The sequence below is a fragment of the Apteryx mantelli genome, chromosome 3 (genome assembly GCF_036417845.1).
Source record: "Apteryx mantelli isolate bAptMan1 chromosome 3, bAptMan1.hap1, whole genome shotgun sequence".
NCBI lineage: Eukaryota > Metazoa > Chordata > Aves > Apterygiformes > Apterygidae > Apteryx > Apteryx mantelli.
The window spans coordinates 97653701-98180750 of record NC_089980.1 but is presented as its reverse complement, the minus strand read 5'-3'; the positions used below and the strand labels follow the sequence as shown (position 1 = coordinate 98180750).

The 527050-nt window shown below is 40.1% G+C and overlaps 10 protein-coding genes across 29 annotated transcripts; 4 read left to right on the top strand and 6 right to left on the bottom strand.

Annotated features, from left to right (window-relative positions):
• The first annotated feature begins 29201 nt into the window (after positions 1–29201).
• On the top strand, positions 29202–48334 carry PM20D2 (peptidase M20 domain containing 2). 3 transcript variants are annotated; one of them, XR_010883797.1, is made up of 7 exons: positions 29202–29757; positions 29854–30002; positions 33881–34023; positions 37045–37199; positions 39840–39975; positions 41798–41933; positions 44434–44497. XR_010883797.1 is itself a non-coding variant. In XM_067294003.1 (7 exons), exons 1-7 carry the CDS (start codon positions 29287–29289, stop codon positions 45595–45597), a joined length of 1263 nt encoding a protein of 420 aa, XP_067150104.1. In that variant the 5' UTR covers positions 29202–29286; the 3' UTR covers positions 45598–48334. The 3 variants fall into 3 exon arrangements, 2 of the variants coding, with proteins under 2 accessions (XP_067150104.1, XP_067150103.1); XM_067294003.1 differs by lacking the exon at positions 41798–41933 and adding an exon at positions 45392–48334 and having other exon boundaries at positions 37150–37199; positions 44434–44541; XM_067294002.1 differs by lacking the exon at positions 41798–41933 and adding an exon at positions 45392–48334 and having other exon boundaries at positions 44434–44541.
• A 12091-nt stretch (positions 48335–60425) lies between these two features.
• On the bottom strand, positions 60426–94848 carry LOC106489632 (gamma-aminobutyric acid receptor subunit rho-1). The gene is made up of 10 exons (XM_013948826.2): positions 94727–94848; positions 79201–79254; positions 75022–75128; positions 73442–73509; positions 68086–68309; positions 65844–65926; positions 64479–64619; positions 63579–63731; positions 61597–61793; positions 60426–60713 (listed from the first exon to the last, which is right to left on the bottom strand). The coding sequence occupies exons 1-10, from the start codon at positions 94846–94848 to the stop codon at positions 60426–60428; spliced, it is 1437 nt and encodes a 478-aa protein (XP_013804280.2).
• A 23332-nt stretch (positions 94849–118180) lies between these two features.
• On the bottom strand, positions 118181–159699 carry LOC106489629 (gamma-aminobutyric acid receptor subunit rho-2). Its single transcript, XM_013948821.2, has 9 exons — positions 159452–159699; positions 148947–149053; positions 134145–134212; positions 130404–130627; positions 126728–126810; positions 124991–125131; positions 124582–124734; positions 122594–122790; positions 118181–118670 (listed from the first exon to the last, which is right to left on the bottom strand). The coding sequence occupies exons 1-9, from the start codon at positions 159637–159639 to the stop codon at positions 118362–118364; spliced, it is 1470 nt and encodes a 489-aa protein (XP_013804275.2). The 5' UTR covers positions 159640–159699; the 3' UTR covers positions 118181–118361.
• A 975-nt stretch (positions 159700–160674) lies between these two features.
• On the bottom strand, positions 160675–190078 carry UBE2J1 (ubiquitin conjugating enzyme E2 J1). Of its 3 annotated transcripts, none has more exons than XM_067294000.1 (8): positions 189950–190078; positions 179070–179143; positions 177203–177334; positions 176551–176635; positions 174375–174480; positions 173745–173874; positions 169615–169746; positions 160675–162743 (listed from the first exon to the last, which is right to left on the bottom strand). In XM_067294000.1, the coding sequence occupies exons 1-8, from the start codon at positions 189978–189980 to the stop codon at positions 162474–162476; spliced, it is 960 nt and encodes a 319-aa protein (XP_067150101.1). In that variant the 5' UTR covers positions 189981–190078; the 3' UTR covers positions 160675–162473. The 3 variants fall into 3 exon arrangements, with proteins under 3 accessions (XP_067150101.1, XP_067150102.1, XP_013804464.1); XM_067294001.1 differs by lacking the exon at positions 189950–190078 and adding an exon at positions 189565–189588; XM_013949010.2 differs by lacking the exon at positions 189950–190078 and adding an exon at positions 183970–183988.
• Positions 190079–203174: 13096 nt separating this feature from the next.
• RRAGD (Ras related GTP binding D) lies at positions 203175–226735 on the bottom strand. 2 transcript variants are annotated; one of them, XM_067293999.1, is made up of 7 exons: positions 226431–226735; positions 217028–217323; positions 216385–216584; positions 215259–215373; positions 207963–208105; positions 206012–206160; positions 203175–204086 (listed from the first exon to the last, which is right to left on the bottom strand). In XM_067293999.1, exons 1-7 carry the CDS (start codon positions 226576–226578, stop codon positions 203935–203937), a joined length of 1203 nt encoding a protein of 400 aa, XP_067150100.1. In that variant the 5' UTR covers positions 226579–226735; the 3' UTR covers positions 203175–203934. The 2 variants fall into 2 exon arrangements, with proteins under 2 accessions (XP_067150100.1, XP_013804409.1); XM_013948955.2 differs by lacking the exon at positions 226431–226735 and adding an exon at positions 225340–225431.
• A 5112-nt stretch (positions 226736–231847) lies between these two features.
• Positions 231848–366965, top strand: ANKRD6 (ankyrin repeat domain 6). 12 transcript variants are annotated; one of them, XM_067293989.1, is made up of 19 exons: positions 231848–231906; positions 239016–239102; positions 264773–265650; positions 308057–308195; positions 326111–326383; positions 337741–337839; positions 346621–346719; positions 347760–347858; positions 352046–352144; positions 353187–353285; positions 355053–355151; positions 355389–355466; positions 356256–356360; positions 356650–356787; positions 358095–358271; positions 360222–360374; positions 360945–361058; positions 362899–363226; positions 364527–366965. In XM_067293989.1, the coding sequence occupies exons 5-19, from the start codon at positions 326264–326266 to the stop codon at positions 365099–365101; spliced, it is 2382 nt and encodes a 793-aa protein (XP_067150090.1). In that variant the 5' UTR covers positions 231848–231906; positions 239016–239102; positions 264773–265650; positions 308057–308195; positions 326111–326263; the 3' UTR covers positions 365102–366965. The 12 variants fall into 12 exon arrangements, with proteins under 12 accessions (XP_067150090.1, XP_067150094.1, XP_067150095.1 ...); XM_067293990.1 differs by lacking the exon at positions 231848–231906 and adding an exon at positions 231920–231987; XM_067293991.1 differs by lacking the exon at positions 231848–231906 and adding an exon at positions 232570–232630.
• Positions 366966–370552: 3587 nt separating this feature from the next.
• Positions 370553–373707, bottom strand: LYRM2 (LYR motif containing 2). The gene is made up of 3 exons (XM_067293998.1): positions 373625–373707; positions 371919–372059; positions 370553–370974 (listed from the first exon to the last, which is right to left on the bottom strand). Exons 1-3 carry the CDS (start codon positions 373667–373669, stop codon positions 370894–370896), a joined length of 267 nt encoding a protein of 88 aa, XP_067150099.1. The 5' UTR covers positions 373670–373707; the 3' UTR covers positions 370553–370893.
• Positions 373708–375491: 1784 nt separating this feature from the next.
• On the bottom strand, positions 375492–484694 carry MDN1 (midasin AAA ATPase 1). 3 transcript variants are annotated; one of them, XM_067293986.1, is made up of 102 exons: positions 484567–484694; positions 476796–477022; positions 475906–476130; positions 474277–474384; positions 473999–474191; positions 471714–471926; positions 470458–470589; positions 468874–468977; positions 467344–467458; positions 465223–465416; positions 464007–464088; positions 462053–462148; positions 460780–460892; positions 460064–460212; positions 459923–459983; positions 459166–459377; positions 457622–457725; positions 456426–456570; positions 455414–455510; positions 453641–453754; positions 452842–452989; positions 452557–452667; positions 451568–451719; positions 450892–451070; positions 450305–450513; positions 449647–449793; positions 448565–448706; positions 448297–448431; positions 448082–448220; positions 446979–447117; positions 446755–446885; positions 445092–445236; positions 443830–443959; positions 442470–442703; positions 441407–441604; positions 439940–440148; positions 439203–439325; positions 437960–438157; positions 437761–437868; positions 434107–434295; positions 433652–433741; positions 433268–433528; positions 432850–433120; positions 431970–432129; positions 431544–431660; positions 430155–430363; positions 429375–429520; positions 428293–428495; positions 426917–427137; positions 425845–425958; positions 424951–425083; positions 424163–424272; positions 423378–423511; positions 422466–422626; positions 421980–422100; positions 420634–420850; positions 420259–420490; positions 419023–419149; positions 417942–418112; positions 417595–417809; positions 417114–417495; positions 416777–416886; positions 414909–415605; positions 414218–414379; positions 413071–413344; positions 411872–412107; positions 411139–411234; positions 410807–410901; positions 409874–409998; positions 408546–408692; positions 408162–408271; positions 407643–407716; positions 407217–407412; positions 405442–405601; positions 405115–405261; positions 403080–403206; positions 401939–402044; positions 400706–400821; positions 398961–399446; positions 398180–398406; positions 395770–395916; positions 395369–395544; positions 394830–394991; positions 394190–394327; positions 393039–393180; positions 392393–392562; positions 391362–391505; positions 390397–390535; positions 389445–389764; positions 389038–389199; positions 388577–388678; positions 388209–388410; positions 387380–387556; positions 385681–385838; positions 383826–383915; positions 382776–382891; positions 381969–382143; positions 381372–381445; positions 381152–381266; positions 379766–379829; positions 377863–378005; positions 375492–376455 (listed from the first exon to the last, which is right to left on the bottom strand). In XM_067293986.1, exons 1-102 carry the CDS (start codon positions 484663–484665, stop codon positions 376267–376269), a joined length of 16740 nt encoding a protein of 5579 aa, XP_067150087.1. In that variant the 5' UTR covers positions 484666–484694; the 3' UTR covers positions 375492–376266. The 3 variants fall into 3 exon arrangements, with proteins under 3 accessions (XP_067150087.1, XP_067150088.1, XP_067150089.1); XM_067293987.1 differs by lacking the exons at positions 375492–376455; positions 377863–378005; positions 379766–379829; ... (17 more) ...; positions 395369–395544; positions 395770–395916 and adding an exon at positions 396419–396656; XM_067293988.1 differs by lacking the exons at positions 375492–376455; positions 377863–378005; positions 379766–379829; ... (17 more) ...; positions 395369–395544; positions 395770–395916 and adding an exon at positions 396512–396577.
• Positions 484695–486237: 1543 nt separating this feature from the next.
• Positions 486238–509912, top strand: CASP8AP2 (caspase 8 associated protein 2). Of its 2 annotated transcripts, XM_067293984.1 has the most exons (10): positions 486238–486265; positions 487325–487400; positions 488557–488637; positions 490680–490780; positions 492247–492321; positions 493023–493138; positions 495431–497961; positions 500529–503496; positions 505386–505485; positions 506824–509912. In XM_067293984.1, the coding sequence occupies exons 2-10, from the start codon at positions 487352–487354 to the stop codon at positions 506878–506880; spliced, it is 6078 nt and encodes a 2025-aa protein (XP_067150085.1). In that variant the 5' UTR covers positions 486238–486265; positions 487325–487351; the 3' UTR covers positions 506881–509912. The 2 variants fall into 2 exon arrangements, with proteins under 2 accessions (XP_067150085.1, XP_067150086.1); XM_067293985.1 differs by lacking the exons at positions 486238–486265; positions 487325–487400 and adding an exon at positions 488141–488180.
• A 7828-nt stretch (positions 509913–517740) lies between these two features.
• Positions 517741–525615, top strand: GJA10 (gap junction protein alpha 10). The gene is made up of 2 exons (XM_067294812.1): positions 517741–519063; positions 525577–525615. Exons 1-2 carry the CDS (start codon positions 517741–517743, stop codon positions 525613–525615), a joined length of 1362 nt encoding a protein of 453 aa, XP_067150913.1.
• Positions 525616–527050: the final 1435 nt, after the last annotated feature.

Here is a 527050-nt window from a genome sequence, read left to right as displayed (position 1 = left end):
AATTTTGGAAATAACTTTGACATGAATTCTGCATATAAGATCCTTACACTTCTCTATCGTGTAGTCAAACACATCCTTTCCTTCCACAGCCTGTTGTATCCTGAATTTTGATTTCACAGTATGTTCTTTAATATTATATAAAATTATTTCAACTTTTAACATATGCCTAGCAGAACTATTTAAGGGGAATTATTTTCTGTTGTAATTTTTAAGAAGATTTTATGAATAGTCTGGTCCTTGTCCTTAAGAGGCTAGGAGGTAAGCAAGTAGGAAGAGATAAAGGTTGTAAACTGTTAATATTTAGTTTGAAAAATTCATGCTACCTTGTTGAACAGGAATCACTGTATTAATATTTTCAGTAACAGGAAATGTTTAGTTGCTGATTCAATAGAAGAGATTAAGGGAACACTTATAAATTAAGGAGAAATACATTATCTGATAAAAGGACCTTACTGTACTGGAGTTCAGCAACAGAATGTTATCAGCAGTGAAGAGGCTGTGAGCTGTTTGTTTTGCATTTAGAGTTTAGAAGAATGTTATCAGATCTAGGACAGGAAGGTCAAGAAATTCCGTTGATTTTGGGAAAAGCCCCTCAGGAATGAATTTTCATGGTGAACACGTCCTAACAGAAGTAGTTCTTCCTCTGTACTGAAGTCAACATTCAACTGCAACTTTATTTCTCCATGCAGATGATAAAATCTCACTTATTCCATGGCTGGTTTCCAGAAAATAGGCCTTGAGATGGTACTAAGCCATGACTGTATGAGAAGAGCTGTAATGATATTTTTGTTTTAAGTTAGTCTAGCGACATCACTGTAAGTTACATGCATTAGATTGTGTGCGGCAGATGCATTCATTTATTTTGAGTCTATAAATGCATGTCTTAATTGAGAATTACACTGGTTGTGTGTACTTGTGCTATAGGTTACACTGGTGAGTGAACTGGTGTGACTTCTGTAATTTATAAAAGAAGTATCTTGAGATCAAGGACATTTCTGAAAGCAGTTATATAGTTCAGTGTATGGTTACATGTATTTCAGGTAGTAGTGTAATATCATTACCATTTTGCTATTCTTCTTCAGAAGATTGTGAAGCACTAAGTTTTGAGGTGCTGTTTTTATGAGATGTCACTTCCTCCTTTAGTGAAGAGGTGTGCTTTCATCAGGCAGTTATATGAAGCTTAATTTGCAAATGTTCTTAGAGGGGGTGAGGGCAATGGCCACCAAAATATAATTTATTGATGTTTTTATGCCTTGATAGAACATGTAGAGCTACATTCAATAAAGACTTTAGGATATAGAGTCAGGCCTTCCTCTTCCTTTCTCTTACACTTGAATCTTGCATTCTTTATTGCCTGGTGACATAACTTTACCAGAAAGAATAGGTGTTCTCTTACCTAAAACAGTATATAGCTTGATATATGTAGTTTGCGTTATATATAGCATGAAGCTTGTGTAAATTGCATTCTTAGCATATCATCAGATTATACAGAAATTACATGTCATATTTAGAATATTGATCAGTCATTTCAGGAGTTTATGCAGTAGTAAATTGATAGGCCCTGTCAAAACTAGGCATGCTGTGTATGTAAGCACCAAAGAAGGTTCTGATACATTTTTGTGTCTTCTACTAGATGTGATAAACAAAGAAAAAATAATGGATGAGACAGGTACAAAACACACTGAAAAGCAAGGTCAACTAACCAGAGATAAGAAAGAAGCAGGACAGATGTCCCCATTGAATTATGTGGGAAAGAAAGATACTCTAGCAAAAATTATTTTTGGAAGTGTGTGATGTTATTGCAAATTTAGGGGATTTGAATGAATAGATGAAATGCAATTTCCTACCAGTTCTTGGCTGGGACCATCTGGAGAAAGACGATGTGAGCTGACAAGTCCTGCAGCTGATTTTTTATCTGTTTGATCAGTACGTATTATTCATGAGCAGAAACTGCATCTTCTGGCATGACGTTCTTAATGGCTAGCATGGCTTTAGATATCATAAAATGCTGTTTAAGTACTAACTACTCTCAGGTTTTCATGGTTTTGCAGATTAATTTCAGAGATGATCAGTTCAGCTGTTAACATGAAGGTTCTTGGATGGAGTGATCACATGCCATATTCTTTAAGGGGAAGGCACCACCTGGAAAAGCAGTGTGCGTTTATGTTATTTTGGCTCACGGCTCAAAGAAGCGAGGACTCAGCTCTTCAGTGTGATGTCCTTGAACTCATCAGTCTAACATAGCACAGCACACAACCACAAAATGACTCCACATACAACTTTTAACCTCTGTTTGTGATGGTTTAAGGGAAAGGGAAAGAGAGTGTTGATTTTTGGTTCATGTTTTCATTTTGATTGCCTAGTTATTTTAATAGGAAGAGGTGTGTCGGGTAGATATTTAGACCGCTGAGCTATCATGTAAGTTTACAGTTGATGTATGTATGTGGGTGATAGCAGCCTTCTTCTTTTACAGATGGAAAAACAGGCATAAAGATGTGAACTGGCTTGTTTAAGGTCACTCAACAGGCCATTCACAAGCCCAAGAATAGAACCACAGTTTCTGGAGCTCCAGTCAAATTTCATCTTTGCTAGGATACATGGTTGCTATGTGATTTGTAAGTATTCCTCATCCCACTATGCAGAATGTTAAAATGGAATGAAAATAATGTTCTACTTTGAAACGTTTGGCATATGTAGTTGTTGACAGAGCTGGTGAGATAATCAGGCTGGGTTTAGGTTTTAAAATAAAACTGTTGTGGACAGTTTTATTATGTGATAGGTCCAGTAATTTGCACATGAAAGATGACTGTTATATTTTCTCAACCTCTATTTTTGACCCTTCGGTACAATATATAATGCATACACATCACCGTCATTCTCAGTTTGTTCTCTTTCCTCTCCTCACAGCCAACAGTGGGAAGACTGATGATACATCAAAACCTGCTGCTTGTTGGCTGCTACTCTCCACTGCTGCATACACATACTGCAGGCAGCAGTGAGCTTAGAGGCCTACGGGCTTGTTTGGTTAGGCAGCCTGTGCTGTGCCCTGAGCGAGGCTCTGAGCCTGCTCTGCCCTTCCACGCTGGACTGCCTTTTGGCTGGGTTTTCTCCGTCAGGCTTCCATCACACTCTATCCGTTTCCCTCTAAACAACTTGGGTCTGCCAAATTTTGTCTCGCCCTCCTATTGTCATTGCATGCACAGTATCCCTGTAGTCGCTGAGTTTACCTTTGCATTATCTTTAGGCTCTTACAGATCCTGGAAAAGAGAAAGAGGCCCAGTCTTTCCAAAGGAGGGAATCTTCCTACAGGAGGACAGAATGTGAAGTTTACGAGTGAGCCAGCCTCTCTCTACAGTCAACCACTCCTTCTGAAGACCTTGAACCTTCCCATCACCTTCCTTGACTATCTGTTTTCTTTTACTCTTCACTGCAGCTGCAAGTTTCTCTTTTCTTCTATTTTCCCCCTAAACTCATTTCATAGTTCTTGGTTTCCCTTGCTTCCCTGCAGATGTTTACACATGTAATTTATTTCCTCTAAAAAGTCAATCTGAGAGTGTGCCACATTTATCTGCTGTATTGAGAGTGCATTTCTTCCAAAGAAGAATGTATTTTTTCTAAAGGACAGATTTTTTAAAGATGCAGTATTTCTCTCCAGATTTCTCCTATAAGCATGGTTTGAACTGACCTGGCAAGCACAAAGGTGAGGCTCAATAACCGTAGCATGCCCTACTTGATAAGAAACCGGTGTTGACTAGCCAGTCCACACAGACATCCTCTGCCAAACCCAACTTACAAAATCAAACAAACATATTTGAAGGATTGTTTTCGCAAAGATCAGGTGGTCTGAGAGGTCTGACCTAGTCTGTGTGCTATCTCAACAGAATGAGGTCATTCCAGGAAGATAAATGCAGGCTGCAAATACTAGCTCTGAGACGCATGAATTGTGCCTTTCATCTAATTTGCCAGGCCAGGTCTTCTGTTTAAGAGTCTATCATATGTACTGTGTGCTTGCTCCATGTGTCCAAAGTTCCTCTTCTCAGCCTCCCATATGTAGGATGGTGTCTCACATGTTCAGTAATTGTTCTGTGGTTAACTATATGTTTCTGATCTGTTTGTGTCTTACATGATTTAAAGTAAGGGCTTACACTCCTATTTTTACAGGACCTTACAGTTCATATTCCCTTTTTAATTCATTGCCAGGCACAACATTAGCTCAGCACCTACAAGGCCTGCCTTCTCTCAGGTACAATGGCAGACATGTATATTAGGACAAAAGCAATAAAGTATTATACAGCCATACGGGCTACATATGAACCAAACATACCTTTTTTTCTCACCAGTATCTACAGATCCAAAACCCTGCAATGTCTGTTCACAGCTGCAGGGTGATACTCTACACCCTTTGTATTATTTTCCACCCTTCATTTTTCAGCATCCTTTACCAATTTAATGATAAAGGACTTCTCTTGGAGGGAAAGGGTCCTTAAACTTACTTACACATATGGCAGTTTATTTAATAGTCATCCACCTTCCCATAATGTAGATCACAAATACAATTCTGTTTTCTTTAGTATGTTTTTATATCATCTGTCATATGTGGGTAAAATAGTCTTTTAGTCCCCATACTTTCAGAAAGACAGCTATCACAACCAACTTCCAAAGGGAAGCGTTTTGACCTTTTTGAGAGAAATCCCTATATATATATATATATACAGGGTAGGGGACCTGGATTCATCTAAAAGCCAGACACAGGTTAGACAAAAGGGTAAACCCTTCTACTTTTCACACCCTTGGCCCTAAAGTTGCTGCTTCCAGTGCCCCATCCCTTTGTATTCCTCTTGACATATGCCACCTATTTCTTTTGCTTTTCTCCATCCATAATCCTTATTTATGCCAGATTATAGTGCTTCTTTCCTCACTGAAGGGAGGGAACCATTCTCTCCTAATGCCTTATTATTCTGCTGCTTTTCTACCACTCATCTGTCTATATACATTTGATTCATGTCAGAAATATTTTCAACATCCTTTGAGCTATTGTACTGAAATTATTTTTTCTCTGCATACAAATGAAAATGAATATCCCAAAGGTTTTAGCAAAGAACCTGCAGAGGTTTTGTTTGTTTGTTTGTTATTTCCTCTCCCCATTTTGGCCAAGGGCAGGATTCAAATTGATAATAATAAGAGATTAAGTTCAACCGTTGCCATATGACTTCTTGAAGTATGTAAATTGACTTCCAGAAAGAGAAAATGGCAACACTTTATTTTGTCCACAGAGGTAAGCCCAATCACATAGCTATGCCTATGCACTGAACTCCTCTTTTCATGGCTTTCATTTTCACTCTCTATTTTTCAAAGGAGCAGTGACTACCATATGGTGTTTGGGATGAATATTGAAGTGTTGAAGAGCCATAGCTGGATACACAAGAATGAACAAATAACAGATGGATTAATTTTTTTTTTTTTTTTAGGAAATATTGGGGTGGAGGAAAGGGTCACGCAAGACCCCCTGATTCAGGTTGCACCCCATCTGGATTACTTAGTTATCACCCGCTGTAGTCTCCTGCAGCACACCAAATTTTTTGGCAATCTAAGCATATTTTTAGAGGGTTCAGAGAAGCCAGCCTTGCAACAGAAAGGGGTTTTCCCTTCACTGCAGCAGAACTAACACTCTTCTCAGGCTCTCAATGACAGGACGAAGTCCAGAGTTGAATAACCCTGAAATGAAACAGAAACTTCTGTACAGACAAGAAAGCCTGTTTTTATTCCTCCCCTCTGGCAACTCTGAAGAGCTAACCTGTATTGATACTATAACTGATTACTTGCACCCTTCCTGTTGCACTTTTACGTAATTTTTACTACAACCATGCCCTACATTTTAAATACAATGTGGATGCAATAGGAGGACATGGGGGAACGGCAAAAATTATTCGATGCAATCTTCATTCAAATGCCACCTTAGTCACAATTTGCTTAGGACTTTGCTTATTTTTAACATTATTGAGATAGCTATATGGACTAGTCCCTAAGGGAGGGTGAAGGGCAGTGCTTTTTCCACTGGAGAAGAGATACTGAAGAAGGTGAAGGAGCAGGAAGCTGATACATGATGACCAAGAACAACTGAGAAAAAAGGAGTTTCTTTGCTCACTTAGAAACCTTTCTCCATACTGTCTTATTCAATTACAGCAAGGCCTGCTAGTCTCACCTTTTAAGGTCATCTAGTCAAGTCTCCTCCCTTCCTTAATTTCCTTCTTTTTCTTTCTTGCCACTGTTCTACCCAGCCACTAGTAACCAGAAGCACATTCAGTTACGTTCTGGTTCACCTTCGAAGAATATTGACATCACTTAGACAAGGAATTGATGAGAAAAAGAAAAGAAAAAAAAATGAGAGAGAAATAGTTGAATAACTACACTAATGCTAATTCAGAAGATGAAATAAGTCATGTGCGTGTCTTGTTTTAAATGAACAAGCATGGAAAAAATTGCTGAAGTGTTATAGTGGTGGAGATATAAAAGAACACTAGCACATGCGGATGGAAAACTGTGGGAGGTGTATTTAGTAAGTATATGTGTATAGCCTTAAGTAACTTCAAGTAAATGTCCAGATGAAAACTAGGAGTACTACCAAATGTACAGTACAAAGGTCTGGTAAGATGCAGGCGTGAGTACCCTCTAGTGGCTTTCTGGCATTTCGCAGGGTTGGCCCTGAAAAGTGATGAACCATTTCTTCTTTCACACTCTGTAGTGCAGGGCAGCTGCCCATCATTCTTCATTATAGATTTGCCCAGAATCCATGTTTTTATTTGGCAGCTGGATGATAAAATCACACAATAATTCTCGGTGAGTGCCTAATTGCAACTTAAGTGAGTTATATAAACAGATTAAATGAATCCTTCCCTGTATTTATCTTTCATTAGTTAGCATGCACATGCAACCACCCTTAGAAGTTCACTATCCAGTTTAGCTCTGCTGCTACACTGAGCAAAGGTATATTGCTAATACTTGTCTATTGCTAGTAGCTGCACTAGGGGCAGGCTTTGTGAGATCCCAGTGACTTGGGATAATCTACGGTATGTCATTAGGCAGTTTTGGAGAAAGGCTCTGCAGATGGAAAAAAAACAGCCAAATAACTGGAATTATATCTGTAGCTCAGTTTAATGCATGGTTTTAAAATGACCATTATGCAGTTCTTTGTTAGGTCAAAACATTACTGTAAGGGCTAGTAAAATAATAATTCCTCTAGAGATTCTGTGGTTTTAAACAGGCAGGAATAGTAGGGTTACACTGCCATTGGTAGTGACACTGTCCTCCAGTGAATGCTGCGCTACCTGCTGACACCTCTCCCCTAGTACACACAGCAGCCTAGAGCACCTAATGAGCATGAGCACATAAGTCTTGTATATAGCCATGAGTGTATATAGATACACTATAAAATAATTCTTTTTATTTTCTAATATGTCTATTCTGAAATAGACAAGAAAGAACAGAAGTGCCGGTGTTAAAAATAAAAAAAAGTTTACGTTTTTGCTTCTCTTTAGCTCATGCTTTACTCCCCCCCCCCAAAAAAAAACCAAACCAAAAAAAAAAACAAAACAGGAAGATTAAGGCAATAGATTAGGCAGGAAGCCTCCATTTCTAAAAGAAAACATTCCGTGCACTTTTGGCAGATAGTATTAAGTATTTTGTAAAACACAAACTTATGATATATTAATTACTGTGTCCATGGTGTTTTAAAAATATAGAAAAACAGATTTTCTACTGTGATCTTATGAACTTATGAAGACATTGCAGTAACTAGTAGTAAAACCATACCTTGATGCTCTCTACCCTGTGTTGTATGTCTGTATTTTTATCATCAGATACATACTGTGGAATTTGCCCTAAATCAAGCACCTTAAAGTTAGACATCTATGTCTAACCTCAGCCTCTACCTACAGTCAGCAAACAGGAAGAGGCACCTTCATTTATGGCAACAATACACTATTTTTACAGGTTTGGAGGAAATCATAAATAGCTGTTTCTATGTATGAATTCTCACACTACTTAATCTAGGCTGGTATCTATCATTAACAGCACTAACATAGTCACAGAAAAGAAGAGATACCAGGTTATATCCCTCCTGAGAAATCTCCTCTAAGCTCTTAAAGACTGGTATAAAATCTGATTTTTTCAGATTTCATCTCTCCTTCAAACTCTTCTTTTTATATTTGTTGTAAAAAATTTCCTTAATTCTGGTATTCATACAAATGGAAAATCATAATTCTTTTCAGGTCTGCTGGGTTTTAGCTTTGGTTATATTTTGCAGCAGTAAATTCCATAGAATAGATGACCATTAAGTGACAAATTTGTTTTTAAAAAGATCAGCTGCTACATAAATGTACATAAAATATAGAGACAATCTAAAAAGTCATAAAGAAATCCATGACTCATTTGGCAAAAATATTTACAGAGAAAAGAAAAAGTCTTTTTAATAAAAAACATCCTAAGTGTTGAAATCAAATTACTTTTAACATACTGTCTAACTCTATATGAAGTTAAACTAACCAAGTTGTATTGTTGGACTGTGCCCATACCATATAACCAACACCATTTTGATCAATACGTTTTAACTAAAACTCCTACATTATCACACGTGAAAATCCTCCTTTACATAGAATAAAACGTAAATTATAACAACTTTTCACAGTGTCCTTAAAACATCTAACTTAAGAAGAGTCTAATGTTCTTTTTGTCTTTCCAAATAATTTTCCTACTTGTCAAAACTGTGGTGAAGTTAAGTTTCAAATCTGTTATTGGAACAAATTCTTTCCCAGTGTATAGATCTTTGACTTGTAACAAAACATAATTTCAACATACAGTTATAATAAAATCAAGATTTTTACTGTGAAATTCAAAGATTTCAGATGACACAGGCCTTTCCCCTTCCCCGCTCCAAAACCATTTAGCCATATGTGAAAGTTACCTATTTGGACAATTACAGGTTTTAATGTAACAAAATATGGTTTTATATACATAAACACACTTTTTACGTAGATGAAAAAGGGTTGTAGTGCTGTGGATTCCTTATCAAAAAATGAAAGCAATACACATACATATTTCAAGAGGCAGTGGCAATAAAAAATAACTTATTTTAATTCATTCTTACTTTTTAAACAAATTTTCTATAAGAGATGCAAGCCTCTCATTATGCCTGGTTTACCTTTTCATCTTCTACTATGCTTAACACAAGCTTTCTAACAAGCCCCTATGAAACTAGCCTGACTGTTCATCTGACCTGGATAGGCTAATTCCAGCTGAGAGCATGGATCATATTTTAGACTCACTCAACCTGGCCTTTGCTGTGTTAATTATTTTTGGAATTGGAAAAGTTTTTGGCAAGTTTTGCAGGAATTTACAGTTTAGCCTTAGCTCTGTTCTTGATGCATCTAGATTGCTGGATTGCTGGACTGCTTCAATGTCGTAGGCACTTCAACATCACCTTGAGACAGAACAACAGGAACTGAGGTCCTCCTTGTCCTCTACTTTCTCACATGAACAGTCATACTCATTTAATGGATTTCTTGTAGCATCACTGTCAGCAGGATCTGACCAAAGTTTCTCTTGATAGTGGAAAAATTTAAGTGCAAGTCCAAATTTAGAGTTCTGAGAAGAGGTTATCCCCTTCAAAAGAAGTACCAAACATCAGTGAGATTCTTCATGGTGTTTATTTCAAGACAGCAAATAGCTAACATATTCATTAGGTTATTCAGCCTTGAACAACTTTATAATCTATATTTGTTCTGTACTCCTGAGAATGTAACTATTTGAAATAAATGAACTGAGGCATCAGTCATATTGGCCAATGACAGAAACTCCAAGATCTAGAGAATAAGAGAGAATTTGAGTATTGTAATGTGTCTTTATATTGTGCTTTAGTTCAAACGTCAGTTTATCTCTGGGGAGATTTGGATGGAGATCTCATCATTAAAACAGAACGCTTTGGTGAGATCTTAATTTTATTTCTGAACTGGAAGACCTTTGTTTGAGCTTGACTCCGCTTTTTCCACATATCTTGATCTTTTATTTAACGTCTTGGACTGTGAATTTGTCCTTGATCAGCTTTTTGAGCTAGAACATCTTTGAAGTGATCTGGAATGGGACTTAGACTGGCTGTAAAAATGCAATCTATATCCTGACCTGCAAAACAGCTACAGTATTATTGCAGCACTTCTTCAATAAAACAACAGTATTTGCCATTACAGAAATTACATCTTAGACAGCATCCTTGAGCTATCTTCTGCATTCTCTAAACAGTATTCATATTTATTGCTTTCAATTTTGAAATTTATTGCAGTTTTTTAAGTAGCTTGGTCTCATATCAATGTACCACACAACACCATTTTTCATACTGAAGTTTCTCTGCATTCAGACTTCTGGAATCTGACAGCTCTGGATTTGTGCTGCAAAACTAGTCCCATGTGAGATTAAAAAAAAAATCTTGTGAGTAGGTGCTATCATCAGCTGAATAAATATAAGAAAACATTTATGAAATTGTATTACCGCTAAAATCTCCTCAGAATAAATTAGGTTCTGCTACATTTTTGTGAATCTAGGCCTTTGTTCTAAGTAGTATCATAGGAGTTATTTTATATCTTGTATGCAAACTGAATATTCTGTATTAACACAGAATCTGTAGAAGATAAAAGCAAAGGAGACATGTAGCAAATGAAAATTTAAGGCCATCTTAGCTATGAAGCTGAATAAAGCCTCATTAATGATTTAATCCCTTATAATACTGAATGAAATGAAGTGCCTTTTAGGGAACCAAGCTTGCAGTTCCTATTAGCAAAGGTAACATCTATGAGTATTTATTCTGGGAAATATTTTAAAGATACTGAAAGGAGGGATTCGACAAAAACCTGATTAGCATCATTACAACCAGATGTAAATTCCATAAAAGAGGGATTCCTCCAACAGTGGAAAATGTATCAGTACCTACTAATATTTACCTAGAGAATGCAAATACTGTCTAGCATAAGGAGAATGATTTTTCAGAAATGCTGCTGCTTAAGCCCTGTTTTAAGAGAGATTCCAAGACTGGACAGGCTTTATCTCAAGAAGGTGTTAACTTTCCACACTGTGGTTTGTTTTGAGCTATCACTTTTTGGAGTTTTTTGCATGGAATTAGATAGGTCATGCCTGATGCGGACAAGAGTCCCTCTTTATCTTTGAGCAAGATGCATCTGAAGCAACAGAAGGTGAGGCAGCTGTTCTTTGCATAGTTACAGACAATCTGTGGGCAAATACTATTTGGACAATGTTACTAACCCTTGGTCTTAACTGTTCTTATTATCTTCTCCTTATGATGCACCATTGGAAGAGAAAAAGAATTACATAGGGTTTTTTTTTTCTTTTTCTTTCCTAGTTAGAATTCTTCTGGAGACCTCCAGGTTTCTTTTTATTCTTCTTCTTGTCCTAAATATGGTTGAAAGAAGCTCTAGGAGCTCCCATCTTTCTTGGGATGTTAACCAGTCCTGGTTGTAACGGTGTACAAAGGAGTCAGGGGTGATGGCAATGCAGAAGCAGAATATCAGATTGCCAGAGAGCCAATGCTGAGTAAAATGTCGTGTTCTGCTAAGTGTTGGAATATTTTCTGAGGCAGGGAAGAGGGAGAAGGAAATAGGGACACCAATTTTTGGCTGAATATCAAGAGATGGCTAGAGGGTGCTGATTTTTTTAGATTTCTTTGTAGAAGACTAGACTGTATAGTGACCTTGTTATCTCTCAAGAAAGTAGGCAGCTGAAGGCTGCTCACCTACAGTAAGAACTTTCTGCCTTTGCTAGTCTGTGAAGAAAATACATCACAAACTGAACTGGGATACAATGTAAATCTCAAAGATATTCGCATGGTCATTTATCTCATGAATTAGAGCCAATCAAGATGTGAACCCTGCAGGATTTGAGCCATAACATAATGCTGAGGATAACTGGGTGAATATCCTGACAATCCCATATAATTAATGTAAGAAACTGAAGAAAAAAAAAAAAGAAAAAAAAAGCATTGACTGTCCTGGGAGCATGATTTCAGCAGAGCTGTGTGCATTCTGCAGTGACAGTGCAGGAACTGGGATGGCTGCAGGTGGAGAACAGCAGGAGTGGCTCTATACAGACAGTGGCAGAAACATCCTTCTAGCCAAAGAGCTAGATATAGTTCTTCTATGGAGTTTCATGGTTGGATACCAGATGTACCAAATGCCTTAAGTCTGAATGCAAAAAAACCTCAAAGATGCCTCTTCTAAGAGTGTCTGAAATTTCCCAAGTCTTATTTTATCAGAGGTTATATGCTGAGATTTAGGCAGCTTAGGAAAAATGTGACTGAGCTAAAATACCAGTGGTGCAAAACAACTCTCAGCATCATCAATCTCTGCAAGGATGACCACCTAAATCAATGGATATTAGTGCAGCCCTTCACTGCTCATCCTGTTCTGCTCTTACTCATTTTAAATTATATACTAAATCACTTCAAATGATAACAAGTTCAACATTTTATCAGAAAAATATACATTACAGTCTCTAACAGGTGATTGCTCAGATCTAAGTTCATATCCTAATTGACGCTGGCATCTACGACACTCAAAACTGTTCATTTGATTAATGAAGCATGACAGTAGATCTATTACTACATCTAAATGATCACATGAGTAAATATGTCCTGCCATTCACAGATCTGAGACCACAACCAAAATATGTAATTTAAAACTTTATTCGGCACATATTCAGCCCTCAAATGGCACATGATATTGAGAAAAAAGACTCACAGAATATATTAAAATAATCATAAATCATAAAAATAAACCCAAAATTTAGTTATTTCAGGTATTAAAAAAAAGTGGCAGTGAATACTGGTTCTGTGCCAAACCAAAAGAGCTGAGCCCATCTTCTTTCACTGTCTGCCTCCTTCCCATCACATGTCCCTCACACTGGGACATACACCACATGTCCAGGTCTGTCTCCCACTCTCCTGAACCAGGCCCTGCCACATCTGCCCACCTATCTACCCCAATCCTCCAGCCGACAAGCTGTAACTGTCTCTATGCAAACACTTCCCCCCCAAATCAGGCCTGTCGCCACACACATACTCACAGGTAGCACACAGGTAGCAGGTCCTATCTGCATGTAGGTGTTACCCAACCAGTGAATAAGGACACCCATCCAAGCAGGTGCTTGTATAGTGTAATTAAGTTTCTCCACATGTAGTCAGGAGCTGCCTCCATAGACCTCTTGAAAACAGCTCATCTACCATGCTTTGGGGAATCCTCTAAATGAAGACAGCCATTTTTACAAAAAATAATGAATTTTTTTGCCAAGTAATTGGGGGTTGTGGGAATCACTTTAAAAATGTACCAAAATCATAATACTGTTTTTCTGAATCTGTCTGAAGAAAAATTCATTCAACTTTTATCCATTTAAGCTTAACAGGGGTCTGGATCTCCTCTCCAGACAGCGAGACATCTGGAATACCCAAGAAAGGGTATTCAAAGGCACTTCTGAAAGAAAGTAAGTGCAAAAAATGCATAGCACATGTATTTAATCTCAGAAAATGTCACCATAAAGCCTAAGGCCTGACTCTGTAGACACTTTCACACATGCTTATTTTTTCTCCTAGTGAGTGGGCTTACTGATATGACAAATCACAGTAACAAAAAAAAGCACATATCAAACATGTCTGCACACTCAGCCTTACTGAAGATCCATGTGTGCTTGTTAACCATGGAGTTAGGACTAATTTCTTCATAAACTGTATGTGCACCTTCATCATTTTCATTGCCCCAAAGAAGGAGCTATAGTTTGGATCCCACAAGGGGCATGAGGGAAACAAACATCATTGGCAGTAACTGCATGGACTGGGGCAAGATCTGCCCTGTGAGAAAGGTGTTTTTCCTCCACCATCATCTCGAAGTGGTACACACTCACGCGCACAGCACAGAAAGGACTGTCCATGCAACACTTCAAGGCAGGAGGAAACATGTCAGGTGTTGCAGGCCCACTGCCACATGTATTTGTGAACTCTTCATGATTTCTACCCCTCCGTGGCCAGGGAGAGGGCAGCAGCACTGCCACCACGGGTGGGCCATGAGGATTCATGCCCTGCCTGATGGGAAGGTCCATGCGCCGGGGAGCCACAGCAGCAGTGCTGCTGTGGCTCCCCGGCATGGTAGCTGATGGTCAGATGTCTGTGGTAAGGGAAGGAGAAGACAGAGGGGTAATAGCCACTTAGAAAATGAGCCATACATTTTGAGAAAATCTACTTATGATCTATGAGTTACTCTAGGAAATTATTTTCCATTAGTGTTGGCACAGGTGCAAGGCCTCCTTCCCCTTCAAGGCAGGCGTGTGGCTCCAAGATGGGACAGCTGAAATGTTTTTGTGGATACTGAATACCCCAGCTACGAGAAGAGCTCTGTGTCTATTAGTTGGTCTTCATCCACAATATATGTGGAATGTTTGTGGGTTCAGAAATTACTTTGGATACTCAAGAAAAATCACTTTGCTAAGGCTCTCCATAATTAAGTCTAATGCAAATAGTAGTTCCAAATACCTAATCATAGGATAATTCAAGTGGGAAGGGACCTCAGGAGGTCTCCAGGCCAACCTCCTGCTCACAGCAGGGTCAGCTATGGGGTCAAACCAGGTAACTTCAGACTAAATCTGATCGTCTGATATGGAGCGCAGCAAGGGGTTGGATGACTGAGTTCCTTTAACCTCTTCCTGTCATGTATTTCTCCCTGTCAGAGTTTTAAAATGTTCCCATACTCTTAACGGTTTGTAAAAAGTTTTCAGACCCTTGTTTCATTCCTGATATTTGACCTCAATCTGTCACTTTTATCTGCATGTCAAGCTAAAAATGTCTGAAAGGTATACATTGTTTAAGAATGAGCAGGAAGGATTAAAGATCATGATGGATCTTGTGTAAAGTGTTTTAATTATACCCTATGCAATTATCATCTAAATATAAATGGATATTTAGCCTATTGTCCCTTCAGGGTGTTTGTTCCAGTGTGGGAGAAAGCAAATCCTTATGATACACACAAGCAGCCAAGTATATACACCGTAGTCATAACTGAATGCCAAATAAATCTGGCTAGGACAAGGGAACCTTGTTTAAATCTGTCTGTACAGATTTGAGCTGTAAAAGTTTGAACAGATGAGAGAAAATAAGTGATCCATACTGAATAATTACTTTCTTATATTGTTCTTACAAACAGGACACTCAGCAGGCTTCAGATAACTTGTTCCATTTGCCAGCTGTCAAATAGTAGCTTTGCATTAGTTGTCCATAAAATCAAGCAAATACATGCTAGTACTGTGAATTTCACAGCTGTGTTACTCAACAAGCAGAGCCCAGTAAAGTACTAAGGTACCTGTACATTCTATTTCACAGTTTTAAATTTTATCAAAGTTTAATTTTGCTTTATACATATGGAAATCTGGAAGGATTTGTATGCACTTTGTTTAGGGAAAGCTATGGGAAAGGTCAGATACCATAGTTAAAATAGGTGGAATTTACAAAGACTATTGGTATGGGGGGAGAGTGAGGACATTGATATTATAGGAATAAACAAATTTAGAGATTAACCCATTAAAATTAGCAGTAGTACTAATAGATGGTATGTACCCTAAAGCAACTATAAGAGGTGAATGGAAAAATCTGGCATTTTTATATGTATGCTGCTTGTGAAAGTACTAGATAATTTTTTTTTCTTTGGATAATGAAATCCTTCACTTCTTGTTAAGGATCTATTAAAAGTAAAAAGTGATATTGTAGAATCCCTGTACCAATCTGACTCCAGAAAACACATTGGTAGGGTTGGAAAATTAACTTTGCTCTTTTGACTCACTCAGACCTTGGACTTCCCGCCAACCTGCAAAGTAATCATGGTAGAGAGTCTTATGAGACACCTACGGAACCATATTAATATTACCAGCACATATTGCATAGGCGACAGGACAGCCAACACATACTAATGATGTTCCCACTGCCAATCAGCTGGCAACGTAGAGATACTCCATTGTCAGTGCCTGAGCACCACAGTCGCCTCAGCTTCCCCACACAGGCACTCGGTGCCAGAGCAACTTTAGCCTCTCTTTTTCCTGCCAAAGTAGGTCACTTTATGCCATCTGTTGACACTGAAGAGCCGCTGAATATTCTAGATTCCCTATGGTATCCTGCAGTTTAATATATATATTTTTTTCTTTAATTCCCTTTTGCTCTATCTAGCTATTGCACTAATTGGTAGTGTTCATTTGGATAATGATTTTTAGGAATTGAGTGCAGGTCATAAAGCTATACAACAGGGTTGAGTACCATTCAGTGGGGAGAGAATACAACAAGAAAGCCTGATTTTTTTGCTGATGGTGAATCCTGGGCAAGCAGTGCTATTCAGTGAAGTACTCTTGTCCTTCTACTTTCTTCTTCTCCAATAGCCCTGTCGAAGGCCAAGGGAAGTAATCAGGCCCAGATAGCTATATAGTGGGATCTGTCAGGCTCCAGAAACAATTGCTTTTCTCATTATCTGATAGTGAGTGTGTGAAATAAGGAATGTTTCATATCGACTGTTGTGTCTCTAGCTTCCTTTCACAGCACCCTAGGCTCTCTCCCATGTGTCTGTCCAGTGTGGATTACCCCCACACTGCAAGGATGATTTCTTTTTAATAGTACTCTTGATTTGAAGTTATCCACAGACAGATTTCTGGAAAGGCTCCTCTCTGCGTGGGTGGATAGGGGATACATCACTGGCACCACACACAAGTCCTAACCAGTACCTTGCAGACAGCTCTGGTGCGTGACAAAATAAGTGGGATTGATAAGGAATGGGGGGGGGGGGGGGGGAGGGCACATGCATGTAATACAAAACATACATAAAACATACTACAGAGCATTTGAATACCTGTTGGTGTATAAACATTGTGCATGAGAATGTGGGAAAGGAACATTTTAATTATAGGAACTGGGCTCTGGCCATCTTGCTACAAATGATTTGCTGCTGTGTAATACATAAACATCTTCCACCTGTTAATGTTGAGTCATCTCTGTCTCCTGTTTTATGACAAGATTAGGGACAGTAAAAGGAGAGTCAGACCTCTAAAAAGTATAAATGCACAGGCCAGATCTGAGATTTGTAATAAACCGTGGCAAGGTAATAAGGTTATGTAGTACATGAAGAAACTGCAACTCAGTCTCCAGGATGTGTTTAAAAACAAAAGAAATAGGTTAAGGGTAGGGAATAATTAACAGGCTCGAGTAACTAAAGGTCAAACTCTCTTGGACTAGAAACAATTAGAACTCATTATCTAAATCTACCAGATGTCATAATGCAATGCATGACTTCATCTAGAAACCATTCGCACTGACAGCTGAAACCAATACGGATTGGCTTATTATTGACTTATTTAAGTTTGTGATATCACGTAAATTAAGTAAACACTGAAAAAGTGTTGTGTGTTATAATGGTTATTGCCAGCATAAGAGTTATTTGGCTTTCTAGGTTCCCACTGTGAACAGATAAAGCTTGGTTATGCAAATATTTATTTTTAAATGAATCGTTTAACCAAATAATCTTTATTAATGAATGCCCACTAAGCTTGTTGTGTATGTATTTGCGTGATTGGTAGCAAATCTGTTCAGTAACAGGAGCAAAAATAATGACTCTATTTTCATGTAATCTCCCAAGGTATTATGGAAAATGTCAACTCTTAATACAAGTATTTTTATGATTATACAATCTATCATACCTCAGGTTTAAAAAACTAATAACAAAAAAGCTTTGGGGGTAAAAGGGTTTTACAATTAGACACAGTAAGCTGCTGGTTTTCTGTTTCAATAACCCCTTAGTACCACTAAATCCTCAATTAAGTACTTAATAGTAATACTGTGATGCCTAACAGAAATAATCAATTTTTCTGTGGATTGTATCATATTTCAATGTATCATATCACAATTTTGCTGTTTATCTGCAAAACAGTAGACTAATATGAGATAAACTAGAGGATTTCACATACAATTTTGATAATACCTGAGATAAAAATCTCCATCTGTATTTAAATTGAAATTAAAAAATAGAAAATTGTATGTCAAATTGTTCTGACTGAGCAATCATTTTCTCTTTTTTTTAAACCCATATATAGATACTTCCTATGAACAAACAGCTGTAATACTTCCAAGAGTCAATGGATCAAATACAAAAATCTGTAAGAGCTGCAAAATAATTTTTTCTACAAAGGACTAAAAGTGCTGGGGCCTGACTGCTGTTCTGTTCGAATCAGTAGCAGAATTTGACTTAATTTCCAACAGAAAAGGACCTCATTGTAAATAACTGGTGGCATACATATGTTAATAAAGGGGTATTTTAACATCAGCAAAGATCAGACCTTTCTTCACTACTTCAAAAAGTTCAGCACAGTCTAGAATTCATTTTTCGCTTACATTTGCATTGTCAGAAATATTAAAAATATGATTAACAACCTTTAAAATTCACAGAGGAGAAGAAAGAAAAGCAAATAAATGTGTGGAGATGTGTTTAACTTTTATTTTCTTTTTAGCTGTATAGAGATTTAACAGGGAAAACACTTGGTCTCGTGGAGATTGAATTAACAGTCTCTTGTACAGGAAGTGAGGGGAAGTTAATGAAGAAGCGGAAATGCCTGCAATTTTTGACCATTTTCGCCACCATCAGTCTGTTTTCTGTGTGATAGCCCACTGCGTTGTCCACAACACAAATGATCTCAGAGTAAGCAGGTGAATTTACAGCAGGAAAGTCAGTAGTAATTGTTCATGCGCATGCTCCTATCCTTCTTTAGGGTGAAGTTTGTTTCTCAGACTGTCGTTCATGTTACAGACGATTTGGCAGCAATACATACTCAAGCCATTTGGATGTTACGATCACTTGTTCCTTCCCCTCTGGACTGTTTGCATTTATAGAACAATTAATGACTCATGTTACGAAATGAATCACTAAATTTATCTGGCTTTAGAAAAGCAAAATCAGCCTTTTGCAGGTAGAGAGAAAACAGACATCTAAGAAATAATCAAATAACAAAGCTCCTAATATAACAAATAAAGGGGTGTAGAGTCAGTAATGGAACTGTTTTAGCATCAAGGGTCTTGATAGGACATACATATGTGAACAGGCTGTTTTGTTCACAAACCTTTTCAAGTTTTGACAATATGAGCATAATAACGCTGCTACTACAGAAAGGATATAAATGTAACACCTGACCTATAGAATAATATGAAATACCTGACCATATTATAGGTTAAAATAGATACGTAAATTTAAGAATGAAGAAACAAAATGGTATGTTTGAAGCAGGATTTTTTATTGGAGGAGAAGAAGGGTTCAAGGTGGTTTTCTCCAAGGTAAAATCTCTGACATTTGCCATTTTTCTTGCTTTTACAAAGCTAAAGAAGTTTGAATATGGAAGAGGGAACAAGCAGTCAGTAAGTTTTGCATGATAAGAGTACTGGATATCAATGATACCAGAGATTTAATTCTCTCCTTGTTTACATTCTGCTGTGCAAAACTTGTAGAGCCCAAAATAGCTGGAAAGTTTTATGTAACTCTTCAGAGAGAAAAAACAAAGAAAGAAATATGAGTTTATCTGGCCCTGTCTGTTTAACAGCTACCTGCCCAAATCGGCAATACTTAACTCAGCCAATTTTTGAACTGTTCTTGAAGTTTACTGATGTTTCTTGTTAAAAAAATCACACTCCAGATGGAAAAGAAAAATAGCAAAAATACAGAATACAACTAAGTACTGTCTGCATTCTTGCAGCTTTGAGAGTGCAAGTGAAAATCTGCACCAGATACAAAAGCACTGTTTCGTTAATCCAGTTTAAAACTCTTAAAGCTTAAACCTGGGTCTTTGTGGTAAATGGTGCGTGAAAGCGAGTGTTTTGAAGATAACTGTGTTGGTTTAAAATATTACTGCCTCTCTCCCAGAGGTATCACCCACACAGCAGAGTCATCAGAATGAAATCACAGATATTTCTAAGCTGCTTCAGGGTAAAGTCCAGTGATTTGAAGCATAAAATGACAATGGAGGCTAGCTTAAGATAAGCTGTTGGACTTTGCACTGAAACAGCTCAGAAACATTTGTGTTTTTCTTTCTGCCACCAGAACTAGGGCAGGTATCTTAAATAGCCAAAGCTGTCTTCTAAACGAATGTATCTGAGCATGGCTTTTAATTTGTCTTTTTGCATACAGGTTCACAGTCTTTGGATAAATGCTGAGGTCTTAACCATTGAGTCAAAGAGCTAATGCACAGATGCCTGGGAAAGGAAGATGGAAAAGGTCCTGAGGAATAAAAAAGGTCTGTGAGGAATTTCAGAGTTAATTCCAAGTTCTGTACAAGATGAAACCAAATCCGAGGGAAACATTAAGTTCATGTTTTCTAACTGAGTCTGGTTAGGACAATGAAAATTTGACTACACTATGATCAACTCTTAAGTGGTGGGAATGGTTTGGCTATAGAGAGAAGGCTTTGCTTTTCTGAATGCACCAATCCTGTATTTCTTTTCCTTTCAAAAGCAATGTGTCATACAAAATGGCTGCCTTGATCCATTAACAGTTAAATAAGACAATACACTTTGGCAATTCAAGGCATTTCTCAAGATCTTTAAAATTCTTCTGCTATACTGTAATTTTGACATTTTTGATCTGACCAAAGATCCTCTTATCATGCTTTCTTTTTAAACATATGATCCACTTTTATAAATTTTATGTCTTGATGAGTACTTTGTAATATAAAACTATTTGTAAAGCAGACTGGAGTGTTATTTTAGGCAAGTCAGTGTATTGTTCCTATACACAGCACCAGCTTACTTTTTTGTTTTTAATCCTTACTGTGCTATTATTTTTAAAGATTTGGATTTTGGCTTGAAATCCAGGCCACCTTGAATTTAATAGCAAAACTTTCACTGAGTTCAGTCAGATCTGGATTTCAATCTAAATGCCTAATGTTGCTAATGTGGGATGTGGTAAACTTGGTCATCAAGTTTTTTATGGCCACAACAGATGTTCCTTCTTTTAGACCAATGAAAAGCTACTGAACCTCATCCACCCTCTAAAACAAAAATACAAGCATTTGTTTACAGCTTGATTCCAGGAATATGAATTGAACTAGCAACTGCAAAGTTCGTTCTTGCATAATTACAAACAAATATAGGCATGATTACCTGCTTTTCCCAAAGAACCATGATGATATCTAGACTGTATTTCCTCTATATATTAATAGTATATTTAAAAGCCTAATACTGCATTATAATGTGTGTAGCACAATAGAAATATCAGCATAGTATTTTAATCTTTTTTTAAAAAAAAATACATCAACATATTTTTGTTTCTTATGCCTAGTAGAACACAACAACATGCTTTGGATTTATATATTTTGCATTTTGTAGATTTATTATTTAGATAGACTATAAAATAACATTCTCATCATCATAAACCAAGGCATAATTTGTAGAAACTGAAAATAGTAAATATAAATGTTTTCTTCCTACTGGTGCCATTTAGCAAATACATTCAATGAATTTTTAAACATGCCTAAAACACTGAAAGGCTGGTGCAAGCCTGCTAGACACAGATAAAATAGGAGAAAAACGTGAACTTTTCTAATATTAGGAGCAAAAAAATTATTGCTTGACTTGATAAGTACATCACACCTCTAGTACTGTAAATATCCAATAGTTTTTCCACATAAAAAATTAACACATGCTGAGGAAGAGTGACAATAGGAAGGCAAAGGCCTTAACAAATAAAAGCCTCATTTAAACTAATTTCCATTCAGCCAAGCTTGTGAGCTCAAAATATTTCATGACAAGATTTTTGCAGCAGATTGAAGGTGCAGGCATTAGCACATATACATTGCTGATGGATAAAAATATTTTACACCTTTTCACCTATCTTTCCTAAATTGATCTGATTTCAAGAGTCATATTAGTGAGGTGGATTGAGAACTGGCTGAATGGCAGAGCTGAGGGTTGTGATCAGTGGCACAGTCTAGTTGGAGGCCTGTAGCTAGTGGTGGCCCCAGGGGTCAGTACTGGGTCCAATCTTGTTCAACTTCTTCATCAATGACCTGGATGAAGGGACAGAGTGCAAGTTTGCTGATGATACAAATCTGGGAGGAATGACTGATACCCCAGAAGGCTGTGCTGCCATTCAGAGGGACCTCAACAGGCTGGAGAGATGGGCAGAGAGGAACCTCATGAAGTTCAATAAAGACAAGTGCAGAATCCTTCACCTAGGGAGGAATAACCCCCTGCACCAGTACAGGTTGGGGGTTGACCTGTTGGAAAGCAGCTCTGTGGAGAAGGACCTGAAAGTGCTGGTGGACAGCAAGCTGACCATGAGCCAGCAACGTGCCCTTGTGGCCAAGAAGGCCAATGGTACCTGGGGTGCATCAGGAAGAGTGTTGCCAGCAGGTCGAGGGAGGTGATCCTCCCCCTCTACTCAGCCCTGGGGAGGCCACATCTGCAGTACTGCGTCCAGTTCTGGGCTCCCCAGTACAAGAGGGATGTGGCACTACTGGAGCAAGTCCAGTGAAGGGCTACAAAGATGATTAGGGGACTGGAGCATCTCTCTTATGAGGAAAGACTGAGAGAGCTGGGCCTGTTTAGCCTAGAGAAGAGAAGGCTGAGAGGAGATCTTATCAACGTGTACAAGTATCTGAAGGGAGGGTGTCGAGAGGATGGAGCCAGACTCTTTTCAGTGGTGCCCAGTGATAGGACAAGAGACAACAGGCACAAACTGAAACACAGGCAGTTCCATCTGAACATGAGGAAAAAATTCTTCACTGTGAGGGTGACAGAGCACTGGAACAGGTTGCCCAGAGAGGTTGTGGAGTCTCCTTCTCTGGAGATATTCAAAACGCGCCTGGATGCAATCCTGTGCAATGTGCTCTAGGTGATCCTGCTTGAGCAGAGGGGTTGGACTAGATGATCTCCAGAGGTCCCTTCCAACCTCGACCATTCTGTGATCACTGTTCTTATTGCTACAGAGGAAAAAAAATCTTGTGACCTTAAGCAGTTCCTTTGCTTTGCTCACAGCCAAGACCCCTTCTCTGCTTTGACAATATGCTACAAATGCAAATGTCTTTAGTTTCTCTTCCTCCAGATAGTCTAGAGAGTGATGTTCCCAGTAGCTCTGCCAGGATTTAGAGTGTGGTTCCACCAGACAGGTTGAGCTGACTTAACAGTTTGCTGCTTCCAAAGAGGTAATCTCACTACAGTTTCCTTGCTGCCAATCATAGCAGCGAGTTCTCCCCCAACCTCAGCACTTATTGGACCTTCACCTGAGCAAATTTAACTCACTAAAACAGCAGGAAATTACCTGTCTTTGGGGTGAATTATTTTTCTGCCATTTTAGTGGACTACATTGACTCAGATAGAGGTCCAACAAATACCAAAGGCAGCATAGCATTTGGAAGGAGTGTTTGTCTGGGAGAGAGAAAATCATGGTAGAATTGGGGAAGACCCATTTGGAAGCAGTGAGCTATTATGTGTCTTGTGAAACCATATCCAGCTGAAAGATATCCACTTTCTTTTCTGAGTTGTTTTTTACTGACTTAATTAGCTCATTGAAGATCAGATGTTTGCCAGACCCACACAAGAGAAACAGCAGGAGTTCATTCCTAGGACTGAAGAGGTGTGGAGGGAGGCTGTCCCCTTTCAGTAACAGTCCCTCTCAAGGAACTGCACTCTCAGAAACACTCTTCTTTGCCCTTTTGTGTACTGTGGTCCTTGTAAAAAAAGAATAGTTTTTTTCTGGTAGTGGTGTGGTTTCCCTACTTTGAAGAATAGTCAAGTCCCTTCTTTGATTAATTGCTATGATGTGCAGATGCAGGCACATTTTATTTAAATTGCCTGTTGTATTCTTTGGATTTGTCCTTTGAATGTTTTCTGTCATCGCCTACCATTATTAACTGACATGCTGTGAAGGCAGTTTAACAGCCTGATATGCTTAAGATGCATCTGCAAAGAGTGTCTCTAGATCAGTATCGTATGTCAATTTATTGATGTGTCCTTGAAAAGTGAGCTCTTGTATTAAAAACCTACCATTAGTACTAAGTATATAATGGGAAAGACCTGAAATAAGGGGAAAAAGTGGGAGTAGGGCTCCATTCTCAGCAAGAGTTGCAAAAAAGCTGCTCGTTTTTATTTTTTCTTTGTGGGAACAGTGGCTTCCAGCTCCCATTGAGCTCCTGCAGGTGAAAGAGCCATTGCTCTACAAGGGCCAGAGCAGAATTCCTTCCCCTACCAAGCTGGATTCCTGCTGGAAGCCATGGGTGAATTTGACTGTTATGTCTGAGGACACAAGGGCATCTCATCCTAGTGGTCAGTTCTAGGATGCATGAAATGTCAAGTTGCTGACGGACAGTTTGGAAGGCAGGGGCCACACATCTTCCACTTATGCTTTGGTATTCTGCCTCTCTCAAGCTCAGAACTCAGTGGAAGCCAAAATCCTTTGCTAGATACTGCTGGTTGGCTGCACCCACAACTTGCAAAACCCTCCAGCTCCTTCTGGTACTTCAGTGCAGGTGGCCTCACACGTGCAAGGCAGTTGCACAAAAGGCAGTGCAAACCATTTGCCTAAGAAAATAGCCACTTGGTGCTGTTCCATACAGAGTAGCTGCTGAAGGACTTACTGCTTTGCCCAGCCTCACTTTGAACACTATCTTTGAGAGGCTGAGGCATACAGGAAGGCCACTGAGAGTCCTTGTATTTCTAAGGGATAGTCCATAGCCCTCTTTACTCCAACCTGATTATTTAGGAAATGCTAATGACGAGAAAATCAGCAACTGACCATGCTTTTTCTTTGTGAAACAAGGAAAACAAGTAGGGAAATATTACATAGTGATTTTTCCTCATTTACATGAGATAAATAAAAGAACGTCCTTTCTTTTGCCTACTCTATCCTGTACTGAACACCTCACACTTTTGCATCAGGAAAAAGAGATTCCACATCTCAAAGGGTCATTGTAAAAGATAAGCATTGCCAACATGGACACCTGCTGAATGTGTCATATTACTTAGATTCAGCATTTGTTAAAGTCTAACACATACACCACTGTAAAATATTGTAGCCAGAAAGATCAGTTACATACAGAAGGAAAATTGGGACCTGGCACAAATAGGCACACAATACTAACAACAGAAAATTACATTGCACATGGAGAATATAAATTATCTGGGATTGTGAAGTGGAATGTGTCAAAATAACATACACATTGTTATGTTATCTGATGTTATCACGAATAACAGCGGGTACTATCAGTTTTCAAATATACAGTTTGGAACTGTCAGGCTGACATAAACTGTGTAATGTTTAATTTTTAAAAATTATCAGAATTCTTGCTGATTCACATTTCACAAGTTCTCATAACAGACAAAGAGAATTTTAAGTACATTCTAAAAGTTAATTGCAAACGATTAAGACTGTGATCACGAGTAAGTTAACCTTGTGACAGTTTGAGATGTCTCAGTTTAAAAATAAAAAAAGCTGTAAGCAGATGACATAATCCTTAAAAGTAATTTAGCTGCTCCCCACAAGCAGTAAATTTTCCTAAGATGAGCCAGAGCTAAGTTTGTCTCATTTTCAGATGCCTGCATTCCTGTGCACACCCTGCTTTTCTTCAGCCCTTCAAATGGGCAGCCTGTTTGTCCGGAGGCAGCTGCCACAGTGCAATTTGCTGCATGTTCAAGCCTCGCCATTCCTGTGCCCACTAGCTCAGACTCAGCTGTGGCTCAGCACCTCAACATCCTAGGCTGAGGTGCCAAGGCAGCTAAAGCTGGTCCTAGACTGGATCCAGTCTTTGTACTGTCACAGTCACCCTGGCCATGCATTGGCCTCTCCTCTGCCCTGCACAGCACTGACCCTGCTCTCATCTGACCCTCTGTGGGGCTATTTCAGCACAATGACCCAGAAGAAAACTAACTCAGCCAAAAAGGAGTCTTCAATTCGCAAATCACAGGCTGTATCATGAAGGGAGATCTCTGCATCAAATGCAAAGGGAATAGACAGGGCAAAAAATACGAGAGGTAGGAATAAGAAGGAAAAGTAAAAGAACACACTTTGAAAGCTGGAAAGAAAATAGGATTTAGAGAGACTGGGATAGGAAACAAGGGGAGAGGAGACCTGTGATGCCTGCACAGCAAACCAACAGACCAGGAAAGCATGAGTAGGGAAAACTGGGATTGTCTTCAGCAAAGAGACTGAAACAGCTGGGAAGGCGAGACTGGTGCCTAGTGGAGGTTGTGGAGTCTCCATCCTTGGAGATATTCAAAAGCCATCTGGACCGGAGGGCAACCTGCTCTAAGTGACCCTGCTTGAGCAGGGGGGTTGGACTGGATGATTTCCAGAGGTTCTTTCCAACCTCAACCGTTCTGTGATTCTGTGAGTTTGTGAGGTAGGAACTGCAGCTAGAAAGAGTACTGGAGTCTAGGGGTAGTAAGGCAGTAGGCCAGAGGAAGAAACAGGACAGAAGAATTAGGATGCATTAGGTGAGAAGAGTAGGATTGGAAGCTCTGACTTGGAGCCTGGAGAGGTACTGTACTACTTTTGGGGCGATGCTGGAGAGTGAAGACTAGAACTGGCTGGCTGTGGAGAGTGGAGCTATAACAAGCACACAGGGATGGGACAAAGACAGACTGGGAGGGCATTGGGAGAAGAAGGTCATGGCTGGGGAAGGAGGGGGTGAATGAATTTGTGCTCCCAGGAGGACACACCTCTTTTGAGCTGAAATGGAGCCTGAGAGTCCTGATCTGACTCTTTACCTTTTCCCCACTGTCAGCAAATATCTATGAAACCTAATGCAGTGTTCCCCCTCTTGTACTATTCCATTTGGAAAATTATGATCTGCTATGTTGCTATTGCTTTGTTACATCAAATGGATGAGGACTATGCAGTAGATTTTAAAGAGTTCAATTCTGCTGAAGAATCACGTGCATGTCACTTAAATGTCACATCACAGAATTTTTATTTTTCCAGTTTACAGTTTTTAAAACTACTGAAAGCACCCGCCTATAAGTGCAGAACCATTGATCAGGTATATAAATTTATACAGTGTACACAATTCTGTTCAAAATCTGTTCTAAGGGTACAGCAGGGCTGAGAAGGACCCTGCATTTTTTTTGAAGAAATTTGAAGCTATGTAGTGAACAGCAGTGCCTCAAGGAACTGTGTACTCAGAAAGCAAAAAAAAAAAAGTGCTTTTTTCCCCCTCATTAAAACTTGAAGTAGGAGCCAGCTCTTTCCAGACATGGGCATGGGCATACCCTTCTCAGAACAGCAACTCAGCAACACAGAAACAAATGACCACAAAAACAACTGAGTTTGATCGATGTCTAGAATGACTGTTTTCAAAGAATGCTGCCACTAGATTCGGGAACACACAGTCCCTGCTCCAAACATTTTCCAGTCCTAGAAATCACTTAGCAAACAGGCCTGCATTATGCTACCCCTTGGCTGAGTATGTGTACACTCTGCTACTGATAAATGCTAATTCAGTGTAGTGATAGGGTAGCAGAAAGTTTAGCTTATGTTTTTGACTGGAGGACTTCATCTTACTTTGTACTGTAGTATTTGTGAGTGAAGGGACAAAAATAACCACAACCATGACACTTGCTGGAATCTGTTACAAGAGGAAAAACAACTCATGACAAATATTTGTGTAAGGTACATGAGAGACTTAATTCTGGAATGACCGAGGATATGTAAGGTTTGGGTGTCACTAGACAAAGGAACTCCCCTTTCTTCTGGAGAGAAGGGAAACCTCCAATTCAGGACATCAAAGCACTCCTAAAACAACAGAGAAGTTGTGGAGAAAGAGTACAGTGGATAAACCATGATTAGAACAAACAAACACTAAATTTCTGGTAATTCAATGAATACAGGAAAAACATCAGATATTGTCTTTTGGTTTGTGTTGACTTCACCCTTTTTCAGGTACAGATTAGACAGGCAAGGTCCCTGCTCTCTGACTTGTATCTAATATTAGCTCACGATGAGCTAATATTCAAGACCATTCTAACTACTGATAGAGCATAGTTAGTGATATGTGCATGATCGTCAGGATTTCATTAGGAAAGTCAGCAAAGCCAAGACTACTACTGTCTGGCATTTTACAAGAGCAATGCATGTACACGTGCCATGCAGCATGGGCCATACAGACGATTAGCCAACATGCTTTGCATTCAGTGCTGTGGACTGCACTGGGTTTATCACGCATAAGCAAAGCACCCATTCTGCATGTTGCTGTTGATTCAGGCGTGCACCTGTGCATTGCATGGGTCCCCAGCGTGCAGCGTGCAGCTTCCTTTGAGGAAGAGTTAGGTCCAGCACATACACAGTGGGGTTAGTGCAGTAATGTGATGCAGCGCATCTGGAGCTACCACTGCCCAGGCAGCTGCACTGCACTGAAACCCCGACTGATTTGGGGTCTGGAAATCCCCAAGAAAGGTAAAGGAAAAAAACTAATCCGGACAGGCAAGACTTCTAGTTGAAAAAATAAAGGAAATTAATCTGGGAAAACAAGGTATTAATTTTCAAGCACTGCAGAGTTATGACTAATCTTAAGCTTGAATGCAATCTCTTTGGGAAATGGTGCACAGAGAGTAGCTGAAAATAGTAGAAACGAGCCTGTTTTGATGGAAAATGTATAACCTGCTGAAAATGAAAACCTGGTGCCTGACAAAGGTGTGTGAGCACGGCACATGCTGAATCAGCAGCACGTTATAACAGTAAAAAGTCTAAAGTGAGACCTGCAGTAAGCCCATACATTTAACACAGGTTAAATCAGGTCTCGTGCTGGGTAGAGGGTGAGGACTCAAGCAGAACTCCTCTTGGCACTACCCATAAAGCCCAACAAGGCAACCCCCATCGCCCACGGCATCGAAACCGCCAGAAACAACCCCCGACATAACGAACGCAGTCCCGGCAAGGGGGGGGAGGGAAGGGGAGCCCCCCCCGCCCCTCCCCGCCCCTCCCCGCGCTGCGTGCACTGGGATGGGTAGTTCTGGCCGGGCGCCACCTATAGGCCGTGCCGGGGAGAAGAACTACATCTCCCAGCGTACCCCGCGGCGCCGAGGTGGTGATAAAAATGGGGTGACGGCAACACGTGTGGCTCTGAGGGTGGCAGGTGCGCGAGGGGCGGTGGTTGGGGACGGTTGGTGCGCGCGTGCGTTGGCAGGGGACGGTTGGTGCGCGCGTGCGTTGGCAGGTGCTTCTCGGGCCGCTTCGCCGCTCCCTCATGAGGCCGCAGGACCCGGCGCAGGGCGGCCCCGCCGCAATGGCCGCCGCCGTGCTGCCGCCACTGGCGCTGGAGAAGCTGAAGCAGCGGGCGTGCGAGAGCGTGGAGCTGAACGCGGCGCGGCTGGGCGCGCTGAGCCACGACATCTGGAGCCGGCCCGAGCTGGCCTACGAGGAGCACCAAGCGCACGACGCCATGACCCGCTTCTTCTCCAGCGGGGAGCTGCCGGGCGCCGCCTGGGCCGTGCAGCCCCGCTACAAGCTGGGCACAGCCTTCCGCGCCGAGTGGGGTGTGGCCGCCCCCCAGGGCCCACGCCCCCTTCGTGTCGCCTTCCTCTGCGAGTACGACGCCCTGCCCGGCATCGGCCATGCTTGTGGCCACAACCTCATCGCCGAGGTGGGCGCTGCCGCCGCACTGGGGCTGAAGGCCGCCCTGGAGAGCTTGCCCCAGCCATCACCTGCCACCGTCCAGGTGAGGCTTCTTCCAGGCCGGGGGCTTTTGTCCTCAGCCTGTGGCCCTGGCTTCTGTGTCTTGGTTGGCCCCTGACTCTGTGCATTTGTGCTGCAGATTACAGTGCTGGGGACACCTGCAGAAGAAGAAGGAGGAGGCAAAATAGACCTCATAAAAGCTGGAGCATTTGATGACCTGGATGTGGTTTTTATGGCACACCCGTCTCAAGAAAACGCATCCTATCTGCCCGACGTAGCGGAGCACGAGTGAGTGGGCAAGTCAGGATGGAAAGGGTTGGTTTGTTGTTATCCTTTTCAATAGGAAAGCTGCTTTGGAAGAAGCTGAACTTAGGGCCTGGGACCTTGCAGGTGTCCCTCAAACAAGGTATTTACAGTCAGCTAAGGTCACTATTCTGGGCACTCAAAGCAGTTATTCCAAAGCACAGTGTTCAGCTTGCAACAGCTTTTGTATAGTATGTTTTGTTTGTGGGAGTTCATTAGACTTGTATCTTTTTGTTTCATTTGTAAAATGTTAGTAGAGAGGAAGGATATCAAGGAAGACATTCAGCAGAACACCAAATTGCTTGTTATATTGTAGCATGGTGTGTATGCTAGAAAGTTCTTAAATGTTAATGTTGATGCTCTTCACACTTAAAACTTAGTGTTAAAGATCATTTACAGCTCTCAGTTAATCCTGCATGGGTCCCCATTTTCTCTTCTGATATATTTCTAAGCATTCCTTTTTACATATGCATGCCGTTGTCTTCTCTAAAAACAGTTTCCTTTGAAAAGCATCTGTTCTTTAAATTTTAGGACATGGAACTGGGAGCAATCTCACCGATCATAGTTCCTTGCTTTCTTGGACACTAAGTCATATACTCCTTTGTATAAATGTTCTAATCATTTTTGAAAGTGGTTCTGTTTCTCTCCCACTTCTGAAACAGCTAGTCAGCTGAACCTGGTTATTGTTAGGATCCTTATTAATTTCCAGCTTAAATTTAATGCTGGCCATTTTACATGTGCTAGCTCTCTCATCAGCTTTTTTGGTTCCATAACCATCATAACCATCCAAAACCATCAGCTTTTTGGTTCAAATTAATTTTTAGCTGTCCTTCATGTTTACCCCCAATATATGTACAGATGGCAGTCACATCCCCTCTAAGCCTTCATTTTGCCAGTTAGCTATATAACTCTTTGGAAACTAGGTCTTGAATTGGTCCTGTTGTTCCTTCTCTGCATTTGTTCATTGTTCGCACTTGTAGCGACTTGTCTTGAAATATTCCTTCCTGAATATGCGTAATCAGGATTGTACACAAAACTTCAGGTGGAATCTCATTAGGCTGTACTCAGCTAATACCGGGACCACTGTGTGTCCTTATTTCCTGGAAATTTAAACATATATGCATCTTAGGGTTGTTGCCTTTCAGGAAACTGGTACCTCATAATCATTCTGTAGATAGCTAGCATATGTGAGGGTTACTCTTCAGTCATTTTCAAGCCGTGGACTCTTACAGAAGAAATGCACAGTCTGTAAGTGCATGGCTTTTTTATATTTTTGAGTTTCAGCCTATTTCTGTGATGCCAGTCTGCAAGGTCATGCCATTCTTTCTTTGATATTATAAACCTCTTCTACTTTTATAATGTCCCAGCTGTAGGCTATCAGCAGTTTTCATTAGTGGATTTTATGCCACTCAGTTACTAATGTTTGATCCCAAGGACTTATTCTGCAGGGATACCATTAGTAACCTGCCTCCAATGCAACAGTTTTTTTGTGTAAGTATTACATGTGATTGTCTTTGACTAAATTTTCTAGTATTTAATTAAATGGGTATCCAACCATCTCTAACTTGAATGCACTGACTGCTATTTTTGTTTTGGTTGTACTACCTTCCAGCACCTTTTGCTTGCTTTTACTGGCCATTTTGCCTTTGTCTTCTTGTTCAGTGCTGTTCCTGGTGAATAATTTGCTTTCATGACTGCTAGTTTTAGGGTAGAAAGGAACAAGGTCAGTAAGGCCCGGTCTTCCTTGCATAGCTAGCCCTGTTACATTTCTTCTTCGTGTTTCTAAAGAATCTTAACTGTTTGTAATTTCTTTGTGAGGCTTAGCTCAGCTTGGCTTTTGGTTGCTGTCTGTTAAAGACTGAATTTTTAATCTTCAAAATGTAGCTTTCATTGATAGTTTTGTCTTTCTGTTGGTTCTTGACTCTTGTAATAGCCTTTTGAGATTTATACAGGAGGATTTGGAAACCTCCCTTCGGAGGTGGTCTATGGTAGGATACAAGTCCTAGATAGCCTTTAAACCTTGAGCATGGAGGAGTACTTTGTGAAACAGCTTGCTGCCTCCAAAAGCCAAATGTTTAACCTTTGTTATAGCTTATATAAGGATGAGGTATAAACATTTGTTCTTTTGGTTGTTTTCCAGGAATTTAAGGTCTACAGATCACTGAATTATTCGTATTGCTATGTCTGCAAACTCTGAAGCTATCTTGTGCCTGAAGTGTAAAAATAACTTACTGGGATGACTTGTGAAACCATGCAGCAGTTTGCTGTTACTTATTCTCACTTATCCTTCACCTCATCAGCTTGGGTGTTTTGTTAATCAAATAGGATATGTGTTCTTGTGCTGATATTCTTAAGGTTGTTTAGGATTGCATTGTTCACCAAGTCTATAGGCATATATATAAATAAGAAGCATGTGTCTCTTTTGGAAAAGATGTTTGCAGTATCGCTATTTGCTTTATTTTCCCTTCCCTCCTATCCTGAGAATAACTACCCAGTGATCTGTCCTGCCTTCTTTGTTGTTTTTTAAGGAGTTGTAGTCTAATGCTTGGGATGTTAATGGATTAGCTTCTTGATTCATATGTGATAATCTATTTTAAATAAAACTCCCTTTTCACAATGGGGGGTGTATGGTGGTCTTGAGGGTGAGAGAGGAAGAGAAAAGTATCATGATGGAATACTTCAGATTGCAGGCAGTAGCACAAGACATTTGCTCTGCTACAACAGTATGCTCCATTGTGCCCCTTTTTCCCATCCAGTATTTAGGTTCTGGTACTAACTTAACAGCCCTGGCATAGTCTGGGGCATGAGGGATTAGTACAGGGTAAGTGGTTAAGTTGACATCTGTGCAAGACAGAGGGTCAAGCAAGTTAGGCTGCCCCTAACAAAGTAAGGGGCTATGTGTATTTGAGGGAACTCTGAGCCTGAGGATGGAATATTATATTTAAAGTACTGGGTGTTGAGTCCCAACAGAAATTTTAGTTAAAATCTCTAGTATTGATAAAATTAGTATTTGTGTAGTTAATAAATAGTAATACCATATATAGTTGTCAATATTTATTGCCTCTTGAAAGGAATTTTCCTATAATTTGAAGTATTAAGTACATTATTTTGGTAGGCTAAGATAAATGGCCCCCATAAGATGAAGCCAAGCAATTTATATCAAATATAATGTTTAAGTACAGTATTATGTGATTTTTACAAAGATGGAGGATAACTTTTAAAGTAGGTTTCTTCATTTTTGCAAGCCCTTCTACCAGCTTTTTGAGGTGTGCAGGGAAAGGATATTCTTGCTGTGGCATAGTGATGTGTATTTTATACTGGGCTATGCCTTTACTACTGTTTTAAAGCTTGACATTTGATATTTAGAAATGGGTTGTATGTGATCCTATTAAATGTGCTTTTGCTGTCTTATATACAGCACAAATTTTATTTAAAAGTTTGACAAGAATTAGGACAATACATTCTGAGTTTGAATCAGAAAAGGGTGTATTATCCTCTATTTGAGAAGAATTTGTTAGGAACTTGAAGCCTCAGAGTGGTCAGGCAGGCATAAACAAGTATAGGAGAAATTTACTTACTATGTGAAAATTGCACTTTGCAGAAAAAGTCTGTGTAGTGGTATGTTAGCAGTAGCCCCTTTTCCTGATTTTTCTTGATATCACTTCATTTCATTGATCTAAAAATGTTCTCTGCGTTCAGAGATAGTTAAACTTTGCAACAGTGTAGTTAGTGCCTGGTAAATTGTTGCTTTGTGTTCTGCCAGGCAGAACATAAATAACTGCAACTGTGTGAACCAAAGAAAACTTTTTAGAGGTTTTTTTCAGTGAATGAAAAACAAATAAGCAATGCCTTTTATTTCCTAGTGTGACTGTGAAATACTATGGAAAAGCTTCTCATGCTGCTGCTTATCCTTGGGAAGGAGTTAATGCATTAGATGCTGCTGTTCTTGCATACAACAATCTGTCTGTTTTAAGACAGCAAATGAAACCAACCTGGAGAGTTCATGGTGAGAGCTTCATTAAATCTAATGTCCAGCAAGTAAGACTTTAGGCTGTTCAAATACTAACTTACAAAATGCCACAATTTAAAATACTGCATTATTAGACTATATTAGTATAGTCACTTCAAATATGAAATAGCAACATTTCATTTAAATATTTTTCTCTAACTTTTAAAATCATACTAGTGTCCAGAATTAACTGATGAAAATAGACTTACGGATCAGATTCAAAAGAGGACACTGGTACATAAATACAGGTTGACAAATTTTAAGTCTGTGCATCTGAAGTTGCAGTTCAGAAGGAAAAAAGCATAAGACCAAGTTTATTTTGGTACAAAGCCTTGAAATCCTTATTTGTTAATGTATGTGTTTTTGCAAAGGTGTAAGACTAAATGCTTCTAAAAAATGAAGTGTTGTTTTCTGCACATTTTTGTAGTAGACATTCCATTAATTAGATTGTATTTATATTGACATTTATTGAAAGGTGTGTTGACTAGAGTGACTCCGACTTATTTCCTGAGGTATGAAAAACAAGTGATGGCAGGAACCTACAGTTTTGTTTAGTAGATGAGTCAGCTAGATATGCACTGGAGTCTAGTATTTAAAATCTAGTAGATCTTGAAGTAGAAATATATTCCTTTTGCAGTAGAACATGTTACTATTAAACTTGACTCATGCTCCTGGAACATCTTGCATTTCTTTTTACACAGTGAGAAAGTTTCAGAAGTTGAAGTTGCCCCATAGCTATAATCTCAGATTTCCCTTATCCCACCCTCCACAATTTTTTCTAAATTGAAAATAAGAAATTTGGCCATTTCCACAGGACTTCTGAATGAGCCATTTATTTGGAACACTTGCTGTGAGCTATTACATTTCTAGAAATCCTGAACAAATGATCATTACATGTGTCTTGGCTGCTTGTGCTTAGGCGATCTTTGTACTGCATGTGCACATGTCTCTCCAGGAAGTCTTGATGGACATCTGCAAGTCCTAGGCCTTTGGGCTGTAGATGAAGATACATTTGCAGTTCTGCCATGTAGCCTACCTGAATGAATTTCAGACAGTGGGCATAGCCTTTTTTCCCAGCTAGCTTTAGCTGTCTATCCTGTTGCTCTATTAAGTGTAGGAAGCTACACTTAATTCTGAGTTTTAGTGTACAAAACTTGCATTGCAGGTTCAAAATTGGAGGTGCCCAAGTCTTTTATTGGACCTGAACCTAAACTAAACACAATGTGGGTAATGAATTAACTGTCTAAACAAACCTAAGGGGAAGTAACACTTTCTGAACTACAGTGATGCTTAAGTTACTGTATTAATGTAACAGCAATCGTAAAACTGTTTTTCAAACCAGAAATCTTTAAAATATGTTTGGGAAAGTGTAAGCAGTCAGGATGACATTTGATTTTAGAAATGTTTTGCTTACAAGTGTCTTGCAGGTTTTGTGTTGCAGGTTTGCAGTAACAGCAGTAGCTGTATTAAGCAACTGATCCTAATGTCTTTTTCTTAATCAACTAACAAGCATTGAAATAGCTTCCATCACTTAAAGTCTAGAATGCTCTAAATAACTGAACAATTTTGTTTTGAGTTTGTCTAGTATTTGATAGGTCTATTGTTCATCCCCATTTATGAGTGCAGTAAACACAATAGGAATGTTTTTTTTCTTAGATTATATCTGTTATGTTCAAGAAGTTATACTAAACAGGTTGTAAAAAATTAGAAGCTCCATCTACAAGCAGGGTAAACTAGGTGCTACAATTACTGTGCAAACCACCTACTTTCAAGCTAGGTATGTTGTCTACTCCATATTGCAGTTGCTTTGAAATTTAATTGTAAACATACTCTAAGACTCTATCCAGTTCTGTTTACAGATGCATTAAAAATAAGCAAAAGTGGTTTGCTCCATAAGCTGCTTGTTTTGAGCAAACATACTATGGTACGTACCGTGTAAATTTGCATGATTGCTTAGTTGCTGGTTCTTTTTCTGTGATGTCTGTCCCTCTCATCTGAACTGTTCCTTCTGTAATAGATTGGTACTGATCATTTGATTGAGCACTTTGTCCATTTGCATCCTGATAGTGTGGTCTTCTCAGGCTTAAGTGACACTGTCAGTAACTTTTTGTAGTATTTCCATTTAAAATAAGATAGTTTCTTGGATTCTACTCGAAACAAATCTGATCCCACATAAATAAATTCATGGTAGGAGGCCTGGAAACAAGGACAACCTGTTAAAAACAACTAGCTGTTGTTAATGCATTGAAAAAAATCTAACATAGTGTTGAGGTATACAATGTTTTATTGTTGAAATAACTAATTTTTTTTATGATACCATTTCTGATGCCATAATTGAAAACTATGTAGTTGTCATATATTTCCTTGAGGGAACACTTTCAATTCAAGCCTGACCCATGAATAAAATTGTGTGTGTGTACACGTGTGTGTGTGTGTATATATATATTACACACACACACTGGTATTTCCAAAGAATTAGTATGAAGAATTGACTGAACTTTCTATACACTGCAGGACATGCACATTGCTGTAAGTGAAGAATTTTAGCATTGCAGAAAAACATGAGTCAATAAAATTCTTTTCAAGCTGGCAAAATAAGTTGGAAACATGTCCTAGTGGAGGAAAACTTAAAAGGCTGGAATCCAAAGTAGCCTTTATAACAGATTTTTTCTTATTTCTCAGTGACAGCTGGATCATTTAACAGCTCCAATGCATTGAATTCCAGGGGATTAATTACAAATACTAGTTTGTTTTTTCTTTAGGTTAATAACAGATGTCTGACCAGGTGAATATGAGGAAAATCACACTGAAAAGCTTTTGCACATCCCATTTACTAATCTGACATGCTGTAGAAAAATGTTGTCTACGTACTATATTTTTGTCATCTGTATTTCATGCTCAGCTTATGCTTTGTTATTTTTGTTGATGATTTGGCTCTTAAGTGAAGAGATTCATGACAGGGCTGAAGATCAAGCAATTGTATGCAACATTGGTAACATGACCTTTCTCTCTCTATAGGTGTAATAAAAAATGGTGGCGTGAAACCTAACATCATTCCTTCTTACAGTGAACTAGAGTTTTACTTGCGTGCCCCTTCAGTGAAAGATCTTTTTGTTCTGACAGAGAAAGTTGAAAACTGCTTCAAAGCTGCAGCACTGGCCACAGGATGCAAAGTAAGAATGTCTTCATGGTCATGTATTTCTATTACGCTGGAGATAAGGTAGGCCAGAATACGAAACTGAGGCTTACAGCGTTTGTCTGCATGGTGCTTATCAGAAGTTAATTTAAATTTCTATGACACTATTTGCTATTCTATTGCTTTGTGTCCTGAAAGCAAGCTTTGGTTTATAAGTAGAATGCCACAAAATCACAGAATAATCTAGACTGGTTTGGAGGACACCTCCAGAGGTTGTCTGGTCCAGTGCCCCCTGCTCAGAGCAGGGCCGGCTAGACCAGTTTGTTTGGGGCCCTGTGAAGCTTTGAATATCTCCAGGGACAGAGATTCCACAACCTTTCTGGGCAGCCTATTCACAGTGTTTGATTCCCTTCTTTCCACCCCGCAATAAGATTTTCCTAATATTTATTTCTAACAGGAATGTTCTGTGTTGCAGCCTGTCTACTGCCTCTTGTTCTACCATTGGACATCTCTGAGAAGTCTGGTTCTGTCTTCTCTGTACCCTCCGATCTTGTAGTTGTAGGCAGCAGTAAGGTCTCCCCTTAACCTCCTATTCTGAAGGCAGAACAAACCCAGTTCTCTCAGCATCTCCTTGTATACCATATTCTCCAGTCCCCTAATCATCCTGGTGGCCCTTCCCTGGCCTCTCTCCAGTCTTGAGTTGAAGAGCCCAAAATTGGGCACAATATTCCAGATGTTGTCTCACAAGCATTGGGGAGAATCTCTTCCCTCAACCTGCTGGTTACAGTGTTACTAATACAGTTCAGTTTGTGTTTGGTCTCATTGCTGCAAGGGCAGACTGCTGACTCATTTTCAACTTGTCCACTAGGACCACTGGATCCTTCTCTGCAGAGCTGTTTCCTAGCCAGTCAGCCCCCAGCTTATCAACTGCTTTTTCCCACCCCCAACTTGGTACTGTCAACAAATTTGCTTAGAGTATGCTCTTAGCCGTTGTCTGGATTGGAGATATTAAAACAGTGATGGTGGCAATATTAGTGCTGAGGGATACCACAAGTTACAGACTGCCATTTGGATTTTTGTGCCACTGATCATAACACTTTGAGCCTGGTTGCCTAGTCAATTTTTCACTCACATTGTAGTCTGCTTATTCAGTCCATATCTCCTTAATTTGGCTATAAGGATACTGTAAGAGACCAGGTCAAAGACCTTGCTTAAGTGAAAGTAAACAACAGCCTCTACTCTTCCTTGTACACTGAGCTGAACATTTCATCATGAAAAGCTAAGGTTGGTCAGACACCATCTGCTCTTTGGTAAATCTGTGCTGGATGTTCACAATCGTCTTGTGATTCATGTGCCTGGATGTGGGTCCTAGGAGGATTTGGTCCATAGTCTTCTCAGCAGCTGAGGATAGACTGACCAGCCTGTAGTATCCCAGATCCTCCTCCTGGACCTTCTTCAAAATGGGTGTGATGTTTACCTCTTCTGTAATCAGCGGACCATCCCTCAATGTCAGTGACCTTTTGAAGATGATAGAATGGCATTGCAATCAGGGAGCTTGCTCAGCACCCTTGAATGCAAACCCATCTGCTCCCATGTACTTGTGTATGTCCAATTTGTTTAAGTGCCACCTAACTCTCTTCTGTGGGTGATGCTCCACTTCTACAGACTGTGCCAGTAGGCTTAGAGACCTGGGAGGCTTGAGAGTAAACCTTACCAGTAAGAACAGGCAAAACTCATTGAGTATTGTATCTTTTTTGTGTTCCTTGTTACTAGGTCCATTGCCTCATTGAGTAGCAGGCTTGTGTAACAATCCAACATAAAAAATGGCTAATTTCACTTAGCATTCTTCCCACTTCTTTGCTTTTAGTAAATAGCATCTCCTATAGCTGGTTCAAACTATATGATTACCTTGCAATGTAATGCTAAGATCAGTGGTTATGTTTGCTCTGTAGTTACAGGCTAGTGCTTTGGCTATCTGTGAGAAACACTTCTGTGAAAAGAATGTCACCAGAATAAATGGGTATATTGTATATGAACATGAGCTAGTGAGTTTTAAGGTCTATTTGAGTCATGCTGGTTTCCTAGTATGGTCTCTGCTCCAGCTAGAAGAGAGTTTCAAAAAGTTTTTTGTTTTGTTTTATTTTTTACTTTATTCTAAATGGAAGTTAAGGTCTCTTGAAACTTGACACTGATACTTTTTTTGCCTTTATTTTCAAACATTTTTCCTGTGTGAAGTCATTCCATAAACATTGATGGAGCTGGAGTTATTGGGACTGTTCTCAACCTAAAAATAGTAGAATAGAATTGATAAAAGACTAAGTGGCTTCCTACCTAGTTTAATAGTACCTGCACTGAAACCCATTAGAGGCCATTTTAGAAATGCCTTCTTACTGTTTTTAGTTAACGATGCTATACACATAATCCATGCTTCTGGAATTTGACAGTCTTGTGGAAGCTTGATAGAAACCCCAGCTGGGTTTTGATCAAGGATAGTATTTGGCTAAATGAAGAAAGTAAAAAGCTCATTAAAATTTTTGGAAAGGAGCTTAGCACTTAGGTCTGTTTTGATATGGCCCAAAAATGTGGACATATACTTAAATTTTCAGGTCATTAAACACAGTTTAGGATAAACTGGTTTAGGTTGGGGAATAATGTATGTAATGTTTTACTTGCTTAGGTGGAAATAAAAGGTGGTGAACAAGATTACTACAATGTGCTTCCAAATAAGAGCCTGGAGAATGTTTACAAGGAGAATGGAAAGAAGCTCGGAATAGAATTTATATCAGATGACTGTGTTTTGAATGGTTTGTCAGGTAACTCAAATCTGGCTTCTTTTTTTTTGTTATGACAAGCTTGGATTAATCAAATCTTAAGTGTATAAAATAATGGGCTAGAGGTAGGTTAAGCATACTCTGGTCGGAGGAAAAAAATCAAATTAGAAAATCGAAACTCCCTAAAGGGATCATTCCTCTGGCCTGTGTATTTGTTTGCTCTGGAAGCTGAGAAATTTCCCTGACAAATGGGAAAAGCGGTAATCATTTTCACTGAATATTTCATATAAGAAATATTTTGGTTGTGGGGAGGTGGAAGGAAAAGATCTGTCTTACCAAGAACATCAGTATGTGGAATGAACTGAGGCTCATCATACTGCTTTGAAATACAGAATCCTGGTATTATTCATAGGAATGGAGATGAGTTTTAGTGTTTAGGAACCTTATTTAATAATTTCATCTAAACCTACTGATAAACAGATCAACTAGCATCTAACTAATATTTTAGAGGGACTTTGATGTTTAAGTGGAAGCTTCTTTAAGTATCTCAGTAACCCTAATTTAAAAAAAAACCTTTCCATTATCAGGTAATTCTATGCTTCTTTCTTTAGTTCACAAATTCAACAGATTAGTTTTCCAAAGGATTCCATTCAACTAGGTGCTTGTTTCTGGGTCCTGACTCTCTGATCCAAAATGTCTCAAGCTATTAAACATTTTTGGTCTCTCAGGGCTATGGTAACAGGAGTGTGAATTCTTGAATGCTTAGGTGCGTTGCTGGTTACCCTTAACAGTTGTTTTTTAGAATCTTCCTACAGGAGCTCTCTTAAAATTTTCTCTAACTGCTGCTGCTGCTTCAGCATTCTTACTCAAAAGCATTAATCTTTGAAGGTATTTATGGCCTTCACTACTGGTCATATAAAAACATTTTTACTCCACTCCTGTAAAACGTATTTCTCTTTGGTTAGAAAGAAAAGATTTTGCTCATTCAAAAGTTTTTATTCTAAATGGTTTGATTGCAACACTAATCTTCTCTATATTAAACACAGATCATCTTTAAACAGTTGAGATCTAGGGAGTTTGGGGGTGCAGTTCTCCAAACTTCCAGTTGTGTTTTAGGTGGGAGAGACAGCATATCTAACTGCATTATGGTTGTTTTTCTCTATTGGTTACTTTCCTACCAAATTAAGGCAGCACTAGCATATTTTCTCTAATTGGCTGGTTTTCTTGTGTTTAGAAACAAATAATTATAACTAAAGAGAGATTTCTTTGTTGGTCTTTCGATATGGTGTAAGCAAGATTTACTGCTTTTTTCATTTGGTCTTAAAAAGGGGCTGAAGTAACTTGTTTTCCTGTCTTTAGAATGCTAACTGTAGTGAAATTTTCTGGAGCTCTGCTAGTTGCTTCCCTCTCAAACCATTGTTATTGAGTGTTTATAAGACCATGAATACTGGTGATCTTGCTGTTTCGGAGGCCGTTTGGATGAACTTGGTACAAACTTATTTGTAATACAGTAGTGCTTTCATATGTAAGTTATTACATAATGCATTAAGTGGTAAGTGTTAACTTGTTTAAACTGAAACTCCCCATATGCCTGTTCTTAGTTGTTTGTCAAATGTCAAAATATTCTCAAGCAATTGAGCTTTTATCTCACACTGCAGTTAGGCCTCATTGAATTTTCTTCCCCCCACAGTTTGTCCTGTGAATTATCGTGGTGGGGTTTCGGGAGTGCTAACTTAAGCACATCCTCTGGAGACACTGAATTTTGTATGCTGCCCTTTTTTGGGGGTTTGAGTGTTTTGTCTCATCTTTTTCAAGACCTCTATTTCTGTTCAGTTTTCATATGGTTTTCAATGTTTTCTTTTAGGATATCCCTTTCTTCTGTTGAAAGGGAAGGAAGATAGCTCAGTTGCTTCTCCATGTCTGTGCAGCAGAAAAGTCGTTAACAGATGAGCATACTCGCTGCCACCTCTACATGGGTATTAGTATCGGTCTGCTTACAGGTATCACTCTGGGCAGCTAAGTGTTTTTGAAGAATTCCTTTAGTCCATCAAATTATATTGCCCTGTGGAAGACTCCACTTATTTGGCACGCAGCCAGAGTGGTGTGAAAGAATGTGAATCTGAGTTGGCTTTGACCAAGTGCCATGACCTATTTCTCCTTCTGCTGTTAGGATAGTTCTACTACAGGATGTTGGTATCCTTCCAAAGCAAATGGCTTAGTTGAGCACATTCCAGGCCCCCACACTTGCGATAACTTATTTTGATATTTTTAACATTCATTGGCTCATGCACACAAGATTGGTATAGATGTTAAGAAGGAGCCAGTATGTTTTGAAAATACCACTTTTGAAGCTTAGGACTCTATATAAAGACTTCCTGAAATCTTTCCGTTTTTCCCTCCTTTCATGTTTGTGGCAATTCTGGCTTCCATTATGTGCTTAGTGAGTTGACTAGGTTGCAGTATCTGCTACAGGGCATTCCTCTGAGAGGCTGGAGCTCCTGATACCTTTCTGTTGAAGGTAGTGCACAAGTCTGTATGTTGCGCTGATAACTACCATTATTTATTCTTCCAGAAGCAAATCTGATCTGTACACCTCTATCAAGCGTATAGTTCCAGATTTTTGTATGGGAACTGTTGGAACAGCTGATGTTTTAAACATGTTGCTAGGTTATGACTAAGGGCTTAACATTTTTCTGATAGAAGGGGAAATGTGACCATCACAATTTTATCAAAAGCTGTCTGTATTTTGACTTAGCTCTAAATTTTACTAGAAAATGCCCAGTTAGATACCTTACATTCAGCAAAAAAAACTTGTAAGTTGGTAGAGGTTTGGATATGAATATCATTTCAAGTGGAACTATATGGTCGTGATCTGGGATGCACTGGAAATTTCTAATGCTTCATTTGCTGGGTGAAAGCAGGAAAAAAACCTACACAGTCTTTCCAGCAGTCTGTGTATTGGAGATTAGTAAGGCAAGTCTAGAACTCTTGGTGTAGTTCGGAGAAGGGAGAACTTCTAGACTTCCATTTTGTCTTTCTGGATTGATCAAAGAATGGATCAGCAATATAGACTATTGAAGATTAAAGTAACAAGCTGCTGTGCTAAGAGTTAGATTTTATTGAAATCTATACTGAATTTGTGGGAAAAGGTCATTGTTTGAACAAGTCTTTCTGTTTTATTTGTGTATAAGCAGAACAAATAGCAAGCTAGAGTCTTGTCCTCTTTGATCACAAAATGCAGATTCTGTGGACTTGCATAATAATAATAATCTTTCCATGTAAAAGCTGTACTCCTTAGTCAATTCTTTGCTAAGTCTTAAGGTCTAGGTAATACCCTCTCTCCAATAAGGTTACTTTGATAAGTCTACTTAATGAGCTAGAAATAATTTTAAGTTTTTGGAAGAGCCCTTTCATCTGCTAGCTCTAAAGAAAAATTTCTTGCAGCTCTGGCTGGCCTGAAAACAGCTAACTGAGATCTCTTAACTGAACATCCCTTTTCCCCCCCCACCATTGAGCAAGGTGATTTTATGCGTCCTCTAGTGCCTGAATTTCACAATAACCACATGTTGATTTCTCAAGTTTCTAAATATAATTTTCATAAATAGGGGAGAACTTGACACTGTATTTAGATACTGAGTGAATTGCTTGTTTAAGTAAAAAAAAAGAACTCAGAAGTAGTTGCAAACTCTTGGATGACTTGAATGAGGGATCTACTGCTTCTGGATGGTATCTTTAAATGGATAATGTAGTACTTTCAAGATGCTAGCTGTCACTAGCTAATGTATTGACAATGCTAGTCATGTATGAAAGCAGAATTGTCTTGTCATTTAAATTTGCAGTATTGCTATCAAGAATTCTCTGCAAACTATTAGCATCGTGTCTGGAGTTTATTTCTGATATCTTGTTTTTCACGAGTGCTTGAACTGTTAAGGTTTCTATAGCAGAATAATCAGAAAGTACAGAAAAAATAGTTGTCCTCGATCTATTTTTGTTTGAAGATAGTATTTCAAAGTATTCAGACTTCAGAGTCCCCCTCCCCACCCCCCATACTGAACATGTGCATGCTGGTGAAAAGTGGTAACTGTTGGGCCTGCAAAGTACCATCCTGGAGACATTGACTCTAGGAGCTGAGCTGTAGCTGGATTTGAAATAGATGCACAGCCCCAATCTCCAAGGTCTGGAGCTTCCATCTTTCTGAATTAGCAACTTACTGTCAGGAGACACTTCTTGCTTCATGAAAATTTAACAGTAAATGGGTATTGATCAAAAGTGCAGTGGAGAGCAGTGTCTGAGGATAGCTAGTCAGGGAAAACTCAGCTCAGTGGCAGGAGTATTTGTATGGATAGAGACTTCTTAGAAATGCTTATATTGTAGTACTTGAGACAAAAGATATTCTATTTTAGATATAGGCTGGAGGTAAAGTGTATATCATACATTTTCTTACAGCATTCAAAACTTTTTAACATGTGTTCATTGAGAAACTTTCCCCACTCTTTCTAGGTTCCACTGACTTTGGAAATGTTACATTTGTAGTTCCTGGGCTTCATCCTTATTTTTATATTGGCTCAGATGCATTGAATCATACTGAGCAGTACACGGAAGCTGCAGGTGAGTTGAAGTGAAAAGGGTCAGAAGTTCAAATTTAGAATCCTTATGCGTTGTAGGGACTGGTTGCTGACTCAACTACAGCAAATCTAGATATTATAAATATTTGGAATTACAGAAGATTAAAGCTTTCTCATGCTTCTATGGTATTCAGAGCTACTGTATAGTAATGCTATAAAAGCATGAGTACTAGATCTGAACATGGCTGTATTTCCTATGTAGCAGTGGAGTTAACTTCTTTAAGCATGATGGGATCTGAGCTGTATACTGACCCTGAAACAATTAACTTAGTTAATTGCAGAGTTGCAGAAAAAAGTTGATGATATCTAGAATATCTATTTTTGTATTTGTATATGAGAAAGTTTACCACTCATTGTAGTGGAACATTCTCTAAAGCCTAACTTCTTTTCAATATGCCATCCAGTAAGAAGAAATTACAAGGTTTAGTCCTACTAGCATATTCACAGAAGAATTTCTAAATATGAGCCTATTAAAGCCGAGATAAAAGTAAAAATTTTTGCTCTTAAAGCACAATGCTCTGAAAACATAATACAAATATGGTTTAAAACTCTCCATTTCTAAAAAAATGGAAATGCAAACACTTTCATTTTTCTGTTTTGTCTTGTTTGTTTAAAGCAGTAGCAGAAAGTTAAGTACTCGCATGTGAAGATTGTTTTGAGGCTTTGGGAAATAGGCATACTTCATTCAGGCAAGCAGAATTTTTGAAATTGTTCTTGCAATTTAAACTCCCAAGATATTATTTCATAAGCAAAATATGCTTTGTGCAATAATGTAGTGATTCTGTATTAAGTACTGTAATATTTAACCTGAAATTTCTCTTATTTTTTTATAGGGTCACAGAATGCTCAGTTCTATGCTTTGCGCACAGCAAAAGCTTTGGCAATGACAGCACTGGATGTAATTTTCAAGCCAGATCTGCTAGAAGAAGTCAGACAAGACTTTAGACAGATGAAACTAAGAGAGGAGGGGCAACTAAATCCAGTAGAACCAAGCAAAGAATCTGGCTTTGGCATAGGAGCTGCATGTGCATCACATTAAACTTTAAATGTCTGTTCTCCACCTTAGTGGGGATGACTTGATGAAGAAGCTGTATCTGAATTCCAGAAGAGTCTGGATAAACATAGCTGAAGAAATGATTTTTTTTTTTTGTACTTCAGGGGTAGAAAACCAGATATTAGGCATTTTTTGAATGATACTTTCATGTAGCTGTAATGTTTGCTGTATTAAATGATGATGATGAATTCAGAGATAGATCTCAAATACATTGTTTTTCAGTTGTAGTATTGAATAATTGATAGACTTTAGATCTCGTGTCAGTGATTTTTCTCTGTACTGCTATAGATATATCCCTTATATGGAAAATACAGCTTTTACATGGACATTTTTATTCTAAAATAAGCATTATTCACTCAGTGATCATAGGCTGAATCTGACCTACTAAGCATTTCCACCTGGCTAGTCGCCTCTCTTGAAACAAGACAGAGGTGAGCACTAGCAACAAAACTCCTTCTGGCATGTGTCCATATGCTTAAAACTTGAGCTGCCTCCATTGAGAGAAGGGTGTGTTTGAAGGCGTGCCTGTTTTTGACAACAGTAGCTCCTAGCAGTGGAATAGGAGGAACTGTATGTATAGAAGCAGAATTTGTCAAGGTTGGACTGTCCTGAAATGCATTGACTTTACTCCTAAAAAATTTTTGGAGGTGTTGTGGAAGAGACATTGATCAAAATAAATCAGTAAGCAACTAAATGTTTATTTGTTTAAATTAACATATTTAAAACAGTGCAGAAAAATGCATACATGCCACCTTTAGGTTCTACCCTAAGACAAAACAAATGTCCACACAAGGTTTTGCACCAGCCTAATTGAAGAATGTACATAAATTTATCTAAACAAGTGAGAATGTGTCATGCAAAGGACACAGACATTGTATCATGGAGTAGTGAACAAAAGTAACTTCAAACTGTCTTTGTGCAAATCCCTGCAGGAAGGTGTGGGAAGCTTGCACTGAGGATTGCTTATGCAGTAACTGCCGCCTTAAACCTGTTTGTGCCCATATCCTAAAAATCAGATCTGTTCTCTAAGTCTTGCCAGTCCTCCTTTCTATAAGATTGTCCTGTGGTTAGTCTGCCCCATCCTTGCTACTTGGCTTCCTAGTGGTTGAGGTTAGTGTTGCAAAATGTACCTAGATATAGTTCTGTTTGTCCAAATCTGTTAGGAAGTTTTTTTTAATTGGCTCATTAAAGGATCATGTGAACACATAGAGAAGGAACTAATCTTTTGGTTGGATGCAAATTGCTGAGATGAGGACAGACTGAGTGAAAAGCAGCTTACTGCTTAACATTTTCCTAAGCATAGGTATTAAGCTTCTGAAAAGACATCAAGCTAAATGTATTCCCTAATAGGAAGTCAGAGTACCTCAAATAATTTTTGAAGGATTATTTTTAACAGCATCAGTCTCTAAATGATAAACTTTAATAAAATAAATTCTAATTAGAACTTTAATAAAATTTTGGTATGATAAGACATTTTCCTGCTTTATTGTTAATCACTCTTCAAAAAGCCAGGATTATACTGTATAGTTAAAATTTAGCTTTAACATTTGCAAGAACACTGGTCATTGCACTGACTGAAATATTCTGTAGCAGAAACAAAACCTCTTTGGTCAAAGGGCAGGTTGGTTATCCATGGTATAGTTGTCTAATGAAAATGTAATTTAAAAAACAAAGATTTCTCATCTTGGTTTAATTATAGTCTCCCTGTGTGTGTGTGTGTGCGTGCGCATGCACTCTTTAACACAGACCTCCAGCTGCAAGTTAAGAACTGTCAAGAGACTCTTAGAAGCAAAATACATGACTGGGCTGGCTTCTGTTTGTATGATGTATGAGTTTGAAAGGTCTGTTATGTGCTTTTAACTCTGTAGTATCAAATATTTACTGTAAATACTTTAGTATTTTTTGTGAGATTTTTTGGCAAATTAACAAAGCATTCTCTTCACAGCTTTTCCATGTGTTCTTATAGCTTCATTTGACAATTTTTATGCTTTCTGATACTTCAGCCTCTGTACATCTACTAAGAGGACACACATGATCTGTGAGCATTTAATACATTAACAGTGCCTTTGGAAAAGGAAGTAACCACATCTGTAAATAAGAACTGGAGGCACAGATGAAGGGATTTGTTTTGTATTACAAGCCAGTTTGAAGAGCTGGAACATGATTGAAGGTCTTCCAGGTTGCAAGATGGTCCTTAGGTACACAAGCATTTTTGCTTTCATCAACAGACAGTTTTGACAGATGAATGCATGAATCCACAGTCAGATGAGGGTTGGACTCTGAGCTATGAATAGGTCCAGGATAAGTTGGATACTAAATCCAACTGAAATGTTAGATTAGATCATTTCTACTGGTGCTTGATAAACTTCATCTAAAGCACTTTCTCAATGTTTAATTTAAGCCCTGCCTTGCCAGATCTTGGTCACAGTTACTATTCAGAAATTTCTACTGGGTTAACAAGTTTGTGAACTTCCTTAGTATATTTGGCTTTTTGTTTCCTCCTGTATGAACTGCTTAACTTCTTTAGAAGGCTTTAGAACTTCTTTCTGAGAAGGCATTACAGCCTTCTCAGCTCTCTTCATCCAGATCATTTAATTAAACATCTCTGCAATAAAAGCACATCTTAATTTTGCTGTAATCATTGCTGGAATTGAAATGTGAATGTTTGAAGTGCTGATTAAAGATGAGTTGATATCAATAAAGCAATGTAGTTGTAACTCAATTTTCTTGTCCTTTGATTAATATTGGGAGGAATGTTCTGTCTTAAAAGTAGGTACGTCCAAGTGTACCTCCTGGATAGTCTTTGGATTAAATATCAATTCAGACATGTTACAAGAAAAAATTACATTATATTTCAGCTGAATATTTTAATATTTGAATTAAAAATTTTAAATTTGACTATTCTTTAGGACTTGCATCAGGGTAGATAACCCAAAGCAGAGGCAATTTCAAACATACTGAGTCATGTGTGGATGATTCCTTCTTCGTCTAGTGTTCTGCCAGAGGGTCTGTTCCTAGCATGCTGTCTGTCTGGATGAACCGTCCAAGTTGCTTTGCTGCTTTTACCACTGTTTCCCTGTATATACGATGGAGAATATTTTGTTTACTGCCCTTTAAAAACACTATACCAGACAATCAGGTTATTCTCCCTGTATGTTTACACAGGAGCTACTTGTCTTTGAACTTAAAATATTTGTATCCAGAATTAAAAAAGAACAAGTACTTTTGCTGAAGACTTGTGGTTCTCTTTCTCTAGCCTATAGATATGTTGTAACGCGTTAAACTTCTGAAATGACTGGTTATATTCTGTTAAAACATTGGTTTTAATTGATTGCAAATATAATGGTAAACTTTGGGATTAATTATATCCCTTACTGTGCTTTTCTGCAGCTCATTCCTTGGTGTGTCTCCCTTCTGGCACTGGTAACTGCTTAAGCTTTATGTTTCTCTACCTCAATCATGTTCATAAATAGGGAACCTGTTTCAGTTGGTGGCACTCTTCATTGCGCTACAAATTCATAATAGTGACCTTTTCTGCTGTTACATTGCTTCATGACTTCATTTGAACACCATGTTTGATTTTTCTAGTTTGATACGATTATGTAAGTAGCAGGCTTTTTTTAAGCTTTTCATTTGTAAAGGTTATATGAACTTTTTATGAGCTTCCTACTCTACAATAATAATGCACTAACTTTGAAATAATGTTTTTCAGGGCAAGTTCAACATGCAGATGGTTTGGGCCTTTCACATTTTTATAATCTGATCATAGAGCAAAGATGCTTAAGGACATCCAAAGTGGTTACTCTGAAAACTTGTTATTTGAGCCACTTCATTGCATTGCTGCCCAGACATCCTTGTATTTCGCATTATCACATGGCCTCAGTAGTAATGGGTGTAACTTCTTGATGAAGCGTAGATGTTACAAGGTAACTTCAAGCTCTTATGCTGTGACTTTTCTATGGTCTAAGCTGAATGTGTTGAAGGTAGGTAGAAAAAATGTAAAGTTGCCTGTACCCTATAGATGTGAGACAGAAAAAAGAAAAGTATTCCTCATTCAAATACTGCACATCTTTTATTTCCCTACAACAGCAAGGGTTCAGCAGGCCTTTCTTCAAACACTAAATGGGGAGTAGCCTTGTGTTCTAGGGAATCAATATTCTGTAATCATTTAGTCCTTGTTCAATAAATGTGTTGATGCATGAAGTTGTTGAAAACTTCAGTGTAAGAAGATTTGCTTGCTTAATGGTAGTGGCAGTTTGCAGTTATTTACTTTACTTGAAGATGCCTTAGGTACTATCTCAGGAAGTGGAGTGTCAGATATCCTGTTTCCTGTTCTTGCTTTGGCAGACCATGCGACTTTGACCAGATGAGTGTTGCAGCCCTTAGCTGCCTGTGTCATTATCCAGGGGCCTCGTGAGGAGAAGAGTTTTATTCAAGAAGTATCCTTCATAGCCTCCTGTGCATACATCTTGGGATGCTTGGAGCTGATGGACACAAAAAATAAAAACAAATGTTGTCTCTGTAGTTCACACAGTAAAGGGCTCTGTAAAAATATACTGCTAAGTACATCCCTCACTATGTAGTGGGGAGCCAGGGACAGGACGAGGTACAAAACAGCAGTGTGAAGACTATCTTGCTCTGAGGCATAACATAGTAGGACTTGTGTAGGGGCTCAGAACCAGACCCATGCTCTCCCTGTACTGATGCAGAGCCTAGCGGAGGAATTCATGCACTTTAATGTATCGATACATAAATACATGGACTGCCTTTGTCCTTACCAGGATTACAAAGAAGCCTTGTATTAGAAGACAGGTATACAGCCAAAGGAAAGACTACTTGCATAGTCATCTGGCTGAGTGTTTTTTAAAATTTAGGGTAATAACATTTCCCTTGGCAGTTTAATGGGAGGGAGGAACTGTGTACATTTCCTCCTTCCCCTCCTCCCCTCCACCAGTTAGTAGCAGGACATGGGGCCAGTGGCTCATGAGGAAGACACCTTTCTCTTCCAGGCATTCCCTCTTCCAGGGCATAAACGCTTCTACTCATTAACAGGCTTTGGAACCTAAGAGCCTCCTGCCACTTCATGAGGACACACCCTTCCCTGTAAACTGTAAGAAGGAAGGTCCTATTTAGTGACCTCAGTCCTTGGACTTTTTGTAGATCCATTTCTTAGGACTGGCAAAGATAGCAGGTGACCAGTGAGAATTAATTTATGAATTCTGATTACTGGCTGACTGAAGAATGCAATGTTGGGATGTAAGCAACTCCAAAGGCCTGCTAAGGATTACTGATGTTGAGTCTGCTATTAGAGCCTGAGTTGAACCAAGGCAGACAGGTCTAATATTGACATGTGTTTTCAGCTCCTATCAGTTTGTACATATGGGATAGTGTATAGGGGATCTGCTTTCAAACACCTCAAGTCTTACTTGGAGAAAGAAGAATTCTGTGCTCTTTCACTTTTTTTTTCTTCCTAGCCCTGGCTCTTCTTAGGATTCCTTGTTTAAGTAATATCCTGGATTGCTCACATTTGCAAGTTATGAAATCCTGTATCAGATCTCATTTCTAATCTCTCATTTGCCTGAGACTTCAGTTTTCTTCACAGCAGAGTGTCCAGGTGTGCATGGAGTACTTTGTGTAGATGTTCGTGTGCGTGTGTAGAATGGCACTTCACAATTATGAATCTGAAGGCATACAAAATGCTTAAGCATCCAGTGCTAGAAGTGTCCTGAGGACACTTTGTCTCCTTCACATCACTGGGTATGGACTGCAGGCTTTTTTAGAATAGACTTGCTCTGATTTGACACTAGTCATTCTACTGTTCTGGCAGTATGCTTCTGAGAATACAAAGTCAAGTTTTTGAAAGGAATTCATATCTTAACTTCTATCTAAAAACTACTCATAATAAGTATGGGTGTTAAATGCCTGTTAATCAGTTTAACTGACTTTAAGTTCCTGGAGTTTACTTATTTTTTCAGCTTCCTATGTGCTGAATCATACTAGGTAGAAAATTAAAGCTGCTAAGTCCTTTTGAAGAGAACAGAGTTTCAGCTCAGGTAAGATAGGAGCTGTTCCTTTAAATTAGAGATTTACAGGAATATACAATAGTCATTTTTCTTTAAAGTTATGGGAATTAGCTGGCTGTGTCTATACTAGTAGATTAATAAATTAAATATGGCTGGGTATTGAAGACATGGTCCAGAATGACTTGCATCCATGCCATTAAACACATCTACCTTTCCAGTCAGGATGGTGCATCTGAGCTGACTGTAGGGAATGGTGCATGGCTTGTGCTAATTCTATGCCTGGGAATTATTTAGGAGAGTGTTGGTTGTATTGGCCTGGCCAGAACTGTGCTAAAGATTGTTTTAGAATCTTAAAGTCAGTTAATTTACAGTGCCTGGGAACCTTCCCTGCCGTGCTTAATTTCCTAGTGTAGATCAAACAGCTATATACTTTCTGATACCATAGTGCTATAAGGATTACAGTGCCATTCAGTTTTTCAAACCCTATGCCCAGTTCTCATAGCAACTAATTAAACTAGCTAGATATAATTAAACATGCATACTCATTAGTAAGTGTTTTAATATAAAGGGTTCAGATGTGCTGCAGTTTCCCTCCTAGAACTTGCCCCAGTGCAGGATGTGTTGTAGACCTGTAAGCCACTTCCATGAGCAAGATGCCAGGTAGGATGGGTTTTGAGAGAAGGGGAATCTCTCCCAAAAGATGATATGTGACCTGTCTTACAACTTAATGCACCTCCTCCATGCAGGCAGCTGCTTTTGAACATTGTGAGCAAAGGTGCAGACACTATAACAAAACCTCCAAGTAGACTGGCTAGTGACACTGCCCCTGGAAGCCAGCAAAGCACAAAAGAAGGTGGCATGTGTTTTTGAAATATGCATAGCACAGATGAGTTCCAACATGCTTTTTTCATGCTTCTCCCATTACATTCAAGGGATTCATTTGCATCCTAAAGTCTTTAAGGTGACAAGTATGAGAGGAAGGAAATTGTCACCTCCCAATCTGTCTGCCTTTTTGAGATGCTGGAACAAATCCAAGGTGTTAGCCAGGTGTCTTGGCCTACTGAGCTGAAATAACTTGAGTAGTTAGGCTAATATTCAAAGTTCACAATTTGACCTTGTATATGTTACTAGGTAGTTGATACAGAAGTAACTTTATTAGACAAAGCACAACTAGACAATTGTTATGAAAAAAAACCATGCAACTTGCAAGAACAGCAGAACTAAACTTACACAAGAATATTTACCTGACAAATATTTGCCTACACCAGTTAGCGAGCAACAGCTTGGAGTGGTCCAACAATCAGTAAAGATCAAAGGATCCAGAAGATGTTTTCCATCTCATAAAGCTCATCCACCTCAGATTGAAGGGGGGATGGCATGACTCTACCTTTAGAGATGCCTGACTGTGAAGAGCCTCTGGGGATGCCTGGGACCAAGCTTGTGCAGCTGGAACCACCACACTCAACACCCTGCTCCTCCTGACTGCTGACAACCACTGCTCCCGGCAGCAAGCAAAGGGAAGTAGAGATAACCATGTTTTTATAATTTTGTATTGTTCTGTGCATTAATAATGCCTAGAACATTGCCTCCTTCATAGAGACAATAAGCATCCCAGCTCCTTCACATAAATCCAGTTATTGCGTAGTAATTCATGAGTGTGTTTAGTCTGTCCTGATGTAAACCATGACACCAGGCTGTTGCCTGAGAACAAGGTCCAGAACATCAGCATCACCCACAAGTATGATCTAGCAGTGGAGGAACATGTCTCTGAGGGACTGGAGGTCCCACTGAACAAGATGAAGGAAAAGAGGTGCCAACAAACATGAGGTTGGGAGCAGGTGGTATCAAAAATCAGAAAACAGTGCTAGTTCTTGGTAAGTTAATACAAAATTGCTAATAACTGTTTTTTGAAATATCTTTACAGTTGATGCCTTCAAAATTTACATGTTTGTAGGAGGGATGCATGCCTCAAAAATAAGAGATGAATATAAGTAAAGAATTATAAACGGTTTCTTAAGTTGTTTAAGACAGTGTCATATTCACCTTGTCTTTACTAATAACAAAGGCAAAGCAATAGTTGTAGAGAAGTTCAGAGCTTACTTTTTTTTTAAGATAGAGATATTTTGCAGCCCACAGGTTCTTTCACTACGCTGAAACACTGACAGCATTTCCTTAAAACTTTGATTTCCACAGAGCTTTATATACTAGTCCTGAGGCATGAATGTATACCTCAGATTCCCAAGCTGAGTTTTAATATCAAGAAACCCTCCTTTTTATCGAAGTGTGACAGTATCCATAAATAAAAGATTTCTTGTGAAATATAAATACTTGCCAAGGAAATGGTCACAGTGATGAAATTATTAGCTTTATAGCTGTTACAGATTAAGAAATAAACTATGAAAGAGTTTTTATGAATTGCCTTTTATCCAGAAGAGTTACAAGCCTTCTACACCAAATAAATGGGAATGGGCAGAAAGAGTTGTAGCCATTGACAGAGAACAATAGTTATTGCTGAATAACTATTACTTTGAATAACTTGCTAAATTTAGAGCTTGGCCTCTGCCACAAAGCCTCTGCTTTGTGACATGCAGACATCCTGCTCTCAGGAGAAAATATGAGCAATAGGGCTTTCTGCATCACTTTATCCAGGAATGCCAATGTTGAGGTTTTTCCATGAAATATTAAGTTGAAAGCCTTGGATCACCCAGCTTTCTGGGAAGTTGGTTTAGTAGAAATGAACTACTTGTGCAGCTGGACCAGTGTCCGAGAAGATACATACTCCTTTTAGCATCTTTCCAGAGGGTAAGAATAATACATTTTCCAGTGAGGTTATTATTCAGTCCCACAAGAATTTCTACTTCACATGGACACAATTATCGTGAGGAAGGCCACATCCTCTGAGGTGTACTTGATCAACAGTATGATAAATAGAAAAGTTAATCTGAAGATCACAGATACTGTTTGTTCATTGCCTGTTCCTGGGATCTGTACAATCCATAGTACAAAGCGCATAAATTCTCCTGTAATCCAGACATTACTAGAGAATAAAATTTTTTGTTCATACCCCCCGATGTCTGAGGTTCTGTACCCTTTTACATTGTAGTCATCAAGAGAAAGATTGTATGCTCCTCTTAATAAGTATCATTACATATTAGCTGCCGAAATAATCCTTTGTCTAGCATTCATTAAGCATGATCTTCTCATGACTGTAATGGCATCCCCAAGGCCAACTTTTTGTTCAAGCAAAGCATTTAGGATTAACTCATCTTAAAACAAACAAAAAAATCAGTCTACATGTTTGCCTGGCTTTCTCTAAGGCTTAACATTTCCTAGTCCTGAAAGTAGCAGTCCTCTGCAGAGTCTTTGTCTGCCAGCCTGCCTACTTCATTGCTGCTGGTACCCATGCCACTTTTTGATAGTGCTTTTTCCTCACCTCTACTCCCGAGCCTGGCAAGCCTGTCGTGTAGCAGTGTGCCACTGTCTCAGAACTGCTGTGCAAGATTTAGGTGGTTTTATGTAGGGAATAAAAGTGTGTCCCTCTTAAGAGCTCCTACCAAAATTCTCTACTAGGCCAAGGTTGGGTAAGACTGCTGCCGTGTTAGATTTCTTTAGGCACGTATAGAAGCCAAGAGTATCTGACAAACTGGTCAAGGTTTTTTCTCAGCCACAACTGTATGTGAACTTACTTATTTAAAAACAGTGAGAAGCAAGGAGTGAGAATAGCCTGTTTAACAGCCATATGTTATACACTGTTATGCAGTACTATCATTTATGATTGTTCTAGAGTACCTATACAAACTTATCCTTTCAGCTGTTTAGTCTCAAAGGTAACCAGCAAATGTAATAATGGATCAATCCACTTGATTGATAGATATCTGAGATCTCAAGATCTTATCAAAGGATAAAAAAAATCCACAAATGCAGTACATCTGTTCATCAGAATTAAGTTGCTGGAGTCTTATTTCACCATAACCATTCGATAGGTACTTAAAATTCATCAGTAGTTGTAATTTCCATAGTTTCACCTGTTTATATATACTTTCAGTTCTTGGAGACTGAAGCATTCCTCACAATCTACAATTTGTTCAGCTTCCACATTCAGTATCTGAACAGCCCTCATTCACTGTGTGGCCGCTGAACTGGTAATGTCCAATTGTGGAACATGCAATAGAGGTGGTCTCACAGGTGCTTTTCATTCCTCATTGCTTGTTCTTCAGTCCTCCATCAAACACCGTATTGCCATATGAGCAAGTGTAAGAGAAGGAAGTCCCAGGGATGTCTACCTGTTCCTCAGGGCTTGCAAGGAATTTGGATCTGTTTTGTATGGGGAGAATCACTTGCTCAGGCATGAAACAGGTAGAGAAAGGGATATCTAATGATATGATGGTTATGAGAATATCCTTTCAATGGGAAAAAGAGATCATCAGTCTTTCTTCCTGGCTTCTTATTCTACCTGCTTCTGACTGAATTTTCCTATTGACTCTCCTTACTACTTCATCTTATCAGTAATTATCATCATCATTAAAGACTATTAAAGGCTTCATTGTCCAGGGTTTTTAATCTAGGCATGTGATAGGTGTATCCCAGACACCCCTCTATTAGTGTGTCACAACATGCTGACAGTCAAAACTCATGAGTGTCTAACCATAACCCACAGAGACCTGCCAATACACTTCAGCCTCTAAAATCAAGAAAACAGGATTGTTATCATCATCCCAAATGGGGGTTTCAATAAGCCTCCAAGAATTTGGTCTTAATTATATCATGAAATATCATCCTAAACAAGAAAAATGAGGATTGGAACATATAAACAGTCTGGGGGAAAGAAGCTTAGTGTAGTCTTCCCTGTGATTTAGAATTTGCATGCAGGCTTCTTATCCGAGTCCTGCCTGTGAAACCTCAGAGCTCCCCATCCTATCTGGTGTAAGGATGTGTGCAATGCGAGAGTGTCTTCATGAATGAGGTTATCAGTTCAAGGACCATTTCAGTGCAAAGGGGACAATAAGGAAAGGAAGAAGCAATAAAGAAGACACACAGAGACACAAAACCTCGTAGGCAAGCAGTAATGAAGATGATGACAAAGAGAAAATCCTTGAGTCATTCATCGATGGTCCAGTACAAAACTGCAAATACAGCCAACCTGGACTCTGTAACGGATAAGAGCAGAGAAACAAGATGAACATGAGGATTTTTAGATAGGAGGGGGGCCTGTGGGACTATGTAAAACTTTCTAAGGAATATTTGGGGGAAGGGGTTGGGGAGGAACAAGGAGGGAGAATATATAGGAGGGGATATAAGAGGAGACGTTGAGTATAAGGAGCGCTGGTCAGCACGCTTGTCTGAGCAAGCCCTGCGCCTGATCACCTCAGTCTGTCCTATCTTCTCATTAAATCTTTTCTTAACCATCTTTCTGTGTCATCTCACTCTATGCCCCGAGTGCAAGTGCTGTAAGCACCAGGCACCAGCAACTGGAGAGACAGGAGTGAGGGAGTTCAGATGAACACCTGGAGCCAGACCGTGGGCGATGGTGGCCGTGTCTGTGGTGCCGGCAGCTGGCTGCGTGGGAGTCCTGGTGTTGGCAGCCAGTGCAGGCGAGGGTCTTGGTGTCAGCCGCAGGGGCCCAGGGCCAGGAACCTGCGTGGCCTGCAGACCACCCTGGAGGGCCAAGCAAGGGGGAGAGGGCCTCTGCACTGGCCACATGTGTCATCGTGCCCGTGGGCCCGGGCAGCAGCTGCAGGGGCCAGCAGCTGGGCAGGAGGAGTGCCCGCATCCTGGAGGCAGCAGTCCTTGTAGCATCCCTCAACAGCAGTGCCACAGAATTTAAGGACATCTGGTATTTGACAGGATCAGGTCATGAGCAAAAAGGTCTTATGTGCATTGAGAAACTCATGGAGATAATTCTTTTGAAGGTAGAGAACACACAGTGCTGTACAAATGTGAATTTTTATTGTGGTTTTGAGTGTTTCTAGAAAGAAGCCAAAACAAATAAATCACTCAGATTTATTGCAGAAATGAAAAGGAGTGGAATGTTAATGACTGGATACAAAACCATATGCTGGAAGCTTAAAATACCCCAAACTGTGTATGTAAGTATGTTTAATGATTACAGTCCTTGATAGCAAACACTGGCTGTATATGACATATCCTGTTGTTATAGAATACATGTATATACACATATATATAAGATTGAAAAGGCACTAGAGTTTTCAAAGTAAAACACAAAAATTAACACTGTAAATCCAAACATGGAGGCTGGGGAGTCCATTTAGGAAGACATATCAGAAGAAAAACTTTCAAAATCCTACAAGCAGTTAGAAACCAGTCTCCCATTGAAAGTCAGGGAACTTGAAAGTCCAGCTGCCAGTTGTATCTTCAAAATCTCCCTTAATATGCTAGTCAGAGGTCAAAGAATGTTTGTAATATAAAGTCAATGAGCCTATAAGGAAATGTTAAGTATTGATGCAGCAAACTACATAGCATTAGGCTTCTTACAATGCAGTTCACAAATGTAATATCTGGGCAGCTTATTACAAAGTCTGGCACTCCTGTTTGTGCTATTCTTATAATTGTGAAAGTGAATGTGTTCTTGTAATGCTGAGAACCTGAATACATTCCTATGCAAGCCATCCCCAAAAAATCTTGGAGCTATTTGTGGACTAAAACGTGCTTCAGATTGAGGGAGGGTGACCAAACCTCATGGTTAGCCTTTCATTTGCTTTTGCCAGTCATCTTCGTCTGACTGAAATGTTTATGGTTTAAGAAAATATATATATTTTCATCTCTTGGAAAAACTCACTAGAGAATGATACGATATGAAGGAAACTTGGTAAGACAAAGCTCAGATCATATGTGTATGTGAAAAAAAACTATGTAGAAATTAATAGTAAAATTATCTTATGGCTGAGTGTGTCTTTTAATGATTTTAACTTTTGTGATTTCATTGCCTTGCCTACGGATTGTAGGCTGTAAGTGCAGTATGCAGTGCAGTTACTTTTGCAGGTCATGATTTCAGTGGTTTTAAGAAATGCTGAGTGTTTTTACATTAAATTTATTTATATATGAAATTAAAGGAAGATTCAGCAGTGTTCAAACAATTTCAGTGTCTGTGCATTATGTCTAACACAATGCACAGAGTAGCAGATCAGTTGGTCCAGAGCAGATGCCATGTGAGAAGATTCATTTGCCTTTTGGAGATGCCACTTCTTTGATCTGATCCTTAGAGCAGCTACATGTGTAAAAGACAATAGCATCTGCTCTGCTGGAAATAATGTTGTTCCTGTGCATGTGAAGAATTTTACAATTATGTGCAAAGGTGTGCATGTGTTTAAAATTCTGCCACCCACCACCATCATTTAGCCATATGGATATGGACAGAGAACACATGATGGCAGACTGACTGAACAACCCAACTTTCTTTGAGAAATCTTCAGTTATGATGTTACTGTAAGGGCCCCTGACTCTATTCAGCAAATTCTTATTTTCCTGAAATTTATATGTTTACTACTTCTACATTACAGATTTTGCCTTTTCCATATAGAATAGTTAGGCTGGCTAGTTGTTCTGCAGAAACTGTGATGGAGAGTTGGGATTTAAGTAAATGCCAAGTGTCCTCAGTTTCCACTGTGTCTCCTTGCTTCTACCCGGGAAGCATGGGCATGGGGGGCAGTGGGGTGCTGGCATAGTGGATGCAGCATCAAAGCAGAGTTGGTCAGAGGCACCTGGGTCTGCAAATGGAAACTCCTTTTATTTCATTCCAAAGCTTTCAGCATTTAGTAACTCAGATATAAAGTCCTTACAACTGTTTTGTCACCTGTTGAGCATCATTCTATTATGTTTTTACTAAACACGGACTAGGTTCTTCCTGGAAGGGAGTGCAATTATCAATGGCTTTAGCAGGAACAAGAATTTACAACAAGCTGCAACTCTCTGTTACTAACCAGTATTCCTGTTTGTCTTCGGTGGAACATTTTGTAGAAAACCCTGTTCCCTCTCCCAGGAAACTCAACAGCAAAATTCCCACTGACCCAAGTAAGCAAATCCAAGGAGAGCTCCTGTGATTTGGTTATCATTGAGGAAAATCTGACTTTTGTCCAGCTCGAGTGGATTCCTTAGTAAGTGTACACTGTAAGTAATTTTAAAAGGATAGTCAAAACACCCTGGAAAGATTACTTTACTTTTAAGTGTGCTCAAGACAGAGCTCAGTTCTAAAATGTATTACCACTTGGACCTGTCAGTTCAGTACTGCTAGCACAGCATGTATTAAACAGTGGAAGCACGCTTCGACTATCAATAACCTTGCCAAAGTGTTTCCTGGTACTGGACAATTTGTGCTTCTGATAATCATTTCATCCTGCAAACAAATGTGCATTTGCATATTCTTTGTATATGCTGGTATTGAATGCGATAGGTCTGCTGAGTCCAGAAATGTATGCATGCACTCAAGTACTTTCAGGGTCATGAAATGGAGGATGCACTGTATATAAGCAACTGGCAATTACTGTCACTTGTTAAAATAGTTTACAGTGGCCTGTGAGGCACAAGAAGGAACATAGCACAGCTTTAAGTATAAAATGTTAGATTGTATATCCTATATTTAGCTCAAATGTGAAACTTGCACAGAGATATTTATACCACAGATGAGACATATGTAGTAAAAAAAAAATTAGAAATCCTGAAAACAATCATATTTTTCTTCAAATTAATACATTTACTATTTTCTTTCTGTTAGCCTGTGAGACTGTACTTTCATATAATGATGCAAAGCTCTGTGAATACAGAAGTTATGTATGTTTATGAAAAAATGGACCAGTATATCAAATTAAATAGAATGTATGCACCAGGAAATATTATCCTGGAGTATTTGTCAATGGCATGAGTGTCGATCCGCATGCTGACGTATCTCTGATTTTTCCTCCTGCCTGAGCCCCTTTCAGACCCCAGCGCCAGCTGCACCATCATTCTGTCTTGTTTGTCTCCATTCTCAGACATGCAGTGCCCCAATTCATTCACGTCACCATCGTTATAACTGCCATCCATCATCATGGGCCGCGGCTGAGGCAGGCTGCACGCACAAGGAAGCTGTGGACACAGTTGTGAATTATGTCCAGATATATATATACAGAGCCATGTTCTCCTTACAAAGGCAAAGGGAAGAAAAGCCTGTGGATTCAGGCTTCTGGGACACAAAAGGGAGAACGAGAACAGCGGTGAGGATGGAGCTGGGCAGCAGCTTTTTTCCTTCTCCAGTTTCACATCTGCAAGACAACTCAGAGCTGTGCAAAGAGCAGCTATGCTCTAGCACAGCTGTGACTAGCTGTGAAAAAGTTCATTTGGCTAAAGCACAGGTATTGAGATGTAAATGAAGGTTGAGCCAGTACCCTGAAGCTGAGAAAACCAGAAAAAAGGGCAGAGGGAACTGCAAGAAGGGATGCATTAGGCTTGCCCAACTTGAAGAGAAGAGCTGAGGCTGAGATTTTGGGGTGGTTATAATTTTATGTATATAATTTACCTAAAAGGCAAAAAGGGGGAACTCTGGACCATTATGTATAAGTCCAGGCACTGCCTGGGGAAAAAATGAGGAAATCTGCCATGTTATCTGACACCCAAAACACAATATCCATCTGTGCAATTCACAGGTTTGTATTTGCATCTTCAAAATAACAACATGTTTAAAGGTAAAATACTAAAACCTATTCCATTTACACAGGCAGTGGAGGGCTATATGTGGGGGGATGCCCCTGCCTTCACACACTGAAGAAACACAGGTGAGCTTGGGTGGCAGATGTCTGTAGCTAATCTTTATAACTAGCAATACTTTACTGATGACTTTTTGCAGGCATTGCATTCTCCCAAGGCAGCAGAAAGCAAAACACTGTAGTTGCAAACTTTAGATAGTTCTCAGACATTTGATGCACCTTTTCCCAGTGGCAAAAAGAACAGCACTGGAGACTGAAAACCTCACCTTGTCCCGGAATTTCCTCTCCTTCCGCTCTTGCACTGTAGTCAGGTAATTCACTGCCGCATATTCCAGCACCGAGAGGAAGACAAACACAAAACTGATCCATAGGTAGATGTCCACTGCTTTGATGTAGGAAACACGGGGCATGGAGGCGTTCACTCCTGTGATGATTGTAGACATGGTCAGCACGGTGGTGATCCCTGAGAATATACCAAGACAGAGAGCCCGTAAGGCATGTTCTAACCAGACCCTTTGTCACAAACACCAGAGGCAGATATAATTTCCTGACGTCTGAGTTTACCTGACTCCATTATTTTTCATATTTAAGTGAAGGGTTTCATTGCCTGAGAAGGGTCTAGACAGCCCTGATTTCTAACCGGGGTTTTCCTATCTTTTCTGTGAGGTTAATGCTAATTCTGATTTGAGTGTGTTCCTAAGCTGGTTCCTGTCCACTACCTCTCATTGCAAGGCAGCAGCGCTTTGCCCCTGCGCTAGCTGGGACCATCAGCAGGCACAGGGCAGTTCCCTGAGGGCTAAGAATATCTGAGCTTCTACTTCAATATTTCAGCGACATGGATGTGAGCAGAGCAAGTCCGCTGCTGCTACATCCGCCAGGTTCCCCAGGCCTGTATTTTCCAACCGCACCTTGCCTGGGGTGCCCCATCCCTGCAGCTGCGCTTCCACAGTACCCAGGCATCAGGTCACCTCCCTGGCAGCAGGAAGCCCAGCAGGCTCTCAGGGAGGAGCAAGCAGCTTCCCCCTCTGCAACCAGGTTGGGAAACCTCCAGGAGCCAGTGGAGAAGGAGACTTGCAGGCTAGGCTTTTGCCTCGGGGAAGACTAAATGCATACTAAATGCAAATGTAAGACCCAGCTGCCAGCCAGCTCCCTTGCAGAGGAGCTGCCTCTTCCCTGTGCACCTCCTTTGGTCCCTGCAGGCCATCTCTTGGCAGAGGGTCCCATACAGCATGCGCACTATGTGCAAGTGATCCTCCTAGCTATATCACAGCTCTCCTTAAGGGCACAATCCTTAAGTTCCTCTCTTATTACAGAAGGAACTAATGAGGCCCAGTGAGGGGAAATCCTGTCCCGCATTATCCCGTAGGTGAGTGTGACAAACACACCAACAAGGACAGGAGTCTCCATAGATCAGTGTTAGCCTGTCTCTGAGGGAGGCTGTCTGTGGCCCTCTTATTACAAAGACTAATTATTTCACATTAATAATCCATTCAAAAGTTGAAATGATGTATATATGCATAAAGGACTGAATTCACAGGAATATCTAAGTGACTAACTGCTTCTAAAGGCAGTGCCTATGTCTCTTGAAGCGCCTAGGCCCAGACATTTGTGCTCCTGTTCAATGACTTCTCAAGGCACTGGATACTGCTTCCAAACATGGACATGGACATTCCCCATTGCCATCTCCCTTAGGGCTGTATATATGCTCTCCCCTGAGGAACATAATTTTAACAGTAAATAAAGTCCTGAAATGTGTTCCCTGGAGTAAATGGAAGGAAGCTTGGGCTCAAAGTCTGTAGAAACACAAATAGTACTTCATTAAGGAAAAAGCATCCACTTTAAAAGAAGATTCACATCCATAGCACAGTTCTGCTCCTATGGCAAATCCTGTGATGTGTGGTTTCATCTGTTTGAAGGACAATGTAGAAGTGGAAGCTAAATCCCTCACACTGCAGTAAAATCTTATTTAACAATTTGAACAATGCAGGTCAGCTTACTGTGTTACCTCCACCCTCCCTCCTCTAGAAAAATTCAATAAACCGAAGGTTTGCTAGTGTTGCTAATATTGATTTTCACGTTCTTGCTCACTAAAGTTTCTGAAGGATATTGAGACTTCAGTTCTGTATGTGCTATGTATCTGTTAAAAGCAATAAAAGCAGAGTTTGGCATTTGCTCCCTGATTTGTCTTCATAGTCAGGGCCTTGCATGCACTGTCTCTTAGGTCTGCTGACTACAAGATCATTTTTACCTAAAGGGACTCTGGCAGGTACTGCTCGGCGATCGATCCAGAAAGAGACCCAGGACAGCATAACCATGAGAGTGGCAGGGAAGTAAGTTTGGAGCAAGAAGAAGAAGATGTGTCGGCGCAAGGTGAAGTTTATGTACAGGCGATTGTACCATCCTGTATAACAGAGAGAAGAAAACAGAGAAGTCACACCAAAGTCAAACTACTTTCAGACAAGGTGATGGTACATCAGTGAAACAGTGCCACATTTGGTTTTTGGAAAACACAAGCAGTGACCATAGATGTTGCAGTTTACAGAAAATCTTTATTGAACTGACTATGGTAGTCTAAATATCTCTCATGAGCAGATCTTCCAGAGAAGATAACATAACCCGTGCACCCAGGCCATTTAATTCACATTAAGGCCTAGTGTGATCTTGAGGAAGAATAGCCTTTCCAGATTTTCTAACTAGAGAGATTAAGTGCATTCAGAATAAGGCACTCCTCATTCCAGAAGAGGAACATCAAATTAATTGAAAATAGTCAGTCCGAAGCAACTTTCCCTTTTGGCAAGTGCTAGTCAACTTTTGCAAATCCTCTGTGCAAGTCAGTTCTTAGAGGACTTCAGGGTGCAAAGGTCTTAGAACATCAGGGTCCTGTTTTTGTATGCCTTTCTAAATAAAAATGCATCTGATAATTTTGTAACTATTAACATGGAAGGGACAGCACAGTGCAGGCAGCAGCACAGTGAGCAAATCATGAAGTCTGAGCTGGGGATAGCTGGTACCTTTTGCAGTGCCAAGATCAGTCTGATGGGCACCCCTGGGACCTCCCAGTGGGATAATCCTCTACAACGAAGGGCAAGAGGGCTGGGCCCAACTCCTTTCCTGTGGCCCACCCTCCGCCAGGCACTCCGTTACTCACCTGTGCTGCTGTAAAAGGCAAGCTTTGTGGTGGTGTGGAACTCCTGGATCAGGAACTGGGACAGAGATATCCTCTCGTCTGTTTTTAGGGAATCATTCCCTTTCTTCCAGTACAGCATGAGGTCATCCTCAGTGTAGGCATCTAGGGGAGCACAGCAAACCTTGGTGCAACGCACTGAAACAGCCATTATTGCACCTACAGCTCAGCACATGCCAATGCATATTCCAAGCTAAATGTAAGGTCCTGAGTAAAAGGGCCAAATGCCACCAGCTGGCTGACAGCCACGTAGGTGATGGGTACGGCTATGGAAAGGGAAGGGCCAGTTGATGGTCACAGCCCTCGGTCTTGACGACTGATATGTTTTGTAACCCTCTTTTTTTCCTCTAAGCATATTTTCACATGCATAATCTGTGCATCAGGTAGCCCACAGCACCAGAACTTGAAATAATGTCCCTCATAATCCACCTAAAATCAGAAGCAAAGGAAGGGAGACTTAGAAGAAAGAGGCTGCTTGGGGTAACAGGAGGAACAGACTATCAGTGGTTTGAGGCATGTGGGAGAACAAACTCTCAGACAAAGTTTCTGCCTGTGATGCACACATGAATGTTACATGTCTTGTATTTTTAATACATGTGAAAATATAGTAATGTTAATGCTTTCAGATGGGTTTAATAACAGCTATTTTTCAACAGAGAGAAAAAAATTGCACATAACTTTATTAAAATGGAATTAAGATTACAATTACTTATTGTAAACTTAAGAAAGATAAAAAGACCCTAAAAAGCTAAAAGTTTAAAATGTATCTGTATGAAATCCAGGAAATTCATATGTAAATCGTACTTTGGACAACACAGCTACATGAGGATATAAACTGAGTTTATCTCACATAGGTGTAAGAAATATAAGAGGCAAGGTGATTATGTTGCTGCTGCATCATGGTTTATATACCATGAATAAGCAGTGGATGCACGTGAAGGGATTAAGAACTTTTTTTTTATATGTTTAAGAGCTATTGGTGGGGGGAGGTACCTGGGGCAAATGGATGCTGCTGGGGACTGCTGACATGCAGGCAAACCGCCCTTGAACCTCTGGAGATGGGGCAGAAGCATGGGGCAGTCCAGCTGACTTTTGAGGGGGACACTGACAAGACAGCATTTGCAGATGGTGCTTAAAGTATATTTTCTTGTTGCAAACACCATCTAAAAGAATTCTAGCAAAAATATTTAAGGGCAAGGATTTTTTTCTCAGTTTTGAAGGTTGCTCACTTGGGTTAGACCTCCAGTTTGTTTACCATCTGCTTATTTTATAATTATAGGTGGTCGCAGTTTGAACTCCTTGGCTTACACACACCTCCCTTGTACTTACAGCTCTCAATCTCCAGGGAACACGTTTGTGTGTCCAGGGGAAAGCGACTGAAATCCATGTTGCACATTGCTGTTACTGTAACTCTAGGAATAATAAAAACCAGTGCATTAAAAACTAGACTTCTTATGTGATTGAAAAATAGTAAAGCTGCAAGTTTGTTTTGTTATTAAATAACTACCTGGCCAGTGACAGTTCACTGAAAAACCCCCTTCCATTGAGCTAAAGTCATTCCACTTAAGCTAAAGCCCTTTCTTCTTCTCAGCAAACTAGTGTTAGAATAGATGACTAGAAAGACCACCATAAACTCCTACTAAATGAAAAAAAAATTGGGGAAGAAAACGGGAAAGGGCAAAGAAGAAACTTTTTACCCTTTGTAGTTTTTTCTGCATTGCTTGAATACTCAGCTACTTATTCAAAACTTGGCAATCATGCTTGATATCAGCCACTAGAGGGCACGGACAGTACCTAGAGTTAGAACTGAAGCTGGTCCAAACCCACGACCACTGAAATGCTGAGCACTATAAAACAAAAAGTCTGGTCTTCCTCTAGTCTAATCGTCTCATTTTTAATAGTATAACTTTGTATTTGCACTGGGAGCATCCATAAATCTTGATCCAACTGGCTTGAGGATTGAGGAGAAGAGATGAGGCAAGTTCAGTTCATCCAGGACTCAGTGGGGAATTCAGGTGCCTAAGGTGCAAGCAGCAATCCTGAACAACTGCCCCCACCCACTGCCTCACACTTTGCAGCTCCCCTGACACTGACAGCTCAGCAATGCCTCTGTTTGCAGCACAGGCATCCCCAGGTGCCTGGTGTCTGGTCCTGCATGTTCCCGGTAGGGTCTCCACGCGGGCAGGACTGAGTGGTTCAGTTTACACCTAACACCCACCAGGTTTCACAGGCTGAGTCTGTCCTGCCTATTTCACATGGGGAGTTTGTGATGGTGAGGGTCTCAGAGGATGAGTGAGAGCAGTCTGTGGGAACCTCTACTTTTTTTTAATCACCTCCTTGCTTCTGACAGACCCCCCCACCTTGCCAGCTTGACTACTCAGTGATCAGAGAATTGCCATGCATTGGGGAACATGTGGATTTACACTCAGTTCCCTTCATAGCAGGCTCCACACCACATCACTCTGGAGAGTGCTCCCACAGCTGGATTATTCTGGATGGAAAAATATGTTTCTTTCAAAGATGTTCCACCAGGCAGAAAATAAGGGAGAAAGTCAGACAGGGTTAGCATCAACCCTTAAACGAGATGTCACAACTCTTACTTGTTCCCACACTCTCTTCAAGGAGCGTTCATGCATTTCACATGAAACGGATATCGCGCAAAAAGCACAAAGGGTCTAAAGTTAGTACAGTGTTTGAGCTGCTCTAGCTGTACATGTGAGTCACTAGGAGCTATATACCCTTGTTGGTGAAGCTTGTTACTTTGTGTGATTAAGGATGTTGTCTGTTTTCTTGCTTAACGTAAAGGTGAAGTTGTATTCAGTGTAAATTATATCTCTTCGTAATTACCTGTACAAACAGTAATTGTACATTTCACCAGACCCTGAGATTCTGTTATAAAGTAAAGTGGATAAATATAATTGCTTTGGACTTCTGTTTATTATAAGACATTGCCCTTTTCCTTAGATTGTGCCTTATCTCTTCTGCAATGCCTTGCAGTGATAACAACTTGCTTTTCCAAGGTGAGCTCCCTCTAGGAACTGCAGTCTGTGGCTGGTTAATCACGCATGCAAGGCAAAGAGGCATTGATGGCAGGAACCAGGAAAATCACTTCCTGCAAAGGGCACTTAATGAACTAGCATGGGTTACTGCCAGAGAGACCCAGATTTTCCTTCCCACTGGCCCTAGGCTAGTGAGGTTCAGCAGGCAATGGAAATATGGCGTGTTGGGGGCTGCAAAGGAGATAGAGAAGTTACACGGGGCAAGTGGTTAGGAAATCCTGCTCTCGAGGCAGGTGAGCTGGGGGGACAGAAACTGGCTGGAGGAAGGTGACACAAACTGTTTCCTATGAATGAAGTTTCAGTCCTGATTCTCATTCTATTTATATAATACTGGCCCAGATGGCCTCCCTGTACACTTGTGCATTTTTATTATGGTAAGGGAAGGGGACTTTTCCTTCTGATCGCAGTGGCTAGTCAGTACATTAAATTTAGTTAGCTAGTTATTTTTAGCATGAAGCCATGCTTTCTCTCTCATTTCACTAATAACTAGCACTGACTGAATGCAATTTTACCTGAGACTATAAAGTACCTTCCCATCTGGCTGGACTCGCAGCATGACATTATCAGTGGTGGTGTCGTGGATGAAGGAACGCTTGGAGTGGACGAAGAACATGTCGGGAACCCAGATCTTCTTCACGAGCCTGCCATCGAATGTCATGCTTTGGTTGTTGGTGCTCGGGAAGGACAGCCTTTCATCTTTCCAGTAGTGCCTCAGGTAAAGGGTCATGGTGAAGTCCTGAAAGAAACAGGTTTGTATTACAACTTACATCTTATTGCCATGGGCAAGTTTAGAGATCTTCTCCCCATCTGCCTGCAATGACTTCTCTCCCCTGGTACAAACAGCAAGTTATAAAGCACCGTTCCTGAAGACACATCCCAAGCTGCAGCAGTCAAGATCAGCTGTAGCTTGCTTGCTCCTCAGGTCAGAATGACTTGGTTCAGAAATTGGAGGCCCTCCAGATGTCAGATCAAACACTGTGTTTTCCTGTCTGCGAGCACCTCCAAGGACCAGAGGGCAGATATGCCAAGGCAGTGGTAGGTGCTGAGAGCTACCAACCACTTAATTTCCCAACCCTATGAAGATGCATTTCTGGAGCTGACAGTAAAGGAGCAAGCGTTTGCTACCTGAGCTGCCCCCACTGCCCCTCCAGCAACTGTCTTCACCTGGACAGCCAGAAGAAGTCACTGAAATGTGGGAGCTCTTCCTCCATCACAGCGACAACAAGGGCACAAGTCTATCAACGTAGGGTTATACAAAGAAACCATGGCATCTCAGCCAAGGTCCTAACAACGGGCATGAGACTTATGTGAGGATTTTCTAGGTGAGATTTGCACAGAGAGGAGCTGGTGTTTGAAGCCCACAGAAACCCAGAGCTTTCAGGCTCTCCTGGGACATGATTTTTCTCTCCTCTCATTTGAGGTTATCGTAGCTGGAGGCAGATCTCCACATGACATAAACTGGCAGAACTCTTTTGATCTGACTGATTTATAACAGGAGAGACCAGGCCCAAACTCTGTCATTTGTTAAATCTTTTTATTAATGCTTTATTTTTTTCCTTTTCTCTTGACCTAGGTAGGCTGTCTGTATTTGGCTGAAATTTGGGGAGTCTTTTTGCTCTTTCTCCCCACAAGTTGTACTGTTAGATCTGATGTATGTTCCTTCTCTTTTAGCTCCATTGTATTTTCCGGGTCTGACCCCAAAAGCACATATGCTTGTGTTTGCCTTCTTCCTCATTTCAAAGGATCCCCTCACGTAGCTGATGCATTAAGCTCATGCATAAGTGTCTATAAGCATGGGGTCTTACAGTGTAACATAATATACTGCCCATAAGCAGAGGGAAGTGTCTAAGACTGACCTGTCTGCCATGGTATCTGAGTCAGGGAAGTCAGATGGGTTTGGGCTATTTTTTTAAATTATTTGTCATTTTGATTTTTTCCACAACACTTTCCAGTCCCTTTGAAATATGTTTTTTTGCAGTTTGTTTGCAGAAGTGATTTATTAATCCCAGCTATGCTAGTATTACACTGGAGGCCAATATAATTCCTGGAAATGTTTTACACTGCATCCATCTGAAGCACCCCGAAGCCACCGACCATGTCATTTCTTTCTTTTCTTTGGGTCCATTCTATAGCATTCTTTAAGATTTTTATCCTGTATACAGGTTTAAAGAAAATCGTTCAGGAAAATCTTTTTCATTGACTCCTAATTGGTTAATATCTCCTTCAAACAGTAATAAATTAAGAGAAGCCCCACTTTCTTGCATAAACATTTGCATTTATGGTTGCTGTGGAAAAGTCAAGTATTTTCAGCTCTCACTAGAAATGTTATATCAATCCTGGTTTTCTGCTATTAAACTGGGAACCACAATATTTTATAATGTGTCATCTGAAATTCTCCCAACCAACAACTGAGTAAATTCTCATTCTTCTTTTGGTTCATTTCTCAGAGACACTATTTACTTTCCCATTATTTTTGCAAACAAACGTACAATGTTGGGGTAACAATTTGATTTTTTTTCTTCTTCTTATCTTTCCTCCAGATAAAACGGCTGCCCCGCACAGCCCACAAAAGCTGTTAATTTCAGAGTCAATTGCCCATAATAGATTGTTACAAATTTTAAAATGAATTGGACAAAAAATATCTGATTTTTGACATCCTAAGGAAGTTTTCAAATGTCATCTATTACTTTATCACTTTCTTGTGAATAGTCAGAAAGTAGGAGAAAAGGAAAACTTGATATATTTAACTCGGCAAACTGAAATTTAGTACACAGTGAAGAACTCTGTAATTGATGTATGTTCATTCAAAAAGCAAACAAGCAATGATCTTGCAAAGCACTATGGCCTTTTTATATAAAGCTGCATGAGTTAAAATGAATTCATTCTGACATTCAAAGTCTTTCTCATCGTTGTTTTGCTAACAGCCAAAATTGACTATGAATGTTTTTTTCCCTAAGGCTGTAAAGTACTTTTCCCATGTGACTGGGTGTTGTAGCATGATGTTATCTACAGCAGCAGCAGGGAGAAAGGTGTTTTAGGAATGTTGGCCATCTAGGTGGCACTGGCTGGCCATGCAGCAGCAGTCTGGTTGGGACAGATGGGAAAGGCTCATGTTTCCTCCTTTGAGCCACAGGAAGGGAGTGGGGGACACTGTGAGAAGCAGCGGCAGCATTCAAAAACCAGTGGAAATCCCTCAAAATCATAATGCTTGCTTAAAAACTGAGCTTTTTTTTTTAATTTTGAAATCATGAATGTTGAGTTCTTTCTGTTTGCCTTTGAGTGTTCAAGCCTTTTGGAGGCTCTCTGGCCACCTTCACAAACTTTCTCCGCAACCACCAGGGCTGGGAACACGCTAGGAGAGGCAAAAGCTGAGAGCTCCCATGTCTCAAGGTCAGGGCGCAAAGAGCACTAGAAACACAGGAGGTGGCTGGAGGCCTTCAAATGAGTTGGGGAAATATGTGCACACAGACAGACTCTGTGTAGCCTCCAGATGCATCCTGATGTGCCTCAGCTTTGTAACCCTACCGCACCTTGTGAGTGGTTGAAGTCCAAGCCGAATGCAAATATTCCAGCCCACACAAAAGCTAAAATTACATGGTGGAGGGACAGGGCCAGGGTTATAATCCCCCAGCAAAGTGTATGTTTGATGCTGGATAGACATGATGTAATATGATATCCTGTCTGTACAAGGATTTCTCGCCCATGGCAGGGCAAAGTCAGGTGGGTGAACCTGCACTGTTGTCAGTGCTGTAAGCTGTCCTGTTTGGTTCAGCCCTGAATGTGAGTAGGATGTGCGTGTGTGTGCGTGCTCGCACACACACACACACACACACACACACACACACACACACCCCAGCACAGAGCTGCCTCCTCTCAGTTACTGCCTCTCATCTGGGAAGGAGTTACTGATAATGGCTACTTGGCTACTTCTATGCCATATGGGGCAAGAATAAACATTCGCTGACCTTCAGCAGAGCCTGACTCACAAATTTTGAATCATATAGGTCAACAGCGCTGAGGCAGGAGTGTTTAGTTCAACCACATGGTAAGAGAAGTCAATTGGAAATAACTCAATATACTCAGAAGCCTCCCGTGAAGGATTAGAAACCTTGGTGGGTGAAACATTCCCACCAAATGGCTGAATGATTCTTTTTTTTTCTGTCAGACCAAGGGAGAGACAAAGGCTCTCTCTCACCTCACTGATCCCCCACTCATCCCACACACTGCACTTTTACGTCAGCTTTCTCAGAAATTGCTGGCATGGGACCAGCACTGAAACCACGGACATCAGTGGGACTCTGCTGTTGAGGTAAGAGGAGCTTGGCTGGCCACAGACCACAGAGCAGGGACACTACACCCAGTGAGCAACAACCTGGATGCAGTCAAATGAGAAACACTGACTGTGCTGCCACAAAACTGTATTCCTGGTTTAGACACGGGAAGAGGTCAGATGAGAGCTTTCTAGCCCTATAGTAGTCGTTAATTAAGAATACAGAGAAGTCTGGGCTTTCTGTGAAATCATCAGAACTGTTAATACATTTGTTGGAATAGCGAAAAATTTTGAAAAGTATTTTGTGTTGGGTTGTGAATTTTTTTTTCTTACAAAGCAAAAACTGAGACATTTTGAGACTCCAGAAATGATCTAACAGGGTCAGTCTGAAAAGCACTGGGTTTTGAAAGGATTTATAAAACTGGTGTAAATCTTGCAGTGTATATGGCAGGCCATCTCCCATTCTCCTTCTGTGTTCCTGCTCTCCTGCATGGCTGGTTATGTTATGCATGTATGCAAAATATTTCCAAGAAGAATCTCTTCCAGAAATCACACCCTACTTTCAGTGGTGTTTTGTGATGAAAAAAGCTTCTCAAGCAAAAATCATAAAGGCCAAAATCCACAGCACTTTCAGAGTATTTGAAAATTGGCAGTTTTCACATTCCTAATTGCATGGTGGATAGGAAATGAAGGAGAAAGACTCAGTAATGAATTTAGCCGGTGCAGAATGCCACCATCAGTCCTGTGTGCCCCTGAAATCCTTCTTTACCATCAGCACAAAGATTAAGGAAGGTCCTACAGAGCCTTATATTGGTCCTCTGTACGCAACAGGGGTGATACAACTGCTAATGAACTGAAGGCAGATTCTAGAGAAACTTCTGCCCTTAGAAAACTTTCAGCCTCTTGTGACCATGCACTTCCCAGTGGAATGAGTAATTTGACTGAAGAGAGAGCCTGTCTTTTGAGGTGACATTTAAATGGCAAACATTTCTGTTCTCACAGCAGTGCTGTCACATGACAGGTATGTTGTCACTGTTGTGTATAGGCTGTTGCTCATTCTAGCTGCCTTGCAGAGAGCAGGACTTACCAGTCTGAACCAGCGTTGCTCTAATGGTAGCTACATGGCTTCTGGTTTGGAGCTAGCTTGCCCCTGACCAGCTCAGTACACGGATGGACCAAGACTGCGCCTGCAATGTGTCACACAAAGTGTAATGAAACTAATACATTAATTGTTCCCCTCTCCTCAGACCTTTCAAATTTTACCACTTCTTAACAAAACATAAAACCCCAAATCCTTTGGGGCAGTTTTGGCAGTACTATATCATTTTGTCCTAGAGAAAATAGGTCAGATTAACTTTTCTTCCTTTTGCTTCGAGACATTTAGAGAGATAAAATGGTAGTTTAAGGTCAGTGGTTGGCAGATTCTGGTCAAACAGATTGCCCAGAGAGGTTGTGGAGTCTCCATCATTGGAGATATTCAAAATCTGACTGGACATGGTCCTGGGGAACCTGCTCTAGCTGACCCTGCTTGAGTAGGGGGGTTGGACTAGAGGATCTCTAGAGGTGCCTTCCCACCTCAACAATACTGTGATTCTTACCATATCCACTTCAGAAATACTATCCAGACTTTCAACTTGGACATCTACCCCAACAGGAATTGCAGGGCCTGGAGAAAAAGTTGAGAAAATATAAACTTGGTGAGACAAAGTAACCACCTGGTTTTCATATCTTAAAGATAAAAATTGGTGTACAGTCTAGAAAAGAAACAATAATAAACTAACTGATGGTAGCAGTGACTGGAATTCATAATAAAAACTTCTTAATAGCAATGAAAATCAGCAATTAGACTGACCTATTACTGACTTCCTCTCCACTATATTGCTTTTTACTGTTACGTTTTCTAACAATCAACATACACATTTCTTAGGCTATAATATGCTTTGCAATGCATTCAAAACGCAGAAAATCTTGGTGGAGCTGCAGCACTTGGGTCTACCTGCCTGATTCTCAGTATAGGATGTGACCTTCTTTCTACACCTGTCCTTTCAAAATTTAAAAATAATGTCTCTAGTGCTTAAGTCAAGGGCTGACAGTCCTCCAGCACATCCCACTCATACACAGAGCCATGGAGGAGCAGTTAAAAGGATGTGGGAGAATTAGTCATAATTTTCCCCTCACTTCCTCTGCTCTCCTCTCAGACTAATAAGATTCCTGAGAGCTACTCCAAGTATTTTGCTTTTACATCGTTCACTGTTTGGCTGTGGATGAGAAGGCATGAGGGCTGCCTATGAAGGAGAGGCCGTGTTACACGACACAGGCGTGTGCCACTGGGTCTGGGGTTCCTGAGGGGAAGGATCAGGCTATGATGGGACATAACAGGGCTTTTGCTTTTTCTTTCTCCTCCAGACTTTGACTAGCCCCTCCATACCTCTGGCAATTAGAGCACAGGAGATCTTTCAAGACAAATAATGTTCACATTAGTGGACTGCTATGAAACTGAAACCATTTTAAAATAATTGAACGTGCTGGTATTTTGTATATTGAGCATTTAGCAATAAAATCTTCTTCTATCAGAGAATATAATGGTATCCTGGATTTGAATGACCATCTGTCAGCCAGAAAGGGTAGATAAATTACAACATTCTTTAATCCGATAGGTTGAAGAAAGCATGTTCTCCTTAATCTATTTCTCTAAAAGCTTAGCTTGCTGTAGCACACAGCCACAAAACTGTGAGCAAAGTATCAACACACAGCAGTCAAAATATTTTCTTTTTTATTATAAATGAAATAGCCAGGTCTGTAAATATGGTACATCATTTGATTATGCACACACATTGTCATAGTAAGACAAAGTCCTAGAATTCCTGTCATCTAGGAATAAATGTAAGCTGTTCTAGTTGATTTTGTCAGAAGAAAGTGTTGCTGAATACCAGGAATATTAAATTGCCTCTATTCACATTTCCATGCCTTTGATAAAGATATTTGTTCAGGCAAGGAGGAAGGCTATTTCACTGCAACCCTATCCCTCCAAATGTGTCATGAATCCACAACACAAAATAACAGAAATTAGAGATAGAAAAGGCTCTGCTTTGTCGTTCTGCTTGTTGGTAAAACTTTGTGTTATAGTATTAAAAAGCTATGGTGAAGAATACCACTGACAAATAGGCATATTTCATACCTCCAAAACCTGGTCTCATGCTGAAGTCATGGTCATCTATTCGCAGCAGCTGCTCTGACTTTGTCAGCGGAGATTTGGTGATGTCGGGGCTTCGTTTTAGAATTGGGCTACCAGGAAAAGAGAAGCACAGCTATGAGCCCTGATCAGTGCCTGTAAGAAATATGCTGTTTCTCTGCAGTCCTAAAACTAGAGCCGATTCTTGCTCATTTGCCTCTTAAACCATGACTGTGTGATTGCTTGGAATAGTTGGTAGCATGTCACCAAAAAATAATTCCTGTATTCAAAATTCAGTGCTTACACAGCTATGATAAAGCTGACAGGCAGATAAAACATTTGTTTTGTGACTTCTGTCTCTGTAAAATTATCTGTGCGTCTAATACTGTTTGGATACAATCATTCAAACATGCGAGCTAGAAAAATAGTGTGCATGGGTAAGTGGGGAAGTGGAAATGGGGGGAGCTTTTCTGACAGTGATTTATGACAAGGCATGAGGACAGGAATTAGGGAAACAATATATCAAATAAGCTGTTGGCTGTAACCCAGGAACAAAATGGAGATAGGCTGGGAACCACGCCAGGAGGCAGGCCCCCCCATAGCTTGGGATAAAATGATTAGCTCCTGCCCCAGCTTTCTAATGAGAACAGAAAGGAGCATTAAAGACTGGAGAGTTTGGAATGGGTCCTTCCAGATGCTGGCAGAGTCACATCAAATGTTGGGCAGAGGATGGTCTGCTCATCCTCTGAATCTACCTCTGAAAGTGAAAATAATGTTCAGCTCTGTAGCACTGAGGCCTGGACTGTAGTTGCAGCAGCTCTTTTATAGCTCTGTAATTTAGTTAAACCTTTGTTGCACTCTGAGCTAGCCACATGACAGCTGATAAGATGACATGAGAGCTCAAAAAAGAGAGGAAAGATTTTGCTGTTTCTGAGTTTGAAAAAAGATGATATGCTCAGAAGGACACTTGCCTGAATATATAAAAAACAAGTCAGAAATAGGTCAAACAAAACCAGAGTAATAAAGAAACTTGATGGGGAATATTTTCCTGAGATAAAACTTTTCATAAATGAGATTGCTTAATCATGCTGTATTTCTCATAGGCTCATAGTCATACCACAAGAAACCAATACAATAATCTGCTTTGATGTCCTGTCCTACAGAAACTGGAAGTGTTAATAGTGACTCCTCTCTCAAGCCCATAGCTTTACCTGAACTACAGAGCATCTTAGAAAGGTAGTCAGTCTGAATTTAATGATTTCTAAGGGTGAAGAGTTCACTATATCCATCAGTGAGTTCTTCAAGTAATTAATTGTCCATATGGAATTTTAAAAGGTGCACCCTGCTTCTACTTTAGATTTACTTAATTCAGCCTCTGTCCCAGCATCTTGCCCCTATTTTGTTACATAGAAGTGACCTCACAAGCCAGATGTCTATAAGCCAAAACAAAACAGTTTCTAAACTCTATTTTTGCTACAAAAAATTCACTGCATTTCTTTCCTGTCTCAATGAAAAGCATGTGTCCCAGAAATTGAACCATTCTCACAGCTCTTATCAGAGTCTTTTCCTCTTTGTCAACATCTAGAAGGAAGTAGGTGAACTTGAGGAGTAAAGTAGCAGGCATAGGGTGCAGTTAAGTAATTCAAAAATGCACTTCCATGCCCCTGGTGTTTAATAACAAAATATTTGGCTATGAGCCACAGCTGTCTAGAAATGACAGAGAAGAAAGGGGGCCAGTGGAATATCAGAAAGAGACCTTCTGAGCTGTGAAAAGACTCATGTGGCTGTAGCGTGTATTAGGTAAGGTTTATATTCAGCTGAGACCCAGGAGTGCTTTTAGCCGGTCATTGGCTTGTTCTTAGAGATTTGTGAGTAGATTTGATCACTGATGAAAGCTCTCTCTGAAACAGGTAGAGGGAAGGATGAGCAGTGCAATGCAGAGCCTGAGATGGGAGAGGGGTTAGTTTAGCAAAAGGAAAGCTGAGAGGGAATGTGTCTGCTCATATGACATTGGGGTGAATGAAGGTAAAGTGAAAGGACTAGTCAAATGAAACAACGTTAGCACAAGAACAAACTAAACTGTACAAAGCAATAATGAATAAATCTAGGGTCAAAATTAAAATGTTTCTGTCTCAACAGAGCTGTGAGGTTCTGCTCTCCTAAACCAAGGTTTGGAGGGGATATTCCTTGTGTTTGTGTCAGAGAGATGGTCCATGCAGTCATCGGGGATGAAATCTGGAGACTCAGGGGGTCCCTTCCCTTCCTATGATTTTAGAGATTCAACATAGTTGCTCAAATATCATAGGCAGTGATATTTATACTTCCTTACTCACTGCTTTTGCTTGTTCTCATCTATGATGAATTTCATGGGTTAACTCCCTTCCAAAGTGTGGTCTCATCCTTTGGGACCTATGTGCCTTGCTCCTAATGACCTTGCATTTAGCCATCAAAATGCATGTTGTTCAAGCAACTTGGGATCTGGATTTCTTGGTAGGATTGACAAAAATCTGACAATTATTTGCCTCTCCATTAAGTTTTATGTTTCTTATAAACTTCACTAGCAATTGTTTCATGTGTTTTATCAGCTCATTACAAAAGATACTGAGTAGCCCTCAGCAGATAATAGATTTCTTCACATTCCTGTTGTAAACAATGTGCTTTAGTAACAATCCTCCATCTGCAACGAGCATCTGAGGTACCAGTTCACTGGTTTTTAATCTATTTACTATGGATACATTATCTATTTATATGATATTGTCTGGTACTAACTTTCACAGGTCTCCTAAGTCTAAATCAAATATTTCATGGACACCTAACTCTACCATATCAACACTCTGGCCTTTGTCTATCACTTTTGTAACCTCCTTAACAAAGAGTTTAGTTGAAAGTATACGGGGAGATGGGGGGAAGGGTTTAGAACTACATTTCTATTCTTAATTTTTTTTTTTTTAAGTCTTATCTTATAATCATAGAAATGGCATTGTTCAGGGCATATGATGAGAGGGCTTTTTCATTCTCAGTTGTTATTCAAATGTTTTGTGGTTGTGGTGATTTTTATTTATTTTGCCTGTCACAGAATGCAGCTGCTCAGTTTCAAACAATATCTGTGACAATAGGGATCATTTTTGCTTGCCTTAATTTTTGCCTGTTTTGAAATATCCTTATTACAGTGGCTAATTTTAAAAATAAAAAATATATATTATATGTATAAATGATACATAAAAACATAAAGATATTTAAAATGTATTTTTATCTTGAGTAGTGATTTTATTTATTAATTTCTGATAAAAATGGGAGAAGAAATAAATGCTTTTTTATTTTAAATAAAATCGTTAAAACAATAGTTTTTAATCTTTTTAAAGAACTGGTTAATTTTCTTTTTTCTCACTGACTCTCTTTAAAATTTTTCCATTTTGAAGCTGATGAAGAGGACAGAAATACGATCAGAATATAAAGAGTGAAATCAGTTCCGGCCTGCCGAAAGAAAATGTTTAAAGTGTTTTGCTTTTGGAAGATGAAAGCCATACAAAATTTTTTTTCCATTACAAATAAATAGGATTGTTTTCATTTTGCTTTTAAAGTCTTCATTGAATATTGAAAAGTAAAAATATCTTTCCAGTGAAACAACTGGATTTTTCACAAAACTGGTAAGCTAGTTTAAAAATAAGGTTTTGGGGGGTTTTTTTTGGACAGGACATTTTTTGTCTAAAGTGATGTAATTGAGAGCTTTTCACTTCTGCCTTTTGGACCACAAAAAGGGAAGTGTCCCAGCAGGAGCTACAGCATGGGGTGAGGCGGGGAGGTTTGGGATCCGCTGCCTTGGGGGAGGAAGAGGCTTTGCCTGCGCCGCCATCGCGCTTCCACGCCGACCGGCCCCCACTGAGCAGCCCTACGCTTGCGGCTCTCTAAATTCGGCTCCGCTTAATGCCGGTGCTGAGGAGACTGCGGTGGCAATAGAGAGGCAGGGCGCTGCGGGGCCCCTGCCGCAGGGGTGAGCTCCCTCACCCGCGCCGCTGCCAGCCCTCCTGCCGCCAGCCGCCAGCCGGTGGCTCTTCCCGTGCCGAGAGCAGCCGGCCTGAGCTCCCCTCTTATCCCTGCGAACACCGCCCGGCCACCTGTCCCCTCCAGCGCCGAAGTTTTAGGGGAGAGCGAGGGCCTGGCGCCATGGCGCAGGGCTTCGCCTACCTGCCTTGCTTGTGCGCCTCGCTGTGGGCTTCCCGCCTCTGCCTCTGCAGCCGGCTGCGCGGAGAGGAAAGGAAAGGGAAAAAAAGAGATGAGACAACGGTCACAGAGAGCAGTCACCTTTCCAGATTACGCCATTTAGCAATATCAGGAAGAAAAGACATGGCAGTGGCTGGGCGGGAAGCACAGACCACCTTGTCTTGTGTCACGTGTACCTGGAATCAGACATGGGTGATGCTGGCTAGTTTTCTATTTAAGGCCTATTCAGTCTTCAAGAGGAACGTATCCAGTGACAGACCTGATTTGCTTTGATTTCCTCAAAAACTTTTCTTTTGTCTACTTTCCAGATCCCAGGGAATTTCTGATTTTGCGGCAGCTACAAATGCAGCTATTAAGAAGTCCACCCACCTTAGACTAATACCTCCATAAAACATCGTGCCCCTGTGCACAGTCCATGCCATTCCTATGAGTCACACTTTAATAACACGCAGTCTTAGCCGACAGACACGTGGGAAACCGTGCATTGCAGCCAAGCTTCTGTAGTCTCCTGCATGGTAACTGTTGCTTAAAAGGGGATGCTATGGCAGGCTGGTTATCATAACCAGTATTTCAGCCACAAATTAGCCTTACTGCATTTGCCATATGGTTACTGTTGGCAGACTAACACATTGGACTTGCAAAAAACCCTTCTCTGCAATCCAGCAAAGGTCTCACCTGACCCTAGAGGCTCCATGACCTCTGTTCGTACCCCATCGAGGCCCCTGTGGGATCTCGGCAGATGGGGCTGTCTTTGCTTAGCCAATGGCCATCTTCTGCATCTTGCGCAGTCTCAGGATTGCTTGGTGTCAGAGATGCACCGTGCAACTCCTCTGACCCGGAGGAGCACGCAACCCTGTGTGATAATTTCAGACTCTGTCACAAGGTGTATGGTGGCATGCTTTAGTTGGCATTCTTGTGGGGACAAAACAAGCAACAAGCTCTTTAAGCATATAAATCCTGACTTGATGACTGACAAAAGAGCATAGCACTTCAGCAGCCTCAACTGGTAATCTTTTGCTTTTGCTCATGTAGGGAAAGCCTTATATAAATGTACACACACCAGCAAAGACAATACATTGTCAAAATAGAAATACAATGTACTCAAAGTGACAAAAGAATAGGAAAAAGTATATGTGAGCAGTTCTCTTTATAGCATTGAATCTATTCATTAGAGGTAATTCATTATTTTCATGAGAGGTAAATATTTTCAAAATACTCTGGGGAAAAAATAAGAGAAATTGTAGAAATATTTGTGTCTATTTTCATATTGTCTCTCAACTGGCTGTCAAGAAAGTTCCTGCCCTTCTCAGGTGTTTGGCCAATATTTTATTTAATCACTAAAGGAAAAAGTATTACTTTTACCAATGTAAGTATTAGCTTAAGAGTAAAAACAACATTTTAAACATTTAACACTTCTAAGCCACATTTAATTAAAAGTTTAAGAAATTAGCTTATCTCTGTAATAAACACTAACTCTAATCCACTCTACTAATGAGACTTTTTGCCTATTAGCATATATTTCAAATCGTGCTCTCGAGATTTACAGAGGGAAAATTTCTTTTGTAATAATGATTGTTACCATCCAAGCACCATCACTCCTTTGGTGAGTGGAGGCCAAACCTCAGGCCCTGCAGGATGGATTTCCCCTGGGCTGAGAACTCCTGAAACCAATAGGGAAAATTAATCTTTCTGGTGCTAAGGAGAAGTAGACAAACTCTGTATATGGCCAGACTAGGGGTGGGCACACTGAGCTGTACTGTTGACTCACCCTCAAATGAAGCATTTGCCAAATGGAATTGGTTTCTTTCCAGAATCCATTCTGTGTTTCCCTGAGGAGAGCTAGGAGTAAAATTGTATGCAGATGACTATTTTCCAGAGCTTTGGCCATGCAGCACCATTGCTATTCCCAGGAACAGATCCTTTGCACTGCTTCACCCCAGATACTATGCAGCAAAATGCTCTTGCCTTAATAATTGCTTGCAAACATTTCACCCTGCCCTCAAACCCTGAGTTTTGAAAGGTGTGAAAATTTGCAGATTTCTTACTCTTTTCCAACCTACATCATTTATCATTCCGGTGTAGCTGATTTTGCTTGACAGCTGTGATTTTGAGGCTGTTTTTCCAAAAAGAAAGGTGCTGCCGTTGAGCACTTACCATGCCAATTTAATCTAGAGCTTCTGCTTCCTAATGGCAGGTCTGTACTGCAGCTCTCAGCACTGCAGGGCCCCCTCACCCTTCCTAACAGCCTCCCTCCGACTCAGGATCACAAATCAGCAAACCTCCCTCTCTCCTGCCAGCCATCATTATACAGTCATTGCCTCCTCCTCCTCCTCCTCCTCCTCCTCCTCCTCCTCCTCTTCCTCCTCCTCCTCCTCCTCCTCCTCCTCCTCGCAGTCCCACACAGCTACCCGTAGAGGTGTGGGACTGCCACCCCGGTTCCTCCCATGAGGAGACTAACATGGGGCAATTAGGCTGCACAAAAGCCCCAAGACCTGCGGTCGAGATTGGAAACTGGAGTCTTCTGCCTTGCAGGTACACACTTGGGCTGCACTCTGACACGTCTCGCTCCTGCCCTCTTCTAATCACTCGGCCGTCAGGAAGCTTTTCACATGTTTTGAGTGTAAGCAGATTCTGGCAAAGATCTGACCTACTTACATGACTTCAAAGTGCCCTAGTAAACTTCTGGCTGTTTAGGAATAATGTTGGTATTCAAACAGGGAGAAAGGAGGCCACATTCTTGCTATTTCTGATTTCCATTTCTCTTTATAGAGCTTATCTAACACTTCACATTGGCCCTGAACCTATCCTGTCAAAGGAGCCATCAAGGCATGGCCTTATAATTCATGGCTGAATATTCTCCCTTCCTCTACACCTGGCGAACCCACATGGTACCTCTTGTTCCTTCTATGTGATTCTCCACTTCTTCTAAACTAAGCTTTATTCCTTATCGCAGATCAGCACAATATGACCATGCTCCAGCCACCGCAGGAGACTGCTCATTTGTGCTTTGATTCAGCACCTTCGCACCTTATTACCAATCTTATTCACCTTTTCATAGCTCTGAAGTCATTGCGCTTCCCCTGCTTTTCTACTTCCTTCTACAGCAACAAAATATTTTTACCTGTTGCCACTCATTTCTCTAGTTGCTGCGATTTGAAGCCCTGTCTCTGTCTGCTCAATAGCTTTTCTATTCCCCTTCCTGAAGAGTGCTCTGCTGGTTAAATGATCAATGGCAGCTACATTATGGGACCCAATTAGCCTGCCCGTTCTGGCTGTGAATCAGTCGCAGGTTGCTATGCCTTCCTCTCCACGCATTTGCTGTCCATAAGTGCTTGCACCAAACAGCCTGCAGTCAGGAGTTTCAGTCCGCAGATTGGTCACAGATTGCTTGTCAATGCAGTCATGCACCATGGCGGGATTGCTCCTGCCTCCATTTGGATAACAGGTTGTTTTTAAAACAAACCAATAACTCCTGAGGTAAAATTCAGTGAATAATGAACAACCCTTTTTTTCCGTGTCAATATTTAACTCCTAACAGTTACAGTGCCAAAAGGCATTTCATGGCTCATGAAGCTCACTGAGACACTTTATGAAAAAGCAACAAACATCACTGGAGCAAACTTGCATTTATTCGCAGTTCTCTCTGTGCATTGCTAGAGCAGCTCTCAGGCCCCTGATGACAGCTGGGGTGATGCACTCTCCAAAGCCATGTTTATTCCCTCTGATTCTCCCACTGCTTCAAGGGATCTTGTGTTATCACTGTCCCAAAGGCTGAGACTTACTGGTTGTAGGGGGCTAACCATAAATTATGATTACTATGAAAAAAACATTCACCCAAGACCAGATTTTCATAGAGCTGTATACACAAAGCAAAAGACATTTAATCCTTTTTTAAAGAAGTCTGAGATTTACTATGGCATTCATAGTCCCTCCAACTTAGCAGAGAGGGCTCTAGAGTTAGGATAACCATGTCTAATTTTTTAAAGAGACAGTCCAAACATAAAATCTGAAGGCCTCAGCAAGCATTTGTGAATGTTCAGCTACACAGGATGTGCGCCAGAGAAATGTCAGGTGCACATTTGAAATGTGTGCCAGAGAACTCAAAGCATTTTGAATGCAATCATGCAAGTATGAGACAGGTCACTACCCATTTTGGCATTTTGATTTACAGTTTATATTTCATATCTATAAATCATATTCTGTATTTTCTCTATGGAAGGAAATATACTGGTTATAGACTGTGGCCTATCTTACAATCTTATTAGGATAATCTTATGAGGATCTGAGAACATTTCTTCCCCAAAGAATGAAATCAAGATAGGAAAAACTAAGATTTGGGGTATTTTCCTGTAGAAAGGGGTGGATGTAAGTTGCTGAGATGTATTACAAGGGAGTAGAGAGGAGTGACCAGTGACTTGGCCACTAGCCTAGAGTGTGGGAGGGATTTCCTCTTCTGTTACAAACTTTCTATAGAATCAAGAATAATCTTTGTAATATCCACATGCCTTGGATAACGATGGCAACTGTGAAGTGGTTGTGGCACAAGGATGGCAGGGTGATGGGGGCAAAGCAAGTTCCTCAGGTACTTCTATGAAGGATGTCCCTGCTGCAGTGAAGATGTCTGAGCTGGCTCTGCACAGACCACCTTGGATTTGGAAGCAGTGGAGCCAGATTCACATGGCCTTTCCTGAGTCTGAAGGTGGATATCCTCAGGGAACAGTACAGACGGGTTTATCAGGTCAGGCTAGCACTAGCCTGGGAAACCAGGGGCTAGCCAGCACGTGGGGAGGAGCCTTCAGTGTGCGGACATGCCTTTGACATAGAGACTCACAGCTCCAGGACAACTTTTTGTCCATGTTGGGCAATGTGGGTTATGGACAATAAAAATCAGCTCGCTATTCAACAATTAGAAACAATCCAGCGTGGTATTATTATCAACCTCGCAAAATGCTTTGCGGTCTTTATACGTCAAACTCAAAGAGTGTCACTTGACAGATCATTAACAAAGTCTTTACAGATGATGTTTTCAGAAGGATTTGGTTCCACTGGTCTCCACATGGGAGACATGCAGCACTGCCCAAATCAATTAATACCTTTTATTAAAAAAAGGAAAATTACAGTAAATTTGGGGACACTCTGGCCTCCTCACCCTTTATGGTACTCTTACATCCGCTAAGAGGATGGCAGACCAGAGAAGAGATGTCAGATCCAATCCTGTCGCCCGAAATTTTGTTTATATGTGACAGTGACATGATTGCTGCCCCTCAGTCACTTGCGTCACTGCAACATTTTGGCCATGGACTAAGGGCAGCAACTGAACCTGAACCTGCTGCCTGGAGTGGAAGCACCCGCTGCCCTGGAAAGCCTGGCAGCCAGCACCTGGAAAAGAGAGACCCAGGATGCCTGTTCCCTCTGAAGCTTATCATCTCATGCATGGTTGATGCCCCCAGCCCTTCTCCAGTGCAGAAAGACTGTACACTCTCCCCAACCATCCTCTGACACCACCACGTACTTCATTTTGTCAGATATAAGCCTTCTACTATTATAAGCTGGTGTAGTAATTTCTGTAGCTCATACTGTGCTACGGGGCAGATGATCTGCAGCCTATCCTACCATTGATGCAAGGTAAGGGAGGATGTCGAGCTTGCTGAGCCCGCTTTTGCTGAAGTTAGTGGCCATTTTTTATTGGAAAGGGGTTTCTGAAGAAACTGATTAAGAAATGAATGAAATTAATGAAAATTCCCTCATCCCTGCCAGCCATGTTATCATGCTTGACTCCAGGCTCCCTGTCCCTCAGGGAGCAGCCAGTCCACGCTGCACAGACCACTGGTGGGCAGCTTGTGCAGTGCCTCAGATCCTGCACCCCTCTCATCGCACAGACCTTGTGCCACACCAGGTAGGGAGACCGCAGGAGCTGCCTACTTCTTAGTTTCCCTGTAAAACCACAGCTGGACAAGGCATTGAAGAAATATCTATGAGGCAGGAGCTCCAGGAGAGAGCAGAGGAGATAACCCAGCTTCCTGCAGAGGACAGAGCCTTGACGGGGAGGACATGCTAATGGCAAAGGCAGAGATGCAGAAGCAGATCCTTGTATAAAGGCCAAAATGTAATGTATTCCATGGTTTAAAAAAAAAATTATTTGCTGTGGAAGGCATTCTTATCCAGGGATAGGGGAAAAGATGGACCTTTCAGGACTGCCCCAGGCCAAACACATTGTTACGACAATGATGAATACAGTACTTACCCTTAAAAGTGATTATTGTTCAAGATTATTAACAGATTAAGTTAACTATTAATAAAGAGTTATGCTTAAATATTTGACTAGCTTTCATTTGCCCTCTGTTTTATCACTGGTTAATGACTTGGGTTCATGTATCAACATCATGCTAAGGCAGAAAGCACACTGGCTGGTGTCAAGCAAGGAAACAGAGAAGAGGTGGGAAGGAGCTTGGTGAGACGTGTTTTGTAGTTGTATTACACCAATATACAGAAGGTTTCTGCAGAGAAAAAGAGAGGAAGGGGCAAAGAGAGCTTGAGTCTGCAGAAGAGCCTATGAGCCAGGTGAAACTAAAGAGAAAGGAAGAGGCTGCATGGGGGAAATGGAGACGGAGAGAAACACTGGGTAACGCCAGAGAGGAAGTTGTCAAACTAGCAGAAAGGAGAGGTCAGGCTCAGATGGTGCCTCCTCATTGCACAGTGAAAGTCCTGTGGTACAGAGATACCCAGGCTGCTCTGGGTGAGTAGGGGTGCCTGCTCGTTGGAGAGTGGCGCGGGGCAGACGTGGCACTTGGCCCACGGACAAGTGACGTGTCACCCTGGGTCCTCGCTGGGCTATCGAGCACTCCCATGTGCAGGTGTGCGGGCTGCTGGCTGGGAATGAGTCCAGACTCTCTGCATTGCCTTGCACTGTGTGTGGCGGACGTAGCCAGGGAATGCTTTCCCCTTCTCTGCCCCAAATGAAGGAAAGGGGGTTGAGGACAGGGGGACCACAGAAAGTTGCCATGACATGTCCCTTTGATTTGCAAATGAATTAGGAAGACCTTAACAGCATGCAGGAGATGCCAGTGTGTAGGCAGTGCGATGGGTCTGAGTGAAGACTCGGAGGTAATCCAGAGTCTAAACAAGTGCTTTGAGGAAGGAGGAAAAGTGAGGTAGGGGAACAGGGAGAAAAAATATCCCATACCTGAGGGAGGATAGAACAAACTCACCGTGAGAGGAAGCTTTCCTTATTCAGCAGCATACACAGCAAGAGGTGGGATGCACTGTATAAAATACTAATTTCCAAGGATGGAAAGGATGGAAACTCACTAATTTGTACTTAAACTAGGAGACTTACAAGCTTGTGAGTTGTGAATGGCTTGTGAGCCATCCAAAACTGGGGAAAATTAATCACAGAATACACTTTATCTTGGCATTTGGCAAGTTCTTATTTGTTTCTAATTATGTCCAGTCATGTATGCTTATGCTTGGTAGGTTTAAAGCTGGTGAAGAAAGATCACCCCTTGCTACTGCAGGTGGTTAAATCTATGAAAAGAAATGGAGAGAGAGAGCTAGTTTCTGTATCCAGATTACAAAATCTGAGAAATAGTGAGATGAGAGCTGATCTACCATCTTATTTTTGAATGATACAGAAAATTCAATGAGAAGCCTATTTTAATCCAGTATTACTTAAACATAAAGCAATCTTAGAATGCAAAATAAGCTAAGGCAGGAGACATATATATGTAGTTTAAATCTTTACTTCCTTTGTTTTTTTATCTGGACATGAGCACTAACAAAAGAAAAACATTTAAACAAAGCTATATATATTGATTATTCACAGAAATGTAATGCCAGCTGAGATCTTGGTACTGTGCCCGAGGTTGTACAAATAAAAGCTCAGCCTTCCCATATGCGCTAGAAATTGCATCCAGAGGGTTCATGTTTGTTCAGTTTTGTGTTATATAAATTGAAAGGAAGGGACTGAGAGAGCTGAAGGAGCATTACTGAGGTCTCTTCTGCCAACTGGAGGAGTAAGCAGGTATGGTGTCAGGAGTGAAGTATGTAAATAGGAGAAACAGATGGATGAAGGGAAGGGCAGCAACTAACCAGCTAATGCAGAAAGTGCCGAAATGTTTAATGTCTGCCTCAGTCTTCAAAGAAAAGTTAAATTGTGACCAATTAAATGTGTCAGCACAGTGCAGATCAGGGAAAAACATCTTAAGGAGCAGTTAGAAAAATTGGATGTATTTAAATCAACAGAGCCTGATGACTCTTCCCCAAGAGCACCTAGCATACCAGCTGATACAATCTCTGAGCCATTAGCAATTACCTCTGAGAACTCGTCATAGATGGGTGATATCCCTGAGGAATGGTGAAGGCAAATATAGAACCTGGGTTTAAAAAGGGGACAAAAGAAGGCTCTTGGTGTTCTGATATTTGGAAAGAAACTGGACCAAAATTCATGATCCATTCGTAAGCATCCCCAGGAAAAACAAGATTATAAAGATCACTCAGTGTGAAACTTTGTAATAATTTATGTCAAACCAGTCTAACATCCTTTTTGACAGTGTAACTGTCTGCCTCAGTATAAGTAGGGGGAAAAGTAGATTTCATTGCTAAACTAGTGAAATACAGTTTAGATGAAACTGTGACAATGAGCATGGCTGAAAGGCTGTGATTAGAGTAACTGCCATTACTTTGCTGTCAGGCTGGGAAGACTTATTAAACCAGGTTTCACAGATTTCATCCTGAACTCACTACTAGTCAATATGTTCAATAGTGATGCAGATGACAGTACTATAAAACTTGTGAATAACAGCATGCTTGAAGGGGATACAGACACTTTGGGAAGTAGGATCAGAATTCAAAGCAACCTCAGCACATTAGAGAAATGGTCTGGTATCAATAAGATGGACTTCAGCAAAAAAGATAACAAACAACTACATGGAGTACAGAAAAATAGTTGTACAAATACAGAATAGGGAATAAATAGCTAATTAGAAGTAGTACACTTGTTTTAGTTCCTTCCTTATGGTAATGAAAACATTCTGTCTTTATAAGGGCAATCAAAAATATCAACAGTTAAGGAATTTACTTGCACTACCAAAAAATGCAGTATTGTAGCAATTCCACTCTTAGAGAGAAGCTAAGAAATACTAAGAAGAAGCTAAGAAGCTAAGAAATACTCATATTTGCAGAAGAATCTGCCTTGCAGTATTGTTGGATTTGCTCCTCATGCCAGCTCATAAACTTCACTGGAGTAATGGTAGGCTAGAAGACAATATGAAGTTTCTGATCCTAGGCAAGTTACGTGGTAGCAACATTGCCTGCTGATTTTATTATCAGTGGTACACTAATTTAATGGTACTTGGGTCTATGAACTTAGCTACAGAAGTAGAGGCAACCTTTTGACTTGAATCACTTGAAGAAAGATGGAAAACTACATGAAGAGTGTAGGCCCAAAGTAAGTTCTAGAAAGGATGAAAGGAGGCTAGTGATAATGAGGAAAGCAGAATATATCATTCTTACAGAAGCATCACTTGCAATGGCAATAAAAGCAAAGAGGGGAGATTTGTAATTGGGTTGTGAGAAAAGACACAGGATTTCTAAAGAATGTTATGCAGGATTAAAGTAACTTGAAAGAACAACAGGAATGGAAAGAAAAAATGAGAGAAATAACAAAAAACAAAAAGTAAGATAATGTATAATAGGATAAAGGATAGGAGCACTGCTGGAGAGAGGGAAAGGATTTCTGGCAAGTGGAAGAAGAGGTAAGACAGCCTGTAGAAATGACTGCTAGAGGAGAGGAGGAAGTTATGGAATAATATTGAGTAAGAAGCAGCAGAAGAAATCCTGACAGGGAAGCCTGGCTGTGTGACAGGAGAAATGGATGTGGCTGGGGGCAAATAAATGAGGCAGGTGAAGAGGAGGGCAGAGGAAGCCCTCAGGGACAAAAAGGAGAGCAAGCATGATGTAGAAGAGGAGGAAACTTGAAGGGGGGGAAGAAAAGGAGGAAAGGAGATGGAGGTGAAAGGAGACATGGAGGTGAAAGGAGGAAAGGAAAAAGCAAGTTACTGATAGAGGAGATGGAAACAACATAGTTTCACTGTCCTCAAGCCTACACTGGGCCTCTTACTGCTCTTGTGATAACCAGTGCTGCCAATGCACATGCTGATCTTAAAAAACAGTGGCTTGGGAGCTGTGGGTGCTCAGTGCCCCACTGGATCTGGCTTACTGCTGACAATGTTGCTCATATGGGCAATGCTTTTACGGGGCATTTCACAGGCTTATCTAGCACTCTGAAGATCTGCTCTAGAGACAGCTTGCATTAGTAAGTCTTCCTCATGCAAATAAATGCTTTCAGGATCAATCCTTAGCATAAGATACAAGAGCAAAACTCTAGGACTAGAGAACAAATAAAGGATTATTGGAAGGTAAAGGAAGAATTCCTCTTAGGGCTCTAGGATGAATTTATAAGGCCAGAGAAGGCATTTGAAAGGCAAGAAGTTACAACCTGCTCTACATGTAGGAGGCAGCTTCAGTGAAGGTACCAGAATAGCCATGTGTGATGTACAGACTGCAGACAGTTTGCAGAGAACATGGCCAGGTACAGATGACCTGATAATACAGAAGTCCTATCTGAATTTAACAAAAGCAAGGGAATCTAATTTTAATGTTGCAAAAGTTCAGCAGGATTCTGAGCCTTTGAGAAAGTACTGGGAAGGAACCAAGGCCATAATGACGCAGAGTAGCTCCCATCTGTTAGGAAGTGTGTCATTAATTGTAATAACATCTGAAAATGTTGTAAAGAGAAAGATCTTTTGCTATGAGAGAGACCTTCTGATACCAAGCCAAGAGCTTGTTGTAGAGGATGTCACTCAACTACTGTAAAAGATAGCTCTTACTGACAGAAACATGGACAGGGAACACTAGAGGAGCAGAAAATCAGCTGCTATTTGGAGAACAGATTGAGGTAAAATGATTATAACATGGGCAGAGAATGGTAGGGACATGACTTAAAACAAGAAGTGAGTCTCTTAGCTAAGATTAAACAAACAAGATCCATAAATCTTGTACAGTGAAACCTCTTCTATTGAGCGTTGTTTGTCTGAATAGTGGTTATAATGCTGGCTGGGGAGATCTCAGAGTTAAAAGAGAGTTTTTTTCCTCTTCACTTGGCTCTGGCAGAACAACCTGGGCTCAGCTCCAGGCGAGTTCTTTTCCTATTGCTCATCCTCTCTAGTGGTAATGATTCTGTAAGTCTAATTAGCAATACAGACTTTGGCCTTTTGATTGGTTGAAAGACTTGTGACCTTTAGACTACCCTTCTGCTGCCCCCTGGGCAGCCTGGTGGCTTTTCAAGAGATGGAACATTTGGGAAAGCAGCAGACAGCTGCCTTGCTGATGCCCTGTGTCTCAGCTCATTCCTGTATGAGTTTTGGCACTGTGGAGTTAGCAGGAGTAGAAAGCTTTGCAAACGCTGCATGATCTGTACTCAGCTGATTGCAGACTGTGAACAGGTCTGCCAGATGAGAAAGGTTTTATTTTTGTACTGCTCTTCTTTAAAGCGGAATTCCTTTGAGGTGACTAGTCCTGGAGATGAGCAAAACTCAGTAGCTGATTATTTGACTGGCACACAGACATTTTTAACAATGAATTACAATATTAGAGGGCTCTTTAGTAAGTCTTGTGCATTAAAGCTAGCTACATTGCCACTTTCACTGTGACTGTACACATACTCAGACCAACATTTATTTGCTATTGTCTGAATACACTTTGCATTGTGTTCCAAAGCCTCATTAGCCTTTAATTTAAGGAATTACTCAGGACCTTTTGCAAAATTTCTGTCATGCCAAACCAACCTCAAATGGCAATGTTGCATGTGTGAACTCTGGTGGGGTAAACCATGCCTCTCAGCCCATCCTTCTTCAAGGTCATTCTGTTTCATGCTAGAATAGCTACTTTGGGGTACCTGCAGTGCCAAAATTGTGGCAGAGATGGTGTCTGACCCTGCAGACCCCATTGACCCCCTCTATCAGCAGGGCTGTGAAGGCTGTGGGGTCAGTTGGATTTGGGCAGGTGAAGGGGCAAGCCCTGGGGATGAAAACTGCTGAGCAAATGGTGAGTTTTTATTTGAAAGCAGAGTTCAGAGCAATTGTGAGTCTTCTTGGAAGAACATAACACTAGTGGAATGGCACCATCAAAAGAAACAAGCTTAATGCCATTGTATTTCCTCCAACAGCTACACCACAAGAATCAGGAGCAAAGCTGGGCACGTCTCTTAAGGACAGATAGAAAATAGCAGCACAGCCAAGGCAGCAGGTATCTACAGCAGGTACCTGCACTGGTAGATGGCTTTGAGCTCTAGCAGTTGGGCAAGTGGATGGTCTCCTGTCCATAAAGGGTTTCTGGAGGCTAAAAAGGCCATGGGTGCAAACTAAGCCAGCCCTGAGCATGCTGCTGTGGTGTGGAGCCAGCCTGGCCAATATGTTTTCCACTTTGAATGGATTCTCCATATCAACCCATGTAGCTAATGTGCATGCAGGCCTCTCTGTGCCCCCAAGTGAGCCTTGTGGCTTCTTCAAACAGTTTTAGCCAACAGACAGAGGCTTCAGTAAAGGGATGGATTGGACCCTCTTGGTCCTTGCCTCAACCCTTATGGAATAAGAGATAATAGTGCTCAGGGAAGAGTAACACAGCAAATTATGGTAACTTCTGCAGAATGAATATTCAGGGCTGAGTCTTGAAGAAAGGAGATGTCAACATCAAAATATTCTGGAGCAGTCTTCACTACAAGCTTCTACTTCTGACGTTTTATAGGATCCCCCCTTGTCCTGTTTTTCTCCCAGGATCTAATTTTGCAATGGAAAAAGGCAAGATTGAAATTCAAAGGAACCCTGCCTACTTCAAAATTGTCTCATGTGATCAGCATCTTAATGCTGGTCCTACATGTGAAAGTCCTACATGTAAAAGCAAAGAGGATTGGCTGTACTTGTAGGATGAGGGCCCATGTCCTGCAGCACAGGGATGCCTGGTCATTCTGGGCAGACATGATCTCCCACTGCAGGGCTACAACGAAGACTATGAATGCAGTCCCAAGAGGCCAACAGGAGTTACTCTGTATACAGCACCTACATGAGTGCTATAGAAATAGTGTGCCCAGTTCTGCTGTTGACTGGGCAAATCAATGATGGGACTGAGGAAAAGAAGCAAAAGACTGAGTCAAAGAAAGGGATGTTTGGGAAACATTTTATAGTGAGAAATTTAAGAAGCTTGATCTTATGAATATATCTAAGAGAAGATGAAGAGGTGGCTTGATCCATCTACAAGCACTTGGATGGAGAAGAGACAATCTAGCAGAAAACAAGACCAAATAGATGGAAGCTGAAGTTAAACAAAAACACTTTCGATCCTATTCTGAATCTATCTGACATCGAGGATAATTGTCAGAAGTTAGCAGTACTGCGTGCAAATTATGTAGAAGACTGTTGCTTGTGTTAAGCAGGAAATCAGATAGATGTCCACAATGGTCCTTTTTGACCTTAAAAAGTTTAAGACTGGTAAAATTATTGGTCTGTCTTGGCCTATCACATCACAGGGTGAAGTGAGCACTAAAGCGGGCACCACACTGCTGGTGGACGATGCTACTGCTGGGCACCAGAGCTGCTCCTCTCTCTCCATCAGCCCTCCCGACTGTAGGTACTGCCTGCCACTAAGGCTGAAATAGGCCAGAAATGACCTCCCAGGCCAGCACATTGCACGGGAAGGGCAATGGACCTGGCTCCCCAGAGCCAGGATGCCTCAGGGCTGCCTGACAAGGTCATCTTCCTTTGCAGGAGTGGCTCTGAGCCATGGCCACCACAGTGTGCCTTGTTATTAGAGCAATTCTAACTGAGTCACCTAATATCTTTTATTTCCCATCTGCATATAGACGGACAGGATCACTGTAGGGTAGGATCTGAACACAGCTGCACAGGCTTCTGCACCTGGGTAGGTAGTTCCTATATGAATTGAATGATTTTTTTCCCCATTTTTGTATATTTTTAACACTTCCTTCTGCTGTGATTTATTATATTGCTACTTAATTGCACCAACACTTTAAAGTGTTTGGAGCAGGAGGAGTTTGTGTTGAAGATGCTAGATAAGAAAATGGCTGTGTGTATGTGTTCTTTTGTGCTGGAAACTTTCCAGTTTGAACTGTAGTACCTGCTCCTCACCCCTTAATTTTGATACAGTCCGCATATCACCTCCGCTGCCACTCTCATGAAACCTCAATGAAAATAAAAGTTTCGTGACTATCTCACAGCAATATCGTCTGTGGTAATGCATCCCCTGGGGGCTGATCACGAACAGAGCAACTGCATCCATTTAGCCAGTTATACCTCCACTAAGGTGGCGTCATTACTGAAGCCATTTCATACATGCAAGATGGCTCTTGAACCCCCAAGGGCTAACCGTGACACTGTAATTGCTCTATAATATAGCCTTGTCTTGCTTTTCTAAGCCATAGGTACAAAGGCTACTGGAAAATATATAGGCACCATGCTTTCCTCCCTACCACCTTTTGATTATTTTTCCTGAAGGCAAACACTCTTGTGTTTCTATTGCAGTGCACTTTACAGTGTTGATGTCGATTTGAAGTCATTAAATAACACAAACAGTAACTATAGCAAAGCAGAAACTACAGAGTTTCAGTCTGTGACAAGCAGAAGTAAACAGCATTTAAACAGTGATTCCATCTAAATATGCCAGCTTAAAAAAAAAGTTTTTCCTCCAGATAAACCTTGTGATGTCCCTGAATTTAAAAATCCTCATTTAAAATTCCAAATATTCTCCAAATAGAATATAAATAATCAAAACTCAACATGAAACAGTTCCTGCAGCAAAAAATCTTTCTCAAATCAAAACCTCCTAAAGTGGCTATCTGCAAGACAGTGGGAGGAAAATTTTCACATAGCCTTTTTGAGTGAGAGAGAGAGAGGGAAGGGAAGTATAGACTGAATATATGATCTTCATTCAGTACTCTGAATGCCCTTTTTCTGTTTCTTCTGCTAACCGACCATAGCCCTGAAGTTTACGGAAAGACTGACATTTTTCCTCTCAAAGCACTCTAAAACAACCAATATGGGAATAAGAAAACAAATTCTGAATCTTTTCATATCAGCTCCCCAGTCAATCTCAGTCAATACAACAATCCTTATTGACCTAAGCTTCCTATCCACTCTCATGTAAATACTCCACCACAATTTAACAATAAATATAATCCAATGCTTCTTTTTGCACCATTCCAAACTTTGAAAGACTTCACAAACCCAGACTTTGGGGGACAAATGGTTTTCACTCTAGAAAATGCATTAATACTTATTCATTGACAGAAACAGCAAAAGAAAATATTTTAGATCACAATCTGCACATGCAAACTCCAGCTTTCTCTTAGACATTATATGGTGACCTGAAACGTTACATTTGTCTAAATTGTCAAAACCTCATTGTAAAAAATGAGACTCACCTGCCTTTCTTGTATACCTCATGTATTTCCTTTCCTTGTTGGTGGTCTCTGCATTCAGTGCATAAAACCCATCCCCACAACAGCAAGATGATACTAAAATGCATTTTAGGGACAGTCAACATGACACTTTAAGACTCTGTATCCAGAAATAGTCCATACAGGAAGAAGAAAACCAAAACGTAGACTCTGTTTCTCTTTTTAAGACATTATTGGTCTGATCGTTATTGGAAGGATGTTTACTCATACCAAAAATCATCCTGCAGTATTTAATCTGGACAGTGGGGAAAGCAATTTCCACTAAACCTATAAATCCCTCTACGTCAGATGGCAGGGATTTTCTAGCAGGATTGGATTCATGTATTCTCAGAGAACAATTATTTTTTGTCCAAACAAGCTATTTTATAAATTGGTTTAAACTGAACCCTTTTCAAGTACCCGTGGAAAATGGCATATATATGTATTTATGTTTGGTTAACGAAAGTAGTGTAGTTGGTCAGACCGGTGTCATAAGTAGTTCTTTAATCGCTGAAATTATCTATATAGTAGTGACATTTGTCATAGGCAGTCCAATACATTAAAAAGTGTTAATAAGCACGTATCCACCAAAAAACCCCCATGTATCAGCTTCCACCAAAAAGTCATCATTTCTATTTAGATGTACAGGATAGTATTTTCATCTTCTGCATTTTTCTACATTACTTTAATACACAATAATACTGTGGCTGGAGTTCCTGGTGCTTTCAAGACTTGTGTCACATACCTTGCTGCTCTGCCGCACAGCTTGGCTGTGCACAAGGTCTGTGGAAAATATCCAGGAGAGCAAGGGGAGGACACAGAGGGATGAGCATGGGGGAGATATTTATCTTCACTGAATACAGCTGTCTAGAAGAGATCCTGCCAAAGCAGAGTAGTGTATGGTGGAGCCACAAGCTCTCTTTTGGAAAGACCTTTCTGAAGACTCTGGGGAGCAGATCTGTACCTGGTCCAGACAGCCTCAGCTTTATTGGCTTCAGTGAGCATTAACACTGCCTCAGGAGCCACAGAAACAACACATCAAGAGTCACTGAGATTTCATTCCATCTTCTGAGATCCAATTTAGTGATTTGCTGGGCTAAAACATTTCCTACACAAAGTTATGCAGGCTTCAGGACATGGCGAAGGCCTCAAGAAATGCCAAAACAGTCGCCCGCAATTTGTTCCAATGGTTAATTGCTATTACTGCTCAAACAAGTTCTACCAATCTTATCTTCCAAAATTATTGGTTTTGGTGTCCATTGTTTCACATGCCCTTCTCAAGGAGGATAAAAAGTACCTTAATAACTGGGTTTTTTTCACCTGTGATGATATGTGGATAAACTCAAATCAAATCTCTTCTTGGTCTTCTTTGCAATAATCTATAAAAAGTTTTATGAAGTCTTTCATCAAAAGGAACTTTTTCTTCTCTTTGGAATAGATTACTGCAACTTTGTATACATCTTTAAAACTTTCTGGTTCCTTGCTTCCGCACCAGGCTGCCTCCTGGGAGCAATGGGGATTGACAAGCAATGGATAAAGATGAACTCACTTAGCTTTCCAGTAAAAGCTGGTAGTCCCCTGTTACACATGAGAGAACAGAAACCTTCATTCTCCAATTAATAGAAGAATTGTACTCAGAGAAGATATTGAGAAGGCCAAAAAAATGTGTTCAATTCCCTTTTCTTTGCATCATTTTTCACAGAAAAGTTTGAATATGAGCAATTCATAGAAAAATTCTGGAACAAACCATTGGACAACTCCCAGAAGAAAACAACTGGATAAGGAATAGACAGCATGGACTCATCCAGGACAAACATGCTGAACAAATTTAATTTCTTTCCATGACAGGTTTAGTAGTTTGAGGAGAAACTGTATATTTAGATAAACTTTTAACTCCATCTCTCACCATGTTCTCATAAGCAAGCCGGGGAAGCATGGTCTTGATGAAACGTATAGGGTGTATGTAAACCTTTGGTGGCTTTAGCTTTGTTTATCTAGCTGTACCTCGAGAGCAGTTATCAGAGACTCACTGCCAGCATGCAAGAATGTATCATATTTCGCAAATGACGTACAAGGAAGCTGTGAACAAGCTGGATGCCTAATTCAAAGAGAAAAATTGGCAAGGGTAGAAATGGCACAGTATCTGTCTTCAGGTATGTAAAGGTTATTGCAAAGAGAAAAATTCTCTGTCTCAAGTGGCCATGGTACACAGAACAAAGAGTAATATGCTGAAAGTTTTGTAAGGGAAAAGTGAGTTTAGGTATCAAATTAGATGCTAGGAAAACTTTCTAACAATAAGGACAGCAATAGAAGCTTTGCCATAGATTATGTGGGAAGGATTTGTACTTGCCAGCACTAGAAGTCATTAAGACAGGTATAGTTGATCCTGTCTTAGAAAAAAGGGCTAGACTAAATTACTTCTCAGGGTCCCTTCCAGAATTATTTCTTTATGATTTTCCCAGAAGAAGAATGATGCGAAGTTGGTATCTTAAAATTAGAACAAAGGTGGAAAATTCAAACATCAGCAGAAAAGAGAGCAGCTGACTATGTGACTGATACAAGAAAAATGAAAGAAAAAAGAAAAATTGAACAAAATATATTTTTAAATATTGCCCTCAAATTCTGCTCAATCTTGATCTTACTAGTAGGTGAAGAGTTAATTTTGCCTGCTTTCACTATGAGGGGCATAAAACCACAACTAGCGATTAAAAGATATAGCACTATTTTCATTCAGTAGATAGAAAGCCCTGTGGACGCTGAAGAACAGAATGAGTAATTTGCAATGAACAGTGTATTCAACAAATTCATCTAATTTTACAGCTTGTAGATTAGCTGTGAGCAGATTGTGGTTTCCCCAAATTGCTGCATTACCTAAGTTTATGGACTGATACATTTTTGTTTTGTTTTGTTTTGTTTTGTTTCCTAGGAATTCATAACAAAATAGTGTAAATTTGAACAACTATTTAGTTTTACTTGGGTTGATAATCTCATGGCATTTTTTTCCTGTTCATCCATCAAACTAGTGGTCACAAATATGAAATTAAACATGCCATCTGCGTTCCAGATTCCACATTAGTAATAATTTAAGCACTTACATTCCACCCACATCTGACAACATTCACTGGATGATCTCAGAGCAAATTTTAAAATATAGTTGAAAGTTACAATACCCTTGAGTTTGATAACTATATCACCAATTCTCTGGATAGGAGATGGTCATCAGAGCCTGAAATGGTTGTGCCAGATCCCTCTTAGACAGTTAGTATCTGATCCAGGAACAGATCAGGAAGTCGGGATAGACTATAGACATGAATCGCTCAACCGAGCAATTTTGAGCTTCACAACAGGCAGGGCCATTTGTTTCCTTTTAAGGCTGAAGTTATCTTTCTTGAAACACTTTTGTGCTTCAAGTCAGATATCGTGCTTATCTGGGTTGCAGTGGGAGCTGAATATAAATGATAATCCACTAAAAAGGAAAGTATTTCAGGCAGCTGAAACAAATGAAAACTGAACATTAAAAGGTAAAACAGAACTCAAACAGAAATTAATACGTTTTCGATCTTTAGAGTAGGTTCCCAGCTACCTGGTTGCTCAGACAGTCTATAGGTAGACTGTTTTCAAAATAAGAGCATAGTCAGAACAAAAAAATTAAGTTTTTCTTTTTTGTCTTTAAGTCAGCTGTATAGTGAGATCCTGATCTTGTCAGAAGTAGAAATCCTGTCTGGAGAATGGTCATACAAGCCACCAGCAATTTTAAGGAACCAGGAGTACTGTCAGTGCCCAGGAAGCAAGGCACAACGTAGTGTGTCTGCCACAAAGCTAACTAGTCAAATCATGAACCTGGCTTTCTCTTGTTCAGGTAAGTACCCAAAGCTTTAAATATCACAATAATACGCAGTATACACAGTATAAATACACTCGGAGCTATAATGAGACTGCAGCAGCCACACATAAAAGACCCAGTAGTGTTTACATTTTCTATCCTCTTCCTTTTGAGTGTCAGCCTTTATCTGAAGGCTTTTAATGCAAACAAAGATGAATGTGTCACTGCATCTGTGCAGCGACTTAAGTTTGCAATAGCTGGAGGAGTACAAGGGTACCCGCCTGATTGATACAATGCTTTTTGGCTTCTGGAAAGTTATTTACCCTGTGCAGCTCTTTTTCTTTCAGAAACAGTTCTCTGTGCCTCTGGGGCACACTGTCAGAGTACTTGTTTTTTACTCCATTAGTGCTTTTGGTCAGGGCGTTGTTGGAGACTTTTAAAATCAGGCTTAATATAGAGTTAGTAGGGTTTCTGAATCTTGTGTCCCTTTTTAACAGGTGTACTTACCTTCTTTGGGAAGTTCATAGCCTCCAATACACTCTGTGTAAGCAAATACATCAGCTGGATACTTCATATTTTTTGTATACAGAACCATCTCCAAAGAGGTATTAACATGGATGCTACGTAAAATTTGAACAACCTGGGGATGAGTGGTAAATTCACTGAATTTCACTATGGTGGTGTCAGCAGTGCCGGTGACTGTTCATTCCCTTCGTAGCTCCGTTCTTTACATGCTTTAAAATCAAACTTTGCAGGGAGCTGAGTGGACAGAGTGAAGCACAGAAACATGCATTTGCATTGCAATGATTAAAACTAAAGGAGGCTAGACAGAAGGAGAAAGAATATTTCCTCTGCAGGCAGAAGAGGCAAATACAAATACAAATTCTCCGATCTGTAACCTGAGGTGCTACATTTGTGGGAGACCAAGAGCTGCTGGGAAAGGGCAGAGGGGGAATGTCCTAGCAGGAAGATTTTACTTTTAAGTGTTAAAAGTCAGTGTATGAACTGGCATTAGTGTGCACCTGCATGGGAATCATGTCACTTTATACTGGCCAGGGATTTCCCCCCACCACTTTATTATCATATTTTCCTTTATGCCTCTGCTCCTCTCTGGTCTCTCTTGCTTACACCATCACATCAGAGCAGGTCTGCATGGTCTTTGTGACAAACACTTGGACTTCTCCTGTGAGTGATGAGCACATCAGTGGACCTCAAGAAATCACAAACAAAAATGAATTAGATTTCTATTCAGCATGAATGGCAGAGGGGAGAGAAATGCCAAAGAATCTATAACCCCAAGCCTTCTTATCACAGAATAAAAACCAAATAGAGGCAAGGCACAGGACATGTGCCTCTAAGTCGCTATAAATCCCTAAATGGATTATACACTGTATAAAAGGAAGGGGAAATAGGCCAAGCCTGCAGTGGGCAGAAAGCTGAAAGGCTGTAGCTAACAATGTGCTTCAGTGAATTGCAGTGGTTCAGGACTAATGCGTTTGGATGCTATTCCTCATTGCTTAAATGAATAACAATGCTACAGCACCACAACAAGGCAAGTCTTTAATACCACTCCGGTTTTCATTAGAGCTCTTTTCTCAGTGGACAGCACTGAATGCTTCTATTCTCCCCACACAATGCGTTGCTGTGCCCAGGGAGACTTATTTGAGTTTGCAAGTGTCTTTAGGTAGTTTTACACTCTGTCTGAGAGATTATGTGCGTTGTGTGCTGAGCCATATCCTTTTGCTTCAGCCCGTTTCGCAATTTCCCAGCACTGTGTTAGCTGGATTAGGCGGTTTAGTGTGCACTCAGCAGTGAGGCACTAGACCTTTTGCACCAAGCCTCTGCTACTAAAACTGGAATAGAATATAACTACTCTTAACAGTTTTAAGAGGGTTAAAATATTGAAATATGCACACGTTAGTGCATACTGCAACCCTTTGGGAAGTATTTTTGTCTGTTATTAGCAAGTATACTAGAGAAGGAGGATGTGGGATGCTATGGGTGTTAAGGACTCCCCTGACATTCCCCATATGTCCTAATCCTTGAGCTGAGCACAATACGCTCCTTTACCAGGAGGGGCTGCTCCTTAAAGGGTGTGAGCTGAGCTGGAAGATCTGGAACTAAAAGGGATCAAAGCATCCACACAGGATTGAAATTATACTCTGCACATCCTGACTAGGCCCTAATTTTGCTCTGACTACTAGATTCTGTTTTTCATCCCTCCTATCGAGCCCACTCAATTCCCCCTTTTTGCAATATGCACATCTCCAGCCAAAAAGGGTCTCTCAGTTTCTTCTTCTCTTCTCAAGGGCCAGCATAACCCCAGTCGGGAATTTCATCAGTAACACACCAAATGTCCCTGCCTGTCTACTGAGGAAGAATTCAAAATGCTTTTAACAAGACAGCAACAAAATGCAGCAGAAGAGAGGGTCAACTATTCTTGCAACAGGAACACAGGAAACCCGACAGGGCCATCTCAAGGCAAAAGATGATGCAAGTATAAATAACAGTAACAGAATTGTCAATAGTAATTCAGAGAAGGTGGTGCTTTATAAGAGGGTTATTCTGCCAATATTTAGAGGGTAATTAAATGAACAACTGGAGTAATTACAGCCCTGTCAGCCTGACACTGATCCCAGGCAAACTACTAGAGTGGCTGATATGACACTCAATAAATAAAGAGTTAGAGGGTAATTTAATTAATGTTAATTAGCATGACTTTAAAGAAAATAGTTCTTTCCAAGCTAATCCTTTTTTGATTAATTTAAAATATGTTTGCTAGAGGAGATGAAGCTATGTAATGTAAGGCATTATGCCTTCTGTAAGGCATTTGGTGTTGCACCATGTGGCATTGTGATTAAGCAATTGCAAGAATACAATATGAAGATAAAATAATGAAAATATTTATAAACTGGATGGTAAATGCATCTCAGATTTGACTGTAAATGGTAAAACTTCATCAGGAGAATATGTTTCCAGCATATTTCCAAGAATATACCTCCCCAAGGAGATGGTTTTTTTCTCTTGTTCTGTTCTTGTCAATGAGCAAGGATAAAACAGAAACTGTTTCCTGACTAAGCCTACGGTGACATAAAGAAGATCAGGAAAGCTGAGGGATCACTGACAAGGAGCAAATGGAATAACATAGGGAAAAGTCCAGAAACTAGTAGCATCATTCGAATTTTTCTGATAACACACCTGGTTTGCAGAAGAGGAGGGCTGCATGATGAAACTCATCTAACCTCTCAAAGGACCTCAAAAGTGTGCAAATGGCAAGTGGTGCTTGATGAAACACAGCGGGTGGTAAGACTGTAGGGCATAACAGCCCTACCTGGACTAGATGCCCAGGTCTGTTCCCACTTATGGTCAGATCTGTCCAGTCACAGGTGATGTGCGCAGTGCTATCCACTCTGGGTACACCACCAGTGTGGGATTTGTGGTGTTGGGCAGCTTGCTCAGTGTTAGGAGGTGCCTCCTTCCCTGGCTTAGCTTCTTTTTCTTCTCTAAGTGTTACCCCCAGAGCCTGCATGGAGGCTGCTGAGATTTCTCAGGGACTGATTTGAGTCATGACTCAACGACTCATGACTTTTAATCCTGTCATTTCCCAGACTATGTGGCCAGAAGCTGCTATTAACTGTCAAGTCTTAGTGGTGTCACAGATTCATATTTTGAATAGAGCTTTTATTAATTTCAGTCTTCACATCATTTACAAACTTTTAATAGTGGAATTTTGACATTCCTTTTGCAGCGCAAATTATCATTTATCCATTGAGACTTTCTGAAGTATTTGATAGGCTCTTTTCACATCAATGTCATAAAACAACGGGGTTTGGACGTGAGATTGTCAGCCTCGGTATCTGGTTCCTTGCTATTTCAAGAGATGGTTTTGAGAGCTAGACTTTTTAATAACACAACCACTGTCTAAAGCTGATGTATTTATCCCATGACATGGTTTTAATTTCTTCCTTTGGTTTGCTAGGGTATTCGAACTTTTATACAAGTATAAACTGAGCTATAAGAGGAAGTTCAATGTTTGCATTTCTTTTCTGATCAGCATACAGTGAAGAAAATGTTTGTTTTCCTTTATGATCTACTAAAAAATCTTGACGATACTTTCTGCTCTTACACCTGGGATATCCAAATTAGACAGGGTTTCTCAGGGCCCTGTACAGCTGAATTTTGGATACCTCCAGGGATGAAGTTTCCATGGCTACTCCAGCTTTTTTCTTGTATCTAGTAGCAATTTCCCTTGCTACAACTTGTGACTGTTGCCTCTTGTCCTTTTGCCAAGCATCTCTGAGAAGACTCTGGCCACATCTTTTCCTTTAGACGCTGGTTAGGTATATCCCCCCTCACCTTCTCTTTTTGTGGCCGCACAATCCCAGCTTCTCTTCCACCAGTCCTTGCACCCAGCCACCACACATGCTCACCTGCATCATGCCAGCTCACCTCACGGCCCAGAGGCCAGACAGCCTTTACCTCCTGGCCTTGAAGCCAGAACTTCTCTTCCTGAGAGACCTCCAGTCCAGGAACAGCTTCCTTCTTTATCCACCAACTTTTTTCTTTTTTTTTTCGATAAGTTGGATAAACAGGTCCATCCCTCCCAGAAAGCATAAAAGCCTCACATAGGTGCTCTCAGCATTGCCATACTGCCCAGCCCCAGCTGCACCTGACATGGGGCCAGGGGAGGTCAGGGAGAAGATGGATGGTGACTTGGAAGCAGCTCGGGTGGAGCAGGCCTGAGGTATTCACATGTTGGCTGCCCTGGGCAACTTGTGGCAGTGGAGTGGAAAAGGGAAAGTGGCAGATAAGCAATGCAAACCTCCCTCACAAGGGAGGGGGGAGGTCATTTTTTCATGCAGAAACATGACTAGGAGACCCTTCTTTAGTAAGCTTGTGGCTTAAGAGGTTCTCTCTCATGTGATTTGGCATATTAGGCAAATTAACCCTAGCATGAAGGAGCAAATGTAACCCGATGTGTATTTGCATCTGGAAGGAAACAACACCTTCTGGGTACCCTCTAGGAAAGAGAGAGGATAAGAAAGGCCCATCCCTCAAGGCCCATAAAACTGCCCAGTGCAAGGCAATGAGAAAAAATTCAGGTTGCTACAGTCCCCCACCCATCCTAATATGTGGATAAACAGACTTCAGGGTAGCCAGTATAGCAGCTTCCATGTGCATTAAAATTCATAGAGAGATGTGAAAAAAAATCAAATCTTTCTTCCCTCCCCTCCTTCAAAAGATACCACTCCTTGCAGAAAGCCGCTTAACATTAATGTTTTTGTTTACAGGTTTGGTGTGAACAGGGTTTTCGCTGAACTCTTTCAAACCTGAAAATGGTCTCTAATTTCTTAGGCCAAGCTCTTTCCCTTCCCTTTCCCTGGCAAAAATGAATTTGTTATTGAAGTCTTGATACTAATAGCATTAGATTGCTATATCATTACAGGAAAATAATGTAATTATTTCAGAGAGAAACCCAGAGCAGACCTGCCTAATAGAAGAGGAGACAGTGGTTTGAGATGCTCTGGGCAAGAACCCAAAATGAAGACTATGGGCCTATATCATTGCAAGCTTGTGGCTTTGCAGCCCAGAAATAGTCAGGAACAGCAGAAATCTCCTCAGGAAATTCAGCCCTTGGTATGTAGGAATAGGATGGCTGAGTTTTGTGCTGAATATATGAAGCATAACATGCTTGGGAAAATAACATGCCTTTGCCAAAAGAAAGACGATTCTAAGAGCAGACTTGGGTTTTGATTTCAATGAGAAAGTTGAATTTCCATGACCAAAAATGGAAATATAACATGATTACACTCTTCCATGGATTATAAAACTGGAATCACTGTAGAAAATTAAGTTGTGGAGGGTTTTTTTTTTTCAAATATGTAATATTTCAAAGTGTGGCAAAGAGTCTTGGGATGTGCTTTCACTGTTTTGTTGGTCCTACCCACCTCAGTGCCTGAATACTGCCTTACCAAGGTACTCTGCTCCTCTGCGCATATGATTTCTGAGGATGCAGAGGCAGATGTGCTTCCTTCTGGACTCCCTAAAGGACAAACTGAGAGCTCCCTGTACACAGTGGAGCCTAGGTAGGATCACCATATTTCTGGCAGAGAAAAAAGTAGTGATAGACAAGTACATGAGAGCGCTGTGCAGAACACTAACTGCCCCGTGGGTCCATGATGCCCCAGTACGTAGATGGTGATCAGTTTGGCCACATGTGATTTCCTGCATTACCGCCTATAGCGGATCCATGAGGAGGCTGTATTTCTCAGCAATTTCACCTAAAGAGAGCAAAAAGCCCCAAACACCCAGAATCTTCTTCCACCCTGCATGAAAATAACTTCAGCAAACCTTGCAATTTTTTTTTTCCCTCCTTCCCCTCTCTTCCTTCATTCTTAGCTTCTTTTAATAGCAAAACTGAGCAAGGAAGTGAAATAAAAACAAAAAACTACAAAGTAAACATTTCTGAAACAGAGTGTTTTGAGACAGATATTGGTTTTTTTTAGAACCTGCTTATTTTGAAACACCCAAATCAGGAATGTATTGGCATTTCTTTGACATATTATCTGTTCTTTTTTGTCTTTCTCTAGTGCCAGAGCAAATAAAAAAATGATAGTCATTAACGCATGCCTGCTTTTTGTGAAGGCTTCCACAGCTATATCAGAAAGCTCCTCTCTCCAGTTGACATCCAGTACGTTGTCCAGTGTGCCAGGTGCAGAAAGGCAATTACCAGCCACCAGGCTGGCATCCTTTTAACAGCAACTTCTTTTCCAGGGCAGACAAAGCATTAGAAAACATATAAAGAGCAGTTCAGCATTTTTGAGAGATGATTAAGGTGATCTAATGGGTCTGTTCCATCTCTGATGTGACAGTCAAATGCTTTCATCTCATTACTCTATTTTACTGCAGCAACATTTTCTGATAGCTGTGAATGTGGCCTGTAATTCCTGTTGCAGCACAGGTAGCCTCAGCCATGAGCAAAAAGAAGTTGGGTTTGGCAATGTGCTGAGAAAGTGTGTGCCCCAGGGACGCCCATTGGCCGCAGGCTCTTTTCAGGTCCCAATAATACAAATAACTGGCAAAAATTTGAATGAATCGCTGGGGCGGAGATTTGTAGAAACACAAGGCGCCCACACGGATTAAATTACTTTCACAGTAATATATTTACACTTTGTTCTCATGCTTACATGTTTAATCTGTTTTCTGCAGCTTGATAGCATTGGAGGAAAGTGAGGTGAAACGGAAAAGAGAAGAAAGCAAACGCCAACGTCAACAAGATTCTGGCTGTCCCAGTCTTTTCTCATTTTCCCGGCTGAGACTCAGCAGCACTCAGGCTGCTGCCCAGCCCAGGGAAGCCTTGTTTGTCCTGTATATATGGTACAGCTTTGTGGGTTTTTTCCTGCTTTATGAGTATTTAGTTTGAGTAAATCAAGATACTGTAAAATCTAAAATGCTGAAATAAAATGGAATAATTCTTTCTTTAATCTATAATATTAAATTCTTTCCAAATGTTTTCTATGAGATCACCAGCAATTCAATAGGATGATTCCTATCAGGTTATCAGCAAAATTAAATAGTAATAAAAACCAATACTCACAAGTATAAGTCATGCTTGCTTTCCAGTATGTGAGTCAGTTTTATTATATCAATATTCTAGGCTCACGGGATAAACATAATGCTTTTTCTTCTTCACCAGTGATTATTATTGACATTTCTGTGGATTTGGCTTTCCAGTTAGTTTTGCTTTTGATCTCAGGCTTTTAGGAGAGTATCTCAGCCTCTTGGGCTGGGATACAGATGCCTCTGTAAGTCCTCACCTGAGAGGGGAGCCTGGAGAAGCAGTAAAACAAAGTATTTCCCCCCGCCAAGAGGAGCCCAGAAGTCAACTCCTAAAGCCACATCTCGAGGAATGTCTTAAGGGTGGACAAGGAAACTAAATGGGCCATTATTAAATGCAGTTGCTTTTGAGTGGAAAGAAAAGTACCAGGAGCCTCCTGACGGCTGTGAGAGTGAAAGCCTGTGTGTGTTACGCAGGGATTCGGAGAGGCAAATTTCAGTCATTTAGCTTGCTGTGTGTCCGGGATGGACTGCGGGACAGATCCTGCGGCTGGGATAAACTGACGTCGTCCAAGAGCCTGGACGCAGGGGCCCATGCAGTGCCTCACACGACCAGCCACTGGCTCCTCCGCAAAGCCCGCAGAGGAGCGGAGCACATCTGCATCACCAGGAGATGATTTAACATCTTGTACTCTTTAGGAAATAAATTCAGTCCTCTTGGAATTAGGATCTGACTTAGGCTGGCTGAATCATAACCTTTAAAAACAAGAGGATTTTTTTTTTTGGTCTATTTTTCCTGCAGAACAAAGCCGGATTTAAAGGTCTGCTGTGGGTGGATGATTGTAACCTTCGATCCACAGCCAAAAGCATTACATTACATAAAGAGGTCTTTTTCTTCATTAGGAATTAATCTGTGCTAACCAGCTGTCAACTGCTGGTAATGACAATTTATTAACATGCTGCCTTGCTGAACTAGGGGCATTTAACTGACTTACTACATTAGATGTGATATGAAAATGCACTTATATATATCCGAGATACACATGGGCTTGCGGCCTGTCCGCCCACATGTGTGCTGATCTAGGAGAGTGAGGGTGGACACAGAAGCACCCAGCTGGCCGGGGGCCCAGCCCTGCTCCCACCTCTCTTGCCTCACTTGCCTCCACTGGAAAGCAGAGCTGAGAAAACCCGCCTGTCTCTTGAAAACCCCACTTTGAAGTATACTGCGGGATTTGGCATTATTCGCCACCACAGCAGGAACTAAAGTTTGCTGCGATGCAGAAGGCGTGGAAGAACCCTTATAGGCATCTGTGGGATGCATGAATTTGCTTATGGTTAAGTCAGGTGAGGGGTTTATTCTGCCCTATAACGTTTTTGTAAACGTTCAAAAAGCAGACACTTTTGAGCTGCCAAAAAATCTTAGCAGGTTTTATGAAAAAGATGGGGTGTTGTTCCTGGAGGAGCTATCATCTCTAAGCAATATAATGACATTTAATGAAATGGATCAAAAACCAAATACACAAAAAAAAAATCAAATTCCAACCTCAACCTCAACCACTATTTCCAACTTTGTGCAGAGAGTTAGCCCTCTCTGTGAAGATGTCTTCTGCTCTGTGCAGGGAAGTGGGGTGAAAGAATAAATCTGTTCCCTTCACAGCTCCAGGAGAGTCTCTATAGGATCAGAAACCGGCCTGCTCACCACAGCAACCTCATCCTTTTTGCTAGTCATTGAGATTTAACACAAAAGAAGTGCACAGTCTCTCCTTTGCTGGTTATCATTCCCATCTGTGCTGGGTGCTGCTGCCTGTGGGCCGAAAGAAGAGTAACAGCACAGCAGAGGATGCCCGTGTCAGCACCGCTGGCTGTTATGAATGCACAGGGTACGTGGGCAGAGCTGTAGCTTATTTAGCAGAAAAGCAGATGGAGCTAGAGAAATGCACAAAGTTCTGTTAGACCAATCTAAGAAGCTGATACCCATCCCCAGACCCTGCCCTGCTACTTCTTGCATGGAAGGAAATGATGCAGGCTAGTTGAGGGCGCACAGCTTGATTGCAACAAGGCTTTTGCAGGGCCTTTCTATAAACAAGCTAGGGACACTTTGAAGAGGGATGCAGACAGAGAGGAGGCTGTTTGGTCCAGAGGAGGGAAAAACAACAGGAAACCTGACAGATATCTGCAGATGCATAAAAAGTATTAAAACTTTCCTTCATATCCACTGCAGGTTGGACAAGGAATAACAGGCCTGAGTTACAGCAAGGGAGATTTAGTTTGGCTCCCAGTAAACACTTTCTAATTTTAATGCTGGTTAACCACAAGTATAAACTGCCTGGGGAGGTTGTGGGATTGCAGGTTTTTAAGAACAGGCTGGACAAGTATCTGTCAGAAATGATTTAAGTACAGTCGATCCTGCCTTCAGGCAAGGGAACAGGCTAGCTGACCTCTCGACATCCCTGCCAAACTACTCTCTGTAAGATTGCTGTGGCAGAGCCCTGCACACCAGCCCGTTTCCCGTTGCAGGGCCACCTCCCTCATCTGCCCTTGCACTGGGCTGCAAGGCGTTGGTGTAGGAGCCCAGGCGAGCGCACAGCCTGGCTGGGCCTTGCTGCGCCACACCGTGCCAGTAGCAGCTGCCTCTTCCCTGCTCCCTCTGTCCTGCTTGTCTTTCCCTTCTCAACGGCTACCATTAGCCTGCTTGTGGGTCATTCCTGCTCTCCTTCACAACCCACTTGTACCTCATGGGAAGAAGAAACAAGGGGTAGACACTGACGGCAACATTTCCCTATGGAAAATGCAGCAGGGCCCAAACAGCACTGATCATGGTAGACACCAGAAGAGGGTTGGCTGCTCGACAGTAAATGCATGTGAAATTTTCGCTTCCAAGTTTGTTATCTGCTTTAATTAGAGTGGACAGAGGGGAAGGCTAGTCTGAGAACCAAAGGCAGTTTGGGCATCACAGCACTGAGCATAACTAGATAGCCAGCAGGCTGTAGCAGCCTGAATTCTCCCTATAAAACCCGTGGAGAGAGGAAGGCACATAAAACTGTGCCGACACCAGGTTCTGCTGCAGCATCCAAACCTTTGAGTTAGCTTTAGATTAGTTTGCTCCCCTCCACTCACGAATATGGGCTCAGAGCCTGAACTCTCTCTCTTCCCTTGCCCAGGTGAGTACCAGGCCATAGCAAAGTTCCCCCTTCTCTTTCTTCTTCTCCTCCCTCCTCTTCTTTCCTTGGCTTAATCTATATTAAATTGTTCTATGCAAACTGGAAAAGCTTTGGCAGGAGGCTTTCTTTTCTTTCCAGCACTGCAGAGCCTTGAATGTACAAGTAGCTCACATGTGGCCTTGCAACCTTCTCAAACACTGAAGAGGATTGAACCCAGGTTGCCCATTTCAGGAGAGACTGCTCTAACTATTGAGCCACATAGATTAAGATTTCTCCATCTCTGAGTGCTTCTTGCAGCCACCAGTTTGGCACGTGTTGGGAATGCATACTGGTCAAGTCTGCACGAGGCAAGGGAGATGGAAGCAAGTGTAGTCTGTGAATCCTGATATGGGATTTGCGTGAGATGGGTATTCAGCTCTGTCCAGGCTGAGCCAAGAGACCAGGGACATGTCTAGCAGCAACCATCAGGCTTCTGGGGAGCCTCAATACTGCAAACAGAGATGTCTTGGAGTAAGTGTGGGCTTTCTAGGGGCTGGGCAGCAGCTCAGTTGCAAGGCAAGGAGAAGCTGAGGAATGAAATTCTGGATTTAAACCGCCCCCTGGGTGGCTGCTGGCATCTTGATTACACTGCTGGGTCTAGCAGCAGAGGACAGCCTGCACCTGCAAGCACTCAAATACTGTTTGCAGCACAGGCAGGCTGCCACCCTGGCCTGAACCTGAGAGCCAGCTGGGCCAGGCCTCTCTTATGGCTTTTCCCTTGGTCAGTGGATGAAAAGCTCAGTAACTACCTGCCTAAATTCCTCATCAGCCCAGGAAAGATAGTCCAGCATCTGGCAATGCAGTATACCTTTATGATATTGCTTGATACCTTAAACTCACTTGAGTTTAAGCCTTAGACTTCATTCTGAGGCTGTTTCCTCCCTGTATGAAATCAAATAGAATATTTTTTCTATTCGTAACAGGCTGTTTTACCTCCTTCCAATTACCCTGTTACAGATTGTTAAACTAATTGGTTTATTGGATTCACACAGTAAGGGAATGGCCCTACAGACAAGGTTCATACCTGGAAAACAGCTGCAGTGCACCAGCACAAAGGTGTTTTGCATTGGAGCTCTTAGTCACAGATTTTGATGGCTTTTGTCACCAGCTGTGACGTGGGAAGAATATTGACAGGCTGTATTATTTACGTTAGCTCCCAGAGGACTAAGGAAGAGAAAGCACAAACATTATAGCTGTGAGTAAAGAAAAGCTAAAAAAGTGAGGAACAGCTAATGGCTTGGCAAAATATTGGTTTTGGCACCATTACAAAAATACTTACTTCCATTTGGTTGGGATTTTTTTCCTTGTCTTGCCTCTTTTCCTTTCCCTTTTTTTCTTTTTTTAAGGAATTTAATTAAAACACTTCTTTGCTGGGTTGTGTGGAGAGAATACAAAGGCTGCTCTTTCACATTTCAGTCTCAATCTGATTTTGTATGAATTTCAGGGAGGGCTCTGTGCAGCTCAGCAAGCTCCATTTCCATTTAACGGTTCAGTTAAAAATTCAGTTGCAGTTTTCATGTCCTCTGTCAGCTACAGTAAAGAGCACCTGAGAGCACAGGGCAGACCACCGGGCCCAAAGTAATGAGCAGGGCCCCCCCATTTCAATCCTTTCCTCTGCTTTCTTTGTCTCTATGCCAGCGCCTCTCCAAATGAGCCAACACTTTGAGCAAGGGCTGTTGTCCTCCTCCTCCTCCTCCAATGGACCATCTTTGGGAGGCCTGACATGGCAGATGTCTGACCGTAAAATCCTGCAAATGGCAGTCACTTCTGCAGACCAGGGCCCCGCTCTCTTTCATGGAGAAAAATCATACAGATAGGCCCCCCTAAGGAAGAGGAGTGTTCAGCGCAAAATGTTGATCAGATTAGAGAGCCCTTGGGGGCAGGCAGATACTGACCCAGAAAAGACTGTTCAGCCCCTGAGGTCCAAGCATGGAGGAAATGTCCATTGTCACCTTCCCCCAGGTGGCAGAGTGCATCAGCGTCACCAATGTGGCTGTGGGTTGACCACCCTGAGATGGTATGGTCTCCAGTAAGGAGTTTCCTTTCCTCTGCATACAGTCTTATAAAATCCTCCTCAGCCCCCATATGAGCACCTCTCAGTATGCATTAAATGCCAAGGCTAATCTCTGTTGCAAATGACATGACATTGTAATTGCAACACACACACAGCATCGAAGGTCTCTTTCCAATGGTACCATATAAAAATTTGGTCATTATGTACCTTACTGAAAAAGGTTTAAAATTTCTTGTTTGAAATGAATTTGGACCCTACTAAAAATCCAGATAAAATGGAAAGACCTAGGAGGCTAGAGAGTTTTACAACTTTAATGGTCGGTCCCATTTCCCAAAATATATTTGTTCAAGTAATTCAAACTGTTGTTACAATTAACTTGCCCTTTCATTTCCCTCCCTGAATTCCCTCTAAGCTAAACGTGCAATTTTCTTCTATAAATCTGTGTGACAAGTAGAGCAGTAAAATCTTTTTTCTTTTCCACATCATTTATATGCATTTTTCATGGACTGAGTTCTCAAGCACTTTTCCTAAGCTAATTTCTATGGTTCCAAGTGCACGGAACAACATTTGGAGCCCCCTAAAAGACCCAGGGGAGAGATTCAATTTGGAAAACTGGCCGAGACAAGTCTTCTGGATTTCCTCAAAGGCAGGAAATTTTAAGAATTGGTCTTCCAATAGTCTGTTAAGGACTTTGCTGCTTGCTCCGAGGAGCAGGGGTGTCCTGTTTCATGAATCTCTTGCAAAGGGAGGGTGGGGGATAGTCTTCGTGACCTGAAGACAATGTGGCCCTGCCTCTCCAGAGGCATGCAGGACATGCCAGGAGGCTGGAGGGAAACCTTGGGGCTGTCCAGGGCTCACTGTGCTTTCTGTCACTCCAGAGAGACTTCTCCCAGGGGTTTCTCCACCTGGGGCTCCAGCAGCTACAGCATGGCAGACCACGTCTCTGCAGCCTCCACCACTCTCCTGTGTGGGGTCCTCCAGGATGCCAGCAGCTCCTGCCTCAAACACTCACTAAAGGATAATTAACCACATGTTCGGCTGCACAGGGCCAGAAGTGATCCAAAACCTGTAGCCAAAACAGTGCCCGTGGCAGCTATTGTGGCCAGGCACAGTGGGCTTGCTTCCAGCCCAGATATTGCTCATTAGCTGCAATTCTGCACCCCAAGCTGGGGGTGACTTTGTTTTCACCCCAGTCTCGTTGCACTACGCAGCGCTTTGGGCTGCAGGACATGCTAGTGAGCGGCAGCTTACTTCAGGGAACAGCTCCCAGGGAGCCACTGCAGCGGAGCCAGGGCTGCCGTAGCATTGCTTACATGGTAAATAAATCTCCTTTTCTGCTTCACAGGCAGCCCAGCATGACAGGCATGAGGCCAGCTAAGCCCACGCAGCAGAGTCCCTCATGGCAGCCCAGCAAAACAGCGCTGCAAAAGCAAATTGTTCCTGGGGCAGAAGAGAGAGGCAGTGGAAGAGGTTACACACCTCAGCACTGTGCTGCCCCCATGGGCAACACTGGGCAGTGTGTGCAGCTCCCTGCATCTCTGCCAGTCACTTTCTACCCCAAAACTTCTGTCCTGCGACCTTTTAGACTCCCTCCTGCTTGGGCCAGCACGCTGGGGATGGGGATGGCTTTGAGGAAAGAAAACTGGGCTGTCTCTACCTCTCTGACTCCTAAAAGACTACCTCCAAGGAGCAGGACATGGTCCCAAGACGAGATGGGGAAGGGCTGCATTGCATTGGCCCAGCCTCAATTTACCAGCTGATGTACAAGGTCAAATGTAGCCTTTTTTTATGGGCACAATGCAGGTTACCAACAAAAGCTGGCGGCATGAGGGCACGGTTTATTTGAAGAAAATTGTGTGGGGGTCTGTCTGGGGGTGCAAATTGTGCCTGTCTTTCACAGTGCCTCTGCTTCAGGCCCCGGCAGGGCCCCAGCCCAGCTCCCACAGATGCTCACCTCAAAGCTGAGAGTCTTCTGGGAGCCAAGGGATGCTTCTGGAGGAATATATGGCCCTGGCCCTTGGTGGACTTGTGGAGCAGGGCCTGAGCAAAGGCAGCAAGCAAAGGCAAAACCTTGGGCAGAAATGTCCCAAAGGCACCCCAGCACTCACCCCAGCAGCGGCACCCACAGGATGTGCCAGAATTGCCCCAGCAACCTCACTGCAATCAGAAAAACGTAACCCTGGTCCCCTGAGCCTCAGCCCCCACGGCAAGCGCTGCTGAGCCCCGTGGTCACTCCTGCACCTCTGCAAAAGCTAGACGTAGAGAGCAGCACCCTGCCCTTCTCATGTGTGGCCTCTCTCTCCACCATCCTTGCTTCATCTGAAATGGTAACTCCTCTACCCAGGAAAGTACTGACTCTGATAGTGTATTTTAAATATCATTTTTGTAAAGGAATTTATCAGCTTAGTGTGAAACTGAATGATATTTTAATTTTAATAATGCTGAAGTCTTGTTATTTTTAAATTTTAGCAGGGCAGTATCTCACTTTGCTACACCATGCCTTACTGTAATCTTTTCATCATGGAAATCTGATAGACAAGAGCCATTATTCAGTAGTCCTGGTATCAATCTAGTCTGTGTGCATTTCTTTTTAGTCTTATTATCTGCTGTAGGCATAATAGCTAAGATCTGGCAGCTGGGATCTAAGAGCAGTTTTAGCTTCCATTAGTGATTGTGGAGACAATCTTTTCAGAGGCACAAAGGAGGAATTAAATGACCAGTTCTCATTTATAGTCAAACGGAGACTGAGAAATCTACCTGCCATTTGGGCTTTTGAAAATGTCCCCTTAAATCTGGAGTAATTATTAAAATTTCTTCCATTGTGGGTTGCTGTTTTTACAAAAGGTCTTTGCAGCTTACAGCTATAATTAATGGCTCAGTTTTGCCAAGGAGCCTGGCATACTTAAAAGTACTTGCATACCTCCACTGAATTTCTTCTGTCTTTTGAGACTGATTTTTATTTAAATTCAGTTAAAAATTATGTGTTTATTCAAATTCTTTACCAGTAGGCATTAACTCTAAGTTAACAGAGCTCCATGTAGAATTTAAGTCACGTGTTAAACTTCACACAATGTAATGGGCTCATTTCCACACCCTTTCCATTTGTTATTTTATAACCAAGATTGTACCAACCGTACAACCAATTTAGCATCAGCCTTCCTTGCACACTTCTCAACACAGCCTTCTTCAGAAGAAAAAGGTTAAGAGAACCCATAATTTTTAATTATGGAATAACTCGCCAGTGCCCCATTTCTTAGCCCTTGACTGGCCAGTTCAAAGCCTTTCTTCAGTCCAACATAGTCTGTAAGCTTTCCTGCACATAATAGATGGTAGTTTACATATAATATGTTACAATTTCTTGTATGTACACTATTTAACATAGGTACACATCCCAGTGTCTTCCTTTGTTATAAGTTATGTGCATGTACATTATACATATGCAAACATATATATAGTTGCTTTCTTTCAAGGACATGATTTGGTTAGACAGAAGTAAGTAAAAGTACTATCTGGCCAGATACAGAATGAGCTGGGCTGACATTTTCTCTCTTCACAGTTGGACTAGGTTATTCAGAGATGGTACATTCACCAATGGGCCAATACACCCAAATCCCTTACGCACTTCCGAAAATCCTGTCCTGTGGTAAGTTAATTGTCCAGATGCTCAGTGCTTCACCGAATTGGGCTGCATCCATCCGACAGTGTTCAGAGGCTAACTTAAGGCACTGTTTCTCAAAACATTGGTTGGATCTAGCAACTGGAAGTTAAACAGTGCTAATGAAGCCTCTTCTAACCCTGGAGAGATGAAAGGTGAAATGCGCGCTCAGTAATCACACTCCAGCTATTTGCTCTGGCTTCATGCCTAGCCAGTCTCCTCCTAGTAAGCAAGAAAATACAATTCATAAGCTATAGGATGAAGGCGTCTTTGCTGTATTTGCATCTATGCTTTTTATCTATTGTTTTAACCAACAATGAGCATAAGCAGTGCCCAAGATAGAGACTTCTTTTTCCCTTAAAAAAAAAACCAAAAACCCTCCTTGAGGATTTTATGGGCTGTGTAATTGTGTCTGGTAGAAACAAACACAGATATTTTGTTACACACCAACCTCTATCAGTTATGCATACATGCATATAAGAGTAAGGTAGCCTCTTCAAAACAGGTTTATTAAGTAGCATTCAAACTATAGGTAGCACTAGTGCAAAAGGTGATGATAGGATATAAGAAACTGTCTCTGTCACCACATAAATTTTAAGGGAAAAAGAGACATAATAAAAACAGATGGCAAAGTAAAGCACTACACCTTTTTTTGTATGGCAGAAGGCATTACTTATGGAAAATATTTATTTTTTGGTTGTTGGGCTATATTTAGATACCACTCCCTCCCCCCAAATTAAAAGTGACCTGTTTACTCTTCCAAATGGCTGATATAACTGAAACAATTTTATCTTGTGCATGTTTATATCTGATAAGATCTTTTTGATTTCTTCCAGCTGGACTGATTCAGAGGACACAACTGAAGAATTCACTGGTAACTGAGAGAAAATACTTCAGACTCCCACAAGGTTTCCTGTTCAGAAATCACAATCATTCTTCACACATATGTAAGTTAAGCTTCCTGACAACTCCTGAGGTAGGTAAGTATTATTGCTTCCCATTTCTCTGATGGAGAAGCTGAGGCACTGAGAGGCTAAATGGCATGCTGAGGGCAATGTAGAAATCCTGGCAAAATGAGACCAAGTTTCGTACTTCCTGTCTCAGTGATTTAACCATACTGTTGTGATACCTTCTTCCAGCTTACATCTGACAGCCTAAGAACAGTCCCCTCAGTTTGCTCCCTCTTGCTTTCTAAACATGGCAGTGTTTTTTTGTTTTAAAAGGGCTAATATTAAAGAAATGCATTTTGTTATGTAGGGGTTTTAACCTCTCAAAAGCTGAGTAGGCTATTTCTTTAATATTTCTTGCCTCGTTATAGTAGTTAATTTTTACCTCCACCGGTAAATGTGAGAGGTATCCAGGTTTCAGCTCTGAGAAGAGTAATGTGTGGTCAATACACTGGTCTGATGGCACGGGAAAGAAACAGCAGGCTGGCATATAGGACAAGCCTTCCTTCCAGATACTGTCTTTTCATGGCTTCCCTTCTGTTCTCTCTAGCAATTCCAGGCTGTACTTTTGTCTTTTATAACCACACAGAACTCTGTTTATGTCAGTTATTAACATGAGTGATGAAAGCGGGACACAGTTCTTGATTTTAGTTTCTCTAATCAATCAATTTTGTTTCCACTAAACCGGTATGACCATTGAAATAGACTTCAACTTAGGCAGCAATATTTGAGGCAATAAGTAAATTCTGGGTATTCTGGAGCTGACACTTCCAAGTCTGCTTCTAAATCCCCTTCAGATTTAAGATGTAAGTACTACTGCTACAGTCAGCAGAAGATTTAAAAGCCCGGTCAATAGTTACAGTTTTATTAGTATTTTTGTCTGCTTTTCTGGTAAAGGGGGTGTGGATGTTACATCTGGTATATGCAAGGGTATTGCTAGAGATTTAATGCCTGTACCATTACCCATGTGATTTATTTGAATCTCCCTGTCCAAAACACTAGTCAGATGATTTAAGCATATTGTTGAATTGGCTTCTAACTTCCATACTGGGTCTTCGCGCTTCAAGCTCTTCCCACACTGCTGAGTTTCAGCTTGATAACCAAATGTTTTGATAAACGTAATCTCCTCCACAGCCCACAAAACCATGGTGTTTATTTAAAAGTAAAGAGCACGCAAACCCAGCCATCATTGTCTTGCTGCTATCACGCAGGAACGTTTGTGTCTTGCTGTCAGCATCTTTAGCAAAGGAAGGGAAGATATCATGGGATGGAGAATGAAATGCCAAGCACAGAAGCTTGCTACAATATTCTCCAGCAGCTTCACAGGACTTATTTTGGCCTTCGAGCCAGAGGCTTGTGCGTGATTGAATCCCATAGTATTATTTTTGGCCACTTTCATTTCTGAAATGCCTATACTTCTGCAGAGAGAGGTTCTGGAAGGCATCTCTCCCTCCTGATCCAAAATGCCTAAACTGAAGGACAATGTGTATATTTGGAGAGGCATATCAGGATACACAGTTTCCCTGTGGGCTGCACTTTCCTCATAAGGATGAGGAAAGTCCTTGAAAGCTACTAGCGCTGCCCTCAACAACACTGGTTTCTGCTTTCAGCTGTGAAATGAGTAAGTGATGATCCCAGAGACACTGCCCATTCCTGTGCAATAACTGCATGCCACACACCAGTTTCCCCTCATTTTAGAGGGCAGGTGCTACATATCACATGCTGTGCTCCACTTAAAGGGAGAACACTAACTAAACCTGTCTAAACTTCCTTTTTTGATTATCCATGAACCCTGGAAGCCATTCTCTGCGAGTTCATGGTTTTCTCTGCTTTGCTTTATCATCACTCCCTACTTCTAATTTGGAAAAAAATGACCACAGACTCAAATATGTCACCTGCACTCTGTAACCAGCCCTGTTGATCCTGTCCAGTCAATAGTCCTATTGACATCAATGCAAGTCCTGTCCAGAGAGCAGAATTTGCATGCTGCAAAGAGGTCTTGTTCCTAAGCCAATGGAAAGACACATGATGTTCATAAACCAAGTCTAATCCATCAGGACAGCCCAGGTGAGCATTATCTGTAGTTTTGCATTGCACGGCAAGCACCAGCAGCATTGCCAGCTCCAAATGTATGTCCAGCATCTTTTGGGCAAACAGTGAGTGCATATGTTCAAGTATGAGAAACAGCATGTATCATAAAGCGAATTGGAGCTGGGGTGAGGGCTGGACAGCAACCAGCATGGCAGGTTTCTCCATGATGCCTGTGCATGGAGCCCACTGGAGGCTGTGTCTTCCACTCTACCTTTCAAAGAAGTAGCAAAATGATCAGTTTTCTAGCTTCCCATCCAAACTGGGTTTAAAAAGAACCAACAAAAGAGAGCTTTGTAAATGTTTTCTGCTTCAGTCACTGCTGCCACAGCATGCCTAGCTAAAGACAGACCAATATATCAAATTAAAAAATATATAGGTGCCTGGAAATATTAATCTTGAGTATTTATCAATTGCATGAGCATTCTGGATGATGCGCAGGCCCATATGGCCCTTCAGGCCTCTCTTCCTTGATGAATTAGATTCATTGCTCATAGTCAGGTGCACAACCATCTTTTCTTGTTTTTCTTCCTCTGGGACCATCTGGCTTCTCGTAGAACCTGCCAGGCTGTTGGCATCAGATTCACTGTAGTTTCCATCCAGCATCATAGTTTTTGAATGAGGTATCCCACACGTACATGGAAACTAGGAGCACAAACAAGAAATATAGCTGAACACTGGAAGAATACATTAGCAATAAAAATGATGCCTTCTTTTTACAGACAGCTTGTAAATAGTAGAACTTGAAATTTTAGCTGAGATTCAGTAAGTTTCTCTTTCAGCAAAACTCCCATTTTTATGCTCGTGTTCCAAAAGAAAGACATGTAGCTTAGCTACACTGCTTGGACAAGCTGATTTAGAACAAGTGATTATAAAAGTGCTTTAGTGGATATAAAAGCTAACCAAAAGGTTTTTTTTAGCTAGCTCTGTTCAGGATGGCTATTTTGAAATGCCTTGTTACGTATTCTTTGTTTCAAAAAATATACAAAGGCAAGATGCAGTTATATCTGTGGAAACAGCTTTTTCAGTAAATATTATGGAAAAAAGAGCCAGGTTCTGATTTCATAGATGTACATATTTCCTTTGTAAATCTGATTTTAAACCAAAGAAAGGACTAGTTAAAAGACCAACGTAAAATCCCAGCCCTTTTGAAGTCAATGTCAAAATTTGCATTAACTTCAGCAGCACCAGAATTCATTCCACAAGTCTAAGAAAAACACTGAATACAGTTAGAACTTCAAATTGCAAAAACTGTCTTTTCATCTTTAAAATCTGTAGGTGTTCTGTCTCAACAACATGGGTTATATAGTTGCACGCAAGGAAAATGGACTCCAAATCCTGCTTTCTCCTAGGAATTACTGCCTCTGATCCCTCACAGACTGCTTTCCTTACCCAATAGCACTTTGCCCCAAATTCCCCCTTCCACTGACTTCAGTGTTTTGATTATCCAAGGACTTGTTTTCAAGGATAACTTCAGCTAAAATAACAAAAGATATATACATGAAAATACAGTATATTAAGCATGCTACTCAGGAAACTATGGACACAAGGCTTTTTCCTCAAATTTTTTAACCAACCAATCACATTGCTTACTGATGACATGAAAATCAAATTATGAATTGTTTTCTGTGTTCTAGTCATAACCAAATGATTCAGCATCAGCAAATGATGTCAGGAAAAACATGACAAGATTGTAGCCCATTTTTTTTACTTGTTAGACCCATCACTCTGGGGATCTTTTAGAACACTCCATGGATGCAGCTGAACATAAACTGGGTTTTGAGACATATTTTATACTAAGCAAGTATACATAGAACTTGAGAGTATTTTATTGCATAAAGACACTTATTTTTGACTGTCTCTGAAGATAAACTATATCTCCTATTTCTTCCTTCTCCCCTGAAAAAATAAAAAAATCCAGGAGAGTTGCATCAGGATCCTTATCCATCAGCTGATAGGTCCAGGAGACAGTGGGTGGGTGAAGTGGTAAGCAGTTAGTGGCAATAAGCTAGTTGCTGCAGGACCCAACTGGAAGAAAAATTCAATAGTTTTACCCTTAGCCCCCAGGTGGAATCACAGTTTGGCTTGAGAGCATAGCGTTATTCCCTTTTGCTTAAAGTACTGTGTGCACTGACAGTCACCCAGACGGACAAGGGAGCCCAAGACACTAGAAAGCAATTTCCATGCAGTGTTAAATTGCATCTATCTTCACACAGACATATACACACAGAAGTTAGTTACATAATTTCACTCCACAATAATTTTAGGCTATGTCTACACCAGTAAATTAAATGCTGCCAGAGAACTTGACTGACTCATTTTTTTTCAGGCCAACTAGCACCCAAAATTTCCCATGCATGGCTCACGAATTAGCATCAACCACCAGCCTATTCCCCATAGGCAGTTCACAGGTGAGCGCTCTGGATTTGAGGCAAAGAAGCTTTAACAGTAGATACTCCATGCCAGTCGGACTTTTGCCTGGGCACATTTAATGTATTGGTGGAGACACCACACGGAGTCCATTTCTGGGCAGTCTGAAGTATTCAGATTCAGATTCTTTGGGTCTTTCACAGGGGAGTAGCACTGGCTGACAAGAGCTGCATTTACTGTGAGAACCATCTCTACTGCTTCTTCAGGAGTCCTTAACCTACATTTTATCACAATCCCTTCAATCGTGCTGCTTATTATCTTTGTTTCCATTACCAACATTGGTGGTAATCAATATTATCAAATTAATCAATCACAGAATCACAGAATTGCTGAGGTTGGAAGGGACCTCTGGAGATCATCTAGTCCAACCCCCCTGCTCAAGCAGGGTCACCTAGAGCACATTGCACAGGATCGCATCCAGGCACGTTTTGAATATCTCCAGAGAAGGAGACTCCACAACCTCTCTGGGCAACCTGTTCCAGTGCTCTGTCACCCTCACAGTGAAGAATTTTTTCCTCATGTTCAGATGGAACTGTCTGTGTTTCAGTTTGTGCCCGTTGCCTCACGTCCTGTCACTGGGCACCACTGAAAAGAGTCTGGCTCCATCCTCTTGACACCCTCCCTTCAGATACTTGTACACGTTGATAAGATCTCCTCTCAGCCTTCTCTTCTCCAGGCTGAACAGGCCCAGCTCTCTCAGTCTTTCCTCATAAGAGAGATGCTCCAGTCCCCTCATCATCTTTGTAGCCCTTCGCTGGACTTGCTCCAGTAGTGCCACATCCCTCTTGTACTGGGGAGCCCAGAACTGTCTCCTGGACCTATCAGCTGATGGATAAAGATCCTGATGCAACTCATCCTGGATTTTTTTATTTTTTCAGGGGAGAAGGAAGAAAGTTCTTGCACAGAACAACTCTATCTTGTGTTGCAGAGAACTGCTGTGCCCTGGGTGAGGACTAGGTTGATGTGGGCAGAGCTAAATCAAATATCCAGATGTACAGGCAGATTGGGATGACACTGGGCCTGTTTAAGTAGCTTTCCAGAGTCTCACTCTTGTTGAAAAGGCCTTGGACATAGGTAAAATTCTGTCACAAGAGTTTATTGAATTTATTGCAATCAATTTTTAAAATGTATCTGACAATTTTTGATGAGGTGTCAACTAGGAAAGGTACTGGGCTGGTAGGGGAGCTGTTCAATACTTCAAGGATGCCATAGAAGGAAGTAGAAGGGGAAGAGAAGGAAATGCAAAGTCAAAAGAGTGATTCAGATGTCGCGATCTAATCATCAGAAAGATGCTGTCTGCATTGGCATTTCTGAAAGACTGATACTATACCAATAACAGTTTCTCCAGGAACAAAAGGCGGTAGGTAACCAAGCTGTAGACTTAGATTCTAATGGGAAGAATGAAGTTGTATAATCTGGTGATGTTCTGGATGTGTTGGGGCTGAAGAAAAGGGTCCCAAACCTTAGTGCTCAAAGGATGATGGTGTTTTGCTTAAGAACAAAGAAGAAGGGGTTGGAAGGGACATCAGAAGGTCTCTCGTTCAACCACCTGCTCAAAGCAGGGCCAGCTATAGGGTCAGACCAAGTTGCTTGGGGCTTTATCCAATTGGGTCTTGAAAATCTCCAAGGATGCAGGATAAGACCTGTCATAGCACATAAAAAGTACAAACATAAAATTGGCTGAATGTTGTTTGCATGTGTTTGGTTTCAGGGAATAAGTCTACTATTACTTTCATTGAATCCTGTTTCCAGAGTGAAGCTGTCTATTGAGAGGGGACATTAATTCACTCTGAGTACTATCTTTACTTAAAAATATAACAGTTGTGGCATCTGCAGTGAAATATCAGATTTAATGTTTCCCCTGTTATCAACCCCATACAGTCCCAGGTTGCAGACTTCCCCAGTTCTGATCATGCTCTCCTCTCCTTTGCTGGTTCTACAAGGACCCATAAGTCCAACACATGTTTTTGTGGTATCAGTACTTCAGCATCAGGTTGAGCAGTGTAAACAAATTGAATTATACACACATGGATATCAATGTTTTCCTATTTACAGACACATGAAACAGCCAATATAGAGACAATTAGCTGGAAAAAAGAAAAGAATAAATGGATAAACAAAATAAAAGTTTCTTTCACCCTCTCCTGGAGTTTCCTCTTCTTCCGCTCTTGCACTGTAGTCAGGTAATTCACTGCTGCATATTCCAGCACCGAGAGGAAGACAAACACAAAACTGACCCACAGGTAAATGTCCACTGCTTTGATGTAGGAAACACGGGGCATGGAGGCATTCACTCCTGTGATGATTGTAGACATGGTCAGCACGGTGGTTATCCCTGGAAAGAAGCAAGAGGAATAAATGCCATTGGCTGATACAGTCCAGAAGACCACTAATGTAGAATTTTTGTCTCAAAAAGCCCCAAAATTATTCTCTACATTGGCTTACAGATATTCGATTTGATGCATTCAGTGATAAGTATCTCTCCAGCCAATATAGAACCACTCCACTGCCTGCACTTCTGTGCACATGATGGGTTCAGTTTTGAGGAACGATGGAGTAACCCTTGTTTCACTACGGTTAGCATTTATCTCCCTCCTTAACCTGCAGGGTTAGGATGCCTCATTCCTCTGAGGAAGTTGCTCTGATTTCCTTTAGACAAGTTTTTTTGCTTTAACACAGTGCTTAGAGCCAGGTCCACTAATACCAGTGGTGAAAAGGACTCTTGTTTTCTAGCTGTACCAATCTGTGCTACTGGGACCATCAGAAAGCAACCTAGTAGTTACTGACTTTTGGTCACAGCCAAAGAAGATTTGATGTAAATCACTGACCTCAAAAGGGACGAGCAGTGAAGATAAAATCTATACTGTGTGGCTGTAGAAATGTTTTGCATGAAACAGTGCAAAAGAAGGTATTATGTTTTTATCTCAAGGAATCTTGATAAACCTATAGTTCAAGGTATGGGAATCAAAAAGTTTCGAACAACAGTCATTATACTATATGTGTGTGTGTGCGCACACGTGTGTGTGTGTGTGTGTGTGTATGCATTCCTCTCTCTCTCTCCATATATATATGTGTGTGTGTGTGTGTGGATATATATATACTGCTGTATGTATATATATATTTATACAGATATAGATAAAATCATGCAAAATAATATATACTTTGTCTAGATAGTCATGCAAAGAAAAATGTTTACAAGTTTCCAAAGCCTCTTAAATATAGAAAACAGAACCAAAAAGCATTCATAGCTTCTTCAGCCATTTTAAACTAGTGACCACTGGAAGCACAGCTACTGTTCTACACTTTTAAACAGAATCTTTTTTTTTTTTTTAATAATATCCACTGTACACACTTCTTTCAGTGAAGTAGACTCTTGGCTGTCTCTTCTCATATGTGTGCTGCAGTGTACAGCTCTCTGACTGAGACAAACTGTAGGGCTAATATACTGGTTTTATCCTTTTATCAGAGGTGCTCTGATTGTCCCCAGAGGTATGATAGATTGAGGAACATCTAGGTTTGTAGATGTTAATAGGGTTTGATGCCCTGCTGCCTTTCTTCCCTAACTTTGTGAAGATATGCCAGGCTGACTCCCTCCAGGCAACCTGGAGCAGGCAACTGGCCACAGCACAGGTGCCGGCAGTTTGGGAAGACACGTACCTGTACTGGGGCACCCACTAGGGCAGCTGGGACACAGCAAGATCCTTTTCTGGATCTAATTCTAGGCACTCATGACAATCATAGCAGAAACCCATATCTCTCTGTCGGTGCCTAAACTCCTATAAAAATCCGCCATCACTGATGGCAATGTTTGTCTCAGGACTGCAGGATTGGACAATGGTGAGAAATCTTGATTCATTGACTCATAAATATTGAAATCTCTCTTTTCTGCTTGTCTTTCTTTTTAAAAAGAGAGCTCTTTGACATGAGTTAAATATCAGTCAGGAGGACTGCTTTGACAAAGGACTTAAGACAAACTGCAAGTTTTACATTATATTAATCATCAGATAAAACAGACATTTGCTTCTCCAATATCTTTAACCAACAAAGTGGAAAATTTCCTTTCCTGAAAAAAACGTTCACATTTAAAAATTTTAACACTTGTTTGGCTTGTTGTAGTTGCTCTCACCCAAAGAGACTCTGGCAGGTACTGCTCTGCGGTCAATCCAGAAAGACACCCAGGACAACATGACCATCAGAGTGGCAGGGAAGTAGGTTTGGAGCAAGAAGAAGAAGATGTGTCGGCGCAAGGTGAAGTTTATGTAGAGGCGATTGTACCAACCTTAGAGAGAGGAAAGCCAGAAGCAGTGAGAACAGCTTGCATGGTAAGACACCAGTCTTTTGATCTTTTATTTCTAAAGAGTAGAGAAAAGAGAAAACAATCTTTCATGGTATTTCTGATCATCATGTATTCTCCAGACAGTGGAGATCACATTTCAGTGCCATACCACAGAAGACAAGTGCAAACAAAGTCAGACGAGAGATCTCACACAAGTAGTTAATATAGAAATAGCATTTAAATTAGAAAAGGCCAGTACCCGTGCTACTGTAGAAAGCCAGTCTTGATGTAGTATGGAATTTTTGTATCAAAAACTGAGACAAAGAAATCTTCTCATCAGTTTTCAGAGATTCGTTCCCATTTTTCCAGTAAAGCATCAGATCTTCATCAGTGTAAGCATCTTAGGGAAAGAAGAAACACAATGTAGTGTGGCTTTAGCTTGGAGGAAAAAAATGGTTAACAGATCCAGAGAAAACTAAGAAACAGAAAGGCATCTTTGGCAGGTAGTAAAGCCGCCAAAAATTTTGAAAAAGACAGTGGTTTGAAGAGATCTTGCCATATGATGTGCCATAGCAACAAAAAGAAATCCAGACTATCCTGATTCAGGGAAACACATCCTCACTTTACTCCACATGGGTAAAAACACAGCTAGAATGGTGCCATTCTGAGCATCACATACCAAAAAATATAGACAAAGGATTGCTAACTGATTTGCAACATGGACTCATAACTCAGAAGAAGTAGCTATGAGTAAAATGGCTGAATTTAGAGAAAGACGGAAACACAGACAGCTTAAACTATCTTAAAATGATAAAAGCAAAAATGACAGGTATGTTTTGAAGCAACAATCTAGAAATATTTGAAGACTGTAAACGCAAAACTTGAAGAACTACCTAGCGTGATAGGAATGAGGAATGAAAAAGGGTAATTAAGATGGTTAGGGGCTGGAGCACATAAGAGGAGAGGAGCTGTTTGTTCAGCGTGAAGAGGGGTCTATGGTGGTATCCAGCTGCTGCCTTGTTGTAGAGAGGGTTATAGAGAACATGGAGCCAGACTCTTCTCAGACTCTTGTTAGAGATGGAGAGCAAAAGGACAACAGGCAATGGATGCAAACTCCAGCAAGGGATTTTCCAAACAGGTATAAGGAAACTTCTTCATGATGAGGGCAGTCAAAAATCTGAATAGGCTGCACAGAGAGTTTGTGGAGTCTCCATTACCATGGTGATAATCAAAACCTGATTGGACATGGCCCTGAGCACCCCACTCTAAATTTAAAGTTGTCCCTGCTTTGGGCAGGGAATTGGACCAGCTGATCTCCAGAGGTCCGCTCCAACCTAAACTATTCTATGTTCCTGTGATTCTGTTTTTTGGTAAAGGAAAATTTCAGTTAAATACCCGGGAGGACCTCAAAACAATTAGACATTAGTCTTGGAACACCCTGGAGAAAGTCTGCAGAAGATCTGTGGGAATCTTATTGTTCAAAGCATTTTTTCATCAGACAACTACTTCCCATTACAGAAGCTGAGCTCAGAAGGACAACTCAAACTGTTTGCAGGATCAGGATTATCATACATAAAGCCCATCAATGAGGAAATTTAGAGAAACCAAAAACAACTGTCTTGAAACTCAGCTTTTTACTGTGACATTTGAAAATATCACCTTCTAGCCAGAAGCAATGAACACCGCAAAAATTCACCCCAAAATTTCTCATCAGCAAGCTGTTGAGAAACAACTTATGTTGAACACTTCTGATGGAGGGGTTTTTTGTAAATGCCATCTACTATAATTCATACAAGAATACTTTCCTTGAAGATTCCCCTCTTTCTTGCACCCAAAGGGCCAGATATACCACCCAGAAAATCAATAGAAAGACTCCCAGTTACTTCAGTGAACATTTTTTCAGGCTCTAAAATAGACTATATTCTGAAACATGTTAGCCTATGTGTCTGCAGCTAGCTATGGAGTGCGTTTAGCTAGGAACAGGGATACAACATACAGCTTTCCAGCTCCAGAGAACACGTCTGAGAGTCCAGGGGGAAGCAACTGAAGTCCATGTTGCACATTGCTGTCACTGTGATCCTAGAAAACCAAACACAGAAAGGTTATTTTCTATGAGGATCAATGATGGGAGAATGTTAATATAGATAAATCATTTTGCAGCTTTAAAACCAGCAATTATGCATAATATTAGCATAAAACACCCAAGAAAATGCCTAGCAATTATTTAAGTCCAGGAGAGACGGACTATGCACAAAAACTCCGAAGGAAACTGTAAATTCAATAACTATCAAGGAATTAAAGCACTATCTTGGACATTACAGTAATACTAATGACAATACTGATACTTCTACTCTATGTTATATCCAAGTTTTTCCCTACAAGGCAACAATTTAAAAAAATAACTTTACCATTTACATTTGAAGGTTTCTCTATGTCTAGTTTGATTAAGGTTTCTTCATTTTCCCCTTTGCTCAGTTCCTGCCATAGTCACCCCAACAATGAAGCCTAAGCCATGAACCAGCCATATTGCAAGCCAGAAAATTCTTCCAATATATAAAGCATTAAGGCAAAAATGGCTTCTTTCAGTCCTGGATCAAATTCTTTTAATCTGGGAGGGTTTTTTATTACTGAGGGCAGGGGGTGTAAAATGGGTGCAGCTATTCTTCAAGGAGTCTCTGTTAAATTCAAGTCTTAGCTAAAGCTCTGCAAGATCTCCAGATTCAGTTTTTAAATCTGAGTCTAATTGCACATAAAATTATGTGACAAATTTTCCAGAGGATCAGTAAACTTTCTCTTGTGGACATATTTGCAATGGCGTTCCCAACTTAATAGGGGCAAATGAGCTGTGAGTCACCATTCCAAAGGCCCACTTATGTTGGCTGTGACCATTTTCTGAATTTACTGCAGATGTTGATAAAGAACTTTTCTTCTGTTCAAGGAATTGTGATCCAAATCCTACTCTGACCTATGTACTATCAGTGCTAAAAAGCACGTGGTATTGGCTTTGACTACAAAGTAGAGCAGAATTTTGCCATATGAGCTAAATTTAAATATGCTTTTGGGGAATATGTCCCAGAAGGGACATTGTAATTATGACTAGTAATGACTAGTTGTGTGTAGCATTTAAACATTGTACAACTTGGTGCTATTTTCCTTCTTCAGGGTCACCTAAATTGTAGCATAGTCTGTAGTCATTAACAATTCATTAGTCAGGAACAGAAATTCAGTTCATCAATAAAATATTCCTCGGTTAAAGTGTAGTATTCAAGTGGCCTTGAATGCACAAGGCCCCCACGAGGAATGAAACACCTCTCACTTCAGTCTGCTTACATTCACACTACCACATGACATATGGTAGATGCACATCCTGAGAGAACCCACATGTGCTGCAAAATGCTTTTAACAAAATGCTCTGAATGGCCATTTTAATCAGCAGAGATCAAATCAATACAATCAATAGGGCAGAGCCTAGAGAGCAAGTCTGTCTGTCCATCCCAGGGTGAGAAGATTCTAGTCCCACTGACTGCATTCACAAGGGGCTTGATTCAGCTGCCCACATGCAGACAATCTGGTACCTTTTGAAAGTATCTGCCTGGCCTCCAGCTCCCTCCAGAAGGGCACAGTTGCCTATGGGTCCTGTGTCATATCAGCTCAACCCCATGGGGACGTCTCAGACACTCAAGGACAGCCCAAATGGCACCAGGTGCTCACATATGGGCAACTGAATCAAGATGTAAGTCTCTGCTGACTACAGAAGAGTATACAGCATCTTGCACATCACTTAACACCCACATTTAGGTGACTTGATTTGGAGCTGAATGACACCCCAAAGGCTTCACTGAGTTGCTCACACCTAGGTGTCTCACAACACATCGAGGTATTTCATCTGACCTCCAGCTGCCACTCCAGAAGGCACATCAGGGAACATCATAACCCATAACGGGTGCCAACTCCATGCAGATTTCTCAGACACCTGAGTGCATTTCCATTACACATCTGTGCTTAGGCAGCTGGATCATGTTCTGAGTGTCCTAAACATTGCCAGGACCAAATATCACTCAGATTATTGTTCTCCTTGTTAAGTTGTTAAAATCACAGTAAGGAATCAAATTATCCATTTAACTCAAGTGCAGTCAGCTGAGGTTACTCACATCCTTCTCTCTCATGGGATAAGATTACAAAGTCACACTACCTGTTTGATCACTCACAGAGAACTGTGAAAGTAAATAAACTGCATCTGGGCAAATGAGCAGAACTGAATAGAGCCAATGTTCGTCATTAAAAATATTATCCTTCATTTTGGTTATTGAACACTGCTAATGAGCAATATGCTGCTGGCTTCAGTGCATGAGAATTGTAGGATGTTAGCAATGGAAATGGATGATTAGTTTCCCCGAGCAACATCTGCCAAAGTGGTCTCTAACCATCTCCTGCTCTTCCCTCCATACCGACCCAAGCTTTCATCTAATCTCTCTCTTAGGATTTTTCTGTATTTCTTGTCTCTGCTTCCCTGTGGTACCTTCTTTCTAATCCAACTCTAATAAAATGGATAGCATCTTTAGGTGCTCAGCTAAGGTGTGAGTAACTGGGTCTTTCACAAAATAAATGGATTTATTAAATGGGTTCAGAGCAGGGAAAGTGTACCTAAACATTTGATTGAGATGGGATTTTGTAAATCAGTAAGACTGGGCAAAATTAAGGGGTCAAATGGTGTATATTCACATTCTTACACACACACATTTCTTTTGTGGTTTTAACAATTTGTACATTTTTTTAATAAATTCAATAGAATTATACTTGGAATACAGAGCCAATGAACTTTAGAGCCCCCTGGTTCAGTGGGATATTGCCCTATCTAGGACAACATCATCCAGTATGTTTATTCTTCAAAGAGAAACAGTGTCTTAAATCAAACTTTATAAAAAAGCTTTCCTAGTTCTTGAGAATTATTTTATTGTGACTGAAGTGAATAATTTCCAGAGAGATACTAGAATAGAAACCCATGTGCTATAAAACGTTCAAAGGTCACTGTACTTTGTGAGAAAGTTTTCTGCCTTGGGAAAATGTCTTTTTGTCTGGGCTCTTGAGCTTTTCTCCTCTGGCAGTGTGTTATTCTCCACATCTCTTTTTGTATTCTTCTAAAGGAAATGAAATCTGCTGGGAAATGCCTCAGGATTCTTTCAGCCAACAAACATGTTAGAAAATCAGGGTGTTTTTAAAACAGCCCTTTCGGCTTCAATAAACTTAAACCTGTATATCAATGTGCACACTCCAACAAAAAAAAAAAAACAAAAAAAACAAGTTTTTCTAGACAAACAGGAAGCAAAATAGAATAATTCTAGAGGTCACCATCTGGTATATCAGCAGCTTCCGGTTTAATCACACACTGACCCTGGGACAAACACTCCTGACCGACTAAGCCCTCCTCGACTGCAGAGTTAGGAGTACACTTCCCTGGGGAGGAGATTATCCTGCTGCTGACCACAGCAGGGTTTCTTGCAGCTTCCTGTGAAGCATCTGGTCCCAGACAGGGCTGAAAACAGGGCTCTGGTTCAGCTGTGGTAGCAGCAGGGTTGGTAGTAAGTGTTCTTGCGGTCACCAAAACGATGTCAAGAGCAGTATTCGTGGGGAAGACCCAGGGGGGCTGGCAAGTCATGGGGCTGCATCTTTACCTCATGCTGTAGAGTACCTGACCGTCGGGGAACACTCGCAGCATGATGTTGTCCGTGGTCGTGTCATGAATGAACGACCTTTTGGAGTGCACGAAGAAGACATCTGGCACCCAGATCTTATTCACGAGCCTGCCGTCGAAGGTCATGCTCTTGTTGGTGGTGCTGGGGAACGAGAGACGCTCATCCTTCCAGTAGTGCCTTAAGTACAAAGTCATAGTAAAATCCTTCATGAAAAAGAAGAGAACCAGAAAGAGGGCTGTCAGTGCTGCATTTTACATCTATGACACACCAGAAAGAAAACTCACTGCTACCAGGTAGATGAAATCTACCCTGTCCCAACTGCTGTTTCTTTCTTGGACCAATACTCTTTGGGAACGGATTTTGCTGACAAAATAATTTCCAGACAAAACAAAATATACATCCACTCATATCAAGTTACACTGCAAGCCCTCTAGCAACAAGGAGGTGCTGGAACATTTCCCATCAGGCCCTGAAGGACCCTCATGCAATAGGGCAGCTTTGTAGCCTGAATTGCCTGTAAGGGATGAATTGCAGAAGCCAGTAATGTTCAGTCCTAAAAAGGACATGAATATGCCCCAAGAGAAGCACTGCACTACAGGAGAGATTCTTGAATCCTGGCAAAATTATGTTAAAGAACTGTAGGATCACTAGCAGGTTTGAAAGGAAATCCTTTCAAAATGAGCTTAATGATCAGGCTAAACACAAAGCAATTCATCCTAAAAAGGAACTAAATTATTGCAAACAGCAGCCAAGGGAGGGAACTGCTTTTCCTACTACACAAGAGTATAAATAAAGCTCTCTTTTAAGCTTGTTGGGGGGGCAGGAGCTTCAGTCACACAAAGGAAAACATCTGTTTGTTGATCCCAACCTGGCAGCTGCAGCTTTCAGAGCTGAAACTACTCTTTCATGGTGAGAGATCAAATACACTTTCTTCTTTATGCTCTCAGTTAAGCAAGTGGTTATGGCAGCTGCAGCTGCCAAGTCGGGGCAGGCAGCAACGCAGGCTAGGATCTCTTCCCTAGCGCTCAGCAACTGTTTTTTAAAATCATCACTGCAGCGTCTTCATTTTTGCTTTGATGATGACAAGCCATCTATTAATCTGACTTTCTGTTTTGGTTCTTTGCAGATGGGAAGGCTCCCTGGGCAAGGGGACAGGGATGTGTGCAGCATCGGTCAGGGACTCACAAATGAGCTATAGCTGCTGTCGGGGCATAGGGAGGGCATGGACCAATGCCAACAGCAGGCAATGACCCCGGCTCCCAGCTGGCCCCTTGCCTGGTCCCACTGGGCAGGAGCCCTCTCCTCTCACCTTCAGCACCTTTCCCTCCCCAAATGGGCCTCTGACAGCCAATGCACTGGCAATGCTGCAAGTAAACATCAAGCCAAAGTGGCAGCTGACAATGGCTTTTAAGTATAAAATCCAGTTTATGGATGCTTCCCCTCAGTGTGAGTCAAATAAAGCAGTTTGCAATCATTAACGGGTTGTTCCTTTCTGACCTGCACACACAGCTACAAATTGAGAAAAGGGTTTACTTCGCAATTTGTGGAAAGGAAACACCTTGGAAAACAGGTTATATACTCAGTCACAAGAATGAGAATATATGCCAGAGGCACAGCAAAGGAGTCAGCAGAAGTGCCTTGCATTGGAGTGCACATACCACTCTCCGGCATAGCTGGGAGCATGCTAAGGCCCTGATGGCACCCGCAACTGGCGCACACTGCCGCAGACCATCTGTGCCAGACAGGTACAGGTTTTTAATAGCACAGGCTTTAAATGTCCCCTGGCTGCTCTCATTCACACACTCCGTCTTACAGTATAGTGGGTCCCGAGCTGGTCTGGTTTCTTCTTTGGGGCAGGCAGGTGCCCTCAGAAGCAGCTATAGGCAAAGGCTGGCAGACTGAAGGTATGTGATTTTTAGGAGCACCAACCCCATGCAGTGATTCGAAGCAGCCCTGTGTTCCCGCAGCTGGCGAGGGGGAGCACTCCCTGGCGCAGGTGCAAGTGGCACGACTCCCGCTGGCTGGGCAGCCGGCTCTCCCCTCCACAAATAGGTCTCTACTTGCCACTCTAGCACGGACCATCAAAAAAACAAACTAACGTAACCCGGACTGACCAGTTCTTCCCCCACTGAATACAAGTCAGCAACTGCTTTGGAAATTACTTCTCCAGCGGTGGGAAAATAGGACTGTGGAGATATTTATAACTCCAGGAAAGAGAGCTGATCTCAAAACTTTCTGACAGACAAGATTTCTGCTGAAACCAGATGCTTCTGAGAGAAAGCGTGGCAAGTTACTCACTTGCACTAATTAGGCCTCTTTGCTGCTATGACATTATCTTGAAATATTAGAGCCCCAAATCTCCTTGCAACAGTCCTTTCCTGTGTTTAGAGCTCCCTCCCACCCACTTCATTGCATGCATCCCCCCAAAAACCTCTCTTTCAATATCCAGGCTGACAAGCTCCATCCTTGTAACAAAGATGCAATTTTACTCCAGCAAAACCCAATCAGCCTTTGAGTTACTACTAGAGAAAGACTATAAGCTGCTCCAAAGCTGGCAGAGCCCCTCTAACCCTTTTTTCTGCTTTTTAATCACCGTGGTACCAGTGTTTTTTTCTAATTCTCACTGTATTTTTTGAAGAAGAAACAACTGCAGGACAAAAGGGAGTTTCCCCCAAAAAAGTCTTATCACAGAAATTACCTGACAGTTCTAGAAACAATATGCATTACAAACTACAGATGCTCTGAAGCTAAAGGTCTTCCTTTAAATCTTCATGTTTTGCCTAGACACCTCCAGGGATGGTGCTCAAGAAGAACCAGGAAGAAAGGACAAAAGGAGAACGGAAACAAAAAGACTTCTCTTCTTCTCTATGTTCCCCTTTCCATTTCTCTTTCCAGTTTTTTTATTCCATTTACTATAGTCAAAAAAAAAAAAGGAAAATGCTTGCAAATGCACCTTTTACTGACAACTCCTTGAAACCTGTTGAGAGTTTACAGCTGCATCTGTGTTTCCTCCATTTTTTAAGAGTAAAAAATAAGGAAAATCACAGTTCAAGTTAGTGGAAATTTCTCGAACTGCATCAATGACTGAAAAATGGTTCCAAAATGGAAATGATTTCCCAGCAGAAACCAAATTCACCTTTGGCAGAGGTAGTTCAAGGCCACCCTGACTGTTCCCAGTTGTGTGCCTCAGCACTGAATTAGAGAGTTTACTTTTAGTGATGAAGGGGTAGGGAGCAGCTAATTCTCATTTATGATGCCAGCTTGTTTTGCTAAAGTACCTCCTTTAAGCATGCATTTAAACAAATGGACTCAATGGTTCCCTAAGGAAGAAAATGTGTGTAATAAGCAGCACTTCTATGAACTTCAATATACACCTTCAAACCTCCATAAGCAAACCAGTAAGGACTCCCTGAGAGATGTAATGAAAGACACGCGATTGTTCATGGTTTTGATTATAATGTATCCTTCATAACACTGATTATTCTCCCATTTCATTTTCAAGGTTTTTTTCCCCTTGAAGTTTTAAGTTTCTATATCTGAAGATGGAGAGATAACTCTTTGATCATCATCATGGTTAATTCAGTCTTCAAGTTAGTGCCTCTCTTAGTTTGCTGAATGTGGCCTTTATTTTCAAGACCAATCATTTGAAACCTATGGGTTTCAAATGGGAGAGATTTTTCATGACTAGCAATAATCAAGGCTTAAAAGAAGGTTACATACCATATCAACCTCAGAAATACTGTCCAAGCTTTCAACCTGCACATCCACCCCGACAGGAATTGCAGGGCCTGTAGAAGAATAACATTTAGACATGCAAACAACCATTCTTTTATACCATCTGCATTTTATTAGCGCTATTTCTGAGCTTATGTCATACTTTTCTGTCCATGATTCTTCAGGAAAGGGGCAGAGGAAAGAGTCAGCGAATAACCATCTAAGGCACCTTTTGAAACACTAAATTCTCTTCCCTTTTGCATGTGCTGTAGTGTTGGCAGTCTGTCTAGCAAATCCAAAGCTTTGATGAAACATTTGCATATGTTTTTAAAAGCTGAGCCATCCCACCATAAATTTTAGGTCATTATGGATGCATTTAACCCAAGGAACAGGGGCCTGAGTAGAAGAAACTGCAAGCAATAAGCTCTCACTTGTGGGTTTCTCATTCCTTATCAACAAGACAAGCTACATTAATCTCTCAAGAGCTCATCATCATTTTCATTCATATGACTCATTAGATGTTAATAGTTTTTCACAGCAGTTTTAAAATCAATAACCAGATAATTCACAAAGAGTAAATAAGCAGAAAACACTCCATAATGAATGCAAACTCCTACATTAACAGAAATTCTTTATCAAAATTTCACTGCAGGCAGTTGCTCTTAAATGACCAAGACCTACTCAAGTTATTCAAGTTCCATATGGCATATCTTCACACAGCCTTTTTCCAGGGAGGACAATCATTTCTCCTCTCCCTCTTTTTCCATCCTCTCCTCTGAATCTGAATATGAACTCAAAGAGATTGAATTCTGATTCAGAATTTCACAGCATTTGCATCCAAACTGGTTCAGAGGCTCTGTGCCTGGAGGGTGCTGTTGTTATCTGTTCACTTTATTTAGAGAACTGTGGAGCATGACAAAGCTGTATATCATAAACAGAACTGATTGTCGCAGTATACCTTGACTCTCGACGTATTCTGTGACCTCCAGGTATCCTGCCTCTCGGACTGGTGCATCGAGACACCTACGGAGTGTGCACACAAAGCACGAACCACAGAAGTTAGTCAGCAGGAAATGCTGGAGAACGGTCTAGGTTGATTCACCATTGCTTTGAACCCTCAGCCTCTGGCAGCAGGTCTCACAGGGCTTGCGCCAGTGCACGCACCCAGAGTGCACATCCAAGCCTGGGCACCACCAGTGAGGGGCCTGTGGCTAAAGGTACGGATCCAAGGAGCAACTCTGCAGAAGTGCAGGGGACTTGGCCAGCAGAAGTGAGCTATCTGAGGGCTTGTAGTGGCCTCCAAGGAGGTTTGAATGGATTTTTAGGACCTACATTTTGAACTTGATTAGCAGTTAGATGGCATTTAAGAGGCACTACAATCCTTTTCTGGACCTAAACCCATATCCGTGCAGTGCCCAGCACAGCAGCGTCTGCTGCTATGCCTGCTTTTAGTTACAGACTTATCTTCCTCCAGACTATTCCAGGCTCTCTATACACTGTACACCTAACAAGACAGCTGAAAAACTGCTGTTCTGAGAACACAATGCACTTTTGCAAGCTGTTCTCCATCCTGTTATTGTATCTGCTGCAGCATGCACAGACTCCCATGCATCTTCAGGGTTTTTGAACAAAACCTTACATTTGCCTCAGCTGGAAGAGAAGGAAGAGCCAACCTGGCTACAGTAGGGAAAGGGAAATCACAATACCCAGGAGACAAGCTGATTACTGTGACTGGCCCTGATGCAGATTTTGTCAGGGCTTTGATAAGCCGGCTTCAATGAATTACAGCAGAGCATGCTGACGGTGGCACCATCCCCCTTCTGCATGCACAGCTCTAGCCTGTTACATCTGTGCCATCCTTCAGTAGCTGTGCTGGGTTACAGGCGTCTTGAAGCAAGCAGCATGAAGCAGCACCGGGCTCCTCTGCACCATCAATTCTAATTTAAGTGACCAGTGCCCCCAGTAATGAAGCTGAAACATTGCTAACCGAGCACTTTTAGATGACTCCTAAAAGCAGACAAGTGCATACACGTCACATTCAGATGCACAGCTGCGCTGGCTGTGCACTTCAGGCTTAAAGAAATGCCAACAAATATTTGTTTGCCCTTATTCATGTCTTGCTGGAATTTGTCCAAGTGGAAGGAGGTTTGCCTGGAATATTTATTTTCCACAGTTCAAGACAGTAATAATTCAAGCTGGTCAAAAAATTTCTGATTGCCTGAGGGGGAAAAAAGCAATTCCAATTAATCAGAATTGGCATGTTTCTCAGAAGCACAGGGATTTCAGTAAGATTTTTCACTCCAAACAGACAAGCCGGTGTTGCTTCCTTCTCTCCATCTGCTCTGTAGGATCCACAGCTCCCCCACGCCGTGTCTGGCAACGCTTCCAGCTTCCCGTTGCTCGCTTTCACACCTTACCAGGGTGTCTGCTGAAGAGCCATAAACTGAAAAGCTGTTAAGCTTTCTGGCTCCTTCACAGCTTCCCTGGGAAGGTCAACAGAGACCTGAGAGCTGAAAGTCCCTGGAAGGCCATCTCCCAACCCAAGACGCTTTTGAATGTTTCCAGGTGTCTCTTGCTGCTGCTAAGGAGGCCCAGAAGAACAGGATCCAACTGCTTCCAGACCATGCTCCAGAACAGAATTGTTTTTATACTTTTCCCTCAGAATATTCTGTATATCCCACTTGGTGTTCCCATATGGCTCAACAGCTAGGTCAGTGACTTTGTTTCTAGTTGCTGCATTGTCTTGAAGATAGCTAGCAACTTTCTAAATTCCTTCTGGATGTTAATTTTTTCCATTAAGCAATGAATTTAATTGCTATGGGAATATTATACTATAAGGAGTCAGTGGATGTCTGAGGAAATTCTCTCAGTCTTAGTATTCAGTCCTCTTTATTAAGCATACCTGAAACTGGTATACCCACGAAGCCAGTCTGCACTGGCTGACAAAACACAAATCTGTTGTCACAACTGCTTCCAACAGTAAAGCTGAAAAATGTTTAAGATTTTTTCTTCATGCAAACAAGGCTTGAAGACATAGGTGTGCTTCTTTAATAGGTGAGAACAATTCTCAGCCCCCTCCCCAGATCACACTGGCAACAGCTTTCAGCAGGGGTAGAGTTACATAGATTAGTAGATTCATCTTGTGCTGGGGCCTTCCATAAGACTTTTCAGCTCACTAACCTGGCAGAAAATTAATCCATCTAAAAACAAAACCAAAAGTGGATTATTTTCTTCTGAACTGGTGACTTGAATCAGTTCAGGGAAAAATTTGTCAGGTGCATGAGCCAGCCACCAGGGCCAGAACAGATAGGCGTTAGAAGGATTAGTGAGACCTCTTCTTTTGGAGGGACTGACTTAGTTACTCATGAACCAGTCCCTTCCTACCGCATGAGAAACTGTGCTCAGCTCCTACTGATCCAGCTGCAGGATGTGCAGCCAGTGGATTCCTTTTCACACCATCGTAACTCATCAAAGAGAGGCAAATCCATGGCAAAATCAAATATATTTTCTCCTTGTCTTCCTTGTCATGCATTCTTCTTCTGACTTCCTCCTTGACCTTAGAGGAGATGCTGCTTACATCCCCTGCAGATGTATCATTCCTAACATGCAATCCGGTATCCATCCACCAGGCAGTGGTTTAAACACAGCCTTTGTATCACCGCCAAAGTACCTCCTGGTTTGGCCAGATGTAACAGAGGCTTGATTAAGTGCAATTATTGTGGCAACAACTTTGCAGTATTCTGCTCCCATTCTTCCTCTTCAGTTAAGCAGCTGTGGAATATGATAAGGTCTAACAAGCAAATTAACTTACAGAGGACTATTTTTAGGGAGTCAGTTTTTAACTTCCAGTTCTTTCAGTTGACCTAGTAAGTGATGCTACATCTCCCTACAAATCTTGCCTATCTTACATATAGCATTTTAATGCAATCCTTTGAATCTGAAATTGCTCTATGAGTTTATGTGGTGGTCACAGTCACAGTTCTTTCTACTCTCTGTGATTATTTAGATGACTGAGTAAACCAAAATTAATAACATTAAGACAAAGAATGTCTACATGACATTCTTCCTGCTCAGTTAAATGTGTGGGTTTTTTTCCTTTAAAAAAGTTAGACTTCAAACAGCAAAAAACATTGTATTTGTAATGATAACAGCCATTTTGACATGCAGTGTAACCAGTGGGGGAAAAAATGCAACTCTGCTGACAATGCCTTGTTAGTAAACATTTAGCCTTTCTTTGCTCAGATACATAGCAAAGTCATAAATGATGGTCAACGGGAGCCCTGTGCAGTGATTCAAATATTTATCTGTTATCTTCATGCCTTTAAATACCCAATGGCTATTCAGTGCAGCCATGGTTTTGATACATAACTTGGGCCTCTGTGACGGGGTCAATGCTCTGAGCAAGCCATTTGTCAGCTTCCTTCATTCCCTTGTGCTGATCCCCTTCCCTACTCTCAGAAAAGCACAGCATCTTGGAGTTCTGACGTGATCTGAAGCAGGCCCAATAATGTTATTACATCAGATGACCCAGCAGAAGGAGGAATATGGGATATTAAAACCACTGATGTCTGAGTCTCATAAGGGCTTAATCCAAACACTAGCAAGATGGCTTTCAATTAAATCTCTCAAGGACCAGCTCCATTGTATGTTCCTATGATTGATTGTTTTACAGCCCAATTCAGTTTCCTTCTCTCTCTCCAACCTGCCATGCTGTTGGGCTCTCAGAACTTGGCAGGAGCGTGGCAACATCCCTTCCTGGGGTCAGACAACCCCACGTACCATGGGCTGACTCAGAGAGGCTCCATGGGCCAGCACAGCCCACATCAGGGCAGGCACAAGGCTGCTGTCCGTGCTGCCTCTGGCTCATGCTCTGGAAAGCATCTAGAATTAATATCATTTGTTCTTATACGCTACTGCTGACATTGCAGTGGTGCCCAAGGGCTGCCATCCCAAATGGCAAATATAGTAGTAGGCATGGTGCTATCAAAAAAGACCCAGTCCCTGCCAGGAAGGATTTAAAATGTAATCACCTTGTGTTAGAAGAAGAAAGCAGTAGCAGCCTCAGTGCTTCTCCAACATTTGATCTCCCTTTGATCTCTCCTGTCAAGGAGCTGCACAGCAAACCCGGCAAATGCTGAGCAGCTGCCCCCGCAAATTCCACAGTGCAGGAGACTCTCTGCATACGAGTACTTAATTCAGGCTGTCACGTTGGAAATCACCATCATTCCAAAGCCTATTTACTGCTTCAGTCTCCACACTTGATTGAACACCAATCACAGATTAAAAAAAAAAAATGACAAGGAAGAATAAAACAAATTTACATTTTTTCCCTCTCTTTTATTTCTTCCTTTCCTTATCCGCCCTTGAAAATAAGATACTAGGTCCATGTTCTGAAAAGACATTTCTTATCTTTTTTAATGCTCCTGCACCAAAGGCTCAATTTGGCTCCCAGATAAATGGCAGTTACCTAATCACAAGGACAAAGCCTAAGGTTCAGTCTGGAGCTGCCATCAAGCTTTATTAAACCCAAAATGAAAGGAGTTCAGTGTAAGGTGTGATGGCCTGGAAAGCCCTTAGGAGGTCTGAAGTTGGCTTTGGTGTATTGTGCATAAGTGAAATTGCTTTTGCTTTTTTTTCTTCTCTGTAGTTAATTGTAAATTTGAGGGATGATAAAACAATGAGTGGAATAGAGAGAAGGAAAATCATTTGAACTGTAGGCTCAAATGCTAAGTTCTTAATTTAGATATTACTAAGATGAGTCTGTAAAACTTGCATATCAGTGGAAATATTTACTCTGCCTTTTTCAGGCAGATTCCTACAACAATCAACAGGGGCAATCGCTGCTTTTTTTGCTTCCTGCTCTTCGTTCAGCATGCAAAACAGTTCATGAGAAAACACACAAATGAGAACAAGGGCATCCTGAGACACTGAGACCCTTTGGTGAAGGGCTGGATGAGAAGTTAGGCTGGGCAAGGCAGAGATGGTGAGGGGCCAAGGGAGCTGGCCAAAACGTTACTGTCTGGGAGCTGGTGACAAGATTCAAAAGATAATTGAGTCTGTGCTCTAGGTAATAATCATAATTAATGATAATAATTAATGCAAATAAGGGTTATTAATACTAATTCCTGTTGGTATTACAACAGCTTTGATGAAACTTTGCTGTGACTCAGAGAAACCACTCTGCATAGTACCGTGGGACCCTAATTCACAGGAACAGAAACACTTTCACAGACTGGGAAACTGAGGCACAGAAGTGAGACACTTCTGTGAGATCCTGGGAAATAGAAACCAAGCTGGGAAACATCGAAAGGCCCCCGTGACTCAAGCCTCTCTCTGTAAACCATTTTGAGGCAATAGGAATACAGGAGGAAAAGAAGAAAACAACCTCCAAAACTATTTCTCGTCAAAGGAGGCCATTTGCCCAGGCAATTACACCAGCCCTGCCTGGGTCCCGCTGCTCAGGTTTCTTGGTCCCTGTGCTCTTGACAGCCCCGTGACACTGTCCACCTCTCCCCATTGGGTGCCACGTCCCAGCTATAGACATTGCCAAATCTCTCTCTTGGATCAAGCAGCCACGACCAGCTCACCACAGCATCTCCTGAGAACAGGACACTTGCTTTCTTTCCCATTTTTTTACTGTTATTTCTCCCCATTCCAGACTTTAAAAATACTGGGGTCAAATAGACAAGTAGGGCAATTTGTACTAAGAGCACAAGCACAGGAGTATTTGCCAAAATAGCAACGTAGCAAGTAACAGCTAGGACATCTTGTGGTTTCATTAATCTTTACATTGCTAATCTGAATTATTACATAGCATTAAATCCTCAGTTCTCCCAGTCAGATTCTGTCTGGCAGCTGAAGTCACATGAATTCCCCAGACTCCAATTTTAATCACTATTTTATTATAGCTTTTATGCCAAAATTTCAAATTCTGCATGTGAAACTTTTAAGGTGAAGCAAACACAGACATTGATAACTGAAACTGAGGGTGAGGTTTTTGCATATTCATTTGGCCCATCAGTCTTCAAAATTTCTATCAAAATACAGTTTTGCAGAGGCAGTGTATGTGAGCAACACTGTAATTGTGTACAGTGTCTGAAGCCAAACAGAAACCCTGTAAAGAAATGCTCTCTTTAAACCACAGAAACAAACCCTGGGTTTCCTTAAAGGTCATCTTGGCTACAGAACATACTGTTGAATTTAACAGCTGTTGATCAGTCACAGAAAGATGTCAAGAGATTTTTGGTCTCACTAATCCCTGGAGTCAGTAGGGAACTGCTGGATGTTTAATCCCATCTCTCTGTAAACTGAAGTGTTCAACCACGGGGGCTCCAGATGCTTCACCAAATTCCCCACCAAATGCCACTAAGGATGAGCAAACAAACAAAATCTCTTTATCAAAAGGGAGCAGAGGGATGAGAAAGGCATGAATGGGAAGGGAAAAGAACAGCTGAGATAGCAGGTAAACAAAGGACAAGCAATTTAGATTACAGGGGTAAAAGTAAAAATAACCCTCATCAACCAGCATTTACTTGCCATAAAAATATTTTATAAATATTCATATTCTCTTCAGAGAGAGAAAATACCACAGATTTGTGAGCTTTCCTGCACAGAAGGATCAGCTTGCAGAATTGCAGGTGGGCACAGACCTGAATACTGAGACACTGCAGAGACCTCAATGCTCAGCTCCTCTTTAGCCAGTTCATTGCTGAAAGGGAAGGAAAAAGGATCCCCTGTGAAAGCCATAGATTTGACCAAGAGGAGGAAGCAGCACTGCTTTATTCAAAGACTGCAGCCTAGCAAAGGTCTTCAGCCCATACTTTAAGGCCTCTGAAAAGCACCAGCCAAATTCATGGAGTTATTCAGATTAAACAAGGGCTCAAATATTTATAGATCAAGGTCTGGAGATAAATTGTATAACCTTAAACTGAAACATTTCTTCTAGAAAGAGAAAACATGTCAGTATCAATTATCTCTGTCACTGTCCACACCAACATCTTGCAGAACGCAAATCCTAATTCAGAAGGACTGATACAGCCAGAAAGTGAGCCATGGACTCTTAAGAAACTTCATAAATTCACAGACCTCTACTTACAATACAGAAATGAACCCATCAATAAATTATTCCCTTTGCATCTCAGGCACAGCACAACTGCAGCTTCCAAGCAAGCTAAAGACACTCACACAGTCATTAGGAAATTTGACAATATTAACATTGGAAGTGGAAAACAGCAGATTTTCCTTTTGAAGAAGATTTTTCATTTGCATGTTGAGAGGATATTTAAGTGGCCAGAAGCACAAAGCAAGGCTCCTGGGAGCACTCCTGCTCTCTCTCTTCTGTAGCTGGGCAGTAGTTGTCAGCCCCACAACTTCTGCATAAGATTTTCTTGTAATACAACAGAGCAGCATTATTGCATCTCACAGTAAACATACCCCCTTCCAAAACTGCTTCAGCAACACACGCTATCTTTTTCTGTAAATTCCTGCATATAAGTGCCTTTAGCCCACATCAAACTTGGGTGTTGAAGAGATACTTAGGGACCAGCCTGTCAAAGTCTCTGGCTTCACGTGTGTTTATTTCCTGGCCAGGTTCACAACCCAGTACCCTCAGAATCAGCTGAGAGCACGTTCCCTCGTTTCTCTTTCCTCCGCAGTAAGCTGCTCAGTTTTGTGACCTATTCTTTAGCAAAAGCCATTACACATTCAGCTCAGATGCGGCATATAGAAAAAATCCAGTACAGAAGACCTTTGGGGAGACTCATTTTGCATCTGCATTAAGCGGTTGGATCAGGACAACAGACTGAGCCTGAATTTTGGAAGGGTTTTGACAGCACATACTGTGGTTTGTTTCGACTTGCAAGAATTCCAGTTTGAATATTAAATTTTGTCCCATGTTGCCTGGCACATCCAGTCTAGGGCTAACCTTTCACAGAGGCCCATGAAGTTTCCATTAGTCCAGTCCAGGAATGACATGAGGAAATACTTTTTCACTGTGAGGGTGACAGAGCACTGGAACAGGTTGCCCAGAGAGGTTGTGGAGTCTCCTTCTCTGGAGATATTCGAAACACGCCTGGACGCAATCCTGTGCAATGTGCTCTAGGTGACCCTGCTTGAGCAGGGGGGTTGGACTAGATGATCTCCAGAGGTCCCTTCCAACCTCAGAGATTCTGTGATTCTGTGATTCAGAACGTGCCCAACATCAAAGCCTGTCACATCCCAGCATGTCTCATTACCTAAAACCACACGCTCTGAGGAGTGGCTTGAAAGGTGCAAAGGTCCAGTCAGTTCCCTGCATATCAGAGACATGCACTAGACACAAACTTTTTTTCTTTTTTTTTTTTCTTTTTTTTTTTTTTTTAACATTGCAGCAGGCTTTGGAAGATAGGGAGAAGTATCTTACCATGAAAATGCCTGGAGTCAGTTTTCATCCCCACTTCTGAGACTAAGACTTTGTGACATCTCTTTAATTTCTTTCTTTGGCAGTGATTTCAAAGGCTCATTGTTCCTCTTTGAGACAGTCTCCATGTCCCTTCATCATTCCTTGAAGGAGTGAGGGAGACATAGGCTCTAAGAATAAAAATATCTACATGTGAAACAAGCAGGTTTGAGACTTCTTTGCTGCTTGTGCACACCTACAGTCTTGTAAGTTTTCATAAGAGATCCAATGTCTGCAAGCGGCAAGATAGCAATCTTCAGCATATAAATACAACATTTGTATGTTATATGTTATAATTACATAACTCTAATGTATATAGTATGTATATATTTATATGTGTACATAAAAACTACCTTTTTGGAAGCAATAACCTTCTCATGTCACTAGTGGCACAGCCTCAAGGACCCTGCAGATTCTAGGTTTGTCCACAGGCTTGAGGGGCAGCTGAACCATCAGCGATCAGGACCTTTTAGGTGTGGGTGGCTTCCAGACAAACACAGCCCAGTATCTGCCACATCACTGCAGTGAGCTTCATTTCTTTGCATCTCTCACTGACAGATCGTCGTTGAGGGAGAAATGAGTTTTATTCCAGCCACTGACACAAAGCTATTGACGCTTTCATTCACCACCACCACCCCCCGTTCATCCATCCGGAGGAAAATACTACCCAGAAAGGCCAGCAAGGACTAGCTAATGTTAGGCTATGAAGAAATATAATAAAAGTACAGCATTAGGCTGTTCCTCAGCAAAGAAGATACAGCTATTTTAAGTATCAACTAAAGCTGCTTATTCACAGGCTCCCTGTAAAATATGAGATGTCATAGATGAAATGCTTAGAATGGGTGTTTAAGGAAGACAGCACAACAAACATTTACATAATCTTTAAATATTAATATTTGTAAATAATACCTGAACATCTGCTGGCTACAAGGTCACTGACATGGAGATAACTCCCCAAGGGTCAAAACAAATGCAGTCTATTTTAGGTTATGGAGGCTACTTTGAACATCAGCAAAGCAAAAATTTGTTTCATTAGCACTGTATCCGATAGCCTGTCTCTAATGGACTGATAGCAGGCAGTACAATCATGCCTTTTGGATTGTTAATAACACAATTTATATAACATTTCCTTGCTCACTTGCTCTTTCCAAAGATATCTTTTCCTGAAAAACCTTTCACATTCCTCTAATGTTCTTCTTCTGTTTCACCTTGCATAACCCCAGCATGTTCTTTCCAGTGGTCACAACTATGTTGTGCTAGCAGCTTGCTGATTGTCCTCTGCAGATGAGCAGAAGTCCCCATGGCCACCATAAATCACGTCCTCGTTTTAGTGTTTTCCATTAAAAGTTCAATGATGATGCTGTAGGGTGGTTCACCAAAAATGTTGAAGGTTAACAGCTGTCCATTATTCCACCAAGCTTTGGAACCACCACATTTACAGAACTGGACTTCATTATAGTCTAATATCACTCACAATTTCTTTATGATATTTATTTTTTTCAGAGATGACTTGCTCTTTTTCACTTGCAACATAACATTATGGGCCTGATGCAATACCATAAGGCTGGATTTTCAGTTAGACAATGGTCCCTTAGCAGCACTCAGAGAGCAGAAAGGGTCTTACAGCAGTGACCAAATACAGCCAACACCTGTCTCACAGGCTCTTCTACCATTCTTCAGCAGTAGAAAAGCCTGTATGTCACATGCCAGTCAGACTACATTAGTTTCACTGGCAGTGAAAAGCTGGAATAAATCACAGTGCCTAGCAAATCACAGTGACTGCATGATGAATAACATTATAAAAGAAAATATACGGATCACCTCTTAACAGGCTTTAGTTTTCTTACTTTTACATTCTTCCATCAAGCTCATTATCTGTCACTAAAAAGATACTACATAATTCTGTAGCTGTGCAAGAACCAGTAACATTCAAGCTACCTCCTTGCATATGTCATGCTTTCCAAGGCTGGAGTCTGAACCAAATTCTTGCCATATTTTGTTTTTTATCGCATGCACTGTAGCACAACTTTGCTGATACTCCATCTCTGTTCTGGGTAGCTCTGCGAGATGGGGTTGTTTTGAACAAAAATTACAGAAACCAGGTGCCTCCTTCATAAAAAGCCACCCTCTCATCAAAGCTATTAGGATATTTCTGAATTATATAAATTTTATAAATGCTACTCCAAGCTTCTAGGCTCTAGAGGTATCCTAATGCTTATACTGTGGAATGTAGCATAGAAAAACAAGAATACAGGGAGATTAAAATGCAGTTACATTAGAGCTGGAAGAGTAACCGTGCAACAATGCACGTGTCTGCTTGGTGTGAACTGTGCACAAAGATCATCTTCACGGGCTCCATGACACTGATAAAAATGGTAAATATTTGATCTATTTAGAGAATCATAGTGCAATGATGATAGTGCATGCCAAAACCTAAAACTAAAATTAAACCATCAGCACAACACATAACAAACCCTCTCAGCTTTCCCAGAAGCACAGCAATCCTGTCTCTGACATACATCCACCCAGGAAAAAACTCACTCTGGGTCCCAGCTATTTCCTACCAAGTCGAGGAAAGGAGCTCAAAGACGAGATCCTCTCCCAGAGCAGCCCTGACAGCCCACCCACTCCTACTCAAGCAGCCAGCAGGTCTTTTGCCTGGAATTGTGGCGGTTGTCCCAGGGAGAAAGCAGCGCTTCAATTCTGTCATCATCAGGCATTCAGAGGTCATAAGCCAAGCTCCAAAAACTGAGGTTGGCTTAAAAATCTAAAAACTCAACACACTACCCTAATCTTTTATGGTTTGGGTTTCTAAGATTTATGAGGCACACACTTTGAGGATTTTCTCCATTACCAAGACGACTAGAAACATTCCTTGTCTGTATCTTTCTTACAGTTTTTATTTTCTTTTTTTTTCTCCCCACAATGGAGGAGATCCTGCACAAACAAACAGCTCCAGGATCTGACACTAAAATAACTTTTAAAAGAAGATAAAGTGTCACAAGATTCAAGACCAAACCCATGAGAAGCACTGGCTTGGAAAGGTCAGACCACATTGCACAGATCAGATCAAAATGCGTACTTTCAGCTCTGGCCAGAAAGCACATGACAGTCAGTTCACATATGCCATTTGCTGCCATGAAATATCATGGTTAAGCAGGTGGCTGCTGCAATCTCTAGCCTCAGAGCAAAGCTGCAGCACCTGCTTACACAAAGGATACGCTTCTCCAGCAGGCTGTGAATCTCATCTCCTTACCTCAGCAAGAGAAATCATCTTTCACTGTTTTTCAGTCCTGTCAGCACTGCAGAGACAAGTCAGCTCCAGGAGAGCCTAAAATCCTGGTGTGACTCATCCAGTGTTGCCAGACCCAACCCCCTGATGAGCTGCAGGCTCATTCGTACATCCACAAGACACCCCAAATGACTGATGCCGATTTCTGCCTCCCAGAGACAAAGTCTGATCCCGTTCCCCCTGTGCAATCAGCAGAGTTTGCCACTGACTTCACTGGTAGCTGGTTCAAGGAAGGAGTTTTCCTTAGGCAAGAGCTAGAAAAACCATTTACTGCTAAAACTAACTCCATTAACCTGAAGTGACCAAGACAAATTGTGGTCCCATACTTGTACTCCTCCTCTGACCTGGTTATTTTTTCTGCTTGTCCTATTCCCTTTAGCTTGAATTTTAATATGATGCAGATGAACCATGGTTTGGATGGCCACCCTCAGTGAGACAAGTTAGTGGTTACTGCCATCTCATGATCTGGCAAAAGGCAAGCCTTTGGGAGTCCCCTCTTTCCCACTGCCATATTTTGCAGGCTGTGCATGGTCCTGTCCACCTGGGGCCTCCAACTGCATACAATACCTACTGTGTCCATGTTATGGGCATGTAGGTATACCTGCAGGTTCTGAATGCATCCCACTATGGGACTTTCAAATCTCAACCTATCTCTGAACTTTCCTTCTCCCCTCTCTTCTGCTCCAGGAGTGCCAGTGGAACAAGCACACTCGCCTTCCCCACATGAGAGTGGTGGGCCAGGAATGATGTTTAGCACCAGAAGCACCATCTTCTGAGGGGAAAGGAACAACTCTGGCATAGACACAAGCTTGTAATAAACAGTGAAAATGGTCATCAGAGGAAAATGTATTTGCAGCCAGCTTATTATATGGCAGTGCTTCCTATCTGAATGCAGGAGAAGAATAAAGCAAAGAGAAAGTTATTGCTCCAGAAGCAACCACAGAAGGACTCCACTTTCCCCTCTTTTAAGGCCTTGGAGAGGGAAGAGGAAAAAGACAGGGGATCTACAGAGATGGGGAATAGGAGGAACCATCTGAGCTTACAGCAGGACAGGGTATTCCTAGTACTTAAGGACATATTTAGGGATCTTAGCAAAGAAGTCACTCAAAAGAGCATGGGATCTCTTTCTTAGAGTCTAGTCTTCTTGTTAGGAAGGATGAGGCATATTTAATCAGCAATCCATCTTCATGTGTGCTTAACTGTCTATTTCTTACCTTCCTTCAGAAGAGAACATACGACATAGTGAGATAAGCCAATGATAAAGCACTGCCATGTTGAGCAAACCGTGTGGGATGCCATGTGATTGCCAATAGCGGTGACAGAGCAGCGTGCCAATTAAGCAAAGCCAGACTGAATGGAGCAGGTATCAAGCCAACACCTCACAGACCCAGGCTTTGCAGACAATACCTGCCCTACAAGATTTTATGTGGTCAGAGATGTGAGACATGCTTAAGAACAGAAGATGGGAGTAAAGAAGCCTAAAAGGTTAGGTAAGGAAATCAAAACCAATGGTGAGAAATGGGACATCGAGTCAAGAAGGCAGCTGGCTGGACAATCCTGACAGTGACCATCTCCTCCTGGAGCCAAGCAGATTTAGCCAGATCAGCCAGAGAAGCCAATCCCATGACTCATTGATGTTTTCGTCTTTGAAAGGTCACGTTCCTTCCTTAATCAACCTTGCAAAGTGATCCACCTAATAAGTTCTTTACTATGCAATTTGATTAAATCAACTGAGAAGCTCATTGCAACTTCACAACTACAAGAAAACGTTAAAACCTGCAGCTTGTTCTCTGTTCCTGTTTCACTCTGTTCCTCAACAGAGTGAAATATTTACCATGATGCTCAGTCCCAAGCTTTGGAGAAAACTAGCAAAAAGGATGCAACTTTAGCAACAGAAGGAACACAGTTGTACAGAGTGCAGGTGATGAGATAAGGATGAGGCCTGCTCTGAATTACCACAAAGTATCTACTGAAACCACCCAAGCCCTTTCCATCCCACTGGTGCAGGGAAGAGCCATCTGGCCAGATGCATTTTTTAAAACAGATGAGCATAAAATTAACAGAATCATATTATTCTCACCTCCAAAAGCTGGCCTCATGATGAAATCATGGTCATCAACTCTGAGAAGCTGCTCCATCTTTCCTTTCCAAGTTTTGGTCAAGTCATGATTCTTCTTATAGATGTGACTGCAAAAGATAGCAATAGGGTTGATCTGTTGTCTTTGTACTCCAAGCAGCACTCTGAAGCTGATTTCTGTCTTTGTTATTTCAGAGTCCCTGCTGAGATTTACAACATGAACGGTAATTTTGTGAGAGCAGTCGCCCATGCTGGAAGCGGGAGAGCAGCTACCACTGCAGAGCAGACCAGCGTGACAAGTCCTGAAGCTGTTTCTCCATAGTGTTAATTCAGATGAGGCCTTCCCTGTTGGCAGCCCTGCAAGTTCAGCCTGGCTCCAAGGCTGACACTCTGCTCTCTCTGCCTCAGACATCACAGCTCTCCAGAGAGGCACTAGGACAAAAGCACAGCTCCTCATGGAGGAGCCTGGATGCAGAGCAGATAGGAAGCACTTTTCTCCTGCAAATACAATGACCCAGAATAGGCAATAATAGAACATGCAGATTCTGAACCATACATTACCTTGCTGAAACTTTGCCTGGTACCATGGTGATATCATCATGAAAAAGCTTGCTCTTTCCAGTGATAGTCGGGCAATGTCATATGTTATTCTGAGAATATCTGCCCGGTACTCATGAACATCAGCCAAATAACAGCTGTTTGTGTGGGCAGAGGGACAGCACTTTGTCTTTTCATTTTAAACAACGACAAAACTACCCATTGCCCTCCATAGCATTGGGAAAACATGGTTTTATCCAAAGTAGTCAACAAGACCTGCAATCCTTCGCTTCACTGAACTTTAAGAAACAAAAGAAACTATCTTTTTTTATCAGAAGATCATAGATTGTATCAAAACATTACAATAAGCATGAGAACAAGCCCCTGAGAAAAGTGCAAGAAAGTCACTAAAATGGCATAAGTGGATGACTAAACAGTAGACAGACAGATACTGCATACACTTTCAGAAGAAAATCCAGATCAGCATTCCCTGCTGTTCCCCAGTGGTGCAGGAAGGAAGATGAGAACCATTAAGATTCCTCAACCCCTTTGCTCTGGACTTAAGATCTGATAAAGTTCTAAATGTTTCTGACAAATGGCTAATTACAGCAACTTACTAAAAATAACAATAGTAAATAAAAAGGACAAGATGCAGGAGGGTTAAGACCTGTTTGCTTGTGTGGGAGAAAGGTTACTGGCTGGTAAAGAACAAAGATCTCTGAAGAAAAAGAAATGGACTATTCTAATAGGTACAAAAATGAGAATAAATTAGGTGGAAACATCTCTGGTGAAAACTCAGAGTACAAAACAATCATCACAACACTTAGAAGCGTATGTGCCAGCCCAATCTTGTGTGCAGCATTACTCACATGAACAGCCTCATTGAAATCAAGAGAATCAAGCCCATGTGGACAAGCTGTGCAGCATGGAGGCTAATTGAACTGCATGCCTGTAAGTAAGTGCAAAATTTGGTCAATGTTTCCACCTGGCCGGCTGCACGCCCTAGTTGCACAAATATAAAACATTGCAACTGTCCAGCAATGGAGCTAAGAGACCCCTATAGTCAGGGACCATTTCCTGCAGCAATGCAAATTCATTTCAGTGCTGGGCCCCAAGGTTAGACTGCATGGAAATGTTACTGGAATTCACTTCTCCCTTCCTCTCATACATTCCCCTCTTGCTTTTCATGTTGAGTGTTTCTAAGTCCTCTCTCCTCTTTGAAGGGCTCCCCCGGTGAGCTTGTGCATAAGTTTCCCACAGGCTCCTCCAGAAGCACACCAACCTAATGAGGCTACCTTAGAAACACTCTCCATCGTATAGGGAACTACATTGCTCCTCTTCTCCCCTCCCCAAAAGCACAGAACACAGGGAAGGCCATGGAGGTGCTTAAAGGTCAATAAAATGCAAAACACAAAGAGTATGAGCAAAGGGAGCATAAATTGCAGATCGGGAAAACGTTTCCTTCAGAAGATTCAATTCAGAAGAGCAACAAGAAAACTAAGGGGCATTGACAACTGTTACACAGAATCACAGAATCACAGAATGGTTGAGGTAGGAAGGGACCTCTGGAGATCATCTAGTCCAACCCCCCTGCTCAAGCAGGGTCACCTAGAGCACATTGCACAGGATTGCATCCAGGTGCGTTTTGAATATCTCCAGAGAAGGAGACTCCACCACCTCTCTGGGCAACCTGGTCCAGTGCTCTGTCACCCTCACAGTGAAAAAGTTTTTCCTCATGTTCAGATGGAACTGTCTGTGTTTCAGTTTGTGCCCATTGCCTCTTGTCCTGTCGCTCGGCACCACTGAAAAGAGTCTGGCCCCATCCTCTTGACACCCTCCCTTCAGATACTTGTACACGTTGATAAGATCCCCTCTCAGCCTTCTCTTCTCCAGGCTAAACAGGCCCAGCTCTCTCAGTCTTTCCTCATAAGAGAGATGCTCCAGTCCCCTAATCATCTTCGTGGCCCTTCGCTGGACTTGCTCCAGCAGTGCCACATCCCTCTTGTACTGGGGAGCCCAGAACTGGACGCAGTACTCCAGATGGGGCCTCACCAGGGCTGAGTAGAGGGGGAGAATCACCTCCCTCGACCTGCTGGCAACACTCTTCCTGATGCACCCCAGGACACCATTGGCCTTCTTGGCCACAAGGGCACATTGCTGCCTCATGCTTAACTTGGTGTCCACCAGCACTCCCAGGTCCTTCTCTGCAGAGCTGCTTTCCAGCAGGTCAACCCCCAACCTGTACTGGTGCAGGGGGTTATTCCTCCCCAGGTGCAGGACCCTGCACTTGCCTTTGTTGAACTTCATGAGGTTCCTCTCTGCCCACCTCTCCAGCCTCTCCAGGTCTCTCTGAATGGCAGCACAGCCCTCTGGTGTATCCGCCACTCCTCCCAGTTTTGTATCGTCAGCAAACTTGCTGAGGGTGCACTCTGTGCCTTCATCCAGGTCATTGATGAAGAAGTTGAACAGGGCTGGACCCAGTACTGACCCCTGGGGGACACCACTAGCTACAGGCCTCCAACTAGACTCTGTGCCACTGATCACAACCCTCGGAGCTCTGCCATTCAGCCAGTTCTCAATCCACCTCACTGTCCACTCATCTAACCCACACTTCCTGAGCTTGTCTATGAGGATGCTATGGGAGACAGTGTCAAAAGCCTTGCTGAAGTCAAGGCAGACAACATCCACTGCTCTCCCCTCATCTACCCAGCCAGTCATTCCATCATAGAAGGCTATCAGATTGGTTAGGCATGATTTCCCCTTGGTGAAGCCATGCTGACTACTCCTGATCACCTTCTTTTCCTCCACATGCTTAGAGATGGCTTCCAGGATGAGCTGCTCCATCACCTTTCCACAGATGGAGGTGAGGCTGACTGGCCTGTAGTTCCCTGGGTCCTCCTTCTTGCCCTTCTTGAAGACTGGGGTGACATTGGCTTTCTTCCAGTCTTCAGGCACCTCTCCTGTTCTCCAGGACCTTTCAAAGATGATGGAGAGTGGCTTAGCAATAACATCCGCCAGCTCCCTCAGCACTCGTGGGTGCATCCCATCAGGGCCCATGGATTTGTGGGTGTCAAGTTTGCTTAAATGATCTCTAACCCACTCCTCCTCCACCAAGGGAAAGTCTTCCTCTCTCCAGACTTTCTCTCTTGCCTCCAGGGTCTGGGATTCCTGAGGGCTGGCCTGAGCAGTAAAGACTGAAGCAAAGAAGGCATTCAGTAACTCTGCCTTCTCTGCATCCTTCGTCACCAGGGCACCCACTCCATTCAGCAAAGGGCCCACATTTTCCCTAGTCTTCCTCTTGCTGCTGATGTATTTGAAGAAGCCCTTCTTGCTGTCCTTGACATGCCTTGCCAGATTTAATTCCAAACGGGCCTTAGCCTTCCTCGTCGCATCCCTGCATACTCTGACAACGTTCCTATATTCCTCCCAAGTGGTCTGTCCCCCTTTCCACTTTCTGTATACTTCCTTCTTCTGGTTGAGTTTTGCCAGGAGCTCCTTGCTCATCCATGCAGGTCTCCTGCCTCCTTTGCTTGACTTCCTACTCATAGGGATGCACCGCTCTTGAGCCTGGAGGAGTGGATGTTTGAATATTAACCAGCTCTCTTGAACACTCCTTCCTTCCAGGGCCCTCACCCATGGGATTCCTCCAAGCAGGTCCCTGAAGAGGCCAAAGTTTGCTCTCCTGAAGTCCAGGGTTGCGATCCTACTTGGTGCCCTGCTGCCTCCTCGCAGGATCCTCAACTCCACCATCTCATGGTCACTGCAGCCAAGGCAGCCCCCGACCTTCACATCTTCAACCAGTCCTTCTTTGTTTGTTAGTACCAGGTCCAGCAGCACACCTCTCCTTGTTGGCTCCTCCACCACCTGTGTCAAGAAGTTGTCACCAATGCTCTGCAGGAACCTCCAGGACTGTTTGTGCCTAGCTGTGTTGTCTTTCCAGCAGATATCGGGTTGATAACACTGATAACCTATTCACTTTAAAAAGGAGGTGAAAAAGAAGAAACAATAAAAATCATGCCAAAAACCATAACAAAAGTAAAACAGAATGGAGGAGATAGTTCAGGAACATCTTACTTGATATCCCAGAAACAAAGCACCTCTGGAGTCAAGGGCTCTAAAAACTTCAGAAAAGAATTTGACATTTCTGTGACTTATATTAAATGGGTGTTCTGAAGGAATATAAACCCTTGTGCTCCTGGGCACATGTCGCATAGGAAGCTTTGGATTCCTCTCACCCAGCTTTGTGCTCCTGTTTGAATCAGGGCCTAGGAGTTGTTCTCTCTCCCAGCTGGATGTAAAGGAGAACCAACTAGAGCAAGTGCAGTTCCAACTCAGGTGCATTAACAGTTGCCTAAAAGTAGGGGGATAAACCCAAGCATAGCAATTAACAGGAATGGTTTGGGAAACAAGTTCATCTCATAAGGCCTAGCTGCTGGAGGGAATTGGGTGTATTTCCTCTTTGCAAGCTAGGGCTGGTGACACCATTTCACTTGACAGTCCATAGTATGGCCTCAGACTCTGAAAAACTGGAAGCGGAGAAAAATGATATTACTGAGTCTGCTTGACTTTAATCATCAGGGGAAGAGCTGAGTACCTGTGAAACACTCTTCGGTGAAATCTCTCTACTCAAAGAATACTAAAAAAAAAAAAAAACACTGGATTTTAGGCCATATGAGGAGCAGTATGGAAAATAATGCCATCCTGTAAACCAGCGGTACAGCTTCACTGAAATACCAATTCATTTAAAAACACCCTACAGCAGACAGTGCACAGGGGAGACACTAAGAACAATTTTGTGCCTTGCAAAAACAAAAAAGGATTGCACACCTTCTCATTTGAAATTGGTGCAAGTCGTGTCCGTGTCAAAAGCAGCAAAAGTAAACCAGTATATTTAACTGCAAAGGTACAGCACTGTGACAATGCTTAGCTTTCCAGTATAAAAAGTCTGCTTGGTCAGCGAACACTGCAAAAAGCCAAATGATGACAACAGGTCTGGCTATGGGAGATAGCTGGTCTAGCAAAGGGAGCCAGGAGCCACTGTTATGTCGAATACAGAGCCAGGAGGCACTATTATTTAAGATACGGCACTGAATATATGCAGGCTGGTGAGGAAGAAGGGTCTATGCTCTAACATTTCACAGTCTAAACATACAACTATACAGCTAGAGCACAGTCAGAAGGAGCAAAGCTTGAACCTCCTGACTTTGCCAATGCCCTTAAGCAACGGACTTCACCTCGCAGTTTCCCGGCTGGACATGAAGCAGCCAAGACAGCACACAGAACAAGTAAGATTCAGCCTGCTTTGATTTAATCGTAAGTCTCAAGGGCCAAGCTAGGCTTTTTACATGCACCTCCTTTGGCCTCCACAGACTGAAAAAAGGAAACCACCCTGTATCAATACTGAATTTCCTCATTTACAGAGAATGCAAAAAGAACAGCTGCTACTTTAGCAACAGCAGAGGAACCAATGCTGCAGTGTTGTTGCAAAAATTTTGAGGCAACAGGCATTGTACAACTAGAGGTTGTGCAGTGCCCTGGAGTAATGGTTATGAACGTAGTTTGACTGAGCCACTTCCAAATTCAACATTTCTCAAAGACAGCAGGAGGGAGTCAGTAGGGGCCGGGATGTACCACAGGCCAGAAGACTTGCCTGGGGCACTTGGTTGAAAGCTGGGAGGAAAAAATGCAGCACTCCAAAGCAACCGAGGGGCTGTGCCACCCAGCAGCAGCCATTTCAGCAGACCATTTGTCACAGTGGACGGCTGTTTGAGAAATCGATCTACAGTACTGCATGTGCTAAGATTTGCACTGCCAAGCCCTCATCTGCAACTTAAAAGTCTCTTCTTTTCTTACTATTTGAACACTAATTCTAACACTAAGTAGCAGTGAATATTTCAGCTCCTAACACTCATTATGAAAGTTCATCTTTTTCTAACATGTTTCACTGTAACAAATTTTTTCAAGGAAAAAAAAAAAGAAAATGAAACTGAAGGTCAATTCTCCATACCAAGATGTATAAAGCCCGCAATAATCCAAAACTTTAAATGAATCTGTTTCTTCCTTCTGCCTCAGTTAAGCTTTCTTCATCTGAGCAATATGCTTTAGAACAAAGTTAGCATGCAGTTTTCACCAGGGAAAAAAAAAAATTTGAAAATTCACTCTTCAAATTTATAAATATTTCAAGCTAAGACCACTAATTTCAAAAGCCATCATTGCAGTGTACAGCAAGAGGCAAAAGACTTGCAGACATGCATAGTGACTTGAGATGCTTCTGCTTTTGGGTCTCAACCCAAAAGTTTGTATCTAGCATGCCCTGAAAATGACAAAATAGAACAACAAACAAAATACTTCAACAAAATGCTCCAAATCACTATCCACTTCCAAAAACCTTGGCATAAGCTCTTTAGCTAACAGAAGTTCAAAGCAACTTCTGTTTCAGAAGCACAGTGTTTTTCCTGGTTGACGCGTGAGGCTCCACACGCCTGTGATGAAAGATGAAAAGGCAGACTCAACATCAGACATGCAGAAAACACTGCAAGCGCAGTATTCCAGTCAAGGAGACAAGCGAATAGGGCTGGATGTCTCCCAAGCCCTCCCTTCTAGCACAATTTACACAAAGCAATAAACATTACCAGAAGCATTATCAGCATTTTTATAGAGCAATAAACATTAACAGAAGCATTATTTTTCACAGTTTCACTTTTTCTGTACAGAAGTTTTGTCCAGATGGGTAGTCCAGGAAGACTACCAGCATTTGTTTGTGATTCCTGATCTGTAGCCACTGCAGAGCTACTGAAGAGTACCCCAAACTGTTTCAAATCCACAGGGCTGGACGTACCAACAGCGCTTGCTTGGCACTTACAGTAAGGTTGACGCTTTGAGGAAGCTACAAACACACACACAGTACAGTTGATACTACACATGGCAAATCTGACATGCCCCAACAGCAGTAACCTAGACTGCGTACATCGCTCTCTCTGGAAAATCCAGGCTAGCAATATGGGAGCACTGACCACAGCCCATATCCTACATGTGCACTTGCACCTTTACACACTTTGCAGTCCCCTTCAGCACCAAAGTCTGCACGTCCTCTCCAGAAATTTATTCACAGTTTTGTATGTAAGACCGGGGCCGGTGTCCCCTGCCCAACAGTCACACCAGTGACTGACAGTTCTTCCTTTGCAGTTCATTTATCACTTGGTTTCTCAAAAACAGAATGAAATGCAAAATTTGTAATCAACAATTCTTCTGTTAGGTATAAGCCCTTATTCTACCTTCGCGGAGGAACTAAAGGATGGCTTTGTGCAGCATTCATGAGGCTTGTACATCAGCTAGAATGCACTCAATTTCACACACATAGGTGTCACTAAATCCCTTCAGGCAGTTTTGTAATGTAAATGATAGACTGTACCATTGGACAATGCAAAAAAACACCATCAAAATACAAAGTTAGGAGCTGCTACTCTATGACCACATACCAATTTTCTTAACAATGCCTGGGCCCTTCAGTGCATAAAGTGAAGCTTCTCCAGGCAATGATGATGGCAAATGTTATACAGAGATAGTTGCTTCTTTAAATTATGCCTCGTTTTGTGGAAACAGAGGTGTATTGTGAAGGAGGTGGTGGCTGCAGGAGTAAGGAAAAAAAAATACAAAGCAGCTACTCATTAAGCAAGCGTTAGCCATGTAGTATGCTGAACAAGGTACCGTTCTCACAGAAAAAATGTTATAGAGTTCAAGATTAACATAAAATAAAGGGAGTTAATTCAGGTTGCACGGGCAACCTTTGAACTGGTACTTCTTAATTTGGGTTCCTAACTTCACAGCTCTAATCTTGCTTTAGCATTTCTTTATCTGTTAAGGCACAGGCCCAAAACAGCGCACACTTAACAGACACCTGACACCTCAGATCCACCCCCCCCCCCCCCGAGCCTGAAGGACCTCCCTACAAGCTCCTAGGGACCCTTGGATAAGAACCTCTATAAAATGTACAAGTAATGAACTACAGAAAGTTCTGTACTTACACAACCCAAGCTAGCTTCTTGAAAATAATATAAAGATCTTTAGACTAGGTTGATGCATCATCTTAAAAGAAACAAAATATCAAATTCACTTCTCAAATGTAGATTTCCACTCATGGGAATAGATTTTCTTGGCTAATACATTTACTGTAAAATAAATATACTATATTCTTATGCTAAGTCAACAGGAGAAATACTAAGCAGAAAGTGTGATGCAATTATTAAAAGACACTTTGTTTTCATTTTTCTGTGTATGATTAAAAAGCCAACATAGGCACTGGTTTTCATTTGATTTTATTAGAACAGCTCACCATTTGTTGTTGGTTTAGAGATAATCTTTTTTTTCCTATAAAGAGACACAAATGGAAATTTAAAATATCAATGTCACTGCTCAATATGCTTTGCTTTTAATATTATGGAATTTATATAATTCACGTCATTTACATTTGACATTTCCAAATACTTTTATACACTTTTAAATAAATGCATTCACTGTGTAGGAAAAAACAAATGTAAACAGACAACAGCCCATTGTCTATTTTTGAAATTTATGCAGATAGAGATAAAATAATTTCCTTATATTTCAGGTATGTGGTACTTCAGGCTTTACCTGGCTGGAGAACTGTTTAATTAACTCATTATATGTCATTCTTTATTAAATTCACTTGTATTAACAACTTTAGCAATGTTTTAACTTCCACTCTATCACAACTCCCCAAAACAATGACATTGTAGTAGTTGTACATTATCTTGCAATATTTAAATAAAGTAAAAAATACTCAAATACCATTAACCCAGAGAATAGCACTACTTTTGAAAAAAGACCTGTTTAGAAAAAAAATTTATACTGTTTGTCCCTTCAAAGTAGAATATTTCTACGATACATAAATTGTTTGCAAGAAAGTGCTACTCCTGAATCCTTTACATGTAACAGAACATAGACTTGGGAAATTTTTTAGAATTAAAGATTTCATTCAATAATGTAGAGTCTGCTGAAATCAGTAGCAAAACTTCACTTGGCTTTAATATTTCAGGATCAAGCCCTAGCTGTTTCAGCTTAATGTCACAACATTTCTCTGTAAAACAGGCAAGTAACAACAATCCCTATGGATTAAAAAAGCATTTAGAGTGTTATGCCAAACACAACAAATAAAAAAGATGAAGTTTTACAGCCAGAGTAAAGCCATTTAATAAGATGGATTAACCCAATTGTATTTTTCAGCCTTTCGAAAAACAATCTTTTAAGATATAATTGTCACTGGATGACATAACTATACAGGAAAGGATAATGTACTCTGTCTGACAGGTTTGAAAGATTATCTTTTCTAATGTAAACCTCCCAAATATCAGTAACAGTAAATCTAACAAACTTTACTAAGACATTTAACTCTTTGCTGTGCATTCGCTTGACTTTATAAAATTAAAGTTTACACATAATTTTTCAAAATATACTTAGAATTTCAAAATCCCAGGTTAAGTTCCTATGCTAACTTCTTGTGTAATCAATATCATGCATGCTAGCCAACCCCTCCACCCACAGATTGTTAGACAGTAACACAGATTTTCAAGTGAATATAAGTAGCATGGACATTTCAACAACCAGAGTAAATAGATACTGGGATAATATGTAGATACGAACATACCTGTTAAGTATAAATTCTTTGAGTTCTCTCTGTAGTTATGCTATTCATGTGTATGTCTAAGAATATTTTTTACCATGATCCATGCTGAAGTGGTCAAGTTCTCTGCCAAAAACTGCCCAATTAACTGTATCCATTTACAGTTAAAGCTGAATACAGTACCAAAGACTGCCTAAAATTATTCAGAAAACATCATCTATAAAGCTGTTCTCACATACAACTAAAATGAATTTTCTATATGCAAACATACTGACAGAGCAGATTTTTATGCCTACATAATGATGTATTTATATTTTTTAATACCCCTTACCTTGCCTTCTGCACTTCCACCTGGCTTGTCCACCTCCTTCTTCTGTGCTTTCTGCTTTCCACAAGAAGAACCAAGTACAAGATTAATAAAAAGAGTTTTGCAAAATAAGGCATCTCGTAGAAAATAGCAGTTAGACACTCTGCACTCCAGTCACCTCCTGTAGTACAAGTCCCCCCGGGTTTAAACATTGAATCAACTCTAATTCCAGGGTCGCGTGTTTGTCAGTGATCATTGGTAGAAATGCTGCTTTTCTGATTTAATATTTTAGACAGGCTTTCAAGGGCTTCTCACTCAAAGCTTTCCCCTGATCATTGCTTAACGATTGGCCATTACCCACGAAGTTTGCCTCACCAAACATTTCCACTGGGTCCTAAAGGATATTTACTAAAGCCATTATATAAAAACTGCAAATCTGCATGCCAGCTTTCTGCTCAATCCCCTAATCTCAGAACAGTGCTATCCTTGCGCCAGACTGCATAAAACCATGCTGTCCCTTTTCATTAGGCTTTCCAGATTTTCTGTCCATTATCGGGGCATCTTTTTCAAGTAGAAAACATGATGGCACAGGCGATTTAAAATAAGTATATTTTACAATGATATATTTTTGGTGGTCTTATGGCAGTTGAGATTTTATTTTCCAGTTTAGTCAGTGTGGCTTTTTATGTTGTTGAACACAAAATATGAGCTATTTCCTCTGAAAATGATTATTTTATTCACTGTTAATTTTTAAAGGGAAATTAAAACACAGTTATCCTCAAAATATCTAGACATGCAATAGACTCTTCACATTGATCGACAGTCACCATTAATATTCACTTTTTCAAACAGGTCTTTGCAAAATCAGGTATTTTAACTTTTATAAGACTTTGAGGTAAGAATGAAAAGCCAAAAAACAGCTTTTTTTAAACAACAATTGTTTTCAGGGACCATTCAGTTTATTTTTCGACAGTACATTCAAAGGGCAATCTAGACTGCCTCTCTGCAGAGGACGTAACTGCTTTAGTAATAAAGAGTGTGCTGTACAGATACGGAAACAAAAGTCTGACATGCACAGCAGTGAGTCTCTAGGAATATCACAGCACGTTCAGAGCAAAACTTGAGAGGAGCAAGCAGGTTGAAACCCAGCAAAACTGCCTTTGGGATCAGACCTCTTTCAGAACTCTTTGCTGTGGGCCCAGGTGTGCAAGGCTTAACTAGAATGGGTATTCAAACAACATACCAACTAGGAAAAACAGCACTTTTATTTTAGAGCCTATGGGATCTAGAGAATTTTTAAACATTTCTAACAAAATAAATACACAAATCAGAAAAACACACATCACTTAATATAGGACACCAAATTGTTCTGCAGCAGAATGTGCAAGTAACTGGTGAATTACCTGAACAGGCTATATACTTTTGCCTGAACTGTTTAAGAAAATATTCAATTTTTTGATGTTTGTACTTGCAAACAAAAAGAGTGTCAACAATCTGCAAGTGCTAAAAAGAAAAGTACAATTAAGATTTTTTTTTAAGTTTCCAAACACATCCAGGGTCTCCTTCAGGCACATGATGGGCTTCATTTATTTTTAAAAGTTGTTATAGCTACTTTAATGTTTCAAAACACTCTAATACATACCATATTCAATAAAATTTAGGAGAGTTGTAGGTAGCTTAATAAATATTTGCTGAGAAAGAGGATGAGAATCTAGCTAAGTCACTGCTATCATATGTGACAATAGCAAAATGAAAATTAGCTAAACTCCATTGTCTTTTAAATAAACATATTAAAGTACATTGAAATCAGAACAATAATACAAGAGGAAAATTATGCCACTGATTGCTTTCTTCTACTTTACTGCAGTATTTCAAAAAATTCACAAACAAATCCTCTCGAAGCCCTAACAACTAACAATATATGATTTCCCTAACAATATATGATTTCACAGCATTCATGAATATGTCACCAATTATTCATTTTCATAAGCTAATAATACAGAAAGTCTCTGTGTCCATTACTGATTTTATATCAAAAAAAAAAAAATCACTGAAACAAAACAAAAACAAACACATGTGATATTTGAAACATAACTGAAGACTGGCTTGAAATAGTTTATTACTACCAAGGCTTTAATAAATATTTCTTAAGCATGTTCATGTATATGAGAGTTTAAGTATGATATGGTTTAAATTTCCTTTAGAAAATAAACCCAAATATGAAACATTCAGTTTAATGCATTATGTATATTTATGGTATAATTAAAAGACAATAGCTCTGGGTAAATAATTATATTACATATTTATAACTATTGCAAGAATAGACATGTTTTATATAATCTTCAAATTTAAAAAAAGCAAGATATACAATTGACAGTATTAGAAGAGGACATTCAAATCTTGCAAAAGATTATCTAATCTTACTTCCAAAAAATTAAAAAACAAAATAATGCAACTAGTTTTCTGGCCCCTTCTTTGCTCCCCTACCCCCTTTCCCCTTTCACACACAGAAAGCAAATTCTCAACCAACTTGTATGCATTTCCCCCCCAGAAATGTGTCATGGTAAATAAAAGTGGTTACAAAACATTATTCCCTGTAAATTATGAGCTCACTGAACACAAACACATAATAGTGTTTCATTTTAAAATCCCTTCACCAATGTTAAATCTTATACTAACTCAGATGGGGTCATTATTTGCATTCATGTTCCATAAAAAAGTGAATCAACCACTTTCTTTAAATTGTCTTTTTCTAGTTAATAAATTACTCACAAATTGAGTCCCCTCACACATGCCTAAACCTTTCCATTCTACTGCATTGTTTCTCCAACTATCTAGTGGGCACTCAATTAACACTTGTTATAGTTAAATGTCCAACTTTTTTTTTTTTTTTTTTTTTTTTACAAGTAATGTATTTGTAGGTACATTAACATTCATAAGGACTTAAGTGTAAATACAAAAAGTAATCTTTGTAAACAGTTCTCATATCACCCCCAAAACCTTGTTCAATGAAGCATTCAAATCACAGCTCTTGAGAGAAACAAACTTATAACTCAAATATATACTCATTAGCCATATATATTCTTCGAAATATAAGAGCTGCCAATGCAAAAGTCAGAAGGACGATCAGAACAGTTGATCCAGTGTGGTTCATGTTGACCCTTGGTTGCTGGACTCGATTAAAGTCAGTTGAAGATGGAGCCCTTCTCTGACTCTGTTGCTGGGCACGGCGCTGCCGAGGACTCATAGAGGTATTAGTGGACACAGGAGGAGTATGCTCTTGACTAGATGTTGCACTGCTGTTCTGAGTTTCGGACTAAAAAAGAAACAGGAATAGTTGTGAAGCAAGGCTGCATGAAATCAGCAATGCGTATCCCACATAAATAATGAGGACTAAAATGTACTCTTTAGGTAGTTTTTATTGAAAGCCTGAAGATAAATATGTTAGGAGATTCTATTATAGACCTCATTTTTGTCTTTATACTATCTTAAGAAGTAGTCTGCTTAAACCTGCAAATATAAATATTAAATATTTAAAAAAAAAAAACTGAAAAAACTGAAGAAAGTTTGTCAAACAACATTTGAATTCTAGATTATTTGAAATATCCTGATTTGAAACTGTCTTTGCCTAGGATTTGCTTAACTCCTTGCAGTTCAATAAAAGCTTTAATAATCCTTCAGATAACTAAGTCTCTGGTGATTTGTAATGTCACCTTTATCAAGGGGGAAATAAGTGGAGGACAGCAAGAAAGGAAAGAGAAGAGTCCAAAGACTTATAATTCAGCAATGTTCCACTGCTTCCTGTGGCTAGCTAGGTCCAAAATTCTGTTCTCATGACCATCAACAACACTGAAAAAAATAAAACTAAACACTCCCAAATGGTTCCAGAATAAATTATTGAGCACTGTACCTATACATGCACTGTACCTATACATGCACATACCTATTGCCCTCTACTGGTCAAAAGTTGGTCTACCATTATGCGTAGTAAAAAAATATATGTTGGCAACTGATGTTTAGCTCAGGAGAGTAAAGAAAATCATCTTTCAGTTTCTAACGTTGTAGCTATGGGTTCTAACAGCCCTCTGGCCTAATCCAGCTTGCAATGTTGAAAGGGTCAGACTTCCAATGTTTTAGTATTAAAAATAATGACACAGCACAGTTGCTAGAGTTAAAACAAACTTTTCAAAAAGGTTCAATTTTGAAGTGTTCAGAGAAAAAAGCAGCTCCAGCAAAAAGAAAAGTTACTTCTTTAAAGTTTTCTTTTCCCTTCTCAGAACAATGTGCAGAAGCATTTCCACACAAAATAATCTGCAAGTATTTCCACAGTTAGCTTTTTTCTTTTTTTTAGACTTCTAAAAGACTGATCATCATTAAAGCAGGTAAAACTAAGGTTTAGGGCACTATTTTTGTCTCCAAGCAAAGGCCTTTTTAAGGGACATACTAGCCACAGCCCTAAGCACTGGTTTGGCGCGTCAGCTATTATGCCTGAGAACGATGCAGAAGAAAAGAGAACTAACAGCCAAATACTCAGTCTCTTGTCTCCGGTGATATTCTCTCCACAGGTGCTGCAGAGAAAAACATCCTCAACTGTGCATGAAACTCAATGATCCACACTACAGCAGTACCAAGTCCTGTGACTCTCTGGCCACTTATTCTGCACCTGGGAGAAAAATCTCCAAACGTTTATCTTGTCAGTGATCTAACTAGCTCAGGGAAGAGATCTTCCATTCCTGTCTAATCTCCAGTACTATTTCCCACTGTTTATTATGAACAACAGCAATGAGGTATTACTTGCATTATTTGACAGCTTGCCTGTTTACTTAGGTTTCTTGCCCAAGCAAGCAAGCTCCTTGGGCAGCTTCAGAGAAATGAATGTTTTAAATAGACATATTTCCATTTTGGGTTTCATCAGCAGAAACAGCCAAGAACTCCACTAGCAACTGCCATGATTTCTATTACACCGCAGAAGAAAGTCATTCAGCTTTATACTGAACCTGCCTGAAAGCTCCCAAAACAGAGACTCACACTGATCCTTGATTTGCTATGTGGCAAATGGCCTCATGCCAAAGAAAATAAAGACTTAGGGAAGCTGAGCCTTTGAGAATGAAGTTTGTAGATTCATTTATACTCCCATCTTTCAGAAAGGGAAAGAGAGAGAAGTAAATCCAGAAAGTGAAACCTGCATATTCAGCAGGGGCGAAGAATTACTCTTCCCAAAGTCTCTCTCTCTCAAAAAAAAAAGTCTAGAAAATTTCCTGATCCTTCATAACAATTACTAAAAATTATTAATAATGGATGTCACACTGCTGGGTTTCTTCCTAAAACTGTAAATTTCATATTTAAAAATAAAACAGAAAGATCCTGTTCTGAATGAGACAAGGTGATACACACTGGCATGAGCTGAGCTGTAATTTCAGACACACCTCACTCACAATTGCAATGCTATAAATTAGCTTTGGGAAGAAATGATATGAATGGATCAGTGTAGCAGAGGATAGACTGCTCCATCCAAAGCTGAACTAACCCACTCCCTTGGGACTCCCCACATAAGCAATGTCCACCAAATATTAAGAGGACATGCAGGAGCAGGTCAGATCAGAAAGGGAGTGATCATTGCCCAATACAAAACTTGGGAACAGATGCTAGTGTATCTTAAATAACGTATACATGCTTGCAGATTACAAATCTTTTGCTTTAAAACTTAATTAACTGGGGGGGGGGGGAGTATGCTGAAAACAAAGTTAAATAAGAGCAAAACATTGTGACCTCCTTTATCCTTTCATCTTTATACTCGGTGAATATTCACTGCATGTGTCGTATTATTTCTGAAGCTTCTGAAATTTGTTAGGACTGGCAGAAAAACTTTGCTCCAAGGACATCCAAGCCTGATAAGTATGGCTAGTTTAGTAAAATGTACATATATTAGACTTAATGAAGGTTTCTGTCACGTAACGAAATGCAAGTAAGGAAATCTACACTGTGTTCAGTCTATTGAAGAATAGTAGCATTCACTGCATCATTTATATCTCCAGATCATTATTTTAAGTTTTATCAGAATGCTGAAAACATAATAATCTTGGAAGAGGATGTTTTTAAAAAATAGAAAACTCTAGAAACTCAGGGCCATATAAATCCTCTGGGTTACTGAAGCTTTTGTCTTTCAGTTAAACTAATGATCTCAGAAAGATATAGAAATAGGGAGATATAGAGATTGGTTAAATATTAGTTTGTGCATCTAACTCCCAAATGACGAACAACTAGAGCTTGACATGGCACTGCTTAAAAGCTAATAGGAAAAATGATTATTTTTAATGAATCAATGATAGTGTTGAGCAAGAACCCCTAATTACTGATGCTCATTTAAAACTATTGCTCTAGAATTAGGAAACTTAAGACACCTCTTAACAGCAATAGAAAGAAACATTTTTAAACAATAGATCCACCTTTCAGTACATATGATTAAAAATGAGAGCTTCTATAAAACCTCATGTTTCAGAACATGTCTCATTTTCTCACTGGAAACTCCCTCTCATCAGTTCAAGGTTAGTTGATTTCAGTTACACTATTTATTTCATCACTCTTCATTACACCCCTTAATCTGTCTGGTACGGTAGTACCAGACACTACTATAGTATCCTAGTTAATAACAGGTGTACTAAGATTTAATATTGCCAAATTGTCAAAAAAAGTTCTAGCAACAGTTTTTAACATAGCACTTTATAATTCTCATCAAATACCAATTGCATTCATTGACCATAAGCACCAAGGTGGGACTCCATTCCACTTCAAGACACTAAATGTAGGTTGCTGTAAGTGTGGGAGGAGTCCAGACTCCCATTATAGCCCATGGGGATTTAGCCACTGCAATCAGAGGGGCAGAATGAGCAATGCAGCTGAGCAGCCTCTACCTCTCAGTGAGCTGCACTGCTCCCTGCACTCCACTAACTATACTCCCATGGACTATGATGAGAGCTTTGGTGACTTAATCTAGACCTGAGTCCAACCTGAGTACTTATGATATATTCATTCAAAATATTCTTTTGCTCAAATGTGGAAGAATTTCATTTTCTTAATACTAATAGTATTTACTTTTAATCATGTCAACTTCCAGCAGTACTTCACTTGTGATTAGAATATTCAAACACAAATGATGTACCATTACTTCACCCTGAGCAGATATCAACAACTACTATAATTTTAAAAATGCTGTATGTACCTGTTCTGGAGTAGGCTAGTCAGAATTTTGTTTTTATAAGCCTGTTCTACTTTGCCTCCTGACTCCTCACAAGTACCGTGTTGTATGATGCCTTAGGTAGGCTAGTGTCTTAGCCTTAATACTTCTGAGGGCCTGCTATATGCAGCTTTGTCGCCCTTCACCCAAGTTGCTGTGGCACTGTTTTTCAGAGTCTCCATGCAGCATTTTTCCTTTTATTGTTCTCATGCTGTTCTGATATTGTTCTCATGGCCTTGCAGACCTCAATAGTACTGTTATGAAAAGTTCTTATGAGAAGCATATATATGTGAGAATCATCCCTCTAGCCTCTCTTCTCAAACAGTAGAGGTAAAACACACACACATGCACAGACACACACACACATCCCAATTATATCATATAATCAATATGGTGTAATTACATTATACCATATTTCACAGGCAAAAACTCTGTAAAACTAAAAGAAATACTGAACAACACAACAGTTCAACTAGGGTAGCATTGCTGTCAATATTACAATTGTCATTACTAAAACAGAACCCACCACAGCAAATTAAGTTTCAAAATCTAAAAAAAATACGCTGAACAGTGAACTATTATAATCATGAGTTTCTGTGCTTCTTTAGTAAGTGAGGTCTATATTCCTTTTTTCTAAGTGAAACAGAAGGGAAAGTTAATTCAAAATATCTCTGTTGATGGAATGAGAAATTCTTTCTTTATAAAGAAGGCCCTGCCTGCATGAAGTAGAGGGAGTGAACTCAAAGCTCTGCCAAGCTAGAGATCCGTTTTGGTGTTCTCTCACACAGGAATCTAGTTAAACCTTTCTCTGAAGGAGCATCCCTGTACTCATAATTGTCTGCCACTAACTCACTGCAAAAAAAAAACCCTGTCCTTTCAACGGCTTAAGGTAAAAATCATGGAATTTACAACTGTTCCTGAAAAAAACAAACTTATCCATAAAGAAGTAGTCTGTAGAAAAGTTTTTTCCTAGAGTGAAAGGTAGTCTAAAGATTCTCACCTCTTTACCTACAGTTAGAACCTTGCCTTAGCATCTATTTATCGTTACTTTTTTAATGAAGATTGGTTACAACTGGTCCAAGGGCGAGAAAAGATAATACTACATAGGCAACACTCCATTCTTTCTGCGTGATTACTACTATTTTATTCCCCTGAATTGTGTAGTGGGACATAAAGTCCTATGACTTTAGAGTTAGGCACATTAAATCTACTATCCCAAAATGAATTACACAAGCTAATATAAGGATTCAGCATTAGGTCAGCCTTGTTCTTTTTATTCTCCAAGCGCTGTGAATTTCAAGTTCACAACAGCAAATCTTCTATAAAATTTTTAACTAAACATTAGTTTCTATAGTAAGTGGTAAACATTTTATCCAGAAAGGGGGGAAAAAATAGTTTTGATGTTGCCCATATCTGACACTTACAATTTACTAAGGCAGAATTAGGTCTTCACACAGCAAGAACACAGCAAATTCTTTTAGGCTTAAATAATTTTACACATGTAGGTAGTCCAACTGAGTAGGAAGAAACTGAGGTTTGCATGGACACTCTTATGCTTATTAAACTGTGACCAGAGGCCTTGATCTGCTACTCTGAAAAGATTTCTGCTAGCTTTAGCATGAATAAGAACGCAAAAGTAGCACGCTCAAATTATTTAAAATAGTCTTTCATACCACACATCTTGTTCTTCCACTGTGTGTCTGTAAACTTTAAATCCCCAATGGTGGCAGAAAATTCCCAACTTCCAAAGCTTGGCAGTTCAGAAACACAGGTATTTTTTTCAAACTCAAAATAACAATGGTGACAGAGGGTGACATTCTGATCCCTTAAAACATTAATCCACTTTTCATAGTTACAGTCTATTTCATGTAAAAATGTTTATGTAATTTATATAATGTCTAAAGCTTTCATTTCATTCGGGCCCACTCTTCTAAAAATCCAATTAAACATCAGTTACAAAATCAGCATAACTGATTCTCAGAAATAGGGGTAATTAAAAACAATCTTTATGAAGTCTCTCTTTTTCCACAATAAAATGTTACCAGTGCCTTGGTATTTTGGTTAGCTCTACTATATTAGCCAGGATTTGTAATAAGAAGAATAGAATAAAATAAAATGGTTTATTAAATCCTATACAATCTGGAAAAATCCTTATTGTGGAAAAAAAATGTATGCTATTAGCATGTTTATATTTCTACATAGCTTGAAAATATGTTGCGAACATGCAACAGATGGTCTGATGTTATTTGACGTGTTTTTGGTTTTTTAAGCAATCTGCAGCCCCATCCTCTCTAAAAAAACCACAGCTTATCTGGGATTTGTCTGCAATTTATCAGTGAATTTAGATTGCATTTGCAGTCATAACAGCAGCTGCCTTGGCCCAATACCAGGCCTCAGTCACTTCCGAAATGATTATGTAAGTCCTGTACCTAGCAGTATTAAAATGCAAATGTCACGACATTTACGTCAAATGGTAAGAATAATTTAGTCAAATTTATTTAAGAGGTTATGAAAACAGGAAAATATTCTTTATTAATATTTAAAAGCAACAAATTACCACTGAAACATTTTTTTGCTTGTGGCTAAGAATTCTGCTGCAAGAACCTGTGATACACTATGTAGATAGTAAGTTGTAGTACTCAGACACCAAAACATTTTTATGAATTTGTAACCAATACATTAAAGGAATTATTGGGAATAGGAGCTATTACAAGAAAGTTATTTAAAGTCTGCTATTAAGGGACGGAAGTGAAAGTGGAGATCACTTTTTAAAAAACATGCTATTTGCCAAAGTTTACATGAAAAGATTCTTGTATAAAATTATGCACAAATACTAGGAGAAATGTATGGACTGCATACTCTTAATGAAGCTTCCTATAAGCTTAACAGTACAGATTTCATATTCAGACCATGCACGTATTTGCATCTGATAAAGCTCAGACACAGACCATACCATTGCACTTGCTGGATCCTGGAATGCTCTAGCTACACCATCCTGCTGGGGCTCAGGTAAAGCAGCAGAGTGGTTCAATCCTGATGTGTTTGAAGGTTCAGCATCAGACTTCCTGGATGAATTGACTTCTGCCTACAAGGAGGACATATGTACACTTCAGAGACGAGATCAAAATTGCTCCAGAAAGATTTGGCCTATTTTTGAACGTCCATTTTAATATATACAGGAGACTTACTGAAATGTAATCATCAGGTATGCCAATTGCACTCCAACTGCACACCAACAGATTTAAGAAATTCTAACTTGTAAGAAATAAGACTATAGATGAACAAGCATCAGTTTAAAAATACCAGTTCTGTTTTGGATTTTTTTAGTTCTATTTGTTTGCATATAATCATAGGTATAACAGCCCCAAAATGCATAAGATTGATGGAGCAAAAAAGAAAATTCTTCAGAAGACCCAGGACAAAATGATCCCAGAAATAGAACCATTTTTTAAACTTCTGTTTCTCAGGATCCTTAAGTAACTGACTACTTCTTACATGTGAACTAATATAGACTGTTTCTCAGCAGGGCTAACTAGCCTCAGAGAAATGTTATATTAATTTGGATATATTGGCTCTAGCACCAAAGTTGTATCACAGCCAGAGTGGGTATATGTGCATGGCACTACACTGTGTCAAGCAGGAATACCTCACTTTTCAGCATTTATATTTCAGCATAAACAGGGCAAAAGGAAAAAATAATACTGCTTTTATATGCCTTAATAGAATGTCTAACAAGCACCACTTCCCAATATTAATAATCTCTCACACTTTGAAAATCTGAGGCATTGACAGATCAGTAATGATATGCAGAGGATCATGAATGGACCTATATTATTAAAATAACATATATGCTAGCAATAATCCCTTGCAAATAGAAAAGGACACAGCATCATAGTCCTGAACTGAAACACTTTACAATGCATACGTATTAAAAAAAAAAAAAAAAAAAAAAAAAAAACAACCACAGGACCAAATCAATTTCATCAGCAAGTGGTGTCTCTCTATCCTCCCCAGGACTGTAGTGTTGTACCTCCCAAATCATGTATCTCGATCCCAGCTTATGGAAAAGACAACAATTCCAAATCTAATACTAGGTAAGCATCTGTCTTCAAATGCAGATAGAAGTAGTAGTAGTAAGAAATACAAACACTGTATTAGAAAACTACCCGTTATATAGATAACAAGCCGATAAGATCAGGAGGTAATAATTCAGCATTTTTCCATGTTACTATTGGACATGGGAGAATAAATTGTTTCTCAATACATAACATTTCAAGAGGATCAAAATATTATCTGTCACTGAAATGATCTGAAAATTAATTAATTTAAGATTTAAAAATATTTAAAACAATCTGACAATATTGCATTGCTTTTGCACTTGACTGCTCTGAACTCTAATATTAGACAGCACAAGTTATGACTCAAATATGGGCCAGCAATAAAACAACACAGAATCATAGAATAATTTAGGTTGGAAGGGACCTCCAGAAGTCTTCTGGCCCAGCTCCCTCCTCAAAGCAAGCCTGTGTCCAATCAAGTTTTGAGTATCTCCACAGATGGAGACTCCACAACCTCTCCAGGCAGCTGCTCCAGTGTTTGACCATTCTCATGGTGGCATTTTTTTCTCACGTCCAGTTGAATATCCTTTCCTGCAGCTTGTGACCACTGCTTTTTCCAAGAAAAGTTCATTTAATCTTTTCTATTAATTTCTAGAAAGTGTGCACACTATATAACGCATATTCATTTTAGCTTATGAAAATACTAAGTGGTCTTGAAACGTGTGACTGATCATTAAATTAGAAACATTCAGACTAGGATTCAAAACATTTACTCCAAAGTTCCCAAAACTGAAGCATCTTTCTCACCATTCAGTCTCTCTTTTCTCCAGCCCTTACCTTTGCTCCCAGAAAAGCTAGAGAGAACAGACTTCAAAGAAAGAAGATCAACATATTTAATGCAATAGCAAGGATGGGGGGAGAATTAATTCTACTGCAAAATATGCTTCAGGTTACGTGGCACAAAATGGCTACAGGCAGGTAGATGCATCATACTATTTTACATTAATGCATTTGCTGTTAGTTATAAATCTTTTCTTATTTTCCTTTTTTTTATTTGTAAGTGGAATGTAATTTATGGTATATAGCACCTAAAATCCACAAAATAATTTGTACATCAATGTAACTCTGATTAGAAAATTTAAATTTTCTATGAAAACAGAGAGGAAAGCAAAGGTGGAAGCTCACAGAAGTAGAAAAACTGTAATTTGGAAACTTTTTTCTGAATTTCATGTTCCTTTCTCAATACCAAACACAGGCAGTTATTAGAAAGTTATCATTTTGCTTAAGGAACTAAAAGAATTTCTTATAATCCCAGCATCACCTAGAAAAAGTTAAAGGAGTCTCTTACATGAGGATCAAGATAACACAGAGATTGCTAATACATTTTCTACTAGAGAAGCTCTCCCAAATTATATACTCACTTGACAATCTGTTGTTAATTCCCACCTCACAGGTTGACACAGAATAGCCACATGATTAAAAACTAGAGTGACTTTTGTACTTCTTGCCAGTAATTCATACTATTATTTTGGTACAGACACACAAATTGTATGCTTCGGCCTAACATCAAATAAAGAATAAAAAAGCCAAGCAAAGCAGAAACGTAGAAAGCTTAAAAAATATGATCAGTGAAACCTGATTTGAGAAAGGGAGGGAGGAAGCAACCAGAGAAGAGGACTGTTTTTTAGGGTGGAGGGGGAGGACTGCAAAAAACATTTTTAAAGGCTGTAAAAACCTGAGGTTTTGTTCATTTTTCCCTTGTTGAGTGCTTGTTCTTAAGAGGTGGCATTAAATACACAGATACACAGAATGCACTGATATTCTTAAGAGACTGATTTCCCTCTTTCATTTCAAAACTGAAAAAGTTATGAAATTAAGTTGTGAGTTCTTCCTAAAAAAAGTATATTCTAATATTTCTGATATCTCTGTGATAAAGATTAGCAGTTCTCAAGCAAAAACTAATCCTATGCATTTTAACCATTACATGCTGTAAAGAAGACAAAGAGTGGTCAGTCCTATTTACTTCTCTGGGTAGCTCAGCTTTAAAATTCTGTGCCTGTATTTCCTCAACTTTGTAAAATGTTTTGAGACCTTTTTATGATAAGTATTTTTACAAACAGACCCAATCATGTCAGCAACTAGATGCGAGATCACAAAGGAATACATAGGTCCTGCAAAACTGGCAGTGATGCTCAGTACGAAGCAATCTTCACTTTCATGGCACACAGAAACAGCGTTTAGGACAGCGTTAGGAGAACATTGGTGATACAAGGGAAAAAAATGGTTCCCCTGACCTCAGTGAGGATGTATTCTGCACCAATGACACATAGTCATAATATATTTCACTGCAGATCCCTGCCTTCATGCACAGCAGTCTTCCTTAGTGGCTTATTTACGAGTTTAGTGAAAAATCCAATGAAAAATAACACTGTGCATGCAAGACATGCAGTTTTCTATGGTACATATTTGGCTAAACAAACCTTATTCTCACTGAAACACAAGCTAGAGAACACATTTTTGGGGCAACAGCAATTTCCATACCAGAGTTCAACTTTCAGTATCTTCAGCTGCAGAGCAGTTCAAAAGAATTTGCAATCATTTTTCTGTGTGAATATGCTTTATTCCTTCCATAAGCCAAAAGAAAAAAAAAATCATAAAAGAAAATAAAAATTAATTAGCTTTGCCCAAACTTTCCTAAAATATTTATGATCATACCCAGTCTGGAGAATTTCACCAAGTTATTTTTGACTGAAAACACAGAACTAAAAGCAACATAGTTAGGTAGTTTTTAACCACAAGAGTCATCCACTGGCACTATAACCAATCAATCAGTGCTTGAGATGCACGGTTTATTAGTTGGCATGTTCTCAGAGACCCAGACCTATTTCCCTCCTTCAGTCTATCCCCCCAAAAATAGGTTCCCATGCACCGATTATGAATGTTTGTGAAATTAGAAACATTACTGCAATTTACATTTTTTTCAATTTCTGTACAAGAAACAGAGAAAAAAGTTCAGTTACTTCACCTTGAAGCTAATTTGTCTGGCAAGTTCTTTAGCCTCTTCGTCTGCCTGGCTTGACACACTTCCTGATGTTAGTGGTAAGAGGGCTGTCTTCATAGATGCGCCACATATTTCACAACAGAAGTCTTGTGACCTAGCCACAAACGACATAGCTCAGAATGGCATGTTCTCGTACTATTCCCATATGCTTGTTTAAGCAAACTATTAGCAAAACAATCCACAGAAAGACAAGTGGTGTCAAGACCAGGAACTTAAAAGTACTTCCCCTCGCCTCCAACTTGCACTGACGAGAGGCAACGGGCACAAAATGAAACACAGGAAGTTCCGTCTGAACATAACAAAAGCTTTTTTACTGTGAGGGTTGCAGAACACTGCAACAGGATGCCCAGAGAGGTTGTGGAGTCTCCTTCCTTGGAGATATGCAAAAGCCATCTGGACACAATCCTGGGCAACCTGCTCTAGGTGACCCTGCTTGACTGGGGCGTTGGACTAGATGATCTCCAGAGGTCCCTTCCAACCTCAACCATTCTGTGATATTTATATACACACACACACACACAAGCACTATAAAATACATGTGCTAAAAAAATCAGATCCAAATTTGTCACCTACATTAACAAACTTAATACTTACTTCTTTGCAAGAGCTCTTCTTTCTTCTGGCGTGTAATCTAGAGATCCTATGGCTCCTTCACCTTTGGTTGGCATAAATCCGATAATGGCTAGTAAAGCTGTTCTTACTAAAATTGGAAAACAGATACAAAATAGGTTGCAGAAACAACTGCTATTTCATCCGACTCTACATTCAATATAAAACCTATGGAGTTTTGCTTACAAAATGAAGTTTTATCCAAAGAAGTCTGAATTTCATGCAAGCAGCACTCGGTTTTTGTAACTGTTTTTTTGTTTGTTTTTTTTTAACTTCATATTATATGCAAAAGGTAAGGGCTTAATCTTCCATCAACCAACACAGAGAAGGAAAGCTAAGTTGTCACAAAAATGTTGTGTCAATGTAAAGATTAGCATATTTGATTAAAACAATGTTCTTAGAAATGCGAGCAATTAAAATCAATCTTTCATGAAGTCTCTCTTTTTCCTCAATAACATGCTAACAATGGCTTGGTATTTTGGTTAGCTCTCCTATATTAGCCAAGATTTGTAATGAGAAGAATAGAATAAAATGAAATAGTTTATTAAACCCTAAACAGCCCGGTAAAATCGAGACTTTAAAAATGGTCTCTGAAGAAAGATGGTATGGCAGAATAATATAAAAATAGGGAATGTGGAAGAGACAGATCCATAAGGCATTCTACATTCATAACAGAACTGTCAAATAAAACATCTCTTTTGACAACATCTATCCTTCAATTTTGCTTTACATACACTAATGAAATTTAAAAAGTCAAGGCACTTTACCAGTGGATTTGGTAAATAAATAGCAAGTGCAAATAAACATCACAAAATAGATACAGCATGTATACCCCTTCTCTTCAGAAGACAATATTATCTGCTCTTTAAAAATAAAAAAGCCTTTATGAAAGTTGAAAAGTGATCTACTCGAAGACTCTTACAGCTTCTCCAGCTACATGAAATATCTGTATCTCTCCTTCAGGAGAATATGATGATTTGTAAAGAACACCAATAGGAGTCTTGGTTTAGCATAATTCTCTGATCAAACTTTAATCTTATCAACATATTTAAAACATGCAACTGATATCCAAAGAGAATCCATGAACTAAAATCAGAATTGCATATACACACACAAGGAAATATTGCCTTGGCTACATCTTGCTGACTCTCCTAGTCTCTACAGGAATGGCACTTTACAAAAAAAAATAAAAAAAAAAAATCAGTTATTCTGAACTAGGACTGTGTTGTCTTTCGTTTTCAATGTTCACTTACTGTAGAGCACAGTGTCAGAATTAAAAGCTGACCACACTCAACACCATTGGTATTCAAAGCTAATTTTGCTGATTAGAATAAAAAAAGTAAAGTAACAGAATTTAGAAGTATTTTACATAAAAACAATTAAAACAAAACTAAGAAAATATTTAGTGGTTGCAGAATTCTCCTTATTGACTTGGGCATGCAATCATTAATAGCTTACCATCATCCCTTAGTTTCTCAAACCTTTCACCTTACCTTTATTTAATATCATCCCCAAATCCTCCTATGTCCCTCTTTCATTACTCTACAGTTCTCCAATTCTCCAGTATTTTTTGCTCCTTCAAAAACTATTTTCTTCTTCCCACTATAAGATCTCCAACTGTCTCTCACACATACCGCTCCTAACAGGAAAAATGTGCCGCTAAGAAAGCTTGCATGTTTGTGTGGGGTGGAACATCTACAACAGAAACTGAATTCCATATTTTTACTCAAAGTTAGGGTCTGCATAATGAATTATGATATAAATGCAATTTCCATTTATTCTTTTAACATCATAATAATCAAACATTTCTGATAATAGCATCATTAGCTTGTAATTCAGTTCGTCTTTGTTCTGTTTTCTTCTTTCAGCTTTTAAATAAAAGGAATTTCACTAAACATTTCAATTGAAGTTTACTGGAAATAAATTAATAGGAAGTTTAACCACTAACACATGCAAAACCATAAAAAAGTTCCTTCTTTCTGCTCACTTCTCAAAGGTTTCTTAGAGTTCAGGGAGACATAAGAGAAGTTTTGCTAAACATTAGTCTACTTATCAAGAAAAATATCAGTGAAGTAGTACTATAGCATTGCTTGTGAGATTTTTCAGTTTAAAGATCTACTTGCTTGGCGAGGATAATATTTTCTGAAAAACTGTTACTTACTACTCCATGAAGGCTGCCATGTTTCAGGATGATGCCCTGAGATGCTTAAACAAATTTTCTTCCCCACTTCAAACCTGCCATTGGCCTTTAAAGGAAGAAGGAAGATATAACAAAAAGTGCTTGAAGTTAACTCTTTTTGGTAGAGGGTATAAAAACTATGATAAAATAAATCAATATGCAAACAATATTTGATAATTAAATTTTAATTAAATTCTTTGATTGTTGTTCAGCCAGGTGGCTTCACTGTTGCTCCTGTAATCCACAAACAACACAGAGAGCCTGAAAAGCTGTAGCTCTATGAAACTACATAGAAATGTGGACCTTTCCCCCATGACCCAGGTCCGCCTTGTTACATGTGCCAACACAGAGACTGAAGAGGCCCATGGAGGGAAGAGAAAGATTAGACCACTGCATTCACATCAGCAATGTGCTTACTCCTGGGGAAAACTTCCACGTATAGGGGCAAAGCTTTATGTAACTACAGAGTACCAAAGTTATTTTGGAAGACTTCTCATATTAAATTAGCAGTATTAACTGTACTACGCCACCTTTATTACAAAAATAATGATACCTTATATGCCAGGAATCTCTCTCTCAGATACCTAACGTTAAACTGATCATATAAAAAAGAATAGCTGGTAAATATGCTTACCGTCAGCAAAATAATGCTTGGTGGTTTCATGGGATATTCCGGTGGTAGTACTATTCGCCCATGATAAATTCCTCCATCAAAATCTGAATCTGGAGGGCCTCTAACAGTAAAGTGCCATTCAAAAAGATTATCCTAAAATGCCCCCACAAAAAAAGAAGAGTGCGTCAAAGAAGTAGACACCTAATCACCACTTTCTTGGAGCAAGGACAGGCTAAAGAAACACCAAATAGAAAAAGTTTTAAAATGAAAAAAAAAAGATCAAATGGAGAACAGGACAATCAACACTGTACTAAGGTTCTGGCTAAAAGGATGAAATATCATAACTTCGGGTAATTTTCTCACAAAATGGCTTTGTTGGAAAAGTCAAATTTATCACTCAAGCTTTTCACAGGAGTTATATCAATTATGACAAGAGTTTTATTACCTGAAAGATGGAAAACTCAGAGTCAACTAAGGGAAAAGCTGGGTCTTTGCCCCAGTGAATAAGAATTTCTACAGAACTGGGAATAGACCCACCCCAAATAAGAACATGATTGACAGCCTCCCCTCCCCTCTATACCCAATGCAACACAGGGTTTTGACTATGGCCCCAGAGAATTCCTATTCTCTTTTGTTTCTCCATGAAGAATTTTGAAAAAACTACCTTGCCTTACTGCATAGTAGGCGCAGTTTGAAATTTGGAACATTTTCATTGGACATGTAATTAACTTGTCTTTAAGTATTATTTCTTTAAGATTCTGCATTTGGCTTTCTGTACCAGACTTCCTGACACCTACAACTCACAAACTCCTACTGTTATCACAGGAGTCCAACGAGGCTTGCTGTCAGTGAATGAGATCTCATGACTAATGCTGAATGTTGGCATTGCAGGGCTGTGACAACCCATCTAGTTAAATTTTTTTCAAGGACGGAAGGGAACTGTCAACATTTCCAGCCTGCCTTTTCATCTGTCTCTCACTGCTCTCTTCCCAGTGAGTCACTGTTCCTACCCTGAAATAAGACCTTCATGTAAATTACTATTAACTGACAGCATGAATTAAATGTTACATTTCACCTCAGGAAGAGGGGGGCAGGAAGAAAGCAAGATACAGACAAGAACTGGTCAAGAATAAATATATTTTATAGCACCTAGAAACACGCACCTTGCTCTAAGTATGTTGTGTGCTACACATTTCTACAAACAACTAAATTAAATCCCAAAAGCGAGTATCACAAGACATTACATTTTTAATATTCTAGCAGAATCAGAATAGGTTTCCTTTTAAACTTCTAGTCACGAGAATTTCACTGTTCTCTCAGCCCAGAAACTTAACTGACTATTTAGAAGACCTCAAGAAGTGCCTATCTGTGGTGGAAACTAAATGTTCTTTCTTACAAGTCAATGCATCCAGAGCAGACCTGCACTCATTTAAAGGTCTTTCATGCAGTTTTTTGTACACAAAATAGGGAGTCCATGTAGATCATCTAGTTTTAAGTGTTTTGTAGAGCAACTCAGTAACTGAACCAGAAATCATTTTGGGGCATATAAAGCTCAACTTAAAACAGAATATATTTATGTAGTCTCAGAGCCTCAGGGGGGTGAGAATAAACACATTACACCCATGTGACACAACTGCTCAGGTGCAATGTAAAACTGTTATTATTATGTACTTTCATAAGAACTTGGTTCCATAAAAACATTAGATGTGGAATTCTGCCACTGATTTCCATCACAGGAAAATATATCAAAAGAAAGGAATTAATTTTAAGAAGGTGTACTGGTACCTAAAAATACAAATAAGTTTTTAATGTATATGCACACAGAGAACTTGGACCATCTACTACACAGGCTAATGACAAGCTCCTGCAAACATACGGAGAAACAAACCTCCAAAGGTTGTGCATGGTAATGATCTGTAGGATCCTTCAGTTCTGCAGCTTCTTTCATTAAACGTTTGACAGCTGAAAAACAGAAAAATTTGGACAGGAAAATAAAGAAATAAATTAACACACGCTGCATAAAAAATAATAAGCATTCCTTGAAAGGCTCCTTTCAGCTAACACATCTTTTTCAGCACATCACAGCTTCTTCACATGAGTTAATAATCCAAGACACAAGATAAATTACTCACGCTGAATAAATGATTTAAATGAGTCATACAAACACAAAGTTATGGAAAATACTTTCCACGGCTACAGAGTTTCTCAAAAGAATGCCTGAACACTGGGATTAAAATGGTGTTAGATTATTAACTGCACCAAAGATATGAGGAAAACCATAAATGTCATTAACAGAGTTTCAGAGTTTAAATACAAGAGGTACAAGATCTATCCACCCTAACATTTAATTATAAAAGACATCCTGAGTATCTTTGAACAACTGCTGAAAAGCTTTATCCTGACACTTCATGGGAGTATTACCTGACTACTCCCTTACTTATCCCAAAGCAGGTCACAATAAGACTTGGGAAAAACCAATACACTGGGAAGTACAGGGAGATGCAGTATCCTTTGCACTAGATTATTTGAAAACACACATGCCCAGCCAGAAAAATTTACCCAGGCCTTTGCATTTTGAACTAACTACTAAGTGCAGACACACAGGCGTTTATCTATCTTAAAATTTAGGATGGGCTGTAGTTATCCTCTTCAATCTTCTTCCATTTCAGAACATGCAGTATCCTCTATATCTTCTGCATCTCCTTTCTCCTTCCCCTTCAGGAAGTTTTGTCCTATCATTTGTCCTGTCACTTTCCTTCATGCACACTAACTCCTAATAAAGCGTCAGCCAAACTGAAAAGAAGATTAAACCTACAAATCACAGACAAGAAATTCAAGGATGCCACCTCATGAATGAAGTTAGGTAGAAAGTCTTTACTCCCTCCTGCTTGCTGGGAAAAGTGAAAATACTGAAATTCCCTCCTTAAGATGCTCTATGGGAACAGGATGCCTTACTCCATCTTCCACCCTCAAATTCAAACTAAAATACTTGTGAAAGTCCCATTCACGTAATTGTCTAATTATGAAGAAGGAGAAACACTGTCCAAATTCCCTTTCACAATAGCTTAATGGTAACCCTGAAAGTGAAACATAATTCCTCAAATTTACAAAGCCTGGCATTACCGACAGACCATCACTTACTCAGCTGCACAACACTGTGAGGGAAGCTATTCTAAATCTTCCTGCAGAATAATTTTAATTTCAATCTACTGTGAGAAGTTCTCCTGACCTTTTCTTCCTTTGCAGTTCTTGAAAGCTCTAAACAACAGCAAAAGTTCAAAGACAGCACTTCTTACAAACCGAAAAGCAAGCAGACTACACCCAAATTTGCTACTGCTTAATTTTTTGCTAAATTTGCTTAATTCTGCTACTTCCAGAGCAAGGTGTCAATAAAACACGCTGCAGAACCCATGAGATCACCCAACAGATAGTAACATCCGAAATCCACTAAAAAATTATTCCTCTCTTCCATCTGCATTAAGGTTTACCTGTTCATTAGCAAGGAATAATAAGAAAACCTGCCTGAACCAGAAAAGGCTGCAGACCTGGAGCTGCTTCACAGCCAACAAATCTGGTTACTTTCCTTTCATGAAAAAAAGAGTGGAAGAAACCAGGACAAGCTAACTCAGGAGTCAGCACTCCATCCAGAGCAAAAGGCTAACCATGAAAAGACTGAAAACATATATAATGAAGCCTAAAAAGGGCAAGACAAAATAGTTCTGGATTACAAGGCAGACAACTCTGTTATTAAGGTTTCCTGGACCAGGGACCAACCTAGAAAACAAATACTTTTAGTAACATTATATGCAGTTATCTTTGTTAATTGAGGAAAAGCTAACTATACAGCCAAAAAAAAAGTCAAGACTGCTCTACAGAAGACTCCTGGCACTCTGGGAAAGGCTTGCACACAGCCTTTCTCATTTATTCCAAAAGGCACAGCCTTTTTGCTCCTCAGATACAGGGCTGAATGCCAGCAGCAAGAGTCAGAATTAGAAAAACCAAGAATTCGCACTGAGAAGGAACCAAGACAGCAGACAGGCAAGGAGCTCAGGCCGGAGGACTCCTGTTAAGTAGTAGTTAAAAATTAAGCAATTTAAAGCATGCTGTTTTAGATGTTTTTATATCTAATTAACATTGCTAGAGATATTGTATATATTTTCTTAAAGCACTATCTTATTATCAAGAAGCCAGACTAGAGGTACTTTATGCTAAGAAGTCAGAATAAAATACACTGGAAGAATATGTAATATTCCACTCAGAGCATGTAAAAAAATATACTAAAAAATATAATATAGCTCTTGTATACCACAGAGATAATTTGCCTATCAAAAATTTTCAATATTAAACAGCCTAGTATATCTTAAGAAAAAGAAGCATGTGTATTTCCATGTTGTTGAAAAATGCCAGCTAACAAGTTGCAAAGAACAGTCTTGTCCAATAAAGGTTTATAAGAAATCATAAGCCAGTGAAAAAGAGAGTTAAATTGTTTCTTCAAATATAGCTGCAGTATCCATAAACAAAGTCCCTCCTTTTGCTAGTGGAAATTGCAATAGAAGAAACAAAAATAATTTAGAAAGTCTGGCTGCACTAGTACACGACACTCTTATCAACTCATTAAAAAGTGAGTTTTGATACAAAATGTGGTACTTCAATCTACTTAAAAATCACACTGAGTCATCTGAATAATTGTTTGGCAATGTCTGAAGAATGAGAACATTTTGGACCTATTCAAAACAAAGAATTTCAGACTGTCAGTGAAGTCAAAAGCATCACTAACTCAACCGAAAGAAACTTCAAATCAAGATGTTAGATTTGCCTAAGATAGGTATTAAAGTCAAAATAAATCAAGATTTTTTTAATGTATGTCTGTCAACATGAAAAATAACTGTATTTTCACAGAAACAAGCTGCAACAATTTAAAATAATACTCCTTGAAATTAAATATTGAGGAAATCAAGTTTTCTGGTATAACTCTACAGAGCAAAGAAGAATCCCTTTCTGGCAGGAGAGGACAAGAAGGAGGAATAGCTCTGTGCTGTCCTGGGGAAGAAAGGAAAGAAAAGGCTCTACGGATCAAAAGCTCTGCTTGACAAACTGACTCTTCTTTTACACAAAACTTAAAGGATTTTTTTGAAAAGCAAAATGTGGATGTTAAAATACAAGAAATACACTTCAAATTGGAAGCCACCAAGTTACTTTGTTCCTGCCAGAAATGCATCCAGGCAGACAAATTTTGATCGTTATTTATGTTATTTCACAACAACAACATGGTTCCTGGTTAAATCCAATTTCTTGTTATTATGTCTAGGTTAAGCTATCCTGCAATTTCTATTCAATACAATTCCTTCTCTTGAACCTATCTTGAAGTCATGTTCAAGCATTTCTGCTGTTATGCCTATTTAGCACAGTCTGCACGTCACAGCAAAGGAAAACATTCTATATGCAGAAAATGGAAGTGCATAATCTTTACAAATGTAAATATTACTGCTTAAAGGGATGACAGGAGTTGAACATCAGTAGTGTTCACCTTACTACAGTATTATACTGCTATCGTCTGTTATCATGAAAATAAAAATAAAGCTTTAAAAGAAAGCAGTTATTTTTAGCCTTGCAGAAGTTTGTTTTATTAGTCTAAAGTATTAGCAAGGTGAGATTGTAGTTCATTTTTATAAATCTGTAAACTGTACACATGGCAATCAAATGAGCTGACCAGGGTTACCGGATTATACTAATGTAAACATAGCACGCCACAGGATTTATTTCAGTATAACAAAGTGGTGTGCCTTTTGAAAACAAGAACCCTGACACCGTTACAAGCTTCCTAAAGATCTGTTATACCATCTGCAAAAACCACTAGCAATCAGGCACAAGAACTCAACAAAAAGAAACAGATCTGGGTGAGGCGAGAGGTAAGGCTGAGTGGGGTGGCACTCCAGTCAAACTGAAGTTAAAAAGCACATGGATGCTTAGGCCTCAGTTCAGCAAGGCTTAACTCCTGCATGTAACAAGAAATCCTTGTGTGCGTGTAAAGGTGATTACAGGATCACCAGTGAAACAAATTTATATTTAAGTGATCAGGGTTCTGTGTGACAGTATCTTTCTCAATGGATAGCAACAATTTCATTCTATCAGTTTTCAGTTCTTCCCTTTGAAAAAAATACATAACAAAAATTAGCAAATAAAGGAGTCCAAAATAGTTGGAATAATGCTAAAGATCTTTTAATCTTTCAAGTTGACTTATCAGATCTAGAAAAGAAGGAATAAAACAAACTGACATCTTTTACTGCTGCAAATACTTTCTATTTTTTCTGCCTGCTATAAATAAAATGTTTCCATTTCAAAAAAGATTTAGAGATCTACTTAGAAGAAACACAGAAAAAGTAGTCATTTTTCTCATGACTCTGTTGACTAAGACAGCATAGCTAAAGATGCAGTTTACTTATCAAATCTGCCCAGGTTTTCCAATTAACTTAGATTAACATAGCATTTATATAATACTCTTCATCCCAGAGAATCTTTAACTACTTAGTCCACTTAACATATTAGAAAACATAGGTCCATCTTCATTACCTGCTTGCCTATCAATGAGACTACTATCTACAATTAGAAAAATAAAGAGAGTATCGTACTTCATTAAAATCTCACTATAAATTTTAGATAAAAATTAGGTCTCTTAAATCAGACTATACTCAATGTCATGGCTGACATTTTGGGAAAGTCCTTTTAAAACCAGCTGTGACCGATTAGGACCTCCTTTTTCTTTCTTTTTTCCCTCCTCTGCTCAGTACCTGACTGCTGAGCCAACAGTGCCTTGTGCCTGGCCGGTGTAACCACCAAGCGGCTTGAGAGCGCAGAGGAAGCAGTGCCACCTACTGAATCACCAGCAGCAATTTCCCCAGCAACCCCACACACCTTTGAGCCCACTTACTCAAACATTCTCTACCTGCATTCAAAAGAAAGCACAGGTTATTAAAGGCAAGGCAAAATTCATTTCGGGGGGTGGGGGGGGTGAACAACAGTAAAGTCGGTCAACCTTTTAATTGCATGAAGACTGAATCGCACCAAAAAAAGAGTCAGGATTAAATTTGTGTTTAAAGCACATAGGATTTCTCGTAAGACAACAACACTCAATGAGCTTCGACATCTTAAATCAAAAAAAATCACTTTAAGTGATGAGGTCACCAAACAAGCAAGTAAGAAAAAAATAGTTAGAGCAAAGAGTCTTATCAGATTGGATATTTATGCAATACTTTTACTATAGCTCTTTGAAATGGAGAATTATACCTCGTACATAGGTGCCATACTCTCTAGAGAATGGTTTGTTAAAACTAAACACAGAGAGACACTAACAGGTTCGCAGTCACCTGCATAGTGTCACTATCTGTGTGTCACCTACTCCAGTACAGATGAGATTTTCCCAGACAGCTTAAACTCCGTGAATGATACATGATCATTAGTGAATTAAACTACAATAGAGAAAAAGGGACTTGAGACAGAAAAGTACTATGAAATATAAGTTACAATCCTTTTACAGAATAGAGTATTAAATAGTATCCACTCTAGAAGTAAAACTAAGTAACCAGACTTTTATTTAAGCAAGCTCCACATTACTAATGCTTTTGCCCTTCCCCTTGCATTCCTTGTATTTATTTGTTTTTCACCACTTCTCTTTTCCCTTTTGAGTTCACGTCTGACTTTAATTAGATACATCAAATTCCTACATATATTTTTGTATGTTATTTTACAAAAATGTGATTACATTCTCAGAAAATAAATTTTTCCATCACTTATTCAGGCAGCTAAAATTTGCACAGCAGCTTATAGTCACTTCTTAATTTTGAATGACTACATTTAAATGAAGAGACTACGTTTAAAGTTTCATTAGGACTGAGAGACACAACCTTTCTTCGTAAGAAAAACGTGCATGTCCCAATCACATCCATCCAAAATAAAACCCCTGGAAGACAGATGAAACTTTCAGTTTAGCTAGTCCTTAAACCACTGACTAGGAGAATACATTATATATTCTGTTTTTATGCTCTTTTCCTAAGCATTCCCTACTGCTTCTGTCCATGACAGGATAGTGGACTGCATAAATCTTTGCTCTGAAAGCTCAGGAACAGAAGCCTGAAAGAACATAATTAAATCAGACCAAAGTTCATTTATATCCAAATTTTTAGTGTTCTGAAACTAGAAAGCCAGCAGGGAAAGCAACCCATAATACTAATGATCCTTCCCATACGGCCAGTGACCACCTTGTCCTACAACATTAGAGGAATGGGCAAAATGAAGAAGAAATTAAAACCAGTTTTATGTGAACAGCGTCACAGTTCCCATTTTATGCTGTTCTTCCACGAGACATGTAGACAAAAAAATTGCTCTTACAAAACAGAACTGTGTGATTACAGATCCATAAAAATTCTCCGGGGCAATCATAGGATGCAAAAATTTTGCTTTAAAATTCAATTTGACAGTTGCTTTAACTTCTGCTGCAAGAACAAATGGAAATACTACCAGGTCACCAAGAAACAGGCCAGGTGGAGCTAAGGAATAGCTGCTTTACATCTCCAGAGCCTCATGTATATCCTTTCCCAAGACCCATCAGCCTCCTCCATTCATGCAAAGTATTCCGAGAACTGTAAAAAACAGAATACTTTCAGTTAGTCTATTCTTTTTTCTCTCACACTTGGAAGTGATGGACCTTTACTCTTTGCTTCCCTCAGAATAAGAGGCAGTACAGGACTCTTCCATACTATCTGTAGTTACATTTCAAAACAAACACTGCTCAGTCAACTTAACACAGAGGGACAAAACTTACAGAATGTAAAGAGCTTGTTAACACACCACAATCAAATAATGTTCTCAGCTTTAACATCTATTCAACTTTGCATTTTAAAAAAATTCTATTTTAATTTAATACATGAGAGATACTAAATAGCTCAGTAGCTGTTGGCTATTTTCTATTAACTGATTTTTATTAACAAATAACTGAGGTATATTCATTGAAAAGGAATACTAGTCTTTTTAATTGCAAAAAATATTAAGTGGAAAGAAAAGTATAATTTGTAGGAAAAGCAGTTATTTATCCCGCAGTAAATTTGTTGAAGGCGACAGCTAAGAGGATCACAATCTAGGCACGTGTGCCTCAGGCACACAAGATCCAAAACCACTGTCTCCTGGGCAGCAAATGCAGGACTCGCACTCCATGTCTCCCTCCACCTGCCCTCCCCAGGCCAGCAGTGCGGCAGCCATCCTTCAGTGCCCTTACCAGCCAAATTCTAATAAGGAGGTCTCCTAAAAACAAACAAACAAAATAAGGACCCCCAAAAACTAGTGAAAGAAAACACACATGGTTGTTGTGGGCACCCTGTGAATCACTGTAAATAGCTGTTCATAATTCTTCAGATGTGTCTGTGCTAACAACCACTCAGAAGACTGGTAACACCTGACATAGGAGATGAGATGGATGAATCCTGTCACTACAAAACAGTGACTACAAGATTTGGTGTCTGATCTTGCAGCAGGCTAAGTGTCACAGCACTTGGAAAAAAAGTAGAGAGATTATTCCAAATAGCTGTCTTATAAATTTCAGAAATAGGGATGTTCCTGAAGCATGAAGAGGATGCAGCTTTAGTCAGCAGAGCTTTAATATTGATGGAAGAGGTTTCTCAGCCATATGGTAGCAGGCTGGTACACACTGACTAATCCATTTTGAAATCCTAAGAAAGAAAATACCTTGCCCTTTTAAAAGTGCCAAAATAGAAATAAAAATATGAAGCAACAGCTTGAAAGGTTTTGTCTCATAGAGGCAACATAGAAGTCTGAAGTGTACAGTGTGAAATTTCTTCCCTTACAAAGATTATTATTTCTTCCCCAAAAGATCATTAAAAAAAAGGCACATTCATAGATTGTTTGAGGAGACAGCTTCAGGTGAGTGTCCCTATAGTCCTTGTTCTCTTAGAAAATAAATGACAGAAGTGAGTAGCAGCTTAGCACACAACCCTTTTCAAGCCCAGAACCAGAGCATCTATGACATTTAACTATGCATAACTTTAAAAGACTGTAACTGTCCACAGCACAAAATAATAAATATGCCAGGGTGAACATTTAAAAGGCAATTAACACTATTAACACGAATCAGAGAACCTGCGATCAGGAAGATGAACATTCTGACTAGCAGCAATGAGCAGCACGACAAATCTGTGTAGCAATATTGCTACAAATGTGATCAAGAGCACAAAAAAAATGAATGGCACTAGTGAGCCTAGCTGAGCCTCATTCATGAATCCGATCTAGTACACCTACTCATAAAAGTGGGATTCACGTAGCCGCATGACAGAAGTGCTTCAGCATGTGTCATAGCTTTATAGTGGAATTTGGCTTAAGATGAAGATTAATTAGAAGTGCAGGTTTCTTTTAGCAAAAATTTCTTATTTAAAAGGTGTTTTTCTTTAAACTCATGTTCAGTCTTTAATATTTTAAGCTATTTTTGACAAAGCCTGAAGGTACTATAATCGTGAAAGAAAATTTGCACTAAAAATAATAAATAGTATTTACTCTCTTTAAAGCTACTGAACTGATGGAAGTCACCAGCCAAGCATCTGGAACCTGAGTTTGCTCAAGTCTGAAAGCAGCATTCAACAGCAGAAGCCTCTTATGCAAGTACAGAACGATTATTTTCTTCACTTTATCTTGAGCCAGTGCATTCAAAATTCCAAAACCTGACTGAGAACTAAAGGTTAGAACCCTTGTTTGTCCTCTATTGACATCAGAGCAACAACAACAAAAATAGGCATGAGGACAGCTACTACTTCTAAAAATCTTAAAGAGCTCAGTTACCAAAAACAATCTATTCAGTTTGCAGATGACAGATAACTATTTGAAATGGTAAATATGGTGTATTTGTTCTTATGCATTTCAGTATATTTACATAAGCTAAAACTACCTTAAAATTAGAAAATTCTACATTTCCATCTTAAATCTTTAGTCGAACGGCAAGTGTTAAACTAACATTGTTAAACTACACATTTAACCATAACAAGACAGAAATTCATAAAACATACACTGAAATATTAAATAGTTATATATGCCTATCTACCTGGTTAGCAAAAAGAAGTGCCAGACTAAGTGTAATGGCTCTTCTTAGTAGAAAAAAAAAAAGTCTTTTTAATGAATAACAACTGTTGAAGAAACAATCTTTCTTTAAAAAACACAGTCAAAAAGGGACAATTTAAATAAATATTTCATGCCTATTGATTTAAGTGACTGTTGAAATGAGTGATTTAAATCAAGCCAAACTTTTTATTAATATGCTATACAGCTTATTTAATTTGGGAAAGTAAAACAGACCCATTGAATTAATCATTTATTTTTGCCAAATAAGCTTTATTTTGCTATGGAACAGCACAGGTGCTGAAAACCAATTTCAGGAAAGATAATTTTCTCTTAAAAACATGCAGGGCTAGAAACAACAGACGGGAGGAACATTTCTAAATTAAACCATACATATTTGCCCTCTCCACCCAGATCTCATGGGCATTGTCATACAGAACACCACCATTATTTCCAGTGACGTGGCCAACCATAACCGGTGAACATGTTTGCGTGGCCTTGCAAGTTCACATGGGCAACATACCCAGCGTATCTACCTAAAAAAGTCTGCCTTCCTGATATTTTAAAACAGAGAGAGAAAAGGATCACAAAGCAAATCATGTACTATCTTTGTATTATGCAATTTGGGTGTGAAGGGGAGGAGGGAACAGAAAACATAACTTAGCAATAGATTCATCACCATATGAGGCATGTTTTGTAAATAAGCCTCTCATTTACATCTGCAGAGTACAGGTCATCATAATGTTAACTCCCTCCCCACCTCCTGTGTTGGAAATAGGACAGCATGGCTGAAGATTAAAGCCACTGCTTCAGCACAGTACAGCTGTTAATACCTACTTCCCAAGACAGGATTAGGGAGAGCAGGGCAGGGACCAAACCACAAACCCAACCAGCCCTTACACCTGTGGAATGGGATATTTGATGCCATTCTTGTTTCAGAAGCGATAGTACTCCTGTCGCACATGCAATTTCCAGAAGGTTTAAGCATGGCACTGTCAGCGAGAGGCCCTTGCGCCAGTAAAACCATATGGGATCGGGTCTATGTTCCACTTCCCTTCCTAGCACAGAGCTGCGTCTGGAGGCGCCTCTCACACCTCTGGAGACACCGCCCACTGCAGGAACTCCAGGGAACTTCTGTGTCCACCTCGATGGAGATTGCCATCAGCGTGCACGGTAACACAGGGCACAGCCAGCAACTCCAGCTCTGGGAGAACCGCCGCGCCACGCCGAGCAGCCGGGCCGTGGGGACCCGGCTCCCAGCACACATGTACCTGGAAAAGAGCCGACGCGCAGGGGAACCGCCACCTCCGCAGCCGCCTGCTCCAGGGCCGCCCGGGCGGCGTGGCTGCCAAACGCGGGATAACCTAGACTCTCCAGGACAGATTATAATTCGGGGACAGTTTTCAACTTCTTCGCGGCCTGAGGCAAAAGCAACCCAGGCCGCCACGGCCGCAGCAGGGCGCCGGCGGCCGGGCCCCGCACCTGCCCCGCTCCCCTCGCCCCGCCGCCGCGGCCCCCGCCGGGCCGGGCCGGGCCGGGCGAGGCACCGGCCGTGCCCGCGCCGCCCCCCCTCGCCCCGCAGCCGCGGCCCGGCCGCGAGGCCGGGCCGCCGGGGTCGGGCCCGGGGCCTCCCGGGCGCCGCTCCGCGCCACCTACCCGGGCTCTTGAGGTTGTAGCGGACCTCCATGGCGGCGGGCGCCTCCCTCTGCAACGTCTCCGCCACCGGCGCCCGCAGCCGCTCCCGGCAGCGGGGGGAGGGGGAGGAAGAGGAGGGGGAGGGGAAGGAGGAAGGCCCGGCCCGGGCCCGCCTCGCCTCGCCTCGCCTCGCTCGGGAGCCTCTCGTGACGTGGCAGCGGCGGCCCCGCCGGCCCCGCGCAGGGAGGCACCTGCCGCGCCGCGGCGGCCGCTGCCCTGGGGCCGCCCGGGAGGGCGGCGGCGGCGGCGGCGGCCCCGCGGCCCCGGAGCGCCCGAGCTGCGCGTCCTTCCCTGCCGCCGCGTGGCGGAGCGGGCCGGTCCCTCCCGGCCAGAGGCGGAACGCAGCCGCGGCCCCAGCGCGCGGGGCACTGGCAACGGTCCCGAAGCGACGAGGCCGCCGCTGCGGCAGCGCTGCGGACGGGCCTGGCGCCGCTCTGCCTGCGGGCAGGCCGGGCCCGCGCCCACCTCGGGCCGCGCCGTCCCCCGCGCCCGGCCTAAGCGGGGAAGCGCTGAGGCGCCCCGCGGGAGCCGCCCTGCGGGCCCGGGGGCTCCCTGAAAGGGAGGGCAGAGGGCCCGCGCGGGGTTGTCGCCGCACCTCGTCCCCGGCCCCGGCTGCGGGAGTCGCGGGGCGAGGTGCCGGGAGGAGGCCCCGCGGCCGGAGGAGAGCGGCTTGGAAACGGGGGGCTTCCAGGCCCCGCTCACCCAAAAGATCATCTGAAAGAGTTACCACTACCACGAGATTTGGAAGTGTCGTGTTTCTTTGCTTGCACGATCATGTGGGACTGAAATGGTACCCTCCACCAGCAGTTACTAGTTTGCGTGAGAATTACCAGCCAAAGCTTGGCTTGATGGACAGCTCCCCTTTCCCAGGTCACTTTTGCCAGAGGAATTTTTGTTTGCACCTAGTACTTTTGACAATTTGTAGCCAAGCAGATACATAACGTATTAAAGTGGCCGTATTTTCAGCAGTCTTACGTTCTCTTTTACTCATTACAAGCTGTAAGTGGGAAACATGGCTGATGTTCTTGTCTTCAACTGCATAAGCTTGAAACTCTTGTTCATGGCTCATGAATTCCCCTTAATTTTGTCTCAGTTACTTTTATATCCTTTTCTTCCTAATTGTCGTTATAATTTTTTTTTTTTCCTGTTTCCATTCACAGTCCTCTTCTATTTCCTTCTTTGGTCTAACAGCAATGAAAACAGTTGTAAAGAAAAGTTGAGTACTTACTCTTTTTTCACTGCCTCCTGTTCTCAGAATTGCAAAATAAGACTAACTCTTCCCTTTCCTGTTCTATTACATACTGATGTTGTGGTAACAACAATAAACAAACAAAGCAACTTTATTCCACCTTAAAAAGTGACTGAATTTTCCAAAGAGCAAAGTTATCCTCCTTTTTTACAGAACAAAACCGTGTGTACAACATACAGCATAAATAACATCTGCAGTAGAAGTGCAGGAATAGAGCCAGACCCTGGGATTCCCTCTGACACCAAAAGCACCCCGTAGTATATCTAATGGCCAGTAACTCATGATCATATTTCAGCAATTTTTCTTAACAATTTGCTGATCTGACAACTTGAGATGCTGAGCTGCCCATGAACTGTTTGGCTTATTCTTAACAGATATGTCCCATCTTTCCGTATTTGCCTGAGTCATCTTGCTGAGTAGTGGGAGAAGGGCTCCGGGACTACCCATGACTGAAGCTTGCCCTTCCCCAAAGTGGTGGAGCAGTTAGTACTTTGCCTTCAGGATGCAGGAATTCTCCATACAGAATCCTGGAATCTACTTTGATAGAAAATATTTCAAATAATGGTATGATAATGTGAATAATGGCATGATTCAAGAAGAGTGATATTCACTGTGAAGTGGTTGCAGTCATATGATACGAGTTCAGCTTTCTCTTCTGGGCTCCAATCTGTGAACCTGGCAGCCCTTATAATGTAATTTTATATAGTTCAAGGAGGAAGCACCTGTAGTTAATATGAAACTTTGTGTTTTAGCTAAAAAAAGAAATACACAGTCACTGTAACTACATGAAAGCTAAATACCATTGAAAATAAGCTAAATAGACTTAAATTTTAAATAACAGAAATTCACTGATAAGATTTAGAAGTTTTTTCCATTTAATTCAGCAACACCATGGCCTGTTTTGGTGCTATTTCACATTTCACCATGTGAAATACAGTGCAGGGCTACTGAGAAGAGACTGATTTTATTTTCCATCATATCATCCAGTTAGAAGTCAGGGCTCCAGGAGAGGAATGCTGACAGATGACAAAGTTTTGAAACCATTGATTCCTGGGAGGTAATCTTGTAACTCAGTGTGGGGTTAGAAATCTGGGGCTTAATTCCACAGCGCTACATGTCACCAGCTGCTTGTGACAGACTCAAACCAGACAGTTCTTGCAGTAGGAGCCATAGTCAGTGTTGCCAGGGTAAAAAATCAGCTTCCCTCCTCTTCTTTCATGTGATCAAAAATGCTCTAATCCTTTTGGATTTGTGTTTTCATTTGTCTTTTGTTTAGATTTCTGTACGCAGGGGCCATTTTGTTCTAGCAACTTGTTTTTTTAAAGCAAAATGCCAAATATAGTAGCAAAATTGCAGTCAAATCCCACATGTTGGCAGCACTTCATGTAGCTTGTGTATCCTGTCATATGATCTAACTTGTTGAAAAATTAAACATGCTCAGCTGAAGCATATAGAAACTGAAAGTTTCAGTCTGAACAATGCTATGATAATTGCATAAAAAAGGAATGATTTCCTTATTTAATGTCTCACAAAGTCCTTGCAGAAAGATTTTATTCAACTTCGCCAAATTGGTTGCAGCATTGGTTGCAGCAAGAATAGTCAATTTTGACAATTCCAAATATTAAAAATTGTTTGGCTTTAGTAAATGTTTTACATTGAAGTAAGGCTTCAGTTTGAAAAAAAAAATTGCTAATAATATTTTAAATAATCAAATTACTTTTTTTAATTTCCAGTTTCTGAGAAGATGATTTTGCTCATGTTTCTAAGTATTTTTCTGCAGTTGTGGCGCACTGAATTTCTCTTCTGTTGGATGAAAACAGAAATCCTGATCTGCCCACCTAGCTTCAGAGCAAAGGAGCATATAGGCCTCTCTATTGCAAAAAATATTACAACATTAATGACTGGATCATAAGCTCTGATAAAATGTGTAAGTCTTCAATTGCAGCTCTTTCTACTGAAATAAATGCCAGATCAGAGTAAATGTATGGGCAGAACTCCCCTGGCCAATTGTAGACTGTGGATATAGATACCTGAGCTGGTTACCAGAGGATCCCTTTATAGCTAATGGAGAGAAAGAGTCACTTTTACGGCACAGTTCATCTCATCTGAAATAGATCTTAAATATAGATGAGATGAATCACGCTTTAGAAGTTCCTGTTTCTCTCCATTAGCTATAAAGCGAGCTTAGGCTGACTAAGTCATCTATGTTACAGACAGTTATAGTTAGGTATTTCAGTAGACATGTAGACAGCTATATCAGATATCTATCTCTCTTTATCTGATACAAACACATCATGTATTTCTCCTCAGTTTAAAAGAATTACAAGCATAAGTCAATAGATAGATAGAGCCTCTTATTTTTAACAGTAGGACTTTTGTCATTGCTGAAGTAATGCTGAACAACCAAGAGGGGAGTTCAGCAAATAGGAATGGGAATCACAAAGTTCAGCATGCTGACCTGGGGGAACGAACTCCAAAAAGCCTCTGGCAGGAACCACTGAGGATGGAGTTACTTTTGAAATCTCTCCTTTCTCGTGGAGGCAGGACACTTGTGTGATACTGCAGTTCAACCATGTGGGTCCCCCCATCTTGAGGTGGCTCCTTGGTCTGCAGAAAAACAGCCAGTGGGGAAGTCAGTGACAGCCCCTAAAATGGCCTGGGCTAAAAGGAGTTGCCCAGAAAACCATACAGGAGTCAAAGCCCTTCTCAAAGCCCTTCAAATCCAACCTGCCCACCACTGTCAGCTGTGCTGCTGGTGAGAGCTATGCCACTTTGAGGCCAGGATTGAGACCAAGTGAGGCTGGAGAAGGAAGGGGCAAGGCTGTGTCATGTGGTGGCAGAAAGGGCCTCCTTCCCTGGGAGAAACTCTGTGCTCCAAAATCTGCTCCAGGGTTTTTATTGAGGACATCCTTGGATTTAGGCGCTTAAACTGTATCCAGGTTGCCCTGCCCATGGTCTTTTGGATCCAGCCCATTATTCCTGATAAGGAAAAAAGAAAATGTCAAGACTAATTCAATTTTTGCACTTGGGTTTGATGCATTACTGTATATTCTTGCAGATCTTGGGGAATTAAACTAAGTAAAATTAAATTATTTATTTCGTTGTGCAGGTCATATGATCGTATTAGCAGTTAAGATACATTTCAGAGGTGCACACAATGCTTAGGTGGTTACCTAAAGCCAGTTCAGAGTGTCTTTTTGTATGCTTTGATCTTGTAAATTCAGCTACAAGTCATTTCTTCTAAAGAAGGTTTGAGATCACAAAAGCTTATGACAGTAAGTCATACAGCAGTTCCTTATACAAAGCACTCATACCCTGCTAGCAGAGATTCACAAAAAGTAGGCCAGTTTGCTTCATTTGTAATGCTACTCTTTTGATACAGACAGCTGGTGACAGAATTAAACTCTAATGGAACTAAGGAATATAATATATATATCAAGGAATATAATATACCTATATTATCAGTGGTAATAGATATGACTCATCCGGAATAGAAATCATTGTTGTGTTCATTATATATGTTTAATAGTGTGGTCTTAGCTTTTAAAATCCTTTATGCGAAGTCAGACCTGGTAAATCTGGATTCACCAAGTGTGTCTCCTCCTTGCCAACAGAAGGAGCATAGCATCGTGTAACAAATGGCCCTGCAATAATGCCCCAGATGCATTGCACCTCTGCTCAGGGAAGAGATTACTGTCTTTCTGTTAAGCTTAATTCTAAAGCAAATGTCTCACAAAACTGTTGGCTTTGCCGACTGATTTTTAATTGGTGTTATTTCAGAAATGGAACAAAGGGAATGAGGAGAGAAGTTAAGAGGTGACTATAACTTCCCAAGCAAGCAAATGCCTGATGAGGATCACCGAGGCAGAGTTTGTGGAGTATCTTGCAGTAATTTGCATTGTGAGAAGTCAAAATGAAGATGTATTGTTTTCATCTTCTTTTTTTTTTTTTTTTCTGAGGAATGAGAAGAATCACATCAATTACTTCACTCACTTCCCCCGTGGCATCATAGTTGTAGTAGTTCAGATGGTTACCTTGCTCAGAATAAACCTGCAAAGCTATATCTCAAAGCTGCAAGCTACTGTTTGAATAACAGCTGTTCATGACTTGTGATTTCACTGATCTAGTTAGTATATCTTTAGCAGATACAGATAATGGCAAAAATTATCTCTGGCACACATTCTGTACCCTGCAAATTGCAAGGAGCAGTTAAGAACAGCTCCCATCTGAAATTAGTTTGCTCCTATACCACTGTTTAGGGAGAGAATGCCAGGTATAGCCTTTGACTCCTTCCACACAACCAGTTTTTTGTGATCCTCCCTCTTCAGGGCTTCAGGTCCAAGATTAAGCGGGGAGTTGCTTTTCTTTTGTTTTCCTTGTGTGAATTGTTCCCAATTCCCCTTCCCTTTAACTTGCTCTCATAAGCTTCCTTCTGCAAAGGGAACATCCGTCTTTACAATGACTCAGTAGCCAGAAGAAAAGCAGTCAGGAGTACATCCATTGCCATGAAGCAGTCTTTCCACCCTATCCATTCCAAAAAAGTTACTCAAGACTCAAAGGTGAACTACCTGCATGTAGCTACTTGCATACAGCCACTTGCATGCAACTACTACTGACTCAATAGTGTGATTAAAGGATTTATGATCAGGCTCTTATTTTAAAGCTCCTCAAAAGGTGTTTTACAGTCAATATAAAGATGCTTAAAACTACTGTGTCATTAACCAAGATATACTGAGTCATCAGTCATATCCACCAGCCCTGTGTAGATATCTTGGACACTCAGGAATTTCTCAGATGGTCAGTGGAAATCTAGGGCTTGATTCAAGTGCACACACATAGGCATCTTATGGCATTTGAGAGATCGTAAGGTATGCAAGACATCCATGTGGAGCAGAAAGGTATGGCATGGGAGAGCTAAGGGGCACCGGTGCCATTCTGAGCGAGGCAGTAGCAGAAGGCCAGGTGGAGTGCCTAAGGCATCTTAAATGGCACCACAGGTCAAATGGACTAAGGCCCTAATCACAACAGTCAAGAGAGCCTAGAGGGTGGCTCTGCTGACCAAAAGTGAGTGCCTACCTTCTGACGAATTCAATTGCTCTCTAGGCTCTAACTGACTGTGTTAACAAGATCTCCGCTGACTGTAACCTCCCTCTTTTCACTCTCCCACCTCAGTTTTGGCTGTCTGGGCTCCACAGCCCAGTCCTGAGACGGCCCAGCTGCATAACCTTGGTTCATACTGCCGAGGAAATTGCTGCACTGGGAGAAAGGGCTGTGAGAAAGTCCGTGCAGTAGAGCCAGACAAGATAAGAAAGGCAAAACCACAGTCAAAGGTAGGGTTATTGAGATGACATTGATGAGGAAAACATCAATGTGAAAAGTTATAAAATCCCAGAGGGAAACAGCAGGGCATCAGAAGATGACAGTGCGGCAACAGTGGGGATTTGTTGCAGGGAGCAGAGAAGGCCAGCCCTTCCTCTCTTGACAAACGATGGCCTGGCCAGCAAAGACTCATCTGGTGTCTTACAGCGGGAGACAAGCATGTTAATGCTTAGCCCAGTAGCCTGTTAGTCCTCTCTATCTGCATTAACCAATAAACAACCACTTTATACTTTTAAATTGCATATATCCTGCTTACAGAAACTCTTTGCACATGGTGAAAGGTGTCTAGCAAAGTGACCCTTGGTGGGGGGTTGTGGCCTGGCAGAGAAGGCAGACGGTGGAGGGACTTTGGACTGAGAGCAGAATAACAAAAACTGAAAACAAATGTGCTGTCTGGTGTTGTGGTAACTATTCAAATTTGAGATTTATAGCTTGAATTTTATGGGGGCTCTGTCTGTATTGCTGGTAGCAATATAAAGGTGGAATGAGCTCTTGCTGTGAGGTAGAGAAGGGAATGACCTTCTCCCATTGCCAGGAAATTCCAAGGATGGACCTTTCATGGGAATGGGAAGATTTCATGGGAGAAGATGCACTGAGAAAATCAGGAAAGGCATTTATAATCTGTCAGGAGAGCACTAAATTTAAAGCAAATATCCTGATTGCTGCATCATGGGCTTTGTGAAGAATTGTAGCACTTGGAATGGACTGCTGCCTTATAGAAGGAAAGCGGGATATGAAATATGAGATGGAGTTGCTGAAGGAACAGGTTTGGAAACAGTGCTGAGCAAAGGGACCAGGACTGGAGAGACTGAGCCAGTCAGCGTGCCTCTACTGCAGAGAGCTTGCATTTAGCATTTATGATGATGCGAGCCCCGACGGTGTGACAAATGCCATACTGAGTCGAAAGAAGCTCAACCAGCTGTGAGGGGAGTATTGAAAGAGAAGTGATTTGTGGATGAGACCATTCAGCTTGCCAGAGGATGATTCAGTCTTTGAAAAGGGCACTGCAGGAAAAGTAAAGGGAGTATGGTTGCAGCCCTCAGTGCAGGATTTAGAGAAGATGTTGGTCCCTGGGACTGGGTGAGGGAGGGATACGATCCAAATCCTTTTGATTTGGCTCTACTGATTTTCCCAGAAGGCACATTCCTGTTCTCTACATATGCTCTTTTGCAAAAAGGGTTGGAACAGATGACGTTTCCCACAGCTCAGATGGCTGTGGTTATTATCAAAGTAGTCCCCAAAACTGATGTGGATGAGCACGAGCTACATGGGCAAATTCAAGTAACAATTGATTTAACCCCAGAACTAGTACGAATTGTATCACAGGTCCTAGGACCCTTGAGTGATCCCAGTGCACAGTGGATGGTGAGGCTCCGAGAAACCCCAGGAATGCTGGGGAAGGATTATAACGTTATTGCTAGGGCATCCACAACTCCATCCGATCAGAAAGCTGTATCAGCAGCACTAGAGGAACCCCTTGCTCCCAGCATTGGGTGTGAAGGTCTTTGAAAGCGTTACTGGCTCCCCAACGGTTGGATGGTTGTTTTGTCTGGAAGAATAGAAAGCTGAGGAAGGACTAGAGCGATATACAGCAAAGAAGCAAGTCCTAGGTATGACATCAGGTTTTCTGTGGAAAGGAGCAAGGAGGCAGCCTAATTATAAGGATCAAGAACTTAAAGCTGCAGTGATGAATGGAATGATACTGGCTGGCTGGACCCCTACTTTAACATACAAACACCTAAATGCAGACAAGAATTCACCTGGATCTGAAAGCCACAATGCTGATGAGAAAGTGAGTTAGGACTATAGCACTCCCCAGTGCTTGCCCTCTCAGGGAACTGGCATGATCACAATTTATAATCCTTTTCATGGACAAACTGAGGTTCCTTTTGAAAGTAGTTAGGCTGTTCCCTCTCCCTAGCCTGAATAGAGGCTGTTCCAGAACACTACTACTCTCTTGGTTTAGAAATCCACTTCTTATTTCCAATCTAAATGTGTTCCTGCCCAATTTATTCTCTCTATATACTTGTACCAACACTGCCCTTTAGTTTAGCAGAGTCCAGAATGGTTTTTAGTTGACATCGAGTGAAGAGTAAAACCTATACAAAGGGTGAATCCTGCTGTAATAGCAAAGGCAACTCTGCTACGGTCCTATAACTTGCTGCTGGGGCACTACGATGTGGGCCTTTGAGGACCGTATGGTGCAACTGAGTTATGCAACTGAGCTCACCCAGACCACCTCCACATGGTTCACCATACAGATGTGCACCCTGTTGTGATTGGCCCATGGTCTTTTCTTGGCTTGTGTTTTGTGAAAGAAGGCAGCTTGAAATGCACTATGAAATGTCCCGGCCTGTATACTATAGCTTGGCCACGCCGTATTTTTCTTCTCTTTTGTGTCTGCACCCATCTATAAGGTGTTTATCAACTGTAATCCCAACCCTTCTTAGTTTCGGGTGGTGCATGCTTAGTAAAATATATATCTGTATATATATAAGAAATGAGACTTCAGTGGTTTTTCCTCTACCTTCTGGTACTCAGCAATTCAGAAACAAATAATCCTTTCTTCTGGTAGCAGCTCCTGGTATCAGCATTATTAAGGAAAGTACTCAGCAGGGTATTTCCTCCAACTAGTCTCTAGAAAATCTATTACCTTATCAAAGAAAGATACCATGTTAGTTTAATCCAAGAGACATTGCTGACAGACTGTTGCAGTATGTCAATTTTTCCCCTTGATGTCTTTAGCTATACTAAAGTATAGCTATAGCTATACTTTCTTTTTAATCCTTTCTTTTAAGATGTTCTGAAGCCTATAGAGAAATGCTTAAAATCTGATTGCCAGCATAAACTAACTTGAATATGAATACATACACGTGTGCTTATGTGTCAAGATAAGCATGTCATAACTTTAAACATTAGTAGCATTTAATGTATTTTATACCTGTATATAATTCAGATACTTTTCTACTTGAACAATATTTTTTTCAGTATTTTTTTGCTCAAGATCTAGTCTGTAGCTCATAATGCTTATAAGCCAGTGAGAACAGGCTGGCAGGGTCCAAGCAGACTGGGTAGCTGACCTACCTACAATGAAACATGCAAATCAGAGAATGGAAAATGAGAAATAAGGCAGAAAATATCAGGGAGGAAAACAAACAAACAGGAATAGTCTGTTAAAGTCTTTTTTTAACTACCATTTCCAAAAAGAACCCAGAAGCAAAAGCATTTAAATGTAGCCATTTGAAAGTAAGTATGTGACCTAATGTGCGGGATTATTAAAAAAAGTAGGAAATCAAGTAGGAATTCAACAAGATGCCACTATAAAGAAACAGAGGAATCTGAAAGAATTTCCCAACCAAAGTTCAGTTATTTCTAATTTCCCACAGAGCTGAAATGGGCAAAGTTGATTTGTCTGTCTGTAACTAAGAAAGTTCACATGCTGCTATCAATAAATATTTAGAATTTGCCTAAGAAATTCTGGTGTCAACTATTTAATTTCCCTATTGAACAGGACAGAGAGGAAGCAGCAGCAGCAGCAAAAATGACTATATAACAATGCCATGCATATCATTCAGTAGGGAAACAGAAACCCCGCAACAGTCAATTTAAGACAAAAATATTCTGCAGTAACTATTGCAAATGAAAGAGACAAGAAATGTATCATTAAAGCAAAAAGAGTCTACAATATGGTGACCTGGTTTGGGTTATTTGTTTTAACTCTTCAACTTAATCTGATGATGCATAAAAATGGAGGAGGTCTACAGGTCAGTAATTTTGGAAATACTGCACTATTCAGAAAATGTTAGCTCTGCATAATTAAAAAAGAAATCTCTGTAATCCTTTGGCAGAATCAGCTCCCTCAGCATAGAAGTTCATCACTGTAGTACAGTTTCACTTGCAAGAAGAGAAAACCCCAAATTTTTATGCTTTAATGAGAAAACATTTGTTCCACCACAGAAGATGAGCTCTCAAACAATGCATTTGATTTATGCTTCATCAGAGTAGTTTGCTCCTGCTGATTACACTTCAAAGTTCCTATGCTAATGCACAGTACTCGCACTGTACTCACAGGATTTTAGAAAGACATTCCAGCACTGTAATAGTTTCAATAGCCCCTGTCCCAGTGCCTGTTCACACATTTTAACTCCTCAAAGAATCCATGACATTAAGTACTCTGGGCAGCTGCCTACTGAATTACTTACAAAAACTTCCACCACTGCAGCAAGTTGCTAGAACCAGTGTTTTACAGCTATTCAGCTTCTGAGATTAGGACTTTAAAATGTCTACGGGACACTAAGTTGGTGTGGGTTTATTTGTTCAAAACAGAGTATTTTAAAGAGACATGGCTACTTCAGTAACTGTTCCTCCCATGTTTAGGCAAATCTGATGATACATAAAAATAGAGACTTACAGATCAGCCATTTAGGAAATATTACATGGTTCAGAAACTGTTTACTTCTTGCATGATTTCCAATTAAAAAATACATATCCCTACAGTGCTTTGTCAGAATTAAGTCCTGTAGCATAAGGGATGTTTCCTCCTTTGAAAATAAAAACTAGAACTTCAATAAAACTTAAAAGAAAGAACAAGAGACTGAAAATAAGATGTTCTTCAAGAAAAAAAAATCCCTTGCATGCCTCACTGCTCAATCACTTCAGCTAGTACATGAAAATCTGAAGTACTGACTAGAAAATGACTAGAAGTGAAACACACAAGTCATCACCTAAACTGGAAAATACCAAAATTAAGCAGTAAAAAATTTTAATATTCTGTAAGTTTTGTAATCAAATGTGTTTGAAGCATAAGTAAAGAGATCTTATAAAAACTATATTCACCCTAATAATATCCAATTAGAAGTTTTATATGTTAGCAAAAGTCAGCTGGTACCACTAAATTATGCAGTGTAGTATATGTCAAATTCTGGAGGGAACTATTAGAGATAACTTAATGGCAAATGAAAGGCTTAAATAAGGTGAAAGTCTCTCTAAATATGAGGGTATGCATGGTTATATAGATGTAAAATATGAATGCTCACACATAAGGCCAAACATACAGAAACCACATTCTTTGGTCATGATTCATACCATAGGCAGTATGAAAAGACACTGCTACTCTTTTAAGTGTCTGATCCAACAAATGATGCAGCCTGGTAGGTGCTTGTCTCATACTCACACATATCTGAAAGGAGGCAAGGGAGAAGACTGGGTCACAACGGTGGGTAAAAAAAAATTTATGGTGGGTAAAGAAAAATTATGGTGGGTAAAAAAAAAATTATGGCTGCCCTCCAGTGAAAGTACTGTGGAACAGTTGCCAAAAGGCAGCTACTCCCCATCATCAGTGTGGTGAACTCTGAAGAAAGCTCTACTTTAATGGAGAGGTTGGTCAGAAGAGCTGCCCTCTCCTAAGATGGGTGGCAACAGTACCAACAGGAATTTGAACTCTTTGTATTTTTGCAGTGTTCTGCTTTCGTTACAGCTACTGTCATTATCCTTCATGCTGGCACCAGGACCAACATTTCTGGCTATTTCTGCTGTTTCTCACCTTCCCAAGCACCCAAAACTGCATTATTTATCAAGCGAGACTAGTAGCCAAGCTCCATCTATTGACTAACCCCTTTTTCTAAGAACTCCACATATATTTGATAGACTCATGCCAAAAGAGCCAATTTGTTCCAGAAAGATAAATAAGCAAAGCCATTTGCATCAGGCAGCAGTAAAGGACTGGAAAACATGGTCTCTCTTTAGGCCGATGTTTGGGTGAAGAGAGCCTTTGCATCCAGTGCCAACTGGCTCTTCTAGTTCATGTATTCAGTGCTGTACCAGAGCCTGAAGATCTGTCAACATGCCGTATATAGCATACAGGAACTTTGCGTTTGCATTCAAACCACCGCTGAATTTAGACTTGTTTATCATAGGCTAAAACCCTCTTAATTTTCCAGAGAAGCTAGCAAACAGCAGGGACTCTTGAATCATAAATAAAGATGCAGCACTATGCTTTGCTTTAGCTAAAAATAAAAAAGCTTTCAAATTCAATCCTCGCTTCTGTCTCCACAGCTGTCTCAGCTAGGGGCAGATTAGCTGATGACTGGGCAAAGCATAGCTCCCCTCACCAGAGTTGTTCCTCCCACTAGGAACCAGAATTTTATATCATTAATTAAACAAAACCAGTGAATATGGAATTCAGAAGGTAAGTTTTACTTCTCTTTAAGTTTGAAAGGGCTCTGGTGTCCTGGTTGATCCTGTGGCAAATCCACACATGAACAATATTAAAATAAAAAGCAGTTATGTATGCCAATTACTACAGCAGGTAGATTCTCCAGTCCTCTTTTTAAAAATCTCTTTTGATTTCAATAGCAGATGTACCAGTGCAAACATCTTTAGGATTTCATATCAGCACATCTGAAGTTTTTGTACTGGCAGGATGAAAATACATACAGATTCTTCACTGCACCAACTGCAGATGCACAGACTCTCAAAACAAGTTTACCAATGTAAATTCAACCTTTCACATACACCACCCTCCTCCAGAGCCTTATAAAAATACCAATGCAACATAGAGCCATTTTACAAAACAATTATCTTTATAGAAAGGTATTTTAGTGGTATATGTTGAGGTAAAGAATAAAAATAGACCCAGCAGAGGGCATTACCAGTGTTATGGAGAACTCCGGGTAAAATTTGGCCAAAAGCCTGTTTTATAAAAGCTAATATTTACCTACCAGTTATGATCCCTGGCAAGGTGCTTATTGCTATCATACTTCAAAATAATTCTTCAGTTTACAAATTGAAAAATATATGAAATTAGATCTGTATGAATGTTCGGTATTAGCTGTCACAAATTTTAAAAGGCATTATACCAAGTTTTCTTGATTGTTTACTAACCAATTTGATTTTAGCAGGTAAATAAACTACAGCATACATTTTACCTGACACCATGCATCAAAATCACCATAAAAACTAAGTATATCAAAGTCCAACTCCACAAGGAAAACATGAAAAAGTGCAAATTATGTACCCAGTATTTCTGTCACAGCTGATTTTTCTTAATATGGCATGAAAAAAGTTTACAGCATATATTAAGAAAACTCTTACAAGTGTTCACCTCAATGCTTATATATACAACATTTTGCTCAAAGTGCTCACTATATGAAAAAAACTGATTGGATAAAAATATTTAAACAGTGCTTTCTGAAGGGTCAGGGAAAATTCATATAATACATTAGTCCCATTTGTTTTCCTCTTCACTCAGTGCAATGAGATGCAGAAGTCACATCAACTTGAAGAAAAGCTTTGCTCTCCACATGCTAGTAAGCCTCAGTTACAGTGGCATTCTTGGTGTCCCATTGGGGGTGGGTCTTTTATTTTTTCGCACATGGCTTTGATGTTTTCGAGATCTCACTACTTTCATTCGTACTTCAAATACTTCTTGTATGGCTTTTCGAAAACAATGGAAATTGTAGTCTATTAATCCTATAGAGACAGAAGTGTTTTCCATATTAATAAAGCTTTACACAAATTAAGTTAATAAAAAAATGGCTTATATTCTACATTTACTGAAATATCTCACTCACTCTCTAGAGGTCACAATCAGTGAATCTTCTAGGCAATTTTTTATATGCTATGCAGAAGCACATTTGATAAATACAAGTAATTCAGTGAGCATTAAATTTCATACTGTGTCCTGTATTAAATATACTTACTAGTCTTACAGAAAATGGACAGAAGAAGTACATTTGCAGATAAAGGTTCAACTTAATTAAGAGCTTTAGGGAAATACTCTGTATACTAAGATAAAATTAAACTCTTTCATAAATTATGTGTCATTTTATAACTGAAATAAAAGTGAGTAGGATATAGTAATCAAAGAATTTGGGTTTTTTGACATGTAAGCTTTGAAATGGATACCCAGTAGAAATATTACCAAGTAACAGCTTTTCATAACAGCCAGTTATACCTCATCTGACATTGTAATTAAAAAATAATACCTTAGACATGTTGTTAAATTACATATATGCATAATAGGCAAAGTTACCACGCGAGTGGGCTGAATGTGATCCCACAGAAAAGCTGTAAAGCCATATTGGTATTCAATCTGAAGACTTACTAAGTGCTACAAATTGTGTAATATTGCAATACAATTTTAGGATTTTAGTACTGAGCTGATGACCTCATTCAAGATTAATGCCATAAGCTCTCTTAACTCAAATACTGTAGTGTTTTTTCACTTTAATTTCCCTAACAGGAGATGATATATATTTTAAGTGTTTTAAATCTGCCACACTACTTCCCCCCCCTCCAGGAATTGTTTTTCCTCTCACTGGAGTTCAAACAAAATATTATTTGGAAGACACCAGGGACCAAAAATCAATCTGCACCATAATACCAGAGTTGTACAGTTAAAATGTACTAATTACAGCACCAAGTATCCCAAGTGACGTAGACACAAAAACCTGACAGTCACAGACAAAGCCTAGTGAGTGTTTATCCAACATGCTGTCTTCTCTCAAACAGTCTTGTTAGTAGGTATGTCAATGTAACACAGTTAAAAATGAAAGTGACAGCATCTAACATGCATAAATGATAACACTGGTACAGCTGTGAAAGAGAAATCTGAGCAACTTAAGTTCTATAAAATGAAAGCTAAATACTCTGTCAATCCACCAGCAGACATAGCATGAGTACTGCATTCACAAACACATCAACACTGCCTGGTGAATTAATAGCACAAGGAGGCGACACAAGCCAAGACGACAATGGCTCATTCTTCCACAGTTCAGTTCCAGTCTCAGGGCATTTGACTAAGACCAGTAACACAGTACCACAGTGCCATGCCAGTGTACAGAGTGATAATGAGCTAAGCCTTTAGCATTGACTTTGACCAAGGTCAGAGAGATTACCATGAAGTTTTATGTGCTTTACTTTCAAAATATAAAAGTTGCCCAGTTCATAAAGATGCTGCTTCTTAAAGCCTCCTTTTAGAGGCAAGAAAAGCAGAAACATATTTCTTTGTCTGCCAGCTTCAACAATTTTCCCTTAGCTATAGCATGCAAGCTGTTCCAAATGCATATGCTAGTGCCAATAAGTACAAAGCAATGTTAGCTAAGATAAAATGACACATTCTACTGTTGCAGATGGAAGCTCACTGTACTGGATGTAAACTGTATGCTTTGATATCAGAAATCTGTCAAATATATATATGATTTCATCTTATCTTAATGCCAGCACAAATACCCCATACCTTTAAACATAATGCTCCATAAGCTCTATCAAGGTGTTTTTACCTTTTTTATTTGTGATACAGCTAGAAACTGTATCAGCAAATGGCAACCACAGAGTTATTCATTAACTCGCAAATGTAAAGCAAAAGTAAGGCAATATTAGACAAGGAAAAATACCTTTTCTCTCAAAGCTTTCTTCTCTTACAAAGCAAACAAGAGCAAGGAATTTTGTCACTTCTTTCAAATAAAGGACAGTTGTATTGTTCAGTTTTATGATTGCCATTGATTCTTTGTCATAAGGAGTCCCGGTGCCATCATCTTTGAGCCTAAAGTGCAATATTAAAATAAAAATAATAATTAAAACACACACACACACACACAAACAAGGTAAGCCACCAGAGGAGCTAACAAAAGTATCCTGCTTTAGTTCTTTCATCAAATAATCTCAAACTTTTAAGAAATTTTCATTTCATCAACCTTTTAGGAAGACTTCTTTAAACCAGACAGTGTAAACTAAAATCCAAATCCACATCAAATCTGAGATCTGGGACTAGAAATCAGATCTCTTAACTGCCAAGTAGCTAAACTGGAGCCAAAATTTTTCTCTGTTATTTGTAAATCATATATCACAAAGTTGTCTGTCTTCTTATTAATGAACTATACTATGACTTCATCTACAATACAATGAAACAGTAATTCTGTACTGATGATTCCAAGTCCAGTAACCTGGCTTGGGCAGTGGCAGCTGACTGATAGTTCAAGCCATCATGAGACCTTCTACAGGAGATGTTTGCTTTTGCAACACTGCATCATGAAAAGAGATTTCTCCTTCACAGATGATATTCACCACACAAGCTTCGTACCTCGCAATTTTACCCTCACTGCTAAAAGCATGCACAGATTTTGTTTAATGTGTAGCTATCAGCTATCTCCAAGAACTATTGCATCGTTAATATATTAAGACAGTAAGTTCCACAGATGCTTCAGGAAAGCAGGAGAAGAAATGAATTGTTGTATCACATCTCTATATCTAAAAAACAGGACAAAAAGATTTCTGGTGACAAACACTAAACAGTTATGCAAAGACAGTGGCAGAGTGACATCTTGTGAAGAGAAAGCCCCACAAGTGCTGTACAAATAATAACTAAATGCATTATTTTTTGGACTAAACAGTAGCATCCTTTGCTGTACAAAAAAAAGGCCACAGAATCAGAATTCTTTATTGTATATCTCTGCAAAACAGTAGTTCTTGTACAGTTAGTGAAGTGACTGAATCCAAAATCTGACAGGTGTAGCAGAATACAAGAAGTTTTACAAAGATATTGAATGATTAGTCATGCTTTCAGAGTTCCAATGGTTATTGTGCTCTTCACCAGGGTTTTCCCTTGTAACTTCTCTAAGACTGCAAGAAACCTATAAATCAGTAAGAATTCCAGGCTACACTTTCTAATAACTATACTGCGGTTTAACCTAAAAGTCTATGCATCTTAATGCATTAGTTCTACCTTAATGTGCTCCTGCCATTCCCAGGAATAGCTGGCTTTCCGTTTGGCCAAAGGCCAAGCCATGTAAAACAGTAATACAATTTGCAAGGAGATGTACATGCTACTCCATAAGTACAACAGTTGCTAATGGAAAAGGATAGGAAGCTGAAAAAAATAAGGCCATGGAGGGAAAAGAGGACGAACAGATGATTGAAGCAAGAGTGAAGCAGCTCTTTGAGGCCACTAGAGGCCACTAGCTGTTAAAGTAAACAAAAGTAGTAAGTATGGCTCACCTTTTATTAAAATGGCAAGCATCCTTCTGTTAAATTTGGCCATGGGAACAAAAGATAATGTTAATATTTCCTTTTATTTAAGGATGGTTACTTCCCACTCCTTCCTCCAAATAAAGTTATTAGCATAGAAAGAGGAAGGTGTTCACAAAAGAGGCTGTGGCAGGGAACAGTGCTTCTTGCTGGCAGGGGAATCTGTACCTCAGAGAGCTGCTATTTCCTCCTTCGGCACAGCCCTGACTGTTGTGGCAAATTACTCATTCTTGTTATTGCTTATACCCACATCATTCTAATTTTGAGGTCATTCAGAATCTAGGTATACAGATCTGTGAAAAAGATTAACAATTTACTTACCCATATATACAAGAAATGTCAATCACAACATCTATCATATCACAGCAGAGCTCATAAGTCTGCATATCCACTGGAGTACTGTCCGTTGCAATATAGATTTTACTGACTACATCAAATAAAAATGCTTTTTCAATCCCAGAATTCTATTTAAAAAAAAGAAAGAAAAATAAAATGGAAACCATGTCTTCAAATTAATACCAAATTTTGTTCCCCTATTTGCCTCTCACATAAAAAGCTAGACTAAGTGAAAGTTATTTTGCAATCATGCTGATTTTGAAAGAACTGCACAGCACTCTCATATTTTTGTAGGAAACAGTGATGCTCACTGACTTTCTAACAAAGATAAAGGATCACTGCACTGACCTATACATCCCTGCTCAAAAAAGCTTGCCTTAACATTCACAAAGCAGAAAAGAACAAGCAATAGAAAAAAAGGCAGTTTCTGGATCTGAACAGACATAATGCCAAGTCAGACTCCTGAACTCCCCTTCTCTGGAAAACATCTGGAGAGCTTACATTTATTTTCTGTTGAAAATGTTTTAGAAAAATCTTTTGAGGTCAGGCTTGTGGGGTCTTGCTCCTGATTCTGACAGTGGACACAAGAAGAGGGCTGTAATTTAAGGTTATTCTAGCTGGACATATACGAAGGTGGAAACAAGAAAAGAAAAAGATATAATGGACAAGGAGGAACTGAAATTTTGAGAGCAGCAGGGACTAGGAATTAATTTCTTAAGGAAACTGAGAAATTGTCTCATCAGGGTCTGCAACTGTGGTACTGCTTGGCTTCTTAGAACATCTTTTAAGATCAAAGAAGAAAGACCAGAATTCTGGTGATGATCTTTCAGTGTTCAAGTAGTATTGGTGATCACAGCCATGTTGATACTGCTAAGGACGGCTAATGTGATGACAGCTACGTTCTTGTCATCCTGCCAAGCTGATTAAGACACTCTCTATACTGGAGATGTATCATATTTGCAGCTCTACGAGGCTAGCCAGGAAGGCTAGCTCAGTCCCAGCTCAAACTCTTTGTGTAGATAAGGTAAACTGCCAGAAGCCTGTTTCCTGAAAAAAAGAGGAGAAAATGTGTACTGTTTAACTGAAAACAGTAGCTTTGCTTGCTGATACCAAGGGATTGCAGCTGGGCAGCTGTCCCAGCACAAACACAAAGGGCAATTTTTCAGTATTGCTAAGGCTCAAGCTATCAAATATGCTTCAGAAACCAAATACACAGGAAGAGAGGAAACTTTCTGCTATCAAACCAAATTTTTTCTGTATATGGGCTTTCCTATTAATAGCTTGGGACTGTTGCCACAGCAGTTTTGTAATTCCTAAAAACACTCTGAAAACCCCTAACATGTTTTAGCAATTTTAGCTTGGTTTTCTTTTACATTTTTTCCTTTTTTTCGTTTTCTCTTCCTAAGTGAACCACTTAACAAGCAGTTAAGAGACTGAAGTGACCTTCCCACTTTCCCACACTTCCCCAATTCCCTGAAATAGGTGCAAAGATTTCAACCTGGGTATGCTACTGTACAATAGCCAAGAATATTTTGGACAGTTTCATTTTAAAGAGGTTTAATTCTTCCACCAACACGTAAGGAACTAAGACTGGAAACACCCATCAATAATGAAATAGTATGAGGTAAATTTCTTGTATTTCATTATGGAAAAGACTCCATGAACGGCACATTTCAGTAATTCATTGTTTTGAATAATATTTTTATTTAAGTGTACACTCTGGATACCTTATATACATGGATACATGAGCTGAAGCACATGATGTACAAGGGCTAAAGGGAGATCTCATTGCTGTTTACAACTACCCAATGGAAGTGCGCAGAGAAGAGAGCGCCAAACTCTTCTCAGAGCAGCAAAGTGGAAGGACAAGCGGCAGCAGACAAGCTGGAATTCTGACTTGATACAAGAAAAAGAAATAGTTTTTACTCTAAGAGTGGTCAAACACTGGAGCAGGCTGACCAGAGAGGTTGTGGAGTCCCCATCTTTGGAGCTGCTCAAAGCATCACTGGACACAACCCTGAGCAGCCTGTTCTAACCAGCCCGGCTCTGAGCAGCAGGTTGGCCTAGCTGACTTCTAGAGGGCCCTGACAACCTACATGGCTCTATGAGTCTATATTCTCTGACCACTAAGAACAAAAATGTATATACACTTATTTTGCTTATTCTGGTCACATGTGAGAGTTGTGCAATTTTACTTTTCAAATAATACATTAATTCTCACAGCACCTCAAACTTCAAAAGATACTGTCAAATAGCATTAATCACAGGATTCGGGATGTATAGTAATAGCTGTAGATATCATATAGACAGATACCTGTAATATATTGCCAAAAGACTTATTTAAAAGGAGAAGTAATTTCAGACAAAAGAGTTTGGAGGACAAACTCTGCAGCGTCACTCATGAGGAGCTGATTAGAAAATTTTCTATTATAAAAGGAGAGACATACAGCTATAAATTCAGCTGTACAGGCAAAATGTTCTTAAAATATTAAGATTTCAGTAGCAAATATAATAACCTTTAACAATGAGAAGCGTTTTTTCCATCTCAGAACTCTAGAAGTTGCAGTCTGTCTATTCTTGCAGTGACCGTTTAAAAGGTTTCCATCCTGAGATGTCTGCCACACCTGGTGGTAGGGGCAGCAGAAAATCTGAGTAGTGGCTATTCAGTTATTGCAGGTTGGAGCTTGGTATCTTAACTGAAACCACCATAATTTTCAGTTTAAACTAATATGTCATGCTATGACCTGCTGAGGAACAGGCACCCATATGTTTCTGCTGACCTTTGTATGGTGACAAAAACTTCTGCAAAGTGGTAGGATGGACTGCCAGGAGTAGTAAGCACTTAAACTGTATTGGCATGACTTGACAGATTTCATCTGCCAGTGTTTTTAGTGTGCCTTTAACTGACAAGAGAAAGGACTTACCACAGTGCTTATCAGGAAACAGCTCAGGAAAAAACAAACACCAGTACAAAAAATAATTACAAGGTCAGAAGAAGTCAGGAAACACTGGATATAAAAAACACTGTTCAAAGAGACATTATGTAACTAACGCTCAGTGACAGAAGATGATGGTAAGAAATCAACTATTTTTCTTACTAGAGCAAGAGGCACCTTGTTAGAGAACAAAAGCCAACAGCTGCCTTATTCAGCTGAATGCAATTCCGCCACTTGTGTCAATGAGAGCAGGGTCAGAATAAGCATTAATCATCTGTGGCATAGCCCCGCCAGACTGTAAGAAAACACAGTATGAGCAAGGAGCTCCTCTGTTCACTATGGAGTGTTTGACAGAAGTGTCCCACGGCTAATAAGAACACAGCAATTCATTGGGAAAAATCCTCTACCACGAATATATATGTAAAACTTCACTTTTGATTGGTCAAAAATATCAGGTAGCTGAAATTCAAACCATGTCCTTTAACTATAGTAGGTTTGATAAAGCAGAATGCAGTTTCTATTCTTTAAATGGGATGGCTTCAGTAAAATTGGTGGTATTACTCCCACTCCTAGGTTAGGTGAAGTGGCATATCCTTTTCCTTCTTGAAATTATGAACAGTAAGCCAGGATTTGGCCCTAAAAAGTCATTTTTCAAGGAACTTTGAGGATATCAGCAGTCATTTACAGATAGGCATGAATTTTGGACAGTATTTCACAGAATCACAGAATGGTTGAGGTTGGAATGGACCTCTGGAGATCATCTAGTCCAACCCCCCTGCTCAAGCAGGGTCACCTAGAGCACATTGCACAGGATTGCATCCAGGCATGTTTTGAATATCTCCAGAGGAGACTCCACAACCTCTCTGAGCAACCTGTTCCAGTGCTCTGTCACCCTCACAGTGAAGAAGTTTTTCCTCATGTTCAGATGGAACTGTCTGCGTTTCACTTTGTGCCCATTGCCTCTTGTCCTGTTGCTCGGCACCACTGAAAAGAGTCTGGCCCCATCCTCTTGACACCCTCCCTTCAGATACTTGTACACATTGATAAGATCCCCCTTCAGCCTTCTCTTCTCCAAGCTAAACAGACCCAGCTCTCTCAGTCTTTCCTCATAAGAGAGATGTTCCAGTCCCCTAATCATCTTTGTAGCCCTTCGCTGGACTTGCTCCCTCTTGTACTGGGGAGCCCAGAACTGGACGCAGTACTCCAGATGGGGCCTCACCAGGGCTGAGTAGAGGGGGAGAATCACCTCCCTCGACCTGCTGGCAACACTCTTCCTGATGCACCCCAGGACACCATTGGCCTTCTTGGCCACAAGGGCACATTGCTGCCTCATGCTTAACTTGGTGTCCACCAGCACTCCCAGGTCCTTCTCTGCAGAGCTGCTTTCCAGCAGGTCAACCCCCAACCTGTACTGGTGCAGGGGGTTATTCCTCCCCAGGTGCAGGACCCTGCACTTGCCTTTGTTGAACTTCATGAGGTTCCTCTCCGCCCACCTCTCCAGCCTGTCCAGGTCTCTCTGAATGGCAGCACAGCCCTCTGGGGTATCAGCCACTCCTCCCAGTTTTGTATCGTCAGCAAACTTGCTGAGGGTGCACTCTGTCCCTTCATCCAGGTCATTGATGAAGAAGTTGAACAGGGCTGGACCCAGTACTGACCCCTGGGGCACACCGCTAGCTACAGGCCTCCAACTAGACTCTGTGCCACTGATCACAACCCTCGGAGCTCTGCCATTCAGCCAGTTCTCAATCCACCTCACTGTCCACTCATCTAGCCCACACTTCCTGAGCTTGTCTATGAGGATGTTATGGGAGACAGTGTCAAAAGCAAAATTTAAACAGGCCTTGTGGCAAACAGAAGATTTAGTGAGTATTAAACACTGCATTTGGATTTACAGATTATGAAATTTAAATAATTAACAAAAAATACCTAATTTTACTTTCTCCATGATAATTCATTGATTGTTTTTAATGCACATTTTTCTAAACAACAACAAAAAAGCCCTAAAAGAAAAAAGGAAAATCTACATTCTCATGCCACATAACTTGATTACTCAGTATGGCCATGGTAGTTAAAAAGCAGATATCCTTCTACATGAAGCTTATACAGTGTTAGTGAAGATTTACATGGTTTTTGAATGCCAAACCAACAGTGTTATTTTATGCTTTACAGGCAGCTGGAGTAAAGAATGCAGAAGCTCACACACTGTGGCACTATAAAAAGTTATGCAAAAACCTAATATGAACTTAAAGTGACCACAGATCTATTTTCATAATCACCAGCTATTTGTGTTGGAAAGTTTTCATGGCATAAATTAAAGCATATCCTCAGTAATATTGCTCAATTGCAAAAACTAAACCAGAACACCAAACCCACACTCTGATATCCAACACACGGCTTCCTGAGGTAAGGCATGACCAAAATCCATGTCAGGATTCCCAACCTGATTTGTTCTCACTGAGTTGTTAAAGTGAAGAGGCCCCCACTATTCAATTCTGCCCTGGAGAATAATGTTTTCTCTTCCTATGGTTGCACAAAAATTCATTCCAAGTCTCCTACCTACAGTGCTCTTCCACAACAGAAGGCAAGCAAACTGAGGACACAGAATCACAGCAAGAGCAAGACATAGCTGCACATCATTAACGAACCATATTATACTCTATTTGGACTTAAAAAAAAAAAAAAAAAAAAACAGTTTGAGACTCTTTCCCCTACTGGGGAACATCTCTCAAGAACACTTTTTCGAAGTTCCCATTCATTTGGGAGAGTTGTTCTTCCTTACCAATTACATGTGATATTCTAGGTATTATTGAAGCTGCCTCCTGGGTGTCCAAAACACACAAAAAACTGCCCCCAGTCATTCAGGAAAGAGCCTATGATTGATTTATTTGGTGGTTCAGTACAGTCTCTCCACTAGTTTCAAGCAACAAGCAGACGCCATATAGAGAGCAGAGTCACAATCTGAGTGACTGGGATGACTGGTACCAGGAAAGCAACCATCTAGAAGAAAACAGCTCTAAGATTGAGTAGCATATTCAGCATAATATCTAATTGCTCCAGAACTGGATAATCATCACCCTTTCATTACCTTTCTACCCTATGTGGAGCTCAAGACTGGATGATAACTGGCAAGTAGTCCAGCAACTCTAGTAGAATTAGTTTACTGCAACAAACTGTTTATTATGAACCAGCATCATGTATTGCTTTACTATTAAGAGAACAGGCTTTTGAAGAAAGATCTTCTTGTAAACCCGGCCTTTCCTTTCAGCAACACATCCAACTTCTTTCTCTCTCTTCTCTCTCCAATTTCACACCCAGTACTAAAAGACTGTGAAGTCTAATTTTATCTTACCAGGCTGTTGAACAATATTAAATAATCCCAATACGTCAAAATCACAAAAGGGACAAGAGAATACCTTATTTGGAAATTGAAGCTTGACAAATTTGTGCTATATGCAAGGTGCAAAATTATAATACTGGGAAGAACAGTACAGTTTCACAACTCACAGTGACCTAACTACCACCAAAAGGGGGAGTTTCCCCTTTTCCCAGCCTACCCACTCTGTAACCTTTGCTCACGGCCACATGTTCGCCCATCTTATCTTGTGCCAAAACAAGAGCATTCTGGACTCCTCCATGAGCTGCTTTTAACTAAACAGTCAGAAGAACTGGACAATCTTTTGCCGCATTAGTGTGTATCAGAGTGATTCCATGAGGCAATAGGTGAGTGCCAGAACCAGTACAAGGAGGGGAGAGGACCACACAGACAGGAACAGTGGAACAAGCAATCACCCCTTCAGTGGTAACAAGTAACTAGATACACAAAGCTTCCCAGCTGGCCTTGGGCATAACTAGTAAACTTGAAATGGACTCTTATCTCTGGAAATTTTAAGACAAGTGAAGATTTTCTTAAGAGAGGTAAGCTTCAATAAAAAGTAGAAATAATTCTAGGAGGTGTTATAGACTGTTCTACATAGGAGGTCAGACTAGACAATGTTCCTTTAAGAATTTATTTACACAGATTCTAAGTACTACTTAAAAAACAAACAAATGCACAGCTTTGCAATATTCAAGTTAATGTATGAGTAGAGAAGTAATGACTGCTAATCCATTTTATGTGTTGTTTTCATTCAGTAGGTTACTGTGAATATCTCAGTAGCACAGCAAGACTGTTTAATAGACAGGAAGGTGGGGCCGAGTGTCATGTCACTACATTTCAACAAATTTTTGCTAATTTCTCTGGAAGCTCACATTGCTCACAATCTCTCAGAAGGTTCTCAACAGATATCTGAACATGAGTGTTGTACACAGCTGGATATAAACACAAAGTATGTAAACAAGTACTCACTGAAATAAAGATGTTAAGTAGATTTTCCAGTGTCGGAAGCTGTGGAATCAGTTTCTGTACGACTTTGCTAAAGGCTTCAAATATAGAATGATCATATATGCTTGTCAGATAAAAGCTGGAAAAAAATGTCACCATATTTTCTTTTTAGCCACATACTGTGAACATGATGTACTTTGCATATGAGTGAAATGAAATATCGTCAAAACACCAAGTGCCTAAAATCATGCAATTACGCCTTGTGATCAAAAGATACATGTTATAATTGAAACACAGGACTTCATACAGGAAACTGTATACTGTCATGATTATATTTGGCATGACAGTACATGTCTATAGGCAAAATCCTAGACACTGCAACCTAGCACTTCATGTAGAATTTTATGATGTAATTCTCATCTTGGTATTCTTAGGAAAGTATTTTTCATACTGCAAGAGAGCAATATTACTGAATCTATATGTTGCAATTTACATTTTGAAAGCTGTGGATTCATTTAACACAATGATGCAGTCAAGGTGTTAAAAGCTCTAAGAGTTGGCATGTTCATGAAACAGGTGTCTCTATTAATATATTTGTACTTGGCTTTAAATCCTAAGAATGACATGAAAACTTGATGTCTCCTAGTTCCTAGTCTGCAGTAATGCATTATTTTTTATTATTGGCTACAGTAATCTCCTTTTCCACAGACATAGCAGAGAGACACAGCATCTGTCTTCCCAAGCAGCTCTGAGCAGGCTGCAGCAGTAAGGACTAGTGGTTGGGAGGGGATTATGAGACAGAGGATGGCTTTCAAAGAAGGCAAAGGGATATGATTGGCAAATACAGTCTACTGGGGGCTGCCATTTTCCAAACTATTTTACTTCAAGACAGCAGCTGCAGCAAAAACTGGTAAGACTCAGGCTTATTCGTCGTCTGTTTGTAAGTACTTCCCATCTTTCTCTCCAAGACAGCACCCAGAAAAACAATCCTGTGTTGGGCTCAGGTCAAATGCAATGCCTGTGACTAACCTTTTCCTTTATACATCAAATTCTTGTTGCCTGCTACTTCAACAGAACAGAAAAGTATAACTTGTCAGATAAGCTGCTCTCATCTTTGACTTAAGATTCTTTGCACAGCAACTTCTCTCACCTGAGGTGAATTTTCTCCAATCCAGCATCTGCAAGGTCATCATTTGCTCTCTGGTGAATATCTCTTTGTGTTTCAATCTTGTGGTCATCAGATAAGCCATCCACTTTATGGATAAAGATTTCAAAGTTGATGTCTGGATTCACTTTATAGGCTCTGGTCACAGTAAGATGCAGCCGAGCTAATGCTTCCATATAATCATCCTAATGAAGGAAAAATAAAAGCTACAACTGTAGGAATGTTAAAAAAAAAATTATGATACTTAGTTTTAGATAATGCTACAGTTCAACAACAGCTTAAGTTTTTGTTTTTGTTTTCTGATATTGTAAGTAGAAGCCTGAGCCTACATCCAGCACGTGCACTGATCTCACGCTGTCAGCACTTGGAAGTCCGAGCAAAAAGCTTGAGATGTTAAAGCAAACTAGTTAACTGTTTTTGAACATCCTGAAGAGAGACATTAAAAATAACCAAACAGTTTTTCCAGTTTTAATGACTTTCTTTAAATGTGTTTGTAACCATAAGTTGTCATTTATTTGCTTTAGAAAATCTCTTTATGCTTTCCACTCCATTTCCCTATTGCTGAAGGAAGAAAAGAAAAAGTAGCTTAAAAGCCCTCCGCCTTTTTTTTTTTCCCTCCTTTTTTTACCTGAGAATCAATAACAAATATCAGTGCTCCAGTGCCTCTGAAAATCATCTCATAGTCAAATGTAGGGTCAAAGAAGTCAATTTGCCCAGGAAAATCCCATATCTGAAAGTTGACAAAGGAGCTGTTGGAAACATCCTCTCTGCAGATCTTGTTTGTGCTCTCCAAGAAGAGGGTCTCATTTGGTGACATTTTGTGAAAGACAACTTTCTGAATGGAAGACTTCCCACTTCTTCTCAATCCCATGAGTAGGATTCTTGGCTTAACTTCAGTACTGAAGGGATCATTGAAATCCAAAACTGAATGAAATAACACAAGAAGAAAAATAGTATACTATAGCAGTATAATATAATCACACACAGACACCCTAAAATATCTAATTTTACTCTCCATCATAATCAGCTGCAGGTTTTGAAAGTATATTTTTGTGTAGTAACTAATATCATTACCATCCAGTTAAAGAATATACTCTTAACTAAAAGACTAGCACCCTTTTACAACCCTTCAGCAATTCTCCCACAGCAGCCTGAAGACTGACTTTTCGATAGCTTTTTGCGCTAGGCACTTCATGACACACTGTAATTGGCAATGTAACAAAGTTGGTGGGTTAGACCAACCAAGGAAATGAGATCTGACTGCAAACTCTCAGCGAGGTAATCTCAATCTAGCGTCCTTTTAGTTTGCAAGACTTGACCCTGATGGAACATTTTCAGTTACATACACTAATATGGGAAGGGGAGGGAGAGTTGCAGTTCTTTTTTCCATAACGTAAACCAACAGTGTGAGATTAAGACAACAAAAAAGCAGGGTTTAAAAAAAAAATTCTTTACAGTACTTCTACAGCTTAAAGCCTAGACATGGTAATTTTGGAAATTCAGAAGCTACAAAAAAGCATTTTCCCTTCCCTACCCCAGTCTGGATTTTGGAGGAAAACTGATACATCTTTTCTACTGCAACTTAATATTCTTTGCTTCTTTAAGAATAGATGGAATAGATATAATTTGATTAACATGTAGAAAATCAGTGCAAGTATAAATAATTTACTTTTGAATATGGCAAATACACTCAATATTTGTGTAGTACATCCACCTGTATAACTTAACTGTATTTTTTTCTCCAAAACAGAAAAATAGCTGATTTGTTTTAAAAACATAGTTGTTGATTTGTAAATGAAATGGCACGTTATATCTGTGTTTATCTGAGCATAAGCAGGAGGTGGAAAAAGACCTCATGTTACAACGCTGATACAAAACAAACTCATGTTTCTAGACAAAAACCTTGAAAAATGAATGCTGTGGTTTTATACATACTTATTACTGTTTGGTCTGGAATTTATAAAAATACATAGATGGCATGCTGTCCTACAGTATCATGCAAAAACTGCTTTTTTTTTAAAATAACTTCACTGAAAACATTCAGTAGAAATAGAAAGCATCATGAAGGACAGATGTGAAGTACTACTAAGTACCATTTTCAAACTATTACTGGCCATTCTGAAAAAATATTTTAATAAAAAGTATGTCAGTTTTTGCCTACATTTCCAACTTTTACATAGAATGCTTTTGGCAAGGGAGAGAAATAACCTTACTTCTCTCCAAAGCAGAAAGGCTTTGATCTTTTTGTTTTGTTTTTTAAATCTTAACTGCAGCAAATTACTGGTCTGATACAGAAAAGTCTTCTTCACATTATTCTGCCCTACCAGTTATTTCTGAAATATGGTGCATCATGACTAATGCATTCTCCTTCCTGGAAATCTCTCTAAAACTGCTCAGAAAACTTATGTAAACTGTCCTTTCCACTATATTTTCTTTGAGGCCTTCCAATAGCTTTGTTTCCTTGACTGCAGTAGATACAGGCTCTCTCTGCCTTTCAGGTTCCCCACCAGTTAGGCCTGCCAAATCCCAGCATAAGATAAATCCCTGTCTGCTTCCTGCCAGGAATGCCAGGCTATGTCCTGAATTTATCTGTTCCCATTACATTTTCTCTCCTGTTTCCCATACCTTTGGGAAAGATCCCTCAATGATAGGCAGAAAGATAATTTCTTATGAAGAGCCACCTCTAACCTGATTAAGAGAGACCAATTATTTCCTGAATTCAACAGTTAGCAAGAGGCTATTATTGCTGGCCGACTTATTTTTATGAAACATTCTTATTTTACACATGTCCTATACTTGCTTCAAATTATGACCTTTTCAGGACTGTATCTTTTTTCAATGAGACTTAAATAGGCATTCTATAGAACTTAAAATCTCAGATGTGCATGATACCAAAGCTAGAGGTGCTCCTCATAACATAATTAGAGGAAGTAAACCAGAAGTGTGCAAGTTATTTTCCCACATTTTAGGATAAAAGTCTTCATTCTCACCAAACTTGTCTACCTTAGCAATAAAAAAAAAAAAGAGGAAAAAAAACAGCAAAATTGCCCAAACACAGAATAACTTATCTCTGTTAAATTGTCATTTTATGGATTAGTCTTTCTATCCATAATTTCGGTGTTTAGTAACTATCATAAAAAGTTGACACCAGTAGTAAGCTTCTTTTTGTATCGATAGGCTCTTGTTCAAGTAATTTACTTAAATCTGTTTATGAAAACAAAACCAGTAACATTTTCCTCCCCACCCATCTCTAAAAAATTTGCATGTGTGTACTTGTATGCGTTATCTGTTAACAGTAATAATCAAAAATAATAGTATGAACAGATTGGCGCAGGACTGATGTAGGTGGAAAAAGATTATCCCAATAGTAATGCAAAGAGAAGGGGGTTATCAGCCTGTAGGTTAGCCCTCATTTGGATCTTTCCAATTTCTATTTACAGAGGGAATGTTATAACCTTGACACTGATACAAAGGCTCAAGAAGTACTAGCCCAGTGTGCAAACTCAAATTTCAAAATATGTAATACATACCAGTACTAAAGTGATTCTAATAATAACAACACTATCCCACATAAATTTCTAACTCAGCTTTAAAACAATCTCATCCAATTACAAATACCCTTGACAACAGATAGTTACATCACACTGCTGGACAGGAGGAGTGAGTTTGTGTTAGTTAAATGTGTGAACTCCAAAAGCCACAGGAGGGCTTCTTTCCTTTAAGAAATTAAGACATCCCAGAAGCTATAGGAAGCAAGAGATCAACTCAGCAGACGTACACTTCTTCCGCAATAGGACTTACAAGATAGTACCGGGCTCATGAGGAGTCCATTTCTAAGGTGGTTAGGATTTCATGTGCTATTGAATAATTTGTCTTAAACTCTGTAAGAGGTTCTTCTCCAATAAATACAATTACAGCACACTCCCTGCCTATCTGCGAAACAAAGGCCTGGGAACACACTGATTTCTTATGCTACCTACCCTAGTTTGAAATGGGTGTCACTAAAACGGAACATTTTTTAGTGTCAATGCAGTTATATTAGCATAAAGGTATTTCTGTGAGTAAACTATACTGTTACATCCATAAGGACATAAATGTATAGCTATCCACACCTGGGGTATACCAGCTTAATAGTTTCAGGTATCTCTAATCAAAATAGCTAAAAATTGCTGCATTTAGAGTAGGCCTGTAACTTTGAAATGTCCTTTGATACCAAGCTGAAAATGGTACTGTATGCGAATGTAAAAAGCTTTCAAACACTCCTGTGATATCCTATCTGCAGTGTCAAACAAGCAACACAGAACTGAGATGCCAGCGCTAAACCTGCAGGATAAAGCTTACAGCACACAGTGGTCAGGTTTAAATCACTATCAGACAGCAGGCTAAACACACTAGCTGTCAGGCAGAACCAGACTTCTCTCACTAATTCCATAACAAACTATTCAACATCAATTCAGAGCACAAAACAATTACTTTTCCTTCTCCTTTTCTGACAAGATGAATTTTGAATCACAGAGAAGTGGCACAAACATCTGTTCATACACACGTCTTTCTTGCATATACCCCACATACGTAAGTGACCAATTTTATTCCAAAAGCACTAAAATACAAAAGAAGCAACTTCAGAAACAGAAATTTAAGTTTTGATCTTGTAGTTCTTGGACAGGCAAATACACTGAAGTTATCTGGAGTTCTTCTCAAGTTAAGACTGTTATTCAGGAAAAACTAAGTTGGGGAGAGATAATGAGCAAGACACCTAGAAGAAAACCTGACAAGGAAAAGAAGTTTATTAAGTCTTCTATCCCTTTTTTGTCACCTCCTCTACCCACCCCTAGTAGTAGTTTGTATTCACTTGAGAGTCAGTTATCTTTGTATTACTGATTTCTTATTAACCTAAACACTTTCATTTTTTAGATTAGAAATCGATTTGAACTAGATACCCTAAGGTTTTGATGATTTGGCCAATCACAAGTTTTAAAGTAATGGAATGATCTGAGTCCCAGCCTCATCTTTCAGCTTTAAGAGGAACAAGACAGCAGGAGTTAATTTTCCAGTTATGTGTTAAGAGAGTGATCAGGACCATTTCTAGACATTAATTATAATTAAGTATAACATGAGGAAAGACTACAGCTTAGCAACTCAGTGCAGCATTACCACTACAGAAGTTAAAGCTACACAACAGATGCTTCTATGTACTAATGTTACAGAAGAGATGTTTTATTCACAGTCAACATCTGGGCAGAGGGGACCCAGAAAAGAGCCTGCCCATTTATTACAAAACCCAATGAGCTGAAAAACAAGGAAAGCTTGAAGAAATCCTTTGCACAGGAGTGCATTTCACATCCAGAGGTGATGATCAAATCTGTACTCTGTTCTTCAAGCCTCATACACAGCTTTTGGAAACACAAGAGCAGGATGTGCATCAGGAACGTAAATTCTGGGTCATGTCTGTTTGTACCTCCCGAGTCTTAGTTACCCAAGAATTACAGCTTCACAAGTAAATGTCTTACAGTGTCAGCATAAACCATCCCTTTGGCAGCATCTACTGGCTCATGAGTGGTATGCCACTCAGTCTGAGTCCGTGTCACTACAGTGACTGATACAGTGTTGAGAACTCATTAACTACTAGGATCCTACGCATTTTAAATACATTTGAAAGGCCTTGACATGTATTACCACATACTGTGTTCTTGTCAATTATTATCTGTGAAACACTGTCAGGTTGGAGCAGTGCACAGATGAAACCCCTTCAAGAAAAATAGCTGCAGGAGGTGATGTTGGTAGCTCAGTAAGAAGCAGTCCATCCTCCTAATGAAGCACGCAAGCAACAATACCTACAAAGTAATAAGCTGCAGTCAACATACTGCTCTACTCTTCCTGTCAACCTGAACAGTAATAGCAGCATCTTTCTGTGACTGGAAAAAACACATGCCACAATACTTCCCACTTATAGAGGAATAATAAACCTTTGCGCTAGGATGATGCTACAGTACTTTCTATTTTGGTAGGTACTGTCTTGTCAATAAAACAAAACAAAGATCCAGGATTTAATAGTGTTTCTTTCACCCCAACCTGTTCTTTAATGCACAAGTTTTCTACAGATGCCAAATGTATAACCATGATTTCATTAATGTACATATATCCATACATCCTGCAATTTGTAAAGCATTTTGGCCATCAGAAGGGAAAACAACTTATTCAAAGCTTTACAAGAAGTAGTTTGAATAACGTGCTTTATAAAAGCCTTTAAAGAACAGCCTTCTGGCTGATACTTTACTGCATTTTTCAAAGAATTTAACTCCAACTCCCTTCTGCATGCAACAGAACTTACAAAGTCTAATTTGCTATGGATTTGTACTTTGTGTCCCCTTCCCGCCACAATAACCCCAACTTCCCCCATGTATCTTATGACACATCCTCCAAATAACAGATATAACATGCTGTGGCTGCTCTGGAGCTAAACACATCAGTTGGCTGGACAGTTCACACATGTGCTCTGGGCAAAGAGAACACATACATTTGCTCAGAGGCTTTCATTCGGGTCTCTCTCCTCCTCCCAGGACCAGTTTTCAGACTCGCAGGAACTTAATTATCTTTGAGACTTTTCTCCTTTCTTTCAAATTTGGTTGAAAGTGGTCAGCAGTTTCCAAAATTCTGATAGGTGATGAGAAAGGAATGGGAACACGGACAGGCTAGCTACATAATCCCCTTTTCTTAAAGAAATCTGGCCAACAACTCACATGTATCTAAAAAAAATACTTTAAATAACTTGGGGGTTTACATTGTTTTTATATTAAATTTTTTCAAGCTTGTACATTTTTATGAACTGGAATGCTTACTAACAAAGAACTGCTTTATACTACTGCTTTATACATACTGAAAAAAATACAGTTGCAAGTGAAATTAGATATTAATGAGTAGAATGAACATCAACTCTTTTGCTAGTCAGACTGTTATTTAGATTTTGAAATTCTGCCCATTCAAAGATAGGAAAATGTAAATGAATATCATCCAAACCTAAGACTAAATTGCAAGTGCTGTAGCACTTTCCTTTGAGAGAGAGTTAGAGATTACCTTATATGTAAAGGAACTGAAAATGATACACTGCCTGCCCACATTCTTTTGCAAAGTACATGACAACTCCTTCTTTAATTTGCCATGGAAATGCCAGTAGATGTATCACTGCAACTTCCCAGACGAGGTTACAGAGTGTGATTATAATATGAATAAAAGAAATACTAAACTATTATCTGGTCTGTAATGAGAAAGATAATTTTTCCTATTGTTAGCTGAAACACATTTCTTATTTCATTCATTTTTGCACAGAGCAAATGTCAAGTTTTAACCTTTATGTACAGGGGACATATCACTCCCAAACTTTCCACTTATGTACTTCCAAGCCTATTCATCTTATGCAATTTCCAATATTACTGTGACCGTATTATTTCCAACACATTAGAGTGCTGCCAAGACAATAGTCTTAGAAAACACATACACCGAACATCTTCAATGCTAACAGATGGCCTGAGCCTAAAGAGTTAACAGAAAAAGCTCATATGCAATCAAGAAAGCTGTTCAACTACTGTGGGTTTACAAACATTGCAGAAATGCCTGGTGGAAGGAAATTCTTGTGGCTAAAGAAAAGACTCAGAACCAGAAGACCTGGTTCTACTCTGCCACAAATGCTGCACTCCGCAAGCATATGACTTAAAGCTACTTCCTCAGACATTATGCAAAAGATCTTCCCACTTGTAAATACTTTTTAATTGCATATATCAAGAAGATGACTAGGCTTTACATAACTAAGTGCTTTAAGGTCTATTAATATGACCCCATGTGTAAAGTCAGAAGACCGAGGAGGACAAGAGCATTGGTTTCAGCATTCAAGTGGGAGATAAGAACCAGTATGAGCTAAGAGAGGACCAACAGCAAGTTTTGAAATCTCCCACGTGCCTACAAGCATAATTTATGTTTTTACTTTTACGCCTGGCTTCTTCCTTCCTTCAACAGTCATGCATGGAAGTCACTCTCCTTTTACTGCCCTTTCATTCTTTCTATATAGAAAAGTGGAGTCTGTGACACTGCATTTTACACTATTTTCTGCACAGATCCAGGAAGAGATGGAATAGAAACTGGGAAAAGAAAAGCCCCTTCCCCTGCAGCCCAGTAAGTGTTAAATACACAAAACTCAGATCCAGATCCTACCCCCCTTCCTCTTAAATATACTCTAGCCCTCATCCTCCAGAGACTTCAGAAGCAAATGGAAAGCCAGTGGCTCTGGACAGTTAAAATGACCCTTTGTTTTAATCCTGGATGGGAAGAGGTCTCTGCATGAACTATCTTGTCTTGCTCTTCTGGATATAAAGGTTTGTTTCAATTAAGTACAATATTCTGATGTTACTCTGAAGAAATTTTGAATTTTTTAGCAATTTAACAAGGTTCCTATTGAAAAATAGCCAAATAAGTTCCTCTGAGGACAGAATATGGATTACTTCCCTATAGAAAATACTAAATTACCTTAGCACGAAATAAACATGCTAAAACATATTCTCCTTGCATCAAAACAAAGGCAATTCCTTAGTAGTTTCAAACAAGAGTTTAGGTAGTCTCTGCTATAGCTTTACATCCTGGCATGCTGCATACCTAAACTTACACCATGAAGGAATAACATTCAAAACACCAAGGGGAATAACATTTTTTTCTCTCACCCCAAAGTTGTATTAGTCAATGTGATACCTCCCTTGGCAGCTTGTAGGACTGGGCCTCCAGGAGGAAGGGTTCTAGCACGCCAATAATTGAAGTAACCTTAAAACATGGCCTTTTATCATGCTCTTTTAAAAAAAGCAAAATTTTTTCACCCCTGATATATCCAAAGCTCCTTTGTGAAAAATATTTCAGAAGAACAAATTCATGTTCTGAATGGAAGCAACAGGCACTGACCTGGCATGCCTTTTTACTGAATGAGATTGCTTTTCCTGATAAATCTGTCCTTTGTAGCATCACCATCCATGTTGTCACGGACATGCCATGAGTAATATGGGTCCTTATATGCACAGACAACAGACATTTAACAGGCCCTACCACTGTGGGGACTGACATTCACAGCTGCAGAGCAGCCCTGGATACAGAGCTCTGCACGGTGCTGCCTTTTATAGCCTGACACCCGTCCCCCCCCCGCCTCCTTGGCATGCTCAAGTCACATCACCAGGCTGTGACTGCTCGTTTCTGTAACTAACTTGCACCCCAAAGAGGCGAAAAGAACTGAAAGATTTCTTCCCCTTTGTTTGTGTTTCTTTCACCTCCTTTTCTGCTCCCATGTTTCCTCATACCTGACATCCTTTGCTCTGCTCCTGTGTTAGAGCCTCCCCCACCCCACAGCAGAGCCGAACTGCCCCACAGTCCCTGTCCCCGTCCCCTCCACCGGTCACCCCGCAGCATCCCCTGCTCAGCCCCGGCCTCACAGCTGACCCCCTCCCACTGCCGCCCCCAATGCCCCCCAGGCCTGCTCTGACTCCAGGCTCCCATCTCCCCTCACCTCCGGTCTCCCTTCTCCCCACACCTCTGGTCCCCAGCTCCCTTCATGCCCTGCTCCCTGCCCCTTGCCCCAGACTCCCCAAGAACCCAGCCTTGCCTCTTCACTGACCCACACACACACGGGGCCCAGCCTGAGTCACCTACAGCCCCCCAGCTCGGCACTCAAACCTTCGCCTTCTCCAGGGGCGGCTTGATCTCACACCTCGACATCCACGCTTCAGCCCAGATCCCTGCCCTGCTTTACCCCACACCTGCCCCCAGGGCCAGACCCTGCCCCACAGCCCACACCTCAGACCCCTACACCTCACCCCACACCTGCCCCCAGCGCTGGCCCCCGCCCCACAGCCCACCCCAAGGCCAGTCCCCGCTCCCGCCGCGCCTCCCCCGGCCCATGCCGGCCCCACCGGCAGCAGCCCCCCGCCGGCCCCGGCCCCGCTGCCCGCGCCGGCAGGGCCGGTCCCGCCGAGGCGGCGCTGCCCGCCGCGGGTGGCACTCACACGTCTCGTCGCCGCCGCTCTCCGCGTCCCCGTCCGAGAAGGACTCGGCCCCGTCCCCGTAGCCCGCCAGCCCCACGATCTCCTCCTCCTCTTCCTCCTCCTCGTCCCCCTCCTCCTCCTCCTGCATCTTCCTCGGCACCTGGCTCATGCCGGCCGCGCTCCGGGCAGCTCCCCGCCGCTCCGAGGGCCCCTCTGCGTCCGGGGGGGCCCAGGTGCCGGGCTGGCGCCGTGCCGCGGCCGCCGCCGCCTCCCCTCCCCCGCGCGCCGCTCGCGGAGCGCGAGGCAGAGCCTCCCGCAGGGGAGGCGGAGGCGGGAGGCGGCTGCGTGACCCGCGTCACCTGACGCGGCCGGTCACTGGCACACAGGCGCTGCCGGGCGGCGCGCACAGGCCGCGCGCGCGCCACCACACCCCCACCCCCAACGACCCTCCCCAACAGCCCCACGCACACCCACACACCCCAGTGGCCCCCCAACGCCCCACCACAACCACCACCACCACCACCACCACACACACACGCCACCCGCAACGGCCCCACACACCCCCAACGACCACCACCACCACACACATGCCACCCCCAACGGCCCCACACGCCCCCAGCGATCACCACCACACACCGCCCCCAACAATGCCCCCCACACCCCCAACCACCACCACCACACACACACGCCACCCCCAACGGCCCCCCACACCCCCAATGACCACCACTACCACACACACACGCCCCCCCCAGCAGCCCCCCCCACATCCACACACCCCCAACAGCCCCAACCACCACACACATGCCACCCCCAACAGCCCCACAAACACCCCCAACGACCACCACCACCACACACACACCACCCCCGATGGCCCCCCACACACCCCCACAACCACCACACACACGCCACACCCAACGGCCCCCCACAAACACCCCCAACGACCACCACCACCACACACACGCCACCCCTGACAGTCCCATGCACACCCATACACCCCCAGCAACCCCCACTGCCACACACATGCCACCCCCAATGGCCCCCCACACACCCCCACACCCCCAGTGACCACCACCACCCACACACCACCCCCAATGGCCCCACACACCCCCAACGACGACGACCACCACACACATGCCACCCCCGATGCGTTCCCCCCCCTCCCCCGGCAAGGCTCTGCAACTCACACCCGGCCACTGACAGCCACCAGACCCTGTCACTCGGGCCCTGCGGTGTTTACACACAGCCTCCAAGGCCTGCTGTGCCCTGAAAACCCACTGTTTTACACACACACTCACACACACACCACACCCACGCAGACTCCTTCCGCTCTTCATCCACAGCCCCCTAAGTCCTGCCTCTTGCCTACACCACTTAAGCCTCTTGGCACTTGCCCATGCCCGGCTGCAGGGTAATGTCCTAAACCTAAAAATATCTGTGGAAATAATATGTGCGCAGTGCCCCGGTTTTGACACATGGGTGACTGGGGATGAATAAACGGAGGGATGACAGTGCTGGTGTATGCCAAGCTCCTCTGGCACGCAGTGCGAGCTGCTGTGCTGGAAAAGGCACACCTGTGTATTCACATGGGTGCTCAGACACACAGGCTCCGACGTGCACACGCTCATCAGGGGCACCGTAATTGTATTGGCATTTTTACTGCAGATATCCTTCCCAGAGGGTTTTGAAGTCAGTCAAATCCTGCATGCTCAGCCCATACAGAGCCTAAATGCAGGCTCCTGGGGCCTTGGCGTACCACCACCGTGTGTGCCTGCCTGCCTGGAGCCCATTGGAGACACGTGGGACTTTGGAGGAAAGTCTGGCGTCTGCCTCCCTCTGCCAAGCTCAGGAAATCCATCGCACCTGTTCCGGCACCTGCGTCCAGAAAACATCCACTGCATTTCGTGCTGTCTGCTGTCTCATCTGTCCTCTGTTGCGCTGGTGGCCAGGCCCCAGATGTTAAAGTAGGGACTAACGGTGGGTGCTAACGTATTTGCCATGTGGGTGAGAAAGATTATTTTAGAAATAATACTCTGGATGGTCTGGATGAAGACCATTGCGAGAGAATAAGGAAGACTAAAGGAAGTCGTAGTAGTAAAAGCTATTTTTGCAAATGGATGGGATTTTTAACAGCCTGACAAACTGAGATGCACTCAGCTGCTTCCACGTGATCTACAATGTGAAGATGGACCATTCTGCACCTCCCGTAAGGGCCCTCCTCAGGGGGTTTCAGTGGTGTTCTTGTCCTCTCACACCAGTTTAAACACTGGAGCATGCACGTTAACCTCCAGCCATCATCCTATGCTGCCCACTTTGGCAACTGCATTGGCTGCCGGAGAAGGCAGTGCTGGAGGGCAGTGCCAGAACTGCTGGCTTTAATACGGGGCATACAGTCTGCGACCTGCTGCTGCTGCTGGTCTTGCTCCTACATCTGTACTTGCATACAAGATACTCCAGCACCACATTATTCTCTCTGTTTCTGTTTCTCTCTTCTCTCTCTCTTCCTGTCCCATTCTCCTTTCTTGTGCATAAGGTAATCATTTGACTTGTGCTCAGAGGCACTGTGTTTGTCTTGCAGCTGATTACTTTCCCACCCCTACACTGCATGACAGTCTTATCAACAGGCCTTCCAGGCTGCATTAATCCATTTGAGATAATGGAGGAGCATTTTTGTCCAGGGCGGGGAAAAAAAAGGATCCTCCTTCTGTGTTCCACATCATGACAAATCTACCAATGTCTGGATTTATTGAAATGCATTTTTTTAATCTCAACATATCAACCTTCTGGGAAGTTTTGTTTGAACAGATTAACAATGTACCGAAAAAAATAGGTGAAATACTTCAAAGTTAAATCCACTGCAAAGAAGTAGGACCCATGGTAGAAGTTTGGAGCAGGAACTTTTATTGGTACTGTTTTTAGCATTCCGTCTTGGGATAGCCCTGGAAGACATTAATCTGCTGAAAATTCCTGACTGAAAGAGGAAGAAAGTTTCCAGGTCTTCAGAAAAAGACCATCTGTCTCACTGACTGATTGCATTTGCACAGAAAGGACTATTAAGCTTCAAGGCTGGCTATGAGAAGTGAGTCTTGCCCAGAAATTTCACTGACTGAATTAGGTTTCTCTTATACAAAGAGCTCTGAAATGTCATGAGACAGAGATAGGGAATAATTTGGAGAATATTATAATACTAAATTAGGGTGTAGAAGCTCAGTAATGATAGGACTTACTACAGTGCAGTTCTTCCCTCAACACTAATGTCGGCAACCTCCTACATGACTACAGCTTCAGGTTCAGAGCCACTTAGTCTCCAGAGCCATCTCCAAACATGTTTAGAGTATGGCTAAAGGCTTTCAGTCAACCCTTTGGCAATATAATCTGTTCTGGGCTCTACTTAAGTTTCAGGACTTGTGCCTCCTTGGTCCCTTTGCCACCCACTTGTTCTCTGTCCTCTCTGCACTTGGCTTTTTTTTTTTTTCTTTTGTCAGATCATTTAACTTCAAAGCCTGTTGTGCATAATGGTGAACGCCATTTGAAATAGTGCTAAGGCTTTAGTCACAGGTCTTGTAAGGGCAGATAGACAGGGGGTTGAGTCTTCAAATACATGACGCATAGAATATAAGATGTGATTGGCCTTTGCCAGAGCAGAGCTGCATTTCACAGGCATGACATATTTTCTGTTTCAGCCAGATGAGGGAATCCCTCAGGACTTTCTCCTTCCAACAGAAAAAAATTCACAGGAATAACAAAATTGGCTATCTGGATTAAAAAGGTTAACAATAATTAAGCACAGGAATAGTCTCATGGACACCCACACAATTAAGGGAGCCTGTCTGCACCTAGTTTTGCAGGATGATGGTATCTCACGCTGTTTGTATTAAAGGGGAACAACTCCCATTAAATAGATTGGTTGCAGATCAATGCCATAAAATCTTTTCTTCTGCAATGTGTTAACTTCTTCTTTGCCAATGATAATGATCGAACATAGCCAAAATAGTCCTGCAAACACTTACATACATGAAATGTACTGAACATATAGCTTAACTGTTACTGACATGAATAGTTCCATTCCTACATCAGAATTTTATACAATATCAAGTATAATAAAATTCCCATGAACTAGGTATATACTCAGTATGGAAATGAGCAAAAAATATATAGGATAAGGTATCACAACATATTTTTATGCATTTTAGCAATTGTATTCTAATTTCAGTAATGACACCAGACTTCAGACTAGTTCTGTAGCGTATCTGACAAAACTACAAAGCTTTGCTGAAATGAGACATCAGAACAAAAAATTCTATCAGCAAATCTTTCCTGCAAAATATCAAGATACAGAGTTTTGATGTGAATTGATGGTATGAATATTGGCACAGAATGATTAATACCATAGCAATTGTTTATAGTGAAAAAATATGGAAGGAGAATCACACACAGACACATTCAGAAGAATATATTCATCACATAACTAAGTAGATTTTAGTGCCTGTGACACTTCAATGTTTAGTTCATTTAAGGTATTATCCTGAGAATGCCTTAAAGCCAGAGGAGCAGGCCTTTGAAACTGATGTACCTGCAGGACTGGGCATTATATTAAGAACAGAATTATTCTTTTTGTGTTCTCTCTCCTCTTTAGATCCCTTTTATTATTTTACTTAGCCTACTCATGCTAATTCTTTTCTCCTGTACTGGTGTCTACAGGTGTTCCCGTCTAACTTGTCTTTCTAGCAGTTTGTGAATTACCGATTTACACATTTAATTGCCCTCACATACACACGACTGCAGTGAACCACAGGTCCCAGGGACATCGTGGTAACTCGAGGGGTGGGTAACACAGGGATCAGGCACAGCAGGCTTAGAAGTGAGCTGTCTCTGATCCTTAGTGCAGACTTCAAAGCTTGCTGGCTGCCTCCCTGCTTAGGGGAAGGCACCTGGCCTCTCTGAAATCGGGTTTGTGGCACTTCTGCTCCTACGTGTATTATTGTGAGCGCCCACAAGCTTGTTGCAGAAAAGCCCCGGTTCGGAGGGGCGTCTTCGGCTCCTCAGGAGCATCGCTCCAGCCAGACCACGGGGTTCCTGTCCAGCAGCCAGATAACATGGTCCAAGTCCCGACGAGCCGGTTACCAGGCCCTGCCTCCCCCGCGTGGGTGTCAACCCACCCTCGCCCCCCGCCCGGCTGCACCGCCCGCGCCGGGCTGCGCGCCGCGAGGCGGCCCCGGCGCGGCCGCTGCCCCCGGCGCGGCCCGGCTGAGCGTCGCCGCTTCCCCGCGGAACGAGGCGAGGCGGCGGCGCGGAGGCCCCGGGCGCGACGCCCGGCTGTCAACCGCCAGGGGCCGGGCCTGGGGGCGAGGCGAGGCGAGGCGCGGCGCGGCGCGGCGCAGGACAGGGCCGCGGCCGCTGGGTGTCGCCCTCGCAGCGGGCAGGGCGGCGGCGGGCGCCACCTCAGAGCCGGGGGCCGCCGGCCCGCGGAGCCCAGCGCGGCGCTTGGTGGGCGCATACGGTAGGGCTTTCCCCTGCCCCTGCTCCCGGCGCGGCCCCATCGCGGGGAGAGGCGGCGGCCGTGGGGCGGGAGGAGGCGCAGGTGAGCGGGGCGGCGGTCCGGCTGCGGGGCGGGCGGCGGAGCCGCGCCGAGGCGCTGCGCACCCGGCGGTGCCCTCCGCGCCCTCGCGAAATGGCCGCTCGCGGGCGGGTGGCGGCGGCGGCGGGGCGAGGCCCCGCGCAGCAGGTGGGTGCGGGCCACGCCGCCGCAGCCCGGCGGGCCGAGGCGCTCGCACCTTCCTCAATAGCCCCTGCCCCCAAATCCAGGCGGGTTTGTGTGCGGGTCCGGGGAGGCTCCCCGGCTCCCCCGAGGTCGCCGGGGTGCCGCATCGGTCCGGGAGCCCGCCCGCAAGGTTTTAACTGCGCGTTTGGGGTGTAAACCGCGGGCCTTAACGCGCGCGTCCCAACTTTTAAGGCAGCGTCTGAGGAGGCACGGGAATCTGGCTGAAAGTCATCCTTCCTGTTGTTGACATCACCTGAAAACTCGGCGGAAAACATTTCCGCTAGTTTCTTGCAAGCGTCGGCTGCCCCCGAGGACGGAGCGCCTTGCGAGCGGCCGCTGCGCTGCAGGCAGAGCCGCCTCTTTCTAGAAGCGCGCGGCCGGAGCGGGCAGCTGCTCTGCAGCGTGCTCCTGGTGCAAGCGCTAGCACGGGGCAGCGCTCGCCGCGCGCGTTATTGCGTAAACGGTAGGCAGCATAACCAATATCTTCTTACTTTTCTAATTATTTGTGCATTGATTATGTGGATTTATGTGTGGTATTTCCAGAATATACATGCCTGAAAAGACATATTGTTCGCTACAGAATTCCTTTCATTCTTAGGGAAAACGTTGAAAGGTGTAGACAGCCAAATGAGTTAAATAAGCGTCCTATTGGCAGGTGGATCAGTGAATCTTACCCGCGTGAGCTTTTAAAATGAAGACAGCTTTTAAAATGAAGCTCAAAAGACCTACCAAATTTTAAACCTACTTCTACTGTGAAGATCTGTGAGTCAGTCTCTGTTCAAAGAAGGAAAAATGCATCAAAGACTAAATTCTTATGCAGCGTTAGACGTTGTCCAGATCCTTCAGTAGGATTGTTTGAGTGTATGCTTTGCCCTTGAGGAGCACGGTATTTGCTTAAGCTGTTGCTTTCAACAGGATATGTCCAGGTGTGCAGATAGTTCTATAGCAAGTTATTTGGGCAGTCTCAAGTTCCAGGTATTGCCTAATCTTTATTCTCTAGATATTTGGAAAACAAAGTGTTTCTGGGGATGTACGATTATGTGTTAGATCCTTTGGTTGTGATGCAGACAGCAGGAAAGGACATAGCCTAATGAGATTAATTCAAAGTTTAATAATCTTAATTTCTGAGCTGAAAATATTAGTTACAGTCACTGAACATAGCACAAGTATTGTTTACTAGCTACATAAGTTACTAGGTACCTATCTTCAGTAGATTTCAGTGAGAGCTTAAGGTATATATAAATCCGATTTATCTAGATGCTTAGTATTTAGCTGATGTATACCTGTGTGTGTCAGTCTGTCAATTTGAGGAGAGTGAATGGGAATTCACGGTAACAGTGGTGCTCTCGTTCCTTCTCTCCTCCATTTGTTTGTTTGAAAAGAAACTTTAATCAAATTCAAAAGTAGCTCAGTAATAGGACCCAATGGGACCCTACTTCTTGGTATCTACCCAGCTTGTCAACCTCGAATGTGAGACTGACTTTGAACACCCGAAGTGAAATTATCAGTAAATGATCACAGAATCACAGAATGGTTGAGGTTGGAAGGGACCTCTGGAGATCATCTAGTCCAAGCTCCCTGCTGAGGCAGGGTCACCTACCCCGCGTGTCGCAGCAAAAGTAAAATGATCAGCCTCCTGATTATCCAGGTACTTTTTGTTAGGCTTTTCCAAAGATCTTTTCTTTCTTGGGGCAAAGAAACTGTGTGAAACTGGCTCCATAAATGTAGCTCCATTGTATGGTGATATAATGTAGTTGTAGCACCTGGTTTGGGATCATGGTCTGCTACAGATGGCAGATTCTGGAATTTGCATTATCAAACTTATGATGTCCTTGGACTTGGTGAGATCTTAATAAGTCAGGTACTTGTAGGGTATGGTAATGGATGATTAAGTCTTGAGCTGTATTCCCCCATTTATCTTCAGCTTCTTCTTTGCTTGACTTTGCCAGTGAGTCATTTTGTGATGTAAGAAAAAACCCTGCTGCCCTTTACTTTCTAAATTTGCATAATAGGACTAACAGTATTTATCTGTTTGGATAGATGGTGTAGCAACAAATGTTTGTAAAGCACTTTTAGGTTCTAAATTTAAGTATACCACCTGACAACTATGTTTTATTTGTTTATTCTCGTTAGTTTCAGATTTGCAATTGTTCTTTTTCCATCCATAATTAGGACTTCAGATGAACTTCCAGGCAACTCAGTCCTATCTTTCCTTAGAAATACATCAGTGTAACATGTCACTAGAGAAAGTATTTTATTTAAAACCACAAATGAGGTACCATATTTCACAAGCGAGGTTGGCCTAGGGAGATATTTATAAGAGACATAAATGAATTATAATTGCTTTGGGCAAATAAAAAATGGAAATAAGTCATTTTAGTTCTTTTTGTTTGTTAAGGAATGAAATATGTGACTTCTTTAAAAATTGCCCAGCCAGAAATAGAAGTCAGAACTGCACTTTGGAAGAAGCTCAGTCAGTAACAGTATAGCAAGGGGCTAACTCCTTTCTCCTGCAATTCTTCAAGTTTGTTCAGCTTCCTTCAAAATATCTTGGGCATTAGTGATACCAGACAAAAGGAGTGCTTGCAAAAGTGTCTCTTTTTACTACTTTGGTGTTCAAAGGCTTATAGTATTTCTAATGAATAGCAGAGACAGAAATTATTAATAGTGGAAAACCCACTAATGGCAGGACATTATAGTGCATTATGTTCTGAGTGCCTTCGCAGGTTGCCCTCCAAAAGTATAACACTTTGGGGAAAAAAATACACTTTTTCAGCCACCGGTTAAATGAGGAATATGTTTTTTAAGGCAACTATGATTTTAGCATCTCACCGAGAAAGTTAATCTAGATATTTGGGTGAAATTGGACCAAACACATCCTAACACGTTAAGCAAAAAATACCTTGATTTCTACCTATTCGAGTTCATACAAATAATTATGTGTGGGCCAGTTGCCATAGGCCTTACAATGTTGATGGAATGTCTTTAAAATTCTTGTTCAAGTTAAAATGTATTCATTACAGGAATTAAAATTTTATGTATTATGCAATGATATGTAGTGGGAAGGAAAATAAGCATGAACTTTGACTCTAGCTTTATTTTCTACATATTGTAAACAAAACCGTTTTTGATGTATAGCTAAAATAATGTGTTTCTTGGTACACAGTATGATTAGTTAGGAGGAATTCAAACAAGAGGTGAATTTTGGTTTAAACTGTAGTTCATCAGATTTCATTAGTCCCAAAGCATTATTTCAACCTGAGAGCTTCTAGCTCTGGTAATATCATGAGACAACCCTTGATCCTGGCTCTGAGTTCCTGCACTTAAATTGTCTAAGTTTTGTACATTTTTTAGATGGATTGATGAAAAGGGCTAATTAAATGACAGTATTATTGTTGCCATCTATGCTTACCCAGTCCTGAATTATGAGTATAGCTTGTAAATGTTTCAATTTAAGCACTGATTCTTAAACCGATTTTAAATTTAAAAATCCATTTTTCCAGATTATTTTCTCATTAACAATGGCAGGGGAAAGCTTCTTCTGCGCCTTGCTGTGACCTTTCACTGAGTTATATGTGGCTTCTTTTTCTACTTCTCTTCTTATTGTATTTGGTTTATTTCATGATATCCAAAAGAATATTAGACTTGGAAAGATAGGTTTTCAAAAATTAGAAAGAGCCAGAGTGAACAGGTGTGAATTCCTGCCTTATTCATTGTATAACTTTCAGTTTCTGCAGAAATGCAGTTGTTAGGATGATCTCAGTGCATTGCTTCCTGGGAGGATGTGGCTGTGTATGCCACAGCGATGCTCTGCATCCTGGGTGATAGTAGTCTGGCCATACATAGATTTTCACCAGGAGGCCTGGCCTTGTGTGTTCCTTGTTTTCTTGAGGTCTAACATGAGCTTGTGAGGTCTGATTGCAGCTGTGCAGGTACTTACAGTGGTGCAGGGGAGGTTAATGTTGGTATGCAATGGTTTGATACCAGGGTGAAGAATGCTCTCAAAAAAAAAAAAATCAGTGAATAAATTAATAATGATCTCTATTTAGGACATATTTTTGAGAAGTGTGTGATAAATGAAGCATAAGGCTACACATCATTTTCTAGATTAAAATAAATTTAGCCCAGTGCTGCTAATCATCGATCCTGGGTGCTGAATGAAGATGATGTCCCATGGAAACAATCCCGTATTCATCAATGAATATATGTTGGGTGGCCTAATTACCACACCAACAACTGGAATTCTTACCTTGCCCAGCTGTGGAGGGGTTGCCTTGGTAGCCTTGGTGATGCACTTTTAATGCAGCGTTGTGCACGTGACCAGAGACTAGCATCACGCTGTGGTGCCGGGTTGTAGTTTGTTGTCTTGTTCTTGCACCGTTTTACTTTTTTCCTTTAGGTCTTCACCAGTGATCCTGCCTTGTATTGCATGAAATTCGGGGTCCTTGTAATCACCACCCCAGCATAGCTGTGCTAGTCATTGCATGACTGAGCTGCTGGGGAGCAGCTCTCTGTCACTGGGGAGATTTGGGCTGAAGGGTCTCGAATTGGAGACGGGCTCTGTAACCCTGCTGGGGAAACGGGGGTGCAATTTGGGCATACCCATGGGAAGTGGGGGATGAAGCAGAGAGTGGCAGTTGTTGTGGTGCTGGGCTCGGGGCAGAACATGCTGGGGCTGTGGAACAGCTGGGGTGTGATGTGCTGAACGGGGGCACCCGAATGGCTCTGCCCTAATCATGAAGAAAAACGTATTTGGTACTAAGCCAAGAAAGCCTAGGCTTTTTGCTCTCTGTTGTGATCAAAAGTATAGCTGGAGTACTCTTCAAATCGTCAAATCACAATCCTTCAAATTGTGATTTTAAACAAGCTTCTTCTAAGAGTTTGTTCCTCGCTTCCCTTTTCTCTCTCATGACTTGCTTTCTTCCCCATCTGAAAAACATCTGTTGTTTTGTTTTGTTTTGTTTTTTTGAAATGAGCCACTGAAGATAAAATTTTTGTGTCAATGATCTGGCATGGAGATAGACAAATGCCTTTTCATCTGCATTACAGAAAATGCATTTGGATTTGATGGAAGTGAATTCCATAAGGGTGTACATCATTGTGTCTGCATTGCAGCGGGATCATTTTCTTTTCCAGTTTGAGATGCCGATTCCTTTGAGTCAGGATCAAGAATATCTTCTGGTACAGTGTTGAAAATAATTTAGTTTTATCAGCATCTGCAGTGTGACAGCTAAGCAAGACTTGTTACTAGTGTGTTTATATTGTGCTCACCACTTTGAGACAAAATCCCTTAAATTGTCGCAGATGGGTCAGTTTCTAAGGAAAGTGCCAGCTTTGTAAAAAGCACTGTAAATGTATGGTAGTTATATATCACTTAATGTTTGAGTGATTTTTTTTTTTTAATAGTAATCTCAGTGAATCATTTTAGGTATGTTTTACTTTACTGAGAGTTTGATGTCTATACATGTGGCACAGTTGCAGAAATTGCTCTGAATTCTGAATAAGCTGCACAGCATGATCTTTTTACCATATCACTGCTCTCTAATATCAGTGGGCCAGCCATTGCACTAGTATCTGCAAGCATACCCATTACTTAAGTCCGTTCATTAGTGTATTGTAGAGCCTATATATGAGTAATTTTACTTAATTTTCTTTCTGACCATTTTTATTATTAGGCTGTGACAGGCTGAAGTGTTCTGAGAGGATTTAGGAATGGGGGGGTTAGGGATTGTCTTTCTTCTGGCTGTGGAATTATCAGCCTGCCATCTGCAGTTTTTTGTTGATGTTATCTCCCTGTTTTAAATCCCAATTTTGAAAGTACAGCACTTGTTTATAGTTTTGCCTTTTCCAGACCATACAGCAGCCTCTGTATTTTTACATGTGTATTTTTTTTATAGCTTTTCGCAGCTTCTATATGAAGTAGGGCTGTGTGCTCTCTCTCTCCTTTTAATATCAGTGATATTGATCTTAAATCTTTCCATTCTTCCTCTTTCATTAATACTGTGATATAGATTCAGTCTTTGACTAGCCCCTAAGATCTAAAATTTGCTTGTATGAAAGCACAAGCAGTTCAGCTTGATTTCTGTTGGCAACAATACTGCTGGAGTGGAGAATAGAGCTGTCTTTAATGGTATGTTTTTCACTGAACAGTACCTGACGATTGGGTTGCAGGCAGATGTTATAGCAGCTGTTTCCAACCAGCTCTTTTTTTTTTCATTTCAGAGTTTGAAGGTGGTTATGAAACAGAAGAATAAATGCTATTCTTTAACATGTAGTGTTGTTACCATTTTTGTATGTGGTCATATGGTGCCCTTCAGGTAAATGTGAAACGGTCTCTGCCCCAAAAAATTGTATAGTATGGTAAAAGCTCAGAGGCAAGAAGTAGTCAGAATGTTTTTTCCCTCCCACCCTGGTGTGAGACTGCCTGTATAACTGGCTCTTTCACAGATTCAGATTCTCTTAGACATGCGAAAATTCAGTCTCTGCACGTGGTGGGGGAATATCCATTGTTATGTCAGATGCTCTCCAGGAAACAGGTTGTGGAGGATCACATGTCACAGCCTTGGAAGAGATAAACTCGCTTCAACACAGGAAACTGTACCCCAATTTGAATGTATGGTGCTTTCTTCCAGGGGTGTGCTAGTTTCTTCCACAAACAGCTGTTTAGTATGGATGATTGCCCTGCTTCCTCAGCTGCAATAGTGTAACTATGGCTTAAATCTATCAATAGGAAAGGGAGACACTTAAAAATGTAGTATGGAGTAAGTTGAATTGTGAAATTAAAGTTTAGTATTTTATTACTGAATAATTTTGTGTTGGATACTTTTGTTTCACTTACTCCTATGCAGTTTGAAGAAACACAGATATAAGAAATTCTGACCTGGCATGCACTGGGTGATGTTTGATCCACTTCACTTTCTCTGATGACTTGATGGGTAAGTTAAGATGTCTCTGTATGCTGAAAGGTTTAGTTATGTGCTGAAAGGTTTAGTTATGTGAAGGCCAAATCCTGCCTGGGCAGGACTGGATTTGGAGTGGGTGAGTGCAGCTCAGTCAGAAGAGGTGGCTGATGTCAACTGCCTTAGTTATTACATAGCCTCAAAATAAGCAGGACCAAATCTAATTTGTTTAGATTGCTAATAAAATAGCCTCCCAAAACTTACCTAGCAATACAGAAGCTTTTGACATAGCTTAGAAAAACAGACTGCCTAAATGCTAGCTACTTCTCTGGATGGTTGTCTTTGTGAATTGGTTATATTGAATATTTCAGTCAATTTGAAGGTAGGAGGAGAACTACATCTCTTGTTTACCAGTAGGACAGGACTGTCCTGTCTCCTGAAATTTCTTTCAATTCTTCCTGTCCCATGGCCAGCAGCTTAGCAGGTCACCTGCCTGCAGATATTGTGAATCTGTGTGAGTTTTAGGTGGATAGTTCAGTGATTTGTCTGGCTAATACTCTGCTGTGTCATGTGTCTGTATTTCGTTTGCAGGGAAGGGTGACATATATCCTCCTTAATTCCATGTCCTCTTTTGAGGCATTCACATCTGTGAATCTCTCAAGCTGAGGAGGGAACGTGAGTGAGTAGGAAATAGGTTAAGAAAAAAGAGGAGAAGGGTCATCTTCTCACTCCCTTATTACTTGTCTTGACACAAATATTTGCCAAATGTGTGGGTAAAGGGCAACTTTCATACATAGTTTAGTCCAGATAGAGTTTGCTCTAACTTCTTTTGACAGAAAATGATGGGAATCCAGCAGGAGAAGAGAGAATGGCTGTGCTGGGTATGATGCAAACAAATTATTCAGGCCAGGCTATATGGGGTTGTCCAGCCCCTTCCCAGAAGGAGAGGAAGCAGGCAGGACTGGAAAAGAACTGGCTTCAAGGTATGCTGCTCACCATTAGCCCAGTTTCCTGCAGGCACCTCCTTCGCCTGTCCTTCCTTATGGTTCTCAAGCAGAGAGCACAGGATGCATCGTGGGTCCTGGGGAACGTGAGGTGGATGGATGCATTCGGTGTCCTGCTGCTGTGTCTGTAACAGTCCTCCTGGCTTTCCTCATGCCTGAAATCAGTGCTCAAAGAAATCGCAAACTTTTCATTAACATGCACTCATGAATGGCAGAGCTTTTGGATGCCCACCATCAAGCTTTAGTCCAGTAGCTTTCATGAGAGACCAGAGAAGGAGATGGGTGAAAAGGACATGGCTAAGACTAGAATAAGAATACCTGTGTGAGGTGAGAGCAAAGGTCTTTATACAGGTGAGGACTCTTTCTGTTATCCCATGGCTGTCTAGTTTTATAATATTGAATACTGGATACTTATCTTCAGAGACTGCAGTGGATCTTTCAACCTTTGGTGCTTGGCTCCCCTCCTCATCCTCTTAGAGAACAGCACAGTTGCAAGAAGAGAAGAGTAAGCCATGAGTCAGGTGAATTTCTGTAAGAATGTGGAGAGGTGCTTGAAAGGGAATTGGACCATGTCTCTTGGGGGTGCTCTTAGCATGTGTACGTGGGGCTTGGACATGAGTTACTGTGACTCGAGGAGAACATATACATCAGCTAAGTTGTGGTAACAGACTACATGCAAACCCACTGCAACTGTGAAGTAATTAGCTTAATTTAAACCTCTTCCATGTGTCCAAAAAATCAACATTCGTCTGTGACTAGTCTACTTTACAAGCACATCTTAGCTTACTACCTAAAATTTGGTTTCAGTGTGCTGTTTTGGGATTTAGCTTTGGTCAAGGAGTGCCCTGACCGAATTAGTCTGACAGATCTCAAAAATAAGCTGTTTAGACTAAATCATTTCTAATCCGTGTTCTTCTTACTACTTTTCAGACCAGGTTGACCATTTCTACATTTAGGCCTCCTTTGCTTGCTCAGAAGGTATCCATTCCTTTTCTCAATGAGAATTTTACACTTTATTTGGAAGCAAGATGGGACCTGGGGTGAAAAGCGATTGGCAGAATTAAAAGATCAGTATGCCTACTTGCATCACATAGCATACTGCATCAGTAAATCAAAGAAGAATTGGCAGGTATAAACTCAGACATACACTCTTTGGCAGAGTTTCTTAATTTTGTAAAAAAACAGTATTTTTGAAAATGATTCCCAAATTTGAGAATGATTATGTGCCTACAGGAGTAACTGAAGTCAAAAAAACAAAACCCAACTTTTTTCTGCCTCTCTTCTATTCCCCCTTATTCCTGCCCCCAACACATACATTTGAAGTTTAAAATCAGATTTCTGGCTTCCACACTCCATTACTCTTTCCCAGAATCTAGCCTTTAATGTCTAGTAACTGTGCAGACATACAAATGAGGATGCTGTTGCTTCGGTAATTAGAATCATGTAGGTTTTTTCCTCCTCTTTTTGTTTTTAATCCTCAAAGGGGAAAACTTGACATAGAAGCTAGAAGCATATTTTATTCTAAATCTAGCATCCAGAACTAAGACATATGTATTTCTAGCTTTTAAGAATAATTCTTTTTGAAATACTGTATTAGTATGAATTTGCTTATGTATCATATGTGGTTTTGTTCACCCAGCACTTGCTGGGTGTGCACTTGTTCTGGATGTAATTGCATGGAATGAGCTGGTTTTGAGATTACGCAGGCAAATCAGGAAAACGGATACTGGTGCATAAAAGTGCTGTGTAACAGTTTTACTGAAAAAATAACATTCTAAATGTTTATTTGTCCTTCTCCTCATAATTTGAAATGAAAATCTCTCCTTAGCTGAAGCAAGTGTTGAGTGAATCATTAGGCTACAGCGCAAAGCTAGTTTTATCTGGGATCTGGTCTCTGTGTGTTCCACAGCTAGAACAAAAAGTATTAGTGAAATGGAAATCCTGCTCTGTCTTTCAAGCCTCTGTAGCTCTTGTGAAACATGTAGTTACTCTTACTTGATAAAAACCTAAATGTACAGTACTCTTCAAGTCAGCCAAGCCAGAGAGGGTCAGCAAAGTATAGTGTTACTACGAAGGAATTTCTCGTCACATAATTAAAATGAGTGAGACAGTGTTTCATGTTAAGGCGGCTGTTTTGCATATCATTCTATGGAGCTATATTCTGTCATCCTCTCCAAATTACTAAGTTTTTGAAATGCATTAACCATACATCTAATGTCTTGGTCTGATTGTTTTTAATAACGTAGCATTTTTAATTTTAACGTGGTGGACAAGCATCTGTGGCATCTGTGCTTTTTACCATACTTAAAGAAAAAGCCCTCAGCTGATTAGTTCTCGTGCTTCAGATTTTGAAGCAATGTACATGACTCTTCGCTCCTCTTTGCTAACAGACAAGTTTTTCCTGGTCTGTGTATCTCATATCTTAAACTTACTAGTTCTCCAGACATACATGGTCTGTCAGGAAAAACAAGATAAGGTAAAATAGTTTCTAATGCAAAAGTTAGAAGATTTCACCAACCATTAAAAAAGAAACTCCTCTTATGCTCCCTAAATGGAATTTTGAGGCCTTGCTTAATTAAAAAGCAAGAACAAAATAATATTAAAATAATATTCTTTTAACAAAATGTTACTGGTTTATACATGAATAACAGTATTGTCTATAGACAGGTAATTATCCACAACTTGTGTCTAGTAAAATTATAATTAGTTTACAGTATTAAACCTCAAAAGGGTAGACCAGAAAAACAAAACTTTCAGCTAGCCTTTGCTTTATTAGGTAGTTCAGAGATGGGTGCCTATTATGTTGTGTTTTTTTTTAATGAATTTTTATGCTGTGTTCTGTAACATTAATGCTGGATCAGAACCTGATTTCCCTACTTGTGTGACTGATCTAACTTCATTCAATAAACCTGTTTACATGAATAAAGACTCAAAGAATTTGGCTTCGTATGAAAAGCATCCTCCCAGAAGGAGATATAGTAAGGTTACATTTAACATAAAAAAAACACAAAAAAAACCCAAGGAAACCAAGGCTTGTGTTTCCTTGTTTCATTGTATAATGAAGTGAAGTCTCATATTCCCTGAAATTAAATCTGTAGCAAAGATGATCTGATATTGCCCAATTTTTATAATTCAGCATGCAGGTCTGTGCTGTTGAAACAATGGACCGAGTGTTTTAAGGTGCAGATAGCCTGACTAAAATAATGTGTTGCAAATGAAGTTGATGTTCTTTGTCAGTGGAGAATGTTCAAAAGAGAAATATTTGTAAACTCTGTATAATATGTTACAAGTATTTGAAAGGATTAAAGAAGCCCTCAGCTTTATTTTTCTTTACAAATTTGGGCCTGTGATGGGATTGGAAAATTAGAATATAAATATATAATAGACTTTTCCTTCTCTTTTTTTCCCCTTGTTTCTTTCTCCTTGTGTTGAGCCAGAGAGAAGTGGGCAGACTAATCGCATGAAGGAAAAATGGCTCTAGAGTATGTCCTCCTTTTCCTTCTTTTCCTTAGTTTTCTCTCTCAGTATTATACATTACTGACAACTGATGGTTATGTGGCAGTACAGCACCCTAGATAAGGTTTGGTTCAGTCCTGTAGCACTGATACATTAAAACTGTGCTGTAATTCTTCCTTAATCCCATTATAGTAGCCAAAAGTCCAAGGACTGATTGGCATAGTTCAGGAATGTAATTTGATCGTGTCTGCACTGAAATGCCAAAGGGTGTTTTAGCCATATTAGGCCACTGTTGTGGTTTTAGGGTAAGAAAGATGTTCTCAAGCATTTCTTTGCTACTATCTCATTTTTCCATGCAAAATTTCTCTTCATTTTTTGCCGCTTCCAAGAGTTTCTAGTCATTGCTTCTCACCTTTGTCTTCTCCCCTCTCTTGTCCTAGACTCTCTTATCCTTGATCTAAGAATTCTGTTTTTTTTTGTTCTGTTCCCTTTCCTTTACAAATCTCCTGTTGTTCTACTAGTTGCCATGTTCTTCATAGCAGTTAATGACAGTGCTGAGCAGAGCTTTGAACACATTGGGTAGTTTAACAAACCTTTATAACCTTTAAGAAAGAGTTTGTGAGAGATCAAAAAAGGATCTGTGCTCTTCCAAATGCCCTTTAAGAGAATAGTGGTTATAATCATAAACTGAGGCTTTTTAAAAGCTAGCTGTCTCTATGTTAGGGATTTCCTTCCTCATCCTCCTCCTCCTCCTTCTCCTCCTCCTCCTCCTCCCTTCCTGCCTTAAGACTTTACCTTTCTCGATTTGTGATCTAGTTGTTTTTTCTGCCTTTGCTGCCATCTTTGTCTCTTTGGGTCTTGGGGCACATTTTTCTGTCTCTGACTCCTTTTAGCTTTGTCTGCTGCAACATCAACAGTTCTCGGGATGCAGTTTCAGCTTTGTTAGGCTTGCAGTCCTAGCACTACAGTGCTGTTTTGATAATGGTGCTCTACTGTCTGCTTTGGTAGGAGTGATGGGGGAAGGAATCTCTGTTCTCATCCTATATGACAGGAACTGCCTCCTTCTTTATTTTCTTTCTTTTTTTTCTCCCCCATTAGCTCTATGAATGAAAATGGAATCTGTCCAGAAGGAGTCTCCTGGAATATAAGAGATACTGGGGTGCTGAGCTTCATGAGGGTAGGGAAGCAGAATGCTAGAAGGAAAATCTGCCTATTCCTGGGAGCACAGTCCAGGAACATGATGCCACTGTAATCATGGGCCTGCCCTTTTCCATATTCCATCATTCTTGTTCTTCACTTCATATTTCTGTTCAGCAACTGGGCAGTTTTTGTGGGCAGATAATGTGGATGTTCTCCATGGGATGACACTTTGCACAAGCTGGCTCCTCATCACAGTACAAATGAGAGTCAGATAGGCTGAAATTTCAAAATGTTTACTAACTATAAAGCAGATGTACTGAATCGTATGGTCCTTTTTAGTGCTCATAATAGGGCAGAAACATCCATTCTTGGCTGTAGACAAATTAGAAATGTATGGAGATTGTAATGGGTGAAAAAGTAGTGTCACACTCCACAGTTCCTGCCTGTGGCTGACCAAGGAGGTACTTGCAGTAAGAGAACCTGACTTTACAAAGTTACAGTAGTCTGGCCTGTGTAGTGAAGCTTTTCCATATTTTACTTTCTTCCAGGCTGTGGGGAAAACACCACAAGCAGTAAGAAGCTGAATCTCTTTAAACCCAGCTTCAGTTCCCAGAGAGAGGCCTTCCAGGCCAGGGATAGTCAGGAGAGGTCTTAGTCCCTGGGTTCCTGCTGAAGCCTGTGTGTGTGCTGGGAAAGGGGAAAAAGGGAGCAGCGGGGATGAAGTGGGGCATCGTGTACCCTTAGCGTTCTTGGCTCCTTGAGAGCTGAAGCTTGTGGCGGCTGGATTTGTGTCCATTCCAAAGCACTTTCTTCTCAATAAGAAAGAAAGGGGAGTGGGGGGAGTGTCACAAGTACATTTCTACAAGTCATTTCTAGTTTCTGTCCAGTTGATGAACCTGTGACTTCTTGTGCAGAGCCATTAGGACAGTCTTCAATGGGAGCTGAGATGCTATCCTGTTAGGAGGAGCAGCTTCCAAGAGAATCAGTGTCTGTGCTAAAGACTCTCTTAATCACCTAAAATGCTTGCTTATTAGTGAAGTTACTTTTATCTGTGCTAAGAACTTGCTTGTACAGGAGATTTTTATTTTACCTGATCAGGTATCACATTTCAGTGCAGCAGATGGCATGTGTCTGACAAATGCCCTTTAGTAAGAGAATAAACATTGTGAAAATGCACACTAACCCATCAGAATTTTCTTTGGTCCTTTGTAACATCACCTGAAATGCACCCTTATGCAATGCTCAGTATAGTCACCTGATGCAAGACCCAAGCTTTTGTGACACCTACTTTCTTCTGTTGTTCATATACTTGTACAGCTGGTGAGATTAAGAGATACATGGAAGAGCATGTGGATTTTGAGGTAAGTTGTGTTTAGTTGAGCTGTAACCTCCATTGAGAGGTTACATAAGATTAACTTCAGTTACTTTGTCTGAAAGTACCTTCTATCAACACGCAGCTTTTTAAAATTATTTAATTGAGATGCTAGTTTTCACTATAAGTAATCTTCCAGAGAACCAGAACATGTGATTTATTTTGAGCTTGGTGTAGAGGCATTCCTGATTAGTCAAATGCTGAACTGAAGGTAGCAGACTGTTGCTCTGCGCTGCCTTATCCTGCCAGAGCAACTGAGGAAGCACATTTTGGAAAGTGGGCTAGTTGATAGGTTGGAACAAAAGAGCTCTGGGGCGGGGAGACGTGAGTCATGCTCTTGTCACCTGCCTGTGATTCCTACTGCTGCTTGCCAGCATGATGTGGGGAGTAGTTTTCTGCAGAACTTCCAGAGAATTTAGCAAGTATTGAAGAGAGCATAGAGGGTGCCCACAGAGAGCTCCTTCAACTCCGTCTGCCATGGGATCAGTCAAGGGGATCAGGATTTCCAAAGCACTGTGTGTCATGACTGCCTACAGACTACCCACAAGCCTCACCTATAGAGATACTGTTGTGGAAGGCAGCTTGACCATTCATCAGCCTGAGAAGTCCTGAGAAAAGAGCTCTGCTGCTGAACATGAGCTGTTTTATAGCATTACAGCTTCACAGGAGGATTTAGACTACTTTTTACAGGAATTGTTTCTTATGATAGTCTTCCTTCTGTGAGGAGCTTAGAGCATGTCTTGGTATCTAACTCATTCCGTCCCTGACCATTTGCTGATAATGGTAGAGCATTACTTCAGACATGTGTTGTCCACTTATATTCTTTAATTATCTGGGGTAAAGTTAAGCTGTTCCTTTCTGTTGTTTGAAGCATCCAGAGAGAAAGGCTTCAGAAAACCTTCAGGCTGTGAAGAACAGGCATATATTCCTTCTCTGTAGTTTACAAGTCTTGTCCGTGTGCTTTGTCAGACTTTCTGAAAGTCCATGTTTCTCCTTGTTCATGCAACCACCCTGATGGGTGATTTGCTACACCAGTGCAATCTATCCACCAACTCTTCAAAAATAGTGAACTGGTATTTCAGGTAGTAATGGCAGTTAATCTCTGTGCAGAGAATAATTCTCATGGTGGTGTTCTGCTTCTGCAGCTTTAGGTTAAGCTCTGTTTGCTCCATTCTTTTGCTTCTTTGCATTAGCTGTGTTATCTTTTTGTTTAAATAACAGAAACCTTAGGAATTACAGATCCAAATCTAACCCTGTGCACTGCAATAAGGGTATGTGCAATACCCTTTTGTACTTACTGTGGTTACGGCACCCACTCTTAAGTCGTTTAGGCTGACACATTGTAAACCTCACTGACAAAATTAATGGATAAGAGGAGCAGATTCAAGGAGTTTTAGACTATTGCCCCTGTTTTAGGCTACCTGGAGTTTTTATTTTATATCTTGTTAAGTATCAATAAGAAAATCCTGTGACATAAATCTGAGCATCAGATCATTGCATCCTCAGATGTGAACAAAACAGTTCACAAGGAAAGTACTTCTAGCAGGTGTATTAAAGTAGGATGGATTCAGTTTTTTGCTGCAGAGAAATTGCCATACTCTAGGTAGAGCTGGGTATTTTCAGATGTGTTTGGAAGAGAACATTCCTGCTCCCAATCTGCATATTTCCACTCCTTTGTCGGAAGTTTTTTCCCTCAGTTCAAGCAGTGGAAGGGCACTTGACTGTGCTCCCTAATCTGCTGCAGTGCAAAATCAACTAAGTTTGCTTAAACACTCCTTCATCCATGGCTTCAGACAGCCATGTTTTTACTGACATGGTTGAGGAGTCCAGATGTCAAAGGGCAACTTGAATATGGCAGTGTTTGAAATTCAGGCCATCGCTTGCCCAGCTCAGCCACATGGCCAGACCCAAGTGGGAGCACCTGCATGTTCTCTTCCCCTGGCTCCATCTGAGAATAACAGCCAAGAAACAATAATACTTAAAACGGTTGCAGCCATTTTCAGAGAAGAATGTCTTTCGGCCCTATGATAAACAAACTTACCAGTGCCACCTCCTCATGTCAACATACCAATAAATGTGCAAGTACCAGATTACAAACCTTTAATGACTGCTTAGTTAATAAGTAGGCAATGTTTTACAGTGGACCAGACAAAAGAACTTTATACAAAATATGTAATTAAGTGTCTTTTCTCATTTTGTACTGTTTCTCCTTCAATAGTTAAACAAGCCAGACTGAATTAAGGGAGTGGAGTAGTTCAGGTTATTTATATGGAACACTTTGGTCTGGTACTTGTTTATCTGATGACTGTGTCTTTGTTTTGTCATGAGAATAAATGGTTGAATACATCTTTTCCAGTCTCTGATTTCTAAGATGGCTACTCAGCTTATTCATCTTTATGCATAACTGAAAATCATAAATCTATATTGTATAAGTCACTGTGAATATATTTTAGATGGATACCTAGTTTCTTTTGAATTTTTTATGTTAATGCATTGTATATATCTACATTTGAATGCTCTGTATCTTAAAAGGAGTTAATGTACCCATACCTTAATGCTCTGTAGTGCCTGAAAAGGATATTCTACCTCATTTTTTGGTTGAAAAATCATTGCAGCTTTAGCAATCCACAGTGCTCCATTAGGCAAGATCATATTTAGGCTGTACAGTCCATAAAACTGCAGATAATGGGTACACAGATGGCTTGATTTAAAACTGGTTTCCTAGGTATGCCAAAAAGATGAAAAGCAAGGGGCTGAAGGGGGGGTGGGAGAGAGATTTGTCCCAAAATAATTCTACAGACAATATATGTTTTTGTGGTTTAGAACATTACATAATATTTGGTATCTAAAGTATTTGAAGATTATGGAGTTGGAAAGGACTGAGGTCTTGGCAAACAATATCAGCTTTGCTGATCCCATGTAGAGAGTGCAGCAAGAGTGGACATGGTGTGGGGCAGGTCAGTGCAGCCTAAGGCCTTTTACAGATAGTTCTTCAAACCTCTGTCAGCAAGATTATTCACCCATATATTGGGACTGTCTTCAGAAACAAACATGTATTGCATAAACGAAATTTATTCCTGGAGTCTCAGATTGTAACATATGAGTCAGCAAATATTTCCTATTAATATATTCAGCCTAGTACATTTTGATGAAGCAAAAGTCTTGCACCAGAGAACTACTTATTGTGTGATCTATCCCAGCCTACAACTTTCTCAGGCATAACGCCCCCTTCCCCCCAAAATCTGCAATTGTAAAAATTCTGCTGTCATGTTGCGGCATGTCTTCAGAAAACCTGAGGGGCATTTTTAATGAGAATTGCTTTAGAATTCCTGGCTTGATTTATGAAGAAAAGAAAGATCTTGGAGGCAGTATCCTCCTACCTATTAAAATGCTTACATTCTACTTAATGATGATATCTGCCTAACTTTTGTAGATGCAAATGGAATAATCAAATGCTTACCTGTTTTCCACGTAGAAGTATAGACTCTTGCTCTGCTTAAATGCAGTACAATTCTGTAGAGAGAGAAGTGGAAAAAGGTAGAGAAGTAGAGATTTTTGTTCTAAATTTTATCGTAAATAAACACTGCAGACTTCAGCACTGGGTGTAACTCGTCTGTGAGAAATAAAACTGAAAATATTTTTTTAGCAGTTTGCTCTACTGTCCTTAGGATGTTTTTATAATTTTTACAGTAATGAGCTGAACAAGACAATACGTCTTTGCTTTTAGTTCCCATTAATCAACCCAACTGTGTTAATGTATGCATTTCATTTTTGTGTTTGTTTTTGAGCACGGCTGTATGTTACAGCCACAGGAAAAAAAGACAAGCGTAATCTTTCTGCAGTTTACGGTATAGAAAACCTCTCCAGCCTGTGCTGAGAATAGCTATTACAACAGGTGCCCTAAGTCAAAGTGCCAAACCTGTTCTCATTTATGCTGGACCCAGCCACTAGACATCATTTCTCACCATTCAAGAGCGCCACCCTCTCTCCTTGCCCTTCCCTCCCTCCCTCTCCCCCACCCCCAAAAGCTCAACACCCAACATTCCTCTCATGTCTTGCTAATGTTTGTGTAAGTCCTTGGCAAGAAGCTTACTGTGTTCCTCCCCATTGGCCCATCCACTTCTGCTATCTTCTATACCCGTTTCCTCTGTCACTTACTCCTGTAGTTCAAGTAATGGAAGAGGTGTGTACTGTGGTTTTAAATATACTGAACACAAATCCTGTGGATTATTAGCATAGGCAAGTAGTACGAGAGAATGTGGAGGCACAGATTGATGCTGCTTATTCAGTTTTCTGTGGCTTTTATTTAAAAAATAAATTAAATATGAAAAACTTTAAAAAAAGAACACTATGGTGTAAATTTTAAAGACATGATGGTGTATGTGTTGCTCTGTGGGAGACCTGCCTTGTCTGGTGTTCAGGATAAGCAGGGAATGAGGTAGAGCTCTTGAGAGGTAAGAATGTGCTTTTGTGCTGAAGCCATGAACTGGAACCCAAGAGCAAGCTTGTACCACCAGGAATAATGGTTGACTAATTCTGGTAGTTCCTGACTTCTGTATGATTTGCTTTTTGACCTTAGTGTTGTGTTAACTCCTTCAGGAGCAAACATTTTCCTTAGTTTTCTTGTTGCAATTCTAAGCTAACAAATTTGTCAAAAATAGGATGACTTTCTCTACGTCCATTTCTTTTACTATATTTTGTTGCATGAATTTAATTGCATGTAAATCTGGAAAATATCTGTTTCAGGATTTTTTTTTCCTCTCATTTTAATACCTACCACTATACTACTGTACAGAAGTCAAATCTCTGAGAAGGTTTCTTTGTGATATATTAATGAAGGTCAGTTCATATCAGTTTAGATTAGGAGAATTGAGTAATAACCAAGGATTTTGTCCCTTGTCTGGTACTGAGCAGAAGTACTCTCTGGAAGTGCCCTGCTTTGCAGAGAAGGTATTATTTGGACAGTGGCATTCTGTTGCAAAGGAGCCCAGATGCCAAGTCCAAGTCAAATATTTGATTAAGAAACTTGTTACTCACTTTTGTTTCTATAGACTTTATTTCAATCTCTTAATTGATTTTTTTTTTTTTTGGTGAGCTTGGAATCAGAGCAAGAAAGAGCAACATTCCCTTCTTAATTATGATGGTAAAATCTTATGCTTCTGAAACTTCTGAAGCAAATTCCTTTGTATCATCATCCTAAAAGGTACGTTGTTAAATCAACATGCAGTCTAGCAAGGAGGAAGGATCTTTCCAAGTAGGATTTTTCCGAAGATGAGGAAAATATGAATTTGTAGGTCTTAGTTTTCAAATCTGTTTAAGCAAATCTACAAATGAGATACTCCAAGTACTCTACTACTATAAGAGCAGAGCCAGAAGGCTGCTGGCTTAAAATCACAAATATCTTCCTCTTCTGTAAATAATTTGTCAATATTACTGTATGTAGCAAAGTTTGTAGAAAAGGAAAACTTTGTGTTCACTAAGGATACAGTCCTGCTCTGCTTGCTAATTCTGGCAGAAATTCTGTATTTTAAGATGGCAGCAGGTTTGATTTCAGATTCTTAATTTCTTTTGCCTTTGCTGCTTCCTGCTGAACTATCTTTTTTTTTTTTTTGTAGCCTGAAACACATAACACATTCCAGAAATGTCTGTGTGAGAGAGAAGAAGAAGAATGCCAAGTCTGCTGATGAATAAAAAACTTTGTGATGAATCTTGTAAAATTGGACCTTTTCATTCAGAGAGTAAATCTCCATTACTGAGTCTTTTGTTGCTGTCTTTCGAACTGGAGGAAGAGGAGGAGATGTTAATTGTTGTCCTGTGACACTTGCCTCTCTCCTACCTGAATTACCAGAAGGATTAGGTGTTTTGACTGTGGGAGGACAATGCGAAGGAAGTTAATGCAAATGTAGTAGGATTCACTCTGTATTTTTAAATCTGAAGATGCAGACGTCTCCCCAGACGTCTTCCTGCTTTTTGTTGCCTGCCGATCTGTGTGCCTGGCAGTCACTCTCACCTGGGGGAGCTTTTTAGTATATTCTAATCCTTATTTCACATTAAAATCTTTTGGGCAAGAAGTCTAACTTGGGAATTAGGCTGCCTCTCTTCATGGTAAGTCCAAGTCCTGTGTTTGACTTCATTAAAATGTATGAGAGAGTTGGCTGGGACGATTGTCCCTTAGTGCTGTTTCTGAACACTTGCAGCAGCTGGCATCCCTTTAGATTTCAGGGGGAGAACTAGTAAAGCAGTGGCAAACACTTTTTTTTTTTTTTTTCAGTCTGAGGGGGAGCTCTCCCTAGCATTACAAAAGACTTGTTGGGAAACTTAGGCCTGTGGCTTGGCTGGATGGGACCTCCTTTCCTCCTTTTTCTCCCTTTCCAAGGGAGAAAGGAGAGAAACTAGAATTAATGCAAATGGATTCAAAGGCGACCAGCTTCTGCACCCATTGTCTGCAAGGGTAGAGGCACCCTGTAGCCCGCACCACCAGCTACACGTCCTAATGAAGAGATGAACTGACTCCTCTGTTTTGCCTGTAGGTGGAGGGAGTCGGATGCACTCTCTGCCCCTCTCAGTGTTTTTGTTGTGGTAGGGGATCTTAGGACTTACTTCCTCTGAAGAACCTTCCTCTTACCCTGTGTAGATATACAGGGCTAATGTAGGTCTGCCAGGATCACACATCCCAGATGAGCTAAGTTTTACTGTAGAATGTGCTTTTAGTTTGCTGGTCAGATCATCTGATCTGAGCAGAGGCTGAGAGAGCTGAGACTGTCTAGTCTAGAAAAGAGAAGGCTCGGGGAATCCAATCAATGTGTATAAATACCTGATGGGAGGATGTAAAGATGATGGGGCCAGACTTCTCAGTGGTGCTCAGTGAGAGGGCGAGAGGCAATGGGCACAGACTGAAACACACAAAATTCCACTTGAGCAGAAGAAAACGCTTCTTTACTACGAAGGTGGTTGAGCACTGGAGCAGGTTGCCCAGAGACGTTGTTGAGTCTCCATCCTTGGAGTTACTCAAAACCTGGCTGGACACGGTGCTGGGCAGCCTGCTGTAGCTGACCCTGCTTGAGCTGGGGGATTGGACCAGACGATCTCCAGAGGTCCTTTCCAATCCCAGCTGCTCTGTGATTCTGTATTCTTGCCATTTCCATTTTACTTTCTTTTTTTACACAAAGTGAACTTGCGTTGGTTACAGTGTTGGCTTTTCTGATGATAGACAAATAAAGCAGGACTGATCTATTCATTTCATAACTGCCTCTTGGAAGACATCACTTTGTTGACACGTTCAGTGATCAGAACATATCTTCATTTTTGAAAATGTAGATCATCCAACAGTTGTTCTTTGGAAGTAAAGTGAATTTTAATGCATTGTAAAAGTTTCTGACAAGGTGAACATGTATAGTCTACAGGGAGAAACAGTTTCACTCTCTTTAAAGATTGGTTTTAGCTTGGAACTTCTCTCCCAAAAATATGATTAAAATATGACACTGCCAGTAGTTACTTTGGACAGTTGAGCCATTAAGGCTTTCAGCATTTGAAAAGCTTTCTTAAGAATTAGTTAGCAGCAATATTAGCCTGCCATTCTCTCAGAGAAAGACATCTTTTCTTTTTTTTTTCTTTTCTTTTTTTTTTTTCTTCTCTGTCAAATGGTGTATAGGTATTTTACAAAGGCTTATTCTAAATATTCCCTTGTTGAAGAAAGATTTCACCATCTTTGGATATAATTGTATTCCTTTGTGAAACCATCCTTTGACACATTAGTATCTTTTATTTCTTCTGGTAAGAAGATTAAATACAGCATAAGCATTGGAATTGAATTCTTGCTTGTACAAATTAATTAATTTAACGGATTTTTATATCTACCGGTATATATACTTATTAATATCTTTAACTGCATTTATTTCACAGAATCACAGAATAGCTGAGGTTGGAAGGGATATCTGGAGATGTGTGGAAGCTGCACGCCTTGCCTATTAGAACAGTGCTTTAAATACCTGAAGGGAACTAAATCCACGTACACACTGTGTTATTCTGTGGCTGATCAAAGGTGAAACCACTTTCAGCTCAGAAACTTTCAAATGAATTGCTGGTCTCCAAACAGTAATAACCCAATACTGAGTGTTTCTCTAGCAATTATTTTAGAGTTATCCTCATGTCATTGCCGTATTTTTGTCCTTCACCCTTGCTTGACCTTGTTGAGCAGTGAGCATCTGGTGAGGGTGATGATGATGAAAATGTAACCATCAGAAAGAGGCAGCAAGAGTGTTTGCACTAAAAAGTTTACATTGGGTATTGAGTTTCATAGCTGAAGCAGTGAGATCTTTCAGGATGGCTCTTGTTCCAACAGCAACTGGAAAAAGTCAACAGGCCATTGCAAGGGTTGATCTCATGTTATGAAGAGAGATTGTGCTGATCAAAATCTCAAGCCCGTAAGCAGTCATTTCTTGATTTTTATTTTAAAAAATAGCATCTCTAGCTGCCAGAAAGCTAGCCTCTGAAAAGCCAACATCATCTCTGTCTTTTCTGTCATAACTAGATGTTGAGTTGGCAGTTGGCAACCATGAGGATCCTGCTTTTGCATTTTCTTTCTCCATGGCAAACTCACTGTGTGTACTTAAAATTGGCTGTAGTTTTCAAGTCTCTGCACGCATTCCCTCCTCTCTTATGTTAATTGCTTTGCTATCTGTCAAATCACTAATGGTCGTACTTTTAAGAAATGCACCCTCTATGGATTGTAGCTTATGCCTCTGTTGATGTGGCTTGTCAGTCAGGAACTGATTATTCTAATTTTGGAAGGTATGGGTGGAGTTTTAGGAGACATATTTCCGTGGTGTCAAAGATAGGTTCTGCTGCCATGCAGTTAGAATTGTAATGGATGACCTGTGTCTTTACTATTTATGGAAAAGAGATTTTTTCATATAAGCATAGTCAGTTTTCTCAGTTTCCATTCATATACTGGAAAGAAGGGAAGATTTTATTTCCTAATATTCTTAACGAAAAAATAAAAGGGAGAGTGAAGTGGGCCGTTAGTCAGTCATAGAAATCTGGGGAGAGGAGTAGTATGACCAAGGGTGCCCACCGCGTTTAGACACCAAGACTTTTTGCATAAGTGTTTTTGACATTGTTTGTATGTTTTATTTCATGAGTTTTGAATGTCAGCAGCTTGACTAGAAAACGTGTTTGAACTCCCTCAAACTAGAAGGGGAGTAAATTTAGGATTTCCATTTCCTGCCCTTTAAAGGAAAAGGTAGTCATGGCTTTCCAGAATGGACAAGGAGAGGGTGGCTCCTAGTTATGAGCTCATGTAGGCAGCTCCTTGCTCCCCGTGTGTGGAGAAGTGTGGGATTTCAGGCATACCTCTCTCTCCAAGTTTCCGAATGACTGCCTCAGCCCTGCTTGGCATGCTTGCTCTCATGGCTCTTTTTGTGAAGCGTGTAACTCTTCCTGTTGATAGGCACCAAACTTCCTGCGCAAACTCCGGCATGTACGTTCCTCCCCCGAGTGCCAGAAAGTTAGTTGCACTTCGCAAAATCTATCTTGCTTGGGACTAGCACAAGGTCCAATCTCGTTTGCAAAAAATGGCGTTCCTGTATACATCTGTGCTCATTCGTGTACCACATCAGGGGATTTTAAGCGGAGAGAGATAGTTGCTTTCTATTAATTATATATTTAGGTAATTGTTACTTCATTAATGATTTTACACTGTGTCCTGTGTGTCTTTTTACCTACTGTATTCTAAGGTCATTTGGATCCAGCTGTTGTTGTAATAAAAGGCTATTTTGCCATCTATGTTCATCTACCTATAAAGCTGCTACTGAGCAGAGAAATACTTTGAATCCATCTGACAAGAGAGCTGTTTGCTCCCATGGTTATCGTCACTGTGGGCATATGAGAACTGAAATAGTAATTGTAATAGTTTGGTTTCTTTTACAGTCCCTGAAGGCAGGAGCTTATGATTATTTGCTGTTAGGTATAAATAAGAAACAATATGTGAATTAGGATTTGGGAACTATTGCATTAACCTTTTTTTTGGGGGGGGAGGGAGGGGTAAGTTCCTGTGTGCTAAGGGAAATTCTTGCAGTATTGTTTGCCTTCTTCTCTGGTATCGATATGATGAGGTATTCAAAATAAATTCTTCTAGCAAACACATTTCTGGATTTCTGTATTTAGTGGGTGAATCAGAACAGTATTACTCTCTCCTAAAATTTCTGCTCCAGTGTCCTACAAAGTACTTTTTTTTTTTCTGTTCTTGTTTTATTGCCATCATTCTGTTAGGTAGTGGAAAGTGCAGGAGGAAGGAGGGTCACCGCATGTTGTGAAACCTTTCATCTACCCCTAATTAACAGGCCTTTTTCTCCGGCATTTATAATACATGCTGGCTGCTCCTTTTGGCGTGTTTGCACAAGGATCATTTGTACTATGCATTTGTCCTTAGTCCATGCTACAGCTGAATTAGATCCACACAAACCCGTACGTAAAGCTTTTCCCTTGTTAGATTGACCTTGGGAGTAAACCAGTTCTCTGGGACTATTTTTGATTATATGTATGTGTTGGGTCATGTGTTGTATGTGTTGGGTGTTAACTGCTAGTCAATGTTCCTAGCTAGTTCACGGTTTATTAAAAGCAAAGCAAACTAACTAACGCTGAACAGACTGTCTGAAGCTGTTTGTAGCGTTCTGTTTCCTGCTGCACTCAGGAATCTGACCTCTTTTCTCTTACCAGTGCTTTTGTGTACCAAAAGCTTAACTTGGCTTTATAACCTCACTTGTCTGTAAAAGCAGCTGTGATCTGAAATACGAAAGCCCATCTCACCTGCTAGAGAAAAATACTTTTGCACCCTATTTTATGAAAGATAACAGTACAGTATAGAAGTGCAACCTGTGTACGCTACAGAAATGAGTAGGTCAACTCTGAAACTGTTAGAGATGCGGTTTATTCAACCTTAGTGACTTTTCTCATATCCTGAAGACAGGTCCCATAGGCAGTTTGGGACCTGTCCAGGGGACATTAAAGGCCAGTATCGAAGCTGCATTGCTGTGTAGTCCTAGGCAGCTCAGCCACCTCAGCGGGCAAGGAGGGGACTGTGTCCCAGTTTTAGGGCTCCTCTTACACCACGGAGGTGACAGCTCCTTCTAGCTCAGGGTCCTGAGCAACAATAGTTGCAAGTTATTTCCAGCTTTGCCTCTTCCCTCCTGTTTGGAAGTGGTGGTACTGTCTTATCTAAGAGAAGGATGGTGGGTTGGAAGAATTCCCTGTGGATGCATCTGGTTCATAACTCCTTTTGTACCTTAAGTGGGACATATGTTTTTATGACTGCTCTGCTCTGTTTTTGTGACAGTTTTCTTTACTATGCTAGAAAATATCTCAATGAAAATTTCCATCCTTTTCTGGCTTTCTCAAGATAAGATAAATATCACCTATAAGATAATAAATAACAGTCATAAATGAAAAGTTTGAAATGTTGATGTTTTATTGCTTTTTAATTTTTATATTAATTTCACAGTGTTTAATTAAGGTAAATTACAAATTAACTGCATAAAAGAATATATGATAAGGTCATACCAGTTAGCAGTATAACCTCGTTGTGTATGATATGGGAACTTCAAAACAGAATAAGAGGTTTCAGGCATCTTAGAATGCTAATTTATTAGCAGCAAGCAGAATAACAGACTGGTATTTGTTAGGTTCAGCAAGATCCTGTATACAAACCTGTGGATGATTTGATCGTGTGTATTGCACCACAGTTTCCTTGCCAGACCAAAAAAATGCCACATGGAGACAAAACACAAGGTATACTTCCATATATATGTCTGCATCCACAATGAGTAAGTACCCTCTGCTTGTTTTAATTTAAGTGGTCAGCTTGCTGGCTGGAGATTTGCTGCTAGTTTCAGCATCAGGAGGCTGGGATATTGGCAACACTATTTATCTTTTTGAACAGAAAAACTAAATTTTAGGGTTTCAGTAGCTATGGTAATTATTCTTGTAAAGTATTTTACAACATTTTCTGAAATCAGAGCACCAGGCCCTAAATAGCTGAGCTTCTATAAGGAAATGAAGTGAACAAAAAGAGGCATCTGCCAGAAAAACCGAGGACAGTGTAAAAATAGAGGCATATGTTACTACCGAGAGCATTACTCATTTCTGATATTATTTTATGTATGAACCTCTGCCTCATTCGAAGTAGAAGACTGAGCCAACAAAGCCAGTTTTAAGGGCATTCACACAGTGTTCCTCCATTCCTGAAAATTAGTGTCTGAAGCTTGGGGAAACTGGAGATGCCTTATGGCCAGAAGAAATCTTTGCCACAAGGACAATTTGATATGTATCCTAAATTAATCTTCTAAAAGCAAACTGGGAACTTTTGTGCTGGCCTTAGTTTATTTAATTTTTTTCCTCAAGATGTTGTTTCACTGAAACATGTGTCCTGATTCATTATGATCAGTCAATATGGCGATCCTGTAAAATATAACTTAAATACACTCTCTCACTCTCTTCATTTACTTTTAGAGCCTGTACAGAGGTGGTAGCTTGCTTTGACCTGGGTTTTAGATTTTTTGCCCTAGGCTATAACATTACTTATACCAAATAGAAAACTGTATTTCAGAAACAGCATTAATATTTGTTCACACTTTTAATCTTGAGTTAAAGAGTCAATTTCAAACTTCTGTCCTTAACTCTCTGTTTCTTCTTTCTGTTCCTCTCCTTTTTGTCCTTTTCCTCCCTCACTCTTACTTTCTCCTAGTCTACATTTTCGTCTTTTATAGTAAAGAGGATGTTCCTGACGCCCTCGGCTGTCTTCCTTTGTTCTCTTCAAAGCGGCATTACATGTCACAGTAAAGCTGGAATCAACATTTTCATAGCTTGTAAAACACTAGCATAGAGAAATTCAATGACTTTCTTAACAGCACAGAGAAAGTCACTGTCAAAACTGGGACTGGAATATAGGTCTTCTGGTCACATCACTGGATCCCACTTTCTGTATATCTAATTACTGCTTTATTTGTCTGTCTGACCTTTTCGGTGTTTTGTTCTCATTCTCTTATTTTCCATCATGGTTATGACACAGGCAAAATACCATTTTTCTAATAGCATAAATGTGCTCAGTAATAATACGATGGGATTTGTTTTCAAATTATGGATGAATTACTTGTTAAGGAGGACTGCAGAACATACCTATTTTGTTACCCATGGAGAACAGAAATTTCAAGATTATTTCCTATTATATAATTACGTGCACCATTTATCTGAGAGACGTTTGGAGAATGAATGTTTCTTGAAGTTAAGAGAACATTTTTGGCAGCTGGTGGAAAATTCCCTCATATGTCACTGACTACATGGTACAACGAAGAATACAGCTCACAGAAATCTGGTGTAGTGAGCCAGGGATATTTTAGATGTGAAAGAAGCATTTTGCTTTAATAATCAAACCACAAGAGTAGTGTACTTTAATAAGGGAAGGCTGTTGATGATTTGCTACAGGGACATTTTCATAACTTAAGATTTTAATAAAGTAATAAATACAGTAATCATGTATGCTGAATGCTTCTAATTGTGAAATGAAGCCTGCACCAGAAGCAGTTTTTTTATGCCAAGATGATCAACATTTCACTCCAAAATCAAACACCTGTCAAGCTATTTAGAAAGTGGTGAGACCTATGCAGTCTTGGCCTAGACACAGGAGAGGTTCAGTGCTTGTCTCAAACTGTTTTTCTTCACTCCGTTTCCAAAGTTTTTGACAGTGAATTCAGACTTCATATTTCTCCATTTTGAAATTCAACTCTTACCTTTCTTCAAGAACATACTGACATCTTGGGTGTTTTAACCATGTACTTGCAAAAGGAACAGTTGCATCCCCACGTGGTGCATGATAGTGCAGGTTACCTTTACCCTCAGGTAACTTTTACCAAGCTACCTTGCCTTTTTCAGCCCGAGGAGTGGCTCCTATGCTTATTAATTTTGCTGACTGAGTTGATGTTTCCTCATCTGGGAGGGGTGGGAGGTAATTTATCAGTTATGAAAATAAACCAGCCTTGGAGAGGTGTAAGTTAAAGGTAATTACTTCTCCACATTTATATTCCTTTTTTGACCACATCTTAATTCCCAATGACTGATGCCACTGCCTAATAACTACAGTTACAGGTAAAATATAAATGACCTACTAAGTTTTGCCACTTCTGATTTCCTGTTGAATGTGCCCTGGGCTCCTTCCATCTGCAGACCTGAACTCGAGAAAATTTATCTTCTTAAGGATTGACTCTGGCATAATTTCTTTTCCAACATGTCCCTCCCAGTTTCTTAATCTCTTGTGTATTTTAGACTAAAATCTTGAATCCCAGCTGCGATGTTACGCCCTTCCTAACCTACACGTGTGGGGGTGTATACTTCTGTGATTCAGAATATTTGAATGGCCCGGCTTGCCCTGCCCCCTTGCATCTGGTTTCAGCTTTGCGTATAGTGGAACTGTACAAAGATGACAGAAAATAAGGTGTATTTCTTTCAGAAGTTAACATGAAGTGGTCCTTGTACGTGTTAGGTTAACGGGCACCGATAAGGTGCTCGTGATGTGGTTCAGTATCTGCATTTGGTACGTTACTGAGAATACTTTGGTATTCTGGCATGAGCTCTGGTATTTAACAGCTGATGAGCGTGGCATCCTGGCTTGCAGCTCGGTGCTGTATTGGCAGGAGCTTCTGTTTGCTGCTGCAGCAGTTGGTGTTTATGAAAGTAATCTCGTTATCCAAACTGATTTGTGTTTTATGTGTACTTGTCACATTTACAGCGGAGCCAGCATAGACAGGTGCGTGAGAAAAACATTCCTTTTTCAGGCTGGACTGTTGATGTCAGATTTTTACATTTATGTTAACAAACGTTCTCTGTTCCCACGTTTTAAGTTGTGATATCTGCTGTAGTACCCCCTTTACAGAGAGCGTAAGGGATTTGAAAAGCAGCTGCAAACACTCAGCTTTTAAAGTGTATTTTTAAAGTTATTTGGTTAGCAAAAATGGGATGATGTAGTAATTACTTCTCTCAAAGAGGAAACACACTGGTGAGGTTTACCATAATTTAATATTGTCTAGTGATCACATGCAAAAAGATTTAAATTAAAAAATATATATCAGTGTTCATATACTTCACTTTGTCCCTTGCTGAGGTGGAGGGACCTGGAGGAACATGAGTAGTTTGGATAAATAGCCTAAGATTTCTTCATCAAGCTATGCTAAAGTGGATTAAACAGGGCTTACTTTACAATAGCATCTCTTTATTTTTTTGCATCAGTTTCACTAAGTTGGTTTTAAATCACAGACAAAGTCACATTGGGGTATCTTGCATTTTTTTCATTTGCCTATGAAAATCCACCATTCTCTAGCCATTGCTAACATGTCCCAGCCTGAGAGGTATCTTTTATCCTTGAGTATTAGAATCTTTATTTGCATTTAGTTTGTGATTCACTGTGTGTGACAGGTGGTTTCCTCCAGTACTGCTGCTTAGTCAGTTAGTTCCTATTTTAGCATTTGTACAGTTGATTATTCATATCTAAATATGGTACTTTGCATTTTATTTATTGCATTCCCTTTATTTCAGGCCATTCCTGCAATTTAAAATTGCTTCGAATTGTGTATCCTGTCTCTCTGTAAAGGACTTGCAGCTTTACCCATCCTGATATCATGTGCATATTTTATAAGTGTAATCTCTATTCCCTTGGTCACAATTGGAACTATTGAACAAAACAGAAATGTTAGAAATGACCTGACCGTTTGATAAGGAAACATTGATAACCGTTCTTTGAGTAGATTTTCTAAACCGCTTGGGCACCTATCTTGCAGTGTTGCCTATAGATTGTATTTCATTAGTTTGTGTGTCAATGTCAAAAGCTTTACTGAAGTCAGGATATGGACACTGCTTTTCTTTTTGCCTACTAACAGATTACCCTGTCAAAAGAGTATGTTACAGGAAACAATTTTTTGTCAACTCTTGTGCTGTTTGTTTTTTATTACCTGATTGTCATTTCTGTACTCACATATTGTCTGTCTAGCAATTTGTTTCTGGGTGCTAAAGTTAGGATGGCAGTCTGTAAATCTTTTAGACTTCCCTTATTCACTTTTCCAGTGTCAGTGTTAACCTTCCTTTTTAGACTTCTGTGTCTTCTGACTTTTCTCTGAGTTGCTGTGAGTAATAACTAATGATTTGGATATTGTTTTGGTTATTTTGTAAGCGTATTAAATTGACAACTTGGTAGCATCTAGCATATTCTTAAGCCTGTTCTTTATTTACACTGGCCTGTATGGCTAGTTCTTACTTGAATTAATTTTGTTAAGTGTCTGGTCACAATTAATTTTCTAAAAATGATAACAAAGCATTAAATTATATATTCTTGCTTGCGTCATCTGTTGTTCTTTTTTCTTGAAGTAGTTGACATGTGCTTTACTTTTTCTTCCTTGTACTTCTAAAATAGTTATTGGAAACTTTTATTTTTGAGCTCTTTCTGAATTTTGTCCCTTTCTGATTTTTATCCCCACATGACTGTATTTTGCTTCCTTGTGATCAGATTTTAGTTGTATGTCCTTGTCTTTGTATTTCTTACATTTTGATGTGTCCTGAAAGTTCATTCGTGTTTCATGCCTTTTGTATATGTAGGGATAGCTTTGATAATACGTTTAATAAACATAGCTACCTTCAGATACTGCTGAATTTTTTTCTCTCCTTTTACATGTAAAATCAGTGGTGTTCAACCACTCTCGTAGAGTACGCCACATACTTTTCTCCTAAGGGCTGGCAAGGGCTGTTGCATGACCAGAGTTACAGGAGGAGCACAGTACAGTCATGCTGCCTTTCCAGCAGAGGATCTCCTGAAGCAGTGGTCCTACCACTGGAGTCATCCTGAGGCAGGTGCATCTTCTGGTTGTCACAAACAGAATTAGGGCCATTGGTTGAGTGTTTTACTTTAGATTATCTCCCAAAATGTCTGAACCTCCCTGGGTTTTTCTGACATGTACTTTCTTGGCTACAGCAAGACAAGGCAAGAAAATGAATGGCTGTACTGGATCGATTGGACCAAAAGCTTCTCTCTTATCTTGTCTCGGTGAGCAGAAGTGGATGGCTAGGAAAGGGAAAGAAAAAAGAAAAACAAGCATATGTGTTACTTCATCTTAATGCTCTCCAGCCTACTATCAGCTCAGGGACTTTCTGAGCCAGATGTCGTTCTGTGTATTTTTTGTCCCTCAGTAGATTTCTCTTCTGTATTTTTGTTCTCCCTCAAACCCATATAACCTTTCAGCATCTACAACATCCTTTGGCAAGGAGTCCTAGAGGTCTCGCCCTCTTGCCCGAGAGCCTCCCTCCTCCAGTTTGTTCTTAAACTGGCTTCTCCCAGCTTCCTTTGATGTTCTTCAGGCTTTGCCTTCAGGAAAGGACAGTGAGCTGTTCATCTGTTTTCACTTACGTCGTGCACCCCTGTGTCGTATCCCTGCTGAGTTTTTTCTCCTCTATTCTGAAGGGTCCTGGCTTATTTAGACAAATCTTGTAAGGGATCTGGTATCTCCTGTTTGGGTGAGGAGATCGGAACTGCATTGCAGTATTTGAGATAAAGATTTTGTTTTATGGATCATAGATTTATTCAGTGGCATTTTGAGGAACTCTTATTTTTTCTGTAATAGCTCCTGAACTTTGGTTCAGTTAATTCCCAAGATGTTGACCACTGTTGATTATGGAGCCAATGTTTTCACTGACCTTTTTGTCATAATCCCAAGATCCTGAATGTCAGGGATCAGTTCTGCGTCATTTCACATGTGAAATCCAGCTCACCAGTCCTACAAGAGAAGGGCTGGTTCCTCCTTTCGCCTCCTGCTCCTGGCTGCTCAGTCCCATCACTTCCTCTGCTGTGGCCCTTGCCAGGTCCCTCAGCTTGTTTAACTCCTACTCCACCAGAAAAGCGCTTCCCTTCTCCCTCCCCACTTGGCTTTGCGCCAGTTCAGTGGGTTGAATCAGCTCACCCAGGAGTCAGATGAGAGAAATGTCAGGAGCACGTGGCCATGTGCACGGCAAAGAGCATAAATGCCCCGTTTTCGGCAGGGGCGTGCTGTTAGATCACCTTAGCTGTGTCCGTAAACTGCATGCTTGGAATCGACTTGCAGCGTTTGGCTGTTATTTTGCTTTCTAGGGTTAATGAATTCTGTCATTTTATTATCACTGTCACTCAGCTTACTTTTACTCTGCTCTAGATTTCCTGAAATACTTGTGCCCCATTTACTAGAAGGACGTCTGAAACAGCGCCCGTGAGCCCCCCCTGGGCAGAGCTGAGCCCTTCCAGTGAAGGCTGGCTATATCCGCCTTCAGAGCCGTCTGCACTGGTCCTTTTGTGCGCTTTGGAGATTAAGACACTTGGCAACTGAAATTGATGGCAGTTTGGTTAAACACATTTGCACCTCAAGGACCTCTGCCAAGGAGGCTTTTCATCATTACATATTACTTTTCTGTCCTCTACACAAAGCCCCTTGGAGACACGTCCTGCTCTCTCCCCTAGCCCTCCTCCCTCCCCATCAGCAACTGCTCTTCCACATGCAGCCTCTTTCTCACTCTGGTCTTCCCCAGCGTACGGCACCACTGCATTCATACCTTGTTGCCATTTCATCAAAATTATGTTTTGTTTTGTTTTGTTTTACTTTTGAGCCTGTACTGAAGAAGAAATGTCACCCTTTCAGTTCTCTGTGTATTGGCATCTAAATGTATTTATTTTTCAGGCAGACACTCGCATGGTGTAGGCCAGCAGCCCGCAAACTAGGGACTAAGAAGAGACATGGAGCTGAGCAGCGGTTGGCTGTGTGTCGCGGTGGTGCCTGTAGGGATGGAGCAGGGAGTGCAGCCAGGCTGGGAGCTGGAGCGGGCAGCGGATGGCCCCTCTGTCGCAGGTGTCCCTATGCAAATACCTGCCTGCCAAATCTCCTCTGGGCACCTCCCTCCCCACGCGGCCTCCATGAGGGCACCCCTGGCACCAGTTGAGAACTGCAGGGATGAAGTGGAATAGTGCAAAACACTGCGATGGGAGCCCTGGCCAAAAAACTGCTCTGTAGATGCATTGTTAACAAAAACTGGAAATATTTCCAAATTTCCTAAGCACTTCTTAGGCGCAAAACTTCTAGCTGTCCTTGTTCCTGAAGGCTTAACACAGTGCCGAAGCTGCTCAGCATGCCTTGCTTGACCTTACTGACCGTCCAGGCCTGAAGTCATGAGCCTGGAGGACCCCGGAGATGCAGCCATTCACATGTAAATGGACCGGACTGGGCGAACGCGCACTGGGGCCTTGGCGCCGGCCGACCCCGTGGTGTCATTCGCATCATGCAGAGGCTCCAGCACCACCTTTTGCAAACATGCCTTGCTGGGAGGGATTCAATTCTCCTCTAGCTTTCCGGGTTTCAGTACGTGTCTGTGAGTAGCATGTTATGATGCAGGGTTTTGTCTGTACAGTGTAGCATAAAAGCTCCTGTTTTTCCTATGTACAGCTAAAACTGTGATACATCTGTTTGGGTGTTTGAAATACTTCCTCTTTCTTGCTTCAGGAAGAACCACTGGAAAATTCAGAACTGAAGGTTTGTTTACTCCTCAAACTGGCCCATAATAGGTTAGTTATGTCCTGTCTCTAGATTTATATTGGAATAATTCACAGCATGCTAATGGCCCAGTCTTCAAGTGCTGAATTTCATAAACAAATGTCTCTGTTAATTTCTTAAGGGGAAAGGGTTCTTTTGCTGCAGAGTAGTTGCTGCTGAATATTTTATCAGACTATATGCACATAATATTTTTTTCTGTCTTCAGAAGAACTTTCTTGTAATTTTTCTTGGTATTAGCCTATCACTGCTGTAGATGCAGATAGCATTTTTTATCATAAACCATGGCATTACTTCTGGAAGTGTATCTGACCTAGAGAGCTTAGACAAATATTTATATATTGTATGTGAATTAAGTGACAGCAATGTTATTTTTGGTATGTAAATACAGTTGATGTAAAAGTTTTATCTAAAATGGTTGAAAACCCTTGTTTGTATTTTAAATGAGCTGTAGTTAGTAGCCTGCTTTTAGGGAAGACTGATGAAAGCAGGATGTCGGATTCAGATGAAACAGAGGAAGGAGAGAAATGCAAGGTGCAGTACGCACACACGTTCAGGACAATGGAGTGAACAAACCGAAGTCGTGGGGCTTTGAGCTGAGGAGAGCTGTAAATTCGTTTACGTCTTAAAGATAAGTCTTTGAGATTTAAAAGTCAGTGTTTCTTTTGTGTTTTTTACAAATCAGGTGAAACTGATGACTGGAAAAGTTGGGGACTGAAAAGTACTGAACAGCTTTAGGAATCATCACACTTTATTTGCTTAGAGTTATCTGTGAAAGGAGAAAACACATACATATTTATTTATTTCAGTGATGCATGCAGTAAGGCTAAAAGGCTCTGATATTTCTCCTGGCTGCTTCACTTTTCACCTTAACAGTGTTTTAAATGCCAGAACTTGTCTTTTCTAACTGCGCTGGAGGTTGGTGTGGTTGGGATAGGAGTTTACCCAGCCCTAAACTGAAAATTTGGGTAATGCAGGAAGTGCTTTGACAACTGTAGCAAAGTGACGCTTCTTCCTGAATGCTGTCTGAAAACAATCAAATAACAGGAAGGATTTTTTCTGTTCCTTTGGCGTTTTTGCAGTGGTGCTTATTACTTTAATGCCTCTGACATAGCATTGCCAGTCCTTCACGAAGCATCCCAAGAAAGCCGAGAGGCAAGACCTGAATTTCTAATACAAATAATAAGCAGAATATTAGAGGCACCAGATAGTTTTTCTGTGGCAGGCCATTTTGTGCCTTTCACACAATTTTTGTCCTGAAACACTTCACTGACTTAAATTATACCGTTACCGAAATAATTCAGACAGAGAGAAATTAACACGCTAAGGCAAGAGTGACAAGGGCCGTTTTCACCAGGGACTCGAAATGACTTGGAAAGCTGCTGAGGCAGAGATGCCCAGCAGCTGTCCCAGGTGCAGGAGCAGCAAAGAGAAGGATTTTGCGCAGACAGTGAAGGCGTTATTTTGGAAGGGTGAAGAAGAGGCCTGCAGCGTTTGAGTCAATAAATAACGTTTATGGAAGAAACTCGGGCAGAATCCAAGAGTGAGGAAAGAAATACTGAGCTGAGCCCTGAAGGGAAAATGCTGTGGGGAAGCGTTTGAGGGGCTGTCGGTGTGGTCGCAAGTCTAGGCAGTGCGAGGAGGAGTGTGGATAAGCACCCTGCAGGCTTCCTCAAGGAGCTGTGGCAGGGTATCTCACTTCCAAATCTGTGTAATACTGCTTGTTTTCTCTATGCTCTGTCTCCACCATGAGCAGATACTGCCAGTTATGTAGAGAACAGTGCCAAAATGAAACACTGTAGATAAATGTTCACTGGGGGCTAAGATAAAGCTGTTAAACTTACTTCTGTACGTGGGTGCATGCGATTTGCTCAAAGATGAAGAACAAGTGCATTGGTCCATCGTGTTATTTAGTCTCCTTAAATGTGTTAGTGCATAATGATGCAAAAATTTAGCAAAAACTCTTATTTCTTCCAGCTTCCCTCTGTATTGAGACTGCTGTCTGTATTGTTTCCTCTTTTTCTTTCTGTTCTTCCTTCTGTAATACTCACCAAACGTTTGAGATAATAGAGTTTTTCACTTTAACAGCAAATGGAACACCTGCCATGTGAAATCTCTCTTTCTCTCTTGAGTGAAAGCTTTAACTGACACTTCTGCTAGACTGAGATTAAAGTGTTGGTAGAGCTGTCTTGGGTGGACGTGTGGTTAATACAAGGTCTCTTTATTGTGACTCTGCCTTTCTGCTCTTCCTCATTAGAAATCAGTGACTCTTCACCAATTCATTCATGCCCCTGAGAAAAGAATGCTTAATAGTGTAGCAGTTTACATAGATAAATAAAACATATAGCATGCCTTCGGCTAGTAAAATGAGCTATTTTCCCATGCGAAGAGGGGATTAAGCAGGGTGTGCATTTGCCTTCTGTAGCTGCTGGAGGAAGCCCCTGACAGACATCAGTGGTACACGCATATGTGTGTGTGTGTGTGTATGTATATGTGTGTGTGTGTAAAATAACAGCACAGTCACTTTTCGTGTGTGTGCGCGTGTATTTTAATTTATTTTTTACATTTTGATGAAGTAACATCGGGGGGTTGGAATTCTTTCCCCCCCCCCAGTAGATTTGAGATATTTTTCCTTTTTAGAGCTACCAAGTATTTCCTTTACCAGGTTGACAGCATGATGTCAGCAGGGAGAATATTTATTTGCTGTGGTTTGTTCAGGAAAGAACTGCAAGAAAGTGTGGGGGTGTGTGTTTTGGCCATAGTGCAATGCCCTTGAGACAGAATCCTTGCTTAATTGAATAATTTATTGAGTTAGGAATGGGTAAGGTGATAGTTTGCTGTAACCCTTTTAGCAATTATGTCATCCAGAGCTTTTTTGGATTTTAGTGATGCAGTTCTTCCCTCAACAGACTATGTGAATATGCGCAGCAGAGCACCTGGGGTTGGATTTAAAGAGCACAGTCCTGTTGTTTGTCCCGAACGGAGGTGCTGGGGTGCCGACCACACAGTGGGCTGCGCTTTGGGACTTGCTGCAGGTCCCTTGAGCTGAGGCGCACCTTGTCGGTGGGAGCCCAGGCATGGGGGGTAGGGTGTGAAGCCCATGCGGACAAGCTCTGCTGAACATGTGCTGATCCCATGCAGGGGCCACTTTGATGAACTTCTGGTGCGAAAAGAGGCTGGAGTAGCTCAGATAAGAGACATCTCAGGTCCAGCACTTACAGAAAGGGAATTTGGTGTGCAGTGGTGACTGTGTGGCTGGGGAGCAGAAGCTCTTTTCTGCAGTGGTGGGATAGCTATGTATTGTGCTTGTGATATCCAACATCTGTATGGCCAAGGTTAGCCTTAGCCCAGGACAAAGGGGGCAGAGTGTGGGGGTGAGGAATGGGCTTTCCCAGTGTTATAGGTAAACGCGACAAATTGACAACCACTCGGGCTGGGTTGCATAAATTCCAATTTAATAGAATAATTAAGCAAGTCACAAGTAAGCAAAACAGCGCTGGGCGGCCGGGGAGTCTCCTGCTCCACCAACGGCGCGCGCAATCCCCCGCTCACAGTCCCCTTATATGCCTGTAACTTCTGTGGTTGCGCCGGCTGTTGCTGGGGGGGTTTGGGATGAAAGCTGGCGTCTTCCTCTGCGTTGTACGTGGTGCCTTTCAGGTCACGCGCATACATTTCACAATACGATATCGCTCTGCTGACTCAGTACAATCATTGTGGTGATAGCCGGTACTTAGCGCCTAGTTTCATGATAAAATCACTTCACGAGTTGATGTAACAAATTATTACCTATCACAATCCCCCCTTTTTGTTTTGGTCCTTTTTAATTTGTTCATCAAATCGAACAACAGCCTCCTGTGCCAGGAGGAGCATAGGGTTATGCTTACTCTCATATTCATTCAGTTGTTCATATTGACTTCTTATCAACAGTAGGTGGGCAGCTTCGAGACTGCTTTTAGCTAAGTTAATTATTCTATTTACTATACACGGTCCAAAGGTCAACACAAGTACTAATAAAGCCAATGGACCTGCGATTGTAGACAACAGGGTTGTTAGCCAGGGAGAATGACTGAACCATGATTCATACCACCCTTGCTGGGCTTCTCTTTCCTTTTTACATCTTTCAAGGCCCTCTCTCAGTTTCGCCATAGTATCCCTGACAACTCCTGTATGATCTGCATAAAAGCAACATTCTTCTCCTAGGGCTGCACACAATCCTCCCTGTCGTAAAAATAAAAGGTCCATCCCTCTTCTGTTCTGTAACACCACTTCTGATAGTGATGTTAACGACTTTTCTAAGGCGGTGATGGATTTTTCTATTCGTTCTAAGTCCTCGTCCACAGCCGCCCGTAGGGTGCTAAGGCTCTGCTATCACTAAGGAGGAAATTCTGGTTCCCGCTCCCACTGCCCCGAGGCCCAGTAAGGTGGCTATAGTAATCGCGGTGATTGGTTCCCTCTTTACTCGGACCGGATGAGGGGTGTCCCAATGATCGTACATCACTTTTTCCGGATGGTACAAGATCCTGGGGACTACTTCTACTTGTATACAATATTCTCGGGACTCATTAAGCACCCTTAAGGAGACACAAGGAGTCAGGCCGGTTTTTGAGCATATCCATCTAGTTCCTTTGGTGGGAATAGCCCATCCATTTTTAGGGATGTGGTTTTGCAATGATATAGATCCACGCAGCTTTTTCTTTGATTTTGGCACTTTGCCAATACACATTCCTATTCCTGTAACTTGCTCCATAGTCAATCCCTTCTTCTTATCTTCCCATTGACACTGTGAAGCTGGATCATTGCTTAAGGTATATGTCATATTTACTCCTATTGCTTCATAAAAAGGGGGTCTTATGTCGTAGCATAACCAGCAATGGGTAGTTATACTAGGGGTTGTAGCATTTAATACTTTGTAGGTTGCTTGCACAACCTTCCACAGAGGATTGTCTATCCTCTCTGTGGCTTTACTTTCTGAGATTACAACAGTATCTTTCGAGGTGGGGTGATTTCATAGGAATACTTGTCAAATTCATGATCGCGCCCGTTGGTTGGATTCTTGATTCTACTCCCTTAACAACTAAATTCGGCCCTATTGCTTGAGGAGTAGGTCGCACACTTTCTTTCTTTATGAAAATTAATCCACCCCTATCGGTCCCGGTCTCCCAGTACCGGACTCCCCAGGTCTTTCCCAAGAACCATCCCGGATCTTCCGGACGGGTGATATTTATCATTAAATATTTACAAGTTCCCAGGGGGGTATAGTGGGGACTTCCCCGATACCCCAGCTGGAAATCCTCTTTAGGGGGGATACACCCAGAAGGCCCCCATTTTACTGATAAAAACTTATCTGATCCTGCTCCTGGAGTCCAATCAGAGGCTATAGTTTCACATCCCCAATAAGCACAATAATAAGAGTTTACAGTATCCTTGCCCAGGATTAGAACTAGGACAAAAGTAAAACCCCATATGATCTAGACATGGTTCAATAGGCACCAACTCACATAAAGTAGCTGTGAATGTAGGACTCCCGGGTACACTTCGTACTTGGATCACTGTTTGATCCTCCCACCTTATTAATGACCACTTAAGGGGTTGGTGTATATTATGTTCCCCCTTTGATTCGTCTTCCTAATAAGCCTAGCACAATCATCTTCCAGAGGAGTAGTGGACCCATGGCTGGGCTAACGGATATTTTACGAACCCTTAATGCCTTGGAGGGGCGATCCGTGATGCCAAGTGTCTCTGGGACTTTAAAGAGTCTGGGCCTTACAATTTTGGGTATCCCTGCTTAGGAGGTGGCTTGTCGGCCTCGATCCCCACAGTTTCTATACGTCTCTGTCTCCTCTGCCTACTCTTTTGCTCAGAGCAGCAGGGTGCACCGTCTTCTCGACAGCAGCCGTATTCTTCAGGGGAACCTCCTGTATGAGCTTTTTGGATTTTTAAAGGCTTCCCAGTTCTCCAGAGTGACACTCAACATACGGCACGGTCCACCTACAATTGGTGTTTTCAATTTTGGCCTTATGTGATCGGGGTGGTTGGCGTAGGTACAACCTTTCTCTGGTTGTACCCCTTTAGCAAAAGCTTCCCACCATTCCACCGATCTTTTCTTGAGATCCCTTTTTAATGTCAAATGGGTCAATTTGCCATAACAAAGGCGACAACTGCCACTAGGGAGGTACCCGTGCTACCAATGAGTCCACTACTTCTCTTTACAAATCCTATATTCATAACACACAAAGGGATAACAAATACAATGTGAGGTTTTACAAAATGTGGTCTTACTTATCGAGGTTTCTAGGTTTCTTCTTAAAGGTTACTTTTAAATTGTCCGGGTTTCCAAAGGCTTCCCACGATGATTCTGAGATCGGCCCTTTAATTCTGCTGGCATGTGTCCATCCTCGCTCTGCGGTGCGAATAGCAGTGTCTGTGGTAAGCAAGACAAGGAAAGGTCCCTCCCAGTGGGGAGTCAAGGATGAGTCTTTCCAGGTTTTAATTAAAACCTTGTCTCCAGGGTTAACTCGGTGAATGGCTACATCTAATGGAGGTCTCTGTACTATTAGTCCTTTCTTTATCAATTCTTGTCTTCTCTTCATAAGCTCTGTAATATATTTCTGTAATAATCTCTCTTCTGCTTTAGGATGTTCTTTTGGTATTTCTAAATCATATGGCATCCCATATAACATTTCAAAAGGGGAGACTCCTGTGTCAGTTCTGGGCTGAGTTCGTATATTCAACAAGGCTAAGGGTAAACACTTGATCCAATTCATCTGGGTTTCCATCATTAGCTTCGTTAACTGTTTTTTTTATTTCCCCATTCATCCTTTCTACCTTTCCCGAACTTTGAGGATGCCAAGGAGTGTGATGCTCCCACTTGATCCCTAAAGGATCTAATGTTTCTTTAATGACTTTGGATGTAAAATGTGGCCCCCTGTCTGAGTCTATGACCGATACATTCCCATACCGGGGTATGATGTTTTCTAGCAATATCTTGGCTACCGATTTCGCAGTAGCTCGGGCTACGGGAAAGGCTTCTATAAAGTAAGTTAAATGATCTACTATAACTAATAGGTATTTATACCTGCCCACTTTCGGGAGTTCTGTAAAGTCAACCTGTATTTTCTCAAATGGCCTCTTGGCTATTGATCGTCCCCCTGGGACTTTTTCTCTGAGGTGCTGCTTGTTAACCTTCTGACAGGTCAAACATTCTCCCACTAGTCTTTTTGCTATGTCATATATTCCAATGCACATATACGTGGTTCCAAACTGGTCTACTAATGCTTGCACTCCCCAATGAGTCTGTCGGTGGAATTCTTTCATGATTCTCCAAGCCACACCTTTGGATACAATTTCTCTATCATCGGGCAACACCCATTTACCTTCTTTTTCTAGGGCTCCTATCTGTCGTAATTTATCTGTTTCCTGTTTAGTAAAACTCATCCTGGTATCTAGCTTATCTTGGCCCTCTTTTCCTTCAGACAATAGGTGTAAAGCTGCCTTTCTTGCCTCTTCATCTGCTAGATTATTTCCCCTTATGTGGTAAGATGTGCCCTTTTGATGGCCCCTAACGTGTACTACCGCGATTCTCCAAGGTCCCCTCAGAGCTTCTAAAGTTTTTCTAATTAATTTTTCGTGCACTAAATTCTTCCCTTGCGAATTAATCAGTCCTCTTTCTTCCCATATTTTCCCAAATGTATGTACTACTCCATAAGCGTATTTAGAGTCGGTGTATATAGTCCCTATTTTGCCTTTTAAAATTTCTAAGGCTCTAAAAACCGCATACAACTCACAAGCCTGGGCCGACCAAGTTTTGTCTAGGGGCCCTGATTCTATTAACTCTAGAGACTTCCCATCTACAATAGCGTACCCTGATCTGCGTTTTCCTTCAACTACGCGGGAGGATCCGTCCACAAAGAATTTAGTCCCCTCTGGTAACTCTTCTTCTTCTAAATCTTCTCTTATTTTAGTTTGGTATTCTATTAGACGCATGCAATCATGTCTTAATTGACCACTGGGTTCCCCATACAGGAACTGGGCTGGATTCTGCAAGCTTGTAGTCTCAATTTCCAACTTTGGAGAATGGATTAAAATGCCCTCATATTTTGATAGCCTGGCATCGGTTATCCATTTTTCAGCTTTTTGTTGTAGTACTCCTCGTATATTATGAGGGGTATATACTTTTAATTCTCCTCCAAAGGTTATCTTTTTAGCCTCTTCTACTAATAAGGCTGTAGCTACAATGGCTTGTAAGCAAGTGGGCCATCCCCGACTGACGGGGTCTAACAATTTTGAAAGATACCCTATAGGTTTCTTTTTCCCTGCCCATTCCTGTGTTAGGACTCCAAAGGCTGTCCCTTCCTGTGTATTGATAAACATGTAGAATGGTCTCTTAATATCTGGTAAACTCAAAACAGGCGCATTCACCAAGTCGGCCTTCAAATTTTCGAGGCCTGTTTAGCTTGGAGAAGAGAAGGCTGAGAGGAGATCTTATCAATGTGTACAAGTATCTGAAGGGAGGGTGTCGAGAGGATGGGGCCAGACTCTTTTCAGTGGTGTCAAGCGACAGGACGCGAGGCAATGGGCACAAACTGAAACACAGACACTTCCATCTTAACATGAGGAAAAACTTTTTCACTGTGAGGGTGACAGAGCACTGGAACAGGTTGCCCCGAGAGGTGGTGGAGTCTCCTTCTCTGGAGATATTCAAAAGCCGCCTGGATGCAATCCTGTGCAATGTGCTCTAGGTGACGCTGCTTGAGCAGGGGGTTGGACTAGATGATCTCCAGAGGTCCCTTCCAACCTCAGTGATTCTGTGATTCTGTGATTCTGATCATCGGTTTGAGTCCATTTTATCAGCCCATCTACTATTAGTTTTTGATATAAAAATTTTACTTTATTGCTATAATTTTCAATCCATTGTCTGCAATACCCCAATAACCCCAGCAGTTGTCGGACCTGTCTTTTGCTCTTCGGGGGTCTTATTGACAGTATACCATTTACCCTTTCAGGGTCCAATTTTTTTGTGCCCTTGCTAAGCCAATGTCCCAAATACTTCACCTCTTCTTCTGTAAATTGCAACTTTGATTTTGATACTTTCAGTCCCTTTAAACTTAGGAAATTTAACAACTTAATACTCTCATGTCTAACTTCCTCCTGGGTTTTTCCTGCTAAAAGCAAATCATCCACATATTGTGTTAAAGTAATTTGAGGATTAGTCTCGTAAGTACTTAGGACCTGCTCCAGGGCTTGCCCAAACAAATTAGGGGATTCTGTAAATCCTTGTGGCAAAACGGTCCCTCGGAGTTGCTGTTTCCTATGGGTATCTGGGTCCTCCCACTCGAAGGCAAAAAAGTCTCTACATTCTTCTTTAAGGGGGCATGCCCAAAATGCATCTTTCAGGTCTATAACCGTATACCATTTAGCCTCAGGTGACAGCTGACTAAGTATGGTATAGGGGTTAGCTACAATTGGGAACCTGGCAATTGTTCTTTTGTTTATTTCTCTTAAATCTTGTACCAATCTATAAGTACCGTCTGATTTCTTTACGGGTATTATGGGGGTATTATGGGGAGACATACAAGGCTCCAGTAACTTTTGATTTATCAGCCTCTGGATTACTGGTCGGAGTCCTTGCCTCCCTTCCTGTGACATTGGATATTGCTTGACTCTAACAGGGATTTCTGGATTCTGTATATTCACTTCAAAAGGAGCAATATTTAGTTTCCCTACTGACTCTGGGCTATACCACACTTCAGGATTGATTTTGGCCTCATCTTCAATAGTAAGGGAGCATAATTTTATAACTAATTCTTGATTCTCTACTTCTAAATTGACTCCTAATTCAACCATCATATCTTGGCCCAGTAAATTATATTCAGCTTCGGGAACTAATAAAAAGGATCCAACACTTAATCGAGAGTCTGATTCTATTTCCACATTTTTAATTACTGGGACCTTAAAGGGTTCTCCCTTAGCTCCTATCACTTGCAGTTTCTCTGAGGATGGTTTACACCCCCAGGGTACCGTTTGGACAGTAGATCTTTCTGCCCCAGAATCTACAAGGAATTCTACTTCTTGTCGCTGGGGACCCAATTTCAATTTTATCAAGGGCTCGGTTCCTTTATGAGTCCCCAGCAGATAGAGCCCCTGACCCCCCTAATCTTCTTGGAACATTTGCTCATCCTGCATTCGCTTCCTGCAATTCCTCTTCAGATGCCCTTTCTTCTGGCAATAAAAACACTCAACCTTCCTCAAGTCCCTCGTCACAGCTTCTCTGGGTTGTCCTTCTTGGTGAGGTGGCTTTCTTTTAGGTCTGTTATACGACCTAGGGGGTTGCGCCTGGGTCCCTCTCTGTCCTTCTCGGACTGCTGCCACCAGAATCTTTGCCTGCCGCCGATGAGTTTCCTCTTCCCTTCGCGCATGCACTTTCTGAGCTTCCCTCAGCAATTCGTCCAGTCCTCTATCTTGCCAATCATCTAACTTCTCTAACTTCCTTCTGATATCTGGAAAGGCCTTTGCTACAAACTGTGTTTTCAATAGAGCCTGTCCCACAGGGGTACTGGGGTCTACCCCGGAATAAAGTTGCAGGTTTTTCCTAAGTCTCTCGAGCCATTCTGTTGGTGTCTCATCCCTTTTTTGTTGTTCCATGAAGGCCTTATTAATATTTTGCCCCCTGGGAACAGATTCCCTGATTCCCTGAACTATTATGGTTCTTAGATCGGACATATGTGTCCGATGCTCAGCATTCTGATTGTCCCCGTCCGGCCGTTGGGTGGGCCATTTGATATCTGCTGCGGGACCTTGTTGGTGCTGTTGATCCCAAATCCGCATCCCAGCCCTACGGATCATTTCCCTTTCTTCCACTGTAAATAATATGCTCAGGATGGATTGTAATTCCTCCCATGTATAAAGGCTAGGACCTAAGAACTGATCTAATTTTTCAGCTACCCCTAAAGGGTCTTCTAATAAATTCCCCATTTCTTTCTTGAAATCCCGTACGTCCCCTGAACTCAGGGGCATGGACACAAAACCCATCCCTGGTTGCGGTCCTCCCATGGGGAGTTCTCGCAAGGGGTACAGCTGATCAGGTCACCCACCTCCCCTCGTTTGACTCCTTGTGACCCTTCGGGTTTCTTCTGGGGAACTAGGAGGGTCTAGATCCCAGTCTGGGGTCGTTGGGGGGAGGCTGTGAGGAGGGATTGGTATTGGGTTTTGAGCTGGAGCTGAGGGAATATAGGGGGGAGGAGAAACGGGAAGTTCCTCCAATATTTTGCTTTTCTTCCTCGAACCCTTCTCTTTCAGGGTAAATATCATGGTCCGAGTATCTGGTCTTATCCATAAACTAGCATACTCACTTTCTTCTAAACTAAAGGGCTCCTTTGAATTCACATGTATATTTAGGGCCTGACATATCCAATTTTCAAAAGACCCGTATATTGGCCAATAAAGGGGGTCTCTTCTAATCTGCTTCCCACCCCATACTTGCATGCAGTAATGTACCATTTTCTCTTGACTTTTGCCTTTTCGGGAGGGCCAATCGTTCCAATACTTAACCATTAATCCTAAAGGGCTATCGGGCGGTATATCTGGTAACCGTACTGTAAAGCCCTCTATGGGATCAGAAGACTTGCTCTTTTTCTGTCCCATCTTCCGGAGCACACACACACACACGCTCAATCGCTCCCCTAGGTCGTGGCCCACGCCCTCACGGACAATGGGAACCGCACTACTGTAGGGTCCGCACTCGCTTCGTCCCTTGGGGACGTCTCATTCAGACGTGCTCCGGGGATCCCACCCCAACCGAACGGAACCACTTACCAATGCTTTTCTCAATCCTGAGTCTTCGTTCGGATCTTCGTGCACAAAATTTACGGGATACTGTAGTTCTTTTGCTTACTTGTCCGATTTAGGGTTCGGATGTACAGGTTGTGGTAGGGGAACTACCCACTCAAGGGCCATCCGAAGATGGGGCGCCTCCCCTGAGTCAGAGTCCCGAAACCAGGGAAGCCTGCATCCGAGTCACAGCACCAAATTGTTATAGGTAAACGCGACAAATTGACAACCACTCGGGCTGGGTTGCATAAATTCCAATTTAATAGAATAATTGAGCAAGTCACAAGTAAGCAAAACAGCGCTGGGCGGCCGGGGAGTCTCCTGCTCCACCAACGGCGCGCGCAATCCCCCACTCACAGTCCCCTTATATGCCTGTAACTTCTGTGGTTGCGCCGGCTGTTGCTGGGGGGGGTCGGGATGAAAGCTGGCGTCTTCCTCTGCGTTGTACGTGGTGCCTTTCAGGTCACGCGCATACATTTCACAATACAATATCGCTCTGCTGACTCAGTACAATCATTGTGGTGATAGCCGGTACTTAGCGCCTAGTTTCATGATAAAATCACTTCACGAGTTGATGTAACAAATTATTACCTATCACACCAGGAAAAGCTCTTGTGGCTCTTGCAGGGGTCAGGAGGGCTGCAGGTGCAGCTACTGAGTGGGCAGTGAAGGGGTGCAGCCCTTTCTGAGAGCTGATGTTCAGAGCTCGGGTCTGGAGCAGGTTAGAGCATGGCTATAAATGTGTGTGTCAAAGCTGCTGGGAAAAGGGTTAGCTGGCCCAGTATGGTAGGTGGTATTACAGAAAAGAGAAAGGGAAGGGACATCTTAGAAGTTTATAAGCCATAATGTGGAGTGTTAAAAGGTGCCTGACTGAGAATGTGTATATATGCTTCTTTCAGAATAAATTCAGCTTTAGGAAAGACTTGAATGTTACATTGAGGTGACAGCAAAGTGGGGAAAAAATTCTAGCTCTAGGCAGCATGAAGGAAGAAGCTGTGAACAAAGGAGCAGTAAGGCTGGCAGGAAAGGGTCAGAGATTTCCTAATTACTAAATAAATTTAAATGACTGTGGGTCAGAAAAGAAAACTAGTTAAGGGAAGGCATTTGGGGGGCAGTACTGGGATGTATTTGACATAAAGTAGCTCAAATTTGGATCTTTCTTTGTAATCTTGGGCCAGTTGGGTAAACTCTTTTGATGTTCTTAGGACATCTGTAAAAAGGAAAAATAAACCCTGACTTTATATAACAGTGCCTTAAAATTGTCTGGGGGAAATTCTAGAGAAGTGTGAAACATTTTCATTCCAGACAAACCATCCAACTGTTGTAGAAGATTTTGTTTCCTCTCATCTTCCAATAGAAACACAGCACAACCAGTTCTTGGAGCTCTCACCTGGCTTCATTTAGCTTGTTTTGCTTCCAGCCTGTGCTTAAAAGCCCTATTTCAGAAAGTCATTTGAACGTGATTGCAATGCAGCTTGCAGCAGGAGAAAGTGGAGTGCTTTGTTTTAATGTTCATGTTGTGTATGTTCCTAGGGTGTAGCAGCAGGGCTGACACTCGCTTCTCTTCTTTACTGCTCTCTTTTGCTAAAGTGCTGTTCTACTTGCTAAAAGGCTTTTTTACCATTCAGAAGGAATTCTTGTGAAACCATTACTGGTTTTGTTATGTTTTGTCAAGGTATATTGCAAGGTGCATTGCCTTTGCAGAGAGTGATTGGGAACATTCGTCGGAGATGTCACCTCCTTTCAGGAGCTTCATCTCTGTTGCTCCCTGGCACAGGAGAACTTTTTCATCTGAATACCCAGGTCCAAGCCAGTTTTGCAAACCTTTTGTTCTGTGTTCCTTCTCATGCGTGGCTATTTATTTTTTGCCTTACTTTTCTTTATTTCACTCAGTCTTTTGCAAAATACTGAGATTCCCTGTTGATCTGTGGAGAAGGTGCTTAGTGGGAGCAGAGGTTTCACCAGGCAGCGCTTGCTGTGTTTTGTTCTTTACTTGTAGCTGTTCACTGTAGCTTTCCTCATCGACAGTAAGTGTGATCACAAATTTAAGGCATCTTCTTTTGGATCTGGAGGCATGAATTCAAACCTCTCTTCAGTTCATGCACAAGATTATCCATAGCCAGCCCATCTATAAAATTAATAGTGATTATTCAGGCTTAAAATTGTAAGGCAGCTGGCTGTGATAGTAGTTACAGTGGGTGATGTTGGCTGCAGAAACCAATGTACTTTACATGACAGTTAGTGGACCATTTTAGCTAGGACAGACCTGTGATTTTTATCTATTTACAGAAACAAATCATGGCACTGCGTCCAAACATCCCTGCTAAACTGTATGTGTGAAACTTCCAGGAAAAAAAGAGAGTGGTTTTCACAGCCCAACCAGTTCAGCGTGAGCACCAGCTTTTCGTTATAAACAAGAGACAGCAAAATACACCTGCTCAGACTAATTATTATATTGGTCCCTTGGTGAACATGTAGCTACACTGTGGAAATTTGCAACTTTTTATGGTTTGAGTTTATTCCTGAAAAATGTAAAATAAAATATTCTTAAGGAACATACAGAATATTGTAGGCTTACGTGTACCTCATTGCTCTGAACAGATGTCACGCACTTTATGTTCAGAGTCTTGTGAAACGTGGTTGGAGATCACTCCTGTTGAATGTGCATTGCATGTGTCACTGCTAGAGGTGTGTAACTTAACTCTTCTGCTCACTGTGGTTCTGCATTTCCTTCTTGCTGAACTTTGACAGTCTTGTGCTTTTGTGGATAAAATATCTGAGAGAAATAAGGATCAAGAAAAAAATCTTCTGGCTCAAGATCAGTTCAGGTGAAATGAGGAATCATTTCATGGAGGGGAAATGCACTTGAATTGGTACTATGTGACTGCTTTCTCAATGAAATGGGCTTGTTTGTGCACTGCCTTGGCAGTGCGCTGCCTCCAAAATTTATTGGATTCACCCCAAATCATAAGGCGGCAGTGGCCTTAAATGCCGTCCTTAATCTTTCAATTGGTCTTACTTCTGTATCTTCTGTATTCAATATTTTAGCATAGTGATGTGAGCTTTTTTTCATCCCAACACTTCATGGAGAAGGTTATGCTGCTGTGTGAACTAGTCTGGTTAACAGTCCATTTCAAGACCCTTTCCTTTTTTTTTTTTTTTTTTTTAAACAAAAAACAAAAACCCTCTGTGACTACCTGAAACTGGAAGCTTTTGATCACACTTGTGCTATGGATCAAGAAACCAAAGCCTGACCTCAGAAACAGGGCATGTGCAGGAGTGCCTGTTCACTTCATTTATGGAGGTAGGCCTCCAGCAGAGGCTGAGCTTATTTCTTGCAGCTTTGGCAAATGAGCTGTGACATGCTCTTAGTCAGGATGATACTGAAAATAATCAGCTAGAGGTTACTTTCCTAACTGAAATAAATTTAATATCCAGAGAAGGAGAGGACTCTGGTTTATTTAGATTTTTTTTTCCCCATGATACTTGCATACTGCAGTATGTAATTTGAGCAACCATGGGCAATTTTTTTTCTATATATAACACCATAAATCAAGAGAGGGGTAAAAATGTGCTTTTAGCGATGTTGCCTTCTCCTTTAAAGAGCTCAGGAGGGGCTTGGATCCAGACTTTTCAAATGCAAGTGTTGTTATTTTTGTGTCAAATATTGCAATGAAACCATCATCATCTGGATATAATAAGCATTTAGAAACAGCCTTCTCTGTTTTTTGTCCTTGTTCTCACCTCAGTGTTAAAGAAATAGTTATAAAACTATTAGAGGTTTTGATAAACATTTTTCTATAGGTAGTGATTAAGGAATGATTAAGATTAAGTGAAGATTAAGGAGTGATTCAGATACAATAATTTGTTTGAGATAGTCTTGAAAGCAAAAGCACTTTATAGCCTAACACTATATTACACATTGCAGAACAGCTCTATTTTTGTTCTCCTTACTAAAGCAGTTATAAGTTATGGTGTTTTACAGTACAACCTCCGTCCCTTTTCTTGTGTTCAACTTTACTTACATTGACAACATGAAAATGAATTTGACAAAAATGTCAGTAATCACTAAGAATTCTGTATTAAAAATGTATGAATGTGAATTCTGGGGACAAAGGTATTTGAAGGAATAGAACATAAGCTTCGTCTGTAATCTGTGTGTCACAGGCTCCAATGAAACCAGTTTAAATAATCTGAGGCATTTGGAAGGAAATTAAGCAGTGACTGAAGAATTTGATTTTACTTGTTTCCCAGCTTGTGTGTGCATGTGTACATGTGTACTTGTTTTTCAAATGATCGTGACATAGTAATAACACTTTTTATTTGGCACTAGAACAGTTCGCTAAGAATGTAATAGTTGTTTCATCCCAGCATCTGGTGAGATCAAGTGTTAGTGCTGCTGTTTACTGAACACTTTGTGGATGTGAATGAATATCTCAGGTTGTTTTTGTTTCTTCTGGTTTGTAGCCAACAAAGCCTTCGGGAAGAACAAAGCAGCCTGGACTGCCCACTATATAGATTAATTTACAGCTGCCAGTTTATTTTAGTAGTTCTATTCATTCTGCTTGAGTGCGTTTGCCAAAAAGAATATTTTTTTAGTCAACTGTCTTGCAAAGGGAACAGAATTAAAGAAATACAAAGCAAACAAATTCTAGCTAATTAGGCAAGCTTTTGGCAACTGAGTTGCTTTTCCCTTTTCTGATAATTTTATGTTACATGACAGGATTTGAGTTAGAAAACAAAATTTAAGCTGAGGTTTGGATTTTGTCTTTAACCTGCTCCGTTGCGCTTTGGTCACGCCAGGACTCTGTGAATAACAGCACCCGTCACTCAGGCTGTTTTAAAACCAGACTAGACAAAGTGCGAGGAAGTGTTGCGGAGGGAACAGTCCTGTCTTGGTAGGAGCAGACGGGACGATCTAATAGGGCTCTTCCATCTCCGGTTCCTGCGAGCTCTTGGAAGTGTGGGAAGCCGTAAGGGACGCCTGGCCGGGGGATTCCCGCTCTAACTGAATCTCTCCTCTCTTCGTTCAAAAGCCTGGCTGTGCCGAAGCTTTTGATAGATGGAGCAGCGGCCGTCTCACGGAACCACGGAAGGCTGTTCCAAGGGTTGCGTGTGAATAGTCTCATTCTCCAGCAGCACATGGGGAAGGGGTTTCTGTATTGCTTCCTTGTTTCAATTTAAAAAAAAAACCAACAAGGATGATTCTTGCTTTAGCTGCACTTAAACTGCTTCCTTCTGCAGACGTATTTTCTCCCGGGGCGATGAAGCGTGCTGTGCTTGGCTTGTGCAGTGTGGCTGGGCGCTGGGGAGGGGGCGCGGCGGAGGCGAACCCCCCGCCTCATTTAATCCCCCCAGGAACACGACCCCCGAGTGCCGGGAGAGCTTTCCGGGGGGCAGGGGATGTGCAGCGGCGTGGGGCCTGCGCTCGGTGCCCTTTGCAGCGCGTCGTGGCCGCGCACGGAGATGTCGCGAGGCGGCTGTGGGCTTGACGGATCCATGCGCGAGCCCTGTGCTGTGGGGGAAACCCACTGCAGTCCCTGCACCTTGGAAGTCTGAGGGCACAGGTGTCAGGGCAGGAGCAGCCAGCTTTTCCTTTGCCTTCCTCCCCCTGGAGCCTTACCAGAGCCTGGCGGGGTCCTTGCCCCTCTCCAACGTAATCGCTTTGAAGCACAGCAGTAGTTCAGAGGGGGATTAGCTGGTTTGCTCGTGGCAGAATCAGACTCACTGGGAGATGCTGCCGTCTCGCCCTCCCCCAGCAGAGCTCATGCTCTTTGTTGCCCAAATTGCTGAGAATGGGAACAACCCGGGGCTTCCAGGGCTAAATCCTGCAAAGAGGGTTCCTCCCCCCCCGGATTTCAGGGTGGTGAATAATGTAGACATTATGAGCTTGCCTGGAAAGCTAATGAAAGGTAGTAAGATATTAAATATCCCAGATTTTAAGAACAGACCTTGCACTGATACAAACAGCTGCTCTCAGGTTCCCAGCAGATGAGAAGAGCCTGCTGGATGGGCAGGAGAGAGTCCGCCCTGTCCAGGGCTGTCCCGCACACCTCGCCTTTGCCTGGAGTTGGCAGTCGTGAGGCAGTGCAACGGAGGAACATCGCTGTGGCTTTGGGAAATAATTTTGTTGCTGCTCATTGTAACAAATGCTTCCTTCTGTAGCTCACTCAAACTTTGGTAGGTAGCAGTTACAAAATCTCAGGTATTTTGATACAAGTATATAATGAGGGAGATGTACACATCCATAGATACATACATATATATATATATATATATATATATGCATATGCATGCATGTATTTTTTTTTCTTGGTGTGAAGTGTTTTTGCTCCATAGTAGGTAATTAGTAGAGGGCATGATATCCGTGCTCTGATGGCTGCATTTTCTGCCTCTGTTGGACTTTGACTGTCGGTTGGAGCTTGCAGGTGTCTGTCTCTGGTGCAGGTGTTTGCTATGTGACGTGCAGCTTCATTTGAGAAGTATTTTCTGCTCCTTTTTTAGTCTTTGTTCATTTGAAGGTCTTTTAATTAATTTTGTAATACCCACTAAATACATGTCTTTTAACTGTTTCATGGCAAATGTTAGAAGTATGCATTTGCTGCATTTGGTAAGAACGTTATTTTTAGAGTATGTCAAAAGTGACTTGTTTCGTAGTATGTGAAATATTTCAAAACCTTATAAGCTAGTCTTGTGTTTTTAAGACCTTGTGGTAAAAAGAAGCTGGGACTGGGCTTCTTCAATGTGATGTTTGACCTACAGTGGGATAATTTCAGTTAAAAAAAAAAAAAAAACAACTTCAAAGCCCCCCACTGCTTTTGGCTATTTTTTCTATTAGTTGTTCTGAGGTTTCCAGTGCAGGCAAAAATAAAGGTCTTCATTAGTCAGGATATTGAAGATTTCAGTGGTCAGTTTGTATTTATGCTTTTATTTTGTTTTTTGTTTTTTAAATAAATAGATATTGTGGGATTCAGTTGACATTGGCCTTAATCAGCCATGACGTCACATGTGCTTGTGCAGCACTTGTGACAGTGTCTCTCATCCTGAGTGAGACTCCGTCATGAAATACGCACTAGGAAAAAAAAGTGGACATCCTTCAAAGAGTAGATAAAACTTACTTATTAAAAGCCAGTGCTTTTAAAATGTAAGTAGCAATTTCAGAAAAATAAATGTAGGTAAATACGAAATTGGCAACGTATTCTAAACCTACGTCTCCTGTAATTTGAAAACAGCAATTTGTATGAAAATGTTGAAGCAATGCCTAATTGCTGCTGAAGTTTTAAAGAAACTAAGGCCATGACCTGGGGAAGAGATTACAAATGTGGGTGTAGATTTTGTAGAAGTCATAAGCTTCAGGGGACTGGATACTTTCTTGTAGATACAGCGAGGAACCCTTTGTTTTAAATTTCTTTAGCTTAGGTCAGGTTCTTATCCAAATAATTTAGTGTGGAGAAATTAATTCTAAGTATCTTTTTCCTTCTCCAGTCCAGGAATAAAAACAAAATGCAAGAGTCTGAGGTCTGCTACTTTAAAAACTTTGAAGGATATCTCACTGGAAATAGTTAGTGAACTATTAAAAAGGAAAAGATGTATGTGGGTTTTTTTTTCTTATGTAGTCAATGTTTAAGGTGGGGTTCTTGAAATAATTAAGAAAACTATTGTAAAACACTTTTCTAAATTTTAATTGAATTCTAATTTCTTTCTAAAAGCAGCTTTGCACCATCTTGTGAAGTAATGATCGTGTTGTTTCAACAAAGCCCATCCAACAATTCACTATTTTCAGTGCTTTTCTTTATACTAAATACACCCTTATGAAAAGACAGTATCTGCCTGGTTAAGAAACAGAAATTTCAATTTTTACTGTGAAGTGTATATTCTGTTGCAAATCATTGTGCCTTTATCCTCACCAGGCAGTGAGACTTCATCTTTCTTGTATCATATATAAAATTAGTTCTTTAAGTTAAATGAACCCCTCCCAACACCTAACTTTGGTGAGTTTGCTACTCCAAACTCCAGGGAATTCTCTCTTGGGACTTAAAAGCCCAGTGTGTGTTGGGTTTCCTTCAGAAAGTCTGAAGCAGAGTGAAATGCAGTTGTATCAGCTGCAGTTGTGGAAGTTTTTATTCTTGGATATCAAGAAGGATTACAAAATGAAGGAGGAGATATACTTTTTTTTTGGATGCTTTGGAAATATACAGCCTCTTGTATTGCCTCCCACATTGAATTTAATAATAGTATGTTCCCAACTGAGTCAAAAAGGTATAACACAGTGAGCACGATTACTGTTCTAGTTCCAGGGACTTAGTAAATATGAAAGAACGGGTTTTCTCAGGGGTAGTGACATGTGGGAAGTCTTTGGAAATAGCCCATTTAGAATATAATATGCTGAGGAGGATTATTGCTGTATATGTTTATATACCATGGGTGATGTCTAGCCTGAACAGTTCACTACCTGGAAAAGTGTTTTACATAGTTTCTTCTAAGTTATTTGATGTGTGAACAGCTCCTAGACATAGGTAATAAAGCTAAAACTGTTCAGGAGGCTTCCCAAATGTTTAGGCACTGCAGAAGTTCTCCTTAAAATAAAAGAAGCCCACAAAGACCTGTGACCCGTATAAATTCAGGCAGTGTCTTTTTGTAGGTTGCAGTGTAGCTATTGGGCAAGTTGGACAAAATGTGGTTTTTGCCTGTTATTAAATAACTATTTTGGTTTTACAGAATCACTTTCAGAAATTCCCTACTGTTATCTTTTGCCAAGGAAATCTTAGTTATTACTTGATACCTTATTCATTGTTTTATGTTTCAGCTGAATAATCAGATTTCTTAATTAACTACAGTATGTCCTTGCAATTATCAGATTTCGGAAAACCTTAAGATCTGATTCGATGGCAGAGAACTCAAGTACTTATCAGTACCTGGCATATTTAATCCATGTAGTTTTTTTCTATGCTCTATTTTTGTATACCTCTAAAATCATTATGCTTATTTTTATTGTTAGCAGTGAATAGACAGGTCTTATAAATAACTGCAGAGGTATTTAATTTTCTTCTTTCCCTTTCATTCTGCAAAAACATATATCCAAGTGATTATCTAAATCAATAGAGGCTTGATCCTCATCTGCATGCTAAAGGGAAATCTCCCTGGCTTGTAGATAAACAGAGTACAGGAACTAGTCATTATGTCACTTAAGCTTACTTAAACATTCTTTAGGAATGAATCCTTTGATGACTTCTGTGGTTGAAAAGCTCCACGTCAAATGGTGGTATGGGTTTGCTGATAAGAACCTGTATTCTCTTTCATGTGTACAAATCACTTAACAAAAATAATGACAGTTGGCTATATTACAGAAATATATATTCAGAGTATATATAAGTAATATGTAAAATAATCTCTGTATAAAAATGCAAGAAAAAGACTTGAAATTGTGTTTATATATATTTCTTTAGAATGTTTTCTTTTCAGGTCTTGACTTTTTTTCTTTCTTCTGGTGTTTTTATTGGAGCTGCTTATTGTTTCAAAAAGCAAGCAAACCTTTTTGTACACCGTTTTCCTCATTGCTTATATTCTTTTTACCAGGATCTGATGGGCTAACTTCAAAATAGTTTCTTTATTAGTTACTCTCAAGAGAACGAATAAAACAGAAAATCTTTGGGATTTTTTTTTTGGTTTTGTTTTGCGAGTGTTCCAAAATAGTAGCTATTAAAAGCTGCATTACCTGGTTTTGAATTTTCTCCTCCTGTTATTCCTGCTTCAGATCAGAAGCAGGCAATGTGCTGAGCAGGTGTGCACTCACGAGCATGGCAAGTGTGCTTTCATACAGCTCTGCTGGGGTGTCCAGATGCCTCTGTGCATCTTCTCAGATCTGAGTCTCTCGTGGGAAGCCTGGAGGTGAGTCGGTAGTCGCAGTGTGATGTGAGCCAGCACTGAGCTGAACAAGCTCATCGTCACCTTGTCTGAACTCCCATCTGAGTCTCAATCCAGAACAGAAATTGGACTGATCTCGCACCCTGACATAACTGCATAAAGAGTATGCCTTTTAGGTTTGGATATCCAGACTAGGAAAAAATAGTTGCTAACATACTTTAAACAGCCTGATTTTGAATGAATGTGAGAAAAGTAAGCATGTAATTTCCCGAAATCTTTTGGGTGTTATTGGAACGGGAGGCTAGTCAGGTCTGGATACTTCACTCTTAGCCAACCTGTCTCCCTTGGCCTCTGTTCTAGCGAAGGGAAAGAGAGATACTTCCTCCAGAGGGCCATTCAAAGTCTCTAAATTAAGTGTCTGATCTGGGTGGCCTTCTGAAGGAACCTCTGTGTTTGCCTCCGTAAGATTTCTGTACAGACAGTGAAGAGAATCAGGCTAAGATACCTGTGGCTGGGTGGTGTGAATATACTTCCCCTGTCCCTTGTTTATCCTCTGGTTATCCTCTGGGGGTTTTGTTTTTTTTTTTGTTTCTTTGTGGGGGTCTTTTTTTTGTGTTTTGTTTTGTTTCCAGTATGGTCATGAAGGAAAGAAGTGGGGCAGTGAATATCAGATCCTTGAGTTGTGGGACATAGTTTAGGGAGGAAATTTGACAACTTGTTGATTTGTTAAGTAGATTTCTATACCTGCTGCTCCTAAACTCCCCATATTTTTGAGAGATCTGAAAAAGTGACATTTTGTGAGTTAGCCATTCTGTTGTTATCTAAAGAATTATTCTGTTTTAATGTGGAGGGCACCTCATTCCCACGGTCATACTACTCTGTAGCCTTTTGTTCATCTTCGCCTCTCTCTTTTTGCCCCTTTTGGATGGAGGGGCATAAATCTGAAACAACTAGCTAAAATGTCAGAGTACTTAATAAAACAGTGACACAGCTGGTTACGTTTATCACTAAGAATTTAAAGACAGAAGAATGAAACAAAGTTCATAAATATAGAGGCATGTTTTCCTGTAAGAATAGTAACAGTTCTTTAGTGTCTATGTATTGTATTTTGTTACAGTGTATGGTTTTAACATTTATGCTGTACAGTAAAAGTACAGTTATCAGAATTAATGTTCCTTTGGCAGCCATATCTTTGAATTGTCTACCTTTTATGTGCTTATACTTCTTACATAGTATTTATCTTTTTACTCATTTTCTTTCCTTCTGAAAAGGAGTGAAAAGAGAGGGAAGGAAGACACTCTGGAGAGATGCCATAATTCAGTTAAATACATATTTGAATTGAGAATAACTATTCTTTTTTAAATTTGCATTTTGGAGTTTTATTGTTGCCTGGCAATCCTGTTGACTTGAAAGAATATGTACAGTTTTTAAAAAGCTGACATTAGACCCAGCAGAAAGATTTCTTAAGTTGACTTCCTCAGATGCTGTGTTACAGGTAGCTGGTGATGAAGAAAGTTCAAGAATAACTATTCTAAGATCCCCAAAAGATCCTCTTTAGGATCAGAAAGCTCTTTCCAAATACAAATGATAAGCCTACAGCTGTTTGAATATCAGCAGCTGGGGTGAAATCCAAGCCCCATCAAAGTTAACAGCAAATTCCCAATGAGTTAATAGGGTCAAGAATCATACTTCTTTTCTACTTTAAGTTTTGCATCTATAAGATTAGCTATACTCAAAGTGGCACAAGGAATGTGTTTGTTGCTTAAAGATCCTAAATGACAGATAAATGAACAGTGATTATAAGGTATGTACCAGATGCTGGGAATCGCACAGCCCACGGGTATGGGCTCAGGGCTGCAATTACAGCCTGTCTGCTGTTTAGCAGACAGTCTACAAACCATTTCTAGCTGTTTCTGTAAGAAGGCGGAAGCCTTGCGATAGCAAAGTGCTCTTTTTAATGGTTGGCCTATCATTATGTGTGGCATTCACACTATCTTAGAAGAGGTGAGTAAAAGTTAGAAATCAAGTTTAGGCTAGTTAGTCTAGGCTCCCTTTGAGATCAGGGGATGGGGCCAGAAAGAACTTGGGATGCTCCTCCTGGGACTGTGTTTCCATTCATCTTTCTCCATTGATTGTAGAAAGGACTTAGGCTAGTCTAGACTGACTCTTTTATAAGGTTGAAGTTAGGTGAGGTATATCCAGTACTGTGACTATTGTGAGGTTTTGAGAGAGACCGTTTCATATAACACACTGCCATTAACTTCTGCTCAGTTTATGGCATTTCCTCATGTTCATTCACTAATGTCTTGCATGGAAATAGTGTAAAATTAAAATATAATGAGTGGAGGAGAAAAGGGAACTCCGAGGAGTTGGCCAAAGGCTCCAGGGTGGTGTGTTTTCCCTTACCCCTTATTCCTGAGTGGATCAGTAGAATCTGAGAGCAGTTGAGGAATGACTCTTTCACCAGCACTCTGTGATGTTAGTTTGACGTATGTAATTTAGTTGGAAAAGCTTAAGTAGCCTTAATAGCAGAAAGTCCTAGCAAAGTTGACACTAATTGTCACCCCTGTTGTCAGTCTCAACACAGAGATTAAGAACTGAATGAACACAGAGACCAAATTAGCATCTCCCCCCTCTGGGTGTTGCCGCATAAAGCCAGGTATGAGCTGTGACCATGGGTCTTTGTGCAGCATCTCCTTCTCTGCAATTCCCTGGCTTGGGAGAGGATTTTGTCAGTGCTCTCAGTTTAGTGCCGTTGTTGAGGACTGCTGTAACTTCACCTCGCCCTGTTTTTTTACACAAAAATAGTTAGGCGAGTCCAATCATCTTGGAAGAAATTCCGATGGTAATGCATATTACTGAATAGTCTTCAGATACTAACCATCCAGTACACTTTCTTAGACCTAGACCAGGCAAGTCTACCATACATCCAGTCTTTCCCAGGCAGATCTTCTCAGTGGTGAAACTCTGCAGGGTATGCACAGAGAACCTGACATATCCTGAGCACATTGGATTGAATTTGCAAAAATATTTCAAAGAAATTCGAGTATCTGTTTCTGCTTTCACACGGAGGATTGAGAAACTCAGTAAATAATATAAGCACTGTCCGTGAATGGCTCCACAGTTTAATTTCTGAATGCTGTCTCTTGAATATAAAGTACGATGCCAGTGCTCTTCTGCCTTTCTTCTCTAGGAGATGCACGTACAATAAATCCAACAGTTAAAAAAGCATTGCTGCTGCATGTGCTATACAGTATGCACACACACACAATATTTTCTGTCTGGGTTTTTGTGGCTGTTGTGTGGGAACCTTTAATGGTGACTCACCTCTCTGTAAGTGGGTAATCTTTGTTCCTGTGTGTTGCTCGCTTTCCCCTGCTCCTGCACAGCAGACCAAAAATCTCTGACCATCAGAAACTAGGATTTAGAGTGCTCCAAGGTGGTTTTAGGTAGGCTTTACCAACACATAACTTTATCTAAGGGGATGATTGTTTTTGAAAAGTAGACATTCTACCTTACTCACTTTCTGTACTGAGGATATGCAGATCACCTTTCTGTGAAGAGCTGATTTTCTAAGATACTTGTTGTTAAACACGTAACAAACATGTATGTCCTAGGATTAGGAGAGGAAAATTAAATAAGAGTTACAGCATCAGTATCAACATTTTCTAACCTTAGCAGTCTTTATTTCATGACTCATTTTATTTTTCAACATCAGTTATGATATTTTGTACACCAGGTGAATGGTGGAGTTTAAGACATTTATATTACAAGGTAGTGAAATTGATTCTTTGCATTTTGTTAACTGATTCTAGGTATACAAGTGATTTAATTGATGGTTCTACAAAGGAACAATCCTGTTCTCTTAGAATGTAATTACTAATTTTTATGTTGTTAAAATATAGTTAGGATGTATCACAAGTAATGAGTTTGGCTAGAAATGAATACATAAATCTTAGTTTGTATGCTTTTGTATGTTTACGCAGTACAAATGAACTCTGTGTACATCAGCTATCTTTAATCACAAGCAAAATGCATCACACAGTGGTAGCAGCAATTCAAACATGCGGCTAGCTTTATTACTGTTTTGAAGTCATGTTTTCTTAAATTCAAACTCTTGTCCTAATGTGGTAAATGAAAGTTTTGCTGTTCATCTCCAGAGATTAGAATTTGCTCCCTTATATATCACAGTTTGGGGTTTTTTTTATTAATTAGTGCATGCATCAAAGATGAGAAGGTTTTCTTAGATGAAGATGACCTGATATTAAAAGATGCATAATTTCTGAGTCTTTAAGGACAAAGTTCTGTCTTCTGGAAAACAAAACAAAAGAGACTTTGTAATGTGTTCTTGGGAACGCATTCAGAGATGAAATTTTGTAATTAGCCAGCCCACAAATATTGTTTATTTATCACTTTTGAATCATTCAAAGCTCCTGTGGGAGCAGAAACAGATAGGTCTATTCCTTTGAAATAATTTTGTAAATTGGTACGCATCTATGAATGTTTTTAACTTTGCAGTGGAAGGTTACTTATAGCGTGAAAACTCATTTTCGCTCCATCGGTGCGGTGTGCTCAAAAAGCCCAGGAGACAGGGCACCGCCCCGGCCGCGTGCCCTCTTGTTGGCTTGGGCAGGTACTGCAGCACTTCGAGAAAGGGGAAAAGGTGACCTTGCCTGGTTCCTGTTACCTGTGGCTATTCCTTTCCCTCGGCCAAAGAAGTCTGTTTTCCCCGTGTGCTGGTAAATGGGTTTTGGAGGTGGTGGTGGCAAGCGACCAGAATTGCGGGGAAGTGGCGGTCCCCCCCCTACTGCCTTGGCACCCTGCCGGCCGGGGGGCCTGGGCGCTGTGGGGGGAGCAGGGCCGCAGCGAGCCCCCTGCTCCGGCTCGCCGGCCGCTTCCTGAACCCCATGCCGCTCGCGCGTCTCCTCGGGACCTCGACAGAGCCGCTCGGCCGCTCACGAGCCAGGCTGAGCGCGGGAAGGCGCTGCGCCCTCGCTCTGCCGCCTTGCGGAGCACCCGGCCCCGCAGGGCTCCCAGCGGCCCTTCGACAAAAAACAGACAAGTTGGTGGATTTTCTGTACTATTTATTGAAGAAAAAACAACCCCCCAAAAAACTCCGTGGAAAAACGTCCCTGCCTGCTAAATTTAATGTTTCAAAATTCATTTATGTGAAAGGAGGCAGGCAGAGTGTAACAAGTACAAAGTTGCTCTACCATCTGCTGTGATGTTAGATCATATTTTCAAGCATCTTTTCAAGCAAAGTTACTTATTTTTAAAAGTAAATCAAAAGTGAGCCTCTACTCCAAAAAAAGTTTTTGGCATTTTGGTGCACAGGAATTACTTGGAAGTCTGCTTATAGTGCAAGATGCAAACTGTTTCCCTATTTTAATATTAAAAAAAAGAAAAGAGAAAGAAAAAGAGTGTGATTAAACTTCCTTAAAGAATACCTGCATAACTAAGGCAAAAGACAGCAGGATGTAATCGCCTTTTTCCCTGCTAAACAAAATTAGAAATACCTCCTCCTAAATGGGCTTCCATGCATTTTTCAAATTTGGGAAACATCTGCATGTTTCCTGAATCATCTGCATTAAGTAAATCTGACAGTTTTTATACAGATGTAATAATTTATTATAAATATTTATTTAAGTATGGCCCATATTGTTTTATGATGGCAAATGCAGTGACCAGTAGGCTAAACAATTTGATGTTACAAGTTCAGGAAACATTGCACTATATCTTTTATTTTGTCTGGCTGGTTATTGTCTTGTCTAACTTTCTAAGGAAGGAAAAACACTGTAAATATAAGCAAAACTTCAATGTTGCAAAAGAGAGATTTGGTCACACTATAAAGGAGGGATTTTTTTTTTCTTCCCAAGGAAAGAATATGATAGGCCTGCAAGACATTTTTCTCTGAACTAAACTTACTCTATGCAATTTAAATCGTATCTGGAAATTTCTCAATAATCATCGATTTTCAGACCTTTCTAATCTCTCTCATTACTACTTAGAGTAACTATAGTCTTTTATTTAAAGCCGTGAACATGGGAAAAAAAGGGAAACTTCTGAACAGCTAATCTAATATGGCAGTCTGCCAAATAATTCTTGCATCTTTTAGTTCTCATTATGTGGGATAAATCTTTGTCAAGTGAAATGTTCGGGTTTCCCAGAGAGCCTTAATGCAGGAAATACATAACTTAAAAATGGAAATTTCTTAACAATTTAAGATTAAGCGCACACCAAAATAACATAATTCATACAAATTAACACTTTGGGGTGTGTTTGCTTCTTTATTATATACCAAGCATCGTTCTGGTATTTTAAGGGCCTAAAATATTTAAAGCATATATTTTTTTCCTAATGCATCTTCTATCTTGTTGTTGAAATAATGCAAGAATCTGCTCTGACACCTCTGCGGGGTCCTCCAAGGCTGGCTTCGTGCTGCATGGACGGCTGCTGATGCACAGCTCAATGACAGGCTGGTTTCCCGTGGTCCTGGTAGATTCATAATTGTGCAGCCCCTTCAGCTTAACAGCAGTCCATGTCCACAGCCCCGGGTGACTTTTTGCCACTTGGGTTTGTCTCTCAGGGGTTCCCTTCTTCCTCCCTCCAGTTTCCTGTCTGCAAAGGAACTCACTAATTTCTTTGCAGAGCAAATTGGCAAAAGAAGTGTTTTTCCATTGTTTGTATTTTCTCTTGCTTTCTTAAAAGCCTGTCTTTCTTCAGCACAGGCAGAAGTCCTTTGTCTGCCCTCTTTTGCTAACCCCTCCATTTGCCATACTGGTCACATGCTATCTCAGTTATTTTGTTGCATTTTCATTCCTTCTCTTAGTACTAGCCCTCACCTCTTCCTTCTGTTTTACTAGCAACATAAGCTCATCTGAATCCCTCCCAGCCTGAAAAGAGATCAGTCCTTCACTGATTCCATTTGCACCTCTTCGTGCCCTCTGCAACTCTTTTTTCTCTCTCATTACTTATCATACTGTTAATAGCTGCTGGTTGAGCACCTTTTTCCTGTGCCTTTTCCAGTCCAGCTTCCCACACCTCGTTCTGGCCAGTGTCTCTACTGACCTCTTTCTAATCAGAGTTGATAACATGCCCTGCCTCCTCATCCTCTCTTGAACTGTCAGCTGTCTTCAGTTCAGTCACCTGTGTTGTTCTTGGACTCCTGCCCACACTGGTGTTCTCTGATCTTGTCCTCTCTGGCTTCTTCTGCCACCTCAGCAGTTTGCTTGGAGAATCCTGCCCTGTCCAGCTTTTTGGTAATTGTTCTATATGGTTGTGCCCTTGTTCTTTATCATCTTTTTCTACGCCTTGTGGAGATTACCTTGAGATAAACACTAAATCAGTTACTGTCTCTGTGCTGAAGACTCTTGTATTGCTGTGTGCCTGACTTGTCTTCTGCATGAGCCAGAAATATCTGTCTTTTCTTTCCAACATACTCTTGTGGACACGAAGATGTCAGCTGATATTTTTCTATCCCTTAACCTCTGAATTTTTCCACTTTCCCAGACTCTCATCAGCAATTCCATATTTTTGAGCACTTGGACAACGCTATCATCCTTCTTGCCACTTGAATTCATAATAAGAATATCTTTAATACAGGCATCCTTTAGGTGATTGTGTCCACGCTGTACCTAAAACTTGCTGAGTCCTTTTGCATATATCTCAGACATGTGTGCTGTTAAAACTGTGTCCAGGATTTCTGTCTCATAATTTGTGCATCTGTTACTGATTTTGGTAATGTTAAGATTTTACCATGCTGCTACTCTGCAAAGATTTTTTCCTTTTGTTGGGAACCACCTTCCTCCTTATGACAATTTCCCTTTTCCCTACCATAACAAACATAAGGTGGCTGCAGTCTTTTTGGGGGGCCTCTTGTAACTTGTCGTCCTTTCTTCAGTGTTAGGAGCTTGCCTTGCATCCCTGGCTGATGGCCAGCCACTTCTGTCCCTACTTGGCACATCTTGACATGAACACCGGGATGGTTTCTCCTAGGCTGTCGCTTGTGCTGAGGAGGAACTACCTGAAAATGTTGGGGATGCTACCTTGGCAGCCACATTCAGAGCCTCCTGCTTGCTTTGCTGTGATACCCACAAAAAGGTGGTAACAAAGAAGTTTCCAGGATGTGTGTATTTTTAAACTGATCATAGGGTAATTTCTGAATCTCTCCAATCTGTGTTTGTCCGTTCATTTGTTGCCTTTTGTTTTTCTCTCAAATCTTGGGCAAGGATCGTTTTATGTTCTGTGTTTGTATAGTCACTGCAGAGTGGTGAGGGCTGCTGTGTGCTACATGAATACAGTTCAGTGGTGGTTATAAAAAATGATCAGCTGTCTTGGTAATAACATCAAACTTGACAGTTGTGTGCAGGGTTGGGGGAGTAGGGATAATTAAACCTTGGTTTTCTTTTTTTGCCTTCCGGATGCCCTCCTTGCAGTTCTGTTACTGGTTTTAGCGGTTTCTGTATAAAAAATGAGGATGTGTGTTTGTCTTTCATAGTCAGTAAACCTGCTTTACAGATTGCAATCATGTGATGCTTCTGTCCTTTCATATTTCTGTAACATAAATGAGCTTGTAAATCTGTTGGCTTCATTTCACCTAGGAGCTATCTGTATTTGTTCTCAGGTATGCTCTAAGTTCTGTTGGTTGCTGTTGATTTGGAGAAGATGTCAAAACAGAAAACAAGGGAAAAAGCGATGGAGCAATAGAAAAAGGGCAGAAAGATACAAGATTTCAGAGAAAGATTCTGGAAGTGCTGGGATGAAGGCAGCTGAAGATGACACCAAATATTAGCTTTCTGTTAATAAAGGGCATCTTTTTATTTCAGGCTAATTATAATTTTCTGAAATTGAATAGCAGCCTGATTCAGACTGATCTGTGCAGGAAAATAAATATTTTGATGATAATTATAAAAAGTAGAAGGGCTTAATCCAACGGTACCACTAACTTAGGTTTTTCAACACACAGCTAATGATCTGGACCTAAGTTAAAATACTTTAGTTTGTTTCTTTAAAATACACACTCTTACAACTTTTCTTTTGCCATTTTTTTGATTTTTTTGATTTGTGTTTTCAAACTGTCTTCCACCGGTAGTAGGTAGGGAACTGGTGTTTTCCCCTCTGGCAGCACACAAGTTCCAACCGTGTTTCATTAAAGATTCCAGAGTAAATTCATTTAGATCAGTAGTTTCTAGGGACCACTTGTAGGTGCATGATATATTAATTGTACATTTAAAGTGTATTTTGTAATATGTAAATGAAATGATAAAAGAGGAAAATATCTTGTTTGATCTTTTGAATTAAAGTTAAGTTCTGTGCAGGAAATAAAAAGCGTTGATCAGAATCTCTACAACGAAGGGGGAGACTGTGAGAAGCTTAGGGGATGCGGCACAAAGGAAGGAAGGTAAAGTATTGTATTAGCAAGCAGATTTAACACCAGTGACTGACAGGAGACTGGATTTGAGATGGAGGCCTGAAAAGATAGAAGCAGAACAGAAAGAAGAAAAAGAACATCCCAAAGAGATAGTAGGGTCACTTAAAAATGGCAAATGAGATCCTTTACTATTCAGTTTTTTTGATGTTTTTAATTATTTTTTAATCTTTGATTTATTCTTAATACCTCAGTTTGTAATGTGGGGAAAAAATGGATATACTATGTCTGCCTCCTCAAATGTTATGTAATATTCATGCTGAAAACAGCCTTGCATATAAAGATCAAACTGTATTTATTCAAATGTAAAGGAAGTACCTTACAGTAAGAAAATTAGTCTTACCATGGTTGCCCAAAACTCTATTACAGTGGAAGATGAGGTATGAATAAAAGCCAATTCAATTCATGGTCTCCCAGGTGAAATTCATGTTCGTGGAAGAGAGAGGCTGAATGTGTTTTCTTCTCTATGGAAGTCTGTTTTCTGACAGCTTGCAAGGATGGAAACTGGGGAGCAATTCCAAAACAAATTTTTGAAGATAAGTAGTCCAGATGAGTGTATTTTGAAGGAAATTAAAAGGCTACTAAAGAAAAGCAAGTTTTCTCCTCGAGTCACTCTCACTCTGCAATGTGAAGTACTACAGTATTATTCTGCCATACTTCAGCCATCTGATTTGTGACCAGGGCTGTTTTGCTCGAACTTCCAGTTTTGGATACTTAATTGTTCACAGATGGTCAGGTAAAGATTGCAGTTTTGATAGGGACTGAAGAAGTTTGAAAACACTGACCTGAATTTCGAAGTCATCCTTGCTTTTCATTTGATGATTGATGCAGCAAGCAATGGTACTGGAAGCCCATGTGAATAGTGCCTGTCCTTCAGCTGCCTCTTCTTTATGCAAGGTACTGGGAGGTGTAGTACTACTCAGTACTGTCTCCCGTGTCGTTTCAAATGGTAAGCAACAAGTGCAGTATGGCAGTTTTTACCCTTTTTCAGTTTAAACAGCAAGTAAAGGTACCTGATCATTTGTGCCTTTTCAGCCCCACTGCAGTGTCTCAAAATCATTTGTAAGTATTCCAGCAAACCTGGGGACTCCAGGTGGTGCCAGGCTGCTTCAGTCTCACCTCCACAATAGCCTTCCTCAAACCAGAGGTTAGTGGCACAGAAGTGGTTGCCAAGACTATCAACATTAAGAAATGATTTACTGAGCAAATGGCCTAGCAATTACTTAAGAGTTACAGGTACTTTTCCCATCCTTAGGAAAGGCATTAACAGTCTCTACCAATACTAGTTCCATTATTTCTCTGCTGGATTTATCTAGCAATAAAGGGCATATATATCTGGAGCAGAACTTCCTTGTGCAAACTACGTACGTGCTTAAAGGGGCAGAATAGAAAACTGTCCATGTAGGAGTCAGATTCAAATGTGATTTGTAAAATAACAGATAACATATTCTATGTATATGAAAGTGTTCCTTAGGAATCATTAAGATATTAACTACCAGCTATGTTTTAATTTTCTGTGTACCGATGTAGGCTTGCAGTGTGAGTTTAATACAATTTGGAAAGTTTTTTGTGATCTGTTTGACTGGACTTGAGAGGAGGAGCTGTTGTGAATTTATGGTAAACTGCTTTTTGTACCTGGGAAAAATGATATATTACACCTACTTTTAGTAGCAGGGTTTTACCTGGTACTTGGGGGCTAAATAAGTGGAATTGTTTAGCATTTTAGCTTTGTTTACTGTGCTGAGAAAATATTCATTCTTTCAAACCCTGGTGGTCATGGATAAATGCTGTGAGAGAAATACGGATTCTTTCTGAGGCTGCCTTGTAAGCTGGTAACACTGAGGGACCATTATATGCAGCTAAGAGCTCACATCTTACTGATATTGTGTATTATTCACTTTTAATCAAGGTGTCTGTTTCCAACGCTTTGTTCAATAGTTATCTCTGAAGAACTGAGAAGATTAAGTACCATCCTTCTTATGGTGCAGAACTGATGTCTCTTTTGTTTTAGAGTCATACTTTGCTTTACTGACAGAAATAAATATAACTCTGTACTCTTACTAACTATGAGAAAGTACTCGAGAAACTGTCCTGGAATATGCAGTTGTAGCATATTTGTTAGTGGACCTGCAATTGTGACCACAAGCTTTTCAGCAAAGGCACTGAAAAAGCAGAGATGATAGTGGCAGAATGAAGGGGAAAAAGTTGACCTCTGCATTCCAGCTGCATTTGCAGTTCAGAAAGCTGTTAGAAAAGCCATTATTTTATTTTTACATTGAGCAGGTTTAAAATAGACTCATTGAGACTGATGGTACTTTCTGAACTATTTTCATGGAACCAAATTTCAGATTGTAGGTAGCCTTTAACAAATAATATGTAAGTTAGCAGCATGTTATGGTAATATGGTAAACTGTAGTTTGCATTCTAGATATTAATTGCCATCTGAACTATTCATGTAGGTGTAAAATTAGTTCTGTTAGTTCAGGTGGGAAGTATACAGTTTCCAAGGAGTAGAGATAAGAAATAATCTACCCAAGTGAAATCATGTTAATTGTGTTCCTGATGAATCTGGTGGGATGAATGGGATGGCATAGCTAATAAAAATACAATTTAATTAGGCTTTCATTCTACAACACTAATGTTTCTGGTTTGCTTGTTATTTTTTAACAAGGAACCTACTGTTTTTCCGGTTCCCAAATGCATTTGGAACAGCATGTAGCCTGTGCTCCTTTGTAGAGTCTCTGAGATATTCTGGGAATCTGTTTTCAGGGTACGGCAATTGTGCCTGAGTAGAAATAATGTGTTTATTCGTCCAAGGAGGAACAACAAAAAATGGAAACGAATTGAGCATTGGTATCTTCTAATGGTGTTCAAAACTTGGGGGTTACCAGAAGGAGGAATCTGCCTCATTTGATGAAATAACTGTGTGGTGATGGAAGTATTCTGATTGCTTTTATGGGGACAGCTGCTCTTATCATACCTACACACCTGGAAGTAAGTAGAGCAAGGAGAGAATTATGTGAATTCAGTAATAACATGAACCTACATGATCACTGTTACATCCCCTGTAGTCTAGCTTTTCCTAATACTTGTGCACTGACTTTGTAGAATATCAAGTCTTAACAAGACGGTAAAAAAATTGTAGGAAATAAATGTCAGGTTAAATATTTCTGATAGATATGGGATGCTAATTATATTTGGTACCTTTAAAAATTAAAATGTATTTGAATTTAAGAGGCAGAATACTTGTGCTTGTATTTTGTAATAATGTCTGTTTCTATGTGCTTGTGTCATCATTAGGGTTAGGTGGCTTAATCTACAGTAGACTTATAGGATGTTGGTTGGCAGCGACTTCTTGAGTACTTGTGCTTCTTTTCCCTTATTATATCATCTTCCACTACTGCGAAGAGTCTGGCATTGCTGTCTTTATAACCACCCAAGTTACCTCTCAAGCAGTTGTAGGTTGCTTTTATATCAGCCCTTACCCTCTTCTTTGCTAGATTAAACAAGACCTGCTTGCTCAACCTCTCCTTGCAGGTCATATACTCTAGGTCCATGACCCCTGGATCCCTTCCAGTTTCTCAACTTCCTTCTTGAACTGGGGGCCCAAAACAGGGCACAGTATCCCAGGTATGGCCTCAGAAGCAATGAATAAATAACTTACCTTGATCTGCTGGTTGTGTTCCTACTAATGTAGTGCAGTATGCAGTTTGCCTTATTCACAGTGGAACTAAATTGTTGGCTTGTATCAAGCAGGTTGTCCACTGTTGCCCCTAGGTCCATTAGGAGGGCTGTTGCTCAGCCAGTCAGTTCCCCACCTGTCCAGGTGCGTGGACTATTCTGCCCCAGTACAGAACTTCACGCTTCTCCTTGTTAAGCTTCATGAAATTTCCATTGGCTCAGTTCTCAAGTTTCTCATCGGCACTGTGCTTTTTAACAAGTCAGCCATTCCCCCAATTTAGTAGCATTCACAGCTATGCCAACGGCACATTTTGTGCCATCATCAGGGTCTTGTATATTAAACAATATGGGCTGCCCTGGTATTGACCCCTGCATACTTTGCTCATTACTGGCCCCCAGCTGGACAGTGGTTCATTAGTTACTAACCTCTGAGCCCAGCTGTACAGACCATTTGAATCTATCTATCAGGCTGTTCATCCAACCCATGCTTCCTTAGCTTCCCAGCGAGAATGCTGTGGGAGAAGTGGTTGAAGCTTTACTAAAGCCAAGGTATGTTACGTACACCACTCACCCCTGTGCACCCCCAAGGCCTCTCAGTCTGTTGTAGAAGGCAGTCTAGTTGGTCAAGCATGGATTGTCTTTGGTAAATTTGGGTTGGCTGTTCTTGATTTACCTTCTTGTCCTTCACATGCTTGGACATGGTTTCCAAGAGGATGTGGTCTGTGATCTTTCCAGGGACTGAGGTAACCTAACAGGCCTATAGTCACCTGGGTCTGTTACCCCTGTCTCTAGACAGGTGGGAACATTAGCCTTTATTCAGTTATGATGGACTTCTTCCACATTGCCTTGATTTTCTGTAATGATAAATGGTCAAACAGCTCTTTCAGTACCCTTAAGTGAACCCCACCCCATCCATGGATCTGAATATATCCAGCTTATCTAAGTAGTCCTTAACTCTGTTGCTGGTTGGTTACTGCTGTCCTTCCCAGACTGTGCTGGTTCACACAAGGGCCTGGGAGCAGGTTTTGCCTGCAAAGACTGAAGTAAAAAAGAATTTGAATATGTCAAGCTGTCAGTAGGCTGAATCATCTGTCAGTAGGTTGTCTTCTCCTTTCATTAACCGACTAACAATTTCCCTGCACTTACTTTTGCTACTAATACACAAAACTGCTGTTCTGAGAGGAGCAGCAGTTTAGCAGGGCTTATGAGCAAACAGACTCACTCAGAGAGTCTCAGAGTAGCGACTACAATTTTCTAAACTGGATACCAAAAATCAGACACCCAAATTTGTAATTTAGGGACTTGAACTATTTGATTTTTATTTTCAGCATGCTAACTACCAGCATCAGCTCCTGTTAAGCTAAAATATGGAGCTCTAGAGACGTGTTGTACTATAAAGCAGCTAGAATAAATGAATAACAGCAAATAATTCTTTTTACGTGATTTGTGAAAACAGCCTGTATTTTGATTTCCCTCACTTAGCCCAGTGACAATAAGAGATATTTATAGTGTGGTAAAGGAACCAAAACACAATTTAAAACTTGAAGCATTATATAAACAGGAGCTTGAACAGCCAACATTCATATAGTTGCAAGAACTTCTTAAAAGTGTGACTAATTAGTAATGACTTAAGTTATACAACAAGGATAAAAGGAGTTGAACTAGGGTCTTGTTAAATTAATCTCTTCTTGCAGACTGTGAATTGAATTACAGTTTAGGTTCACCCTTGTTCCATTTTGAATTGTCAACAGTTCATGTGTGGGTGGATCATACTGGAAAAGAAAGTCTAGATTTATGCTGCGAAGAGAAAAAGTCAATTTGAAGTATTTTTATTAAATGCTAGTCTGAATAGGATCGGTATGATAGTTGGATTAAAAGCCAAAACCAAATTCCCCAATTTTGTTTTGTTGCAACTTGTTCAGCTGAACTTGGTTTTCCTCAGAAATGCTGTAGGTCTGCACTGACCAGGTCACCTCATGCAGTGCAGGCTGCTGCGCCCAGCAGCCAACTGAGGTAATGGGAGAATATGTGGGATAAAATGTTTGGGTTTCGACCTGTCAAGCCTTGTTAACTGGACATGAAACTCCCAACCCTTGGTTCCCTTTCTGATTTCCTTCATACCAAGAGACATACCCGCTCGCTTGCTGTGAGTTACACTGCCTGTACCCCTCCTTGGGGCTCTGCCAGGCACAATTGTGTCTTTTATTCTTCCAACCTGCTGTGCTTGGTCTGTAGGGTCATCTGGCTGGAGGGATGCCTGGCGTTGAGCCGTTCAACAGGGAGAAATGCCATAAAGCAAGATCCTGCTTAGGCGACTTCCTGCCCCAGCACGATCAAGGCCTGTAGCCTTCCTCTCTGTGGTGGTGGTATTGGCTTTTTCCCGGCTGCATGAGCTCTCCTGTCAAGCACTTTGCTGTGTTGAGACTTGATGCATCAAAGCAGAAGCAGCTTGAGAGGTTGGTGCTTACTCTAAGCGCATCTGGGCCCAGCAAACCCATCTACTGCTGCTTTAATTGAGTTGTGGTTATCTTCTGTATCGAAACAACCACCCTTCATGTTTATATGAGGCCTCTAGGAAATGAACTATGGTTTCATGCCTGTTCATGACTGCATAGATTGCAGTCACAATCTTTAGAAGGGGAAAATTATTTTAAGCACAAAGGTTGTGTCTGCTCAGTATAGCTATTGTGGTTCTGCTATTTTCTGCCTTTTACTTGCTATCAATAGCTAGTATTTTTTGTACTTATTTATGTGATTGCTAGAGGGTCAAATTCCACATTTTGAATTGGTTACAGAATTGTAAGTTGAACAAGAAACTTGGACTAAAGATTTAAAGAGTAGTATCTAAACTCCCTATTGACACTTTAAGGAGCTGCTGGGACTTCACTCCATCTTAACAAAAAGAAATAAAGTCAGGCTTCTACCTGAGTTTGTTAATGGTAAGAAAGGTTCTTGGTAGTCACAGAGGTCTTTTAGCAATTTCTTATAGGACAGTAAATGCCCAACAAGCAACTTGAACAGTGCTGTGAAAAATTCTGTGTCCAAGAGGGGGATGTGAGGAAGGAGAGCTGCATAGCTATTTTATTCTACTTTAGCTAATACTGATAAGGGCTTTTTTTCCTAATTTTCCTGGTAAGGGATAAATTTCCTAATAAGGGATGAATTACCTTATGGTTGCTGTGTTTTATGAGTTTTTCTTTCCTGCCCAAATATTCCCAGTCCTCGTTACTTCAGTGTCCAGCTTCAGCTTCCTATATAGGAGGTGAACTAGGAGGAAGATGAGAGCAAGCTGCCCTTCAGGCCCTTGTTAGGGTGTGTGTAGATGCTCAAAATGTAGATGATGTGGGTGCACACACTCCATGCAATGAACATTATATATAAACAGTATTCCTGAGAGAACTGCAGGGACCCCTAAGTGACTGTTTCTTATTGACTGCTGCTGATGTGCACATAATATCTTTCTGAGACTGGCAGAGCACTTCTTGAATCCCAGAGGTTCCTCATCACCTTGTTTCAGTTCCAGCATTACAGCCTTACCGCAAAAAAAGGTGCTTGCGTTTTTTCCATAAGTCTGCAATAACTTTCAACAATGGGAAATGCTTGTCAGCCTTACCAACAAGATTAATGCTCGAATATAGGTCTTTATAATCAATATATCTAGATAACAAATTGGTTTACTTACAGAGGTTTAGCTCTGGCTGCTTCAGTATCCTGCAGATGAGAATATGTTGTTTTCCTTACAAGATTTTATGAAGCACAGACTTTGGTCAGGACTAAATGTAATAATTTTCCTCTGTTGGGAGCTACCAAGTCCTCAAAATCTTCTTCCATATATTCTAGTGTTTTCAGTGTTTGTCTTAGAATTCCAAGCGACTCCAACGGAGCCTCTTCCTTCCATAAACTGCAGGAGTTAATCGTCATACTTCTTCCCCCCCCCCGGTTACAGAAGTGTTGTATGTGATTGGTAAACAACTAACTTCACCTGGGACTGACACTTACGGCAGTGAAAATAAAAAAACCTGGGGAAGCGACTTTCCTTCTTGATTCACTGCTGCTGCGGGCAGCTGTAACCGTGGCCAACTGCTGTGCCCCTGCCAGATGGGCTGCAGCCTCCTGCTGCTTGGGGTGGGCTGCACCAGGATGCTGCAATAGGTCTCTGCCTGCTAGAAAACAGAAGGTTGACTTAAGTAGAGCCCTCATCTTTTAGAGTCTCCTCTAAGTTACATCAAAACAGAGACCGTGTTTGAATATGCAATATAACTGGACTTGACCACAGTACTTTACTTTGACATCTCTGCCATGCAGGTGGTTTGTAGCTCTGCAAAAGGTGTTGTGGAAATCAAGGTAATGCAAAAAATGAAAAATTTTTATAACTGGTGTTCGAGCTGCAGACATGTTCTGTAACAATAGATATTGCACTTGGCAATCAGCCCAGCTGTAAACCAACTAGCGTCAGGTGGAGAATGCTCTATTAATTCTTAATTTCAATTTATTAGGAGGCATAACAGTTCCTGCTACTTGTTGAACTGCCACAGATTTTTCTGTAACTTACTGTGAAATAAGGCAGAATTCAGACTTCTCTCAAATTTTATTCTGATCTGTTGGGTTTTTTTCCCTTGCTCTCTTCTTAAAGAAAATACATTGAGAGGAAATGGTGTCAAATTCAGAGACTCTTGAAATAGCTCTATCCAGTTGTAATACCAACACTGAATCTGATCTCCTGTTGGGTGCTCTGTTTGATTGCTTCCTTTCCTGAAGCGAGATGAAGAAACATTCCAGGGAACTGGCAGCACTGAAGATTTGTTTACTTAAAACTCTATTTCTTGAACTCACCCAGGTATATAAGATAGGAGGTTAGCCTTGCCAACTGACAGGTATTTCCATGAGGAGTGACCAATAGGAAAAAGAAGATGTAAAGTTCTTTTTTCTTACCCTTGAATCACTGCAGTCCCACTGACAGCACAAGGTTGTATTTGGCTGAGCACTGTAACCTGTCATTAGAAGAAACCATTGCATATCTGCTGAGCCCTGCCCAGTACTTCTCATACTTGTGCTGTCTTCTCCAGCTGTTTGTTCAGCTTCATGATGAACCAGCTCTGGGACTTTGATTAGTGTTAAAATCTTAACTGTTTTATTTCCTCTGCCAGGTTATTTTTTTAGCAAAATCAGTTTCCCTATCCAGTTTATATAGTCACACAAATACAAATGCTTGTTTAAAACAGCAGTGCAAGTGTTGGTACTCCCTTACCCTTGGGGAAGAGGGGCATAGAAGACAGCCCAGCCCTACAGCACAGCAGCCAGCGGGAGGATGCCATCAGTAAAAGGACCTCGGTACCTTTAGTGCAAAGGTAGCAACCGCTTCCCTCATTGCCATTTGAATCATTAGGCACTATCCAGGCGAAATGCTGCTGCCTCCAAAGATTCTGGAGTGCTACCTGCATGTGCCCCAAACCCCAAGTACCAAGTGTGTTGCGTGGTACATTCTGCTGCAGCGTAGCTTACTGTGTGCATTCCCTCTTGCAGAGTTCTGTAAGGCTACTCACCTAGTGTTGCTGCAGTGTTTTGTACTGGGGGGTTAAGTAACTGTGGAGGTATTTTCTACTTGCATGAGGAAGTGGGAATAGCTTTAATTTCAGTGACTACATGACAACTCTAGGTCTCGCTCTGTACAGCTTTGTAGCCTGACTTGGGTTCTTTGATTCATTCTTTTCTGTAGCTGTTTTGTTTTACACACGTGTGCAAATGTTTGTGCAATTTAAACAGTCCTTTCACCAAATCATGGGAAGCAGTGTAGTAGAAGCTGCATTAATTTACACCAGCTACAGGGGTCAGCTACATGTTTAAGTATTTTCTTTGAATTTGTGATGTCAGAAATTGAAGAAGATTTGAACATATATTTTGTGTGAATAAGACAGTGCTCTATCTTCGTGGTTATAATATAACATAGATTACTTCTCTGTCACCTTCCTGCCCCGCCCCCAAGTATAAAAAGTCTTAATTCCTACTCTTCTAAAGTTACAAAATGTTTTACCTGTGAAATGTTCGTTCTCTTTGCTGGGTGTAGGAGGTGGGGTAGGAAACGTGTGATCCTCAAACTATGTTTCCGTAGCATGAGGATAGGCTTCAGAAAGAGAAAGGAGTCACTTTTCTCCCCGGTGTGGCCATTGCAGTTTAGAGGTGATAGCTGAGCAGACTGTATACTTTTATGGCTTGCTGTTTTAACGGCAGCCCTGTCTCTGGCGAGTCCTTGCCTCTGCATCAGGGATTTTAGGCAGGGAGCAACAGTCCCTTGACTTGCTGGAGTGGCAGCTCGTCCCTGCTCTTTCTCCCTTTGTGCCTTAGGGAGGCTTCTGTGACTTGCTTCGCCCCTTCGCGGAGCTGCCATGTAGCAAGGCGCTGCTCAGCCTCTTTACATTTGAAAAGGAAACCACAGTGGAGACGCTCCTCATTCCTCCCCTGAGTGCCTGCAGTGCTGGGGAGAAAGGGAGCAAGGCTTTGCCCAGGGAAGCAGGAGGATCCAGCAGAGGAGTGAGCAGTGCCTGTTCCTCGTGGATGGAAAGCCGGCAGCCTTTTGCTGGTAGGTTTCTCTGTAAATTATAGAGAAAGAGCAAGTTTCGCTTGGCATAAGAAGTAGAAGGAATGGGTGTAAGCGAAGTCACAGAGCATCAGTGCTAGAAGAAAGGGGGGGCTGCTGGGTTGGCTTCCTCCCCCATCCCGAGACAATTTGGCGTGTGTGCTGTGGGCATGTGTGCGTGTGTCCTCGTGAAAGAAAGGGAGCGTGTGTACAGACGGGTCTGCCTTGACGTTCCTGGAGAGTTTGGATGATTTCACAAGCTGTTCACTGATGGCGTTTGAGGTGTGCAAGGCTCAAGAATTGAACTTGTGACCCAGAGACTGTAGACACCTGCTTGTCTTGGCAGTACCGGCCTGTTGGGCTTCTCACCTGTTCTTTCTTCTGCCGGCTTGCAAATACTTCTAAGTGGTAGCTATGTAGCTTTCCATGTAGTATAAAGATGGTCTGGAGTTGAGAATGGATCTGCTGGCTTCAGAAAGGACGTAGCAGTGACAGAGCAACACAGAAAACGCAACGAAGGGGAGCTAGTAAAAGTGTTTGTGCAAAGAGAATAAGAGAAGAATCACAGGCTGAAAATGAACTTCAGAGAATACTCCTGAGTTCTTGTAGCTAGTGAAAAATTTACTCGCCTAAGTTTGTTTAGGTGCCATGACTGATACTGAGTATCTGGAACTAGGGTGATAGCATAATGTAACAGATACTAGAGGGAGAGGCAGAATGGCTTTTTTTCTGATTTTATTAATTTGTCATGTGATTTCTGGGAAGTTGCAAAGGTCTTTGTCTCATTTTTCCTTGTTTGTATAATTGCGCAGCTCTCATTGCTTTGTGCTTTCAGAGATCAGTTAGCGGGAACCAAACTGGATAGCCATAGTTGTAAATTTGTTTCGTTTGTAGTGGGAAGTGGCTGCGAAAACTTCAGGAGAAAATGACTGGTTTTGCCCAGGTGTATTCAGGAAGTTGTATGTTGCAAAAGTGTTGGTGTTAAGTTTCTTTACTCCTCAGTCTACTTTGATGCTCCTCCATTTATTCTGTGTTTCTCCTCACACAGATGCAGCGTTCCATACTTGCTGTTGCTGCCAGTCTGGAAAGAGACTGAAGTTGGTATCCCGTTTGTCCCCAGCCAGCGGTTGCTCTGCAAGACATAACTTATAAAATGTTCATCAGAAGAAACTGATAGATCCTTAAGAGTGAGTAAAAAAGGAAATTTGCTTTTTTTCCCTTTTTTCTAAAATGCATAAAAATAATGCCACGAAGAAACTTATTTGGAAATGTATTAAAGTTTCTAGGTAAATACAGAGTGGGAGTGGCTGAGGTTTTACATGAGGAGCCAAGTTATAGTATTTACATCACACTGCTACATCCTTTGCAACATGTAGTTCCTTGCCTCCTTTGCTATCCATTTATACCCCTGTTGAACTCTATTTCTAAGGGCTAGTGGCACAAGGCTAAGGAATTAGAGCGTCAAGTAAAGCATTGCATTGGAGTGGGAATTCCCTAAGAGGTTGGCTCCTAAGAAGGAAAACTGGTTTGTCAGGGAAAAGATCACCTAGGAGGGACCAACTGCTGGGGCTGATATGAAGACACCATGGGAAAAAAAGCATATGTCAGGAAAGGAGATGTTCTGTTTTGTGGGCCATGTTCACCAGCTCAAGCAGGGGAGCTACTGCAGAAATGAGAAGTGTGTCCTGGCCTGTCTTCTCCAGGACACAGCCAGACAACCAGAGTTTCTAATGGAAGTATGAGGCAGAGACAGAAAAAGTGTTCAGGGTGTTTGCTGTTTTCTTGGTGATTTTTTTTAATTGTCTTTTAATTTTGAATTGTGAATGACTGTGTTGAGAAGCCTTCTGCAAAGCACATTCTTGTGTGTATTATATACTGCAGCTACCTCTTAGCCTTCAAGAGGTGAACTTGTAGAACTAAAGGATTACATGACCAGTGGGATGTTACAGAATAGGAAAAAGCTGCTGAGGTGGCTCAAGGGGGATGGCTGTAGTTTCCAGGCCTTGCCTAAGTATTTGAACCAGGATACCCCTCCTGCCTTTCCACAGCTGAAGGGGCTCTGCCTATGGAGTCCAGCCCTTCAGGCTCAGTCACCTATGCTCTGCCCAGCTCAGCCAGGAAAAAACATGAGATTCAGTGCCTGTTTTCCCTCACAGCAGTGTGGGGAGTTTCCTATCTTGGAGTGCTTGACCAGCTGGGCTATTTGCCTAAGGTACATATATATTTTAGGATATTAAGTTTTCATGTGAGATGCAGCAGTACTATTTCCTGAACCTTGTGAAAGCAAGCTACATATCGTCTGAGGCTATCTTAACTGCAAATATCTTATAATGAAATAATTTTCCTTGATATATCAAGCCACCTACAATTCTGGTATACCTGAACAAAGAAGTAAAAAAACCAACCTTTGCAAAAATCCCCACAATATTAAAGCAATGCTGGACTGAGCGATATGTTGTTAGAAACCTATATTGCAACTATTTATTTTATATATTCCATTCTTCACTTAAAAAGGAATCACAGCTACATGAATGCTTAAGCAGAATAAACACTGAGGCACAGGAATGCATTGTGATATACTGAATTTTTAGATAGATGGACCCTGCAATGCTTTCTATTGCTGTAGAAGACTGTGTTCTTGACAATTTATGTGGGTTTGCATACAATGCTCACCATTTCTGTGGTATACAAGCCAGGACTGCAGTGCTGGAAGGAAAGGAAGAAGACGAAGGACTGACACCTGAAGAAATAGTTCCTTCAAATTTTTAGACTGTAGAGTTCTCAATGTAAAAAGCCCAAACACTTTGTTAAGAAAGTACGATTTCCTTAAAAATGAGATCTGTATTTATACATGCTTGTGTATTTGTGTCCATATGTAGGTATGTATATGTAAAATGATATTTTTGTCCTCTCAGCTACATGTAGATAGTGTATGTGAGAGAATAGGGAAGGGAAAAAGCATTTTCTTTGAGCCAGAATAACTGAAGAATGTAATTCTGTACTATTCGTTAACTGATAAATTGCTGATGGATATAGAAATGAGCTGCAGGTCTGTCACATATATATACATGCATGCATACACATGTAAATGTGATATACGCAGAGAGAAATAACCTACCTTTCTCCAATTAGCTTATTTCACATGAGAGAAAGTTGCATGTAGGGACTCTAGGAGGATTTTGAATAAGGTACATGTGTGATGTGATATAATACATTCTTTCCTGAGCTGGTCATATGAAGCATCTTGCTGTGCACTGTGTACTGGCTGGAATGAGATTCGTGATGATTCTTGGATCTTTCAAGAGTTAGTCTGAGATTAGCTCTCTAGAAAACCCTGTCCTCTGCACAAGGAAGGACTTTCCGGGTGGTAAACAGTTTTATTGTTTCTGAGAAGTAAGGCCCTTGCAAGGTAGTCCTGATGCTGGAGGATGTCTGGGCTTGTGGAATCATAGCCAGAAGCTGCTTAGGGCTTAGAAAATAATATCTGAGAATACAGTGTTATAGCTGAAATCCATTCAGAAGACAAGTCATTACTGAAATTTGCTGTTATATTCTGGACCGGTTGATTTTTGCATTTTTTCCCAGTCTGAGTGTTCTAATTCTAAATGAATCACAATGATGTGATGTTGATGGGAGATGTCAGGGTGAAACTGGGCAGAGGCAGTCCTCTAGCAAATTGCAGAAAGCAGAGTGTTTCTCACACATACCATGGATAGGATTCATTTAATCTAATTTCAGGTGTTTATAGTGCAGTATCTGAGATGAAGTTTAATGATGTAAGTAGTTTTGGAATGTGATTCATCTGACATAGTTGAACTGTATTTTAGGATGATGTGAATTGTGTCCTTTGACAAAAAAGGAGTCTAGCCAAGTAAGTCAGTGGTGGATGCCTACACTGCCCACTGGACCCTTTTCTTTACATCTGGTGTCATCGTGGTATCCAGAGAACCCCTGAGTTCTGGATGGTCTTGAAAATTTGTGTTCAATCATCCATGGTCAGAAGGGGCAGGTAGTACTAAACAGTTCATCACAATTGCTTTCTTTTGCTCTCATAAATCTGAGATTCAGCTTCAGTCATCTATTAATGTTTTGTGAGGAAAATTATTTAATATAATGGAAGTAATAACTTTTGAACTATGTTATCCACAAATCTTAGCTCTGTGGTGAAACTTGCACATGAGCAAGAGTCTTAAAAAGTGTTAAAGTCTCCGAAAGACTTAAGAGGCTTAGAAGTGTTGTCCTTGCCACACAACCTCTGTAAGAATTCATGAAAATACAGGTCTGGTTTTTGCATGGATGACTGAGGGATCTGAATGAAAAAGATTTTTAATCTTTTTCTGAAGATGTTTTAGTCTAGTGTTAAATGTCATTGAAGTTGAAGTGAACCTGATTTTTTCTTACATTTATTTGGAAAGAGCTTCTCTTATAGAAGAGATGGTGAAAAGTACATGTGAGAGTCTTCCAAATGTGCATCATATAGGGCTAATCACAGACTAATTATGAGGGCAGCACTTGGTCAAGATGTTGGTTTCAAAGCTCTGTGCATGTGAAAAGAAGCAGAAGACAACAAAAAAGGTAGCAAGGAAACAGTAGGCAAGAATGCTGGTAATCTTGAGAAGAAACACGTGTGCCCTCTGGAGTAGTATACTGCAGAAGGGTGCTCATAGTGGAGATGTTTTGCTACTGTTTGAGTCTCACTATGTGAAAATCTCTGCCTTTCCATCTCATCCCAAGAGAAACCATTTAGAGTACAAGTATGATGAATTAGTCTTTTCTGTGGAAACTAATCTATGTTTAGAGCATAGCTTGCTGTTTTATATACTTTCATTTCCTCTGGATGAAGAAAAAATTTCCTTTTCTTATGATGTAAACCTTCACCCAATAACCATGTGTGCGATTTTAAGCATGTGGTTTATTTCATTGGCTTCAAGTGAGTACAGGAGTAAAATTTACATGTGCTTCATTATTTTGAGTGGATCAAATTCTTAGAATAGCTTTCCCCATCATGTGGTGTTGGGGAAAACATCTGTGAGTTGTGTTTTCTCTCCCTTTTATCACCAAAGCACAAATTCTCCTTTGTTTGTATGTGAGTATGGAAGTCAGCAGTCTGCAGCCAGTATCAAACTGAGCAAGATGAGAACCAGGACTGAAATTCTCAAAAGGTGGTAAAGGCGTCATGTTTTGAGGGGCATCTGTATCTGGAAATGAGCTGAAGTTAACCTCAAGGAAGCTGTTTTATAAATGCAACTTGTAAAACATTTTAGAGAAAAGGGTTTGGATCTCTGTAAATGGGCCACAGATATTCACTGGTTACTACAGGTTATTCAGGACAGGGCTGACTGTCCCTCACTAACTGTTGCCAGCCTTCTTGGTAATGATTGGAAGGCTGTACTGAGTTTCTGGCAAGGGTACTGAATGTCTGCTCAATAGCAGGCCCCCAGAAAACACTGAAAATGTGGCTGCATACTTATGAAATTAATATTACCCTGGTGACACTTTTGTGTTTCCGTGTTGGGTCAGATGGCAAAGATGGTTAAAACTGCCTTTGATAGATTGTGTATGTAGTCAGGGCACCTGATTCATGAATGTGTAATGGCCCTCCTTACACTCATTGTCAGTGAAGCAGAGCAGATATGTTAGATCTGTTACATTTACTGCAACAGGAATAATACAGTACTCACTGGCATCAATGTCTTATATGAAAAATTACTTGTGCAGTTAAGCTGTTATTTTAAAATGTGTTTCTTCTTGGTGGTGAAAGTCTTCATCTTTTAATGCTACAATTCCATTACCATGTTTGTTACTGAAATTTATAGGGGGTTTTGATTGCCAGACTTTGCAAAGCAGTATGTAGCCAAGGCGAGCCTAGAGATTCTGAAGGTGCTTCCTAGAGTGGAAGTAGTGGTGTTTTTAAGAGATATTGATAATTATTCAGTTTTCTAGACCTCTCCAAGAGACTGCCTAACCATTCAAAAGAATAGCATCAACCTTCTTCAGTGCAGCCCATCTGGGTTTAGCAACTGAATGAGAAAGCAAGACACCTGCAGAAAGCTTCTGAACTGATTTATGATCCTCTTTGAGGAAAGTGTATTTAGCCTACAGTGGTTGACTTTTTACAATTCACAAAGAGATTTATGAAGCAAATAATCCTTAAGTATCCTTCACCATTTGTTATGTATATATTGTCCTTGATGGATGTTATACTTAGCAGGGCCAAATCCTGCAGATATTTAATACTAGTTTTAATGCCTGCTAACGTAAATGTTAAAATCAGGTATACTATATATGGTTATGGGCAAGATGATACCTGCCTGAATAGACAAATCTTTTCTGTGTTCTCCCACTACACAAATACATTTGTTGGTGTCTGAAAATATGCAAAGTACCTTGGTTTCCTTCCCCAGCAGAGGAAGATTTCTCATAATAAGTTACAGAACTTTTCTCAAATGTTAACTTGAGAGCAAGTGTTACCTGGCAATAAGAGGTGCCTGGAGAGGGACCCCGACCCAGAAGCTGCAGTCTCACGTGATTGGTGCATTACAGAGAGCAGACTTCTAGTTAGCCTGGTGCCTTGTGAACTACAGAGCTGGTGGGAAGACGTAATTAGGGAAGACTGGTTAAAAGGAGTTGTGGGAGCCAGTCAATGCACTTTTGGTCTACAAAAGATATGCCTTCATAACTAGGAAGAAAGTGTCCCCTGAGGTTGTTTTAAAAGAAAAAAAGTAAAACCTATTTGTAATACAAGTTCATTTTGGGAGGAGGAGGGAATAGGGTGAAACCTCAGTAGATACATTTCATTGCAGCACTTTGGTCTTGCCCTCCTCAGCTTAAGAATTATGATTGAGACCTTTGATCCAAGGCCTGTGCCTGTGTTATTGGGGAAGAAATATTAACTGTCAATATTTAAGAAAAATGAGGGTCTTTTTTCCTAGTAAAGCATGCATCAATCACATGCTACCACCAGTGCAATTCCTTGTCTTGCTACAGAGTTTGAGCAGAGATTTTCCCCTATTCACACTGGCCAGAGTCTCTGCACCGGCTGCCTCCTATCCTTTGCAAGCTGACATGGAAACAAGATTGTTGATGCCACTTGGGTTAATAGCACCGTACTGTAAAGCAGCATAAACCTTGCGTGGTGCATTTAACCCTTTACAAACTGCATTATTTAAAATACTTTTTTTTTTTTTAAAAACCACCTTTGTTGTTTGTATTTGACTTGTATGTTATCTGGATGTTTGGGATTGATGGGCAGTAGTGGGGTACTACTAACAAAAGTAGATTAGTTTAATCATGAGAGGACTGCAGCATGCTGTAAAATAGGAAATAACACTCCCTTTCCTCCTCCTCCCTCCCCCCCAAAAAAAGAAATTTCCATGTAGAGAGTCTCTCTTTTACCATACAGAATGGAAAGAATGATGTTTATGGTTTTTGGCTTTGCAGGTTATTACTGCTTCTGTCCCTGCTGCTTGTGTAACTACCCAAAGCAACTCGTAAGTGGGCCTGTCAGGCTCCTCATGCTTAAATGTGTTTTTCTATTTTTCCTATTTCTGAAAAATAGAAACAATGTTTAACTGTTATTTCACAAATTGGGTGATGGAACAGCAATTACCCTTAAAGCTCTGCAGAAGGATGGAGTAGAGAGGAGATACATGTACTTTTGAAGGAGAGGAGATCAAAAAGGATTTGATTTTGGTTGTTCCTAAATGAACAGGGTCAAATTCTACAAAGATACTCATCTTTGTAGATGCCAAGTGCAGTTGCTCAGTTGTAAAAACTGATCTCTACTTCCTACAAGATAGGGAATGACTGATGAGGCTGCAGTGGAGGATCTGGGAGTGGTCTGGAAAGTGAGTTTGGTCTGTGTGATGCAGCTGCGAAAAAAGGCAAATGTGGCTCTGGGATGCAGTAAGAGTGCTGGGAAAGCAGTGAGAGAGAATTATTAACTGGAGGGTTGTCTGCAAATACTGTGCCTTGTTTTGAACACCAAACTTCAAAACAAGCATTGTAGAGAATGAGCAATCAGCACGCTGGGAAAGATGATCTAGAAGGGACAAAAGAACTTAAGTGTGGTTTAGTCTAGAATAGGAAGCAATGAGGGAAATGAGAGGAGAAGGGAAGGGGGACAGGGAAAAGGTTATGATAGCATTGGATATCTAAAATATTGCTGTAAAGAAAGCAGTGAAGAATTTTTCTCTGTGAACTCTGGGAGTAGGGTAAAAAGTAATCAGCTTAATTAGTAGCAATGCAAATTGAAGTAAATCTCAAAAAAAGCCTTTCTACTTGCAGGATATTGAAGCACTGGAACATGTTGCTTGAGGATGTTTGTAGTGCTCCCTTCAGTGGTGGCTTTAGGAACAAGTTAGGCAAATATTTCAGGCAAGATCGTCTAGATGAAATTAATCCTGCCTCAAGCCTCAGCCAGCCTCTTGGAAGCCCTTTGAGTGTTTTGTGCCGGTTCTGCTGCAAACTGCAGCCTTAAACATGAATGAACCAGCGTAGCTTTGCACTTTGTTGCTAGTTCTTTAACATGCAGGCTGTGTGGGTTGTGTGTAAAACCTGTATAAAAAGTAAAAGATGTTTACTTGAATTTTGAGGAATTAAAATATTTTATAAATAATGAAGAATGAAAGGTTTCACAACTTGGATAAGGAAACCTGGGTGCAACACAGCCCCTTTTAGGCTTGACTGCAGTCAAGTGCAAGTGGTTGGGGATGGGAAAGAAAAGTCAGGAGGAAGGGTAAGTGTGCAGAGAAATCATGCCACCACTGACAGGAATGCCAAAATGTCCCCAAGAAGCTAGTTCCAGTGCTTCAGTATGTCAAAGAAAGAGCGTGACTACCCAAAGTTGTAACTGCTTGAGCTTCATTACTCTGATATGAGCTGTTTAGAGAATAGTTCTGGAAATGAAAAAATGAGGTAGAAATTAGAATTTGCTTTATGGTGCAAATAAAAAAAAAAAAACTCATGGATTTAGCTTTCCAGCATCAGGAACTTCTGGCAGTGAAATAAACTCCCAGGCCAGAGTCTGTACACTGAGCCTCCCCTGGGCACTGATGAGGAATGAGCAGCTGCCAAATGAAAGACATTAGGGTAATGCAGAGAGGCAGCTCCTGTGTTTGCTGTTGTCTGAACATTAAGCGGCTACTGCCGTGCTACCAGAGATCTCCAACCTATAAGGGCACAAAAATGTGATTGACAGTCAGGGAGAAAGAATCTCAGGAGTATAATTAAAAGCTGTAAAGACCTTTTGCTGTAAGCTCTTCCAAGATTTCAGATAATTATAAAGTTACATCTCAACAATTCTAAAATACTGTTTTTAAGAAAAATTTTATTTGCTGACAAGTATTGTAGTAACTGTGAATGACAAGCCAAAAGGATCATCGTACTGCTTGTTACAAAGGCATTGCATGTTGCTTGCTCCACTGACACCAAAAGACACTTCAGAGAAAGGTGGAAGGCTGTATATTTGGCAGCAGCTACTAGTATTATTGTTAATAACTGGTGCACAACTTAGTTAAGCTGCAGCCAGTATTTCAAGTACACATTAGTGATCTGAGTAAATGTTAATTCTTGGGAAAATTAGATTAAAATATTGCCAACAAAATGGAAACTTAAGAAAAATGCAGAGTTAAGAGAGCTATGCAGAGTTAAGAGAGCTATCCTTGAACACTCAGAGTTTTGTCTAAGGCACTGCATATTCTTCAGTGTGCATTGGAAGAGAAAGCTAATATATTAATTCATGGATCTAAGCTATGAGAAATGTGATCCAAATTATGGAAAATGAAAATAAAACAAAGTTAGTGTGAAGCTAATGCAGAAAGATCTTTTAAATTGCTAGATCGAGTCCTTTTGGAAAGGTTCACAAGGGGTTTACAGATTTGAGAATGTTTTTCAGTTAATGTGCATTGTGGACATGCTGCCTCGATGATAATTTAGGGATAAATAGCTGGCAGTGAGGTGGGCTTCCAGCTTCCTGTTGTTTGCATGATCAGCACCTTTTGTTATGCACTTGCTACTTATTGTACACAGCGTTATGCATCTGTAGATGTGTGTGGGATTCAATGGGATCACCATCCATGAGCAAAGATCTTCCATGCTTCATTAATGTGAACAGTAATACATTAATAAATATGTTAGAGAAAGTTTAGAGGTCATTCTGGTGAAATTTTATGGGGAAAAAAATTAGGTGAATGTATAATTGTCTGGAGTGAAACACTTGACAGAATTGCAGCCTTCAACTGCCTGCTTATTGCCCTCGTTTCCATGCCATTATACCTTTACGTCTAAGAAATTATGTGAAAGCCCAGTCTATTTGCCAGGACAGCTAACAAATGTGTAAGTTAACACTTGTTGCAACTTTTTGTTTTGTCGTCTTTATGAACATCTTTGTGCTAGAATCTGGAGACCTTCCGTTTTTATCACATAGGATCCTGAGCAGTCCTGCAAGGACAGCTTTGGCTAATTAACTCTTAATAGCTGTTAACGTGGCGTAGAATTGAGCTGGTGATCCAAGGAGTGAAGCTTCATCCCCTTCATGTGCTGCAGGATAACCAAAAATGCTGAGCACCATGAGAACTGAGCAACATGGAGACTTCATTCACAAAAATGAGTGATGCCTGTTGAGATCATTTGCTACTTTTGGTCTAAACTCACAGATAGGATAGAATTGGATCTTTCAAAAACTATACTTTTTAAGCAGACTTTGTAGTCACTAAAGAATGGACTCTGTCCTTTCTAGGATCCAATCAGAGATGCTTTTAAGACACTGCCCAGTATTTGGAGACTGTTTTCAGGCTGCATTCATAGTCCACTTAGGCCAGAGGAACTCCTTTTATCTGAAGCAGGTTTTGGATCTAGCCCTAATACAGTTCTGCATTTGAATTGTGTCCACTTAGTTTTAGCCCATGCATAATGTTTTTGTGTGGGTATTACAGACAGCTTTTCAATGGAGGTGTTGGTGGATCTGTTTAGAAAGTGAAAATTATTGTCAGAGCTGTGCTGACTCAGAACATTACACTGCTGCCTCCACAGCAGTGTGTGACCTCTGCATTCACTTCCCCACAGACATTTCGTTGCTCTCACTTACGCATTTTCCAGGGTGTGCCAGATCCCTGGATTTCTGTACTTCCTCCTGTTGTTAGGGTACCGTGTGATGGAACACAACTGGAAGAGTTCTCCTCCATCGACTGTACCAGCGTGAGCCATATGGAGGAAGAACACTGCTCTGTAATTTCCAGGGGGATGCTCAGCATTCCCGCCTACACGCTTGTCTGAATGTCTCTCTCCCAACCCAGATCTCTCCCCCTGCCTCATTTCAACCACTGACTTTCAATCTGAGCTGGCCATTAACATTTTAATTGACACACTACCTGTCAGACTCTTATCCTCATGCCAGATGCCTAGCAATAGTGGGGAATTGTGATAATATAAATAACATCTCAGGTACTCGTGGTGTCTCTGGTTCACTGCTGAGCTGGGGCCCCCTGATCCAGGTAATTCATTGTGTATTCCAGTGCGCTCCCTAGATGTCAACTGTGACTGTGCATGAGGAACTGTGTCATCACTGTTTGCAACTCTTAAGTGATGCTTTTCTTGAAGAACTGCAATAGGAAGTGCGTCTCCGATGCTCTTTTGTTAGCTGGAAAATCCTTTACAGCTGGCAGATGTGTGTTTTTCCTTTCCTGCTCTGTCAGTCAAAGCATTTGCTGATGCTGCCTGGCTGTACCTGTTCACTCCTGTTTTTAAAAGTTGGGCCTAGCTCAAAGAGAGGTTTTTGGCTTGGTGCCAGCATGGACTAGCTTGTCATAGAGGTGCCTTCTGGCCTTAAAAATCTATAAATGTAAGAATTACCTTACTCCTAACATTTTCCAGCATGTCTTTGCTTTTCTTGGTCTTCGGCAAAATTTCCCTGGGTTGCCATTATGTACTGGCCAAGAGAGCGCAGGGGTAGGCAACCATGTGCTGGCAGGGAGGAGGAGGAGAAGACTTCCGAGCTGTCATGCAGGTCCTGGAGTAGTATTCTGCTTCCAGTTAGAGTCAAGAGAAGTTTTACAGTCAGCTTTGGTGGGATTTCTGTGGAGTTTTAATTGATTGGCAGGTGACTCCTGTGCAGAAGATGATGGTAAGGGATCCCAGGGATCCCAGAAATCCCACTGTGCATGAATGCAATGTAAAACTGTGCTCTCCCATGAGCACAACTGGGTGTCTGCTTAGTTCCCAAGGTTTGGACTCAACACTTCTGTTAAACAGCAGTGAGCTGGAAAGACCTTCTAACTGTTTTTATGCAAACAGGACCGAGACATCTCATGCACGTGTGTTTGCACACATACAGTGTTTCCTATTAAACAGTAGATATTTTGTTATGTAAATACTGTTTAACTGAAGAATGCTTGCTGAGATTTGAACTTGCTTTACTGAATGTTTTTGACATGTTTGTGCATGCATGTACTGAGGGAGAAGTCGAGAAGAATAATAATATTCTGAAGCTTTAATGAGATAAACGAAATAAAAAACAGTGGTGTTAAGTACTATGAAAAACGTTAAGTATATAACCTGTGTATTGGATAATGAGGGTCAGGATTATAGGGAAAAAAGAAAAGTAGGAGGGGAAGAAAAATAATTGTCTTTGTACAAGGAGATTAGTGGTATTTAACTGATGACTTGAAACTTTGATCTTCACCATCCATCTCCATGTGTCTATGTCTCTTTCTGAAAGCGTTCTGCGTGGCAGGTGCAACTTTGCAGGTTCTTTTTGGTTGTAAGAGGGCATCATTTGAGATCTGCCAGTCAACTAAGAATTTAAATTCAGTGAAGCTGACATTGAAGGTAGGGCGACAGAGCCTCATTTGGTGGAGTTTCATTAGAGTTAGAGAAGCCGTAGTGGCTGTCTCCCCATGTTTGCAGCCTGTGGGACTAACTGTTGGTCAAGACGCAAGCAGTTGCCAGCTGTGACATGAATCAGTCTGATTGATTACTTCTCGCAGGAAGCATGATGAGCAGCTGTCATGCAGATTCTCCTCTGTTAAACAGTGATTATTGAAGTAATTAATAGCAACAAGTGAAAAAAGAAACAAACAAAACAGAAAATGTTCCCAGTTTGTCCCAGTTCCCCATGGCCCAGTCTGTGCTGATTCTTAAGCAGATGATGAATCACACAACTGTGCGTAAGAAGACTGGAGAGCTTCACTTGATATAATAACATTTCAAAATATGTAATGAAAACCCTAGGAAAAAATAGCAGAAGCTAACACTGTAATCTGCCAGACTGTTTTATGTAGGTGTCCAGTTTTAAAATGTTGATAAAAACTAGCTCAAAAATAATATTGGTGTGATTGTAAAGAAAAGTAGGAGTCGAATGCATAGTGCTCTTCAGTCAATGGTGCTTTACTGTTTTTCGGATATTGCTGCTGCTATTGTGTTTTTCACAGTGACACCTTTGACTGGTTTTTATCTGTCTCTTGGGGCAGGAAGGAGTTGGAAGCAGAGTCCTCCCTTTAGCAAAATACATTCACTTTTCCTGAGTAGTTTCTACTGGATACATGAGGGAATGGGGAAAAAAAATGCTTAAAGGAAAGCAGTGCTGTAGGTCTTGGAAAAAAAACTTTAAAAGTCAGCTGAGAGAAGTGAAGGATATTTGTATCTAGCAGTAAATAATACAATAGGTTAGATACCTGGAAACATTCACATTCTTTCTAACACAATCCACTCCCCTAAAAAAAAAATACCCTATTATTCTAAAATGAGTACAATACTTTTGATTATGTCATATTTTAAATATGACAAACTTCACAGTGAGGGGTAGACAAGAGAAAGAACATTTTATATATTTTAATATACTATTACGTACTAACAAGAGAAGAAACTCATTTTGCTTTGAGAGCAGAGCAAAGAAGAGATGAGCAGTATTAGATATAAGAAGTGTTCTTTAAAAAGATTTTTGATTATTGTAAAATAGTAATTATTATGTACCTTCCCGTAACAAAATGTTCCAACTCCGTAACTTACATTGGGGTATTCTAAAATAATTCAGAATAATTTTATTACATTATTTATATTGCATAGAAAGAAATTCTAGGTGATAAGCATTTTTCTTGGAATATTCAGCATCATTTCTGGTGATAAACTACAATTTGGGGTGCCTTGCAGAAAAAGAAGTGAATCTTTTTATTCTCTCTCTTTTTTTATTTATTTTATCTTGTGCCTTGTTACCATGGTAATGGGCACACACAGAAGTGTTTTGTTAGCTCTGTAATCATTCTTTTATTTGGATATTAATTTAACTTGGTGGTCTTATTAATTGAGAATGACCTGTGTTCTGGCATTGTATCCCTTCCACTTTACTTTATTTAGTGCAGGGTTTTTTATAAAGTTGATTAGCTTCTATCTGTTAAAATGTTGGGGAGTTTTCAGCTTTCTTCTGTTCCCTCAGAAGGGAAACAGTGATATTTGTCCTTTTTTATGAACTTAGGAGAATAGTGTCATTACCAGCTGCCTTCTAGCCTTTCAGTATCCCTGATACCTGATGTGTCCTGGACTATCCTGTGGTCTTTAAAATCATCATTGCTATACTTTTTTTGTTATGGGCACGTAGGTGAAGCAGCCTTGTGATGGTTTGGAGGGGAGGGAGCTGCTAAGGGGGAAGGCACGTGCAGATTCTGCAGTTTTTTGCCTGCTCTTTCGGTTACACATGAGAGAAGCTGGAGCTGAAGAGCTTAAAGACTTTGTCGCGCGGCGCAGTCAGCTGCCCACCCACTTTGTTTTGTTCAGCTCAGATGCAAACATTTCCTAGGGCGGCTGTGGCGCTTGGTGACTCATCGAGTTGCTAAAATCCGTGGAGATACTGCTGGATCTCAATATCTGGAGACATTGCCTCGTTGCTGTTGGTCTGAAATGCTAATCCGTGATGGCAGGAGGACTGTCCCTTTTCACGCTCCACCGCTTTAGCGAGCATGTTGTTCTCAGAAGTGATTGCTCGGGGGAGCCAAGTTGCTGCTCCTGAACCTGTGGGCATCACACCTGGCTGACTTCCCCCGAGAGGTTCAGCAGTTAGGTACTGGCTTTCCCAGCCTGCCCCAGGTAAGTAATCTGATCTTTGCTACAGACAAACAGTGAGGGCCGTTTCTTATTTTAAAATATATTAAAGCAAAATCTTTTTTTTTTTTTCTTGAGTTCTTAACAGGATGTGTTGGGATAGTCTCATGCTCTGTGCTTCCCAAAAGCAAAAGGAGCTGGAGGGCAACAGCAGTATCAACACTGGATCCCTGGCACAGAAAAAACTGTGATCTGTTGTTTCAAACAAGTTACTGGGAGGCAGAGCTCCCAGATTTTGGGCTGTTATGAGGGATTTGATTATGGACGTTGGCAGCGGCAGCAGGGAACTGGGGCAAAACCTGTAATCATATTTATTGTAGAGTTCTTTTTGCACCATCTGGGTGCGAAAGGGCAGCCGAGCTGTTACTGGTAGCACTTGGGCATCCGTTATCTTCTTACCTGAGCTGTGTGTACAAGCATATTAAAGAAAAGAGGCTCTGTCTAAGGCATGTAGATAGTTAAAGCTGTAGGGGAATGATACCTCCCTGCTCGAGTGTGGTAACTCCCTGCCAGGGATATGCAAAGGTGGAGTTTGTGTCTGGTGTACTGAGAAAGGGTTGTTTGTCAGAAGGAGAGTGAGAAAGTTGTTCCCCTTCCTAATGCCACCAGTCACCTATCTCTGTTTTTTACTGTCCCAGAAGAAGAGGGAAGTTGGTTTCTCTGTCATCTGGGCTTCCTATTCCGATCAAGCGTGCTTTTCTGAGCTGCAGATAATCCAAAGGGCATGCAAGTAAGGAAATGTAAAAGATCCGAGATCGGGAATTCATTATGTGAATACCCTTCTGTAAAGGACAACACTGACTTTAGGAAACTTAGACAACATAGTAGAAAGCCATAAAAGACTGTAGGCTGAATCAGTTCCTTAATATGCTTTTATACATGATTCAGTCAGCGGAAGAGGCAAGAAGGAAAAATACATTATAACAGCAGTGCTATGACTGTAAATCACTCAGAATCACAGGGCGTGACAGGTTGAGGAAGCTAATGATCTCTCTTGAGAGAATTTACTGCAGTAATCAGAAAGGAGCAAGACAGAGGGAGAAAGATCAAACCAGAAAGTGAGTGCAGTTCCTAACATTTAACTTGTGTAGGTACATACCTGTGAACTTGACTTTTTCCCAGCAGCGCTAAACTTCTGCACCGTCACAAATCATTTGGGTATTAGTGTATGTTTCTGAGGTTTCTAACTGCGCAGCTCAGACATGTTGAGCACCTATAGTTTCTGTGAATTTTCTCAGAAATGTCAGCATGTCAGGAAAATACTGAGATTTTTGCAGTGAAGGTGGAAAATCTCTCAGAATGTCAATGATGTTAGAGATTTTTTAAAATTAAAGGAATAAGAAAACTAAACAGGGTCTGATCCATAGGTTTTAAGATGCACAGAGCTTGTTATCAGTGTATTGTGCATCTATCGAATGTATGAGCAGCCAGGTTGGGTGTCAGGATGGAGATAAACAAGGGATTGTGCAATTCATTTGGAAACTGCCATTACACAGACAAGTGCCGGCACAGAAACAAGTAACAGCTCATGGAGGAAGATCCCTGTTGGAAGGCTTGCCCTGCACTGTGTAATGGCCATGAAGGGCAAGGAATGAGAAACGCTCTTGGGTTACGGAGATGCTGATTTGGATTTGAACGGAGGGTTGTGGGGGCTGTAGGAACAGAACAGTTGGACTCTGGTGGTTCAGTTTGTTTTAGTAATGTTAATCACAGAAAAGCAAATGCTTATGGAAGTGAGATGTAAACTCATGTTACTTTTCATAGATCAACTTATTAATTACAGGCCATCTTTATTTCTTGACTTTTTTATGTGGTTTGTACTGTACCACTGTGCAGCAGCAGCCAGAACGTGGCACAGGGCTGACCTTCGTGCTGGAAGAACAGTGTATGGATGTGTACAGTTATGGTGAAGTACCTGAGGAGTTTTGCTTCTCTTCCATCTTTCGCCTGTCAGGGTGTCCAAACTGCATCCATCACACTGAGAGCGTGGGCAGGATCAGTCCAGCTGCACAGTGTGCAGTGCTGTTTTTCCCTCGTGCCTTGTTGGGCTGCTTTTGAATCCCACAGAGTTTTTGTTCATCTGTTTGTTTCTCTGAATACATGTGCAGGTATTTCAGTGTTGCTCCAAACGTGTTGTTGTCTAGAAAGCAAGAGGATGGTATTGAAAAGCTAACCTGAATCTTCTGCCTGGAGATAGTATTGCCTAATGCTTATATCTAGGAATCAAGAGTCAGTTACCTGGAGTCATTTCCTGGCTTTGACATAACTTTTCTAATAGCCTTGGAAAAATTAGTAACTTTCCTGTGCTTTAAATAGCCCTTTTCCAAAATGGATGTAATATTCATGAGCATAATATTCATGTAGTCCTCAAAAGTTTTTATAAGAATTAATGCTCATAAAACATTTTAAGACTCATTAATATAAATTACCATAGGAGTGCAAAGTGAATTCTGCTACTCTCATCTGCTACTACAGATTAACCAGCAGGGTTTTAATATAGGCAAGCTTGTGATCAAAAATATTTAGTGCAGGTTAGTGATCTTGCAATGTCAGAGGCCTTTGGATACCACTTTGGTGACACAGAATACCACAATATCCTGTTACCTGTTCAGTTAATCTAGGTTGCGGCACCTTTTTGTTGTTGAGGTGTTTAGTGGATATGATCTTGTAACATTGGAGTGGTGTACATTAGAAGGCCTTGCTTACAGTATTTAGAAAATGGGGAGTTAATATGCCACAACAACCCTTACATTTTCTTTTTGTTCCTGGGATTGTCTTCCCAGTATGAAGCTGGAAATTAAGTCTTTTCTTCTGTTCAGGTGACCTTCCCACTGAAACTGTTAGCAAAAATACTGGTACTCTGAGGGTGGGATGATGATGTGGAGGTTTTTGCACTATTAGCTAGACTGAGACAACCAAATCAATTCACGGGGCCATCAGAGACATTAAGTAGTAATAGCGTGCAGTTGTTGCTGTTCTGAGATGGCTTCAAACAGATAGCATAAGGCATTCTATTCCATTATCAATCTCCAAGATCATCTAGTTCCTATACTTATTACCCTTAGACCATGCAAAATCTGTAATACTAGTCTCTGATAAAGAACAGTGCATTGTTATTTCGGGAGAGAGAGAGAAAGATGTAATCTGCATACACACTGGCTATCTTAAAAGATGTTTTGCTGTACTGAGACAAATTAATGTTAAGGTATGAAATCTTGCCAAAGCACAGATAAAGCTGTAGTCATCCCCAAAGTGTAGGTTCTGAACCCTAAAACTCAGTGATCTTCAAATAAGCTTTCTGGAAGTATGTCAGAAATCTCTTTTCAGTTCTGGTAGTTCACTGGGCAAGACCCTGGAGCCAGGGAAGAACTTGCTCACAAGCCATTTGCCTGGTTTGCATGAACAGTGCCAAGTCTGGACTGTTCCTGGGGTCAGTTTGGCATGATGTGAGCGCCTATATGGGAACATAATTTTCTTGATGACAGCACAGATCAGTGTTTCCCAGCTGCAGGTTGCAGTCCCTCCCAAAGATGTCCTTGGGATGGTTCAGAGGAGGCTGTGAAACATTTTATACTAGTCAGGGAACAGTCAGCTGCCTTTAATTGCTCGCTGTACTCAGTCCTTGCAGTGCAGAGGTTTGTGTATTTATACCTGCAGCCAGTAACTATAAACTATTCTTATTCCCTTGGCCGAAACAGACAGAGGTACTATTTGCAATGAAGGAGAAGAAGAAAATGAAAGGCCACAAAAAGACAAATTAGCCCAAAAGTGTGTTATGCTTTCAGATTTTTGTCCCAAATTAGATGAATGAGGTTACAATGAAAGTGTACTTTTGTCTACAGCCCCTCTGCACTGCACGTGGAAATGCAATGATTCCATACGCAGGAGACCCAGAGTTATTTTCTGTGGTGCCCTCCCAAACTGATGAAAAGACAAACACGCAGGGAGGAGCTGTGGCAGTGCTTTGGTCTCTGAAATGTTGCTGATGGCAGTGTTGTTTTCTGATCCACAGGTCCAGAAGATGGCATAGTAATAAAGTCACCTTCCAGGGAGCTGGGGTCCTTTTTCGTCTCCGTGTGTGCTGCTTGAACTGATCTGAAACCTTTGTTTTTGGACTGAAGAAACCTGCCCACTGCTTGCCCTGAAAACCTTTCTCTCCTAATTCATGAGCCAGCAGGATGCAGTCGCTGTGCTTTCAGAACGCCTTCTTATAGCTGCATACAAAGGCCAAGTGGATAATGTGGTGCAGCTTATCAACAAGGGTGCCAAGGTAGCAGTTACCAAGGTAACGAGAGAAAAACGCTTTACAAAATCCCTGGGAACTAACATAACTCCTAAGCCATTGTCTGTGAAAATGCCCTTGTAGCTTTACAATTTTGAATGTAATTGAGGTTAGTCATGGTGTTTAGATTCTCCGAAAGTTTATACTTATTAGCTCATGTAAATGTATAAAATAGTGCATATCTGGTATTATACGCTCCCCAGTGGACACACGCATGCCTGTAGTGAATGCTGAGTCCTTAAAAACGTACTGTGCTGGGTGGAGGTGCAGTGACATTTTTCAAAATGTGCACTGACTTTTGAACAATGTGCAAAATGATGAATGGAGTAATTCATCACCATCAAGGGAAAGCGGTCTACAAGGCAGATCTTTCTGCATGAGGGGATGGGGGAAAGCCACCTGTTGTGGTGAGGTAAAGGTACACAGAAAGTGTTTCTTAATCTTTTGATACAACAGACTAATTTCTGGCCTCACTTGTATCTGACATCTTCATTGATTTATGCTGTGTAGTCCCTATCAGTTCCAAACTTGGGGTTTGCAAACTTTATTCCCTGTACCTTAAACATAACGTCAGCATCAAAGGATTTCTGCTATGATTTTAAGAGAGTCCAAATTGATATTCACCCATTCCTAACTTTCAACATGTTATAAATAATAATAGCAAATAAAAGATGAGCTAGAAGTAGCTGTTGTAGAGAAGGTTCACTCAGCAAAAAGCCCTAAAAAGAATTAGGTAAGTTAGATCTGATAGAGCTGTAAGGTAAAATTTGGGACTTCCTGTTTTGACATATTATTGTTCTCCATCATGCCTAGTCTTATTGGTATTTCCATACTGATTTTGAACACTATAGATGTATGGAAGTTAATATTCACAGACAGAAAGCAAATGTGAATACATTTGATAAGTAATCTGTTTTTTCCTCTTTTTATCTGTCAGTGACAGTTGTTTTCAAACCCTTTGCAGTGTTTGGGTTGTAGGTAGTATTTATTTTGAAAGCTGGAGTGATCCAAAGGTAAACAGTTTTTATAAATTTTACTTGCCAAAACTAAGTGGCCTCTTGTTGTTAGATACAGTGCACCGATGTAATAAATGTGAATGGTCCCCTGAAGATACCCATTTGGCTCTGTTGTTGATGAACAGCTATTGAAGGTGGTCGGTAATAGATCAGGAAGTGCTCATTTACAGATGTCTGAATGGTAGCCTGGGTTTTTTTAAGATGTTCAGCTCTGAGGTTACCGAAGGACCTACCTGAAAATAGAGAAGGTAGTAAAAGGGGTGCCATGCTCTGTATAAATTTGTACATTACTGTAATTTTGAATCCAGGTCCCACACTCCTTGAAGCATAAAATGTGGCATCTTTTGTAATGGTCTAAACTAATCGTGGCACTGATTAAACTGTTTCATGGAATTAGTTGACATAATCCACAATTGTAGTGCGAGACTGGCACTTTGTTAGCGTCGTTTATTGTGCAGTTATCAATGCCTTCTGTTAGTTACAGCAAGAATAGTTAAGGCCAACTGTGAGCTGAACCTCTGTGTCTAGATGTGACTTACTAAACAAGAAAACAAATGTTTTATAAACCTGCGTTTTCAAACACAAACTCAGTTAATTTGGTTAAAATACAGATTTGCTGGAGTTCATGTACATCTTTCTTTGCTATCTGATGCAGGCAGCTTCCGGCTTCTTGCACTTGCTTTGTTGTTTAGCCTTTGTGTGGCAAATCAAAGCAAAGCTCATCTGGCGGTGGGTGATGCTGCCCACAGGCGCACAGTGTTTGTGTTTTTGTTGGAGAGCCATGTGGAGACCCAGACTCTCTGGTGAGCTCTGAGGCCATCCCTTTCGGTGGCCTGGTGCTATCAGATTGTAGCTATTGTTTTGTGGAGACAAAAGCTCACCCTCTTGTAATTCTGGGTGCGTCCGGTCACATCAGCAGACAGCACAAATGAGATACTTGGGTAGCTCTGGGCCACCCCATTCAGAAAAGATGAAATCAGGTCGGCAAAACTGTGGAGGAAGGCTCGAGGGTGCTCAGGAGAACGGAGCACAGGGGGCTTAATGAACAGATTACTTATCAAATGTATTCACATTTGCTTTCTGTCTGTGAATATTAACTTCCATACATCTATAGTGTTCAAAATCAGTATGGAAATACAAATAAGACTAGGCATGATGGAGAACAATAATATGTCAAAACAGGAAGTCCCAAATTTTACCTTACAGCTCTATCAGATCTAACTTACTTAATTCTTTTTAGGGCTTTTTGCTGAGTGAACCTTCTCTACAACAGCTACTTCTAGCTCATCTTTTATTTGCTATTATTATTTATAACATGTTGAAAGTTAGGAATGGGTGAATATCAATTTGGACTCTCTTAAAATCATAGCAGAAATCCTTTGATGCTGACGTTATGTTTAAGGTACAGGGAATAAAGTTTGCAAACCCCAAGTTTGGAACTGATAGGGACTACACAGCATAAATCAATGAAGATGTCAGATACAAGTGAGGCCAGAAATTAGTCTGTTGTATCAAAAGATTAAGAAACTGAGGGGCTCCTCAGGGGCATGGTGGAGGTTTTGTGCATCGGATATTTTGGAGACTCTCCCAAATTTACTCCACCCACGTTGTGAACCGGGCAGAGATGAGCTCAATGTGAAGTGAAAGGTGCGAGACCAAGCTGCTGCCCTCATCAAAGCCCGTCAATTCAGGCTCAGTAATGTACAGTCCATGTCTACAGAGCATCCAGTTTGCATCTGTCTCTCCCTCAGCCAGCTAGCTGCCTAGGGAGAGCATGTGCGTATTTGCCTACCAAAGGCTGTATAAACATACCCCTGGAAGAGCTTGGCTTGCTAATCTAGTGAAACAAAGGCTGGAAGGAGAAAGAGCCATTTAAAGTCAAGGACAAAGCTGACACAGGAGCAAGCATGTATAAATTAGCCTCAACTATGTTTAAACTGGAAATTTGGAGGGATTTTACATCCATCAGAGTGGCCAGGTTCTTGTGCAGTCTCTCAATAAGTGGAGCAAGGACAAAATGACAACTACCACTACTGGGTAATAATTGACCCAATACTGAGTACTACTACTACTACTACTACTATCATAACTACTGCTATTACTAACTACTGTTTTAGGGTGGAATTTGTTAATTTGTGAATGGGATTTAGATGACATGCTTGTCACAGCAAGGGAATTATTGATCAGGCTTTCAGATAAACTGAAAACAAAAGCCCTCTCCACTCCCCAAGATAAAACTGATTACAAAATGAAGCATAATTTTATTCACATGTATGCTTTAGTCCTCTTTTACCTTTATATTTTCTGCTCTTGTTCATAGTCTTCTTTTTTTTTTCCTGTCAAATTAATTTTAAATTCTCTGGATTTGCTCTGAAGAAAAAGGATTTTTTTACTTCTCTGCCAAAATACCTGCTTAATTCTATCTGAGTTTTATTGGAGTAAGACATGCAGAGACAAAACTCTTTCCAGGGAGAGTAAAAGTTCCCTCATCACTTTAGGCCAAAATGAATTTCTGATATGCATCTGCAAGTGCAGACCAATCTTTTTAAAAAACACCATGGAGAACCACAGCTTGAAGTGGCTGAGCTCTAGAGCAGGATTTGGTTTATAAACTCTTGCTAAACACTAAAGAATTCTTTATTCTGACTAGACTAATTGAGCATGGCTTAAGAAAAATGAGGCATATTTTCCTCAACAAACCAAGTGCTTTTAAATGCTGGGTAGCTGGCAAGCAGGTCCAGCTCTATTCTTATGTTACATATGAAAGGTCATATTATGTGGTTAATTGCTGCTTCAGTAAATAATAATTTAGCTGCAAGATATTCTTTCATTTTTGTCACCTCTGTGTACAGTGCCATTCACATTAACTAGGTGATCTGAGAAAAAGAATAATACTAAAGAATCAAAAGTCAATGGGGAGTTGATGCATTTAAGTGCTCACTTCAGTGTTTGCTCCAGGGTGCATTTGGTTTGTGCTGATCTCAGTAACAGTCACCTGTCCAGCTGAGCCCCGCATTTCCAGGGGAAGTCAATGCAAAAGTGAAAACCCTGGCACCTTCCCTGACGCCAGGAAGAGCGAGAGACACTGGGACTCTTTCCAGATTGGGAACCTTAAAAAATATGTAATTTTCCTTTATCTCTAATCTGCAGAGTTCTTTTTCCTTTTGCTGTGGTTTTTCAGCTGGACGGAGGGGCAGAGAATGAGGTTGCTTTGCCACTTCTGCTACAGGAGAGGTGGAAGCCCAGCCTGGCCTGTGGTATGCTATAAAATCATGGGGTTGTACCAGACTTACTCAGGTCAAACAGTGGGTGAGAGGGCAGGATGCTGCTGGGAAATGAGTTTTCTGGTGGCTGCAACATGCTCTGTGCCACCTCTCCCCCACGCCAGGACTCCTATGCCGGGACCTGGTGATCAGTGGGGTCATGGTGCTGGGACACCAGGGTGGGAGAGTGGTGGTGGCACTGTGTTGGAAATGCGTGTAGAGCGCTCACGATGGTACTGTGATCTCTGCTGTGACACCATGCAAGGCAGAGACCAAAAAACAGACTTACAGTCAATGTGTGATGCTTTACGGCTTGGCCTGAGGCATCTTGTGGGCCAGGGTGCTCTGTTGCTGCTTTACCTGGTAGGAACAGAGAAATAATTTCCATCTTTGTGCCTTTCAGTCTGACAGGTGTGAAATTTATATCTGTTTTCTTTATGAAAATGGCAGAAAATATCCCAAACAACTGATGATTTGAATTGGCTGGTTCAGCAAGCAGAATCCTTTAGAGAGTATTTTGGTGAACATGCTGCCAAAGCTAGAAGATTCAAAACTAAGCCTGATAGGATTAAGTCTTTTCTTCCAAGCTGGAAAGCGGGTCACATTTTTTAGTTCTTTTGGAGTGGAACTTTCTTTCAGTAAAGTTATTGAAAGTTGCATCTTTGAAATTTAAGTTACGTTTCTTTTTACCAGATATGAGCAAATTAAGCTTTGATTTGCCTGGTGTTCTGTAGTCACAGAGCTCATAACTATGGGTGAGTTGTGTAACAGTAGGAGCATTTCTTTAGAAGAACGCTTTTGCCTATAATACTTTACTAATGTTGGTTGGGCAGCAAGGAGCAAATGAAGCTTAGAGGTGTAGGGGCTTCGGCTTTGGAGCTGGCTGTGTCATGCCACCCTCCTGCTCTTCCAGCAGCAATTTAAAGGAAGAGATTCTGCACCCAAAAGGACAGAACAAGCCCCTGAGCAGAGGTGGGGGGGGGGGCGCTTGCATGGCTGTTTTCTGGCAGTGCCAGGGTTGTGGGTTCAATGTCCAACTCTAACAGCAGTTGCCAGTGGAAGGAGCAGTCCCACCTTTCCCTCCACCAGCCCTGCTCCCCAGCCTCCCTATGAGGGCCTTCCCCTCTTTGGCGTTAGCTCGCTGGGACCTTTGCTGAGCTGCTGTGTCCTGCTACCCTTCCCGAATGTTGTTTGAGTAATTTTTCTTTAGATGTTGTGAGATGAGATAGGTGAGGGAGAGGTCTGAGGAGCACCAGAAGTGGTGTAAGAGAAATGATGGTAGGGACACGTTAGATCAGCTCAGCTGTTCTGTTGAACCTGTCCCCACTTAGGTGCCCAGAGGAGGGAGGGAAGTGCGATTTCATCTCCTGCACTTGAGTTTTTGGTGTGTCCTGGCTGAAATCCCCTTGTCACTCAGGGCTGACTAGCAGAGCTTGCTCTGCCCAGTCACTGCATGGAGATCTGCCCTCCCTGATGGGATCTTGCTCCGTGCCCAGAGACAAAATTCCAGATCTGAACCCGCATGTAAGAGCTCATGAAAACAAAATGTTACTTAATGTTGGGTTTCGTTGTGACGTTAGAGTATGTCATGTAGAATTGAATGGTGAGAATTAATATGGCCAAGAAAAGCTATGTTTTACCAAGCACATACAGAGAAGGGTTCCACTTGTCAAACATGACAGAGATTTGCTAGAGGAAGTAATAATGTAGTACAGACAGTTTCAACATAGTTTGCACAGCACCATGGGTTTTATGAATATTTTTTCAAAGTGAAGTAGAATATAGCTTTTCTGCAAACCATAGTGTTAAGATCATAGCTATAAAATTGAATTCCGCAAAGAAATGATGATCATTTGGAAAAGCCATGGAAATGCAAAAGCTTTTCTTCTGACTCAGTAATGCTATTTATTTATCTATTTATGTAAGTATTTAAAAATTTTTTTTTTTGAAACTGATATGGACCTGCTATATGGCAACACTTCAAAATGCTGTGGTAGTTATAGAGTTGTCATCAAGATTTAGCTTCAGAGAGTGCTGAGATCTTGAAAACAGTCTTTTTTCCTTCCTTTTTAAATTATCAGCACAAAAAAAGAAATACATTTCAATGCTTTCACATTTTTGTGTTCCTTCAGTTTGAAAAACTACTTATTGTCTTAAGTGTCTGTTTTAAACAATAAATCAAAAATGAATGAAAGTAAAATAGCAAACATTTAGGGACTTACTCAATGCCCATGGAGGTCAATGAGAAACTTTCTGCTGACTTGAGTGAGCAGGTTATTCATGGTGAACAGTCTAACAAATCATCAGTGAACAATGTGACAAGACTTTGTTTTTGTTTTCTCTTCAAGGTTTCTAATAAAATGTGGATAGGCATGTTTTTGTATAAATGCAGAATGGATGACTAAATAACAGTGCTTGTGCAGCACAACATGAGAGTGAAGTGGAGAACTGAATGTGCTTGCATAAAAGAATGCAGGAATATATAAACACAAGGAAAGATCCTGCAGCTTGTGGTGCTAAGACCTGCCTGTATGAATTTGGTTGTAGAAAGCACACCTAGGGTAGCTTGACAGTTACTCTAACAAAAATCTGCTTTTAAATCTGCTTATGGACAGTTGCCTGCCAATGTTTGGAAGGCAGAATACAAATTAAGTACAAATAAAAATGGTGCCCTTGTGTTTTACCGCTGAAATTCATGTGGGTGTTTACTGTACTTGGCTGCAACTTGATATACCCCATAGCTATAGCACTATGTCACAGCTGGAAATTGCAGCCTTAGTGCAATAGACCCCATCTATTTGTCAAGAAGCTGGTGACAAGGGAGGATTTATATGATTTGTGGTCTGCTGAAGCAATTATTTGCATTCGAATAAATGTCTTAATTGCATATTTTTTATATGAGTGAATGCTTTATTGATTCATTAATTCAAGACTAGTAAAAGTCTCTCATTAATATTTCTCTAGTAGCTGATAATAACCCTGAAATCATTACAGTTAATATTTGGAAATCATAAGAAGCTTTTAAGCCAATAATCTGCATGTTAAGCAGTCTGGTTTTAGTGGTGTCTCCCTGTAATGAACATCTAAGAGACACTCCTGTTTGTATATGTTTCCTCTGCCATTAGGGCCTATTGTGTATTCAGAAATGCCCCTTTGGTAGTACTGCAGTGGTGAATATGAAATGTCTTTACAGAGGAGACACAGAGGGAAATTTGTCTTCTGCCCTCCTCTCTCTTCCTCCTAGATATTTTGGTAGGATGCTTTGTTTTGAAAGAAAAAATTTCACAAAAAAACAGTCCTGTCAACCCATCAGCAATCTCCTTCACAGCCAGCGTAAAGGGCCATTCCTCTGGCTCGCAGTCATGATGGACAAGATCAAAGCCAGGCAAGAACAACTCTAGCGGTCGCTGCCAGGGCGCCCAGCCATGCCACAGACCCTTTGACCATTTCTCTCCAAAGCTTGCAGCACTCTCATTTTGTCACTGCAGTGTGAGGGCTGCTGAGCAGCACCCAAATTGCCTGGTCTCTCCCTCGCAGTTTGTTGGGGGTTGGTGCATGCATACATACATACCTATAGGTATTGCGAGGGGGAGTTTTTCCAGTGTTTGTGCTGTCTGCACTGGAACACTGCCCAGTTGTACCACCTATCTCTAGTTCCATTTTTAATGTCATTAAGTGGAAAAAGAATATATGGCATTGCCAGCTTTACAATGTTATGATTAATCTTGACATAACCGGTGCTTTTCCAAAAGCCTGAGCCTCTAATCAGTTTAATGTGCTAGAATCGCTCCTCCTTCCCACTCTCCCATCTTAGTGTTAGGGTCATTATTTTCCTAGTCTCCCTCTATAGTCAATGGGAAGAGATGAGAACTGTATGCAGTAGCTCTGGGCTCTGAAGGTCTCTCTCTAGGTGTCTCCAGTAGGTTGGATGCATCTGGACGTACATTTTTGGGTAGAGAATCTTGAACCCATAAACCCTGTGGAATCAAAGGCCAAAATACAATTAATAATCTCCTAGTCTTTCATTTTAATATCTCAAGATTTTTAAAACAAAGACATGAGTTTTGGGGACCTGGCTGAAATTTTTGAATGCTTGCGGATGACAGTAGTGGGAATGCAGAGCTTTGTGACCTGTATGTTCTCTAAGGGCCAGGAGCAGCCAAGCAAAGTTCCCTTCAGTGTGCTCCTTTTCCCTGCAGCGCTGAGGACATGATGATGCTTGTTTTTGCTTGTCGAAGAGACAGGAGTGGAGTGGATTTGTCTGCCAACCTCTGCTCTTTCCTTCCTTTCAGTGTCTAGCATTTTTGCTCTCTGCCAGCCAATCCAATACGTTCCCCTCGCTCTGATTTCCACTGAAAGTGCAGCTCTAACAGGCCCCGCAGGAGGAGAGCCGAGGGCGATGCCAGGGGCTCCCCTTCGCGCCGCAGAGGGCAGCCTCCGTGCGCCAGCGCTGCCAGGGAAAGGGCCGTCTTGTCAAGATAAGCCTTCTCTCTGGGGCCGCTGCGTTTCACGTGCCTTCAGGCACTGCATCAGCAGGTGAATGGTCGTGTGGCACACGTGATTTGAATCTGTTGTGCTTTGCAACCTTCGTGTGAAACATGACTTGTATGTGTGCCTAAGGGGGGGCTTTACCTGCTGCTGCGCAAGCTGCCTGTAGTGTTTGCCTAGGAAGGTATGTTGGGTGAGGAAAACGTTCCTCACGGTCAAATAAACTCACACTTCTCTTTCATAGTTTATTTTTAACCGAATACCGTTGGCTGCACCTCAGCATTTTTTCAGTGGTTAGAGATAGTTATCTTACAAGAAAGTTCCCTGCTGGAATATATTCATGTAGTTGACACTGTTCTCCTTTTAAAGTCCATGAGCTGGCTTCAAGTTGGATTAGTTTTGCTTTTCCCGCTCCGTGCACAGATTACAATAAATTGTTGCTGTGATATATTAGAAACCTGCTGGGAAGTGAGACACCCAATTAGGTGATTTATTGCAATTAAGCAATGTAGAAAGTTAGAGCCTATAAGTCTGAACGTGCTTGAGCACGTAGTCCTAATCCAAACATACTGTTTGTAGCAGGGAATGATTTGTCAATCTGCCTGTTTTTTTTTTTTTTTTTTTTTAATGTTGCCTAGAGACTTTTAACCCTCCTGCTCTCAGGTTATCTGAAACTGCAGCCAAGCCCTGGATCTCCTCCAGGCCATTACAAAAGGGAATGTGCCCCGTGTGGCTGGGCCAGGCGTTTACTGGGGCAGCGGAGGTTTATAGCCGTGTTTCTGGATCCCATCGGTCGTGCAAGCAGCGGGCTGGCTACCGAGCGAGGAAGCAGAAGCGCAGGCTCGCTGCTCGTCCAGGTGCTGCCGCTGACCTTCTCCCGGCTGCACCCGTTTGCCCGCTCAGCGTCGCCCTTCTTGCGGGTGCATTCAGGGGCTGACGGTGAAAGCAGAAACAAGCCATTTTCAAAACACCGGAGAAGCTGAAATGAGACTTTCCCTCGTAGGAATGAGTTCCTCCCTCCTGTTTTGAAAGGGTAATGGGAGAAAAGGGTTGCATTTTGAGAGACCTGAGTTGCAGAATGGGGGTGGATTTTTCCATTAGATCTGATCCTTCAGGTCAATAATCAATAACATAGTATAACTAATCAACATTTAATGTTTGCAAAGCCCTGCACAACTATTAAGTAATTTATAGACTTTTTTTTCCATTAATTCTGTGGATTTCAACACTATTTTTCTTTTTGTTCTGAAGAGACTGAATTCCCAAGGCTGTACCAGCTGCTTAGGATATAGGAACTGCTGTATGAAAACAGCCTGTCTTGAGCTTGGTTTTTATTTACTCGAAGTAACTTTCCCAGTGGGGAATTTCCTTAAAATATCAGAGAACTAATGATTGTCTTCTATTTACATAAGGCCACTAGTAGTCAGCTCTTCAGGTTTTTCTTCTGTAGCTAATCTTCTAGGGCAGTTCATTTTCCTGTTCAGGGTAAAACAAACTTCCTGGATCCTTGGGAGGAAGAATAGACAGTGGCAACATCAATGATGAAGAAATCTTTAGCTTATACAGGCTCAATTTTTAGGGAATTGCTTATTCTAATTCTTTTCTGTTGTCCAGACTACTACTTAGAATCTCTTCACCGTTTGAGCTTTTTTTAACACAGATTGTTATACCTCCTTTAGGAGAAGCAGCCTATTCCCCTTTTCCTGAAATGTCTCATTTTAAATTCTGCCAAAGGATGATCAGAACTCAGTTACAATTAAATATTGTTTTCCTCTTGCCATTTCACTTAGATTTTTGTAACCCATTTGTTGGGGAGACACTATTTTTCTTATTTAAATTTTGATTTTTACAGTTAAATTTCAATTTTTTTCCTCCTAAAACTATATATCATTTAATTAAACCTTTTCTGTCCTTCTGTCCGTTAGGAAACTGTCCTTAATTATACTGTAGATTGATTTTTCTTGTGACTATTTTTTTACCCTGTTTTTATATGGGTTAGGGCTTGGTAATCTTTAAAAATATGTTGCTTAAAAAACCTGACAGATTTTTGCCAAAACAAGGTTGGTTGTCGTATACATTAAGTCACTTGGGGTGACTACAAATTTTCCATTCTTTTTAAGGGGAGCTTCAGTCATACACAAAAATCTTGTAACTCTTACTTCTATTGCAAAGATTATACTGATTACAATATAAGAATTAGACTGTGATAGCAACTTTGTGGTACAGAGTGGAATTGAAAGTGGTGGGCAGTTCTAGGTTCCAGAGGGACAGAAACAAAAAAGTCATGAATTCTGTTTCAGCATGGACAAAAAGAAGGATCTGAGTTTTTAAAGAAGTAACCTTACATGAGTAGAATATCCCTTTTGTAGAGTATCGTTAGGGTAAACTGAAATGTTGCAGAAGGGGGAGGAGGAGTTTTCAGCATGCACAAAATAAGGTAAAGCCTTTTGTACACTAATATCTGTCAGTTGCTGCTATTGCAGACTTCAGAGAAGTATAAACAGAAGAAGGAGGAAAAGAGGATAAAATTCTGGTCAACTACTATGTATAAAAAGTTGGTCTTAAGGTATTATTATTTACTTCTCATTCATAGCATGGCCGGACTCCTCTGCATCTTGCTGCCCACAAGGGTCATCTCCATGTTGTCCAGATTTTGTTGAAAGCAGGTTGTGACCTGGATATTCAGGATGATGTAAGTAGATACAACCATCCTTGCTTGGGGTGGAGGGGGAAAAGCTGTTGTTTCATCAGTAATTTGCAAATAAGAATAGAATTTAGCTTCTTTGAAGTGGGATTAAATGAAAACAAAATCTGTCTCCTGTATTTTTTTCATTTGGAGATGTAACCTGTAATTTGGAGATGCAGAACTGCACAGGGGACAAAGTAAAACTGGGTGGTTTTCAGTGAGTAACTTAGTACTCATATTCAAGCTCCAGAGCTTTATAAGAGCTCTTGTTACGTCTGGCTGATGTGAGTAGCAATGAGAGCTGTTGTCTGCCATTTGATACAGAAGTGAAATAGAGTCATTGTAGTGTGCGGGAAGCCACTGAAACGCTTCAGGTAGGGCACATGATCTGTTGTGATGTTTGCTTAAGCGGGAGATGCTTTTGTGCAGATCTGTGTTGCAGCATGCAGAATATCGAACAGCTGCCCAAAGCAGTATATGGGGTCGCAGAGAAATTGTCCCATTGTCAGTAGTGCAGGATGGGTGGGTTATCACACCTGTCAGACTTTTGGGTGGTAAATCTTCGGCATAATGTAATCAGCTTTGAATTTAGCAAAGGGTAGTTTGTCGTCATTAAGTAAAACATGTAAGTTGTTGGTATTTCTCAGTTTTCCGTAGAAATAGTTATAATATTGGACCTGGCTTTAGGGGACATTGGAGTGATCAGTAACTTTGTTTTAGTTATCTCACTCTGATGAGCAACGACATAGGCTGAAATGTGCAACAGCAGTTAAATAACCATGACTCCCTTCAGATTCATTGCTGATTTCTGGCTATAATATTGGCCCTGATTTGTTCTGAAATGCCTGCACTCAGAGCAGGAACTTCTCACAACATTTAATGATGGGTCAAGCCCTTTTGCAATGCTCTTGCAAAGTGATAAGCAAATCCATGTATTATAATTCTGAGAGCATACTGGAACAAATTTGAGAAGGGTTGCTTTTGTTCCCTCTGTAATAAATAAGGTTTAGGTTCTTAAAAGATCCTAGACATCCAAAGATGGCTAGTAGAGGCACCTATATGACTATTGAAAGGACACAGGAAGCCTCTAGGTGCCTTTTGAGAATCCCCTTAGGCATTTGTTTGCATCCAGAGGGTCTTAAATATCTTTAAAAATTGGAAAACTGGTTTCCTTTTCCACATGAGTAGTTGCCTCCCTATGAGAATCTGTAGCTGGTAAGCCTAGAACAGTGTTATTCATGCAGCTTTATACTGAGAAACTTGTTCTTCTAGAAAGAAGTGTTTTCTGCACTCTTTTTTCTTTCACTGTGCCCATCTGTGAAATGGGGCTGATTTGCAAGTGTGGTGGGAGTGTCAGTTTATTTGGATAGGGAGTTCATTTTTAGACCTCTCCCAGGAAAAAAGGTACATCAGGGATTTAAGACAAAATTATAGCTACTTTACAAGTACAGTCAGTTTTCCTGAAAAGTGCAAGTTGCTGTTCTAAGACTGTAAGGGCTACCAACGATTTACTCTTAAATTGGGTTTCTGTGAAAATTGTGTCGTTTTTTCAATCCCGTAGTCATAAAATCTAAGCTATTTATATGTAAACCTGATGTGTTAGGCATCGTGGAAAAACAGTAAATCTGTGTTTAGCATCAATTCAATTCAGGAAAGAATCTTGCACTGCAGAAATATTCAGCTCATAGAAGACCTTATTTCACTTGTCTTGTGAACTTCTCAGGAGCTTTGTTCATGAAAATTGGATACCACTTCTAAATGCGGTGACTAATCTGAACAACTGTGTACATGCTTGATTTACAGGTACAAGTTTTAAAAAATGTGTTTTGATTTTGGCTCTGTATTGAGTATTAGTTATCTGGTTGGGGTTAAGGACAGCCTCAAGAGTTGCTGCATGGTTTGAGAGTGTGTGTTTGGATTTGTCTCAGAGGAGGAGGAAGATTCAAACTCCCAAGTGAGGATTTTTGCTTGTGAAAGTTATTAACAAAAATATGTCTGCTTTCCTTTTACACAGGTCTTAAAAAGGTTCTCTGTCTATGTTTCCTCGTTGTATAATTCATTTTTACAATTTATTTATACCATACAGAGGTGTTCATTTTCTCTTTTAATTGCAATCTATTGTTTATGCTGTCCATCACTTTTACTGTGTGTTTATTGGCAGTGAAGGAATTTTAGCATCAAATAAAGTGTTGATTAACATCCATATATTTTATTGCTGTTTTTCAGGACTACACATTTAGGTTCAGAAATGAAATTGCTCATGAGAGCAGAGAGTATTCCATACTTCATTAAAAAGTAAATACTTAAGTTGATATTGGTCTGCAGAATTGTGATAACACAAAGAAAATCTTCCTTTAGGTTCTAAAAAGCTGAAATATATATTTTTAAATGATATGAGAAATCTAAAAACATTTTATTTTGGAGTTGACTATCTTTAGCTAATAAACAAATGAAAGGCTAACTTTTCATCTGCCAGATGATAAACAGAAACTTAAAAGTTGCTAAGTATTGTGGAGAGATTAAAACACTGACTTCATGTTCTACAGATATGTTCCTTAAAACACAGTAAGAGCCGTAAGAATTAGTTGAAGAATGACCTCCAGTGGCCTGGAGTGGGATTATTATGAATTTCAACCCGTGGAGTCCAGCTCTGTAGAATACGCAACCCCGGGAGCTAATTCTTTCCTTCTCCCTGCCAATATTGAAAACTCTTACTGGGATCCCAGTGCAATCTCTGAGTGGTCAATGAGTATTCATACAGCACACACCTCAGAAATAGTCAAGGAGAAAGTTGTCCCGGTGAAGGAAATCAAGGATGAAAAAGATAAGAAAAAACAGAAGAGAAAGGCTAGAAAGGAACCTAGAAGATCAGAAAGAGAGAAGGAGGTTAGAAATCTTGCATCAGTCTTGCCTTGAGCTTCACTCTTCCGTGGCTGCATGCTGTAAAATCTTGGATTGGCAGTATGGCATGATAGAGCTCTTCTGAGGTGCATGACTGCATGGCGAGCTTTGCTCTGGGTGCTTGGCATAAAGTTTCCTGCACCATACATGCTTTCTGAGAATCTACCTGGAAAAAAATGTCACTTTAAAGCAAAAGCCTGAGCCCTGAAACTTCTCTCTGGAAGCCCCTGTTTAAAAAACAGAAAATTAATTTCACATGGAACAATAATCCAGAGTTCATATTCATTTCTAGCTGAATGTAAATAAGCAAAGTAGCTTATTTCTGCAGTCCCATTAAGTCTCATTTATGCTGTAATTTTTTTCATTCAAGTTTATTTTTCTGTGTCTAGATGACTTCTGCTGGTCATGCATCATCATTTATTGTTCAGAGTGAAATACTTCTTACATTATGTTCATGATGATTGTCTTTGTTTAGGAAAGAAGGGGGAGAGAAGCATGCTGACATTGAGAAACACTAGGGCACACGGCGTTGCCATTGTATACAACTGCTTCAGAATATTCAAATATTCTTGTATGCTCCTGAGAGTACTTTATGCTTGATCATATTTTCACTTTACAAGTGTTCTAAACCTTCTACCATCAATTTAGTGATTTGATATCAAAGCATAAGACTTTACAACTGCTGTCTGACACTTTGTATAAGATGTTAAAGGCACAAGTTTTTGCTGTTGGTTTTGGTGCAGTTCTTCTGTAGCAAGAGTTTGTTTGGTCATTTCTGCAAACCTGGAAAGACAGTAAGGAGGCAAAGCATGTTTCTGGAAAGAGACTTTAAAGGAGATGATAGAGCTGATGGAGGCAGTAAAAAAAAGGAAAGTGTAGGAAAAAAATGTGGGTGTTATAATATTTTTTAAATCAGAGCAAGAAAAAAAAGTAGCATATCACAAACTGGTGTAAACCAACTCTCGTTAGGTTGGGGATTAGAGTCTTTAATAAAGACTCTGTAACTATGTGCTATTCCTATACCCTACTAGAGGTGGGAGAGTTAGGAGATGTACTAATATCTACCTGGAACTCTTTCATAAGTTGCTTGTGTTATTTCCTTTCCCTTGGGGTGAGTTTCAGATATAAAATAGATGCCAATCCAGTGCTTAGGTGTCTGGCCCCTGTGGTTGCATCCACTGCTTTAAGTTAGTCAGCATATGAAGAAGCTCTAGGAGCCGAGAAGGTAACTGCAAACACCAGGACACTGAGTGAATGCCACCTGTCTAGCCAAAATGCTAAAGGAAAGGGTAATGCCAGAATCCATGGAGAAGGTCAAGATTTACATGTTTGCCTTTCTTCAGGGTTCACAGCCTGGAGCCCTCTCCTGAAAGTAGGTATTTAAGCTCGCTGTGAAGAGCATGGGTTCCCCCTTTGGAAACACACCTCCTGGTACTAGGCCTTTTTGTACAATAGCCCTCTTATATGTAGAACACGCAGGATGTGCAAACGTTCATCTGCTGCATGAGGGGATTCAAACTTGCATTCCCAATCTCCCAGCAGCATCCCCCTCTCACCCAGTGAATCTCGATGTTTTTCTTAAATGTGGATTGCTTTCAACAAGGAAGTGCTCTCATTGCAAGATAAGCTGGACTGGGCGAGTACCATAACCTCTGAGCTGTTGCATAAAAGCTGTCTGCCACCTCCTCCTCTGGCCTTGTTTCAAAAGGTGGGGGACATGTCTGCAATTTGTGTGGAGCTCGTTCCAACAAGTGTGCTTAGAGGATGCTCACAGGGTGAGAGATAGGAGAGAAAATGCCTAAGTTATGGGTTCTGGCAAGGCTTAATATAAGTGCCAACCTGTTGAGTTTGATGAAGACTATGGTGCCTCTTGGCAGCATGCAGATTGAGATGTCTGGAAAATTTGAATGAAACAGCTGGATTTTAGTTGCTTTTAGGGGTAGGCGGCAGCTAAGCAGGGAGTTTTAAGAAGTAAACTTAAGCGCCTTACTTCTATCAAGTCTCACTTATGTACTTAAGTGTCTTTTTGGCTTCAGGCCTACATTTGTCTTCAAGCAAATTCAATTCTGTCATTTCTGTCAAGGTCACATTTCTGTGACACCGCACTGGAGTTATCCCTCTTCATTGCTACTGATTTGCAGTCTCTTCCTAAGACATAAATCACTTACAAATAGGATCATAAATTGTTTCCAACGTAATAGTCTGGGCAATTAATATGCATTTACAGGTGAAATTTTTCTCTGAGTCCCTAGAACAGTCCTCTCATGCCTAGCTAAAGGCAGAACTCCAAGAAGTGCATTTTGAGATAGTTATTTTAGCAACTAATAAAAAAGATACATGAGTCAGTGATTACACTGTCTGAAAGTTCATGCTCTGAAAAAAAATGCAGCTCACTATCTGACTCCATAAAAGGCAAGATATTGTTTTCCTCCTCCTCTATTAATGGGGAGGAAAGTATGTTAAAAAAATAGTGGTATATTCAATATTATCAATACCTGGGTTTCTGAGTAACTCAAAGTAGTGAGAATCAGTCTTTTAAGTTCAGCTTCCACAGAACCTTAAGTACTTGAAGTTTAACGTGTATGCTGAAGTCCAAAGGAATGGTTGGCAAAATCCTGCCCTGTTGACTTAGGAACCTGAAAGTTTTGTGGGGGTCTTCACCAGAAAAATTATATAGGAACCTGAAGTTCCACTACTGCCTGTGCCCAGAGGCATTGCTGTGGTAAGGCTAAGGATCTTGATGCTTATCTCCTGCCTACGCTCTTAAGGGTTCATAAATTAAGTGTCTTGGCACTTCACTCCTAAAGAGTGAGCCTAGTGATGTGGCCATACATCTAGGGGTAAAGAGGGTCACTGTTCCTGACAGCATTGATGGATTTTATCCATTAATGTCGTAGTGTAAACCAGACAGTCATAGGAGAGCTGAGCAGCACCCGGAGCCTGGGCCTTCTCCAGAGAGGGGGAGCAGCTCCGACATGCCCCTATGCCCCGGCCTCAGACCCGTTTCCAGTGGGACTGACCTTTGCTGTCGGATAGGAGTCAGCGATGTCCTGAAGAAGGACGGAGCGGGCTCATCATCTGTGCTCCCTGCACAGTTCAGCCGTCTGAGCTAGGGGAAAAAGAGGATTTTAAATTGGTTTCTACCTCGTCTTTACTAGGACGGAGGTCCAGGAAAGGCAAGATTTGAGAGGTCCTTTGACATTCCCTGTTATATGGATTAGGTATTTACCCTGTCAGTGTGCTGGTTGGACCTTATTCTTAGATGCTTGGCTCTCCCCTTGAATGTGTAGGAAATGTATCAGCATCAAATTTCACTTCTTAAGCAGGACGGCTACAAATCAGGTGTGGTGAAACTGGCTTCCCTGACAATTGGGGCCCTCACCGCAATGACTTTAATAGGGTTGGGTTAACAGCAAGAACAACATTGACTTAAATTGGCCCAGCAAGAAGATCCTTAATTACAAATTAAATCCATTCCAATCCGTTTGTTCCCATGAATCTGATCTCCTCCATAATCAGTTTTTCAGACTGTAAAGGAGCAGTAACCAACCATTCATTGTTAAAGCCACTGCTAAAGGTCCATCCATCACAGTGGCAGATGCCATTTTGTTTTACTCTTTATTATAGTGTCTTCCATAGTTTTGCTGTTGCAGCAATATCTTTTTAGAAGTGATAGACTGATGGATTGCTTTCCACTTTGTGGCAGGATAAAATGACCTTTGCTCTGTCCCCATTATCCATTGCTGCATTAGCAGTAGCTGTGTCAGTCTTCAGTACCATGGGGGTATTGAACAGGGCGCTAAGTTCTTTCCTGGCATGTTAGCCAGCACATTTCTGTGCAGTAACAGTTACTGGAAAGTATTTGACAATTGCACTTGTGAGATAGTATGTTTTGGACGTGTTTTCCATAAAATTTTGGTTATTTTTTAATTTAGGGATAAATATACAAATTCAGAGAATCTGCAGTGCTTTGCAATACTTTGTGTTTTTCTAAAAGTCCCAGCTCCTGGAACCATTATTGTCTTTGTTTAAATTCTCCTAAAATAAATTTCCAGTCTTAATAGGAACAAGGACAAAATTATGAAAAGCTAAACTAAAGACAAAGCACAGATAGTGAATTAGGAAAAACCCTCAACAAATATTTAAAAAAAAATCAACTTCATGATTATAAGCCAATTTAATGATTTACTTGTGATGAGAGTTGGCATTACAGGGGTTACTGAAAGGTTGTAGTTGGCAGTACTCATTTTACCCTTATGGATTAATAACTATTTTGATGTCATGATTATAAAAGAACCACACTGAAAGTAATTTATAAGTCACCTGCTAATTGCCTCTGAGAACAAATTGTTCAAATTATCCAGTTATGTAAATACTTGTAGTCTGTATGACACAAAAAAAGGGAAATCCCTCCAGTTTTAGTATTTAGTATAATCTGATATTATCTGATAAAGAATTGTAGCAGGGAAATTTTGTATCTATTTAGGATTAGCTTCCTCTGCAAGCTTTTTTCCTTGGGTACATTGCATCTCTCTCATTCATGTGTTTTTGGTGAACATTATCTAGATAAGCAAAAATGGATTGGATTCCCAGTCTGTTGTTTGTCATCCAGAAGAAGGCTCTGTGCAGCTTTGAAACTAAGTCTTTGTGCCTGGGCTTATGGGCTGTGTTTCAGCATTGCAGGTTCAAAGTAACTACAATGGAAAGCCAAGACAGGTTGTTTGGAAGCAGTGGAACTAATGCAGCTCAGTTTCCTGTAGATTTGTGTCTTACTGCATAAATCCTACTATTCCCTCTCTTTTATCACAATTTCACACACCTGCAATATGCTTAGTTCCCTTCCACACATCTCCTTATTTCTCGCATCCCCTGCACAAACACGTACATTAAAAAAAAAAAAAATCACCAGATGTCCCCCATGCGCAGGGCAGGGCAAGAGGCAGCGTGTGCTGTGGCATGGCGGGGAGCTGTTGATGGACGGGGCAGTGCGCCTGAGCTGTAGCTGTAGGCCAAATGGTGCAGGTAACTGTGTAGCTCCCTTGTTAAAGCCCGTAAATTGATTCTCCCTAGTCTTTCATTTCTAGAAGGCTTGCAGAAAATCAATCTTGGTATCTCTAGCTCAGCAAATGAGTTAAACAGTTATTAGAGGAAAAACTGATGGGCAGTCAGACAAGATGACCACATCAGCATCACTGAGCCGTAAAAGAAATACATCGATGCAGGAAACTCACTCTCCGCTGCTATGTGGCAGGTCAATGAGAAATGAAAGTCTTCTGGACCTTAAGACTGCTCAGGTGCTTTAACAAAATAAGTTGATAGTCTCACAGTTGGGGTCCTCGTCATAAAATTGCCTCCACTCTTAGCACTAATTGGTAAATTCATCAGAGATGCTGAAGAGACTGATCTCATCTCACGCTCCTTATCTGAGCAGGATTGAGGGAGCAGTCAGAGCCAAAACAGTAGCACCTCATCCAGTTAGTGTAAGTACTGGAGGATCATTATGATGAATTACAACAGCCTATAATTTCCTTTAGTTTCCCATAGATACTGTTGCTTATTAGATGTGTGAAGCCAAGTGTATTAGATTCACTGCCTTCTAATACTACAGTATTTTTAGAACACTTCAGTGCCATATATTGTGCCAGGATTGTGATGAGTTGAAAGGTCTTGTAAACAATTGGTCTGTAACTCTCTGATACATACAATAACTTCATTAATCTTGGAAACTTTAATGATTGTTGTTTACTGGGACTGTTTTCAAAGGCAGCTTGGATTTAAACAGTATGTGTGTGGAAGATGTAGCCTCTGTGTGTGTGTTGTATGCATTTGTGTTAAGTCAAAATGAGGTGAAAAGCATATGGATTAAAAAATTGCTTCTTTTTGCAGGGTGATCAGACAGCATTGCACCGGGCTGCTGTCGTAGGGAACACCGATGTCATAGCAACTCTCATTCAAGAGGGGTGTACTTTGGACAGACAAGACAAGGTAACAAGCAAAAGCAGAGCTCTGTGGCATGGCAGCCTTGCTAGCCAGTAATACTAAGGTCACGTAGAGTAAGTTATGATTTATACTCCTGAGTTAGGTATCTAATGCTTTGAAAGTATTTGAAACAGTTGCACTGGAAAAAAAGACATACCATATCTTCAGTATAAACTTCAGATTTACTTACCTTTTGACCAAGGTGATCATTTTTTAATTAATTTGCCCTACTGAAAACACTGCACAATTTCCCTTGCTTATACCAGAAACTGAGAATCCCAGACTGTAAAGTTAGTTTGGAAATAAACATAACTAATTTCAAGTTCTAAACAAAATCTTCAGAGCCATTCTGTCTGCTTGCTAGGAGATGTAGGGAGAAGTAGAAGGTAAAGATAGGAAGAGGTAGAAGGCAGAAAGAAAAAAGTTCTGTAGGGTTCCAAGACATCTCCAGATGACATTGGGGTATCTCTTTTACCTGCTAATCCTATTTTTGGCTTTCAGTCTGATGGTGTAAATGTATGTTCTGTGATGAGAACTTATGATGTGTCTTAGTTATACACAAAGAAAAAACATACCTATAGAGAATTCCCACCACAGGCCCCCTTTGAGCTGTGTGGAGTAGAATCATAATCAAAACCAGCATGATATTCTCTCCCAAATACCCGGCCGTGACTTTTGAACTAAAGGAGAATTATTGAGTAGCCATCAGGAGTTCAGAAGTTACAGTTTTTATGGGAAGGCTGTGGGAGAAGGAGGTGATAAACACCAGGTTTCACTCCAGCCAATACAGAGCAGTGGAGCACAGCTGGTACTCACAAGGCACTGTGGCATTACACTTGGGTGGGAACTGAAGCATCACTGAAGCAGAGGTTCGAGAGGGATGAAAGTACACAGGGTGTTTGTGGAAGTTATTTTAAGTCTGGTGTATTTCTGTTTCTGCTAAAAATAAAATAGAAAATTAGACAGTAGGAAAGGAAGATTCATTTTTTAAATGTGCGTGTGCACACAATACACTAAACTACTCCTCTTGTGTGTGTGTTCTCCAGGATGGGAATACTGCTCTTCATGAAGTTTGTTGGCATGGATTCAGTCAGTCTGCCAAACTGCTCGTTAAAGCAGGAGCTAATGTTCTCGCCAAGAACAAGGTGAGGCGCATATAGAAGGAGCTTTCAGTGCTGATGTAACACAGCTGATTCTCATCCCTGGAGATTTCTGGTCATGACATTTCTCAACAGGTGGAGGAGCAGCTCATAGTGAGATTTCTTATTCTTTTTGCATTAATCATGCCTAGATGATTCTTCCACAGGTACTAGGAAATTCATATTTTGACAGCTGCCACAGGAGGAACTCAATAGCACTTTAAATGATACATTAGTTATGGCTGAGGAACACTGGAATTCCTATGGAAATATCCACAGTACTCTAATTTATACAGAGTGGATTCATTGTGATTGGTGTAATATAAAATGAACATGAATTGTACTAATAAGAGAATGGCATTCAAAATCCATTTTTTGAGGAATTAGCCAATGAATGTAAGTTACAGAGGAAAAAAATAGCGATTCTTTTGTTAGAAAGTTCTTCTTAGTATGCTGGTGTAGGCACTTATTGAAACTTATAAAGAACCTGAAGTATCTTTCTTTTGGTATTTATAAAATCTTGAGAGCAGTTCTGAGGAAAGGATAAAACAATAAGGAGTTTTACATTCCATGCTTAACTGTCGTATTTGTGGGAGACTTGTCTTCAATTCACTAATCCAGAAGTTAATGAAATAATCTAAGAAATAGCAATAGCAGCATATGGGATGAGCTGAATTGGGGTTTGGCGTGCTCTGCCGATGGGTCAGTCAAACTACATAGCTGGCACTGTGTCCTTCCTTAGAGGCGAGAGGAGTTTGGAATGGCTGTAAGGGATCTCTGAGCATTTTTTTAACAGAAGAATGACAAGATATTTTGGTAACATATCTCTAAAACTACAAATGAAAGGAGCTAAGGAAGCAAGGGGAGAAAGGAGACAAGCAGCCAAAAGGGAGTCCCAAGATTTTGAATAAAAACACACATTGCCTAGGCATAGGGTGTGTTTCTGTACGTGCACGTGTATATGTGTATGTTTGTACAGTTGTTGTCACTTTGCAGCCAGTAATTACATTGTCTTTGGTATTATTTTATGTGTATTCCTTCTTTTATGTTGCTCCTACTTCCAGTTTTTATTTTCTGTATTTATTTTTGCTGTAATGTTCATCTAGATTTGTATTAAAGAGACTTTAGACAGCTTCCCGTGCTTACGCATTACACATAACAGACACTAGTGCTTGACTGTACAGCTTTTTGAACAATTGTGCCCCTATCTGTAGACATGTTTGTGTCTATGCGTATACTTAGGAACACAGGTGTGTGCTTAAGATGCAAGTCCTGGAGGCTTGGATGCCTCAGGGTATTAGAAGATTTAGTTTACAATGCAGCATAGGTCAAATGTTTTGAGACAACCTCTTTTAAAAAGGATGTGCACAGAATAGCCTGGCAGTGCTGATGGCTGAAATATGACTGACTGGCATTAACACTGTGTGAGCAGCTCCTGTGCTGGTCTTTTGTGTTTTGCCCATGTGATCCTCTCCCTTTGTATTTCAGTGTTTGGGATTTTTTTTAATGGACAAGACTTTTTCTCCGGGGTTATTGAAAAATGAAGGGAGTGAACATACTTGCACACAGGCACACTTTCAGCCCTTCTGCTTTCAAGAAAAACGATGAGCTTAATTCTGTTTAATCCTCAAACGGTTTCTCTGAAAAGCTCTCAACTTCTTACATTACTGACAGCAAGGCACAATTGTTCCACCAGCTTTTCTGGCAGCCAGGACAAAGTGTCGTGTGCAGGAGCACCCCACAGGCTCTTGGCTTACGCCTGGAGATCTTGGAGGTTCGGACTGAGTGACTCTCACTGCCCAGTTCATGGGACAGAAGAGGCTTCTAGAGCTGCCAAACTCTGCTAAGCAGCAGAAAGCTGGAGAGGTTTGACTCTGTAGCCTGCTATTTTATGTAATTCCTAGTTACTTCTTCTAGGACTACTTGGGGAAAACTTGTATATATGCACCTCTTACAGCACAGCATCTTGAGCACAGTGTGTAAAAAAGTAATGCCGTTGAAGAGAATTTCTATTTTAAATCTCTGAGCAGAGTCTGGACAGGATACCCCATATTTTAAAGGCAAGCCAGGCAGGAAAAGGGATATGTGGAATAACCTCCTAGAATCCAAAGAGTCCATAGCTGTATGTGTCCTGTCTAGCAATCACACTGGAAATCCAGTTTATTTTCAGACAAGTTGGTGTAATAAAAATTCTTCCAGTGTGACAGGATCATCCCATGGAGTGAGTTCTTTTTAGATCCTTGACCAGTGTGTACATTTTGGTGAAGACTGGTACGCCTTGGATCCCCTACCCCTCTTGTAGAAGTCAATGCAAGGTTTGTCATGCCATGGGAGAGGGGCCAGGCCGGCTCTGCGAGCTCAGTGACTCCCGTGAGCAGCTCTTCACGCACTGCATGCTGGGCAGGACCTCTGTGCCTTCCCACCAATGCTGGCACTTCAAATGGCTATTAATAAAGCATCACAGAGGCTTTTCAGGGATTGCTCAGAAAGAAAAGAATTGTTGTGTCTGCCACAATTTAGAAACTATGTTCAGACCTGAAATTCTCTGTAATGTGGAATCAAAGACTGAAGACCACATCTAAGAGTTGTCCCTTTTAATTCAAATCCTGCGACTTTGATCAGTGTCTTGAAAATTAGAGGGACAAATTAAAGACGATGATCAAGGTGAAGCAAGCAGTCAGTCTAGAGCGAGCAGTCAGTCTAGTAAGTCTGTGAAACCTTTTCACCCGAGCTGATTTCATTTCAGGTTCTCAGGGACCAAAACTCAAACATTTTCAGGCCAAGAAAAGCCCAGTACTGTCAGAAAAGTTGTCAGACCAATAAAACTCCTCACTGTATTAGAAAAACAATACACAGGCAAACTCTCTTTTTAGATTTCTCCCAGTAAAAACTGCATGTTTGCTTCTTTCTGGAAACTTAACATGTGATTCTCCAGGAGCTTGGGAGTTTCCGTTTTCCTTCTATTTTCCTTTTCTTCTCTTGCCTGAAGACTTTCATGCTTTGTGAGCATCCAAGCTCTCCTCTATGGCCTAAAATCTGCACCCTGTCCTGTGTGATCACATACAGACACCCAGCCAGACTTGGATCTGGGTTATGATGGAGCTGCATTATGATCATAAGCAAACAGAAATCGGTCTGAAGCATGTCTGTCTTACACCCTGCAGCAATCATGGCAGGCTTTGCTCAGGATCAAAGCTGCAATGCCATGACAGCGTGTTTCTTTGTGGGAGGGGAAAAACCCTAAGCACAAGAATTAGATTTCTGTGGTAGAAGCTTCCATGTGAGTATGCTCTTGTCCTTCAGCACGCAAAAATACACACGCACTCTAAGGTGAAGGAGCAGACCATCTAGTGAGGAATGGGAAACGCAGCTCCCCTTTGCTTTGCTAGGCGGTGGGATGGGGTAGCCAGTGGGGCTTGCCCCAGGGTGAAGCTGCTTTCCCAGGCTTGGCAGGGCACGGGGTGGGTGCTCCTGGGGAGACGGCTGCTCTGAGTGTGAACGCTGTAGGTTCCTCCTTCGCCTCCCTCCCACCTTTCTTTTCCACTTACATGTGCTAATTTTTAGATGTTTGCAGCAGATTAGGCGCAGACAGACAAGTAGGGAAGGAAAATGTTACATAAATAATAGGATTGAAAGCCAAACTGTCCTGAGGAGTATCAAGACATGGGAAGTTTTATTTCTTTAAATTAAGTTCTTGATAATGCTGTTTGTTTTTAATGGCTCAGAAAGTTTCTAGATTCTTTGCTTCCTGTAAACAGACTTGAGCAATGCAGATTTCCTTAAACTGTCCAATTCCCACCTTTACGATATCCCAGGTAAATGATTTCATGCTGAAGAGGGTATTTCAGTCTCCAGGTTCATTCAGTTCATAGCTTTGTTGAAATAACAGCAACAGTTTCCCACTGCTGAGTGGGAGACGCTTCTCTCCTTGTGGGGAGAAACGTGCGATTTTATTTTTTAATGCTTTTTTAATCACAAAATCACAGAATCGCTGAGGTTGGAAGGGACCTCTGGAGATCATCTAGTCCAATCCCCCTGCTCAAGCAGGGTCACCTAGAGCACATTGCACAGGATTGCGTCCAGGCGTGTTTTGAATATCTCCAGAGATAATGATATAATGTTATATGATATGATATAGTGATATATGTCCAGTTTCTAAAGATGGCTTTTATATTTTCCTGTATTTCTCTAAGGCAGGTAACACGCCTCTTCACCTGGCTTGCCAGAATAGCCATTCCCAGAGTACTCGCGTTTTGTTACTTGGAGGATCTCGGGCAGACCTCAAAAATAATGTGAGTTTTAACAAGGACATGTGTTAACTTTTGTGTGCCTTTGTATTAACTATATTATTCTAACACGGGGAAATGCTCAGAAGTGTTTAAACTGTGATTTTTCTTATAAACACTGTAGAAAAAACACTAATAAACTGAGTATATGTAGTGTGCGTGAATGCTTGTGATAGGATGGAGCAAAGTGTTGCTTGCACCGGTCCCTTGAGGGGGTGGAAGCAGAGGGGTTTTGCTGTCAGACCAGCGCTGCTGGGCCGTGTGCTGCTTTGGACCGAGGGACACCAGTCAAGTTCTGCAAAGGGGCCTCCATTCTCAAAAAGGTGGCAAGTCTTAAAGGTGTTTTGTGCCAGATCAGTGAAAGCCCCCGACACCTGCTCTCCCTGCGACAGATTATATCCTGTGTGTCGGTCTGTACAGTGGGGTAGATGCAGAGTGACTTCAATTCCAGACAGCTTTCCTCCTCTATAATGCATCTGGCATGATAAAAGATGAAAATCTACAAAAGGAAGCCAGATATTTTTGTCCCTCCTTGATACCAAGGTTGGCAGAAGCACATGGTAATAACATAAATACATCGGGCTCTGCTCCCGGCCTGTGCTGAGGGACCCAGGCTGAGCAGGGCCTGCCCCACAGTCACTCTGCTCTGGGCCACTCCTGTCACCTGTGCAGTATGTGCGACACTGAGTGGAGGTGGTAAATCACATTGGTTTGGGGCTCAGGAGAACAGATATGATGTAAAAATGTAAAGCAGCTTTTGTAGTGCCAGGCTACCTAAGAGTGACATAATACTTTACTTAAGAAACCAGTATTTCCCATCAGTGGTTATAAAATTCATATCCCCCCACGCCACCTCCCAGCTATTGCTAAAACTGCCCAGTCGTGACAGTGGCTTTTGTACCGAAGAGAAGACAGCATTGCTGCTCATAGGAGGAGTGTGTCATTTACTACTCTTTTGTTTTAATAGGATTATTTCATCTGGACCACCATGACAAGTGCAAGCTTTCTTACTGCAATTACATGCTTAGAGCTTTGTTTCTGTTTGCAGGCAGGAGATACCTGTCTGCATGTGGCTGCTCGTTATAATCACTTGCCCATCGTTAGGGTGCTGCTCAGTGCTTTCTGTTCAGTCCATGAAAAGAACCAGGTCAGTGCATGAACCTCATTGCGACTGTGCACCCTTTGCATACAGCTAGTCATTGGAAAGAGGGATTCCTACCCAAGTAATCCCACTTTAATATGTCTTTCACTGCAATATTGACTGCCTGAGCTTCTAAGAGTAGCCTTGAAGTAACGGCCTACCAGTGGTTTATTATTTTGCCATCATATTTGCATCATTTCTTTAAAACATTTCCTATTTATGAGATTCTTTACAAACACATGATTGTATAGAAGGGGATTACGGGCTAGGGGTAGGGCACAAGCCTAGGGTTAGGGGTTGGGATTCCTCAGTCCTTGCTCTGCTAGTCCTGTGCAGCATGGAACTGCGCGAGAGATTTGGCCTTTTTATGCCTCTGTTTTCTCCTGTATAACTAATAATAATACTGCCATTACAGAGATACTGTGAAGCAGAACTCACCACTATTCAGATGCTACAAAACCGCAAATTTCTTTGGAAAAATTTTTTTTTGTTATTGTGCGTTATGAAATAGTGGGAATTAAAAATGTAGCAAAGTGAAGAAAAAGACTGCTTTAAATTCAAAGTAATGATCAGTATAACCTAGGATTAATCATCCATATTTTTTTTATATGGGAAGTAATTTAATGTTGTCCCTGTGGCATAGCCTAATTGGGTGGTAGAAGGGAATGGATTTAGTGCATTAAAAATGCATTAAAGCTGCTAAATAAATAACGTATGTGGTATTTTACCACATCATCTCATGTTCCAGGGAAACTTTTCATGTATAGTCCAGGATCATAAAGATACTTTCTGATTTATATGTTTCTTAGATAGGAGGTATTATAGCAAATTAAATGAGTTTTGGCATGTTAAATTTGCGATGTAATTTTATTTGGATATGAGATTTTTAATTTGTAAAATGAGCTACTGAATGTTAAGATTATCTGGAATGAACTGGTATAGAGAAACACCACTTTCCTTCATTCCCCCTCCCCCCCCCATTGCTGAAGCTGTTTGATAATACTTTACCATATTTGCACATGTAATAGTTTTATTTGTGAACATGCCTCACCCAAGTTAGTAACAAGCAATAGATTTCCAGTAATCTTAAGCAGATGTGCCCTTATCATGTTCTGAAGACAAAATGCAGGGCAAGGGGGACAGGAGGGCATTATATGTGCAAATGCAGTCTCTCTTAAACAGCCGCTGGCTCTGTTACCAGTGCGTGAATCTGATCACAGCAGTCTTCACTTCAGTACACAGGAACAAGTGCAGGGCTGTGTTTCAGGGCTGCACTCATACAGCGTCTTGGCTTTATTCCAAAAGCTGCTTTTCTTGAGGGATCACATCAAGAGAAAACCTCCTATCTTGCTGCTAATTATCTGATTATTTTTGAGAAATGTGATACATGACCACCTGCTCACCAACTGATCAAACCTGCAAAAAAGAAAAGGTTGCAGTGGGAAAACCAGTTCTACCCTCAGATGTCGTATCCATTTGCTGGAGGTGGTACGGGGCCGTCTCTGAGCTGTGTCATGTGTCACTTGTAGTGCAAACAGATCACCAGAGTCCCGGCTATGTTCCTCCAAACAAGGCTCCGGGAGCTCTTTGCCCCTCCTGCCCACTTCCTCCCCAGTCTGCTTTTTTCTTGACCAAATCTTAGTTAAGCTTAGTTGTTACATCAGTATCTGTAGGTCCTTTGAAGTAGGAGCAGCCTTTAGGAGGCTCAGATTTCTTCATGGTGAGACCCAAAGATGTGTGTTACATGGTTGTGTTTTGCTTTGTAATTTTCAGGCAGGAGATACTGCGCTCCATGTAGCTGCTGCTCTGAATCACAAAAAGGTGGTTAAGCTCTTGCTGGAGGCAGGGGCTGATACATCAGTTGTCAACAACGTAAGTAGAACATGGAGTTTCTTTGATATTTTGTATTAACTCAGACTCTCTTCAAGCAAGTTTTTCTAGCGTTGGTAGAAAATATTTGGGTATGAGGGCTAAATTAAATCTGGGTGAATTAAAACAGTTAGTCATTTTGCTCTTGTGCACAGAGCACTTGCTAACCTTATGGGGAGAAATCCTACGTTTCCAGTAATTCGTGTTTTGAAGGAAATTATGTTCTCTTTTTCCTCTTAGGCAGGTCAGACCCCTCTAGAGGTTGCCAGGCAGCACAATAACCCTGAGGTTGCGCTTCTCCTCACTAAAGCATCACAGGTACGTTACAGATGTCTTTTCTTGGCAATAAACTCTGAGTGGCCCTGACACACACGTGTGCATGGAGCTGAGGCCAGACTCTAGTCCGCAAGGATATGCATGGTCACTGTGGTCCTGAGAGCCTGCACTGAGCTGCACTGAGGAGCTACCTGCCCCCAGTCCTTAAGCTTCTGTCGTTGAAGGCACCTACGTTTTTGCAGCGCATCATGTGTTGTCCTCAGGTCTAGCTGAGGTGGAGCCCTTGGAGCCCAGTGAGTTGCACAGGTTAGGCCTCTGCGGTCTGCGGTAGTCAACATTTTTGGAGTGCTGGCAGAGGTCACACCTGGCCCGAGTGGCAGAGGATGGTGCAGTGGAAACACTTGTTACATGTGGTAGCCTGGTGGTTCGTGGTCAGGGTTCGTGAGAGTTCCCTGTTTGTGTCCCTGTCTGACTGACACCTTTCTTCTCAGCTCACTGGCTTTTGTGGTACTTCCATGTATTTTACAAAGAGTTTGTGTGCCCACTTTGGAGGCAAGGATCTCATGGGGAGCAGAGTACTTAATTAAGCATTACAATCTTCTGTACAGCAGATTGCTGACAGCAAAATGTCCCTGATGATTTAGCTTGGTGGTGGTGTGTTTTCACAGCCATAAATGCCTATGTTACTTGGCCCATCAGACTACACCTGGGAGTGCATTCTCCTTTAGGTATTGCCTTTTAGTAGATGTGTAAACCAGTCTGCTTTATTACTTAGCTTCTGTGGCAGGAAAGAGCACAGCATCACTGAGTAACAGTGTTGTCTGTCTTCAGGTCTCACGCTTTAATCGTGGAAGAAGCCTGAGAAAGAAGAGGGAGAGACTGAAGGAGGAAAGACGGGCTCAGTCTGTACCTCGAGATGAAGTGGTACAGAGCAAGGTACAGTCCAGCATCACCAGCTATATATGTTGTGAGGAGGGAGTGTGGATAAAACCCATCAGGGCTAAAAATATTTGGATGTGTCCATTTTGTGTGACTGCAGCAGCTGTCTGCGTGGCCCATCCAAGAGAAGTCCTGGGGGCCAGGGAAGTGTATCGTGCTTTGCTGGTAAAGCCTCTCTGTTGCCCGTTCATGCATGCAGACTAGCTTAACATTGAAAATTTGAAGAAAAGCCACCTTTTCCCCATCTCTGCAACTGCTGTGAACTCCCTGTCTTTCCTTCAAATAGGGCAGTGTCTCAGCTGCTGACGACACTCAGAGCAGCGACCAGCCACCCCAGAGGAAAAGCGAGCTGAAAGATGAACCCCGGTCAGCTTCACCAGATCACAAAGGGAAGAAGGGCAAAAAGAAAAAGCCAAAAGAGAAGGTATCAGTAGATTTAAAACGGCCGAGAGAGAAGGGCTAACTGTTGACTAATAGCATGGGTGTCCCTTCTGCTTGCCAGTGAGCAGGATGTCATCTCTGTCATGCTCTCTAGCCTGCTGTGGAGTAGGAGTAGTCTTCAGACAGGACCAATTTCTGGTGGGGAAATTCTTTTGCTGGGGGTCATGCAAACTGGATTTGGGCAGAAATCTGGTTATTGTGTTGATAAATCACAGAATGGTTGAGGTTGGAAGGGACCTCTGGAGATCATCTAGTCCAACCCCCCTGCTCAAGCAGGGTCACCTAGAGCACGTTGCACAGGATTGCGTCCAGGCAGCTTTTGATATCTCCAGAGAAGGAGACTCCACAACCTCTCTGGGCAACCTGTTCCAGTGCTCTGTCACCCTCACAGTGAAGAAGTTTTTCCTCATGTTCAGATGGAAGCGCCTGTGTTTCAGTTTCTGCCCATTGCCTCGCGTCCTGTCACTGGGCACCACTGAAAAGAGTCTGGCTCCATCCTCTCGACACCCTCCCTTCAGATACTTGTACACATTGATAAGATCTCCTCTCAGCCTTCTCTTCTCCAGGCTGAACAGGCCCAGCTCTCTCAGTCTTTCCTCATAAGAGAGATGCTCCAGTCCCCTAATCATCTTTGTGGCCCTTCGCTGGACTTGCTCCAGTAGTGCCACATCCCTCTTGTACTGGGGAGCCCAGAACTGGACGCAGTACTGCAGATGGGGCCTCACCAGGGCTGAGTAGAGGGGGAGGATCACCTCCCTCGACCTGCTGGCAACACTCTTCCTGATGCACCCCAGGACACCATTGGCCTTCTTGGCCACAAGGGCACATTGCTGCCTCATGCTTAACTTGGTGTCCACCAGCACTCCCAGGTCCTTCTCCAAAGAGCTGCTTTCCAGCAGGTCAACCCCCAACCTGTACTGGTGCAGGGGGTTATTCCTCCCCAGGTGCAGGACCCTGCACTTGCCTTTGTTGAACTTCATGAGGTTCCTCTCCACCCAGCTCTCCAGCCTGTCCAGGTCTCTCTGAATGGCAGCACAGCCCTCTGGGGTATCAGCCACTCCTCCCAGTTTTGTATCGTTGGCAAACTTGCTGAGGGTGCACTCTGTCCCTTCATCCAGGTCATTGATGAAGAAGTTGAACAATGGCAGGTTGTGGCCAGTCACAGCAGCTGGATTTATGTTTTAGTCAGGTTTTTGCGGTAATTACCACAATGGATCTGTCTAGTTCCCACCAGGAATAGTTTACTAGAGGGCCCGTAAATAGGGAAAATGTTGTACATATTTTATGCAGGTTTCAGCACTCTCAGACCCCATTTCCCCAGCTGATCAGCAGACTCTCCCTCGGCCCCAGCAAAACTTGCCTAAACGCAGAAGTAAACATCGCTGCTCCTCTCCGCCGCCTCCCCACGAGGTCCGAGCCTACCAGTTGTACACGCTCTATCGGGGAAAAGATGGGAAAGTAATGCAGGTGAGCAAGCTGCTGCCGTTGGGGAGGGAGACGCACTGAGGAGCACGTGGAGTTGGGGCACAGTGAGCTCATCAGACAGAAAATGCACTTGATATTGATTGATTAACTGCACTTTCAAGGGTATGTAATTACAACTGTGGATTTATGTTCTTTGCCTGGGCTTCAGCTCTGTTTTGGCATGAAGTCTGGTAAACAATAAGCTGGTTTTATTAGTGCTAAGGAATGCATACTTAACTAGTTTTGATCTATTATTTCCTTTTCGTAGATAAGATGTGAACAGTGTTTGGAAATGACACTGGTGCTTTTATGATACACTTTGGAATATTAAGTTTTCTAATCAGAAATGTAAGAGCTTTTCCAATGGAAAAAAATAAAAGCACTGTGTGAGCATTGAACCTTATTACCTAAACCAAGAACTTGAGTATGTTCAGTACATTTTGTTTCAGTTCTTTCTGTTTATTGCAGTTTATTGTCTTTTGGGATTCTAAGATTACTAGAGGCAGGAGCTTTACAGATATTGGCTCACAAATAAACCAGGAGTACCAGCTCATGTGCATTCATTCCAGTTCAGAGATTAATATTTTACTCCACCCATTTTATTTTATTCTGCAAATATTTACCAGGACACATTTATAAAACAGCATGAAAATAGTCAACAAATTACCGTGTAGACACTGTAAACTTCTGTACTGCTGCTTTTCTTAAGCAGCACCCTGTGCCTCTGGGAGAACAGTCCTTTAGCTTCACTAGCTTCTCACATCCATCCACCAGCTATCCTTGTTCCTTTGCTGTACTTTGGAATTCAAAAGATTATAAAGATCACTAAAGTCAGACCTCAAAGACTTTATTGGCCATGTTTTCCAAGATCTCACTGTATAAACAGTGGGAAGTTTCCAGACACAGGCATTATGGGATTTTCCTGAGAGGGGGCAGATGAGCCAAAGCCATAATTATCATCAGTCATTTTGTGGTAGTACTTGGGAAGGATGGAGGACCTTTCAGACATTAAAACGAGTACATTCCTGTCCCTAGGAACTGACAGTAGGAGAATGCCAAGTAGGAAAGATTTAGGGAGCAGGAAGAAAGGTTTAGAGAGCAGATAGGATTTGTATACAAAACTAATCTATTCACAAAGATTAGCTTAATACAGGCAGACTCCTTTTTTAGCAATTCCTGAAATACATGACACTCCTCTCTCCCCTTCTTTTTGGCTCATCTGTCTGATGCCCTCAGGCCCTGAACAGCAAACAGAATTTCTTAAGTACATTTATTTCTGATGCTTTCTCTAGCGCTCTGCAAACCACCCACCTTCCCCTGCTGTGGGAGTAAGTCCTAATTTGTGAAACAGTACTGTATGGCCAAAGGAGAGAGGGAGGCTCCCTCAGGGACAGGCTCAGAGCAACCTTGTTAGGCTCCTGACTCACCCCCTGAAGGAGCCGATTTCTGTCTGCAGACTGCAGAGGAAGCCTACGGGGATGAGCTGCCTTCGCCTGAGGGAAGCTTTTGTGACCGTCTCCCTGAGAGATTTAAATGGGGTTGGCGCAGATCCCCTCACAGGGAGCTTCGGGACTCTGTCATGTGAGGCAAAGGAGGGCAGCATCAAGACACAAAGTGCAGCCCTGTAACGTGTGGTGCCCCCTCATATGGCACATGGTACCACAATGTACATGATCCGACCTCATTTGTACTTGTAGTCAGTGAAATCAGCAATGCTGTGTGTTAGGATTTGTCCACAGAGATCAATCCTTTTCTAGGCTGTGCTTCTCCAAACAATATACTGTTGGGGCACCTTTCTGTCCTCTGCTGAGCTGTGAGATGATAGTCTCAGGAGGGTGAGATACAGTACATGGTACAGAAGAGCACAACACTGACCCAGAGGAGCTGTGATAATGTTCCAAGTGCACAAAGAGGAAAGAGGGATATAGCAAGCAAATGTATTACTCCTTTCAGGCACCAATAAATGGATGTCGTTGTGAGCCTCTGATAAATAAACTGGAGAATCAGCTGGAGGCAACTGTGGAAGAGATAAAAGCTGAGTTTGGGACAGTACAAGATAAGATGAATATTAAGCTGGGCCAAATGGAAAGCAAGACTCAACATCAAGTAAGAAAATGACTCAGGTCTACTTGTCCACATGATTATTAGAAACGCATCCTAAGCCTAATGAATATTTTCATTGTCACTGTTTGTTTATTGCTTCTTGTGTTATAAGAAAAGAACCTGAAATCTAATATTCAAGACCAGGGAACTGTGACATTCTACAGGGATCTAATGTTGCAAAGTAGGGTCTTGAGAAAAAACACATTTAATGTGTAAGCAGCTTTAGGCACTTGTTTAGACAATAAATCTAACTGCTTGAGGCCCTAAGAGGGAAACTAAAGACAGAATGCAATCCTACAGCTGATAGTTTTATAATAGCAAAATCCCTTTTGTTGAACTCTCTTTGCACTGATATTCAAAATCCTTTAAATTATTTATTTTTAATGCTATTTTTATTCATCAGATAATTTTGTGATTGCAGCTTTTAGCAGGATGTATCTAACTGCAGTTGGCATCATGCCTAGAAATGAAGACTGGAAGAGAGAATGTGCTTTGACTTATAAGGTTCAAAAATTGTTTTTTTTGTTTGTTTTTTAACATGATCATTTCAGCTCAATTTTGTTTTTCCCACAGCTTCGTGTTTTAGATAAGCTCATGGCTGAGCGGCTGTCTGCAGAGAGAACAGAGTGCCTTCATCGCCTTCAGCAGCACACTGAGCTAGAAAAAAATGAGGGGGAGAAACGGCAGGTAGGACTTCAAACAGCTGAGTTAGCTGAGATGGGTCAGTTCAAGAGTTTTGTTCCAGCAGGCAGAGAGAACATTGGAGATTTATCTATCTCATCTGATGAATCAGGCAAAGGAACTTTGAAGAACAAATTATTCCCATCTCCCACCTTAATCTCTAAACCAAATTTACAAAGCCTTTGCTTTAGAAATGAGGAATGTAAAATCCAGTCTGACCATCATAATTTAATTTTGTAGGACTGAAGTATGGGATCTTTAACAAAGATATCTTTTTCCTAATATAATGCTTTGCAAAAATTGCTATGGCTAGATTTTTAACAATTGTTCTTTCAGCTTTCACTAAGTTAATTCTTGCAGTGTAATTAGCACCATGTCATTTATTTTCCTGCCACAAAATATCTCAAGATAGCGGGGGCCTGAAAATATAACCTTCAGAAGAGAAAAACGTTCAGAATACGTCTGAAGGATTTTTGTAGGAATATCAGCAAATAGTAAAAAAGGCATAAGACCCATTTTGTTCCTTTTATTCTCATCCATTTGGTTGTGTGCCCTGAGAATCTCTTCCTTCTCCTCCTCAGTCCAATCCATGCATTAAAAGGCTTCAGCTCTTCCCTCTGACTTTGGCAACAGTATACCGTCTCCATGCTGTGTATTACTGCCAATAAGCAAGTTATTTTTATACACTTCTTTAACCAGCATTAGAATAATTGTTCCACTAGAGATCCAGCTCTGGCCTATCTCGCTTCTGTACAAACTCACTGTTAAAACATGCTAAGAAAATTGTATTTCTCCTGTCATGTACAGACAGTAAACTTAAAATGTAATTTATTTTCTCATTATTGGTATTCTTTTAAGACTGAAGAAATACATTTTGTGCTAACCTTAGTGAAAAACCTTAGTAAAAAGTCATGACTCTTTGTAAGACAGTTCCAAATCCATGTAAAAAGGCTGCTGTGATAAATCCCAACGCGAACTAATGATCAAGCTACTTTGTCTAACATCTGCAAAACAGTTTTCTCCAAAGAAACTAAGGCAGCTTTAGTTTTTATTTTGTAGTAAGGGACATAAGTATTATATTGGCTTCTTAATGTCCAGGCTTCTGCTCTATCTCCTTGTAGTTTAAGAAAGGAGACCCAGGAATGATATATCAGGTGAATCAAAATTACTGTTAAGAGATATCATCTGTTCTCATTCTGTTAGGTCTAATTGAAAACCACTGTAAAGACTGACTTGGCCTTTATTAAATGCTTTTGTCCATGCGCATAGGAGTTCCTGACCTAAATTCACAATGCCATTTGAAACAGGGAAAAGAGCTAATTTTGTAAATGGCTATTGGCAAATGCCTCTGCAACTGTTAAGTACCTCTGTAATTTGAAAGCTGCTAGTTATTTCTAATTTAGTGCTGGACTTATCTTGTATCACCAAATTAAGAGGAGAGCAAAAGTTGGTAATGGTATAAAGCTGCGTTCCCCGAAGTGTCCAACTGGAATTTCACTCTTAACAAATGGCAGCTTCAACCACATGTGTTGTTCCTTGCACTTAGAAAGTTCCCTTGACTGCATGATTAAACAAGTCTGCCCTGATCAGAGGACTTACAGTTGCACTTGAAGTAGCACATTCAAATCTAAAGTCTGTTGGTCTAGAGGTGCCTTTCATTAACAAATTCGTAATTCTTCATCTTTTCTGATCTGGAGCCCTTTAAATATTCCCAATGGCAGCATGCATATCCCTACACTGAGTCTAAGCCCACTGACACCAGGCTTGCTTCTCATCGTCCCCGCCACGCATCCTTGGCAGTCCAGGCCAAAAATGTCTTGTCTAATTTATATCCTCTTTCTTTTAGTTTTCCCTGGTCGATGAGCTGAAGACTTGGTGCATGTTAAAGATTCAGAATCTGGAGCTCAAGCTTTCTGGTGATTCCAGGTCATCGAGACCAAAATCAACTCTGTCCACTTGTGAGTCTCTCACTGAAACCCTGGACACCGAGAACAATGCCCACAGCACCAAGGACTGTAAAGCCCAGCAGGCCACGCTGCAGGCAGAGGGCTCCCACCAGCATTCCTATATCACGCTTCCAAATAGCCTCTCAGAAGATGGGACAAGGAGTGGAGTCCAGATGTCAGAGCAGAGCTTTGGACAGCATTTTCGTGTTCAGCAAGATGGTGCATCAGGTACAACCTTGTCAGATACTTAGATGTAGTAGTCAAAGGCCAGCTAATTAACTAATTAACTAATTAACTTGTGTTAATACCACAGATAATAATTCTGGCTGTGTGCTTTTCTCCATCCGTATGCACAATGTCTTGGGCTTAGGAAACACTTCAATATTCCACTGGGAATATTTGAAGACACAGCTGGGTGTGTTCCACTGTCTCTTCCTGCTGCTTCTATGTTACTATGTCTTTGAAGCCAAGTCCTTTGATGCTCTACATAAACATATTTTTTGAAGTTTCTCCAGCCTTCTGGACAGAACTGTTCCCACCCTGCTGTTTGTCAGGAAGGTGCATGGATTATCCAAAGCCCACTGAAGAAAATATATTGCATTTAGTGCTTTTCAGATGTATGAATCCCATAATGGTAGGGAGCGAGGATCCAAACCTTAGATGTTGATTTCCCTTGTTAATGTCCAAACTACAGGCCTATAGAATAAGCCTCTTACTTTTTTCCACTTTCCTTGAGCCAAGGAATATTTAAGTATTAGTTCATTATGGAACTGACAAGAAAAATAATGGCTGAGAACACTCAAGCCCATTCAGAGATCAAGGCCACTCTGAGGATATGGAAGACCTTAGTTAAAGCCTCTCCTCTGTGCTTGGCCAGGGAAGCTTTTGAGGAAAAAAGAAACAGGCAGAATGCAATCCCAGCCTGGGTCTCCACATTCAAGGAGAGCCCTATCAAAGCATTGAGGCTTCTGTAAAATGGATTGTATGTGCCCCTGAAACATGACCCCACTGAGAGAACAGACATGGACAAGGACACCCCATGAGACTAGACAGGCAGGAAAAGACCATACATGAGAATTCTGCTGCAGCATGAGTGTCACTAGTTTGCTGAACAGTTCAGAAGTGCCAAGATTTTGGTGTCTTTGCAGAATTAGTGGAGCTTCAAGTTTGTAGAAGTAGGGGGTCCGTAAATATCAACAAGCATAAACTGTTTTGGGAATCTCACCTGATCTGTTTTATATATCCTCCTCCTAAAGACTCTTGATTGATTGCTGGTAGTCTGTAGTCCCATAACTGCAATGCAGTGCATCTCTGCCTGAGCCAGCTTTTCTTTTTTAATGACTCTTTGTTAATCATCTGACTGTGAAGATGTGATAAAGTAATTTAAGCCTCTGCAATATGCACACAGCATGGTACATGGCAAACCACATTGTTCATCAGACTTCAGAACACCAAGAATTCCTGAACATTAAAAGAAGTGCCCAGAGTTAAATTTTTCTAAATATATATATATTTTTTTATTCTACAGGTGCAGAGCAACAGTTAATTGCTGCTGGACCAGCCTCTTCTGCAGCCCCTGCCCAGGATGTCAGGCCAAAGGACAAAGCTGCTAGTGCCAGCACTTTCCACAGGTTTCAGCAGGAATTGCCTTCCTCCGAGCTTTTGGGGTCCAAAATAAGACATGTTAAGGTTCTACCTGCTGTGCAGCCCTTGACTGAACCAGCAAAGACTGAACCACAGAGCAGCTACTTCATTGACAAAGGAACCCAGACAAAGAAATCCAGCAAAAGCGGGCAGTTACGGCACAAAGCTCTGCACCACGCAGGGGCCCATCAGAGCCAGCAGCAGCAGCCCTCCACTGTGCCTGTGGGGCAGCAGCCTACCCCTCCACTCAGAGACACCTCCCAGGCACTGGAGATAACACAGTACTTTTTTGAGGCTGTTTCCACTCAGATGGAGAAGTGGTATGAGCGGAAGATTGAAGAAGCCCGGTGCCAAGCTAATCAAAAAGCGCAGCAAGACAAAGCTGCGCTTGAAGAACATATTAAAAGTTTAGAAGAAGAGCTCAGTAAATTAAGGACTAAGGTGCAGAAGGAGAGCTAGCATCCACAAACGAGGTAAAGACAAGCAGTGGCGCTCATTTTGGAACCTACTGTATAGGAATCTGGAATATCGATAAATATATATGTAGTGCCTGTTACAATACAAACAAAAAAAGCGCTCTTTTTCAGGACTAGAAGTAACTTCAGAAGCTCCAGAACCAAGCACGAGAAATACACAGACTCTTTGTATTGATGACAATGATATGCTGCAAATTAGATCCTTTCTTTGTTATTTCCAGGAGTCCATTAATTATTGCACTCACAATTTCCAGGTGCTGCTTGAAAACAAACTGCATTAAAAACCAAAACTGCTTTCTGAAAAGGGAATTTTCTTATTTCCACATAGGTCATATGTGGCTAGAGGGTTCCACTGTATGTTAAATGTTAACATGTGATGATACCGATACTGAAATAAATTGGGGATGTTGGAGACCTTTTGACAGAAATTCCTCAGTGATAAAGGGCTATTGATACTATTTTAGCTACTCGCCATGGCCTCTCTGTAGTCAAGGGAGAGAAGCTACAGAAGCCAACTGAAATCATGAGCCTAACATAGGTGAAGGATGCAGGCTCCCAGCTGGGAGAGAGCAGGCTCCCACCTACCTGAAGGAGATGCTAAGGTGAGTCATCCCACTGGGTACAGAGGCTTCTGTTGCCGCTTTACTTTGCCTTTGGTTTATATTATTAAAACAAATGCTACTTTAAACTTGTTTTTAGTGGTTTCCTAGTTGCACAGCTCCTTGTACTTACACAGTTGTTGGGACTATACTCAAGTAATCTGACTGAAAAATTTCTTTTAGGGCATGGATGGTAAATATTTTACTAAATTCATGCTATACTGGTTGTCATGTATAATTTTTATATAAATCTCTCTTCCTTCAAGCAGCAAATGGCTAAATTCTCTACTAGTACTGAAGGAGCATAAGAAAGTCCTACATCTAAAAAAGTGAAAGCTTGGTTCCCTGTACTTATGTTTGTTTTTCTGCAGGCTCAGGGTTCTCCCCTGGACACCTTGTCCAGACTGTCTTCCTTAGTTCTTCTGAATAATTCCTCTCTGGTTTTTCTCTTTTATCTACAAGAAGAGCAATCAAGCCCTTGCAAGTCTGCAAGACTTAGGACTGATTTCACAAATAGTTCCACAAAATAGAACTCAACAACATTTTTAAAAAATGTTTCGGACATGTTTTGCTATAAAATTAAAACTTGCAATAATCAATGTTTGCCAGGCTGACAGACTCCAAATTGCAGCTCACAGGTCATTTTCAATTCTGTGCTACAACAGTAACACCTAAATTACTCAGCTGCGTTTGGGCCCTGGTGGACTATATACTGCATAAACTAGAGGCACCATCCCTTTCAGGTTTCCTCTGTACACCTCTGAGAAGACTCCATCAGATTATATTAATAAAAGTAACATTACTTAACAGATAATGATAAAACAGCTGTTCAAAAACAATCCAAATACAAAATGGTACAGTTATGCCTAGGAGAAGGATGATTTTTTTCTGTACTGTGGAACCCTAAACAGAAGACAACACACTTAACAGTACTGAAGACACCATTAACTGATTAGTAATTAAGCTTTTGTCTTCTTAGCAGATGTATAAAACAAATAAAATTGTATTATATTACAATATTTTTTAAATTGCCATTAATGCACTGTCAAAACAAATACAGTATATCTGTAGTTATGGAAACACTAGTTTCGTTGCTCTGACTTCTGTAGTCAAATACAGACACTTTCATGTGTTTACAGTTTTGTTTAAGCTACTGTAGGAATGCAGCAGCATGCTATTTAATTTTTGTATCATCATCTCGATAAAGTGAATGTTTTGCCAAGCAAGTAAACTAAGTGTTGTTCAGAAGTCTGTGTTGTAATGTTTTGTATCCAGGGAAAATTGAGAAAATCCCCTCACTTACATCAGGCGGGGCAGCGGAAAACTGGACTTCAGATTCTAGGCTTGTGTTTGGCACAGCCTTGGCTAAATCAGTGTATGTTTGTAACTAAAAGACAGGGAAACCAGGTCTACCAGCTATCCCAGAGGAAGGCTGTAGGGACTGACTGGGATTTGCTAGCTGATGCAATCACCTGGCATTTAAGAAGTTATCCCCATGCTGACCATGCACATGCTCCTGCTCTAGCACAAATGCAAGGGAACCATAAAGGATATGGTTTAAGCTAATCTACCTCACATGCGAATTGTATTATTACCAGTGTAGCCACTGACAGATCAGCTTCCATATCCTAGCTGAGAAGCAGGAGTTTAAGACAGGAACTTGGCTGCAGAGTACTGATTTTAGAACTTTTATGGAGGCAACAGGTAATTTTCTGTAAAATAAGGGGAGGCATTTTCTGATACTTCCTTTTTACTCCTCGTAGCCCTCCCTCCTTCAAAACTACTGGAGTTGAAGGAGTTCTTTACAAAATACCCATCTTATCTGCCTTTCTCTCAAGTACGCACTTGCAGTAAATTTACTTTGCCCTAGCAGAGCGTACATGGACTCCTAAAGGTTTCTGGCAGGTAACTTTATCTTGGCAAGGGAGGAGCCCACAAATCACTGAGAAATCACAGACAGCAAAGCTAAGAAGCACAACTGATTGACAGGGTACTGCCTGTCAAGACCTATTCTTGGAGCATATGGATAATAGGCAACACAACCTAACTATGTACAAGCTGGAGTCAAAGGAGTAGCGCAGACTTAGGTTTCTAAATGGAAAGAACCATGATTAGGCGGCAGTGTGAAGTCATCTTATACAGGAACAGAAATTAAACCACTTGCTGAAGGGAAAGAGATGGTTACATGTGAGAACAACCAGACATTGATGACAACTTTATTCAGTCAAAATTCCTTTCTAAAGAGTATTTTATCAGAACACAGAAGGAATCCAGTAACTTGCTGAAAGAAGGAAATTAAATTATTTTTATACATCCCAGAGCTGCATGATTACAGATGTCACCACTTTCTGGGGCTCCAGAATCTACCAGCATCGCCACCTCCTGGTGTTGTCTGGAGCCCAGACCACACTATCACACCAACACCTGGGACAAGAATCTGACACTAGTTATATTACTTTACTCATTTTTATTTATTTTTTGCCTTTTAGCTACTGTCAGTGTAGTTCCCTTATCAATTTAAATATGTGCTTCTGACAAAAAAGGATCGTTATTTTTTCCTCACCCACAGATGCTCACTCGTGCCCTTCCTTTGCTCAGACTGGTGTAAGTGTTCATACCAGTGCCTGGTTTACATGGATCAGCTCCCATACAGCTCACCCCAGATGATACAAACATCTGGGGCGAGGACTGCTCCTCTCTGCGGCAATGCTAGCTTACGCCGGTTTGAAGTGTTTGAGGATCCGCATAATGCAGGCACCTCAGTTACCAAGACAGGACAAGCCCTTGCAATACAGCTGTGAGTCTGTGCTAGCACAGTTAAAAAAATAAATACAATTCTGGAATCTGATTTCTAAAGCTTTAATTACTTGAACTCATACTATGAAATTTCAGAGAGACTGGTAAGACTGTGGCATGCACTAGTGATTTTCTTGTAATAGAAACATGCCTTACAGAAGTTACTTGTTATCATCTTCACTGTTCTCTTCTATGTCCCACAGCCTTTTATTTGTTGAAAACCAACATTAAAACAATATTCCCTCAAAGGCAGCTAGTCGCTACTGGCTCTTCCAGCACAGGCTTTTATATAATACCATTTGAAACAATAACAAACAAGGACTATTCATTTTTAAAAGGATTTTTTTTTTCTGAATAAAACTTCAGGTGTGTTAATAAATGGTGGCAGTGATTTTGTGAATTATTTCAGAGGGAGCAGAGCAGCACAGAAGTAAGCGTCAAGGCATAACTAATGGTCTAAAACAGCCTCAGAAGGGCTTCCTACCCTCTAATATCTCAGCAAAGTTGCAGTATTAATGACAAGGACTGCAGGAGCCTGGCTAACAGGAGTGCAGAACACCACCTCCACAAAGAAAACATATACTTCTACTGAAAGCTGCCTTCCCTCACTATCAGCTCAGAGAACCAAAACTAAAACTTGATTTTCCCCCAGTTAACTTACTTTTACCTTATTTCCATTACTTTGAATTCACTGTCTTGCAGAATTGAGGTGCCAGGGCTTTGCTGGTCTGCATGAACACAGAGCAAGACTGTCATCAGCCCTGGTCAAGGACTACTTTAGTATAAGGCAAACTATGGCAGGTGATCAGAGCCCACCAGCGGTGGGAGCCAAAGGACGCAAGCCCACATGGGTCAGCATTTGGCTTCAGGAACCGACTCTGCAGCAGGAGCAGCATGCCTGGGGAGAAGAGAGCTTGGGCCCAGCCTGAGGGGGGACACTGCATGAGAATGCCAAAATCCCTTGGAGCATTAAACCCAAGACTGAGTAGAACAATGAAAATATGAAAATAAATCTGCAACACGGATTTCTTTACTGTGCCAGAATAGTTGTTAGAGCAGTCTACCAGAAAACATTTAAAAAAAAACTAATAAAAAAAAAACATATTCAGGAAAGGATTCTACAGTAACCTAAGGAAATAAAAAGGAAGCATTAAAAAAAGGACATTCGTTTTTGGCAACAAGCAGGTTGTTTGCAAAACTTGCTGAAGTATGTAGCTGTAGCTTTGAAGACACTTTGTTCAGTGCCAGCAAGAAACATACCTCCTGCTCCTGAAAGTTGTGTCTTTCTTACTCCTTGCAGGCTGGACGGGGGGACACTGCCCTGTTCCTTCCTTTGCTCTGGTGGTGGCACTTACCAGAGCTGCTGTGAGCCAATTCAGCTCACTAATTCAGCAGAAAACACTTGGTGACAGGAGGCAGCTGGATACGTGAACTGTCTTAGCATAAAGGGAGAGGGAAGGATTCCTGCATCTCTTTAAACTACAGTCTAAATTGCATGCAGCTATTGGAGAGTTAGGTATCTACTGTTGTCTAGCTATTTCTATTTAAGCTGAGAAAATCCCAGACTTCCTTTTGCTTTTTAATTTGTAAATTAAATGAAAAAGATGTACTGTGATTTATGAGGCAGTAAGAACACTTCCAAGCTAGAGGAATTAGAGGTGGAGTAATAAGACACTGGGAAAAAAAGACCACAACATTAGCAGTTAATATTTTCTACTTGTAATTCTACTTCGTATTGACTTTTAAATACTAACTTGAAGGTACTTCCTGTTAACTTGGTAATAACCATTTCTGGGCTGAAATCATTTTCATATATAAAGACCTCCCTTTTAACATTTATTCAGCTATTATTAAAGATCATCATCTAACATTTACTTAGTATTTTATCATGTTTATTTGTTTTGGACCCATTTATTTATCCCAAATGCTTCTGCTCTATGTTAATTTAAAAAAAAAAGAAACCTTTGGCACAGTACGGAAAGGGCTGTTACCATATGAATGTTACCACTTAGATGTACCACAACAGAAAACAGACAAAATAATCTAGTTTATATTTATTTTCCATTTTCCTGGCAAAACACTGCTGTTGTAATTTTTGGTGCATTCTGCTTTTACCTCAGCACATGCTACATCATCCATTCAGTGCTTTAAACCATTCAGTTCTTTAAGGTCATTTGTGTCCAACTGATTTCCAAATAGGAGGGTAACCCAACCAAGAAGAGGAGGGGAAAAAAACACCAAACCAAAACCCCACTGTGGTAGATTCCATCTTCAAACATTACCAGAATGTCATCAAAGACTGCTGGTATAACCATATTCTGGAAAAAAGTACTATGCTTCTTTGCAGTGGATGAAAGTTCAGCTGTCAACAAAATCAAGGTCAGGATTTTGCCAGCTTAAGTGTTCTTTGAAGTTCCTGAAGTTGCATGTTGCCTTGAGTAATCATCATCCTAATTGCATCCTGTAAAACCAAATGGAATCTACTGAATTAAATGTATGGACACAGGTTTCACACAAGCACACTGGTTTTAACACATTAAAATATATACAGCTTCTTATCAGAGCTGTTGCGATAATTATGTCTTTGTGTGAAGCAACACTATAGTCATCAAGATGGTTAAAAAAACAGGTGAACCAATGAATTCATTTTCTCCAATTTCTTAATTATGTGTTTGGGGGTTGGTTATATCTTTGTTTTAAAACTGTTTTAAAATGGATTGGATTCAGATTCCAATTAATATTTTCTTTATGCCTATCTACTGCTTTTGTGAGTACCTAGTGACAACTGCACATGAGTGTTGTGACGACAAATGTTTTACAGAAAAAGTGGATGCTTTTCTCAACATTGTTTTTATCTAAGTACTGTAATGCTTTGCCTGCATAATTCAGTCAGCAGTTCCTCGAGCACTGGCTAGAGAAAGGCGCAAATGAGAAAGCAGAGGAGGGGAGACATATAAGAAATGTCAAGTTTTCCTCATTTCATCCATGCTTCCTATACACAACCTTCCAATTTGGTTTTGTTCAGCTTGAATGAACAAATACCAGTTGAAATTAAAGATGAAAAACTATTAAAAAGCCTGAGCATTAAAAGTTTATATTAATTATCATGTTACTCAATACAATTTTTCTGATTCTTAGTGTAAGTAAGCAGGATTTGTTTCTTTTCAAATTTGTAATTCCAGATTTTTCATCTGGTAATCAGAGAAACTACCACCATCAAGAAACAGGAGTGCTAATATTCAGAGAGACTGAATTTTTCATATGAATGCTCCTTAAGAAAAATTAGTAATAGCAGGTTTCTTAGAAGTCTTGATGTGGCAGTTGCAAAACAAAACCCCAAGACAAACTCCACTAAAGACCATTCTAAAGGGCAGGTGCCTGGGATTGCTGCTTCCCATCCCTCACCTCTTCTCTAGCCTCTTTATTTCTTCTGAATTCTTCCCTTGCCCAGTCCTTTAAATAGCGGCGATCCACTTCAGCAGGCACTTCGCGGATCGCCCGCAGAATTTTTCTGTATAACTGAAGAACCTGCTGCCTTCTCAGGAACTGCGAGGGTGAGAGAAAAGGCTCTTATCTGCTGTCCCAGTGTTACCAAAAGGCCCAGACAAGAAAGAGTCTCAAAGGAGGGGGGAATAGGGGAACTGTTACCAGCTCGGACAAGAAGGAGTCTCAACAGGAGCCTCAGACAAACATACCCAAGGACACTGGTGCAGCTGGGACTGATACATCCTGAGAAAGTACAGATAAACCAGCAGAAGCCAGTTGGAGCCAAGATTAGGACTGAAACAGTTTTTCCTCAAACAAGGAAGCAGGCCAAGTTAAGACCATGTATGGAAAAGTAGAGCAAAGTTCATGGCAAGACGCTGAGTGACACCTCTTCTGACACCACTAAGGACCACCGGAGATCCCCACAGAAGACCCCCAGAGACTCAGACCACATGCGTAATGATTATGTAATTGTAGTAATTAGTTCTAGGAAATAGAATGAATATGTATAATCATTCCTGGAAATTTAATGCATATGCATATGATAGAGCAATATAAACTTTAGATGATGCGACACACGGTGTGCATGTTGGGTAGAGCTATCCCCCGTGTACCTGGCGCTGTAATAAAGAGAATGCCTGCTTCTTATTGCTACATTGGTGTTAAGGAGTTTTTCTCCCGATTTCGGTGACACCAGGACATGCTGCTGCTAGCTGTACCATCAACATCTTTGTGCTATTTTTGTTACTTGAGAGAAATTTAAAGAAATACAGCACTCCCCATTGCCTTCACTGAAGGGTGTAGTATTGCCTTAGTTCCCGGTCCAAAAAACTTAAATTTCATATGAACAAATGAGCCAACATTAAATTAATACATTAATACATCAGATTAACAAACTGGTTTTAAACACAAAATGCCCAATTATATTATTACTTTGTCTCATTAAGAGACATACATCTATTTGAATATGTAATTAACTCTTAGAAGTATGAAATACAGCACACCAAGGGTTACGTCACCGAAATCCTAACAGTTACACCAGTCAGATTAAAACAACTCAAGTTTTGTGTCTCCCCCGGCAGCCGCCGGCCGCGGGGTACTAAGGCCAGAGCTGACAGCTGCAGGCGGTGCGGGAGCCCATCTCCGGGTTGGGGGCACCCACCACCCTAACTCTGCTGGATAGCAGAAAGTGTCACAAGCAACCAGCTGAGAGATGCCAAACAGTCAAAACAAAACAAAACAAAACAAAACAAAACAAAACCACACAAGAAAAAGGGCAAGATCCTAGACGGCCGTACTAGCCCGGAGCGCGGCCAACCGCCCTCCTGAGGCAGCAGGGCGGGGAGAGGACGCCCGCTCAAGGGCTCCCCACTGCGGCTGTGGCACGATGGGAAATGGCGGCGGGGCCCTGGGACCCCTGCGGCGGCGCGCGGCTGCCCTGGGTCGGGGCGGCTGCCGCCAGGTTTCTCCTCAGGGGCGGGTTCAGCGCAGTGACTCGGCCCCGCGCGGGACCCAAGAGGCGGCTGCCGCCCGTGAGGGGAGCGCGGCGCCGGCGCCTCCCGCCCGGGCACGGCGAGCCTCGCCCGCCCCGCAGCCGGCGGGAGCGTAGGGCTGCCCGCTCCTACCTGCTTCAGGGTGAGAGCGCCGGGCGGCAGGCGGCTGGCGGCCATGACGCGGCGGCCCCGCCTCCCCGCAGCGGGCGGGCAGCGCGCAGCCCTCCCCCGCACGGGCCGGGCCGGGCGGGGGCAGCGGCGGCCATTTCCTGGGCCGAGGCGCGGTCGCCTGCGCCACACGCAGCCGGGCGGGTTTTCTCCGCGTGGCTTTAAGCGTTTGCCGCCGAGACGGCTCCCCGTTTGGGGCTGTAAACCATGGCCCCCCTCAGCCCCGCAGAGCCCCCCTTTCCCAGCGGTGGGGAGGGGACGCAGGCCTGGCTGGCGCTGGCGATGCCGCGCAGGGAGGCCACCCTTAACGTGGCCGGGCCCGCTGAGCCCCGAGGTGGCTGCCTCGGCCCCTCAGCCTGTGCTCCCAAGAGCCAGAGGGGAGGAAAGGTGCTTGCTCACTCCCCACGGCAACCGTTGAGCTAAAACCACAGCGGGAGGTACCTCACAGGGGTAAAAAGCTCCACGAATTACTGCAATAAGGGGGGTGAGGGGGAATAGGGGTCCGTCTCCTGTTTTCTCTCTTCTAAAATTGCAAGCAAATTCTAAACAAAAAAACAGTGCAACAAGAGCGAGATGGCATCCGAGCAATTACAAGATACTAGTTACCTTCTGCTGCTTTTTAAGTACTTACAGATGAGCCCAGAGCTGTAACTGCTGCTCACAGTGCAGGGCACTAACATTTTCTTTAGCACAGATGTGCTAGTGAATGTCAAAGAGCTGGTTTGCAGGGGGGGAAAAGAAAAAGCTCAAAACAGTTAACTAACACATTTCCTTTATGTCTCATTTACGCAGTGCTTGCTTGCACCAAATACAATGCAAGCCCTTGTTAATGCTAGCTAGAGACAACACTTGGTTTGTATAAGCATTTTACTGCAGTCAGTACTGCTCATAAGAGTGTCTCAGGCTGCAAAGGTATCCTTACATCATACAGTATAAGCCCTTGCAACATAATGTAGAACTCATGTTGCAAGTGCATCCTTGCAATCTTAAGCTACGTATATCTCATTTCGTAAATATTTTCCCCAAGTTTTTCATTTGCTCTTTGATGACTTAAGAGCCTTTTTCACCTACTCCTGCTATTCAATAGAAGTTTGAAATAGGAAATTCTCCGGGATGCATTTCTAAGAATGCCCGATTCCACAGTTAAATTTCCCAAAGCATGCAGATATTTGTATACATGTGTGAGAGTTAAATAATCTGGGAAGCATACTGTATAGTACCGACATTTAAATTCTGATGAGATAGAGTTCCCTTGTTAAGTTTTCAGTTCTGCAGTTTGCTTATCATGAATTAACTGCAGCAAACCTCAGGTATCAGTCACAAAAGTATCATGAGAAACATCCTTGCTGTCCATTTCACCTCTGGGTTTTGCCACAACTGCATCTCGCAACAGCTCAAGATACCTCAGTTACGATTTTTCCATCCAGAATCCAAGACAATAAGCACGTCTTTGAGAATACACCCATGTTCCAGCCATTCTCTGACAAACCCACGCACCACACTTCAAATGAGACACCTTCAATTTCTGTATGCAAAGAAAATCTTCAAAAAGAGGGTTTAGACTAAGGATGTTTAAACTGCAGCTTAATGTTCCTGCAGATTTTCACTGTCTGAGCAGAATGGAAAGGAGCCAAAGGAGTAGACCAGTAATAAAAACTCCAGGCTGGTGTATCCTCATAAAAGGAGGATAGGTTTTGAAATTACACAAACCAGAATATATTTGATATAAAAAAAATCATGTTTGTGCAGTGTCAGGTATTGCACAGCATTTCCATGAGGCAAATTTGTTTTAATTTAGTCACACTTTGATCAAGTGAAAGAACAGACATAATTACAAACAGTGGTACCTCTTTTTATTAGTACAGACAATACAAGATGCATAGCTTTGCAATAAAAAAATCATGTCCAGCTTTAAGACACCTGGTTAATGAAACGGTTCTGAATGTCTGCCTTGGACAGAGGGGCAAACTTCACAGTGTCAACTGATAATACAGGGAAGATGACATCATGGCATTTTTTGTAAGACTCCCTGTTGACATTATCAGAAAAAATTTGCCATAATTAAAGAGGATGTGTTTAACTGTAGAACAGTTTCAAGTATTCAAGTACTTATTTTTTGGTTGGGTAAAACTCTCTGCTTTCCCCGTTCCCCTCTCCTTCCCACAGAGGCATCAGCCACATGGGTGAAGCTAAAAAATGCTTCTGCAAGACAGCTCAAGTCCTTCTAATACAGAAACACCTTTCCAGAAGCAAGACTGATTTTTGTTATTGCAATAGACAGTGGTAGGAATAATTTTACCTCTGTGAATGTTACAAATACATTTTTTTTTAAGTAATAAATTATTACAAGAGAAATTGAAGAAAGTTTTACATTTTTTATGGGAATAGGCAATCAAAGAAGACAGTCTCACGATTACCTAATCTCCTCTGAGAAACAGAGGAGTGCACCAAAACCATTTTGTTCTTAGGCTGGCTCACTGCCAGAAGGCAGCTTCTGCACATTAATCCTAGTTTAGAAAGAGACTTTGTGAGCTCACCAACAAAACGCCATTTCATCTATTTCAGCAATTTAGCAGCAATCAGGTATTTACTTGTGTCTACAAAGTCTACAAAGTATCTGAGGCAGTCACCAGTTCAAACCACTGTCTGAGCGCATCACTGAGAGTTTCCGGAAGAGCATTCACATCTCTAAGGATCATGTAGAATGGGAATGGGAATTCTTCCATGTAAGATCTGATTTCAGGCAATTCTCCAGGTCCTTTGAATATAGGAACTTTAATGTCCAAGATGGAATCCTGTTAAAGAAAAAAAATTGCTGGGACTACTAAAATACATGCATCCTTTACTGGCCTTTGGTATCATTTATCCTATTTTTTCAAATACTTGAAATTCCTCCTTTGTTAAAACTCTTTATTAACCCTTAATTTAAGATTAAAAACATATGGATTCAATTGCAGGTCAAATCAGATATCAAAAGCTGAACACAAAGCTGTTAAATGCTTTTGCCCTTCTATCTAGAAGTGCTCTAAACAAAGAACTATAGATTAGAAGAGACCAAACTTAAGCTTTTGCAATATGAAGTTCTATAAATAAATTGTCTTTCCTTAGTATTTTATGATTTGAGTTTACTGTTACTATTTTACTTGTATACATTTGATGCCTTCTGCTGACACTTCCTTCCTGTCATCTGTAAGCTCTTTAGGGCTAAAAGTTTTTAACTTATGTTTGTGCAGTGACTGAATACAATAGGGTTCTTTACCAAATTATTTTATAGTATTTCAACAAATACTACAAATGACAAAACCAGATTAAACCCCAACTGTACTTCTTGTAAAGTAACTTCCTAATTGATCAGTGTAGCACCTCAGAAAATTAAAAACCCTTGTGAAAAGTGCATTTCACTGCTCAGAATTTTAGTTTGACATTATAGCTAGATTTACTCAGAACTTTATAAGTTTGTCAACTAGAGAACTGTTAATTTTTCAACAATAAATATTCGGTACCGTGCAGTTGAGTTTTCTTATGCAAAATAAATCATGATAATAAATATGATAGGAATAAAACATGAACTACACAGTTAGATTCTTCCTTACCAGGTTTCACCACATACTTCAAAGCAAAGCTCAAGTTTGCCCTCTTACTGCACTATAACAGCTGAAAAGCTCCAGATAGTTCAGCTTCCTAACCTATGAAATCTGACACAATGTTCTTTTCCAGCTACCAAATACACTATCCAACTTCCCTAATTCAGACACTAAATAACTCATATAGTCCTTTCTGTCTGATGCTTAATCTCATATTGGCTCCAGCTGTCTGGTCAAATGGAGACTGCTGTCAGAAGAGATCATTTAGAATTAAAATTGAGAAGGAACAAAGCAGCTCTCAAACTTTCAATTTGTCAGCCTGCCAGCTACCTCTCTGGTGGCCAAATTTACAGTCATTACATTAGAAGAAAGGAGTTCTTATTCAGGATATTTGTAGCATGGGAGCTGATTTTTTTTTGAACACAAAAGAGGATAAACATCACAGTAGGAAGAAATTGTAGAAGATCTGACATTGTGGAAAAACCGAAATTGGGCTAAATATCTTTGACCTCTGCAAAAGATGCAAGATAGCTGTCAAGAGCTACAAAGACAAGGAAAAGATTTGTATTAGTTCTCATTCACTGCACTTGAACACTTTTCCATTGTTCATGCACTTACCCGGGAATTGGGATTGTCCAACACTACGAAAATGACAAAGATATTGGCATTCTGAGCTGCATGAACTGCTGCTGTCACTCGTTCCTTGCCTTCCAAGAAAAGGCCTCTTCCATCAGATACAATCAAGAGCAGCCGTGCTGTTTCTAAGCACAAAGAACATTTTAAATTCCAGAAAGTTAGAGTAATCCATTTAAAAGGTGAATACAATATTTTGTTGTTACTCCTGTAGGTATAATGGAAAAACCCTTAGAGTTTTTGGAAGAAGTTGAGTCTTTATCAAATAGAATTCTGTGACTCAACATTGTAACTGCAGTTTAAGTAGGTCAAGAAAGATTGTTGTGGAACCACTGAGGACAACCTGAGAAAAAGTCATCCATCAGTACCATAAGCAATGATGAAAGGCATGGAAAATATCTAAAGGAACTGAGTCATGGCCTTGTCCTTCTCGCCCGGTAAGCGCCTAGGAGTTAAATGTTCGTTAAATTTTAAGAGTCCAACCCCACTAATCACTAGCTTTGCAGAGCAGTGGCTGCTGCACTGAAACAGACCATATCCAGTTCTCCTAAAGCAGGTACCTATGGGTCCACCTATGTTAGCATTTCACTTTGGACTAGGATTATGCTTTTGAAGTGCGTTTCCCTGTTGTCTCCTTTTTAATGGGCTTTGGCTTCCATCACAGAACAAACTTGGAGTGCACAAAATGGATTACTTTTGGATGAAACTAAACTGGAAGATAGGTTCCAGAGGCACATTCAAGACAGTCCAACCATGAAAGGGCATTCAGGTCTTAGGACCAGATGAGCTAGTCTGAAGTAAAACTCCTGAAACATAGACAGCACAGATGCTGGGTCCTCAGTACCAACTATTTTGCTGCGGCCAAGTTCCCCCTTGCCCCAACTTGTCCAAGTTGCCCATAGTCAGCAGGCATGCCCCTCTAAAGGGCCATCCATTCCAGCTAAGCTAGGTTATCTGTTCCCTTTTTTAACTACAAGGGAGTCAACTCAGCAGGAAATGCAAGTCCTGCCCTCAACGGCTAGGGATGCAGACTGCTTACTCCTTTTCTGCAGACAGGCCCCGAATGTGGCAGGGCTTGGTCTTTTTACAAAAGGGTGGTGATGTCTCCTACTGCCTGCTCTCTTGCTAGCTCCATGCTGCTGGGGCTTGTTACTACATGCTGACCTAATTCAACAGGAGAAGACATCTCACACTCTGAATACTCCAATAGCCTGGGCACTCTGCTGCAAAGCAGAAGCAATGGATTCTGAAACCTGGGTTACCTACTTCTGGAGTGCTTTAACCACAGGACTGTAACTGAAAATGTAGGTACCACCATGACAAGCTTCTAACAAACACAAAGCAGCCTAAAAGAGGCTACCTGTGGCTCAGACCTGAGATAACTAGCCTTCCAGCTTTCCTGGGAAATCTGAGCAGCTCATGACCTAAATCTGCACCACAGTGAAAGGCAGGTAGGAAGCAAACACTCTTCTCCTCAGAACAGGGTGCTTCTGGATACATATGCAAGTCAAACTCAAGTGCTTAGCACATTACAGTTGGTAGGAAGCTGGATGATGCTCAGAAGTAGGCAGTGTCTAAGACTTCAAGTTCTCAATTCCAGTTAGGTAAACATGACCCAGGATTTTTTTTCCAAAGAGAGGCAAGTAAGTCATGCTCTTTTTAAAAAGCACTGAACAGAATTTCAGTGAACTACTGATAAATATAAAGTAGATATCTTCTGGGTTTTGAGCTAAATTTCAAACAAATGTTCCTTTTGAGAATGCAATACCCAAAGCCTAAGGCAAGTGACGTCTCAGTGGAAGGAGTCTTTTTGATAAGATGTTGCTTTGGGACCACAGCGATAATTCAGTTGCCACGGCAACAAGAATATTAACATAAAAAAGCTTACCTGGATTAATATTTTGAGATAATTGCTGTGCTGCAGCAAACATATTTGCTGAAGATTCTAGAAACTGCAGAGGAAGCAAATAAGGTGGTCAGATAATTTTATTATAAAATAATAAACTAACAATGGTAGTATTTATAAAGAACACACTTCTGTATTTTAAATGCCAAGACAGTTTAGTCTGACCACTTACACAGATAAAGATCATAGCACTTTCCTGCATTAACTCCTGCTTCAATTTTAATAACTATTTTTGAACTACAGAATCTTCAAAAAAAGCTTTCAGTCTGGATTTCAAGTTTTCCAGTGCTAATGAAGCCATCAAAACCTCAGCAAACTGTTCAAATAATTAACCTCATTGTTAAAAATATACACCCTATTTCTAGGCTGAGCTTTTCAGCTTCCACTTGCAACCAGGATATCTAGTTACATTTTTATCATTACAGTTAAGGAGATATAAATTGTCAATTGCTCCCTATTTTAGCATTCATAAGATCACAATCAAGCTGCGCGGGTCTCCTGCTTTTACATTTAATACTGACAGAACATTACTTGCCTTCCAGTCCTCTGCAAAGTCCCAGCTGTTCCAAAACTTAATGAAAACCAACTTTAACAGTGGAGAGCACTTGTCAGTTTGCTCACTGAGATAAACACCCGAATGTGCCAATTTTAAATGTCTAATTTTAGCAGCAGGTGCTAATATTAAATCTTTACAGTGGGAAAAAATAAATAGTTTTCTAACAGAGAAAATTAACATTTGTTGAACTCTCTGCCTTTTCTATGTTATTTGGCAAGGATAAGTAATGCCACATATATTGCATAGAAGTTGCTGCTGACTGGGACTGTATTCCAAGGCTGCAGTCCTTATTAATAGCTGAAGTTATTTATTCAAGTCTGGAAAGGTAAGAGTGCAAAAAAACTTCCTAAAAGAAGAAAATTTCACAGATGTCCAGAAAGTATTACTACAGAAAGTTATTTTCTTCAGGAACCAGTCAAGTGATGCCTGACAAACTGGAAGTTCTTCCTGCTTCTCCTATGCTCAAATCCATGGCATGAATGCCTCCTGAACTCCCGCAAACTTTGATGGCATTTGGCACTGGGGCACAGACAAGAGCAGGACTGATCGCTTTACTTAAAATACAGCTTAAGACCCAATACAAACAGAGAAAGTTGAATCTTTTGAAGTGACATACATCAGAATTAAAAGTGAGGAAAAAACCCTTAGTTTTACAAGATACTGACCTGTCTCATCGCTATCTAATCAGCAGTCAAACGCTCAAATATAAACAACCAGGTCAAGTTACCAAGTGACCATGAAACCAGGAAGCTGTTGATATCTTGTCTGCAAAAGATTTGCAAACCTGTTGCCCAAGAGGCATTCTTGCGTACCTGAGCTATCTTTGTTTTCTTTTGCTGAAATTTGCAAAGGCGCAATATCCGTGTCCCTGACTGGTCACTGAACGGTTCATGGAATGGGTGCAGTAGCTGAACAGTTTCTCCAAAGCTTAAAAAAAAAAAAAAAAAAAAAAAAAAAAGGTAGTATGAAACTGGTACTAATAATCTGTTCTGAAATCTTGAAAAAAAGAGTCCACATTTAAAATAAACTCACCTATACACAGCAATTCGTCCCACTTCTAGAAGAGTCAATGCATTTCCAATAACTGCCAGGGATTCATATGCAAGCTATTAAAGAAAAAAAACTAAATGAAGATAAAATAATATTTTCCAGGTTTTACTTGTTCAATATTCAGTATGCAAAATGTTATTGAATTTATTTTTCACCTTCTAGTAAAATAAATGAAGAGACTGCCTATCTGGTTTGCTAGTATAGTTATGCGAGATAGTCATTGCAATAAAAATACGCTACTTGAGGACTTCAGCTTATCAATTTAGGTAGACACACCACTTTAGAGGCTAGTGAGTTAAAATGCTGAAATAAGTATTTAGAGGGAAACACATTTTTAGTATAAAGCCTGCAAGAGAGCTATGATGAACTAGTATTTAATGCTCCCATGAACTGTATAACTAAGCAAATTTCAGCCTTTTGTAGAGTTCAAGCCCATGAACCAGAAAAATAACTGCTCTAGAATCACCAGCGTCAGGCTTTCTAACTACCACCGCTTCTGTGTGAAACAGGTCAACAGCTGATATAATATTCATCAACAAGGGGTAGGTTTTTTTTCTACTTTCCTATTTTATTTTTTACCTGTTTAGAGTGATTGTCTATCATACTAGAGGAATCATCAATAGCCAAGCAAATCTGGTACTGTCGTTTGCTAGGCTTGGTCCTTCGCAACCAGATCTTATCTTTTCGGAACTGACTGGCGATATATGGAATCACTTTGCGCATGTTCAATCTTTTCCCTGTTCTGTAATCTCCTCTGAAAGTTAAGAGGGAAAGAGATGAAGTTAAGGGGATTATTGATAAATACTTAATTCTGAAAATCCTGACCTATGCAGCATACGCAGCAAAATACACAAATTCTTATAAAATATTGTGGACACAGCTATTTGTAATATTTATATTTAGGTATAGATCAAAAAAAAATAAAATCACACCTATTTCTATTCAAAGATAGATGTATAGCGCTTCTAAGAGAAGATCTTAATTCTATGTGCCTAAAATGGAAAGAAGACCTTAAGTTTAGATGCCTCCAGTTTGAGTCTAGAACTTTTCAAAATCACTATTGTTAAAAAGAACATAAAACATTTTGATATTTAACATCATCTTTGACTCAATAGCATTTCACAAGTTTCAGTCAGTTTGATCACCAGGTACACAAAAGTGAAAAAAAGGGAGCCAATATCCTCAGAATAGGTAAAGCATACCACTCTTTACAACTACATCACATTTGCATTTCTTAAACTAATTAGTATTTTGATACAGGAGTAAAATGAATGCATTTGCAAACAGGAACAACTGTTAAAAAGCAAAAATAACACAGAGCTGCCATTGTAAAGATGTTAAATAGGAGTTTAACAGAATCAGAAGCCTCAGAGAGACCCAACTTACTTCAGCTTGGCTGCCTGAGTGGGTTCCAATACGAGTCGTAGCTGTTCACAAAGCTGCTGTGATAGAGGAGCGGTCAGTGCCAAATACCTCTGCCACAATTGTGCTGCTTCCTTTTCCTAAAATGTCATACATCAAGGAAAGAAACAAATGTGAATTATGCAAAAACAAAACACTGGGAAGCACTGCCTGAAAGAAGAAAATAAACCTCAGTGTACAAAGGGGAAAGTATTAAGTAATTATCAGGTGAAACTACGAGGGAGTTTTGTGAGTGCTCCATAAAACGATGACAACATGCATTAGACTTAAAGCATTGCTTTTGCTGCCACAGAGCTGCAACATGCAATGATCATTTCTCTAGGAGCAGATGAAGCAACTTCAGCATTGCTGCCAATACAGGAAAATCTAGTAATGATCCCCATCTCATAGTTAGTATTACAGCAAGGCAAGCCATAAAATCTGCAAGGTTCTCCATCAGGCATCAAAACCAATGTTACTTACGTTAATTATATTTCAGCAAAATGAGTCTCTACCCTGTCCATTTCATTTAGGAATGATTTCCAAATATGTTTTATGAGTCATGGCTAGGACAGTCAGAGCCAATATCTAACATCAGATTCTGGTTCTGATGTTAGTTAACTCAAACTCCATCACTGCAACTGAAGGAGGCACCTTCTCTCAATTGCCATTTTGTGAAAGTGGTATCTGGACACTGTTTACTCAGAATGGAAGGAACTTGGCAGGGCTAAGAAAAATATTTCTAACTATGCAAGTTTTGGAGATCATTATCAGAATGAGTGCAGAGTAACCTTCTGCAGATTGCACAGAGCATGTTGAAAGTAAAATCTAAAGCACTGCCCAGCTTTAAGAACAGCATAATTTTTTTCCAGAAGTTAAACATAAAAAAAAGAAGACAAATTCAAATCATACAATTTTGAATATTTAGATTTCAGTCTGCTCAGCTTCCTCAATGCTTCAGCAGGAAAACAAGATGAAATAATGCACACTGAAGATTCTTAAGACAGAGTTTTATATTAAAATGAGGTCACTAACCTCGTCTGGATTTCCAGACTGTTGTGTCTGCCAAGCTTCCAGCTGCCTTTCAAGTTCCTTTCTCAGCTCTTCAGGATCTCTAACAATGTGCTGAAAGTGTATTTATGAGACAGTAAAATAAGTTCACACATCTCGTGATTCCCAAACCTTAGCAGACTATAAAAAAAGTAAAAAGGCAGTGTTCTCATTCTTTCAGACATAAAAACACCTGAAAAACCTAAAGGAAGATTTCATTCTAAATCTCCATTTTTGAATAATGTCCATGTACAGGAAGGGTGAATACGTCCCCCCAAATAACTACGTCTGTGACACAATAAGCACAGAAACAAAGCTAAGAATTTCTATGATACAGACACTGAAAATAATCAAATACAGAACTTCAGGATAATTCAAATTATCTTGACATAAACATCAGATTTTAATGACAATCAAACTACTTACTACTACTTATTTATCTAGTATCTGCCAAAATAAAATGTGTTTCAATTAATTATATATATATTTCAAAGCCTCACCTAAACACTTAAAGAATCAAATGCCACCTTCCTCTTTACCTGCCAGCAAATACCTTTTGATAAGATTGTCTGGTAAAAGGACACCCAAGGTATATTACAATTCTTCAGCTTTTATTATGCTCTCAGTGACAACTTATGTTCCTGACTTGCAAGACCATAATTTAGTGAAACAGTAGTGTGTAGTCTGCATAACTTGCAGGTTTACTATGTTAAGCAAAATAATCCTATGAACGTAAATTAAACAGTACCAATAACTTCCCATTCCTCAAGAAGCAGCAGCAGAACTCCAAACACCTGCTGCAGGTGTAAGAAAGGGAGGCCCGATTACTTGCTGTACGTGGAGAGGGCTGCTTCTCTCTCGCTGAAAGATGAGAACTCACACTTTTCTCCTTAGCAATGTTTTCTCCCCTCCTCTTTAGCTGCTGCTGCAAGGGCTCCCCCTCCCGTTTAATTTAATGCTAACTACTGGAACTGGTCAGTGCCTCCCCTGGTTTTTCATGTCAGCTGTAAAAAAGCACTCGGCTATTCTCACTATAGTAATAGAACATCCCCTCATTTAACAGACCTTTCCTCATTAAGAGGGAAGCAGCAGATACCTGGCACATACTTTCTGTGGTGTGCACAGAGAGTAAAATCTCTCCCTCAAAATAAGTACTCAGGACACAATAAACATGAAATCTGCATATTTCTAAAACACAGACACTGGAAATACTTATTCTCATTTCATCAACTGGTTATTCACCATCACCAGAAATGCTTATGACAAAATGTGCTTTTTCACAGCTCTCTAACAGTTCGTACTGAACAACTATGAGTGTTACTTGAAGTGCTAAGATTTTCTAAGCTATGACAACTATTTTTGTTTGACAAGGTTCATAATTCACCGCAGCGTATTGTGGTGTATTAACTGAGGTGAATTCTCTGTCCACGGTGGTATTTTAAGGTCACTGCTGCATAGCTATCACACCACTGTGAATCCTTTTTTATCTTCAGGCCACACTCCTGCCCATTGCTTTCCCCTCTGCCTGGACATTTGACCAGTAGATTCATCTGAGCAAAACAGTTCTTGACAGTTAGCAAAACAAAAGGTATTTTTAAGGGGCAAAGATGGGGACCTTCCCACATAGAATCAATGGTGAGGTATTTCCATTTTAAAAGGTATCATTCAGCAGTATACACCTTTGTTTTTGTGTTACTTTTCATACTGCTATTAAAGAACAGCAAGCTACTGAATTGTCTAATGAAAGTAATTCTAAACATTACAGTTCAGTTTCATGAACTCAGGTCAATTAAAATAGAGTGTTCCTATTACTGTAATTGTGAGAAGCAACTCCCCATACCTGGGGAAGGTCCACCAGAAACTGATGGGCTGTATGTATGGTAGAGTCCTTGTTTCTCTCTGGCTTCTCTTCTGTCACTTTTGGGGGGTTTTCAGTAGTAGAGTCATTGACATCCTCAGATTCAAAAGTCTGGATTTCCAACTCTGTTTCACCTGATCCTAGAATCACAAAATTCTTTACTAACCTCATGGTCACATAAATACATATATACGTATACACACACATGCATATGCATATTAAAAAAAAAAGAAAAAAAGAGAGAGAACCAGTATTATATCTTGACTCTTTTACACCAACTCATATGCTTTGTAATGCAACCTGGAAATTATTTTGGAAGACAAAGAGTGCATACATTCTAAAATAATCAACTGTAGGAATAAATTCTAAAACAACTTTAGGAACAGGTGAATATAAGAACCTGCAACTCATTAGAACAGATATGCATTTCCTTAGGCAAACTGTTTTTCTCTTTTGCAGCCTTATTGCATAATGAACAAAGGTGTTAGTGAACAAATCTAATACTTGAAAATTCCATCTGTGAAATACATTTTTCAAGCCACTTAGACTCTCTAATAAAGTAACATAAGGTATATGTCAATCTGAGAACATTCAGAAAATCATCATTTAAAAAATAATGTCAATCTTTTCTTTTCTCCTGAATGAGAAGAATCTACTTCTGTTATGGAATGGCTTCCTGTAAATCAGAATTAATTTAGAAACAAATGAGTGGACTAGAAATTTTATTTTAGCAGTGTTTCTACTACTGCACTCAACTCATTTTTTAAGAATTATTCTAAGGAAAAAAAAAAAGTATGACATTGGAGGATATATTTCAAAGGCACAGGTTTTTCAGTACATGCTGTTAGAAAATCTTGTGGAAAAACAAATACTGTAAGATTGATTACATGCATGCCTGTACCATAAAGCCAATAAACTCAGCAAGAGATTTAAGTGAAGAGATCAAACCTGAAGGGAATGGGAGAGCAGAAGGTGAATTCAGGCTGGAAAAGCTCTCTCCTGTCTCCTCTCTTCAGGCACATTTTACGTTGTTTGATAAGAAAAACCATTCAAAATTCCAGCCTACAGTTTCATTAGTTCAGATTCACTCAAATGAAACACTGCTGTTGCAATTGTCAAAAGATTATTTATACCTAGCTTATTTTGTTTATGTGGGCTGTGTGGCTGACAAGTCAGATCTGTCTTCTTCTCAGCTGCCAACCATTCACACCTGGTACACATTTTTTCTGAGGCAGCTCACTTTTGTTTACTTCCATTCCCACTTAGGCAAGAAAGTGGCAAGACAGTGACACTTTGGTGCTGCTGCTGCTGCACCTGATGTCATTCAGATCAGCTCCTCAACCTCCTGATGCTTTGTCAAGTTACATATAAAAGTTCAGTTATGTGCTGCTGCTGGTGAGACTGGAATGCATTGCTGTATGCCAGTTATTGGCATTGTGCCTAACAGTGGGAAAATGTTTGTTTTTTACTTCTTCAAAGAAACAAATAAAGATAAGAGACCATTAACTTGAAAGAAAGCAGCAAGTCACACTGCTACTCAATCAATTTAGCAAGAACAATTAAGAGCAGATACTTCAGTCTTAGAAAATGTATATACACACATTATAAGTGATTATAAACACCTACATACACATTTAGACACACTTTTGAGTATGCACTTAGAATTTTAAAATAAGTGTACCAGAATTTTTAGTGGCTGTAGACTTCCTTGTTTCTGGCTTCAACTCTTCTGCATCTACTGCTTTGAGATCCTCATCATTCTGCATTTCTGCTTCCATAGGTACATCTTCAGGATCTCCCTCTTCCTTTTCTTCTTCAAGAGGCATAATAGGTTTTTCCTGATCCTTGCTAGCGACATCTGTACAAAGGGAAGGAGATTGATTAAGGGGAAAAAGAAAGGAAAAGTAGTAATGTTACAGATAACACTGCATTCTGAGGCCACTGTATATCAGCTTCAGTGAACCTCAGAAGAGATCATCTGAGCCACTGTGTCAATCATCAATTTTATCTTTTGCTGTGTTGTGCCATGTTGTGTCAGTGAGTTATTGCTCTGAAAACCTTATGAGTAAAACAGACAAATTACTTTAATGCACTCAATCTAGAAATGAATTTAATTAAATTTAAAATAAGAGGAATAGTTTTAAAGAACCATCAATTTGTTAGACACAGAATTAAGAACCTTTTATATTAACCTAAATATTTTGCATGTGTGGTAGCAATTTTGTCTTCAAAGTAAATGAAGTGAGATTAGGAGGGAAAAGATTTTAAATAGGTTTAATAGACTAAAATCCCATCTTTATGGGCAAATTCAATATTTTTGAAAATCAAATCCTATCATTAGTTTGAACCTAATTATTGAAGAGTAGTATTTACTGTATGAAATGGTGCCGCATCTTAAACCAAAGCAAGAATGTTAAACAACTAAAAAAAAATGGTACTGGGAAAAACTATGGAGTTTTGGGACTTGATTCTGCCATGACAACTCCTTACACCCAGAAACACCATCATACCATAGGTCTGTGCATCACAGCATTTGGAGCCTTGTTTAATGTGTTCAAATGCATCAGCCTCCTCCACATTTTGTTTAGGTTGAGTTGTATTCTGCTTGGCTTCACTACTGGATTCTATGGTTCTCAGTCGCTTATGGACACGTTCGTTGTGATCTCCCATTGAACGCTCATTGTCTGCCTGACCAGGTTTCCTCTTGAAACTCTGAAAATGAACAAATCAACACCATGAACTTCTCAGGTGAGCTGCAACCGAACACTGATAAGAACAAGAGTTCTAACAGGGTATACAAATCCTACCCATTTGCTGCTTAATATTAAGTCATTCAAATTTTGTACTAAGCTTAAGAAATTGAAGAAGAGAGCCAAACCTGGGTACTTTTTCTGCTTTGCTTCTGAGAAGCCATCCGGGCCATGCGTGTGGATTCATGGCCTTCTGACTGATTTGCACTTGCAGCTCCGCTTCCATATTCCTGAGAGACCAAAAGAATTGTAACTATAATTGAAAGAGGGATTTCGCAACCGTGTACACAAATTTCAGAAATTAAACTGAAATGCTTTGTTGACTTCCAATCTGAATGAGAAATGGCTCACAACTGCAAGCATTATTCTTGTGGAAGGCAGACAAGAAATTCTGCAGCTTAAGAATTAGCCTAAACTCATACTGTTCACTACTAGGAAGATATCTACATGATCTTCAATTTTTTAGTGAATTTAAGATTCAATTTTTAAAACATCAATCAGTTTTTAAAATATGGCAGCAGTTTCTTGATTGTAATTTGAAAGCATACTCCCAAGGTCTAGCATTTCTAAGACACTTTACGTAGTTTACCTCTTTAGACTGGTCTCTCTCTGAAGCTTCTCCAGCCAGCTCAACAGCACTGTCACTCTGCAGGTTTTCTTGCCCAGTCTGCCCTTGTGTTTCATGCTCCATTCTTTCCTCAGGCTCAGGGACCTGCTCATCCTTCTCTGAATTATCTTTATCCTCTTTTTCCTGAAATATCATGAGTTTATGTTAACATTCTAAAAAGTATGGGGAAGAAGGGCAAGGAGGTGGCAGGAATATGGATGACAAACACACCAGTTTAATAGTAAGCAGATCTCTGTTATCCGATGGAGATTCTCACTAACATCCTACAAATCTAGTGTCAAATTTGTCTCAAACTGTTATAGACCACGTCCATTTCTTAAGCCTCTTATAAGGAAAAATAATACAGGCTTTTATTTATTATTCTCTACCTGAGGTTGAAGGCCTTGGTTAGCAGTGGGAATTCCCTTCTCTTTCTCCTCTTCAGCAGATTCATTTTTTTCCTCAGCAGGTGGTTGCGACTCTTCCTCTTCGGCTTCCTCAGTGTTTTCCATATTTCCATCTTGATTATCATCATCTTTCTCCCCTCCATCTTCCTTTTCCTCTTTATCTTCAGAAATGCCTTCTTCAGTTGGCTCTGCATCTTGATCATCTCTACCTGTATCACCACTATCCTCTCCATTCTGATCTTCTGTATTCTCCGCCTCATTTAAATCAGGAAGTTTCTCATCTATTTCAAAAGCATTCTCTTCTGAATTCAAGAATCAGAAATGTATACAAAACTTTCAGTATAGTATAGAGACAGTGAATATTACAGATACCTGGAATAAAACAGCCCTGCCCTTCTCCCCTTCCCCCCCCCCAAAAAAAAAAACCTTACAGAGAAAATAGAGGATTCTATACATATAATCTGGTTTTCTACAGCAGGTATTTTCTTTAAGAGTCACAATTGGTTCATATCTAACAATACAGCAAGATGTATTCCTGTTAATTTCCTTTTATCTAATTTTCTTGATATTCAGTTGATTTTAAGTACAAATGTTTGTAAATATCATAGAAAAAATATTAAAAATGAAAAAGGAACTGGAGAATGAAGCAACAAGCTTCTAGCATAAGTTAGGGTGCATCACCTGGATGCCATAAGAAAGCCTGCTCCACAGTGCGCATGAAAGGAAGGTAAGGGGTCAGATAAGACCTCAACATCATCTTTTGATATCGAATGCCAAAATATAGAAATTAAATTGCAGCTTTTTGTCATACAGAATTCCACCACCACCACCTTTTTCTTATTATTTTAATAAAAAGGAGCTCATTCTCTGACTGTTCCCCCCTGTTTCTATCTGGCTTTCCACTGGGAATCTGTAGAGAGATTTGCAGCTGTACCTTCACCCTCTTTTTCCTCCTCATCACTCTTCTCATCATTCTCCAGGTTGAAATCATCAGGAAGGTCCAAAGGTTCAACTTCAGGCTGCTTTTCTTGCTGGCCATGATAAGGATCTACTTCATTCTCATCATACTCACGCTGTAAGCAAGAGAATGAGGAAAAAGAATAGCACAGGCAAGTAAGAAGTGGGAAGAAAGTAGGAGGAAGAAGAGAAATAAGATACTTCTCAATTCTCTCGGACACAGAGGTATTGGATAACATTACATTCTGATCAGTTGAAGAATTTCCTACAGTGCACATCCTCACGAATAGCAAAAAAGATTAATTTGGAAATTGCTTTTAAATAAACTGTACTTCTTCAAAACAAGATGTTTTGTGTTTTGAATAGAGTTTTCAGAACTTGAAGTCTCTGAACAGGATCTGCCACCCATCAGAATGCATACACATTGTCTAGCCTATGGTTCTGGAAGATTTTTCAAAAAGCCTTGCTTAGGGACAGACAAGGCCCCAATTTTATAAGTATGCAATGTTATGTGTTTAAGCAGGTACATGTATTTAATTTTCTTCTTTGAAGTCTTTGCATAAATGTGCTCTTCCAAACATTTAAGCATACTATATACAGATTTTGGGATGAGTCCTACTGGCCTGAGATAACTGCTAAAGACAACAGAACAAGAACCTCCTGGCTGTGTTCATCAAAACATCAATTCAGTGCCAAGCCAGTTCTGGCAGTCATTACTAATTTAAGTTAATGCAAACAAAAATTCTTTCTGAATTTTGTATCAGTGAAATATATCTATAATATATTGGATACAACATGGTTAACTTTTGGCTCTGAAATGAACTAACTTTTCTGAACATGCTTTGGTATTAGTTAAAGAGCCCTTCAAATTCTGAGAAAGGCATGAAGTAAGCAACAGGATATGGTTTAAAAGCAAGCTACTTTATTCCAAATCATTTTTACCTCATCAATTTGTTCATGGATTTTCTCTTCGTTTCCACTGTCCTCTGTTTGTTTCTCTTTTTCTTCATCCTTGGGAAACTGTTTTTTATCATCCTTGTTTCCTGCACCCAAATTATCATCTTTTGCAACGAGCTCTGAATCCTCCTATGAACCAACAAATCCAAAAGAAACTCGATTACACTACATGCTTCTCAAAGTATGAATAGTAAGATAGCATCTCCTACAGAAAACAAACCTAAATAACTTAGGATATACAAAAATTATCCCATTCCAAGACCAAAGAACCTGCTATGCAAGGGAGTACCCTCTTTGAGCAATCTATAATTAGCAGAGTCAATACAGAGACCTACACAAACTTATAATCTACTAGCCTAGACACACCTGGCAAACTGAGATACAACTTGCATCTGAAGCAAGCAAATGATTCAGATGGGAAACCTAGCATTCTGATTTCCATGCCAAGCCGCAGCTCACCACAGCACATATAAATTATAGTTGCTCTCCTGTAAGTAGTTGAGAGCTGAAGCTCTTGAAGACTAACTGTAGAACAGTTAATCTGATTGCACTGAGTTAGTCCAACTCTGCTTTCATGATATGCAGCTGACAGTGCAATTAATCCCTCTTAGACAGGGATTTCAAGAGATGCAGTTACGCAGTCCAGTGGCTCACTGCCGTTCAAAGGAGGAAGTCTTGCTCTACCCTTGCCCTGCTTGTTTTCTCCCTTTCCTTTCCTGATATTTACACTGTCTCAGCTCTGATGCATGCTAAACTCTTCTGCAAGCCGATGACCCAATGATCAAAACTAGTCTAGGAGATAGAGTTGTTTCATTATTAGACTGTGTAGTGAGCAAAACTGGCTCACAGAATGGCAAAGGCAGAGGAAAAGGCACACAACCAAGCACAGAGTTCCCTCTCAAAACCAGCAAGCCATCAAAACCACAACCTACATCCAGACTCACAGTCCAGGTCATATCAAGTTGATGGAGTTTATTTCCTTTGATATCGTTCTCCCCACCCCTCTTTCTCTTTACCTCATCCATTCCAGGTCCAGTTTCTTCTGTTTTACTACTGGCATCTTCATTATCATCCTCTTCGTCTTCATCCCCCCAGAGCCTCTCATCCAGTTTATCATCAGCTTCAGCATTATCAAGATTTCCCATCTGGTTATCCAGCTCCTCTTCATCTGATTTTTCATCATTTTCTGTTTACAACACCACAGCTTAGAATGTGCCTCAGTACAGAAGAAATAAAGCTTTCTTTTTTTGGTTAACTTCAGAAACAAATAAGCAGCCATGTTCCTTAACATCTTAAATTAAACTCATCACCCTATGCAGTCAATAGAAAGAGGGGGAAAGACACACACATGCACCCAGAAAAACATGGGCCTAATTATATGATTCAAACTGTTCTCTTGGACATACCAATACATACAACATTCTCTCCCTCAAGCTAACAGATGTCAGGTGCCAAACTTGGATGACTTAAACTCTCCATTCCTTACCCTTCCCCCTCCTCCATTTTCAAAATGTTTTGGCATTATTGGGAGGGGAAAAGCAAAGGTCCATTCCACTTATCTATTTATTAGTTTTGGAATATCTCTCTTCTTGTGCAGATGAATTTAGGAATGGATTGATTTATTACATTTCTTGTGAGTCTGCCCTAGTGGAAGGGCCAAACCTTTTTTCTCCTGTTCTCCGTCATGCATTTTTCCTTCGAAGTCTTCTGACATTTCAATTGCATTGTCTTCTCCTTCAATGTCTGGTTTGGAATCTGGATCCTCTTTTTCCTTCTCTTTGCCCTTTTGAAAAGCGTCTTCTACCTGAATTATTGATAAAGCCAAAAGTTACAATGCACCTTGCCTAGATATTAAAGATTAAAGTATCACAAATCTATTTATAACCTCGGGTGCAAAGATAAAAGCCAACCTAAACTGGAGACTGAAAGCAACTTCATGCTGCCTTTACCTGAACACATCCAATGTATCAGAACATGGATTTCAAATTTAAGTCAAGCTTTGTTTTGATAAAGTTGGGTTAAAGTAAATACTATCACACCTGTTCAAGAGTAGGAACTGTCTTATCAGTCAGAATCCCTTAAAAATACAAATCGGTAGCCCAACTATAACCTATAGTACAGTTATCTGAATGCTGCCTTCGGGCCGTTTTAGGGACAGCTCTTCGTTCCTTGTATGCAAATGCTGGTATTGAAAATAAAGCATAACGCATGTGCAAATAACTGAACCAAGTGTTTAGAGGCCAGCTCAGAGCTGGATCAACTGTCTTGGGTCTTGCATTAGCTTTCTCAATTCAGCATAGCTCCACGTAAGTCACTGCAGGTATCTTTACGCTGTCATTACTAGAGCTTCCTAGTCCTGAAGGTCTAGACGAACTCATGTGAACTCCACTATACTGCTTCTGCACATGAGCTGTTCCTCTACCCAAATGTTTCGTTTCCAACAAACCCTGCTAAACCAGCTAAATCCTGATACTTTCCATTACTTTACATATTCCTCCTTAAAATCAGACCTTCAGTAATATGTTCACCCTTTTAAATGACTAAACTGACCTCCGAAATTGACTCAAAGCCAGCATAAGTTACTTTTGACTGTGGAACAGTTAAAGTTGTTGCTCAAGTAAGAAACTCTAGTGAAATAATAGTTTCCAACAATATAGCTAAAAATCACTGCACTTATAATCACAAACACCAGGATACAAACCACTAATGCCAGTGATCAAAATATTATTTCTAAGTAACAAGAAGCAACTTTTCCTTGGCATGTAATTTATTTAGTCTCAGTTTTACTTGAATTAAACCAAAAATACACTTACCTGGTCTTCACTTTCTATTTTGTCACTCACATCCTTCTTGCCTTCCCCATCTCCAATACCACCTTCCTCGTAATCATGAAACTGTGTTGCTCCCTCTCCCGCTTCATCTTCAAGTAATTCTTTCGGCAGACAAAATCCCTAAAGGCAAACAGGCTTTCAAAGTCAATGCCAGGAAAAATAAATACCTTATTGATGATCGAAAACATTCTAAAAGGTGTTATTACACTGAAAATCCTCTTCTCCCATTTTAAAAACACTGGGCTTGTTTCTGTAATATCTCTCCCTAGAAAGGCTGAAATTTGCACAAGCTTTAACGCTACCTAGAGAGGCATCAGTTCTAAAGAAGAATGAAAAAAAAAGAAAGAATTAAAAAAGTACATCAGAACTTTCAAAAGTAGTCATATCTTGCACTGGTGCCCCACAACATGGTTTCCCACAGCACACTTTCTAACTACATGAGCTACTGATTATGCTACTGAAAGAGGCAACCAAAAAGTGACAAAAACATTTTTACATTTCAGTATTTACTAACTCTCTGTAGTAGAGCAAGTACATCTTTTAGCTTAGTTTCTACTTAAGACTTTTGTATAAATTATATACATGCTTACCATCTATCCACTGTTATGCCCTGATAACTTACCTTTTGGGCAAGCTCTGTAAATATGCTAGTTATAACAGAAAGCAATTTTCCAGTACTCCTGTGTGATGCCAGTGAAACTGTGAGGTAGAAGAGGATAAGGTCTGAATACTTGCACAGCATGGGTTTTAGACGCACCAGTAAATAGCAGGACTGGTTGAAGAACTGCAGTTAAAACCAAAGAAAAGCTGTCAAACATAATTATGTGCATACTGATATGTGTCAGAGGGTGATAACAGAGATTGAAAACAATTGTTCAAACCAGAAGTATTGGTAGGCACATTTAATTATAATTTTCAAAGTTCCCAAAGCTTTTTCTAGCTTTCACATTTCACAAAAATGAAACCTTTTCCCTCTTTCTAATAGTATATCCGTTTTTTCACTAAAGAATATCATCTACATTTGGCAACGATTTCTTACATCCTTGTAGTTCTAAGGTATCATATAGGAAAGGAGAGGCACTGCATGGTTAACTGCCTAAGTTCACAGTTACAAATATTTGAGACTCCAAAGCCAAAAACTTTTAGGAAGGGCAATTTTACCTTATGTTTATCTGAGGTGTAATCTTCCCTGTAAGATTTCAGGTTCTCCAAGAGTTCTGAAACAGCTGAAATTATTTTCTGCACATGCAAAGAATCCAAATCAGCAGAGAGATCTTCATCCAAAAGCTTAGTTAAGTGCCCTGCTTTAAGCCTGTCAAATGAGGCTGCATCATCTTCTATTACAACACAGAAAAACAAAAAATACAGGAATCAAATTAGATGTTCTAAAAAGAGGTTAAAGCAAGAAATCTATAAATTTCCATCCTGTCTGTTTACATGGGCAACTTCTATTAAAATGGCAATCTTCTTGAGTATTGGTACTTCTACTAGACAGTACAAGGTGTTCTTAGGTGTGCATAGTTTAAACTCTCACTTCCCCTTGACTAAATTCACAAACTTACCATTTTCCTCTGGAGATTTTTCTTCACCTTTTCCATCTTCCTGTTTTCTCTCTACCAAACACTGGATGGCATACAGAACAACACGGATAACAGTTTCCGCTTGTGCTGAGAAGCGCTCCACAAACTCTTCATCCGACTCTTGATTTCCTTTTGAAACATAACACAACCGATTTTACAAAGAAACATTGTTACAGGCCACTATGTTTCCCCCATGTAACAAACATTGCTTTGCATGCTAAACTGACTAACCTCATAAATGTGTTCAACCACATGGCTTTCAGAGACACATGATATATATTACAGAAACTCAGAAAGTTTCATTAAACATGAAGAATCCTCACACATGGCTTTCAAATTTGCTCCTGAAACACCCATACTATGATTTAGCTATTCTATCACCAGTGTTCAGTTTAATGTTCTGGAATCCAACGTGCCCTGACACAGAGTCTGGAGAGATTTTAAACAGAATTATTTAGCCTGAATTTAACAAAAAGTGATACGGGAATCTTCAGCTAAAATTTTAGCCAAGTATGCTCATTTTTCAGTAGCTCTGTGCTGAAGATTGGTCCCTCAATGGAAATAAATTTGTAAAAATTAAAAAAAAAAAAAAATTAATTAAACACCACCCCTCATATGTACCTACTAAATGTGAGCTCCAGGGCAAAAAAAGTCATTTGCAGCATGAGCACAAATGGATATGACCAGACGAGATGCACCCGAGGGCACTGAGGGAGCTGGTTGATGTCACTGTGATGCTGCTTTCTACAGTCTTGGAAAGGTCATGGTGCTTGAAGGAGGTTCCTGATGACTGGAAAAAGGCAAATGCTGTGGTACCTTCAAGAGCACAAGGAGGAGGATGCAGAGGCTGGCTGGCCTCACTTCAGGTCCTGAAAAAATTGCGTAGCGAAGCTTCCTTGAAGCCATTTCCTTGAAGGACATGCTGGACAAGCATGAAGGACAAGCTGGCAACTGGGACAGCAAGCAATAATTTGCTGAGGGCAAAACATGCTTGACTAATCTGACTGTTTTCTATGATGAGAGAACTAGCTGCATGTATAATGGGAGAGCAGCTGATGCTGAGTTGAGCAAGACCTTTGACATCGTCTCCCATAGTATCCTTATAGTCACATCGGTAAGATATGGACTGTACAAGTGGATGATAAGATAGACCATTGGACTTGAAGGCTGTTTAACATTTTTTCTGGATGACTGAATGGAGTGTGCTCTCAGCAAGTTTGCAGAGAGCACCATATTGAGGGGAGTGGTCAGTAGCCTGGAGAGCAGGCTGCTACTCAGAGGGACCTTAACAGACTGGAGACTTTCTGAACAGAAACCTCATGAAATTCACAGGCAAATGCAGAGTCTTGCATGTGGGATGGAATAACCCCATACAACATTACAGGCTGGGGGCCAACTGGATAGAAATCAGCTTTGCAGAAAAGGATTTCGGGGTCCTGGTGGACAACAGCCTGAACAGGAGCCAACAGCACACAGGACTGTATTAGCAAGAGGGAAGCGATTATTCCCCTCTATTTGGCACCTGGGAGGCGCACCTGGAGTACTGTGCCTGGTTTTAGGATCCCTGTTACAAGAAAGACTTGAGTATACTGGAGAGAGCTCTGCAGAGGGCTGCCAAGATGGTTGGGAAAGGGAACACATGTTGTACAAGAAGAGGTAGAGAGAACTGGGTTTGTTCATCTTCAAGAAAAGGCATGGGTGGGAGGACACACACTCTCACTGCTGTCTGCCAAACAGAAGGGTGCAGAGAAGATGGAGCCAAACTTGCCTTGGAGGTGAAGAGTGGAAGAATGAGAAACAGACAAGTTAGAACAAGAGAAATTCCAGCTTGTTTGTTGGTCAAATACTGGACCAAGCTGCCAAGAGAAGCTGTGGTTGGAGTTATTCAAAACTCAGCTGGGCACAGTCATGAGCAATCTGCTCTAACTGACCCAACTCTGAGCAGGGAGGAGGTCACACTAACACGACCTCTCAAAGTCCTTTTCTAACCTGCATGGTTCTCCGATCGTGACAATTAACAGGGTCTTGATAATACTTATCAACCAATAATACTCAACTTTTAAGTATTTTCTCCAGCGTTAGTACTCAATGAGAGAAGATATCCACAATACAGACAAGCACTGTGTAATTTTTGCTACACAGTTCTACTAAAGTGCCCTTGCTAATCCTGACTTACAACTACGGTCTAAGATCTGTCATGAACAGTGACTAAAGGGGAAAAATATTATTGCACGACTTAAGTTTGGACTAAACTTGCCAAAATTTGAATTTCATCTCAAGTGTTTTTGGACATCTGATTTAATATGGAGCGTATCTTCTGCACTAAACAAGCTAATGAATTCTTTACATTCTTATTTAAATTAAAAAATTGGAAGAGAAGAATTGTCCTTACCACCACAATTTGACATAGAACCAAGAAGCTGTGTTCTCCAGGCTGTGAAGTCTGCAGATGTATTATTAACTTCCTCTTGGATATACTTTAGGCTCTTGATTAGTGCCATCTGATTTGCAGCTTGCCTGCCTTCCCCATTTGGAAGAAATAAAGACTCTATGCCCTGTAACTGAGTTGATACTTCCAGCAAACAACTCAAAGCTGATGTGCAAACCTCAAAATCCCTCCTGTAACAAGAAATACCATGATACTGAGAGAAGAAAGTACACTTCAACTTAAGATCTTCATCTGGAACTTATCAAATACAAGCTTTACAATAAGCACAAGTGTCACTTTCAGTCAGCTTCAAACAGTGAGAGTGTTAAGTGAAAAGGGGCACGTACTTTTTGGACTTTACAAGCTACAGTCCTAAAAAAAAAAAAAAAAAAAAAAAAGCCACACGCCCTAGGATTTTTACATTTGAAATTCTCATCGCTATCTAACTAAATAAATAAGGAGCTACAGGGATGAAATCCCTGTTCAGGAGAGAAAAAACAAAAATTGAGAAGCTAAAATGGGCCAATTTTTGTCTGACTTGTCAGTGGGGTGGGGGAAGAGACAATGCATTTGTCTGAAAAGCCAGACTGCATTTTGAAAGGAAAACAAACAAAAACAAGTTTTAAGAGCATCTGAACAATATCTTTTATGATACACATAGGCAAACATTTTCAAGATAACTTTACACATCTCAAATGAACATACAGTGTACAGAAATTCAGTTTTACACATGGACAGAACTCACCAGGAATAAAATAAGGTCTCACATGACTGTTGTCTTATTTTGTCCACATCTGCTTTCGTTGCCTTCACATTGGCCAGCATTGCAGTGAATTTTGTAGCTAGCTGCAGCCATAACTGATCTTTATGTTGCATCCTGCATCCAGGAGGCAGTTGCTCTGTTGTTACTGGAGATGGGTATTTTAGCTCTGAGGGAATTAGGTCAGGTATTCCCATAAGAATATTTCCCAAGGTCTGCTCAGGTCCTGTACTCTGAAGAATGTTTGTTTTGTCATCTGTCCTTTCATTATCACTACACTTCATTGACTGTTCTTTTGGGCAGCATTGTAGAAACCAAGAGAGCTCCTCAAGAACCATCACACACTGCATGGAGAGTTGCTGCAGTCTGTCAGTCCACTGTTGAAAATTGTCTTGAGGAGGAAATGCTACACTGTGTTCTCTGTCAGCAGTCAACCTAGAATCTATCTCTTGTATACAACTCAGGAGGTTCCTGGTTAGGAACAAAGAAGGAAAAAAGTTACATAAATCCAATTGAGATTTACATTACACTTCCCTTTTAAAAGCGCAACCTTGAGAGTAAGTCCATAAAAACTCTTGATTATATGAACTCAGTGGAAGTCAAACTTTTTCTGGAAAAGCCAGCACATAAGACATTGGAATAGCTTTTTTTTTTTTTTTTTTTTTTTAAGAGGAGAAGGTTTTATCTAATTATTGAACTTTTCTCTCCATTGCATAAGTTTGAGACATCCTGAGAACCGGATTTAGTAATATTTCTCAGAATCAACACAATCCTTTCAAATAATCCTTAGACTCCTGGTCTGATATTCAAATACTGTTCATTTTCCTCCATTATACAAACAAATTGGATTCTAAGAGACAATCAATTTCCAAATGCTGTATAACAGACAGTTTATGACAAACAATTGGATGAATCTGATGCGCAATAAGTTATAGCAATGCAATTAAGTGTCTTAGCACTTCTAATATTCCTGCAACTGTAAGGATTTTTTTTTTAAAAAACATTCCTGTTATAATATAAGTTTTTTGTTCTAATACAAATTTTACACCATAAATCTCCAGTTGAGATCAAACACTGTATGAAGGGAATAGTCCCTGATACAACCTCAATAAGTTTTATGGTTTACTTCAGCAAGAGCACAAATATTCAGCAGAACAGTGGAGCTGACAGCGAAACAGATAAGCAACAGAATGAAAAATCACATCAAGTAAGAAAGATTTATTGTATACTTTTCCTGTTCAATACAAGTTTAATGTGTCTCTACAGTTAATAAATAAATAAATAAACAAACAAACCTCAAACCCTTTCAGAATTTTTCTTCATAAACTGTTGAGGTTTCTTATTTTGACTTAAAGTGCCAACCACGTCATCTATTTGCTCCAAACCAAACCAAACTTGAACGAAGCCAAAATTAACTTATATAACATAGCTCTCCCAATACCAAATGGGAGAGATCTGAAAGTCTAAAGGTTTAACTGTGTAATTAATTAGAGTAATTATTTCACGGTCTTCAGATGTGCCTAACTCATTTTTCCCCCATTATTTTGATTCCAGAATGCTGGCTGCAATGACAGGATAAATGACATCTAAAAACAATTTTTTCTTTTCTATTGAGGGGATGGGATTTGAATTCCTTCTACTTTATCATTTTCCAACTTTCTTAAACTGAATTGCTTACTGCCAAACTCCCTTCCAACATCTAAGACTGTAATAATGAAATGCAAAAATACCTCAGTATGATCCATTGTTCTGTCAAGGCAGCAAGAGATCTTCTCTGCCTGACAAGCATCTTCATGAGGTATGCAGTGAATCCCTTGCATCGTTCAATGCTACCTAGTCCAATGTCCTGAAGAAACAAATACGGAGAAAGGGAAGGGAACAATTAAATGACATAAGCAGACCAAGTGATGTCAATGTTCTTTATGTCTCCATTTCATTTCACTGAGCAGACTAGAAGGTTCTGGTTTAACTGAGCAAGTCTTAAAGTGTAGACAAAAAGTACAGTTGTAATTTCCACTGCCTTCATTTCTCTGCATCCTCTATCTTTCAAATAAATTGCACACAAATTTGATTTTCAAGTAGCTTCTGTGACAATTGTATTAAATTGCACCTCAATGCAGCAATCCTTTTTGTAAATTTAGTTCCAAGAAATAAAGCTATCTTACAAAATGATAATTGAAAACCAAAGAGGATACGTTAGCTTAAGTTTTCACACATATGACTACTGCTAAAAATCTCTTCCACAATTCATTTTTCTAGATTTATTGAAAATTACTTTCATGCCTTTTTGTTGAAAGGATCCTGAACTAAAACTTAGAACACACGTTCACAGCAGTTAACAAAACTGATCACATCTGTGTCCAATGATTTATGCTGTTATCAGCTGTGGCATCCGTCAGCATCATGTTGTTAAAAAAAAAAAAAAAACAGTCAAGTGTGGTGAGAGGAAGATCATCTGGAAGAGATCCTTGTTTTCCTAGAGTACTGAAAAAGTAATAGTGATTTGTCAGAATTCATTTGCTCCCCTTACTGATTTTAGACCAATTTTCAAGTATGGAATTATCAGTATTTTTCCTGTTGAACTTAGGCTCCAGCTGTGTTCAATTATAACTCACAAAGGATTTTCCATGAGTCTGAACTAATCCAGATTTTGATTGTCTAACATTTATCTATTCAGCATTTTATGGGTTTCCTTCACACACAAAATAAAGCAGTAATTTGGGATCTGTTGAGATGAAACACATTAGTCATTGCACAAATTATTAACTGAACTCCCCAAATTAAAATGCTAAAATGACAGGTTTTGAACTGCTGCACTTAAAGAGTTGTCCCCAAAATATTTTGTCTTATGTTACGGAAAACAGTGTTCTCATGTTACCCTTCTACTTCTGGAAAATCCCAATTCAAAGTGATAAAATAAAAGTAATGTAAGTAGGATTTCTGGCTTTAGCTTGATGTTTTACCTTGGCAGGTGCCAACAGTGCTGTCTGAAGCCTAGAGTGGCGTGCAAGCGACCGATAGAAGTACTTCTGGCATCCATCCCAGGCAGATGAGATCTCTGTCAGCAACCTGACAAAGTTCGATATTAGAAAGGTACATAACTTGAGTATCTCAGAACACAGGAAACACCAGGCTAGCTCTTCAGCCTCTGAGAAATTTGCTATAATTTTTTTATTTTGCAGACACAATGGTCTTGTAATTCTTCATTTTCCCTAGAGTACTAGACAAGTATTCTAGTCATAAGAAAACACTTAATTTTTTTTAATAAACCCAATGGAAACTTAGAGCAGCAACAGTACCAGAATTTTTAACATCTAATATCATTTAGCACTTGAGTAGTAAATTTTTTATGCAGCTAAATCCACTCTGATAGGGAAGCCTTTGTTTCGGGCTTGATGAAGAGACAAGCTAAACCCTTACATCTGAAAAGGTCAGTAATCAGCTTGTCTCAATGATATAAGATTACCTACTGCCTGAAAAACACTACAGAAAAATTTGAAAAAAACATCTTTGCAATATGCAGGTTATTCCATAAATACCTACTTTGAAGTCTACTATGAATTTCTCCTGAAATATTCCATTAGCCAATGATGAAGATAGAAACACAGACTAAATAATCCCTGTAAATTACAGCTCATCTTTAATGAAATTTTTAACAGTCTACATTCTAATATAATGTTAGCAAAGCTTCCCAGGCAGAGTTGGGCGTTCTCACAGAGTTGTCAAAAGTGCAATTAAAAAAAAAAAAAATCTATTCTATATAATAGATATTAATCAGCTGTGTGCCAGTACAGTATGTACTAGATTTCCAAACTGAGAAGTAATCTTAAAAAAAAAACAAAAAAACTGCTTAACCCCCTAAAACCATCCAAACTCAACCCTCCCAACCCAAAACCCTCCAAAACCCCCAAACCCCAAATCCCCCAAACCCACGAGCTCCCAAGACCACCCCAAACAGGCAAAGCACCCCAAACCCTACAGATATCTTTAAAATCCTAAAGGACTTAAAGTCCAGAAACACCAATCTAAATCCACATGCAATTAATTCTGAGAATTATAGCTGCAGTTTATACAATCTGAAGGTTAGAAATGCTATGTACATACGTGGCATCCACTTCATGTGTACAATTTACTACAGTTAATGCACTACGCAAATCCAGTGGAAGCAGGCAGAGTATTTCATGATAGTCTTTTGAACGGGACCAAGACAGACCTTTCCGGTATGACAAACCTGGAACGACATTTGAACACACATCTTTTTATGTCCTCATTCTTTTGTATGAAAAATGACACCAATAACTGGTATTAAGATATGAAAGCTGCCAGTGTTTCTGATCTTGACAACCACTTGAACATTTCATAATTTCCTAATGGAAGAACACATAATACACAACTGAAATAAGACAAATAAACAGACATGTGGGGATAAAAGAGGTGGGTGGTAGCAGCAGAAAAAAACCCAAAAGCCTGAACCCAAAAGGCAAATGCTACCGAAATAAAACCAAAAAGAAAGTTACAGCTATATACTTTTTAAACTCAGTCCTCAGGCTATTATCTTAGCTATTTTCAAAATTGAATTAAATGTGGTGATTTCTCCCAAGCCAATTAAAATGCTCATTTCAAAGTATCCTGAAGGAAAGTGGAGAACGTAATAAACACTCATTAGTTATCTATGTTGTCTATCTATCATATCTATATATGTTGCCGTTTCTCCCAAACGGAATGGAGAATGAGTCTTAAGAGTAACCCTTTTCCATTCATTATCCTGGTCTCTTATGAAAGCTGGATTAAGGGATCATCACCCCATTTTTAGATATGAAATGGCTGATGAACGAGGAAGCTAAAGGTGTCACTTGAAATCAATGGCAGAGCCCGATAAAGAATTCAAGACCAATGTCTAATTAAATCATTGCAGTATATCCTCCCTCCAGCATAAACTTCACGGGGTAGCAATCCTTGTCAGAAATCCTTTTTCACCAGTGGGTGTAAAAATGCAACCACTACCAAACACAGGAAAAGTATGTGTGCTGGAAACCTCTCACTTATATCCACCTGTGTTTGCAGTCTAAATTAGAAGCAGCTTAATATTCCAGAAACTACTTACTCAGTACATGTCAACTGTTTAGTAATACAAACCATATACGCTCAAAATGACAATTTAAAACTCTCTCCCACAAAGCATTTGGAATTATTTTATTTTAATTATTTCTCAAGTGCCATGATACAACCCATTTGAGTTAATTTGCTATTAAAATCATGCCTTCTTGGAACCCTTAAGTTCATGTTTTCAACCTCTTTATGCAACCATGAGAGAGAGAAATGCAATTTAAACAACGTTTTTCTTTCATTTTTTTGAGGTTCTCAGAATCACTTGAGGCCAGAAGCTGTGGCTTCAAAGAGAAGCACCAAAATGACAATTAAAAAAAACCCCAGCAGAGTTATGTTTAGCTTCTGCTTCTGGCTATGACTTGGCAGAGCTCTGTCAGAAAGCTATTTATATATATAGCGATTGCATACTTTTTCTCATTTCTGAACTGTTCAATGACTAATCAGTTGATGAATAATTTAACATAACAACAAAGGAAAAGAAAACTAATAGCTTGGGTAGATCCTTCATCTTAGGACTAGCAAGGGCAGCAAGGTAGATTGTACTGCTGACCAGCATGCCTCCAACAATTCCCATCAACAGGCCACTCAGTCTCTATGGCTCAATAGCATCTCCACCAATTCGAACTCTGCCAATTTGCCAACTGAGGGATGGGCTCTCAAGCAAAGGAGCAGATTTCATTTCAGTTCTGGACTGGGGAATGGGTGCAAGATAATCAGCTTCCCTCATGTTTCTCAAAGTTGCACAGTGACTTCTGACTGGAGATACTATAAGATTCCTGCTTCAGAAGAGCAACTGTTTTACATATAATGCAGTGCAAGAGGAAGAGAAGGTATTTGGAAAGGCAAACATGTCAGGTCTCATAGTCAATAGAGGAAAGGAAAGAGAGACTTAAGTACTACTCTGTATTGATGGCTCAATGACTTCAAGAACATAACTAATATTATGGTATATTTACATGTATTAGCAAAAATGTAAAATGCTTAAGATCTTTGTATTTTTAAACTAAGCACATTTTAATTAAAAACTCACCTGTTTTAGCAAGGCTTTTAAAGAGATCTGACAAAGCCCGTTGCTTCTGCATCTGAATATGCTTGGCCTCTGACTTCTGCTTCTCCTTATCTGCTGCCTGATTAAATGTTAAATTCTGCAGTTCAGCTACAGAAACAATGATATCACCTGTATGGAGGAAAGGGAAAGGCAAGAGATGTGAAACTTCAGCACACACAAACCAGCCATGGAAAGATGGTCTGTGAAGGGATCTGTATGTCTATATGTAAACTTCCTCCTTATCCATTATCCATTTTAATTCGCGTTACAGAGGTCAATTATGGTATGGAAATCACAAGAATGCTCAACCTGTGAACTGGTCAAGACTTTCCAGCAGACTTAAAAATGAATTATTTTCCATAACTGTTGCACACATTTTCTTCATTTTTTTTGTAAGTTTAGGCAGACGATACTGAAGAGATTCTGCATGAAATATAATCCCATCCTGACATTCTTCTGGGAGAGCCCTCTGAGAAAAATTAAAGAAACAGTCTGATTATATACACATACATGCATAATGAACAGATAAGACAGCCTCAGTTAAGCCAACAGTAATTGCTACAAGAACAAGAGCAAAATTCTGCATTCGTCTGAAACCTAAAAACATATTCGTGTGCTCCTCAGCACAGTTCAGCACCAACACTGGAGGAAAAAATCACAGTCTATGCTCATCAGGTATAGGTTAATTCTGAAAACAGCCAAATAAATGGAAGATGCTACGGTCCTACTCTCTTAGCTGTTTGTCATGACCTCTTTCACAGAGGTTATCACTGCTTCAGATCAGCTTCTTCAACCTTCCCAGTCCAAAGACAGTTACACTAACATAAATCACTAATGCCCCCAGGGTGTAAGATAAGAACACCACTAACTCCCTATTAGACACAAATTTAATTGCCCTGCTAAAGAACAATGAAAAAGGTATGCAAATAGAAATGATTAAATGACAGAAATGATCCTCTGGCATGTCTGAAGTTATTCAGTAGGGACTGTCCAATTCTAACTTTTTTTTTATGTCTTCTTGTAGTTTCATAATGTCTTTGTTCATTAAACAAGGGAAATGAGCAACTGTGTTAATTATCAGTAACAGGTTTCGGGGCGGGGGGGAGGGAGGGAAGAAGCTGCCAAGTTAAAATAAATAAATAAATAAATAAATTACTGCCAGATTTCCACCTCCTTACTCTGTCCTCATGACTGTCACAGGCCAAGAGCAAGACCAACCACCCTCCCGGTATGAAGAAAGTGAACAAAGCCCTGGAATCTGCCAGATAGGAGTAACTGAGCATCCCACCCCCAACAAAATCCTGAGGAGTTCTGACCGGCTTCTCACTTCTTACTGACAAAACCTGATGGGTGTGAACATGTGGGATGGGTGTGAATCAATTTCAGGAATAAAAATAACTAACTTCCTCTCCGAGCTGGACAACTTTATTACAGACACACCAAACAAGGCACCGTGCAGCAAGAGTTATCACATATCAGCTAATAAAGCAACTGTTCACATACATATGCTTTCAGCCCACAGCAAATGTGTGACAAAGCAATGTATTTTCCTTTAAGAATTTAAGCTCAAAGTATTTTATATTTACTCAGTGCTTACATATGCACAAATATTACAGATATATGATCATTTGTCTGAGTCCCTGTTTAAAGAATCTGTAGCTGAAATCAAAGATGCTCAAGATTATCATTTTGGGTCAAAATTCTCCCTTAATGGCAGAGAACATTTCTTTAAGTAAAAAAGGCAAAATTTAGTTCTACTCCTAGTCATTATCTCTGCACTAGTTGGAAACTGGCAAGTTGTTGCAGACAATACTCGAGTAACTTGGAGACAAAATATGTAACTGCTACCATCCCTATATTAGAGGGTAGATATTGTGACACAGTGATACTGAACATTTGTCTTTCTATATTGCACATCCACCCTCTTGTGGCGTTTCATAGCACTGAACACAAAAAAGATCAAAAAGTTGACAATCAGACTTGACGTTTATATGAAGTTTTTCTGCATAAATCAGTGAAAAGCAACATATACATGAAAATAGAGAAAACATCCTTCCTACATTTAAAATAAAGAATAAAGTCACCTTGTCAGCATCTGTTCTAGCACACAGAGTTTTTCTTATTGTGTTGTTTAGCCTCTGAACTTTGGTCTCTGTGTTCAGAGATTCTTCCTGCTTCTGCAAGAAGTCCAGCTGCCCTTCCTTACCACTTTCCACCAAGGCAGGCTGACATGGCTCACTCAGAACAACTTCAAACTTCTTCATGAATTTAAAGAGGGTCCTAATTACCAAAGAAAAGCAAAACAGTTATCAAGCATTCTAATCTTCGAAATCTCCCAGTTGCTCAAAATAAATATGGTTCCACTGTCTGATGGGTATAAGAAATATTCCAGCATTTTAAATTTAACATTATAGAGAAATCATCTAGCAGGAAGGTAGAAATTGGTCACACACAAATATGGCTATTTATCAGTCCCCAAATGGCACCTTACTTCCAAGCTTTTGAGTTACCTGTGTGTTTTTTCAACTGATTGTTTTATGGCCCAGAAGCTGACATCATTCCACTTTGAAATTTTCACAAATTCCTATTAAGGAAAGAAATAATCCAATTACTTATACAAACACAATGAGGTATTTGCATATAAAATATTATCTTTAAAGCTGATGACCTATGATGATCCGATTGCCTTAAAATGTAAGACCTTCAATTAGTTAGAGAGGAAATGATTGCATAAGTCACCTTTTTCTATTAATAATGTGTTTATATGTGTTAAAATATGTTTGTGCTCAAGCTGCTGCACAGCCAAATGTTGTGAAATCCAAATGGGCTTCACTATATGGTAGAAACCTCCTTGGCTGAATGGAACTGATGGAATATTAAAGGCTTCTACCCAACCTCAAAAACAATTCTTTGCCAAGGAAAATGTGAAGTACCACAGGGATTTCAGGGTATCTACAAATTCAAACACTCACTGCTCCACTGTTCGTCAGATCAGTTCAATACACTGTCTGAGTAAAATTGTCTTTTACCTTAAGTTCCTTTTCTATAGGTTGACGCAGTTCAGTGATTCTGGCCTCAACACACTCTGAAAACTGCTTATAGTAATTGTGTAGGTTCCACAGGATGCTGCACAGGACATCTGGAAGGGACAGACAATAACAAGCTTCTTTCAAAACAGGATATTCTTCAGTATCAACAACAGAAATACAACCAGTCTGCTTGTGGTCATAAAGCTTAGCTGTATCGACGGACGGGGCAAACAAACCAATAGTATTCTTGAAGGAAACAGTGAAAGCAGCAATATAAGCTTAGATGGCACTTATGAGCTCTTAATGATGTGCTTGTAAAGTCTGGAATGTCTGATGGCCAGGTCTTGTAAAGAAGACTTAACACATGTAATGGCAATGACTTACCCTTTCCTGCTACCTGAGGCATCAGCAGGACATGGCAGTGGAAAACCAGCAGTGCCTGAAGCCGTGCCTGAAACTCTCCCAGCGTAGATCCTTCAATGAAAGCCTGTAGTGTGCTGACCAGCATTTTTAGACTCATCTGCTCAGCTTCTGAACATTTCACCAAAAATTTAAAAGGAAAGAAGGGAGGAAAAAACAAAACAAAATTCCACATGAAAATTGTTGACTGTTATAACCTTTATAAACTTCCAGCTCAATATGACGTCTCTATTAAGCAAGGTTCAAAAGAAACTAAGAAACTTCCTATAGAAAGAAGAAGGGGGAATTCTAATTTTAAAATAAGGAGTAAAGACAGCAAACAACATACTGAGAAAAAGAAGAGAGGACGAGAGGCAGTAACAAGATGCTGCCTGAGGCCAGCTACATGCACAACTTGACAGTGCATCAAGCATTCAAGAATATTTGCTATTTTCTATGAGTGAATGGCTTTTTCAGCCATGATGAGCACAAATTATTCACTGCCAGTTGCTTAATTCCTCATAATCATTCAGGAAGAAATAGATCTTGGAAGAATCTGGTAGGGAAGATAGTGTCTTTAGAGCTTACCTATAGGAGGAAGACATGCTCCTCTACTTGGAGATGTAAAAAACCCCCAAGAATCAGAGGCTTGACAAGTTAAGTACATTCAATTATTATTCATGAGATTGGAAGAGCTCTGCCTCCTCCCAGAGGACCATTTTTTCATCTCTACAATTTTACAAAATTTTGGGGGCCAGGTATGGAGAACATTTTTTTTTCCCCCCTTAAAACTGTAACTTGAACAGCTGCAGACAGATTTGCTAGGCAAGGTAGATACCAAAAACATACGTACTGTAAGGATTGTTTATGCCTTATTCAGAATGCTGAAAACAGTTCAGCTAGGATGTGAACTCTGCTGCATGCAATAAGAAAAAGGTAAGGTGCCTTTTCCAGCTGTAGACAGAGGCCTCCTCCCTTTCAAATCTCAGTTTAAAATATGTATCTATGCGCATGAGGCACAGTAACCAGTTCTTCCTTTCAGGTGCCTTTTACAGGCATCTTCCTTTCTTTACACTACCTACAATGTTAGCCCTAGGAGACAAATATATGGTTTCAGAAATAAATACCAAATAAAGTACACACTGTCTAGAAGATCTTATACTATCATGGAATTTATCATAGGGCTTTCACAAAAGGGACAAGAACTACACCTGTAAATGTATCCTTTAACTCCAGCATTTTTAAGTGCTTAACCGTGCATCCTTAGAAATTGCTGGAACTGTATCACAGGTTTATAGGAGGACAATACTTACCTTCTTCGTTTCCCTCTGTTTGTTCTTGCACATACTTCTCAATCATCTGATAGATTGAGAACCAGTGCTTTGTGGATTTCTCTACATGCTGCTTCCTAATATTGTCCAGACTTACTGACCAGCAACTGGAAGCAAGGCAGGGACAAAAAAACAAACAAAACAAACAGAAATCAAAATTGTTGGCAGTTTGGGCTTGAAAACAACACCAACTTTATTCTCAGTTTCTACTGAACTGAAAGAAAATTTTGCAGGATGAAACCATGTATACATATGCTTAATATACACAATCAACTATTGAAGATCACCGCTTTGCCACTATCATATATAGGGGAAGAAATACACAAACTAGGGGCTGTCAAACAAAACCAGAGAGAGACAAGTTTAAAGCAAGCAAAAACAGTCTCTTTTCACAAAATGTGAGGTTCTCCTTTCACAAAATGTGAGGTAGACTTGTGGAATTCCTGATCAAGGTATACTGTGGATATGAATATTTTACATGGTCTTGACAGGAGACCGGGCAACCATTTTTAAGGGAAATCTAATGGGGGTTATTAAACAGACAAACCACTACAGGCTTACAAAACCCCAAGATGAAAACAGGAGAAGGCTGGGAAAATATTAGGGTGAAGTACTGTAGCCATTTGTCCTGCTTCTACTCCTTCTGAGGCATCCACATATGGTCACCAGGAAAGACAATACTAGAATGGGCATGCTTATTCTGAGCGGGTGCAGGTATTCCTTTAGGTTTGGGGTTTTTTTTTTTCTCCCTTCTCCCCCCTCTGCCCCCCCCCCCACCAGGATAGGTATCCACACAAAGGAAACATTTTCCACAATTAAGGCAATACAGGCAAAAAAGGCGTTGGAATGCGTCTCTGTACGGAAACAGAAGCCTACTGCTATTTCTTAGATACTGTAGGGAAGGACAGTTCTTACTTCAACTCCAGTCTGTGCCACTGGATAATCAGCTGTGTGACCAAATCAAGATGTTTCTTCAAGGACAAAGCTCGACTAGCGTTTTCCTCCCAGGCCTGGCGGGGGGGGGGGAAAAAAAAGTTCTCCCTTATAAAGAAATTAATCTTTACATGACAAGACTCATTTAGGTCTCTGGAGCATTTTCCTATTACTTAAACTTACAGCATGAAGCAAGTTCACTTCCTCAGATCCTTGCACACAGACATCTTTCAGTTGTTTTTAATCATGGTACCAATACAAATAAGGAAGCATAGAAGAGAAACTAAAACAGTTTCCCTTAGCCCTCTTCATACCTGTGCCTTCGCAAGAAGAATTTCTAAGCCATTCAGGAACTTCGAGAGAGGACTAGAGAGTGGAAAACTCCAGATTCTGTCCATCACAACTAACAGCTACAGAATGAAAAATAAAAATGCAAAAGTTAAGATTATTTAGATTCATATATAACCTTCCTCTGCAAGATTTTTTTTTTTTTTTTAACAGCTTCCTGGTTTTAGCATTTAGCTCAACTAGGAGTTCAGTAAAGGCCAGTGCTCTGGACCAAAGAGCACAAACAACCTAATGCTGAGTTCCAGCTGATTCTGGGTTTATGCATTAGTCTAAGAAATACAGAGCAGGAGAGTTCAACTAAGTGGTACCAAAGACATCCACTTTTAAAGCACTATCAAAAACAAACAAATAAAAAAAAAAAACCATCGCATTCTGGAAAAAAAAGGAGCCCACACAGGAAAAGACCTCAAGAATCTTTAAGGTATGGCAGATTGACTGAAGCGATAAGATCAGAGTAGTCAACGAATATCATTTAGCATTTCATAACTAAATCAAACTGCTGATAATACCTAATATATCTGAAGAAGTAGGCATCACTTCAAAACATCTGTGTAATTAATACACAGATTTATGTCTCAGTGAATATATGCATGCATGTGTGCATGTATTTATACATACATTTACACACATACACACAACTCTAAAATACTTGCTTGCACACAACTGTTTTCTCCCAAACATTTGTTGAGATATCTTTACCTGCAGAAGTACTGGATGCTCAGGCCATTCCTGCAGTAACCTGTTTACTTCTTTAGCAAAATTATCAAGTACAGGTTGGCACTGACGGACTTGCTGAATATTAGGATGCTGGTAAAAGTCATATGGGCCATCTTGCTGTAGCACAAGATCTGAAGTCAATTCCTCAAAAAAGGTATTGTGAAGAAGAGTGCTAACTAGCAGTTGGCTTCCCAGAAGACTATCATTCATTTCAGCACCTAAGAAGCCAAAAACGACAGACATGCTATTCATTCTTTTTTAGTTGAATAGGAAAAGTTCATTTTTTCCTGCATCCTGCTAGCATTATCCCAAACCTTATCATGGTGTGTATTATGAAGATATAAGAATATGCCACACACAGCAATGAGATAGAAGCAATGAGTATAGAAGAAGAGGCATACTTAAGCTTTACATCCTCTATTTTACCAACTTTTTGTACAAAAAATAAAATCAGGATCCAACTGTGGTTCCTCTATGCATAAATTCACATCAAGGAGATTTACTACAAAAGCATTACCAAGGTTCTGTGAAAAAGTAATCCAATATAAAAAAAAATATATCGCATACATTACACCTGGAGTATGGACACACAAATAAGTTACGGTAGAAACAGCAGGCCTGGCACATTATACACTCCTTCTTAACTGCCTACACACACATTTACTAGATTAGAGCTGAAATACTGCTCTGCTTTGAGAAACGATGAAAAATATTAATCCGGAGATCTCGCACATTATTATGGTTTTCACACCAAATGTGCCAAAGTTTAATGTAAAAACAAAGTGCCTGTTATTTTTTAAAAACTATAGAAGCTCCATTAAAATTAATTTCTTTATGAACCTAATTGAAAATTTTATCTCTGGGAAACTTCTGCAAATCCATTGTCTCCAACAGGATTATGCAGATGAAAATGTTCAAAATTTTGGATGAGGAAGCAGATTCAGTTTACTCTTAAACTATGTTGGTTAAGTATTAAAAATTGAATAAAAATAAAATAACCCTTAAAGACCAAAACATCCCAAGAGAATTCTGAACATGGAACAAGTTCTTTGGAAAACAACAGCAGTGTTTTTGTACATTTCCTCCATAGCATATAAACATTTAATGACTTGCAGTACAATTAATTTGGAACTAATCATCACAAAGCTAGAACTAAACATCTGAAATGTTAGCAACCTTACCAATTAAAGGATAGAAGTGTGACACCAGACATGCACCAGTCTGATAGCAGGAAAGAAATGTACTCAAATAATGTTTAGCTTGATGTGAAGGCAGACTCTGTTGATACCACAGGGATCGTGCAAAGTTTAAGCACAACTGTTGATGAACCATCATTACTGTTTGCATAGAGCTCTTGGACAGAAGAGCTCTATCAACTTCCAGCTGGTCTTCCAACTCATCTACAGTTTCCATTTTTTCTTCTAAACTTGCCTGAGCTGTGATATCTTCAAAGTCCTACAAATCACATTATAAACAACAGTCAATTATAACTCCTTTCTTTAATGCCTTTTGGTGGTGGGACACATGTGGGGAGGAGGTGGGTATTGAGACAATGTGCTAATGATTTGGAATTGCCTCTATATAAACACACTACCCACCTCACAGTTTAGATGTCAATCTGAAACAGAATATAAGTGAATGGAACAATTATGTTAAGGGCATAACCACAGCAGGCAAGAGAGTGCAGTACAGAGAGCCCTGTGCTGCTGCCCACTAAACCTCTTCCAGAACAGGCAGCAGCACAGTCATAGCTGCCGATAAACAGCCTTAACGCTGTTCGACTGCTTCCAGAGCTTTACTATTACATCTCTACCTCCCCACAACCCACGGATCCACAGAAGCAGCTCATGGATTTCTATACTGCACGTCACTGCTTGGGGAAGATATGTAGTAACGCAGGCCAGTTAAACATGAAATTTGGCATCTCGAGCCATTTATTCAGTTAAGGAGAGTAGTGCTCTTTACAGATAATACAACCTCAGCAGACCTTACTTGCTAAATGAATCAAACTTCAGAATTCTACCATAAATAACTAATGACATCGTCATTCAGTTACGTAACTTAGGGTTACATAGCAAAACCACAGTAGAATTTAAATCCAGAAGTTAAATCCAAAACTTTCGACAGCCAGAAGGGAAAATGAACAAGAAGGAACTATCATTCCAACACATGGCTAATACCCTTTTATATCAAGATCTACCCTACATTTTCCTTTTGGCTGAAGAAAAAAAAAAGTTTCATCTATCATTATGTTTTATTTATAACGTGTATTCTCAGGAGCTATTTTACGCATAATCTTTGTGTTTCTTTGCAGAGTACTATTGTTACCTTTTCATGAAGAGGAAATCTCCTCCTAAATTCTTTTTCTTCCTCCTCTTCTTCACTCTGTCCTTTTCCATGGCTTTTACTCCTGTATCTGTACAGACTGTTTTCCATTGCCTCCCGCTCTTGAGCACGGCGTTCCTGTTCATCCCATTCATTTATAATTGCCTGAGGAAACACAAAGCAGCATACTTTTACACAAATTAATACTTAAAATCACATTATACCTCATCGCTGTGACAGCATCTATCTTGTTTGGCTTTTTTTTCTTTTTAATCCCTGCTTTGGGTCTGCAACAGTAAAAATCAAAGCCATTTAACTTGAATGAAGATTAAGTTGCCCCTGCAACAAACCAACGAGGAAAGAGCATAGGCAACAGTATGCAATAGAGAATCCTGCTCCAAGTTCTAGTCCTCTTTCTTAACTCTTTCTAGTGAGTTTCTCTATAAAAGTTCTTAAAAAAAAAAAAAATCTTTGACAACCATTAGAGGCTTTGATTTTATGCTTTGATAAATCTGAAGTAGTTAACATAATATGCTTAATAATCTTTTATTAAATCTGTGAGGGGAGTAGGGGTGGGAGACAACTTTAAGAACTTTTTACTGATGTTTATCCAGGTAGTTCAGTTTAAGAATCCTACAAAAGCAATCAAAATGCTACTCTAATTATTTTCTGGCCATTACAGTTCAGATGTTACCTGACACAGATGCCTAAAAAGCTGCAGAGATTTCTGGTCCATCTCTCCTTTAGATAGTACATGGCATCGAAGATGCAACAAAGCATTCACTAGCAGCTGTTCCAGAGTTGGGCAAGGCTTCTGTAGTCCCTCAGATTCTCCTTCAGAGTGCTTCAGAGAAAACTTTTTAAGTCCATTAAGGACCTCAGCTGAATTCACTGAGCATAAAATTTCTGCATGAGCAAAATAAGTGGGGAAGGTGGGGCCAACAGAAGGAAATGCCAACAAAGAAGTGAGGAGGTTGGCAAGATCAGCAGGACAGACAAAACTGTTGAGCATTGCATAAGCTTCAGAAGCCACTAGTCTCATGCCATGTTGCAACTGTAAGATGGCAGTTTGCAGTGGAATGATGGCATCGGGGAATAGAGCATATTCCTCTGCCAAGTGTCTCCTAAACCGGTGGTGTGACTGCTGCCACGACGCTTCTTCATTTAACAGGTTTTGTATTGCCTGGAGTGACTTAGGTCTTTCCCCACGGAGGAACTGCAGAAGGCGAGCTAAAAGATCTTGGACTGCAGAAACCTGTGCAATACTGTTGATGTACTGATGAACTTCCTGGTATAAGCAGTCATAGGGTGGGGATGGAGGCCTGAATGCTTTTTTTCTGGAAAGATTGCTTATCTGCTCCTTCAACCTCTGCATTCTTTCAGGCAACAGTCTGTTAAGAAATAACATTGACCAGTTTAGAAGCATATTGTAATAAATGTAAGTATTTCATAGGCTACACAGTAACACAATGGAAGATACATCACCAGTATTTTCCCGATTTGTAAGAGACAGCAAATTAGGAAAAAAACAAAACAGAAAGGTGGCACCAGTATAGCATGCATACACCCTTCCCTCCCTCACTTCTCATTTTTTTTCCACACTTTTCCATTAAATGTCAATTACGCTTTTTTTGCTTGTGACCCGACAGCTCTATGAGCATTAATGGAAATGCAATATTACTGGAAACAATCAGGAATTCTGAACTGGCTTTCAATGACTATCTTTCTTTTTAAGCAATAGCATAGAACTACCAGACCAATCTACATGTATAATACTAATGAGACTGGAAACTTCCATTAATTGTGGAAAATTAAAAATAATACCCACTTCTTATCTCCATGCACAAGGAATACCTGAAAACCTGTACAAAATTCCCATTCATTTAAAATTTCTTACTCTGGTTCCTCAGATTAAAAACCAATACCTACAAATTCTAAGCATCAACAGTGTATTCCAATCAGTAAGATATTTAATTCGGTAACAGCACCATAGGCAAAAGCTGATGCTAAGTTACACACTTGCAGACTTCTACTAAATACAGATTGGTCTAAGAATTCAGTAATTTAGCACTGGTTTCTGCTGAGGCCTTTAAGAGTTACAATCATAGATAATCCATCTCATTTCAGTTTGTTAACAACCTTATCACAGTTCAGTGGAAAGTACCAGAATTATGTTAGACGTGTGACTTTATTTTCACCTCTGAGCATAGCTTCAGTTTTATCAAGATAGGAGGTCCACATACACAGACATGGCTTTCAGGTGAAAAGCATTTACATACCCCCATTTTGTGGGCTTGTATCATATCAGTCGGTGTATTTACAGCAGTAGAAAGTGTGTATGGACAATTCCTCAGTTACTGCAAGTAAACCTCTACAGAATAGCTTCTGTATTTTTCTTTATCATCTTTTTACCAGCAATTTACTACTTCCAAATCAACAAGCCTTAACTTATTTTGACAGATTAACATAAGCATTTGTAAGGCTATGGAGAAAATCCACCCTGAGCATCTGTCGATGTAATTTCCAATCTAAACAAAAAGAATCAAGTGCCTGGGATATTACCTGAGATGGGGATGAATGAAGTTGTTGATTGCTTCATCTTCAATACTTTTCCCTGTATGTAGCTGGGATGACAAATCGTTTGTTTTCCATTCACACTCCAGCTGATGCAACTAAAAAGGAAAGAATAAACCCTTCTCTGAAGTTCTGGTTTTGATAACCCAGCAGGTGCATCATCTTCATGGACATTAAAAGAAGTTATAACTGTATAGTTTAAAAATCATGCTTTAAATATCAAGTTTGTATCTTCACAGGATTTACCCAAGAATATCCAAAACAAACTCCATTTCACTGATGTTATATATAAGAGAGGTAGAAGCCAACCCAACTCCACACTCACCTCTTCTTTGGCATACTTGAGTTTGTATTCTCTTTTCACAGCTGGATCAAACCTAGTCTGTGGAAGCCACACCTGGATCTGCACCAAACCAATATTCACCCAGAGGCTTCCTCGCCAAGCTGTCTCTGGTAGCTCCTTAAGCCCTTCCCCAAAGAACTGCCGCAAGCAAGTGAGCAGGAGAAAAAGGACTTCTTTAGGAAGTAATTCCTGATCAGTGATGCTTCTAAGCATCTTGAGAAGGTAGTCGTATGCAACAGGATCCTTGAGTGAGAGTTTCTTGCAATACTCCAAAAATGTGTCTTGCAGATCTATTGGAACCAGATCTACTAGGGCAGAGAGTTGTCTACCCAGCATTATTCCTTGTAGTCTGGAATCTGTGTATCTGAAGGCACAGAAATGAAAAAAAGTTTACCTCTGGTAAACAAGCTTCTATAACATGCCTGGTTTAAATAGCATATATGTGGAAGGAAGGTCTTTATACCTAAATTCTGCTATTGAAGAGACAGCCAGGTTGGTCCACAATGCTGTGTTGACTTCATGAAGCTGTTGCGCTCTCTCCATCCATTCTCCCAGTGTCACATGGGATGATGACAGAACAGGAAGTCCACTCACATCCCACTGGCTTGTCTTGCTGCTGCTAGTTAGAATTTCAAAGAAGCACTTTGAGAAAACTGCTCGGGTCAAAATCCCTGGGCCCTAAATTAAGAGATTAAGAATTAGATTTTTCAGATGCAACTTGCACTGACTATGCTAGAGTTTAATGTATGTTGAATTGTTTAGCAAAACAGTCTTCAGCCTAGCTACTTGATTAGGTCAGAATAGACAAACCTTCATAGGACAGTTCATATGGGATTTAGGAAAGTTCTTTTCCTCTGTTGTAGGTAGCGGTCTCCAGGTCAACCAATAGTCTGGATCTGTGGTGAAAGTACTGCTCCAAAAGGATGCTAGTGCAGCACTAACTAGTTGACATGACAGAACAGACATTTCTTCAGGGGATATCTAAGGAGACAGAAAAAAAACAAGAACCAGGGGGGTAATACATAGACAGCAAATGAGAATCAGCAGGAATAAAAGAGCATGATACTATTTTGCAATAGAGATAGTACAAGATTCCCCTTAAAGTCTTTTTCAATTTCACATAGCATTTGCTTGCATCTCTTCTCAACAAGAACACAAGTTCACTTCCTAATGCCTGCACTGGCTCACCTTCCTTCTCTGTCTGTGGAACAAGCAATGAGTTTACAGTGCAAGTTTTCAGCATACAGTCTCTATTCTGCAATTATGCAACCTCATATTATGCTAACAAGAATTTAAAATATACACAAAACCAAAAAAGACACTCCACATTCTGCTCAAAAGAAGCTGAGGAGAACTTGCTGGTTTATTGAACTTCATGGGAGCACAACTGCCACCATACCATAGCTAAATATTAACTGACCAGAATTTCTGATGCATTAAACTGCTCTAAAGGAAATACATCAAATAATCAAATAAAAACTGTACCAGTCTGTCTATTTTGCAACATAGACCTAAACAATTTAGAGACATAGGAACAGAGACAAATATTTTAAATTCTTCCGCATAAAATTATTTTGAATAAATAGATATAACCAAGCTGGTACCTGTCATTCAATCAATTTTCTGTTTTCTATTAATTCATGGATGGATGAATGGAACAACAATATCCAACTATGTTCATAAGTTTATACAGAACTATGTGATTTTAGACTTTTAAATGTTTAGCATTGTGGTTTTTTGCATGCTCATAGTTAATAACATTTTCCATTCTCATTAAAAAAAAAAAAGAATTGGAACAATAATTGTCAGGCATAGAAAGTCAGTACCTTACAGAAATATATGTATTTTGAAAACTCTGAAAAAATCTGCAAGAACTAAAGCTTATTCTTACTTCAGTAAGGTGTAACAAGTGCCATAGTCCAGACAGCTGGTGAGAAGCAGCCGGTGTTAATTTCAGGGCAAAAGCTATAAGCTGAGTTAGATCTGAACATATATGTAGTTCTTGACTGCAGTTCTCCCTGTAGCAGAAAAGAAAAATACAGTTTAAGTAATGCTTAAGCCAGACAACTACAATAAATCATTTGGATAATAAAACAAATTAAGAAGGACAGGAGAGTCACAAGAACAGTGAAGACTGGTTAGAAGGTTAAAATGACAATATTTTAAACACTGGAGAAGAGGAGGCACTCTAACAATACTCAAAAAACTTGCATCCTTCAAAGTTGGCAAAATCTAAATTCACAGCTGAAGGGTGAAGAAACAGAATCTTCTCTAGCTATAAGGTACATGTTCAAAAAAAACAGACAAAACATTCAGAGACAAATTGCCTTCCAGCTTTACAGTTCCTCTTGTGAAAATCAGAACTTTGCTGAATTTGAGAAGCTACATCAAGTGATTTTAAGAGTCTCATTGTATAAAAAAAATACTTTCACTGAAGTTTCTAAATGAACAGCTTTTTTCTTTAAGAAATAGCAGATCAGTCAAAAACACAGACACACTTGGCCCCTGGAAGCAACACCAGCACTTCTTAAATTAATAATGTTAATTTGAACTAGATGCATGTAGTTTACTTGGCTTTTTCTGTTACACACAAAAGGAAGCATGCATGCTAGGGTACTTTCTTCATCATCAGGTCTAATTCAGTCTTTCTGCAACAGCCCAGCAACATGGCCATAAACATCTTTATGTTAATTCCTAATATGAAGGACCGCTGTTTCATTAAAAGGAAAATATTACCAGTAAGACAAAAAAGGTTTTAGGCTTCCTTCAACTATAATCCGTTCTACAGTTCAAGCTATTTCTGGAGTCTAGCATTTTTATTCCAAGGGGCTTGGACATCAACATTCCTATATTTGGATCAATAAAAATCAGTTTAATGGAAGAAAACTAAACAACTCTTTTGGTGAAACATTTTATAACTGCCCAAGTGCAATTCTGCATGCAGACAAGGAATGTTTGGGCAATTATATACATATATATGTGTGTGCATGCAAACACGTGTATATAGACACAAACACATATCCATACATCTGTGCACACAGACATGCACATGACTTTACATAATTTTTAGCTAGGGACTCTGAATCTTGTGAAAGGAAGATGGGATTTCTCTTTTCAACCTTGTTACCTTCTTGCACAAGCCTTAGCCATATAATCTGCTGTCAGCTTGTACTGCCAGAGTGTGCCCAAGAATTCCATTGCCGGCCACAGCTGAACCCTACTGCAGAGCTGGATTAATAAGGCAGGGTCTAAAGGGTTGGAGATGGTATCTTCAGTAATCATTTCTTCTGAATGAGTATGTATAACTCCTTCTGCTGTCAGCTGTGAATGTATGGCTTTCAAAAAATTCTTTAGTTCACCTGTTTGACAGGATGCAAAAGGCACATAAATGCATGTACTATACTTTTTGTCAGCAAACATTTCACATCTGTTTCATTTTTATATGAAAAGGATGGAGACCACAGAAATCATCCTCTTCGGCTCTTCAAAGAAAGTTACCTACCCAGACTAACATCTTCTAAATGATTAGCTCTGAGTATCAGGCCCTCAGCTTGCAGCAATGCTTTCTTTATCTTCCATCCAGTGGCAGCGGTTTTCAGACAACACATTTTTTCCTGCCACCTACTGCTTCCAAAGGCCAATCTTGGCTCCAAGATGTTGGCTCCAAGTGGTTTGCTGAGAACTTTTAACTGAGAAAAACATTCCACGCCCAGTTTATCCTGGAAACATGAAAAGGACATTTGAACAAGTGGCAAATTATTTCAATAGTGCTAACAACAAATGAAATCTGTGACTGCAGTCAAAACTTTCAGGGAAAATTTCAAATTCACATGCCCCACTAAAGTGTAGGCACGCATAAACCAATCTGCAATGACATTCACAACTTCACAACAATTCAATTTAGTCCTACTCAACACAGTAGGAAGACAGAAATTGAAATAACTGGCTGCAATTCCTCCATATTGAATTTTCTTCTTCTTCACAAGGGAGCTACACAGGTTATACAGACAAACAATAGATCAACATGACAACTTACCTAAACTAAGGGCAATAAATACATAAATAAATTCAAAATGACAGAAACAATATATTATCACTTAAAAAACCTGGCACTTCAGACCTGCAATGTAAATGCATTTGGATGCCTAGAAAAACCTCCCATAGTCCTCAGTAAGCACTGAATGTTTTGGAAAGTCTCATGAAGTTTTTAAAAAAAAAAAAAAAAAAAAAAAAAAAAACCACAGCTGAACATCTTTAAGAGATCAGGCCTAGATGAGCAACCTACATGTCTACTTGTGACCTGCTTTTGAAAAAGGGACTTATGCTCTTCAGAAAGCTTTACTGTAAGATTTTTTTTATTGAATAAACCAACTGCTGAAATAACTTTAAGAAAAACTTGTCAAAGTTAAGAGGCCTAACCTTTAAAATCTACCTTGGTTTGGTAAGTCATAAAGCAACCTCATCCTACGTGGTGTAAAAGGAAGTACAGAGTCTATTCTACATACCCATATGTTCACTAAATAAACAAACGGAATACTGATATTTACAAGTCCCCAGCACAGAACAAGTAGTAATATTTTTATACTTGTGCATCACTTGATATCAAGTAACTGCTATTTGTACTAATCATAATTAATAATAGAAATGCTATCTGGATAGCTGATGTATTTCACAAAAAAGATGTACATTAACATAGGCTGAAATTTCTTTTTTAATCAGTCTAACAAGTCCAGAAGGAATGTCTTTTTGCTAACCCAGACAGCAAGTGCTGCAAATCTTTAAGAATGTCTTAAGGTATATTTGGACAACACTGGAAGCACAAGTCTTTTGCAAACTGAGTAGCAATACCTTAAAAGGAAGCGGTCTTCCTAGAGACTTCTGTAGTATCTTCATACTGGCAGAAACACCGGCAGGATTGGCCAAGCAGTTCTGAATGTGCTGTGAAACAGACTGAATTTCTTTCGAAACCCTTGAGGGAGAGAAAGAGAAAGGGGGGAGGGGGGAGGGGAAGACAGTTAGCCCAAAAGTTTGAGGGGAAAAAAAAGGCAAAAAATTGCACCAGAAAGGAAAGTTCCTTCTCCTTCCATTAAAAAGGCAACCTAATTTTAAGGAAGAAACAATGGGTAAAGATTCTAGATGGAAAAATATGCCAAAGGGAAGCCCTACACTAAGAAATCCAGGTTTTAAAAACAATCAACTATTTAATACATTGTACTTGCAAAACTAATGAAATACAACTTGGACATTAAAGCAAATTACACTAATCAGCTAGAAAGCTAATAAAAAGGTAACTTGTGCAACCATTTAACATAACCACAAATCAAAGCCACTTACTTGTGCTGTTCTGATCCAATAAGCATCTGAGGAATTCTGTCAATCAAATGTTTCATAACCCAGTGCCAATGCAGTGACAGAAGTGACAATCCCGGTGAATCCACTATCAGTGTGTCAGAGACTGCCCAGAACCGATCACGCCACAGCAAGCAATATAAAATCTAACAACAAGCCAAAAAGGTTACAGTTTTCCTATTGTTGAGCCCTGCATGTTGCATAATACTTTGTACTTCAAGCAAGAGGAAACACAACACTGTCAGTTCCATCAGCTTCAGAATCAGCAACGCTTTACACTCAGAGGTACACAACTAGCACTCAACTACATGTCCTCTAAAAATACTGGTTGGGTCTGGTGGCAGTGGAACCACACATGTCAAAAAAGTGAAATCCATGGACCCAGGCTACAATGTCATTGTTAAGTTTCAGCAAAGTGATCTTGATGGTCTGAGAAGGGAGAGGGAGAAATGAACTACCTCTGCAATCTGAATGTCACCTGTCCAGTTTTAAATGTTCACATCTGAGATGGATGTGGAAACTCCCTTTACCATTAGTGTAGAGAAGCAGGCACTTCTAAGACACAATTAAAACATCCTAAACAGGTAGAGAAGATTAGATGATAAAGCTCAGCAATGGACACCTATATCCCAGGTGCTTACATTTAGGTATGGTAATTCCCACCCAAAGGCTTACTCTACATTCCACAGAGAAGGAAGTAGGAATTAGCAAAAATAGGAGGTACAGCACAAATACAGCCACTGAAACAGAGTACCACACGATCATCTTCCTGGTGTCAAGCACATTCCGAATATTAACAGAAGCACTGCTGTTTATTTTATGGCCCCTGAAACTAGAAGAGTTCTGCAGACTAACTTCCAATAATCCCTGCAAATGTAATACGAAAAGTCTGCTCACATCGTGCGTGTCATCATCACTTAAGGCCACTTGAGTAGACTTCACCCAGTGAAGCATAAAGGCATCCCAAATTTCAAAGAAAGCAGCAAGGTTGACCACAATTGCATGAGGAAGGGAGTTGTAACTTCCTGGATCTGGAGTTTGGGGAGGAAGGAAAAAAGAAGGGAAAAGACTGAATATTCCAGCCATATATAATGACAATGAAAGGCTTCTTTCTGACCACTAGATCCTCTCAGTGGTTGGGGCAAAACTGAAAAGATCCAAGACTCAAAGTAACAAAATATTCCTTCACTATTTGCACAATTCTCTATGTATTTAATATAAAAAAGGGAAACATTGGACAGCTCCTTCTATGAACATACTAATTTCATCAGTAAGTTTTTTTCCCTTTGTCTTAAAAGTAAACATCCTACTTATATAATAAAACAACAGAAAGAACTAGAACAAAAGGATTTCTGAAGAACTTTGCTATTTTTATCAGCCAATGACAGAATGTAATTTCAGCTTCTCTCTACCATCTTCTGAAAGTTTAGATAATCACAAAGAAATGATATGCACACATGACCTAGTAGAGGCTGGATATATATGCTGTAGCATAAGATATATCTAATTTAGGAATAATATGTTATGTACCATTTTAGTCCTCATCTGACTGCTTTACATTCACACAATCTTCACACATTCAGGACACACAATGTCTAAAGCGGCAGATTTCATAACAGTGCAATTCAACCATATTTAAATTTGACGATAGCACTAACAGAAGCAGTGAGAATCAATCCCACCTTTATGGAAATCTAGAGACATTCTTAAGGCACTAGTTCTTGGCTTCTTGCTGGCAATCAAGTTCTTCTCAGTGTAGCTCCTTTTTTCTCGGTCAAGAAATAATACTGCTCTGAATTAAAAATAAATAATAAAGACATTAAAAATCCATCAGTTAACTTAAAACCTCTGCCTCATTGGAATGGTGAACTATGAAGTGACATGTGACATTCAGTGTATTAGAAAATAAGAATCAAGTGCAGCACAACTAAATGCCTGAATACAGTCTGCAGAAGTAAGTATCACAAAAGCAGATTCCTGACTTCAACAATCACAAAAAAGGGAGAAGTAGTGGGCTACTAAGCAGTGCAATACAACTGCTTGTGGGATATGTGAGCATTACCTGCATTTTACTTTAATTTCAGAATTCATGTGCCAGTACTTTTTCCTCTTATTTGGAAAAGCAGTCCAAATCCCTTCTTCCAAAACAGGACAACTATATGAAGTTTGTTGTCAGTGCTTCCCCTCTGTTATGCTTTATCCCACAGTTCAGGTTAGTGCTGGAAGTACTCTAGCTTATGTGAAATGCCAGGAGCATCGTTTCCTATATTATTAATAAACTGATAGTTTTTAGTTTGCATCTACAGAAAGCAGAAGCAAAGAATTTAAGAATTTTTGTGTAAAACCTCTGTCTAGTATTTTAGATCACATCTAACAACATTTAAAAACATACTTGGCAGAAACCACAACAATTTAAGCACCATTGATTACAGTCATAGGGCAGCCTTCACAAGCCACTTTTGGAACTTACCGGTTTGCTACAGACTTCAAAAGGATGAGAAGCTGATCTGTGTGTTCCGTTTCTGTGTCGAAGTTCATCGAATTTCTAATTATATCCAAAAACTGCATATTCCATCTTGGGTCCAGAGGCATCACATGTTCATCTGGGAAGGCAAAACATGACCAGACAGGACAGCAATGGAGACATCATTCAGTAAAAGACTTTCTCAATCCCCCCCAACTATGCAAGAACATTAGAGAAAGAGGGAGGAAGGAAGAGTCCTAAGCTCCCTCACTCCAGATATCCAAACAGAAGAGAAGTAAGTTGACTGCAGTTTAAATTAACAAGTGGTCAGGATACTCAAAAAGAGAGCCTGGAAACTCGAGTCCAATTCCTGTTCCTCCACAGGCCAGGCAAGAGATCTAGCACTGTCCAGAAAGGGTCTAGTCTCACCATATTTAGCTTTCATGCACCTAACAAGCTTAGAAAGGAAACAATGGGCCTGAGCTCCCTGTAAAACACAGGAGGAAAATTAAATGCCTCAGCACAGGTTTCAGATCAGTCAAAACAATAATTGCTGGGAGATACTGGGATGCTTAAACTATTCAGTCAGAAGTGCAGCAGAGAGATGCATCACTCTTCAGAACACAGCTTAACTCTGGGCTGTAGGAATACACCTGGGTCAGTTAGGCACAGGCTGGATTCACAGTCACAGCACTCATGTAGAGTCAAGCACTCTAATTTGCATAGGATGAATACATTCAATTGCCTCATTTCCATTTCCAGAAAGCAAGAATGCTTTCTTTGAACTAGGTGTAGTCAGAATACAGCCTTTATTTAGTTATGCACATTTCTCAAGAAGGGTTGCAGTGTGTTCAGAGAACACAAAACACTGAGGTCTTGCATCAAGTTCTTCAGAAGTACCTGTCATACTTGGCTGTAGCAACTTGATCATGTTACCAATTCCAGGTGAGAGGGGACTGGCATAGAAACTACCAAGGGCTACAGCACCCGCTTCCAACTGAATCTGCACTAGACCTGTAGGTGAAGGGGAGGGAAGGGGGGAAGAGAGCGTAAGTATACCAAAAAAACAAAACAGTGTTTAGTACAAATAAATAAAATTAACATAAACTGAGCTAGCACAAACAGCCTTAATCTCATCTGTGCATGCACCCCGGACACATTCTGGTTGCTCTTATTTTATATTAGCTCCAAGAGACCTTAAAAGCGGTCAAAATATCATGGCCAAAGAGAGAAATCCAGTAAAGAGTTCTAGGTAAACTGTCGATACTTCACATATGCCAACTATTAGGAACATGGCTTGCAAAAATCCATTAGAGTTTATACCTTCAACTCTTCCTCTTAGTATGTCTGGTTTTTTTAAATTTAGTTATATAGACACATCTGCCTGGAAATAGACAGCAAGATCAAGCGTGAGCAATCCCCTTCATCTGGTGATAAGACAGTCCGAGATCGCAAGGATAACTTCTCCACAAGTTTAATATGATTAATGTAATTAAGCAATGAAGACCGTATCTCAGTTGATATCCTGAATGTTCAGGCAACACAGCTTCAGTAAACTTCAGCTCTGCAATCCCCTGGTTTTCTAACTATTCATATTTTAGAATTAAATAAATGGAAGGCATTTTACTGTTTTTATTACTGCTACCAAAAAAAAATAACGATGAGAATGGCATATTTTCCTACATAAGCCAACAGGTATCTATAAAAATAACTACAATTCAGAAGCAGTACAAGTTATGTGCATGCTCAAATAAAAAATGGCAAAGTTTAGCTCAAAGTCATCTCTTCACCCTAATCTACACAACCTGTTTTCCTTTCTCCATGGAGCCTTATACCCTTGATTTATTGCAGGTAACAGAATTTGCATAGCAGTCCATTTGAACAGGCTGAATGTACTCACATATGACTCATGATCTGTGAAAATACAATAAATCATCCTGGAGGCAAAAGAGAAAGTTAAATAATTACCTACCAAGACTTTGTGGCAGATTTTTCGCTAAGTGGTTAAGCCATTTAACTCTCAATGTCCAATCCTGATTGGTTGCCTTTTCTATGAACAATTTAATTGAAGCCTGGAGGACTTCCATTTCATCCATCCAGTCAGCATCTATCTCAACAGCGTTGAACTGGAGACTCTCAGGATTAGTGGACTGCATGATTTTCTGAAGATCTTGCAGAGTCAGCGGCAGTGTCCTGAAATGCAAAGGGAACTGAGGATCACCAAATAAGGACTCAAACTGCCAGTTCCAGAAAAGAATCCATTCTGCAAGTCAAGTTATTCACCATGCAACTGTTTTTAGGCAAGAAGATAGCAATCCAGCAATCTCTTTTCTTTATTTAGCTTTAAAGTCAACTTCTAACTTTAAATCAGTCCAAGGTGTCTACTGTTAGGAACTCACTATTACCAAAAATTCGTGCAGTGTCAGAGATGACACAGCATTTCACTGAGAAATTATAATTCAATCTGTGCACCAGAATGAGGTGTAAAAATAGGTTACAAAAGACAAAAAAGCAGCACTGAAAAACAGTATTTTTTGCAGTTTTACAGTTTCAATGTTAAATCTTAGTATCAACTTCTATAGCGTGTTCAGTCACTGGACAAGCAAATCACAGTACCTGTCCACAGTAGCTCACTAGACAAAGCAAATAGGAAGTGAGATTTTGCACCAGTGTTGTGAAAACAATTTTAATATTAGACAAGAAAATTGACAAGAAAAAGGAGTTCTTGCATTTGGCCCCTTCACATGGGACTTCTTTCAGAAAGCTTTGTTTGAAAAAAATTTTTTTTTTGAAGATACTGGCCTTTAAATACATCAAGAATAAATGTTTGAAAACATTGCGATTATTTTTTGCCAGGTCAAAGGGAGAACAAAAACATTTCCTCATAAGTACTAGTGCTACCTGCACATGGAAGCAAAAAGTACAAAGGCTCGTGAATATACTCAAAACTAAATACTCACTTTTATCTCCAAAGGAAACTGGATTAGGAGAGTTTTGGGGCTCCTGTCAGCTTGTAAAGCCAGTGTTTACATTCAGATTTTCTGCTAAGTGCCCAGCCCTAAGTCAGTTCAAAATGGATCAAATACATTTATTAATTTGAAGATTGAACAAGTGTCAAAATTTTGGACTGAGGAGTAACACAGTAAAGAATTAAACCTGTATTTCCAGTGGTGAGTGGAAAGGTAACAGCAGCTTCAAATTCAGTCTGCAACTACCACAGTCTACCCATAATATTGGCTCAAGAACAAAGTTTTGTGGGGAGTGATAACACACCACCAATATTTCACACTCTAGCTATATGTTGTTTCTTACTTATTTATTAGACAAAAAAGTTGTCCTCTTGCCTACCTGCAGTTTTTAATGTTCAGTCTATTCAGACAATACATTAGGACCTGTCCATCATTCCGGACTGTTGAAAGAAGCGAGTCTTCTGCTGCAAACAGGCCCATAGGTAGGGAGTCTGGCCACAATCCCATTGCTAGCAGGGAGTCACCCCAAATTTCATGGGAAGTTAGAGATGAAACATGCTTCGTAACTAAATCTAATACAAGCTACAACAGACAACCAAAAAGCAATTCAGAATCACATTCAAACATGTGTTCAAGTACAATAGCTCAGGAAGGTCTTCAATTACACATATATTATTATAAACCAAAGGATATACAAGCACGATATAATCTACACCACAAAGTACCAAAACACTTCAACCATAAGTGAAATAACAATCATATTGGACAGTTCAAAAATAGGAAGTGAATATTGCTGTTTCCAGATGACAGCGTGCACAGCTTTTCAGGTTACGGTTTAATTGAAATTAATACCCCTAAGTCTGAGCTGAAGCTGCTAAAAAACAAGTACGCCTCAGACTTCAACTGGGATATGCTCTGGCTCCCTTACACTGCAAAAGGGTGAGCCACTGACTACAGAAGAGGCTACAAACCATATTTATCCCCCGGGAAAGATCTCAATATGCACATTTCAGATTGAGAGTTTTCATGTAACTCACTCATCTGACCTCTCTCTCTAGTAATATGCCACTAGGCTCAGAAAATACGTCAAGAAAGCAGAGGAAATAACTGAAATTCACCATTCTTCACCATTCTACACTGAAAAAGGACCTCTGGAGCAGCAACTATCTGTAAGAGCAAGCTACATGCAGTACTGTTGCTGCTTACACTGGAGCCAAGAAAGTCACAGAATCTAAGAAATACAGAAAATATCTCAATGACACTTAGACCCGCCTCTTCATCGCCTGACAGATGCCTGAGACAGCATTCAAAATGGTTCAGTTCATCTCTTCAAGAGCACTATCTTCACTAACCCCTTGCTCAGGCATTTAAGAAACAGGATCTCAAACATTAACTTCCTGATATGGTACTTTCTGCATATCTAGATGATGTAAGAAGAACTTCTAAATACAGAATTTTTACCTTTTGGTTAATTTGTAATTGTTGTGAGCGGCCATAAACTTCCCAACAAGCTCTGTAAAAAGACTTTGCTAATCCAAGGCCTCTTTGTAGCTGCTGCAGAATTAATGCAGCAGCATGAAGCAAAGGTGACAAAGATGACACAGAACCTGAAAGAGATTCAGCATTCAGGATGATATGAATGTTTAGTAACCATCAGCACTTTCACCCTCTGAGGATGAACATCACTTTTGTAGTGCTTGAAGATGATCTGATTGGAATGAATCATACTGGGTCTTGAGATTTGAATAGGTTCTTCAAGGTTAATAAGAAAACCTGACAAAACTATAAAATAACAGGTGACCAGCTCAAAATAAAATATCAAGCAGCAGAGATGAATGAAATTCACATCTTCAGGCTCCCAGGTCTTCTTTCAGTGTAATCTTGTTCAAAAAAACCCCCCAAAACGCATGAATGGCCAAGACCAGGCCTTGTGCAAACTTTATACCTGGCTGATTTTCACTTAGAATATATTGCCTGCCCTACAGCTATGGACCACTGTACATATCATGCCAGTGTCTGATGTCTCCTCACAAAGCACCCCAGTTCCCACCTTTTATATGATTTGGGCCTATTTCTTGAGAATGCAAAAGAAAAGAAAAGAAAACTTCACTATACTTGGATGACTTTACTTACAGCTGCATATAACAACAAGACAATCAAGTTTAATATTAAAGAGTTAATGCAAATATTTGTAATGAGCCCAAGCTGTTGTTACCACAGAACTGAGCAAACTTTTCTTACCTGCTATTGCTTCCTTAGTTTCTGAATGCACAGCCATAAGTGCGCCACAGATGCTATCTCCCACTAACCCCATACCATGCAGCAGTAACTTCACATCCAGACTGTCCAGTGCATTTCCATCATTCTCCCCAGGAATGTAAATTTCAATCCCACGATTCCGCATGGCTCTGGATATTTCTCCATGGATAGGATCCATGGAAAGGAAAAGCCTGTCAAATATTCATAAGACATTACTTAGAGCTTTAAACTATCACTCTGGAACCACCAAATGTGCTCTTCCAGGAATGCTATAGAAAATAAATCTATCTTCATAAAAAACAGGAAACTAAGATCTAGAATGTCAGAGACACCACCTGAATTGAGAAATGTGTATGTATAATTATACGTTGAACTTGGCCACAGATACATTGCATGATTTTTTCTCAGCTATGTTTTCCTCAGCGATATCTATTTTCCATTTGCCAACTTAAAAACATAAAAGTTAAATCTGCACCTCTGAGCTCTTTTCTACCGAGAAGACTTCTAGAAGTCTTAACAACAGCTTCAGATAAATCTATACCTAAAAAATAAAAACCAAAGCACCCAACATCCAAGTACTTAATACTACCTGTGAGCAACTCTTAAAAATAAGGAGAGCAAATTCTGAGATAGGGTGCAGTGAAACAGGTTTCTGAAAAGTCAGAAATCTTGTCTCTAATTCAGATGAACCAGAGCATATCAGTTCCTATATTTATTGCATAAATGTAAAAAAGTGGCAGGAATTATATAGAATACTCTGCATGTTCTTCTCCCATCTCCCACAGAGACTACCTCAGGTCTGAACTAATATGGATCCATTAAAGACAGACTGTATAGTATTTTTTTAAATTTGTGTCACTGCAAAAAACTGAAATTTGGTGATGGGATGGAAAAAGCAGGCATAAAACATCCGTGTGTTCGCATGCTGCCTTTCATCACCAGAATATCTGAGTATCTCAGCATGTTTACTGTATGTATCCTCTATTCCATTACAGTGAGATACAGAAGTGCTGAAATCCTAAATTAGAAATAAACAATCAAGACAGAGGGACACTGCTATGAGTTTTCCAATGTAATAGTCTGTGGCAGAAGAGGCATATAAAGCCAAGCCTCTTAAGCACTAAACCAAATGTTAATCATACTGCTGTCTTCTTCCTTGCCATACAGACAGCACCACTGCAGTCTACAGGAAACCAAACAGCATTTAAAATACCAAAAGCCTGGCTCACTGCTGACACTTTTTTCTAAATCCGATATGTATTCAGTGTGTGTGTGTGCTCACATGTGTGTATGTATATATACACTTACACAAATATAAATTATCTATCTATATCTATCTCTATGTAAATAAATGGCAGAAAAGCAAAGCACCTGAAATTTGGATGAGGTGCTACTGTAGGAGTTGTGCCATCTATCACACCTCTCTCACTCATGGTAAGAACACCTCCTGGTTCAAGTAAAGCATTCAAGCGGTCCAGCACAGAAGGGCTATATTAAAAAAAAAAAAGAAGTTACAAAAAGGTAACAATCCCACTCCTCTACTAATATGAAATCAAAATGGTACCAACCATAAGCAAAAAGTCAAAAAGCTAATTAAACCATATGGTAACAGGAAACTATTGTCTGCTAAGCTGTTTAAGAAGGAAGATACTATTCAAGGGAAGGAAAGAAAGTTACCCTTCCCATGTATTGCTATCAAATGCAAAGTGTCCAGTTGTAAACTGTTCATGAAAGGCTAAATAAATTAGAGAGGTTAAAGGATTTATTCAATGAAACAAGGTGACTATAATCTCTTACTTGCAAAAGTTAACATTGTCCATCAAAAGCCAGTCTCCAGACTGCAGGGCTTGAACCAACATCCCATCCACCCACTCAAAAGTGCCATGGCTGTTACGGTCAGTAGCCTGGACCTGCTGCAGTTTGAAATGCCGAAACTCCTCTACTAGGCGAGCAAACTCTGAAAGGGAGTATATCTCATATCAAAATTAACATAACTGAGGTAGTTACTGCTCCACTCAAAAAAATAAATAAATAAATAAATAAAATTATTTTACTAATAACTGTTTCTGCTTTGCAGAGGAATATACAGCACAGGCTTTGACTCTGCAAGTAGTTGTCCACAGGCAAAATCCATAGGGACACAGGGGTTTTGTCAGTACAGAGAAGTATGAACTAGACAGACATTTTTCTCCATCCCTTCCTCCAATTAGATAAAGACTGCTGCATATTAATGTTGTATTTCAGTCAATGCTTTAAAAACAAAACAAAACAAAACAAACACTTGACATGACATGCAACACACATTGCCCTGCTGAAATTTGTAAAGCTGGTCTGCTTAATAATCTTTCAGAGACCAAATGTAAGAATAAAATATCTAAATTCCCTTTCTTAGGGATACAAGATAGAAATTGTATTGCTTCACATGTTTAGCAGTTCAGTCCAGTGTGGACTACTGATCGCTATCAAGTATAATTGCACAAAAAATAAACCTGAAGAACCATCACTAATGTAACTTCTTCAGAAGCTCAGTTGTCTTACACAAGCAGCATGAAGCAACAATACTGATAATACAAAATAGACTCAAAGTTTTCTGAAGATTTCACTGCAGATTTATATGTGTTTCTTATTTTCTTCAGAGCAACATACAGTCTTATTTCCAGTCACCCACAATACATACCTGCCTTTGAGTAAGAATTTATTTTGTTGTTTAGTCGCTGGATAAGTACAAGTATTCCCTCCAGTTTGCTCACTAGTTCAGCTGTAACGCTTCTGCCTCCTTCACCCAGAGATTTGGGTTTGTAATTCAGGATGAAATTGCTCCAAGCTCTAAGCACAAGTTCTGCATCATCCGCACAAATTTCTGTCAGGAGAAGACTGTCCCTTACTAGCGTGTTCACAGAATTCTCCACCTTTTCCAACAGGCGCTGCCACGATCTAGTGATGTCAACCTGCAAACATGCCATTACAGGGTTAGTTCATCCAGAAGACCATGTGGCCTAAGGCTCCATTTGGGGATTAAACACTGAGATCACAGTGGACTGGCCACTGTTTGGTAGGAACAAGAAATATTCCCTTATTACCCAAACTGTACTTACCTGTTCAAATCCACCCAGGAGTTCAGTTGTATCCATCGCACTGTTCATTGCCATGATTTTTAGTCGATGACCGGTCAGATGTGCCAGCAGCTCAACAAGACTGGTCTTGCCAACAGCTGCAGGGCCCACTAGGATTACCATCCAGCTCATGTGCACACATTTCATAATAGACTCAAGGGACTGTAGTGAATGATGCAGAAGTGAGAGATTTCTGCCAGGACGAGGAATATAGTTGCCACGAGAAAGAACTGAATAACCAATCTAGAAGGGATGAATGCCACACAGGTGAGTACACTGAGAGAGAGGAAAATTGGGGCTCAGATGTAAAAGTACAAGACACCTCCCTTCTCTCTCCCCTCCCAAAACATCTTCTCCACAGCTTACCTGAACATTATAGGGAGTGATGTGAAACACTCTGGTTCCTATATATACATCAGCCTCCTGGCCAAAAACGTCTCTAAACGTAGATACAACCTAAAATATTTGAAAGAGCAAAAGGGACTTATCAGTCTTTAGTTATCCATTGTTCTAAAGCCTTACTTCTGAAGTTTGACCAGAAAAAGATTACATACGTACATATACACACACACATATGTGTGTGTGTATAAATATATATATATAAATGCACACACAAATATATAATATATATATGTGTGTATTTTTATATGTGTGTGTGTGTGTATATATATATATTCATGTATGTGTGTAATTTTATTTTTTTTCCTCTCTAAGAGGTAATATCTATGAATGAGTTTCAGGGTACCTTCAAATTTACACTTGGATTTCTGTAAATACTTCCTGACTATCTAAAGAGCAAGGAATGAGAACACACAGCTCACCTTTTCTTTGTCATCCTTGGTTCTCATTCTTTCTCCATATACCAAAAATACATGCTGGCCCGGATCATAGCATCCTGGTGACTGGTCAACAAGCATAAGCTGGCACCAGCGGAAAAGATCACGTAAGTTGAACTCCCAGGGTCCTCCTTTCTGTCCCCACTTTTTTTCAACCATTACTTCTTTGTCAATCTGCAAAAAATAACAATTCAAAAATCTCTTACTCCACCCCCATACTGGTCTTCAAACATGTTAAAATTCCAACTAAACCTCTGCCTTTGGCACTACTTGCAAGACAGAAGACACTAGAAAGAGCAAGCTGTATTAACTTTTCTGAATATGTAATGAATTAAAGTTTGATTCTGTTTGTCTCATCTACTGTATTCTAAAAACAGGAGCTTTCGATAAGATGTTACCACAAAATATTCTATGTAAGGTCACAGAACACTACAGACATACCTCGGAGATATTGCGGGTTCAGTTCCAGATCACCGCAATAAAGCAAGACACACAAATATTTTGGTTTCCCAGTGCATATAAAAGTTATGTTTACACTATACTGTAGTCTATTAAGTGTGCAACAGCATTATGTCTAAAAAAACCAATGTACATAGCTTAATTAAAAAATACTTTATTGCTAAAAAAATGCTAACCATCATCTGAGCCTTCAGCAAGTTGTAATCTTTTTGCTGATGGAGGGTCTTGCCTTGATGTTGAAGGCTGCTGACTGATCAGGGTGGTGGTTGCTGAAGGCTGGGGTGGCTGTGGCAATTTCTTAAAATAAGACAGCAATGAAGTTTGCCCCATTGATTGACTCTTCTTTTCATGAAGAATTTCTCTGTAGCATGCAATGCTGTTTGATAGCATTTTACCCACAACAGAACTTCTTTCAAAATTGGAGTCAGTCCTCTCAAACCCTGCTGTTGTTTTAACAACTAACTTCATGTAATATTTTAAATCCTTTGTTGTCATTTCAACAATGTTCACAGCATCTTCACCAGGAGTAGATTCCATCTCAAGAAACCACTTTCTTTGCTCATCCATAAGAAGCCACTCCTCACCCATTAAAGTTTTCTCATGAGATTGCAGCAATTCAGTCACATCTTCAGGCTCCACTTCTAATTCTACTTCTCTTGTTATTTCCACCACATCTGCAGTTACTTCCTCTACTGAAGTCTTGAACCCCTCAAAGTCATCCATGAGGGCTGGAATCAACTTCTTCCAAACTCCTGTTAATGTTGATATTTTGACCTCCCATGAATCACGGATGTTCTTAATGGCATCTAGAACAGTGAATCCTTTCCAGAAGGTTTTCAATTTACTTTGCCCAGATCCATCAGAGGAATCACTATCTATGGCAGCTATAGCCTTATAAAAGGTATTTCTTAAATAATAAGACTTTAAATTTGAAATTAATCCTTGATCCATGGGCTGCAGAATGGATGTTGTGTTAGCAGGCATGAAAACAACATTAATCTCGTACACCTCTCCATCAGAGCTCTTGGGTGACCAGGTGCCTTGTCAATGAGCAGTAATATTTTGAAGGGAAACTTTTTTTCTGAGCAGTAGGTCTCAACAGTGGGCTTAAAATATTCAGTAAACCATGCTGTAAACAGATGTGCTGTCATCCAGGCTTTGTTGTTCCATTTACAGAGCACAGGCAGGGTAGATTTAGCATAATTCTTAAGGGCCCTAGGATTTTCAGAATGGTAAATGAGCACTGGCTTCAACTTAAGGTCACCAGCTGCAATAGCCCCGAACAAGAGAGTCAGGCTGTCCTTTGAAGCTTTGAAGCCAGGCATTGACTTCTCCTCTCCAGCTAGGAAAGTCCTAGATGGCATCTCCTTCCAGTATAAGGCTGTTTTGTCTGCACTGAAAATCTGTTGTTTAGTATAGCCACCTCCATCAATCATCTTAGCTAGATCCTCTGGATAACTTGCTACAGCTTCTACATCAGCACTTGCTGCTTCACCTTGCACTTTTCTGTTATGGAGACTGCTTCTTTCCTCAAACCTCATGAACCAACCTCTGCTAGCTTCAAACTTCTCTTCTGCAGCTTCCTCACCTCTCTCAGCCTTCACAGAACTGAAGAGAGTGTGGGCCTTGCTCTGCATTAGGCTTTGGCTTAAGGGAATGTTGTGGCTGGTTTGATCTTCTAGCCAGACCACTACAACTTTCTCCATATCAGCAATAAAGCTGTTTTGCTTTCTTGTCATTCATGTGTTCCCTGGAGTAGCCCTTTTAATTTCCTTCAAGACCTTTTCCTTTGCCTTCACAGCTTGGCTAACTGCTTGGCGCAAGAGGCCGAGCTTTCAGCCTATCTCGGCTTTCGACATGCCTTCCTCACTAAGCTTAATCATCTCTAGCTTTTGATTTAAAGTGAGAGATGTGCAACTCTTCCTTTCACTTGAACACTTAGAGGCCATTGTAGGGTTATTAATTGCCCTAATTTCAATATTATTGTGTCTCAGGGAATAGGGAGGCCCGAGGAGAGGGAGAGAGACGGGGGAACGGCCGGTTGGTGGAGCAGTCAGAACACACACAACACTTAATCGATTAAGTTCACCATCCTGTACAGGCGCAGTTTGTGGTACCCCAAAACAATTACAATAGTAACATCAAAGATCACTGATCACAGATCACCATAACAGATACAATAACAACGAAAAGTTTGAAATATTGCAAGAATTACCAAAATGTGACACAGAGCCACGAAGTGAGCACATGCTGTTGGAAAAATGGTGCTGACAGACTTGCTCGACACAGGGTTGCCACAAACCTTCAATTTGTAAAAAACGCAATATCTGCAAAGCGCAGTAAAATGCAGTATGTCTGTATTCTTTATCTCAATATTACTACATCTTTTTCCAGTTGAAGATAAATCTATTTTTCTCATGTCATGAGTCCGAAGTGCAACTTCAGAAGCATGACCATACATAAATTCTTACTGTGAATTTTAAATCCTGCACTTTGCACAAAACAGCAATATTTAAAGCCACAAAATAGCAAACAAGTAGTTGCCTGCAATTAATATTTGTTGAAAATCTTTTATATTTACACAATTTTGGATCTGAGCATCTCTGAATTCTTTGCCATAGACAGATCTTGTCAGAAAAGATTTTTCTTTTACCACTCTCGCAATGTTCTGGAAGTACTTTCCACATCCTTAAAAACTTCTAACTTTGAAAAGGTCAAATGATGCTTTCACTTGATCCTATCACTCTAACAACATTCCACAGTAAAAAGCAAATGAGAAATTAAGACCAGAAACAAAAATACACATTTCAGTTCTTGTTAAAATATAGCTCTTTTTGTTAATGCTTGAAGAATAACTTGCACATATGGAAAATCATTATTTTCTCAACTCATTTCTCCAAGTTTTCAAACTTCCATAGAACTAAGTCTTTTCTTAAAATTTTATCTTTTATGAAAAATAATGTCCCTCCAGAGTAATTCTGTAGGTAATTACAGTTGTAAATGCATTCAGGTGGCATTTAATGATGCTCTTTTTTTTTTTTTTTTGCATATATTTCCAGTCCTCTTTTCCACCCACATACTTCTCTATAAAAGTCATAGAAAATAACACACTAGGTTTTACTTTTAATCCTACTGCATTATGCCTACTTCTATACAAAAGAAGCGAAACTATATATTTACCTTGTTATTGAAAGCAACCATTTTAGCAATAATACTTTTATCAATGGCAGGAAACAGAGTATTCCCAATAAACTCCATATCTGCAGCTGACAGTAGATCAACATACACCTATAGAATCAAGAAAACATTGTGTGTTGATATAGTCAGAAAAATACAAAACAGGATCACAATGTAGCTTAAACCAAACAAATAAGCTTGCCTGTGTAAATCTGTTAAGAAAGGATTTGGGCAGACCCTTTCTTCCACCTCCTTGTCTGTACGGATTCTGGCATCCAAAAATCTTTGTCTTCTTGTGCTGTACATGAAAATTCATCCCCAGTTCGGGAACGTAAATCTCTGCTCTGTGGTCAAAACATGCATTTAGTCCTTCTAACACAGACTGAGAAGCCAGATTTAACTGAGAAAAGAAACAGAGGCAATATATTAATGGTCCACAAAATGCTTTCTCATAATTTCTAGTTTAGTAGACTAGTAGTATAGTATATACTGAAGGTAAAATTCAGTTTCCTTGCTGTCCCAGCATTGTTATATGTTACTACCTCCAACTAGACTGTTCTTATACTGGAGCAACAAAGCTATAACTAACACTTTTCCCTGTTTGCACTTACTATTTCTACTGTGTTCTTACCAGGATAACAAAACACTTCTTTCATTGCAAAACCTGCATTTTCAAGATGTTGTTTCTTCTGGACTTATCTTCATACATTTGTGACATTCACACGAAGTATTTTTTTGTTGTTGGTGGTGGTGTTTTTTGTTTTTTTTCTAAATGAAGGCAGTCTGGATTATTTAAACATCATGGTTGTTTAAAGTAGTATTTTTCACAACAGAAAAAAGGTATACAAACAGCTAAAAAATTTAAGATTTTGCACTCAGCAATAATTAAAACACATGCCGTCATAAGGAAATGAGCTCTATACATGCATGTGGTTGAAAGCATTTACTACTTTGATACACCAACAAACCTCTGGTGGCAGTGTAGTTTAACTCTTATTGATCTTGATTAAACCAGTACCCAAAAGAGCCCCAGCAAAATTACTTTTATTTCAGTGAAATTACATCCACAAGAGTATGTATGCCAAAACTTATGTTGATTCCCTTCCCAGAAAGCTTTCAAGCGTAAATCTCAGGTTGGTTTACTGCAGTAACTTAGGCTGGGATCCATGCCTCGTTCTGCTGTCTGAAAGTCAGAGATTTAGTGAAAGCTAGTCTTTTACACTCCCTCTGTAGAGCAGGAATGGACAAAGGGACTTCTAGAGGAAGATTCATCTCCCTGTAAATGGAACGATTACCTTCAACTGGGCACCTAGAATCAGATGACTAAAGTTAAGCAAAATTAAGTTCAGTCACAAGCTCTTGAGGGTATTTATCCTACATACCAAACCATCACTTTTGCTCTTTCAAAACATTCCATTTTACTTGTGTTCAAAATTTGAATTTACCTCATCTAATACAATCCAGTGTCCAGCCTTTAATGCTGCTAGTAGAGGTCCATCACGCCATGCAAATTCTCCTCCCTTCCCACCTTCAACAGGCAAATCTGTCCCAAACAAGTCTGTCACATCCTTTGGGAGGAGAAAGAAAGTGCAAAACTTCTGTGTAAAAATGTGTGAAATTTCATGAACAACCTTTGTTAACTTTATCTCACATTTTCTCCCTCCCCTTTAAATATAGCTAAAATGTAAGTATTAAAAAAATTTTTTTTTCAAAAAAAAAAAATCAGTAATTTCAAGATGCTAAAAGCTTTTTCACAATAGGACTCCAGTGACTAGCTGCTACATTTAACAACAGAGAACCAAACAAAACAACATAACCCCAAAAATCTAGGAACAAAAAACCTAGAAAGCCTTAAAGTTGCTTTCAAGTAACTTTGCAGAAGCCAAGAAAAACACAGTAGACAATTATGCATGTCTTCACTTGAAAAGAACACAAAAATCTGGAAATTGGCACTCCTCTCTCACAGAAACTCACTGCTCTTTCTGGTTTCCCGTTCCCACTTAGCTTTATTTTGAGACCAAGAAGGAAATAACTGGCATCTCAGACACAGTGCCAAAGCTTTTTTTTTTTTTTTTTTTTTTTTAAGGCAAACAAACAAAAATCGTGCTTTTAATTTAGGGAAAAAACTCTCTCCCCTCTTCCCCCAACAACACTAAGTTACAAGGATAATATTTTATTCTACCGTTTGCTCAGACAGGTTGATTCGAACAAGACAGTTTCCTGAAGCCTTTGCCAGGGCGGCAACTAGACTGGTCTTGCCCACACCTGGTGATCCCTCCAGCAGAACAGGTTTGGGAAGCTGTAAGGCTCTTAACAGCCTTTGTGCATTCACTGCAGTAGTCCCTGCATTTAGAGCATAATCTGTAATGCTGTTCCTCTGAAGAACAGGGCCTGAAACAAAGGAAAAGCAAACCAGAAAACAATTAAACCAAAATGTTAATACTGGAGCCGTTGACAATGTGCTTCTAAAAGAGATCGTTCAATCTGTTAACTGCTGAGTTCACTGCAACAAGTAATGGAGATCAAGCTTATATCCCATTTTCAGAGATCAGGTACATACTTTCTATTTAATCTACAGTTGTCTCAGCCAATCTCCATTCATGAGTAAATTTGCAAAAAGCGTATGAATGTACAATGGATTCTGGCATAAAACTTTAACAATGTAGAGTGTTCATGAGCCAAACTAGAGATCTGTCACTGCAAAATTATAATTCTCTTCTAGAGTTTCAAAAACATGTGGATACAAAATTAAAAGCAGCTTCTGAAAATTTGGCCCTGAAGGATACAATTCAGACATGTTATAGAACAACATACTGACCTTCTTTCTGTGATCTAATTTCCCAGAGGGAAGCTAAGCAACTCATGAAAAGCTTAACCTTGCACAATTTTATGCATGGCTAAAACCAATCCACGAGCACCAAAATGTTCAAAAATGAATGATGAACGTAGCATTAGGAATGTGCTCTACATAGTTCCCTGACACTCAAAATTAATTAGATGAATTAGAACTAGAATGAATGATGAGTTTGAAATAGATGAATTAGAAAGTTCACAGTCTAACTGCTATCACTTTTTGATCCCCTCACTATATTTTAAAGGTGGAAAGCAAAATGTGGGTAGTTCCAATCGCAATAAAAATTTGACAGAGATACAGAGACTAAATAACACTGCAAAAATCACTGGGAATCTTTGGCTATAGCAAGGCAGGGCATTAGACTCTATTGCGTTTAGCACTGCACCCATGATCCCTGCTTCCCATGCTTTACACAAGAGCTGGAAGGAGCTCTAACTTTTGGCTGAAGTTAATGGATATTCTGACCGTGTAAAGTGAGAGGAAATTACAGCTCAAAATTCAAGAAGCTTCATTTCACCAAAAGTCTCCTAAAATTAGGCTATTAACCAGTCATTTACAAAATCATCAAAATACACAAGTAACAGATACGTTCTTAAGAAACTAACGTTAATAAAGGTGACAGGAGCCGCAATGAAGATACTTGGGAGCCAGAAGAATTTGTTCTAGTCTTTAGAACAAATTATAAATTGTTCTCTAACAGTTCAGGTATTTTACCTAGATCTAGCAAATAACAGAATTATTACAAATAAAAAGCAGATAATAAATATCCACCCACTCCCACACACAGTCTCTTGCCTCTGGGAATAAAAAATGGGTGGATTCCCATGAAGTTGTCCATCCACACAAACTCTTTCTCCTTTGTTCTGTCATAAATCTTTAGCTGATTCTTCTGATAGTCAGTTAGCTCAAGGAATTGACCAATTTTCTCACATAAGAATGCCAGGCATTTTTCACGAGCTGATAAAGCGGTATCAGCTGAGCAGGATGTTGTACCTATAATTAAGAAAGTTAAGTGTGCTTCATAACCATAGCTAAACATGTTCATTCAATGTCTAAGAAACAGAATTGTTTTCACAGATGCCAATTTTGTGCAGTATTCTGCTTCAGGCTGATATTTAGTGTTGGTGCTGTTGCTTGCCAGTTTTAATAGTTTCAAGGAAAAACATAGGGATCGCACACCGGATGAAATGGTGATGACCTGGATTCTACATTCTTATTTCCAGTACTGCTTAATGTAAAGAAATTGTTCGGTGAGCAGCAGAATTAAGGACACCTTGTTTCCAAAAGCTTCTCTTCTACCATCACTATCATCCTGACCCCTGGTCATAGCTCCCAAGCCTTCTTTCCCTGCATTACTTACAGATTTTCACTTTTCTCCTGTTCCCAGGTTTCCTACTAATCAGCAGGGCCAGTGGCCAGACATGCTAAGATGCTTCCGAGCTATGTACATGTTATGGGCTAGCATGTACACATGCTGACTTGAGGTGTGGGGGAAGAAGGACAGTATGTGAGCATGTAATTAAATACCATATCATAATATATCAGCTCAGAATACTTGACAGAAAACTACATGCTTTCTTAATTTGTGTGTTCAGCCTTGTAATATTATTATTATGTGCAATTTACTTAAGCTTGCTGCATTATTCAAACACTTGCTACTGAAGCATGAAAACAAAAGCATGTAAAGTACAAGATATTGTTAAATGGAATTGAAAATTTCTCCCATAAGCATTCCATACTGCTCCAAAGTATCTGTCTGCATTCTGTGTACATATTCAATGTATATTCTATGTATATAAAACAAATACAAATATATACCTCTCTATTTTCCTCTGTCAAATGAGCACTGAAGACGTACCTGATCCTATTCCATCAATGTATACCAAACATGCAGCATGGATAAAAGACATCACCGGAGAAGTGTAAAGACGACTACATTCCTTGGCAGAATGTGACTCTTCATCCTCTACCATGACATTCATAAAATTAACCCATGATAAGACATCTCGTACGCTGAGAATACACTGGCGACCAAACTCTTGATTAGTTAGCCATTCAATGAAGTCCATCATGAGCTCTGCAATGTCTGACCCTGTAAAAACATTCAAAATTAATGAATTATAAAATGAATTTCATCAGTGACATCTATTACACTGTTGTAGAATAATCATCATTGTAATGGAAGGAGAAGAAAAAAATATATTTTGTAAAGTATTTGCATTGAAGTACAGTGCTTTTAAACTCAAACAAGTTTAACGGAAAGAAAAGAGGAAATGAACAGAATTAAGATACCCCTGAACATACTTCAAACATTAATATTGATATAAAAATAGCACATTCACAAGAGAATGTCAGGCTGACACATCTATAACTAAAGATATTTCAGTTCCTGGAATCAAGACTTCTTCTGTCATACCAAGCTATCTTCTTTAAGAATGCTCGCATATCTAGATCCGGAAACAATGGTTAAATTAATAAATTCTTCAGAGAAGCTTCATCCCTCAAAAGTATTAGTAACACGACAGAGAATAAGGAGTAATTCTAGCCTCTGAGTGGTAACAAAGTTTTCCCTCCAAGAACAGGAAGGAAAAAAGAGGAACGGCTTCCCGTCACAAAGCACATTGCCACAGGAGCCATAGCTTGCTTACACATCCTCCCAGCTCTAATCTTCCCTTTCACACAAATGAAAACAACTCCTTTTTGCTCAATTAGAGCAAGGCAAGATGCAAGCTGAAACAGCACAGGGAGAAGCAGTAGTGCATGAACAGTGTGGATGGGTACTCTATATCCTAACAGACAGGATAACTGAAGAGTAAGGAAGGAAGTCAGCACCTGTGCTGCCATTATAGATCCTTTTAAATTCAAGTGCCAAGACAGAGTCGAGTGATCAATACTAATAGCAAAGCTGCTGCCAGAACAGGAATTGGCAGTTCTTTCAACACATTACAGTGGAACTAAGATTGGGCACTGAAGAGATGGGGATAATTTGACTACCTGATTGGGGGGGATGAATGCTGCCTTGGTCTTACTCCTGGCTAGTCATATAACATAAACTATGAAGGAAGAGCAGAGGCCAAAATATTTTGTATTTGTCCCCAGAGAGAGATGCACTTAAAAGAAAAAGGGACACACCAGCACAAATCCTTGGGAAAATGTAACAGTCTCCAAACTGTTTTTCTCCTAAACAATGTTTGAAATTCAAACAGAGGAATACCCACCTTGATAGTTTATTCCACCCAGAGACAATCCTGGATGAAGATTGTGTTTTACAATCTGTATTAAATCATCACGGCCATTGCTTTGTGGACACCATATCTCTGTAAATCTGTTACGCAGTGCAGGAGAAAGCTGCAGACAAAAAGAACCATATAGCAATTCGGTTCAGGCTACACCACATTACTTAAGGTTTCAGTTAACCTTGTTAGCCTTGTAGCCACAATATATGTGAGCAATATATAAAGCAAACAAATCAGACCTTCCCTTCCAATTTTGATGAGGTCACTTTACAACAAAATCTTTGAAGAAAATGTGGATTAAGATTTCCACTAGTAGCATCTACAGAAGAAACAGCTGAACATGAGAAAGTCTGAAAGAATATGGGAAGAAACTAAGCTGGTTTGCAAGCACCAAAGCCCCATTTCATTCTAGGATATCATGCATCAAACAACAGCTACATAACTTCCCTTGTCCCTTTGCTTTCAAAGGCAAACTATCACACAGAAATTTGCCTTCAGTTACATCTCCTTTCCGTAATTCCTCTTACTCTGGCTGAATTGGTGAAGCAAAATCAATTAGCGTGAATGCAATGCCAAAATAAATCTCCTTTAAACACAGGGCTCTATAATGAGTTGTTTTGTACAGTAAAAAGCATTTTAAAATGAGTACCCATCTTCTTGCAGGTAAAAAAAAAAAAAAGCTTATACCTCTTAGTCCTAGCTCAAATGTTCCTTAAAGGTTTTTTACTTGTCTTTTAAACAACTTGAAGCAGAACTTCAGAAACAAGAGTTTTTTCCACTTAATGAGAAAGGCATTTTAGGATGTCATGTTTACATTCACTGAGAATGACAAGATGACTTCTAGCTGTCACTTTCTGAACAGTATTAAGGAGAATAAACTGTTATGCAGCTTCATACGACTCCATCCAGACTCATATGCTAGAGCTGGATTTACTTCCTTCATGAGCCACATTTTCTGTACCTGAAGCATTCTGCATCTCAAGCCTACCTGAAGTGTTTAGAGGCCTGAATTTTTCTTTGATATTCTGCTGAATATTAACTTAAATTTGTGAAAATGACAGCACACAGAAGTGATGGAAAACAGACACATTCTAATCCTCCTTTAAAGCTATGAGGCAGACTCCCATTAGAAAGCAGCGGATGCCAGAACTGGCATGATACATTTTAGTATTGCACCTCTACTCACTAAACGACTAATATGACCAGAAGACGTAAGCTGTTTTTCCAGTGGCTTTGGCATTTACCTCTTTTTTCCCAAAGTCTCCTCCTGGGTTCATGGTTGCTACGATACGAAATTTCTTTCCTGCAACCAACAGTTCTACTTCATTATCGTCATCCTCTTGACCACCTTTTTCTGCAAGTACCAATGTCTTTTCAGCTTCAAGAACACTAAAGAGAAGGGTTAAAAAAAGAAAAAAAACACAAAAACTAATCATTTTATTTAAATTTCATTTCACACTTCAGAAGGCCACTTACAAAATGAATATGACATGAATTGGCCTTGAACAAGTTTCACTGCCCCAGAATTTGTATTATTTCTTAAAAAGAATAGTAAATTCTGTTCATCCTTCCTAAATGAGAACATTTCCAGTTTTGTTCAGAAGGAAACTCAACCCAGCCTTGTCATTAAGGTTCAGTTCAAATATATGTCAAAAAACCTTAGCTAATTCGGGAATACATCTCACAGCTCTCTTTTCAGAAAAGCAATGGGAAAAGTTACATTCATAGCAGCTAGCTAAAGAAATCAGCACAATGAACCAGTCCTCAGGCTGACACTATACATCTGAGAAGCATCCTATTAAGTATTTTTATTAGCTACATTTCAGTGTACACTAAAGAGGTGTAAAAGTTTGACCTGTTACCTGTTAGAAAGACACTGTTTAGTATCGCTAGCAAAACAATGAAGTCAATTGAGCTTCAAGAAAGAATAATAGCTTCAATGGTATAATGAAAAAAACCCAGCTTGGAACAGAGAGAGTTTGGATATGATGGATAAAATAGCTGCTACTCATCTCAATATATTGGGTAACGGAAAAGACTAAAATGAGGGATACAAGCAAATATTGAAGGGTAATGTAAGTTTAAAAAAAACTCTAAACAAAAAAACAGAGTGAAGTAACTAGATTTTGTTTCTGGTATTTGACAAGACATATCATTTTCCAAGAATTCACTGACAGGCTGAAAAAATTAATATCGCAGATGGTGAATTGTAGATTTTACTTGAAGCTTTTATTTTCCAGCTTGACTCACACTGTAAACTGCCTTTATATACTGTTTAAACTAAACAAGGTTTTATGCCTGTAATTTCTTTATTCAATAGCTAATACCCCTGGCTAAAGTGAATCCTCTCATCTTCTCATTTTCAGCCATGAAACACAAATAGAGCAATTTGAGTGCAGCCTGTAGCATCACTACAAAGCCAAATGCAAGGTAGTGGTTTTCACTGCAAAAGCGTTCAAAAAAACCCCGCAAGCAGTGTATCAACACATCAAGCAAATGTACACACATCTACTTTTCAGTCAAAGTATTGCTTCATTTTTCCAAGTATGTTAAGACATCAAGACTTAGGCAAGATGAGGCAGTTTCGTCTTGCCTCATCTTACTATCTTTCACTGTACATAATTGTTATTAGAATTTCAAAACCTAAAAATTGTCAAAAAATTACTGCGATTACCACTAGCACCTCTGCCAGATGGCAATTAGCAAAACAAACTGGCACAGAAGTTGAACCATGAACAAGCCGAGAGTTATTTAGAGTCATTCTTCCTTTTAGCAAGAACTGCATGAAGAGCAGCTCACTGGACCAAAAACCAAACATGCCTAAAAAAGCTAAATTTACCCTACTAATGTTTATATGATGAATAGCCTCATAATTGACACTTAACACTAAACACATTTAAAACATACCTGTTAAGTCTCTCTAGAACAGAATCATCAGCTAAAGAAATCTCATCAAGGAGAAAAAAACCCTCCTGCTTCATTGCTAAAACTAGGGGTCCATCACACCACTCAAAGAGTCTAGAAACATCAGATTCCTCCTAAAAAACATAAAAGGAAGTGAAAAGGCATTAATAATTGCTACTTTTTCCTTCTTTGGTCATACTATCAAGTACTATTGATGTGAGACAAACCTGGTCTTTTGACCTCTGTCTGACCGGTCGCAGTCCTCCCAAAAAATCTGAAGTCTCCATATGCAAGTGGCAGTTTATTGAGTACAGTTTCTGATTTGTTAATGCTGCAAAGATCTGACAAATGGTAGTTTTACCACACCTGGAAAGTCAATGAATTGAAAGGGCAAGAATAAAAAAATAATAATAATATATTAAAAAAAACCCCACTCACTTTGGATAGGATTCACACTTTACTTAAAGATCTACAAGGCAAGGGCTTCAACATGCAAATTTCCTTCTGCTCCCTTTCCTTGAAATAAATACATGCAAAGAGAAGCCATTTTTGGCTTAACAACTGTTGATAACTTGCATAAGATGCCTTTAATTACATTTAAATCCATATATGCATTGATGGATTTCTGAAGGTTCAAAAGCAAACTTATTTCAGCATGCCTGTACAGCTACTGAACTAATCTAACTTTCTGTTAAACTGGAGATGCTGCATGTCTGGACCATGCCAAGTCTGAGGGAATAAACTGCTGAGTATCTAGAGGTCTCTTTTAGTACCTAATTAATTTTACTTCTCCCTTTCCTTGTGGTTCCACTCCCACCTACCCAAAAACTTTCACTCTCAGTATTTGTAACCAGCACAGGAACAGACAGCCTCTGCTTTCATGATCTCTTATCGCATGCAGGAAAAAAGTCACCAGGGCTATATTCTCTTAAGCCCTTAAAACATGTAAGTGAACGTGTTCTCAAAGAGCAAACTGCCCCAATTCCCAAATGAAACCTCCCAAAGAGGCACGGTAAGATTTAACAGGGCAACTCATGAAAGAAGGGAAGAGAAGTCAGCCCTCTTCAGTTTTACTACTTTCTGTATAATTTCTGTATAGCTGTACATAATGCAGATAAAGCAGAACACAAATGTAAAACAATTCTATTAAAAGACTTGCACTGAAAGGGATGTAATTCCTTCCCCACAGATGTGAATTGTGAAAAACAGCAGCTACAAGTCTGCCATGAGGGAGGCTTATAAGGTCCCAAATCAGAGAAGCACTGAAGCCCACTCGATCATTAGGTGTCTGGCTCAGGCGTTGCTACAGAACTATAAAAAGCAAGGTTACCCTGTGTCTCCAACCAGCAGTACTGGTTCACCAAATTCCAGGGCTCTTCCCACCAAAACGGCAAGCCTCCTCATCCCTTGAGTCCAGACAATATGGTTAAAATCTCTGTCCATCACTGACATCTGCGTGGAGGATTTAGCTGCACAACACAAAGCAACTTGTCAGCTTCAGCAGCCTCTAGAGAACTACCAATGTGGTCCTTTTAGGAAACTCACCCAACAGCTTTCTGACACTCTCCTCTGAGAAGAGGGTCTGAGGATACAGTTTTTTCTTGAAGTGCTTTTCAAGGACACTCTGAATAACATCCACCTCCTCTTGTTTCCTGACTCTGCCTGCCAGAAGCATAAAACCTATCAAACAGAGGAAGAGAAAAATCAATTACAGTTGGTCAATCAGCAAAAAAGATTTATACTTAAAAATTCGGGTTAAAAATCAATTCTCCAGACACTCTTTGAAAAAATGAAGAAAAGTTGGAGGGCTCACCATCATTTGCTAAGTGCTGAAGCCAGTCGTAATCCTTCTCCAGCTGTTCTGCCAATCTGTACCTTTCAGCCCAGCGAAACAGATCCCGCAGGGTAATGAACCCATGTTTCCCAGCAAACACTGTTGAACCTCTGCGGTAAGACTGCCATAAGAACAAGATGTGATAGTCATTTTTTTCATGAACCAGTCTGAATACTTAAAGCAAAGTATCTCAGTGCTCTCCAATATGACATTCATTTGAACAAAATCACTGTAGCAAAAAAAAAAAAAAAAAAAAACACAGAACAAAACAAACAAAAAACCCCACACTAATACAGTCACATTTCCCAAACTTAAATTATCTACAAGTGAGTAATTTGACAGGTACCTGTAATAAAATAATATAGGTAATAACAAGTAAAAATAATAAATAAATATAGGTACCCAGAATAAAACAAAAATCCAAACAAAAGATGAGGTTCTACACCAAAACCATACATTAGTATTTTAAGTTTATTTTACTCCAATACAGTAAAAAAGCTAACTACACTTAGTCTAGAAAGCTATAAGAAAAAAGTACTCTGATTTGTGCTGCTGCAATTGTTTTTAAATATGAGACAGTTTTAGCTACTTACTAAAAACTGAATGTCTGTTAAATGAAGGGGAATCAGAGCACATCTGAAATTATTGATTACAAATAATAATAATAGAAGTTAGCATGATCCGAAGACTGCTACAGATCTATTATGGCACTTTGGATCCAGAGCAAGGGACAATGTTTAAAAGCCTTTTAAATAAAAATGTGAGTATTTTGGACACTGGTGGGAAATGCTCAAAATTTTACCCATCAAACCATAAGGCCTTCACTTACTAATTTTTTGCTGGCCTTCTCTCAAATCTGACACCACTTTTCCTAAGGTGATGTTAAACTAAGCATTTTAGTGGTGGGTTCTCTTCCATCAATTGTGTTACTTTTAGACATCTGATAGTTCACAACACTTCCCCTGACCCCAACACTTCCCCTGACCTCAAAAGGGATTTCTTCTACTCAGTGCTGAATTATGCCTGCATGGTTTTCTACAATAAAAGAAAGACTCTCATACTTGCAGGTCTAACATGACTTTGACAAGTTTGCTGCAGTAAGAAGGTGGCAAACTGCATCGCTTGTGCAGGATTGTTTCCAGTTCAGCACTTGGCAGTTCATCAAAATGCAGTTCCACAAAACGATTTCTGAAGGCTCTGGACAAAACCTAGAATATGAGAATAGGGCTGTCTGAACTCATTCCTTCAATATTCCTTGTGTTATATATCTTTCCCTATACAGCCAAAGGAAATATGGCTAGCTTCATGATATACAAATTAGCATATATACATAAATGTACAAAGAGAGCATAGAGAGCCTGGATGATGCCAAAAGCTTTAAAATGGATATTAATTACCTAAGAGAAGTCTCTCCTCCAGTGCTCTTTAACAAGACATGGCAAGTCAATCATAACATACATAAGCTCCAATTCAGTAAAGCACTCAAATTTCATTACTCAAAGTGAATTAGAAATTTGTTATCTGTGAACAAAGCAACCAACCTATACAGAACCCAGCTGAGGTGCTGAAAGCCAGCACAATCACCTCTTCTCTCTACCACTTAACAGTTTCCTATTAAGTCTACACTATGCATCAGAAAGTTTTCCCAACACAGCTCTATGTACCACAGAGATTCATTTCCTAGAGTCATAGTTACTCAAAGGAAGAGATTATACGGACCTTCCTGCCACCATAGAGTCCTGGAGGATTCTGTGTGGCAAACAGCATGAAGTGAGGATGAGCTTTGACGACTTCCTGAGTCTCAGTAATGAACAGTTCTCTATTATCATCCAACAATCTATTGAGGGCCTCCAGAACATCAGTGGGAGCCAAATTCAACTCATCGAGAACAATCCAGTAGCCCTTTCTCATAGCATCAATGAGGATGCCTTGGAGAGAACAAAAAAAGTTCTCATTAAAATCTAACAAAATTCACAGAAGTGTACATTCAAATAAAAGCTTTTAGCAATCAGTTTTCACACTGTATAAATGCTCATCCAGAGTGCAAAGTGACAGTAATGTTTAAACTGTTGATTCTTTTATCCTATTGGACAAAGAGTGGAGAAGAAAAAGTAAACAATAAAGGAGATAAACACAAACTCTTAAGAATTCAGTAGAATTCACACAAATTACATTATAATCGGTCGGGCAAAGACTAAGTTTATGGAAGGTCACCTCTGCATTGTAAACAGACAAGTTAGGCAGGGAAGAAAAAAAACAGTAAAGTGAGAAAGGAAATTTAAAGTAAATGTAATATGCTCACCCACCTTCCTTAAATATCAGCTTCCCAGAAGCATCTGATGTATAACAGCCAATATATTCCTGGATGTCAGTATGTTCATGGTTGTTAATCCTTACACAGTGGTTGCCAGTAGCAGCAGCCAACCAGTGAATTAAACTGGTTTTACCAACAGAAGTCTCTCCTTGAATCAGTACTGGGTGAGTCCTAAAAGGAAAAAACAAAATAGTGTTTAGAAGCATCAGTCATACATCCTTTTCATGTACAATGTATCAGCATATCATCATCATTTGAAATTTTGACAGATACTTTTACAACTATTACCAAAATATCACTATTTAACCCCTTCTGAGCAACATATCTAAGATCACGCAGTAATGAAGAAATATAAATAATTTCACCCCCAAATGCAAACTGCTACCCATGAAGTTATTACATGGCAGTGTGAAATGAGCAGGTTATTCAAACTGCAAATCTCTGGATTATCATTTAAAAAAACTGGGTATAGCAGTAAAGTGTTTTAAAGAGACAAGAAATAGAAGTATAAATTCAAGTCAATGTATAATGAAAAATTACCATAAAATAGGAAGAAAACAGACACTACTCATGCCAAAAAATAACAACTAGATGGACACCAATGCTTAAGACCCAAATAAATACATTTTACTTAGTTTTTCTAATGGAAAAAAAAAAAAAAAACATACCCTGCAGACACAACTCTGACAATGTCTTTGAGATTAAGCTTAACAGAAGGGGTTAGCACATAAGTCTCATCTACAGTAGGTTCTTTATCCCCAGCTGCAATCCAGTATCCTTCTATATGTATAAACCTCCCTTCTTGGGGTTTTGGTATTTGCTGAGGAGAAATGACAAAAATAACGGATCATACAAATGAGTTTTGATTTTCTAATGAAGACAAATATTGCTACACCACTATAACATATTCTTTAAGAAGCACTCAATCATTTTAAGTTACCCCCTGAGCACTCCTGCAGCGAGCACTGTCTGGTTGTCACAGAATGCAAATTACAAGGAAAGGCTGAACAGATTATTTCAAGGTCATGAAGCAAGAAACTTTGCCAGAGACGTGAAGACCAAAAGGTCTCCTGACTCCTAGCCCTAAATTTTAAAGTACACTTCCAAACTGAAAATTGGCTTTTAACTTTTTATTTGTACATATTTTCATAATATGTTTTTTTTTTGTGGAAGTAATACCCATCTTTTACAACTAGCTTCCCCACTCGAGCTGCCTAGTGAGCCACGCTTTTTGGACTCCCAGAACTAGTGAGATTCTTCCTTTCCCATAAGAGACAAAGCACAGATGTTTGCTTCATATCAACATTATTCTGCACTTCGGATCTAAAAATAAAAAGTCTGTGAAAGCTTCTCATTTCCCACCCATGACTTTACAATTGGAGTCAATATATTAAGCTATCCACACTCTACAATTCTGTAATTATTCAGTCTTCCATATTTTTTTCAAATTAACAAAAAAAACAGGCTAACCTATGGGCATTTCATGTATAAATAAAAAGTTGAAAAAGAACAGTATTTTTTTTTTTTAAGCACTTATCTTTTATATAGGAAAGACATGACTGTGATAAGGAAGCATGGAGCAAAAAGGCAGAGAACGCAACTCAAAATACATTTTACTCTGAATAATAAACAGCTCAATATACGCTTAGTTACCTACCTGCCTGAGAAGGCTTTTGATGTTGCCAGAGACTATATGCTGGCAAATTAGCTTTTGAACTACTGGGTGAGAAACTCTGTCAAGCTGCGTCAGGAAACTCAAACAGAAGCCCTAAAGAAGAAGAGTTGTTTTCAACAGTTATGTGAAAAATTATTAGAAAAAAGATATACAGGTTAAAGAATCCTTTCCATTCAATATTGCACTCAGAAGACAGGATTTTCCTTTATCCAGACAGACTTAGTGGGGAATACACATATTGAAACAAACCCCAATACAGGCAATCACCTCATACAGTGAGCGTGGTATGCTGCTACATGGATTAGATGCTGCAAATCTCAACGCCCTGCAAAGCGTACGGAGACTATAATGAGGTCTGTGGCCAGTTCCATCCACCAGCTTTGTTTCTGCTTCCTTTTTCACAGATAAATAAAAGCTGCAAAAATAAAGAGTGAAACCAGTTCCAGTTACATAGTGCTGTTACTGAAGAACTAATCATCTTTAAGATCAGAGTACTGCTCTAACGAATTAAACCCAACCCATGAACATTTAAACTTATCTCCAACTGTCACTTTTTCTAGAAGCCCTAGGTTGGGAAAGCCATGCCAAATATTGCAATCAGTATAGTCAGTGAAGCAAAGGAACACAGCATTTTAAATCATATTTTTGAGAGTTTTGATATACAATAAGTAACTATGAACTCAAAACACAGTGAGATAATATGCCTTATTCTAGGGGGAAGAAAGGCTGCTTGATAAACATGCAAGATGTTCATGGTTATTAACTGAAAAAACAAATCCTTTTAGTCTCTCAGATGGGAAAGGTGTCGCAATGACAATGCTTTTTAATTGGTGTCACCATTAAATCATTTCTGAGTGAGAGTGAGAGACTGAAATTCCCCCCAGGAATACAGAAAGGTTGAGAATGAAGAAGATATATCTATCTCTTCTGCTTCCTGAAGTTGTGCAAATTACTGCTTAAGAAGCATTATAGTGTTTCCCAAAATAGTCTTATCACAGACTACAGTTACCTACTTTCCTTTTGTGACATATCCATCTAAGATTTAAAGAGATTATAACCAACTTACTTCACAATTCCTTGCACTGTATTTTTGTTCACATTCAGGCCTCTCAGATAATCCATGATAAGAACTTGCAAGTCTCCTTCACTCCTTAGTTCTTCTATATAGAGTTCAGTAAACCTATGAGAAGTAGATCAATCCATAACGTTTAAATATCTGACACCATTAGAAAAAATGAAATTTCATTAAAGACTAGACTATTCTCATACTATATAACATTTAAAATCATGTAAGCAACAGAATACTGACTTGTCAATCAAACTGCCTATATATGGACTCAAAAGAACAGAGTAGTTAAAAACAAAGTGTTAGTATCTTATTTTTAAGTAATTTATCTGTATTAACTTTGCAGACTGAAAACAATGTCTATGGGACCATATTTTTGAAAATGAAAACTTTAAAGAGTTTGCAATACATATACCCAAATGTTATGGACTGAAACTGGAGCACTGACACAGCAAGAACACTTTTCAAAGTGGACTCTCTATAACAATCTATGTATTTTACAAAGTCAACACCTATGAAACATCACTCATTCTAACCTTGTGTCAAATAGCATATCCAGGTTGTTTTCCACTTTTACAGACATCTAGCTGGGCAGTAATACACTGAGAAACAGCTTGACAATAAGCAAAGGAAAATTAGCAGCTACACAGGTACTCATTGAAGGTCTGAGCTTCTTTAAAAATGTCATTACAGGGTTTCACATCTAGTATACTACACTGGCAACTGTAATTAATGAGCAAATTTAACTGTCCAGTATACTTGTATCAGGTGTTCAGTGTCAGTCTGCAGTCTTTCCATACCATGCATTGCCACTGCAAAAAAAAAAAAAAAAAAAAAAAAAAGGAAACTCGGTGCACCACAGCAAACCTACAAATGAGCAATACTGTTGACTTCAGAGAGTTGGATATTTTTGACAGATGCAATTCATCGGAACTTAATTAGGAACTGTGGAGCTAAAGTCTTCTTTCTTCTGCATTACACTCCTTGCTTCCTTTCACTATTAACCCAGTAGAGCTAATAGCAATAAAACCTTACTTCAAAAACAATAGTCAAAAAGAGTCAAAAATGACTACTGCAAATGACTAGCTGCATATAGTGAATGTATCTCTACAGTCTTCTGCATTGTTTAAGAATCTGAAAAGGGACTACACATTCAATTTTTTGGCATTCATGAGAGAAACTGCATCAAAGACAACAGAAGACCTTTGCATTCATGAATGGGTACTACTGAAGAACAAATCTTCCACAACAACTTTCCTGGTTGCAGCCTGAACCCCAATATTTTGAATATCACACATCTGCTCCAGCATGCAGATCACCTTCCTTCCAAGTGAACAAGGTTGGATACACAGCTCTTTGCAAGGATCATCAACACTGCCAAGTTACCAAGGAAGAGGCTGCTAGAGAGACATGAAATACTTGCCTTTGTTATCCCCACCAGGAACATAAACTGCTGCAGTAGCATCCCCAGGCACTGACAGTTTAATTGTAAAGAATGATCATTCCCCCCTGCCCCCAGTGGCAGCACTTTGTGCTATTGCTAGACCATTTCTTCATGCTCAGCAACTTCATAAAGTATTTTCCTGTTGCTACTTCATGAAAAAACCTTAACCATGATGTGGAAAGCACCACTTGGAGAAAGTCAATTTGAGTTCAAACATATCTTCAGACTTCAAGCAAGTTATCCTTCTCTCCAGATCAATTCACAAAGCTAGTTAAACTCCAAAAAAGAAAGTGACTTTTAGTATTTTGCCAGATTGTCTTTTTTTATACCTGTTTCTTATTCCTGGAGGAAGATTTCTCTTCCCAACATCTGTAGCTGGATTCATACATGCAAACAAGCGAAAATCAGGGTGACGTACGAGAGGCTCTAAAGGAAAAGAAAAATACAAAACAAAAGGTTAAAGATAAACCAAGGACATTTATTACGTTAAATGAGATGCATTTCAGATTCTTCTTCTAAGCCAGTTTTCTAATGCTGCTCTACTACATTTTCTTAAAATGCCAGGGTTATAAATTTCCAGGGAATTACCCAGTATGATTTAGCAAAAGTAACCCTGCATCTTTATGACAGCCATAGCAAGTGAAACCTTGACATTTATTTGTGTACAGCAGGATACTTTAATAACCTTAAATATTTCAAAAGTTATAAGCCCTAAACTTGGGATTCCTTTTCATCTCTTTCAGAACAATGAGCAGTGCTTCTCTCAGCCAGCAAGAAAACCCAGCCTAGGAAGCTCATACAACATTTGCCTCTAGCTGTAGCTCCAGAAAATAACATTTAGCAGTTACATCACATTTTTTACCTTTAGACCTCAGTAAAAATAAAAGGCCTTGTCCACATTTTCCAGGTGAAGAACAAATATTTTCCCAAGATCAGCAAAAGACTATTAGCACAGCAGCAAATGAACCTCATGTCCCATGCACTTATCCATCAGACTATCTTAACCTTGTAATAAACTGTGACACTCCTCTAATAATATTCAGAGACAGCAACACTTACTAATGGCACTAGAAAGATCTGTTCTTTGTATGGCCCAAAGAAGCAAAAGCCACATCAACCTTTGCTTGCTAAAATATGTAGAGCTATGGTGAATGAACACTATCACTTATTGTATAAAAGTATGGAAAAAGTATGAAGTCTAAAAAGGACATGTTATTCTCTCTTCTCTACACACATTCCTTTTAAAGGAATGTGTTTCTTCATTTCTTTTGAGACATATGAGATAGGGAATTCAACAAACCGGATGGCAAAATATAGCATATGCAAGCACAGAAATAATACCTGTGTCTCCTCTGTCTAGTAACACCAATGACCCAGAAGACCCTTCCAATAAACCACTTAGGCACTCTAAAGTCTCTGCTGCAGCCAAGTTAATCTCATCCAATAAAATCCACTCTCCTTTTTTAACAGCTTGTGCTAGAGTACCCTAAAAATAAGATCAATTTGTAAGTCATGTCATCAGCAGTGATATATCATCTAAAGCAGCTGTATATTTGAAATATTTGTTTGAAGCCTATGTGTTGATTAGACAAATGGCAACTCCAGATCTTATCCTCCAGTAGCAGTTGTATTTCTCTCCTTCAGTGACAGCAAGTATTTTGCGAGTCACAAAAATCAACAATTTTTAACGCCATTATCACATAACTTTCAGATTTGCAAGATCTGTTGCAAGATTTTTAAGAGTTATCTACTTTTTTCTCACAACAGAATTAAGCTCCCTCATTTCTGCAACACACTGCTTGTCAATTATATCCTATCACTGTGGTGCATAAGCTTCAGTGACAGCACTGTTAGAGGATTAAGACAGTTAACCTAAAGAAACCCAAAGACACAAGCGATACTATGTTCCTCAGAGAGTAATACGTTATTAAAATTTTACTCAAGTCAAAGGTTCTCCAAACATCTATTTTTTAGAAAGAGGATTGTCAACATCTTATACACTTCAGATAATATTTGAGATCATATGTTTGGAATAATGGAATGACAAGGAACAAGTATGCATAAGACAAAGTGGAATAAGAGGAAACTATAATGTCATTAAAATATTATACCATGACACCATGTTTTTGAAACATTTCAAAAATCACTTGTAAATACTTAGTACAGATTCTTAATATTAAATACTTCACACAAATCCCTAGGCAGGCACATGTTCTACTGGAGAGTGGTCAAGGTGGATTTTCTCATCTCATACATTTGAAAGATGACATGCCATACTGTTGATGATTTTTTTTTTAAATCACACCAGCCATAATTCTTATTATACAGCATTAAGTTATTGGGTTATCAAAAATATATATATTTTCTTCCTATCTAACCACCACCTTCTTGAAGTAGCACACTCTATACCACAGAATTATTGTGGAACAAGTTTTACTTCACAGCAATACTCATGCAAGGAAGCTATTATACTGGTTGAAACATTTTATAAGTTTCTGCTCATTCTTCCCAGCATCAAAATGCGGATCTCTAAATACCTCTACAAATGCAAAGAGAAGAGCATTTTCTGTCATTTTCATTTGTTGATGAGCATGATTCAGTTTAAGACCAAATGCCTCCCACTTTTCCTTCAATGGTAAGCCTGCAAGCAAAAGAAATTTAAGTTTGTAACATTGGAACAATAGCATAAAAAGATATTTAAAAGCAGTATTTTATCAAGACATTTCAGGCATGCAGTCAGATACAATAAGATGAAGCTTGGCTGAGCAAGGAAAACATTCAAGCTCCACACGACACCTCATGAATTAAAAAAAATATGTATATATATTTTGCTGAAAATATTTTAAAATTTAGCTGAACACTTTTTTGTACATGTTAAAGCTTGTTATCCTTTCCAAAATGTCCCAGCTTAGGAACAAATACTTACGCTGGCAATCCACTTGTTCACAATGTAATGGATACCACTCTCCAACCCCCAGAGACAGAAAGAGGTAGCCCAAAAGACAAAAGCAAGTTTATAAACCTTATTACAGAACAGGTTAAGAATAAACACTTTATTTTCAGTAAGAACAAACACTGCTGCTTACCATTAAGAGTAAGAACACTTGCTTATCAGTTATGAAATTATTTAGTATTGCAGTTATTTCAGTTATTTGCTTAAAGTTACAGCCTGAGCTTTATGCATTTGTTCAGTGTTATAATGACTTAAGTTGCCAGCTTTGCACGTTTATCCTCGTGCATTTTTTAGTTGCAGCAGAGTTCAGCTTTTCTTTATTTATTTTAGGATTCCCAATACTTGCAATGACTTTAAAACTTCATCTTCTTTGACATTCGTATGTATTTTATTTTAGTATCTGCATATTCAGGAGAACAAGCTCATTTGGCCCATACTGAACAAAAGCAATGACTATCTGTTCAGAAGATCTAGGACCAGAAAACACTCTATGGCAAGGCAAAGTATCAATACTGCCTCTGCCCTAAAGAAGTTGTGAAGGAGAAAATGAGAGATAAACCAATATTCAGAGACAAAACCACAGTGTTTCACAAGTCAAGTCACCATCACTGACAGGATACCAAGTCTTCTGAAAGCTCTTACCAAGCTTTACAGCCATTACTGTCACAAGAGAGCTGTTGGGTTTTTTGTTGTTGTTGTTTTTTGGAGAGGGGAGGGGGGAGGGCTAAGGGCTAAGAAGGGCTACCTGTGAAACCTAATGACATTCCAGGTCTGAAAGAAAGCATGAGTACATCTATATGAAAGTCTAACACACAAACAGCTAGCAATGTTCACTAATACAGGGAACAAGTAACAGGCTAAGTGGAGATCAGCTGTCAAGAGCTTTGTAAGAACAGACAAGCCAATCTTCACTCCATCAGACATGGAAAACAGCAGTGATGGGCTAGGAAAAAAAATTCATCATAACAGTATTTTGAATGTCTCGTAGTAGACAGAGATTGCATTTTTCAAAACCATAAGAGAGGATGTAACAAAGGAAGCTGGAAAGAAGTCACCACTCTATCTTCCTGTCTACTCTTGAAATGGTTCACAGCTAATGATCTGTGCTTGATCACTCTGAATTCTTACCAGACGTATTTTCTTTTGCTTCCTTATTAATAGCAGATTTGTGAATATGTTGCATTAGTTTGAGCAGATCATGCCAACGTTTCTGCCTGTAGCAGGTCTGAATGTGCCCCAAGAATGTTTGATTTTTCTTTCTAGAGAATGTCTGAGAAAAAAGTTCTTCAAAAGACTCTCGCAGAGGCAGCCAGATCAGTTTGTTATCCACAGGTTTATAGCTGAAGAGAAGCAAAAATTAACTTGTCACAGAGAAACAGCAACTAACATCTGCAAACTAACAAAAACCAGTCACTGAGACAGCAATACTGTTCATTAAGGAACTCAGGTTTCCAAAGTTTTTTACTCAACTAACAATAAAAGTAAAATAGCACATATTTAAAGGTACCTTACGAGGTGATTTCATAAAGACAGGACTGCCCTGGTAGGTAAAATATCTTTACTACTACGCACCAATAGGTCTAGTAAATATTACCTTGGATTTATACTGAAAAACTTAGCCATTTTTAGAGCAACATTGGGTCGAGCTTTTAAATGATTTCATCACATTCAGATGTACATACATTTCAGTGAAACTGTTAAAGTTCTTGAACAAGGATGGCAAGATTTCTGCACACAAACATGTTTGAGACATTCATACTGCTATGAAACAAATATGCATCTAAAAACAATTCAATGACAACACAACTATGCTTGCATTAGAAGCTTGTTCTGATACTGCCAACTGGTTCATGCAAAACAGGCCGAACAGCAGTCAGTGACTCACCCCCCTAGAAGATCTGCAGTGTCACTTTGCTGGTTCATGTTGATAACTCTCAGAGAGTGTCCTTGAAACAGAAGTAGAAAGCATCAACTTGTGTATTTTTTATTAATTTTGTACAAGTTACAGTTCTCACACTGCATTTACCTGTAATATGAGCAAGGTACTGAACAGTTGAGGTTTTGCCAGTTCCTGTTTCACCAACCAAGAGCACAGGCTCTCCTTTGACAACACAGACTGCAAGCTGTTCAATCAATACTGCAGATGGTCGTGTGGCAGCAAAGGTTTGCTTTGCTCTGACAAAACAGATGAAAAAATTCAATGACAAATCTATCAAGAAGCTCATTTCAATTTTGCCTTTATAAATTTTTAGAGGGTTATTTACAATTTTTTAATTAAAAAAAAAAAAAGGTTTGGAAAAAATTAGTTCCAAGATGCACTTAAAAGCATCATACAAGACATTCATTTTTCCTCAAGGTACAACCTAGAAATTCAGGTTTTACAATGCTCCAGTTTTTACTCCAGTTTTGTGGAGTTAGTGGCACATCCTACAAAAGTCTCACTTCATCAAGATAGAATAATCAAAATCTAATTACAACAGCTGTAGATCCAAACTGTTTTGAAGAAATAATAGTTCAAAATAAGCTGATAATCTCCATGTTTTGCCTGACAGAAGAATGATGCAGTCTCAAAGATACATAAGTTAAAACGCAGATCACAAGACAGAGAACTCATCATATTCCTTTGACTAGAGCGAAATTAGTTGATCTGCACTGATTTTCTTAAACCTGTAATTTCCAGTTTATTCTGTTCCAACACAAGACATTTAGATTTACAAGAAAGCTACAAGATTGATATACTACCTTTGTACAGTAAGAGTCTGGGTTTGTTTCCTCATGAGGCACACTCTTCCCACAGAGACTTCTTGTTCCCTTATTAAAATTTCTGGTTTATAGAGTTCACAAAAGAACTCTACCTGTGAAGAAAGAATCAACATTTCCAATACCAGTGTTGTCTACACCATCACACAAAGAACACATTCACTGTGCTACTAATATCACTGTGCAACAAGCTAAGTTGTTCATGATGAGATTTTGTTCTTTTTTTTAAAATATATTTTTTATATTTATCACCTAAAATACTGAAGGACCTCAGAAGTGTTATCTTCTGTCTAAATAACCGCTTTCCATTTATCAATTTGGTAACAGGCTCTTGCCATTATGATTCTACTTTGCTTACTTCCATGGTAGCTCAACTACATGAACTTGAACCTGAGAACAGGGTTACTTCAAATGTTCATTTATTTATGTATTTATTTTTTAAAGAGTGTGGTGAATACCTCCACATAACCAAGGATATTTTGCCATTGTCAGTGGTTCATACATTTCTGTATTGAAATAATGGAAAGGAAGCAGGACAAAGAAAAATCCATGAAAGGTTCAGGGGATCTTGCTGTCCCCCCAGCCATGAAGAATTTTTCAAAAAATTTCTTAAAGTAATGAAGGAGGGATTTACTATGCAATCAAACTTTTACGGTCAGAAATAACTGAAAAAAAAAAAAAGATTCAGTCTGACTCACTTGTGTATCACATGCTATTAATATACAGAGGGGTACTACTAGCTTTGGAATCAACGATTAGGGAATAAGTAGTAAGGAAGATCACATTTTTATCTGAACTCTGTGTAAATGATTCAAGTTCATTGCAACTTGCCACCAGGAAAACAACAACAACAACAACAAGAAAAAACAAAAAAAGCCCACAACTCCCCCCACCCCCACCATCAAACTTTGTATTACTCTGTACATCTAACAATATCATGTGCCTAGCCAACTGCACTGTTCCAGCAATTGTCATCCTTCTTTTGCATGATGAGGACATTTGCAATTTGATCTGAAACAGGTTCACAGGCACTTTCAGAGAGAAAGCACAGCTGAAAATAAAACAGGAAAATGAGGAAAATGAGTAGACCCTGCAAATATAGAGAAAAAGCAGAAACAAAAGTGTGTGGGAAAGAGAGATGGGCATAATATTAAGAAAATACTAGAGCACAGTACACTTAAGTTAGTTCCTAGAGAAAAAACAAACGTTGTAGAATATTACCAGCAAATGTCATGTTCATTATAACCCAATATACCTTTTTCTTGGAAATGTTTAGTTTACTTCCAATAATTTTGGCCATTTTCTGTCTGCTCCCTTGCTTGGGCAGCATAGCTGTGAAACAGTCCAGTGCCTGTCGGGGGGGGGGGGGGGGGGGGGCAAAAAAAAAAAAAAAAAAAAAAAACTTCCTCAATACAAATTTTATATGGTATGATCTGACAAGCACCATCACCTTAATTAACACAAGTCTGAATCAGATCCAGCCAAGGCAAACAAAATTATTTCAGTGCCTTCAGATCTAGTCTAGAAATGGAATCAGAATGATATATTAAAAAAAATTCTAAATTCTGTAATTTACTGGATTTCTGATCACTGTAAAACTTTTCAATACCCAAGGACACCAGTCTCAGCAGCTTTTTTCAGATGACAGGACCAAAATGAAGGCAGTAATGTTGTAAGAGCTCACATCTTAAAACTACCTCTGATGCACAACTGAGAAATTCCAGATCTGGAGTATAAGCTGATGTAAAGTAGGAAAGTAGTTCCATATTGGAAGAAAAAGAAAAGATTTCAGAATCATACTGCAAATTAAGTATCTTTAATTTTGCTGAGCAATTCAGATACTAAGTCTCACAAAGGACACCAGAATAATGAAAACAAGAGCTGAAAGGTTTTCACCAGGAGGCAAACACAGCTCTGATTTAAAAAGCAAGGGCTAAGAAGCTCTGTCACTGAGCTGAGCTAATATCACAGAGCATGACACGCCAGCCAGAACTAACGTGGGAGGGAGGGAGGAAGTGAGGGGATTAAACCCTCTTAGTAATCAGTAAATCTAACCCTGTAATACTTCTAACACAGTGCAACTACCACACACACTGTGTGGACACATGTATTACCAAGTAAGTGCATGCCACAGATTCTGCATCAGCTGTCACATAAACATGGCTCTAATGCTACTGCAAACAGGTCTAGATAGTGACTCTCTGTGCCTTGGGACATCGGTCAGTGACATCCTCCTCAATACCCACATTACCTAAGAGGTATTCATTATCAGGAATGTCCTGGTGCTCCACTACGGACAGGGGAGAACTGAATATAAAAGCTCAGAATTATCAAAACTGCCATAAAACCATCTCCAAAGCACAGTCAAAGCCTAAATAGACTTAATAAGAGAAGCCATTTTAAAAACAAGCTATGAAATGTACCTCAGCCCAGTATCCTAACTTAGATCATGATCCAGGCCTTAGTATTTATTGAGCATTGTTTCTAGACAAAACCACATCACTGGAAAGACTCGAAAGCTGTGACAAGCAATGTGGTGTCTTTCAGGCAAAGGGAAGATTACACTCCTCCTGACAAATCTAGCTTCCAGCTTTAGTTCTGAATGCATCCATACTATTACATCACTTCATTCCTATTTTAATTCTACCTTTGGAAGTATTTTACATGAATTCTTTTTACATTTCATCTCTCCTCGAGCCATCTACAATAAGGTTTGGGAGTAACTACAGCACCTTAGTCACAAGTAGCAAACACCAAGTACTTCCATTTTTTTTTAAAGGCTCACTAAACTAATCCTCGGGCATTTTTCTTGTTGCAATCACAATACACATTGCACTAAAATGAATCGAATGTTTAAATGGTAAGTAAATTTGTTAATGTATCCACATTACATAAACTTTTACTCTTCCTTGGTCGCATGCAATCCCAGCTCATACCAGTTAAAATTACATTGCAGCACACAGTATGTCTGTATACAAATAGGAAGTTTGGACTGGCTTTCTGCACATCATTGTGAACAATTTGCCTAGTTGTAAGGAAAGACTCTAATATGCTAATCACATCAAGCTTTCCAACTACAGTCCAATTACTTCAAATAAAAATGAATGTAATTTCCCTCTCACAAACTCTCAAATAGACTATTTGATTATTTGTGATATAATGCGAAAATTTGAGTTAACAATTTCCTGATAGATCAGGTCTTACCGCACCTCCTGAAAAATATTCACTGCTGTGGTTGAAGAAGTACTATCAAAGTTGCACGCAATCCTGCTGCACCAATTCAGTAAGTCCCTAAAAAGAAAAATGGAGAAAAAAGATTTGGTGCAATCAAGCCAAAATGCATGGTACTTCCTCTCATGTTCAGGTTAGCTCACTTACCATTTGTCATCTTTTTTAGCGATTATACATTTAGCTGTCTTTTAAGTTGTAAATGGGAAACTACATATAAATAGCATGCTAATTCTAAAGAGTAAATGAGTACTTAAAGAACAACAGTATCACTTTCTGATACATTGTTTGTAAATAGATAATAAATACCACATTATCCATTACTGTGAAATTGAGAAAATGAAAAGCAGTATACTTTTCATCCAGAAAGGTATGAAGAAACATTTTTCAAGACACAGATTCCTCATCAACACCACAATCTCTTGGAAGTGAGGCAAAGGAAACATCTAATTCTGGGAAAACCAATGCTGCTTTTAAATAAGCAGCATTCCTATGCTTCACAAAAATACAGACTACCCATATCTAGTATCTGCTAAATAATTCACAAAGCACTGTTGGTTATAGAAATTCTATATTGCTGAACTCAACATTTGGTATCAGAAGAAAGGAAAAAAAAAAATCTGAACACCTAAGCTGCATTTCATCATAAAAATGCAGAAACTAATAGTATACTACAGGTTTGGTTATTTTGAGTGAATTGTAGATTAGAAAGCTGTAAGTGAGTGTCTAATACTAAACTATCTAGATGAACAAATGCATACAACTCCTGAAAAAGTTATCCGCTAGTTACTATTAAAACAATATACAGAGCATTTCAATAGTTAACTAGCAGAACTGATGCTCTGTGTAAAAACAAACTGAGAAATAATCCACATGGCCTGATACTAATTTATTTCTCAACACTATACATGACAAAACCTCTATTAAAGAAGAAAAGGAGTATAGTAAATACAAAATCCTTTATAATTTGTATGGAAATTTATTTTAAGAAAAAAAATACATTAAACATGATTTAAAATTAAAAAATGGAATTTTCAAACCACTTTTATTAAATTCAGGTTTAATTATTCAAACTTTTATCACCAGTTATAAAAAGATGAAAAGAATAAAAAGAAGGAGGAAAAAAAGAAAAAGCTTTCTGATATCTGTAGCCAGCTGGCTAAATTTCCTCCTGACAAACATATAAGAAAAGACAACCTTAGAGATAGTTCTCGTCCTTCCAGATTTGGTTTCTTATTTTCTGATCTTGATTCTGATGCATCCTCTGCAATGTGCCTGGTGCCAGAAGCACTCCTTTCTGATGCCTCATACTTGTCTCCCGTAAGGTGAATATAAATGTCTAGCAAACGATCAGTTACAGAAGCAAGGTTGGGGTATCTGCTCTGAAGAACCTGAAAAACAAAACAACCCCCCCCCAAAACCCTTTATCATTGGAAGCCAACCACTAATCACCAAAATTTTAAATAGGATACACTTCAGTAGTCACTCATCAAGCTGGCAAGCCGCACAAAACTGCTCTCTTAGTCTTGCTGACAACATTTGGTGATTCTTTTTTATACAGATGTTGTAATGTCATGTATATTATAAGAACATTAAATTATGCAAGGTTTTGCTCTCATCTGAAGCAAGTGTAAGTCATTGCCAGTTGCATGATACTGATTTGGATGCCAAATGTGAAATTTTCCAACTCAACTATACTCCTGTTTATTTTATGGATTTGTACTACTATTGATGGGAAGTACAGAAGTATATTCAGCACCATCTAAAGTTAACATCATAAGTCAAAAGCATACAACTTTATAACTGATCATAAAAATTCCTGTCTCCTGTCCCTCTTACACAGCTTTTATGACTGAACTTTTTTTTGAGCATCGAAGATGTCTCTTTACTGCACTGACAAAGATGCACTAAAAGGCTAATTTTTCTTTTATCATTTCCTTTCAGATTAGCTCTCTCCACCGAGGCTTAAAGGCTGAAGCCATGGCTTCCCGAAATAGGCTTTTCACAGATACAGGCCAGGATCATTGGTCTTGCCCTGCCAAAGTGACTTTTAAGATTAGCCAGAAGAACATGAATCTATTTTCAACACGAGCAAGCAGGTGGATGTTTTTGTCACCTTTTCTTCTTCTGTTACAGAATCTTACACAGTCCATCTGATTTACATATTTTTGTCACTTGAGGTACAAGGTTTAAAAACAAAACAAACAAACAAAAAAGAACAACTGGAAGAATCTAGTGGTAACTGACACATTTAGTATGGAAGCATCCTTTTTTCTTAAGGCTTTGACAGCCAAGCTTTATTTTACACTGCTCCTTTCTGGAAGCCATCTTTGTTATCAAATTGGCCAGAAAGCCTTCTTCACCGCTGTAACAGTGAGCTGCTTAAATTCCTGCCCACGTGGATCTATTTGTGGTAGAAACAGCTACAGCACACAAACTTATACATTTCCAGCAAACTGCCTGCTGAGGCCTCCCATGCATCTACTTGCTCAGGCTGCAACAAAATCTAGAAACACAAAATAGGTGCTGCTCTTGCACCACTCCTAATACTTACATGACAAATGACAAGATAGGAAAATACAGATATTTAAGGTCATTCATAACTGTACTGGCTGCTGAGTGAGCCCCAAGGAGTAGATGAATTCTATTGGAAACCTATCTTTTCCAGTCTAGAAAATTCAGAAATTTCTCTCAAATCTTCTGCCGGAGATAATTTGTCCCCTCTTCCCTTAGGCAAGGCTTTTTTTTACAATCAAATTGTATTTTGAATTTTATATCACAAGGAGAATCTCTAGAGAATTCTATTTTCATGTAAGCCCTGGGCTTAATTTTTTGATGGACCTACACATAGCAAACATTCCCTACGGATGTTAACAAAAGATGTCTACAGCAATAGTAATTGACAATCGGTAAGCGAATACTTTCCATTTCAAGGCTTAGAGAACTCAGGAGTACAGTAAGCTTGATTTTCTTTTCTTCTTCTTTCTCTTCTTCACCCCCCACCCCTGCTTTAAAAAACAAAACAAAACAAAAAACACCTCTGCATGCTACAAAACAGCAAAGTAATTTGACTCTTAGACCCATTCAAAGCCAAATTGTGTTTGCCATGACAAAACCCAGGAATCCATCCAATTCACATCAAATTTTCTCGGTAAACTGCCCATTTACTTCAGCATTAGCTCTTTAGATCTGAAGCAATAAGGGTAAATTATACAACTTGGAGAGGAAAATAAGAATTAAATTTATTACCAGAAAACATTCATTACCCTTAATTGAAACAAATTTTCACATGCCACAATAGAGTAACATACACCATACCTCCTTGAGTTCTTCTTTGCTCATGTAATCCAGATGAATTTTGGTCCAATACTTGTCCAGAAGAGCAGCACAGCTGCTTTGCTGTCTGTACCAACCACCACCACAACTGAAGATCCTAAAGCAAAGCAACACACAAAGACACATAGCATATAGTGTTTTGCTGAAGAATTCAACATTTTTATACATTCCCATACATCAAAGAACAGCTGCTGGGGGAAAAAGTGCATGCCTAGATCGCCCGCTGTTTGTCACGGTGCTGTCAGCCACCCTACCATGCCTATCTCTGCTTTCTAAATCACCTTTTTCTTTTATCACAGTATATTGCCCCTCTGGTGCAAAATCTCCAAAGAGGTACTCACAAAAAGAAGCAGGACAACAAGCTAATCCTACCAGAAACAACATACAGGATGCCCTGTAAAGGGAGGAGCCTGAAAGAAGGGACAAGGATAATAACTTCCACAGATCCTAAGTGATCCATGCTGTATTGTGGATGGAGGTGCAGGAAAAGCCTCCACCCCAGTCTTTACTGACTTTGTTCTCATTCTTCAGCCTCCTTTTCCTTCTCTTCACATATTTTGCTCCCTACTGGTTTTTACTGTGCAGATAGCTACTCAGCCATATGTTCTACCCACTGTGGAAGAAGCCTTGCACATGCAAAGCACTAGATATTGCTGTTTTTTTTCTTAATTTAATATTCTGCATTTGAGGTTTTCCTTAACCTACCTCCCAAATCGGAGATTCGATAAGTCTGTTGCAGTGTTTCTGTGGTATACTTGGTCAATGGTTTGTACAGCCAAAAAGTATAGTTCCCATTGAGTTATATGAACCATTGACCAAGTATACCACAGAGACAGCAAATTTAGGAGATGAGGCAACCAAATGAGAGGTCTAAAAGATTAAATCTCAAAATAAATAAATCAGACAAATCAGAGAAAAGATCACTTATCTATGGAAGGAGGACAAAAGCAGCAGGGAAAATTGTTAAAAGCTTTGAAGAAATCTATAAAACATCCGAGAAACGTGTAACCATGCCCTTTTAGATATCATAACCTTTAATCTTGCTCCAACATTATGTATTAATATACAAGATGACATTTTGACATCTGATGTGTGAGCCATTACTACAATTGCTACAAGCGAATGGTCATGGAGAATACCTTTAAAACCTTTTCCTGGCTAACAAACACTACAAAACTCTATATTTGCACAAGACTTTCAGGAATTAGATTTTCTTCACAAGAATTTTTCCTTATATTCCTTTTTCCCATGATTCCCAATAGAAGAATTTGATTCTATCACAGATGCAGTGTTGAATTAAAACTATTCATGAAACCCTTAATAAATATCTTCTAGGGAACACAGATAAACAACTGCTCAAGGAGAAGGTGGCATAAAAAAACAAAATCCAGAAAACTAAATACATTCAGTAGTCAGATTGTCAACTATCAATTGGAAATTGCTAGAATATTTCTTTCCAGGTTAAAAATAGTATATTCATGCTTTTAAGTTCATATAACTTTACATGCCTACCTCCTGGTTGCAAAAAACTGGAATCCTGGAGCTACTTTTAAGCAGTCACCACAACCAGGAATTAGTAATTCTCTTTTTTCCAAAAGAGGAATCAGCACAGAGATCTGGAGAAGAGAAGAAACTTTATAAAACATTCTTCTTTTGTGAAAAATTGACAGTCCACCCATTCACACTCATTTCACACAGGAGATGCTAGAGCACTTCTACCGAGCACTGCTATGCTGTCAGCAGCTGATGTTCCTGCAGACTGCACTTCCAAATGACACTAACAGGAATTGCAGAGTCCCACTGCTGCATAAAATTAACTGGAAGTTACAGGTATAAACATTTCCCTACCTCCTTTCAACTGTATTCATATTTGATAATAAAAAAGTGCAAGTATGACAGTCTTTACACTGCAACCCCAAGCTAAAACTATTGGTTTTGAGTTCCCAAAGAAATTATTAGACTCTCTCTCCTCAGATTTATCAGAAGCCTTATTTTCTTTATCTGCCTGAACAAAGATAATCTCCATCTCATGCATTTTGTTCTCAAACATCAAAATTTTTCAGTGCAGACCCTGCTCTGCCTCAGTGGTATGCCAGGATTGCAAAGAATCTATCCTTCCAGGCAGAAGGACAATAATAATGGTGGAATGAAAAAAAGGAGGTAGGGCCACAATGATTGCACAGAGGAGGGTAAACATGGAGACTTTGATATGGAGAAAGGAAACGGGTTGCATGCAGGGAGGACCTGAAAAAAGAAGGAGAGATGAATGCAGGGTACTGCTCAGGGCATGCTTGTGACGAGTGCAATGAGAGGACTCTACAGAAACAAGCATGTGACCCTCTGGCAATGAGACTGTCTAGTGCAGACGAGCAATACATCTTGGATTTCTTATAAATTCCCCGTGTTTTGAAAAGCTAAAACTCAATAAACAAGCTGGGAGCTTAGTCAGTCACAGAAAGGATACTTTACAGACAAGATATGAAGAAATAACTAGTTGCAAGAAAGAACATTTGCTGAATGCCCAACAGGCCCACACAGCATAACACTTCTATGATATGGTTCTTGCAAAAGACATTTTTTCTATGTCACCACTTTAAAGGGGAAGAATGACCATCTAACAAGTACTAACTTTGGAGCTGAACACAGAAAGTTAATTAAAACCTATAGTGTTTGATATAATAACGCATTTTTAATAGCCAAGCTAGAATAAATAAGTGTGCTAAAAAGAATTGGCAGAACACTAGAAAGCCTTGTGATCAACAAAACTCTAATACAGGGTTTATGATCTTTTGTGGTGTTCGGGACCATATTTATTTTCAAATACTAAAACATGTTTTAAAAGACACATAGCTCATCATTAGTGCCAGTTCACATCTCCATCAGTGCCAAATCTGGCAACAGTGGCATGCCACGACTGCTCTAAAACAATGAGAGAAACAAATCCAGTGTGCCAATTTGCGGACTAAGACAACCAGGTTAATTCTTTTTAACTCCTTTTAAAGGGGCATTATTTTAAGCCTGTTGCTACACCATTCATGGTGATTAGATTCCAAGAATTGCTAGTATAGACCTTATAGAGAACATGAACCTACATACCACATCCAGAGGTGCATAATCAATATCCTCCAGAAGCACCCAGTGACCTTTGGTAACAGCTTGTGTCAAGATTCCAGGCTGCCATACAAACTCCCCTGGTACGTCTGTACAACGATACATGCCAAGCAGTGTCTATGACAGAAACACCAGTAAGTTAGACACCTGTTCATTACACGCCTTGATAACTCAGAATAAAAGCTTACAAAGATGACCAAAGTGGCCTGTAAGTAACACTTATATAGCCTGTCCATTACTAAGCAATCTACCTGGTAATCTATGCTCAGCATTACATTTTATTTAATTAAGAAAAAAAAAAAAAGTTTCACTCCTTCCACATCCACAATAATTTAACTGAAACATTGTAACTAAAATGAGCCAGATAAATAGAAGTGCATTTGCACAGAGTTGTACCAACCCAATTAACAAGCAAAACAAGCAGAATAACATATTAGACTGGCTAGAGTTACAGTGAAACGTATTTTGCATTTTTGAAAAGTCTGCAACTGAGCTGGTAAAGTAAGAGAAATTTTAAAACAAGTTATTCTAAGATACAAAAATCAATCAAGCTTTGCTTTTCTGTAAAGTTGCAACTTTTGCAGTTAAGCATTTCTTCCATAATTAAGCTTATGGTTTCACTACTTCATAGATTACAACTTGAATTTTATCACTTTTCCTTAATATGGCAGTCTTATTCATGTATGTGAAGAGATACTCTCTTGGAGAAAAGTTGTGAGATGGTGAAACTGACTGTTCTTCCATGAAAATAAAGAAGGTGACTACCAATGGCAATTAGAAGCTTCAAAGATAGCACTTCTGGTAAACACTAACCCCCTCAGAAAACTAAACATAACTTGAGCCCAATAACATAAATTAATTCATACTCAAAAGATACACGTGCAAAACCAGAAAAATGGGATGCTATCTTCACTCTGGTTTTACCTCTACACGTAGAGTTACATCAGTGTTATGTAACTGCAAATGTCCTTCTCAATATCACGGGGTTTTACTTCATCTTACCTTTATCACAAATAACTGGGATCAGATTAGACTGATTAGAAAAACCCTGATAAAATCCATAAATTAAAGGGAACAGATACAGCACAATTATGTGCAGAATTTAAAAGTCTACTGAAGCCTAACTGTGATTTTTATCTTCCTCAGATTTATTTATTACCATCAATAGCAAGATGGGGCTTGCTACAGTGCAATATTACAGAAGTCTGATCATCCTACCATAAAATTATTTCCACAGTTACCTTGCTGTCAGTTTGATCCCCAAGCTGGACTTTCAAAATATGAGGAGGCTTTGTTCTTCCTGTAACAGCTGCTAAATATTCAATTAAAGAAGTCTTGCCACATCCTATGGGTCCTTCTAATAAAACAGGACTCTGAAATGCTACAGCAATAGCAAGATTTTGGAGATTCGTGCAGGTAGATTCAACCAAAACAAAACAGCTGGTGCTATTTTCCTGTTCAAACATAAAATTTGAGTTACTACACTGAAATTGTTACTTATGTATAGGTTGTGCAACACAGAACAAGTAGAAGAGCTAGTCTGATGTTTAGAAAATTTTGGCCTGCAGATCTGTCGACATATATCAAATAAAATAAAGAGTTCTAAAGCTGTGGATTATAAAGACTGTATTTAATGACTGGTATTAAGATAGATTTATTTTATGAAAAACCTATTATAGATGATACACTTAAAGTATATGTACAATTTGTTCCCAAAGGGAGTTTACACTCAGTTTCCAGTACAGGCATAGCACGTATTCAATCATCACACTCATGTCAATCAAACACAATTTGTGATATAAGTTAAATAATTTAAGTCATCAGAACGGATCCTAATTGCAGGACAAACTGAAGAGCAGTTAAACTCAGAAGATGTAGTGTGCGAATATGCCTTCTGACAGGATAGCATTAGGCTTTGTGCAATAAATTGATATACTATCGACTGGAGAAAAGTTAAAATTTTGGAGAGTATCTACTGAGGTTTTATCATATTGATTAATTACTATTCAAGAAACTATATCCACTGCAACTTGGATAAAAGTGAACTGAACTTTTGCTTTTGCTTTATTTTCATGCATTGAGTTTAACTATCCTATACTTTGGCCTGTGTGAAAATAGATACAACACTTCAGCTCTAATATTTGTACACTACAAATGAAGGAGAGAAGTCAGAATATGTATTGCACTGAAACCAAAAAGATGATCACTATATTTTAAATTTAAATTTTATTTCAGATATAATTCCATGTATTTCCCTTGTAACAATGCTAATTTTTAAAAGTACCTGCCTTCCCTCACAGTTTGTTCCTATCCCTTTGTCAGACCTCCTCACCTGCAAAATGTAACTGGAACCACACTATGTACTAGATCAATGAAATAACTGTGGCTATTAAGAAAGAAAGAAAAAACAAAGAAAAGAAAAAAGCATGCTTTTTTGGAAGTTCTCTCCTCCCTCTTTAGCAAAAGGATGCTTTCAGCAATTCAATTTATAGCATAGCTCTGCTAACAGCTATATCAGCACAACTTTAGCAGCAATGATACTGGCACGGGAATAAGAACATCCTTAAACAGCTTATCAGTTTCCCAAGCTGCAATGAATTCCAAACCATACCCTCACTCCTATAAAAACTAGAAAGCAGAAAATTCAATTAAAGTAGTTCTTTTTTTTTAAATTAAAAAAAAATGAAAAAAGGAGATTTGGGGGGAAAATTGCTATTTCCTTGCTTCTGCTACTTAAGAAATTCGGGACAATTGGCATTCTTCATTCATTTCTTTGTTCTGCTTCTGTAGACCAATATACTGAAATTAAACAGCAATACTCAGCCTAGGTAAGAGCCAAAATTGTTCCTAAATGACAAAAACAGCTAAGAATACTGACTGCAGCTACAAAGACGAACCCAAACAGCTCAAAATGAACAGTGTCTCAAGAGAAATAAGGTTAATATGCTGTTTGCTCAAATATATTTATGTCCTTGATGGACATGTTAAAACTACAAGGCACTACATTCTACATTACACTTTACTCAAGGGAAATGGAGAAAGTAACTTCTTGCCCACTTCCTCTCCACTTTCCCTGCTTTCTAGACAAGCAAGTAGCCACCTTGTTTTCCTTTGTTTTAAAATGAGAACTAAGAATATGTTTTCAGAAAGGCTGCTGATAAGAAGATCTCTTTACTGTACAAGAACTATTTCATGTAGGTAAAAGCAATTGCATCAGATCCCTCAGTATCACCCTGACTTGGACTGGAGACGTACTATACAAGGCTGAATATTCTCTTACAGCATGTTTGTAAGAACTGCTACTTGAAAATAAGATAATTACGCCTCCATTGCTTCATTCCACTACAGAGCTCCTTTGTAGACTCAATATAATGCATCAGTAGCTTACAGTACACATCAGGAAAGCAAAATAAATGCACATTATCCACAGTATCTCAATACCATTTAAGCAGGAAAGCAAGATAAGCCAGTTCACAGCATTTAGGGCATCTTAAAAAAGATACAGCCTTAATCCTGGGTTACATACCTGCTCTTCAAAAAGAGGCTGTAATCTAGGCAGCATAATACCACATACAGCTACTACATTTGCAGAGAGGTCGCCTGATACAATATCTCCTTGTGTATATTGCAGTTCTTTCTCTTTTTGACAAAATGAGGAGTCTGGACTGGCCAAAACAAGGGCTCGTTCCACATTCTGCATCTGAGATTCTTCTAGTAGCCTGTCAAATCCATATCCATGTTTATTAACTCAACCAAAAGCCATCAACAAAAGCGATTAGCACTCAATAGCTAAAAAGTTCTTACTTTAGTCTGAAGTGTATCAACTCTTCAGGACTGAAGATCTTCTTGAAGAAGGATAATTTGTGCTCATCATTCATGCATGTAACCAGAGCAAGACAGTTTGAAGTATACCTAAAAATTATATTTAGAACAAAACCGTCAATACTTAGTCTTAAGATACTTAGTTTGACAACTGACAGTTACAAATCAAAACATCAAGTTTGGAAAAATACGTAGAAAACTTTTTCACAGAAATTATTTTAATGCTCTGCTTAACATTCTTTAACCATTTCTGAGATATTTCTCTAGAGAAAACCAATTCTATCACGGCATACTGTATTGCTAATATACAAAGTAACTAACCAAGACAGCACTTTCCCAAACAAATGGATTTTAGATGTTCACTTTCAGAGAAAACTAAATTTTCTTTGTTTGATTTTTTTCTTCTCCTGTCATTTCCCTTTGAAATTTGTCTTCTATATCATGTTATTTCTAAACTGACCCTAATACAATGAATTCAAGACTCAGTGTCAAGAGAAGCAAAAAACTCCCAAGCCTTGACTTCATTATTACATAGAGCTGTCTTGCAACAAATGGACATTTAATACAACCATAAATACATGTTTCATTTATTTCAAGTCTGCTTTTATGTTCCAAGAACAAAGTTTTCAACAAGCTTGAAAAAGAAAAAACGTTCCCAGGAGATTGGAGGAAGTAAATAATCTGACTTTGAAATTTTGTCCTGAACCAAATTATTACCTGAACACCAGGTAAGCCTATTCCAGTCAATGGATTAGCACTTTAACTCTTTTTTAAGACTATCTAAATGCATGTCACCCAGAAGAGCTTCATAAACGGCTGAGAGATTTGGTAATACTCTTGCCTCCACTATTCCTAATATCTTAGTTTAAAACTATGTGTTACTAACATGATTATGAATTTGTTTTAAAAAAAAAAAGACAACTATTAAATATTTTTTTTCTTAAAGAAAAAGGCATTACAAGTACTACCACTCACATAAATTGGGAAGATTATATGACTAGATTGAAGCTCTGCAGGCCGACACCTAACATAAAAACATCTGACCAAAAACACCTGCAAAGCCTGCAACAACAAAGCCAATTAGGAGTATAACTTAAATAAAAAAAGTGTGATAGTGACTCAGATTTCTATTATTAACTGTACAAGCAACAGAAAAAACAACTAGTTACTATCATATCAATACAGAGTGGTAAAATATGTTATTGTAATAGAAATGGGAGTGAGAGTAGATTCATCTCTACTTTCTTCTAGCACAATTTGCCAGAACACATGCAATACACCAACAGGCTTACAGGAGAGCTGAAGTGATAATGTTTCACGAAGTTCACCATCTCTCATGAATCCAACTTGGGTAAACAAGTCATTTGCAAAGACTTTTCCAATCCATACAACCCACAGCTTACAGCATTACTAAGAGTGCTTAAGTTTCATTCTGTGATAGATCACTACAGCTTTCAGAAGATCAGATAAGCAGCATAAATACAGATACTGAAGGTATGGATTTTTCTGGTACTACCTGAAGTTTCTTTTATCCTTGCGCATGAACTTTCCTAAACACAATTCAAGATACAGGTATGTCTTTTCAAAGGAGATCTGAGGTCTTTAACTTACCAACGGACTAAAGTGTCATGACTCCTTAGGAGTGGAATACACACACTCCAGTCCCATAATTCCCGGAAAACTGACTGCTCCTTTTGTAAGAATCTATATGCTGCCTCCATGAGATCCCGTAACTTCATTCGTCTGCGCCCATATCGGACTGTGTTTGCATCTGAGCTCTCTAGGAAAAGTCTCTGGAAAACTGGCGATGTATTCTTAAAATATCTTAAAGCAAATCTTCAGAAATAAGAGAGAGAGAGAGAGAGAGAGAGAGAGAGAGATATGGATCACAGACATCTAAGCCAAAGCATAGAAAAATAGCCACTAATAAAAAAGTTCTAATTCAGAGGTCCTGAAACAGTAATTGATGGTATAGTGCAAACTAAAGGCCTATATTTAGCTTTGTTCACACTTGGGAAAGACAACCTCTTTAGCAATCAGCTGACAACATATACTTTACCTTATTAAAGATGACAGATGACTACTTGATTTACAAGGGGAAACTGTACCAACCTTGGTGAAATATCATTGATTTCTCCTGTTTACTGAACAAGTAATAACGATTTCCTCTTAGGTAATTTTGTATTCTACTGACTACATAGAGATGTCAGGCCTAATATTAAATGCAGAGATTTTGGTAGTGGGAAATTTTCATATCAGCTGTTTTGCTTTTGTTTTGATCACTAAAATGAAAACCATGTTAAATATTACCACACAATTAAATTTAACTAAGTTGTGTTTAAGACTTGTGTTTTGCAAGTCACTCTTTCAATTCAAAATACATTTATTACTGTGGTAGACAATCCAAAGTATTGTAACGACACCTCTCCTCACCAGCCAACACTGACGAGCATATGCTCTGTAAGTTCAAACATCATGCAAAAACGCATTACATTACTTACGGCAGCACATCTGGGTGACCAGCCACCAGCTTGCTCATTGCTACACACAGTCTTTCATGCAGATCATGGTTGATCTGGCCACCAGCTTTAATGGCTTTTGCATTTCTTTCCAGCAAATCCAACAAGATTGGCCGAACTTGGCGACCGATGAATAGAGTACATTCTTTATCCAGTAATAACTGGGCTAAAGTATCAAGGATGCATCGCCGATCCCGCTTAGTCCAAATCTGCAGGAATGGAAGGTAAGAATAAGTTAAAAGGGAAAGAGTTTAAACTTCTAATATGAAAACTATTCATGCAGGATTCACAGTGAATTTTACATAAACAAGTCTCAAAAAAAAAAAAAGAAAAAAAAGAGACACCAAAAACCCCAATTCAAGCATTTGCTTGCTTGGTGAGAAACAGAAAGGGTGACATGAAGAATAACATACTGAATAAGAATTAGGAAGAGATGCCCCTAAATCCTAAACCATGCTTGACAGCTTAACAATCAAGCAAAATATAGAAAATTAGTTTAAAGGGGAAAAAAAGGAAATTATAATAACAACTAATACTTCTTTATTTATAGAATACCCACTGATCTCAACAACTCAGTCACAGATAACCACAAAACATTTAAGCTCTCCAAAATATTGAGTTGCATCATGTTTGCTCTTTTCAAAAATAACAAGCACTGAATCAATCATGGTTCCAGCCAAGGTATCTGCAGTTTTAAAGTTGGTATTTTTTTCTTTTTTCTTACTTTTATATAAATATAAATATATATATATTTCTTTTTCTTACTTTTACATAAAAATGGGACCATTTAGGGCATACCTTTAGGGCAAAACAGAACATTAGGCTTTAGAATAGATGGAAAATAGAGCCTCATCTGCTGTCAAAAAAAGAAAAAAATCTTTCCAACTTTGTTACTGAAGAACCACAGCCCATTTCCTGTGTCTTTAAACAGGAGTTTCTTTAGTCTTTGAGCTCATTTTATTATCCAAGAACCTCTCCAACACTGTGAAGTTTAACATATAACACAGTATATACAATTATGATTTGTGAAAATTAGCATTATGAATTTGTGCTATAGCGGTTTTGCTCTTAACTTCGATCCTCCACACTCCCTCATTGATTGAGTGAACCCTTATCCTCTATCAGGATGATTTTATCTTTCTTGGCAAATAGTAGTAAATACTGCTAGGCAAGGCAGCTTTCCAAACAAAATAGAAATAATCACTTACTAAATTCCTACAGAAACAGTCTGTGATTCTGACAGTCTTTCATTTTAGCTACCTGTGCTGTCAACTTCTCTTTCTCCCAAGCTGTTGTTATTCACGTGAAAGCTGCTGCTGGGCATGCAGAAGGAAGGGATGGTCTCATTGTTAGAAGGTAATGCCCGGCAGAGGTCCTACCTGCTGCCTTTGAAAGGGTGACCTCCTAAGGTTATACCTCTGTTGACATCCTGCTAGAATATGTACATACTTTTTGCTGCTCCTCATGTCTCATTCTGAATTTGAAACAAAGCCAGTCACTCCATAACAGCACGTAAGATATCAAACTACAGTACATGACACAGACATTAAAACTATCACATTAAACTATTAATCCCAAGCAGTTTCTCACAGGCATTTGGTTTTATTTTTGTGAAGCATGATATAAGTTTATCTCCCTTCCTCTTATCTATCATAGTAGAATTAAATAATTTTTAAAATAGAGCTGAAAGTTTGCACTCATCACAGATGAAGAAAGAGACTGTTCATTACAGGATTTGTAATCGGGACCAGATTTGGAGTGGAAGAACAACTAACAAATTGTTCAAAGGCAGCATAGCTTAAAAGAACTGGAGGCAAACTTCACTGTAAAAATTAAAAAGCAGCTTCAGTCTACAAATCAGTTCAACCTTTGGCTATCCATACAAGGCACAACAGGTAAGCACAAAGTAAGCACAAAGCTTACTTTATTTATAAACCAGAGCTTTAAATACCAAATAAAAGAAACAGCAGTAAAACAGTAAATAAATAAGGTGACCTGCTCAGTAAAATTCTGTAGTTAATAACTGCTGTATACCAAACCCATTCTATTAGCAATTTTTTGAGAGCAAGTAATTTTTTTGTGTATAATACCTTTAGGACACAAAGCTGTTCAAAAATCACAGTGGCAACATTCCCATTCTATAAAAAGATCATCTGCATAATTTCAGAGCTCTTTCAGGGTCTAAATTAGAAACTTTATGGAAAAGAAGAATAATATTAGAGGGAATTTTTAACTAAGGTGGCTTTGCAAAATACACTACTTTCTCAACCAGTAGTAGCAAAGGACAGCTGATCTGAAAGTTTTAATTCTAGTGTTCAGACCCAGCATACTAAATCTTCTCCCACAGTTCCAAAGAGCTGCTTTAAGAAAACAATCACAAAAGACTGTTCTTCCCCATAGATACCCAATAGATACATATATGTATAATACATATATGGATTAATGAAAGAGACATTAAGGAGAAGCACAGCTAGGATTGAGACCTGGAGTCAAACAAGATCCCAGATTGCTCTTCTAGCAGTATGTCAAAGACACACACCTCCTTCCCAAACCGCATAGTCCATTTACTCAGTGCTCACAAAGTACAGAAATCTTGATTAAGAACTGTCTCAATCTTAAACCCAGCATTACCAGGGAAAAGGATCACAGCAGAAGTGGGCAAAACTTTGGGAAAGGCAACAAGAGGTCCAGGGGACAGGCATCTGAGACTATTGCTGAAGAGGATGAGGACCTGTTAGAGAGGTGCTCAAGCAACACCTTAGTGAGGAAGTAAGTAGTTCAAGGCATCTGACACACCCCTCCGCTTTAAAAGAAAACAAGAAATGTTGCTATCTGCTCAGGTTACACTATCTATTGCAGCTATTAAGTCGCTTATTAAAGGCAAAAAAGGAGCCTGATATTGTGATTTGAAATGCAGTAATTAGTCTATACAAGCATAAAAGATTACTTCTTGCTTTTACACGAAACCATTCACCTAGACGCTACAGTGGCAAGTGCATAGATAGAATCCGTGGTTTCACAGTCTGAGAGATGATCAAAGTTTGACTACTGTTCATTAATCCTGTTTCAATGTCAGTTAATCAGTGGCTAATTTCATCTTATGTACCTCTTTTTAGTGATTTAAACTCTCCAAAGCCTGTGGGGCAGGGTAGGAGAGGTTTCAAATTAACTTAGGACTGAATTTTTCATGTTACATCAAAACTTCGTTTAGTCTAGTCTGAGGGAGACAGCCTGTGGGCCAAATCCAGTCTGCCAGCACAAGTCACCGCGCCACAGGCAAGATACTCTCCCCAACCACTGCCCCCCATTACATGACAAGGCAGGCACCTATCGTGCACAGGGAACACTCTGGGGCTGTGTGAAAGCCACGTTGCTGGTCGTGGCTCTCAGGTGCTTCCACACAAAGTTACAGGGTACATCTCAGGACAAGTTACACGGTACACTTCAGTGGAAAAGACCATGTCCCACTGGGCCAGATGTACCATTAGATTCTGACTAGAAGTAGTTGCATGAAAAAGCAGGCTCAGCCACCACACTACAGTAGGTGTGAAAAGAGCCCCTGTCTAGCACAGGGGCAGCACAACATCTTTACTTCCATTTCAGCTGGTCATAATCTCAACTAGGATGAGAAAAATCAAGCCATGGGAAAAAGTAACAGCAAATGTTAGCTTGTAACATTGTTAAGAAAGGCTTGCCTTCTGAGCAGGCTTAGCTAGCAGGTATCAATTAAACCTCACTTAACATCAATCCTTCATCTGCTACAATTGTACTGACTAGAAAAACAAGTATACTCCTTTGCAAAAGAAGACCTCCTGATACAAAGTTTAACTGCAAAGACCAGTAGAGACACTACTAGTCCTACCCAATCTAATGACAAAGACAGACATATTATCATCATTTCTTTAGGCCAGAGGGAGATGTAATGACACAATGGTTTGGGAGAATGTCAATTATTGTAGGTGAGCACTTAAGTTAATCAAAATAACACTGAGAGGTCAGTCTAGTGTATCACAAAATGCGGAGCATCAGAGGAATCAGAGCATAATTTCTCTCAGGGGATAGGATTCCTAGAGAAAAAAAAAAAACACCAAAAAATCAAAAAAACCTCACCAATAAAAGCAAAAAAAAACCCCAAACCCCAAATCACCACCTCAGTATGACAACTAAATCAAGCTCTCAGGCCTTTTCCAGAAGTTTTTCTTGCTTATTTTTCTACTGAATTAAGTTACATTGCACTACATAATTTATAGTCTTTTTGGTCTAGATTATTATCCAAACCTTGGATTCAATTGGTGTCCTCCTGGAAAAGGACATATTAAAAAAAAAAAAAAAAAAAAAAAAAAAGTAAATTCCCTTGCCTATAGATTGCCAAAGATTCCTTTGCCTATACCCTGCTGAGGGAAAATACTAATAGTTAACTTGCTTTCTCTACAGTTAGGTGTAAGGATATTTCCAGCAGGAAGTTTGATTTGGCCAGACTACATTCGTACAACTAGGAAAATGGCATAAATGAAACAATGTTGGAGATATTTCCCTCTCAATTTCTTTCATGCTCTTGTATTGAGTGCGGGCTGTTCCTTCCCCCCCCCCCCCACTTGCTAGCAGTTAGTACACACATTTCATAGAAATTCCATATGCAATTTCATGTTACATTTAGTCTGGTTTAATTATGGGTTACTACTAATGGAGAAGGGGGGCACATGGGCAGTGTACGGGAAATCCTCTTTTTCCCCTCCAACAGAAGAAACATACTCTCATCCAGTCCCCTTGCAGGCATCAGATCTAGAGTTGTATGACTGTGCAGCCATCAATTTGGTAAGATTATCCACACTAGTCTGTTCCAAAGTCTTCCACTGGATGGGAAAATTGGTTCAATTTTCCACATTACCACATGCACTACATTCAAGACAAGAGAAGCAACAAAAACACCTGGCTGAGGTTTGAGGATAGGCAGAAAGAAGACAAAGTTGGACCACTCATTTTGGCAGCTGTCTAGTTTCAATAGCATTAAGCATAATGTGAACCTGTATTCTTCTTATAATACACACATACTTCCAAAAACCAAACCAAAACAAAAAGAACACTACCCAGGAGAAGGAAAAATATGCAGTCTCACAGAGAGAACAAGATAACTTCAGCTACCTGCAAATCAGGCTAAATTTTCTACATGTCCTCCTGCATATTGTGTTTGATACCGTCGTGTACACCACTCCTTCAAGGACAGAGAATTTTCTCTTTGACTTTTGTTGAGTGTATTTATTAACAGTTTGTCTCGCAGAAATAACAGCTCTTGAAAAACTAGACAGCAGGAGATGAGAATACACATATACCAGGACTGAAAAAGAAGTGAAATATACCATCCCTTATTTATAATGTTACATGACTTAAAGCCTAATTAGTCTTTCAGACAAAAAGCTGAAGCTGTATTTTAGAAAAAAGCAGTCTGCCTTAGCTGCCAGGACATCAGGACATTTTTCTGACAGGCAGTAATAATTGGGGGAATTTGGGACAGTTAGGTCACCTCCTTTTTCTATGTTTGTTAAAAAAAAGGGGGGGGGATAAAAGTACTTCTCTCCATAAAATACTAAGATTAAAAGGGCTATAAATAAGAGCTTGGAGCTATTATTAAAATAGTTTTCACTCTTGCATAGAAAAAAAAGAAAGGTGAAGTGAAGGATGCCAAGCTAAAACACTAATAGAATAGGACAGGAGTTCTGAAATGCAGCACTTGAGATGTCCTTAAGCTGGTCCCATAGGCCAAACACAAGAACTGCCCCAAAGTGTCAGTTTTTTTCATTTATACTGTTCAGTGCATGTGCAGTGCTTAAAACTCTGGGGAAAGGCATAAGGTTGTTTTTGCTCTGAAGCACAATACGTTTACTTCATTAAACAGTTTCAGCGTTTGTGAATAATATACATGCTGATACCTACAGAAACTGAAGTCCTATTTCTGAAAAAGTACAGCATGAAAATACCTCCACTCCCAACCTGCTGCTTACATGGTTTGCTTAAATAATCCAAAAATAGAAAGTCAGAAAACAAAGACAGCTTAGAGAGTTTTTTGTCCCTCTTCCTCATTAAGAGCACGGAAATAGAAATTTGTGGCACCTTTGCAGTTCTAATGGCATACCAATATTCTACATAAAAGGCATTATTTATACTACACATTAAAGTACCTGGAGCAAGATCTTCCATCACCACATGAACAGTGACTTAGTATGAATCTCAAAAAGCTGTTGTTCCTTACTTAACAGGTTGCGAGCAAGTCCCATTAGCAGTGATTTGTGAAATACTGGAGGAATAAGAAGCCAGAATGATAGCAAAGCTCTAGATATACACATCACAGGCTTCTTAAGTTACATACAGAGCAACTGGTAAAAAACAAGGCAAGATGACTGAAGCCAGTGTTTGTTTAGTGGTAAAGCAAGCCTAACACGAATCCCTAGATCTGTAGCTTCAAAGCTTAGAAGTAGCAGTGCAGTTATCAAAAGAACACATCACTGTTCATTAATGTGCTGTTCTAGAGCCTCTGCATATCTTAGTCTTTATAGCCTTTAACGATTTCTAGCTAGCAAGACTTTTAAACCCAAAGCACATCTCTGGCAACAGTCACCAGAAGCGAAAGGGTGCCGTCGCTTTCCTAGTCTCAGAACTCTATGACTCACTTCCCATTTGCCACTCCATCTGCCTGCTGCATCATATCAGGGGGAGACAGATTTATTGGATCTATTTTTGCATTACTCTGGTCCTCACCTCTTCTCCTCAGATGTTTCTCTCTCTTGAAAAGCACCTCTTTATCATCTCCACTGCTTCCCACCAGCTAGCATCAACTCTCAAATACAGCAGTACACACACTCTTGTCAATTTTACTTTGATCCTATGATTTGGAGTGACAGAAGAAAAAGCCACCTGTCTACCAAAAAAATCCCTTGAATAACAGTAAGAAAGTTTTCCCCAAACATACCTAAGAGACAGCAATTTAGAGTGACAGCCTATATTCCAAAAAAAAGTGGTGATTTAGACTTTTCATCTTCGAGCAACTGGGACATTTCCTAGACACTCCAAAGAAAACAGGGATTTTGAGTCCTGAAATGTGTACACAATTTAGGGGTTTCAAAAGCTTTACCATAAAGAATAGTAACAATATTAAGTCTGACATGTTGATATCCTATTATTACATGTCTTCAAGTACTTCACAGACACGAATGTGTTACACCTCATTCTTCCTAGAGACAAGTGCCTTGTTCACAGTTAAACAAAAAACATAAAACAAAAAGTGAAAGAAAGTACACGCTTCCAACATCACTGCGGTAGTAATGGAAGTAAACCCAGGAAAACCCAGTCCACTGCCTTTTTACCCCACGCGCTGGTTTGGGGCAAATAAAGCCAGGACGGCAGGAAGCATCCCACACAGCACCAGGGTGGTGCGCTGCAGCTAAGCGGTTACCTATCGCCGTGACACTCAGGCACCGTCTCCTTGCTGGCTACCCGCATGGCATCCCTTGCTATCGTCCTTTCAAAGAGCCACCTTACGGGACGCGCCCGAAGGCTTTAACCAACCGCGGGGCACACCACCTCCTGGGGAAGCGCAACGGCAGGGGATGGGGGAGGACCCACCTCGGGTGGCTCCCCGAAAAAAGCCCCCCCGCCCCCTGCGGGGCGAGCGCGCCGCGAGACAGAGCTGCCGCGCGGAGATGGCGGCGCCGAGGGGCAGCGCGCCGCGGCCCCTCTGCCCCCGGCGCTGCCCGCTCACCTGCTTGGCCAGGAACCTGCTCAGCTCCGCGCTGCTCTTCTCGTTCCTGCGCGCCACCAGCTGCAGCGGCTCCGCCAGGCGGAACCGCAGCTCCGCCATGCTGCGGCCCCTCGGCCCCCGGCGCCGCGGCCAGGCGGGGCGCGGGCAGCGGCTGAGGAGCGCGGCGCGGGCAGAGGCTGAGGAGCGCGGCGCTGCCGGGGGGTGGGGGGGAAGAGGGGGCGCCCGCCCAACCGCCCACAACCGCCGCCGAGCCCGCGCGACACGTGGGGCGCGGGAGTCGCGCAGCTCGCGTCAGACTTCCGCTTCGCGGCTGCCGTCATCTGCCGACGACGTCGCAGAGAAGGGAAGCGCGGGGTACCCCCGCCCCTGCGCTCCACGGTTATGCAAACTAAACTACGAATCCCAGAATGCAACGCTCCACTCCGAGCTCGGCCGCCATGAGTTCTCTTGCCTAGAGCATGCTGGGATATGTAGTCTCACGCCAGCTCCCCTCTCCGGAACTGCCCGGCCATCCCAGCCCCGGGCGTTTGTGGGGGGCCATTCCGGGAGCTGAAGCAGATCTCTCCCGCTTTCAGTACCGCGGAATCTCCTATGTGCCTTCATAGTGTCTCCGTCCAGCCCTGTTCTTCGGCTCCCACTGAATGAATTGCCATTTCTATTACAGGATTTGCCTTTTATGAGCCCAGTCAGGAATCGGATCCACATATTATAGTGCTTGCCCTCAAGTCTTTTAAATCTAGGTCACTATATCAGCGAAAAACTTCTGACTGATGATGAGTGTCGCTGGTGACCAGAGATAAATAAATGAGTAAGACTCAGGGGGAAGAAAGTCAGTATATTGTTAGCATTTCCTCAAAGACAAGCAGTCGTGGTTGTAGGCGTCATGCTCTATACCTGCCTTGGTGGCAGGAACCAGTAAAGCAAAACGTGAATTTGGATGTAAAATATTAGCAGTGCTTCCTGGGGTTTTGACACTGAAGTCATTGAAAGCACACCTGCTTGGCCAGCACAACTTCAGATTTTAGACTTTAAGGGGGAGCCACGGGTAGCTATCCAGTATCTAACACCAGTAGCAGGGACCTTGTCCTCAGCACCGAAGAGGATCCCAAATCACCGCGGGCAGAGCAGAGGCAAGTGCTTAACTTCCACCACAGTCCCAGTGAAAACAGGCTGGGCAGCTCCTACGCTCTCCGCCCTTCGGGCCTGCACGCACGCCACAGCCGGGCACCGGCTTTAGCTGCCGTCTGAACTGCCTGGTAACACTCGAGAGCGAAACCCGCCGCCCGCTCGACACGCAGAGACAGGAGACGCGCTGGCTGCGCCCAGCACCCTCGCGGAGCCGCGGGCTGCCGCGCCGTAGCCAGGTGGCGGGGAAGCGGCGCGGGGCGGGGGCGCGGGCGGGCGGCGGGACCGGCCCGGCCCGGCCCGGCGGCCACAGGCGGAAGGGGGCGGGGATAGGGGCGGGGCAATGTCCGGGGGCGGGGCGCGGCTGCCTCGCGCGGCTCGCTTTGGCGCCAACAGCTCCCGGCTGGGGGACGGGGATTGCCGACGTCGCGGCCGGGGACGCGCCGTGCGTCGGGGCCCATTGGCTGCGGCGGCCGGGAGCCGCGCCCCCTCGGCGCCCGGCCTGCGGGAGCGGCGGCGGCGACCTGCGGGGTGTCGCGGGCCGGGGTGGCGGCCGCGGTGCGGCGGCCGACCGGTGGGTGCGGGGCGGTGGCGGCGGCCGCAGGGGGCCCGCGGGCGGGGCCTTCCCGCCCCCTCCCTCCCTCCCTCCGTCGGCGCGGCGCGGCGCCGCCTCGGCTCCGCGCGGGCGCCGCTCCCTTCCCCCACGGGCGCCGCGCGGGTCCCGCCGCCGCCGGGGCCCGCACCGCCTCCCCGCTGCCCCCCGGCACCGCCCGGCCTCCCGATCTCCTCCCGCCTCTCCCCGGCGTCACCGGGCCCCGGAGCCGCCCGCGTGCGGGCGCCGGCTCCCCGCCGGCCGCGCGGCCCGTGCCCGGTGCCGGGGGCGAGGGCGAGGGCGGCTGGGCCCTGCCAGCCCCTGCGGCCTGCGCGGGGAGGGCGAGGCCTGGGCGGGGGCCGCGGCCGTGCTCGGTGCGAGGGAGGGTCGGCCGGTGCCTTCCTGACATCTCGGCACCTGCTCGCGCTTCGGAGCTGTGCGGGGTGAAGCAGTGCCGTGAGCGGGCATGCTACGTGCAAAGCCGCCCTGCAACAGCTGCTGTGGCGCAGACCGTGTGTCTTGTGGCCGAGCATCGCTCTGTCCTCTGGTAGGCAAAATGCTGCTTGCCTGCTGCCGCTCGTTATTAGCTTGGGTGGCGTTGTCAGGCAGTGGAAACTTGCTCTTAAGATGGTCAGCAGAAAAGAAATTCGGTATGTAATCAGATTTATTTTAACTGGTTAAGGTACGCATTCAGTTGTTCAACATGCATTCAGTTGATCTGGTAACACAATTCAGTACTCATCTGCACACCAAAAATTTTCTCTTTAGGATGCTTATTTTGTAGCTATGAGTAAAAGATACAGCTGAACGTCTTATGTTGAAAGTCAGAATACTCACAGGACAGATGCTTTATTGTTTTTCTTGATAGCACTCTGAATTTGTTACCTTGCTATAAGATTCTTCTCAAGGCAGTGTTGGATTTTAGTGAAGAGCAAAGGCCCCAGGTAGCTTGGGCATATTCCACGATGCTTCTGCTTTATGAGGTTGTTCTGAAATTGTCAGTTAATCTGTTGTCTTTCCTCTGATATTTTTCTCATACAGATGGGGAAACCATAGGGAATTTGTATCATGGCAACAGATGAGGATGGACTGGGACTATTTGATATCCGTTACAATGGTAAGATGTTGTGTTAGATTACTTTCTGCTTTGCAGTGAAATAATGCATCTGCAGTGTAATAAAAATAATTAGGTCAAAAACTGCTTAGAAAACAAAATGGAAAGAATTTAAATTGGGACAAATACAAAAAAGCTGCAACTGTAACTATATGGCTGTGGCACAGTATCTTTGTGAGCCATAATGTATTAGTGAGTTTGGATTTGCAATCATAACAGTATTTTGGATTTCTAATATGTTTTTGGAGATGCCTGAAACAGACCTCTCACCTTTGTTTTACTGTATGTAATTCAACCTTCAATTGTATCTTAGTGAAGCATGTATTTGGACACGTTAAGAGGTCTGGTATAGTACAAGCAAGCAAGGTACTGTAATGTTATTACCAGCTCAGCAGGTGATTGATCTGATACATATACATGAGATTCCCAGCCTCAGAAGGACTGTGGATGCTGATATTTTTCTTTACAGTAACAATATTTTTTGCAGAATTGGAGATATTCAAATGAGGTGGATGAGAATGATGAGGAGCATCCAAAAAAGGAATGGAGAGAGACTGAGGAGATTAACATGGAGCTTTATAGAACCAGTTAGCATGTGAATAGATGATAATATTATAGCAATTTTTTGAGTTATGATACTGACTGTTATATTGTTTTCTGTTATTTAGTGAGAAGTGTTTCTTTCAACAGTACTAATTTTATCAGAATAGTTCTTTTATCAAAATTTCTGAAGTTGTATATCTTCCGGGTTCAATATATTCTAGAAGATGCATTCAAATTCAGGTAAGGTTGGCTTAGCTGGTTTATAATTTAAGTTTACTTGTACTTAAAGCTGTAAAATTTCCTTCATGCAGAATTCTTGTAAGACTTAGAAACTGATCTTAGAAGCCTATCATTGCTCCCTGGTAACTAAAGATCTTTTCTTCACAGAAACAGTAGCTCGGCGGGTAAAGTTTCCCTGTCTTTTACTACTCTGTGCCTACTTTCCTTTATTCACAATGGTAGCTATATTTCATTACTCCTGTAGGATCGTAGTTACGCTCATTTTATAGGCAAGTTAGAGACTGGAGTTTATTAAAAGTTTACACACATGTATATGTATGTATATGTATATATACACATACACACGTATATCTTTTTTTTTTTTTTTTTGCTTTAGTTGAAGCTTCCCCCTTTAAGGAAGATGACGAGAGCTCAGTTGATATTTATGATGGCTTGGACAGCGGTTTAACAGTTCCTGGTAGGTTGAATGTAACTTGTTGCTTGTCTTGAAGCATTATAGTGTCTCAGTGCTTTTCAGGCTGGTTTCAAGCAAGATGACAGTTATCTGTAAGTTTACATTTAGCTGAGCTAACATATACTTTAGTGACCTACTTGTTTGAATTCAAGGTGTATATGTTATGTGTTATACAAATACAGCTGAGAATTCTTAAATCTATTAGCTGAACTATTATAGCATAGTTTTCATGGAATACTGGCTGTTTTAAGAGACTTGGAGCATGTGTTTATAAAGAGGTGTAGAGAAACCGCAGCTCTTCTGACCATGCTGCAATATAGGACATTTTACCTTGGGAAAGGCACTGTCCTTTCATGGCTTTTAAATAGCTTCAGGACCAGATCCAAAAATCACTGATCACTAAATTAATGATGAGTGCTCCAAAACATACTGTCATTGTAATACAGTATACTCAGTAGGTCCTCTTAACTTTTTGTTACTTTCTCAATAATTTCACATATAAATGTAAATTAATTTGGTCTTAGCTTTTTTAAAATAAGAGAGAAATAGGCCCAGATCATGTTCTTTTTTAGGAGTCTTAGTGTAAAGTTTGCTGAAATGCAGTTCCTAACATTTAGCAAGCATTTCTGTACAGACCTGTCTACTGTGAGCACTGGAACAGGTGGCCTGGAGAGGTTGTATAGTCTCCATCCTTGGAGATGCTCAAAAGCCATTCCTGGCTCCTGGGCAACTTGCTCTAGGTGACTCTGCTTGAGCAGGGAGGTTGGGTTAGATGATCTCTAAAGGTCCTTTCCAATGTCAACCATTCTTTTATTGAATGTTTATGGAAGGACTATACTAAATCCTACAGATGTAAAACATCTGTTCATCTCTTGCTCTCTTTTTCATTTTATATTTGTTACAACATATGAGAATATTTTCTAATTTAACATTTCAGATACAGGAATACATTGTTTAGTAAGTTTAAAAGATGAAAAAAGGAACAACTTAATGCAATGCAAACATTTCATGGATTACAAATGATTTTATGTAGCCTAGGTCTGAGGGATCTTTTTATTTTATAATTTAAAAAGATCTTTGAGATTGTTGCTAAATGTGAATAAGATATTATTTGCATGTCCTCTTGTAATATATTAATATTCTTTGCATTATGTAGTGCCCAAAGACTGCATTCAAGTGTTAAAATACAGCTTTGATAGCTAACTTAATTTATTTGTCTGTAAATTAACCTGTATTTGAGAAGTGTCATAAATCAGGTACTATAAGTAGTGCATATTTGATGAACAGAGCACACAGATTGATCAAGAAAAAACACTGACAGCTAAGTAATTCGGTTTAGTTTTTTTTTTTTATTATTATTTCTTTGGAACTAAAGCAAAGGAGTTTACATTTGAGATGGAATACAGAATAGAGCAAAAAACAGTTCTTCAACACAAGAAGCATTTCAGACAGATGGCATTCAATCCCCTACCAACTCTACAAAAGCTCTATATCTCCCATTACATTCTGATCATCTGCTCTATGTTTGTGAATGTGTAGGTCACTGGCATCTGAGTATTCTTTTTCTCAAGAATGTTTTTCAACTGCAATTGTTTTAAAGGCTAAATCTGATAACAAGATAAATGGCTTGCAGGATGCATATACTTCTTCTATCTTTTTGCTATCTACTGGTTCTGGAGTTATGGAACCTTAGGCCCCTACTTAGATGTAGCCCTTATGTGCTTTGTAAATTAAGTAGGTTTACTGTGAATTAGCTCTCCTTTGATTTAGAACAATGTATTATCAGTCAGTCACAAAAGGCACCCACCTTTGTTTTTAGGTGTCCTTTGAACCTATAATTTTTCTAAATTTTCATCCTTACCTTTTATGTGTATGTAAATTGGATCATTGTTTTCAAATAAAACTAACATAAATGTTGAAATAGAGAATGAGAATGGGAATTTCCTCAGGTAAGGTAGTGTTTTAGAAGTCTTTTCCTCAGTGGCGCAATGCAAGCTAGCTAGGAAAATAGCTTTTCATTTATGTACTTATTTTTCTTTTTACAGACAATTCTGCTCCAAGTTCTACACCAACTGGAAACAGTTTAAACTTATTTGATGAGATATTAATTGAAGAAGGAACTGCAAAGGAAGCATCCTACAATGAGGTGTGTATTAATGTTGCAGAATTTTTTCTTTTTTTCAAATTTTCTTGTATAACGTGCAAAAAATATCTGTCAGTATGCTCACATTACTAGAGAAATAGGGCAATTTTTTCTAAGTAAGGGAATAAAAACAAGAGTGTCCTGAGAAACTCTTACATCAACAATTTTATTGTAGTAAGTAGATCTTTCACTCTAGATCTGGCCTGGTCTGTTCTCATTTAATGTTCCTTTGCATGCAGTTGTATCAGTTACGCTATGAGATAATTTATTGTAATTTCTTTCTAGTTAAAGGTCTGTTCACTTTTTTGTTACAAAGCTGATCTTGACATTTTCCCCCAGGAATTTTGCCAGACTTAGGCACATGGGCCATGGAGTGATCTCTTGTGTCACTAATTTTTGTCCTCAAGACTGAAGACAACTGTGCAGTAGATAACTGCTTCTAACAAATCAGCAGAATACTTACTCATGTAGTATCATGCATCCTGGTCCATAAAACACATCTTAATTGCAAACCTGAGATTTGGAGTAAAAAGCAAAAATCCACAGATACAATGTGCTATAGAAAGAGCAGGAGTGCAATCTCCAGGAATCTACTAAATGATGAAAATGTCACATGGAAAGTTTGAAAGCAGTTCAAGTCAAGTATGTCAAGTATGACAATACAGAAAATGTGGTCTGTTCTTTCATGAAAGTTTTGTAGCTGTCTGATTTTAAAGAAGGGCTCATGTCAAAGGTTTCATTTTTAATTTCATATTAAATATTTAAGTTTGAGATCTCAACAAAAGCATGTACTTCTACAGCCAACTTTGAAGTTTAAGACTGTTTTAGTAACTTTTATTGTAATTTTCCTCAACTGGTTTTTATTATCTAAAATCTGACAAACAAGTCCGTTATCCGCTTGAACAGAAGACAACACTTATTATTGCTCAGGTTGCCCAGAGAGGTTGTGAAGTCTCCATCCTTGGAGATATCCAAAACCTGAATGGAGACAGTCCTGGACAACCTGCTGTAGCTGACCCTGCTTGAGCAAGGCGGGGTTGGACTAGACGATCTCCAGAGGTCCTTTCCATACCCAAACATTCTGCGATTTTGTGATCTGTAGAGCACTGAGGACTATTTTCCTGCCCCCCAATAATCTTGTCTTTAACTTCACAATAATGTGGCTTCCTTTTCCTCTCTAGCCTGTTACTGTTGTGCAAGCACGCACAGATTTCTTCTTACACGGGTGCCTGTGACATTTTAGTGACCTTAATTTTAATGCCTGTAGAAGCATATTGAGGTTTTCTGTTTTAGTATGGCTTTATATATGTACTTTGGGGGGGAAAAAAAAGAGCTTTATAATATAAATTGCTGTGTTAGCTAACTACAAATCCAGAGGGGGTTTGTTTTGTTTGTTTAATTAGCCCAGTTTTTTGTTTGTTTGTTTAATTAGCCCAATTCTATACTGTGAATCCTTCTCTATTTGACAGTTGCGGGCAGAGTATGGAAAATGTCAACAGCAAATCAAAGAGTTGATGAAGAAATTTAAGGAAATACAGGCACAGGTACTGTAGTTCAAAGAACAACATTGTCAAGATTTATATAAAGCAAACTGAATATTTTTTTGAGAAAGAACTAATTACGTATTATTTCCAGAATTAATCCATTGCGTGAGGATTTCTAGAGCACCTAATGGTTGTTGCTACTAGGATAGTTGTTAGGATAGCCTACTGACAAAATCAGTAGATAAATTCAGTTGTGTCCTGATGTTGCATGCAGCAAGACAATAGTTGATTAAAAACTATCTTCTGTCTGCTTAATTAAAAATAAACATGTCAAATCAATAGTTATCAGAAAGGTATCCAGTTCTTTCACTGATAAAAATCTACACCTTACATTTGACACTGACTATGGAAGCAACAAATTGGGTAAAGGAACGAAACAAGGGGAAGGATTATAGTTTCTCAGCTCTATGGTTACTTGATTTATGACATATTTCAGTTTTGATAAATTTTATAATTAAAAAATGCTAAATAATTACCAGGAATATAAACAACAGCAGAAATCTGAGTGAAGCAAAAGAACAACCCATTTGGACCTTACTAATTCTGATTTATCCAAAACTGTTTTCGTATGTTTTACTGTCAATTTGCAGACTATGAGATTTTTTCTAATGGCTGTCTTGAACTGATTTTCATTATGTATTTGGATTAATACCCAAGCTAATTCTCTTTCTCTCTTATTTGCTGTATATATTTAAAAATAGAATGTCATTCTACAAAATGAAAACCAAGCTCTTAAAAAGAATATTTCAGCACTTATCAAAACAGCAAGAGTGGAAATTAACCGTAAGGATGAAGAAATCAGTAATCTCCATCAAAGGTACAGTTGGATAGTGGAACTTTTATTTGCCTGATTGTGTTTGTATACTTGTTAGAAAACTGCATATATTTTAAGTAGGGAAGAAAATTGCTGTTTACTAAACAATTATTTGCGTAATCTAATACTGGTACAATCAAATGAAATGCACATGTATCTTTTTTGCTTCATGAGATCTTTGGTTTCTAGTTAGGAAAACAAGGAGGACTCCTGAAGCGTGACTGTTTGCCTGAACTCTTCTTTAACTTGGTTTTACAACCCATTCTTTTTGGGTTGTTTAGCCATCTTGCATGTATCAAAGCAGATACTTTCTTACATGTTTCAGCTTCAGAACATGGTTTCAGATTGATGAATTTCGTGGAACTTTTTAGACAGTAAATGAAAATAAATACAGAGACTATGTAATGTCTTCTTGGTAAGATGTGAAAGTACTCTCTCCAATGGTGGAAGACAGCAGTTAGAAAATTCTTGGTATTCTGTGTATTATTAATCTTATTGCAAGTTGAAGAATAATATTAAATTATGGGTGGTAAAGTAGCTGACTAACATTTGTGGGCTGTTTGAAACCAAAGCAGTGAGTCAAGATTCAGGACCCCTGGCTTATATTCACAAGGTCACCTGCTTGTCACTTGTGTGAACTCAACCAAGTCACTCCTTTAGTTTGTACTTTAGTTCGTCCATTTGATATTTTCTTGCACCAGAAGTGTCATAAGGAAAAAGGTTGATTTGACATTGCTGTGCTAGAGGTTAGAAGTATAGTGAGGAGTGTATCTGAGAAGTATATTTCTAGAAGTCATCTGATTGAGGTCAAGAGGTTTTAACATGTGTAATTCTTTCAGTTGATTGGCTGTGACAAGATAGCTGTCACTTTCATATCTCTGAGGATAGTTTTCCGGGGCATAAATTAAATTGTTTGAAAAATGTGTTCTTGTTTTGAATACTCTCTCACTAAAGTATTTTCAAACTCTGGTGCCATACTTCCTGGCAGTGATGAAAATGGATGAACTAGGTAATTGATCTAGGTATTTTGGAAGTATCCATCCTGGAAAATCTTGGAAAAAGTGTCACTTTGAGGCCTTAAAAGGCCAAAACATAGGAAAATCAGATGTATATGTTTAGTTCTGATGCTGTGGTGAGCCTACGTTGTCTACTCTATGGTCTATAATAAACTAGCTCATCTTAAGCAGCCTACCTATCTGTAAGGACTGCTTTGGATGTAATACCTTTCAGGGAGATTGTTAATGCTTATCTCAGAAATATTTGGATATAATTACATTCACAATACATGAATACATATTTAATTGCCAGATGAAAGCTATGTGAAATTTTGGCAGTATAGCTCAAAATTAAAGAGGAATATAAGTAAGGGCTTTGGATTACAACAGCAGCAACATTGTTTTAGTTCAGTGGTCAGTCCATATCATTCAAGATCACCATCTCAAAATTCTCAAAATAGGAGCTGCTTCATCCTTGACTCTGTAAAAACAGAAGCCATACTTTTGATAGTTTGTTTCCATGTTTTTTTTGGCATGACTTTTGCCTCTGTTTCTGCATGGCTTAGGTGCAATCATTCTTTCAAGCTGGTGGTAGTAGTGTGCATGGAATACTTTGAATATGGTGGAAAAGTGTCTTTTTTTTTTTTCTGGTGAGATAGCTTTAGTGTGTCCTATCATTAATGAGTTCAGGCCATACAGGCTGCATGTGCCCTTATTTTTATTATGATGACCTTGCAGCCGTAGCATGTGGCCTTGATGAGGCTTGATTATCGTAATTTACTACTTGTTTTCCGTAGCTTGAAGCAAGTTTCAAACACAGTAGCTTATTTGCTTTTTGTGTTGACTAAGCACAGTCATGTTATACCTATTGTTTTATCTGCCAGCTTACAATGTAGTAAATTATTGAATTGCTCTGATTTTTAAAATCACCAGTGGTGAAAACCCCAGGAATATATAGAACAGCTTTGTTCCTAGAGGAAGGCTCTTTTTATAGCTGGGCAGTGAAATGCCAATTTGAATTATTAAAATTGATAATTAGACACAATACAGCATTTTTTCCACTGATCTTATTTTTTCTGTAGATGAATTTCATTTGGAAAATATGTATAGAATTTTTTTTTTTTTTACTCTGCTAATGGAAATTATTAAAATTCCATTTTATCCCACATTTCCTTCAACTTGAGGCTTGAAGAAAGTATGACAAACATTTCGAAAAATAAGGGTTCTTTATAATTTGGCTTTAGTTATTTTCAGATAAATTTCAAAACTCTAAAATGACTTTGTTTCTCTTTATACACAGGCTAGCGGAATTCCCCAGCCATCAGAGTAGCTTCGCCAGAACATATCTTCCAGGATCAACTAATGGAAGGTGCTTTGAGATGTGTAAATCAAAAGAGCCCAAATTCAGACCACCTGATTTAGGTGACAGTATAAAGATGGATCATAGAACGAAAAATGACGGTACAAAAGATACGTATCACAATTACTCATCTCATAATATGGACAATGGGAAGTCAGAAAAAAGAAACAATCCATATTTACTGAGATACCCTCCTGAAGAGCTCTGCAATGATGGTACTCATACATGTCTACCAAATTATGACCACTGCTCCAACAAGGATAATAGGAAGGAAAGAAAAGAAATGAAAAGTGATGAACAGTATAGCAGGGGAAATGTCAACAAATACAAAAGAGAAATACATCAGAGCACTGGTAACAATATTGATAGCGAAGAGGGGAATTCAGATCTTCATCAAAAACTGAAAACCCTTTCAGAGAAGGCTAGTAAAAATGAGTTGCAACAAAAAAGTCAGAGCACAAAACTCAAATGTAGTCCAAATGTAGAAAGAAGGGTAGAAAGGGGCGTTTCCTCATGGGAGAAACAAGCTACCAGTAAGGACAGGTTTCAGACAAGAGGTGAGTTGTATGCTGATGAGAGGTCACAAAATGTGACTAAAAAAGACATTAAAACACATGATAAAGATGAAAAAAACTCTGAACAAAAAAATAGAGCAAATGAAAAACTACAGGAGCAACCACGGAGGTCTGGTAGAGTCAGTAGTCCTCACTCAAAGAATGAACATTCAAAGAACCTACATGAATCACGTAAGTGTTGCGTGGAAGAGTCTAGAAAAGGAAGAGACATTGACTACAAGAGAGAAAGAGGAATAAATTATCATACTTCTCGAGAAGGAAGGTCTTCACCTTCTAATTCCAGCAGTAGAGAGCATAAATATGCACGCTCCAAGGAAAATAGTAATAGATATGAATGGGAAACAGCACATTCAAAATCAGAGAGACATAGAACTGAAGAAAAAAGGAAAAGAGAAAGAGAGAGTCAGGATGAAAATAGACATTCTAGAAATGAAAGAAAACTTACAAAAGAGATTTCTCACCAATCTGCAAAAGACTATAAGAAAGGTACAGATGTTACAAAAGGTGAGAGAAACAAGTCATATAAGCCAGAAGAAACATCCAGAGTAGCAGATAGTTTAAAAGACCATAAAGCTCCAAAAACTAAAGACGATCAAACTGAGGCAAAAAGCAAAGACTTAAAACTCAGCTTTATGGAAAAACTAAATTTAACTCTTTCTCCTGCTAAAAAACAATGTCTCTCTCCAACAGATGGACTTAAAACACCTTCCCAAAAGGCCACTGATGATGGAAGTACAAAACTCGCAATGCAGGCAGAAATATTAGATTCTGACCACCTTGTTAACTGTGGTCCTGCAGAGCAAACTAATTCACCCCTAGAAGTTCTGGATAGTGCAGCTCAGATCAACTTGGAACCGGCAATGCCTCTTTCTGTGAATCCTGATAATGAAGCCTTGAAAATAGCAGCAGCAGGTCTGAAGAGTCTGAAGTCTTTAGAGTCTGAAGCATTGCCAGCAGTGGCAGCTGATGAAGTGAGCTCAGAAACCTTACCAGAAGCAGTAGTGGGTCAGGTACAGCCCCAGGCCTTGCCGGGAGCAGCAGAGGTACTAGTTCCTGGTGAAGTGCAGGCTGAAACTTCATTGGCAGCAGCAGAGGCTCCTGATTTGGTTGTATCTGAAGCCTCAGCAGCAGCATTGGCAGCAATGGATTTGGATCACCCTGAAGCTTTGCCTCTGGAGGTGGTAGGGAGTGTCTCACAGTCTGAAAACCCACCTGTAGCAGTGGGTGTGACACCGGATGATAACGTGCCAGCAGCAGAAGTGGCACAATCTGAATCTGCCAGTGAAAGTCTGGGGACTCTTCCTGAGTCTGCAGCAGAGAAGGAAGAGGAAGATAAAATATGGCTAGCTGCTGATGTAGAAAACTCAGAGGACCAACATAGCTCTCAAAACCTTGCCTTAGATGACTTAGAGGTCAGAAGTTCTGGTGACTTGGAGTCCTGTGGTGTTGCTGATGATATTAGGGAAACAAAACCAGACTGTTTAATGGAAGCAATGAAGGACGATGATCACTTGGCTGCAGAAAATGTTGAGTGTTCTGTTGAGAAAACGAATGTCTGCAAAGTTAGTATGAATACATCTCAGTCACCTGACAGAACTGTATTAACTGATAAGAATGTACCATTAGTTGACCAGAATGCCTGTAATCTGGAGCCAGACTTACCTGAAACCATTACAACAGCATCTTCTCTTAGTGATGAGACATATCCCAGAACTAAAGAGAGAGAAACTAACCCCGTTCCTGTTGATGATGACAGTTCAATACTTAGCATTGATCTCAATCACTTGAGATATATTCCAAAGGCTATCAGCCCACTGAACAGTCCAATGCGTCCTTTGGCTAAAGCGCTTAGGATGGAAAGTCCCTGCAAAGGTCCTGTGAAGAGTTATAACAAAGGTATTTGTATATGTGTATTATAATTTGTTTCATGCATAAATGCTTAGAGTGTGCTTTCACAGAAAGCAAAAATTACTTTCTTTTAACTGATTTCTCAAACATACACATTTTTTCTTAAGCTATATAAGTCATGATGGTCCTTTTTCTTTGGTTTAAAGTGGAATCATTTAATAATGCAGTCAAGATTGTAGCCAGCTGAACGTTAGTGCTTGCAAAATTGTGGTAAGTCACTACTTACGGATGAGTGATTGAAATAAGAGTTAGGTACAGACTTCTGAAAAATATAGTTGTCTGAGGCGTGGTAACTTCTGACTAGGTGTCACTAGGTCTTTCTCTGAATTTGTAGAGGTGTAAGTCATTTAGGATCAGATGATTAAAAGTATTTATTTGCAAGAAAGCTGGAGAGTACCTGAGACTCGATTTCTATAAATGACAGCTAATAGATGACTGTTCTCTCCAGCTGAATGAATTTCAGTTGAATTTTTAGATATATTTTACAACTGTGAGTCAGCTGGAGTAAAAGTAAAAGAAATCATAGATCATTAGGATATATTATTAATGAAATAGGAGCTAACTCCTAAACCATATGTCAAGGAGATAAAATGTGGTGACAGCACACAAAGGGAGAGAAAATAGGTAAACCAAATGTTCAAATCTTTCACTTTTGTGAATTTAAATTTCTTGTAATCTCCTGTTGCACTAATAAAAAGTTTTCTTGGAAGTTTTTATTTCCTACTAGAAGAGGAATGGGAGACTGTGGAGTTTAAATCCTTTTTCTTATATTTCAGAGCATAATTCATATGTTTTTGCAAGTCTTAGTGTGTTTTACAGTGAAATTCTGCCTCCTGTGCTTAAGGCATTTTCTCCTAACTATGAATTCCTTTAGCAGTTTATATTTCATTCCTACAACAGTTTATATGCTTTGAAATTTCTGAGATTGCTAGTTATTTTTTTGCAAGGACATGATAGCTTTGGGAGCAGAGTAGGTAAACACCGAATACAAGTGTTTTCCTCATTTTGTGTGTTTCCCTGGGTTACTTTTTAGAGGAACTCGTCCTGTCCAGGGCTTGGTACCATATTACAAAGCAATAATTTTAATTTTTCAAGTAAGATGCCTAGTTGTCTTTGTGACCCAACTAATGATATGCCTATCAAATGTTCTGCATCTGTTAAATTGACAAGTGGCTGTGGCTTCTCTTGGCCCTGAAATTCAATACTCCCCTTTCTACTATTCTGCAGTGCAGGAGTATATATGTTACTACCTTATTTCAACTACTTTCATTTTGTACTTTACTTTGTTGAAATATCGAAGTGATTAGTATGAGAAGATGCTGTTAATTGATCCTTGTAAAGCTGAAATGGAGGCAGTGATGGAATATGTCTTTACTTTTGTGCAATCTGTATAAAGTGAACATTTTCAAGCATAGCTTTAAAGTGGTAATCACAAGTTCATTTTAGGGAGAGGAATTTAGATATAATCTCTTGTTTTATGAGATTAAGTGTTTGTTAGAGGTCATTGAGTGGTCTAATCCCATGCGATGGACCATGCAGAGTATTTTATAACTAGAGTGCCCAGCAAGCCTAAAATTAAACAGCTACAAATCTTGTTAATCAGTACATACGCACTTCATTGGAATTGTTGTACATTGGAAATAAGTTTGCTTTTGTAACATGCAATTTTGTAGCTAACTGTAATTGCTTATTTTTCCTAAAAAATAGCATTTGCTTGGAAATTAAAATAATGATTAAATACATATTTAGTGACATCTCAAATATATAAAACATTTAATAAGTTTATTTGTGAGACGGAATAAAGCATACCAAATTTGACAAAACTTCAGCATTTCCTCTCACATTTCTCATTCCCCATTCCTATTGTTCAGGAACCCAAACTGGAGGCCAATTAATTTATAAGAAAAATTTTTTTTATGTGCTTAGTTATGGTGCTGGTCATCTTAAATGCATCGAAAACTGAAATAGGAGTTTATCATGTGTACAGTGTGTAATATAATGGGCCTCTCTCTTTAGTAAGTTTGTATGTTGAAAGACTTGAAGAGTCAAGTAGATCCTTTTTATCAGCTCTGGAAAAGATAGTTGAATGCAAACATTAATAAGTGATTTTTACTGCACATTTTGTTTTCAGTGTAAAACCAGTAAAAGAAAAACAATTGTATACAGATGTTAATCCATAATGATGTTAAAACTGAGTGTTGTGCAGTGTCAACAAGACATGTCAAAGTGAATAGAAAGAAGCTTGAAGCTGATGGAATCCTCTAGTTTTTTCTCTTCCAAGAGGATGAGTTCTTGAGGTAGATCACGTGTTTTTGGTGAAATGTCCCCATTTGCCTTTTGCAGCCCAGAAAAATGCTGTTGAACTAGTAGTTGCTGAAGAGAACTGCCCAAACTTGTCATAGCTGAAGATCAAACTTGTTGAGTTGTAGCTGGCAGTTTTAAACAAACAGTTCTAAACAGTCACTTCACAGACCTGAATCTTCCATGTTTTTCTTGAAATGTTTGTTTATAATTGCATTCTTTATGGGGATTAGCAAACTGTTTTCTTTTTATAGATTTAATTCCTGAAAGTACGGTTGTCATCTGTCCCTCAAAGAATTTGTCCAAGGAGGTAAATAAAGAAAATCAAAAACCGGTTAGCATGTCTGGTGAACACTTAGAGATGGAGTCCCAGCTAAGCATATCTTCAGATGAAATAGAAGAAGGAGAAATCATAAGTAGTGACGATGATGAAGAAAAATCTAAACCAGAAAGAACCTCTGAAAATACAAAAAAATCAAGACCAAGATCTTCTCCTGAAACACGAAATTTGACCAGCAATCCACATAATCAAAAGAGCAAAACCATCTGTGGCAACGAAGATAATGGAAAGTTTGTTTCTGTGAAATTAAGTACGAAGAAGAACAGAGAGAGACATAAAAACCAGACCTCCAGATCTTCAAAGGAGATGAAGAAAAATAAAACTGTGAGCATTGCTTGTCTTGAAAAAATGGTTCAAATTATTGTTGAACCTTCAACTGTACAAGAAATTATGCAAATGCTAAGAGCTATACGAAAACAGGTGAGGAAAAATTATATGAAGTTCAAGGTACACTTCCCAGTTCAGCATTTTCACAGAATTATAGAATCTGCCATCATAAATTTCACATCATTAATAAAATACTTGAACTTTTCCAAGATGTCTACATTAGGTGAGACTTTAAAATTGAATCTCTGTGATACTATAGAGTCCAAACTTAAGCAAGTTAAAAAGAATGCCATAGTGGATCGTCTTTTTGAACAACAAGTATCAGATATGAAAAAACAGTTATGGAAATTTGTAGATGAGCAGCTTGATTACTTATTTGAAAAGATAAGGAGAATTTTAGTAAAACTATGTGATGCAGTAAGTGTGGGAAATGAGAGTGAGGAAGGGAAGTTTGAAAGAACAGGAAAACAAAAACACAAAATCAGTCACAAAAATGATCTTCAAAGATCTCGAAAAAAATCTTTGAATGCCAGATCTCAAAAGACTGAAGAATATATCCTTTCTAAGCCAATCGTGGATTTTCAACCACCTAAAATATGTCACCATGAGAAAAATAAAACCGATGCACCAAAAACTATCTTTACAAAATGTCTTAACTCCATTGATAACACAAGAATTTCCCAAACCAAAGTGCAGCCCTCTAAGGAGAATAATTTACAAGGCACTCTCACTCCACTGAAAAGTACAAGACATGAAAAGGAAGGATTTCAGCTAGCCAAAGATGCTAACAAATCTGATCCTAGTTATGATCTTCTCACAGAACAACAAGCATCCAGTCTTACATTTAATCTTGTGAGTGATGCTCAAATGGGTGAAATTTTCAAAAGTTTGTTGCAAGGTTCTGATCTCTTGGAAAAAAGCAGTAGCAATATTGACAGACATGAATGGGAATTCAGGACACCAGAAAAACAGCTTTTAGAAAGTCAGAAATGCAGAAGTAATAATGCTGGACTAATTCAAGAGATTGCTCCAAAGGAGGCTTGTGTGGAATCTCAACCAGTAGAGGATATTAACTGGCCTGTTGTTTCACCTATAAGAGCTCCTTCTTTATCATCCAGGCTTCAAATGTCAGTTGATCCAAATGTACTAGATGAAAGCTGTATGTTTGAGGTTCCTACAAGTGCAACTTCATGCAAAGAAGATGAGTGCAGTTTACAAAAAAATAAATCCTTTGTTTCTTCTATTCTCCTTGAAGATTTGGCTGTTTCTTTAACTATTCCATCACCTTTGAAATCAGATGCTCATCTCAGCTTTCTAAAACCTGAGAATAATTCTGGTTCAACTCCTGAAGGTGTACTTAGTGCACATTACAGTGAAGATGCACTTCTCGAAGAGGAGGATGCCACTGAACAAGACATTCATTTGGCTTTAGAATCTGATAACTCAAGTAGTAGATCCAGTTGTTCTTCATCATGGACAAGTCGGCCTGTTGCTCCCGGTTTTCAGTGTCGCCCCAGCCTACCAATGCAAGCAGTAATCATGGAGAAATCCAATGATCATTTTATTGTAAAGATTAGACGCGCGGTGCCGTGTACCTCACCAGCATCTGATCAGATGGCCTTAGTGAAGGAGGCACGGGCATCCTCAACAAAGACTGAAAATGAAGTAATGAGAGGTGGTGAAAAAAAGAGGGACAGTCAGAGTGCCATAACAGCCACTGTGCAAGAAAATGTCAAGCCAAATCCGATTAAGACTGATCGGTTGCATTATGTCAGCACTGGACAAGAACAAAGTCCTGCCTCACCTCAGCCTCTGAAGGAGCTGCCTAATAGTACTGGAAAGGAAGAAACTGCTGGTTTGCTTGGGCCCTGTAGAAAATCTGCAAACACAAATAGCCCTGACACTGAAAGCCCAAATGAAGACTGTGAGCACTCTCAGACACATGAATTGAAAGTACCTGAAAACGTAAATGAAATTGCTGTTAGATCTGAAGCTTCTTTTCCCATTAGATGCAGTGTAGAGTCATACATAGACTTAACAGATGATATTGTTAATGAAAATTCATGTCTTGCAGTGCAATCTACTGCAGATAAAAGGAGTCAGAAAACTTCTACTGGAAACTCAGAAATCAGTGATAAAAAGGAAGAACAGGAAGAGTGCTCTGTTGATGCATTTATAGACTTAACAGAAGAGTTTTCCAATGAGACTGTGGCAGGTGAATGTAATCATGAAATAAAATCCACTTCAAACACTGATGTAGGATGCCAAATAAATATAGATGATAAAACTAGTAAAAAAAGGAAAAAAGACACTGTTGAAGATAATTCTAACTCAAAAAGACAACGGAAAGAAGGCGAATCAGTGGGTGAAGGGAATGATGGAAGCGATGTGAAATCCGAAGAGATAAATTCAGTATCCAAACGATCTTCCAGTAAGAAGAATGAGTTGCCACAGAACAAAGTCTCTTCTCCTTCAGCTTCATCTGCATCGTCACCGAGTCTGTATGCCAAAAACATTGTTAAAAAGAAAGGAGAAGTGGTAGTTTCCTGGACAAGGTAATGATTTCTGATTTAATTTGGATTTTTTTTTTTTTTGAAACTGTGGTGTATTCAAAAGTGGGAGGAAAAGGGAATTTTAGCTTATGGCTTGTTATTCAGAAGCTCTGCATCTATCTTTAAATTGTAGCATAAGAGCCTCCTTTCATCTCCATAGGATGGTTTTATGAGACAGATTTCTCCCCTTAGAGTGCCATTGAAAGGCGCCAATGTCTATTTTATCCTTTTTCTATAAAGCTTGTCCAGTGGAAAACAGATTTAAGAGATGAACTGTTTTCACATAATCCTGTAAGTAGCTTTTGGAAGGGAATGATTTTTAATAATTTTCTAGGTAGGTTATATCAGATTTGCCTTTTAAAGAAGACGACTTCCATATCTCAGAACTGATTTCCTTGCTTACCTGGATCTCCCAAAACAAAGGTATTTTTGTTCTTGTTATTATTATATCCTACGGAAACAAGATATACTATATTGCACCATCTGTAATTTTTGTCTCCTCTGCCGCTTTCTTATCCTGTTGAAAAATTCCAACCAAACTTGACAGGATGGAAGTCATTGGTGTTCCTACAAGGCCTGGAAGCACTGGTGATTGGGTAAAGGAGAGCACCCAGAGGTTTCCTGAAAGAAGCCATGAGAGCAAACAGATTTTTGTTTTGGGGTCTACACTGCTCGATCTGCACACATGTGCTAGTCAACCTTTCAGCCCATATATTGTTTGAAACCACTCGTCATATGCACTAATTACTGCTCAGTCAGTAGGATATGGAAGGAAAATGAGGTGGTTATAGGTGCTGGAGATAATTGTGTAGTGTGGGAGCAGTTACTGTAGTGTGAGGGCATAAAATAAATCCTTAAGAAACCTGGGTTAGGTAGTTTTGCTGCTCTTGCTACAACTTCATACCATTCAACGCTATATAAAGAAATTTCTAAAATTTTCAGGACAGACTTTTTTTTCTGAACTATAGTTGGGGTTGGAAGTAAATTTCTAGGTAGGTTTTTAGAGAAAATACAGCTCCTGCAGGCAAAAAGACAGTAAAAGCTAGTGTGATTTTTAACGTGCAGACCAGTGAGATAAGAAGACTTTCCTACAGCTTCCCTTAAGAATGCAACTAGATTTTATCTGTCTCAGTCTTTGTCCATCTTTGAACTAATACCTAAAAAATTGAAGAGTTTCTTTAAATAACTAGTTGTGACATTTTTATTTGAAAATAGAGGAAATTTAATTAAATATAACTTACTGGGATATGGCATGTTTCAACCAAAGATACATGGTAGTTACTTTATTATAACTGAGCCTATACTGGTGAACAAGACAAACAGCACATCGGTGGCACATTTATGAACAGACTCCCAGTCCTTTTCTCTCTTTTGAACAGTAGATGTGCTCTGACTCTGTTTGTTATATTAGGCCACTTTCAAGAGTAAGGCACCTTTCTGTTTATTCTGTGAATTTTAGTGGGCCTTAGGTGAGAGCTGGCTGCATAGCCACACAGACTGAGGCAGGTCTGGGTATGGGTGGGTAGCCACCTAGAATTGCTGGCCACTTCTGAATTTAGGAGTTTCTTTGAATTCAGGTTTGAATTGCGGGTCTGCTATTGAAGCTTAAAGTGATCTTGCCCTGAGTTTTTGGGGTGACTCTGTTGTAATAATCCTGCCCTTTGTAATGGGATCAGATAATGCTTGCTACCAATTGCTTATCTGTGCTGACTGTTATTCTGCGCCAGTAGAAGGGAGGATCCTCCATCAGTTCACTACTGTTATTTTAAATCATGTTCTGGAGTTTGGGAATGTTCAGGATTTTAAAAATGCCTGTATGTATTTTTGTTTGTTTGTGTGCATGCACAAATATGTGTGTATTAACATTAAAAGAAAATGTATTTTTACTATAGAAATGATGACCGAGAAATCTTACTGGAGTGTCAGAGAAAAGGACCTTCAAGCAAAACTTTTGTTTCCTTAGCCACTAGGTTAAACAAAAGCCCAAATCAGGTAGGTGTTATGATTCTTATCCTTTATAACAACTCCCTTGTTATATTTCTGATTACAGTTGAACAAAGATGATCTTTGGAGATCTCCTCCCAGTCTGAAGTTGTCTTGTTCTCATGTCTTTTGATGGGGAGTTCTTGAAAGAAAAATCTTAGACTCTCCCAGTTGTTACTTCTAAAAAATAAATATTAAGGGGATATTATGGTCCAAGAATTGACTCCCTGTTCCAGTACCTTGAAACTGCTGTGTTCAGTCATAGGCCAGGGAAGACTGTACTGTTATATGAATGTGAATTCATATCCATTGTTGAATATGAATTCAACAATTCATATTGTTGAATCAGCACTAAAACAAAGGAAAAGTAATTCAGAGAGGCCAAAAGCCTTTGCAACTATTTAATTGATTAGAAAATAATTAGGATTATAGCTCTAAAAGATAAATCAAGATTTTGCAGAAAGGTCATTTTTCATGAAAATGTTTTCTTTTCTTCTACCACTTTTAAATTAAACTTTAGAGGATGCAGATTTTAAATTAGTGTAGAGTATCTCCAGAGATTTGCATATCGTTTTATACATGATACAAAATCTTTGTGGGTCTTAGAAGCTGTTTGGGTAGAAGATTGATATTTAAAAAACAGTGGTGTTTGTGCATTTATGCCACTGTTTATTATAGTTTTCACAAAGATATTTGCTATACAATGGTAGATATGCTTATAGCTATATGTATATGGCTTTAAGAAATACTAATTTATAATTGAATGACATCATTATATAAGCTGTAGCTGTGTTTAAAAAAAACTTGAACTCTCAGGTACAGATGAATTTTGTAAAATCTCTAGTAGACAGATTATTCCATAATGAGCCATAAATACTTGAAACAACAGTTGTACAAGACAGTAGAAAATAGTCAATAAAGTGTACTTTTTGTGGAGATGAAAAGCAAAAGTAAATCGTTGGCCTTTTTTCATTTGAATCTTACTCCCAGTTATACCTGACAAAATTCAAGTCTGATTATTTTGAAGCCTTCATCTTTTGTCTGTCAAACCTTCCTGATGGAAGGAATCCTGTGTTAAACCAACAGTTGGCTCTGGCTCTCATTAATTAGCCTGGAGACTATTTCAAATGTCAAAGGTATGGGAAAACTTCCTAAATCCTTTGGAGCACAAATCCAACTAACCTGTTGATTGTGCTCCTGAAATTTTCCCTCAAAAATTTAATAGAAGCAAACAAAAGGAACCAAATAATTTTTTGTTTTTAACCTTATGCTGTCAGATCAGTCTGTCTTGGTAGACATGGAAACCCAGGGTATTAATAGTATGCCCTTTTTTTTGTCCTCCTTTAGGTTTCAGAAAGATTCAAGCAGTTAATGAAGCTTTTCAAGAAATCCAAGTGCAAGTGAACTTACCACCAAGCTGCTTCATGGTTACTGGGTTTAGCTGTTTTCAGCAATGAGACTACAACCACTGCATTCATATGGTGGGGCTAGTGGAGGAATCCAAGTCAGAATATTTAGTTCAGTAAATCTGGTGCACTGTTAGTTGTTAACTTCCCTGTCCATGTTTCCACTGAAATGCTTTATCCTGGCTCAGATAACAGGAGAATAACACAGAGTAAACTACAAACTATCTGAGAAAGAATGTGCACATGCAAATAGAGCAGTATCATTTTAAGGTGGTGAATTTAAGGTGGTGTTGGTTAAATGTGTTCTGTAAGCACGGACGAGCGTGCAGTCAAGTGAAAATGATGGCTGTTGCTTAACTTGTGAGAAGTACTGTATATGGTGATGTGGAACGATAATTGAAAAAATAGGAGTTCTTGGAAACTAGTTGATAGGTAATTCTAGTTGGTAGATAATCCTAGAAAATGACAAATACATCATCTTGCTTATGTTGAAACATGGAAACTGGTACTTTGAGGAGTCAGGCCTTTTTCTTTTGAAATAGGACAATGCAAGGATAGCAATAATTCCAAAAGCTGCTTATCTAGTAATTGGATTATGATGGTAAGGAATAGGTGGTTCTTTGCTACTTTGTCAGCTGCTCGTGGTCTGCCTCAAGGAGGGAATCTAGCACTGTGTGTAGGGTTTGTCTTCAACTTTAAGCATGTTCTCTAAGCCACTTCTTCATGATTCCAGTGTTCAATGGAAAGAAATGAATGAATTCCTCTCTGAGGGTGCCCATCTCTCCCCATTGACAATGGAGAAGGCCTAGACAATTGGCTTAGATTAGACCCCTAATTTACAGATTTTTAAGTCAGATAAAGAGAGTCCCACCTCAGAGAGAGTGAAGTCAGTCATTAATGCAGTGACCAGTGTTTCAGATTCTTTTAAATTGTGAAACACAGTGATAAGGAGCATTCGTTTGCCAAGGACTGTCTTGCAGTTAAAATATTTTACAGTTCTGATGATATTTAAGCAGACTTAGTGTTGAATTTTGCACAGCTGATTAACTTTTCTTTCAGAAAAAAATATATAGGAATTTTTTTTCAAAAATGGTTTTTGCTTTGGAAAAGGATAATATATTTATCTTCTCCAAATTATGTTGGGAAAGGCACTTAAATTTGCTGAACTTAGCTTAAGTTAAGCTAAAGTAACTTGACAGGTCTTCTATATAATGAACATTCTATTTTGTTTCAAAAAAAAAAAAAATCGGCAAGCCATTTTCTTTTCAATAATTTGGAGATAGACCTTTACAGTTTTATAAAATGTGACTTGATACTTACTAACCAAGAGACAAACTCTTTTGTAAAAGCAAGCATTTTCAAAAGCCTAACTGACTTGTTTTGACAGCAATGTATCTATCTTTACGAATTATTTAGTGCATCAGAAATTCATGACATGTTTTATTAAAAAAAAAAACAACTTACAAATGCTTCCAATTTTACTAGTAGGTACTAAAAGTAAACATATATATTACTGCTTCATCCTAAATTTCTAAAAAGCTTTTTATTTTAAGAAACACTCATTCGTAACCCCTAAAATATTTACTGGGAGTTGCACAGGTCATGCTTGTATTATGAATTCATTGGGGTTTGAGGTTCTTGTTCTTTATTGAGGATCGGAATTGCTATGGTCTTTATTCAGTCAAAACATCTGCTGAGCTTAGCTAGAGCTTTGTTTGAGTAGCAGCTCCACCTAAAAGCACAACCTTTTTTTCCCAAATCCAGCGACCACTTCTTCAGTTTCAGGATAATGGGTTTTTGGCCCCTCCCCAAGACATAGCAACTAACGGGATAGACTTCTGATTCTCTAAACCATCAGAGAAGCTATCAGTGATGTTGCCACTGGCACCTTGGGAGAATTGGCAGCGTACCCTATGGAAGTATGACTGTCACGCTGCCAAACAGCATCTCATCCTCATTTTAGACAGTGCTCTGGAAAATGTTAGAAAGAACTACTTGAATAGGTTATGATGTCAACTTTGGCAGTCTTCCATCTCATATGCTTGCTTCTAAAATGTTTGCTTTTGAGGATCAAGTGTCGCCTGAACTACACTGGCAGTGCCTAGTGATTTCAGTGGCGGATTTGTGTACCTATCCATGCTTGCTCTAAACAAACATTTGTGACAATTGTTTGCTTATTAGAGATTTAGATCTAACTGAATCTGTTAGCTTGCAGAGTAGTTTTTATGCCCAGACTCAGCTAATATTTTGGGGTTTTCTTTAACCATATTGTTACAGAGCAAAATGTGCACAATATTGAAGTCACTGAGGGAAGTAGCCTCTCTTCACTTAACTGCTTCCTCTCTCTGTCTCACAAAAGCAGGCAGTATTTTACTACAAAGTCTTTTATTCCTTGTCTATGTTTATTTACTTTTGTATTTGTAAAGGTGGGGGGCAGGGAAATTACTGTTTTGGTTCTGACTTGGATTCCTTTTTTGTAAATTATGAAACTTTTTTTTTAATGTTCTGTCTACTGTAAGTATGTGTACAGGTTCCTACATGGTCATGTAAAATATCTGATATGTGTGTGTATATATATATATATATATATATATATATATAAAAAAATATATGTATAAATATAGAGAGAGCTTTGTTTAGCCAAAGATGATTTTTTTAACTATATAAAACTCCAGGTTTATTTTGTATAAACTAGTTTGCTTACTGTAAGAGTAATGCAAAAAATAAAACTCTGTAAAGTTCACCCACTTATGTTCTTGTTGGACAAAGGTTGGTTTGGAGTGTTTTATACCATTGTTTGTAATTTATTTCTTCAATAAGAATTTTGATACATATTTTCAGAACGTACTGTATGTAAATCTAATCTACAGTCTTATTTGTGAAACCTCAGGTAAATGAAAACATTTTCTAAAACTGTTGGCCAATGGCTTGGTAACTACAACTTCTGTGAAGCAGCATTAAAAGTGACTTCTGTTAGTTTGTATAAATGAGTAGCTGTGTAGTTCTGGCCAATAAACATGGAAGTACTTAGCTGCTGCTCTGATACGATTACTGCTTCAATTACATACTGCTTATTTCTTAGTGAACAACAGAATATATCTACAAAATGACTGGATCAGAAGTTGGTTTATTTACCAAACTATGTATCAAAACCTTCCTTAAGCCATTTGTGAATCAGAACCTGCCCCGTTCTCTTTCCAAAAGCGTTGCTTTTGTGGTAGGTGAAACATCCCAAAGAAAAGACTTCTTTGTATCCAGGGCTTTTCACTGGAAGAGTATTGCTGGCAGCCCTTTAAGAGTCTTGCTCTAGGTTGCTATTGAGGAATATATCTGCTTCTATCCAACACACGCATCTTTCCAGGATTCAGTTTAAAAATGTTAGTTGTCATGGGTACTGGAAAATTTTCCAAAGTGGCAATGCAGTGAGTGGTGTTTATGGAGAGGTTACAGGTGTGCATTGTAATTAAATCATAGAGGATCTGGAACTGAATTTTGAGGGATCCTTTTCAAGGCATAGTCTGTTGCCAGTTGACTATCTATTGGATAATAGTTGACAGGAATAAAGGCACTTCTCTAGGCTCCGGAGAAATTCTTTAGCTGCCCATCCTACAATCCTTAGCTCTTTACATTAAAGCTTTCCATTGATTGTCTTCACTCAAAAAAGCTAGAAAATAATCTTTAGCAATTAATGCGTTTGTCTTGGTGAAGGAAGGCTGCAATACCAAAGCATACCAAGAAACATGTCTAGGGAATCCTTGGCTTTCTTAGAAAAACCTATGAAATTCATCAAAGGGCAGTTCAGGAACAAAATGAAAGGTGGGTAAAATTTTAGTGGTAGCTGGCACCTGCTTTCCAATCATAGTTAAAAAGTATGTGCTGTGCCACCAAAAGCAAACCCATTGAGTCACAAAAGGTAATATATGAAACAAAATAGGTATAGAAATACCTTAACAGCAAGAAAGTCATACAGCTCTGGGTAAACTAAACAGGGCCATGGTATGAATCTGAGAACTGGAACATAATTGTCTGTACTATTAAATTAATTACACAGTCTTTGATAGTGACTGTGCTGCTATCCTTTACAGAGCTTATGGAGCAGGGGCAATTGCCAGTAGGCAGCTTGGCTATGGGCATCCTGGCGTGGGAGTTAAGAGTTTAACTGTGAGCTGTACCAGTTCTGAGGGCTGGAAAGATGTCACTCACCTGTTTTATTTATTACTGTAAAGGTAACCACAGAAGGAGCAAGTCTAATACTTAGTAATGCTTATCTGTAGCAAAATAGACATTAGCTAACGTTTTGAACATCAGAATGTAATATGTTAATACAAGGAAATGCTGTCGTCTGTGTTGCAAGAAAATTAAAATTAGTTACTGCATATATGTTCTTCTAATTTTCAATCTATGAATCCCTGATGTAAGAATATCAAAAGCTCCAGTGCTATAAAAAGTGTATTCAGATCCAGTATTTTGATGTATATTTCGAGAAGATATTTTGTGATAGCTGCCATATGTGTTTAGGTGCTGTCATGAGCAAGACAGATTGAAAAACAACCCATAGTGGATTTGGATACCAGGATTTATTTAAGAACCGGCAAAATTAGCACTTTTAGCCGTACTTAATTATCTCACACCCCCTCCCCTACCGCCCCCAGTGCTACGTTCACTAGCTCTCGCCTTGCCTTCCTGGCAGAGAGGTCGCTGATGGTGCAGGAGGGTTGGGCAGAAAGTCGTGGTGGTTCCTGCAGTGCGGCTGCTTGCAGTTGACCAGTCTGAGGCATTACCGGTCATCCAGGCATCCCCTGAATTCATCTCCACAAGGCTCTCTGATCTCCAGGATATTCCCCAACTTCCAGGATCTTTCTTCCCGCTAGGATCTCCACCCTCTTCTTTCCAGGCTCCCTTCTTCTTTCCAAGACAACTTCCTCTTTTCAGGAACCCTTATTTTTGGTACCGCCTCTTCTTTCCAGCACCCAAGCCCCGAGTTTTCCCAATTTAAATACTCTATGAGCAGAAGCACAACGTGTGATTGGCCTCCTAATTGGTGAGTCTGTTTCATGTCTTTTTATTAACTGGAGAATTCAGGACATGCCGCTTTAATGCAGGTGTTAACAAAATTTCCAATGAGCCAGTACTCATTGTAGCTAGCAAGTAACAGCCTTCTGCTTGAGAGCTCAAAAGTTCAATTTTGGACATTCACTCACACACAGACATACACCCAGTCACCTGCTGCCTGTTAGCATTCACAATTTTAGCTGTTTTCACCTATGACGGGCGCTTATAGCAAAAAAGTTTCCTCAGCCACCACAAGTTCTTGTTCACCTCCAAATGCAAAGGCCTACACTGCACTCCTGTTTTCTCTCATGACTTCCCCTACCCCCTGATATACACACACACGCACACGCACACTCAAACACACACCCTGGCCCTGCTTCCCTGCCGTGTTAGTTCTGCAGTCTATTAACAAGCTTGCCTAGACATGCGTGGCAGTCCTTCAACACTGTCAACTATGGTGCTGCTATAGCAGAAACATGGCAAATTATCCCTGATATCTCCCCCGACCTCAAAAAAAACAAGCCTTAAAACAGTTGTTATTCTGAGGACGGAGTGACGTAGCCAGCCTCTTGTGCTGATGGTGTTACCTGGCAAGAGGGAGAAGAAGCTACAACAGTTGTACAGGAATGTGCTAATCCAAGAACAAGCTGCTTCTGTAGCGAGAGACAAAGCATATTCTTCGACAGGATGAATAATTCACAGCTTTATAAAGAAAACACTTGTTAACAATAAAATGCCAATAGCAGGTAAATGGGACTACACTGTCCGAGAGAAAGAGTGTGAGCTTGTGGATGAGGAAGGCCTGAGCGGCTTGGATGGATATTAATGTGTTTATCAGGAGCAGAAAGTCTAGCTCTGCCTCCCTTAAAGCATTTGAAACATATACATATACCATATATCTTCTGCATAATACCGAAGCTAGAGAAGAGATGCTGTAGTCACCTCATTTGCTGCAGGGAAAGGCTCTGAACACTTATTCAAACATGACTTTAAGAGAGACTAGTACAGCTTATGCTAAAGAGAAAGATGCACTGATACATAAATCTGAGATAAATGCAAAGTATTGCCAGTTTTAGCCAAATTAAAGAGCAAATGAGGCGGCAGTAGTGTCTTTTGAGAAATAGCTACTGGTTAATGGGAATATCTTTAGGGAAGAATTGGAAATCTGTCACACACCTTATAAGATTGAAGCATATGTATTTCACCTGACTCCTGAAGTTAGAATCATGGTAAAGGACAGAGGCACCTTACAGTAACGTGCGAGGCAGCAGTTGAACCCGATGAGCCAAACAAGAAATGCAAGCAAGCTTTGGGGGAAGGAAAAGTCTAAGAGTTCTGGAGCAACAGAGATAAAAATGGGGTATTTCATCCCATGGGCTATCTAGCTCCCAAAACACTATCTCCTTGGGAAAGGAGCTGCAGCACCGCTGAAAAGAGCAGTTATCAGGTACAGTCTCAAAATGCCTATTAACCGGAGCCCCTCATAGGACTTAGAGGAAGGAACCTCTGAATCGTGGTCAGTGTAAAGGGCACACCAAGCTGAAGCACTTCTGGATACACTGAAAAGAAGGATTGTCAGACACCTGTAGCACTTTAAAGGAGAAAAAATACTGCTTCCCTTTAGGCATTTAGGAATTTAATTTAGGCTATTCCATTTAGACCTGGCTAGGATTAGGCAGCCAATGTTTTTAGTAACAGAACCTCAGATCCAGTGGCCCTGATTTCTCCCAAAATCCCACTTTAGGAACTCATGTTCTTTTTCTAGATCTTGTCTCTCTTGATCAGAGACATAAACTCTGCACAGTGCACAGGGGTGGCAGCATCCTCCCTCAGCCAAGGAAGGGTAAATTGCTAAAGCCTGTGTTTCTAGCTGAAGACGTGAGTTTAGGTTACTGTGGCCTCCATTTTCAAAGAATCAGTCTAACACATATTAAATTAACTCACCAGGCAACAGACTATGAAATCGGACATGACCGATCGATCCTTCAGCATTGATTCAAAGTGAAACTAATGGAATGTAAAGAAAATGTAAAGCACTGTAAAGAGTGGTTATTTATCCATTTTACACAACACATTTTCATTTAGGAACTGGGTGGAGACATAGTGTTTGAAGAACTGACTAAAACAGTGCACAGGGATATTATAAACTATTGCTGTACAGGCCGAGCCTTGAGGGAATGGCTTTGTTAGGTGCCACTGACTAAAATGATTGCATGATAATTTTGGCTGGAGGCACCATCCTATCATCTGATGATTGTAAACTGTGCATGTATAGTTCAGACTGAGTGATCCTGCATGCAGATACGAAGAACAGTGAAGTCTGCTCAGTGTACCACATCTATGCTTTGGCTCTTGGAAAAAAAAAAAGAAGTTCTAGCACTTTCAAGGGAAATTTGCAGCAGCACTATGATCCTTCTGCAATGCTCTAGGAGAGAATAACCAAGGGCTTTCTCATAAGGTAAGTGACAGGAAAAAATATCTTCCTAGGGAAGTATGGAGCAGGTAGATACATATCAGACTTGAAGCAATTCAGATTAAAAACAAAACAGGAGTATTTGTAACTTAACATTTCACCTTTTTTAAAAAGAAGTATCTTTAAGCAAATCTATAACTTTATGAAGATTGGGTCTTTTTAACAATTTAAGTATAGGTCATTACTCACTTCCTCATAATAGTTATAATCAGTGGACCAATTGAGCCAGTTAACAGGTGTTACCAGATTAGCAATTCTCAGAATATCAAATGAATATATTGGCATTTTTCAAGTGTAAAGGCTGCAGGACAAACAAGATTTCATATTATGACATGTCTTTTCATTTTGGCCACTGAATTCCAGTTGTATTTTAATTTATAGCTTATAAAATCTGAGAAATTTTACTTCCACTTTTTCAAATCACAGCTGATGAAACCCTGGGACAAATTTAATATAGACATGATCTAAATTGTGGAAAAAGACCAAGCAAATTTTAAAAGAAATGAAGAAACAAAGAAGTAATGAAAACAAGAAATAAAGAAACTTCCTCCGACAGAAATGGTAACTTTTCATCTGATTCTAACTGATTATATTCATGAATTTTTAATGTTTAAAATAACATACAGAAATATTTAGACCAACACAAAAGTAGACAGTATAAAGAAAAATGTCACAGCTATGTACAGTCTGTACTAGGAACTGTACATTTTGTCAGACTAGAATTAATGGTATCACTGATGTTCAAGATTACTCCGTTACACAGAGCTCAAATAAGACCAGAGGAAAAGAAAGCTGGAATATTACTACTGGAAGCACATTACTATAGCAAGTTTGCAAAGAGTGTTTTTTGCTCATTTCTTTGAAACTATGACGTGCATGGATACAGACTACCTTTTTATTTTATAGAGCACTTTCACCATATAAATATTCATATCAGTGCAGATCTGAGGGAAGTGTCCTAGTATAATAAACTCACTTAAAGAGTGAATTATGCCACTCCTGTAATTCCTCTCCCTTGTCAGCTCAGGGCTCAGGGCAGAACTGTTTAAATACCAAATGCTTCTATTAAACACTTCTGCAGAGTCAGAGCAATATGTTTATACCCTTCTTCTTGTCCTCACTTTCCCTGAACAGATATTTTAACCCGACATTCCAAAATGGACCGTGATAATTCCTAGTGCTAGAAAGACACTATCTTTCCAACTTTGGGATGAAAACAGGTCTCATTTCCCTTTTATTCCTGGATTTATACTTCAGCATCTCACTGGGGCTTTTTTCTTGCATCTGTCAATCTCAGCGAGGGATCAGCCCCTCGTGAGGAGCAGATACACCCAAGATTCCTCTGAGTAAGTGCTGTGCGTTGCTGTCAGCCAGTCACCTTTCAGAGGAAGTGATACCCAGCAACCAGCAAGTAGCACCCCCTAGTCCTCGACCTCTTGAGTGCTTTGGGCCTCAAGCTTGTGCTGCAGAAAGCTCTACTTCCCACTTTGCTGAAGATGAATTGTTTTATACACAGGTTCTGTATCCTCACTTGCAAGTTCTGAAAAATAGGTCCAATATTATTAGCTTCAGATGTAGCATTATCTAGCAAACATTTTGACATATGAACACTTCTATACCTCTCAACCCATGAAGCTGCAAAATCTGATATCTACTCTGAATGAAAGCTGTATAAAGTTAGAAGAAATATCTGACAGTGTTCTTTAAAGATGAGGAAAATTGATTACAATAATTCTTGCTGGTTTTTTTTTTTTAATGTATCTTATTTTGGTGATATATGTGGGAGGGAGGGAGTGGGAAAAGAAGATTTCCAGAAGCATCATAGCGGCTAAGAAATTGCTAGAACAGTTAAGTTTCTGGAACAATTTCTTTGAGTAAAAGGGAAGTTCATTGTGGAGATTCAAATTTTCAGAAAAAAAAGAAATGTAATAATAAAGACTGTAGGGTGCATATGCAGAGAATGACTGCACTGTTGGATACAATTGAAAATATTTACTTGTGGTGTGGATAAACACAGTCTCCAAGCAGAATCATGCTGTGTGGTATCATATCATAAACTGCAGCCAAGATATATTGATAATGGTGATATCACCCAGCTGGACTACCAATTAAAATTGTGTAAGATTGTGGACACTGCAACAACCACTCTTAAAAAGCTTAGAACTGGCACTTTACTAAGGGTTGTAATTTAGTGGAATTTTGGAATTTCTAAAAACATGATAACATTAAAAAAAATTGTGAAACCCATCATGCAGATACGATTCAAGCTGCTTTCAGTATTTTATTTATCATATTAGCAGAAAGAATTCTAGGGGCACAACACAATGTACTGTGCTTTTACAGGTAAGCAGACAAATACCTTAGAGTTCAATTTCCCAGATTACCTGAAGCTCTTGAATAGTTTCCAGAGAAGTGGCTTGGGGATACCTTGGAAATCAAGCATCTTGCAGCAGAGTATAGATCAAATTGCTGATGAGTCAAAGCTTCTGGGCAAGAGGTAATAAAGCAGGTCATCTCACACTCACAGCTAAAAATCTTTGTATTGCTCCATTTTGTGTTCCCTGTTATTTGTGTGTTGAAATTTATAATTAAGCCAAATTCTTGGTGACTTCAGTAAGACTTTAAATGAATAAAATTCAAAATATTAATCCTACAAGCACTCTTAGGATATGAATGTTCAAGAACTGAGACTATTCATACATGTATAGTTAGCTATGTGTAAATTAGTTATGTATTCACAATTTTGGAATCCAAGTGAGAAATCTGTGGATTTTTACTCTGGTAGATAGCAAGATACTGGATAGATGGCACTAAAAAAGGTACAAAATGAAAAATGTTTATCACATATCTTGAAACTTTCTCACAGAAACAAAGCCCATAAGCATTAAATCTTATTCTAGTTGTTTTATACCCAAAGCCATGCCAAAGTCACAGACATTGCAATAGAGTGGGTGTAGAATTAAACTATAGTTGGCAGTAGATTTGCAAAGTGGAAAAAAAAATTTTTTTGACTTCTTACCCAGTGGGAAGAAAATACTGTTAAACTGTAGGCAGTTAAGAAGTATTGTGGCTTATAGCTGAAATCAGTCTCTCTCAAAGTTTAAAATACACATTTCACATTTGCATCCTTCAGCAGTAACCATAATGTCTGTACTCATTTATTAACCCATTAAATGGAAAATAATGATGAACTTCTAAGATCGCTCGTGCTATCAGAATATATATGAAACATCATTATTAAAAAGAAATACTAAAAAGGGTCATTTCCTAAAGGAATCCAATAGTGTATTAAAATAAAATAGAGATTTATATTTCAGATATGAACCTCTGACCATGGGGGACTGGAATTTGTTGGGCAGCTTCCTTGAAGAAGTGCACATCCACTCCACCATTGTTGGCAAAATCTGGCTCACAATCCTGTTCATATTCCGGATGCTGGTGCTGGGAGTGGCTGCTGAAGATGTCTGGGATGACGAGCAGTCTGAGTTCATCTGCAACACAGAACAACCCGGCTGCAGCAATATCTGTTATAACAAAGCCTTCCCCATCTCTTTGATCAGATACTGGGTACTGCAGATTATATTTGTCTCTTCTCCATCTCTTGTTTACATGGGCCATGTGCTCTACAGGCTAAGGGCTCTTGAGAAAGAACGACAGAAGGAAAAAGCCTGCCTGAGGGCCCAGCTGGAAGACCTGGAGCCCATGCCTGAGGAACACAGGAGAGTGGAGAGGGAACTACAGAAGCTTGAAGAGCAGAAGAAAGTGAATAAGGCACCCCTGAGAGGGTCCCTACTGCTCACCTACGTCCTACATATCCTGACCCGGTCAGTGGTCGAAGTGGGCTTTTTGATAGGTCAGTATCTTTTATATGGGTTTCACATGTCCCCCCTTTACAAATGCACTCGGCCCCCTTGCCCTAACACGGTGGATTGTTTTGTATCCAGACCCACAGAGAAGACCATCTTTATGATTCTCATGAACAGCATTGCTGCGGTCTCCCTCTTCCTCAGCATCCTAGAAATCGCCCACCTGGGCATCAAGAGGATAAAGAAGACCCTCTACGGGCCGCCGCGGCGGCCGGCGGGCCCGGCCGAGGAGGAGGCCAGCCTTTACAGCGCCAAGCAGAGCTCCGCGGTGCCGCCGCCCTGCGCGGCCAGCAACGACGGGCCCCCGCGCCCCGCCGCCGCCCTGCCGCCGCCGCCGGGAGAGCAGCACCGCGGAGAGCTCCGCGCGGCGCCGCGGCGCCGGCTCGGCCCGGCTCAGCACCACGGACAGCAGCCGCCGCCGACCTCCTCCAGCAGCGAGGAGGCGTCGCCGGCCGCCGCGGGCAGCGCCCCCGGGGCGGCGGCGGCAGCGGCGGCGGCAGCGGGAGCTGGAGCGGCTCCCACCGCCCGCCGGACGCCCCGCAAGCGCAGCCGGGTGAGCATCTGCAGGGACTTCGGGGAGGACCGCTGCGGGTCTCCGGACAGCGGGCACTGCGCGGGCACCCGCAAGTCCAGCTTCCTCTCCCGCGTGTTCTCCGAGAGCCGCCCGGGCAGCGACAGCGAGAGCGCGTCTTCCGGCGGCGGCCCCGGCTCCGAGGGGAAGCGCAGCGAGGACGGCAGCCCGCCCGGCAGCCCCCCGCCGCCCGCCGCCACGGGACGCCGCGTGTCGATGGCAAGTAGCGCCCTGCGACCCCCGGGGTAGCGGGACCCGCCGGGGCGTGGGCCAGAGGCGGTGGGGGCACACACTCGGGCGCCAGCTCTTCTCTCCCGCCCCCAGGGAGGAGCGGGCAGAGGCAAGGGGGGCCGGCTTGACTCCTTGGAGAATTAGGCTTCATGACACAGTCCCGACATGGCACAGCTGCGGGCCCTCCAGAGCAAGCCATGCTCCACACACTTGATTCCCCCTCTCAGGTGAGGCAAAAACCTCACTAGGGAATTATTCATCACCCAGGATCTGAAGTTCATTTTATCAGACACTGAAGTTCATTTTATTTAAGCTTATTTACATCTCCCAATTGAGTCTGCATGGACTGTCATCTAGCCCAGTGGAGCTTGCTCAGCTCCAGCCTTCTTGAAACTGTAAGGAAGAGAAGTCTTGACTGGATTGAAACCAATGGCTTAACTTCCCTCAGCTTCAGAGGGTTTATTTGGGGCGACCAGTGGGCTGAACAATTGCTCAATGAATAAGCCAAAAGATCTACATATAAAACACCAAATAATTGCAATGACAGATCCAACAACTACAGAATTTCATTTTCAACAGCTGTTCCTATTCTGTGGCCACACACTCTAAACTTCTTTATGTTCAGTGTTAATAAAAAGCTAGTGCTTGCATTCAAGTGCCATCTAGTAGATTTTTTTGAAAGTAATTTGAGTTCTGATGACTCTGAATCATGAGATTTGTCCTCTGAGGACAAAAGACCAAATGCTTCCAGGAGCATGCCCTTAAATAACTTTTTATAGGGCTTGTAATAGACAGAAGATTGCTTCACATAATACTCAAGTTTTCAATTCTATTCAATTTTCTCTCACTCTTCTTGAAACGTAAAAAACAACAACAACAACAACAAACCCCACAATACCTCTGCAGTAAGAAGCAGAAAATGCTCTCACTTGCTTCTCATCAACAATTTATGAGCTCAAATGTTCATGGAGTTATAGTTTCTAGAGCATGTAAATAGTCAGGATAAATCATTTTAAATTTTCACTTAGAGGCAATATAATCATTTTCTGCTTTGGGGAGAGGGGCTAGAGACCAACCTGTTGATTTCCTGGGGTTTTCGATATTCACATGAGAAGGTTCCTTTAAAAAAGTGAAGAGCAAAAAGATATTAAACAGGATTTGGGAAGCATCTTGTTGAAAATTTATACAAGTTGCTTGGCAACTTGTAAAGTTTAATGACAATGAAGTTAACTTTCAGGTGAGGTCTTGAAGAAATATATTCAGCTTGCAAAGCAATGTCGTTAGTCTTGAAAGTAGCACTGTTTTGGCATGCTACATTTGTGGATCACAATGTTTGGGACTGTTTCTAGCATTTTAAAATGTGACTCATGTCTCTATCGTGTTTATAGAACATGATATTATAAAGTAAAGTTGCTTCTATACACAATTCAGTCACTATTTTGGCAAATGCACTTTGGTACCAACATTGCCAAGGCACTTATGAATACCAGTTTCAGTGTACGGATCTGCTAGTGCATCATAAAAATGTTGGGCATTAACTCATATATCTTTCTGGTCTGTATTTCCCTATATTCACTATTTAGTTTTGGTTGTTAAAGGCATGCAGCATTGATCTGTTTTAATCTGACTTCCAGGAAACAATCATCATATATTAATATTTTGATAAAGGAAATAAAGAGTGAGTAGATTTACCTGTGTGACAGGAGCACTCAAAAAAACAATTTTCCTATTTTTTTTAAAAAAAGCATTTAAAAGGAATAATATTTTTAAAATTCCAGCTGTACAAAGTACAAAGAAAATCTCCTGCTCTCCCTGCTTAATACTGAATTGCAACAATAATGCAGACAAAGGAGAGGCGCTTTTTAACATAGCAATGAATCTGTACCCATGAATGTTTTCTAAACAGCCAAAATACAGTCTATTCTAACCCAGACCTTATTAATCTAACTTGAGTAGCCAAATAAATAGAGCAAAAGACTTACAGGAATTGATGCTGTTCAATTTGCTTTGACACATTTCCCAGCCATCCTCTATACCTCCATCTTGGCTAGAATTTTTTCTGTTTTCCTTCATACCCCTGCTTGTAGTAGAATTTGGTTATAGCATTCTTTGTGTTAGCTGGGTGAGAAGGGAGTATCATCTCAATATTGAAAATATCATTTTCTGTACTTCAACAACCATTCTAGCAGCTTCTAATCAAACACATGCTGAGGCTGTACTAAGATAGCAGGATGATTGCAATTGCCTATGACCACCATATCCTTAGCTGAAAGAAAAGCTCAAAGCTACACAAAGATCACTAAATACATCTCATACTGTAAGATTCTGCATACAAGTCAACCACATCCTGTGAGTAATAACATTGAAAGTACCTAACAGATCTAATAATACAGTTATGGATGCTTGACCTTTATCCACTGACAAGAGGTTTTTGAGCAATACTACCAATGCCATTTCCATGTCAAACCTGAGTCTCTAACAGATAAATAAATTACGATCAGGGACAAGGAAATGTTGTAAAATTTACACAATGATGGATTTCATCCTCTTCATCAAAACCTGAAGACTAGGTTGTGGATGGTAGTTGGCCAGATCATGATCAAGTGCTTACTTCCAATCAAGTTACAAAACTGCATCCTTCAAAGAACATAGGCAGCTCCTTGGAGGAAATGTTAATTTTCAATTTTAACAAAGAACGCATCCAGTGCTTCACTGTGAGCTCTCAACAAATGGTTCAATAGGAAGCCGAACACAAAACGCATGTTTGGCATGAGGATTCATCAGCATTTTGGACTTCAGTTCAAATCAAACCAGCAACATATATAAAGGAAGAAATGCCCTTCCCATTGGTAGGAGTCGACAGACCAACCATTTTTTAGCCATACTGCAGACCAAATAAAACTTCCTTGCCTGGAAACTGGTGGAAATAAAGAGCCATTTCTTTGTCTCATGTCCAACTATGGCATAAAACCTTGAAAAAAATTATGCTACAGCTCATTAGTTTTACACCCAAAACAATCAGTCTGCATACTCTGTTAAGATTCTTGGTCACTCTGTTGTCAAAGGTTATCCATTATTTAGAATGGCAAGCAAAAATGAGAGAGACAGAAAGCTTGAATAACTTATTAGGCCAAAGGATTCTTAGGAGTCTGATCCACTGTCAAAAATGCCTTTTTCTTCAGCCTCTGCTGGTCAAACTTTAGGTCTATCAAGGTCAAAGGATAGATCACCAAAACAAGACCTCCATTGCATCAGGGAAAGTACATAGCAAAGTATAGAAAGAGACAGTCACTGTATGACATGACTGTTTTCAGTCTGTCTAAACACAATGACTAGAGCATCATGAACTATACAAGTGAGCTAGCCTCAACCTGATGGAGACCTGGGATAAATATAGTTACGAAGTTCTACAGTGGCAGGGGAATTCAGCATCTATGGAAGCACTGGTACAGCTGAAATCATGCTGCCTGCAGGACTCCAAAACCTTGATATTGAGGAATTCAGTCAACAGAACAATCCGTTAAACGATAACTAGCTCCAACCTAATCACTTCCAAGGCTCATTTATAAGATAAGATACTATATATCCTCTAGGATATATATTCTAAGATATACTGTTGGTATATACACAGGTCTGCCACAGGTCTGTCCTCAGTTTTGCATCTCTAGCCACATTTTAATTTATTTTAATTAAGGGGAGATGCCACTATGGAACAAAGGGGGCTCCTTCTGTATCATCTTAGCCTGCCAAGCTTCCTTAGGCAAGTGGGCCTTACTCACAAAGGTAGACACGCTCTACTCAGTGAGAAGAAATGCACTGAATTATTATAACTACATTTACTAAGGAGAACTGGGAATTAGATTCACAGAGGTGTGTAGAAATTATGCTGAGATCAATAGGATTCTGCATGTGAACAACATTATGAGTGAAGAAAAAAAAAATTGTAAGGTCAGGCCCTCCACTGGTGGGTGAAACATTTTTAAGTCTGATCAAATTAATAGGCTGATGCAGTCAAAGGTCAGTATAAAACTAGTACAGATACAATGCTTGTTTTCTTGAAAGGCAGCAAGGCCAGAAATTGTAGAATATTTAGGCACTTAATTCTTAGGGTGCTGCACTCAGGGTTATTGCCTTGCCTTGCTGTGTGCGAGGCTGCATGAAGCCATTATTTCATGGCATAACTCTCATTTTCACTCTGGGGAGCCAAAAATGAGAGGTCTGAACACTCCAACTGAACAATTAGAGAGGGGGAGAGCTTTGCTTCCAAAGTCAACCTTTGAGAGGGTCAGCTGCTCTTCTTCCTCGAGCATTTTCTGCTGATCAAAGGAGCAATTGCACAACTTCAGAAAGCTCTGCAGAGCAGGGTCTCAACCTGATTTGAAACAATTATCTCCTGATGTTGCATCTGCAAAGTGTCATGGCAATTCAACTCTCCAAAAGCTGAACACAAACATTTCCACAAAGGCAGAAGGTTGCGTGATGTTTCATTGCTATGTGCATTTTACTTCTTCTGCTATATGTGTCTCTTTCCAGCTTTCTCAAGTAGAGGACCCCAGTTGCATGCTACCTGATCTATAAATAGTAGTTTTCTAAAGAAGCCTAAGGTGTGCTCTGAAACCTATAAGTTGTAATTTGGTTAACTGAGATGGGAAGTATTTACATTTTACTTTTTAAAACTATTTAGACTGCCACCTCTTCTCACAAAGGCCAGTACCTTTCAGAAGACCTGGACCTAGTTTACTACATTTGCACCACTAGCCTAACTGTGCACTGAAGGAGCTACTGTAATAGAAATAACAACCTTCTTGGTGAGAGTACCCAAGGATATACCAAGAAGATGGGAAGACTTGACATATCCAGTGGTCCTACTTTTTTTTTTTCCCCCCCAATATAGCACTGAACTAAGTTCCTGGAATCACAAAACAAGATTGGAAGTTACTATAAGTTTTATAATATTCCTAACAACACTATAGCTGAACCTATTTCTTGGGAAATCAAGGTTATTGGATCAAGCTTTTCAAAAGGTATTAGGCATTTTGGGACCCAAATTCAGATTCTTGATTTTCAAGAGGTGTTGAGTTATCTTCATTCTCACTTCCTCTTTAGCTCACCCTTTCCTTCAGAGAGTCTTATACTTTCAGAGTGTCATTTCTTTAAGTCTCCACATTTGGCTACAAAGAAATCAATGCACTTTTAAAAGGAAGGCCCCCTCTTCATGGTGTCTGAGGGGTCTAAAAAGCTGATAATTAAGCAGTACTCTCAGCTCACAGAATCAGACCCAGATAGAGCTGCTGTTTTTGTTCATTTGCTGAGAAGAAAATCTCTGGGGCTGAAACCCTGGATCTGTTGAAGCTGGGGAAATTCTATGATTCACTGGGTCAGGATTTCACTAGGTCACTTTTTTATTTCTCTATTCTGTTCAATTCTTTTTCTGCTTCTCACTTCTCCATTCAGCTCTGAGCTTTAATCCAGTGGGAAAATATTCAGTAGTGAGAAGGAGATGAAAGAGGGAGCTGCTATTCAACTTGAATACTTGCAGTCTTCTCCAGAACAAGATATGTTTACTCATCTTTTCAACTATACTTGGGGGATAAACATCCACTTATTCAACTAGCTGAACCACTGCTCTCACTCTTGGGGCTGGGAACGGTTTGAAAGAATGAATGTACATTGAAATAATGAATCTGATAACTGCAGAATAGTGTTATTTTGACAGCTAAGCTCTACCAGAAAAGCTACAGGTGGGATGGGGAATTGGCAAAACCCTGTGTTCTACTAGGATGTTTGAGAAGCCTTAAATGTGAAATCTTTATGCCTGTTTAATCTGCTAGTACATGCTGTTATTTTTGTACAGCTTTTCAATGCAAACTTCTTTTTTTAAGAGATATTCCAGACTAGTTTTATTCTGCACATTACATTCTGCCCTGAGGCGCTCAGAAAAACCTTGTGATGAAGACAGCCAGTGTACTAATTATCCTGCAAAGTCTACTTCATCACACGAGGGCTAACTGTTCACCAAGTGCACAAACACAGAAATTAGAAAATGACAAGCTTTGGGGATAAAGAGGAGTTGATGAATGATGAACCCCTCTGAGGATTTGTGTAGCACCAAATAGACAGCTGGATTTTAGAAAGTGGCGCTCTCCTAATTGACTCCATCTTTGTAAATGTATGGCTTCAGAGACATTTAAAAATATACAAAAACCCTTAATGTGTAAAGTGAGGGCTACAGGGTGGGACCACTGATTTTAAGCAGGTCACTTTAGGGATTTTGGTGTAAAATCAAGCTTTCTCTCCCCCACCCCTACTACTAACATTGAACAAAGATGGCTTTGTTCAATACATACAAGGTAAGTATGTTATCAGCTATTCATATAAACAACAGCTCCCACCCCTGCCCAGCTATGTATTTGTTGGACCTGGATTAATTACTATGATAACATTTCTTTTTCTCCTTTAAGCCAGCTCAGATTCATGCTTCTTTCTCTTGTTATCTTTCAGAGCATGCTCCTAGAACTATCATCTATAATGAAAAAATAGTGACATTTGGCAGACAAGAAATAAACTAAGGGATTGAACACAAACCACCTTCAGCAGAAAGATAAAAAGCAGCTTATCTGTTGCTATGTTCCCCTCTCCCTCCTCTATAATGCTAAAATCATAATACAGTTCAAGAAAGCAAGCACTTGTTTTATTCCTAAATTCTATGCCAATTCCAACAGTGTTGACTGCTAGCTTGCTCCAAAACTCAAGATTTTTTTCACATAGACTGAGCCAGATTTGGTCAGTTTGTGCTGCCACTGCAGAAACAGTCTCATGTCTTTGGGAGAACATTTTGGGATGTACAACTTGTTGTGCAGGCTGGTAGTGTTCATATCAGAAAGCAGCCTGATACATAGCCCTTAAAGGTAGCAGAAGACCCAAGATACCTACAAGAAAGGATTAGCTTGATTTGAAAGTACCCTGAAAGGTTACAGGCCCTCTATCTCCCCAGGCTTCAGCAGCCAATGAATAAAAGATGCAAGAAACACACAGGAATCGGAAGGCTCAGAGAATTTACCAGAGATAAAAACCCAGCTGAAGAATATTCTGCTGCTCATCTGCCTTTGTTAATGTATTCCTCAAGTTTTTATATAAACTCTCCATGCTAATGTTGCCTCCTCATAGCTAATACTTTCGGCTTCAACATTGAAACAGTAAAATTGGGCTATTTATTTCAAAAGCAGAACACCTGTGCTTTTCTTCAGTTTGCTATTCAAGAAGATCTGCAAGGCATCAGCTCAGGACCATGAAAATCTTATTTCCTTTGCTGTCTCACTAGTTCATATAGATGAATTGAAGCACAAGCAAAACCAATAAGATCTCTTTTTCAGTTTGCTAGGACAGACCTGCTCTGGAGGGTTGGATTTCTAAGTTGCGTGTGGCCCAAGAAAGCAGTCCCTCTAATTGTGTATCCAAAAAGTAAAGTACCTTGCCCTGACTATTCCCGACCCTGTTTCTGGCCACGTGCTCTTGGCTACTCTTATTTGTCAAGCTTGTCACAGCTTGCATTCACTATTGATGCTCTAGTCACTCCAATGGCAGGTGAAACTTAGTGCAAGATTGTTTGCTATGCCAGTTTCCCTAATCGTAAAAATCCTCCATAGGTTGACAACTCTCTGGAAAGACTAGCAGAAAGAAAAAGAGAAGAAAAAATAGAGCAGTCAAAAAAAAAAAAAAAGCAAAAAAATAAAAGCAGTCAAACATAAAGATCGAGATTGCAGTGTTTTTTTCTAAGCACTCATGATACACATCCATATTCTGCCTCACTACAAACTCATCAACAGACAGTTTGCCTATGCATTTGCTTAGTATTTTAAAGCAAAAAAGAAAATGCTTAAGATGGTGACTGTTAAGTACTGGCAGCAACTGATTAGGGATGGAGAAACAGCTTTGCTAGCGTACAGTCTCTACTGTCAGGCTATGTGTCACTGCA

What these genes read in the sequence shown, in the direction of transcription:
- PM20D2 (XM_067294002.1), top strand. Translation starts at nt 29,287, where the DNA reads ATGAGGCCGCAGGACCCGGCGCAGGGCGGCCCCGCCGCAATGGCCGCC. An exon ending in CATCACCTGCCACCGTCCAG is followed by an intron (nt 29,758 to 29,853) that starts GTGAGGCTTCTT and finishes TTTGTGCTGCAG; the next exon opens with ATTACAGTGCTGGGGACACC. An exon ending in GCAGTACACGGAAGCTGCAG is followed by an intron (nt 44,542 to 45,391) that starts GTGAGTTGAAGT and finishes ATTTTTTTATAG; the next exon opens with GGTCACAGAATGCTCAGTTC.
- LOC106489632 (XM_013948826.2), bottom strand. Translation starts at nt 94,848, where the DNA reads ATGTTGACTGTCCCTAAAATGCATTTTAGTATCATCTTGCTGTTGTGG. An exon ending in GAGGTATACAAGAAAGGCAG is followed by an intron (nt 79,255 to 94,726) that starts GTGAGTCTCATT and finishes CTCTCCGCGCAG; the next exon opens with CCGGCTGCAGAGGCAGAGGC. An exon ending in TTCCCTGGAGATTGAGAGCT is followed by an intron (nt 64,620 to 65,843) that starts GTAAGTACAAGG and finishes GTGCTCCCCTAG; the next exon opens with ATGCCTACACTGAGGATGAC.
- LOC106489629 (XM_013948821.2), bottom strand. Translation starts at nt 159,639, where the DNA reads ATGTTTAAACCCGGGGGGACTTGTACTACAGGAGGTGACTGGAGTGCA. An exon ending in GTATTTCTGAGGTTGATATG is followed by an intron (nt 130,628 to 134,144) that starts GTATGTAACCTT and finishes TTTTTCATGAAG; the next exon opens with GATTTTACTATGACTTTGTA. An exon ending in TTCTCTGGAGCTGGAAAGCT is followed by an intron (nt 125,132 to 126,727) that starts GTATGTTGTATC and finishes TCTTTCCCTAAG; the next exon opens with ATGCTTACACTGATGAAGAT.
- UBE2J1 (XM_067294000.1), bottom strand. Translation starts at nt 189,980, where the DNA reads ATGGAGGTCCGCTACAACCTCAAGAGCCCGG. An exon ending in CCAGACAAATTAGCTTCAAG is followed by an intron (nt 169,747 to 173,744) that starts GTGAAGTAACTG and finishes TCCTCCTTGTAG; the next exon opens with GCAGAAGTCAATTCATCCAG. An exon ending in AGGATCCAGCAAGTGCAATG is followed by an intron (nt 162,744 to 169,614) that starts GTATGGTCTGTG and finishes TTTCTTTTTTAG; the next exon opens with TCCGAAACTCAGAACAGCAG.
- RRAGD (XM_067293999.1), bottom strand. Translation starts at nt 226,578, where the DNA reads ATGAGCCAGGTGCCGAGGAAGATGCAGGAGGAGGAGGAGGGGGACGAG. An exon ending in TTGGAGAAAATTCACCTCAG is followed by an intron (nt 215,374 to 216,384) that starts GTGAGAGAAGTT and finishes ATTTTTTTCCAG; the next exon opens with CTTTTATCTGACAAGCATAT. An exon ending in TACTTAACATCTTTATTTCA is followed by an intron (nt 208,106 to 215,258) that starts GTGAGTACTTGT and finishes TTTTTTAAATAG; the next exon opens with AATTCTGGGATTGAAAAAGC.
- ANKRD6 (XM_013948899.2), top strand. Translation starts at nt 340,426, where the DNA reads ATGACCTCCAGTGGCCTGGAGTGGGATTATTATGAATTTCAACCCGTG. An exon ending in CTTTGGACAGACAAGACAAG is followed by an intron (nt 346,720 to 347,759) that starts GTAACAAGCAAA and finishes TGTGTTCTCCAG; the next exon opens with GATGGGAATACTGCTCTTCA. An exon ending in ATGTTCTCGCCAAGAACAAG is followed by an intron (nt 347,859 to 352,045) that starts GTGAGGCGCATA and finishes TATTTCTCTAAG; the next exon opens with GCAGGTAACACGCCTCTTCA.
- LYRM2 (XM_067293998.1), bottom strand. Translation starts at nt 373,669, where the DNA reads ATGGCCGCCAGCCGCCTGCCGCCCGGCGCTCTCACCCTGAAGCAG. An exon ending in GCGCTCTCACCCTGAAGCAG is followed by an intron (nt 372,060 to 373,624) that starts GTAGGAGCGGGC and finishes TCACCCTCGCAG; the next exon opens with TTCCTGAGAAGGCAGCAGGT. An exon ending in ATAAAGAGGCTAGAGAAGAG is followed by an intron (nt 370,975 to 371,918) that starts GTGAGGGATGGG and finishes TTGGTTTTACAG; the next exon opens with GATGCAATTAGGATGATGAT.
- MDN1 (XM_067293986.1), bottom strand. Translation starts at nt 484,665, where the DNA reads ATGGCGGAGCTGCGGTTCCGCCTGGCGGAGCCGCTGCAGCTGGTGGCG. An exon ending in TCAGCACTTAGCAAATGATG is followed by an intron (nt 448,432 to 448,564) that starts GTGAGCCCTCCA and finishes TCTGTTTGATAG; the next exon opens with GTTTTATGCTTCTGGCAGGC. An exon ending in ACACCTCAGATAAACATAAG is followed by an intron (nt 394,992 to 395,368) that starts GTAAAATTGCCC and finishes TTTTAACTGCAG; the next exon opens with TTCTTCAACCAGTCCTGCTA.
- CASP8AP2 (XM_067293984.1), top strand. Translation starts at nt 487,352, where the DNA reads ATGGCAACAGATGAGGATGGACTGGGACTATTTGATATCCGTTACAAT. An exon ending in TTAAGGAAATACAGGCACAG is followed by an intron (nt 492,322 to 493,022) that starts GTACTGTAGTTC and finishes ATTTAAAAATAG; the next exon opens with AATGTCATTCTACAAAATGA. An exon ending in TAAACAAAAGCCCAAATCAG is followed by an intron (nt 505,486 to 506,823) that starts GTAGGTGTTATG and finishes GTCCTCCTTTAG; the next exon opens with GTTTCAGAAAGATTCAAGCA.
- GJA10 (XM_067294812.1), top strand. Translation starts at nt 517,741, where the DNA reads ATGGGGGACTGGAATTTGTTGGGCAGCTTCCTTGAAGAAGTGCACATC. An exon ending in CGGGACGCCGCGTGTCGATG is followed by an intron (nt 519,064 to 525,576) that starts GCAAGTAGCGCC and finishes GTTATCTTTCAG; the next exon opens with AGCATGCTCCTAGAACTATC.